The following is a 535,137-nucleotide window of genomic DNA, read 5'->3' as shown; positions in this document are numbered from 1 at the left end:
TGTGATAAATTCTACTTCATTAAGAACTTCTACTTTTGAAAAGACACAAACTGGGATATGGCATATATCATATACTGTTAAAAAATTAGTGGTACACAGGCTATATAACAAATACCTGTGAGTCAACAAAGATAATCCAGTAAAAAAGTGGCACAAGACAAATAGGCATTGCACAAAAGAATAAACATTAACAGTGAGCTGATGTAGTGGATTGAATTGTGTCCCCCCAAAACTCATTGAAGCTTGAATTGTGCCCCCCAAGTTTTGTTTATTAGAAACTTAGCCCCCACTGTGATTGTTAAGAGGGTAGGAAATCCTATTATGGTAACTAAAATGTGGAGCCCTGAAGAGGTGATTGGATTGTAGGACCGTGCAATAGTGAATGGATTAAAAATGGTGGTAAAGGGCATGGTTCTGAGGGCTTTAAAAGTAGAGGAGAATTTGTCTTTCTCTCTCTCTGCTCTCTCTGCTTCCACCATCTTGCAATGTGAGACCCCTGGGTCACTGTCGCCACCACCAAGTGGACTTTGGACTTCCCAGCCTCAGAAACTGTAAGCAATAAATTTTGTTTTCTTATAAATTACCCAGTTCCAAGTATTTTGTTATAAGCAACAAAAACAGACTAATACAGCTGATATGGCTGTACCTGTTCTTAACTATTTAAAGTACTTCTGTACTGGCTGGTACATACTCAGTACTTTGAGACCAAGTGCCACCCTGGCTACATGAGTTCCTAGACCCTGTATCCTCCCTGCCCACCAGAAGTTAAAGGATTAACACCTGGGCTAGTAGGGGTCCTCCTGTACCAACTATATCTAGTTGTTAAATATTTTGAATCATTCCTGTATTCAACCTCATTAGTAATTAGGAAAATGCAAATTAACACCAGAATGGGATTCTATTTTGAACCCACCAAATTGATAAGGCTGACAATACCAAGTGTTGGCAAGCATGGTAGAGCAATAGGAATTCTTATAAAACACTTTGGAAAACAATTTGGCATTATATTGTAAACCTGAAGATGGGTACACCCCCTAATCCAGCAGTTCCACTCCTAGAGAAACTTAGAACCATGGATCCAAAGAAAAGATGTAGAAGAATGTTCATGAACCATTGATAAAAGTCAAGAACTAGAAGCAATCCAAATGTCCTTCCACAACAGAATGGATAAATAAGGTAGTGGAATATTTATACACTGAAAAACAGTAGTGAAAATCAGTTACGTCAATATAGATGAATCTTAGGAACAGTGTTGTGTTGCGGGGGAAAGCAAGATATAGAAAAATAGAGTTGAGTACTGGAAACTTGGGGATCTGGGCACATATACACATGTGATAAATCTATAGTGAAAAGGAAATTAGTTTAAAATTTTCAGGATAGAAGTTACTTCTGAGGGAATAGGATCAAGGGAAAAGAACATGGTGTGGCAGGGGAGTGGGATGCCAAATTGTTCTAGTAACGTTCTTAGATTTGGTATTGGGTTCTCAAGTTTTCATATTATTATGCTTCATTATTTCGAGCTATGTTACATTATTTTGTATATACCAAATATTTCATAATATATTTTTCTAGGGTGTAGTCAAAACCACTGTTAATACAAAAAAAAAAAAAAGCCATAAATAGATGGTTTCCTTGAAACTGTAGTAATTGCTTTTAAGGCTTAATATTTACAACTAAAAGTGTAATAGCCACTTATGCATTTAGAGGTGGCTAAACTAGTTTTGTGTGGCTAACTATTCATTATCTTTTGTCTCACTCTATACTTGATGTGGAAGCACTATTTTTTAGTGCCCAATATATTTGGGAGGGGGTGGAGTGTGAGGAATCTATCCTATGAGCCAGACACTTCACATATATTTTGTTTAGTCCTCATAGTATTCCTGAAAGATTCCTATAATTGGTTCCTATTTTACAGGTGGGGAAACAAGCTCAGCATAAATAACCTGCCTAAGGGGGACATACATGTGGTGGTAGAATCATGAATCAAACCCAGCACTGAAAAGCTGTGCTCTTTATAACTTTATAATTTGTAATTATAGTGTTAGAATGTGACAACATGTGGCACAGGAATCAAGTGTTCAAACATTCACCTCAGCATCTGTGTTTCTGATGTACTCTGTATCACAAAAAGGAGTTCTCACCCTTCTAAGAGGTTTGTAATGTGCCAAAAGGATAAACATGGGGCATCTTGGAAGGCTGATTTTAATTCTAAGTGATTTGAAGTAAGTGCATGCATTGCTTTCATAAAAATTTTTAAAATAAAAATACTAAAGATCAGAAAGAACAAATACATTGGGATATCGAATACATCTGTTTTTAATCAATATTTATTGAGTGCCTACCATGTGCCAGGTGCACCACACTAAATGCATGAGATACTAACAGTAAATAAGATATGGTCTCTACCCTCAAAGAGCTTACATTTCCAGTAAAGTGCATCTCAAGTATTCAGATAACAGAATCCCACCACTGTTTCTCATTTTTTTTTTAGTATGATCACATTAAACAGCACAACTACTAACCAGTTATGAAACAGAATGTTAGAACTGAAAGAAACCTTTGGTATCATTTGTTTTACAGAAACTGAAGGAGTAGCCATTTGCACCTAGAATTCATGTGCTCTTACTTCACGTTTGGTGCTTTTCTCATTATCAGGCTTCTCACGATATTTAGATTTATTTTGTAAATATCAACATTCAAACCCTGGTAGCATACCTGTGCAGTTCTCTACTAGACAAGGACCTTATAATGTATACCCTATTAAAATATCTTATTTATCCCATCCTATTCTTTGTGATAAACCAGAGGGATCAGGTTCATCCAAGTGCTGATCTCACTTATGCCCTCAGGATTCAGGACTTGCCATGCTAGGCAGCATCAGCTTGCCAGGGACCTTACTTCCCTAAACTTGGGTTTTTCGCAGTGTTCCTGAACTGCTGGGGAGCACTCAGCCAATCAGGTAAAAGCCTAGCATCGCAGGGTGTGAGCGAACTTGTTTTTTTGCAGTTTCATCCAGTATTTGCCAGCCATGTGCCACTGACCAGAATGGAACTCAAGTATAAATCACAGAGGTACAATTTTCCTAGCTGACAAGCACACATCATACTATTTCAACTACGAACATAATCTGAAGTGCCATAATGTGCCAGGCACTGTACTGGATACTAGGGGCATAAATATGAAAAAGATTGTCTCTGCCCGTCATGAGTAATACTAGTTGCACTGGGAACACTTGTGCCTGGAGGAAGAAGGTATCCAAAAAAAGATTTAAAAGAGAACAAATTAGGAATAGGTGCTTGGGAATGAGCAAGAAGAGTTAGAGTCCCACAGGTGAAAAGAGAAAGCTGCATTCATTTGAGCAAAGAGGATGACCAGACATGCATGTGAAGGGAAGAGGCCAGAGACCACATCTGCAAGGACAGTGAGGCCAGGAAATAAAACACTAGTGTTTCTGAGACCTGAGGGGCACAATGGTATTTAATTAAGCTCTCTTTACCAGCACCTAATTTTTAAAATGCTGGTTGTCCAACTTACTTAAGTGAAAAAAATTTTAGTAATTATTATGGACAGTATTTACTTATGTCACACTGTAGTGATCCTGTGGTGGACTGGGTAGTTCAAAAAGTTCCTATGAACATAAATTGTTTTTTAAACTTATAGCCTACCAGTAAGCCTAATTTCTAAGACCAAGAATGCTTAATTTCTCCCTGTAGGACCAATAAGATTTGACTTTTAACTAATCAAATTTACATATACAGGTAAATAACAGGAATGAAAAATAGTAGACGTCTTTTATGATGCTGCTTAAAATAGATCTTTTTTTATTTCCTGTAATGTGAATTTTTTTTGTCTTTAATGTGTTGTGAACTCCATCAAATATAACCATTTAAAAGTGTTTTTATTGTCACTGATCACTTCTACAAGTACAAACAAGTCAGTTTATAGGCATTATTTTGAATGCACTTTGACTTTAACTAGCATAATTTTATTTAAGAGTTAGATTGTGTTGTCAACGTTGGCATTTTCAGGAATATATAGTGTAGTTTATGAGACAAGCTTCTGACCCAAAAGTCTCACTTTGAACCCTATTTCCACCTTACTAGTAGGTGACCTTGGTCAAGCCAACTATCAAAACCTTGGGTCAATGTCCATAAAGTGAAAACGTTATAAACTGTCCTACTTCACAGGGTTCCTGTACAGATTGTTTAGGTCAATGTATGTAAAAAATTTTTTTTGACAACTATAAAGTACTATAAAATGACAATCACAGAGAAGTCAGTGAAGTTAACCACTATAGTGGATTGAATTATGTCCCCCCAAAACTCACTGAAGCTTGAATTGTGTCCCCCAAGTTTTAGGTATTAGAAACTTGGTCCCCACTGTGACTGTTAAAAGGGTGGGAAATCCTACTATGGTAATTGAAAGGTAGAGCCTTGAAGAGGTGCTTAGATTGTAGGACCATGCAGTAGTGAATGGATTAAAAAGGGTGGTCAGGGGTGTGTTTCTGAGAGCTTTAAAAGAAGAGAGGAGACTCTCTGCAATCTGCTGCACCATTTTCGCAATGTGATACTCTGCCATCACTGTTTCCACCGCCAAGGCTCTCACCAGATGTGTTCCCTGGACTTTAGACATCCCAGCCTAAGAAACTGTAAGCAATAAATTTAATCTTCTTTATAAATCACCCAGTTCCACATATTTTGTTATAAGCAACAGAAATGGACTAATACAGCCACCAAAGTAATGTTCATGCCTATAACCAAAAGCTTCTAAATGAAACAGCTTAATATAAAGAGGTCAGTTAAGCAAATGAAGACTATCACATGCACATGTTCCTAAGACTACTCTATTGAGTGTAATCTTTGGAAAGACAATTCATTTTAAGGGGAAAAATTCTAAATTATTTGTTAGTGTTAATACAAACAAGCTGCAATTACCAATTCAAAAATAGGAGATATTTTTTCCCCAATGAGTGTGCATTCTTTAATAGGACTATATTTGAATAAGAATTCCATACAAATAGAATAGATACCTCAATACAAGAAAGCAAGGAAGAAATATTTTAAGTTACACAGAACATTCAGGTAATTCAACCAAGTTACCCCCTCCAACCAAATACTTATTTTTTATATTTATTACAAACGTTGCAGTCAGTTCAGTATATGCCAACGATCATACAGTTTTAACATTTAGTAGTATGAAACACACCTGTTTCTAAAGGGATAAGTGATGTAGCTTTCATTTCACAGGAGCTGAAGTGATTGAATTACTGTCTGCTTTTTAATGTTTCAACTAACCTGTGAAGAGAAAATGAACAGTTCCACAAAATTAAGCTTCAGGTATAATGCATGATCATTTATAATATAAATTTCACTCTGGAGGTTGGATTCCAAGCACTTAAAATGATGAAGGCTAACGTGGATTAGACGAATGAGATTACGGACTCAGTTTTCCATGAGGGTCTTTTAGCTTTGACTTTGTCTATGCTTTTAATGAAAAATCAAAAAAGACCAAATATATGTTTTCCAGGCTGCTTCTACTGCCGGGCTACCTGTGGATGATTCAGAGGTGAAAACTAGTCTCAGTCCTCAAGAAGCTGATTATCTAAATGAGTAGATGCACAAATCAAACAATTACAAGACAGTGTAACAAGAACTATGTTGCTGATCTGTGACAAGGACATCTAACTTTGTGTGTGTGGTAAGGCAGTGAAAGTGGAGATACTTCAGTAAAGGCTCTTGAGAAGCCAGCCTTAACCTAATTCCTGATGGATAAGGAACTGGAGTGAGGTAAGGCAAGGAAAAGGCTAAAAAATGGCAGAGAGGTGGCTTATCTAAGTAATCAAGTAGGTGTGGTTGAAATAAAGACAGAAGCACATGAAGACCAGTGGGAGAAAAGGCTGGGGGAATTTACATGATAAGCTGCTAAGTAATGTAAATTTCATCCTTAAGATTAAACAGAAATTACATGTGTGTGTGCACAGCTGTTAGCACACACAAATGCACAGATGACTTCTGAAAACATGATACTTGCCATTCCATTGCCTCATCAAGGCCTGTGCCTTTGGTTGCTGACGTTTTGAATATTTGCCATTTTCGGTCCTTCAAGGCAGGTAATCCAAGTGAATTTGCCATCTCTGAAGGAGTCATGGCCTGTTCCATGTCCTGCTTATTTGCAAACACCACTAAAATGGCTTTTCTCAGCTCTTCTTCCTAAATAAAATTGTAGATATTCAATTTCCTTTAATCAATTTGCTCCCTTGAGTTTATTTAAGAACTGCCAAAAAATATATTAAAGTATATTTTCTAATTTTTTTTTTTAAAAGATGACTGGTAAGGGGATCTTAACCCTTGACTTGGTGGTGTCAGCACCATGCTCTCCCAAGTGAGCTAACTGGCCATCCCTATATAGGGATCCGAACCTGTGGCCTTGGCGTTATCAGCACCACACTCTCCCAAGTGAGCCACGGGCCGGCCCTTCTAATTATTAATATATAATGTTCATAGGCCGACCCCGTGGCGCACTCGGGAGGGTGCAGCCCTGGGAGCGCAGCAGTGCTCCCGCTGTGGGTTCGGATCCTATATAAGGATGGCCGGTGCGCTCACTGGCTGAGCGTGGTGCGGCCGGTCACAAAAAGACAAAAAAATATATATATATATATATTATATATATAATGTTCATTATAAATTATTTGAAACTATGGAGAAGTATGAAGAAGCTTCACCCATAATCCTATTTCCCAAACATCATTACTGTTAACATTTTGGGTATTTTCTACTACAGGTTGAGTAATCCTTATCCAAAATGTTTAGGAACAGGAATGTTTTGGATTTTAGATTTTTTCAAATTTGGGAATATTTGCAGACACTTAAGTTTGGAGCATCCCCAATCCAAAAATCCAAAATCTGAAATGCTCCAATGAGTGTTTCCTTTGAGTGTCATATCTGCACTCAAAAAGTTTCAGATTTTGGATTTCAGATTTTCAAATTAGGGATGCTCAAGCTATAGTACTTAGTTCTGCAGATACTCGAGCTTATTTAGTAAACAGACTTACACATTTAAGATCACACTTATATATAGTTCTATACCCTGCTTTAAAAAATGAACATTAAATTATGAATGTTTCTCCATAAAAATTTTTTCAAAAAAAAAATTACTAGCTAAATGCCCTCTATACTGAATGCATACATCATAAACTATAAAACTATTTTCCAGTATTAGACTCATTAGATTCTTTTCACTTGACTATTAAAAAAAACCTAGCTGGCCAGTTAGCTCTACTGGTTAGAGTGCAGCCTTATAAAACCAAGGTCAAGGGTTCAGTTCCCCTATCAGCCAGCTGCCAAAAAAAAGAGAAAGAAACCCAAGTGACAGAGTCTTTATATAGAATTTCTTTGTTTGAATCTGTTTCCTTAACACAATTCTCTAAAACTGGAATCCAAATATGAACATTTTTTCAGGCTTTGATAAACTGAATACATACTATAAATGGCTTTCCAGAAAGGCTGTAACAATTTTTACCCCATCAACAGTGCATAAAAGTCCCCATTTTCAGTGGGCTGGCCAGTTAACTCAGTTGGTTAGAGTGTGGTGCTGATAACACCAAAACTCAGGGTTTTATCCATATACTGGCCAGCTGCCAAAAAAATGTCCCCATCTTCAATGCAGCTTTGGTAGAACTGGAAATTATATATTCAAAATGCAAATGTTATTAGCAATATGTTTTTCTCCTGTGAATTGCCTTTTCCTCATTTAACTTGATTTACAAAATGTCTTGATATGATTAAGAACACTAATGCTTAACTTGATTTAACAAAACGTCTTGATATGATTAAGAACACTAAGGCTTAGTCACTGGTTTCTGGTTAGTCCTGGTTTCCTGTTTTACTCTTGTTTATATTTGGCATATCTGAGCTTCTGGGGTTTTTTGTTTGTGTTTACATAATTAAATCCATCTTTTCTTTTGTAATTCTTTCCAATTCTTTGATTTAGAAAGGCCTTCCCTATCTAAAAACTTTGAACATATTCACTTATATATTTTAAGTTAATGATTTATTTTTATTTATTTATTTATTTACTTTTGTGGTTGGCTGGTACAGGGATCAAACCCTGGACCTTGATGTACATTTAATTCTTCACTCCATTTAGAATTTATTTTTGTGTACAAACGCTATATTGCTTTTGTGCATATATGTTCTAATGTTAAAAGTTCTCACTCATACTTGACCTGTACTTTTCATAACATAATATTTATTGATTGGATCAATTAAAAGTAACTTCCTAAAGAAAGTAACCAACTTTTGGTTCTCACTCCATAAGATTTTACTAGTCAAATCCTAATATAGCAAATAACCTAACAACAATCCTGCGCAACTCAAGATTTGTAAACTGAAGTTAATAATTAATTTCTTTTAAACAATACTTTATATGATAAAAATGCATTATATCTCGTGAATTATATCTAAATAAAGATGTTATTTCTAAAAATCTATCATACCCAAGGCAATTAAACAGTCCCTTAAAATTCCTTATATTTGAATTTCGTCTAAGAAGCTCTCATAATAAATGATGCTATGATGTGAAGAAAAATTAAGCAGAAGTTTAAAACTATTAAGTCTTCAATTTATAACTTCAAATCCATTAAGTCAGTAGTCCAAGAAATCAGAAGTCGAGTCCTCTCTTCTGAGAATGCTTTCACCTAGGTAACATAGTTTTGGCGGGAAAAGGAAACTTAACCATCTGATTTCTAGAGCAAAGGCAATTTCATTATTAATTAATCATACTACATTATTAATTTTTTAAAATTACTTAATGCATCCTCTGAATTTGATCCAATAAACTACCTTATTAATAACCTCAGTGAATAAAATATATTGAGTTCTTAAGTCTATACACTGTTCCAAACATCAGGGATATCAAAGCAAACTAAAGGTACTCACATTTTAAGAGGAGAGACATACATAAGTAAACAAATACATTTTAAAAAAATTTAAGATCACTTCTCAGCCTTTTTGCTAATATCAAGTATAAAAAAAATTAAAGAATAAGTGGTATAAAGAGAATAAAGTAGGATAAGTGGAGAGAGAATAACTGAGACTCCCCTGGGGAACGAACATGTGAGAACGAACATGTCAAGAAGGTAGCTATGCAAAGATTTGGGGGAACAGCATTCCAAGCAGAAAGATCAGCAAATGTAAAAGGCTAAAGGCAGGTGTACAGGCTTGGTGTGCAGAAGGTCATCACTGTGGCTGGAACACTGTAAATACAGGGAAGGGTAAAGAATGATAAAGCTAGGGCCAGAATTGTGCCAGCAACCCAGAAATACATATTCCTCTGCAATTTAGTGCTTCTGAAATAGATAAAAATAAAAGAACATCTTTTGTTTATTTTGCTTTAATTTTAGCAGCTTGTCAGTATAGGGATCAAACCCTGGACCTTGGTGTTATCAGCACCATGCTCTAACCAACTGAGCTAAATGGCCAGCCTAAAAAGACGTTTTAAAAAAGTCTTACCATAGGAGTGATAAAGAATAGTTGCTTTAGTTTAAAAGAGCTCTAAACATCTTGGAAATCAAGGAATCTAACTTAAAGGAAGTTACAAGGTTGTATATTTTTGGTCTCCAACCCTCTATCCAACTGTATTTCTGGAATAGGAAGTAGTCTGCATAAAAGAAAATGACGTTTCTTTTTAATTATTCCTGTATACGATAATATACACTGAAACAGCTAGTAAATGTAAATGATTTCCCCACATTTTAAAGTAGTAAAGTTTTCTTACCTCTAACATGGCAACTAACTCTGACTTAGAAATGCCAATTCGGTCTCGGTCACAACTGTCTACTACGTAAATGACTGCATCTGTGTTTGAATAATAACATCTCCAGTATGGCCTGGAGAAAATTCAAAAAGAGAATATATTACTATTACTTGAAAGAAGAAACTGACATGTCAATTTACATGCTAGGACTCAGGGCAATGATTTGGAGGAGGGGAGAGAGTGATCACATGCCAATTCTGTCCCACCCATGTTAGAATCAATGCCATAATGATTCACTGTTTCTAATGAATGTATATATATATCATATCCCTCAGATGTGACTGAGTCAAAAGAATAGTGATAAACATTAAATCACAAGAACAAGGAGTTTCAAAATGAGTTCATACTTTAGGCTGGGAGAATATATTTACAATGTATAGAATCACTAAATGTACTGATAGAAAATCTGTACACAGACATGATTGTTACATCTCATAAATCTTTAGCAACCTCTTAAGAGAAATTGATTTTTTAAAAATTTAATGTGATTTTATATAACAATAATTTTTTATTAATTACCAAAGACACCAAATAATAGAAATGGCTAAAATTAGAAATAAACTAAAAAATTATTCAAGACATAAAATGAGTTTTAAAAAAGCAGGATGTTTCGGGAATGCACAACTAATCTTTTAAAGTGGCACCACAGTGAGCAACTACTGACAGTCCCCAAATATTCACAGCTACCATGTCGAGCGCAAAATGCTGGACAAGGAACCTGAATTACAGAAGGCATCTATGTTTACATTAGCCCTACATGGTGGGCCTGCAAGGTATTTTAATGAATTCCGAAACAGCCTGTCACACAGAAGAAAATGCTGACAAGAACTAAATTGGGGGTCCTTTTGGTTAAAAACTACGGAAGTAATCAGATCTTGCAATTTTCATGAAAAGATTTTCATTTATGTGATATCTGAAAAACTGGCTTCCTTAGATTTTACTTCAGTGGATGCTCTGAGAAAATAAGCAGTTTCAAATTTTATCTCATTTTAAATTAGGTGGCTCCCATTTAAATTACAATAGAAGATATATTTTGGTTTACTACTGTTAACCCTTAAAAGAACAAATAAATGTTAAATACCACAAAATAACCTGGCCTTTGAACCATACCTGATACTTGTCTGTCCTCCTAAATCCCAGACTTGGAATTTAAGATTTTTGTATGTCACCGTCTCTACATTAAATCCTATGGCTGGAAGAGAAATCAAATCAGTAGTATGTGTGGACTAATGCATTCTACCTTCAAAGTATCCAACCTAATTGAGTTTCAGCAATTAATAGTAATTATTGAATCACATTATTGGTTGAGATATATTCCGTTTAAAAGAAGACAGTACACAGTGTAACACACACAAAAATAATCAAGTAGCAAAATCAGTAGCACCTTTAAGTTATATGAGACTCCCCAGCAGCTCTGCAAATATACAATACTTAGCTCAATAGAAATCCTATTATATAAACTCCCTTTATAATACAGTACTAGCACACAAAAATGTTTAGAAAGTTATATTTAGAAAGTACAGTTAAAGTCGTATTATAAAAACTGGAATTTTAACAGGAAGCAAACAGAGATCAAAAACAAGAAAGACTAGATTCTAAACTTCAGTAAGGACAAAGCAATAGTTGTAAATGGCTTTCTAAGAAAGCTGAGTTTTCTAAGGCTGGCAATCTCAAAGACCCTCTGCAGACATCCTCAAGGGCTCACTAGCTGGATGGTCAATGGGAAGTAGATGTCCCATACCTTTTCTCTGCCATCCTCCTTAGGTGGAGCTCTGGCACCACAGGACTGAGGCAAGATACTCTTAAAAAATTGACCCTTGAGCAACTCAAAGGTTAGGGGTGCCGACCCCCAGCACAGTCATAAATCTGTCTATAACTTTTGACTTCCCTAGAACTTTACTATTTTTGACTAGAAGTCTTACCGATAACACAGTCGGTTAACACATTTATTATATGTTAACTGCATTATATACTGCATTTTTACAATAAAGTAAGTAAGCTAGAGAAAATATTTACATTTCTCTTGACTGTGAATGGCATCTGTGTTTGTGTGCATAAGTTCCGATAAATTTAAATTTTTATAATACATTTGTATATATGTTATGGCAGTAAATGATACAATAAACTACTACCTACATGTATTTTATACATTCATGACATACCTTTTTCTTAATTTTTTCGATATTTCTAGGCTACTCAGTTCATCTGTTTTTTCAAATTGTCACAAATTCCCCCCAAATTTTCCAATATATTTATTGAAAAAAATCCACATATAAGGGAAACCACACAGTTCAAACCTGTGTTGTTCAAGGATCAACTGTATTTTCTTTGAGAGGAATCTAAGGGAGAGTGGAAAGGATGCCAGAAAAAACCTAAGAGTGATATATACAAAGATTACTAACATTTTACAAGCTTAAAAAAATCAAAGTAGAAAGTTACTCACAGCTATACCTGGACAATTAATTTTTGTTTTATATTTGAGTTTGTATTGGTAAATGATGCTTATGAGTATTTGGTAAGCATGTCTATTATAACTAAAAAAAAAAATAACCATACAATGACAAACCTGAGTGAACAACTAAAAAGCAAGTTCACAACGTCTCCGTTAGAACTAGGTAGAAGTATAATCACCATGTTCACCACAGTTAAGGACATTATGTATATGCAAAGGACAAGAGTGTGGTGTAAAGGGGCACTCCCTGAAATGCAATCCATTGTGCTGCTCTGTGCGCTGCAGGGGCCACCAAGAGATGCCGAAGCAGAGACTGGAGATTTTGAGAAGCAAAAACCAAGAGAACCAAAATTTACTGCAAGTAGCATAAAGATATAACAGATGCTACAGGGTTCAAAAATTTCTTTCATAAAAGCTAGACCTTTTATTTTTTTTAATCTAGAAGTTTAAGTTAAAATACAGAAATACCCTTATTGAGTTTGGTAACTTTAGAGGAGTAATTTAAATAATCTTGAGCAAACTGTAAAATCTGTTCAACTTAGTTGAAATGTATTAATGTTTTCTAAGTAAATTCAGGTCAACAAATAAAAAAGTATAAATAGCAACAGTTCACCAAGATCGAGGGTTCGTATGCCCTATGGGCCAGCCACCAATAAATAGATAGATAAAAGCGACAGTATTCTGATTTAGTCAAACAGGACTGTTTGAGAAGACAGCAACAATGGACTTAAAGTTGAGACGTTTCTTCCCTTGATATTTTTAGGTACCAGATTACTTCAACACTCAGTCTCTACAATGCAGATCTTTAAAAGTAATCAATAAAGCCACTTAAGAGAAACTAATTTTAATTAAAATAGCAAAGAAAACAAAAAAACAGCACTGTGCATGTCATAATAATATCACTTAACATCTATATAATTATATGCATAGGTTTACAAAGTACTTTTACATACTTAATTTATTTCCCCCTCAGTGACAGTGAATATTTGTTATCTATCTACATTTTATTAATAAAGATACTGGCTCCTGATAAGATTTAGTGACTTAAACTAACTTTTAAACAGCTCTAAACAGCAAAACCCAACCATGCACCAGGACAGGGGTCCTTAAGTTACACCAAATTGCCTCTTAGTTTATGAAAAAAGTGTTATCAACATTATGTTCATACTAGTTTACAAACCTTATCAATTACTTTATTATATAAATCATATTCAGAAATAGTTATATTAGATGGAAACCAGAAAGCCCCTACAATTAATTTATCATACCAATACTTACTAGGAATAGTAGTAACGACTTCTCCAACTTGTAATCTGTACAAAATTGTGGTTTTTCCTGCTCCATCTAATCCCAAAATTAAAATCCTCATTTCCCGGGTTCCAAACAGACTGGAAAAAATACTTGAGAAAAAGCCGCCTAAAAAAATAATAAAAGCAAAAATGTATTCAATATCATTTTGTGAACTAGGTCCTCAAAACATTTAATCTTGCCCTTTGAAAGCTATATACCCAGCCAGCTGCCATTAAAATACACACACACACACCAAATTAAATAGGATTATATTTTCTTGGATGCGTAGGTACATATTTTTGCTCCCAATTAAGTATATTATTCAACATTAAACGAGTAATTAGTGATGTTACTATGTCCTAAATACTGCATCAGGCAGTCACAGAAGATACACTAAATAAGAGAAATATGGCCGCTGTCCTCATGGAGCTCATTTTCCAATCAACGAAATACGAATACCCTAGCATGATCTCCTCATTACCCCTAAAAACCAAAGGGCCAGTCAGTAGCACAGTGGGAGGAGGTCCTCGCACATGAAAAGCAATGATTATTGTTGTACAGCAGCAGTACCACTATAACTACCTTCAATCATTGAGAGTTCTCCACTAAGCAACACAACTAGTACAAGAAATTGAGACACAGAAGCCGAAAACAAAAACAACTTTTGATAAAAAACTAGTTTTAAAAAAATTAAGCTACATCCAAATGCATCACGAAATAATTCCAGAAAACTTCCCTTACCCAACGTACCGTGTAATACATAAGCACTTGTGGCACAGTCCCTTTCCCATCAAAAGCCATTAGAGAACATTAAGAGAGAGTTACATGAAGAATATTAAATTTAAAAAAAACAAACAAACCCGCAACCGTTGACAACAGGAGTGATGACACAATTGGTTGTTCGATAAAAAGATAGTACAACTAAGAGCTGCGAGTCTGAAAAAAATGAACACACCATGAACTAGAGAACGCTGGGAAAATTAAACAGAACAGGTGTGACCTGACAAAGTTCTACCATTTACAGGTAGAGAAGAGGCGGAAGAACAAAACTGAACGGGGTATGGAACACAGGACAGCGCTTGTGGTTCTCGAAAGCAAGAAGTATACACTCCAGAAAACTGTGGAGGAAATTAAACAAGCCAAAGAATGTGCATCTCCGTGTGCAGGGTGATAAATTAAAGAACGTGCACCCTCCTTTGGGCCCTAGAGAGGCAGGGGCGTTTCCAGGTGCTGCTTGTCGTGACTGCGTAGTTCCCTCAATCAGCAAGACTAAAATGTCATCCACTGACTAGTCATACCCTCCGCACCTCCTTCTTCAACCTCCTCTTGTCACCTACGTGAAAAGCTACAAACGGGTAAGCAGACAAATGCCAAATTGGCTATAACATCACAAGCAACAACTTCTCTCGGATTTTTGAGCTGACGCAGTCCCCACTCCCTGGGAGGGACAGTCAAGCTTCCACTATGGGGCCAGAGCTCATCTTTCAGCCGACAAACCTCAGCGAACCTGCGAGGGACACGTTGCCGGGCTTCGCAAGACCAGCTCTGCCCAGCAAGTCGGGCTGCGTGTGAGGGAGGTTCATGATCAGGGGCAAGGGCTCGAGGCCGGACTCTGCGGCTGCTCCTGGCCGCCGACCCCACGAGGCTGAAGGGGACCCGAGCGCGAGCGGAGGAGGACGCGCGAGGCCGGGCCCACCCCACGGGTGAAGCCCCTCGGCCGCAGCCCCCTCGGACACCTTCTCGGACCCCTCACCCATGGTGAACCGCGTGTCTGCCCTCGCCGATCCTCAGAGACAGGCTCGGCAGCGACCACCGTCCGCGCCTCGGCGCCGCCACCTCCGCTCGCGTTGGCTGCGGCTGAGGCTCCGAGGCGGTTCGCTCGCAAGCCTGGTCAGCCAGCGACTTCCACGTCGGATTCCCGGCGGGGCGGGGCGGGGAGGGGCGGGGACGAGCGGCCGGCGCGACGGCGCGCTGGGAACGGCGGCCTGAGCGTCCGCGTCGTCGCTTTCGGCGCCAGGCAGTGGTGGGCTGTGTGTAAACGTTGTGGACGCAAGAAGAGAAAAAAATTCAGAGACTCGAAGTCTCTCCTGCTTCTGCTTTCCTGGATAGAAAATGCTCCTGAAACAGAGAAATTCGAATTTTAAATTCTGACATGAAAAAGTGGCGAATCCACCAACGAAGAATGCGAGTCGGGCCTCCACGAGACGGCCCGTCAGGACGCCGGAGCAGGCCGAGGCATCGCAGGAGATGCACGTCCTGCTGCTCCCTTCGCGAGTGATCTGCCTCTCCCCAGGTGCCTTCTCCGAGGAGGAAATAAGACGACGTATAATGATAACAGGAAGATCCCTGCGCCACCAATGCCGAGCAGCCTTACACCTGAGGCCGCTAACTGGGGGTGGCCTGCGGGGCCAGCGTTAGATCCCTTTTCCCCTTCACCACCTAACTCTGGGCACCTGACCACCTTTCCTGGGTCAGCAGTGTGGACGGCTGGTCCGGATCTGGGGACCGGGGACTTGTTCCCTCGAGGGGCATCGGCTGGAAGTAATGTAGGTTTTGACAGTAAAGTGTGTTAGGAAGAGAAAAGAAGCGCACCTGGAGGATGGGGAGAAGGAATTCCCCTAAACTTGTTTTTTAAAGGCCGAGCATGTGCCTCTTGATCCTAAAGGTACATAGAGAAATAAACCTGTCACTAACGCCAAACTCCCACTTCTCCCAAGAAGTGACCACTGTTCACGCTTTCTTCTAAATGTAATCTTCGCATATTATGTTTTTATTTATAAGAGAGATTTTATCCAATCAACAAGTTTATGAATTGGGGTGTTTTAATTTTTCAGTTTTATTGAGGTATAGTTGACAAAAATTGTATATACAGTGTGCAAAGTGATATTTTGATAGATATATATATATATATACACACACACATTTTGAAGTGATTACCCCAATCAAACTAGTTAACATATTCATCACACCTCACATAGGTTTGTGGGTTTTGGTGAGAAAATTTAAGAGCTACTCTGTTAGCAGTTTTCAAGTATACAATACGTTGTTAGTAACTGTAGTCACCATGCTGTACAGTAGATCTCCAGAATTTATTCGTCCTAACTGAACCTTGGTACTCTTGACCAACATTTCTCCATCCCTGCACCCTCCGGTCCCTGGCAATGACAGTTCTACTCTCTACTTCTATGAGTTCAGCTTTTGTAGATTCCACGTATAAGTGAGATCATTTGTTTTTTTGTGTGCCTGGTTTATTTCACTTAGTATAATGTCTTCCAAGTACATACATGTTGTCTCAAATGACAGAATTTCCCTTTTTAAGGATGAATAGTATTCCATTGTGTATATATATCACATTTTCCTTATTCTTCTGTCAATTCACTCTTAGGTTAATTCTGTATCTTGGATATTGTGAATAATGCTGCATTGAACTCTGGAACGCAGATATTTCTTTGACATACTGGTTTCATTTTCTTTGGATATATACCCGGAAGTGGGATCATATGGTAGTTCTATTTTTAGTTTTTTTGAGGAACCTCCATACTGTTTTCCCTAATGGCTGCACCTACTTGCATCCTAACCAACAGTGCCTTTTTTTAAACTTAAATTGGCAGGTCTTTTCAACTGCCTAGGCATTAAACTAGATTTGCTCCCACCCTTGCCCCCAAAACCATAGGTTCACAGAAATTTTCTTTGCCAAGGAAAAGTTTTGTTTTGTTTTTTATTTCTGTTTTGTTGTCTGAGAAGGGAAGAGTGACTCTTTCCCTAAACACCTGAATCTTTTTAAGGCTATCCTTTGTAAGTGTTGTGTTGTCCAACCATTGGTCCTCAGCATGCTTATGATTCCACGGACCTTTCTCCTGTATTCTTCATCCACCTCCTCTTCTCCAAGATCAGTTGCTGCCACTTGGCAGATCTTGGTCTTTGCTACTTCAGATTTATGTCCATGCCAGATTTATGTTTGAATACAATGCACAGAGTTTCTGAAAATACAGATACCCATTAAAAGAGAACTGGAAGGAAAAATACATGTGTGCTGTAACAAGCTTTATATTCAGACTGCGTATTCTGAATCAAATAACCAAATGAAATATATGTCAGGATGCTTTGTTAACTGAAGTGTTATATACAAATTAAAATGTGTTAATATTGACTTATGTGGCATTTCACCCTTTCATTATATATATTAAGCACCTAATTACAAATCAATATAGAAACTGATGTGATAAAGACTAAACAAAAACCCATTAGGCAATTTGCCAATTAGCCAAAAACTTTATTTTTCAAAATTTACCCATTTAGTGCTTTGCTTTGTCAGTAAAGAACTGGTCTAATTCCCTTTGATGCATTAAAGATAAAGCAAGGCTGGCCGGTTAGCTCAGTTGGCTAGAACTCAGTGTTGTAACCCTAAGGTCAAGGGTCAAATCCCTTTATTGGCCAGCTGCCAAAAAAAAGAGAGACAAGACAAAAATCCTTTTATTCACAAAAACTTCTGATCTAAAGAAAAATTCCAAAATGTTAAGATAGGGTGTTACCCTTCTTCTGAATTAAGCTTAGGACAAATAAAATAATTTTCTTCTGACGACTTACCATGTTCAAGGCCTTAATGCTAGCTCTATGAAGTATGTGAAAGTAGTTCCTACTAATAAAATTTCTAACTTAGAGAAACTCATTAACTCAAGGATGTCAAAACAAAATTAAAGTGGCTTCAAAAAATATAGAGTTTTTTTTTTAAAGATGACCGGTAAGGGGATCTTAACCCTTGACTTGGTGTTGTCAGCACCACGCTCAGCCAGTGAGCGAACCGGCCATCCGTATATGGGATCCGAACCCGGGGCCTTGGTGTTATCAGCACCGCACTCTCCCGAGTGAGCCACGGGCCGGCCCCCAAAAATATAGAGATATTAAAAAAGATTTAATGAGCTAACACACATGAAATATGTAGAATAGTTCTCAGCACATAATAAATATCCATTAAAAGTTTTTTGAAAGTGTTGAGACTAATTTATAATTAACAAAGCCATAAATAGCCAAGAGAAACTTAGCTAGTCTTTATTGGTGATAACACCCCACTTCCACCCAACCCTAGCTTTTCTCAATTTATAAGACCAGAGCAAAGTTCTTACTTCTATAGGACCACAATTTTCAGTGCATAAATGTTATGTTAAGGTGTTGAAAATAGCATAACAAAACTATTTCCTGTATATTTTCTGATTCTAACTAAAGACAGCCATTACTCTGTAGGAAAGGTACATATCTTTAGGGTGAAGTTGCTTTTCAAAATGTAGTCATTTTTATCAATATTGATTTGATATTACAGGTTTCTGCTTTTTAAAAAGAAATCTTTGAGGAAGTAGAATTGTAGCATTATTCTAGAATTAAAACTAAATATTTAGATTGAGAATTATTGGAACTTTGTTCTTCAGACACCATATAGAATTGATCTCACCTCTTTCGAGTCCTTGCTCAAAGTCATCCTATTTAAAATTGCAAACTACCCCACATGCCCCTCATCCTGATTTTTTATACAACTCGTTACCAAACGTATTATAATTTACTTGCCTATTATGTTTATTATTTACTGTCTTACATTCACTAGAATGTAAGATCTATGAATGCAAATATTTTTGTCTATTTTGTTCACTGTTTTATTCTGGCACATAGGCACTAAATGAGGGCCAGCCCGTGGCTCACTTGGGAGAGTGTGGTGCTGATGGCACCAAGGCCATGGGTTCGGATCCCTATATAGGGATGGCCGGTTGACTCACTTCGGAGAGCATAGTGCTGACAACACCAAATCAGGGGTTAAGATCCCCTTACCAGTCATCTTTGTAAAAAAATAAATAAATAAATTATAAAATGAGTTTTTGAGGCCAATGCCATAAATATTATAGTTTAACTCTTAGCCTAAACATATATTCTGCAATATCATTAAGCTTGTTTTCTGAAGTTGTTGTGACTTGTCCAAATTTGATAGAAGAGGCCGAACTATTTATTATCTTCAAGGAAGTTGTCATACATAAAGAGAAGCCACCAGGTGGTGGTGTTGCTTCAGACTAATTCTTATTAGAACCAAGTTAACTGGTCATTTAAAAACTAAGTGGACAATTTAATCCTTTTCAGATCTGATGGTCCAATAATAATTTACTAAATTATTTTAAATGAATGTTTTAATGCAGTTTAAGAAAATAAAACAAGTATAAAGTCCCTTTGACTATAAAGCCACAGTAAGATCAAATAAGTTCAGAATTTTAAATCTAGAAGGAATCTCAATTCCAACCACCTCAATTACAATTTAAAAAGTAGAAACAAGCTAGACAATAAAGCCGAAACAGCAATCTTGATATTTGACTTCCAGGCCTGGAACAATTAGACTATAATGCTTTCTGTTACTGAGCCATGATCTATACATTTGATAAACTGATTTTCAAATACATGACCATGTCTTAAGAATCTGTAGTTTCCTAAGTTAGAAACTTAACATTTCTGTGTGTTTCATTGCCTAGTGGAAGTTATATTCTTTTGTTCAGATTTTATTCCACAGAGAAGAAATCTATAAAATATAAATATATAAGTATAATAAATATAAGCTTCAGGAGGGCTTATCATGATGTGTGTTTATAATGGTATTTTAATCTTGAGCAATTTGAGATCATAACTAGGTGTGTGATTTTCACAAATCAAGATATGTATTGTATTTCAAATGTGTTTTCTTTTAGTAACATGTATTTTGCCAACAGAGCAGAATTTCTCTTCAGAGTAAAGGTTGTTTTTTTCAATTTAGGTACAGTTCACATACCATAAAACTCGCAATTTTTAAGTGTACAATTCAGTGGTTTTTAGAATATTCACAAGGTTTGCAAGTATACCACTATCTAATTACAGAACATTTTCATCACCCCAAACAAAAACTCAGTACCATTAAGCAATAACTCTCCAATCTCTCATTCCCCAGCCTCTGGTAACCTCTAATCTACTTTCTGTCACTATGAATTTGTTTATTCTAAATAGTTCATGTAAGTAGGATCATACAATATTTGTCCTTTTGTGTCTGACTTATTTAGCTTTCAAGGTTCATTTTAACTTACTTACTTTTCAAGGTTCATTCATATTGTAGCATGGATCAATACTTCATTCCTTTTTGTGGATGAATAACATTCTATTGTGTGAATATACCACAATTTGTTTGTCTTTTCATCAGTTGATGGACTTTTCAGTGGTTCCCATTTTTTGGCTATTTGAATAATGGTGCTATGAACATTCATGTACAAGTTTTTGTGGGTACACATGTTTTCAGTTCTCTTGGATATATACCTAGGAGTGGAATTGGTGGGTCTTACGGTAACTCTATGTTTAACCTTTTGAGGAACTAACTGCCAAAGTGTTTCCCATAGCAGCTTCTCCATTTTACATTCATACCAGCAGCATGTAAGGGTTCCAGTTTCTCCACATTCTCACCATCACTTATTTTCCACTCTTTAAATTATAGTCATCCTAGTAGGCATGAAGTGGTATCTCATTGTGGTTTCGATTTGAATTTTGCCAATGACTAATGATGTTAAGCATCTTTTCGTATGCTCGTTGGCTATATGCATATTTTCTTTGGAGAAATGTCTATTCAAGACTTTTACCCATTTGTAAATTGGGTTATGTTTCTTTTTATGGATGAGTTTTAAAAGTTCTTCATATATTCTGTATACTAGGCCCTTATTAGATGTGTGATTTACAAATACTTTCTCCCAATTTGTCTTTTCACTTTGTTGAGTGTGCCCTTCGGTGCACCAATGTTTTTAATTTCGATGAAGTCCAAAGCTATAGTTTGAATGTGTTCTCTTAAGTTCATGTGTTGGAAACTTAATACCTAATGCAGCAGTGTTGGGAGGTGGGAACTTTAAGAGATTATTATGTCATAGATTAATGCCATTATCACAGGCGTAAGTTTGTTATAAAAATGAGTTTGGCCCCCTCTCTCAAGCATGCCATCTTGCCCTTCCACCTTTCACCATGGGATAAAACTCTAAGAATGCCCTCACAAGATGCTGGAACCTTGATATTGGACTTTCTAGCCTCCAGAACTGTGAGAAATAATTTTCTTTTCTTTATAAATTACCCAGTATGTGGTATTTTGTTATAGCAACATGAAACAAAGACATCCAGTGTATCTATTTTTTTCTTTTTGCAGCTTTTGCTTTTTGATGTCACATCTAAGAAACCATTGCCTGATCCAAGCTCATGAAGATTTACACCTGTATTTTCTTCTAAGAGTTTTACAGTTTTCACTCTTACATTTGGGTATTTGATCCATTTTGATTTGATTTTTATATATGCTGTAGGATACAAATTCATTCTCTTGCATGTGAACACCCAGTTGTGCCAGCACCATTTGTTGAGAAAACTGTTCTTTCTCCATTAAATGGTCTTGAAACCCATGTAAAAAAATCAATTGACCATAGATGAATGGATTTATTTCTGAATTCTCAATTATAATCCATCGATGTATATGTCTATCCTTATACCAGTACTCCATTGTCTTGATTACTGTAGCTTTTAGTAGATTTCACAATCAGGAAGTGTGAGTCCGCCAACTTTGTTCTTCTTTTTGGAGATTGTCTTTGCTATTCTGGGTCCCTTGCATTTCCATACGAATTTTAGGATCTGTTTGTTTGTTTCTGCAGAAAAGGCAATTGGATAATTTTTTTGCCCCCTTTGGCAGCCAGCTGGTATAGAGATCCAAGCTCTTGACCTTATTATCAGCACCACGCTCTAACCAAGTGAGCTAACTAGGTAACCCAAAAACAACAGTTGGAATTTTGATAGGGATTGCATTGAATGTGTAGATTAATTTGGGAAGTGCCTTTGTTTCTGCTGCTATAGCAAAATACTTTATACTGAGTAATTTATAGAGAATAGAAATTTATTTCTCACAGTTCTGTAAGCTGAGAAGTTCAAGATCAAGGCAGCAGCACATTTGGTGTCTGTTAAGAGCTGTTCTCTGCTTCCAAGATGGCACCTCTTGCTATGTCCTCATTTGGTGGAAGAGTAGAAAGGTGGAAGGGCAAAAGGCATTAGAGCACTCCCTCTAATCTCTTTTTATAAGAGCACTTATATATTTGTTCATGAGGGCAGAGCCCTTATGACTTAATCCCCTCCCAAATGGCGTCACCTCTTTTTCTTTTTCTTTTTTTTTTGGTTTGGTTTTGGGTTTTTTTGTGGTTTTGTGTTTCTTTGTTCTTGCTGCTGGCCGGGTTTGAGGACCCAAACCCTTGACCTTGGTGTTAAAACACCGTGCTCTAACCAACTGACCTAACCAACTAGCACCCCCACCTCTTAATACTATCACATTTGAGTACAGTAGTCCCCTTATCCCTGGTTTTGCTCTCTGCAGTTTTAGTTACCCATAGTCAACTGCCATCCAAAAATATTAAATGAAAATTCCCAAAATAAACACTTCATAAGCAGCATGATGAAATCTGTGCCATTCTCATTTGTCCTGCCCAAGACATGAATTATCCCTTTGTTCAGTATATCCATGCTGTATATGCTACAGGTAGCATATACAGCATTAGTCACTTAGTAGCCTTTTTGGCTATCAGATCAACTTGCAGTATCACAATGCTGTGTTCAAGTAACCCTTATTTTACTTGGTAATGATCCTGAAGTGCAAGAGTAGTGAAGCTGACAATTTCAGTATGCCAAAGAGAAGCCTTAGCTTTCTCCAACCCTCCCTCCCACACCGCTCTTTCTCCCACTTCTTCACCTTGTATCCTGATGGCAATGCTTCTGTGAATCAGGACTGAGGAGATCTAGTGGTGGGAGCTCCAGAGCATTGTGGATTTGGTACTATCTGCAGTTTCAGTCACTCACTGGGGGTCTTGGAGCATATCCGCTGTGGATAAGGGGCCTACCATATTAGGTTCCAACATATTAGTTTTGGAAGGACATATACATTCACCTCACAGCAGGAGGTTTGCCATCTTAACAAGATTATATCTTCCAGTCCATGAACATGGGATGTCTTTCCACTTGTTAAGATCTTCAGTTTTTTTCTTTTTTAACATTTATATTAGTCCATTTTCTCTTGCTTATAATGAAATACCTGATATGGGATAAGTAATAAACATACAAAATTTATTTTTTAAGGTTTCAGAAGCTGGGAATTCCAAAGTTGAAAGAACACATCTGGTGAAGGCCTTCTCCAGTAATGCATAGTATCACATGATGGGAATGAAATGGGCTGAGCAAGAGAGCATTAATCTGCTCACTTGCTCTCCTTATAAAGCCATCAGAGCCACACACATGACTGCCGTTTAAACCACCAGCCCATTACTCCGTGAATGGATCAACCCATTCAATAGGGCATTGTCATTTTCAGTATACAGGTCTTGCACTTCCCAGGTTAAACTTATTTCTAAGTATTTTATTGAGACTAAAGATTATTAACCTGACACCCTATGAGCCCACAGATAGACTTCTGGGAGCCTGCACACCTACTGAAATTGTTCCCAGAATTTTATCTCTATGTGTACATGCATTTTTTTTTTTTTTTTTTTCAGAAAAACAGTTGGGACTTCCATCAGATTCTCAAAGGATTTGTCTGTGACCCCAGAAATAAAAAATTACTTCTTTGCACTGTCTTAAGTGCTTTTATTCCAGCTTATATACGTAGAGTTGGGGTTTTTTTCTTTCACTTTATGCTAAAGATGAAAGATGTTTTAGGGTATTCTATTTTTATAACAGAGGTTTTATTACCTCTGAGGATGGTCTTGCCACCTAGGGATGAGAATGTTTATTTATTATAAAAAACTAATCTTAAGAAATAAAGGTTTGCATGAAATAAAAATTAACAATGTATATCTTTAAAATCTTTTAATTACGAAAAATTTCAAATTACAATGATTTTAGTACACAATTTTTAAAATTTCAAAATACTCTATTGAGAGACTACTTACATCCATCTAACACCCATTTAAAATAGTTATCAACTCACTCTTCATAACCATTCTTGTTTTATCATTATCCCTACCATTTGCACTCATTCTCCCCACACCCACACACTGAATTGTTTGGAATTAGGTACCCACACATGAACCAGTCCTCCGTGGCTAGAGAAGCAGTGCCCACTGGCTGATCATGTTTGCTTTCACATGCACTGTATGCATGAATAAGGGTGTAGGAGGGAAGAATTTTATAGAAAATGAGGATGCTAGGCTGAGGACACAATAGGTATTCATTATAGGTATTTTATAATACCAGTATTTGTCTCCTTGACATGATGATGTTACCAATAAGTATGGTATTAATGCCTCCTCCTAAACTATGGCTTGCTATGATGATCCTCATTGTTCCTGAGAGCTGAAGATGCAGGACTGAATCACAGATCCTCATTCAATAGGGAGGATATAACACAAGCCACAGTAGCCCAAGGTTTACTGTGTCACATCTTTTCTGGAGACTTTCCTCTTTACCAGCCCAACCCCTTTCTCCCAACATTCTCCTTTTCCCAAGGGCAAGGCTGGCTTGTCTCTCTATCAAGGTTATTAAACCAGAAGTGGAAACACCTTTATTATTGATTTATTTCATTCTTAATCTCATAATAGAAAGAGGGAGGGAGTCATTTCAGTTATCCATTGCTATATAGCAAACTACTGCTAACTTAGTGGCTCAAGACAAAAATTTATTATTTCTGTGATTATGTGGGTTGTTGTGCTATTCTTTTTCCATTTTGCCTGGGCTTGTTCACGCAATTATATTCAGCTGGTGGGTTAGCTGAAGTAGCTGGCCACTCTCCATGAGGTTTTTCATCCTCAGGAAGGGTACACTGACCTTCATCACATGGTTATGGCAGTGTTCCAAGTAGGCAAACCTCTGTGTGCAAGCACTTATCAAGACTGCATCGTGTTTGTTGATGTTACCATAGCCAAAACAAGTTACATGGCCAAGCTTAGAGTCAATGTGGGAGGAGACTATATAGAGCTTGGATACCTGTAAGAGTGATGGATTCACTAGGAGCTACTATTTGTAATGGCTGTGTAATGTACCACACAGTCTATCTTGTGTTCTCAATAATTCACATATGTCCCACATGTGAAATACATTCACTCCCTTCCAAGATCACAAAAGTGTTGTCCAATCATTGCATTAGGGTTGAGATACTGATCTTGCGATCTGCCTCAGATCTAGATGCAGATGAGATCTCTTACAGAGTCAAACTACAATGGTTTAAAAAAGGGACAAAAAAAAAAAGTAAAGTAGACACTTCTGTTCACTAGAGGAGAAATGGAAGGTATGTAGCAGGGACTAATTCAAAGAAATTGTAAAATACTGCTAGGCACATGTTATCAAGACCCCCCTTCCTGCTCCAGGAATAGGGAATGTTCCTTGATTATGACCCAGTTCTACTCCCTTGAACAGGCTGTTGTCTCTCCATTGTTCTCAGTGGCTCTTAACTCTGCCCTCTAGACTCTTGGCTCCACTATGAGAAATCCTTCCTTTTTCTTAAGAAATGGCTCCTATTTGTAATTGAGTACATTTTCACTGATTCCTGCCCATAGTATGTTGGGGATTCACAAGTCTCTTTTCAGGGCCAGCCCATGGCTCACTTGGTGCTGAGTGTGGTGCTGATAACACAAAAGGCCACAGGTTCGGATCCCTGTATAGGGATGGCCTGTTAGCTAAATTCAGAGAGCGTGGTGCTGACAACAGTAAGTCAGGGGTTAAGATCACCTTACTGGTCATCTTTTTTTTTAAAAAAAAAAAACAGGTACCTTTTCATTTGGAATTATCTCCATCTCTTTCAGTCTAAACTTGCAGTATTTTCACCAATATAACTCTCTTAAAATCTTTGTGGCTCTCCACCCAGAAGAAGACAAGAGAGCACACCTGGGGTCCTAGGGCAGGAGCTGAGGGTAGCATCCCCCACCTGGAAGCAGACAAGGAGCAAGCTGGAAACACCACTTCCATTTGGAGGACCCATCACAGCCACAGCTGCCACAAATGTGGGAATCACCTCAGCAGTAGCAACAGCTATTATGCAGTTGGCCTGCGGACACTCGACTGCATTGACACAAGGCGAGTCACCAGTGGAGACCAGAAAAGAAGATGTCTCTCTCCTCAAAGCCCACTCCAGAGTAATAGAAGAAGCAACTGCTGTAACAGATGACCAGACATCAAAGTAGAGATACTAGAAATATGAAAACCCCAGAAAATATGACACCACCAAAAGAATACAGTAATTCTCAAATACCAGACCTACAGAGCAGGAAATGCTTGAAATGACTGAAATGGAATTTCAAGCAACAATCTTAAGGAAATTCACTGAGTGAGATATGAGAAGACTCAATTAGACAACATAATGAAATGAGAAAAAAAAAAATTCCAGGAAATGAAGGAGGAAATTTACAAAGAGATTAATACCTATAGAAAGAATGTAGCAGACTCCAAGGAACTGAAAGATTCACTCAACAAAATAAAAAAACACAACTGATACCTTAAGCAGCTGGCTAGAACAAGCAGAAGAAGGAATTTCTGATCTTGAAGATAGTCTTTTTGAAATAACCCAGGTGGACAAAATAAAGGAAAAAAGAATTTTAGAAATTGAAGAAAATCAAAGAGAGCTAGCATACAAGCTTAAGCACACAAACATTCGAATCATGGGCCTTCCAGAAAGGGAGGAGAGAGGAAAAGGCATGGAAAACCTATTAATAAAATAATAACAGAAAACTTCCCAGGTATAGGGAGAGACATGGACATTCAGATCCAGGAGGCTCAAAGATCCCCAAATAGATTCAACCCAAAAAGATCCTCTTCAGGACATACTATAATCAAACTGGCAAAACTCAAAGACAAAGAATCTTAAAAGAAGCAAGAGAAAAGCATCAGGTCACCTATGAGGGAGCCCCTATCAGACTAACAGCAGATTTCTAAACAGAAACTCTACAGTCAGAAGAAAATGGGATGATGTTTTCAAAATACTAAAAGAAAAGAAACTGTCAGCCAAGAATACTATACCCAGCAAGGCTATCCTTCAGAAATGAGGGGAAAATAATGTATTTTCCATATAAACAAAAACTGCGGGAATTCACTATCACATGACCAGCCCTACAAAAAACCCCCGAGGAAGTCCTGCATCCAGAATCCAAAAAACAATAAACACTACCACGAATACACAGAAAGAACAAAACCCACTGGTAGAACAAAAATGCAAATGAGAAAGAGAAAGAAATTCAATCTTACCACAAAAAACATAATGGCAGTGTAATAATGCCACTGCTTTATTTCTGATTTTAATAATTTCGGTCTTCTCTCTTTGTTTCTTGGTCAGTCTAGATAAAGGTTTGCAAATTTTATTGATCTTTTTAAAGAATCAACTTTTGGTTTTATTGATTTTCTCTATTGTTTTTTAATTCCTTATTTCATATATTTCTGTTGTAATCTTTGTTATTTCCTACTTATATTTGCTTTTGGTTTAGTTTGCTCTTTTTCTGTTTACTTAAAGTAGAAATTTACATTACTGATTTGAGATTTTTCATATTTTTAATGTAGGTTTTTACAAGTATAAATTTTCCTCTAAGCACTGCATGAGCCCTGCATCCTGTAAATTTTGATATGTTTCACTTTGATTTTTATGTCAAAGTACTCTCTAATTTCCCTGTGATTTTTTTTTTAACCCATTGTTTATTTAGGAGAGTGTTTAATTTCCACACATTTGTGAATTTTCTAAATTTCCGTCTCTTATTGTTGTCAGAGAACATATTTTCTTTCCTTTTTTCTTTTTTCTTTTTTTTTTTTTTTTGATCAAGTTTCCTGTTTTTATTTAGGCTTCCTTCTGTGCACTTCCCTCTTTGAAATTGAGGAGAGGGGACTGCGATGACCTTTCATGAGTGCCAGGATGGGGGGGCATTGTGCAGCTGGCCACACTCTTTCCTGGAGGTGAGACAGGGGTCTAGAGAGACAGTAAGAACATATTTTCTATGATCTTAGTCTTTTTAAATGTATTAAGACCTGTTTTGCAGCCAAAAATTATTTTTAAAAAAAGAAAAAGGAATAGGTTTTTGAGACATGGTTCATTTTATTCCGTATACGCTTTTCAAATTGACCCAAAGCCTGGTGTAAAATAATAAAGTTTTCCACATGAAGAAAAAAAAAAAAAAAACCTCTGTGGCTTTCCAAAGAGTCTTACTGAGGTTCATTTCACACCTCAAAAGCCACATTTGTGATTCTTTTAGAAACAGGCCTCTCTGGGCGAGTCAGGATGATGTGGAAAAATTCCTTTGAGATTCTTAGAACCCCTTTTATCTACATTATAGGGTCTAACAGCCACTACCTTAAATCCTTCTGAGATCCTAACAGAGGATCTTATAGCCATACTGTTGATTTTATCTTTACACTGAAGCCATTTCTTATTTTGAGACTCTTGCCAAATGGAAAGACTTGGGATGAGAAATAGTTCATTTTTTAACCCATGAAGTCCTTGGCCCTCTACGTTTCCTCCAAATTCTTTTACAGACTGAACAGTTCTCTCTTTAGTGCATTCTATCTTCTCATACCATATTATTCTCAGCTCTAAGAAGCCAAATGACACTTGGAATTTTCTGCCTGAAAATATCTCAACCAGCTCTGCAAGTTCATTATGTATGTAATTAAAATTTCAAGTTACCACAGGCAACATTTTTGCCCACTATTCCACAACTATTTACCACACAGTTCACTTTTCTAGCTTCCAGTGACATTTCCTCGCTGCCTTGCTATCCTTTACTAACAATTCATTTGCCATTCCTCTAGCTCTCATTAACAGCCTTTTCATTTTTCTAGCCTCCACCCACCAGTTTGTTCGAAAACCAGACACATTTTAAATTTTTATGTACCACACCTCTGGTACCATTTTTTTTGTGTTATTTATTGCTGTGTAACAAACTGCTCCAAAATTTACGAGCTTAAAATAGCAAGTATGTATTACTTTTCACAATTGTATGAATTGGCTGGGTGATTCTTTGTCTGGTCTTGCTTGAGGTTACTCATGCAGCTGTACTCAGCTGGTTCATTGTCTGGGTTGGTTGACCTCTCTCTCCATCTGGTCTTTCATCCTCAAAGAGGCTAGACTGATCTTGACATGGTTATGTCAATGCTGTACGTTTTGGTATATACCTGACAAATGCATGCATGCCCATGCACATTAAGAGGCATGTACAAGAATACTTAAATAAGCATTATTCATAAATTTAAAAAACTGTAAATAACCCAAATGTCGGTCAACAGTAGAATGGACACAAAAATCACACTATGTTTACATAATGGAAATCAATATAACAATGTGAATAAAAGAACTAGAGTTGTATACAACAATATGAAGAAATCTTACAAACATATTATTGAGCAAAAGAAGCTAGACACCAAAGAAAGCATACAGTATGTATAAATCCATGTATATAAGTTAAACAGTAGATAAAGTTGAACTATAATTTTAATTTGAGGGAAGAAGGAAGGGGTTCGTGATTAGAAAGAGGCATAAGGAAGGAATCATAGTCTATTTCTTGGCCTGGCTTTGCTTGTGTACTTTTCCGTACGTGTGTTATATTAAAAAAAAAAAAAAAAAAAAAAAACACTTAGAGAAACCACATAAAGATGTCATTTGGATAAAATTGGTAAATTTTTTAAAAAGTGGCATGTGGGAAAATTGTCCTTTCATCCACTGTGCAATCTTTGGGATGGCAATTAGGCAGTCTCTGCACACAGAATTTTAAATGCTCATACCCCTGACAAAAATTCCACTTCTAATAATTGGCCTTAGAGATACACTTGCACATTAAATAGCCATGTTTGTATTATACCATGCTTGCATATGCAGAAAAATTCTGAAAATTTGAAGAAAATCTTAAGAGAAAGTGGTTCTGCAGAATCGTCTGTGGATCTGAAGTACAAGGAGACGTATTTTTTATTGTATACCCTTTTGTTCTGTTTGAATTTTATACCATGTGCATGGATTACTTTTAAATAAAAGTAAATGAGTTTTTTGTTGTTGTTGTTGTTGAGAAGTTACTCGCCTGAGATCATTGGTTAAAAAGTGACACAGCTTGGATTTGAGCCCTAGTCTATCTAACTCCAGAGCCCACACCATCCGTCATAACTTAAATTTTCTCCTACAAAGTTTCAGTCTCCTCACCTGTGAAGTGAAAGTATTCATCTAGATCACAGTAGTCTCTGTGAAGACCAACACAGAAGCTGTTGTTTAAACTGAGCCAACATGGCGGATATGTACGAGAGATCCAACCACTTTGTAATGGCATCGGTGCCCAGGAATCGACCCCAGACATTCCACCCACCAAGTCAAACACAGCAAGAGTTTTTCAGTCCCTAGTAGATGACAGACTAATGCTGCAGATAAAGGAGCCACACAGAAACTGGCAGTTTGAATAGTCAATACTGAGGGGAAGGTTTTGGATCCCTGTACAGGCCAGCCACCAAAAGAAAATATATATGGGTGTGGGGAGGGAAAAAGCATCATGGGTACATAAGGCAGTTCCTAAATCTGGATGTTAACATTAAATTATTTGTTACACGATTAACCTTATTTATTTTTATTTTTATTTTTTTAAAAAGATGACCAGTAAGGGGATCTTAACCCTTGACTTGATTTTATCAGCACCACACTCTCCCAAGTGAGCCACAGGCTGGCCCATTATTTTTTAATAGACTTTATTTAGGTTTTATAGCTGTTTTAGGTTTACAGAGAAATTGAGCAGGATGTGCAGATGGTTTCCATACCACCACACACACACACACACACACACACACACACAAACACACACACACACACACACTTTCTCCCATTATTAACATGTTACATGAATGTGATACATTTGTTATGATTGTGAGCCAGTTTGATATATTATTAACTCAAGTTTACATTAGGGCACCCTCTTTGTGTTGTACAGCTTTATGGGTTTGGCGAAATGCATAATGTCTTTTATACAATTAGCTTGAGAGGAATTTAAACTACCCAGCTATGCATTAACTATAATAACCATTTATATAGTTGTTCAAATTTTGTAGAACATAGGACAGATATTGTTTCTAAAGTTAGCTATCGTTTCTATGTTTTTAAAAAATGAACACTCGTGACAAAATGTACTATAATAGGACTTTGAAAATGGAGTTAAAAAAAAAAGCTTGGCTATTGGCATTTTTGCTGTTATTGTTGAACTAACAGGAAAAAGGAATTAAGTGACATTTGTGAACATAATGGTTGTGATTTGGATAACTAAACCAGCTTGTGTCACTTGTAACTGAGAAGGCAAAGGCTTTGGAGCTTTATTTAAAAGCAAGCAAACTGTAAATAAGCAACCAACAAATGCCTTGGAGCTGTAAAATCAATCCTGTTGATTTCCCAGTGATTAAAGTGGATAGTTATGAAGACACAACATCTGATCAATCATTTCTTCAGCTTTGCTTTTTTCTCTAGCTCCAGTTCTGAATCTCCAACTCCTTACTAGAGAGTTCTTTATGGATATTCATTCAAGATCCACAAATCTTAACCACACAAATCTCTTCCTAACCAAAAAGTAAAACAAACACAACTCTAAAAATCTGGCTTATTCTCTCAACTTCCTTATTTCTCTGCTCAATGACACAAATTCTGCCTCTCCTTACCACTTGTGGGTTAATGCAGAGGGTCTTTCTCTGGCCTCACAATGACCAAACCCTCTTCATTCTTCCTTACCTGCTACACTTAGTCAGTAGCCACTTAACTGATCCAACTCCCTGTTTCTGCCCACTCTGCTGAACACCACCATTTACATACACCTGAACAGCACCATTTTGCATCTAATAAAGTCTGGCATGTACTAGGTACTCAATAGATGTTCACTGAATAAATCATGTTAATTTCTTTTACATGCACACCTCATTTTATTGTGCTTTGCTTTATTGTGCTTTTTACAAATCGAAGGTGTGTGGCAGCCCTACATCAAGCAAGTCTATCGTTGCTATTTTTCCAACAGAATGTGCTCAGTTCATGTCTCCATGACATGTTTTGGTAATTCTCCCAATATTTCAAAATTTTAAATTACTATTATATCTGCTTTGGTGATCTGTGATCCATGATCTTTGGTATTACTGTTATAATTGTTTTGGGGCCTCATGAACCATGCCCATGTAAGACAGTGAACTAAACTGATAAATGTGTGTATGTTCCGATTGCTCCACCAACTGGCTATTTCCCCACCTCTCTCCTTCCCCTCAGGCCTCACTATTCCCTGAGACATGACACTATTGAACTTAGGACAATTAATAAGTAGCCCTACAATGTCCTCTAAGTGTTCAAGTGAAAGAAAGAGTCACTTGTCTCTCTCTCACTTTAAACCAAAAACTAGAATTGATTAAGCTTAGTGAAGAAGACATGTCAAAAGCTGAGAGAGGCCAAAAGCTAGACCTCTTGCCCCAAACAGTTAGGCAAGTTGTGAATGCAAGGGGAAAGTTTTTGAAGGAAATTAAAAGTGCTACTCCATTGAACACAGAAATGATAACAAAGGAAAACAACCTTATTGCTGAGATGGAGAGAGTTTTAGTGGCTTGGATAGAAGATCAAACCAGCCACAACATTCCCTTATGCCAAAGCCTAAATCTCCTCAACTCTGTGAAGGCTGAGAGAAGTGAAGAAGCTGCAGAAGAAAAGTTTGAAGCTAGCAGAGGTTGGTTCATGAGGTTTAAGGAAAGACAACATCTCCGTAACATAAAAGCACAAGGTGAAACACCAAGTGGTGATGTAGAAGCTGCAGCAAACTATCCAGAAGATCTAGCTAAGGTAACTGATGAAGGCAGTTACACTAAACAACAGATTTTCAATGTAGATGGAACAGCCTTATATTGGGAGAAGATGCCCTCTAGGATTTTCATAGCTACAGAGGGCATCAATGCCTGGCTTCAAAGCTTCTAAAGACAAGCTGATTGTCTTGTTAGGGACAAATGCAGCTGCTGACTTCAAGCTGAAGCCAATGCTCATTTACCATTTTGAAAATCCTAGGGTGCTTGAGAGTTATATTAAATCCACTCCACCTGTGCTCTGTAAACGGAAAAACAAAGCCTAGATGACAGCACATTTATTTATAGCATGGTTTACTGAATATTTAAGCCCACCGTTGAGATCTACTGCTCAGAAAAAAAGATTTCTTTCAAAAATGTTACTGTTCACTGACAATGCACCTGATAACCCAAGAGCTCTAATGGAAATGTGCAATGAGATTAATGTTTTCATGCCTGCTCATGCAACATCTATTCTGTGTCCTATGGATCAGGGAGTAATTTTGACTTTCAAGTTTTATCATTTAAGAAATATGAGGGGACTTCAAAAAGTTTGTGAAAAAATGGAATTAAAAGATAAAAATAAAAAATATAAACTTTATTTCTCAACATAAGCTCTATTAAGCTCAAGACACTTTTGTAAGCATTGATACCAACTATTTAGTCCATCCCTAAAGAACTGAGGGTCTTGGGAATTTAACCTTGTCCATGCAGTCTTTTTCACATTATTAACTGAAGAAAAATGGGTGCCCTCTAAAGGTTTTTTAAGATTAGGAAACAAAAAGAAGTCAGAAGGAGCCAAATCAGGATTGTTAGGTGGATGCCTAATGATTTCCCATTGAAACTCTTGCAAAATTGCCATTGTTCGATGAGAGGAATGAGCAAGAGCACTGTTGTGGTGGAGAAAGACTCAATGGTGAAGCTTTCGCAGAGGGTTTTCTGCTAAATCTTCAGTTAACTTTATCAAAATGCTGTCAAAATAAGCAGATGTTATCATTCTTTGTGCCTCCAGAAAGTCAAAAAAATAAAATGCCTTGAGCATCCCAAAAAACTGTTGCCATGACCTGTGCTCTTGACTGGTCTGCTTTTGCTTTGACTGAACCACTTCCACCTCTTCATAGCCATGGCTTTGATTGTGCTTTGTCTTCAGGATTGTATTGCCAAAGCAATGTTTCATCTCCTGTTATAATTCTTTCAGGAAATGCTTCAGGATTTTGATCCCATTTGCTTAAAATTTCCATTGAAATCTCTGCTCCTGTCTGCAGTTGATCTGAGTGCAACAATTTTGGCACCCATTGAGTAAAAAGTTTTTCAACTTTAATTTTTCAGTCAGAATTGTGTAAGTGGAACCAGATGAGATGTCTATGGTATTGGCTATTGTTTCTGCTGTTAATCATCAGTCCTCTCCATTTAAGGCATAAGCAAGATTAATTTTTTCCTTGCAAATTGATGTGAATGGTTTGCCTCTTCAGGCTTCATCTTCAATATTATCTCATCTCTTGTTAAAACGAGTTATCTATTTGCAAACTGCTGATTTCTTTGAGGCACTGTCCTCACAAACTTTTCATAAAGCATCAATGATTTCATCATTCTTCCACCCAAGTTTTGCCATTAAGTTGATGTTTGCTGTTGCTTCAATTTTAGCAAGTTGTTCTGATAGCTCTTTTCAAACTGATGTCTTATCCTTCTACATGCCTCAAACTAGATCCTGTTCAGGCATGTTATAACAAGCTCGTACAATTTTATTTTGGTGCAAAAATGTTTTGAAATTCATGTGTAGCTTTTTCCTAATATGCATTTTCCATGAACTTTTTGAAGACACTCCACATATTTCATAAGGCTATAGCTGTCATAAATAGTGATTCCTCTGATGCACCTGGGCAAAGTAAATAGAACACTTTCTGTAAACACTTCACCACTGTAGATGCCATTAAGAACATTCATGTTTTATGGGAAGAGGTCAAAGGATGAACGTTAACAGGAGTTTGGAAGAAGTTGATTTCAACCCTCATGGATGACTTTGAGGGGTTCAACACTTCAGTTGAAGAAGTAACTGCAGATTTGTGGGAAACAGTAAGAACACTGGAATTCGAAGTGAAGCCTGAAGATGTGACGGAACTGCTGCAATCTCACAGATGAGCAAAGCACGTGGTTTCTTGAGATGGAATCTACTCCTGGTGAAGATTCTGTGAGCATTGCTGAAATGAAAACAAAGGATTTAGGATGTTATCTAAACTTAGTTGATAAAGTAATGGCAGGGTTTGAGAGGATTGACTCCAACTTTGAAAGAAATTCTACTGTGGTAAAATGCTATCAAATGTGCTACAGAGAAATCTTTCATGAAAAGAAGAATTAATCGGTGCAGAAAACTTCATCATTATCGTATTATAAGAAATTGCCACAGCTACCCCAGACTTCAGCAACCACCACCCTGATCAGTCAGTAGCCATCAACATCAATGCAAGACTTTCCACCAACAAAAAGATTAGGACTCACTGAAGTCTCAAACAATTGTTAACACTTTAGCAATAAAATATCTTTCAATTAAGGTATGTACTTTTTTTAGACCTAATGCTATTTTATTGCACATTTAATAGACGACATATAGTATAACCATAACTTTTAATGCACTGGGAAGCAAAAATTTGTGTGACTTACTTTATTGCAGTATTCACTTTATTGCAATGGTGTGGAACTGAACCTGCAATATCTCCAAGGTATGCCTGTATAAACCTTTAAAACTCATTGCACAAAGATGTTTAGAATTGTTGGTTACTTTCTTAGTTCATTTTCTGCTGCCATAACAGACTGGGTAATTTAACAGATGGGTAACAAAGAAAGGAAATTTATTTCTCACAGTTCTGGAGTTTGGGAAGTCTGGCACCAGCATCTGGTGAGGGCCTTGTGCTGGGTCATAACAGGGCAGAAGAACAAGTGAGCACATGTCTGAGAGAAAATTGGGAGGAACTCATCCTTTTGTCAGGAGCCCATTCCCTCAATAACTAACCCATTCCCTTGATAACAGCATTGATCCATTCATGACTGCAGAGCCCTCATGACCTAATCACCTCTTAATGGCCCCACCTCTAAATACTATTATGATCGCAATTATATTTCGACACAAGTTTTGGCAGAAGCACTCAAACCATAGCACTAACTCACTTCTTCAAAAGACTATCAGCTACTTAAAGGGAGGGTCTGTCTTATTCTTCTCTGTATCCCCAATGCTACCATATTGGAGTTCAGTAAATGTCTGCTGAACTGATGAAGGATAAGGCCTGAGCTTCTTAACTTAGCATTCAAATACTTCCACAATCGGATCCAAATTACTACCTCTCTCCATTTCAGGCAAGCACAGTGGAATCAGGGGAAAAACTAACTGTTTTTAGGACTCTCTAGATTTAGGTTCTAAAGTGAGGTTTGCCATTATCATGAGGAAAGCCATCCAATCTCTCTGTGGTTCAGATTCCTCTGCAAAACGAAGGATTGGCCTAGTGTGAAACTTCTCAGACTTTAATGTATACCCAAAGCACCCAAAGACCTTGAACATACAGAATGAGATTCTAATTTTGCATTTCTACAAATTCCCAGGGGATGAAAATGCTGCTGGTCTTCAGACCACCCTTTCAGTAATTATGCAGCTCTGTGCTGTGTGACCTATTTATTGTGTTCTGTGTGACTGATGCTATAAAGTTCTGTATAGTGCTTCTCCTCTCTCAGACACTTTCTCTATTTATTTCTGTCTATATGAATCCAACCCATCTCTTCAAACTCTTTCTCCTGGGCAAAACTTTTCCTGACTATTCTAGTGCCCCAGTTCCCCAATCTTTCTTTATTATAGTATTCATTGTAGGCAACTTGGAATTCTACCTTCATCACCTACAACCATTAATCATTGCTTATTATTGTGTGTATGCAAGTTCCAAGTTATATACTTCCTTTTCTTTCCTATGAGGTTAGCACAATGCCTCACGTACAGTAAGTACTCAACAACTTGTTGAATAAGTGAATAAATGAATGACTCACTACAGTAAACCAAGGGTTTTAGTGTTCTATATTGTTTTCCAGCACATGGAGGAAATAGCCAATATGGAATTTCCCCAGTCTACTCAAATGAGGCAGTCCAATCTTTTTTTTTTTGTCGTTTTTTTTTTTCGTGACCGGCACTCAGCCAGTGAGTGCACTGGTCATTCCTATATAGGATCCGAACCCGCGGCGGGAGAGTCGCCGTGCTCCCAGCACAGCACTCTACCAATCCAATCTTAAGAACAATTTGATTTCTTTGTAAATTAATATTAAAAATATCTAAAATGAGTTTATATTAAAATTCAAATTTCTCTCTTCAGTTTCTAAAATAATGAAATTTGCTGATGCTGTTTCTGTTCCACCTTTCAAACCAAGTACACATAATATATTATGCGTGAGAACTTGGCATCATTTTGAATAAATATTGATCCTATAGACTATAACTTGATATTATGTCATAATTTCAATAGTCTGGGGTTAAACAACCTGCTTTATACCAAACACCATGTTGCATATCAAATAATGAAGTGAACTCCCTGCATGGTGAAACACAAAGAATCTTTATTATTGATATAGAGAAGTTGTTTAAAATTTTAAAATTAAAATAAGGAAGTTCTTTGAATATTGCCTAACTCACTATTGTGGGAAAAAAGTTAGAAGCATTTCAGACCATACCACCCTACTTTGCATTTCTATTGAACAGTTATTTTTAACCAAGTTGCAATATTTTTTTTATAAAATAAACTTCAACCCAAATATCAATTTATCATTTCTGACAAGAGAAAAGAAATATATTGTATGTTGCCAAATTCTTGATCAGATAGATGTGTTAGTTGTAAGTTATTAAAATTGGAATTTACTGTAAAAACCCTTAGTAAACTGTAAAGCACTAACTCCACAAATGTAAGTCATTTTAATCGTTACTATGCATAAGGTATAACATTTCTGCAAAATTCTGGAAAATACAAGCTAAATGAGTACACCTAGTAAAAGCAATGAGTAAGAGATATAAAGCATATGAATCCTATTCTTAGTAGATTTGTCATTTAAAATAGTTTGTTTTATTTAAACTTTAGAGGATTTCCATTCTTAGTGTACCCACCTCTGATGAAAACTTTTCTTCACAAAATCTGTAAAAATTCTCAGAAGACAGACATTAATACTGACTTTTAATTATCTTTATTTTACTTTATTTAGTAATCTAGCTTCTGATAAAATATTTATGGATAGAGGTTATCTTTATTCTGGTTTTGCAAAGCTCTCTGTCACCTCCTAATCTGAGTTCATCAGAATGGAGCAATACAGGATATAGAATTGGAAGAGACCAGAAGGACTGAGGAAGGCCTGGCATTTTTATAGGTTTGCTAGAGCCAGAAGAACCTCAGAAGGGCTGGCCAGTTAGCTCACTTGGGAGAGCATGGTGCTGGTAACACCAAGATCACGGGTTTGGATCCCTATATTGGCCAGCCACCAAAAAAAAGAAAACTAAAAAACCTCAGAGATGATTTGGTCCAGTCTTCTTGTTTTACAAGTGGGGACACTGTGGCCTTGAGGTTACCCAGCTCATTAGACTCAGAATCAGGCTTGAACGCTTCTCTGTCTCTTCAGTCCATGGTTCTTTTCACCTTAAGTGAGACACAGGAAAACTAAGAATAGTAGAGCATTGCATAGAGTACTTTAAGCAAGAGAAGAAAGGGGAGTAGATATTTTTGCCACGACTGGAGGTCTTTGCTACCAGGTTCATAACATCTGTATACCCCCAAAAGGTGTCAAAGAAGCAAAGGACAGGAAAAAATTAGCAAAAACTTGAATTCATGTGACTGATTTCCATGCTATGCCAGTGAAAAAGCCTATACATAACTGCAAAATAAGTTTTAAAAAAATTACTTGAGTAAGCAAAACTGGTATTAAAAAAGCCTGCCGTCCTTGAGTGACTTAAACTTCGACCAGTGACTGGAAATTTCTAGATTGTTGATTACACAAATGAAATGTCTCTAAATGTGTTTTATTACCTATATTTGTCACTAGACAGCCACATTTTTCAAAAAGGAAAACATGTTGATTTTTATCACACAAATCCTCACTGTGTGTGCACTGCATGTCTGTCGTGTGTATTTTCTGCAAACATTTATCAAGTGCTTACCGTGGGTCAGTCACTGTGCTAATTGCTTCAACTGTATTATTTCATTCAATCTTTATAAACAACCCTATAAAGTAAATACTACCATTCTCCCATATTTTAAAGACAGTGAAATTGAAGATTAGGTAAGCTAAGCAATTTGTCCAAGGTGCATAGCTAGTGAACGCAGAACTAAGATTGGATCCCAAGCTTTTTGACATCAGAACCAGTCTTCATAAGCACTATTTCTGTGCTCTGCTTCTGGAAAAGAAAATGGCCTACCCAAAATAAGAAATTTCCTTATAAAAACACACACATATGCACATATATATAAAAGCTAAAAATACTTACATATTATTTTCAAAATGGTGTATTCTTCTGTTCCTTTTTTGGGGGGATGGGTAAGTACATAGTCGATATGAGAAACTTCAGACTAATTTACCAGTCATTTACAATTTAAATTTTAGTTTTGCAATGAGTAGTTAAAATATTTATACGTGTATATATATTCAAAAAAGGAATTCAATCGGTACCTAAGGGTTAAGAATAAAGTCTCTCTTTCACTCTGAATTTCACACTCAGTTACCTTTTCAAAATTAATCACTATTAATGGTTTTGTGTATTCTTCCAAATGTATTCTATGCATTTACACATATATGTATATTTCCTTTAATATAAGTGATAGCACAATATTTACACTGTTCTGTATCTTTTTACACTTAACAATAATATATCTTGGCAAATATTCTGTATCAGTACACATAGATTTACCTCAACAGATTCTTTTCAACAGCTGCAAAATATTCTCTTGGGGAGACACAGGGGAAGAAAATGAGATGAAAATGAAATGAAAAGGTAGAAATTCATTAACAACAATAACCAGCATTTCTCAGGCTCTACCGACTACCTACAAGTGGAAGATTCCTAGCCCCCCTGGAAATCTCACATACATGTCCTCACCTCCTCTGATGCCATCACACAGGGAGGTTCAAACCATGTTCTCTCCACACTACGTGGGATAGCAGGGCATCCCTTTTTCACCATGTCACATAAAAATTTTGTATCAAAACAACTTGCTCAGTTCTTGGTTTTGACATTATGCATTGCATGAGTGCAGAGGTAAGGTAATATAGATTCTGGATTCAGAAGGTATCTTAAGATTGCAGAATGAAGCAGGCAACTCCATATTGTTTACACGGAGTTTGTTGTTATTGATGGATGACTTACATACAAGGGAAGGATTGTGCAGGTATTGATCCAGGTGCTGTGCTGCTGCTTTCTCCACAACCCTGGAGGGGAGGAGTTGAAACTTATAAGGGACTTAGAGACAAAGATGGAGCTATACCAAGAAAAAAAGACCATGGAAGTAGAAGATTCCCAGGCACTTCACAGTCACCTGCTGTTTATCCTTGGGGTTTCTGGTGTCGTACACCATCCCCCTTTATCTCACACAAGCATAGCATTCCAGTCCTTTCCCTGCTGTGGTTGCTAAGTAACCAGAGTAAGGAAAGATTGTAACTATTCAATCCAGAGCTTTGAAGGCCACAAGGATGGAGTGAGTTCTGATCAGCATCCCCACATGCATGAACTCTTCAAATCTGAGTGATAAACAACGTGCAACACTCAAAATTGGCTTTCTCCTCCAGTAACTATGTAATTCCTTGAAATAAGAGTCTTCCTAGGAGGTTCCTGGGTCTTTCATGCAAACAGACCTCTGCTGGACCATCTCCAACTAACCTCCCAGCATTCCCTGTTGGGTCTCAATCTGTTTAATGAAACTATACTCATTGGCTCAAGACGCGTCATCCAGCCCCTAAACACACACAATGAGGCATCCTGTAGAGTCTGCTAGCCTCATGTGAGCCTTACTGGCATGCATGGAGAAAAGGGACTTTTATTAATGGACATCAAAAGTGATGTTATTATTCTTATTTACAGCAGAGGAAAATGAGGTTAAGTACCATCTATGGAAAGAAGTGGGGCTGCAGTGTTCATGCAGGGGACTAATATTCAAATCTTCTCTTTTTCCAGACTGTTTCTCCAGGAATGGAGAGTCTCTCTGTCCTTAAATTCTACGCTCATCATAGGTAGCTGTATGCCCTTGGCCACTGCACATGCTTGATTTTTATTCATTCATCCATTCATTCAGTAAGTATTCATTGAGCCCTGGTGATAGGTTGGCCTCTGTGCTTGGCCCTGGGGACTTGCCCCAGTAGACAGAGGACATGTAACTTTCAACATGTAAACAAGTAAATAAACAAGATACCTGCAGATTGCAATAAATACTATAGAGGAAATGGGTAGGGTAATGTGATAAATTGTAAATAACTGGGGAGAAGGGACTATTTTAAATGGAAGGGTAAGGGAAGTTCTCAAAGAGGGGACATTTCAGCTGAAGCCCGAAGGGTGAAAGATGAGAAGGAGCCAGTCATGCAAGGACTGGGGAAGAGTGTCCAGGCAAAATGAACAGCAGCTACCTGATCTTTTCAGTTCATTTCAGCATAGCACAATGTTGAACTCAAAATATACTTCTCAAGTGAAAAATGAGTTCATGTTGCTTTGCCAAGCGCTAAAAGATATTTTAAGGTCAACTATTATTACATGATCTGAAATTTTATTAAGAAATACACTAAAAATCGTTTATATTTTATGGTTTGAATGTGTATCCCAAAGCTCATGTGTTGGAAACAATTTCCAATGCAACAATGTTGAGAGGTGGGACCTTAAGAGGTGATTAAGTCATGAAGGCTCTACCCTCATGAATGGATTAATATCGTTATCAGAGGAGTGGGTTCCTGATAAAAGGATGAGTCTGGCCCCCTCACTGTCTCTTGCTCTCTCTCTAGTGCTCTTTCTCACTATGTGATGCCTCTGCCATTTATGATGCAGAAACAAGGCCATCACCAGACGTACCCCTCAATCTCGGACTTCCCAGCCTCCAGAACCATGAGCCAAATAAACTGCTATTGTTTATAAATTACCCAGTCTGTGGCATTCTATTAGAGCAGCACAAAACAGACTTAGACAATATTATTGCATTATTTATTTTTATAAATTTTCTTGTATGTATTACAAGTGATGATCTCTATTCAATATAGACTTAGTCAGCATAATATATTCCGTCAATAAGTATTTATCCAGTCTCTACTGTGTGCCAGATTTTGTGCTGAATTTTGGTGATAAAACAGTATAGAAAGTTTATTGGAAATGAATACTGGATTGAGAATCAAAGACCAGGGTTTCAGCCCTAGTTCTCTTTCTCTTTCTTTTTCTTTTTTTCTTTTTATTTATTTATTTATTTTTAAAAAGATGACAGGTAATGGGATCTTAACCCTTGACTTGGTGTTGTCAGCACCACACTCTCTGAAGTGAGCTAACTGGCCATCCCTATATAGGGAGCCGAACCCGCGGCCGTGGTGTTATCAGCACCACACTCTCCCAAGTGAGCCACAGGTCAGCCCTAGCCCTAGTTCTCTTTCTAACCAGCTTTATGTTTTGGGGTCAGCCAGTTAACCTTTCTGCAACTCAGTATTCCCATTTGTGCTATATTAACAAGTTGGGATAGATCAGTAGTTTTTCAAGCAGTTCTAAATTGCCTTCGGAGGGCCAGATGGTGTTGGGGTTCTTAGTGCCCTCTCCCACCAGGGCGGCTTTCGTGTGTTTTATATGCTGACATTCCGTGTAAGAGTCTGTTATAGAAACAAGTTTCACTGGTTAAAAAAGAAAAAGATTTGAAAACAACTGGGTCCCCAAATTCCCTTCTGTAATACTAGATATAGGTAATATTATGGAGAATGTTTTTCCTTTTCTCTTAAAATTCCAAGCTATGTGTGTACCTCATGTTTGAAACAACTCAAGGATAATATGAAATAAAGCAGATTACTTCACTTGCATGAATGTGGAAAACATAGTTACTTTTAATACAAATATAACATTTCCCCCCCAGGATATAGAACATTAAGTGAAGCTTCTTGCCCTCTCAAAAAACAAACAAATAAACAAATAAAACATATTTATTGTTTCTGATATTTTAAATTGTCCTTGTCCTATCAGAATTTTCAAAGAATAGTCTACATGCATTTTAATTGTCTTCTTATCTCCCTTCAAAATCCTGACACTCTTTCAAGCAATAAGGAAGGAAATACCAAACTGGCAAAATGTGGGATGTGAAAATGGTGCTATGGGCATGAGAAAACTGCTCCTATTATGTTAGCAAGTTTCAAGTCCTTTACAAAAAGAAGAACTGGCTTGTTAATACCAGTTTTGCTTAGTCATGTAACTTTTTTAAAAGTTAATTTGCAATTATGTATAGGCTTTTTCGCTGGCATCAACGTGGGAATCAAAGTCACGTGGATTCAAGTTTTTGCTAATTTCTTCCTGTCCTTTGTCTCTTTGACCCCTGTTTGGGGTGTAAAGATGTTATGAGACTGGTAGCAAAGACCTCCAGTCATTGCAAAAATATCTACACCCCTTTCTTCTCTTGCTTAAAGTACTCTATCTCCTTTCTTTAGACTACGCAAGACCTCTCTATTCCACCTTATGATGGTGCTTGGTATTAGGTAGTGAAATTATTTGGTAATGAACATGGTAGGTACTCATTGTTGCTCCTTGGCAACATTGTGAAATAAAGCTATTTTTCCTTGATCCTTCATTTTGAGTGGTGTCTATTTCTTTTGCTTACAACAGAATACCTGCAACTTGGTGATTTATAAAGAAATGAGGGGGCCGGTTGGTAAGCTCACTAGGGAAAGTGTGGTGTTGGTAACGCCAAAGTCATGGGTTCAGATCCCTGTAATGACCAGCTGCCAAAAAACAAAAAAACAAAAAGAAATGAAATGTATTTCTTACAGTTCTGGAGGCTGGGAAATCCAAGATCCAAGGAACACTTCTGGTTAGGGTCTTCTTCTTGGTGGTGGATCTCTACAGCAACTCAGCGTCAAGAATGGGCTGAGCAAGAGAGCTAACCTGCTCTCTTGCTCTCCTTATAAAGCCGTCAGGGAGCTGGCTGGTTAGCTCAGCTGGGTAGAGCTCAGTGTTATAACCCCAACATCAAGGGGTCCCTCCTGTACTGATCAGCTGCCCCCCCAAAAAAAAGAAACACACTCATTATTCCATGAATGGATCAATCCATTCACAAGGGCACAGTCCTCACAATCTAATCACCTCTTAAAGGCCCCACTTTTCACTTACCATAATAGGATTTCCCACCCTTTTAACACTATTACGATGGGGATCAAGTTTCCAATACATGAGCTTTTGGGGGACACATTTAACCCATAGCAAGTAGTCTCCTCTGCCTGGCGGCCAGGGCCTTCCTAGGACATGCCTGCCTCTGGATCCTCACCCAAGTCTGCATTCTCTGGCCAAGTCTCTAAAGCTTTAGATCTTTCTGAGCTTTTTCTCTTGTTTATCCCTCAGTGACTTTCAGCTGACAGAAGACACTCACACTCAAGTATTAGACAGAAAAAAAAAAAGTGATGTTATTCCTAAGTAAACATTTTCACTAGCATTCAGTGGTTTTCTGAAGAGTTATGAATAATGTGGGATTTTAGGTAGCTGGAGGGTAGAGATATCTCTCCCACTCCAGGCTTTCTTCAGGTGCCTTTCAAATTTTACCCTGGAAAGGGCCATATTTGCTAAACGGATGTAAGCTGCCTGCCTTTCTTACTCAATGAAACTTGCTTAGTCATAGCTCATAAAGTTCCCCTGAAAGTAATTAGTAAGCAATATTCCAAAGTTTCAGCAAAAACAGTGAAGGAGGATGCCTAAGACTATTACATTTAAATTAGCAGTATGAAAAGAAGTCATACTCCCTTATCTTCTAGACAATGTTTCTGCTAAATTAGTTTTTTTTTTTTCACTAAAAAAGTTCTCACACAAAGAAAAAGAGGAATTCACAGGGACACATAGAATATTTGAGCTAGAAGGAAACTTTGGGATTATCTAAGCCAATGTACTTATTTATAGAGAAAGACAGGGGCTGGTCAATTAGTTCAGTTGCTGAGAGCATGGTGTTATAACACCCCCCAAAACAAAAGAAAACAGAGAAAGAAACTGAGGCTACTAAACTAAGTTCCCTAAGATCAACCACCTAGTGGCAAATCTCGTTTCTCAGTTATAGCTCTCATAGCACCATGACCCTCTCTCTTCTTCACAGCGTGACATCAATAACACTTTTGTGCCTACTTCTGATTATGTGATTAATGCCTGTCTTCCCCACTAGACTATCACCTTCCCGATTGCAGGAACTCGGTCTAGTTTTTCTTGTCACTTGATGGGGCAGCGTCAGGTATGTAGTCAGTGCTCAATAAATATTTGCTGAATAAGTATCAATAAACATAAAGTCAACTATCAGTAAACTATCAAGAAACACAGAATCAACAGTTTATTTAGTCTTTTGAACAATTGTCAAGTTATCAGTCACACATTATGTGGACAAGCTACTTAAATTAGTCAAGGAAATGTTAGATTCTACTACAATGAAATATAATCACATTTCCACGGCTTAAGACGAAAAAAGTTTACTTTGTTTTTTTTGACAGCTGCCAGTAAGGGATCTGAACACTTGACCTTGGTTTTACCAGCACCACACTCTCCAAAGTGAGCTAACCGGCAAACCCTACAATGATTTACTTTTTATTCATTTAAATTCCATATGTGAAAAGCCTCCTATCTCCATCTTGTAGCTACTTATTCTGGAATATGCAGCCCCCAAGGTCACTGTAGCAGAGGCAGAGCCAGATGTAGGCAGCACACGGAATTTCCACCTACAGTCCTGCAGCCAGAAGTAATCATGGCCTCATCCCAATGGCAAAAGAGGGTGAGAAAGTTTTAGGGAGAACTAGCTGTCTCTACTTGCCCTTGTATAGGTTAATTATAATAATAACAATCGTGAATATTTATTGAGCACGTATTTTGTGCCAGGCCAAGTGCTAAATGCTTTGTTATAGTCATTGTTTCATTTAATCCCCATTAGGAGCAAATGAACTACAGGCACTGTTATTACAAAGTTTCCAAATGAGGAAACTAAGGGATTAGTTAATGTGTTCAAGGTCACTATTAATAAATGGTATCAGGGATTTGAACCAATGTGTCTCAGGCAGTACAGCCTGTGCTCTCAGCCATTCTGATAATCCCACCTGTGTGTTTCAACAGTGGAAGGTTTTGAAGAACACCAGATTGGTCTTCAATAACACAAATAGAGGATAGGAAAGAATTATACAGGTCATTTGGTGACTATAAATAACTTCAACTTAGCTATTCAGTTCACGAACCATTTATCATTAACATCACCAAGAGTGGAGAAAGCTGAGATCATGTGTACCTCTCGAAATGATATGCTGAGGACACAGTACTGCATGCAGCATTTCTGTCCAAAGCACGTGATCTGAATCTGATCATGGGGAACTCAAACTGAGGGACAGTCTACTAAATAACTGGTCTGCAGTCTTCAAAAATATCAATGCCAGAAGGATAAGAAAAGCTGAGGAAACCATCCAGATTTAAAGGAAATAAAGAGAACCACCACAAAGGGCAATGTGTGATCTTGAATTGGACTCCGGAGGGGAGAAGGGTCAAAATTGCCGTAAAGGACATTTTGGGAGCAATTGGTAAAATTCAAATATGAACGACATGTTAGACACAGCATAATAACAATAATAAATTTCTCAAATTTGATAATTATACCATGGTTATATAACAGAATGTCCTTGTTTTCAGAAAACAGTGAGATATCAAGGCATAAAAGAACACATTTGAAACTTGCTTTCAACGGGTTCATAAAAAATTATATGTATAAATAAAAAATATGGAGATAGTGAGATAAATAGAGCCATACATTAACATTTTAAAATCTCTACCATTCTTGCAACTCTTTAAAGTTTGAAACTATTTCAAAATTAAAAGTTAAAAAAAAAAAAAAGCATTTACTAATGACCTGGTTGGTGTCAGGCACTGCTCTGGGCACAGGAAAGCAAGTTTTTGACAAGAATGTGTATAGAATGCTTTAAACATAATTCATTATTGTTGATGGAACTGGCTGGCAGAATCCAAGCTGTGATTGCCTTGGTTTTCAAAACAAGGTTATGGTTTTGCCTTAGATGTTTTCTTACTAGGGTTAAAAAGGTGTTTCTGAGTGGGGTTAACTTATGGCAGGGTCATGAACTTTTATGACAAAAAAAAAATCCAGTAGTAATGTAAAAATTGGGGAGAAATGGAAATCCCCTTTGAAAGCGAAGGCATTCAGGCAGCAGAAATCCAAGGCTCTGTTGGAATGGTCAAGAATTAAAAAACCACCCCTTCCCTTCACCTCCGCTCTACCTCAAAGTGTTAGTTTACTAAGTTGGTCACTCAATAAAAACCACAGATGCAGGTGGCTTCCCATTTTCCCCTAAGGCTGGTCCCATTGGGCATGTAAACTCCCTGGGAAAAACCTATGGACACAAGCGAACACTTCATTTCCAAAGCCCCTTTTCATCAAGGTTACAAGAGTTACCAAATCACCAACAACAATTCCATAGAAGCCCTTAGACTGGGGGAGTGAAATAGCATTTAAAAGAGTCACAGATAAGTTGTAAACCAGAATATTGCATAAGCCGATATTAGCTGTGAGGAAATAAAATCATTTATATACAGGAGCAATACTAACTGAAGCACAGACATTTTCCATTTCCCATGAATTTGTTTAATCCAGCCAGCCATCATCATTTTTGAAAGAGGGTGAAAAGCTAATTTTCAAATTTCTCTTTTGCAGGCATGCTTCATTTGCAGACTGCTTTGGAAAATACAGAATAAATAATTCAATATATGTAAGGTGCTTAGAACGATGGAAGACAGTACATTCTTAACTAATGATAGCTTACTTTTAGAAAGAAATAAAATAAATGAGGCCAGCCCGTGGATCACTTGGGTGAGCGTGGTGCTGACAAACCAAGTCAAGGGTTAAGATCCCCTTACCGGTCATCTTAAAAAAAAAAAAGAAAGAAAATAAATATATTCACTGAGCAAAATTGAAATTGACTCCCACTTAATACATAGTTATCCAGGAACAAATAAGGGCCCACTGCAAAGTGTCCTAGGGACCCAGAACATCACCCAAAGCAGGAGGAATTTTTGCCTAGTAGGGCATGGACTTGGGAGTCTGGTAGTCCCCGGTTCAAACCAATTCCACTAAAGATCTTTGAATGCTTTGGCTCTCAAGTCTGATTTTGTTCTGATGTTCCTGGGAAGTCTGAAATCCTCAGACACCAACCACAGCTGGCTATTTTGATGTTTGCCGAGAAAGACAGAACAAAGGTGAAGAATGGGAACTTCAGAAGGACACTGTCTGGTCCCACCACTTCCTGGATGGTGACCTTGAGAATCTGTGACCTTGGTTTCCCTCATTGCATAGTGGAGCTAATGATAATACTTACCTGGGGGGAAGATTGTTGGGAAGATTAAAAAAACTAACATATCCAAAGTGCTTGGAACAGGGAACGCCCAGCATATTCTAGATAATTAACAAATGCTAGCTAGCACTGTTATAGCTATGCTACTGTACTTCTGCCATGATCAGCTCCTCCCAATTTGCCCAGGACTGTTTTAACTGTTCAGTTTTAAAACTGAAAATCCCATGTCCTGGGAACCCCTTCAGTCGCAGGTAAACAGGGACAGTTGATCATCCTGTGTACACCAGTCTAGCTTTGCCACTCACTTTGGAAGGACTGTTATAAAAATTGTGATCCGTGTTTGCAGAGTCCATTGGTTTGAGATGATTCTGAAGAGAATGTTTTCTAAAACTGCCTTTTCAATGTTCTCCTTTCTGTGGCTGGCCCTGATTTATTCCCTCTCCCACCCCACATCCATGTATAACTGAGCTCCAAAAGCTCTTTTCCCACATCTATTGCTCATGCTCAGTTACTTAGGCTGTTTCCTTGTTCACCTCCCCTAGAGACTCCTGAAGCCTAAAGGGCAGAAATCTTGTACTGTTCACATTTGTACATGCCGATAGATAATCCTCTTATCAATGCTTCTGGGTTGAACTGAATTTTGCTTTCCCAGTTGTGAATGGGAGGGTCAGCACAAATTTGCCTCTGCATAGTATTTCCATAAAGATGAGGCTTTCCCTCAGGTAGAGTGCTGTGTGACCTTGGGCAGTTACTTAACCACTCTGTGCCGTATAATAAATAACGTCAGGGATGTAGTCATTGTTACTGTTATTAATATCAGGCATAGGAAAAGTTGACTTGGTAAATGACGGAACTGGGATTTCAATATCTTCAAAAGCTGAGCTCTTAACCATTTTTCTTGATTTCTTAGATGGAGGGAAGGGAGAACAAAGATATATGAGAGGAAATATAAGAGGAAATAGAATATGTAAATGATTTGCATTAAAGTATGGGTACAGATATCACAAAAACAAGGTCAATAACTTACAGTTTCAATTTTAGCTTTTGATTTTACCGCATTCATTTTCTGAAAACCTTCACTTCTTTTTAAGTAAAAATCTTGGTGGAGGTATAACTCCTTTAATAGTTTTCTGTTTAAAGGGAACCAAGAATTCAATTTTGAGACCTGACTTCCTCTCCTAAATGTTCATAAAGACATACTCAGTAAGATTTGATTTTCCACAAAAACAACATTGGGAATTGCAAGGACAGGGCAAAGAAACAAAACAAAAACAAAAGCACAAAAGCATTCTTTGAGGCTGCTCTTTCTTATCCTAATTTTTTTATATCCTGGGCGTATACTTACTTTCATGTTGAATTCTATGTGTCATTAACATAATTATTTGTTTTCCTTTTGTGGCTTTTATAATTAATTTTAAAAATATGCTTCTCTAGGTTTCTGATAAACAAATGCAGCTGAATCTTTTACTGAGGGCAACAAAGTGCTCACTGATAAAACTTGCAAGAAAATGGAGGGATAAAAATGATTTTAATACATTAGTAAAACAAAACAAAACACAAACAAGAAAAACAGCAACAGAAAAACAAGTCCTAATCGTATCCTCTACACTCTTCGGACAGGCAGAACACAGCTTTGCCAATATCAGTTTCTTTTTCACAAGTGTGCTTAGTTTAGGTAAATCCTCCCATATGCGTCACCTAAGTTGTGTTTCTCAAGAAATTTGCCCATTTCATCTAAATTTTAAATTATAGACATAAAATTGTTATGTCCTCTGATTACCATTGTTTTAAAAATCAGCTTTATTGAAGTATAATTTTTATACAATAAAATTCACCAATTTAAAGTGTACAAGTCTACACTTATGTAACCACTACCACCACCACCATGATATAGAACATATGTTCCCACAAAGACTTGTATGAAAATGATACAAGCATATGTATATGAAAATGATACATCATCCCCCAAAATTTCCTCATGTCACTTTTAAAGCTAGTCTCTTTCCTTGGCCCCTGACCCTAGACAACCATTGATCTATGCTCTGTCTCTGTAATTTTCCCTATTGTAGAATTTCACGTAAGTTGAATCTTACAGTATGTAGTTGTGTGTGTCTGAATTCTTATGCTTAGCATAACACTTTTGAGACTCATCCATGCTGAAGGGGAATGTATCAGTAGTTTATTCCTTTTCCTGCTGAGTAAAATTTCATTGTATGAATATACCACAATTTGTTTTTTCATTCACAAGTTGATGGATTCTTGGGTTGTTTCCAGTTTTGGACTACTATGAACAAAGCTGCTAAGATCATTTTCATACAAGTCTTTACGGGAACATATATTTTCATTTCTTTCGGGTAAATACCTAAGAGTGGTATGGCTGGGTCATATGGTAAGTACATATTCAATTTTATAAGAAATTAACAAACTTTCTTCCAAATGTCTATACCATTTTAGATTCCTACCAACAATGTAAGAGTTCCAACTGCTTCACATCCTTGCTAATACTTGGTAATTGTCAATCTTTTAAATTATAGCCATTCTAGTAGTGAAGATATAGTTTATTGTAGTTTTAATTTGCACTTCTCTAATGACAAATGATGCTGAGCGTCTTTTCATGTGCTCATCATTCATATATTTTCTTTGGTGAAAGCGTCTGTTAAAATATTTTATACCCTTTTAAATTTGAGTTTTGTCTTATTGAGTTTTACAGTTTTTTATATGTTCTGCATACAAGTCCTTTATCAGAAATACATCTGGCATATACATTCTCCCAGTTTGTGGCTTGGCTTTTAATTTTCTTCACAGTACCTTTTGAAGAGCCAAAGTTTATTATTTTTTTGTTCTTTTTAAAAACATGTTGGTGGCCAGCTGCTGCAGGGATCAAATGCTTGCTCTTTTTATTAGCACCATGCTCTGATCAACTGAGCTAACTGGCCAGCCTGAAGAGCCAAAGCTTAAATTTTGATGAAGTTCAATTTACTGATTCTTATTATTTGGGGTTTGTGTCCCATCTTAGAAATCTTTGCTCATCACAAGTTCACAACATTTTTCTCTTATGTTTTCATCTTCAAGTTTTATAGCTTTAAACTCTTTACTTTAACTCTTTTAATCATTTTGAGTTAATTTTTATATAAGTTATGAGGTAAAGGTTGGGGCTCATGTTTTTTTTCTTCTTGATATCAAATTCTTCCAGCTTATTTTTTTAAATAAATTATTTCTCAATTGAATTATCTTAGTTTCTTTTTTAAAAAGTAATCAAACATTTATGGGTGAGTCTATTTCTGGACTCTATTCTATTCCATTGATCTATATGTCTATCCATATGCCAATATTACATTATGATATTGATTACTAAAGCTTTATGATAAGTCTCCAATCTTGTTCTTCTTTTGAAAAATTGTTTTGGCTATTTTAGATTCTTTGGAATTGCATATAAATGGTAAATTGTATTGTATGTAAATTGTATCTCAAAAATATTTATTTTAAAAATTGAACTGGGGCCGAGCCCGTGGCGCACTTGGTAGAGTGCGGCGCTGGGAGCGCTGCGACGCTCCGGCCGCGGGTTCGGATCCTACATAGAACTGGCCGGTGCACTCACTGTCTGAGTGCTGGTCACGAAAAGGACAAAAAAAAAAAAAAAAATTGAACTGAATGCAACACAAAAGCAAGACATTAAAGAGGCCTTTTTTTTGTATGGTGAACATGAAATCATAGATGTAAAAGAACTGAAGACTGCAATTCTTGATTTTGATCTGAAAAAAAAAAAAGAAATGAAAACAAAGATGGTTGAATTTGAGAAAGTTATTGGAACAATTGACTTGGAAATTTGTTTTCACAATGATAAGTGAGAAAATGGGGCCGGCCAGTTAGTTTACTTGGTCAGAGAGTGGTGCTGATAACACCAAGGTCAAGAGTTGGGATCCCCATACCAGCCAGCCTCCAAAAAAACCCCAAAAAACTAACTAACTAACTAAATAAATACATAGATAAGTGAGAAAATGACTGAAAAAGATGAAAAGGAAAAAAAATATTAAGGTTTTCAAAGTATTTGATGATGGTGGTATAGAAAGCATAATATAAAAAAATTAAGGTAAAATTTAACATTAGATAAACTTTAGGAAATGTTTGTAAGAAGCTATTATTTAATAATAAATATTAGAACAATAAATAAGAACTTATTGATAGTGATTTTAAAAAAAAAAACTATTCTTCTGCAAATCCAAAACTATTAATACAGATCCATTGTTACTTTTTTAAAAAAAATTTTTGGTGGCTGGCCAGTATGGGGATCCTGACCCTTGACCTTGTTGTTACAACACTGTTCTCTAACCAGCTGAGCTAACTAGCCAACCTTGTCGTTGCTTTTTTGGAAAGTTGTTATCATCTTGTTGCTTTTTTAAAATATTGTTTCTACAGTTTAATCTTTGAGAGAGAGAGTGTGTGTGTGTGTGTGTGTGTCTGTGTGTGTATACTTCCCCCATTTTTAGCTTAAATATATATATTTAATTAAAATATATATATTTAATTGAGTTCTGACTTGATTTCTACACCACATTGACACATGATTTTTTTTTTCTAGTAATATATTGCTAGTCTACAGCATCTGGAAATAAAAATAAACAGAGTTGGCTTCCCTGAGTTATGAATCTAAGAACAATATCAATCCCAGTCGTTGTGTTAAAAGCCCCAACTCTAAACACTTAGGATATAGTTTTCTTTTTTACATTAAATTAACTTGGTCCTGCTCTAAAGAAACTGAAATAAAAGTGGCAAATAAGCTCTTTTCTATCTTATTGCTTTTCCTTTTTACATTTCTAAAAACACCTGGCAACCATTTGTTTTTTAAGCAGTTATTTAGATGTTAGGAGTATAAAATAAAATTGTTTGGCAAATGCATTATTTTCTTATCACCTCTATTTCCTTCTATGTGGCGTTATACTATGGAAAGAGGGAGAAAACCAGTACTCTGTGGGCCGTTGGGCTACGTGCTCTACATGTGTGTTCTTAGTTGATCCATAACAGCCCAGGAAACAGGTGATGCACCCCACTGACAGATTAGAAAGTCTCAGAGAGCTTTAACCATTACCCAAATTCCCATAGCTATTATGCAAATATGCAGTAGACTAGGGACTTCCAAAATTTATGCTCTTGCTCAGCTCTCTGCTGCTTCCCTGTAAACCCTCACAATGCTTTTAAGTTTAACTTTTCTAACTCATTTTCAGTTCTATGACTCTCAGACTTTAACTTTTGTCAATATAACTCACTTTTTAAAAGAGCTAAACTCAGGCTGGCCAGTTAGCTGAGTTGGTTAAGAGTACGATGTCATAATGACAAGGTCAAGGGTTTAGATCCCCTTACAGTCCAGTCACCAAAAAACTCCCAAAACAACCAAAAACATAAATAAAAGAAATAAAAGATTCTCTTCCAGAACCTGAGCAATAGATTTGGGGTAAAAGGTAATCCTGCTAAAAATGTAATCTTTAGGCCACGCCCAGTTATTTTTAAATGCAGACTGAAGGTGATGTTTTTCTTTTGTTTTGTCAACACCTAAAAGTGTTTCTTTATATTGAGGCTGTGTGTTAAGGGAATATTCTTACCTGTTTTCACAGTACCTTTTATTTCTAATTGTGAAAAATTTCTTTCGGACAAGGGGGGAAAGTATATATTTAACATGTTTTATAAGATACAATGCCAGCCTATAATTTTAAAAAGGTTTTACATATTTTGGGTTTTTTATTCATTTTTTTCTTATTATTTTTTCTTTTTTAAAAAACTAGGTAAAACATTTTGTAAAAAAAATTCAGAGTACCAAAAAGTATATGGTGAGAAGTTTCCTACCCCAGTACCCAATCTTTAGGCTTCCCCAGAGACACCCGTTTCTAGCAATTTCTTGTGTATCCTTCTAAGCTATTCCATGTATATATAAGCATATAAAATATTTAATATATATTTTAAAATATAAATTGAATTATTTTATATACATTTATAGCATCTTGCATTTTTATTTTATAACATACCTTAGAGTTCCACATAGCTAAAAAAAAAAAAAATGCCTCGTTTTAATAGCTACAGAGCATTCCATTGGGTGGATTACTATGGTTGTTTCACAATTCCTTATTGGTGGACATTTGGTTTGTTTCTCATCTCTTTCTGAAATGAATATTTTTATACATGTATCTCTGTACACGTGTGCGTGTATCTGCAAAAAACGTTTCTGGAAGTGCTGGGGGTGGGAGGGATATAACACGCCGTTTGTAATCGTCTGGGACTTAATTTTTTTCTCAATATTGTATTGCTGAGATTCATTCATATCGTTGTTGACAATTTCATAGCTGCGTACTATCTGATTATGTAAATATATCATCATTTACCTATTATTATGTCCAAGGACATTTGAGTTGTCGCCTGCTTTTTGTTATAATGAACAACGCTGGTTTCCATTTTCTTCTTCTTGTCTCCTGCTACACATTAGCAAGGGTTTTTCTTGGGTGTATGCCTGAGAATGGTAAGTGAATATTTGTGAATGTTCAAATTTGCAAGATAATACCAAACTATGTTCCAAAATGATTATATCAATTTACACTTCTACCATCCATGTCTGAATTTCAATTGGTTATCTTCTCCTAGTTGCTTGTCTTTTCATTTTCTTTAAGGTGCCTTTTAATTAATATGAGCCGTATTTATCCCTCTAGATTGACTCTAGATTGGCTCTTGGCCCCAGGAGATAGACCTATAGGAACCTCATCAGTGGGTTTCAAACTCCCTGTTTTCTGGTTGAGTTTGGCTAAAAAAGAGGAACCCCAGCAGAAAACTGGAGGGAGGGAACAGAGTGAGGTTAGGGTTTTTATCTTCCCAGCTCTTTCCCTGTGAGGCTGCCATGAGGTGCTGTGTCCCTTGATCAAAAGTGCCCTGCTCTCGAGGGTTCTCTCTTTCACGTTCCAGTGTCCTGTTCCTCCCTCCAGTTTTTCCTTTGGACCTTGGGGAGGTGACAGCTCCTTTGCTGCAATTCAGGCTTCCTGCATTTTTTTTTTATGGATCCCCATCACTGTGCCCAGACTGGTAATTCATCGCTTTGTAGATAAACCCTTCTCAAATCATCTTAATTTGAGTTTGTTGTCTGTTTTCTTTTGACACTCTGCCTGATACAGAAGTTCTTCATGTTAAGGTTAAATACATGAATTTTTACTTGAATTAGAGAAGAAATTCTTTTCTACCCTGAAGTCATGAGGATATTTACCATATTTTCTGTTAAAAGTTTTAAAGTTTTGCTTTTGCATTTTTTGTCTACACCAAATACCTAAACGAGAATTTATTTTTTGTTGTTGTTTTTCAGCTACTAGCTAGTAGAGAGATTGAACCATGGACCTTGGTGTTGTCAGCACTATGTTCTCACCAATGAATTAACCAGCCAGCCCAGCATGTATGTTCTTAATCTATGCAGATTTGATTCTTACATTTAGTGTGAGGCAAGGAAGTAATTTAATTTTTTTCCATAGGGGTAACCATTTTGTCTAGCTTCATTTTTGTTTTGTTTTTTTTGGCAGCTGGCTGGTATGGGGAACCAAACCCTTGACCTTGGTGTCACAGGGCCGCACTCTAACCAACTGAACTAACCGGCCAGCCCTCTAGCTTTCTTTAAGTAGTATCTGTCACTTCGGTGATTTGCTTTGCTGTCTCTTTCATATTTTAAAATATCAGTTAATATTATTCAAAACAAAGTTAGTAGAGTTACAGCAATAACAAAAATGGCAAAAAATAGTTTTTACATTTCTGAAGAGTTGTGAAAAATAAATGAGAAGAATATGCAACAGAAATCATTTATGGTCCTCAAAGCCCAAAATATTTATTACTTCCTTTTTTTTTTTTTTAAAGATGACTGGTAAGGGGATCTTAACCCTTGACGTGGTGTTGTCAACACCACGCTCTCTGAAGTGAGCCACAGGCCGGCCCTATTACGTGGTCCTTTGAAGAAAAAGTTTGCTGATTCTTGCTGCAGACTGGGTACTCTAATTACTCACTATTAAGTGAAAAATTAATAACACTAAGTCAACTAAATAGTTTTGTTTTATAAAATAGAGAAGGCCTAAATGGGACTATTGAGTTCTTATTTTGGGTTATGGCATTTTTCAGTACTAGAATTTCTATTTGGTTCATTTTCAAATCTGTCATATCCCCCACCCCTGCCATTTCCAGTTTCTAGTTCTCTGCTGAAATTTTCTATCTTGTGTTGTACCTTTTTGGACACTATAAATATAATTATTTTAAAGTCTATGTCTGACAGTCCCAATATCAGAAGCCCTTGTGTGACTTTCTATTGTCTGTTGTTACTGCTGATTTTCCTTCAAGTTTTCTAAACTCCTTACTTGCCTGGTTGTTTTTAGACATTTAAAAACAACCAGGCAGGTAAGGATGGCATTATATGAGGATACCTCAAAAACTTCATGGAAATCTCTTTTTTTTTCTTGGTGGCTTGCCAGTACAGTGATGAAACCCTGGACCTTTGTGTTATCAGCACCATGCTCTAACCAACTGAGCTAACTGGCCAGCCCCCATATTATCTTTTAATTCTATTTTTTCATGAACTTTTTTTTTTGTCACCGTCACTTGGTAGATAAGCATCCATGAACTTTTTGAAGTACCCTAGTATTTGAAACATTGTAGAAGTAATTTGAGGCTCTGATGTTATCTTCTGCATAAGAATGTCTAACCGCATTAGCGTCAAAGAGAGCCTTAATCCAATTTCAGGGATTGAAATGATAGATACAAAACTGAACTGCAGCTCCTGGGAGGACAGGTCTACTACTAGTTCAGCCTTAATTTTAGTGTAAAGGCCCTCAGGTTCAGGCTCTCAACTCAAAGCAAGAGGGGGAAGTTAGATGTCTCCCCTACCCAGAACAAGTCACACTGAATTTTTTTTTTTAATTTTTAATGTGTGTGTGTATATATACATATATATGTACATATATGGTGTACAACATGTTTTTATATGTGGATACATAGTGAAAGGTTGCTACAGTCAAGCAAATTAATATATCCATCATCTCACATAGTTACTCTTTTGTGTATATGTGGTAAGAGCACCTAAAGTTTTCTCTCTTAGCAAATTTTCAGTATATAATACAATATTATAAATATATTTTCATGCTATACATCCTAAATATCTGCAATGTTGTACCCTCTGACTATATCTCCCCATTTCCTCCTCTCACATCCCCTCTCTGATCCCCCGCCGCCCAAGTAACCACCATTTTATTCTGTTTCCGTGTATTTGACCTTTTTTAAAAAAATTCCACATGAGTGAGATTATGTAGTGTTTTTCTTTATGTTTCTGTTTTATTTCACTTAGCATAATGTTCTCCAAGTTTATCCACGTCGTTACAAAAGGCAGGAACTCCTTTTTTAAGGCTGAATACGCATTCATTGTATGCTTACACCATAATTTCTTTATCAACAGACAGTTTGTTTCCATGTCTTGGTTATTGTGAATAATGCTGCAGTAAACATGGGAGTGCAGATACTGTCTTCAATTTGCTGACTGCAAGTCCTCTGATATATACCCAGAAATGGGATTGCTGGATCATATGGTAGTTCTATTTTTAATTTTTGAGGAATGTCCATACTGTTTTCCACAGCGGTACGCAAATTTACATTCCCACCAACAGGGTGCAAGGGTTCCTTTTTCTCCACACCCAGTTTAATGGCATCAGAAGAGATGGAAACAAATGGGTTTCCTGAGCAGGCTCCTAGTTTGGTGCACTTTCAAGCCAATATCCCTTAAATATCAACCTAACATTTGAACACTTAGGAGTTCTGGTTGCAGGAAGGGTGGAATAAAGATGGCTTTCATCCAAGCAACCAATATAATCCTGCAGTTAACTGGGACCTTCCCTCCTAAGAAGGTGCTCAAACCCCAGCTCCCTGCTCTCAGCCTCTGGCGTGCCATCTCGCTTCTCCCTCTGCCTGGATCATCTTCCTACAGATGTCCGCATGGTTCACCTCCTCACCTCCTTCAAGTCTTTGCCCAAAGGCTAACATCTTAGTAGGGCATGGCCTGATCACCCTATTCAAAAGGGGAACCCCTCCCATTCCTGGTGCTCCTTATCCTGCTCTGCTTTCTACTTTTTCATAAACTATGTATCTTCTACTATGCTATTTAATTTAGTTATTCATCACGCCCATACTTATTGCTTGTCTCCCTTGCAGAAATGCTACAAAGACAGGAATCTCTATCTGCTTTGTTCATCAATGTATCCCAGCATATAAAACAGCACCTACTTAGTGCTCGGTAGATGTTTGTTAAATGAATAAATGAAGGCAGCCCCGAGACTTTCTTGGATATAAGAGCCAGTCCCTCAATGGCCCCATGGCTTATCAAACATTTTTTCCAACCACATATAGTCCTGTCCTCAAGAGGAATTCCAGTGAATATATTTCCCCAATATGTTCACATTTGTGGTGGTGTTTTAGAGCTCTTTGTAAATTGCTATTCCTGATCCACACTTAATCTGGCTCTGCATCTCACAAGGAGGCTGTTCTCCTTGGAGACTCCCAAAATATTCTAGAATTCATGGGCTACCACGTCCTACATCCATCTCCGCAATAGTGGTGACGGTTACCTCCTCCTCCTGGATAGTTCTTGAAAAAGCTTCTTTCTCTGGTTCCTTGACTACTAAGTTTTGCTTCTCAATGACTCATTCTCTTTTTGGATATTCCTTCCAGCCAATCTCTTTCAGGAGATTTTCTAGGTTGGTTTTATTCTCTTTGCTGTTTAACCTAATAGGGACAATCTTTCCTCTCCCTTTTCCAAGTTCCTGAAAGATTCTCGCTCTAAACCTCAACTCATGGCAATCCTTTCAAACACATGAAGATTCAGGCATCACATTAGCACCTATTACCAAAACGCTGACAATTGAGTCTTTTAACTTTCTCTTTTCCTCAGAACCTGTGGTAATTTACATCATGAATGAGAAGAAAAATAACTGAGCTTTTTAGCTCATTAAACAAAATAAGGTAGAGCATAGATGCCTCACCAAATGTGCTTAAAACCAGGTGTATCTGCCTTTATATTTTTCCACAGGGGCACACCAAGAAACATGAATCTAGAGAGTCCATATGTTAGGTATAATGTTACTGCATGGCAAAATTATTCCCTCTTGAGTATAGGGCTTTAAGTAAGACATAACACTTGGAATTGATTGGAAGTTGAGATGAGGGGGACAGAATCAGCTTTCCAAACTTTCATAATTTGTGCAGAAAGTTATGTGCCCCATACGACTTTTCAGTCGACGGTGGACTGCATATAGAATGGTGGTCCTTTGTGATTATAATGGCTATACCATGCAGCCTAGGTGTGTAGTAGACTATACCATTTAGGTTTGTGTGAGTACACTTTCTGATGTTCACACAACAACAAAATCACCTAAGAACACATTTCTCAGAATGCATCCCAATTGCTAAGTGACACATAACTGTATTATATTTAGATCAGGCAAGAGGTTTTTTGTTTTTTGTTTTTTTTAGACCAGGAAGTCTAGTTCCAGAGGCTGCACTCTTTTATTTATTTATTTTATTTATTCATTTATTCATTCATTCTTGGTAGCTGGCCAATCTGGGTGTTATAAGGCTATGCTTTAACCAACTGAGCTAACTGGCCGGTCAGCTCCTTAATAATAATCCTGTGGGGTACAATTTCTAAACTTTTCTGGAATCCCTTGAGTTTCTTTCTTCTTTTTCCTTTTTTGGCAGCTAGCTGGGATTCCAAGGAGCTTTAATAGAATGAAAAATGTAATTTTACAACACTGACTGATGAATGTTGTCAAGCTCTTTTACCTGCCCATAATCATGTTCGAGACGCCAATTGTTGAGCTAGGGCTGGGTCTGGAGCTTATGGACCCCTCAAGCCAGTTCTCAGACTGGGTCACAAATCCTTCACATGCCAGGCTGGGTTCCCAGACCCCTCACACACAGTTCTGTGAGCTAGGTAACTGGTAAACAGGTCCTTGGAAGCCATAGGTTGGAGAGCATGGCCATGGATGGTGGCTGCCCAAGGCAGACGCCAGCCAAGGTGGCAGTGCTGTGAGGGTGCACCAACTCCATCCACACACACGCACAACTTGCTTACAAAGAATGTGCCATACTACCCCCAATCGGGCCTAAGGCAAGGGGGCCTGATTAAATTATTCTATTTTCCCAATAAATGTTCTAACTGTTCAAAGCCAAATTGTTTCCTTACAATGTTCTTTTTTGAAACTTCACTTGCTTTGTTAGGCGGTCTTTTATCCTTCTTCCCTTTCATCTGTCATTGTTTATTATTTTGGTATTTATTTGAAACATACAAAAACATATATGGAATATTTTAATAAAATAAACACCCATGAATTGATCTCCTGGTCTAAAAATAAAAGCATTTTTGATAAGTTATGTGCCATTCTCAGACTATCTCCCTGCCTTCCCATTCCTAGAAGTATCCCTGCCTTAAGTTTTGTACTTATTATTCCCTTGCTTTACACACACCCGATTGGGGAAAGAGAGAGAAAAAGAGATATATACAGATAGGCTAAAAACGTATTGTTTAGTTTTGTTTGTTTTTGAACTCTGTAAAATCTTGTATTTTAAGTGGTCTTCTGGGTTTTACTTTTTTCAATCAATGTTGTGTTCAAGAGTCTTCCATGTGGGGTTACCAGGACTGCATGGTTGTGGTCACCATGTTTCCTCTCTGTGGTCTCTGCCAAGAGCAAGTCAAAAACCATTCTGGTAAAAATGATGAGCCAAGCTGGGACAGGTTTCTCCTTCACCACCAAGAGAAGTTGACTACGGGAGAAACTGACTCTCTTGCGTTATGATCCAGTTGTGAAGAAAAAAGTCCTCTTTGCGGAGCAGAAAAAAACATGCTCCCTCTAAACAATGGATTGAAAATGAATTTGATTTATAAATGAGAAGACTGAGGGCAGGGTTACTGTCTCAGAAATCCTGCAGCATGTAGTAAAAGAAGAGGAATGGCTGAGAATCACTGCCTCCTGGGATCTGAAGGCCATTGTGAAGAAAAACAATGCAGTGAAAGAAAGTTCTTCATATATGGACAGATATCATTGCATCACATTTGTTTATCTTTATGGATATTTCTATACCCCTTAATAAAAAGTATTGAAACTTTGAAACAGAGCAAAACAACAAGGTTCTTCCACATCATTTCATTTACCTGTAGCTTATTCATTTTTACTCTTCTGTATTACAATATTCCGTTATGTGAACATACCACAATTTACTTATTCTCTTGCCAGTATTTATGTATGTATGTATGTATTATATATCTGACCGATATATACACAAACATATATAGATCATATACGTACATATAATATATACAATGCACATAATGTTATAAAACATAATATATATATATATATATATATATATATATATATATCAGCTCTTTTCCATTATAAACAAAGCTGCTAAAACCATCTTTCTATATATATATCCTGGTGCTCCTATACAGCAGTTTCTCTTGTATATGCCTCAGAACCAGTTTGTGGGCTAAGCTTTACTATTGTCTATTTTCCTAAATGATTGTCCCAATTTAGCCTCCTAGTAGCAATGTTAAGAATTCCTGCTGAACCACATCTCCATTTATTTGGTATTTTTCAGACTTAATATTTATTCATCTGAACCACAGCATTAGAAACAGAACAGCATCGCTTCTTGGCCTTTTGGCTGGGATCAAGTGTAGTAAAAACAGAACAAAGCCTCCTGTCAAAGTTCATGAATTTATTCCCAAACTGAAAGTGCTGTAACATTCAGTCATGAAGAATTGATTGTCCACACGGCATCTCCTGATTATTGCCACTTCACCAGGGAGGATGCAGTGTAATAGGTCCCGACCACTGAAATAGCCATGTTCTTCCCCAGAACTTTCCGTAGGCTGAGCTTATCGGCAGACTTCTTGTTTGATATACAACATAAGGTGAGCCAATTACCACTTCAAAGTGAGCTTAGCTGATCCACTCTAGTCATTAGATTTTCATGTTATTTTGATTACATATGATTTTTTTTATTCCTTTACTTCCAACTAGATTTTTAAAAAGACCCCAACAGCAAAAATTGGAATAATTGATATGGAAAAACACTTGCACATATACTTTCTTTTTTGGCAGCTTGCTGGTATGGTGATCTGAACCCCTGAATTTTTTAAAAAACATTTTTTTCTTAGGAAAAACAGACCTAGTTTTATAAATTAGAACTGAGGAGGCCCTCCTTCAGGCACATTTGTTTCCTAAAAAAGTACAACTTTAAAAGCCAGTGTTGGTATCTGCCAATGTTTTCCAGAGACTATATCTGAAAGCTGAACTGAGAATGAGACTGCAGTGCTGGACCCAACACTAGTTCACTGTGTGACCTGTGACCTCTCTGAGCATCATATTCTCACTAGCAAAATGGGGATAAGACTTGCCCTGCCAGCCTCATGGGGCTTTTTTTTTTTTAAAAATGGCCAGTAAGGGGATCTTAACCCTTGACTTGGTGTTGTCAGCACCATGCTCTCCCAAGTGAGCCACAGGCTGGCCCTCTCGTAGGGCTTTTGTGAGAGTTAAATGATACAGTGAACTCATTCATTCATGCAGCTTTCATTGAGGTCTTATGATGGACTAGAGTGTTTTGCCATCTGCTTCAGGAAAGTGAAAGACATGTGAGAACTGGTCTTTTTCTTCTGCGTTTGTGAAAGTAATATAGCAGAGACAATGTTAAAAACAACAGAATCCTACAAAAATATAAGGCTATGTAATTATGATGGTGGTAGTGGTGGCTACTATGAAGATTATGTAAAAATTATAAAAATTTTATAAACAGTAAAACAGTACTGAGAACCTCTGGAAGAGGATCTTTGAAAGATTTCTCTTTCTTTTCTAATCTTACCAAAGGCACTCTACAGTAGTTCAAAAATGAGCATTTTCATTGCTAATTGCACACACAAAAAAGGCATGTGATAAAAGTTAAATACAAAGAGACCACACATTTCATAATGGATGTCAACTGGGACCAGAAACTTATAGCCAATTATAAGCACAGAGCTAAAACGTGGGATCCCACCAATATGCCAGTTTCCTAAACATCTTTGAGCTCAGAGGACTTACCACCACCACCTCTCCCTTCTTCTCTACCCCCAGTTACCAGCTAACTTCTGGGAGAACAGATGCTGCTTCTCTATAACAAAGAACATTATTGCCCTGCTATTCAATTTTGTTAAAACACAGAGAGTGGCCACTCACAAATTGCTAGAAAAAAATATTCCTCATGCAAAGGACCTAAAGTCGAAGCAGAATCAGTTGCAAGCCTGTCTTCTTAGTGAACTAGAAAGTGAAAACAGGCGTTATGAGCATGCTGAGAGGAGAAGGGAGGCGTCGCTTTCCTCTGCCTTTCCCAGGCTGGTGGATGGCTTAGTTTAGAAGCTTCTGAGGCCAAAAGGGCTGAAAAGGAGAGACAGAGTTGTTCTTCAGGCTCAGGATAAAGATGTATAAAGAATTTGGCCATGGTTTAGCACACCTCTCCCTGCCCAGAATGCAATCAGAAACGTCACAGCTTAGCCGTTTCAGGAGGACTAGTGTCCTGGCAAGGGATCAGTCATGGTTCAGAACAAAGGACTAACAAGTCAACACCCCTCTGGCACCTCCACAGGGACCATGAGAGTAGGTCTGTTGTCTTCGCTTCTCTGTGAAGCTGATGGTTTGCTACGAGACCTATGTCAGAGGAGTTTCCTCTGTTGGTGTGAACACTGGTAGGAGCTACTAAAGTAATTACAGTCAATGCAGTCTGGTTTGGTGATACAACAGCCACCATAGTACACGTTTATTTACTACTCTTCTCATGCACTGTTTCAATAAAACCTCTCAAGAGCCCTGTGACAGAAGGCCATTATTATCACTTTCTCACTCTCATTCTTACTCCATAGATAAGGAAACAAAGTCAGCTTAAATGGTTAAAAGCCTTCAGTTAGAACCAGGTAGAACTGGTTTGAAAACCTCCACTTCTACCACTTACTAGCTGTGTGACCTTGGGTATGTAACTTAACCTCCCTGAACCTCTATTTCCTCATCTGTAAAATGGGGATAATTATAAGGCAAGACCCAACATTTGTTGAGCATTTATTAAATGCCAGGACTGTCCCAAGCACATTGCTTGGATTCATTCAGATAACTTTCATAGTAACCCTATTAGTAAGTAAAATCATTATCTACATTTGACAGAAGAAGATACTAAGAGATTAAGTTACTAGTTCAAGTTTACACAGCTAGGAGGTATGGAGCTACAACTAGAATTCAGGGATAATAATATCACCCTACAGCATTACTCTGAGGTTTAAATAACCAATTGTGATAACATATGTAGAAGTAAATACATGACAAGAGCAGCACAAAGGATGGGAGGAGGTGTAAATGGAAGAATCCTGTAATAAGGTTCTTACATTATACGTGAAGTGGTATAATATTAACTCAGGATAGACTGTGATAAGTTAAAAATGCATATTGTAATCTCTGGAGCAAAAAAAAAATCTAAAAAAATTTTTAAAAAGCCCGTGGCGCACTCGGTAGCGTGCTGCGCTAGCAGCGCGGCGACGCTCCCACCGCTGCGGGTTCGGATCCTATATAAGCATGACCGGTGCACTCCCTGGCTGAGCGCCGGTCACGAAAAAAAAAAAAAAAATTAAAAATTAAACAAAAAAATCTAGAGAAGTATGTCATACAATCATGTTATAAAAAACTAACAGAGGTAATAAAATGGAATAATAAAAATAAATTTTTAATCCAAAAGAAAGGAGGAAAGGAAGAACAAAGGACCAGAAAATAGAAATTTTATAATGGTAAAAGGCTCAGTTCATTGAGAACACATAGCAATTCTAAGTGAGTGTGCATGTAATAACAGAGCTTGAAAATGCATGAGGCAAAAATGGGCCGAACTAAAGTGGAAACAAATTCATAATTATAGTTGGAGATTATCCTTTCAGTAATTCATAGAACATGCAGGCAAAAAAAAAAAAAAAAAAGACTGTACGGATATGGAAGACTTGAACAACATTATCGACCAACTAGATCTAATGGGCATTTATCAGACACTACAGACAATAGCTGAAAAGTACATGTTCTTTCAAATGCAAAGTGCACATTCAGTCAAGATAGCCCCCATGTTGGGCCACAAAACAAGTCTCAATAAATTTCAAAGAATAATCTATTGCAAAAATAATTGTTATTAAAATGAGGATGAGGTTTAGCTATTTGTCTCATAATCTATGGTTCTATGAGTTCTCCTACTCTAACATGAGACTTTGGCTGGCTGGTATGGGGATCTGAACCCTTGACCTTGTGTATCCGAGCTAACCGGCCATCCCTAACATGAGAAATTTTCTAGCACCTTCTCCCCAGTCTGCTAACAATCTTTATTATTTGCTAATTAAGTGTCCAGAGATCTTGCCAAGATTAAGACCCACTTCTTTAATCCCCTAAAAATTGAGTTATTTAAATAGAAATTGCAAAAAAATGATGTGGGCTGAAACTTAGTCTCCCTTCCCTGGGTTCTGCGGTTCCCTATTCTCAGAAAATGAAATCTTCCACCTGAAGCTTGGCACCATATGATGTGGACACCAGCACATCTGTTGCTTAAGATTTTCTAAAATAATCTCAGTTGCCACTGAGGACAATGAACTTCTGCAAAAAAGAATGTCAATCAGGGATCTTCTCTTCAGAGTCCTTAGCTTGTTACTAAGCTCACCACTGGAGTTGAGGGAAGCATTTATGTCCATCCCCCACACCTCGAAAACAGATAGTTTCTGTGTGTGCATGTGTGTGTGTGTGTGTGTGTGTGTGTGTGTGTGTATGGGGTGCTAATGTCTCAAGAGGCAGTCCTGAGAACTAAAATAATACACTATGGCAAGGGCTCCACTGGCCCTACTGAGAGGATTCACCTGAAATTAGCACTGATGGCATTTACCTGAGAAGGAACTCCTGGCTTTCATCAGATTCTCAAGGAATAGGAGCTTTGACCTCTAAAATGTTAAAAGGACTATTGCATCATCTTTTCAAGCTGTCACAAACATCTTCACACCTCATTCCTACAGAGGACCCAAAAGATGCATTTCTATTTTCTCATCTGTAATACAGGGTTGTGTCAAAACATCCACTATCCTCACTGGCTTTGCTAAAGAAGTTGTAGGCAGCAACCCTAGTTTCCACTCAACACTTTTTCATGGTTCATTTATCAACATCTCATAGACTAAAACTCTGGAGACACCAGTTAGGGAAATGCTGATTTAAAAAGTTCACTTGTTTTTCCATTTATTTCAAATACTTAGCAAGCCTGGAGTATGTGACAAGCATCTTCTGGGTGCTGTGGAGCCTGCTGTGGGGACTGAGCACCCTCATCTAATGTGACCTAAAGTGCAGACACAGGGCTCCAGGACTGAGAAGTCAGAAAGACCCAGATCTGGATCTGGCCCAGCCCACCTTTCACCAGCAGCTGGACCTTAGGAAAAATCATGAAACTTCTTCGAACCTCAGTTTAGATTCCTCCTCTGTGAAATGGAGTTAGGGAGGTAACTGCTCTTGTATGTGATTTTTCATTCTTTTAGGCTTGATGTGTGGGTTCACCTTAATTTCCTTCCTTCGTCTCCAACTTTGCTTCTCAGCTCCCAAGTTCATTTTCCTCCAGCCCCTCCTGGCTTTCTCTCTGTGCCTCGAATAAGCCAAACCCATTTTCATCTCAAGCTCTTTGCACCTGCTGTTTCATCTGTCAGGAGGTGATCCTCCGAATCTTTGCATCTCTGCTTTTTTTTTTTTTTTTTGGCTCACTCTTTATCCTTCTTGGGCTCTTTGGCTCACACATGTTCCCTCCTCAAACATTTTCCCTGGCCATTCACCAGGACCACATACTCCCCACCACCTTTTTCAGTTGTATCGTTTTTCAACCCTTATTGTCTAATGCTTCTCTAGTGTGCTTATTATTTTTTAAAAATCATTTCTTCTCATTAGAACTTGTTCAAGGCTGTAGCTCCTGGAAACAGGAAAGTGCCCAGCAGAGTAAAGAGCTTAGTAATACAGTACACTTCTTGAATGAATGAACCAAATGAAATAAGATGGCTGGAAAAGGGTGTAGACGCAGGGGCTGGTACAGATTAAAAACAAATCAACATTAGCGATTACGGTTCTAAACTTGTTATTACAATATCTACATTTCAGAAGAGAGGCTTTGTGTTTATATTTGCATAACAAATTGGCTCGAAAAGTAATTGATCTAGAACAATAGTCCCATATCAAAGGTGAGCTCAAGTTCCAACAATGCAAAATAGAAAATTACTAGCAGCTTTGAGATCGCACACCCTCTTTTCTCTCCCCACCCACAAGGTTTACCAAAAATTCTTAGGCGGTTTTCCCCCTGGCCAAATGTGACAGCTATTAAAAAGGCAGGTCACAGGTTAGGTAAGGGAGATGCAGACGTTTTTCAGAGGAGGGGAACATCTTTTCCACCTTGTACAAGTGGACGCTAGGTTGTGCTCCGATGGACAGGTAACATGAAATTGTTCAGTGGGCAGGGGGATGGACTGGGAAGGAGGTGTAATAGGCGGAAGGAGCACCTCATAATTTCCATGAGAGCCACCAAAAGCTGCCCCAAATAAACCTTCTAGCTAAGTAAGAGAACTGGACCTGCCCTGCAAATGCAGCAGCTTCAAGGTATGTCCAACCGGATTGTCACGCATAAGACTCTCCTAACCCTTTTGGAGCCTCTCTTGGATCCAGGTATGGAAGGAAGACAATAGTGTGGATTCCATTTCCATTAAGTGAATGGTGAGAAATCGAGCTAAGGCTGTTATGAAGAGCCTTGAATGCCAGGCGAGGGCCCTAATAAGCCTTTAAGATCTCTAAGTAAGGCAATCAGTGAATAGCAGCGTGAGTAACATGGTTTACGAGGAACAGATGGATTTGGGAAGACCAGAGTGAAGGCTGTTAATAGTCCAGGCAAGGAGTCGAGAACTGGGAGAGAAGTAATACGAATAAGGAAAAGAAGAGTGGACACGAGTTGTACAGGTCAGAGGTTTCCAGTGAGGCCGTGCAAGTCAGAGGAGCTGCCACCTAAATTGGGGGGGGGGGTATTTCATAAGGTTCCTCCTAATGCTTTTGGCCCATAGGATGCAAACTATTACTTGCCTCTTCAAAATAATAGCCCCTGGTGTCTACTGGCCATATCATGACATAGAAATTATGAAGGCACTGTATCTTTTAAAAAAAATCCCCTTTTGTAGCACTTCCTTAAAAACAGCTATTTAATGCAACTCTGCCAGTGTGTTCTTGATAGTTGTGTCTTAACTATTCTAATATTAATGAAACATCTTTGTAAAGGGTTGAAGAGTCTCCCTGGTAAGTGTTCAGCTTGTATTTTTCAAAATACCTTGTAATAACTGTTCATTTTCTCCTTTTGGGCTTAATGAGTTTTTCTCATTGCCTGTTTGGTCGCAAGAAATATTAAGCAATTAAAGTGATGATCAATGTTTTCAAGCTTTTTTCTTCCCTTTGGATTTGCCGCTTTTAGGAGTTGTGATAATCTTGAGTATTTTCGTGAAAGAGAGGTTTATTTTAACTATTTAATTCAAAATACAATATTCAGCACTTCAGTGCTTTCTAGTGGAAGCATAATTAATTGAAAGTCATTGCCATGGCTTTTTAATAATATGTACTACTGGTAATATTAATTACAAACCATAGCCCAAACAGTGATTTATGGATTTTCTTTTTTTATATATATATTTAACTGACATGATATAGTGATTTAAAAGAGCCAAATAGAATTTTAATGTTTGACATATTATATTGATATATTTTGAATATGTATAATATTGGCATTAAATTATATCATGTCATTGTATTGCTCAGAGTTAAACACTAACGAGTAAGCTGATTGTGCTTGCAGGATAAATGTGAAGAACCTGTATAAACAGAGTTGCTAGATTTGCTGAAAGAGATGATAAGCAATGTTAGGCCCATTTCAGGTTCTATCTTCTTATGTGGGTTTGTTTGTTGTGTTGTCCTATATAGAGCAGAGTTAAGGGACATTTAATGTGGGTCTATGTGATAATTGTTTATTTAAAGCAAAATCTAATTCACTTAAAGAGATAAGAAAGAAGATAACACAAAATTATAGAGTTCTTAACCTAAAATTTTAGGGAGTCACTCCCTAATTTAGCTTCCTAGGCTAAATTTTATTTATAATGTAAATCTACTTTTCAAGGGAGAAAAAGCATGTCTTTCACCAGAAAGTTATATGACACCAAAAAAAGTTTTAAGAAAACACACTGTTATAAAAGAGGGCTATGCTATGGTAAAGAGAATTTTGATTTTCAGAAAGTTTTGTAATGATAAGAAAGCAAAAAGAAATGTTTGTAGGAAGAAATTTTGTACTCACCAAAGAGAATTCAGATGGTACTTTGGTTTATACAAGATATTTTCAGAAAGTGTTTCTGAGCAAGATCTTTTAATTCAGAACGAAATTAGAGACTTATTTAATTTTGATTTCTAAATATTGATCTTTTTCAGAATTGTCAATCTATTAATGAAGCATGGTAAGTTGACATTCTAAAACATTTTTTACTTTCCCTCCATTTTAAAAATAAAATATTTGGGTCAAAATAATAAAGGTCTAAAATGGTTTGCAAAGCAATTCAATTTTAAGTCTTGGAAACATAGTTTTGAAATTAAGAGCTTTTCGTTTTTAATGATTCACAGATTCTGTTCCATTAAAGAGATTCCTTTACTTTTTCTAAATCAGCCTCCTGAGTTCTACAATTTCTTGCTATAATTTTACAAGAATACTAAATACTGTGGAATGAATACTATCCTCTAAATACTATACTCTAGAGCAGTGGCTCTCAACTGGGGTTGGTTTTGTCCCCCGGTGTACATTTGGTGATGTCTGAGACATTTTTGATTGTCACGACTGTAGGTTGCTACTGGCATCTAGTGGGTAGAGGTCAGGGCTGCTGCTAAACATCCGACAATGCACATGACAGCTCCTCACAACAAAAACTTAGCCAACCCAAAATGGCAATAGTGCCAAAGCTGGGAAACCCTCCTTTAGACAAAACACTATTTTATATCAGGAAAATTAAGTTTAATTGGTAATTTCATAACTCTCGGGTTCTGCCATTATTCCAACAGACTTGTGTTGAACAAGACAAGCTGGGTCAAGCATTTGAAGATGCTTTTGAGGTACTGAGGCAACATTCAGCTGGAGATCTTCAGTACTCTCCAGGTAAAGATAAGTCACCAACCCTCTTCTGGTACATCAAATGGCTTGTTGGTAACATACACGTGTAAAAACAATGACCAGAATAGAGAACACCATTTTTACCTAAAGCATGTAGGATTAATTCTAATGAAGGCAAAACAATCTAGGATGATCTAGCCTAAATAAATTTAAAAATCACATACAAAAATTGGAGAATGCAGAGAATGACATTCCACACAGGAAGACAAAGACATGTAATTATCAGCTCTTAAGAATATCTGCTTGGCATTTATTTATCTAATAAACATATTTTAATCAGAACAGGCTTTTGAATTTTTCTAATTTATCTCACAGATCATCAACCCTTCTAAGATATATTTTACTTGGAGGAATAATTATGTTTATTCTTCTTCACCCATTATCCTATTGACTACAGAGATATAGACTAGATGAGATGCAAAAATATTATGTTCATTGAGTTTATAGAGGGTATTGCAGGAAGTTCCAAGATAAAAGAAATCATGGAGTCTCAGTCTGCAAGGAGCATGTACTCTAACAAGGGAAATGAGACATATAAAAAAGTATCTGTAATGCCAGCATAATGGGGAAGTACAAACTGGTAAGAAAACACAGGAGAGGGAGCAATTGCATAGATACGCACACATATATACTATATAAATATATACACATACAAGTATACGCTTTGACTTTTTCAGTTTCTTTCTCTATTTTAAATTAGATTACAAAAATTACCTGGCTTTCATCAACCATTGTCCTCATGTCAGAGGAAATTCCAGCTGCTGTGGGGTGTTGCCTACAGAGGAACCTGTCTGTAACTGGAGGACCGTAATCGTGAGTACCAATATTGACCAGGAGACCATCCCTCAGGAACAGGCAAATTTCCTATTCACACCAGCCTTCCATTTGGCACATGCTAGCTGAAACCCAGCTTAAAGTCAGCATTCACTGTAAAAATGTACACTAAGGGCTGTCAGTTGTGGTCTGAGCTTGCCAGTCAATGTGAACGATCATCAGCAGCGCTGTCAGGAAGGAAACTGTCCTTCATTATTGTTCTTTACCCAGCCTCAGACTGGTTTGAATGATTCTGTAAAGAGGAGGCATTTTTAGAGTTCTCACATCACTGCTTCTTTAGCCAATCTGGAAAACTGCAAAAAAAGAGTTATGGTTCCCTTAAAAGCCATAGGACAAAGGCCTTAACTTCCCTGCACTGGTTTTACCTACAATCTTCTATTAACTTGCCCTATTTTCTCTCCCGAGCTCAGAGCTAGCTACACGTGCTGGACCAATCCATTTATACTTTAGCAGCACCTGCAAAGGGAGGTGTTCCTGCCAACTCTCATTCATGTGCTCTTTTCACATTGCTTTCTTTACTCATCCCTTTTATCCAGCGGTCTTAACGGGATGCGGTGCAAAAGTGAAACGTTTTTTCCCTTTCTTCAATCATTACCTTCAACCATGCTGTGTGTCAAATGTCCTCTTTCCATCCCCGTAAATTGTTCTCTCAGGGCCTTTCCACAAGATATTTCCTTGAAGAGAGTGTTCTGGTTCCGGCTTAACCTCTTCTACCTCCACTTAGGGTTGCCGGGTAAAATGCAAGATGCCCAATATTTTAAGTTGCTAAATCTGGCGACCCTACTTCCACTTCAACTCCCAGTCCCCAGGCGTGCACTGCACAGCCTCTAGTGATTGGGGTGCACAGTCCCCTTGCCTGCTGGGCAGCCCTCTTGTGTGGGGTGTTGTAAAATGGCTCAAGCCCACACTCTTCCACTTTGTCTGATTAACCCATGGAGACCCACGTGTAAATGATAGGAACTGGGGCTGCTTCCTCCTGTCCCCTCTTTTGCCTCTGTCCTCCTTGGCTGCCATCTTTCTCTTCTTATCTCCTCTTGCCCAGATGGGCATCCAACACAGGAATGGAAGCCCATCTTCCCTGGCACCTCAATCTTTACTAATGATTCTTTTGGGTCTTTCTTTTCACTGCGCACTTTTAAAGAGAAGGAAGGAAGCAACCCCTTCTCCTTTCTCCCTGGGAGGGGAGTACATGAAACGCCTCACAAAGCCAGAGATTACCTTCCGTCCCTTGGTTCTCTCCTTGTATAGGTTTGATACTAGTTTTGCCCTGGGAGCTAGTGGCTGTAGTTGGGGGTATTACCTTTTATTTATTTATTTATTTATTCAGGCAGCTGGCCGATGCGTGGATCTGAACCCATGACACCACGCTTTAACCAACTGAGCAACTGGCCACAACGGGGGGGTAGTACCTTTTAGAACTGGGGAAATGCTTATGCTTAACACTCCTTTTGTCCTTAGCTTTTGACTTTAGCTGGCAATTGGGGGCCACAGAGAAAGTCCCACTTAACATCCTGCTGCATTATTTATATAGAACAGTGCTGCAGACTTCTACTTTGAAGGGAATATTCATCCATCTCTGCAGAATGTAACAGAAAACCAGTTGGTACAACCTGCTCTTCTCCAGCAAAAGGGAGGAAAAGGTATGTTGATCCATCATTCCTTGTACAGGTAAAAGACCAGATCTTCCTCACAGCAGTTTTAAGGGGATTTTATATCTGAGTTTAGAATTGTATTTGCAAAATATTCTCTTATCATGATTGAGAATAATTTAACGGACTGAATTACTCCAAGCTGTTCATCTTGGGTAAGACTTCTTGCTTCACAAAGATGTTGTGAAGCCACAAAGTGTCACTTAGCTCAAATAAAGCTATATCTATGGATAATGTGTACATATTTTAGTTATAGAAGGGAGAACTTTTCCATAAGCTATTGTAGCAATCGTATTCCAATTGTGAAGCTCTTGGGATAGAGATCTTCTTCTCTATTAAAAGTTTTCTGCAAAAGGCATTTCCTAATAATCCAATGTTTCACAAATTTGAAATTATGATTTCATAAATTTAAAATGGTGATGGTCTCTCTTAAAAGACTGGCAAAAATGTTAAAGTAGGATAGTAACCCCTGTTGGCTAAGATGTGGGCCACGCACATTCTCGTGCGCTATTGGAGGGAGTGTCAATTGGTACAACATTCTGTAAGGCAATTTGGCAGTTCCTATGAAAATTTTAAATGTTCATACCTTTTGACTCTTTTGGACTATATGACTCAGTGGCTGAGTGTGAGGTCTGTATTAATTGTGTAAGTAGGCAAATAGCTTCACCTTCTGTACCAGTTTTTAGTTCAAAAAACAAATAATAATAATTGTACCAACATTGTTAGATTGGTGTAAAAATTAAATGAGAAAACCCATGTAAAGCATCATGCTCACAGTCTAGCACTATGGATAATTTCTCAATATACCACAGGTGTGTGTGTGTGCATGTACATATATGTATTAGGATATTCGTTGCAGTGTTGTTTGTGATAGCAAGAAAATGAGAACTCACCTCCTCTATTTGTTGGTGTATAAGATATGGAAATATATTAAGATGTATCCCAATTTTACAATGTAATTTTTAAATGATACATTATAGCTATTTAAAATTATTTTGGATGAATATTTTTTGAAAAACTACCTAGAATCATAAAATTCTAAATATGCAGTCATATTCTAACTGAGCAAGGAAGAATTTCTGAAATCACACGGATAAAATAAACACGTTGTATCACTGAATATTGGTATTGAATATTGAACCAGTAATTTAGTAGAAGTTTAATATAAGGAGAATAACACTTCTACCTCTGTTTAGCTTATCTTCTTCTTTTTTCCTAAAACAGACAAACGCAGGTGTGAAGCCTGTATCTTTCTATCAATGTTCTGTATTGTGGGGCTTTGCCATTAGGGGACACTTCACCACCATTTTCTGTTTTTAGATTTTAGTCTTCCACCTGAAATAGGGATGAAACAGAATGAAATTTCAAAATATTTTGGGTTTTTATTCTTGGGAGAATAATAGTACCCTCATAAAATAGAACATAGAAAACTATGAAAAGGCATGAAGGCATTCCTTATGAGTTGATACGGAAAGAACTCTAAAATATATTTTACTTTTTGTTTTAATCCTTTTTAATTTCATAATTAAAAAGTAATAATGCTCATTAAATTTTTAAAATTCAAGCAATTCAGAAGTATGTAGAGAATAAATGAAAGTAATTCCTTCTCTTTGCTTCCAAGCTGTGCCCCAGGAGCAATCACTGTCAACAATTTGGTATTTAATCTATCTGTAGTTAATCTCTATATTGTTCTGCAATTTATTTAAGATATAATATTTGCTGAAGAGGGTGCAAAAGAATATAATCCCATTTGTAATTTTAAAGGATATGTATATGTTTGTATATGCAAAAAAGGAAATGGAAGTAATGTAGGATAGACTAGAACTTTTACTTTCACTCTGTGCTTCTGTTTGAATCTTTTGCTACGAACATATAATACTTTTATTTTTAAAAAATAAATGTAAACATTTAAAAATTTTAAAAGATAATTTTGTAAATTTTAAAAGATAATCCATTAAAATTGACTTGACCACAGAATGAGAGGCAGAACAGTTTGGTTTAAGGCTGTGACTTTAATTCATGTTGTGTTTTTGGTAAGTCCCTTTTATTTCTCAATTCATAAACTCAAGATAATACAATGCAAAAGATAATCTTTGCAAAAACGTTTGAGGTTTTTGGATGAACAATGACTGATGAAACACTGTTACTCCCTAGAGACTGTTTAAGGCAGTTTAGGAACCCACTATTCTACTTCCTGCAGGGGAAAATGGAATTTGGCTGTGGTTTTTTTAGCTACTAACAGATCTGGTGGGACATGGTATTTACAGGCTAATTCAGAAGTCACAAAATGGGCTGTCTGTCACCTTCGTTCTCAACAGCAGCTCACTGTTAGGCCAAAGAAATTGTAGCCACTGAACAAACAAAGATCACACAATTTCTCAAATTTCTTATCTACTTATTTTGAAAAATAAATGGCTGCGTTTCTAAAAAGAAAAACTCTGGTAGCACCATTTTATTTCACAGCAATGAAAAATGTCACAGTACCCATTATCATTGCTCATAAATAATGTCAAAATGGCATGAAACATTTTGGGCATTTCCTTTCCAGTTTTTTCTTTATTTTTTTTTTTTAAGTAATTGTGCAGACCTAGAGTTAGCATTTTCCCCTAAGTCTTTGGTATGAATTTCCCTAATATTACCTTACATTTGCATACTATTTTGCATTTTTCAAAGTGTATTCGCATCCTTCACCTCATTTGACTTAACTCATGTGAACAAAGCCTCTTCAAATGACTTGCTTTCTGAAAATGGCTTTTTGAGGCTTCTCTTTAAAACCAACAAACTTTGCAGTACATTTTGCTCAGTTTGGTTGTTCTGTAGAAAGTTTAACCTATGACATAAAACTAGTAGTCAAGATTTAACGGGAAAGACAGACTACATGACAAACAGAACTCCTGGTAAAGAGGCTCCAGGCTTCCTTTTACCAGTGAAGAACAGTTCAAATTTTTGACAACTTCCCCAACAAAGAAAGTCCAGTGGGAACTTCAATAGGCCAAATAGATCCCTGGCCATGTCTGCATCCTTTTTTTTTTTTTTTTTTTCACATAGTGGAACTATAAGTACATTCTTAAGGAGCTGAGTAGGGGGAGAAGCCCCATCTCCAGTGCAGCTCTTAAGCCTCTAGTTGTGCAACACACCCTGCCTGAGGATGTTCTCTGTGTGCCACCATGGTGGAGTCTGATGCTCTTTACCTCCATTTTAGGCAGGAAGAAGCTCCGACTGTTTGAATATCTTCACGAATCCCTGTATAATCCTGAGATGGCATCTTGCATTCAGTGGGTCGATAAAACCAAAGGCATCTTTCAGTTTGTATCAAAAAACAAAGAAAAACTTGCTGAACTTTGGGGCAAAAGAAAAGGCAACCGGAAGATCATGACTTACCAGAAGATGGCCAGGGCACTGAGGAATTATGGAAGAACTGGGGAAATCATCAAAATCCGGAGAAAGCTAACCTACCAATTCAGTGAAGCCGTTCTCCAAAGACTCTCTCCATCTTATTTCTTGGGGAAAGAAATCTTCTACTCACAGTATGCTCAGCCTGATCAAGAGTATCTCAGTTTAAATAACTGGAATGCAAATTACAATTATACGTATGCTAATTACCATGAGCTAAGTCACCCTGGTTGCTAAATGTACTCTCCCATTTGATGGTTTCCTGTCATTAGAAATCCCTGCATGTGTCAGGATTTTTCTCTTAAAGCTGATACTAAAGAGAATAAAAAAACAACCAACTTCATTGTTGTTATCTTATCGAATAGCATAAATGTATACTACCTGGATGAGAAATTCTCCCAATGAACAACATGATTGTTTCAAACGATCAAGCCCCATTTGAAAGTATAGACTAAATGTTCTTGCTCTTACTATTCCCTGTGCAACCACTTTCTTCTACATTAACAATGCCAGTACAGATGATTCAATTTAATATTGATTTAAACATTTCCCTGTCATATGATCAGGTAAAAAATCACTTTAACATATATCTGATAACTTTACAAAAAATCGTTTACAAAAAATGATTACATACGATACAGTGTTCTTGCCCACAATACGTTCATGGCTTTTAAAACTTCGGTGGAAATGTCTATTCAGGTCCTTTGCCCACCCTCCTGCCCCCCTTTTTTCCCTTTTTATAAAATACAACCAAATTTTTATTTTATTTTATTGAAGAACCTGAGATCTGAACCTTGTCCATTTATGATTTTTTATTTATTGTTTTGACGTCTATCCCTTACCCTTATTTTAATTGGGTTTTTTTGTCTTCTTGCTATTGAGTTGTTTGAGCTCCTTATATGTTTTGAATATTAATCCCTAATTGGATGTAAGGCTTGCAAATATATTCTCCCAATCTGTAGGTTGTCTCTGCACACTGCTGACTGTTTTCCTTTCTGTGCAGAAGGCTTTTAGTTTGTAATCCTCTTTGTCTATTTTTGCTTTTGTTGCCTGTGCTTTTGGGATGATATCCAAAATTTTATTGCCCAGATCATTGTCATGTAGTTTTTACCCCTACGTTTTCTTCTAGTAATTTTAGAATTTCTGGTCTTAACAGTTAAGTCTTTAATCCATTTTGAGTTGATTTTTTAATATGGTGTGAGATAAGGGTCCAATTTCATTCTTCTGCATGTGGAAAATCCACTTTTGCCAATACCATCTATTGAAGAGACTGTTCTTTTCTCATTCTGTATTCTTGGCATCTTTGTCAAAAATCAGTTGACCATACATGTGTGGGTCCATTTCTGAGCTCTATTCTATTCCATTGGTCAATGTGTCTATTTCCCCCCCAATACCATGCTGTTTTAATTGCCATAGTTTTATAATATAGTTTGAAACCAGGTAGTGTCATACCCGCATCTTTACTTTTTTTTGCTCCTGATTGCCTTGGCTATTTGGGGTTTCTTGTGATTTCATATGAATTTTAGTATTTTTTTTTCTATTTCTATGAAAAATGACATTGAGATTTTGATAGGGATTGCTTTTAATCTGTAGATCACTTTGGGTAGTATGGATATTTTAACAATATTAATTGTTTCATTCCATAAACAGGGAATATCTTTCCATTTATTTGTGTCTTCAGTTTCTTTCATCAATGTTTTATAGTGTTCCCCGTACTAGTCTTTTGCCTTTTTGGTTAAATTTATTCCTGAGTTGGTTTCTGTTTGTTTTGTTTTTTGTGGGGTTTTTTTGTTTGTTTGTTTTTGTAGCTTTTGTGAATGGGATTTACTCTTGATTTCTTTTTCAGATAGTTCATTGGTAGTGTATAAAAAAGCTACTGATTTTTGTGTTTTCATTTTGTAGCCTGCAACTTTACAGTTTTTGTTTTGTTACTAATTCTAACAGTTTTTTGGTGGAGTCTTTAGGGTTTTCTATATATAAGATTATGTCATCAGCAAACAGTGACAATTTCACTGCTTTCTTCCCTGTTTGGATGCCTTTTATTTTTTTCTCTTGCCTAATTGCTTTGCCAAGGACTTCTAGTACTATGTTGAATAGAAGTGGCGAGAGTGGGTGTCCTTATCTTATTCCAGATCTTAGAGAAAATGCTTGAATTTTTCACCATTGAGTATAATGTTAGCTGTAGACTTCTCAAATGTTGTCTATTTTGTTGAAGTACATTCCTTTTTTTTTTTTTTCCTTATCTCTATCTGGCATTCCTTCTGTACCTAATTTGTTGAGAGTTTTTTTTATCATGAAAGGATGTTGAATTTTGTCAAATACTTTTTCTACATCTAATGAGATGGTTATATGGATTTTGTATTTCGTTCTGTTAATGTGATATACCACATTTATTAATTTACATATGTTGCATCATCTTTGCATCCCAGTGATAGACATTTCTCAAAAGAAAGTATACAAATGGTCAACAGATATATGAAAAAATGCTCAACACTGCTAGTCATTAGGGAACTGCAAATTAAAACCACAATGAGATATCATCACACCTGTCAGAATGGCTTTTGATAAATGCCAGTAGGGATGTGGAGAAAAGGGAACCCTTCTGCACTGCTGGTAGGAATTTAAATTAGGGCAGCATTATGGAAAACAGTATGGAGGTTCCTAGAAACTAAAAAGAGAATTGCCATATCATTGGCAATCTCACTTATGGGTGTTTACCCAAAAGATTTGAAATTAATTTGTCTGCACCCCCATGTTTGTTGCAGCACAATTCACAATTGCCAAATTATGGAATCAATGTAAATGTCCATCAACAGATGAATGAATAAAGAGAATGTGGTATATATACACAATGGAATACCATGCAGCCCCTTAAAAAAGAAGGAAATTCTGACATTTGCAATATCATAAATGGAATTAGAGAACATTATGCCAAGTGACATAAGTCAGGCACAGGAAGACAAATACCACATTTTCTCACTTAGATATGGAATCTAAAACAATCAAACTGACAGAAGCAGAGGGTAGAATGGTGGTTAGAGAGGCTGAGGGTGGGGGGAATGGAGAGATGATGGTCAGAGGGTACAAAATGTCAGAGGAATATGTTTTATTCTTTTTTGGAGTTCTATTGCACAGTGTGATGAATATAGTTAATAATAGAGTATTGTGCATTTCAAAATTGCTAAGAGTTCTCACCACGAAAAATGTTAAGTATTTAGGGTGATGAATATGTTAATGAGCTTCATTTAATTATTCCACATTGCATTAATACATTATAACACCGCTTTTCCCTATAATGTAAATACTTATAAAATGTCAGTTTACAATTAAAGAAACACAAAACTTCAGTAGACATCCTGAAGCTATATTTTCTTTGCACTTCCATTCTACAACCCTATAACGTTGAAGAGACAATGGCCTAAGGAAAATGCTACCTTCCTTAATGATAATAAAAGCCGCAAGTCATTTCTTTGCCTTTCACTCTTCCCTCGGGTAGGTCCAGGGGCTAACGTTTCTTGCTATTTTGATACTCAGGCACCGGGAGGTGCTGTTGCCCTGTTTTCTCTCTGCACCAACCTTGGAATATGATCTTTTCTTCCTTTGACTTAGTCCAGCAGAGACCAAGAGAGAACAGTTGGACAAGGCAAAAAAAAAAAAAAAAAACTCTGGAAAGAAATTCTTTGTTTCTCAATTTCTTGCTTTGCAGGCCAACGCACATGCCATCCATCTGTATTACCATGAAGCAGCAGAGCTTTCTAGACTACACGGGCATCCTCAGGTCAAGAGGGCCAATAGCTCCCTGGAGTCTGCCCTATCAGATTTCTAGAAGTCCCAGTATCCCCTTTTCCTTTGTGTTCTTCTCTTGGTGCCCCCTTCCTTCCCTAGGGACTCTTAATAAAAATCATGGTAAGTCCAAAATGACTAAATGAAGGCTAGCTCGATATTGACCATCTCCACATGTAGTCCGGGTTTCAGTCCATGCTAACCTTAAAACAGGACTCAGCATTGACACCCATTCCTCCCACAAAATATGCTTTATAAAGTATTAATAAGGAATATAAATTTTACCAAAAATTAAAAAGGGGGAGTCATGAAGAGGGTTTACCACTCAAATCACTCAGCCGGCGACAATACAGTTCCATCAATGTTTTAGTTCTTCCCATAGTCCATCCTATACTAGTGCTAACTTGAGGGGTGGTTCAACTTGGTAATTCCCCCCAAAAGTCTCCAGTCAACTCAGACTTGCTTTTCTACTGACAGAGTTGCTTCCTCTCAGGCAGAAACCTGGGCTCTGCCTTCTTCCCAAAGAGCACTGATTGATCAAAGCCCATTTTCACAAGCAGGTCCTTCCTTATAAAGACATGCTTGTACCAGTCCTCAGAGACTAAAAGCCTGTTTCCTTATTATGGAAAATGACAGCCTGTTTCAAACAGGGTCACCATTCCCTGCCACCACCTAAGGACAAGGGAGAGATTTCTTAGTCTTCATTCATGACCCCTCAATCCCTGGTGTATGGCATCCCATCTCCATTTTGTCGCTTTCATCTGGTTGAATGGCTCAGTTAAACTCTTCTCCAGTGAGTGGGAGTCTACAAAGAAAATTTCACCCACATAGTGTGTCCCATGGGCCGCTTCCCATTTCTTGTTCTCTTGGCCCAGGCATTAAGCATTAAGCTTTTCCTTCCAGATACTTCCTGTCAGCACTTTCTTTACTTTGTAATTTTTTTTTTTTTTTTTTATGTAGTCCTGATTTTATTTTATTTATTTATTGGCAACTGGTACAGGGATCTGAGCTCTTGACCTTGGCGTTTATCAACATCATGCTCTAACCAACTGAGCTAAGCAGTAAGCCCTTTATTTTATTTTATTTTATTTTTTGATTTTATTTTTTAACACCTTTATTGAAGTATACACACATCTGCATGCTACGCTCCCCTCCGAGCATTTGTGCTCTTGGTTGCATGCCATTTTCTCCTTCCGTCTTGCTAAGTTCCACTAGTTTTCTCTCTGGGCCCACTCACCCTTTCTCTCTCCCTTCTCGGTCCTCTCACCCTTCTCTGCAAAGCCAACACAGAGGAGCTGTACAGGGGTGAAGTTAGCACACCACAATGAAGGCTGGCAGGTGAGGTTTTTTTTTGAGCCATTTGCTTAATAATAGCAATGGATAACATTTTGGGGGCACTTTTATATGCCAGGCATTTTGCTAAGTATTTTCTTTTTCATTCTCACAACAACGCTGTAAAGTAAGTGTTGTTTTTATCTTCATTTACAGGTAAACAACTGAGGCACCTGTTGAATAACCTTTCCACAGTCATTCAAGGGAGCGTAATGCACGTACATAAATTAATTGGATTAATTCAAAACCCAAAGGTCATTAGCTTGGGAGAGAAGCAAATCATATTTTCTATAACTTTTAACTGTAAAAATCAACTAAGAATTCCTTAAGGCGTATGCTATTTCATTTAAACAATTTTCTTTGATTTTCTAAGGTGTAAGCCCCTAACCTTAGGTTTTCAGAGATAAACCTAACATGAAATCATTCTAAGGCTCTTGCTGACTAGCTTCATGTGGACAATAGCATGGTTTAGACTCAGCTTCTGATTTTTTTTGAGGTATAATAAATACAGAGTAAAGTGCACTAATATTAACAGTCCAGATTGATGTAAACACCCACATAGCCATTATTCAGAGAAGATACAAAACATTCCCAGCATCCCATAATGTTCCCTCGCACCCCTTTCCAATCCATACCCATCTTCTTGAATATCATATAAATGCAATCCTACTGTGTACTTTTTAACATCTGGTTTTATGTCCTTAAATATAGTATTTATGAAGTTTATCAGTGTTGCTGTGTGTACCAGGAGTTTATTCTTTTTTCATTACTTTTCAGATCCTGATTTTTAAAGTACAGTGCCAATTTTTTAATAGCCCTGAAATCTCCCCTGTAATCTCCAGACTTTATAAATGTAAAACAGACTCTGAACAGTCATATGATCACAAGAATAGTGTCACTTCATTACCCAACTTCATCAACACTGTTCTTCAAAAAGTGAGGATGAGTCTTGTGCATTCATACAACCGTAACTTTAATTTATATTTAAATATTTTGGTTCCTATATTTTCCTCCAGTGTGTATGATCTGGGTGGAATTTGATTTTGACTTTGTATTTCGATGATATGGATTCCGATAATAGATATTAATGTTAAGTATATTTAAAACAATTTACTCCTTTTTTCATGGATGATAAGTTAATGAAAACATTTTTTTTTTTTTTTTTTTTTTCCTTTTCGCGGCCGGCACTCAGCCAGTGAGTGAACCGGCCATTCCTATATAGGATCCGAACCCGCGGCGGGAGCGTCGCTGCGCTCCCAGCGCCGCACTCTCACGAGTGCGCCACGGGCTCGGCCCTAATGAAAACATTTCTAACAACTGAAATAAACCATATTTCTTAAAATTTTTAGCTGAAGATACCCTGGGTTTACCTTTGCAATATGATGAAAAAGTGTTTTGAGTTTGATGAGTGGCTCTCTCTCTAATTTAGACCTGGATGGATATTTAGGATGTGGGTGGATTCAAAAAAGAAAGTGGACTACAGGTAGGGATTGGGTGTGCTTTGTCAGGCAAGAGCAGGGAGGCATCCATGACTGTGTGAAATAGAGTAACTTAGCTCCAACTTACTTGGCCATGAACTATTTTAATAAAGAACTGAAAGTGGAAGAAGAATCTATAGCACCCAGGTTTTTTCTTTTTGTCTTTTGGTAACTGGCCAGCACAAGGATCAAACCCTAGACCTTGGTGTTACCAGCATAATGTTCTAACCAACTGAGCTAACCGACCAGGCTCATACAGATTTTTTCAGTAGTGGGCTATGTGAACAGAAACCCAAATATGGAGGGCCATATGAATATTTTAATGCTAATCTTGGTTCAATAATGGGTGCCAGAGAAGTAGATATGGTTCAAATATGAGACGTGCAAATCGTGCAAGGACAAATCTTTGCATGGTGTTCAGATCAGCTGTCAGAGGTAGTTTTACTCTCCACAACTATAGGAGCTAATGATCTGTTTGACAAACAAACCCATCCAGGATTTGTAGTGGTGGATTAATCAATGAGTTCATATACAGCTCTAGTGAACAAACTGCATTTCCTATAGTAAATATTTTTTGATGTAGGTGAACAAATAAAATTTTACCTAACAGGCATGTTTTACATAAGCAATTAAATTTTAGTCAGTCGTGTGGTGAAAGATCACATTGACAAGTTTGGGAGTCAGACTGGTATCTCTTGGAACACTTTGTTTCTTCTTGTTAACTCAGTAAAAGCAAGGAGATCGGTTGGGATGCTCTGGGCTTCAAGTAACAAAAAATCCTGACTCAAACTGGTTTAAAGTTTATTATCTCACAGATCAAGATGTCCAAAGAAAGAGTGCGCTGCAGCCACACATCATTGCTCTGGCTTCATTTTGGTTGAGTCCTTTGTCTCCCCTTCTCGCCATTGTCATTATGCTCGGGTTGGGAATAAGATAACTGCTGCAGTTTCAGGCTATGTCTTGACACAACAATGTCCAGAGGCAGAAAGACCATTTCTCCCAGTGTCTCCTTTATAGTTGTGTGGACACTCCCAGAGCCCCCCCAGAACACCTCTCCTTGTGCCTCATTGACCAGAACTGGTTCCCATGCTCAGTCTTAAATCAATAACTGGCAAGGAGAGACAGTTGTGAGTGGTTCAGACCAAATATAACTTCCTTCTGGAGAAGGGAAAGGGTCACTGTCCCTTGAAACACAGGGGAGAAAGATGAACATCTGAAGAAAATAGATTTTGCTTAAGATTCAAGTTTCCTTAGAAATACACCCTGGTTCCCCCTTCCCTGGTCAGCCTGCATAGAAGTAACCATTATCATGAATTTGATGTGTATTCTTCCAGTTCATGTTTGTATACTTTTATAATACATACTAATTTACAGCTGTAATATTGATTTGTGCATGTTTTAAAATTTGTAAAAGTGGAATCATATACACATATTGTTCTGTTTCTTCCTTCTGTCACTTGACATTATAATGAATGAATATTAAAAAAGAAATAGATTTTGCCTGAAAAGAGAAAGAGAGTAATGGATATTAGGTAGGAAAGCAACAACATTTGCTACAGTCCACCCCTTTGACTGCCTAATGTCTCTACAAACACTTTAAAAAAACTTTCCACTTTTGTGGAAATTATTTGTGTGCTCCCTAAGGGATGGCAACCTTAAGTCTCATCAAGTCACTATACCCAAGCCCAGGATTGCTGGGGTACTGTTCAGTTATCTCAGACCCATGACTGTATTTGCTCTCTGGCAATGCAGCAGTCTAGCAATGGACTACAATCTGAAGTCTGATCTGCAAAGAGCAAGAACAGAAAATGACTCCCAGTCATTTGCCTATACCACATACCTTATCTGACTGCATGGAATGGTGAGATTCCTACTTGGGAGAAGAGTAAGTTCCTTGGTAAGCCTGTCAGCCTGGCCATATTTTCACTCTCTTCTGGGAATATCCTTTAACAAGTCCTTCTGTTCTTCCTTCTGGGATAAACTTCCCGTTTTGGGGTTTTTGTTTGTTTGTTTGTTTGTTTGTTTGTTTCCCTATGTAACTATCTGAGATGAGCATTATAAAGATGTTTTTTTCTTAGTACTGTGCAGCAATATGTTAATATGAGTTCAAACGTCTGGGATTGCCAATCCTACATTTTAGAATCTGCTACTGACAACACCCTACTTGCCGGTACTGAATTTTGAAGCAGTAAACTTTCTTGGTTATAACTAACTGGGCTCACGTAGGTACAAAAGGAGTTTATTGAAAAGTATTAGATTTCTTACAGAATTTCTGAATGCTGGAGAACATGCAGCCAGACAAAGCTCCAAACCACACCAAAGATCTGTTCAAAAGAGGACATTACTGCTGCTGCTACCAATCCTTAGATGCCTCAGTTTATGTCATCTCAGGTGTCACTGAGCAGAGCTAGCACAGTATCACTGCTGCCACCCAGAAACTATCTTGCTGCAACTGTCATTGCATTCAGAGCCTGTTCTCCATCATCCCTGCTCCCCTATTTTCCTTGCCACCCATTCAAATTCTGGAAAGGGGGCTTCTGATTGGCTGAGCCCAAGTTGTGTGGCCCTGTTTGGCTGCAAAGAAAGCTAGAAAATTGGTTATGCAAAACTTTCAAGTCTTATACTGGGAGATTGTTACTGCTTCTAACAAGACTTGCAAGGTCAAGAATTCCCCAGACATAGGAACGGGTTCAGATGCTGGGCAGCCAAAAGAATGACAAAATTTCATTAGGATTTGTAACCACAAAAATAAGGATCAGAGCATGTATAGTTTAATTTTAAAGACCTTTGCCCCCACCCCTGGCTAATCTCCAAAAATGTTCTTTGTTCTTAGGACTTCTGTGGTCATAGGAATTTAAATAGTTTCCAAACAACTTTTCCTTATCTTTCTTGAGAAGACAATTTTAGCACAGTATTTAAATTCTCCAAAGATTAAGTAAAATTGTAACTTACATTTCCATAACTGAAGCAAATCTAAGAAATTAAAATCTATAATTTTTAACTTTAATGATATACAGGCTTTATTCATATTTGTTTTCCTTTTTTTGGAAAGCTCTTACAGTATTTCAGTTTCATGATTTAATTTCACTAGAATTAAATTTGAAGAACTCAAAATATTGTAATCCACCAGTCATGATTATAAAAGATAACTGATGCTGCCTCTTTGTCCAAGAGCATTTTCTGGTTGCCAGAGCTTGTTCTGATGATGTGAGGGATACATTGGAAGTGCTCAGGATTTCATGTCCCCTTGGGAGTAGCTATCAATCAATGATAGGAAAGAGTTGATATGTACATTCTTCTGCCTCTTCGTCCCTCAGATGAGATAATACTGAGTCATGTTCTATGCTGTTTCCCAGAGTTCTTCAGTAGGAGTGAATCCCAGAAATCAGCTAGATAATTTGCCTGCAAATGGCTTTCTTCTCTTCTCTGTCTTACTTTCCCACTCCACTACTGGTGCTTCCTGGGCCATCTCTCAAACTACTCACATTCACATTCTGGTTTCTGTGTCTGCTTCTGGGAGAGAGGGAGAACCCAACACAAGCCATTAATTGAAACAAGTTACTTATGAAACTCAGTTGTGTCAATCATGAATGACAGCCATGGACAGGTAGTTAGAGCTTACTGGAATGCTAGTATGTTTGCTAACTGACTCTCTCTTTTCCTTTCTTTCAAGTAGGCTACACCATGAGTCAGGGTGGGTGTTAACAGTTCCATTTTATAGATGGAGAAACTGATGCTGGAAGAATTTTACTATCTTTCCTAAATTCATCCAGCTAATAAGAGTTCCGTTGTCAATTTGAGCTCAAGTCCATCTAATTCTTTCTACTATACTACCTTGCCTGCTGATGTAAGGACCATCTTAGGTATGCATTCCTATAGATTTTTTACTGTGCCAATGCTAGTATTATCATTTTGCAAAAAAACCCTTAGCTAAGATCATTCGATGCTATTAAGAAAAGTCATGTGCAAAATTATCTACTCTCTGTCACTTTTGATGGGAGTGTACGTTAGTACTAACTTTGGAGGACAATATGGCAATATTTAATCAAAGTTTTAAATCCACGTAGTTAAAAATTAGTATGCTTTTTACTTTTATCAAGGTACTCATGTACACAAGTCAAACTTCAAATATCTCTAACAGGCTTATAATGAAAAACAACAGTAGCTTGCTCTAACCCTTTCCTCTTCCAGTCTTGTTCTCCAGAGACAACTAACTCAAACTCTTAGCTATTTCTTCTCTGTTTACAAAATATGTCTAAATGAATGCTAATGCTCCCAGTTCTTCATTTCCCAACTTTAGATTGTATTAGTTGACATTATCAACCTACCACTCTCCTTTACTGGGCCCCCATTTAAAAGATATCAAGCTTCCTCTCATTTTGCTAAAGCACATCTTCAAAGAATTTCTTACTATAACTTTAGAGCAGGTAAATGTTTTTAGCCCATATATGTCTAAAAAATCTTCATTTTATCCACATATTTTATTTAGAGTTTGATTGGATCGGGAATTCAAGATTAAAAACCTTCCGAATTTTGAAGGTATTTCTTTATTGCCTTCTAACATTCACTATTTTTTTTGAGACCATCGGATGCCCTTCAGACAGAGCCTCCTTTTCTTATCTGAAACTTCTGAATTTTCCTTTTATCCTGAGTGTTCTAAAATTCTTTGATTTGTGCCCTGGCGTGGGTATTTTAAAATCTATTGTGTTGAGTATTTAGTGGACCTTTTAAACCAGGAAACTCATGCTCTTTCGTTGTAAAACATTTTTTCTTGTTATTTGTTTGATAATTTCTTCCCCACAATTTTTTCCGTTCTCTCATTTTGGAATTTTTAATTGTTAGACCTCATCAGTTGATCCTCGAGGTTTTATCATTTTTCTTCTCTTTTTTCATCTCTTTTTGTTCTACTTTCTGTGAGATTTTTTCAACTTCCTCTTCCAACTCCTTAATTAAATTTTATTTTAGCTATTATATTTTACATTCCCTAGTGTGTTATCTTGTTTTCTGTTTCATTTTCATTATATCTTGTTTTTATCGCATGGATTCATTATCCTCTACTATCCCTCTAAGGGTACAAATTATATTTATAGCTTTAAGTTTTCTTCTATTTCCAATATAATCTCCTTTCTTTCTAAGCCCCTCCTCTGTTTCTTTCTATTTGTTTTTCTCTCTCTGTTATGTTTGTGACTTTCTTCAAATATCTGGTGAGTCTTGCCACTGTACTAATGTGTAAATGTGAGGCACTAAAAAAGCATTTATGGACAAAAATTGCTAACTATGGGCTTCGTTTTAAGATGATATGGTTGAGAGCTGGTTATTGGGTAGGGGTAAGGGTGTGGGGCAAATGTCACCACATGGAGAAGAATCTTCCTTCAAAGAATACTCCAATCTCCTGACTGGAGGGACACATGCTTGGTTCCCGGGGTTCTCAGCAGGCTGAATAAGGGTCTGGGGACCCCATCATTTAGCAAGTAGATATCCATAAATATTCATGTTTTCAGCTTCACACTTCACCCTGTCCTACAGCCTAAGCTGGAGCCATTCTGATCCAATTTATTCACATAGTAAAACAGTGATCTCCTGTCAGATGGAATAGTTACCTTTCTGGATAGTGGGCCTATGGATCTACGGATGCATCTGTTCCATTTAAAGATTTTCAACGGATCACCCTGTTTTGTTTTGTTTTGTTTGTGTTTGTTTTTTTTGTTTTGTTTTATATTTGTTTAAAAGTTGGCTGGTAAGGGGATCTTAACCCTTGACTTGGTGTTGTCAGCACCACGCTCTCCCAAGTGAGCCACGGGCCAGCCCTTAATCACCCTGCTTTTAATACTATGTTGGTTTCTGCTTTCCATGATACCCGGTGCCTCCAAATTCTGAACTTCTTAGGTAAAGGCAATTCAGCTTGGTTATTAAGTTTCCTCTTCTCTGGACATGTCAGTTGAAGTTTTCTCTTCTTGGCCAAAGGCAGTTATTATCCCTCCATTAGATCTTTTGTGGGTCTGTTTCAATTGTTTTTTCTCTTGGTCTCATTTCTTGGTATGTCTGGTAATTTTTAATTGAATGCCAGACATTGCATACGAAAAATTATAGATATTCTGGATGACATTATTTCCTCCAGGAAGGATTTATGTTAGCTTTGATTAGGAGACAGATTAGGAGCAGATCACCTTAATCCAGTCAGGGACCGAACTAATTCAGTTTTCAGTCTTTATAAGATATAATCTATTCCATTTTTACATTGTCACCCAGGGTATAGCCCTGGATATATGTGATATTTAAATTGAAAGATTTATCTTTAAAAAGTCTGTTATATAATTTTTTTTTTTTGGTGGCTGGCTGGTCCAGGGATCTGAACCTTTGACCTTGGTGTTGTAACACTGTGTTATATAATTTTTAGAAATAAATAAAGTGAGAACTTTTAAAATTTACACTTTTCAAACTAGGTATATTTATTTCCCAGGGGTACGAGAAATGTACAATGCTGTGGAACATGGTATTAAGCTATAGAATTAACATGGTGTTTTATTCTGGGGAAGAAATTTTACTTACAGGTTAAGGAAAATAAAAATCTTTTTTATTAAAATAAATTCCAATGTATTAATAATAGAACGCCAAATCTTTTCTTTTCCTTTTTTTTTCAGTCAGACTGTGTTCTCTCCCTCTCAGTCTCCCAAGGGAAGAGAATAATGATCGTCAATGGCAGTGTCACTTGTAGCAAAGCAGCACCAAGAACTGGCTGCATGCTCGGGAGAGATCCCTGTGCCTCGTGCCTGTGGTCTGCAGTGCTCTAATCATCCAGAGAAACTCCTCTAGTCACCCACTATAAAAATGATCCCTGAAAATATAGTCTTTAGAATGCAATACTTTACTGCATCCTTATGCTAAATCGGAAAATCATTTCTCACTTCTGGTGGATCGTTTCAGTCTTTATACCCCAGGAGTCATTCACTTTGAACATTGGGGGAAAGTTTGAGAAGTACTGATAGTATCTAATTCTGCTTCCTCCTCCACCTTCTTTATTGCTTTATTTGCCAGGAAATTCAAAACGTCACATAATAGACATTCAGGAATAATCAATGCCATTAATTTATTTATCCATTTATTTAAGCACTTTAATTCATCATATCTGATTTAATTATCATTCTTTTGTCTATATTTGGTTTCTGTTTTTTCTTATCTTTATCAAATATTCTCTTCTGTGTTTTATCTGCTGCTTTATAGCCTTTTGGGGAAGTAGTTGAGAGCATAAACTAGATTTATATTCATCTATATTTATATATCTATATACCTGTCTCTCTCTATTGCTATCACATTGTTTTATTAATTGCCTTTTTCATTAGCTGACTGAGTTTCCTTCAAAAAGAGAATAACATGATTTAGTAATTTTGTGTGACATTTTTATTAAATTACTGGGAAATCAACCTAATCTAAAGAAGAAGGTTAGATAATCGACATAAGAGACATTAGTGTTTCTTAGTCTATTTAAAAGAAATTATTTTGCTGTACTTTAAGATATGGAAGATACTTTAAAATACAAAGAAAACTATCAGTTCTATACATTTGACCACAGGAAATTAATATTTTTTCTAGGTTTCCCTATGCAAATTTTTTTCAGAGGCAAAAACAACTCAACATTTATTATGGATATTTTTAGAAACATTTATATGTAGGGACTACGTGATAGCAGGATGACGTAAAAACATTTTTGTAGAGCAAGAATGTCCTATCATGTCTCCTGAGTGGCAGAAGGAATATGTCAATCCAGCTCATAAAAATATTTTTGCTATCTTATTACCTTCATGCTGAATAACTTATTTAGCTCATTTGACTTTGGTGGAGTACAAAGAGACTCATTTTAATGAGAATAAAGGAGAGAACTTTTAAACTTATTTCTTAGATTGGCATATGGTTTTGGATGAGAAAGAGTGTGATTATCTGGGGAGTAATTTATAGCAGACAGGAAATCACAAGTAAATTAAAAAACTTAAAGAGCATTACAGTGAGGCTTATGGCGTAGAAAACGTTACTGTGCTTTTAAAAATTGTGTGGTTAAGGGGTGTTAAGTTTCCTCTTTGAATGTACACCAGACTTAGAGGAGAAAAATCTGAGTTTGAATCTTCAGTTTTGAACAAGTGACTTAAATTCTTTGAGACACAATTTATTCATTGTTATAATGTAGATATTACTCTCTGTCAAGGCTATCCTAGAGGCTAGATGACATATCAGCCTCATAGAAAACCGATGTTCACCCCAATTAAAAGTGACTTTGAGTATAACTCAATCCCTTGTTTCCTTACTGAGAAGTTCAAAAAGATATGTTTTCAGTCACTTGAAAATATAAACGTCTAGGATGTCAATTATCCAAATGACTATATTTAGTATAGTACTTTTATCACTCATACATAATCAAAATTACATATTTAAAATAATAAATAATAATTTATAATGATATAATAATGTAAATATGGTATTAATTTAAGGAGATGTGTATGAGTGCCAAGTTGACAAGAGGTGGACTTCTGATGATTAATTATGTGTCAACTTGACTGGGCCACAGAGTGCCCAGACTTTTGGCCAAACATTCTGAATGTGTCAGTGAGGGTGATTCTAGATGAGACAGACATTTGAATCAGCAGACTGAGTAAAGCAAATTACCCTCCTCATCCAATGGATTGAAAACCTGAACAGAATAAAAAGGCTGAGTGAGAGGGAACTCCTTCTCCTCGACAGCTTGAGCTGGGACATTGGTCTTTTCTGCCTTTGGACTTAGACTGAAACTTTGGCTCTTCTTCGGTTTTGATCCTGCTGGCTTTCAGACTAGAACTTACACCATAGTCTTTCCTGGTTCTCAGCCTGTTGGACCCAGACTGGAACTACACCATCAGCTCTCCTGGGTCTCCAGCTTGCCTACTGCAGATCTTGGGACACCTCAGCCTTCATAACTGCAAGGGCCAATTCCCCATAATAAATCTCTTTGCACACACACACACGCATGCACGCACACGCACACGCACACATATACTATTTTCTGGAGAACCCTAAGTAATACAGGCTGCCGTAACAAAATACCACAGACTGGGTGGCTTAAACAACAGAAATTTATTTTTCACAGTTCTGGAGGCTGGAAGTCTAAGAATAATGTGCCTTCCAATACAGTTCCTGTCATGCAGATGGCTGCCTTCTTGCTGTCGTCTTCAAGTGGTGGGGAGAGAGAGAAAGAGCGAGAGAGAGGTAAAAGGAAAGAGAGAGAGAGAGAACTCTTTGGTGTCTCTTATAAAGACACTAATCCCATGGGATCAGGGATCCACCCTTATGACCTCATTTAACCTTAATAACATCCTTACTCCAAATACAGCTACCCTGGGGGTTCAACATATCAATTTGGGGAGAAACATACATTCAGCCCGTAACAAATATTAACTTAGAAAACTTGCTTTTTAAAAAGCATTTTTGTTCTACAAAGCATTTCCATTCATTCTTTTATATGGGTCTCTGGTATCCAGGTCATGGGACCGCTTTTTGAAACATCCACCCAATTTGTTCCTATCTTCTGAACTGTTTGCTCTATAGAACTTCTTGAATCAGTTACGATTCTATTACAGAAATTTTGTCCCAAGGCCAAGTGCTCATCTGCAAACATTAAGATAATCTTTTTTTAGGTCCTGGAGATTTATATTCCTAAGCTCCAGTAACAATGTATATTGCTTTTTAAAGTGAACTTAAAAAGCCTTGCTGACACTCATCACAATTGTGAAGTCACATCCTTAGAAATACTTAAATCTTGTGAGATTTCTTTGCCTCCTTCTTTTTCTAACTGATTTTGTAAACCTTTCAGACTAATCTTGACTGAGGTTTTAGGCAAATAACTCTTGCCCAAAGAGAACTTTATTATACAAAATGAAGTAATTGCAAGAGTATGCCATAATAAAAGTCTTTGTAAGTATTAAAAAATAAGGACACTCTTTCCCGAGGGACAATATTTTGGGGAAACTGCATTTCCAGTTCTTAAATATCTATTAGTTGAACTGTGTCTCTTCGCGGGACACTAATACTCCCTAGGGTCTTGCTGAGACACCCACCCTCCCTGTGCCCACTTCGGAAAGCTCAGTTTGATTGTTTATTTAGGAGGGGGCTTATGTTACTCTTATGAGTGTCTACATGGCACTGATGACAGAGAACATTTGTCGAGCCCTTATTATGTGCCAGGAACTCTGCTGAGGGCTTTTAAATCTTACCTTACTAAATCCACACAACAACCCAGTGGTGTGCTAATGGGTATCTTGGGAGGTCTTTTGTGTCTACCAAATCTGCATCAGAACCTGAAAATAATCTAAGTAAAGAGCAAAACCGGCTCTAAACAAACCTCTTCACTTCTCTTTCTAACCACACTGTAGCTCCTAAGCCCTTGCTGTATAGAAATTCTGGAACTAGCATGCAATTATTATCATCCATAGTACACAGGTGAGGAAAGTGAGGCCCTGAAAGGTTACGTAATTTTCCCAAGGGGTCACTCAACTAGGAAGGGGCAGAGTTGGGATTTCAGTCCAGGCTGCCTGACCACAGAGACCCCGATCTTATCATGCTGCACTGAGGAAAGCTGCTGAAGTCAGTAGACCCAGGAAGGACCTTGGAAATTTTATTTACTAGTTGTTTTAGTCTGTCTTGTGTTGCTATAACAGAAATACCTGAGACTGGGTGATTTATAAAGAAGAGAGGTTTATTTGGCTTACAGTTCTGGGACAGCTGCATCTGGCATGGGCCTCAGGCTGCTTCTACTCATGGTGGAAAGTGGCAGGCAGCCGGCGGGTACAAGCAGATCACATGGAGAGAGGAAACAGAAAGATGAAGCAAGAGAGAGAAGGTGCCAGGGTCTTTTTAAGCAACGAGCTCTCATGGGAACTAATCGAGTGAGGACTCACTCATTAATCCCCCCTCCCCCAGGGAGAGCATTAATCCATTCATGAGGGATCCGCCCCCATGACTCAATCAGTTTCCCATACTGCCACATTGGGGATCAAATTTCCACATGAGTTTTGGAGGGGAAAACACATCCAAACTCCATCACTAGTATACTGTATAAGCATTTCTATTCTATTGAATGTACCAGGTTCCCAAGCTCAAAATGCATCATCGTATGCCGAGATTCTTCTACTTCTATTCTGAGCAATCATACAATCACGACCTCCTGCACCAGGATAAAAAAAAAAAAAAAAAAAAAACCATTTAGCCTCTCATAGAGTCTGTGGTGTCCCCAATTTTGTTAAAGATCCCCAACCCCTACACTAATATTAAGAATTGGCACCAATAGAATTTGAGTGGAACATCTCGTAAACTGCCAAACTTCTTTATTAATTTAAATAAAAATTGTTCATTTGTGTACTGAGTGAACATTGATTGAGGCCTGATGTGCTCCAGGCACTGTTCTAGGTACTGACCATACCATGGGGCACAAGACAGACAAGGTCCCAGCTCTTGTGAGGCTCACTTCCTAGAAGGGAGAGATAGATCAGAACCAAATTAGGGGCTGGCTGGTTAGTTCAGTTGGCTAGAGCACTGCCTTGTAACACCAAGTTCAAGTTCGGATCCCCCTACTGGCCAGCTGCCAAAAAAAAAAAAAAGCAAATAAATGATTAAACAAAAAAGTCTTAAGTCCCCTGCAGAGAATTAAAACTGGAGACATAGAATCAAGATGGTAGAGGGGGTCTGTTTTTCATCAGGTGGCCATCAGATGCATGGAGCCATCTAGCTCCTTCTCTCTAGAGGGAAGGCCTCTCTGAAGAGATGACCTCTGCATTGACACTGAAGGACAAGGCAGTCATTGAAGAACTGGGGCAATTCGCAGGTGAGAAAGGGTTCGGTGGCAGGAGGATGATGCAAGGAGATGAGATGAGGCTGGAGGAAAGGCTTTGGATGTCATGGCTAGGAGTATGATTTTATCCTGAGGGCAATAAGAAGGATTTGAAGAACACTGAAGGATTTTAAGAAGGGGAGTGATGTGATCTCAATACTGAGGTCAGTATGTCACTTGCCTGGTTACTTATCTGCCTCTTTAGCCATTTTCCCTTTTCCCCTCCTGCCACCCTGGGTATCAATCCACTGATACCAACCACTGCTCATGGATGCTTAGGACTTTTCACTGCAGATGACGATTCTTTTCCCTTGGAGAAAACTCAGCAAGTACAAAGTCCTTCTTAAATTTTTTGTGGAACTATTAATAATCCATCCAGTATCCTTTCTGGTATTAATAGGTAGAAAAGTCTTCATTCTCAGCAAAGCGTTGGTTTGATTGGGATAAATACTTTTACCATTTGTGATGCCCTTCTAATTTAGGATTTAGGAACCGAACAGTTTCTTGGGGAGCACAGATATAGAAGGGAACATGGAGACAACTGCTGGCTCCACTTGACCTTGGGCAAATCCTTTACTTATGAGCCTTGGTGAATTTCCCATTAATGAATAGAACATGATGGTTCATGTTAAATGCCTATTGGTAGAACTATACACACAATTTTTGTTAGACTATATTGCATTCTGTATTAGTTTGCTGGGGCAGCCGTAACAAAGTACCACAGACTGGGTGGCTTAAACAGCAGAAATTTATTGTCTTCATTCTGGAGGCTGGAAGTCCAAAATCAAGCTGTCAACAAGGTTGGGTCCTCCTGAGGGCTGTGAGGGAAGGATCTGCTCCAGGCGTCTCTCCCTGGCTTGTAGATGGTCATCTTCATCCTGTGTCTCTTCACATGGTCTTCCTTCTATGTATGTCTGTCTCTGTGTCCAAATTTCTCCTTCTAATAAGGACAATGGTCATAATGGATTAGGGCTCACTCTATTCCAGTATGACCTCATCTTAACTAATTACAATCTGAATCGACTCTATTTCCAGATGAGGTCACATTGTGTGGTACTGAGGATTAAGATTTCAACATGAATTTTGCAGGGACACAATTCAAGTCATAACACATCCCCATAGAACTTTATACTACATATCTAATTGCATAATATTTAATATATGCTTATATCTCCCAAAGTATATAGTTATGCACCGGTACATGGTGAGATAACTTTCTACTCCCCCTCTGCAACGTGGCCTTCATTTTAGGGGGGGAGGGGCTGGTCAGTATGGGGACTGGAACCCTTGATGTTGGTGTTATCCACACTGTGCTCTGACCAATGTGTCATTCATTAACTCTCATGATCAGGGTACCTGAAGCTCTTTGATCTTTTGCCTCGCAGACTTCCTTTCTCCTCTCCCAGGGCTCTGTTGTACTGGTCCAGGCTAAAGTTTTCTGTGTTAATTCATTCCCATAAACTGATTATAAACTTTTGGACATGATGGCTGATTAATTTTTATTTCTTCTTTTTTCTTTCATTGACTTTTTAGACGTCCTTTGAATACAAATCTACACATTGAATCCACAGCAAATCAACATAATACAAACACATCTAATCCACATCTAATCAACATAATATAAACAATTCTGGGACAATTTTAGAAACAGAACACTTTCACTTATAAGAATATTAGAAACAAATTTGAGATAAGGACTTTGGCCCTTTCTTGCTCCAACCTCACCCTAAGGGGTTTCCCTTAATCACTTGGTTGGGAACCCCTTTATCATGATCTTTTTCCTTCAAAATAGAAATTGCTTGATCTTTTTATTTTTTCTGGTTATATACACACAATCAGTACTTCTTACAAAAACTTTGTAAAATATAAATATAAAACATAAAAGTCACAATAACCACCATTTATATTTTTTATATTTCCTTCTAAACTTTTTCTATATGCATACAAACATGCATATATTTTACAAAATGTCACCATAGTGTATACTCTGTTTCACAACCACCTCTTTGTACAGAAAAACGTTGCTTGAACATGTTTTCCTATTGACAAGTAACACTTTCTATTATCATTTTAATAGCTGCATGGTGTTCCTTTATGTAGATGTTTTGTGATGGCTTTCAATGGTTGACCCTCCTATCTTGATCCGTGACATTTTCCAGAAAAATTTCTAGATTTCCAACTTTTACCTTCTTTTACCTTCTTCTTAGGGGCAGGGCTTTTTAGAGTTCAAACTGTAAGTTTAACAATAAAAATAGAAACCGAGGGCACTGTCACCTGAGCCATAACTCATGTCAGGTCACATCCTGCTGTGGAAGGCCACCGTTTTTCCACTGTGAAACATTACTTGACCAGATTCTCAAAATAGCACTCCCTCTTTTAAGCATGCCAGCATCTCACTTGTGTTATCTGGCCCTCCCAAGTGGCCAGGAAGAATTCTCAGCTTCTAGGCCTCGGAGTCCCTCTGCCCCTGTGCCAGACCAGACTTAGCAATCAAGGCATAACGTCAGGGAGCTACAAGCAGTTGGACCTTTGGGACAGCAAGTAGGAATGCAGACACATGGAACTGGCCAGTCCCCTGTCTCCACCCATGGCAGGAGATCCTGGTGTCATGCATAGGAGTATTCTGAGTTGGGGATAAAAGGTCAGGGGTACAGGCTGCTGGTGAGCTCTAAACCCAGCCCAACCAGTTCCCATTTTGTACTTGCTGTTACCTATACATTTAAAGAACAGGCTTAGGGAGGCTGTAGATGTTTCTATTCTCTTGTTTTCACTAGAGGTAGTATAACCTAGGAAAAGAGCATGAGCTTCAGAATAAGTTGTAGGTTCCAGATTAGCTCTGCCACTTCTTATCCAGGGAACCCTGCACATAAGACTCAGTAAGCACTTTTGGAATAAGAATGTTGAATATATGTCCATAAATCTGCTTCCTCGGCTATAAAATGGGAATGATAATATTTCCCACTTCACAGGGTTGTTGTGAGGACTAATTGATGAATGCACAATTGGCATATAGAAGGCACTCCCTAAATTAGACCTTCCACTTTTTTTTTCTCAAAAGAAAATTTAAACGTCTTTTTACCAGTATCTATTTTACAGTCCTCTTGTCAGATTTATTTGTTCAGAAAGTAGGCATTGTGTTAAGTCCTGGGGAAACATGTTGAATAAGACACTGTCCAGGGCTGCAATCTAGAAATATCCATTTATGCATTCACTGAACACATATTTTATTCACTGCTTATTAATTGGATACTGAGTGCACAGTCAACTACCTCCAAACGTGTATCTTATATCTGTCTACAAACCTCCATTGTCATCATCCATGTGGCTACGGCTACAGCCACAGCCTGCTTCCTTCCACTCTTGACTCCTAAACCATTCCACAGCCAGGGTGGTCTTTCAAAACTGTAACAAATCAGGATCAGATCGTGCCATTCCTTTGTTAAATCACAAAATCCCACTTAGAATAAAATGCAAATTTCTTATGTTGGCCACATGGCCCTGCCTGGCCTCTTCCTACATCTCCAGCATCAGCTCAGCCCACCCATGTCACTCTCCCCTAACCCTATGTGCCACGCCTGTCAATTCCTAGAACTGGCCAAGCTCTTTCCCACTCCAGGGCCTTTGCATATGTTGTTACCTCAGTCTGAAATGCCACCTCCTGGGCTCTTTGGATGACAGGCTTCTTCTCATCCTTCAAAAATCAGCCAAAAGGTCACCTTCTCAGAGAGGTCATCCCTAATGACCTATTTATTCCCTAACACAGCATCTTTCTACTGCTGTTTTACAATCTGCAATTACAGTGTTTATTTATTTGCTTATTCATTTGTTGTTTGCCTCTCCCAGTAGAATACAAGCCCTTGAGGGTAGGAGCCTTATCTCCTATTTGTTGCTTGTTCTTCATTGCCTAGGGCTATGCCTGCCACATAGCAGCTGCTCAGTAAAGATTTGTTACCTGGAAGAATGAATGAATGAATTTCTGCTGTTTGAACACCTCCAGGGATAGAAATTCTGAATCTCAGATTGGCACATTCTAGGATAGATAGCTTTTAATGTGAAAAGTTACTTTTATGTTGGGCTAAATAAAAATAAACTGATAGAATGCAACCTGGAGAGGAAGAAGGGAGAGTCAGTCTCCTCTAGGAGAAGAGAAGTAAGGACAACCCAAGCAGCAGAACTTAAAAACTCATTTGTATTTAGGGACAGGATGAGTTGCTTCTCCAGTGTCCACCAAGTGAGACCTGGTGGTGAGAAGGATGGCCACAGAGACAGGGGCTGGATTCACATCCCTGCCCTACCACTTATTAGCTGTGTGACCATTGGTGACTTAGATACTGGCTCTGAGTTCATTCCAGTGAAAAATGGACTCTGGAGTCTGCTACAGGGTGAGTGCTCAGTACATGTTAATTAACAATTATTCTTTTTATTCTATTAAAAATATGTTTTGGACACATCATCTGCTGTTTGAAAGATACCAGTAGTCAAGGCCCAGCACAGTGCTGGGTATGCCAGAGGTGCTTAAAAAATGGGAAGCAACATAGCAGCATGTAGTGGTTCCCAAACTTTTGCCTGCACCAGTGTCAGCTGGAGGGCTGGTTAGAACACAGACTGCTGGACCCCACCACCAGTTTGTGATTCGATAGGTCTGGCAGGACCTGAGAATTTTCATTTCTAACAATAGGTGCTGGTCCGGGCACCACACCTTGAGAATGATTGACATAGTGGTTAAGAGTGTACCCACTCTGGTGCCAGACAGTTTAAATCCCAACGATATCTCCTCACTAGACATATGATCTTGACCATGTTGCTTAATCCTTCTGGCCTCAGTTCCTTCATCTGAAAATGAAGATAATAATAGAGCCTTCTCATAGAGGTTGTTATGAGGTTTAAATAAGGCCTCTCATATAGTCATTTTTCAGTGAGCATTAAATGTTATTTGTTAACACATACCAAGTAAAATGAATTCGTTGCAGCTCTATACAATATAACTTTCTGAAATTATGGAAATGTTCTATTAGGTGCTGTCCAATTTGGTAGTCACTTGTTACAAGTGGCTATTGAGCATTTGAAATGTGGCTGGCACAATTAAAAAACTAAATATTTAATATTAATTAACTAATGCTAATTAATATTGGTTGATTTTAATTAATTATTAATTAATATTGATATTAATGAATTAATAATTATTATTGATATTAATTAATTTTAATCAATATTAAGTAGCTGCATGTGGCTAGGGGCTACCATACTGGAGAGCACAGACATCTCCCTAGAATTCCTCCCTGAGAGCTGGGCACTGCCCCCTTGCGGCAGCCCTTTGGAAAGCTGGTAATGCAGGGTAACGTAAAGATCTGGTGGGTGCGCATTCACCACTCTCTAGCAGCATGATCTTAAGCAGCTAGCTCAATTTCTCAGTAACATGGCCTCATCTGTAAAATGGGAATCATAGCACTGCCTTGACTTCCTCAGAAATGCTCTGCGTGTTTTAACATGGTGATTAGAGTAATATCATAAGCCCGATACAATTGTAGGGATTTCTTTAAAGCTTTATTCCACTACTTCAGATTCCCTTCCCTATGACCCATGTTAAGCACAAGGGCTTATCACCTCTGGCCTTTTCTGGTCTCAATGCTGACACGTAGCAGGTCGTCATAAATGTTCACTTGATTAAAATGTGGCCTCCATACCGAATGTCTTCTAACTTGGCCTGCATGTGTCGGTGCTCTAGCACACGTAGTAAAAAGGAGTAAATATCTATATTATTTTGGTTAAACACACCAGGATGCTTTAAGAAGATATTGTCCAAATGTCTTTTTAAAGTAATGCTTATTTACCCCAATTATAAGTAATTTCGTTATTTAAAAAATTAGGAAATGTAGAATATCATAAGGAAATTTATAATTTACTCATAATCCCTCCACCTAGAGATAACCCTTATTGACATTTTGAGACATTTCTTTCTAATTATATGAGTGTGGGTGGGTATTCATTCATTCATTCAATAATCATCTTTGAGTATGTGCTACGGGCCAGGCACTTTTCCAGGTGATGGGAATACAGCAGCAAACAAAACAAAAAAATTTGCCCTCATGGAGTTCACATTCTAGTGGGTGGTATTTAAAGGCTCAGTAAAATAAATATACAAATTTGAAAACTAAATCAGGCTATGATATCATTTATACTGTTTATTATGCTGTTTGTTTTTTCCATTATGTTAGGACATTTTTCCAATTTTTTTTTTAAGTAGGTCTGTCCTTCCATCCATTGCCTGCTGAGCCACACATGGGTCTTCCTGGGTCCAAAAAAAGAAATGCTTAAGTTACATCTTCAGGAAATTCAGCCCAGGGAGTGATGATCTTAGGGAATGGATGACTACTCTCCAGTACTGCGTATCCTGGAATAGTCTCCGGAGAACCAGACGGTCTCAAGTCCAGGACTCAATGTTCACGTCTCAGACTTTACCGTTTAGGCATCACCATTTCATCTTGTGACTCTGAAACATTTGTTTAGGTCTTAAAAAGAAAGTTTTCTGGAGCCATCAAAACCTGTATTGTTTGTAGTTCATTCTCTTCTATTCCTGCAAGACGAATCTGGCTAATCACCTTGCCCCTTTGGAGGTTCTGATGAAAACAACTAAAACATAAACCCTGAAAGAGGCTTCTAAGTCAGAGTAATGAGGAGCGTGGAGGGGAAGCAAGGCCCATACTGTGATGAGTGTTGTAGCTGCTGGACAGATGGCTCGAGAACAGCGGGTCCTCTTCTGTGCCCTGGGCCGTGACCATCACGGCCTCTCCTTCTCACACTGAGGCCCTCTCTTCTTGTTTCTTCCTGTTCCTCCTCTCACCCATGGTCTCACATTCTTTGCTCCTTAGGGTCTGCAAAAAGGAGAAGGAGACTGTATTCCTCAAAATATCAAGAGCAAGGATTTCACATGATTTTGGAATAAACCAACAGATAGATGAAAAAGTGTTCACCATCAGTAATCATCAGGGAAATGCAAATCATAACCACAATAGGATGTCATCTCACTCTTGTTAAGATGACTATTATCAAAGAGTCAAAAGGTAAGTGTTGATGAGGATGTAGAGAGAAGGGAACTCTTGTACGCTGTTAGTGGGATTGTAAATTGCTGTGGCCATTATGGAAAACAGTATGAAGTTTCCTCAAAAAAGTAAAAAGAGAACTATCGTATAATCCAGCAATCTCACTAGTGGGTATATATTGAAAGGAATTGAAGACAGTATTTCGAATTAATATGTGCACTTCCATGTTCATTGCGACATTATTCACAATAGCCAAAATATGAAACACCTAAGTGTTTGCCAATGGCTGAATGGATAAAGAAAATGTGATACATACATACACACACACACACACACACACGAGGATTCTTCAAAAAGTTCATGGAAAGATTTGTATTATCTTTTAATTCTATTTTTCCATGAACATTTCAACATACCCTCGTGTATGTACACACAATGGAATATTACATAGCCTGTAACAAGAAGGAAATCCTGCTATTTGCAGCAACATGGTGAACGTGGAGGACATTATGATAAGTGAAATAAGCCAGACCCAGAAAGACAAATAATGCATGATCTCACTTACATGTGGAATCTGAAGGGTTGAACTCATAGAAACAGAGAGTAGAAAGATAGTTTCCAGGGGCTGGAGGTGCAGGAAATGGAGGGATTTTGGCCAAAGCGTTAAACTTCCAGTTATAGGATGAATAAGTTCTGGAGATCTAATGTACAGCAGGGTGACTATAGTTAATAACAATGTATTGTATACTTGTAATGTGCTAAGAGAGTAGATCTTAAGTGTTCTCACTACAATTAAGAAAAAGGTAACTATAAGAGGTGATGGATAAGTTAATTAGCTTGATTGTGGTGATCACTCCACAATGTATATGTATATCAAAGTATCACATTGTACATCTTAAATATATACAATTTTTGTTTGTCAATTATATGTCAGTAAAGCTGGGGGGGGGGGTTGGAAAACAAAACCATGAATGAATATAATTGCTGGGTGTAGGGAAGTGTTATGCTAATAGGCACAAAGGTAAATCAGCAAGAGGGATGGTTTTTCTTCTGTTGTCTAGAAGGGAACAAGGAACATGTCAGTTGGTTGCTGGCACCTGCACTGTCAAAAGCTCAAGTCAGGACAAAGTGTAGAAATGAAGAGGCGTTCTACACAATGAATAACATCACGGAGGCGTATGTGCTGCAGACAATGACTAACATGTCTCCCTGCTTTGGGATTTCAGTGCTCATCATTTTGGAATGACATCTCTGCTTTTCTTCTTTTTTTCCTTTTCACATTCTTCAGCTCATCACTTATGCTGACAGTTCATTCACTTCCCTAATAGCCCTGTACAAAACGTAACCAAGAGCAACGAAGGACTTTGCTATCCGATGAAGAGATAGTGTAATGTAGTATGACAATGTGAACCAGCGCAGTCCAATAAAAATCGAACGAAAGCCATGAATGTAATTGCAAATTTTCTAGTAGCCACATTAAAAAAGAAAAGAAATAGGGCCGGCCTGTGGCTCACTCGGAAGAGTGTGGTGCTGATAACACCAAGGCCATGGGTTCGGATCCTGTTATGGGGATGGCCGGTTAGCTCACTGCGTGAGCGTGGTGCTGACAACACCAAGTCAAGGGTTAAGATCCCCTTACCGGTCACCTTTAAAAAAAAAAGAAAAGAAATAGAACTAATTTTAATAATATCTTATTTAACCCTGTGTATCTGAAATATTATCATTTCAGCATGTAATATATAGAAAAAAATTATGAATGTGATATTTTGCATATTTCACACTGTCTTCAAAATCTACTGCGCATTTTACACGTAGAGCACATCTCAATTCTGACTGGCATCATTTCAACTGCTAGACAGCTTCACAGGCTAGTGGGTGCTTTAGTAAACAGTGCAGGTGTGGGCTCTGCAGCCAGAAGCCCTAAGTGAGTAATATTGGGGAAATTACATAATCTCTCTGTGCTTCAGTTTCCTCATGTACAAACAGGGGGAAATTATAGTACCAACCTGACTTAACATTGTTATGGGGATTAAATGAGCACTTAAAATATTGCCTGGCACAAGAGTTGGCACTCAGTAAATGTCAGCTTTTCCTATCATCGAATATAAATTTAATCACATCCTTAAAATGATCAAAGCAATTTTTCAGTAAGGTCTTACTCTGGGATTTCTAAATAAGTACTGTAGGAGGGTGCTTCAGAAAGTTCATGGAAAAACAGAATTAAGAGATATATGAATCTTTCCATAAACTTTTGGAAGTACCCTCATATGTCTGACATCCTGTGATGATGAAAATCACATGCCACTTCAAAATTCCTACCTCACTTCAAAGTTTATCAGGGAGTTTGTTCCTTCTGAGCTGTGCTTTCACGAAGCTGGGTAACCTGTAACTTGACAAACCTTTTAGCACCATTAAGTCTGCAAATAGATTCTCATTAAATTTTCCAACTAAGCAGTATCATATTTTTATTAGGATGTGAAATTAGGTTCACAGCTATAAAATTTTCCCAGCTTGCTTTTTAGTGATCTCTTAGAGATTGACAACATACTTCACTAGAGTAAGATAGCATTTGTCTTCTTGAAACTATGGCTTATAGCCACAAATCCATAATAATATCACAGGATAAATTTGAGGGCCTAAGCACCATGATATATAAATTGTTACCTGGGCACATGTCTGCCAACTTTTCGATAAACAATGGAGTGATTCTACAACAGTTATTTTGGGCTACTTAAAAAATATGCCTTGGAAGTTTCCAGATCTCTAATTCTTTCGTTTGTTTATATATTTACTCATTCATTCAACTATCTATTCATTCAACAACTATGCACTGAGGGTTTACTATGGGCCAGGAACTTTGGTAGGCACTGAGGAGTTGAGGGTAAGCAGAACTCACAGTCTTTGCACTTGTGAGTTGACCGTTCACTTGGAGAAAAAGACATTAATCATATAATCGCCTATAAGCTTGCCAACTAGCGTAAGTGCTGTTAAGAAGAGGGAAGGTTGCTCTGAGAGCCTATCGGGAGGGAATTTGATTTGGTGAGGGACATTTTCCCCAAGGAAGTGCTGATGGGGCTGAGAGCTGGGGGAGCGGAGGGGTTAGCCAGGTAGAGAGGGGAAGGAAGTGCATTCTGGAAAAAAGTACAGAATGAACAGAAGTCTTGGGGTGGCAGGAGTGTGATGAGGGGAAGGCATTGAAATAGGGAAGAGGGCTGTAAACACAGAATGAGAACAGAGGGATGAGGTTTGGCTGGAGAAGTAGATAGAACGAGATGCAAGCTCTTGATGGCTCTTATGGAATTTATATTTACTTGAAGAGCATTGGGAAGCTGTTATTGATTCTCCAAAACTTGGAGGTGCTTTTTTTGGCTGGGTCACTTTGATTCTCTTTTTCTTTCTTTTCTTTTTTCATCAGGAAAATTCAGACAAACTCACTTTGATTCTTTATAATAGTGATGAGATAAAAATGCCAGAACACCAAGAGATAAAGGCCAGGCAAAGGGCTTCACGTACCTCATATTCCCTATCAAGTGCAACCCACCCCAGCTACGTTAACTCCTGCCTCTGGGCCTCCCTTTAGCTGCTCTTCCTCAGTTATCCAACTAGTTCTGAGCCTCTGTCTTGGTTTGTCTCTAGCGGTGTTTGGGAGAGCAGATAATAGAGAGGTTTGACTGCAGCTTAGAGGCGAGCCCCTGAGGGAACCAACTGTTCCAGAAAAGGAAGCAAAGCTCTTACATGGTTTAAGCTAGGCCAATGAGTCCCAATTCTGGGTAGAAGACAGAGAAGAAAGACATGATCAGATTTGCCTTTTGAAAGGACAACTAGATGTAATGTGAAGAACAGTGTTAGAGGGAATTAAAAGAAGATGCGGGGAGATAAGAATACTACTTCTATAGTCCAAGCAGAGGTGATATTAAATATGAAGATGAGCAGGCAGATTTGAAAGATAGTTAGAAGGTAAAACCGACTGGCGATAGATTGACTATAAAAGGTAAGAGAGAGGGAGATGTCAGGAATGACTCCTTGGGTTTTAAGCTCTACAGATGGATGGGTGGTTGTACCCTTCTTCATGATACAGAGCACAGAGAGAACAAGACTTAGGGGAAACATCAAACAATTTTCAACTTGTTGAATTTGAGATGCCTCAAAGTTATCCACAAGAAGAAGTGAGATAAGCTCTGGATGTCGAGGTCTTGGACTTGAGACATACGTTCTCCATTAATAAATGCACAGTATGACATTAACAATTTCCCTTCAGCTTTTGGACTGCATACAATATCTAGTCCTAACCCTCAAAAGTCTTGCTTGAAAGGATACCAAGGATGAAATCTCAAAGGCTCATGTTCATTCTAAATAACACTAAGGTAATATCAGAGACTCAAATCCAATCTAGGTCAAGATTCTACCATGAGTCGGACATGAGGGTTACAGGCATGAGTCGCGATAGGCTTTGTCCTTAAGAAGATCACAGCTGAGAGGCAGAATGTTCAGCCTTAAATTGTAAGAGGCTCAATCTTGTTCACTTCTAGGGTCCTTCATTGTAATTCTTGCCTAAAAACGGCCTTTTTCCTGTTAGAGGAAGAGATCATAAACACCTTGAAATTAGAGACTATGTTGTTTTCAATTTTGCACATCTTAGGCCCAGCACAGTGCTGGGTCTTTTCCTATAAATATTGGCCTGTTAGTTCTAGGTAAGGATGGACCTAAAAACGCCACTAAAAAGACAGTAAAGGGTTAAAGAACAGGCACAAACCAACAAGATAATAGAGAATAAATAATAAGACTTCAGCCACAAAACTTTGGAAGTTTGAATGTACATTGGTAATTGTTGACTGACCTCAGCAGATCTGAGAAAACAGAAACCCACGCCAGAAGTAGGGAAAGCCGAGAATTGCACAACATTACCAGTTATCTGAGGAAATGGGAGCAGAAGATAAGGCTGAAAATCAGAAGATCATTTAAAAGACTGTTTTCGAGAAAGATTTCGATCCCCAGTGCTTAGAATGGTGCTTGGCACATAATAGGCACTCAATAAATATTTAAGTAGATGAAGAGATGAATGAAATTCAGCTACGTAGAAAACTTGCATATCTAAAAACATCTTTATTCTGTCCTTGCTCTTAAATGATAACTTGGCTGGTATGTCAGTTATCGACTACGGCATAACAATCTACCTCAAAACTTGGTAAGTTAAAACAAAAATCATTTATTTAGTGCACCTTTCCATGGGTTGCCAACTTGAGTTGTTCTTAGCTGGATTCACTTGTATGTCTCGAGTCAGCTGCTAGTGGATTCGGTGGATTTGTTTTTGGGGGTTAGCTGGTTGTAGACTGGGGTGACAAGGGTAAGTGGGTATACGTTTCCCGTCATCCACCTCACTGGCCCAATTGCCAAGAGCAGCAAGAGAAGAGGCTTCAAGGGGTCGAGGCCTGGGCTTGGAAATTGCACAAATCACTTCTGCCTCATTCTATTGATCAAAGCAAGTCACAAAGCGAAGCCCACATTTAAGGGGCAGGGTTGAGAGGACGGAAGATGCTCCGTCTCTTTACGGGAGGAGCTGCAAGGATTGAGGTCATCTTTTCAAGCTAACACAGTTGGGCATAGAATTCTTGGATGGACTTAATGGTCTCTTATAATTTTGAAGACGTTGCTTTCTTTTGTTTTGTTTCCTAGCTTCTAGTACCGTTATTAAAAACTCTGATACCATTCTGATTTTTGATGGATTGCTTATATGTAATGTTTTTGGTTTTGTTTTTACCATCTCTGGAAGCTTTGGGCATCTTCTTTGTATCCAGAGTTCTGAAACTTTATAACTGTGTGACTTGGTATAGGTCTATTCTCAAAGGTCCTATACCAATGGATGCATCGAGCAAGACACTTGATGGATGCTTTTCATGTGGAAGCTCAAGTACTTCAGGCTGGAAAATGTTCTTGCAATATTTATTCTTTATTTCTTTATTCTTTCTACAATTCTTGTTATTCTGGTGCTGGAGCTCCTGTACCAACCGTGTAAATTTCTTATCTTTTTTCTCCTATTTTTTATCTCTTTCTTTTTCCCATATTTTCTGGAAGATTTCCTCAGATTGTCATCCAACACTTATATTGAGTATCAGGGAAAAAATAAATAAATGTGGGCCTGGCCTCATGGGGAGATATCGGAGAATTATCTGACTGGTGGTTGGTGCTCGTTAAAGTCTGTCAGTTTTGCTTCTCCTGACAAAATGAAGCCCCGATTTTTTTCTACTCCTGCATTTTTTATTAGGGTTGGGTTTTGCCATGGGTGTTAAGCAGTGCCCATTAGTGTTACTGGAAAATCTTACACTTAATAAGGAAAGAATCTAACATAGACCCAGAAAATAGGAAGAAGAGGTAAAAGGGAAAGTAGATAAAAAAGAAAAGAGTCCATGAGTCAAAACACTTTGGGTTAAAAATGACAGAAATTCTACTCAAGTTAACTTGAGCAAAACAGGGAAATTTTTTTGCTCACGTAATTGCAGGATCTTTCTATCCATTTATTTATTCATTTAACAATATTTGTATTTATTAAGTACTTACTATTTTTCAGGCCCTGTTTTAAGCCCTTGAAATACATTAGTGAGGAAAACAGACCAAGATCCCTGCCCTTGCTGGAGTGGAGAGCAGAAATAGATGACAAACAACCATATGAAAAAGAAAATTATCCAGTGTGTTAAAAAGTGATAATGTTAAGGACAAGAAAAAGATGAGACTGTCGTAAGCAGCACTGGGAGTGTGGGATTGGGGGACAGGTCGAAGTATTAAACAAGGAGGTGACATTTGAAAAAAGGCTTGACAGAAGTGAAGGTAGTTTGTACTTAGGGACAAATGGATACAGGTTTTCAAATGATATCTTTAGGATTTTGTCTTTCCCTTTCCTGGAGCTCTGCTTTTCGCTGAGATTACTTCATTCTCAGGCAGATTCTCTTCATGTGAGGGCTTGGATGTTCCCAGTAATTCCAGGATTATGTCCTACTAGTTTAGCAACTCTAATAGTGAGAGAGAGAAAGAAAGAGAGCCCCTGTCCCAATAGTCCCAGAAAAAGTAACGGGTTTAAGTCTCACTGACTGGCTGGATCATGTGACCATCACTGAACCAGTTGCAGTGGCCAGGGATGGAATACTTTCTTGGACCAGTTTTTTTTTGTTTGTTTTTTTAAATTTTATTTTGTCGATATACATTGTGGTTGATTATTGTTTCCCCATCACCAAAACCTCCCTCCCTCCCCCCCTCCCCCCTCCCCCCCAACAATGTCCTTTCTGTTTGCTTGTCGTATCAACTTCAAGTAATTGTGGTTGTTATATCTTCTTCCCCCCCACCCCCGTTTTGTTTTGTGTGTGTGTGTGTGTGTGAGTGTGTGTGTGTGAATTTATATATTAATTTTTAGCTCCCACCAATAAGTGAGAACATGTGGTATTTCTCTTTCTGTGCCTGACTTGTTTCACTTAATATAATTCTCTCAAGGTCCATCCATGCTGTTGCAAATGGCAGTATTTCATTCGTTTTTATAGCCGGGTAGTATTCCATTGTGTAGATGTACCACATTTTCTGTATCCACTCATCTGATGATGGACATTTGGGCTGGTCCCAATTCTTGGCTATTGTAGAGTGCTGTGATGAACATTGGGGAACAGGTATACCTTCAACTTGATGATTTCCATTCCTCTGGGTATATTCCCAACAGTGGGATAGCTGGGTCGTATGGTAGATCTATCTGCAATTGTCTGAGGAACCTCCATACCATTTTCCATAGAGGCTGCACCATTTTGCAGTCCCACCAACAATGTATGAGAGTTCCTTTTTCTCCGCAACCTCGCCAGCATTTATCGTTCAGAGTCTTTTGGATTTTAGCCATCCTCACTGGGGTTAGATGATATCTCAGTGTGGTTTTGATTTGCATTTCCCGGATGCTGAGTGATGTTGACCATTTTTTCATATGTCTGTTGGCCATTTGTATATCTTCCTTAGAGAAATGCCTACTTAGCTCTTTTGCCCATTTTTTAATTGGGTTGCTTGTTTTCTTCTTGTAAAGTTGTTTGAGTTCCTTATATATTCTGGATATTAATCCTTTGTCAGATGTATATTTTGCAAATATTTTCTCCCACTCTGTTGGTTGTCTTTTAACTCTGTTAATTGTTTCTTTTGCTGTGCAGAAGCTTTTTAGTTTGATATAATCCCATTTGTTTATTTTTCCTTTGGTTGTCCGTGCTTTTGGGGTCGTATTCATGAAGTCTGTGTCTAGTCCTATTTCCTGAAGTGTTTCTCCTATGTTTTCTTTAAGAAGTTTTATTGTTTCAGGATGTATATTTAAATCCTTAATCCATTTTGAGTTGATTTTAGTATACAGTGAGAGGCATGGATCTAGTTTCATTCTCCTGCATATGGATATCCAGTTATCCCAGCACCATTTGCTGAAGAGGCAGTCCCTTCCCCAGTGAATAGGCTTGGTGCCTTTGTCAAAGATCAGATGGCAGTAAGTGTGTGGGTTGATTTCTGGAGTCTCTATTCTATTCCATTGATCAGTGTGTCTGTTTTTATGCCAGTACCATACTGTTTTGGTTATTATAGCTTTGTAGTATAGCTTAAAGTCAGGTAGTGTTATGCCTCCAGCTTTATTTTCTTTGCTCAGCATTGCTTTGGCTATGCGTGGTCTTTTATTGTTCCATATAAATGTCTGGATAGTTTTTTCAATTTCTGAGAAAAATGTCTTTGGAATTTTGATGGGGATTGTATTGAATTTGTACATCACTTTGGGTAGTATGGACATTTTCACTATGTTGATTCTTCCAATCCAAGAGCATGGGACATCTTTCCATCTTCTGGTATCCTCTCTAATTTCTCTCAGCAGTGGTTTGTAGTTCTCATTATAGAGATTTTTCACCTCCTTGGTTAACTCAATTCCTGAGTATTTTATTTTTTTGGTGACTATTGTAAATGGGCAGGCTTTCTTGATTTCTCGTTCTGCATGTTCACTATTGGAGAAATGAAATGCTACTGATTTTTGTGTGTTGATTTTATATCCTGCTACTGTGCTGAAATCATTTATCAATTCCAAGAGTTTTTTTTGTAGAGGTTTTAGGCTGTTTGATATATAGGATCATGTCATCTGCAAACAGGGACAGTTTGACTTCATCTTTTCCAATCTGGTTGCCCTTTATTTCCTTCTCTTCTCTGATTGCTCTGGCTAGTACTTCCAACACTATGTTGAATAGGAGTGGTGAGAGTGGGCATCCTTGTCTAGTTCCTGTTCTTAAAGGAAAAGCTTTCAGCTTTTCCCCATTCAGGATGATATTGGCAGTGGGTTTGGCATATATGGCTTTAATTATGTTGAGATACTTTCCCTCTATACCTAACTTATAGAGGGTCTTTGTCATGAATGAGTGCTGAACTTTATCAAATGCTTTTTCAGCATCTATAGAGATGATCATATGGTCCTTGTGTTTGATTTTATTAATATGGTGTATCACATTTATTGATTTGCATATGTTGAACCAATCTTGCATCCCTGGGATGAATCCCACTTGATCGTGGTGAATAATTTTACGTATGTGTTGCTGTATTCTGTTTGCTAGTATTTTAGTGAGGATTTTTGCATCTATATCCATGAAGGATATCGGCCTGTAGTTTTCTCTTTTGGTTATATCTTTACCTGGTTTTGGTATCAGGATGATGTTTGCTTCATAGAATGAGTTTGGGAGATTTGCGTCTGTTTCAGTCTTTTGGAATAGTTTGTAGAGAACCGGTGTCAATTCCTCTTTGAATGTTTGGTAAAATTCTGCTGTGAATCCATCTGGTCCTGGGCTTTTCTTTGTTGGGAGCCTTCTGATAACAGCTTCAATCTCCTTTATTGTTATTGGTCTGTTCAAATTTTCTACGTCTTCATGGTTCAGTTTTGGGAGCTTGTGTGTGTCCAGAAATTTATCCATTTCCTCCAGATTTTCAAATTTGTTGGCGTATAGTTGTTTATAGTAGTCTCAAATGATTCCTTGCATTTCAGATGAATCAGTTGTAATATCACCCTTTTTCATTTCTAATTTTTGTTATTTGAGTCTTCTCTCTTCTTTTTTTTGTTAGCCATGCTAATGGTTTGTCAATTTTATTTATCTTCTCAAAGAACCAACTTTTTTTTTTTTTTTTTAGATGACCGGTAAGGGGATCTCAACCCTTGGCTTGGTGTTGTCAGCACCACGCTCAGCCAGTGAGCAAACCGGCCATCCCTATATAGGATCCGAACCCGTGGCCTTGGTGCTATCAGCACCTCACTCTACCGAGTGAGCCACGGGCCGGCCCAAAAAACCAACTTTTTGATTCATTGACCTTTTGTATTGTTTTTTGGTTTTCAATTTCATTCAGTTCTGCTCTGATCTTAATGATTTCTTTCCGTCTGCTAACTTTAGGTTTGGATTGTTCTTGTTTTTCTAGTTCTTTAAGGTGAAGTGTTAGGTTGTTCACTTGCCATCTTTCCATTCTTCTGAGGTGAGCATTGAATGCAATAAATTTCCCCCTTAATACTGCTTTTGCAGTATCCCACAGGTTTTGGTATGATGTATCATTATTTTCATTAGTTTCAATAAATTTTTTGATTTCCTGCTTGATTTCTTCTTGGACCCATATGTCATTAAGTAGAATGCTGTGTAATTTCCATGTGTTTGTATAGTTTCCAGAGTTTCATTTGTTATTAATTTCTAGTTTTAATCCATTGTGGTCTGAGAAGATACATGGGATAATTCCAATTTTTTTGAATTTATTGAGACTTGATTTGTGACCTAATATGTGATCTATCCTGGAGAATGATCCATGTGCTGATGAGAAGAATGAATATTCTGAGGTTGTTGGATGGAATGTTCTGTAGATATCTGCCAATTCCAATTGGTCTAGAGTCTTGTTTAGATCTTGTGTTTCTCTAATGATTCTTTGCCTAGATGATCTGTCTAATATTGACAGTGGGGTGTTCAGGTCCCCTGCTATTATGGTATTAGTGTCTATTTCCTTCTTTAGGTCTAATAGAGTTTGTTTTATAAATCTGGCTGCTCCAACATTGGGTGCGTACATATTTATGATTGTTATGTCTTCTTGATGGATCAGTCCTTTTATCATTAAGTAGTGTCCCTCATTGTCTCTTTTTATGGTTTTTAGTTTAAAGTCTATTTTGTCAGATAAAAGAATAGCTACTCCAGCTCATTTTTCTTTTCTGTTTGCATGGTAACTCTTTTTCCATCCTTTCACTCTTAGTCTATGTGAATCTTTATGGGTGAGGTGGGTCTCTCGTAGGCAGCATATAGTTGGGTCCTCCTTTTTGATCCAGTCAGCCAGTCTGTGTCTTTTGATTGGGGGAATTTAAGCCTTTTACATTAAGAGTTGTTATTGAAAGGTGTTGATTTATTCCTAGCATTTTATTGGTTGTTTGATTGTCTTAGGTGTCTTTTGTTCCTTGCTTTCTGATTTACTGTTTGGTTTCTGTGTTTGTTGGTTCCTTAGGTTGTAGATAGTGTTTTTGTTTGCTTGTTTTCTCTTCATGAATGCCATTTTTATTATACTAGTGGGTATTGATTTTTCTTGGGTTTTTATGGCAGTGGTAGTTATTTTTCAGGAACCAAACCCAGTACTCCCTTGAGGATTTCTTGTAAGGGTGGTCGTGTGGTAGTGAACTCCCGCAGTTTTTGTTTGTCTGAGGAATATACTATTTGCCCTTCATTTCGGAAGGATAGCCTTGCAGGGTAGAGTATTCTTGGCTGGCAATCTTTGTCTTTTAGTATTTTGAAATATCATCCCATTCCTTTCTAGCTTTTAGGGTTTGTGATGAAAAGTCTGATGTTAGCCTGATTGGGGCTCCCTTATAGGTGATTTGACGCTTCTCTCTTGCAGCTTTTAAGATTCTCTCTTTGTCTCTGAGTTTTGCCAATTTGACTATGACATGTCTTGGAGAAGGTCTTTTTGGGTTGAATACGTTTGGAGATCGTTGAGCTTCCTGGATCTGAAGATCTGTGAATTTTCCTATACGTGGGAAGTTTTCTGCCACTATTTTGTTGAATATGTTTTCAATGGAATCTCCATTTTCCTCCCCTTCTGGAATACCCATGACTCGGATATTTGAGCACTTAAAGTTGTCTGATATCTCTCTCAGATGTTCTTCCATGTCTTTGATTCTTTTTTCTTTCTTTTTGTCTGCTTGTGTTATTTCAAACAGCCCATCTTCAAGTTCAGAGGTTCTCTCTTCAACTTTGACAAGCCTGCTGGTTAAACTCTCCGTTGTGTTTTTTATTTCGCTGAATAACTTCTTCAGTTCAGCAAGTTCTGCTACATTTTTTTTCAGTACATTGATTTCCTTGTACATTTCCTCTTTCAGGTCCTGTATACTTTTCCTCATTTCATCATGATGTCTAGCTGAGTTTTCTTGTATCTCATTCAGTTTCCTTAGAATTATCACTTGAAATTCCTTGTCAGTCATTTCAAGGGCTTCTTGTTCTATAAGATCTAGAGTTTGAGATTTATTAACTTTTGGTGGTGTACTTTCTTGATTTTTGTATTTCTGGTATCTTTTTTTTTTTATGTTTATTCATTGTGGCAGCGGGTTTCACAGTCCACTGGTTTGAGACTATTGACTAACTAAGATGTTGCTGTGGTTGTCAATTTGGTATGGCTACCTCCGTGGCTGCTCAGTTGGCCTCTACTGCCTTGTGTGTGTGGTTGCCTTGGGTCTTGGGCCTCTCCGGGGAGCCACCTCTCTGTTCAGCTTGGACTCTGCTGGGCTGCTGGATCACGTACCACAGGGTGTGTGATCTCTGCTGAGCTTTCACTTCCTGTGCAGAACTTCTCCCTGTTCCATGTGCTCTGGCCTGGGCTGTTGGATCGTGCAGTGGAGACCCCACAGGGTGTGTGGTTTCTGTCGAGTCTCCACCTCCCTGGCCGGACGTCTCCCTGCTCTGTGCACACTGGGCTGGGCTGGGACGTGTCTTCTGCAACCCTCGTCTATCAGCTGGGCCTTCAGTGTTGGACCAGTTTTTAATTACATTCTTATGCCTGAAGTCAGGGGGAGAAGGAGACAATTAGAGGGACTGAGGGTGAAGGGTGCATGTTTCCCTAACTTGGGTGACAGAAGAAAGAGGAATGGACACTAAGCTGGCAAAACAATACAAAAAGCCCAAGGATTTCCATTACAAAGTCTTAGGGAGACGGTAGCATTATTATTCCAGTTGCTCCAGGTGATTCTGTTCCAATGGCCCCAGTTGAGTAGGTTACTGCTTCCAGGTTACATTTGATAAAAGATTCCATTTCCTCAAGACCAGCTCAAGCAAAGCTATTTGAAACCCAAATGAACTTGCAAGTTTTCCTTGGTAATGTTTCCCTGAAAAAGTTTTCCTTTGCTGATAATCTTTGGGTTGGTACAAGATCTCCAAGAATGACAGCTCCTCTTTCCCACATATTATTTAGTTATCATATAAGTAAGTAGCTTCATGTGATTTAAGGTGACCTTAGCCATTTGCTTTTATTTCATTTTTGACTTTCGTGTTTCCTGAATCTACATAGTGCATTGACTGTAGATGCCTTCCCAATGTCTTCTTCTCCATCTCCTTTTATAGTTTAAAATGGGAATTTGAAGATCTGCTAATTACCTCTGCATACCTTTGATTAACTTTTCCCCTAATTATTCTGGCAGCTTGATTTGTATCCCATTGGAGGGAGAAGAGAGAGTTTAGTTCTATCTAAAAGTTTATGATTTTTTTTTTTTTAAGATGACCGGTAAGGGGATCTTAGCCCTTGACTTGGTGTTGTCAGCACCACGCTCTCCCAAGTGAGCCACAGGCCAGCCCTAAAAGTTTATGATTTTAAAGCAGCCCAGGCCAGCCAAACTCAGACAATGAGTTTGAAGAAAGTGACTTCGTGGCTTAAATTTGCAGCTATGGCTTCAATGTGAGATTACAAGAGGGCAATGCTAGACTGAGCCTTAGTCCATACTTTTTTGGAAGAGAGGCATGAGTTGACACATGCTTATCTTTATCTGCACCCTAATATGGAAAAGAATCTCTATCAGGAGTATCAGTAATGACAGCTGAAAATTCTCGGTAATCTACTTGTATATGATTTCCCAAAGCTGGCCCTATGCCAGTTGACTTTTCTCTAGATGTACATGTCCTTTTTTTTTTTTTTTAAAAAAAAAAATCATATTGATTTCTCTCTTTTATTTAACTCCCCATCTTTTAAGCTGTCAGTGTTTTCAGTTCACTTCAGAATATTTCTCAGGTCACCTTTGCAAAATCCCTTGACTCAGAGTACTGAAAATGTCACTAGGATAACCAGTGTAGTCCCTTCTTAAGATAGAGTGACCTGTGTAACTCTCTGTGCCTCAGTTTCTTCATCTGTCAAAGGAGAGTAGCAATAGTATCTATCTCAGAGGAAGTAAATCAGTTAATGCATGTAAGGTGTTTAGAATAGTTTCTGTATATAATCATTCAAAAAGTGTTACTGATTACTTTACTATTAATATCAATACTATTATTATTATATGAGAGCTGAGTGGTTGGGAGGAGACATTCCTGGCCCAGTATTCTCTTGGGAGGACATCAGAAAGAGAGAATGAGTGGAAAAGTAAGAGTTCTTGATCTTTTCAGAATAGATGAATGTTTTAAGGGGTTCTTTCTGTACCCACCAGAGACTCTGGGGACCTTAAACTCTGCTTTTGAGACTTTTTTTAGGGTACACAGAGTCACCAAGCAGACAGAGATTCCTTGAGATTCTGACCACTTGCCAGAATTTAAACCTATAGATCCAAAAGATTATACCCTCCACCCTGAAAAGGAGCCCAAAGTCAACAGAATTTGTAATCCACCCCTGCATTACAATACCAAGAGTACAAACTAAAGGAAGAGTGGTGTGGCCATGATAGGGTAAGTGACATGGCTGATGTGGCAAAGCACGATCTCCCAAAACAGACCCTGCTCAGCATTAAGAAGTCAAGCCATGCCATTCCTATGGCTGATCTGCTTATATAGCAACCCCTGCCCCCTGCCCCTCACCCTGGGTGTGATTTACACATGGCTGAAAGCACACCAGCTAATTCTCTTTGAGCTTAAGCCTCTACCCAGCATGCCATTTGAAGATGGTTTCTGGGCATACAGCTCATCTCTGGAATGCTGGAAGAGCTAAATATTTGCCCAGTGGGTACAACACCAAAGGCGGCCTCAGCTTTTTCACTTTGATGATTGCTTCAAGGTAGGATTTTATAAATCTGTCTGCTGTATGCTTAACCATCGAGACAGACTTTAGGGAGGCAAGCCAGTTTGCAAATTCCCTTTACCTAAATCAAATTAATTCTCCATTCCTGCCCCTGATTCCAAGTCTAATCCTTTCATGTTACTCTTCTAAGTTAACTATGACTAGAGAAGGTTTAAAGAGCTTCAGATACAATTGAAATTAATTTGAAGTAAGGGATTATCTCAACTGAATTTCTAAAAGGAATTGTCCATTCCTTTTAGAAGCGAGTGCTGTATTTTCATACGTATATAAAAGTATCCTGTAGAAATGTCAATTGTATGAATCTAGGGGTAGGACATAAGGTAGATTTAACTAATCAGGAGATATTTTTCACGCCATCTCAGAGTAACTCACAGATGCCTGACAGCTGCAGCTGTTCGGGCCCCTTGCAATGGCATTGCTCTATGACTCAGAGGGATGTTTATGCCAGAGAATCTGCCACTGCAATACTATCCTTGAGATGCCCTGGGAGAAAATAATTTGGAGCCATGAGTGGAAAAGGAAGGTGCCTGGGTGGATTTAGTCAAACCTAGACCTGTGTCTGAGTGTAATAAGCAGTATATGGAGAGGTGGGAAATGCATGGGCTTTGGAGTCAGACAGACCCAGCCACGATTCCTAGCTCTGGGCACTTCACGTTCAGTCAGTCACTTTTCCACTCACTCATTCAACTCATATTTACTGAGGATCTCCTATGTACCACACACTGTGCTAGGTGCTGGGGAGGTAATGATAAGTAGGACTATAGCTACATAATTTGTAGGTCGAATGCAAAAGAAAAATGCAGAGCCCTTTATTTGAAAATTATTAAGAATTTCAAGGTAGCAGTGGCAGAACATTAAACCAAGTACGTGGCCATTCTGAGTGTGGGGCCCTGTGTGACTGCCCTGTATGCCCGTGAAGCCAGCCTTGATGATCAACCCTTGGTGAGAACAGTCCTCATTCTCATGGAGCTGAATTTCTGGGGAGAAATTCATTAGTCACACCAATTAATCTAAAATCATGACTATGACAAAGGATGTCAAGGAAGGGAGCACGGAGTTATGAATGTAGATAAGAGGGGGTTTGATTAGTCAAGGAGACTAGGAAAGGTTTCCCCAAGGGAATGAGGCTTAGTATGAGATTTGAAGGATAAATAAAGTTAGCTAAGCAGAAATGAGAGCTGATCTTTGAGGGACTCCATCATGCCAAAGCCCATGACAGGGATGAGCCTGCAAAGGAAAAAGAGGACAAAGTGTCCACGTAGGAGGAAAACCAGGAGAGGGTTGGGTCATGGCAGCAAAGACAGGGGAGTGTATGGGAGGCAGAGAAGAGCCACCTGGTTGACATCCGCAAGTGGTCTCACATGGCAGCACAGAGATACACTCGCACAGGTTTGGCGGGATTCCTGACACACAGGTCATTTCTATTCCTTCCTGGTCATAGTCTTTACTTGAAAACAGGCTCACCTTTTCCCAAACAGATGATCCAATTCTCAATCTTGGTACATATTTCGAAGAGGGAAGTTGAGGCACAGAGAAGCCAAGTTGAAGGAACTCTTGTCCTGGGAGTGAGATAATGATCTTCAAGGGACAAACGTGTGAACACATGGCACGAAGCCACCCAGGCCCCTCTTCCAGTGCCTGTCCCATCCCCCCACTTTCTCCCATTCACTGCACACCCACCATCTCTGTTCTTTCAGTTCCAGGATGTGGCCCAGTCTTTCCCACCCCATGGCCTTTGCAATGCTGTGCCCTCTGTCTGGAACATGCCTCTGCATTCCCACTCTCAGGCTTGGCCTCTTTTGACTCTTACTCATTTTTTGGATCTCACTTTAATACTTTTTTAAAGAGTGCCCTTCCCCGCCAACCAAACTGAAGTAGATGCTGATTTTCTCTTCTGTGTTATCACAGATATGATATGTAAATAAATAACAAATATAAAACGTCATTATTCTTATGGCCCCTATTCTTTTCTTGATACCATTTACCCTACTTATGCGTCTACTTGCTAATGAAGGTGCCTCATTTCACCATGGACTCAGTAGCAGGCAGGTACTGTGTCTGTTTGTGCTCCTACTGTATACCAATCACTTGGCACATTGAAGTACCTAAATGAGCAAATGTAGAGACATGTTCGCCACAAAATTAAGGAAACCCAGCCGTGTTCCAGCCCAAGCTTGATGGAGAGAGGAAATGTTCATGGAGATTCTTTAAGCCTCCATTTACAATAACTTTTGTAGGCACCTCCCATCACCCTAGCAACCTACATATCAAAAGGGGAGTTTTCTGAAGCTTGTACTCTGTCTCTTCATTGAGGTAATATGTGTGTGTGTGTGTGTGTGTGTGTGTGTGTGTGTGTGTGTGCGCGCGCGCGCAGCAGGGAGTACTTACAATCTAGATGTGGCATCAAGATCAACATTGTGCTTTGAGATCTCCTGTGACTTAAAATTTACTTACCAGTCAGGTCAAATTACTAATAAGAGAAGGGGATGGGGTAGGGCTGGTATAGGGAATGCAAATACCTCGGATTGGTTATGGAAACATGCGGCCGTTCAAGAGAGGTCAGCTTAGAGAACAAAGAACAGGAAAAGACACGGATTCCAAGCCTCTGCCCCTCTGAGTTCATGCCAGTACTGTTGGAATATTAGTCCCCTTTGTGAACAATATTGGGCTTCTGCAGCAGCTTTTTCTGCAACTTTCATGTGTTGATGCTCTTCAACAAATTGAGAGGTAGAGGAATGGAAAACCATATGGCTAAGTCCACATGGCAGAACACCTGGGCATCTTATTCTCCAGTGTGTATCAGCAGTTCACAAAGTGCCTAGCTAAAAGTTGGTGATCAGTAGATATTCCCGAGGAAGTGCTGATAAGGAAGTGAGGGAAGGGAGACAGAGAAGGGAAGGAAACCAGTAAAGGCCCTTAATGGAGAGTCAGGAAGATCCTGGAAGCACACTGGACTGGTTACTGCCCAGGGGGCATGGGTGGGCACCACCAGGGTCTGCTACAGAAGAAGAGAAAAGCAGAGCAAAGGGCAAGAAAGAAGAGGGACAAGAAAGAGAGATTGGGACTAGCTCAGTGTGTGTGTGTGAATAGAGTAATGATACCCAGAGGCTCAAGCTAAAAATTTATGAGAGATCTTTGATTTCTCCTTTTCTTGCAACCTCTCTACATTAATTCATCCACATGTCCTGTCAACTCTAACCTCCAAAGCATACCCCAAATCTGTACACATCTCTCTATCCCCTTGCCACTAGCATTATCCAAGCTAACTAGACCGATGTAAAAGCCCCAATTCTATTACCATCTGCCCTGTAAATCCAGGCTCTTCACAGCAACCAGAAAGTCTTTTAAAATAAAATAAATGATTTTACTTGTCTCAGTCAGTTTGGGACATCGTAACAAATTTCCACAGACTGGGTAGCTTATAAACAACAGAAATTTATTTCTCACAGTTCTGGAGGCTGGGAAGTCCAAGATCAGGGTGCCTGGCCCATCTGATGTCTGATGAGGGCTCACTTCCTGATTTGCAGATGGCCGTCTTCTTGTATCCTCACACAGCAGAAAGCAGAGGTAGAGCAAATTCTCATATCTCCTCTTATAAGGGCATTAATCCCATTCATGAGAGCTCCACCCTTATGACCTAATCACCTTCCAAAGTCCCCACCTCCTAATACCATCACACTGGGGGTTAGAATTTCAACATACGAATTTTGGGAGGACACAAACTTCAGTGCATAACACTTCTGCTTTCCTTAAGAACTTCCAATAACTTTCCTTTATATTTACAGTAGACTTCAAAGTCTTTCCCACCCTATGAAGTGCTGTGTGATCTGGCTCCAACCATGCCTCCCACCTCATCTTGTACAACGCTCCCTGTCTCCCACTAAACGCCAGGCACACTGACTTCCTCCAGGCCCCCGAGCTTGCTACCATTTAGGGACTTTGCATTCTCTGTTCACTATGCCAGACATGGTCTTCTCCCTGATCTTTGTCTAGGGGTGGGGAGTCTGGACAAGGATATAATACTCCTTCCAGAAGGGGGAGGTTCTACATGTATCAGTCTGTATGTGAAATTGCATTTAAAGAAGCAAAAATCAATAGCCAAAAAAAAAAGTTCTGAAAGTCTTCCACTTTTTACTTGGATCTCTCAAAGAACATTCAAAAGAATCCAAATGCATAGTTCACAGCAACACATTAAAATCCTCTCTCCTGTCTAATCTACCTCCTTTGCACTCTGCAGCCATAAACCTTTCGCCAGCATCTCTGAATCTCTCTCTAACATCCAATCCCAGAAGCTTTTCTTCTCATTCTAGCTCCTGCTACCTCCACCCCCAAATTATTCTTCTTTGGATTCACCTAACTTTTCTTCCATATGCAAGAATCCTTCTTCTTTTGGGCTGTGGGAGGAGGGAGAATTCACTTTAACCAGCCAGTGAGGGAAGGAAAGCTGTGGATACTCTTACATGACTTTTCTGTCTTTCTTTCTTTCTTTTTTTTTTTTTTTTTTTTTTTGGCCCATCACCAGGATATTTGGTAACCTGTAGGAAAGAATGTGCCAGAGCCAAATATAAGAGGAGACACCAAGTTAGGAGTGGAAAGACACATGAGAGGAGTAAGGGCTTGCCAGGGTGGAGAGGAGGAAGGGGTGACCCAACAACATGATTGTAACCTAAAATATCATCTCTACTCGACTGATATGTCTACTGGCTGTTTCTCAGAATTTGCACAGTTGCTAAATAAATTCTGTCCATAAATATAAGGCATTCCATTATCTTTGGAGAAGATGTCATTGCTTAAATTTTAAGTGCCACATACGAAAGTGAATTATTGAAGAATCAAATCAAGAACAAACACATTGCTGGATTTTGTTCAAAACATATGAACGAACTTATTGTTGGGAGGGGATAGAAGATGAGAGACCCAGGGTGTTAGCTGGCATATGTTTTCTCCAAGGTGCAGAATAGAGATGTGGAGGCTGACAATCTAGAATCAAATCTCATGTCCACCACTTAATAGCTATGTGACCTTGGACAAAACACTTACGCTTTTATTCTTGGATTTCTTCATCTGTAAAATGAGCATGATAACAGTATCTACCACATAGGATTTTTGTACTCGATAAATTGTTGTAGCAGTAATACTATTACTGAGACAGAGCTGACAATGGTTTTCTTCTTCGATTAAACCTTTTTAAAAAAATTTATTAGGAAATAGCACATCATACATCTCTGATATACCTTTTCTTACTCTCTTGTCATTTGTGTGTGTGTGTGTGTGTGTGTGTGTGTGTGTGTGTGTGTGGCTGGCTGGCTGGCTGGTACAGGGATCTGAATCCTTGACCTTGGTGTTACTAAGCCATGCCCTAACCAGCTGAGCTAACCAGCCAGCCCTATATTAAACATTTTGATGACATAAATTTGAACATTATAATTAAATCTCAATGGGGTGAGGAAAAAAAGCAAAGGGGCTGGGAGAAATCTTCATTTGACTGAGTCGTTATTAGCTGGCAAATAGAATCATAATATATTATGAGCAAAGAGAGCACTGTGGATTTTTGGCCAAGTATTCATTGAAACCATTAGCACTTCGTATATCAGAAGTCAAAACCTAACCTCTTGAGTGAGGCAGTTTGAGCCTATATTTATAACTGCTCTGGAAGTCTGCTGCTGAGATGAAAGATCCTTATTCATTTGGGATCTTAGTCAAGTTAAGGCAAATGGAAGGAAAGGGAGAAAGCCTCCAGTTAACTGGCACAATCTAAACTATGGCTTGGAATAGACGTCTTAACTTGTCACAGAGATGTTTTCCAGAGGGACTACCAAGTAATGTTGAACTTGGAGGGCTGTTACTATTGTCCAACTAAGTATAGCATGGCTTATTTATTCTTTTTTTTTTTTTAAACGTTTTCCTCTTTATTATTATTTTAAAATTATCATCCTGTATCTGTCACAGAAAAGCCTTGTAGGCTTGAATAAATTGCTTATCTACAAGGAAAATTGGCTTTGGGCATGAGTTCTTGGTGATGCTATTTTTGTTTTTCTAAATTCACCTCCTACCAGTACCCAGAGCAATGCTATGATAACAAAGTTGGCTAAAACCAAGCGTAACTGGAGTTATTAAGATTTTCCTACTGTACCTGTCGCCAGCTAAATCAGACACCCATTTTGTGTGTGTCATCAGTTCTGTCAAATGTTCCCTTAGGCAGACCATTATAAATGCCACAGGAAAACGGGGCTAAACATGGATTTTGGAATGCTATGGCTTCTTAGGAGAATGGCAAAGCAAAAGAAGGGAAAGACCCCCCACTCATTAGCCTTTTTTCTGGTTGGGGATTGGCAGTTGCATCAGATTCTGGGCACTTGAAACACTTGATTCCCATCTGGAATAGGATGAGGCAAGGAGAGTTTCTTTGTTCAGGGTTCAAGTGCTCTCGTGACCATCTCAAAATAACTCCATGTGTAATACAGTAAGGCCTCACATAGCTAAACCCACAAGCCTTCGACTTGTCATCATTGTCACCCCAATGGTTCTCTCCTCCCCTCTTAGGCAAGCCGGGCACGTGAATAAAATTTTCCTTCAACACTCAGAGTTGCATAAGCCCCTTATTTTTCCTTTTCCAAATCCACTAGGAGTCTCCCTGTCAGTGGACCTGCCCTTACCAAACACTTCTCTTCCAAATTACTTTTCCTAGTGGCTTACACTCTTCGTCACTTGGATTCGAATCAGATTAAGCCAATCTTCCCAGTTAGTTTCCTTTCACCAAAGGACTTATTTTCACAATGTGTCAGATTTTACAAGAATTGTGATATTTTCAACCAACCCTTTCTTCATGGGCCCATGTCCATTACTGTTCAGCGTGTATTTATTTCATCAGCCAAGTGATTGTGCTGAGTTGAACATTAAAGAAATCTGATCGTTTCTTTGGTCTCTATTTTGGAAGTTGCTGGAGCTTTACCCTTAGTGACAACAAGTAAACAATATTTAAACAAGGCTAACAAAGAGAAAGGGTTGAGATGGAAGAGTAAAATGGCAAATGCTTTGTTTTAAATTACTGTACATCAAAATGCAGCATAGATAAAAAAGCGGACATGTCTTTAAAACTGGGCAGTTTCTAGAGTTATTGCAATGGCACAGAACAGCAGCACATAAAATACATGTGCACAGAACAGTGTGAAATTGACATGGAAAGTAAGAAAATACAAGGCTGAATGCTTGTAATGGAATTTCAGGTTACTTATTTTTTCTTTTCTATATTATGTGGTATTTAAAAAATTTCTTTAGCTTTTCTATATCTTATCTATGCTACATGTTTGCACATAATCCTTGCCATCTTGTGCAAGTTTTTTGTAGAATAAATTCCTGTAAGAGGAAGCATCTATTGAAATTGAGGTTTTTAAAAAATGGAATAAACAATTTTTATTTTATAAATGTATAAAATTTTGAATGATAACACATTATATAGATAAAAATTTTCAAGTTTTTCATTTTGCCTTTAAAATTATTTTTGTTGGTTTCCTTTCATTCTGGTTACATATGCTATGTGGTATAAAAAATGAGAACTGTCATTCTAATGAACATTCCTCCACGTTATTATTATTAATAAAACAGGATCATATTATAATACTGTTCCTCAACTTATTTCCCTTGACATATCTCGAACATACTGTTCCATGTCAATATGTTTAACTCTACTTAATTCTCTTTGATGGTTATACGCTCCTTTGTATGTGCCATTTAATTGTGGAGCAAATATACGAGGATACTTCAAAAAGTCTGTGGCAAAATAGAATTGAAAGATCATATGAGTCTTTGCATGAACTTTTCGAATTTACCCTTGTATAATTGCAAACTGCCACAGTGAATATCCTTTTACGTAATCTTTACCATCTTGTGCTTGGGGTTTTGGTGAGTAAATTTTTAGAAATGGAAATGTAAGTTTTCAAACCAAGCTGAGGAATGAGTTAGATTTTCCAACTTATCATGACCACATGATGATGATTTTTATATCCTACAAATATTTGTATATCCTGCAGATTACGTTGTCTGAAAAGACACTAAGTTTTCTTGGAAAAATGAAAGTGTGACTTATTTTCAGTTTCTTTACCAGTAGATGGCACCCCACCTTTCTTTACATTTGACTAAAATCCCCCCTAACTTCAGCGCATTCCCAGCATGTCACTGAGCCTGTACTAACACAGCAATGACCACATCACGTACAAATGCCCCTGTCTCATTCCTCTTAGCCCATGTTTGTATTGTTCTGGTTCCAGTACACTGATACTTTAAGCCCGAGGCTCTAACTTGAGCAGGAAGAGTTTATTTTGGGATGAAGAATCTTCCCCCATAGGAGGGCCTCTCAACCAGTGTCTCTCTTTCTCTGTCTTTAGAAACTGGGAAATTCTGGAGGAGAGAACCGGTTTTCTGAATCTGTAGAATTGCCTCTTTCTCTTAGAAAATATCAGACTCACTTGCTGGTCGGATGTACTCAGTTTATAGAGAAAAACAGAGTTGCTGGGACATTAGGGGATCGTGCTGAGAGTGATTTTAGTAATCATGCTTAGGAAAATGGCCCTATAAATCTCCTTAAGCATGTAGAGTTGATGGGATAAATATACACAATGTATCTATTCCATCAAACCTCCAAATACACGTTTAAAATGGCCAAGAAGGAAGGAAGGAACCGTAAACTATAATTTTAAAAAATGTGATGACACATCATTTTGTTTTGTGTTGAAATGACACTCCATGTTCAGGTATCAGTTCCCTTAAAAAAAAAAATCAGGAAAGTTCAGTGGGTGAGTTTAATATTCTACTTTCTTTTTTATAAAAACCATTTTGATGAAAGTGAATGCAAATTATTCCTACAAAAAAAATGAGTATGACCTTGAATAAAACCTTCAAGAGAAATATGGGAGAGAACTGGAAATTTGTAATTTGCTCTTTCTATGAATATGGAAATGTCCTGACAGCGTTTCTATTTCTCTTAAAGAACAATTCAAGCACATGGGATTTTCTCCAAGTAGATAAGCAAGAGGAACTGTCAGGTCTGGTAGGAAAGGAAAAATGACAATCTATGATACATTTGGCCAACTGTGTCATGTAGCACTGTGAAAACTCTTCTTTGTGTCCTCTGAGGAAGGTTTTATGCTATGACATATGAGGTTTGCTTACTATCACCATAGCCTGGAAAAGTATAGTCCTTAAAAAATATCCAGATCTTTTGTAACAGAATATTTCATGAACAATGAGGTGATATGGACCAATAAAATACAAAAAATACCTTTGGTTTGCTCTAATTTAGCAGAACACATCATTAGGTTGACCCCCCTTTCCCAGAATATCATGATATTGGAGAAAAAAATAAGTGGTGAATTTTTTTAATTTAAAAAGTTACATAATGTAGAATTATTTGCTCACTTATTGATGCAAACACATTTTTTTCCTTTTTAGCTACAACATTGTCTTTTTTGAAATCTCCTTGTTCGGAATGATAACGTTTTGTGATGGTGAACGTGCTCATTATCCTGATTTGATCATCACACATTGTACTTAGGTATTGATATTCAACTCTGTACCCGACGAATGTGTTTAATCAATTATTTTTCAATAAAAATAAATAAATAAATAACATCTTGGTCTGTCTGAGTCTGATACAGCACCAGAACTCCATCTTTGCTTAACTTGAGATTTGAAGGGAAAGCTATATGATAACTTTGGTAGGAAATTGGGGAGAAAATTGATTTTTTTCAAGATGACTTATGAACAGAATATGATACAATACTCAATTAGGTTTTTAAAAAAATAATCACAAAACCGTTCACTACAAGATTCCTTTTTAACAACGTTCTGTGATTTAGTGATGGCTATTAGATCATTAGCTACTTGAAAAAGAAGCTGAAGTAAGTGTCAAAGAGCAGCCACGAATGAAGAATAGGCCTGTGGAAATTATAAAGTGAGGGAGCGAGGTGGTGTTTGCCTGTCGTTTGCCACAGCATGGATGAGTCTGGAGAACACTACACTAGGTCAAGTGAGCCAGACACGTAAAGAAAAATATTGTATGATCTCACGTACATGTGGAATCTTTTTTTAAAAAGTAGAAAATACAGAGATAGAGAATACAAGGGTGGTTTACCAGGGGCAAGAGTGGAGGAGGCAAAGAAATAGGGAGACATAGGTCAAAGTATACCAAATCGCAGATATGGAGGATGAACAAGTCTAGAGACTTGACGTGCAACATGAAGACTGCAGGGAGTAATATTGTATTGAATTCAGGATTTTTGCTAAATGAGTAGATTTTAGCTGCTTTTGCCACATGTACACGCACACACAAGTAGGTAATTATTGAGATGATGGGTATGTGCATTTGTTTCACTAAAGTAACCATTTTTTTAATCTATATGTATCTCATACCATTTTGTATACTTTATATAGAAGAACATCTATTTTTTTTAAAAGTCTGACAATTGAGACCTGTGGTTAAAACCTTGGCTGCATGTTTTCATCACCTTGGGGGAACATGAATAAAAGAAAATACTGATGCTGGGGCCCTATCTCACCCCAACTAAATCAGAATGTGGGTTTGGGCAAGGCCGTAAAGACTCAACATTATTTATGAAAAGTTATTTATTAAAAGTTTCCCCAGGAAATTCTGATGTGTAATAGAGCGGCAACCCATCTATCTAAATCAAAAAGATATTTTCCATTTCATATTCCCTGAGCATGCTCGAAGCACCTGGTTAAAATCTGAAGCTTTTTCTCCCTTCCTCAGAAGGCGGCAGGGCTGAGGGTTAGCTTGCTTGGGGGAGCGTGGTGCTGGTAACACCAAGGTCACAGCTTTGGATCCCCCATACTGCCCAGCCTCCAGAAACAAAACAAGACACCTCAGAAGGGGGCAAGTGGATTGTGCTAGTGATATAACCAAGGCAGTTAAGGAGAGAAGAGAGAATCTGTAAAGGTCTGAAGATACTCATAAAAATTGTCTAAAGAAAGTAAGCTTTTCTTGCTGAGAGTGCCTCATGGCTACCATTTATGAACTCGTCCTTGCCAGTGTTTTTTCTCCTTTCAGAGCCAGTTTCCTAAGAAAGGATGAAGCTGGGCCATTGGCTTCCTCCAGTGTCTGGCCCCATCCCCCAATGAGTAAGCCCTTAATGATGATGTGAGGCTTTGCAACTTCCAACTAGAGGTCAAATGAGTTCTCCTAGTTTAGGTACTGGCGAAGAGTCTTATCATTTCTCTCCAGCTCTCATGACAGGAGAAGAAATGTGCCACGGGCGGGGAGAGGGTGTTGAAGACAGCCCAGTTCAAATTCTTTTCTGCTTTCTAAATATTTATATGTTTGGACAAATTACTCAATTTCTCTGAAACTCATTTTCTTGGCTTCTGTGACATGGAGATGACAATTTTGGAGGGATATTGTAAGGATTAAATAGAATTATGTGTGCAGAATATAAGCATTAAATGGAATAATGTACGCAAAATGCTCAGCATGGCTCATGACTCATAGTACATAGTCAAGAAATAATAGCTATTTACTATCTTAACTATCTCCACCTGACTGACTGGCAAAATAAATCACCTCTTCTCACTCCCTCTAAAAAACATACTGACTGATGCTCCCAGCACCTTGGATTACTTTTAAGTGCACAGGCTCATTTCTCCTATCAGTTGAGTTACAAGCTTGTCAAGAGAATTGTTTGTTCCCAAATCTGTTTATGCCAGTATTTTTTGTTATTGGAATTTAGTTAAATGTTAAGTAAACAAATGAAATATGACCGTGAAAGTTGTTCCTACGAAAACTAGACGGAATGCATAAATACACTCAAATCGCAAAAAAAAAAAAAAAAAAAGTCTAAGTAGATGTGGTGAAATAACTAACTGTAATAGACAGAAAACAGTAAAAATTTGGAAGAATTCTGGGAGCAGATTGATCAGGCATTAAAATGTTTGATATATATCACTTTAAAAAATTACGAGGTCTTTTTGATTAACACACCATCCTGTCATGTTGAATAAAGGGGCTTTAACTAAATTATCATTTTCCAAAGATTTCACAGTAAGAGAGAGAAGGAAAAGGAGATATTGTTTTCTCAGTACAGCCTCTTTCCAGTCGTGATGAACATGGAATTCATGAGAAGCTTCCTCCCCTCTGCTTTTGTATTTTTATTAACGAAAAATTTAAACCTAAGAATAGTAGAGTGGGTCTTCATTCTACGGATATAATGAAATGACCTATTATCCAGCTTGAACTACCAACTCATAGCTAATCTTGTTTGATTTATATTCTACTAAGTTCCCTACTTCCTGTATTATTTTGAAGCAAATCTCATGTTCTGAGTGTAGCTTTTTTTAATAGCTAAAATACTTTATTTTGTTGTTCCAATTAAAAATATTATTGAAATATAACATACATGTGGAAAGTATATGGATAAGGGTATAGTTCAATTAATTTTCACAAACACAATACATTGATGTAACCAGCATCTAGACAGAGAAACAGGATATTATAACTTCTAACAGCAAAAGTTAGATTTTGTCTGTTTTGTTCTGCATAAGATGGAATCATAGAGTATGTTCTTTCTGTCTGGCAGCTTTTGTTTAGCATTAGTTTTGCGAGATTAATTTGTATCGTATATTCTTATTGCTACCTAATATTCTCTTGTGTGAATACACCACAATTTATTCCTCATAAATTGTGGTACGATTAGATTATCTCCAGTTTTTTTGGTATTATGAATAATGCTGTTATTTGTCATATCATGAGCATAAGAAAGCATTCTGTTGGGTATAAGCTCAGGAATGGAATTGCTGGGTCACACTGAGCTTTTGTAAATACTGTCAAGCAGTTTCCCAAGTGGGTTGTCCTACTTTCAGTTTTAAAACATTTGCTTTGTGGTGTTCACCTGGCAAGATCAGACAGCCCGTCCACACAGCCCTGAGGATCAGAAGGACCTTTTCAGGGAAGCTCTTAAACCCTATATAGGAAGGCCTAAGAGGTATCTTTGTATCATGGTGTCTTGGATACCATGTCTGAACCTCCTCCTTCTTTAGGACCTTTCTGGAGAAAATTTAGAATTCCCTAATAGGGATTATAAAACAGACCCAAGCTTTATGGAAGATGTCCACAGTCCTGCATGGAGAGCCCAAGGTGACATACGAGCCGTAGGATTTTTAAAACGCTGTTGCATATTTAGTTCATTTATGTAAAATACATTTTGGGATGTGACTGTAGATCTACTCGGGAATTGTCCCAAGAGGCAAATCATACACAGTCAAAGATATATAAATGTAACTGAAGATTTGGTCTATACTTGCAATTGATAATCTCCCTTTGTCCCTGAGAGGGGAAATGACCACAGTGTTACAGTGGAAATAGACATAGTGGATCTTGGAGGATGGTGGAGTTAATGAGGAGTCAAATATTCCGGTTTGGCTGATTGGGTTGATGGTGGAGCTGTCAACCCTGGTAAGGAAGATGGCAGAAGCGGCAGCCATTCTGTGTAGCTAATGCAGCTCTGATTCCGAGAAATTCTTTATGCAGGAGTGACATACTCTTCTTCAACCAATGAAAGAAACCAAATCTGACTTCTTGAATAGTTTCATGGTGTCCCCAACAAACTGTAGTAGACCAACAATGACAATATGGCCTCAGCATTAATGAGCTCTAGGCCACTGGCTGGTATAGAAGAGGTGCCCGACCCATCCCTCCACCATGAGGACAACAATGTGGTGAGCTGCCACGAGGTGAACTGTTTACTTGTCTGTCTCCCCAGCAAACTATAAGTTCCTTGAGGGCAACACTGGGTCTTCTTCATAGTTGAACACCCAGAGCCAACACCATGTTAGGTGCAGAGGAGTTGCTCAGTAAGTGGGTGTTGAGCTGAATTGAATTGAGGCCCCCTGGAAGGATTGGCCACGGAGCCTTGGTTATCTCAGGAGACTGGAATTGAATCAAATGACAAGAGATGCTTCCTGTACACGGAAGGTTTAGGGTGCTATGGAGGCTTTTGTATGCAGAAAAGATTATTCAGAAAGTTACTTTGGAATAAACGATTGGTACTAAATATATAATAATTGCACATTCATAGACCTAATTTTTTAAAGCTTTTATATTCAGTTTACAAATATAATTATTATATTTTTATCTCTGGCAAAATTTAGACATCCCTTTTAAGGAGATGTCATAATAATATTGTTCATTTACAAACCTAGTTAGCTAAAGCTAAATTATTTTCCTAAAACAGCACATCACTCTAATAAGCTGGATTTTATAAATTTAATCTATTTGGGTTTTTTTAAAAAATATTTTACTTTTATATATTAAATAAATCCTTAAATACACAAACAACTGTTGTGTATGTGCACACATGTATGTAAAATAAAATTCTCTAATGCTGCCCATTAACTCAGTGGGGGTTTAACTTAAAACCACAAGTCTAAATTAATTACTCAGTTCCACATTTTAAATTAGAATTACAAGATTGTCTCTTAAATAGCACAATATAAGCTCAAATATTAATGCAAAATATTAATACATTGGTTTTGATTTTCTGATACTTTTCTACACTTAGTTCTAAATCTTCTCGGAGTTTTAAACAATGCATTCTCACTTAATGAAGATGATTACTATACTAGTTAACTGAGATTGTCCTCTCACCATAAGGACAAATACTACCCCAATTAATGGAGGTCATTTAGGACTAAAGACTTTGTCCTAACTTGAGACCGAGAGCTCCAGAAATGTTTGGGGATTTTCTCTGCACTCCGCTGTCATCCTGAGCTCTGTTCTATAGGCGCTGTGCGGGGGGGCTTTGAAACTTGAAAGGAAGTTGTCCTTTAACTCTCAAGACACAGCTCTCTGTCTATGCTCAGTGTCTGCAACTCCAGACCTACTCCGAACCAGGCCAACGCTTGCTTGTATTTTGTGTTTCTTTAGCTCTTAAGACACATGCATAATGTTTCTCATTTATATCAAATGCTATCCACCTTGATAGGATTCGGGTATAGGTAAATGTTTGTGGACTGTTTTTGTTTTTTTTTTGTTTTTGTTTTTTTTTAATTTAACTTGAAAGACCTTGAATTCGATGGGGTTCTAAGGTATGAAAATGCTTTTCTATTTTCCTTGATGGAAACTAAGAACAATATAACTTTCAGGAATATTTTAAATGATACTATGGACTTTGTCTTACTTGTGGTCCTAACTCATGAAATCATTCTATTGATATAGCCTTCAAAATTAAGAAACTAAGCCTCTTCTATTTATGGACACTCCCCCTTACACTCTAAAAGTGCGCTGCAGACTTTGTAACTGACCACTACACTGCCTCACTTAGCCCAAATACTATTCAGAGTCCTTAAAGTTATGTTGCAGGCAGCCACCGTGATGATTCTTTGTCATGTTAAGAGAGCAATAAACAGCTCAGGTTGGAAGAAATATGTTTTCAAAGGAATGATATTTACCTAAATTTATTTGAGGAAGCATGCTTAATGGTTAAGACCATGGATTCGAGGAAACATTTGTTTTCAAATACAGGCTTGACCTCTTACTAACTGTGAGCTTTGGAAAATTATTTAACCTCCTTGTATCTCCATTTCCTCATCTTACAATGAGAATAACAACACTACCCACCTCCTAGAGTTTTGTGAGTACTGAATGAGATAATACATGAAAAATGCTTAGCAGGAGGCCTGGGACACCACAAACATTTACTAGATGATGGAGATTTCGTGAATTTTCTGGGAGAGAACTGAGGGAGGAATTTTGAATTTGCACACCTTCGACCAGTGAGGCAAAATGAGGGCACTGTGTGACAGCAGCGACGGTCAGGGCAGCTGAGCATGACTGGGGTCTTTTCAAACAAAGGCGCAGGGCAGAAAATAAATCAGAGCCCCAGAATCTCATCACACAGGCCCTAGTGCTACAAATAGCAGTTGCAGCTGCAGACCAAGGGCTGGCCTTTACATGTCCACAGTGCAAAAGGACTCCTGGTGACAAACTGATCTTTTCCGTCACACCCACACAGTCAGCAATCACACAGGAGTGAAGTCTGAATATTAAGGAGCCATCTTCAGAAGACTACAGCAAACTGCCTGATAATACAGACGGGATGGGAAACAGAGCATGGTGAATACAGTATACTGATTAGATGTTCCCGTCTATACCATAGATGACTCTGGATCATTAAGCTGTCAATAATAACCCCTTCCATCTGCAGAACACTTACCGTGTTCAGACACTGTGCCATGGGCTTCACCTGTGTTAGCTCATTTAATCCTCCCACATCTCTGTGGGGGAGAGATGATTATTGTCCCAATCTAGATCTCAGAAGAGGGCCACCAACATATAAGGAAGCTAAGCTCAGAGAGGTTAAATAATTTACCCAACATCACAAGATTTTAAGTGTAGAGTCAAGGTATAAACCCAAGTCTGTCTGACTTCAGATTATTTCATGTGCTTATTTCTTGTTACCTCAAATAGTCCGCTACAGGAAGGGGCAGGTTGCTGCTCTTTCTCGTTTTGCATCTCCAAGCTTTCCACGCAAAGCAGAAGTGAACAGATACTGACAGATTCTGAATGACGTTTTGAAGAAACAGGAGAGAGGGAGGAATTGGTCCCAACAGTGTAACTTCAAAGTCACTTAAAAAAACAATACTTGCCACTCAACCCATTTACTTTTTTTTTCAGTTACAAATTATTGTTTACTACAAGCTCTGAACTATGAAGATGATTAAGACGATATCCTTCCTCAAGAGTACTACAGTCTAGACTAAGTATTGCAAATTCAAATGCCCATGTGGGCTGGGCAGTTAACAAGAAGCCCACAGGCATGACCTCAGCTGATTTCCAGCTTCTTGTTTCTACCTGACCCATTCTTGTCAAGAGAAGCCAGAAATTCATATTTTATATAATTTTTATATTTTTTCATATGAAACAAGTGTGGGAAATAAAATTTATTTGCAAACGGACAGCTGGCCTGTTAGCTCGTTGGTTAGAACACAGCCTTATAACACCAAGGTCAAGGGTTCGTATTCCTGTACCAGCCAGCCACCAAAAAAAAACAAAAACAAAGCAAAACTGCAAACTGTATTTAGCTCATAGGCTGCCAGGTTGAGATCTCTGGTTGAAACAATAAGACATACAATAGGAAATAGACAAGACTGTAATTACCATACAAGGAGGACGCACAAAGTTTTCAGAGAAGTCACAGGTTATTTTCAGCTGGAGCATCAGAGAAGATTTTGTGGAGGAAGTCACGTTTGAGTTCATTCTAAAATGGATGAGCTTTGGAACAACCGTGGTGAGAGGGAATGCTGCTTCAGCTGCAGGAAATGGTAGGATCAAAGACCTAAGTGGGAAATCATGGGTCAAGGTCAGGGACCTCGAAATTACATTGTACTTTGATTTTTGTGTTTTGTTTTCTGGTTTCTGACTAAAGATAAATCTATTGCAATGTGATCTATATTCTTCAGAGTTAGGAAAATTTTTGTGTTTTTCCAAGAAGCACTGTAAGCAAGGAGTCATTGATATGGAGGTTGAAACTTGTTAGCGTCCATAAATTAAAGGAGATTTTAAGGCAAAGAAACTGTTACTACTTGTGGCCTACCGCATAGCGTGTGGTAGGACATGAAGCTTAAAAGAACATCCAAGTCTTGGAAGGAATCCAGCAAAAGCACCAGGACTAATTTGGGAGATGAAGGGTATGTCTTATGAGGAGAGGCTTAGAGGGCTTAACATGCTTCAGCTTTAAAATAAGGCGGGTGAGCAGAGTTCTATTGATAGCCCACAAGTCTTCCAGTATGAACTTGTACTTGGTGTGAGATAAAACTCAAAGTCACACTAAAGAATTTCAAGAAGGCAGTCTTCTTTCTTTTTCATTCCAAGAATGAGTCCAGGAACATTTTGTGCAAGAAAGTTTTTAAAAATGAAATGGATTTCCATAAAATATTTGAGGGAGCATCTTTAATTTTATCACTGTTCATTAACTGAAATGCTAAATTTAAAGATCCGTTATCCATAATATCAATTTATAATGTAGTAGATACAAACATCACTGTCCTGGTAGCTACAAATGCACACGGAACAAATTTCACACACACACACACACACACACACAGAGAAAGACAGAGAATTCACTTAGCCATTACTTAGCACAGCCCTGCAAAAATTTTACAAATTCACCAAACCTTCACCACCCACACCACTTGTTCTTTCTTCTTTCACACAGAATGAGGCTGTTCATTGTGGGGTGAACTGGTAGATGTAAAAATGTCAGTTATAATTCTGTGAAGTCATCCTTCAAATTTTAAATTACTTGATAACCTGCTTTCTTTTGGATTTTGAGTAATTTCATTTTAGATCCTACATCTCTGCTTGGCATGAGATTAGTTAAAACTCAACATCTCCACAAAATATGCATAGGAAAAAACTGGAAGGAGACATAACAATTTTAGCAATTGTTATTATATCTAACTTATTAAGTTTTTAATATTCAACATACAAAATACTCAGATTCAGAATTGGATGTTCAGGATCAAGGTCAGAGGTGGGTTCTGGGAGTCATTCCCACAGTAATAATTGAGAATGTGGGAGGGGAGTAGCTCACCAAGGTAGAGAATGTACACAGAGAGCAGAGAGCCAGGGGCTGAATCTTGGGGAAAGTTCCCCCTCCCAAGGGCCCAGGCAGAGGAAGAGAGGGAAAAGCAGAGGGATAGGCAGGCATGGTCTGTCTACTGCCACTTAGACCCATGAGCCCCTTCCTCCTGGTCACTGTCTTCTTCCAAAATTGTCTTCTAAACAGAGGTCTCAAACTATTTTGCTCGCATACCTTCTGGTATGGACTGAATGGTGCCCCCTTCCCCCAATTAATATGTTGAAGCCCTAACCCCCCAGTGTGACAGTATTTGGAAATGAGGTCTTTGGAAGATAGTTACTTTTAGCAGAGCTCATGAGAGTGGAGCTCTCATGATGTATTAATGTCCTTTTAAGAAAAGACAGGAGAGCTTGCTCTGTCTTTCTCTACCATGTAAAGACACGGTGAGAAGGAGGTTGTCCTCCAGCCAGGAAGAGGGCACACACTAGAACCTGACCATGTGAGCACCCTGATCTCAGACTTCCAGCCTCTAGGACTGTGAGAAATACATTTCAGTTGTTTAAGCCACCCAATCTATGGCATTTTGTTATGGCATCCCAAGCTGACTAATAACACCTTCTAAAATTTTTTGGATAATTTTCATATATTTCCAAACTGATATTCAAAATTTTCTTTCGTAAGTTTGAATAGAAACAAAGACTGTAATTTTCAGCATTCTATAAAAGTTGACTTTAAAAATAAAAATAAAACTGTACCTACTTTAAATATCTTCCTTGGAATAAAAATGCCATAGTGTTATGCTACCCACCATAGTATATTAAAAACATACAAATAAGCTCTTTGACCACTAGAAATTTAACATTATTCCATCTCTCTCTGAATAAATATTTTCATTCCAATGACCTCACAGGATTCTATTTCCATTTAATATATATTTTTGCCTTAAAAGCTAAAAAGAAATTATCACCTTATATTTCTCTGTCTCAAGACATACAAATTGAAATTTTTAAAAACATTTTTTTTCTGCAACCACAAGACTTTAAAGTGTTTTTAAAAATGTATTTGGAATTAAGTTCTTGTTATGAGTATTATTTTACAAAATTGATTAAAGCAACATAAAAGATAATATTGATAAATAATTATTAAGCACAAAATAATACTTTATTGGAAATGCTTCCATTAGGTGTAAAAGGATTTTCCCCGAATCAGTTTATTTATTTATGGTTGAATATTATTTATTGCCAGGAAGCAACAGAAGTCAACATCAATCTCAGATAAAATCAGTTTTAATTCAAAAATTATTTCCATAGACAAAGGATGACATTATGTATTAATAAATGAGCCTATTTATCAAGAAGATATGACAATTATAAACACACACATTAAATGACAGAACCTCCAAATATATGAAGTAAACATTGACAGAACTGAAAGTTACAGTTTTACAATAATAGTTGGAGACTTCAACACCCCACTTTTGTAATGTATAAAACATCTAAACAAAAGATCAGTAAGGAAATAGAGGACTTGAACAACACTTCAAACCAACTAGACCTCACAGACATATATAAAACACTTTGCTCAACAATAGAAGAGCACACATTCTTCCCAAGTGTAAATTGAACATTCTTCAAGTTAGACCATATGTTAGGTCAGAAAACAAGTCTTAATAAATTTTTAAAAATTTAAATTACACACATCTTCTCTGACTATAATAGAATGAAGTTAGAAATCCATAGCAAAAGAAAACCAGAAAATTCACAACTATGTGGAAATTAAACAGCACACCATTAAACAATCAAGTGGTCAAATAAGAAATCACAAGGAAAGTCAGAAAATACCAAGAAATGAATGAAAACAAAAGAAAAATATACCAAAATTCATGGGATACAGTGAAAGCAATGCTAAGAGGGCAATTTATAGCAATAAACATCTACATTAAAAAAAGAAGAAAGACATCAAATTAATATCCTAATTTTACATCTTAAGAAACTAGAAAAAGAATAGCAGAATTAATCCAAAGCTAGCAGAAAGAAAGAAATAATAATGATTAGGGCAAATGAAATAATGATTAAAGCAGAAATAAATGAAATAGAGAATTAAAAAAATAGAGTCAATGAAACCAATAGTCGCTTATTTGAAAAGATCAACAAAACTGACAAACATTCAGCTAGACTGACAAAGAATAAAAGAGAGAAGACACAGTAACTAAAATTAGAAAGGAAAGTGGAGATATTACTGCTGACTTTACAGAAATATAGGATAAAAGAATACTATAAACAACTGTATGCCAACAAATTAGATACCCTATATGAAATGTATAAATTCCTAGAAATATTCAAATTACCAAATCAGACTCAAGAAGAAATAGAAAATCTAAACAGACCTATATAACAAGTAAAAAGGTTGAATCAATAAACAATAAAAAAACTTCCCAACAAAGTAAAGTCCAGAAGCAGATGCCTTCACTAGTAAATTCTACTAAACATTTAAAGAAAAGTTAACACTAATGCTTCTCAAACTCTTCTAAGAAATGGCAGAGGAGGAAACACTTTCTGACTAGTTTTATGAGGCCAGTATTATCCAGATACCAAAACAAAATGAAGATATTACAAGAAAAGAAAAGTACAGACCAACATTCCTTATGAATATGGATGCAAAAATCCTCAACAAAATAGTAGCAAACTGAACCAAACAGCATATTAAAATGATTGTACCCCATGACTAAGTGGGATTTATCCCTGGAATGCTGGGGTGGCTCAACATATGAAAATCAATCAATGTTACACCACATTAATAGGATGAAGAGAAGAAACCTACATGATTATCTCAATTGATGCAGAAATGCACTTGACAAAATCTGACACCTTTTCATAATAATAATAATAATCTCTCAGAAAACTAGAAATAGAAAAGAATGTCCTCAGCATGATAAAGGGCATTTATGAAAAAGTCATTATATTCAATGGAGAAAGACTGAAAGCTTTGCCCTTAAAATCAGGGAAATGACAAGATGCCCACTTTCACTACTGCTTTTAAACATCATATTGCCAGTTCTAGCTGGAGAATTAGGCAAGAAAATGAAATTAAAAGGCATTCAAATTGGAAACAATAAAACTACTACTATTTGCAGATGACATAATTATGTATGTAGAAAATCCCAGAAAACACACACACACACACACACACACACACACACACACACACACACACACACACACACACACACACACTAGAGCTAATAAACAAATTTAGCAAAGTTGCAGGGTATGAGATTAACGCACAAAAATCAGTTGCAATTCTATACATCAGCCAGGAAAAATTTGCTAAGGAAATTAAGAAAATAATTCTGTAATGCAACAGCATTCAAAAGAATAAAATACCTAGCAATAAATTTTACCAAGGAGGTGAAAGACTTGGACATTGAATATTACAAAACTGCTGAAAGAAATTAATGAAGATCTAAATAAATGGGAAAATATCTCACTTCATGGATTGGAAGAGCTAATATTGTTAAGATGGCAATACTACCCAAAGCCATGTACAGATTCAGTGTAATCCTTATCAAAATTCCAGTGGCCTTTCTAAAGAAACTGAAAAGCTGATCCTAAGATTTATATAGGATTTCAAGGGACCCTGAATAGCCAAAACAATTGTTAAAGATAAAGTTGTAGGGCTCAGGGCTCACACTTCCCAAAGCCAAAACTTACTACAAAGCCACAGTAATCAAAATAGTATGGTACAGGTATAAGAACAGACATATAGACCAACGTAATAGAATTCAGGGCCTTGAAATAAACCTTCACATCTATGGCCAATTGATTTTCAAGTAGGATACCAAGACCATTAAATGAGGGGGAAAAAAAATCTCTTCAACAAATGGTGCTAGGACAGCTGGATACCCACATGCAAAAGAATTAATTTGGACTGCTATCTGAAACAAAAATTAACTCAAAATGCACCAATAACCTAAATATAAGAGCTAAGACCATAAAAATTTTAGAAGACATAGGGGCATACCTTTAGGACCTTGGATTTGGCAATCGATTGTTAGGTATGACATCAATGAAAGAAAAAATAGATAAATTGGACTTCATCAAAATTAAGGACTTTTATGCATCAAAGGACATTATCAAGAAAATGAAAAAGTAATCTACAGAATGGGAAAATATACGTAAATCATATATCAAATGAGAGTCTAGTATTCAAAATATGTAAAGAACTCTCATAACTCAACAACAAAAAGACAACCCAGTTTTAAAAATAGGCAAAGGACTTGAATAGACATTTCTCCTAAGAAAATATACAAATAGCCAACAAACACATGAAAAGATGCTCCAGCATCAACAGTCATTAGAGAAATGCAAATCAAAATGACAGTGAGATCCAACCCCACACCCTCTAGGATGGATATGATAAAAAAAAAAAAACATAAAAAGTGTTGGTAAGGATGTGGAGAAATAAGAACCTTCATCCATTGCTGGTGGGAATGCAAATGGTGCAGCTGCTATAGAAAACATTTTGTCAGTTCACTGTTCAACTCAAGAAATTAAACATAGAATTTCCATATGACCCAGCAATCCCACGCCTCAGTATATATCCAAAAGAATTGAAATCAGGTACTCAAACAAATACAAAATACATACATTCACAAAAAGTGGAAACAACTCAAATGTCTGTCAATGATAGAATGGATAAATAAATTATGGTATATTCATATGTGTATTTATTCATAAAAAGAAATGAAGTACTGACACACACCACATTGTGAATGACCCTCAAAAACATCATGTTAAGTGAAAAAAGCCACAAAAGGTCACATATTATAAGATCCCATTTATGTGAAATATCCAGTAAAGGTAAATCCACAGAAACAGAAAACATATTGGTGGTTAGCAGGGGCTAGACAGGGAGGCAAATGGGGAGTAACTGCTTAATGGGTACTGGGTTTCCTTTTGGGGTGATGAAAACATTATGAAATTATGATAGAGGTGGTGCTTACACAACATTCTGAATGTACTAAATGCCACTGAATCATTCACTTTAAAATGGATAATTTTCACCACAGGAAGCACCCCGGACTCTCCCAAGCAGAGGTGGTGGGGGTCCTCGGGCCTTGGCCACACCCCCCAACACATGCAACCAGCCCAGCGACGACCACCAAACTGCAGCAAGAAGGGCCTCAGGGTCCTGAGCTGGGACAGTGGGGGGTGAGGGCTTTTCCACACTCCATGACATCTGCACCCAGCCTAGTAATGACTTAGCCATCACTGGAAGCCCCTCAGTCTCCCCTGTGGGAATGAGCGGGTGCCACAGGCCTCAACCCCATCCCTCCTCCTTCCTCCTCCTTCCATCCCATTTCCTTCCCCTTTCTCCTCTCCCCCTCCCTCCCAGCTGCTCTGCAACAACATCCTGGAATGTAAAAAATAATATTAATAAAATTTCATTTTCATTTAAAAAAATTTGCTAATTTTATGTTATATGAATTTCACCTCAATAAAACATTAATTTAAAAAAGAAAACGATGATGAGAAAATCTTAATTCCTTATAAATTGAGAAATGCCCTTTTCAATAACTCCTGGATTAGTGAGAAAATTATAATTGAAATTGCAGATTATTCAGAAATTAATAAAAAGGTGAGTACATTAAATAGAAATCTGTGTGATAAGGCTAAAGCCCTAGACTGAAGATAAAGTCTAAACTAAATCCTCAACCTAAAAAAGAAAGACAATGACAAACTTGGCCAAAGGAAATTAGGAAGAGAAAACATAATAAAACCATAAAGAGGTTCTTTCAAAGTACCAATAAAAATAGTTATACCCTGGGAAAACTTATTAATGAAAAGAGAAAAAACAAAAATATTTATTAGGAAGGAAAAAGGACTATAACCTTGTGCATAGATACTTTAAAATTAGTAGAATAGATTCTTTCAAAGTGAGATTGCTGGAGCAAATGCATAGTTTAAATCTTAACAGATGTTTTGCTGGGCTGCTTTCCCAAAAGGTTGCCTATCCAACAGTTTAATCAGTAATAAAACTGCCTGTTTTCTTGTGCCCTGGACACTATCAAATAAAACCAAAAAGTTATCAACATAATGATGTATGAGATGTCATTATTCATTGTTTGTTTCCATTTTCCCCAAAGGTTAAGTAATACTTCATGTTTATTGGTGATTTCTATTTCTTCTTCTGTGAATTGCTTTTTTTAAAAATCCTTTCCCTCTATTTTTTATTAGTGACATTAACTCTGTCTCTATGTGCTCCAAATAATTTTTTTTACTTTTTGATTTTTATGATGTCTTTTGCCCTAAAAGAGTTTTTAAATTTTTGTTTATTCAAATCTGTCACTTTTTCCTCTTTGGCTTCTAGATTTTCTGTCTTACTTAAAAAAAAAAAAATCTCTCTACCCAGGTTAGCAAATATTCTTACACATTTTCTTTAAATATGTTTATTATTATTTTTTTTAATTTAAAACTTTATTTCTTCTAGAATTTGTTTTTCTACATTGTGTAAGTTAGGGGTTTAAAGCTGTTTATTTCCCCCCAGCTAACAGGAAGTCGTACCAGCACTGCTTTATATTGTTTTTCTATGATGTTGATTCCAATATTAATTGTGGTAGTCAAACGCTGAAAACAAGCTGAACGTCCATCGAAAGGGAAGTAATCAAGAAAATATGACAATGATGGGACATCCATACCATAAACAATTATTTAGCTGTCAGAAAGACTGAGATGTCTCTACATATTACCATGGAGGAATGTCCATGTTGGGTTAAATGGAAAGAGCAAGTTGAAGAGTAATATAAATAATATGATCCCACTCATAAAACATGGGTGAAGAATTCCCTACGTATGAATATCTGTAAATTTGGTTGTGTTTGCATAGCCCACCTCGGAGTTAGGACGAGGTTGGGGACAGGGTGAAATTGTTGACTTATGTTTCATACTTCATACTCTTCGGTTGATGCAGGGAACCTCATTGATTTTGTTTTCAAAGGTGTGGCCGAGATTGACATGCCTATCCAACACCCATTCTCCTTGTTATGCTTAGTAACAGAACCCCAATTTTTAGCTGAGCCCATTTCCACATAGAATAAAAGGCTCCATTTCTCAGCTTTTTTTGTGGCCAGATATGGCTATTTAATCAAGTTCTGACCTGTGGGATATAGTTGGTGTGTTGGGCGGCACTTCAGAAAAGGCTCCTCAAAATGGAGAAAGTGAATTCTTTTTCCTTCTTTCCTGCTGCCTGGAATATGGATGTAATGGCTAGAGCACAGCAGCTATTTTAGAACATGAGGTTACCTGCAGTACATTAGAGCAGGAGGCAGGAGTCTGGATTCCTCATGACTCTGTTGAGCCACTATAATGACTAAACCATGAGCTTTTGGACTTGCTTTATGTGAAGGAGAAATAACTTCTATCTTGTTTCAGCTGTGGTTATTTTGTGGTTTTGTGTTATAATGGACAAACTTCATTCTCAACAAGATGAAAGGAAAAATCCAACAAAGCATTTAATAACAGAAAAAAAAAAAAGTCCTGTTGACCATCTCCTGCCTCCAACTCTTCCTGAGAGTACAGCTGAGGAGTCTACAACCTCCTAGATGAATGTGTAAGATCGAAAATAGGGGTTATGTGTTCCCAAAACAATAACAGTCCTGAGAAAATTACACATGTCTACTTATCCTAATTTTAAAATTTACCTTAACCATCTGATATAATGTACAATCATTTATCCTAGAATTTGTCCATACTTCCAATTCCTCCAATAATGTTTTGTCTTTTTATGACCAAGTCCTTTATCACCAAAAAGTTCCTCAGGTCATAAAAATACTTTATCCATGGGTTGCAATTATTTCCTGACACATGTTCATTTCAGTAAACTGATCAGTGTATTAAAAACCCAATGGGGTTTCTGCAGAAGTCAAAGATGGCATGGAACCTCTTTTGTGGCATGTGTGAAATCTGCCCATCACTATAAACATTCTTCTGCAATATGACACTCCACCCTATGTGCCTTTCATATGTGGTGTTCAGTGTGCTGGGAATGCTGGGGGGAAAAAATGATTCTTTTTTAGGAACTTTTGAAATAGAATCATAATGTAAAGCCAGAAGGGGCCTGAAAAGTCATTTTTAAAGCTCCTTATTTTACACAAGAGGAAACTGAGGACCAGAAAGGTCACCTGACTTTCTTACAGGAACTCAGCTGGTTAATAATAGGTCTAGAAAGAGAACCAAAGGGTCTGACTTCAAATTCTACACTCTTTAACTTGTTTCATCTGTTAATTGGCATTCTCATAGCAGACTCAGGAAAGCTACTTTTTTTTTCTTTCAAGCTACATCTCACTTTGTATTACAGAATGTGCTGTTTTCTGGCTGACATTAATTTAGTCTCAAAGAGCAAAGGAATATTTTTAAAAAGCAAAACAATGTACTCAGTAGTAGGATGTGATGTCCACTGACTGTCTTGACCGGCCTTTCTCACCCCTCCCCCGCCACATAGCTAAAGCATGATGCCACCGAGCTCTAAGCTGAGTTTCCATCCTTATATGAAAACTTAGTTTGGCACAGAGTTTGGTAGAGCTAAGTCTGACCAGCTGCGCTCTTGGCCACAAGGGAAATTAAACGAGACAGTGTGGCTGCTTTAGTACAAATCAATCAAAGTCTCTTGAAAATTGTCTCGAAACCACACACCAATAAAGGCATGCGGGTGGTTGTCTTTTTATATAAACTCATTTTAGTCTTAATCTCCGAGGTGCCATGCATGTGAACTAAGAAAGTAAGGAGGCTTTTTTAGTCTGACCACTTGGTAGTTTATATTTCTCCATCAGTTCCATGAAAGCTTTGGGAGAAAGTGACCAAATCGGATTCATCCTACCAATATCTTAAGGTAGATTTGCGTGCCCATTTGTAGTCTTGAATCAAAACAATGGCTCCTGGTCTATCTGACTTTCCCCGTATATTTTTAAGTGTACAGTTCAGTGGTTTTTAATATGTTTATAAAGTTGTACAGCCATCACTACTATCTTACTGCAGAACATTTGCATGATCACCAAAAGAAACCCTGTGTCCATTAGCAGTCACCTCCCCTGCCCCTTGGCAACCACTAATAACCACTTTCTGACTCTGGATTTTCCTCTTCTGGCCATTTCATACAAATGGGATTGTACAATATGTGGTGTATTGTTTTATAGTCTATTTTTGCTATTTGGCTTCTTTTACTTAGCATAATTTTCTCAAGCTTCATCCATGTTGTGGCATGTGTTATTGTTTCATTCTTTTATCTGCCCTGAAGTTTTTTAAAGGGATGTTCCTTGAAAAAAGGCCAATGCTAAGTAGCCCTTAATAGAAACCTTTGACATTCTTCAAGGAAAAAATGAGACAAGATATTCAACTTAAAAATTTGGCTTGACATATTAATATACACATATCCAAAAAAAAAAAGAACAATTAAAAAACCCACTAATTAAGAACTGATGAAAATGAAAAAACTAATTGGAGCATAAAATTATCGTTTGAATACAGAGATTTTTCTTTCTAATTTTAATGAAACATAAGGTATAGTTTGGATTGGCCTACTGTGATTTTAATTTAATTTAATTTTTTATCATCCAGCAAACTTTTTGCACTCCTGAGTTGGCACATGCATCTGCCAGAGAGAGAAGAGCAAGGAGCATGAGGCTGCAGCTGAATTTAGAAAGTTAGAGGTGTTCTCATCAGCCACATGAGACGGACAGGCGATTCCTTCCAGTAGGCGAGAGAGCAGAGTGCAGACGACAGATGTGAGAAAGGTCCATATAGCTGTCAAGTTCCAGCATCCTTGTGCTGTAGAAGGGAGGTGCCAACGTGATTGATGTTCAGAGACAGTATAAAAGCACTGGATTTCTCCCCAACTGCTTGTCACCCTGACCTGCACCATCTCTAGACTGCTTGTGGGGTTTCTGTCAACAAGTACTGGAGGGGAGAAAACTCTTTGGAGAATAATATTTTATTGTGGCCATGCCAGAACCCACCAAGAAAGAGGGTAAGTCTCATCCATAAATCTTTTTGCTGTGCTTTTTAATAAAGTGTGTTTATTTTAGTATTCATTTTTAAACAAATATCCAACTTCTTAAATAGACTATAAAATAATAGAATCACTGTGATTTACGGAAAAGATCCTTTAGAGTAAAAAGATGAGGAAAAGTATAGCAAGAATTGAAAAATATCTGAATGTGATAGTGTATGAAGGCATATTGACTAAAATTATCAAACGATAGTTCTATCATCCAATTGCGAGAGATCCATAAAGTGTCATTTAAGGATGTTAATTGCTCATAGTGACCTAAGCATATTTTCTTAGATTTGATCACAAATTTGTCACCATGTATTTGCAGTTTGTAGGGGATGGGGCTTGGAAAGCTTTCTTAGGTGGTTAATAAAAGTGGTCAAGATTTTGAAAAAGGATTTGTGACACTATTTTCAGATTTGCTATATTTTTTTCATGGGAAGACATTTAAAGTACACAGATGAAGGTTGTTTTGGGTTTTTTTGGTGCTTTTGGAGTTCATTATTAAATTCTTGCATGGAAAGAAAATCAAAGACCTGTGTAAAAGAGAATATCTCTGAATATCGCTGATTGATTGTGTTCTTTCATGAGTTTTATTGTAGATAATTTAATAATATTTAGTCTTTTAAAAGTAAAATGAAAATATGAAATTGTTCTTCATGAGAAATGTTTGCTCTAATAAAGTTTCTCCTATACAAAAAGGTATGATCAGTAATTTTAAAACTACTAATTAATAACATAAGTAAATCGGAACTAGTAATTACAAAAATAACCAAGAAAAGCAAATTAATAGCACAAGTACAATGAGTTTAATTTTTAACGAAAAATAATTTTTTAATATTATTTCATTCACATTAGTCTTAATTCGGCTCCCTGAATTGTTATTTTTCACTTCTGCGAATAAAAGAAAAAAAAAAAAGATTAGCAAGGTACATAAAAATGGGATTTAGTTGATTCATTTTTATTCCTAAAAATGTTTTTAACCATTGTTTTGCAGAATCTAAAAAGAGCTGCTACACATTGAACCCAAAGTTGTAATACTAACCAAATTATCGAAAGTCTTTTAAATATATTTTTTTCTGTAATTAAGTAACCAGTGTTGACAGGCTGTGGTGATCAGTTTACAGGTTGGCCTTACTTAGTGGTGGAGGGCATTGATGGGTGAAGTCTTCCACCCGAAATAACCACACCAAATGCATGCATTAATATGGGAACTTAATCCTGACTGTCAGGCAGTGAGTACAACCCCTGCTAAAGTGTCTTATTTGTAATGCAAATGATTTACATGTGTATTAAGTGTCCTTTTTATTTGATCTGTCACTTGACTAGTCTCTTCAAGGCTTACTTGGATGAAATGCATTCTATGTTTCCCAACTGAGGACAGAATATCATTTTAATTATCCTGAACTTAGTGCATGAATTTGCATTTGTTGTTTAAAGCCCAGTTGAAAATGACAAGAAAGCTGAAAAACTAATAAATAAGATGACAGGCTGTAGAGCAGAACCTATAAAGCTAGTTGAATTATTCTGATTGCCAGAGGCAATGGAGTTTTACTTTTTGTTTGACAACTCAATTGGATTCATTCTACCTTTAGAGAAAATGAAATTTTAGAGCTACAAAGATGAAAATATTTTAACTTCAGCTCCCCCAATATATATATTTTTCTTTTTTAATAAATCAGCATGGATACTAAAGTCTCCATGATCTCCTTTGGCTATAAAAGCACTGTTCATCTTCTGTGTAGGAGTCCCCCCACCCAGGGCAGTAATTTTATAGCCATAGATTCTTTAGTTGGTTTAAATTTGGATTGTGGGGAGCAAGGGCAAAAAGAGGGTTACTGATATATTTAAAATCCATTGAGTAAGTACAGAGATTTTTTTGTTTCCTTACTAGCAGATCTAATCCTTGAAGGAACTATACAACTTGAAGAGTTTTCCTTAGTGAAATGATTGCATTTTTTTATTGTTTGCATCAGAAGAGTTAAGAATATGGCAATCCATGAACCATTCTGGCCCTTGCACCTTCTCCTAACTGTGATTTTATTTTCACTGGGGTTGGTTTTATTCCATATAAGCATCCCTCTGAAAGACAGCCCCAAGGATAAAACATGCCATGGAACCAATTCTTCAGAGTCATTTCAATCCATCTGCAGAAACCTCTCAAAGAACAGGTTCCTCCTCCAGCATCTATGGGTCTTTTTAACTTTCTTCCCTAGCTGGGCAAGCCATGCTGGGGAAGGACACGACCACTTGCCGTGAATCTTGATAGGATGTGTGGGCTGGTTTGGCCCTCCTGGGATCCAGGACCATCTGGCAGCTCTTCCAAAGAGGCTGAGTTTTTAGCACCTGACAATGCAAAGGATGTCTCACTCAGCTGCCTCCCAACCTACAGTGGCCTAATTCTGGGAGTTTCATGTGGGGTTTTGGGAGAGCTGGTCCTTCTAAGGAGGAGGAAAAAGAACAGGTGTAACTTCAGATCTCCAGAAGGAAATCTAAGGGGAGCAATTAGTCAGCAGTTCTTATTTAGACCCTTGAAAATACTCTGGGTGGCTCAGTAACCCCTTTTGGAGAAAGAAAACATTATTTTTGAGGAGTAACCACTTCTCATTGTCCTACTCTGCACTTTCATCAGTTGCATGTGTATGGTTTGGAAACTGTTGGAGGGCACTTCAAAAGGCTCATGGAAAAATGGAATTAAAAGATGATATGAATCTTTCCATGAACTTTTTGGAGATCATATTATCTGTACTGTCAATTTTGTATGAAAGGCCTATCACACTTTGCATTCATGCAGAACCTGAGGCCTAGTAGAATTAAGATATTCTAATCAAATAATGAAAGACGATGCCAAAGGAAGCTTCAGATTTGTGGGAATCTCCTAGAATGCCCTGCTGTTACATTCATTTAAGTTATCAACTATTAATTGAGCACTTACTATGTGCTAGTTGCTGGGATTTTAGAGATGTATAGAACATGGTCTCTGTCCTAAAGCCCTCACAGGTAATTATCCCTGGATTCTACTATGTAAAGAAATCGTCTCTCACTGGAAATTTCTCTTTTCCAGTCAAAAAACATTTTATCAACATAAAATTAGAAAATTACAACAGCCTGCCTTCTGTGGTAGAATTTCTATGGTTTAAAAATACCATGAATGGCTCTTAAAGCCATAAACATGATTTCTTCAGAATTTTTTATCTGCAGTAGGTAATAGCTAAAACCATAAAGTCTGGTTCTTTAACATCCTGAGATAATCGTTAACTATCAGATTCTATGGAACCTGGAAAAATTCACTTGTAAAAGATCAAGTTGAGGCCTTAACATGAATTTCACTTTTTGTTTTGTGATATAGCAGGTCCTATTATAAGGCATGGCGTGGTTGCTACAGATTCTTTCGCTGTGTCAACATACAATATCTATCCTACCTATCTTGGTCTTTTTCAGTAGTGATAAGTGGGAACATGGTAACATAGAACAATTTTTTTCAGTCCGTAGGGGTTTCCTTTTCTATATCTGTCTTTCTTGGTCCCTAGAGATTTCATCACATTTTAAAGTTCTGCTGACCCAAAACCTATGTGAATGCAGAGTAGCATTTATTACCTCTTGATTATTTCTTAGTCATCATCAGAAAAGAGCCCCGGTGATGGGAAGCCTTCTCATATTTACTCTTTGACCTTCTGTTTCCACCTGCAGAAGACTAGGTGACCTATCTGAAACACCAATATAAATTTGTGTTTGGAAAGTCATCTTATAGATAGAATATATCTTTACCTCAAATTGGGTGGAAAGTTAAAAATTTATAGGAAATAAGAGAGAAGAACAGAATAGGACACATTTTACCAAGGACAATGATTTTCCTCCTGACTTTGAATGGTTCATTCAGGCCAAGCTGAAGATTTGGATGAGGAATAAAGAAGTTGTATGAATGGACACCACAATATTTTTCCCCCTGAAAAAAATCTGCCATGCTGTACTGGAGATTCATGGCGTGCATTTGAGCTGTCTGTTGTAAGAAGGAATACTCTAGGGCAAACGCACACTAGAGGGGCTTAATACTTGGCAGAATCATTCTTTTTCAGTAGCCTGCTTTTATGACTGTTCGTACTGCACCTGTTAGGAAGATAAATAAAGGACTGGCCAATTCTTCCCTCTCAAGCGCCCTAAATATATCGCTTTAAAAAAACTTTGGAAAAACAAGTTGTATCCTTGCTTCTTATCCAGTAAGTCTAAAGAAGTGTCCCTCTTGTTCCCAGGCCTTTCAAACAGCAGTAGTCAGGAGTAAGGAAGTTCGTGAAATGATCAAAGGCAGAGGTTAGGCTCACTAGCTGGTCTCTGGGACCCAAGAGCACTTATAATCCTTTATTCTCTCAATGGCTCACTTTCTTTTGGCCATGAGACATGGCCTTGAAACATTTTCTTTTAGGCTCCTCATGCACACACCATTCATAGAGTTTCCTTATTTACAGCAATTTAAAGAATCCCCAAATCTAACATGAACGTTGGAATAAACTATCCAGGCTGAAGTTGCTTTTAAAAAATGCTTGGGCACAAAAATAAATAAATAAGTGGTCTCCTTAAAGACTTGAATGAATACGAAAAGATGTTTTGGCAATACTTTTGTGAACAAATATATTCTTCTTTTAAAGTTTAGAGAGTTGTGGTAGGAGACTGCTGTGAAATTATTGCTGTTGTTTTTATAGTCTTAGAAAACATTCTTGTTATTTTTGCCTAAAATTCTTAGGATTGTTTTATTTAAAATTTATTTTTAGGTTCTTTATGAGCACACAGAGAAGAATTTTTATTATTATTAATAATTTACTATTTTTAAGTGCAGTTCTCCTTAGTCTCTGAAACCTATATTGAGACACACAAAATACCCTTGGCAGCCAGTGACTTCTGTGGTAATTGTAGACCTCATCTCTAGACATATTCGGGTATGTTAGAGGATGAAGAACAGCATTAAATTTCTAGCAATCAAAAATAAGTAGAAAAGTTTTAATTTCATGTGTGTACCTGAGGGTATGTGACCAAGTCTTCTATGTTTTTATTCCATGTCAGTTCTTGATGGGAACAGATATCTTTTCTGGTATCTGTGGTTGGTTCAGAGCATTGCACCCTAGGGGAACTCAATAAATACACAGAAAGGTAGTTCTGAATTATGGTGTTCCGGGTTAGGATAATCATAAAGCAGCCATTGTTTGTTCCTGAGCAGTTTCCTAAAATTTGAGAGCATAACAATTAAGGAAGATGAAACTGTGAAAAAGAAGAAAAGACTTTGTCACTTAATTTTCCACATGTATGCAAATTATCTCATAACCAGAGAGAACGGGACTTGTGTCTTTACAAAGACAGCCCCCCAAAATGAAAGAGATGAAACTGTCTCATCACGCCCAAGTCTGCTCTATGTAGTTGGGCCCCGTTTTAATTTACAAAGAGTGTTTGTTTTAGACAGCCACACAGACAGACAAAAAGCCAAATGTTCCCATTCATGGGGCAGAACATTTATGGGCTTTTATGTCCATTTCCAGAGTATAGATTTAGATGCTGCCAGATTGAAGTGTGAATTAGTTGATTTGGCAGAGAGAAAGACCAGGCTCATTCAATCTCATGCTTATTTCTCTCTCTAAGATGAGTTCACAGAAGCCTAACTGTAATCTGACTTTCATTATGCCTTTCAAGTCTAAATCCACTATCATAAGACTTTTGCCCTTTTATACTCCCTTAGGAATCCTTTTATGGGCCAATTTGGCACATAAATGCAAAATCTAAAGTTACATTTAATAATAGGTCAGGTGTTAGGTCTTATAATTTTGTTTTATTCACCTTTTTGACTTGCATTTAGCTAGTTAGGCTAAACATTTTTCTTCTCCAAAATTGTCTAAAACTTTCTCTAAATAACATCAAACCTTTTAAAAAATTCCTTAGTAGTTCTTTGCTGGTATCAAGTAACAGCCTTTACCTTTTAGAAAATATCATTTACCTTGGAACAGAATGCCCCATTTATAACTAAAAATGTGCCTATTTGTATAATTCTACATTTTAATTTCTCATGTTCAGATTAGATGTATTTAGGATCGTTCTTTGTATAGTATGTCTTTTGCCTTTTTCTTTATGCATATTAAGTTATGTTTGTTATTAAACATAGTGACTTCAACAAAGTCTGCTATTCATTCTAGACATTCTAGATAGTTCAAATTCCAGCTGCACCATGCATGTACTGAGTTACTTACACTTTGTATGCCTCAGTTTTCTCATCTGTAAAATGTGAATAAAACAGTAGCTAACTCATTGGGTCTTTGTGAGAATTAGCTAAAATAAATCAGGTAAAGCACTCAGAACAGGGTCTGACATATAAAAGACTTCAAGCATTTTCCTTCTAAAGCAGTAAACTCTGAAATCTTGTCTAACATAAGGTATTAAATCTTGCCTCACATTTAATATAAACTTTGAGGGCATTTCTGCCTATATAAGGGACATAACCACTGCTTGCCTTCTTGCCTAGTGTTGATATATTCTAAAAAGGCTGCAGTTGCTGTCATAACCGTCATTGCCTCTGCCATGAGTATTTCCTTTTTTTACTTGTAATGAAACACCTTAGCTTCCATCCATTGTGTTCCCATTGACATGTGTCGTGTCCAGCTGGGGAGCCTCCAGTTGTCAGACATAAGATGATAACCGGTCGTTTCTTCACTGTCCCATTGGCAGGGCATGGCCTTTCCCACTGAGATGAAAGGGTCACCCTGCACAATTGAACGTGTAATTATGTCTGCCACCAAGAGTTATTCAGCTTGGGTTTGTGGGACATTAAGATTTCTTTTCCTACCAGGGGTGCTTTTGGGAGGTGAGGTCCTCCTTGGTCTGAATTTTTCTGGGATAACCACACAGAGAACTCTCCTTGACCACACATGGATGTGGTGGGTGATGGATTGAGTGTTACTGTGTTGACTACTGCGGAATTTTATTTTTATGACCCCACCTGGCATCAGGCCTCTCCTTCCTCTATTTTTAAAAAGTCACCCAATGTGAAGCCCAGCAATGGCTTGGGGCAAGGCCTTTAAGGGATTTATCCTATAACCATGAATGCGATATGATTGTGGTGACCTCTGGGCAGGAGCAGACCCCCAGGAAAGACACAGTGAGGGACTGAAGAGGGAAACTGTCAACTATTCAAATCACTTTTGCAGCAACTTTCTTTGGACCTGTACTAAAATTCTAAGCTTGTTCAATTTTAGTAAAGCTTTTCTCCCCCCACTACTCCCACCTCTACCACTCCAACCCCCAAATGATTCTTACTTTAAAACGTAAGAGTAATGAGAAAGAGACGATCCTCAGACCTTAGCAAAATATTTTGTTTTTCTCCAGCTCCATGTTAACAGTGAGAAGCTATTTGTTGCTATGTAATAATGACCGTATTTTAATCCTCTTCCTGTGGGGAATGTCATCCCAAGTTGAAACATGCATAATTGGAAGGACAAAAGAATAAGGTGACTTGAAGAGGAAAAAAGTCCCAGTGGATTCAGGGAAATTCCATCAAGCTGAATAATGAGTCACTGAAAATTTACATAATCAATACACAATTAGATTTCATCTACTCAGAACCTCAGAGTAGAGTCTTTGGCAACATTTGGCCACCATAAATAAATATGGATTAAATTGATTGAATCATTGTGAATAGGTGGATTTTCTACATAGCTAAGGGTTAATTTTATTCAGGAACTTCAGAATCTTATTGTTTCAACCAATCTGGATAGAAACATTCCTAAAATGTAACGTATTACTCCTTGCCTTTAAAAATAAAGTACAGTGTATATATATTAACTTTGTCTTATATTAGGGGTATTGGTTATTGTAACACATGATATCCAGAGAGCCCAAATTATTTGCTTTTGTGTTAAATGAGCTCACACTGATTTGTGTTTAAGTTTGTGTTTAATTTTTCATAGCTCTCCTGCTTCATCCCTTGCTAGAAGGTTGCTGTCCTCTTTAATAGTCTCTTCTGTCAGCTTGTGAAGCTGCTGCCCCCTCACCCCCTGGTTGTTTGTTATGGATGCCACTCCAGGAAATTAATCTGACTGAGTAGGGTTTGGCCCTACCTTGGGGCAAGCTGGACGCACAAGGCACAACATTTAAGACGACACCCACTTTCCGGCTCATGCAACTGCAGGGTCAGCACCTGAGAATGAGTGCCTCCTTAGCCTTGCTCATAGGCCCCTGGCTTGCCATGTTCTAGTCCCAGGCCCTGGGTTTATTGAGAACCTAGCAGTATTCTCCCAGGAGTAAAGTGCAGGAACTCTTAGAGCCGGGAGCTTGAGGAGCTTGAGAAAAATCCTTTTTGCTCTTCAGAGGGCCTTATAATGTGCTGATCAGAAGCTGTTATCTGGATAAGTGAGATTGCTAGAGAGCTGAGTTCTGAATAGAGGAGGTGGCACTAGACAATACTGTCCTTTTGACTCTATTATTGTGCACATAGGAAAATAAATTACTGCCCCCAAATCAATGCATGGTTTTTATTTTGACTGCTTCATTTGTTTTATCAATCAAGACTGCAGGTCTTCCCAAATGATACATATATATATATATATATATAATGTAAGTTTATTTAAACACACACACACACACACACACACACACACACACACACACACACAAAATCTTTTTCCAGGGCTGTCCAGTTATCTCAGTCAGTTAGAGCTCCTCTTTGTAGCACTCAGGTCAAGGGTTTGGATCCTTGTGGTGGCCGGCTACCAAAAAAAAAAAATCTTTTTCCAAAGGACATTTGCAATAAATTCTAAATCATCAGTTTTCAAATTGTTCAGTCTCAGATCCATTTGTACACTCTGTTTGGGTTTTTTTTTTTTTTTTTTTTTTGGCACCTGGCCAGTCAGGGGGACAGAACCCTGGACCTTGGTGTTACAAGGCCACACTCTGACCAACTGAGCTAACCAGCCAACCCGTGTACTCTTAACAACCACTGAAGAAACTAAAGAGCATTTCTCTGTATGGGTAAATATTGCATTTGTAGGGGCCAAGGGAAGACATCCCTTTCAACCCCCTGAAGGTTCTCTAAAAAAATTACCTGATACACACAGACTACTATGAAGAAAAGGCATAACAAATTTTATTATGTCATAGTTTTATGTGACACGGGAGGCTTCAGGATGAAGACCCAAAGATACAGGGAAAATTGTTCATGTTCATGCTTAGGTTTTACGAAGCAGGCACAGCCATGTAGAAATGTGATTGGACAAGAAAAGTATGACCCAATGCTCCTAGACTGAGTGGGGAAACCCAGCAAGGCCTGTCTGTTCAGATTCCTCTTGGGCTCTCTGTGTCACATTCATTCCTCCAGGGAATGGGGCAAGATCCTTTCTGGAATGGGGGGTCTAATGACCTACAATCAGACAAGATAGCTGAGAGAGTTTCTTTATGGGCAGCCCCAAGATAGAAAAGTGGGGGAAGGTTAGAGTATAGCTGTGACCTGCCTTGGGGAAGAGGGATTCTAGTTACTGTGGCTCACCTCAGGGGAGAATGAGGCTGAGAGACAGGAGGGCAGGAGAAGGTCAGAGGGCAGCTTTGCTTTCGAGGCTGCTTCTGAGGTACTCACTCTGGGGTATCACTTTCTGAGCCTGAACATATTATACACACGAATACAACATTTGCTGTATTAAAAATTAAAACTGACAAATATTTAAAACACAATAATACACAAGCACACAGTCTATCAGCTGTCAGGACATTGACGTTGTCACAGATTATGCGTCTTCTGGAAAACTCCACCTTATATTTGTGAGAGAATGTGAGTAAAAAAGGCAGACAATGTCCGAGCATCATTATAAAAATAACTCTGATCTCATAGACTCCTCAAAAGCGTCTTGGGGGCTCGTGGGGATCCCAGACCATACTTTAAAAGCCACTACCACAAATCAATTTAGAATTGCCTTTAAAAAAATCTGTAACTGCCCTAGATCCCGAGGTATAAAATATTTGGACCCATAGCCTGTAATGAATAGAGAAGGGGACAAAATAAGCACATAATTGTGAAAATATTAAACATTGACTTATGTCCAAATTCTGTATATCTGATATGTAAGCACTTTGACCAATAAAAATACACTGTCATTTGTGTTTGCTGATTTTTTTTGGTGATACTTATGATTAATATAATTAAAATTTCTTTAAGTGTTATGAATGTCCCCATGCAAACTGTATTTTATATTAAGGCAGTTTCCATAGTGCTGTAGTCTAGGCATATGAGGTCCCATCTGGAGCATGTACGTAGTGCCAGTCCCCACCACCAATAGTGAAACACCTGACAGTGTTTATTACATATTTCATCTATGAAATCTACAAAGAAAGATAATTTGCTGTATACCAAAAGTGACACATAAATCATTCAAATATTTTATTTCAAACCTAGAATTTTACTTTGAGAATACAAACAATAATTAGGAATAACATACAATTTTACCTTATACCTCAAATTACCAAAGGATGGTTTTAGAATATTTATTTTTCAAAAATTTTGCCCCAAAAAGTAACAGAAGGAAAGCCACAAAAAAGACCTTATAATCATTAACACTCAATGATAACAACTTTTATTATATGTTCTTCCTGTCTTTTCTATACCTATATAATGTATTCATGTGATATAGTTATGCTCTCCACACTATCCAAAAGCTAAATTTAAACTGCACATGAAGGTCCATAAAAAATTTTTAAGTAGGTCTAATAATGTTTTATTTGAGAGAGTAAGCCCCTGGGAAGGAGAGACCTGGGTTATAGATGTTATTTTAGTGTAAAGTCATGTACGTATAAAAAGAGGCAGGTTAATGCCTTTTAAGACAAGATTTTTCTCCCCTTTAAGTTACTGACCATGGAAACCTTGATCATTGAAAACAGAAGTGGACTCTACTGGAGAGAGCCAAACCATTTATGGAGTTACTGGGTTCCTTGTGGCTCTGCGGCAGCACAGAGGCCACATATGGGGCTGTCTATTTAATAGCTGCCACCAGTGCCCGTCAATTAGAATGCCCTGGCACAGGCCGTGCAAGTCTGCCATTGGTGGCATACCTGTGCTTTTTACAGTAGGTGATCATAGGAAAAATCCACCATAAATAGATCAAGCCTTTTGAAGGCATTTCAGAATTGCAGAGGGAAAGCAAGTCTACATCTGCAAATTAGAAAAGGTCAAAGAACAGCCTCCCTTGCCTAAGAAGGAAGGGGCTAGCTTCAGTTGCTCATTCAGAATCCAGGTCATTTTTTTATGTTGTGCATTAAATTATTTCCTTGGGCTTATTGTTTTCAAAGAGTATCCTGGTTTCTTCTCATTCAAAGAAGTTTTAAGAAAGCAACTTTTATGAAGGTACTTCAAAAGTTCATGGAAAGGTTCGTATTACCTTTTAATTTTATTTTCCCATGAACTTTTTGAAGTACCTTTGTATATTCCTGCTTCTTCAGTCCATCCTCTTGTAAGTTTTCTAATAAAGATAATGGAGGAAGGATGGAGAGAGTGAACAAAAAGCCAACTTTATTCACCTGGCAGAAAAGTGTCACGGAATTTGCCCTTTGGCTTTTGAATAAGCAGAAGTTTTATGGCAGGACCTCACCTAGATCAATCCCCATTTGTTTAAGGTTTAGAGAGCTTACCAAGGGCAGATGCCTCCTGATTGTTACAAAACAGCTAACCTAATTGACAACAGAGCTGGATGATGGACTGAGGGTTATTTGCTAAGAAATTGTTGGGACAGGTTTGGTTTCACTGCTTTTCCAGCCCAGTTTTTAAAAGGGGGGGATTCCTTAGAAAGGCCCAGGGTGTGTTATAACCGAGAGCCCAAATGTAGCCCTAATTGCTCTCTGCCCTTGTTAAGAAATGGAAGACGTGTTGACAGTAAGAAGAAATCGAAATGATGGGGTTTGGATGGATGCCTTGGCACCTTCAGCCAGCGGGAGAGGGACCAATGCAAGACATAGCGTTCTCTGTGGGGAATGCGGACCAAGAAAGCTGCCCGGGCCTGCCAGTGGCCTGGCCTTGATTTCCTGGCAGCACAGAGAAGGGGCTTTTGTGCGGGGAGGAACAGCCTGCCAGGCAACTATATTTATGGAGCACCTGTTGCGTGGAATTTGAAAAGGAGCAGAAGGGTCTTGTCCTCAAGAAGCTTATGGTTAAAGGAGAAGAAAAGTCCTCATCTACTGTAAACCCTTCAGCATTCACAACCACATTTGGAATGGGAAAGGAACTGGTGATCCAGGGAGGGGCTGAGCCTTGTTACTCAACGTGTGATCTGTGCAGCAGCACAGCAGCAGCACAGCAGCATCACCTGGGAGCCTGTTGGATTCACAGAATCTTGAACCCTGCTGTAGACCCCCAGAGTCAGAATCTGCAGTTTAATCAGATCTCTAGGTGATTCATATGCACCCAGCAGTTGGAGAAGCTCTGGAAGGTCGTGGAAGGAGTGAGTCTTGCATTTGTTAAGAGAGCAGAGTGACCTGGTTCAATGACACTGAAGGCAGGCAGTTCATTTACCTGTGAGCTTCATAAACACAGAGATCTTATCTCATCTCAGCCACTTTTATGACCCCCTTGCCCTTGTTACATTCTTAATGGGAGGTCAATGAATTGTGGCTGCAAGGGTGGTCCTCCCTGTGTCCCCATTCAGTGGGGTACTGTGGAAGTTGTTGTTAATGAGTGATTGTGATAGAGGCAGCCAGTGAATTGTGGGAGCATGCAAATGAATCTTAGCGGTGTGGGCAAAGCTGGGCATGACAGAACCTCTCAGAGACCGAGGTATGAGTTAGAGAGAGATGCGTGAGCGGTTCCTTCAAGGTAAAAGGGGATACCTCGGGGTCCTGAGACTTACTTGTAATGGTTCATTTTTTGTCTAAGTCATGTGCTGCTTTGCCTTCACCACTCCTGTTTTCCCATCTCTCCAGGTTTAGGACAGCTGGAATTCTTTGTATCAAATGCTCTGAAAACAACTGAGGGTTCATTTTCTCTTGTCCTTTCTGTCCCATCGCAATTGATTGATCTACTTCTACACACTGTACTAACTATAATGCACATCAATTTTATCGAACTCAATTATATTCCCATTTTACAGTCAGGATGTGAAGGGCCTACCTCCTCAGTGAGTCCCCAGATGCTTCCTCAGTCCCCACCCCAATTCCAAACATGTTCTAACATGATGCAGCCCACAGACCTAGAAATAAGACCGATCCTTAGCAGGTGGCGTATGTGGAGAGACAGGAGTGTCTTTTTCACAGGTGCATCAGAGTAAAAATGATGATGATGATGATAAAAATCATGAAGAGATAAAGCATTGACCATGCTCCCCACCCCTGTTAACTCATTCATTTCCACCAGCAACCCTTGAGGTAGGTTCAGCTATTGTTTCCATTTCATAGATGAGGAAATCGAGGCACACCTCACCCCTACAGATAGGGCAACATCCACATGAGGCCAGTGGCCTTGAGAATATGGCAATCAATCCAGTGGGGAAAATGGAGTAATAGCATAATAAATCAGCCTACTTCTTCTGCCTCCATTGGTGTGAGTGGCTGGGAAGGGAGGTGCGGGCCCAGGTGCTGCAGAGCTCAGGCACTGGGTCAGGCAGACCCGGGGCAGAGCCTGGCTCTACCCTTCATGGGCTCTGGGACCTCCAGGGCCTGAGTTCACATCTGCAAAATGGTGATAATTATACGACTGAGTTCATAGAGTCATAAGGATTATAAGAATTAACATATATTAGGTCCTGCATACAGTGGGTGCCAATAAGTGGTTGCTTATTTCTTCACTGGCTATAAAGTAAAGTTTCTGTGATTTTACGGAGGAAAAGTTCTGGTCTTGCCTACTTACCAGGCAGGCATACGTTTTCTTATTTCCACTTCCTGCAACCATCTTACAATATCCTAGCTTAATGTCCTAAAATGTTTCTGCAGTTCTGACTATCTGATACAGTTGGCTGTTAATAACCAATGTTCTTTAGATTTGGTGGAATCTGAATTAAGCCCTTTATATTCTCATCTTGGTTGGATTTTGGGCCTGTTACATAGACCATGGAGGCTACAGACATAATGGAAATAGAGAATTTGCATTCAGGGCACATTTGCAGTTTCAGTGTCCAAGAAGATTCTCTTTTATTTATTTGATTAGAATTCACCCTTGGTCTTGGATTTTAAGCAACCATGGCTTTCCTTATAAAGTGGGTCTTTGTTACATAGATGCTGAGAAAGTACGGTCAATTTGATGGTTCATAGAAGCTCTTCTTAATTTTTTTAAAATCAATTCACTATGCATTTTATGTGTTTTCAGCAATAAGATGAGATACCGGGGGAAAGTAGAGGAATGAAGGATCCCTGTCTTTGTTTAGTTGGAGAGAAAAAGAAACATAAATATGCTGAGACTACTAGAAAATAAATAAATTGTAATGAAAAAAAGAATGTATTATGATGTGGTCCAGAATCCCAGGAGAAGAACAAAGGGGAACAGAATGGAATAATTAGCTCTGAGAGCCTTGAGAAAAATGTCAAAAAGATGGCCAAAGGATTGCAATGGTAGTAGGGAGTGCTGTTCTTATAGAGCTCTTTCTACATGCCAGGAGCTGTGCTGTGCATTTTACCTAGGATTAGCATCCTAAGAGGTTATTTATTTTATTATTCTGTTTCACGGATGAAGAAAATGAGGCTGACAGAGATTAAGGAAGGGCCCCAAATTATACACCTAATAAGGTGTAGAGTCAGGATTCAGTCCTAAGTCTGTCTGACTCAATCCCATGTAGAGAGAAAGCAGGTCTGTTGGTGAGAGGAACATCGTTCTTTTCAGTGGCAGAAAGGTCAGCAGGTGAGCAGAGAAACCAGCTCTAGAACAGAGGGGCCACTAGGGAGAAAAAAGAGAAGGGAGAGGAGGAAAAATCCAGCGACATTGGCTTGGAATGCTGACCTGGAGAAAGTAGACCCAACCCAACAGGGACAGAGACCCTCTCAGGTAGAATAACAGGGTGAGACACACTTGGATGATCAATAACTTCTGCAGCGGTGGGGGAAAGAGACTGGAGGGCAGAGAAGTTTGTCTGTGGAGAGAGCCAGGAAGAGGTTCTCGGGCATTGCATGACAATGGCCCAGTCCAAAAGATAGTGTGTCAAAGCAACTGGCCTCTTGCTCGCGGTATTCTGATATCCGTGTGCTGCAACAACTCGCCCCACGCCAAGAGGTCAATATTAGATTTCCATTCCTGCACTCACATCTTTGAAAACAAAATGCTTTGACCAAGGGTTTCGTCTTCTGGTTGATGGGGCACTAAAGATTCTTTCCATGAGGTGGTGAAGAAATGAGAGCATGTCTGTCCATGCCATCGAGGGGACACTTGTGCTTTCACTGTGTCCGCGAATTACATCATCCTGCCACGGTATCTTCTGCCAGTCTGTTAAGTTATATGTTTTTTCTCCTTTGGTTATATAATCTTTCTTCTTCATCAGTAAATAGTAATATATTTATTTATGGTCATCTGAATGAAAATAGTTTTTTTAAAAAAGCCAAACAAAGCAATAAATTGGAGTCTATACCAGGCACAAAACATTAGTGATGGAAAAAGACATCGTTGCCTCCTGGCAGCCCTGTGTTTCTGTCTTCTTGATCTCTGTTGTGGTACAATTCATTCATTTTTCTACACTCATTCTGCCTGCCTAGATGATGACTGTTCAGCTAAACTGCTTGCTGTTCAAACTGGCCAGAAAGAGCCACTCGTGGAAAAAAATGTCTAAAATTCCAGACACTGACAAAGATAAGGTTCTTAGGATCCTGCAATGTGCTTGTTAATACAAAAACTTTTCAGCCTTTGTATTTTTATTTAATAATCAAGTGGAAAACAATTTTAACAGAGGTCACCATCACTAACCACCTCTTCCTGCCCTGGAGTTGAAGCAGCTGGTTCAGTCACATGTCACCAGTTCCCAGTTCAGGGCATCCACAGGGATTCAGCAGGGGAAATGCTGTGCTCTTGGTCATGGGTATGCCTTTAGCTGCTTGGAAATAGTACATTCTTTAACAGAAGTTTCTTTGGTAGACATCCTAGCCCAGCTGCTCTATCATACTGGATATCCAAAGCTGGGTGTAAAATCTCAAAACCAGAGCTTTGGAAATTCTGAATAAGTGTAGGTGGAAATCTACTCCAGACATGTGCACTTCCAGAAATGACTGTGAGAAGGGTTGATTCGGTTTCCCAGTGAACGGCAGCTTGTCTTGTGATAAAATGAAACGCTGCAAAGCCAGGGGACTTTGGTGTCATCATCGTTCAGATAGTGTCTCTCACGAGGATGGCACAACGCGGAGACACTGTGGTGCCCTTGCTCTCTGGGGATAGGGAGTCTCATTTCTGCACCAACCTCACTTTATCTCTTCAGGATGTGCTTGCTACCCACTGTGTCTCATTTTGTCCTCACAGCAGCCCAATGCATGAATGCCATGGCCACTTTTCTAGAGGAAAGACACAGGCTCAGCACCATTAAATGCCCTGCCTGCTGCCCAAGGGGATCACTAAGTGGCAAAGACAGCTGGATCCCCATTTTACCTGTGCTCTTTCCATCACTACTCTATGCTACATCCTGGAAATCTATATCATACCATTTAGTATCATACGTCTATGTCATACCACCACATATCAAAAGGCAGCGTGTCTCGATGCCACAGGGTGATCCTTTTCCTGCTGCAGTCCCTCTTGTCAGTACAGGTAAGACAGCTGCCTGGAGTGGAGAGCAGCCCAAACTCTTCTCTGTGTTAAGTGAGCCTCACACTTCCATTGCTCTTTTCATTTCTAGAAAATGAAGTGCCAGCCCCTACCCCACCCTCAGAAGGTGAGTTGAAACCCTGCTTCACATATTTGGGCTGCAAATCCCGAACACCCATCCCAGCATGATTTGGCCTCCACTGATGCTGTGAGCTTTAACCCAACTCCTACTGAAAAGTTGAAGGGTGACAGTTGTGATAAGTTCATAATCGTAAAAACAAAAACCCTCTGACGTTTATATAACCCTCTCACATTAATCTAACTTGGATGGCACTTCATATACATTATGCAAATGATTCTTATAAAACTCTTCATGTTATGCAAAAGTTGTTGCTACACCCATGTTTTACAGTCGTGGAAGCTGAGCTTCCAAGGGGTTGAAGGACTTGGGGGGCTTTTCCCCATATAGTGAAGGTCAAACAAAACCCACAGCTTTCTGGTGAGTGGCGAGTGGATCCCATCTCAACCCTGGAAGATCAACAGCCCCTTCCCAACTTGAACTATGTCACCATCAACCACCTCCAGAAACTCCTCAGGGAGTGTCTACAAAGGTTTGGTGGCCCCCGAGACTCAAAATCAGGACCAGCTTCTGGAGTTTTTAGTACCTGTTGTCCAGCAGTTGGCAACAAAAATTGAGTGAAGATTTCCAGTGAAATCCTTGGCAGGTAGCCGCAATCCTCAGTGACACACAATGCATGAAGCCTGTTTTGACATCCACATAGACACAAGGAACAGAACAGATTGGAAGAATGACAAACCCAAGTGGGTTGTTAACCCCCCATGATAGCCCTCCACAATCACTTTTCTGCCCCCACAAAACAGCCTCCAGGATGGAAACAACCAAATTCATGTGCATTTTCCCAGGAACTCTTCCTCCTTGAATAGGATGAGAAACTGGATCCATTCAAGAATTATTCACTGGCTATTTGCCATGTGCACAGCTCTGCTCTAACCCTTCAGAAGGATATAGAACTATCTACCACTTATTGATAGTGAGGTGTGAACATACTGTACCAGATGTAGGTGGGATCTCTAAGTAGAAAACTTTTCCCTGTTTTCAGTTCGTTTGCAGCCAAGTAGAAGATAAAATACAGCCTGGAGAACAATTAAATCAAATGCAACCATTGCATTAAAATGTTAGGCAATGTTGTAAGAAACCCCCCAAGGTAGTATGTGATTAAATGCAGATCACTTGAATTGACAATATGGTATGAAGTAGAGGATGGGATGTCACACAGACTGGTCCAGCCTAGGTGAAAATGGAAGTTGAAGGAGGCTTCGGTTTCTGGTCATATTTTCTCATGGAAATTTATTGGGGGGATTATGAAGCTCTTCCATCCTGGAGATAGTTTTTCGGGAGGGAAATTTGAGAAATCTCACTGCTCACAGGAGCCCCTTTGTCTAGCTAAGAATACTAGACTCACACACTCAAAACCCTAATAGAATAGAAGAATACTGCTATGTGTCAAAATGGATAAAACAGGCTCAGTGCCATATGTTCAAACAAGGCCAATCTCAGATTTTGTTTTCTTTAGATCTTGATCTTAAAACCAGTATAGATGTGTAACATTCTTCTTAAGATCTTCTTAGGTATGTTTTCTCCTTGCACGAACAGATTTATTTTGGCCAGCATTAAATACTGAGAACCTACTGGCCATGATAGACAAACCTTTCCCTTCCATCCTTCAGATTAATTCTGTCACCAGGCCACTATGAAGATTCCATTATCATGCCATATTTCACATTCATTGCACAATATTGACCTCCTATTGCAAAAATAAGTCTCCTTCCAAACTCTGCTAACATTGCCCTTCTTAGTTAACTGAAATTTGAATCTCTATTTGTCAGTCAAAAGAGAGAGAATTCACACTTGAAACAATTCTTTTCTAACATATACCATAAGTCAGATATCATTTACAGGTGTCTAAATTAACATGGCTTTGAACAGAGAGAAATGCCAACTAGATGGTCTCTACTGATAAAATCTGATATTATTGCTCCCATATTGCATTTATAGCTACTAAACCCAATCCAGAAAATTCATACATACACTAAAACATTTTCTTTGAAACTACATATATTGCACAATTATGTATTTTAAAGCTTACTATAATATCTAGAAGTCCAAACTACTGGAATCACTACATGGATCAAACTTCTTAAAAAAGTTAGTCCCTTGTTGGGATCTAAATTGAAGCGACCCTCATTTTTATACACAAGTCTACTCCAGCATGTTATATAACATGGTCCCAGCATAGCTGCATGTATTTTAACTAAATCTATATTGCATGTTTTTATGTATACTTTTTTCAACAATGATGTTTATTAATGGCATTTATGAAAAGTTTAATGTGACCATAATTCCCAAATTCATAATTTATGTATAGGACAGTGATGGGCTATGTAGTGCCATTTATAATCTGCTCTGTTGTCATTTATTTCCTCCCTTCCCCCCTCCTTCCCACTGCTCATCACACAGTAAAATGCTTTCAGACACTTTTAAAAACGTGCCTGTACTTTCCACACAGAACCAAACAAAGAGATGGAGGCCAGAACTGGACCAGCGAAAGGTGAGTTGGAGGGAGGGAGAGTGAGACTGAATTCAACAAAATTAGAAGCAGAAGGAGGTCAGTCATGATGGCTCTGGTGGCCCCACAGAATTTCTCTGCATTATCTTTCCTCAGTGTGGTTTAGAGTTCTTCCTCGTATCTTATCTGCAAGACCCAACCAGCATAATGAGAAATGGTGCTTGACTTGGCTTCCATTACACATATTTCTAAAAGAAAACAACAATAAAATTATCATGAGCATTTGTTGAGATGCCAGCAAATTAACTGGTAGTTTCCACGTTTCCATGTGCATGCTAAGGAAAAGAGTTGTTTGATCTTCTTGGGACTACACCAATTGGGCAAATTGTCTGAATTACCCAGATTAAAAAAAAAAAAAAAATAGAATGCTTTCATGTTGTTGTGTGAACTGTTCCAGGTTTCATTAGTAATTTTGAAGGCTAGCATCTCACTTTTTAACACTGCTATGCATTCATGTAGATTTATAGGGTGATTTGTATCGAAAGTTGTTCTGTATTGAATTGGGAACTCATTTCTTCCTGTAATGTTACTCTATTTTTGCTTCATATGGAGATAGCCCAGCTTTAGAAAACGAGTAATCTTTATCATGTACTTTTGTAACTCCATGAAATACTAATTCCTTTGTCTCACCAAGTATGAAGTCATTGTCATTACTGACCTTTTGTCTTAAGCCAAGGAACATTAGTCTTCCAGAGGAAAGTTTTCATGGAAGCAGATTTGACAATTTTGCTTTATATGTTTGTACCATCATTTTTATAAATTATTTTATTTGTGTAATGAATAACATAGTTTAAATTTTGGAATAACTAATTACTTCCTGACTGCAATAAGAAGTTTCTCTTTTTCCTGGACACCACCCCAAAGCGTGTTAAGTATCTCTTTGTTCTTAGTATGTCATATTTTATTACTTAATTCTTATGATATTATTGTCTCCTGTACATTAGTAAAATGCTTTTTTTCTTTCTTTCAGTACATTGGATCATTTTTCTTCAGCTAACTTGAATTTACGCTCTCATAAATAAACACATAGTGTTAGTATGCTCACTTTGTCCCGACCTTCAGTGACTCTCATGGATACATGAATACTAATCCTGGCCACGTGGGCCACAGTTTGAAGGTTATTTGTTTATGGAATGCAGACAGTGCAAACTCCTAGAACTCCTTCCATGAGATGGGTTCAAGGAGGCTTGGATATCCTGGCTGATGTCATTGTAACATTATTCTCTATTATGCCGATGGCATACACCTCTGTTTCCAAATTTGGAAAGGTGCTTGGACCAGGCTGTTAGGTTCAGCCAACAGAGCAGATGATGTCATCCCAAAGGGCAAGCTGTCAACATTTAAACAAAACCTGTGCCTGACCCTTAATCTGAAAAGTCATCATGTATATATTTGTATACCTAAGTAAGAAAATCCCTCTCCATAAATTAAAATCAACCAACCAATCAACCAATGAAAACTCTTTTCTTTAAGGAAAGCATAGTATGATGAAAGAGCAAGGCCAGATGACTAGGGCATCCTGAGATTAGTAGTATTTTTCTGACATTTGCAGAAGCAAGGCCATGGCCATATATATATGTGTGTGTGTGTGTGTGTGTGTGTGTGTGTGTGTGTGTGTGTGTGTGTGTGTGTGTGTGTGTGTGTGTGTGTGTGTGTGTGTGTGTGTATCTTTGCCCTACATGCCTAGGAAGCAAATCAGTTTAGGATAGAAAGTGACATCCCCAAATAAAGAAGGTGGATAGATGGAAGTTTTTAAAACATATACAGTCCTCTTCAACTCTTACTAAGAACAGGGACAGTTCAAAGAAAATACTTAAGCAAAAAGTAGGCGCAGTAATTATTGCTGCATGTACATTCCCAGTTGCAAAATAAGCCCGTGGGCATAAACAGGTCTGACGTGTGCAACCCGCCTGCTCTCCAGCATTAACTTGAGTGTCCTCCCATGCTCTCCCTCCCTCCTCTGACTCTCAGTCCATCTAATTTTGTTTTTAACCATCCAACGCAGGTTTCACTCCTTTGTACAGCTTTCCCCTGACCATCCTGGCTCACTTTCATCTCCACTCTTCCTCTTCTTCCTCCTGATTTCTCTTGGACCTATTGCCTCTGTCATTCCATTGCTCTTGTCTCCACTTAATCACGTATTAATTGTTCTCCTTTCCCTAGCAGGTTGTAGGCTTTTTGACAGTCAGGCACCATGTCTTAACCCTTCTTTAGTCCTCTCATCTCATTCCCTCCAGCATCTGGCAGAGAGCTGCACATAATCGCCTAATAAAATTTACTTGCAGAATGAATGGAATAGCATTTCTATGCTGGCTTAGCTGCTGACCATACAGACAATGGTCATCTGGATAGGTTTGTTTTTCCATTCAGCATGTTTGCTGGGCAGGAGGACAAACATACTCTTAGTCACTGCAGGTTCAGAGTGAGGCACTGGCACAGATCAGGTGGGTGATTTCTACTGTGACACTGACTTGCTTAGAGCTATTGAAAATGGTCACGCCTGGATATTAGTAGATTTTCAGCACTGTAGTTCTCAAAACAGTTGAAATATTTACAATCAATAGCTCTAGGATCGTCACTATTAAGAATATTATTCATAGCAATGCAGCCTTACTTAACATCTTTCTCAGATTTACTGAATTATTCTGCAACAGCTTGGAAATGTTCTTTAAAAATTTTTCTTTTGTAGTTACAGAGAGTTGTTTGGTTCTGATATCAATCTTAACAAGTAGTGTTTGTGATTAGATTTGCCACCTTTTTCAGATTTACTAAAAGTCTACATCTGGCAAACAGCTGATTTCCTGGGAAGGGGTTTTATTATTGTTTGCTTGCTTGCCTGTTTCCTGTGGACTTGTCCATCCAGCTATCCTGCTCCCTGATACTGACCACTTTGTCCTGGGACCCGAGCAAAGTCTCCTGAAACTGTAACAATAGAGATGACAACAAGAAATGTGTTTAACCAAACAACAATGCAGAAATTAGATGCACAAATCCTTTTTGGAGTGATCGTACCAGGAGGCAATGCCCATATAAAAATGCTGCTGTGGCTTAGAATTCTTTCAGAATAATTACAGATGGGATGCTAAGTACAAATTCTTTTCTGTATCCTCAATGGGGACAAAGATTTACCTTTTACTCTAGCATTTATTTATCGAGCAAGAATTTACTGTCAACCACGTACCAGGTATGGATCTGGGTATGGGGTCCTGCCCTCCTGGAGCCAACTTACGCTTTAGGGAGAAGAATCACCATCAACAGAGGAAGGTAGGTTTCAGTTTTGAAAGCACACAAAAGTCACAGAGGACCATGTTTAGAGAATAATGTGTGTGATCAAGTGGGTTCTTACCTTTTTTTGGTCAACCACCATCCAACATCCTATGTGTGAACAGAGGGTAATAAGATTGGGTCTCTTCTGTGCCTTAACAATTGGCCTGTGGGAAGTTCCAAAACTGGTTCTGTGGCTGGTCCCAATTGTGGCAGCAGCATTAGAATCAGAGACTACTTTGAAGATCAGTACTCATTTTGATACCTAAGTTCTGATATTTAAAATTTTTTTCTATTTTTACATCTTATTAGCTTAGAGTCTCTCTGTATTGATAAGCCCAATTGCTACAGTTCCTGCCTCTTTTTATTTTTCTTCCAGAAAAATATCTGCTTTTGGTAATCACTTCAAGGGAAATAAAAACTTATTTTCTTTTCCCAGGCATTAACATTACCACATAAACTATCGTGAATGAACCTGTGAGTATTAAATATCTCACATAACCTGATACGAAGAGTCTTCCTTTTGACATGAACGTGGCTGGCAGATGAGGAAGTGAATCAGCAAAAGTTCCAACATATTTTCTTCTAAGTGGTGTGAATTTTTTAAATTAAAAGAATGATTAAAACTTTTTTCCTTCATTTAGGTTCTTTTACATCTACAATAACATTATTCTGGTGCTTTTTACTAGCATGCTAAAATTTTTTTGTGCAATTCATCTTTAGGTGTCAATCAACCACCTACTAAAATGTCTCCCTGCTTTTATCTGTATATCTAATTACATTATTTCTTTGTAATAAACTTTGTTAAAAATTATTAACATCGTACTTTTCAGTTCTAAGACATAATCATTATAAAATGCAACATTGATTTAATAGATTTGAGGGAGAAAAATTCATTAAGTATACATATTTATTGTAAAATGAATCCCAATTTCATAAGCATCAAAGTGTGAAGGCATGTGTCTTCTCATTAAGAAAGTGCAATAAATTAATCAAATGCCTCAAGACGTGATGAATTGATGTTGGCTGTTTTTGTCATCTTCCACATCTTGTTGTTGTCCTTGTTATTTTGGTCACATACACCAATATTTACTACAACCGATTGCCCTGCTTGAGGAATTCATAAATTTACCTAACACAAACAGGTATTGTATCAGTATTTAACTGATGCTTGTTTATAAGTTCACATATATTTTAATTTTATATGCTTTGGGCCTTTATTCTAAGATCTCAACAATTGTCTCAAGTTTATATTACTTAAAAATTTTAATTTAAAAAGGCAACTTAAAATCAACCATAGGTAGAAGTTATTTTATGCCCAAGAAAGTTTGCAGAATTATAAGATGTATCCATTCTACTGTCTCTGGAGGTTTCATTGAGCAGCAAGGCTCTTGCTCACATTCCAGAGTATTTATGGTGTACCCCCACGAAAATCCCAGGCTTGTAATATGAGACTAAGTTCTTTTTCTACTTTCCAGGAATTCTTCCCTGGGAACTTCAGTTGTTCGAAGAATCATTTTTACGGTTTTTACAAATGGTATTTTCCCATGACTTAGAGATGAATAAAATTCTGCTTTGGTCAATTGCCCTTTTATGTAGCTAGGGGAGGTAGCTCTGCTGCTCTCAGTCTGGGGTTTTCATGTATGTCGAATTCTAACCAGCCAAAAACAGGTGTTAACGTTTCCATTGTCATCGTAGTCACTTCTAATAGAAAAAAAGATATGACATATATTGTATTACTTGTTTTCTTTGAAAATTTTCTTGTAAGATGCTATGTCTTTCACATATATGTGAAAGATTTGGATATTCAACTTCTCTCTTAGCAATAGAGACTGCTTTCCATGGTAAATAACAACAATTAAACTTATCAGTCCCATCCTATTCAACCAAATTTAACCAGGCAACTTTTGAAGAATTTAAGGTCGGAATCCCAACATCTTAGCTACATTTCTAAATCTAAAAGGATGCCAGGACCAAAGCTGCCTTTTAAAGAAGGAAAACAGTAAACTTTGCTTCCATCAATTATATTTTCTAGCACTTCTGCAAATTTGAAAATGTATGTGCAATGAATCAGATATCAACAATTGAAAAGTAACTGCTGTTTGGAAGTAATGTTGGATCATCTAGAGAAAGAATATTTCATAATACTCTGAAGCACTGCTTAATATGTGTTCCTTAATACTCTAAAATAACTTTGCATGTCCCCCAAATAGTCTTCACATTTAGTGGACTTTGAAACTACTCTCACCCATCAAATTTTTGCTGAAAAAACCAGATTATCTTCCTTTTATTTTAGTTTTATGAAAATATGTGAGTACTCTTTTCTCAATCATTTTGCATTCTAAACAATTAGCTAGTTTTCATTATGCACCATGCACACACACACACACACAAACCCCCCCAAAACCCAACCACAAAACCTGTATAAAGTGTTCATTTGACACAAAATGGCTCCAGTTTCTAATTTACATATAATAAAACAAACACCTGTCTAGGATGTGGTTGACTTTTTAAACTTCATTTTCATTAATTTTTATAGGACTTAAAATCAAGATCCTTTACATATTTCATTAAATAAAATCCTTTGCATAGATGACAAGAATAAAGTACAAAGTACTGAATTAAATTTATGGCAAATAATATTGTAGAAAAGTTGCAAGGTATTTTATTTCTGATTATGCAACATTTTAATTATCTAACAGCCTTCTGAAATACAGAATTCTTGTGATAGCTCAGAGATATCTATACTTTTGCAAATGCACAATTTTGTGAAATATTTATGGATATTCCAGGAGAAGAATTCAAAAGTGAACTAAGTTTGGGAAGTGCTAACTACTGTATAATTTCTTTACTCTACTCCCATTCCCAGTGCACATCAACAAATAGGGCTTTGAGAGGTCCTTCAGTAAATATACACACACACACACTCACACACACACACTCACACACACACACACTCACACTCACACACACACACACACACTCACACTCACACACACACACTCACACTCACACACACTCACACACACACACACACACACACACACACCCCACAATGAAATACAAGCATTTAACTTTAGCCTAGCATTTTCCAAGCTTCTTTGACCACAAAAATGCTTCTTCCTAAGAATCTCAAATTCCGCAGTATCCAGTGAGTCACCACTTGGGTTCTGAAGCAATAACATTAAAGGTCTCTATATATTACATTAGTTACTCTGTTAAAAAGTAACAAAACATAATCCCTGGTTGACAGTTTTGGGAAAAAAAAACTTCAGGCCAGTAAATATTTGTGGTAAATATTCTAACAGATTATACAAATATGTACTATTTTACCTCTTCTTGTCAGGAAATTTTTTAAAGCATTTTTAAAAAATTTATCAATATACTGTGTAGTTGATTTTCATGTCCCTTTGCCAATTCCTCTTTCCCCCTCCCCTGCCATCAACATCATATCTATTCACTTGTCTTAACAAGTTCAAGGAATTGTTGTGATTGCTATGTCTTATTCCCCATTTATTTGTTTGTATATTTATTTATGTATTTATTTTTAGCTCCCACAAATAAGTGAGAACATGTGGTATTTCTCTTTCTGTGCCTGCCTTATTTCACTTAATATAATTTTCTCTAAGTCCATCCATGTTGTTGTGAATGGCAGTATTTCATTCTTTTTTATAGCAGAGTAAAATTCCATTATGTAGATATACCACATTTTCCGTATCCATTCATCAGATGATGGACATTTGGGCTGGTTCCAATTCTTGCCTATTGTAAACAGCACTGCAATAAACATGTGGTACGGGTATCCCTTTGACATGATGATTTCCATTCCTCTCGGTATATTCCCAGCAGTGGGATAGCTGGGTCATATGGTAGATCTATCTGCAACTGTTTGAGGAACCTCCATACCATTTTCCATAAAGGCTGCACCATTTTGCAGTCCCACCAACAGTGTATGAGGGTTCCTTGTTCTCTGCAACCTCGCCAGCATTTATCTTTCTCAGTCTTTTGGATATTAACCATCCTAACAGGAGTGAGATGGTATCTCAAAGTGCTTTTGATTTGCATTTCCTGATGCTGAGTGATGCTGAGCATTTCTTCGTGTGTCTGTTGGCCATTCATATATCTTCCTTTTAAAGCACTTTTTAATTAACATTAATGTGCATGTACTTTTTGTATACTATACTGTACATTCATATATGTTTATATTTTGAAATCCACAATTATTCTAGTATTTTAAGTACAAAGATTATAGTTATTTTGACAAACATTATCTTCATGCTTTGAGAGGGGAGGGGTAGAGGTTCAGATAACACCAAATGCCTCGGTAAGCATCTAAAATGTGAATTTTGCAGTTTAGATATTTTAGAAAAGGGGACTGTTCAGTGCCTCTGCACATAAACACATTCTGAATTTTACAAATACTCATAGGTGAATATTAAGAAATTGTACAGCATTGTCCAACACCAGTATAATCTTGGGGAAAATGTTTACAAAGTTTCTAAATATTGGTAAACTTAGACAAATCAATTTATATAAGTTAATCTTGACTTTTGTTTCTTAAATACAGGATGGGAATTAATCTTAAGGTTGTCTGGGTGAAAATGAGTTCTCAAACAGTGCACACAGGCTATTATGTCTGTGTCCAAATGAATATAATATGTGAATAATGTCTATCATGGACTTCAGTTACAGATTAAGAACTTGAAAACCACCTCGGCTGTTGATTTCACAAAGGTTTGATTTTTAGTGTTAATTTCTTCCCTACCCTATGGTCAGATAGAACGCTTGCATAGAGTTCCATTTTTTTACTCTCCACTTTCATTTGGATTACCTTACGCTCTCACCTTTCATTTATTATTTTTCCTTTTTTGCCTGAAATACTCAAGTTTAACCTTTCAGGTACCAAGTCTTCTAAGGTCTCCTCAGCAGTCAAACGTGTTTTGTGTAGTTTCTCTTCTTCTTTTTCAGACTTCTCTTTCCTCAGGGTACTTGGGATGAAGTCCTTTTCTCCTTGACTTTGTACTCCTATCTCTTGTTTCAGATGAAGAGGATCCCTCCCCGCCTAGTGCCCTGCCTCCAGGTTAGGACGATTCCCACCCACTACCCTACTTTTTAATCTATTACTAATTGACAGTAAAAGAAAACAAAAGGCCTTGCTGAGTCAGTGCACAGAGCAGGGGCACCAGGTTTTGCCTGTGCCAGCACCAAGAGGGAAAATGTTGGCTTTAATGACAATTTTTTGTTTGACATGAGAATTTAAAAGGAGGCTTTCTTTGTGAAATGAATAATACTAGTAAATCTTGGGTATAAATTTTAGGGGTGAAAATGCTTGTCTTCCGTTTCCAGCTATATACCCTTTTCCCCTATTCTTTAAATTTAGATATTTGGATCTTTAAAGTTTTGTTATTGTTTTAAAGTAAAAGACATATAGTTTTATGGATGCTTTCACAGCTGGAGCTCTACTGATTTTCCATCCAAGCCAACTTCTAGTTTTTTTCTCCCCATCACCAGAAGAGACAGGGTTTGGGGGAAGAATCCAAGAAGGCTGAAGTCAGCAGTCCATTTTCCTCCTTTCCCCCACCCCCTTGCATCATCCAAATCACGCTTTCCTTTCAGGTTTGGGTAGTCGGGCCCTGGAAAGAAAAGATTCAGGTGAGCACACGCCCAGACAAGGCATCCTGACCCCATCCTAATACAATCACTAATGACTTCATTTCTTGAAGTTTTATTGACTCTAATCCTTGTTTTATTCAGTTTGTAGCTTTTATAGCAATCTTTCATTACATTTCCTCTTACAAGAAAACTAATGTATTGAGAAACAATTAATTTTGCATGATACACACACAGTCAATCTAGCCATATATACCGCAGGTTTGTTTGTTTTATTATAACTATCACTTTTAACATTTGGCAAATACAAAGAGATCAATCTCCATTCCCGAGATGTGCTGAAGTTAGATAATAATTCACATTTGTATAGAACTTTACATCCAAGTGATAAAACCCTCTGAAATGCATCCTGTCAGCTGTAGCTACAATTCTTTGAGGTTTTTTACTCATTCATTCATTCAAAAAATTTGCGTTGAGGGCCTGATGACCCTAGGATGGGCCTCTTCTGGGTCAGCCACTCTTGTAGGCACTGCAGGTGTAGAAGTGAACAAAACAATAAAAATAAAACATGTCCTCATGTTCTCCACATGAATGGTCACTATTCACTGTTACAATGAAGATCACAGACACTCACAACATACAATTTTAACATTATCTTGGGTATTAAAAAAATTGTATAATCATGTGACTGCATTGCTTAACTTCATTGTCTCCTATACATAGAAATGTCTAGCATAATTGATACAACTGAAACAATTAAAAGTGCATTTTCCTTCTTTTCAAGAAACTAACAAGTAGAGGGTTGTGGATCCATGTATTTTTTTCCCAGTTATTAAGCAGCTAAAACTAAACTCTGCATTCAGCTCAGAGACAGAGGAAAACTCTATAGTTCTCTCTCCTACCCTTCTTATTGCAACCGACTGCAGATCAATACCAATGAAGCACCCACGTGCTAACTAGAAAACACAAAATAAACTTCATCTCCAGCTTGTGTCTCTTCATGGGAAGGCCTCAGTTTCTCTTTCTTTCATTTTTCTGCTCCCTCCCCCCACCCCCCTTGGAGGAGACTCCTAGTATTCTTAAAATTTGTACCTGCAGGTCATGATCTGTTACCAAATCTGTACAACCTGCACAGAATTGTCTAATCACAAAACAGCAAGGAATCTAGAAATACCAGGCCAGGCTTGGCTCTCTGACCCTCATCAGACAGTTCACCCTCAAACGGACCCATCCCTTTAGTCTTTTCCAATTCTGTTGTATAGATGTGGCCTCTTAGTCAGTCACCTGGAAAAACACTTGAGAGTACTGCTTTCATACGGTCACTGCCCTGCCGTTGCTTATCTATTAGGGAACAGGCAGGATGGGGAAGCAAAGGAAACTTGGCTGCCAACAAACACAGAGTAACAACTTACCTGACAAGTTGCACTATTTCCAGGAATTAGAAAATGTTCCTTTGCCCTGGCAGGGAAGAGACATCCCTGTAAGAATGGGAACCTGTCTCTCTCTACTGATGCTGCTGGGGGCAGAAAGAATGAGGTTCTACTTATCTAGGTTTTTTAGACAAAGAGATGCGTCGGCGTTGATGAAAACAAACCTAGGTAAGTCTGCCTACAGAGAACCTGGCCCCGAAATGATCCTTTTCTTCCTTTCTGCTCATTAGAATGGTCTCTTGGCGAATCACCTGCTGGGGAGGAACAAGACAAGCAGAATGCCAACTCTCAGCTGTCCACCCTGCTCATTGAAAAACCTCAGTCAGGAACGGTGAAAGTTGGTGAGCGCCTAGCATTAAATCCTGCCTTTTTTGTGTAGGTGAAATTCGCGCATCATAAAATTAACCATTTTAAAATGAACAATTCAGTGGTTATGTTATATTCACCATGTTGTACTTCTAACTAGTTCCAAAACATTCTCATCACCCCCAAAAGACCCTGTACCCCTTTAAGCAGTTACTCCCCATCGCCTCCTCCCCACATGCCCTGGCAACCACTCATCTGTTTTATCTCTATAGATTTACCTATTCTGGATATTTCATATAAATGGAATCATATAATCAATGACCTTCTGTGTCTGGCTTCTTTCAGTTAGCCTGTTTTTAAGGTCCATCCACGTTGCAGCACTTATCAGTATTTCATTCCATTTTGTGGCTGAATAATATTCCATTGTATGTATATACTAAATCCTGCATTTGTTAAAAAAGTGACTAACAGCCTTTATTTCAGTAACCTTTAGAGGAGTCCCGTGACTGGACCCTGAAGCCAGGCAGTTTGGGTTCAAATCTTGGTTCTGCTTCTTGCCAGCTGTTGTCCCTGGGCAGGCAGTTTAGCCTCCTTATGCCTCAGTTTCCTCATCTGTAAACTGGGGATAATAGGAGGACCTACTGTGAAGTACTTTGAACAGTGCCTGACATATGACACAACTCATTCTATAAGATGACTACAAATCTGCACGTACACTAGACTATAACGTGCAATATCTCAGAAGCAGCTAGTCAGACAGATGGTTCAACTTTTGAAATATTCATTCAAAAAATATTGATTACATATCTCCTGTTTTAGGCACTGTGCTGAACAGTGAGCATAACATATGAGCATCAGAACTTACAGTCTAAGGAGATGAGCAGACAATAAGAAATTACACAAACATCACCAAAGCCAACTGCCATGAAGGAAATAAACAGGGTGGGAGCTAGAAAAAGACCTGGGGTTCAAGGATTTTAATTATATACACTTTTATAAGGAATATATTATGATCAGAACTAGTGTTTGACACTCATCAGCTATTATGCAAATGAGCACATAGCTAACTATATTCCAGAATTACTTCTTTCAGGTCTAGAATGTAGGAACACAGAATGTGAACGGAAACGTAGCTCCCTTTGCATTCCTGTAAGACACTGAAATGCTGAGCTGACAGCTGGGCTAGAGTTTTGATGTCCTCAGGGTCTAATCAGTCAATACAAACAGATGGGCAGGGTCACTACAAACTGATCAGTTTCATTTAGTCATATTCCCATAATTCCAGGATTTCCATCACTTTGCCTATAAAAAGGATGGAAAATATCCATATATATATATATATATTTCTCTTTTTTATTTTTATTTCATATACATATATATAAATCCATATATAAAAATTATTTCCACTGATTTCCCCGGTGCTCTTTTTCTGCTCCATAAACCTCAAAAGCAGAACAAGGTAGAATATCCTAAGAATATCTAGGGAACTTATTAAAAATCAGGGCCAATTCATTGTACAATTCTGGGGCACTGATTGCATTATAGTCTATGCAGTGAAATCCTGTGACAACTCCTGCCAGTTGAAAGCAAAACAAATGGCAATTTTTAAACCCACAGACTAAAGCACTTATGCTTTTTCTAGGTGAAAATATCACCTTTATAGCCAAAGTCAAGGCTGAAGATCTTCTTAGAAAACCCACTATCAAGTGGTTCAAAGGGAAATGGATGGATCTGGCCAGCAAAGCTGGGAAGCACCTCCAGCTGAAGGAGACCTTTGAAAGGCAAACTCGGGTATGGCCCTGAACTCCTGGCACAGGGACTCAGCTAGCTCATTCCTTCTTTTTGGGTATGATGTCATTCTCAGATTTAGCTTTGAGAGATTTCAGTCCCAGAAAATTCTCTGGAGTTACCATTCCTAGTGTCTACAATCTATTGTGATTTCCCCATTGAGCCCAGGGGCTGTGGGACACATTTAACCTCCTATATTGCGAAGGTTGTAGACACATCTTCCAGTCAATGCTAAGGAATTTGGAAAGTGACTGAAATGTGATGGCCCCTTTCACAAGGGAAGGACTGCAGTGTGTCTGGATACATTTCATTGCAGGTGTACACATTTGAGATGCAGATCATCAAGGCCAAAGAGAACTTTGGTGGAAACTACAGATGCGAGGTCACCTATAAGGATAAGTTTGACAGCTGTTCATTTGATCTTGAAGTGCATGGTAAGAGAACCCTCTTGCCTGGATAAATGTGATTTTTTTATGGAGTGTGAGGGCATGGAAAAGAAGGTCATTTAAATCTATAAGATTGGTGGGGGGGGGAGATTTTCCTTTAAAACTGTGTGTTTCTGTTGTGATAGTCTCAGTAAACCTGCTGAATTAAATTGTGTGGGACAATTTAAAAATGGAATTTGGAGAATTTTATCACTAAATATCTCTTGTCCATGCTATCTATATTCCTTCAACCTCCCAGATAAGGAATGATGTCATTTTTTACTGCTACAGAAAGTATCTGTTTCTTTTGGGGGTGGGGGTGGGGGGGCTGGTTGGTACGGGAATCCAAACTCTTGACCTTAGTATTGTAACACCATTTTCTAACCAACTGAACTAACCAGCCAGCCATGTTTCATTGGGTCCACTTTCCCATGCAGGTTTGGGGATAAGGTAATCTGAGTATGAGGATGTTAGGATATCCAGATGGAAAGGAGATCTTCTCTTATAAGGATTAATGTCAGATATTAATCTCCACCCATATGTTCTGTGTACGTCCCAGAGGGAACTTAATGAGGATAGAGTAAAGGTGTACATATAGGTGGGGGGAAAAACCACTTTTATAAATAGAAATAGAGAAAGTTAACTTGGCACCAAAGATCACAACTTAAGATGAATTCAAAGTGTGATATAACTGCAAAAGACAAACAAAGCTAATATAATTTTAAACTGAGTTACTCCAACTGGTATAGAATCTAGGTTTAGGAAATGATACTTCTCTCTGCAACATGCTACTTGTTCTACATTTGGAGTGATGTCTCTGGCCATGGGCACCATACCTCAACTGGACCCCTTCTGGAGCAGGGTAATCAGGAAGACAGGAACCATTCCCTATCTAGCTTGAGTGTGTAGGTGAAGGAAGTCAGACATCCATGGTTCGTTGCAAAGAGAAGGGCTGTCACATGAAAGGAAGAGGCCCTTTTCCATGTACTCAAGAAGCATTTAGGCAGATTAAAATCAAAAGGCGGAAATTTTGTAGAAGTGAATTTTGTCCTAACATTAGATTGAGCACTTTCATTAAAGCTACATAGATAGCCCGGAAGGTTGCGAGATTCCCATTCTGAGAGATGTCAAGCAGAGGCTGGACGGTTATGGGTCTGGGAAGTGTTGAGATTTCTATGTCAAGTAGGAAGCTGGTCCTGAGCAGCGCAGCTTCCCCCTGGCCAGGCATCTTTGAGAATCACCTGGGGGGCTCTTTTTAAGAATATTGGTTTGTGGGGGCCCCTCCCTGATCTGACAGATCAACATCTCCAGCAGGGAGGATGAAGAAGCTGATATGTTTTTTAAGTTCCTTGGGAGATTCGAATGGGCAGGCAGGTCAAATGACAACTGGAAAAGGCAACCCCTAAGATCCCTTCATTGATTCAAGAAGGAGAATGAGGCATGAGGATGCTTGGGCCACTCGGCCACGCAGGGGAGGGCCACCCCCTTCACCAGACATTCTTGCCAACTGAAGAAGTCTCGTAGCCAGCACAGGAACTGAACACAAAGCTCCCTTCTTAATGAGTACTTATTTTATTGTTTTCTTTCCTTTCAAAGAATCCACTGGAACTACTCCAAACATTGACATCAGATCTGCTTTCAAGAGAAGGTAATTTCAAAAGGGGAATCGAGATAGCTTTTGTATAAAAATGAAAGTGGAGGATTTTTAAGACACGCTTCCCTTCCTCCACACTCCATATTCCAAATAAGAGCAACCCTTTTCACCAGTCAAACATACGATATGTTTAAAAGTTGGTGTTCTAAAAAAGGCATGGGTTTATCAGGCATATATTGATCATTTTTAAGAATATTCTTGCTTTAGTGAAGCTCTCATTTTTGCAGGTTTCACAGTTGCCTTAGAAAGACACACTTTCAATTTATTCATATGTGGCTTCACCCTTAATTGCATTATTTTCCACAAAATGGCCAAAAGAGACATATAAAGAGATGCATTTCATACAGGATCAGTTAAGTAAAGTCAGAAAACTTTTATTTCTATTACTTTTCATGTACAAATCACTTACAGAGCTACTAAACCATGTGCCAGGAAACCACAATTAAGTAGTTACTTACTGAAGTTAGCATGATGTAATTTGGATTATCCTAAACGAAAGACCACCGAGTCTGCTGGCATTAAGAATAGTGTAGAAAGTCAATATTTAGATACCTATTTAATTTATTTTTGCAGATGCCAAGGCCGAAAAAGCAGGGGGTCAAGGAAGAAAAATGAAAATGTTTTCTAGTCTCTGAGAAACGTAACTATTATATTACTCTCCTGCCATTATATTACTCTCTGTACTTAATTATTCCATAACATAAATTCTTTAATGAGAGTAAATGTTTTGTTCTTCCTGAGAGAGAATCCACATGCAGTTTTGTTAAGTAAGGAAAGCCATCCTAGACTATTATAAAACAATGATTTAGTTTCTTAATAAAAGACATATTTCCCTTCTAAATTATGAATAAATCAAAATTTTAATTACTTTAAAAAATATATTTAATATTACCTGATCAGTTGATTGGTCTTTTTAAATTTTTTAAAATGCTATAACTTTCAAATCCTATTACTTTTCTTACACTTTCCCTTCATCCGATGCTCAGCAATTGCATAGGTTTAAAACTACACTAGTACCACGTACAAGTGTATCTTAGGAGTTTTGTGCTTTAAAAGAATAGAAATGTGTTTCCTTCAAAAGGCCTCCAAACACCCGCTGTTAACGAAAGTTTGAAAACACATATTTGAGTTTAATTTTCATGACTTACCTGTTATACACACTGTTTTTAAACCCACAGACTCTTTTCTTAGAAATCATAACTAGCATTTGTAAAGAGCAGGAAACAAAATCTTCATTAAAAAATTAAACATGTAAGTAAATATGCAGTGGCATTTAAATGTCAGCTCCATAGCTTCTATTTAGAGTTTACATGAAATCACAGCGGTGGCTGCATGCCTAATTTAAGATGCATTTCTCTATAGGAAAGCACTTTTAGAAACTACTAGTAAAGGGTTCATTGACAAGTCAAAGAAAAATTTTTGAAAATTACGTTTAAAAAGGTGTACATATTAACAAGGAAATTGAAAGATTATAATTATTGCCCTTTAAAACAGAAAGGAATGCATCTTTTAAAAAGCTCTGTGCTAGCTCCATTTTTATGCTATGTTGGTATCACCCTATTGATTCATCTGTTCATGGACACAAAGAGGTTACCTTTGAATATAAGGCTTTGTACTTATATGTCTGACATTGGTACACTTTGTCCTCCAAGCCAATCTCTGTCTTACGTGAATAACAGAGATCAGCAAAAGTCCTTTGCTTTTTACACAGTATGTTTCTAGAGCTCCCAACTTGCAAAAACAAAGTACTTTGTGTTGCTTGGCTTAAGTGCATTTGTGTTACCCAATTTTAACACAAATCCAAGCAGTTTTATATATGCAATCTACAAAAATGTGTCTTCTGAAATCATAGAGTAACACAAGCTCCTCATGTTTGCTTTTCCACAAGTACATACTCCAAAAACTTAGAATGTTACTTGTGTGAAAAGAAATGGTTTGTGTTGATTTAGTGTTTGTGTGCTGGTACAAAATTGCATATACATTACATGTAGAGTGTTTGGGGGAAAACTGTTGTGAATGTCTCGGCATTAAAACCAGATTTGCTTTTCTTTTGTTAATGACAGTGGAGAAGGTCAAGAGGATGCAGGAGAACTTGACTTTAGTGGTCTCCTGAAACGTAGGTGAGAACAAAGTGATGGACTGAGGCACTGTGGCCTGGAAATCTTTTAGACACCCACTAAGAGAAGTCAAGTTTAAAGTGGATGTTTTTCAAAGAGTTTTTTATTTCTTAAAATGTGTTTTGCTTATAGAGTCAACTAAGAGAGAAACAACTGCATACTAATCTGTTAAAGACTTTAGCTGATACTTCAAAATTTTCGTGTTAAATGTTTCATGAGTCTTCACATACTTTCATAGTTGGAGATGAAGAGATCTGAAAACTGAGACATAAGACCTAAATATAACCAGAAACCTCTCAGACTGTACACATGATTCCCTCTCATGATCAAATAAACTGAATAAATAAAGCCTCCATGATATTTGACCAAGAAATCAACTTCACAATGTTGGTAGAAGTCTCTACAGGTGTATATATATTTTAAAAGGTAGACCTACTTTAATATATTATTTATGATTTACTGTATTTCTTCAAATCGAAGACACCATTGATTTGAAGATACACCAGCATTTTATAAGTCACTAAACAATAAAAAATTGTTCCAAACAGTTTATTATGACACACTATTGATTGCAAGATACATTCTTATTTCAAAGATTTTTAAAAAGCCCCCCAAATGTGCATTTTAGGAGCTGTAAAATATGGTAGTAAAATGGAAATAAATATTTAGTATTATCACCCACACTTCTTTGACATTGCTCTCTCTTGCAATAAAATTTATAGACTTTCATTATGTATATTTAGCACATAGCCATTTTATAGGGCTTCTGTTCATATTATGCATACGTATAATCATATACTCTATTATACAGTGTTATGTATAAAGTTATACATATCTATATATTTATAATAGTGGAAAAGCAACAAAAATAAATTAATTTTTGTTGGGCTTCTGTTTACTCAGTTTAGTTGGACGGCTTTATTCAAGTCCCCGTGAATGAAAAATTCACCACTAGCCTTCAATGTTTAGGTTGAGAACAGAAATATTAAAAGATCTGATTTATTAATTACTGATAGATATGAGCCAATGAATAGACTGCAGCAATATGAAACACATCTTTCCTTTTTTGGATACTTCAAATAATCATTAGTCTTAATGATATTTATTAATTTTCCAAATGCATTTAATGCACTAGTATATGAAGGGCCCTTACGTGAGCCTCACTCTTCCTCATTCTATAGGTGAGAAACCAAGGTCAAGAGATGTTGAGTGACTCTAACTCCCAAGTCACACAGGAGTTAGAGGCAAGGCAGGGACCTAAAGCCAAGTTTCCCTCTTCTGAGTTAGCTCATTTCCTGTGACTCCATATAAGAAACACCACTCTGAATCTGCCGTGGAAGCTGGTGCCTCAGTTTATAACACAAATCGACGACTTAGGAAGAAAAGAGAGCTTTTTTCCCCTCCCTGCAATCATTTACTCAAGCAGGAAAATACTAAATTGCTGTCTTTGTGTAGAATATAATGTTAGGTGATGTGAAGAAGAGAAATTCAGTGCCTGGCACCAGAAAGGGATGAATCATATTTGTGGGAAGGAAAAAAAAGTAGTAAAAACACAGATTTGAGTCTCAACTCTACCATTTTACTAATTAAGTGACTTTGGTCAAAATACATGACCTCTCTGAGACTTGGTTTCCATATCTGTAAATGTGAAAAATAAAAACCACTCAACAGGACTACTGTAAGAATTAAATCAAATATAAAAGACCAGCTCTGGCTCACAGTAGCTGGAAAATATTCACTTCCACTAAGGAAATGGGACAATTTCCCTCAAAGAGCTTATATTCATAAAGAGACAAAATACAGACACATGCAACCAATCAATCAAAATGTGACACATTAGATTATTAAGTACATGCTCTGATTAAAAAGGAAAAAGAAAGAAAGAAGAACAGACTGGTTCTACCAGTAGTTTTCAGAATAAAAGAAATCTAATTATATGGCAAAAATGACTAAAGAAAAAGATCAAGAGAAAAAAATGGGTAGCTAACATGTCTCCAGTTCTCATTTTCTTTACATCCCCTAATTATGATTTTGATCCATAACTTGATTGTTGTTAACATAAGGCTATGTTCATTTAGTATACTGTACTAATCCACTAATATAATTTAGAAATCATTGTGTTTTCCTACTAATTTGTGAATTGCATGTGTTTTCATTACTGTAATGACAGATGGTCACCATTTCTCTAAGAGTGTGTGGCAAAATCCCAATCAGAATAGATATCATTACGACCAACATTTCTGTACAAGAGATCTATCTCCCTGCCCTGGAAAAAGCCAGCTTATTTCAAATAGGCATTAGCTAAATCAGAGTAAGCCTTTTGGGCAGCATCCTGTTATGGGATTTGACCTGTACAAATACTTGAAAGTATTATTCTACAAAAAATTTCTATAACTGCTTTATATGTCACTGGGATCATCAAGTTATAGAAATTTTGATGTAGATGAAAGTACTGTGGACGTTATATAGGTCTTTCCCAATGCTTGGAATAGAATCAGAGATGCCTGTAGAAATTAGGATTTTTCTGCTAACTGTAACTTAACACAGCCATGCAGACAGGGTCATGTGCAACCACCACGGTAAGTAGAGACATGCTCAGATGAGTTAAGAAAACGCTACAGGTGAGAGCCTTGACCTCACATTCCAGGATAAAACAAATGCTTCTCTTTACAATCTGGGATACAATTAAGTGATGGAGAGAAAAAGAAGGAGTAGGCAAGAGGTCACTGGTGTTCTTAGACAAAATTTGTTAAGACTAGGAATGTGGTAGAATAGAGTATATTTTGATGTTTTAATGAAAAAATTACGAAGATCAGTTTTATGAATCTACCAAAAAAACCTGACAAGAAATCACACCGAAAATGATGGTTTTCATTCCTGGCTTCCTTCACATAAATGTTCACCTCGTAGATGTAAGTATGTCTCAGTGTTTGACTTAACGCCTCTTGTTAGCTATTTTAATTATATCTAGCTTGGTATCTTTAAATCCTTTCACCAATGTCAGGAGGATACTTGAAATGTGTATGTGTGTAATTCTTATTGGATAAAATAAAAATTTAACATAATCTAGTATAGCATAATTTTACAGTTTAGGGACTACATTTAGGCAGGAAGGTGACAAATATAAAGCATTAAGAACGTAGATTGAAGAAATACCCCACAGAGAATATATACATATGAACATACATACACATTTTAATTGCAATTCTCTAAGACCTCTTACTAAAATATTTAAAGAATGTATCTGAAATGTAGACTACTTTCAAACAGTAGATTTAGTAGCTCTGGCAAATTATGACCAATATTCCAATTTCAGGACAATTCTTTTGAGCTTTTCAATTTCCCCATGTTAATAAAGGATGCACGATGATAGAGATGAAGATAATGCCTGTGGCTTGAGTTTTTGAGGCACATTTTCCTAATGCTGCAGTCTAGTCCTTCCCATCAAGATTACTAATGAACCAATGACCTCTCACGTCCTTCCATTTTCCAGATGTGCCTCAGTGTCATCCTATGCCATTGAACTAAAAGACTTACATGACAATGTAAAATGGAAATTAGATGTTTAGAAATCATCCTTGTGTAATGCAACCCTAAACTCTATGCTAATATTTATATTCTTCTTCCCTCCCCCACGTACTTCACCCATGATTACAACTTAATATTTCCCTCTCAAAATATGGGAGTATAAAGCAGTCTAATTGTCATTAATGTGACAATGCAAACATATGTAACCCCTCATTGCCTAACCTGATAGCATGAATCCATTTTCACACTGATGTGTGAGGTGTATTGACCAGTTTTCCAGAACATCATATCCAAACCAGCATTACTCACATAAGTAGTCACTGAAACGTTTCCAAATTAACCTAATAAAAATAGCTAGCTAAACTTAAACAAAATCGGAACTATTCAGCCAGTGAAGGAAATTAATTTATATTATATTTGTGCTTTTATGCTAAGCTTCTTTTCCTAAAGAATGTTTATTCCTGAGCTTTGGTTTCGTTTTGTGGTTCCAAAATAAGGAAAGACAAGTGTATTTTAAATCTTGCTTTTTTTAGTCATATATATTCTTTATATGTTTTATATGTTCCTTAGTCAGTGATCAAAATTTGGGGTCACAATTTTGATAGTTAACCTAAGCAGTTACTTTCCTCTTTTTCATGGAACCCTAAATCATTCACTTTACAGTTCAACTTTTTTTTGTAATTCATACCCAACTTGCTTCCAAAAAACATTCAAGATGTTACTTTAAGATGAAATGCGAGAGAATTTTTGAATTCACTCTCCTTTTCCCCTACCAACTTAGAAAAAATAAATTTCTTTTAAAAAGCATCTGTATCCACAAAAATCATATGACAAACAAACAAACAAAAAGCCTTCATGGCAGCTTCAAATTTTTTTGTATTAAAAAAAACAGCAAAAATCGTTAATGTACATATTTACTAATATAGCAGGAAAATGCTATTTGCAAAATTCAAAGGTTCAAAGGTTCGAAAGACTGTATTTGTACTGTCTCCATACACAAGGGTACTTCCAAAAGTTCATGGAAATTCGCATATTTGGAAATTTGCATATAATCTTTTAATTCTATTTTTCCATGAACTTTTGGAAGCACCCTCACATAGCTGGTTGTGCATAACGATGAAGATAGAAAAGATCATTTTTCTTTCATAGGCCAATACTTAAATCTATTAGTTCTCAAGCCACTTTTCAAAATGAATTCACTATCCCTATCTCAGATTTTGGCTCTGTTTTGTTTTGTTTTTTCCCCTGGCCGGTACAGGGATCCACACCTGTGACGTTGGTGTCACAGGCTGAAAACCATTCTCAAGTTCCTGAAAAATCTCACCTTCTAATTAGGCTTTAAAGTTGAAACTAAGTAAAACTATTTTCAGGCTGTTTCCTTATATCCTCTGCTCCTCCTAAAACTGTGCTTTGCACTAGGGAAACGAAAGTGTTCATGCAAGTGCACATATTTGATCTTTTACTCCCTGCAAGTTTCCCTAAGACTTCAAGCAAAGCAAGTCGTCTTCCCTGTCGCCTCTCAGTCCTCGGGCTTTAAACAGAGCTTTGCACACTGGACCGAAAAATCGGAATCAGGCCCCGACCTTCCCTGTCCTTAAGGGCCAGTGCAGGCACTAAACTAGGCAATGGTTCTCCCCGGCTAGGGAGGTGAAGCCGCAGGAGGAGGAACCCGAGGTGGACGTGTGGGAGCTGCTGAAGAACGCCAACCCCAACGAGTACGAGAAGATCGCCTTCCAGTATGGCATCACCGACCTGCGCGGCATGCTCCGGAGGCTCAAGCGCATGCGCAGGGTGGAGAAGAAGAGCGCAGGTGAGCCGCAGGGGGCGCGCCAGCGCGGGCCCCGCCTGTGCGCGCGACCGTCGTCACCGCGAGCCCCAGCCCGTGCTGCGAGCCCCCAGCCCGTGCTCCTCCCCGTCTCCCACCGAGTTTGGCGGCGGGGGTGGCTGGCGGGGCGGGAGTTACGCTTCTCTGGGTTCCCTTGGACTTCAGGTGGGGCAGGTGGCTGCCCCGCATGTCGCCATGCGGGTGGCGGACAGCTCCTGAAGTTTAGGCAGCAGAAACCCACAGCACCGCATACAGCACGGGACGGAGTGTAAATCGCCCGATGCCACTGGGAATGGCTCACGGCCTGCTTTCTCCAGCCTCCACATCTCACCCGCTGTCAAATGCCTGGTCCTTACTTAGGCAGAGTTTATCATCTTCCTCCCATGACCTGTGTGATGGGCTGTGAGCACTTCACTTCTCACGCCCAGTACGGTTATCGAAGTATTTTTTTAAAACAGCTACGCTGCTCCCTGGGGATCTGAAGTGGATGCAGTTTGTTGTGGTTTTAAACACCTTATTAAAGTGGAAAAGAAGAGAGACAGAGAAAGGAATACGTTTAAAATGGATCGTTAGTTCTTCAGCGTTTCCTGTACTTGGTTATTGTCAGTTATTGGTTTTATGACATAAAATATATCAATCCTATTATTGTTTATTGTTTTGTTAATGTTCAAATAGAATTTAAAGACTCTCACCTCTTTTTTTTTTAAATCTGCCCTTTCTTTCTAAACCTCCCTGTAAACTGACTGAGAAATAGCCCCAGAGAAGTATAGAAGAGTTTGGTTTTGCTTTCTTCTCTTTTGCTCTTTTTATGTGACTCTGCCACTATCTCAGATAGTTTCACTATCTCAGAACTCCTGAAGTCACATTTTTGAGAGGTGTCTGGGACTGTATAGTCGCAAACACGAATGCTACAGTGGAAAGCCAGCTGACATTTCTTTTTCCCACTCTGGCCTTTCTTATTCTTATCACTTAGTTCTGTATTTATGTTTTAAGGTATATGATAGATACATTTTTTTGAAGCTAGTGTTTATTTTATCTCGTTAAAATATGAGGAAGCTTGCTTAAGCAATAGTATTATAAGACTGCAATGGTGGAAATACAAGCGTGACAGCAGGAAGCATTTCACACTCATGTATATTTTCCAAATTAAGTAAGAATTATCTTTAAAATAAGAAAAAAGAATTTTAAATGTTAACTACCTTTGTTTAGGATCCTTTACAGACAATTTTTTAAAAATTTACTGTGTTCTATGTTAAGATATTTGGAAATCTTGAGTTCCTAATCATAGACACAAAGGGCTTTTTAAAAATATCACTATTTGGGTAAATTTCCACAGTACAAAAACTTCGATAAGCCTACAATTTCAATTAGTCAAAGCCATTCAGTTTAATCTTATGAATCACTGAATTTGTCATAAAAAACTATTTGTGAAATCGAAGAAGTGCAAAAATAATGCCAGTAATCTTAATAGTAATCATGCTAGGAGAATTAGTATTTTTTTAACTTTCAGTTTCATTTGGATGCATTATATTGTGCTTTCCCTGAAGAATTAGGTCATTTTTAAAGCTTCTTAAACTATTCTTTTATGTTTCTTCCAAAAACATGTGGATTCTTTAAAATTTTTTTAAACCATCCTATTCTATATAAATTGACACAGAAATCTAAAATATAAAGGGTAGTTTGGAATGTCCCCCATTTTTTTCTTTTCTGAGAGTCATTTTTATGTGTTTTTAGGTTCTCATACATATACGGACTATTTAAATTCATAACATATGAATACACATATTAACATACTTTTGCTTCTTCTGTCTACCAGCTTTTTCAAAAATTCTTGATCCTGCATATCAGGTTGACAAGGGAGGCAGAGTAAGGTTTGTTGTGGAACTGGCAGATCCAAAGTTGGAGGTGAAATGGTATAAAAATGGTCAAGAAATTCGACCCAGTACAAAGTAAGTGGGCTTTGCAAATAATCAGTGATAACCATAAATAAATCAAACTGTAGTTTGGCTTAATTCTCCGGGAATAAAAGAATTTTTAGTTATATCTTTATAATGCAAAATCATATAGAGAGTAAAATTTTCAGTCACTTTTCATGTATTTTGGAACCATTAAAATTATAGTGCTATATAAACTAAACCTTGTTTTATGTTTAATTCTATGCAGAGTATTTCAAGTGATTCCCAATTTTGGTTTTGTGTCACTACAGGTTATATGAGTATATGATTATTTCAGAGCATTGCCAAACTTCTCCAAATTTTTAAAAATAAAATATAAAAATAAGTTAAAATACATATTTGATATGCCAGCTGGAAGTCATACCTTATAATTAGATGACTTTCACTTTTTCAAAATATTCAATAATGGCTCAATACTTTCTGTATTCAATTCAGGCACTGTTTTGAACACTTAACTCATGATATTGTCTCTGAATAGAACTATTTAGTGTTGTGATCTAATGAAATACAGATCTAAGCCTGTGTTTTATTATTTCTTGGCCCACTCCCAAATGAAGGAGACAGACTAATCCCTGCTGTCTGATGGTATCTCTAGTCTATTATGAAACTACTTTACAGAGATCCTCCTCAGCCTGAGAGATTTTCAACTCCAATGTATTTTTTTAAGTTAACAGGGGCCACGTGTACATGTATAAAAGACTTTAATCCTGGAAATCTGTCACTTCTGGAGTACAATCAGGTGGTTTCCAATTTCTTAATGTGGTCATGCCAATGCAGTGACTCTGATGATAATGTTTATACTTCATGTAAAAATCTCTTGAAGGTGGCCTGAATTTACCAAAAACATAATCTTAATTGGTTATCTTTATGTAGAAAATGTTGTTTAATATTTGTTCTTGAAATCTTCAGTTTGAGAAATTCCCAAACGAGTTTTTTTTTTTTTTTCCTAGTCTATTATAATGCCCTAATGTGCTTCTCCATAATCCAGGTCACAGATAATTAAATTTTACAGTCTTTCAGGCTTCTAGTTGTGTTTCCAAATACTCAAATTCTTTTTTATTAGATGGTAACTGTGATATGATAGCACCAGTTCTTAAGCTCATTTAAGAGAACATCACATGCTATAGAATTACTGCCGGTATTAGTGATTAAGGTAATATTATTGCTGAAATTATATAATTATTTATTGACCCAACAAAATCTACTGTCATTGGGCTAGGCAATGAATGGAATATATGACAATGAATAAAACCAAATCTCTTCCTACTTCTAAAGTACATGAATTGGTCATTCAAAGAATGTACTGAGTCAAAAGTCTCTGTGACACCCTTAGCCAACCCTATTTTTTTACCAGTCAGTTAAAAAAATTAAATAGCAAGAATGTAAGTACTGATTCATATTTGAAATAAAAACTTATGTTAAAGAAAATATAACAGAAATGAAATAGTATGTGTGAATATGCATATGTACTATGTGTTACAAAGAAAATTAGTTTTTGTTTGATGTTAAACTTTAAGACATGCTATACAAATGGCAGATCAAAATCATATCCTTGGCTTTCAAACATTACCAATTATAAACCACATTTGCTGGCAATAAAGAAAAGAATCCAATGAAGTCCAATGGCTCTGTTTATCTTCCTCCTGTTTAAAACAGATACATCTTTGAACACAAAGGTTGCCAAAGAATCATGTTTATCAATAACTGTGCGCTGACAGATGATTCAGAGTATTATGTGACAGCTGGTGACGAGAAGTGTTCCACTGAGCTCTTCGTAAGAGGTAAAATGAAATCTCTTACTGCAGTCTTCAAGAGCCAATGGCTCTGCATCTCTAAGGGGTATTGATCAAAATGAAAATGACGAGGTGAGCTCCTCATTACCAGGGCAGAGGTAATAGCATCTCTAGAACAGATATTGTGTATCTTAATTAGTCTTCAAGTTTGTTGAAGACTAGAAAAACCAAGGGGAGAAAAAAGCTGCTGAGCAAAAATACCTCGTGGTTTTGTCTCAAGCTAAGTATTATTCTGCAAAATAACTATTCTAGGTATAGCTTCTGAAACCCAATAAACTTTACTGGATAATGTTCATTTCACACAATCAGCTGATCACAAATAGGTTTCTCCTGAAACCAGCTTCATTAGTAAGAGGGTATCAGTGGTTGACACCAAGCACACTGAAGACCATCATTTACTAAGACATTGTGAAAAGAGCTGGAGGTGACAACGGAGCCACATATCACTTATTTTCTTCATGAGGCCCTCTGATTACAGACAACTCTAAAATCTCTATCATCCATCCAGAACCAGAATCAAAGAATTTTAGTGTTTATACATTCTCCTTCATCAGAAATGTCTACCACCTCATATCTTATTTGCTAAAAGAAGGATATTTGATGCATTGGCTGCTCTCCAGAACAATAATTTCTTTGATTTGGAGAGTTCTCAGAAAATTGGGAGAACTTACCCCGCGTTGCCCGCTATTTATTTTGTCCAGACAGTCAAAAAAAAAAACAAACAAAAAAACTTCCCTACTCTCTACCACCATGTGAACCATCAATGATACTTTCTTACTGTTGGTTTTTCATCTGTGAACAAATCAAGACTCATGAGGCAGGCTTTGGACACTTAATGATTCTGATTCCCCCTTTTTCACACTAGAGCCTCCAATTATGGTGACCAAACAGCTGGAAGATATAAACGCTTACTGTGGGGAGAGAGTGGAATTAGAATGTGAGGTGTCTGAAGACGATGCTAATGTAAAATGGTAAGTAGCTTTCCTGGGATCTGTCTGTGTTCAACAGACAGGAAATGTCCCTTTATAGTTGACAGAACAGGAAATACAAATGTCTTTTAAACATATGAAGAAAAGTTCAACTTTTTTGTGTTAGTGATGATAGCTAAAACTACACTAAGATACTGGGTATTTTTCCACCTGTGAGACTGAAAAGAGATCTAGAAATCCATATTGGTAAGCATGTCAGGAAGTGGGCCCTCACTGATAAACGGATGACTCAAGGTCACCAGGTCTGTCTGACTCCAAAGCCCATGGACGCCCTTGACCTCTATAGCAGACTTCCTCTCCCCATGCCAGACTGGCAACTTACATGGAAAACATATTTATATTTTTTTCATTTAATGTCTAGTCACTTTATTGTTACAGTACCTCAGAAAAACATCTCAGACTGAGATTCACCAACTTTTAAAAATACCCTCCCCCTTTTTTTTGGTCAGGTAGGGAGTGTTTTCTCAGGTTCCCTATGAGTAACCTCACAATTAAAAACCAGAAGACTTAAAATCTTGAAACGTAATGTTGAACGTTATAGTAAATTACACAGCAAGAATCTGTAGTAATTGGTACAGAGTAGATTCTTCATTCTAATCTAAAATCATAGTTATCTTTAAAATGCATTAAATGATGCTGTTCTTCCTAGTGTGCGTCAGGGGCCGAGCCCGTGGCACACTCAGGAGAGTGCAGCGCTGGGAGCACAGCGACGCTCCGGCCACGGGTTCGGATCCTATATAGGAATGGCTGGTGCACTCACTGGCTGAGTGCCGGTCATGAGCGTCAGTAGGCCGTATGTGATAATAGCCACTCCTAGCAGCTGAATCTGATTGGTCCTGAAGAGAACAGTGGTTCATGTTCTCAACATAATTTTGTAGACAGTACCTGTTACAATAGTAAATCTATTGATAGACAAATTTATTTCTTCATGTTTTCTTTATTTTAACAAATACGAGTGTACTTCAAGAAGTTCATGGAAAGATTTTCATTCTTTTTTTAATTCTATTTTTCCGTGAATTTTTTGAAGTACGTTTGTATCTCTTGTATCTGGTATCTGCCAGAAATTCTGCAGGACGTTGCGATATAGCAATAAACAAGACCAACACGGTTTGTTGCCTGAAGGATCTTTTATAAAACCTTTGCTGTGATCCATTTTCACTCAGGTTTAAGAACGGTGAAGAGATCATCCCCAGTTCAAAATCAAGATACCGAGTTAAAGTCGAGGGCAAAAAACACATCTTGATCATAGAAGGAGCTACAAAAGCTGACTCAGCGGAATATTCAGTAATGACAACAGGAGGACAATCGTCTGCTAAACTCAGTGTTGACTGTAAGGAAACATGCTGTAGATGTCCTCTAAATTGGCTTACTGATGATGTTGTGTTTGTTCACCCAGTTTTAGGAAAGTTTCAATCTATTTGATTTCTACTTGTGGTAGTTTTAAGTATGTAAAATGGATTTCATTCTGTCTATGTCAGATCAACCAGGGTCCTTGAGAAAGGAAACCGACTACTCCCTTTAATAGTAGAGCATCAATGTTAGGAAAGAAGCATAAAAAACATCTGGCAGAAAAGTTACCCAAATGGTTATAATCCCAAGATCATATAAATAGATTGTAAATACTCAGATAAGATATAAAATCCTGATAATATTTGCTTAATCCATAGGTATACTTGCTATCTATTCATTAAATGAACCATTCAGCACTCTGCAATCACATTTGGGGTGAGAAAAAAGTTACTCAAACCAAGGGGGCTCAACTTAGAAGATTGCAAGAGCTGATTTGCTAATAGGCTTCAGAGGCATGAGGGAATTAATGTACTTCCCAAATGCTTTCTAATAGTAGTTGTCAATGGCAGAATCTATCCCTTGAAAATTAAAGTAGGAAGTATCTCAGGATGGTTGGTAATACAGGCAGTTAAGTAGTTAGTCCAGCTGCAGTTCATACAATCATTGAATTATTCAGCAGCAATCTCAATACATTCCTTATGTTTCATGGATCTGTGGCCATTTTAGTTTAACATCAAAGGTTTTCAACCATACTCATGCAGATCCTTATCTGAAATTTGTATCCGTTTAAAGCAATTACAGTCAGTTTTGCTATAGTCCAACATATGCATTTCTAAAAATCATTATGCTATTCAAAGTCATGCAATAAAAACCACAGGGATTATAGGGGAAATGGGAAAATGGGCACGACACTCAAGAATTTTGTCAGCAACACATTAAAGAAATATAAGAACCTAATAAAAAAACAGTAGCACAATTTTACACATGTTAAATGGTTAATAAACAGAGTAATACAATAAATATGGCACTTAAAAAAGACCTGAAATTTGCTTGTGGAAGTGGCGTTGGAAGTGTAGCTTGTGAACTATTGTGGAGTAGTAGAAGGCGGATTATTTGAAGTTGGACAGATAGTTGTAACTTCAGATGTGAATGGGTATAGCTTATATCACACAGGTAAACTGAGGTAGCTGATAAGTGTTTGAGGTATACGTATGTGTGTTTTGTGCATTCCTATTTGGCTCAGTTCGGCTGGGTGCAGTTTTCTGCATGCATCTAGTTTGTCAAGAATGAAGTCATGCATAGTCAAATGTGAAATTGGTGTTATGCTTCAATTGTCCCCTAATATATCAATTTCATTGGAACAAATTCTCGTTTTCAAAACAAATGTTACAGCAGAACTGACTATCATTGTGAAATGCCACCATCTTGGCCTGCCTGGAGTTTGGGGTTGGCATTTATGATGGTCTGCTCTTTCTATAGTGAAACCTCTGAAGATTTTGACACCTCTGACTGATCAGACTGTACATCTTGGAAAAGAAATTTGCTTGAAATGTGAAATCTCTGAAAACATACCAGGAAAATGGACTAAAAATGGCCTACCTGTTCAGGAGAGTGACCGTCTAAAGGTCGTTCACAAAGGAAGGTAAGCAAGCTAGGTGACCCACAGGTGAAAGCTGGTTCCCATCTCCACTTTCTCCACTTTCTAAGTAATATATTTGGTGAGTGTTCTTGGAGATCAGCCAGAAGGAGATGATCTATTTCTGATTCTTTGCTTCTAACTAGCAAGAATGTATGATTTCTCTGTTGTACCTCATATACTACTGGCCATCCTGTATTTGCACCTCACAATGGTACTTTATTTATTCAAAACCCATTGACTGATTTTTTTATTTTCATCTAAACATGAGGTTAGAAGAATGATACTGAATTCTAGTTGAGGACCTTGTCAATGGGATTAACTGTCCCTAACTAATAAGTGTCACATGACCTTCCCACAACATTTTTGGAGGGAGTGGCATAATATCCTAGAATCTAGCAAAGATCTAAGGCAAGGGTTTTAGCCTTGGATCCATGGACTCTTTGGAGATCCTGAATGGACTTTCAGAGGGCCCCATAAATCCTCCAAAATTGTGAGAGGATTCTGTGTGTACAAAAATACATACTTTCTACAGAGAGGAGATCCACGGTGTCCATCAGATGTTCATTGGTTCATGGTTCCTAGAAAGTTAATACTACTTCAGGGTTTGGCATGTGAAGCCAAAGTCAAGATTATTCTTGGTAATTTCTTGAATCTTAAGGTGTAGCATTATTGAGATGTTCTATTTTAGCCTTTTTAGAGCTATGAGACAAAAAAGGGAATAATGGACTTGCATACACGATAAGCAGGTTGTATTTATAGAGGTAATTTCATATGGTCCAAAATAGAGATTTGATTAGAATCAATTAATAGAATAATTAAGTTTCACATTCTCCCTCCTCTCTCTCTTTCTCACTCACCTGTACTAAATAAGTTAATCAGATAAATACCAGGTGCCTTTTAAGTTTGCGTCATATATTATCTAAATTTTTGAAGTCAGAAATACGTTTCCTTTGTTTCCTTAGAATCCACAAATTAGTGATAGCCAATGCTCTCATTGAAGATGAGGGTGATTACGTATTCGCACCAGATGCCTACTCTGTTACTTTGCCAGCCAAAGTTCATGTTATTGGTGAGTAGATAAAATACATCATTATATAGTTGTGTTCTTGTTTGTTTTTGTTTACCATGGAGTTATAATATATTCAAAATGGTGTGATATTTAAAGAAAAGATACATCAATTGAGATTAATCACTAATCGTAAATAGTTGATTCTTAAGACTTAGGATGAAATAGTTTTGCAGGGTGCCTGGCACCAAGTACCTGGACCCCTCTTACATTCTTTTTGGCCAGATAAAATATTGGTTACCACCAATGTACTAGCTAAGCACTAGCCCAAATATTCATAGAAATAACTGTCTGATAACAAAGGGCATGCTTAATATTCCAGATCCTCCGAAGATCAACCTGGATGGTCTTGATGCTGACAATACAGTAACAGTGATTGCAGGAAACAAGCTTCGTCTTGAGATCCCTGTGTCTGGAGAACCACCTCCTAAAGCCCTTTGGAGCCGAGCAGATAAGGTTTGTTACACACACACACACACACACACACACACACACACACACACACACACACACACACTGCCTACCCTACCCCTTACCATCCATTAGTTAGAAGAAGGAAAAAGACAAATAAATGCACAGGAGTACAGTACAGATGTAATTCCTTTGAGAAAGAAAGATGACATTTTAAAACAAATCTGATGATCATTTATTTATTTTTCATATTTCTGACTACCTACTATGTGGCCAAGCAAGCTTTTATGAGCAGTGAACAAGGTTCCATCTTTCATTCTAATGTGTGTTGGGGGGTGTATTAGTCCATTTTGTGTTGCTATGACAGAAATACCTGAGACTGGGTAATTTATAAAGAACATAGGTTTATTTGGCTTACGATTCTGGGACAGCTGCATCTGGCACGAGCCTCAGGCTGCTTCTACTCACGGTGCAAAGTGGCAGGTAGCCAGTGGGTACAAGCAGATCACATGGTGAAAGGAAGCAAGAGAGAGAAGGGGCGGGGTACCATGGTCTTTTAAACAACCAGCTCTTGTGGGAACTAATAGAGGGAGAACTCATTACTTCCTCCTCCCCCAGGGAGAGCATTAATCCATTCATGAGGGATCTGCCCCCATGACTTAATCAGTTTCCAACACTGCCACATTGGGGATCAAATTTCCACGTGAATTCTGGGAGGACAATACATCCAAACTCCATCAGGGGGGAAGATGGAAGAGAAATAGACAGTGAGTTATTAAACAAATAAATAGACAAAATCACTTTGGATAGTAATAAGTACTACGAAGATAATAAAAGAGAATGACGTGGTAGCGAGTGGCTGCATAGTCACTGGCAGCCTCTGTGAATGACAACAGGAACTATTTATGTGAAGATCAAAGGGAAGAGAGTTCCAGGAGGAGGCAATGCAAGTGCAAAGGCCAAGGGGAGAGAATGAGCCTGGTGTGTTAGAGGAACAGGAGAAAAGCCAGCGTGGCTGGGGCAGAGTGCCCGAGGAGGAGGCAAGTGGGTAAGGTTGGAGTGGCAGGGTAGTACCAGCTCCAGAGTGACCCTGTGGCTCCTACCAAAAAAAAGTATTACATTTAAAAAGAAGAACCTGAAATTTCTACTTCCAACCAGAACTGAGTAACAGGAATCAGATTTACCCACTCATATGGAATAACTCCCCAAACTGACAAAATATATGAACAATGATTTTCAAGACACTAGACTTCACATAGTGGGAGACAGTGACTCTTATATATGGTAAACAGATGAAGTGACACCTACAATTGCACCAGCTTCCTGCCTTAAGAGAGTTTCCAGGTAGTGGTACAGGAAGAGAAACATGGACAGAGCCTGATGGACTCCCTGAGTGTAGGACTCCCTTCATACAAGGAGTGCAAGGCAGCTTGAGTTCACACTACACGGACTGGAGGACAGAGCTGCACAGACAGAGCTCTGGAGCTCTGCAGAGGATCCCTCTCAAGAATTCGGCAAAATAAGTGCACACTTATGAGGAAACTACCTAAGACCGGGGAAAGAACCATCTGAGAGGATTAAAGGGTAGGGGACTAGCACTCATAAAAGGCCAGGAATAGTGCCTGTTCCCCCAGCCAGTCTTGAAAACATCATAATTCAAAGTGTATTGAGTAGAGTACTGAGAAAGGTCTTGCCTCAGTTGCAGGAATAATTAACTCTAGGCTGGGCTCTGCCCTGGACCTGCCTAACATCATAAAAGCATGCCCTAAAAGATTCAATGTCCAAGTAACTTAATTGCATTCCAGATCAAATCTTAATATTTATATAGGAATGTGAAAACATCAAGTATCCCACAAGGTAAAATCTGTAATACCTGCCATCCAATTATGGCAGAGAAATAAGCAGGGAAACACAATCCAAAATGAGGAGAGAAAATTGAAAGCAACCCAGATCTCACACGTGTATTAGAATTAGCAGTCAAGGACATGACAAAAGTTATTTTAAGTATATCCCCTTAAAGAAAAATCCCCTTATGCTTCTGGCAGGGGTAGAGGTAAAGGGAACAATTTGAAATATGTGAGAGCATTCTGTTCTTAACAAGGCCTGCCTTCAGGAGAAAATATTTTATCAGAACTTAATCTGCTGGAGTCTTATCAGAATCTAAGTAGATTGGGAAGGAAATACCCAGCTCTAGCCCCATTAAGCCATCCCGTCCTACGTAAGGAAGGTGGGTATTGAAAAGCACTACTAACGTTCAGAGTCCAGGGGTACAGGCTTACCAAAAGATTGATACCTAATCATAGGATTATAGAATGCTTCCTCCCCCGCAACAAATTACCACTACATTAATAAGGGCTATTTACTGTGGTTTCTTCACCCAGTGCATAATGTCCATTTTTCAACAAAAAATTACAAGGCCTACTAAAAGGCAAAAAAAAAAAAAAAAAAAAAAAAACCTAGTTTGAAGAGACTGAGCAAGCATCAGAACCAGGTTAGATATGGCAGAAATGTTGGAACTATCAGACCAGGAACTTTGTAAAGCTATGATTACTGTGCCATGGGCTTTAATGGAAAAAGTTGACAACATGCAAGAACAGATGAACAATGTTCAAGCAGAGAGATGGGAACTCTAGGCAACAATCAAAAAGAAATGCTAGAGTTCAAAAACATTGCAAGAGAAATTAAGAATGCCTTTGATGGTTCACTAGTAGACAGGACACAGCTGAGGAAAGAATATTTGAGCTTGAAGATATGAAAATAGAAACTTCCAAAACTGTAAAGCAAAATAAAAAAAAAAATCAAAATATCCAAGAACAATGGACAACTACAAAAGGTGCGACATATGTATAATGGGAATACCAGAAGAGAAGAAGGAGAGAAAGAAAGAGAAGCAACATTTGAAGCAATAATGACAGAATTTCTCCAAAGTCATGTCAGGAACCAAATCACAGATCAAGAAAGGTCAGAGAGCACCAAGCAGGATAAGTTCAAAAAAAAAACTACACCTAGGCGTATCATATTCAAACCCCATAAAACAGAAGAAAAAGAAAAAAAAAATTCTGAAATAAGCTGGGGGATGGAGGGGTCTTACCTTCAGAGTAGCAATGATACAATTGAAATCTGACTTCTCAGAAACCATGCAACAAGCAAGAAGAGAGTGGAAGGGCATATTTAAAGTGTTGGGAAAAAAGACACAACAACCTAGAATTCTGTACTCTGTGAAAGTTCCTTCAGAAATTAAGGAGAAATAAATTCTTTCTCATTCATACGAAAATTGAGGAAATTTGTCACCAGTGTATCTGTCTGGCAAGAAATGTTAAAAGATGTTCTTCAGAGAGAGTGAAAATAATATAGGTCAGAAACTCAGATCACATAAAAAAAGGAAGAGCATCAGAGAATGAATAAAGGAAGGTAAAATTTTAAAACTTATATTTCTTATTTTCAGATAACAGTTTTAAAAGTAATAATAGCTATGTATTCAATTATGTATTCAACAATGTATTCAATTATGTATGCTTATATATTTAGATTTACATGTGCTTATATATTAGTGAAATGAATGGTTTCAATGATACAAGGAATGTGAGAGAGGAATTAGGGATGTTTTGTTATTATAAGGTCCTTGCACTACATGTGAAGTGGTAATGTTATGTGAAAGTGGTCATTTAGTTGTAAATGTATTTTGAAAAAGTAAAAAAATAAAAATAAAAAAGAGCTATAATTAATATGCTAAGAAAAGAGAAATATGGAATCACACAAAAAGCTCAATTAAAATTTAAAAAGGCAGAAAAAATTTATGACAACAAAAGAAGATCAGAAGGACAGAAAAAGAAGAATTGGGAAGAGTAAAATGGAAGAAGTGTGCTGTTGTAAGTTTCTTCTACTATATGTGAAGTATGAGTATCATAATATCACTTAAAGGTAGATCATGAAAAGTACAATATGTATACTATAAACCCTTAAAAAAGCCTAAAATAACAAAACAGAGTTCTTGCTAATAAATCAGAAAGGAAATAAAATGGAATCATAAAAATACTTAATCAATGCAAAAGAAGGCAGAAAAAGAGGCACAAAGAACAGATGAGAAAAGTTGAAAACAAATAGAAAAATGATAGAATTGCAAGAATAAATAGATAAATTAGAGATTTCAATACTCTTCTGTCAATGATTTATAGAACAAGACAGAAAATCAGTAAGGTTATAGAAAATTTGAACAATACTGTCAACCATCTTGAATTGATTAACATTCATAGAACACCCCATTGCACAAAGCAGAATGGGCATGATTTCTAAGTGCACATGGAACATTTACCAAGATAGATCATATTTTGGGCCGTAAATAATTCTCAATAAACGTAAAAGGATTCAAGTCATTCAAGGTATGTTTTCTAATCACAATGGAATTAATTAGAAATTAGTAATAGAAAGATATCTGGAAAATTCTCAAATATTTGGAAGTTAAATAAGACATTTCTAAGTAACTTATGGATCAAAGAAGACATCACCAAATAAATTAGAATATGTTTATGAATGCACCAAATATCAGATTTGTGGAATGTCACTAAATCAGTACTGAATTGCCCTAAATCTATTAAAGAAGTGGAACATGTAGTTCAAAACCTTTTTTAGAGAAAACTCCAGGTCCAGATGGCTTTACTGGAGTGTTCTAATGATCGTTTAAGGAAGAAATATTACCAACTCTACATAAACTCTGAGAAAATTGAAGTAGAGGGATTAGGAATATTTCCCAACTCATTCTTTAAGGCCAGTATTACTCTTATTGTAAAACCAGACAAAGACATTACAAGAAGAGAAAACTACAAACCAGTGTCACTCATAAACATATATGAAAAAGTTCTAAACAAAATTTAGCAAATCAAATCCAACAATATATAAAAAGAATAATATATCATGACAAAGTGGGGTTTATTCCAGAAAGGTGAAAGTTGGTTTGACATTTGAAAATCAATTAATATAATTCATGATATTAACAAAGTAAAAAAAAAAATGCTATCATCTCAATAGACACAGCAAAAACATTTGACAAAATCCAACATCCATTTCTAACAAAATCTCTCAACAAATTAGGAAGTAAAAGAAATTTCCTCAACATGACAAAAAAACATCCATGAAAACCCTACAACTAACATACGCAAATCAATAAATGTGATACACCATATTAATAAACTCAAACACAAGGACCATATGATCATATCTATAGATGCTGAAAAAGCATTTGATAAAGTTCAGCACTCATTCATGACAAAAACCCTCTATAAGTTAGGTATAGAGGGAAAGTATCTCAACATAATTAAAGCCATATATGACAAACCCACTGCCAATGTCATCCTGAATGGGCAAAAGCTGAAAGCTTTTCCTTTAAGAACAGGAACTAGACAAGGATACCCACTCTCACCACTCCTATTCAACATAGTGTTGGAAGTACTAGCCAGAGCAATCAGAGAAGAGAAGGAAATAAAGGGCATCCAGATTGGAAAAGATGAAGTCAAACTGTCCCTGTGTGCAGATGACATGATCCTATATATCGAACAGCCTAAAACCTCTACAAAAAAACTGCTGGAATTGATAAATGACTTCAGCACAGTAGCAGGATACAAAATCAACACACAAAAATCAGTAGCATTTCTTTTCTCCAATAGTGAACATGCAGAAGGAGAAATCAAGAAAGCCTGCCCATTTACAATAGCCACCAAAAAAATAAAATACTTAGGAATTGAGTTAACCAAGGAGGTGAAAAATCTCTATCATGAGAACTACAAACCACTGCTGAGAGAAATTAGAGAGGATACAAGAAGATGGAAAGATATCCCATGCTCTTGGATTGGAAGAATCAACATAGTGAAAATGTCCATACTACCCAAAGTGATATACAAATTCAATGCAATCCGCATCAAAATTCCAAAGACATTTTTCTCAGAAATGGAAAAAACTATCCAGTCATTTATATGGAACAATAAAAGACCACGCATAGCCAAAGCAATGCTGAGCAAAAAAAATAAAGCTGGAGGCATAACACTACCTCACTTTAAGCTATACTACAAAGCTATAATAACCAAAACAGTATGGAACTGGCATAAAAACAGACACACTGACCAATGGAATAGAATAGAGAATCCAGAAATCAACCCACACACTTACTTCCATCTGATCTTTGACAAAGGCACCAAGCCTATTCACTGGGGAAGGGACTGCCTCTTCAGCAAATGGTGCTGGGATAACTGGATATCCATATGCAGGAGAATGAAACTAGATCCATACCTCTCGCCGTACACTAAAATCAACTCAAAATGGATTAAGGATTTAAATATACACCCTGAAACAATAAAACTTCTTAAAGAAAACATAGGAGAAGCACTTCAGGAAATAGGACTGGGCACAGACTTCATGAATACGACCCCAAAAGCACGGGCAACCAAAGGAAAATAAACAAATGGGATTATATCAAACTAAAAAGCTTCTGCACAGCAAAAGAAACAATTAACAGAGTTAAAAGACAACCAACAGAGTGGGAGAAAATATTTGCAAAATATACATCTGACAAAGGATTAATATCCAGAATATATAAGGAACTCAAACAACTTTACAAGAAGAAAACAAGCAACCCAATTAAAAAATGGGCAAAAGAGCTAAGTAGGCATTTCTCTAAGGAAGATATACAAATGGCCAACAGACATATGAAAAAATGCTCAACATCACTCAGCATCCGGGAAATGCAAATCAAAACCACACTGAGATACCATCTAACCCCAGTTAGGATGGCTAAAATCCAAAAGACCCTGAACGATAAATGCTGGCGAGGTTGCGGAGAAAAAGGAACTCTCATACATTGTTGGTGGGACTGCAAAATGGTGCAGCCTCTATGGAAAATGGTATGGAGGTTCCTCAAACAATTGCAGATAGATCTACCATACGACCCAGCTATCCCACTGTTGGGAATATACCCAGAGGAATGGAAATCATCAAGTCGAAGGTATACCTGTTCCCCAATGTTCATCGCAGCACTCTTTACAATAGCCAAGAGTTGGAACCAGCCCAAATGCCCATCATCAGATGCGTGGATACGGAAAATGTGGTACATCTACACAATGGAATACTACTCAGCTATAAAAACGAATGAAATACTGCCATTTGCAACAACATGGATGGACCTTGAGAGAATTATATTAAGTGAAACAAGTCAGGCACAGAAAGAGAAATACCACATGTTCTCACTTATTGGTGGGAGCTAAAAATTAATATATAAATTCACACACATATATAAATTCACACACACACACACACACAAACCGGCGGGGGGGAGAAAATATAACAACCACAATTACTTGAAGTTGATACGACAAGCAAACAGAAAGGACATAGTTGGGGGGGGGGGGAGGGAGAAGGGAGGGAGGTTTTGGTGATGGGGAGCAATAATCAGCCACAATGTATATCGACAAAATAAAAATTAAAGAAAAAAAAAAAGAAAGAAAGAAAGAAATATGCTCTCCTTTTAAATTGCAAAAAAAAAAAAATTGACAATATCAAATGCTGGCAAGGATATGGAACAATTAAACTCTCATACATCGCAGTGGGAACTGTATATCTAAGAAGTGTGAATTGTACTGTATGTAAATTATAGCACAACAAGCAAACAAACATACAGAATATAGAAAACTGAAGAGGATAATATAACACAAAAATAAACATTTTTCTTTTCACATTAAAAAGAAGCAGAACATCTTTTATAATCTTAAATTAGAGTTTAGCTAATATGAAGAAATTTTCTTGTATTATAAAATTAAAGAATAATAAAAATTATTTCTAGTATTATTACTGTTGTCACAATCTTAAATTATTGAAGACTCATGAGACCTAACCCAGACACAAAAGACTTGAGAGTTAACTTAATAGTTCATGGCAAATCACCCAGTTTCTAAATTACTTAGACCTCTGTTTTTCCTCATTGTATACCGGCTATTGATTATCATAAAGAAGACATGACTTAGGAATCAGAAAAATGTAGTGCTGCTTTAAATTTCAGGTTTGAGAAAGAAGGGAAGAAGTAAAAAATAGAAGAAGAAGAAAACAAAAGAAAGAAAATATAATAGGAGGCTCAGCCTGACTCTGTCTTTACTTTGGGTATTAGATGTTTATTCTTCCATGTCTTTACTGGAAGGGAAAAATCAGTGTTTAACTCCATAAATGGAAATTTGGCCTTGCAGCCTTCTTTAATCCTTTTCAGTATTTTTAAATTTTCCTTAGACATCTAAGGAAGTGAACAAATCATTATTTGGTTTCTGATATGAATCTGAGTATCAAATTTGACGCACAAAGTGATTCCTCTCCTAGAAAGACACTTCTGTATTTGTATTTTCAATTCTCCAACTTTCTCTTGGGAGAATTGGTGTTTAATAGGCTTTGGAGTCAAGTCCCACTTCTGCTGCTTCTCAGCTGTGTGGCCTTGAGCAAGTTAAGTCTCAGTTTTCTCAGGTGTAAAATGGCATAATACCTTAACAGTTGGGGGAGAATCAAATTGAGAAAATACATTTCAGGCACTGACACCCACATCTAGCTCAGGTTATAAGGCACACTGAAGTAGCACTTGTTGTCATGTAGGTCCTGCCACATTTTGTTTCTTTCCTTCTCAGGCTATTACGGAGGGCAGCGGCCGGATAAGAGCAGAATCCTACCCTGATAGCAGCACTCTGGTCATTGATATTGCTGAAAGAGATGACTCTGGAGTTTACCACATACATCTGAAAAATGAAGCTGGAGAAGCTCATGCAAGCATCAAGGTTAAAGTTGTGGGTGAGTCCTCTGGGAAACAATCTTCTAGAATCAAGCTGACAGGTCTATCTCGATCCGGAGTAGATTTTTCCACCTGTTGGTTGTCTCAGCTTTTCTGGGAAGCCAGTAAAAGAAAAACACAGTATAGTTAGATTTTATAAATCACTGTCTCTCTTTTTCTACCTTTGCCACTTCTTTTTTCCTTCCTTCTCTTTTCTTCTCTTTCATTCCATTCCCTTTCTTTAATCTTCTTTTTTCTTGCCTTCTTTTTTCTCACTGGAGGAATGAGTAGCTAAGGTCAGCCATTTGGGGTTGCTGATCATTAGTGCTCCACAGTCATGTTGGTGCCCTTTAAATGTCACTGAAACATGATTGCTAAATAATCTCTCACATCCTCCCAATCATTGTAGATGAGTAAGATCCGCCTTGGTCGTTAGACAACTAAGTGCATTTTTCCTAAGCCTGAAACCAAGTAAAATGAGTCTAGCAGATTATTAGTGGTCCGCGGCCATGTGATCTCCTCTCTCCACTTCAGTTTTCCCCAAAGTGACATATTTCAAAAAGTGAGGTCACTTTATCAGGTACCGAACTTTATTCACAAGACATGGTGACTTGCCATTTTTGGTCTGGATTTCTACCAGTCAGCATCTTGAATCTTTCAACTGATGTAAAATTTACAACCATTAGTCCTTGGTTCACTTCTGCTGGAAGTTCACTTTGTAGTTAAGCAACGGCAACAACAATCACATCCGACATTTAGACAATAATTAGTTACCATTTTCAAAGTAAAGAACAAGAGTCTTGGGTTCCATGTGGGGCTTATTCTCTAATGTTGTGACACTAGCTTAAGGGATTTTGAAACATCATTATTTTTATTTGTATTGGGCTCACCTTCCTTTATCCTATATTGAGCATGGCTTTTTGCCCAAATTAGTTACTAAGTGCATTTCAGTAAACATGGAAAAGTACTCAGAAATAAGTTTGTATGATGATTACCCAAAAACATCCAACAAGAAGCTAATATCCAGAATATACAAGGAATTCAAACAACTCAATAGTTAACAACTCAATATTTAAACAACTCAATAGTTAAAAAACTATTTAACAACTCAATAGTTAAAAAACAAAAAACATAACCCAATTAAAAAATGGGCCGGGGAGCTAAATAGACATTTCTCAAGAGAAGACATACAAATGGCCAACAGCTACATGAAAAAAATGTTCAATATCACTAATCATCAGAGAAATGCAAATCAAAACCACCTTGAGATATCATCTCACCCCAGTTATCCTGGTTATTATCAAAAAGACACAGAGTAACAAATACTGACAATGACTTGGAGAAAGGCGAACACTTATACATAGTTGGTGGGACTGTAAATTAGCACAGCCATTACGGAAAACAGTATGGAGGTTTCTCCAACAACTATAGATAGAACTGCCATATGATCCAGCAATCCCACTACTGGATATATACCCAAAGGAATGGAAAGCACCATGTCAAAGGGATACCTGCACTCCCATGTTTATCACAGCTCTGTTCACAATAGTCAAGATATGGAACCCAGGTAAATGTCCATGAACAGATGATTAGATAAATAAAATGTGGCACTTATACACAATGGAATACTACTCAGCCATAAAAAAGAATGAAATTCTGCCATTTTCAGCAACATGGATGAGTTTGGAGAAAATTATGTTAAGAGAAATAAACCAAGTACAGAAAGAGAAATACTGCATGTTCTCACTCATATGTCAAAGCTAAAAACAGAACAAAACAAAACAAAAAATAAATAATAATAATAATAAGTTGAACTTTTAAAAGGATAGAGAAGAACTGTGGTTACTGGAGATGGGAAAGGGGAGGGGGAAAGTGAGAGGCTGATTAATGGACATAAAATTACAGCTAGACAGGAAAAATAAGTCCTATTGATGTACAGTCAACCCAGGAATCTATAATTATCAATGATTTACTGCATGTTACCAAATGGCTAGAAGAGAGGAGATCAAATGTGCACAGCACAAAGAAATGATTACATTTTGCAATGATGAATATGCTAATTACCCTGAATAGATCTTCACATATTGAATACATGTATTGAAATATAACTCTGTACCCCATAAATATGTGCAATGTTTCAATAAATTTTAAAACAAACAACATATTTTCCCATTAACATTTTTCTTTGCACTCTCTCTTCCTTATTTTATTTTATTCTGTCCTATTTTTTGTCTGCTACAGACATCCCCGACCCTCCAGTGGCACCGAACGTGACGGATGTGGGAGATGATTGGTGTATCATGAATTGGGAGCCTCCTGTCTATGATGGAGGGTCTCCAATCTTAGGTAACTGCATGTTGGTCAGTCCATGCACCTGTGAGTGAAGTTGGTGTACTCTTTATGCCTATTAATACAGAGTACATTAAAAATTATTGCATTTAGAAAAAAAAATTTAATATGCTGTGACTTTAAATATTCATTTGAATTGAAATATACATATTTTGGGATGCTCTGTAACTACTTGAGATTTAAATGGCTCTGATGAATATCATCTGATTGCCTCTTCTCTTTTTTTGTTTGACATTTATACTCAATATCTAATTTTAAAACGACTATAAGTCTAACTTACACTGTTATACTCAGCAAATGTCTAGTTCCATAGGGTTATGTCTATGAAAAAATTTCTTTTAGAGTTAAATACTTGGAAGAATTTGCTTCCCCTATGGCATGAAAGTTTTCTCTCCTTGCTAATAATGAGGCTCACAAAACTGGTCATTTCTCCATTGTCTTCATTACTGGGACTGAGAGCCAACTATATTGGCTCTGTCTGTATTGCTCAACTATAGTGGCTGTTTAATAGCAATTGCCTACATATCTGTGATCCATTTTTCTCCTCTTCCTAGTAAAATATAATTTTTTCTAGTCCTCTTATTCTGTTTTTTTTCTGTATATTATGGTGTTAGTTAATATCAATATTCACTATAATCTCTCTCAAACAACTGATGGAATAAGGTGGGTTAAAAATACATACACATATGACTATTACCCTTAGAGTACAGAGAACATGCCAAGTTTTAAGAACTTCTAATATCTGACAGAGTTTAATTTTGGAGACCAAGGAAAAACCTGTTATCATTTTGTGTACCTGCAGGATACTTTATTGAGAGGAAAAAGAAACAAAGCTCCAGGTGGATGAGACTGAATTTTGATCTCTGCAAAGAAACAACTTTTGAGCCCAAGAAGATGATTGAAGGTGTGGCCTATGAGGTCCGCATCTTTGCAGTCAATGCCGTGGGCATCTCCAAGCCCAGCATGCCCTCCAAGCCTTTTGTTCCTTTGGGTGAGTCAAGAGAGATGTGTCTTTGTCATGGGAATCATTGCCCCAGATTATGACTGCTTTCCTTCTGACCTCTAACTGGGACAGGGCTGGAGGCTTCTCAAAGTAGGGCGTGGGCAGGAGGTTGGAGGGAGTTGAGGCAATTTTCTGTCTAAGAAATTAAAAAGCAGCTTTGGTAGAGTTGAATATCTTCATAATGTAGGCCCTGGAACTCATTACCAGAATCCCAAGTGACAACTGTGGGTGACTTCAGCTGCCACTCCCCACTGAAATTTGGAGCTGAGGCCGCTGACACATGACTACTCTCCATTTGTCCTTCTGAAGGTGTCACCCAGCACCTTGGTGTAAACACTATAAGTAAAACAAGCAAACCACACTTGAAAACTAGCCTCTTTGCTTTACAATTACACCTTAAATGTTAACTACTGAACCAAAAAGTCAGTTCAGTGACAGCAAAGAGATAGAAGATGAGGTGTCTCCACTATTTTAAGGCAGTGAAGTATTTTTTTCAATAGAAGATTTAGTACAAACTTGCGCTTTAAAATTAGAGAGTTTTAGGAAATTTACTCTAGGTAATTAGATCCCAGACTCTGACTTCTTCAATTTCCATGGGTCTCCCAGCCTCCCACACCAACCTCTCAAATTGGAGGAGCTGTGTGGCAGCGTTTCCAAAATTCTCATGTCGATCAGACCTTTCCTTACACACAACCGTGCTCAAGGAGTCTTAATTGAATGTTATTAAGAGGCAGGGCTTCTGTGTCTATTTTTATTTATATCCAGAGTCATTTTATCACAGTTCCTGTGTTATACCTCTCTAGTTAATAGTTTCTTCTTTTTTCTGCCTGTTTTGTCTTTTAAGCTGTAACCAGCCCTCCTACTCTTCTGGCTGTTGACTCTATAACTGACACGACTGTCACAATGAAGTGGCGGCCCCCAGACCAGATTGGTGCAGCAGGTTTAGACGGCTATGTGCTAGAGTATTGCTTTGAAGGATGTAAGTACGACTAGTAGTTAAAATCAATACCATTATCCATAGGTCAGATCTGTCCCCTTTCTTTTGTCTCTCTTGGGAACTCATCTTCCTACTGAAAATGAGATCAAGCCAAATGTCATCCTTCTGAGATGTATAAGAATTTAGCCCTTCTTTAGTACTTGATGCTAATAATTTGAGATCTCAAAAATATCCTGGCGAGGCTGCCAGATTGAGGAGGAAAGGTATCTAACAAAACTTCAGAGACTCCACTTCTTGAGCTGTCGGAATTGAATTGTACCACAGCAAAATAAAAGTCTAGGTAGGATGAAGCAAGTCGGAAATGATAAAACCTGCACTGAGTAGAAGTTAGCTACCAGAAGAGTTGCCTATTTGGGGTAATAATGAGAGACTCCATATTTGGCTATCTGGTGATCATCTCCTGCCTTCTTAAAGGAAAGAAAACAAAAAGACTAATTAAGAACAACTCTTAGAGAGAAAGAAGGAAGGAAGGAAAGACCACAGTGGTGTGTTGGACTTGCAGAGGGAGAGAACATACCTTAGGATGCAAAGTGAAGTGGGGGGGGGGACAGGGGGAGGGGGCGGGAGTGGGGGAGAATTGGGAGGGGGACACGGGGTACAAATGCAATTTGTGGTAATGGGCAAGCTGCCAGTGTGAATCTGGCCTTCACATCTTGGACATGAGGGGGGACAACCAGCTCTGTATCTCATGAAATATTCATAACCGATAAAAAAATGAAATTAAAATCTAAAAAATTAATTAATTAATTTTTAAAAAGAAAAAAAAAGAACAACTCTTAGTTTTAAAGAAAGCCACATTAAATCCCAGAGGGTATAAGAAATAGTTTTGACAAGGAAATGACACAAGAAAATATGGGTAGAGTGTACCTGAAAACCAAAAGATGTGAAATTCACCGAGAGCATGTTGTGTTTCTTAGTTTACTTACTTGCCATTCTTAGAAGGGGTGAATCAAAGCACCCCAGCTCTGGACTCAGGCTCTGTTCTAGATGAGAGCAGGTAAACAGTCCAGCAGGGAAGCCTGTCCCTAGCCCACAAATAGTAGCTCAAGACCTAACCTCTAACCAAACTCTTTGGACCTTAAACTTTATCATGGATCTTCCAAGTGAAGGAAAGAAGCTCCAGAGCACATTTGGGGAATGAGAATGTGAATGCAAATGCGCCTCTGAAGGAGGAAAACCACCATGGAGAAGAAACTTCTTATGGAGAGAAAACTGCTGAAAAAGAAATCCCAGGCCCCCGGATTGGATCATCGCTGGCTGGGGGGGCAGAAGAGGAGAGGGGTGTAAAGCCTCCTGGTATCGCTCAATTCTTTTTACACACACTCCACCCACGGAGTACTATGCTTGATTTTTGCAGGGCTTAGAAATCCACTAACCCAAACCAGTGGGGACATCATAAGAAAGTTCCCAGGGTTAACCCAGCAAGGGAGGTGGGGAGTGTCGCTAATACAAGTAAATTCTTGAGCACTTCAGAATATATTTAATTCCTATTCCATTCCCCCATCCCCATTTAAAAGAAGCACGAGCACGCCGCTCTGTTTCCCGTATTGCCCAGCCAGCAGCATTTCCCCGTCGTTTTCGTAATGAGGCTGCTGAGCACGAACCTTTTGTGTATGTCTGAAACAGAGCAAATTCTTTACTCTTTTCTTTCTGATAGGTTTAAAAAGTGAGAAGATACAACAAAATGATAGATGGCTGTCATTTTGATGTTACCCACCTTAGATAAAATACAGTGCAATGTATTTTACATACTTTGGCGTGTGGTCTGTGTAGATACATATGTATATGTCTGTATACATATGTATATGTACACAGTCATTATTATGTCTAGATTTTGCCACATAACGTTTTGGAATTAGCTTTCTATGGAAGTTCTTTTGTAACGTCTGTATCTTTCTTCTTGCAGTCTTTTCTTATTTTCTTTATGTGGCTGCCCTATTCTTCATTCTCTTTTAATGGCTGTTGTCTTCTAGACTAATTTCCTGTAGCGTTTAATGCTTTGACATATGTCAGGTTTTATTCTGTAAGAGATTTCTTTCTTTTATAAGATCGTGTGTTGTTTTATCTTGGTTTGGGTTTTGTTTTGTTTTTTTAATGCCTGCAGCATTTTACTCTTCGTTTTCTTCCTTCACTCTAGTTTCTTTTCTTTCTTCAGAATTCTCCTCATGTATTAAATAACTTACATATTCCTTCCCCCTTCCCTGACACCATTTCCTCTCTGTTTTCCCCAATTACAGTGGTTTGAATGGGAAAAGATGGTCTATTTTCACTCCCCTCTGATCTTGTTTCATCCTGTTTTCTCTTGAAATTCTCTCCTATCCTTATTCTTCACTCTTTCCTACATTTTCTCAGTCTCCTATTTTCACTTTCTTATCAATTGTCTCTTGACTATGAAAATACCACCACAGTAGTTCCCAAATAGATCACTTACTTAGAGATGTATCTCTTTTTCAGAGTCATAAGTAATTTTTGTCATCCACATCCCTTCCCAGCTGCCAGTATATTCTGGCTTCCTGCCCCTTCTTGATACTCCTGGTAGGGTTGGAACAAGAGAGAGGAAGCCTGTTCCTCTCCTGGTGCACGGAAAGTCATCATCCCAAACCAGTGGGGTATGCCCAAGACCACCCTGTGAGCCACCCACATGGAAGGAAAGGACCCAGGCAGGCTCAATTGGTTTTCTTGACACAGAGTTCACTGTCACGGCACCAGGGCTGCCTCCTGAACTGCTGAGGCAGTCTCCATTTCTATTCAGAGCTTGAGCCCTGGTAACACAGGGCTGGCCTGATCACAAATGCCTGCACTCCCAGACTCTGATGAGGGAGTCCCATGTGCCCTGGGGACCTGCAGGGACCCTCCCAGGCTGGGGTGGCAGGGACAAGAGCAAAGATAGACTGTTCCACTGTGTGCGGCTCCCCTGTGGGTTCCAGGACCTTTCCTCCTTTTCCTTTGGGGTCTTGCTTTGTTCTTCTGTATCTCTTCTTTTCATGGCTGGAGGTGCCCAGCCTCCTCTCTCCTCCTCTTCTCTTTTCTTTTTTCTCCTCTTCTCTGTGGCAGGTGCCTCAGGACAAAAACCACAGTCTGTGCAGAGCAGGCTGTGCCTCTCCTGAGGAACCCCCCTAACGTGTTTGGTCTCTTTCGTCACTGCTCTGAAGACAAATCTCTTTGCATACTTTGCATACTTTACTAACAGAGAATGCTGACTACTGATACAATATTTTTCTGGTGTGAAAGTGGGTGTCTTTAATTAATTTTAATGACGGATTCTCAAAGGTACATCAGCAAAACAGTCTGGTGAAAATGGGGAGGATGCGTGTGATCTATGTGATCTGCCAGGTAAAGTATTCTGCGACGCTCTCAAACTTTCCTACTGTATGATAACGTTTCTGGGAATGTCCCATGACCAAGCATGAAGTACACCTGCCATCCACACACTAAAAAGCCCTTAGAGTTGCGGGGAGGGGACAGTGAGTTAATAATGTAGTAATCTAAGCCTTCTTTTTTCCTGTGGGCATAATGGATACTAAATTTTAGAAGCTGAAATATTTGTAAGCCCTGGATGCTGAGTTTAAATTCTCTTGAAGTTGTGGACAAAGCTACCAAAAACAACAACAAAAAGATCAGATTTTGTGGGAAGAGATTGTGCCAGCTCCTTTTGAGGTATCAGCTCATGAGCTGAGTTTCCTCTTTGTAGATATAAGCTTCTTTTCTTCATAAATGTGAATGAACGTGATCAGATTCTCTACGCTCATAATAACATCTCACAATAATGTTAGCCAAGATAAAATCCAGAGATTATATGACTATAAAGGTCAATGTCTGTCATTCACAAGAATAGCACTTTTCTGTTTTTCTGAACCTTAATGTATATAGATGGCTAAATATCATAATCACATCAAGTCATTATAAAACCAAATTGGAATACAATTGCTGGAAAATTCTTGGGGACATCTACTCTTATTCAGAATAGGTTTTTCAGAAACAGCAGAGTCTGATAGTTTATTTTTTCTGTTGTTTATGTTAGCCACTTTAGGCTGTTTTTCATTTAAATATATGAAAAATGCCCACTCAGGTGGTCTGAGTCCAGGCCAAAGTCAACATTCCTTCCAAATGATTTCATTGTGAGTCAAACACCAATTTGGAGTTGACTGTAATGGCCAGGATGATTTCTTTCACTAAACACTGTTCCTCCATCTTTCTTTTTTCTTTCACGGGTTTTAGCTGAGAACTGGATAGTTGCAAACACGGAGCTGATCGACAAGACCAAGTTCACCATCACAGGTCTACCGACGGATGCAAAAATCTTCGTGCGAGTGAAGGCTGTGAATAAGGCGGGTGCCAGCGAGCCCAAGTACTACTCTCAGCCCATCCTCGTGAAGGAGATCATAGGTAGGTGGTAGGCTTTCAAGATGTGGTCTCCAGTTTACTCTGTTTGCTTTTATTTTTTAAAACCCCTTTCTTTCTCAAACCCTCCTATTGTTGTCACTCATTAGATATTTTATTCATGTCTCCTGGGAGTTAGAAATGAACAAAACTGCTCTTTTAGGGCAATGTGGGAGGTCAGTTTTGGGTTTAGAACTTGGTACTCTGAAGACCAGTTAGTGAACCTCACTAGATTCCATGAGCCAACTCTGGCTGAGCTGCCGATTGACACTGGAGAGAGTGTTGACACAGCAGTACATACGATCTCTGCAGCAGCAGTGTTACCCAAATGGGTCTGCAAGGTCAAACCATTTTCATATAATATGAGCACATTGTTTGTCTTTGTAATGTTTTGACATCCGCACTGATGGTGTAAAATGAAGGTGAGTAAAACTGCTGGTGCTGTAGTGTGAATCAAGTCAGTGCCACCGAACCATGCTGCCTGTCCTCTCTTCCTCACCAACATGCATTCACAGTTAATTGGCAGACATTTTCTGGAAAATGTATGGAATGGGCCTGTCACTTCAAGTAAAACAATTTACAATGTCTGTTGTCAACTTGTCAATGAAAAACTTCGAGCTTTCAAGAAAAAAATTGAATTTTGGAAAACTTGTATTCACCACCATGGACTTGATAGCTTTCCACCCCTTAGAAATGTTTCTGATGAAATAGGTAGTGATATTAACAAACGTAATTTTTTGATATTGTGTAAAGGAATGTGTCAGCATTTGGGAGATCTGTAAAATCCCATGGTGCAATGTTTTCCAAATGACCAATACATGTTAAAAAAAATCATGTATGGCTAAAAAGGTACATTCAAAATGCAAGTGGACAATAGATTTTAATCAGAGTATGAAAAAGGTCACTGTAGTTGTTTCAGATTCCGCATTGCAGCTAACCTTTAAGGAACTATAAGTCATCATGGTCTTTTTTAAAAAATTTTTATTGAATCATAATTGATTATACAAATTTTGGGGGTTCAACATTGAAATATCTTGATCAAATCAATATTACTAGCATATGTATTGTTACAAATCATACTTATTCTCTATGTCCCTTATCCAATCTCACCCCATCCACTTCCTCTCCCCCGCCCCCCCTCTAATCACCCTAGATTTCTTCTCTCCCTCTGAAAGAATAATGGTTACTCTGTTGATTTGCTGCCCAAATGATCTGTCCAATGCTGAGAGGCGTGATCAGGTCCCCCAATACTATCATAGAGCAGATACTCCTTCCATCACTCTGAAATGGGCTCTGTGGAGAGAGACATCCTCCTCCTTTCTTTATGTCTGCTGGTGACTCTCCTTGTGTCAACTCACTCCAGTGGCTGGTGGACCATCTCCGTGGTGGTTGTGGCGTCTAGCCACCTTCGCAGCAGCCATGGTTATCGTGGTGGCTGAGGTGGGCCACCCACATGGAGGAGATATTTTTGGCCAGCTCTGTGGTGCTGGCAGTGTGCCTGGTTGTGGAGAGTGTCCAATCCCCGCTTCCATTCCCCGGTCCCCAAGTGGGTCCCACAGCACTGGCACAGTGAGCTTGGTTGTGGGAGAGGGTCCAGTCCCCTTCTCCATGCCCTGGATAACTCATCATGTTTTAGTGTAGAATCAATGAGGAATATATGCAATTGTCTGAAAAGCTTATTAAAATATTCCTCCTATCTATATGAAGCCAGATGTTCTTCATGTACTTTAATCAATACAACTTATTACAATAGATTGAAGGCAGAAACAAATATGAGAATCCCACTGTCCTATTACGTCAGACATTAAAGTGATTTGCCAAAATATAAATTAATGCAACTCATCTCACTCAATTTTTTTTTTAAATTTTATTTTGTCGATATACATTGTGGCTGATTATTGCTCCCCATCACCAAAACCTCCCTCCCTTCTCCCTCCCCCGCTCCCCCCCAACAATGTTCTTTCTGTTTGCTTGTCGTATCAACTTCAAGTAATTGTGATTGTTATATCTTCTTCCTCCACCCCCGTTTTTTTTTTTTTTTTTTGTGTGTGTGTGTGTGTGTGAATTTATATATTAATTTTTAGCTCCCTCCAATAAGTGAGAACATGTGGTATTTCTCTTTCTGTGCCTGACTTGTTTCACTTAATATAATTCTCTCAAGGTCCATCCATGTTGTTGCAAATGGCAGTATTTCATTCGTTTTTATAGCTGAGTAGTATTCCATTGTGTAGATGTACCACATTTTCCGTATCCACTCATCTGATGATGGACATTTGGGCTGGTTCCAACTCTTGGCTATTGTAAAGAGTGCTGCGATGAACATTGGGGAACAGGTATACCTTCGACTTGATGATTTCCATTCCTCTGGGTATATTCCCAGCAGTGGGATAGCTGGGTCGTATGGTAGATCTATCTGCAATTGTTTGAGGAACCTCCATACCATTTTCCATAGAGGCTGCACCATTTTGCAGTCCCACCAACAATGTATGAGAGTTCCTTTTTCTCCGCAACCTCGCCAGCATTTATCATTCAGAGTCTTTTGGATTTTAGCCATCCTAACTGGGGTTAGATGGTATCTCAGTGTGGTTTTGATTTGCATTTCCCGGATGCTGAGTGATGTTGAGCATTTTTTCATATGTCTGTTGGCCATTTGTATATCTTCCTTAGAGAAATGCCTACTTAGCTCTTTTGCCCATTTTTTAATTGGGTTGCTTGTTTTCTTCTTGTAAAGTTGTTTGAGTTCCTTATATATTCTGGATATTAATCCTTTGTCAGATGTATATTTTGCAAATATTTTCTCCCACTCTGTTGGTTGTCTTTTAACTCTGTTGTTTCTTTTGCTGTGCAGAAGCTTTTTAGTTTGATATAATCCCATTTGTTTATTTTTCCTTTGGTTGCCCGTGCTTTTGGGGTCGTATTCATGAAGTCTGTGTCCAGTCCTATTTCCTGAAGTGTTTCTCCTATGTTTTCTTTAAGAAGTTTTATTGTTTCAGGGTGTATATTTAAATCCTTAATCCATTTTGAGTTGATTTTAGTATACGGTGAGAGGTATGGATGTAGTTTCATTCTCCTGCATATGGATATCCAGTTATCCCAGCACCATTTGCTGAAGAGGCAGTCCCTTCCCCAGTGAATAGGCTTGGTGCCTTTGTCAAAGATCAGATGGAAGTAAGTGTGTGGGTTGATTTCTGGATTCTCTATTCTATTCCATTGGTCAGTGTGTCTGTTTTTATGCCAGTTCCATACTGTTTTGGTTATTATAGCTTTGTAGTACAGCTTAAAGTCAGGTAGTGTTATGCCTCCAGCTTTATTTTTTTTGCTCAGCATTGCTTTGGCTATGCGTGGTCTTTTATTGTTCCATATAAACGACTGGATAGTTTTTTCCACTTCTGAAAAGATGTCTTTGGAATTTTGATGGGGATTGCATTGAATTTGTATATCACTTTGGGTAGTATGGACATTTTCACTATGTTGATTCTTCCAATCCAAGAGCATGGGATATCTTTCCATCTTCTTGTATCCTCTCTAATTTCTCTCAGCAGTGGTTTGTAGTTCTCATTATAGAGATTTTTCACCTCCTTGGTTAACTCAATTCCTAAGTATTTTATTTTTTTGGTGGCTATTGTAAATGGGCAGGCTTTCTTGATTTCTCCTTCTGCATGTTCACTATTGGAGAAAAGAAATGCTACTGATTTTTGTGTGTTGATTTTGTATCCTGCTACTGTGCTGAAATCATTTGTCAATTCCAAGAGTTTTTTTGTAGAGGTTTTAGGCTGTTCAATATATAGGATCATGTCATCTGCAAACAGGGACAGTTTGACTTCATCTTTTCCAATCTGGATGCCCTTTATTTCCTTCTCTTCTCTGATTGCTCTGGCTAGTACTTCCAACACTATGTTGAATAGGAGTGGTGAGAGTGGGTATCCTTGTCTAGTTCCTGTTCTTAAAGGAAAAGCTTTCACCTTTTCCCCATTCAGGATGATATTGGCAGTGGGTTTGTCATATATGGCTTTAATTATGTTGAGATACTTTCCCTCTATACCTAACTTATAGAGGGTCTTTGTCATGAATGAGTGCTGTACTTTATCAAATGCTTTTTCAGCATCTGTAGAGATGATCATATGGTCCTTGTGTTTGAGTTTATTAATATGGTGTATCACATTTATTGATTTGCGTATGTTGAACCAACCTTGCATCCCTGGGATGAATCCCACTTGATCATGATGAATAATTTTACGTATGTGTTGCTGTATTCTGTTTGCTACTATTTTAGTGAGGATTTTTGCATCTATATTCATCAAGGATATCAGCCTGTAGTTTTCTTTTTTGGTTATATCTTTACCTGGTTTTGGTATCAGGATGATGTTTGCTTCATAGAATGAGTTTGGGAGATTTGTGTCCATTTCAATCTTTTGGAATAGTTTGTAAAGAATCGGTGTCAATTCCTCTTTGAATGTTTGGTAAAATTCTGCTGTGAATCCATCTGGTCCTGGGCTTTTCTTTGTTGGGAGCCTTCTGATAACAGCTTCAATCTCCTTTATTGTTATTGGTCTGTTCAAATTTTCTACGTCTTCACGGTTCAGTTTTGGAAGCTTGTGTGTGTCCAGAAAAGACTCAAATAACAAAAATTAGAAATGAAAAAGGCGATATTACAACTGATTCATCTGAAATACAAGGAATCATTCGAGACTACTATAAACAACTATATGCCAACAAATTTGAAAATCTGGAAGAAATGGATAAATTTCTGGACACTCAATTTTTCATTAATATAAAATATGGTTATTTTTCATTAAAATATTATTTATATTATTTTTAAATGAATAAGCATATATTTTTTAAATTAGTTTTAATTTCTAATATGGTAATAGATACAGCTTATATAAACAAAATCTTCCATGAGTTTGTGGTAATTTTTAAGACTGTAATAGGTACTAAGACTAAACAATTTGAGAACCACAATTCCGGGGGAAAGAACACTGGACTGAGAGCCTGGCTGGATATCTGGGTTATAAATCATGTTTTGCCACAGGCTCATGGCATGACCTCCAGAAACCTTTCAGGAGTAAGTTAGGGAATGGACGGACAGATGGGTGGGTGGATAGATGGATGGATACATGGGTGGATGAAAGAAAGCATGAAGTGTGTACATTTTCTTAACAGATTCAGGACACACTGCATAGCTTTAATCCTGTTTCTATCATTTATTAGCTATGTGACCTTGAACAAGAGATTTGATCTTTCTAAGCCTTAATTTCTCTGTCTGCAAAATGGGGGGTAATAATAATATTTACAACATGTAGTGAGAATTGAATAAAGAGGTTTGAATAAATTGGACAAATTGATTAAAGAGGTTGTGAGAGTTGAATAAATTAACCCATGTTACTTGTTTAACAGAATGCTTGCCACATAATAAGCCCTCAGTATATGTTAGCTTTTATTATTATTATGGTTTAATTTGCTAGGAGTCCTTGCTGGGTCTCCAGTTCCTCATATGTAAAATCAGGGAGTTAGAAAATCTCCATTTTCCCTTCAAGCCTAACATTCAGACATCATTATCATTTTCATCATCATCATGATTATCCCCAAAAGATTGTTGAGCACTTACTCTTTTCAGCCATTATACTAAATGCTTTACATGAATAACCTTGCAGTTCTGTGAATAATCTTCACAATTCTGTGAATTAGAATTAGATATGCTGTTATCACCTTCATTTTGCAGAAAGGGAGACTGAGACCAGATATACTATGTATCTGATCTAGGACTCAAAGCCAGATCACTCTGACTCTAATGCCTGGCTTCTAACCAGATCACTGGAGCCTGACTCCAGGTTCTAATCCTTACTGCATCACGTAGGGCAAGTCACTTAACTTCCTATACTTTAGTTTCCTCACCATAAAGTAAAAACAGTACCTAACTCGTAAGGTGGCTTTGAGGTTCAATTATTCATGTACAACTTTTAGCCCAGTGTCATGTACTAAGCACTCAAGTAATGAGTCTCAAGAAATGAGACCTGCTACATGCCTGTGAGCCTGTGCGCCTTTGACTCCCTGCTCCTGACAGTTTGCAGAAACATATTCTAGTGTCTGCGTGGTGTTTAATTAATGAATATTAATACATAGTGGGCTAGGGGTGACTGTTAGGTCCTTCAGCATAGTCACACAAGGAGAAGTGACCATCAAACTCCAACAGAATTACATAAATAGCACGTGCTAGGTGCTAAAACTTTTTTTTTTTTTTCTGGTGAGAAAGCGTGGACAGTCCAGCTACTGTGGTGCCTGTAGATATTTTATGCAATGTTCAATGGAGAATATACTCGCTGTTAGAAACTGTGAAAAATATGTATAAAGTGCTAAGAGAAAAATGTGTTTTTCTATGAAGTTGCTTTTGCCTTATAGTGACAATAAAAATTCAAAGTTGCAATAAAGTCGAGGAGGTCAAGGATAAACTGCTGATTCAAACTGTGGAAGTACTTCTCCTTGAAGAAAACATTTTGAGCCAAAGTTAGCATATATAATCTGTTCATGGAACATGTAAAATTTTATCACAGAGACATGACCACAGGGTATGCCGGTGAGCATCATGTCATTATGCTTATGTAAGGCTATTTCCAGGATACTATAATTGCAAAATCATGCTATCTTACTTCACTCAGAGCCTCCGAAGATTCGCATCCCGCGACACCTGAAGCAAACCTATATCCGCAGAGTTGGAGAAGCTGTCAATCTGGTCATACCTTTCCAGGTAATCTTTCAGAAGCCACTCATTGTCTCTTTCCAGGGCTGAGGAGGTTAAGAAGTAGAGGGAGGTGCTCTAGCATTTAAGTTCCTCTTGATTCAGAATTTCCTCAGAGGGAGAGTAGATAAATAATGGAAGAGATTTGAGGAATCCTTAAACAATCTTCTGCTACAGAAGTAGGGAAATCTAGACAACTGTCATCCATTTTCCTTCTGCATAAGACAAATGAGGGCTAGGCTTGCCTGAAACTCAGGGACTATGGTGGGTCAAGGAAGAAACATCAAGGTGGGACCAAACGAAGAAATGCTGGAAGATTCTTTCTGGTCCTATGTATCTGTCAAACTGATCATTTAAGTGAAAGTCTCGGTGTAACATTCAGGAAAACAGTATACACTTAGTTTCCACCATGACCCCAAACCAAACAAAATTTGACTGAAAGGGGTAACTGAAATTTGAAAGCTTGATGATACTTACTGAAATATGTGAATGTTATTAGATCATTGCTGCAGCAAAGAATCTGTTCTTCACAAGATTAACCAGGCTTTGCTTACGATAATTGGTTTTGGTCTTTCTCTCTCTCTCTCTCTCTCTCTTTCACACACACACACACACAAACACACACACCCTGCCCCTCCCCCAAGCCCCCCAGCTCCCTACTCATGTGTCCTTTTATGCCTCTAGACAGTGATATTCAATAGAACTTTCTGTGATGATAGAAATGTTCTATACGTGCACTGTCCAACATGGTAGCCACTAGCCAAATGTGGCTTAATGAGCGCTTGCAGTGTGCAAGTAGGAACTAGTGCGGCTGGAGAAATCAGCTTTTTATTTTCTTCCATTTCAATTCATTTTAATTCATTTAATTGAAATAGCCACATGTAGCTCATGGCTGTTGTATCAGGCTGTGTGGCCTTAGAATTAGAGTTTAGGTCTCTGCACACATTTGAACACACATGTGCACACACACACACAGGGCTCTGCTCAAACCTAGGCTCCCATGAAAACCAAGTTAAAGTGACAGCCAATTCGGGCCGTCCTTATTGCACTCAGGGCCCGAGCTTAGAAGAGGCGGTTGCCTATTGCATGCACAGTGTGTAACATCAGAACAAAAGCCCAGGAGGCGGGGAAGTGGGAACGTGGCAGAGGAGGAAGGCCAGGGCTGGGTAAGCTTCTTCCCACTTCTCTCCTTCCACAGCCTCACAGAAAACCAGGAGTGCCAACAAGGCAGGCACTGGGGATCTGGATCAGACTCAACCCCGCACTGGGGCTGCTGACTCACACCTCAAATTTCCACACCGTTCTGGCTAATCCCAGTCCCCACTTCTTGGGGGGGTCTGTGTATTCAGCTTCTGTCACTGGGTCTGGGAAAGGAAAGAATGTGAGGACAGGGGCCTCCTAGGTCTGGCATCCTAGGGGTGATTAGACTAGAGTGTCACGTTTGTGTAGCTCCTAGAATTCTCCAGCATTTTCGGATTTGATCCTCAGAAACATCCTGTGAGGCAGGAAGTGCAGATTTCCTTACCCCCTACTTGTAAAGGGAAGAAACGGACAGAGAAGCTAAGTGACTTGCCCAAGGTCACAGAGCAAGTAAATGGTAGTGCCAAGAGCAGAGTCCATGTGCCCTGACACTTTGTCAGTGCTCTTTTCAGTCTGTACATTATTAGAGAACTCACATTTAAGGAAATAAGATCCAGAACTATTTTCCCCTATCTTTAACAGTTTCGTTCTCTGCTTCCCACTTGCGGATCTGTGCACCCCAGCCATTCTTCAAGCTCTGTGGGCAGAGGTTTGAGGTGTAGCTCTGCATGCCTTGTCATAACCTTGCTGCAAGCCACGTTCAGAGCACATAGGAAAGCTGTGCCTCTCCTGGCTGAATTAATGCTTAGTTCAGTCTGTGCGAGTGAGCCTGGGTGCTCAGGAAATCTAAGAAATTCCCTTATAATAGAAACTGAAACTCATGTCCATGAATGAGACTACAATTTCTTAAAGTCTGCTCTTAGAGAATAGTTTCAGCAGCTAAAGAGAGCAAAGAGAGAACTCTAGACAAGTTTAAAATGAGCAACACCATGCAGTTGAATAATAATCATTAGCATTTAGATGATATTTAAAAATCACTTTTGTAGAGTGCGAAGTTTTCTCAGGACTTCAGTCTTTACAACCACCCTGTGAGATAAGTATTACCATTGTTCCTGTTTTTCAGATTGGGAAACTGAAGCACAGGGAGTTTAAGTAACTTACCCAAGGTCACACAGCTATTAAGTGGTCAATATCTAAATACACTACAGATTCCAGGGCCCCAGAGCTCATGCTCTTAACCATTGTGCTGTGTGTGTTGTGCAGGCTTTGGAGTCCCAGCTGTGAAACCTGGTTCCAGCACGTCCAGCACAAGCCTACAAGGCCTTGGGCAAATCATTTAACCCCTCTATCCAAAAATGAGGATGATGATACTTACCTTGATGGGAAGATTAAGGGAAATAATAGATGTCATGTGCCTAACATAGCGCCTTGCTCACAGAGTACAATCAGCAGGCAGTAGCTTTAGTGCTGGAGCCGCCCAGCACCGGACTAGAATGGGGGTGCTTCCAACCTTGCCTAGAATAGGGTATGTCCCTGACATTCTTGTCATGCTGAAAAAAATTCTTGAGACAATCTCATTTCCTCTCTGTACTTTTTCTGTCTTTCTTTTTAGGGAAAACCAAGACCAGAATTAACTTGGAAGAAGGATGGTGCAGAAATTGATAAGAATCAAATAAACATTCGCAACTCTGAGACTGATACAATCATATTTATCAGAAAAGCAGAGAGGAGCCACTCTGGGAAATATGATCTGAAAGTCAAAGTGGACAAATACGTGGAAAGTGCATCAATTGACATCCAGATTGTTGGTAGGTGTGGAAGAAAGGACTGGAATGTTCTGTCAAAGCAGTCCTTGTCATTAAGGCAAGAGTAGGAATTTTTGTTAGGCTGGCTCTACAAACAAGTCTTTTTTTAGGATTTTTTTAAAAATAGAAAAATTAGTAAGATTTGTTAGCATTTCAGAATAACTTTTCACTGACTAAAAGAAATAACCATTGGAGACTTAGGGCTTATATATTTAAGAAAATTGATGTATGCATTTTTTAGTGAAACCTATCTGTATTTGTTTACAATCCATCTCTCTCTTACTCTTAGTTTCTCAACTCCCTGATCATAAAACTATTTCCTATGTTTAATTCTTGCATTTAAAAACATTGGAGATTCTAGATATAGTTTAACATGTTTCTTACTACATCTAAAATTCACTAATAATAAAGTTTTAATGGAGAATGCAGAATTTGTATTAAATGTAAGGAAGATGTACCTAAATAAAGTTAAACATTTAAACACTGAATCAGTTGATCCTGCAGAGCTAGTTATATACTTACCTGCCTAAAGAATAAATAAGGTTAGTTCTTACTTCTGATCAGAATTAGGGGAATAGAAGAAGGACCTCTTATGAGTATACCCTTCTTGCTTGAACTGTTCTATAATTTTTTGCATGTTAAGAAATAAATTTAAGAGCAGAGCTAGGAGAAGTTGTTTCCAATAATTTTTATTATTATATTTTCATAAATTTGCTGAAACTTGATGTTCTCTAACCGAAGGGGAAATTGCCTGTGGCAAGCCTCCCCTTGGGTGAATGGTCATACCCTTTAAACTAAGCATTCTTTTACCACTGGCTAAAACTTTTTGATTTTCATTAAGTTGAAGGGAGTGATGAGGCTGCTCCACGCCCTTGGATCTGGCCTGGCTTCATCCTAAGGGAAGGTGCAGGGTCTCAGAAGCCCCTGGGTTAGGGTCTGGAAGAGCACTTCCTCCTATAACACAGGGAAGGACATTTAAAAATATCCTCATGTAACAAGTATAGACTGGGAGGCAAAGTCACCTCACAGTGATGCTGTAAACTCATCCTGTAGATCGTCCGGGTCCACCCCAAATTGTGAAGATTGAGGATGTCTGGGGAGAGAATGTTGCTCTAACATGGACACCACCAAAGGATGATGGAAATGCTGCCATCACGGGGTACACGATCCAGAAAGCTGACAAGAAGAGCATGGTAAGGCCTGTGTATTAGTCCATTTCTGTTGCTCATAGCAAAATACCTGAAACTGGGTGATTTATAAAGAAAATGTAATTTATTGCTTACAGTTCCAGAGGCTGGGAAGTCCAAAGTCCAGGGAACACATCTGGTGAGGATCTTGGTGGTGGCAACAGTTGGGTCTTCGTGGTGGCAACAGTGACCCAGAGGTCTCACATGGCAGAAAATGGTGGAGCAGAGAGACAGACACTCTTCATGCTCTCCTTTTAAAGCCCTCAGAACCACGCCCCTGACCACCATTATTAATCCATTCACTACAGCATGGTCCTACAATCTAATCACCTCTTCAAGGGCCCACCTTTCAATTACCATAATAGGATTTCCCATCCTCTTAACACTGTCATAGTGAGGGTCAAGTTTTGGGGGGACACTCAATCCGAGGCATTCTTCCCCTGCCCCCCCAAAAACTCATATCCTTTTCACATACAAATACATTCATTCCATCCCCAAAGTCTTAACTTGTTTCACCTCCAAAGTCCAAAGTTCAAAGTCTCATTTGTGAAATGAATACAAGTTATCTACTACCAAGATACAATGGTGGAACAAGAATAGGGTACATATTCCCATTCAAAAAGGGAGAAATAGGTTGAAAGAAAGGGGTAACAGGTCCTAAACAAGTCTGAAACCCAGCAGGGTAGGCATTAAATCTCAAAGCTGGCAAATCATGTACCTTGATTTCATGTTCAATGTCCTCTGCCTGCTGATATAGGGGTTGGGTCCCCAAGTCCTTGGGCAGCTCTGCTCTTATGGCTTTCCTGGTCTCAGGCCACACTTCAACTCTCACAGGCTGGTATTTCACACTGGTAGCTCCACAGATCTGGGGTCTCCATGGTGGTCCCGCTCTCACGGCTCCGAGTTTAGCAGCAGCAAAATCACATTTCATCAGAGCTAAAGGGGGCACACGAAGGCCTCTCTGGTGAGGAGTCCATGGGGGCCGTGGAGAAGTGAAGTGGCAAGGTAAAAAGAGTAGGGCCTTTGGAGCCCAAGAGTTGGACTTGAATCCCAGCATTGCCACTTAAGACCACGTGTATATGGACAATCACTTGACCTCTTTAATCTCCATTTTCCTCATCTATAAAATGGGGGCACAATTTCTTACCTTGCTTTGTTATTATGAAGCTAAAATGACATAAAGCAGATGGTGCAATGCTCAGTAGAATTCAATAAATTCATTAATTCAACAAATATTTACTCACTGTATATTCTAACTGAGATTTAAACCTTTGCAACTCTCCTCATGAAATAAATGTTGGATAGTGTGGACTTAGGTCTCAAAAAAATAAAAGGGAAAGGACAGACACCAGCTGAAAAGAAAAATTCTAAAAGGTTACAGCATGTATAAAGGTCCTGAGGAGGAAAAGAGTTTAATGTATTCAAGAAGCAGATCAGTTGGAGTAGGAATTATTATAGCCTGTATGTCATAGATGAGGAAACCCAGGCTCAGAGAGAATAAGTGACTTGCTGGAGATCACCAGATTTTAAATGTCAAGGTCTGAATCAGAAACCCTACTACTGTCCTATCTGTAAGCAAATGAATGCGTAAATGAATGTTTGGACACACAATGGCATATAGACATTTTTCTTTCTCGTGGGAAGACTAAATATCATACTGAATGATATTGATAGGAAGTCTTTAGGCATTTATACTGGTAGATCTCAGTAGGAACTTAGGTCATGATGTTACTTCGGGTTCATAGAAGGAGAAAGGGTTGGAAAAGGCAATCTAAGTAACAGGAAGGCATTTCAGAATACTTCGTTCCATAAACTATTTTTAGGACTTCTTCCTCCCCCAACCCCCCCTGGGTATTACATGACAAAATGAGACTTGGTATTTAAAGTGACTTCATCTAAACCTGGACAGCTTGAGTGCTAGACTGATGCACGACTTTGCAAGGGAAGTATCTGAACATCTTGGACTTCCTCATCAATGAGAGTTCTTCATTGGACCTTGAGCCTGATGCTGGCAGTGAACCCAAGGGCACCACAGTACTTACACAGGGCCCCTCAGGGAGTCCCCAGTTCATCCCTCCCATCATACTTGCCCAACATTTGTCTTCTTAGATAGTCAAGTCCAGGTGGGCCAGGACTTTCCTGCTGCTTCATATGACTGAGGTCTGCCTGCTGATGGGTAACAATTGCCGACCCCTTTGCCATGCGTTTCTGTTGTATTTCAGCAGGAGAAGATGCTCACTCTGCTGCTGCTCTTCCCAGGAGATCCCATGCTATTGTCTCATTATGGCTATAGATGCTGTTCTTCACTGAATTCCCATAGACGTTCATACCTTCCATAAATATTGTTTTTATTATGTCTACCAAAAGATTCATTTTTTCATTCTCTTACTATGTATTGAGCACTGTTCTAGCTGCTGAACCGAAAAATTTTAAAAAGCTCTGCTCTTTGGCCACTCATAGTGTAGGCAAGAAGAAAGACATAACATCAAATGATAGTACAATATAATAAATGTTAGAATAAAGATTTACATAAAATGCTTTGGGAATAAAAGAAGTCATAACTACATTTGTCTTCTGGTGTCTTTAAAATATCCAAAATTCACAGATAATGATGGCCCCTGGAAGTTCCAAAGAAAATACTTTTCCCTTATAAAGTTTTTTTTTTTTTTTTGGTCAGAAAATATATTTTCTTAATTAATGGTACTTAAAAACATGTGGTGCAATGTGGTTATCTACTGGTTGCAAGATAAACTTTGAAACCACTATATTTCTTGGTATGATGAGGACAAAATTTTTAAAAATTTTAATGTATCTTTAACTTCTCATTCATTCGTCATTTATTCATCCATTAAGTATTCAATAAATATTTATTTTGTGTACAGTACTACTATGTACCAAGTAGGCACTGAGGATACAAGAGATGAGAAGAAAAGTCAGGTTTCATGTAATGGTGTGTCCGTTCCAGTGAGGAAGGTAGAGAGTAAACAAGTAATATAGTAAATATAATTTAAAGTAGCAAGTGCTATGGAGAAAAATTAACCAAGTTAAGGTGATAGAGTATGACCAAAGAGGTGGAGGTGGAATGGTGAGAGGGGAACAGGTAGGGAAGAAACAATATCTGGGCAAAAACCCAAAAGAACCTAAGTTAATAATATCAGGCAAATTTACTGGACACTTTGAAAAAACTTTTTAGATTAAAAATTAATTGAGTTAATTTTTCTCCAATGGTTTCACTTCATCTCTTCCTCATAATAGGTAATTCAGCACCAAAATTCTATAATTATACTTTGTTCTACAAAAGATGGGTAGGTAGAGAGACAGATAAGTAGACAGGAAGATAAATGGATGACAGATACTGTACTGTTATGAAGATAGTATATGACTACTAGGGTTTGTGAATCTAATATGTAAATGAAGATTAAATTATGGTCAAGTGTAAATAAATTGTATAGTATTAAACAAATTAATGTACATTGTTATTACTCTCAATATAAAAGTTAGTGCTAACCACAATAACCATGGCTGCTGCAAAAGCGGCTAGACACCACAGCCACCACGCAGATGGTGTGCCAACCACTGGAGTGCATTCACCAAGGAGTCACCAGCAGAGACAAAGAAAAGAAGAGGATGTCTCTTTCCACAAAACCCATTTCAGAGTGACAGAAAAAGCATCTGCTCTATGATAACATTGGGGGACCTGAACACATCAATCAGCATTGGACAGATCATCTAGGCAACAAGTTAACAGAATAACCATTATTCTTTCAGAAGGAGAGAAGAAATCTAGGGCAATTAGAGGGGGCATGAGGAAGGGGAGAGGTTGGACAAGGGGCACAAAGAATAATTACGGTTTGTAACAATGTATATGCTAGTAATATTGATTTAATCAACATATCTCAATGTTCAACCCCCAAAATATGTATAATCAATTTTGATTCAATAAATAAAATAAATTTAAAATAAAATTTAAAAAAGTTAGTGCTATATTTTTCATTTTGCTAATGAAGCATCCTTGTTATTTATTCCAATCAACAGTTGGAAGAGTTGTGTATTTTTGGTTGATTTTCCTCAAATTATTCTTTTTTTGCTTTCAGGAATGGTTCACTGTCATTGAGCATTATCACCGAACCAATGCCACCATTAGCGAACTGGTCATAGGGAATGAATATTATTTCCGGGTCTTCTCTGAAAACATGTGCGGCCTCAGTGAGAATGCCACAATGACTAAAGAGAGCGCCGTGATCGCCAAGGATGGTGAGTTGGGTGTGGACTGACATTTGGAAACCTTGGTTGACAGAGACTAGACAGAGAAGACTGAAAGGAGAAGAGATGTAGTGAAAGGGAATTAAAGCAGTAAACACACATTGTAAAATTATGGTAATGTGGAAAAAGTAGACATTTACTTCTTTTCTGTTATTTTCATTCTTGGACACCTTCAGTGTAACTACACATGGACCCCCTCTGCAATGAATGGAGAAGCTGAATTCTATCCTTATAATTTCATCATAAATCACTCTCCTTCTTAAAGCCCTTCCTTGTGATTTTCACATTAGGACAAATTTCTGATCAGAACACTCAGACACCAAAGTCTTCTCAATATTTGTTAAGATTTCAGATAACCACTCTGGCTTTCTGTCCCATGTGTGGTTGACCATACACTTGCACCCCTCAGAATGTATGCTGTGTGGCATTTGCTCATGTTTTTACATGTTTTTCTAAACTCAGGGAAGTTTTAATCATGAATAAAGTATGCCAAGAATAATATGTTCTCAGACCAATTTGTATATTTTTAACATATTTTTAATGCTTGTTTTTAAGGTAAAGTCTACAAAAATCCAGTGTATGAAGACTTTGATTTCACAGAGGCACCCATGTTTACTCAGCCTTTGGTTAACACCTATGCTATCGCTGGTTACAATGCCACCCTGAACTGCAGTGTGAGAGGAAATCCTAAGGTACCATGTTTTTCTATCACATCAGTTAAATTTAAGAATTGACCCCAAAGTCCCTCTTCTGTTTGCCACAGTATAACTGTAAATAGTAGCATAAACGGACCTTCTGGCAGCTATTTGTGTCTTTCCCTGATAGGATTGGTGGAGGGTGGAATTGTTGGTGAATAATAGGGTAAACTATTCAAATGTTGTAGTAAAAATAATGCTTATATTTCTTTGCTAACTAAGATGCCTTCTAAAGAAAAAGCAAACCACCTATTTTAAAAAGAACTGAGAGGAAATATTGTCTCACTTGGAAAATTGGGCAGTGATGTTGATTCATCAAGAGTTCTGCAATAGATTAAATAACAATTACACTGTAGTGCAAATTGGAATATAAGATATACTTCGATAAGTGTGCAGAGTGCTAAGAAGAGAGAGATCACATCTGATCAAAGAGATATAGAAAGGTTTTAAGGTTTCATGCTGTTGGCATTTGAAAAGAACAGCAAATTAATGAATGTTGTCCATAAAGATATATATCTCTGGGTGGCACTGAGGGAAAGTGCCCTTGAATTTGGAAAAATTGTGAACAGTGGTATTTTTCCTGTATATACCTTAAACAGAAATAGGTAAGTCAAAGGGAAACGCCAGATGGAGGATGGGAGGAAGAGGTTGAATTAATGTTTAGTTGGAAGTGATGTTGGTACGTCCCAGTGGGCGTGGGAAGTGATGAGGTTCACCTGGAGCTTAGAAGAAAGGCCAGGGCTGTTACTCTCAGTATGGGAGTGCCAGGAATGGAGGGGCTGCATTCCACCCCTTGGAATGGAAGCTCTAGAAAGAAATACCACTGAGAAAAGAAGGTAGTGAGTGAAAAACCAAAGATGGAGGTGTGAGCCTCAGTGAATGCTCTCGTTAGAAAGGTGGAAGGAGGAAGAGGACTGTATGAAGGCGACAGAAAAGGCACCATCTCTAGGTTTGGAGCAAGTGAGAATAACAGAAGAGGTGGAAGAGAGAATGTGGAGGGTATATACTTACAGAAGGAAGAAGACAATGTCAGAAGGGAGGGGAGAGTCAATGATACCAACTGCAGTTCAGAGATCAAGGAGTCGCCTTCCTTGGCAATTGAGTCGTCACTGATCTTGCATTATCTGGTTGGAGTAGATCCATTGCCACTGGATAATGAACACAGATGTCAGAGGGGAGATTAAGGGATGAGGAAGCATATGCATCCCATAAAGAATTAAAAAGGAATATCAGAAAAAGGAAGTGGAGAAAATCAAATGGTCATGACACCTTACAGGGATTCTCTGAAAAATGCCCAGCAATATACACTCTCTAGGTTGATGTTTTAGTCCGTTTTGTGTTGCTATAACAGAAAACCTGAGACTGGGTAATTTATTAAAGGAAAGAGGTTTATTTGGCTTACGATTCTGGGACAGCTGCATCTGGCATGGGCCTCAGGCTGCTTCTACTCATGGCGGAAAGTGGCAGGCAGCCGGCGGGTACAAGCAGATCACATGGTGAGAGGAAGCAAGAGAGAGAGAGAAGGTGCCAGGGTCTTTTTAAGCAATGAGCTCTTGTGGGAACTAATAGAGCGAGAACTCACTCATTACTCCACCCTCCCCCAGGGAGAGCATTAATACATTCATAAGGGATCTGGCCCCATGACTCAACCAGTTTCCAACACTGCCACATTGGGGATCAAATTTCCACATGAGTTTTGGCGGGGACAACATATCAAAACTCCATCAGTTGAGGTAACATTATGGATCTGTAATCAAAAAAATTTTTTAATTTGAAAATATGTAATTGACAAAGATGGTAAACATTCAAGGTATACAACATGATGATATGTACACATTGTGTAATAATGATTGGAATTAAATTAACACAGTCGTCACAACCCATGCTGTACATTAGATGCCCAATACTTGGTCATGTTAGAACTGAAAGTTTGTATCCGTGTAAAACAAATTTATTTTATTTTATTTTATCTTAATAAAGAAAATGAAATTTATTGCTTACAGTTTCTGAGGCTGGGAAGTCCAAAGTCCAACTAATGGTGGCGAGAGTGACCCAGGGGTCTCACATTGCAAGATGGTGGAAGTAGAGGGAGCAGAGAGGTAGAACAAGCTTAAATGCAACTGAATCTATTTGGGAAGATTGTCATAGAGCTGTCCTCTGAACAAATCTGGCTTTTCCCTTCAGAACTGCTCATTTGCTTTCTTGCCAAGCATTAAGTAGAATTTAATTTAAGAGAAGCTGTGTTCAGCTAGTTGTCTCTTCTTAGATGTGCTTTCTTTCTAAGCCAGTCTTTAAAATTCTGTCACTGTCTTTGATGGTCTATTAATATGCTAAGTATATGTATGTTTGGACCTAACCTTCTTTGATCTTAATTTCAGCCCAAAATAACCTGGATGAAAAACAAAGTTGCTATTGTGGATGATCCAAGATACAGGATGTTCAGCAACCAGGGGGTGTGTACCCTGGAGATTCGTAAGCCTAGCCCCTACGACGGAGGCACTTACAGCTGCCAAGCAGTCAATAACCTTGGGACAGTGGAGATTGAATGCAAACTGGAGGTGAAAGGTATGACATTCAAGAGCTCATGTATAGACTGAAGTTAGACAAAATCATTTAGTTATTGTTCTTAATGCAAAATCCAAATCGTTTGCCAAAATGATCCAGCTGGGGCAGGAGTGGTGGGGGTGGGGGTGGCAAGGGAAGGGGGACGGGAATTTGGCGGAGAGAAGACATTTTTACATTTTGCATTCACTCTGCTGGATTTGTTGAAGACTACTTGGTTATTTAAGTCAACTTATTTTTATCTTGCGATTCTTAATAACATAAGGAAAATTAATTTCAGTGGAATGTTAGTATGTGTATAGCAATTATAGTGAGAATGAATAACATCAAGGGGCTATTACTTTGGTGACATAGTCCATCTATAAATAGAAGGCTTGTGCAAAGACTCATTGAATGAAACTGCAATTAACTTACACTATTTTTAAACAGTTTACTGTTTTGTGAAACTTTCAATATATATGAGTAAGTTTGCAAACTTAGTGTTTGATACTGTACATATAGAATATAGTATTCACATACTAGAACCAGTTGCTTTTAAAACCTCTAACTGGAGAGTTTCCATTTATAGGTATACTTTTTATTTATCCTTTTTTTATCTAGTTTTCAGAAGTGTGGCAACTAATGTAAACCAAGGAAACACGTAGGGATTTATGTGGTAGAAAATTTTAAGCATAACCTGCCATCTTAATAAATTTTCTTATTGATTGATTATAATTTTTATACTGAAGTTTTTCTTGACAATCAGAACCATGAAAATCCCTGAAAACAAAGAGTCACCATTGTGAGCTAACAGGTGACATGATCCTAATGCATTTTCTTGACTATAATATATTCTTATTCTGTGATGACCAGAGTATTTTTCCTTCCTCTCTGTAATGAAGAAATAATGATCTAAAAGTCAGAAAGATGACTTTGTAAATATCTGTTTTAGAAAATCATAATAAATGCTTAGGGTATTTTTCTTAAACAGTTTTTTACTCCTAAATCTAGTATAAATACCATAGAGAAACTTCTTGAACAAAATAAGTTCCTTTTATAACTTTTTAAAAGCTGTATTCTTTCTCTTATGACTTCTGTCCTCAGGTATACAGTAGATTCATAATTGAGTGATAGGAAAATTATTAAAAATTTTCCCCTCGCATATATAGAGCATATAATTAGCTTTATATTATGATTTATAGCTGATTTTTTAGCTTTAAATGATGATTAAGGTCACAGTTGCAAATCATCTTGTTTTTAAACTCCTGGCCTTATTAAAAGTTCCAAGGTATTGTTGATATTTATGTTTCAACATCTCCAAAAAACAAAAAACCCCAGCATCACTTATTCATGCTTTGAAAATTACTGAATGTTGCTAATGATATAAAATGTTTTCATAAATGGTTCAATATTTAGAGTCCTCCATAAAAATGAATAATGTTATGCATATAGATGATATATTCTTTTTAGTAATTGTATAGTAAATTGTATAGTAATTGAATTTAATAAGAATAATGTTTTCTAGTACATAAGTTCATAATAAGGTATCAACTGTAATATACTGATAAAAGCTTTTAGTCCTAAAAGTAAAACTGAGATTGTTTATCATCAGATTGTTATCTGATAATAGGTAACTTGAATCAAGTTAAGCTGTGAAAAAAAAAAAGGTAAGAATGTCAACTGAGAATAAATAAATACTGGTACAAATATTCTAATTCTGCAGTGATATATCAAGGACTAAATACCCCTGGACAACCAATCTTCCTGGAGGGGCAGCAACAGGTTTAAAAAGTTCATATCCCACTGGATATTTCTACTTTCCGTTCCATTCCTCTTACATGAAAACGCACTTTGCATGTAAAGCTTGACTTTCTTGTTTGCTTTTAATTATATTTCTTAGCAGCTCATGGCATACAGCGTTTATGCCATGAACAAGGAGGCCAAATTATTCAAGGATAATAAATAATGTAGAAACTAAGTTTTGTCAGAAAACTAAGTACCATACCACATGTCCCCATAAATGAAGCCAGAAAACTACAGTTGAAGATGACCTCATAATAAGACTATCAAAACTTGAGAAGCAATGGTGTTTCTTTAATGTTTTCATTTTTCAACTGTAGGACGTTTAAGATAATTAAGCTTTAAGATAGTTTGCAGCATAGTTTCCTTAGATTCATGATGAACTTCAGAAAACTGAACATTTTAAGCTTGCTATGTTGTATTCCAGGCATTTTTGATGGGGGAGAATACAAATATAGATCCAACATGTGGAAACTTTATATTGAAGGTTTTTCAGCTACAGATTCACGAAAAGAATATCTCTAACCCATCTAATTTTTGAACCTTTTGGAAATTTTCATGGGACTCAAATTATTTCATATGTTTATGAACTTACAAGGATAGAATATTCTAGGGCCCCTTACAAAATGTATTGTGATAAATGAGTCCTATACTATATGCATGATTCACCCCCATTTGAAAGAGCAGATTAAGAGTTCTTTGGGGCTGGGTGAGCAACCGGATGTAAACTCTGATGATGTAGATCTATGCCTGAATTTACAATATCTGATTTCTGAATTTCCAGAGATAGTGTCAGCTTTTAGAAGAGGAAAAAATTAGGGTTCTTTCTTCAGAGTTTTATAGATTATACATGTATTCACTTTGTAGCCTAAATTTAAGACTTGTGTTTATTTGTATCAGTTATATAAAAACAGTTCACAATAATATATTATAGAATAACTAGTCTAATATTTATACTTGATAATTTTGCCTTTTAGAATTTCAACATATATATATGTGCACTAACACTTTGTGTATTGTCTATGTTTTTCTTTTGTTGAAAAACACAATATATATATGTTGTAGGGGTCTTTTTCTTTTTTTTTTTTTAAGCTAATGGTTTGGAAGCTCTTACTGTAAATATTCACTGTACAATCAGATTTGTTGTGCCACCTATTCTGGCAAAGTAGTCGTGCATATTAATAAGTGTTTTACATATTAATGATCCTTTTGCAGTGACTGGATCCCCACCTTTCATTCCATGTGCTTCTATTTTCCTACATCTTTCACAAGACTAAGGATTAATGAAATCACCTCATCATAATCGTGACCATAATTTCATCCAACAAGTACTCAACTTTGGTGTTAGCACTTTATTAATGCTTACAACTTCTCTCTCTCTCTCTTTCTCTTTTCCTTAGTTGTAGCACAGTAAGGATTTTTGAATGTATATTGTCATCTAAGGTAAGCTTTCATATGGTTTTGGCATATGAAGCTTATGACTGTCATAAGCCATACCAAGCCTGCGGAGTATGGCATGATTTTCATTATGTAATCCAATGAAAATAAACTCTTTAAAATTGCTAACTTTGTAGTTTTAATTTGTATTTCAGTATCTTGAAATTAACAGCTAGTACTTATTCATCCCAACAATCTCCTGTTGACATGAAGCGAGTTGTTGAATGCAGTAGAGCATGAATCAAAGCATTTACTGTAGACAAAAATGAGTGATACCCAAGCATTCTGAATTCTTTGCATCAAGGAATGGACATGTACAATAGTGGCATCATTTCTACGAATATGTGACTTGAGTTTTGTTTTTTTTTTTTTTAAAGAGAATGACTTTCTCAAATTTGCATTAAAGAAGTTTTAAGAATGTTCAAATAGCATGCTGTTTTTGTCTGGACATGAATTTATTAGCAATTAGTGAAGCACTTCACTAAAGGACTATGAATTTTTGTGGTTTCATGGGTTCTCTCTGAAGAGTCCTTTTATTTTTTAAATATAATTCAGAAAGTCAGAAGGTAGGTACAAAATATTAGTAGGTGTTTCTCTCACCTTCAGAAAGTATTGAACAGGTCTTACTATGCTTTTAACAAAATATCAAATTTCTGCACTTTTGACAATGTATAAATAGACAAAGTTAAAGGGAGTAGGGTTTTTTGTTTGTTTTTTTTTTCTTTTCCAATGTGCTCGAATCAGAACTTTTTGTGCTTAATTAAAAAGAACATTAACAAACCGGAAACAGATTTTCTTGCTGATCTATAATGTGGTATGCATTGATTCTGCCATTCAGTCAGAACATTTAAATCATCTATAGAGGAATCACAAAACCTCTCAAAGAGCAATAAATACTTTCCAACCGCTTAGGAATTTAAACTAAGATTGAACAATAGTAGGGGGGAAAAACTGCTGTGGGTCTGCTGGGAACTTGATTTTCCTTTTAGATGCCAAGTGCTTTAAATTCTAAATGTACTAAAACCAGGAGAAGATTTCCAAGTAGGGAATGAATCTTTGTAAGTAACGAGAACATAATTAGTCACATTTCCAGGCAGCTAGTCAAGAAGTATTATTTCAGCGATTTTTCATGTTGACAGTTTTGACTTTTCCCTTTACTTTTTTTCCTCTCTAGGTGGGCTCTCATTCTGCAGGCTCCTCTTGCAAGGTGTGCCTCCAAACATAATTGATTCATATTTGCGAGACTTACAATCAAGCAATCCTGAGGAATATTGAGGGCCTGGGTACTGCCTCTGTACACTCTGCTGCTTTGAAATCTGGTTGAAATGAGAAAGCATTCTCTGTTTTTCCACCAGGCCCCCAAGTGTGGTCTTTTTCTTTAATGTTGAAGAGAAAAAAAAATGTTTGCACAGATTGCTTAATTAAAAATCGCAAACAAAATCTTGTTTGAAGTCAATACTTTCATCATTATTGTCTGTGCTCGGTCACTGTACTTTACAAAAAAAGCAAGCTATAGAAGAAGCAAAAGCAGTTATTTTAGTTTAACATAGTAGGCTGTAAATCCTTTTTTTTTCCAGAGTAAAAACCATAATACATCATGATAGAATCTCGAAAACTCATCTATCTCTTGATCTAATAGGTTTTTCTAAGCAAAGCAGTTATTTCACACAGTCCTGCTTAACACCAGGATCTATGCCCCTTCCTCCGCATTTGAATTCAGTAAAAGATTTCTTTAAGTCCAACTTTCAAACAAATTTTCTTAGTAGCAGGGGAAATATATTCAATAAATGGTACAATAAATTTGAAGTGTTTATGGTGAAATGACACAGTGTTCGTTTATGTGTTTGGAGTTGTGTACTCACAGAACTGAGGCCAAAGGCTGGGAGCCAGGATGCTACAATACTTGGGTAAACCTCTACCATATCTCTTACTTGGACATCCTGGCCAAATCCACCAGAGTTCCCCACAAAACAGTGAGTGTTAGTGAGGGAGGTCTGTTGCACACTACAGAGCAGTCATAGATGTAGGTTTTGCTGATGGTATCCATTCAATTTGGTGGAAATCTTTTAATAGCCTAGCAGCCTGGAAACATTGGTACCGGCCTGTAATCTTTTCAGCAGCTCCTTTCACTGTTCCCTGTGTTATAAAGTTTCAGGTAGGGAAGTAGCACAGAAGTGTGAGGTACCACACTGTTATTGTTTATCCCTGCCTCTCCGCTTTATTTCTTTTTGGTCTTTTGTTTCAGTGGCTAAATATGTTGTGACTTGCAGGTGGGTCCATAGCATCTTGGGATGACATTGAAAATATCTGCTCTGCTTCCTTTCCAGATTAGAGCTGGGAAGTGTGATGATGGTCATGGATCTGGGCTGATGTTGGGCTCATAAACAAGAGGGTGGATGGTCCAGGTAGTTGCAGGGCATTTGGGAACAAGACAAAACTCTAGTTTGTGTTCAAACTATGGTGGCTCCCTCTTTGTCTGCTCTGATTGGCTGGTGATCTTGCCTTACTGGTTAAAAATATTGGCTATAGTCCTTGCTCCCATGCTCCCAACAACTCTGAAATAATAATAGTGTGCAATCCTTATGTAACACACCCATTTTAATCAGGAGATACATTTACACATTATTGGCTAAGATATCTTGCATTAAAGAGTCTGGCTCATCTTTAAAGACATGAAGAGCATATCTCTATGTGCAAACCAAATAAATGACAGTGTGACAAAACCCATTAGTGGGGCCCCTGCAGCCAGGCTGCTGAGTCCGAGCCACGGTGCAACAGCTGAGCTGGCTGCCTGACTCAAATATTCAATGACCAGTTTTGCCAAGTTGTGGTCAAGTTTGTCAGACCATTTATAAACATGGACTAAAAGTGACTATAAAGCATCTTTGTAGAATTTGGGTTTCCCGCTCTGACTTAGGCTCTTCTAATTCTATTTTGTACTAGGTAATATTACTTTTCTACATATGATCTCTCTTCATATTAAGGGTACATACACTGAAAAGTTTCAGTGAGGAAGAATAAGTCTATTTTGAAACTGCAAAGAGCAAAATCAGAAGCTGATATTGTTATCAGTTTTCCTATAATGTTGTCCTAATTTTGTTTAAATTTTACTCTCTTAAAGAAAAATTATATATTACAGGAATTTTCCAAAAATTCTTTTTGGGAACTAAACATTCATTAAAATTTTAAAGGATCACATTTATCTACTTAGTTTAAAAGAAAGCTTAATAAATGTTCTCATCTAAACTTAATACAGAAGTAGGAAAAAAAACCCATTAGTTCCAAGTAACATTGGAGGAAGGTTAATATGACTTTAACCACTCATTTTTAAACTGAATTCTGAAACACGCTTTTCAGCTCAACAAATGAGTTACTGAACGTCTGATGTGTGCATGGCACTGTGATGGATTCAGCTTGGGACTCCATGTTGAATAAGCCACTTTACGCTTTCAAGGAATTTATAATGTGTAAGACCAGTATACAAAAGGAAACATACAAACAGCAGAATACAGGTATAAAAGAATGCTATAAGAATTCAGAAGTTGGATAATGTGGTTTATGTATTTGCTATTATCAATGTCTATATCACAACAGGAATATAGGACATGCTATATTACTTTATTTTAGGATCTCTGGGGATCCTAACTCAGCCTCAGATTCCAGGATCATTTGGAATCTTTCCTGGTGCCTGGGAAGTGGAGAGAGATGCTTGTGTTCCAACCCAGTATGGTCCACTCAAAGACAGGTGACTCTGAAACTTCCCTGCTAAGTATGGACCTGGGGTCTTTCAGCCTCCAAGGTTACAGCTATTACATGTCAGGGTTCTCCAAGGAAACAAAACCAATAGGAGATAGATAGGTAGATTAGATAGGTAGGTGGGTAGGCAGATAGATAGATTCTAGGAAGATATTTATTACAAGGTATTGGTCATGCAATTATGGAGACTGGGAAATCCCATGATCTGCTGTCTACAAGGTAGCAACTTAGGAAGGCAAGCAGTGTAGTTGAAAGCCTGAGAGCCAGAGAGAAGAGGGATAAGTTTCAGTCAAAGTCTGAAGGCTTGAGAACCAGGAGTGCCGAGGACCATCAACTGGTTGCATGATGCCCACCCACGTTGGGGAGGACATCTGTTTTACCTAGTCCACCAATACAAATGCTAATCTCTTCTGGAAACACTCTCACAGACACACCCCGAAATAATGTTTAGCCAGCTATTGCTATTCACATGCTACTTTTAAAGATGTTCTTTGGGGGAGCATTGGACAGTTTTATACTCAGTACCAACCTTAGACTTGGGCGAGAAGGGCCTCTGCACTTCCAAGAGCTTCACTCTGGCCCTCATCCAGCCATATCTCCCTCCACAGAGCAGGGAGTGCATGGACCCAAGGGGATGTGCTTACCTGGAACCCTTACCTCACCCCTCCTTCTTATAGACTGTACCCAAGCCCACTTTTAGTGCCTTTTGTCTGGGTTCATATCCCTAAGGAAGCATCATACAGTCAATACATGCACCCCAATACCCAGGAGGTGGCCTAGAGGCACATATTTGCCAGGGGTTGTGGCATAGGGAATGTAACTAGAACTTGGGCTTGTGGATTAGCATCTACTTGTGTGCACTTGAGACCCCTCACGGGAGGGAGTTGGGGTGGTAAGAGCCAGGAGACCAGAGACTGGCAGTGGGCAATGATGTTCTGGAGAGTATCTCTGAAGAATCTGACAATTCTATATTCAAACCCGACCTTCCAGGTCATTATAAAGGTATCCTCCTAAAGAATGGATATTTTATTAACCATCTGTATTAGTCTGTTTCTGTTGCTTATAACAAAATACACAGAACTGAGTAATTTATAAAGAAAATAAAATTTATTCCTTACAGTTTCTGAGGCTGGGAAGTCCAAAGTCCAGGGAACACATCTGGTGAGAGGCTTCGTGGTGGTGACAGTGATGGCAGAGTATCACATTGTGAAAATGGTGAAGCAGAGAGAGCAGAGAGAGACAGACTCTTCTCTGTCTTCTTTTTAAAGCCTTCCAAACCACACCCGTGATCACCATTTTATTCCATTCACTAGGCAAGGTCCTACAATCTAATCACCTCTTCAAGGCCCCACCTTTCAATTACCATAATAGGATTTCCCACCCTCTTAACAGTCACAGTGGGGGCTAAATTTTTGATACATAAAACTTGGGGGACACAATTCAAGCTTCAGTGAGTTTTGGGGGGACATAATTCAATCCACCACACCATCTGTCAGCTTGATTTGTAATTTGAGGTATTTATGTATATGGCTTGTGAAAGGTGCCAGCCAGCCCCCAACTGCCTCTGTTCCCTTCCCTGTATCTCCTCCTGCCCCTCCTCAACCATCCAACATCACTCTCACCTCTCCCCTGCCCCCACTTCCTCCTCCCCACTCACCAAGCTACAGGCCTGACCCTCTATGACCTTCTTCACCTAGGTTCCTCTGAACGGAATTCTAGAAGTACAAGTTTGGTCTCCCTTTCCTTGAAGTAGGAATAGAATAGGGAACAAGACAGTCTTCTTACCTCCTCTCCCTATAACATTAATTGATTCTAATTGAACTCTATGTTTGTTTTATTTCTTATTATAGTGGGGTCACTGAATTATCAGCCCTGCACCAAAGACTCAAGTGACTGCTACATGCAGGTATTTATAACATCCTGTATAACTAAACATTGATAACCTAGAATGGACTAGAGAAATCTACTGGAACAAGTTCCCCTGATTCTGAGGGCTGTCACCACCCTCCTAAAGTCACCTGATGATCTCTCTCTGTCCCCAAATGCACTGGCCTGAGCAATCTCTGGCCTAGCCAAATATTTTTCTTCTATCTGGAGTAGATTGTTAGGAGCAAAATATCAGGGAGGTGACAGAGGCAGTTAAACACTCCTGGAAGGGAGGCCCAGGGGTGGTTTGGGACACTGGCTGACTCAAATAAGTCATTAAAGAAAAAAAACTTACACTCAAGTATTATAATCCATCGTAATTGCTTTTTCTCCTGAGCAATTGCTTTAGAAAGAGTCTTTCTGTTCTTCCCAGATAAGCACTTACACAGCTATCCACAGGCAACAAATTCCCTCCTGCTTTTACTCTACGCTCACCTTCATTGTTGTCTTGGAGCCCAGAAAAACATCTTAAGGACATACACCAAATTCTACAAACTGGCTTAAGTTATTAAGAAGTTAATTTTTAAAAAGTAGAAGAACTAGGGTTTACCAGCAATGCTGTGGTGAGGAAAGGAACTGCTATTCAGTTTTTGTAAGATATCCCTCTTGGACAATGGTGACAAACAGAGCCATGTTTCAAAAGAAACCAAAGTTGGTTTGAAGTCATGTGGTCATTCGGAACATTCCAGGCACTAGAGTCAGTAAGTATCCCCTGCAGGTTGTGGGATGAAATGTCTCTGGGCAGGTCACCCTAGCCCCGCTGAAAGTCATTGTAAATTCAGTTCCCCTGCCCGCACTGGGGTGTACCACTGAGTGGAGGCAGTTGGAGTAATAGCAAAGGTTTCCAAGAGAAGACAGAGACTCTCTGTGAAGGTCATTTTTATGCACTTCTTGATAGCTCATAGTCAGGGCTCAATAAACATTAGCTAGCAGTAGAAGCAGGAGTTCATTGGTGAGATAAATTATGCCCTGGGTCTTTCCGGGCTTGCCAAGTCCTCTTGGTGACAGGCATGGACTCTGGGCCAAACTCTGCCTTTAGTAACTCCACTCCCTTAAGAAGTGGAGAGTAGACAGATGGAGAGGGCTTGGTGAAGTCCGAGACCAAGGAGCAACATCAGGCAGGAAGGAGGAGAGGAAGACAGACTAATACCCTATTATTTGTATAGAGGGAAGGGCAGTCAAGAGCAGAGAGACAGGAATGAAGCCAGAAATAACCTCAGCAGGCAAGAAACTAAAGAAAGAGGAAACAGCAACGGAGAAAATCAACAGTAAGAAGAAAAGAGCTCCTGTTTATCTGCTTTACAAGCATTATCTCAGTCCTGGTTTCTTAACCCTTTCCACCACTGCTGCGGTCCTCTTTGTGGAAGAAAAGAAAACCACGGGGAGAAGGCAGGATGTGAGAGTGCAGCCCAAGCCACCACCACACCCCTGTACGCTTATTCGGTAAAGATCTACACATTCCATGCTACTCTGTGATATATGAGTTTATTTTAATATAAAAACATTTTCTTTTCCCCAGATCTGCAAATGGATGTTTATTTCTCCAGGCATATCGTCAGAGAGCTAAAGGTTTCCCAGGCTAGGAAACCGCATTATTTTAGGAAAGCTTCATCAACAACCAGTAACCAACACCCTCACCAAGGACCACAAAGTAGACCTCAATTATACTGTAGATATTGTTATGCAATAGACATAAAACATACATATGTTTTAAAAATAAAATATAAAAAATGTATCTCTCTATTCCCTGGAAAGAACAACATCAAGCAAAGTTAAGTGAGTCCAGCTGGTCTTTTTCTTCCCTTAATTCCTCTCTTCTTTCTACCCAGCCTCCTTCCAGCTGGGGCTCCTGGGGCTGGTTTAGAGAGGTACTTCCACCCAAGCTTCTAAGACTGTGTGTTTTGGTCCCTCATTACTCAAAATGTCATTTGGTGACCAGCAGCATCAGTCACCTGGGAGCTTCTTAGAAATGAAAATTTTCAGGCCCTGCCCCAGATCCACAAATTCAGAATCTGCATTTTAACAGGATCCCTGGCAATTTGTGTGCTCATTTCTATTGGAGAGGCCATGCTCCAGCTTTCTCTCTGAGTTCCACTACTTGGTGGATATTTATTTGGGGTCATTCTCTCTCAGCTGTCCTAAAGGAAAGACATTCTCATAAACACGTCCCCATTCAGGTATTCCTGATAATGATCTAACCTAACATCTAAATGTGACTTAACCTGTTATTCCTAAAAACCCTAACCTAAAGGCAGAAATAACTCGCTGTGGGATTTTAGGCAACCCAGATTGCTGAAAAAGGAATTTTTGAGGAAGGAGGTTGTCTCTAGTGATCCTCAAATCAATATTATAGAAAACATTTTAGAACAGGAGGATGTGAACTCAGAAAATGATAATAAATAAAAAATGGTTAAAAGACATAAACAAGACCAAGTGCTAAAAACTGTATCTCTGAGAGAAATCAATTTCCTTAACGCTAAATTGCTTTCGCAATTTCAGATAAAAAGCAAAATTACAACATCTCAGGGATTCTATTGTGAAATTTTGTTTTCTGATCTTGTCCGGGAAATGAAGCATTTCTAGAAAGGAGAGCAAAGGTTTTAGTTAATCTATTATGGAACACTGCATATCTGTCTGCCCACATTTTTTGTAAATTTCCGTAAGATTTGGACTTTAAGAGAATTAAAATACAAAACTAAAAAATATAAGTTAAATCAAAGTTAAGAAATAAAAGCAAGTATTTATATCACTGAACTATAATAATCATAAATACTCCAGCCTGTAGGTCTAAAGCTCCAAATTCTAAACACTTAACATAGATAGCTTGGCTCCCTGAGTTCCACTATACCACAAGTCTAGCCAGGTGATTTCTTGACTGCAACCCATGCCTTTTTCTAAACCATGAAAGTCAGTGGGTTTTGAAGTAGTTATTTCACACACAGCTATACCTAATCTAGCTATATGAGACCACGTAACATTTTATGGAAAGTCGGCCTAGGTGTGAAGGATGCTGAGGAAGATTTGAAATGTGAGTGAAAGTTACGCAACAGAACCAATAATAAAACCAAGAGTCTAAAGCAAGATGTTCTTTCTCCTCTGGGAAAGGAATTCAACTAAACAATCAAAATAAAGATTTATGGGTGCCTATTGTACTGTGGATATCGAAGATGTTACCATTGGGGGAGGCTGGGTGAAGGATACAAGGGATCTCTTTATACTATTTTTTCAACTTCCTGCGAGTCTATAATTATTTAAAAATAGAAAGTTTAAAAAAAGATATGGACGTCTTTTGGGTGCCAGGCATTGAGAAACAAATTGCAGGCATGTGGTCCTGGCACTCTCTGAGTTGGGCAGGGAGGCAGATTGATAAGAAACTGACCAAAGGCAGACTGGATTACAAGGTACAAAGTACTCTGGCTGTGTGGGAGCAGGAGAGGCCAAACTGGAAGAGTCTGAGCAGTCATCTTAGAGAAGGTGGAATTTAAGCTGAGCCTTGACTGATGGGCAATGTGGCAGGGGCAGTTAGGGATGGGGACTACCCCTCAACAAGGAACAAATGAAGGAGCAGCTAATGCACCCGTGCAGCTGGAGTGTAGGACTTAGGAAGAAGAATGAGGAAAGAGGCATTTGGGAGGCAAGACTAGAAGGACTACAAAGGTAGATTGGGCCTTTAAATACCAAGCTAGTGTAGTTGGATTTAATTAAAACCTTCTGAACAGGGGAATACATCGTCAGTTTTTGTCTATTTAGAAAGATAATTCTTTACATAATATTTAGAATGGACCATATAAAACCAAATATTTATTGACAAAATACCCACCTAAGTCCTATATTTAATACATTATTTTTAATGTAATTTATAGGTAGCACTTTGCAGGCATTAGGAATATAGGCTCTGGAATCAGACGACATGGACTTGCCTCCTGGCTTCACCACTAGACTAGCTGTGCAATCATGAGCACGTTATTGAACCTTACTGTGCTCCACTTTCCTCATCGAAAAATAGAGATAATAATGGAAACTATTTCATAGGGTTTTTGTGTGGATTAAGTGAAATAACTCCTAATGCTTAGGACAGTGCCTGGCATCAGATAGAAATTCGTAAATGTGAGCTACCATGTTAGTTCAGAAAAGGAAAAATTGTAAACATCAATCCCTATGTAATAAACCATGATAAAGGAAGGGAGCCATGATGCAAGAGGTAAAGTAATAGGAAATCCCCAATCTGTTCTCTTTGGAGTGAGGTAAGGTAGAAGAGAGGGATATGCCTTAGTATGTCTTTAATTAACCTGGAATTCCCAAAAATTCACCAAAAAAGCATAAGGCAAAAGCAGCTTAGAGCATGACAAGTGTTAAAGATAGTGGTTCTTTTTATTACTTTTATTACTTTTATTACTTTTAAATTAGGAAATATTTCATATTTGCAAAATATAATGCAAATATTTTTACATATGTATGTATCTATATGTACATCTATATATGTACACATGTATAGATATGTACATAGATGTAGATATAGATATAGATGGCATAAATAATAACAAAACGAACACATTTCTACTACCCAGTTTAAAAACTGTGGTTCAGACAACTTGGTGGCTCTCCAATACCCATTTTACCACTTTTGCATATAATAGAAATTTTAGGTAGGCAAATGGTTGGCCAGCTAAAGATTACATTTCCAGCGCCCCCTGCAGGGAGGTGGAGTAGCCATGTGATGGGCTCTGGATGAGAGCAGAAGTGATGTGTGGAACTCTAGGTGATGGCCTCCAAAAGTAAGGAGCACAGATTCTCTTCTCTTCCCCCACCCTCCCTTTCAGTAGCTGGACAAGTGGCCAGCCATTTTTGACCGCAAGGACAAAGGTAACATCATAATGGTGGCAGGTTAATAAAATGAAAGAAATCTGTGTCTCTGACACCATCGAGCTGCTGTACCCTGGATTACCTGCACAGAAATTAGATGAGGGAAAAATAAATTTCTGCCTTGTTCAGGCTGCTATAGTCTGCCTAGCTGTATCCTAATACAATTACCAATACCTTTGAAGCTTGCTTTGTGCCCTTCTACATCCCATCTCTCTTTTGCTCTACCAGGATAACCACTATCCAGAATTGTATTCATATTTTTTCCCTTTTCTTCATAGCTTTGCCACATGTACATATTCCTAAATGCAGTCTTGCATGTTTTCAAACTTTATATAAATAAGATCAGGTTGTGTGCATTTTTTCAGTGACTTGCTGCGATGGACTGAATTGTATCTCCCCAAAATTCATATGTTGAAGCTTTAACCCCCAATGTGATGGTATTTGGAGATGGGGCATATGGGAAGTAATTAGGTTTAAGATAAGAGTGGGGCCCTCGTGATGGGATTAGTGACTATTTAAGAAAAGGCACCAGAGAGCTTCCCCCACTTCTCTCTCTCTGTGCCATGTGAGGACATAGAGAGATGGAAGCCATCTGCAAGACAGGAAGAAAGTCCTCAGCTGGCACCTTGACCTTGGACTTCCAACCTCTAGAACTGTGAGAAATAAATTCCTGTTGTTTAAGTCACCCAGTCTATGATATTTTGTTATGACTGTCCAAGCTGACTAATAAACCTGTTTTTTAAAAATTCAACATTGTACTTGTGCAATTCATTCATGTTAATAAGTGTAGTTATAATTCATTAATTTTTCACTGCCATATTAAACTTGCTGTATAATATTAAATTACATGGAAATATCACTGTTTATTTACCCATTCAGTATTGGTGGACATTTAGGTTATTTACATCTTTTGCTTATTGTACAAAGGTGCTATGAACATTCTTATACCTATCTCCTAGGATACACATGCAAGAACTTCTCTAGGATATACTCCGGATCAGCACTGTGGTGTCTTCAATTTTACCAGATTGTTTTTTAAATGGTTGTACCCTGCTAACATTTACACTTAGGTGGGCCTTGTGATTAAGTTCTTGCCAATGAGATGTATGTAGAAGTGTTATTTGGAACTTTTGGAAAGGCAAATAGTTTGCCAGCTAGCTCAGCTGTGTGGTATCCTTTTTTTTTTTTTTTCTTCCCCTATCCTCTTTCTTTTTTCCTACTGTTTAAAATGCAAATAGGATGGCTGGAGCTCCAGCAGCCATTCTGAACCATGAGATGACCTTGCAGATACAAGTCATAGAGAGGATGTTGAAGCAGAAAGACAGAAGGGCCTGAGTTCCTGATAAACATGGAACCACCACACCAGTCCTCGATTGCCAGTTCTGGACTTCTTTAATGTGAGAGAGACATAAACTTGTCATCATGTTTCGGGATTTTTGCTACAGGTATATGAACATAAACCCAGTTGTTTATTTTTGTTGATCGATTTTTAGGAGTTCTTTATATAATCTGGGCACTATTCATTGTGGATTTTACTTGAGGGAAATACCTCTTCCCAGTTTATGGCTCACTTTCATTCCCTTTATGATGTCTTTTGATGTACATCAGAAATTATCTTTAATATAATTGAATTTATTAACCTAAAATTCAAAATCTAAAAATTTGACTTTATTAATCTAAATTTAATGTAATTGAATTGATTTCTCCTTGGGTTATTCATGGCATTGGTAAATTAAAAAGTAGGTATGTCCAAGTTCACTGCACATAAAACCGGCATAGTTGAAAGTGGATCTCCATCATTCTGGTTCCTTTCCTGCATTTGTCAGCATCATTTTTCACTTTAAAGATTAGGAAATATTTATTCAATGAATGGTTTGGCCTGTAAATACCCTCATATTGCTCTAAAGCAGAGGTTGCCAAATTTTTGTGTGTGTGAAGGGCCAAGCAGTAAATATTCTAGGTTTGGCAGACCATATGGTTTCTGTCACAAGCACTAAACTCTGCTGTCCTCATAGTGTGAAAGCAATCAAACAATATGTAAGGAATAAACATAGCTTTATTCATGGCATGGAAGGTCAAGGGTTTGGCTTCCCATACTGTCCAGCTGTTAAAAAAAAAAAATAGAAAAAAAAAGGATGATATTTATGGAACTGAAATTTGAATTTCATATAATTTCACATCATGAAATATTATTCTTTTGATTTTTTTCCCCAATCTTTTAAAAACGTAAGAAAACATACTTGGCTCATGGGCTGTAGGAAAGCCTGTGGCGGGCCGGGTTTGGCCTACCCCCTGCTTCAAGGTGTTGTGATGAATCCTGTAGGACAAAACGCATCTGCTGATAGATGTTACTCAAGTATCTTGGAAGCAGTTTCTGCTTGCCCCATATCTTAGAAAAGTGCATACAGATCGGAACCATGAAGTGAAGAGCTAGGCAAGTGACAGGCCTCCTCAGGTTGTGCAATAGAACATGATTATGACAGGACGCCCCTGTCCAAATGGGGACTTTGTGAGGTAAGGGGCTGGTGAACTAGCATTGTGTGGCAAGCGTGCCTGCTGCACGGTGCAGTGACCGGACACTCCTGGATTCCTGCCCTCTATTCCAGGGAAGTATGTGTGTAAAAATATCCATCGTTACTGGTATCAAGTGCTCTGAAAAACAGGCATTTGGGTTTCAACAATTCAGTCCCCTTCTTAGATAGTGTTTCCAAACCCCGATTTTTAGTTTCAAAACCTTGGTCTCTGAACCCGCAGTGGCTGATCTCTAGAGCTAATACATGGCGGGGCTGCTTCTCTCCATGTAAAAGGGAGAAATGTGCTTTGTGTTCACCCACCTGGACAGAAGAAGCCAAAATGCCAGTGACCCAAGACCTGCAAAATCATGCTCTCACGCAGAAACAGGCTCTGTTGACCTGCCGGCACACTAGGAGCACGGGGTTGTGCCCGTCACCACAAGGGAGGGGAACCAGATCTGTGACCGTCGGAGGCAGGTGCAGGAGGCCCTTGGGGAAAGTCAGGGCCCTTGAGCGCCGATAAGACAGTTCCCGCCGGTAGGCACCCATCGTGACCTGTGCGCTGGAAGAGCCGGCCCAGCCCTCCTGCCCCCTCGTGCCGCTGTCCCCCACCCCGGTACCGTCCCATCACGCGAGGCCCCGCCCCCGCCCGCGGGCAGTCCCCGGGGCCCCACAGCTTTGAGGGCGGGGACCCCGGGACCTGACGCGGCCCGGCCTGACTTCCACCTCGGCCGAGCGCGCCGGGCCGGTGAGTCCCACCCGGCCGGCGCAGGCGGCGGCCACGAGCCCCTCCCTCCAGCTGTTCCCGCCCCCGGCGCCCGGCGCGGGCTGCGCTCGGGGGCGGCGGCGGGGCCCGCAGGCGGCCATGGCGGCGGGCGCCGGGGCCGGGCCCGCGGCGCGCTGGCTGAGGGTGCTGGGCGAGCCGCTGAGCGCGGCGCAGCTGCGGCGGCTGGAGGAGCACCGCTACGGCGCGGCGGGCGTGTCGCTGCTCGAGCCGCCGCTGCAGCTCTACTGGACCTGGCTGCTGCAGTGGGTCCCGCTCTGGGTGGCCCCGAACACCATCACCATCCTCGGCCTCGCCATCAACCTGCTCACCACGCTCGTGCTCATCTCCTACTGCCCCACGGCCACCGAGGAGGTAGGGCTAGCTGCCCCCGACTGCTGTCCCGGGAGCCCCGCGTTCCCCGCCCCAGCTCGGTGCGCTGTGGGCCGCTCGCTAGGGGCGCCAAAGGAGAGCGGAGACCCCCGAGCGGCTGAGCCTTCCCGGGGCCGCGGAGGGGAGACTACGGCCACTGTCCTCGCGCCCTTAGAGCCCCGAGCCGCACGGAGGCTGTCACGCCACTGCCCCAGTCCCGTGACCATCCCGATCCTCCCCCGGGGAGCGGAGGGGCTGTCAAGGTCATTGCCCCAGGCCCATGTCCGCCCAAATCCTCCCGGGGCCGCGGAGGGGCGGAGGCCTGCCTGTCCCGCCGCCACCCCAACGGACGCCAACCCGTGCGACCAGCGGTCGGGTACTTTGCACCCTGGGGCCTGAGCACCGCCATCTCCGGACTGCCTGGAGTAAGGACTCGGGGCCGAGTTGGCCAAGCCCGAGATGTTCTTTGGACACTTTTATAACCGTCTGTAATCAAAGGTTGTGCTACTTATCCTGAATTTACTGGTAGCACTGATCAAAGAGAAGTTACTTTTAAGAGGTAACATTGACTTTTTCATGAAAAACAAACTAGGGTATTGTCAGTACGACAATCCTTATAACGACCCAGAGATCATAAAAGCCAACAGATTTTATTAGCAATAATTATATCTGACCTGTGTCCAAAGTAAGAAGAGCAAATAATGTTGGCTTTGGACAACTGTTAATCAGAGGAGCACAGGGTTGAGTGCGGGGGGCGGGGGGTGAGTGGGGTTCAGCTCCCATCTATGGCTTATTATAGTGCATGGGATCTTGGCACATTCTGTGACATTGCTTTCTTTTCTTTGTCCTCCAAACAGTTAAGTCCCTTTATAATCATATTTGGGCATAGGTCCAGTGGAGGACAGATGGAATTCAGGTTAAATAACAGGAATATAGTAGAAATGCTTCATGCTCTCCAGCCATGCATTCGTTTTGTAAAAAAATGTTTGATAGAGCTTACATTTTAAAATATCTTGCCAGTCGATCGATATATTTATTATATATTTCTTAGCAGACATCCCCATTGTTATTCATTTCCATATTGTTTGGAAAAAGTGAGCCTGTTGTCAGAATTTCCCAGAAGCAGTGTATTACAATGAAAAGATAGCTGGGTTGGAAGTGGAGGACTTGGCTTCTAACTAGCTCTGCCATAACAGACCTGCTGGGTCTGTTTTCCCATTTATAAAGTAGAAAATAAGGCCTGCCAAGCCAGTTTCACAAGGATGCAGTTAGGACCAAATGACATATTATATGCACATAAATGTAGAAAATTATAATTTGTTCAACAAATTAAAAATATTATTCAACACATTAAAAATATTACCATTATTAAACAATGTCCTGAAAAATGCATAATTAAATTAATTTTGTTTGGGCCTAGGTTTGGCTACCAGCATTTGGATATTTCTGATATTAGCAATTAAATCATGAATTCTTCAATGTTATTGTTAACTTAAGAACCATTTATTGAGCACTTATAAAGAGCAGAACATACAAACAAGTCCAAGAGCTCCCATTTAGTGGAGTAAAGGGGGGCCTGATGGAAGAGGCAAATTTGTGATTAATTTTTAGGCTTAGCCTCATTTTAAAAAGGGGGTGGGTGGGGAGTTGAGGCACTTTTCAAAAAAAAAAAGTTAAAAAGTAGAATGGCCCAACAAAGGGGAATAAGGATTAAAAGAAGATGAAATTAGAAGAGTTTATGAAATGTATGTCATTAGATCCTGCATATGCTTCTAAGTGACTAAAGCAGTGTGGGAAACACCATTACAGGAGCCACAATGCTTGTTTGCTAAAACCCCAGCAGTGTGAAAGAGCATAGCAGATCCCAACTATTTCACCTTAAGGTCATAGAACTAGTAAATGTTAGGACCGGTTAGGATTCAGATCTAAGTTGCTCTGAGTCCAAACCTCATTCTTTTTACTACGTACTGCCACCTTCTTGTTTGGAGTTTCTGCCTTTCTCTATGTAGTATGCAGGAAAAATACCTTTTATATAATACAGGTATGTAAAGTGCTTTCACATCCATTGTGGCATTTATGTCTTGTATCAACTCAAAGAGGTTGGCAAGTTTTTCCCCTCCTAGAATAGCCTTCCTGCCATCTCAGTATTTCTTCTATCTATCCATCCTGAAGAAACAGTAGTAGTTTATATATTTTAACAAGAGATTTCCTCTTATGAGCCCAGAGAGGTTAAGTGAGTAACCTGGCTTGGAACTTGTTTTCTGATCCTCAAACTTAAGAATTCATAGTGCTTTTTCAGACTTGACAGATTGCTTTCAAAAAGGGTCAGAAAAAACAGTATAGTTTTTGGATTTAGATGCTTGGGCTTATCTACTCATATAGGCTGTACTGTTGGCTATATATTTATATTAATAATAATATTTGATATATTTTTAACTACTGTGGACATAACTGGAAATGAAGGGAAACTAATAAAAAAAAAGTTGTGATTTATATTAAGCTTCTGCAATGGTGCTCTGGACTGCTTTTCAGCCATTATTTCTGTTAAGGAACTTCCCACCCCAGTCCAATTGCGCTACTTACTATAGCAATGATTTCTCTCCTTCATGTCCCTCTCTTTTCTCCTTCCTCTTCCTTTCTCCTGCCCCACTTATCCAACTTCCTACCCATTTTCAATGCCTAATTCTAACACTACCTACATATGAAATTTTTCTTCCTTTTCCCAAGTCAAATCAACCACTTAATCCTCTGAACTCCCATAATGATAACTAACATTTATGAGATATTTACTGTGGCAAAAGTTTAAGCTGCTTTTGTTCCATTATTACATTCAGTCCTCTCAACAACCTTATGAATAAGGTACTGTTAATATCCTCATTTCACAGATTAGGAAACTGAAGAGAAATTAATCTCTTCCTGGGTCACATAGCTTTAAGTGGGGACCAGGATTCCAAGCCAGAAAGCTATGCCTCCTTTGTATGGCTTTGTAGCTCTCCTGTGGAATTTCATTTTATTTTAGTTATGTGTGTCCTTATTGAGTAGGACAACCCACCAGATTTTAAATTAAGACAGCAATTGCACATTTGTATAACCTCCATAGCACAGTGCCTTGCATGAAGCAAATGCTTAGTAAATATTTGCTAAATTATTGACTGCATGAATGAAAAAACAGTATAATCTTGAGAAATGATGGTTTTCAACCATTAGTTTTAGCTGTTCTTGTACTAAATACTTATCAATTGTTTGGCCTGGGTAAGTTTGAGGAGAGTAAGCAAGTTGTAGGGTGAATGGAGAAAATAGGAACTGAACTGTCTCCTCATTTTGATAAAGCAATTCTATCTGAACACCAATCTATGTATGTAATCCTGGTCCCCATTCCTCGGCCACCTAATCCTCAAATAGAATCACAGTTTCTTGGAGTTTGAAAGGACCTTAAATCTTATTTAATGCAGTTCCTACATTTATATGTGATAACTTAGTGATTCAAATTGAGTTCTTCTAGCTCCAGACTAGTGGCATTCTCTACTACAAAACACTCACTCCATACTCTTATTTTTGACTGATGTAAACTGTGACTTCATTCCTTTTTACTTATTTGATTAAATGTTTTTGCCCTGCCTTCTTAATCTGTATATATAAATCCATGTCAGCATCTCTATTAAGAGTATGTTTATAGCAGACAGGTGTCTAGCTCAGGGCCAGGTCAAAGGGCATTGATGATAGAAAATTGAGCCAAAAAGCAAGTATACCTGAGGAAGCCAGAAAGACTTTAAGAAATGGTTTATTCCCTGTTTAGGTAACTCACATTATAGTTGCCTGGTTACTACATAGTAAAGAGTTATTTGTTGTGGGAATAATAGAAAGAAAAGGCAATAACCTGTAGTTCTACACAGATTTTTTTTTAATGAGTTTGATTTCTTTAAAATCTAGTATGTTTCCTTCCTATCACTTACCCCTGCTTTTTTTTTTTTTTAACCAGCTCAATAACTTATCAAACATCATTTATTAAGGCAGGAATCTTGTAAAGGAGTGGTTTCTCTTATTAAAACAAAATATAAACTCCAGAATTCTAGAAGGTGAAAATTCTAGAAGCAAGGCAGGGACTGGGGTGAGGCAAGCCTAAGCCTGACAATTAAAGGAGACACCTGCAGGATCCTGTGAGCAAATGCCTCCTTCAGTTCTGCTGCCCAGGTGCCTCCTTGCCTCACCCAAGTTCATCCTTGTCTAAAGGACTCTTTTCATGTAATGTGGAGGTAGCTTCCCTTTGTGGTCTGTCCCTTTGATTCCTATGGCTTCACTTTACTTAATTCCTCCTTTAAAGTTCTGGTTCAGGTATGGATAAAACATGGCATTGTGGTATATAGAAAAAGATTTAAATCCCACTCTAGTGCATTTGACTGGGGCATAAGGCTACTACCACTTAGCCACTTAGGGTCGTAAGAATAGAACAGATCTTAAAGAAACCCAGTGTAATTGTGGGGATTCTCCTCACACCGCTATGTCTTCCTGTTACCCTTAGCACAATGAGAGGCAGGCGTTTTCAGTTTAACTGTATTTATATATTTATTTATTTATATTATTTATTTATATTATTTATTTATTTTTTATTTTATTTTGTCGATATACATTGTGGCTGATTATTGCTCCCCATCACCAAAACCTCCCTCCCTTCTCCCTCCCCCCCTCCCCCCAAACAATGTCCTTTCTGTTTGCTTGTCGTATCAACTTCAAGTAATTGTGGTTGTGATATCTTCTTCCCCCCCCGCCCCGGTTTTTGTGTGTGTGTGTGTGTGTGTGTGTGTGTGTGTGTGAATTTATATATTAATTTTTAACTCCCACCAATAAGTGAGAATATGTGGTATTTCTCTTTCTGTGCCTGACTTGTTTCACTTAATATAATTCTCTCAAGGTCCATCCATGTTGTTGCAAATGGCAGTATTTCATTCGTTTTTATAGCTGAGTAGTATTCCATTGTGTAGATGTACCACATTTTCCGTATCCACTCATCTGATGATGGACATTTGGGCTGGTTCCAACTCTTGGCTATTGTAAAGAGTGCTGCGATGAACAATGGGGAACAGGTATACCTTCGACTTGATGATTTCCATTCCTCTGGGTATATTCCCAGCAGTGGGATAGCTGGGTCGTATGGTAGATCTATCTGCAATTGTTTGAGGAACCTCCATACCACTTTCCATAGAGGCTGCACCATTTTGCAGTCCCACCAACAATGTATGAGAGTTCCTTTTTCTCCGCAACCTCGCCAGCATTTATCGTTCAGGGTCTTTTGGATTTTAGCCATCCTAACTGGGGTTAGATGGTATCTCAATGTGGTTTTGATTTGCATTTCCCGGATGCTGAGTGATGTTGAGCATTTTTTCATATGTCTGTTGGCCATTTGTATATCTTCCTTAGAGAAATGCCTACTTAGCTCTTTTGCCCATTTTTTAATTGGGTTGCTTGTTTTCTTCTTGTAAAGTTGTTTGAGTTCCTTATATATTCTGGATATTAATCCTTTGTCAGATGTATAGTTTGCACATATTTTCTCCCACTCTGTTGGTTGTCTTTTAACTCTGTTAATTGTTTCTTTTGCTGTGCAGAAGCTTTTTAGTTTGATATAATCCCATTTGTTTATTTTTCCTTTGGTTGCCCGTGCTTTTGGGGTCGTATTCATGAAGTCTGTGCCCAGTCCTATTTCCTGAAGTGCTTCTCCTATGTTTTCTTTAAGAAGTTTTATTGTTTCAGGGTGTATATTTAAATCCTTAATCCATTTTGAGTTGATTTTAGTATACGGTGAGAGGTATGGATCTAGTTTCATTCTCCTGCATATGGATATCCAGTTATCCCAGCACCATTTGCTGAAGAGGCAGTCCCTTCCCCAGTGAATAGGTTTGGTGCCTTTGTCAAAGATCAGATGGAAGTAAGTGTGTGGGTTGATTTCTGGATTCTCTATTCTATTCCATTGGTCAATGTGTCTGTTTTTATGCCAGTACCATACTGTTTTGGTTATTATAGCTTTGTAGTATAGCTTAAAGTGAGGTAGTGTTATGCCTCCAGCTTTATTTTTTTTACTCAGCATTGCTTTGGCAATGGGTGGTCTTTTATTGTTCCATATAAATGTCTGGATAGTTTTTTCCATTTCTGAGAAAAATGTCTTTGGAATTTTGATGGGGATTGCATTGAATTTGTATATCACTTTGGGTAGTATGGACATTTTCACTATGTTGATTCTTCCAATCCAAGAGCATGGGATATCTTTCCATCTTCTTGTATCCTCTCTAATTTCTCTCAGCAGTGGTTTGTAGTTCTCATTATAGAGATTTTTCACCTCCTTGGTTAACTCAATTCCTAAGTATTTTATTTTTTTGGTGGCTATTGTAAATGGGCAGGCTTTCTTGATTTCTCTTTCTGCATGTTCACTATTGGAGAAAAGAAATGCTACTGATTTTTGTGTGTTGATTTTGTATCCTGCTACTGTGCTGAAATCATTTATCAATTCCAACAGTTTTTTTGTGGAGGTTTTAGGCTGTTCGATATATAGGATCATGTCATCTGCAAACAGGGACAGTTTGACTTCATCTTTTCCAATCTGGATGCCCTTTATTTCCTTCTCTTCTCTGATTGCTCTGGCTAGTACTTCCAATAGTATGTTGAATAGGAGTGGTGAGAGTGGGCATCCTTGTCCAGTTCCTGTTCTTAAAGGAAAACTTTCAGCTTTTGCCCATTCAGGATGATATTGGCAGTGGGTTTGTCATATATGGCTTTAATTATGTTGAGATACTTTCCCTCTATACCTAACTTATAGAGGGTCTTTGTCATGAATGAGTGCTGAACTTTATCAAATGCTTTTTCAGCATCTATAGATATGATCATATGGTCCTTGTGTTTGAGTTTATTAATATGGTGTATCACATTTATTGATTTGTGTATGTTGAACCAACCTTGCATCCCTGGGATGAATCCCACTTGATCGTGATGAATAATTTTACGTATGTGTTGCTGTATTCTGTTTGCTAGTATTTTAGTGAGGATTTTTGCATCTATATCCATGAAGGATATCGGCCTGTAGTTTTCTTTTTTGGTTATATCTTTACCTGGTTTTGGTATCAGGATGATGTTTGCTTCATAGAATGAGTTTGGGAGATTTGCGTCCGTTTCTATCTTTTGGAATAGTTTGTAAAGAATCGGTGTCAATTCCTCTTTGAATGTTTGGTAAAATTCTGCTGTGAATCCATCTGGTCCTGGGCTTTTCTTTGTTGGGAGCCTTCTGATAACAGCTTCAATCTCCTTTATTGTTATTGGTCTGTTCAAATTTTCTATGTCTTCATGGTTCAGTTTTGGGAGCTTGTGTGTGTCCAGAAATTTATCCATTTCCTCCAGATTTTCAAATTTGTTGGCGTATAGTTGTTTATAGTAGTCTCGAATGATTCCTTGTATTTCAGATGAATCAGTTGTAATATCGCCATTTTCATTTCTAATTTTGGTTATTTGAGTCTTCTCTCTTCTTTTTTTTGTTAGCCATGCTAATGGCTGGTCAATTTTATTTATCTTTTCAAAAAAACAACTTTTTGATTCGTTGATCTTTTGAATTGTTTTTTGGTTTTCAATTTCATTCAGTTCTGCTCTGATCTTAATGATTTCTTTCCGTCTGCTAACTTTAGGTTTGGATTGTTCTTGTTTTTCTAGTTCTTTAAGGTGAAGTGTTAGGTTGTTCACTTGCCATCTTTCCATTCTTCTGAAGTGAGCGTTTAATGCAATAAATTTTCCCCTCAATACTGCTTTTGCAGTATCCCACAGGTTTTGGTATGATGTATCATTGTTTTCTTTAGTTTCAATAAATTTTTTGATTTCCTGCTTGATTTCTTCTTGGACCCATATATCATTAAGTAGAATGCTGTTTAATTTCCATGTGTTTGTATAGTTTCCAGAGTTTCGTTTGTTATTAATTTCTAGTTTTAATCCATTGTGGTCTGAGAAGACACATGGGATAATTCCAATTTTTTTGAATTTATTGAGACTTGATTTGTGACCTAATATGTGATCTATCCTGGAAAATGATCCATGTGCTGATGAGAAGAATGAATATTCTGAGGTTGTTGGGTGGAATGTTCTGTAGATATCTGCCAATTCCAATTGGTCTAGAGTCTTGTTTAGATCTTGTGTTTCTCTATTGATTCTTTGCCTAGATGATCTGTCTAATATTGACAGTGGGGTGTTCAGGTCCCCTGCTATTATGGTATTAGTGTCTGTTTCCTTCTTTAGGTCTAATAGAGTTTGTTTTATAAATCTGGCTGCTCCAACATTGGGTGTGTATATATTTATGATTCTTATGTCTTCTTGATGGATCAGTCCTTTTATCATTAAGTAGTGTCCCTCATTGTCTCTTTTTATGGTTTTTAGTTTAAAGTCTATTTTGTCAGATAAAAGAATAGCTACTCCGGCTCGTTTTTCTTTTCTGTTTGCCTGGTAAATCTTTTTCCATCCTTTCACTCGTAGTCTGTGTGAATCTTTATGGGTGAGGTGGGTCTCTTGTAGGCAGCATATAGTTGGGTCCTCCTTTTTGATCCAGTCAGCCAGTCTGTGTCTTTTGATTGGGGAATTTAAGCCTTTTACATTAAGAGTTGTTATTGAAAGGTGTTGATTTATTCCTAGCATTTTATTGGTTGTTTGGTTGTCTAAGGTGTCTTTTGTTCCTTGCTTTCTGATTTACTGTTTGTTTTCTGTGTTTGTTGGTTCCTTAGGTTGTCGATAGTGTTTTTGTTTGCTTGTTTTCTCTTCATGAATGCCATTTTTATTATACTAGTGGGTATTGATTTTTCTTGGGTTTTTATGGCAGTGGTAGTTATTTTTCAGGAACCAAACCCAGTACTCCCTTGAGGATTTCTTGTAAGGGTGGTCGTGTGGTAGTGAACTCCCGCAGTTTTTGTTTGTCTGAGAAATATACTATTTGCCCTTCATTTCGGAAGGACAGCCTTGCAGGGTAGAGTATTCTTGGCTGGCAATCTTTGTCTTTTAGTCTTCTGAAAATATCATCCCATTCCTTTCTAGCTTTTAGGGTTTGTGATGAAAAGTCTGATGTTAGCCTGATTGGGGCTCCCTTATAGGTGATTTGACGCTTCTCTCTTGCAGCTTTTAAGATTCTCTCTTTGTCTCTGAGTTTTTCCAATTTGACTATGACATGTCTTGGAGAAGGCCTTTTGGGGTTGAATACATTTGGAGATCATTGAGCTTCCTGGATCTGAAGATCTGTGATTTTTCCTATACCTGGGAAGTTTTCTGCCACTATTTTGTTGAATATGTTTTCAATGGAATCTCCATTTTCCTCCCCTTCTGGAATACCCATGACTCGGATATTTGAGCGCTTGAGGTTGTCTGATATCTCTCTCAGATTTTCTTCAATATCCTTGATTCTTTTTTCTTTCTTTTTGTCTGCTTGTGTTATTTCAAACAGCCCATCTTCAAGTTCAGAGGTTCTCTCTTCAACTTTGACAAGCCTGCTGGTTAAACTCTCCGTTGTGTTTTTTATTTCGCTGAATAACTTCTTCAGTTCAGCAAGTTCTGCTACATTTTTTTTCAGGACATACATTTCCTCTTTCAGATCCTGTATGCTTTTCCTCATTTCATCATGATGTCTAGCTGAGTTTTCTTGTATCTCATTCAGTTTCCTTAGAATTATCACTCGAAATTCCTTGTCAGTTATTTCAAGGGCTTCTTGTTCTATAGGATCTAGAGTTTGGGATTTATTAACTTTTGGTGGTGTACTTTCTTGATTTTTTGTATTTCTGGTATCTTTTTTTTGGTGTTTATTCATTGTGGCAGGGGGTTTCACAGTCCACCGGTTTGAGACTAATGACTAACTAAGATGTTGCTGTGGTTGCCAATTTCATATGGCTCCCTCTGTGACTGCTTAGTTGGCCTCTAGTGCCTTGTGTGTGTGGTTGCCTCGGGTCTTGGGCTTCTCCGGGGAGCCACATTTCTGGTCAGCTTGGACTCTGCTGGGCTGGTAGATCACGGTACCACAGGGTGTGTGATCTCTGTTGAGCTTTCACTTCCTGTGCAGGACTTCTCCCTGTTCTGTGTGCTCTGGCCCAGGCTGTTGGATCGTGCAGTGGCGACCCCACCGGGTGTGTAGTTTCTGTCGAGTCTCCGCCTCCCTGGCCGCACGTCTCCCCACTCTGTGCGCACTGTGCTGGGCTGGGGCGTGTCTTCTGCACCCCTCGTCTATCAGCTGGGCCTTCAAGACCCTGCTCGGCACCACCTCGCCCAGGAAGTCTACCAGGTTTCTGGTAGGCACAGACGACCGGTCGCTCTGGGTGCCTTTGTAGCACTGTGTAGATCTTTCTCAGGTCTTGTTCACCTTTGTATCCCCCCGGCATAGACCGAATCTAGCGCCCACCTGCAGCCTGCTCTCCGGCAGGTTCAAGCGGACCTGGGAACTCTCCTCCCACACTATTCCCAACCAGAAATTCGTTAGGCTTTTTTCTGAACTGGTGGCCGCAGAGATGGTATCTGCCTCCCAGTAACAGGAAGTTTACCGGGGGCCGGAGTCCAGGGTGTGGTGGAGTGACAGTTGGCCCAGTTTAACTATATTTATGTGGGATATCTGGTTTTCTTTGCCACCCCAGCTTACAATCTGCCTCATTTCCTGCAAATGGGTGTGCTCTTCTCCAGTGCTGGCCCCTAAGCTGAGCTGAGGCCAAAGGTCCTGGTTGAAACCAGTAAGCTCCCAGGACCTTCCTGATTGGCTCACCCTTCCTGACCACCAGCCTCCTCTGGAGCCTTCCCAGGCCTCAGGTGGGAACGCCCCCTCTGTAAATAAGGAAGCCAGTAAGCAATGTCTTGAGTATAGCACATAACATGGGTTAGAGCAGTTGCACAAACAGAAGCCATCAGTCATTTCTAATCATTTTGTTTCCAGAGTCAGGTTACCATCTGTTAGAAATTCCATGAATTCTCTTTTGAAAATCATAAAATTACCTGTGTGAGTACAAAGTTCACCTTTAATGTACACCAGCATTACATTTTTTCATTTTTGTACAATTTGTTTTCTAATTTCCTTTCTTCCTACCTCTTAGAAATGCAGTTTCTAATTTCATGGAGAGAGAAATCAACTGGTGTTTGGATAATTGAAATCTTCTTGTTACCAGCTGATCTAATTTTTATTGGTTATGTAAATCCCTTTTGCATATGTGTCAATTCACCCAAGGTCACTTAAAGCAAACAGCTATTTTTTAAGTATAAAAATTCATATAATAGACATTATATAGCTCCAATGTTTTCTAAATTTTAGTTTGGGAAGATTTTTGCTTTTATGTACTACCTATACTAATTTTTATTTACTATTTTTCTTTATATCAATGTTAAATCAAGTCCCTTTTAAAAACTTAGACTTGGTGGGAGAGATGGGCCCACCAGGGGGAACACTGGGGCACAGCAAGGACAGCAGATCTGCCCCCAGTCAGTGTAGGATCACTCAGTGGAGACTGGTCAGGAAGATAGAATTGTATGGGGTGCAGTCTGATGAGAAGACTCAGGCCCAGATCAGAGTTTATACACAACCCAGGTGCAATGGGTCTCTGGAGAGCCGGAAATACCTATATAGTCAACCACTGAACCCTGAGCTGCACAAAAAGCCTTCCTTAGGGAAGCAGCAACAAAGCACCCATTTAGCTCAACCACACAGCTCAAGTACTGGTCCTCACAGGAAGTTCCCCATTTTAGAAGTAAGCAAAGGACAAAAAATTAGTTCTGGCCCAGGCACACCATCAGTGCCTTGGGGCCTGCCCAGGGACATGAGGCATGAAGCCGGGGACCATACCCCCCTCCCACTACCAGGCATACCTCCAGCACCTTGGAGCCCACCCGGGGATGGAGGATGGAGCTAGGGACCAGACCCGTTCCCTCCCCCCAACCAAGCACACCACCAGTGCCTTGGGGCCCAGCAACGTATCTGAGGCATGGAGTGGGAAACGCCCCCGCCCACAACCAGGCACACCGCCAGCACCAAGGGGCATACCAAAAACATCACCTCCATGTGGGTGGCCCACCACAGCCACCACAATAACCTTGGCTGCCGTGAAAGTGGCTAAACATCACAACCACCACACAGATGGTCCACCAGCCACTGGAGTGCATTGATACAAGGAGAGTCACCAAGCAGCAACCAAAGAAAAGATGAGGATGTCTCTCTCCCACAAAGCCCATTTCAGAGTGACAGAAGAAGCATCTTCTCTATGATAATATTGGGGACTGAACACACCTCTCAGCATTGGACAGATCATATAGGCAACAAATCAACAGACTAACCATTATTCTTTCAGAAGGAGAGAAGAAATCTAGGGTAATTAGAGGGGGGAAGGGATAGGGGGAGAGGGAAGGGAAGAGATTGGACAAGGGGCATAAAGTAAGTATATTTGTAACAATATATATGCTAGTAATATTGATTTGATCAACGTATCTCAACATTGAACCGCCAAAATATGTATAATCAATTATGATTCAATAAAAATTTTTTTTTTAAATGAAATGAGAGAGAGGAAACTCTAGGACCCAGGAAAGGTTCCAAGCTGGTCTCAGTAATAAGTATTAACTGAGCTCTTAGGTGCATGCACTATTCTAGCTTCTGGGAAAGCACTAAAAAAAAAAAAACCCATTCTCTGGGTTATAAGCATTCTGGCCTCTCTGTAGCATCTGGGGTGGGGCACCTTTCATTCTGTTCCACAGTACAGGAAAGCAGGAACCATTAAAGTGAGATAAACATGAAGTATCACACAGACAGGCTTGGTTTCACTTCCTGGGGAAATGGAGCTCTAGGTGGAACTTCAGGCAGGAAATGAATCCCTCAAATGATTGGGCTTCATAAGGGAACAGAGATAGTCTCTCAACACACAGTGAGGGTTGTTTTAATGAGAGAGAGAAAGAGATGTGACCTATGAATTTAGTCACTTAATGGCCAGTCAGCCAGGTGGGGAGGATGCTAATGGATCACAAAGCCCTCTGTGGCAGAGGACACAGAGCATTAACCTCAGTATAGGGGAAACAATAGCACTGTCTGTTGTGAGAATTAAATGAATTATTACATATAAAGTGCTTATAAAAGTGTCTGGTATATGGAAGGAGCTCAATAAATGTTAGTAATTGTGATTATTAATACTGATACTACATCAGATAATTTTAGGTGATTCATAGGTAAACTTTTCATTTTAATATTTATATATTGATTTTAATGTATTTTAGAAAAATGTAATGTATTTTAAAAATAGCTAGCATATCAAGTCTATGATTTTATAGGCAAAAGTAGAAGGAATTATCACTTTAAGAGGAACAAAATAAAATATCATCATGATTCAGTTTCCAGTTATTAATAACTAAATTGATATAGTAATTTAGTTTCCTTTAATCTTATAATGATAGTATCTTATGCTTCCATATGATTATGAAGATATAAATTTCCATAAAGTAAGGATTTTGAAGTGGAAAGCCTTGATTCTATAAGAATTTTCCACCTGTTTCCATTCATTTTTATTATAGATTTAAAGATCTTACAATTGACTTATTTGAAGAAATGGTAGGCTACAATTGTGAAAAAATTAATGACTTATGTAGAATCTCTTCCCTTGGTTAAATAGGTCTCTCCTTTATTAACCTTTAGTTAAGATGATTTCAGAACTTTGCATTTTTAACTTGTTGCTGCCACCTGTGAAATCATTTAAAACCAAGGGAACTATACCATAGAAACAGTGCATTGTTATAAGGTCATGAACACTACCATCATTGTATAGTTTCATATATTTGTAAGCTTGAGATACCAATGATCTAATGAGCATGCTGGGTACAACAGAAAGCCTATGTATTTGCAAAGGCTGCTTTAACCCTGAAAAATAAATATTTGTAGAAGGCATTTTTTTTTTAAGTGGAATAGGTAGGAATATAGTGACTGGAGATAGATATGTTGGTGCTCTTTGATTTCTCCCTAGGGAAGAGTGTTTAAAAAGGGAACAGCTATGAGACAATATCAAGTCAGAAATAAACAAGCTGGACAAGAGGGCTTCGTGGATGGAGTGGATCTGGAGTATGAAGTTGGGGGGGTTGAGAACTAGGCTGTGAAAAACTTAGTAGTGGGTGAAGAGCTTGTGTTAACTCCATATATTTTACTTCTTCTAAGATTAGTTTGGGATGGGCAGCCAGAGGAGCCTAGAGCACATGAAAGCCCTGCCCTAAATGGTCCTATTGTACAAATTGAAATTTTATTTTTGTACGAAGACCTTCATTGTTACCCTTGGTCCATTGACTTGGGGACATTTGTTGAACATATACAATACTCTGTGCCAGTCACTGTGCTAGAGTACTGAGAATGTAGCAGAGAGCAAGAAAGACACAGTCTCTGCCCTTGTCTGCTTTAATCATTTCACCCTAGAAAAGGAAATTTGTTAGGTGAGAAGGAATGAGAAAAAGAGAAGAGAAAAGTTGAGGTTCTGGTCAAGATGGTGGAATAGACAGTCCCCAGTGTCACTGTCTTCCACAAATCAACCAATTTACAACTATAAAAATTTAACAACAGCCAAGCTGGGGCCACTGGAGCTCAGGGGAAGAGGAGGAGAGACCTACAGAGTTCATGAAGGTGGGAGAAACCATGATGAGAGAAGGAAAAAACTGCTTGGAGTGTTTTGGGCTGCGGCCACGTTAAGGCTAGAACTGCTGAGCGCATGGACCAGAAGCCAGCAGAAGCCACAGCTGTGCCCTTCAGATGGAGTTGCTTGGAGGCGGCAGGGGAAAAGAGGGCCTTGGTGGCCCCAAGGACAGCAAGACCACTAATAGCAAGGAGCCAGAACAGTTGAAAAGGGGAGCCATTCAGAGGCCGGTGAGTCATCACAAGGGACCGGTGCTGGGCCCGTCCCATGGGAAGTGTTTGGAGCACGGGCAGTGGGGGAGACAGGCCCACCAGGAGAATACTGGGACACAGGAAGGACAGCCGATCCACCCCCCAATCAGTGCAGGCCCACAAAGAGGAGACTGGACGGGAATGCAGAATTGCATGGAGTGCAGTTTGATGAAAAGATTCAGGCCCAGATCAGAGTTTATACACAACCCAGGTGCACCCTGTTTCTGGAAAGCCACAAGTACCTATAAGGTCAACCATTAAACCCTGAGCTGCACAAAAAGTCTTCCCTAGGGAAATAGGAGCAAAGCACCCATTTAGCTCAATAACACAGCTCAAGTAGTGGTTACCACAGGAAGTTCCCCTGTTTTAAAAGTAAGCAAAGGACAAAAAATTAGTTCCAGCCCAGGCACACCACCAGCATATGGTGCTGGGGACCAGACCCCCCACCCACAACCAGGCGCACCACCAGCGCCAAGGAGCATGCCAAAAACATCGCCTCCATGTGGGTGGCCCACCATAGCCACCAAGTAAACTTGGCTGCTGCAAAAGTGGCTAGATATCACAACCACCACGCAGATGTGCTGCCAGCCACTGGAGTGCATTGACACAAGGAGAGTCACAAGTAGAGACCAAAGAAAAGAAGAGGATGTCTCTTCACAAAGCCCATTCCAGAGTGACAGAAGAAGCATCTTCTCTGATAATATTGGGGGACCTGAACACACCTCTCAGCACTGGACAGATCATCTAGGCAACAAATCAACAGAGTAACCATTACTCTTTCAGAGGGAGAGAAGAAATCTAAGGTTATCAGTGGGGGGTGGGGGGGGAGGAAGAGGGGGATAGGGAGAGATTGAACAAGGGGCATAAAGAATAAGTATGATTTGTAACAATATACATACTAGTAATATTGATTTGATCAACATGTCAACATTGAATCCCAGAAATATGTATAATCAATTATGATTCAATAAAAAAAAAGAAAGAAATGGTCTTTCATCAAAAATAGAATAATGGCAGAATTAATTAGAGGGAAAAATATTTGTTTATGTATGTATTGGCTTGTTTTTTGCAAGAGATTGGTAAAGGTACAACTTTCAAAATTGTGGAGAAATTTTTTTTTCTAAGTAGAAAAGATCTCATTTTGTGAGGTTATTTCCATGTTCTAATAATATAGTCAATCTGTTCTCACTGTCAAGGTTTCTTAAAGCATCATTGTCCATTCAGATGAATTGCATGCATATTAAACATGTCCAGTTTCATCAGCATCATTGAAGTACTTGTGGATAAACACTAGTCACTTTTTAAAAAGTTTCCTAAAACACGCTACAAGTTTATCCTGCTCTCTTATATCCTGACTACTGTTTTTTAAATGGTATAATCAGACACCTAATACCTTAGAAATACTGACACCATAAGTTTGTTTAGAATGTACACCACTCAATAATCTACATTTGCTCAAAGTTATGTTTAATTTTTCAGGGAGCATTAGGCCATAAATAAGAGAATGACTGAACCTTATCGTTGATAGTACCACTCAGTGAGATGCATTTTATGTGCTTGTGTTTAGACATGCAACTCCTATGGTGCTATTTGACAACATCGGATAGTCTGGAGCCTGTGGACATTCATGAATGATGTTCTTTTTGTTGTTATGTTCTGTTTTGTTGGCAGATTTGCATTTATCAATTAAAATACAAAGAAATAAAAAAAAGAAGAGAAAAGTTAATTTTGGTTTGGGGGAAGCTTTGATTAGAGAGGGCAAACTGAAGGTACTAGTGTTGTTTCTCTTTTTGTTTGTGGACGAGGCAATGAGTTGCAGGGTTGTGGGCAAAGAAAAAGAAAAGTAGATGGCTCCTCTCACCTGAGTGGTCCTTCGGTCACTGCCCGTTCCTGGTCCCTTTGTCTTTAAGATTCTTATATTCTTGGGCTATTCATTCGAATGAAGGTAGACAGGATTTTGTCAGAGGTGCAGTTCATCTCTGGATGTTTTCTAGAAAAGCAAATTGTGTGAAAATTAAGTAAATTGACAGACCACCAGACTCAGTTTTCTTTTTTCCAGTATAAGCTTTGTGCCTTTGAGACTAAGGTAGTAGTGTTTGACTTCCAGGCTAGGATGTTAGTTTAGTTTGTTGGTCTTTCTATGCAATTACCGTGTTCTTAGAAAGCACTGAGGAAGTCTTAAAATCATAATCTAATTTTCTCTAATGCTATAATGAATAATAGAATTCTGTAAAGAATTCAAGTAACTAGAAAAGGTAAAATTTCCCAAATACTTTTTATATAGCTCTTTCTCTGTGATGTAACTGAAAAACAATTTAAATTTATCAGTGGAGGACTTTTTAAATATGACTAGGGGTTATGATTGATTCTTTGTAATTATTTTGTTTTCTAGAATAAACTTATATAATAACCTAAATTATGATATACCCACATAGTTGAAAACCATGCAGTCGTTAACAAGAATGATGTAGATCTCTATGTTTGACCTGGAAAGATTCCTATGATATATTGTTAAGTTCTGATCTTAAAGAAACAGTAGATATTATGAAAACTATATAATTAAAAACTTTGAATGTTAGGAATCTAATATTACCTGAAGAAGTTTTACTATTTGGAATAGATTCCTTCTGTAGAAGTAGTCTGATATATTGCTTATGACTTTATAATTCACAATCCAAGCCTGATTTTTCAGTCCTTAAATTTTAAATTTTTGAAAATAAGTTCACATGAAAACTAGAATTGAGTTGGGGTGGCTCTGTAGATCCTGCTTCCTTCAGGAGTCTCTTCTGTAAACTGTACCTTTTTTGGAAAGACTCCTGGAAGGAAAGTGTCCTGCTGTGCCTGGCCATGTAGACTCCTAATCTGTTTGCAGAGATAACAGGTTAGAAAATAAGTTGGAAAAATGCAAACTATTTAATTGCTTCCAGCTGGGAACAGAGATGATGCCTGAAAGGAAAAGAGAAGATAGGTCTGGCTCCTGAGGCTTTGGAAGACTGAAAAAACTTGGAAAGACTTGGAAAAGGAGTGAACCAGGTATTGGCAGATCAGTGTGCCTTTCTGGAAAAGGATACAGACCTTTCGTGGCTTGTAGCATTTCCTGTGGCTCACCTGCAATTGTGTTGTGTAAGGGGGAAGGTGCTTCTCATCAGGTTTCATAGAATAGGTAGTTTGTGATGAATTCAGGTGAGAAGTTCTATCCAGTTTTTGTAGCCTGTGGCAGGACAGATCTCATATCGTAGGGCAAGTCAGAAACCGGGTTTGATTCCTGGACCCAGCCTAGCTGCTTGCCTTGATGTGAATTATCACTTCTCCCTAAGTTTCACTTTCATCTTTAATAAAAAGAACATGATAATAACTGCACTGCCTCTGTGGACTTCTGTAAGAAATTAATTAATACATTTAAAAAGCCCTTTGTTGTACTGTTCAAGATCATATGACCTTCTCAGTCTTAACCTCTTATAATTTCCTATGGATCTTCAGCTGCAGGAACATGGATCTAGCCACTGATTCATGAGTAATCCTTTCACTTTCAGGCCTCTACCTTGGTTTCTGCCTAGACCTCCTTTTCTTTTCCCTGTTAAATTCCTCCTACTTAAACTTTAAATCTTAACTCCTCTACTATCCGTCTTTAGGTCTAATAGAGTTTGTTTTATAAATCTGGCTGCTCCAACATTGGGTGCATATATATTTATGATTGTTATGTCTTCTTGATGGATCAATCCTTTTATCATTACATACTGTCCTAATGAAGTAGTTTTAAACAACTTCAGAGCCCACTCCCAACTGTGGTGTCAAGAAGTAACCAAATTTATTTCAGTAGGATTTCTCTTAACACCTTGACCATTAGACCTCCCTGCAGCCAGTCTCTCAGATCAGAGGTCACAATTAAGCTTTTAATGTTGACCTTTGGGAACAGTCCTTGAGAAGCTTTAGATGTTCAGTCTAAAAAGTTGTATAGAAGGGAGAAATGGAAGATCCCTCAAGTAGACAATTTAGTTTCAGGAGTCTATCATTTGGGAGAAGAATATTTGATGGAAAATAAATGATAAGAGAAAAATGACATTTTATCTTTATTCCAGAAATTTTAATAACTTCAACTTCCAATTTTACATATATTTGAAGTATAACTTTCCTCTCATTTTATCATCAAAATTAAAACAATATAATTTTTCACAGTACAAAAAAATGGGTAAGAATTTGCTGGTTAGATACAGCAACTAATTTTCGACAAGGGCACAAAGAAGACACAATGTCTTCTCAATAAATGTTGCTGGGAAAATGGATTTCCACATGCAAAAGAATGAAATTGGACCCATTCTTATACCACACAAAAATCAACTCAAAGTGGATAAAAGACCTAAATATAAGATAAGACACTATAAAACTCGTAGAAGAGAACATAGGGGAAAAGCTCCTGGATGCTGGCCTTGGCAATGCATTATTGGCTATCACACACCAAAAGCTCAGGCCACAAAAGCAAAAATAAATAAATGGGACTTCATTAAACTAAAAAGCTTCTGCACAGCAAAGGAAACAATCAACAAAATGAAATAGCAGCCTATAGATTGGGAAAAATATTTGCAAACCGTGTATCTGATAAGGGTTTAATATCCAAAATTTATAAAGAACTTACAACTCAATATTGGAAAACTAAATAACCCAGTTAAAAAATGGCTAAAAGACCTGAATAGACATTTCTCCAAAGACATAAAAATGGCCAACGGGTATATGAAAAGATGCTCAACATCACTAATCAACAAATGCAAATCAAAACCACTATGAGATACTACCATACACCTGTTAGGATGGCTTTTATCAAAAAATCAAAAGGTAACAAATGTTGACAAGGGTGTGGAAAAAAGAGAACTCTTGAACATCGACCATTGGCGGGAATGTAGATTGGTACAGCCATTATGGAAAACAGTATAGAGGTTTCTAAAGAAATTAAAAATAGTTCTATTTTTAATTGTTCTATTTTTTATTTAACTACCATATTAGCCAGCAATCCCTCTTCTGGGCAAATACCCAAAGGAAATTAAATACCACCTCATAAAGATATCTGCACTGTTATGTTCATTGCAGCATTCACAATAGCTATAATATGGAAACAACCTAAGTGTACATCGATGGACAAATGGGCAAAGAAACCGTGATACAAATATACAATGGAGTATTATTTAGTCCTAAAAGAGAATGACATCTTGTCATTTGCCATAGGTTGGATGAGCTTGAAGGACATTATGCTAAGTGAAATAAGCCAGACAAGGAAACAAAAATGTTGCATGATCTCACTTGTATTTGGAATCTAAAATAAATATAAAATATGTATTTATACATATATATATTTAAACAGAGATAGAGAATAAAACAGTGGTTGATGGGGGTAGGGGAATAGAGAGATGCAGGTCAAAGGATACAGAGTAGCAGATACGTAGGATGAACCAATCTAGAACTCTAATGTACAACATGAAGACTTTAGGTAATAGAATTGTAGTATGTACGGGATTTGTGTTACATGAGTAGATTTTAGCTGCTTTTGCCACAAAAACAACAATAACAAAAAAGGGGTAACTATGTGAGGTGATGACATGTTAATTTGCTTCACTATAGTAACCTTTTTACCGTCTGTATGTATCCCATAATATCATGTTGTATGCCTTAAATATACACAATAAAATTTATTTTTTAAAAAAGAATTTGCTAGTTTGAAAAGGATTAACAGGATTATTCTTTGCAAAATACTTTGAGATTCTTTCAAGAGATTCTAGTGGATTGTATTCCATTTTTGTTTTTTTCATTTTTGTACTGTAATGATGATTTCTCAATTCTGTTTTTTAGCCACTTGTAAAATTGTTTCATAATTTCCAGATAAGCTTTAAAAAATATGCTCATTGAAAGTGAGAGTGACATTTTAATATGAATGTTTGTAACTCAGTTGACTTATCTTCTTAAATTATGTCTATTTTATACTGCTTTTTTTTTTTAAATAAGAGAGACAATATAATCCTTTTAAGCAATTAGGAGTACAATCAGTAGTATTGGGCATCTAATATTAAAAAATGGTGGAATTTTTGTTGAGGATAGTTCAAAGTAAACTTTTATTTACTTAGAAAGATTAACGAATGGGGTAATCAGGTTGATTGAATATTTGTAGAATTACCACATAAACCGTATATAGGTTGGTATTTAAAAAATTATATTTGCTACACTGAGATACCACCTAACCCCAGTTAGGATGGCTAAAATCCAAAAGACTCTGAACGATAAATGCTGGCGAGGTTGCGGAGAAAAAGGAACTCTCATCCATTGTGGGACTGCAAAATGGTGCAGCCTCTATGGAAAATGGTATGGAGGTTCCTCAAACAATTGCAGATAGATCTACCATACGACCCAGCTATCCCACTGCTGGGAATATACCCAGAGGAATGGAAATCATCAAGTCGAAGGTATACCTGTTCCCCAAAGTTCATCGCAGCACTCTTTACAATAGCCAAGAGTTGGAACCAGCCCAAATGTCCATCATCAGATGAGTGGATACGGAAAATGTGGTACATCTACACAATGGAATACTACTCAGCTATAAAAACGAATGAAATACTGCCATTTGCAACAACATGGATGGACCTTGAGAGAATTATATTAAGTGAAACAAGTCAGGCACAGAAAGAGAAATACCACATGTTCTCACTTATTGGTGGGAGCTAAAAATTAATATATAAATTCACACACACACACACAAAAAAAAACGGGGGGGGGGGGGGAGAAGATATAACAACCACAATTACTTGAAGTTGATACGACAAGCAAACAGAAAGGACATTGTTGGGGGGGGGGAGGAGAGAAAGGAGGGAGGGAGGTTTTGGTGATGGGCAACAATAATCAGCCACAATGTATATCGACACAATAAAATTTAAAAATAAATAAATAAAATAAAATAAAATAAAAATAAAAAAATAAAAAATTATATTTGCTACTGAAAGAATGCAAAACACAATTCAATAATAGTAGCTAACTTTTGTTGAGCACTTACTATATTCCAGGCTCTGTGTAAAGAACTATCCAATAATTTTTCACCAGATACAACTACAAGCATACCTCAGAGATATTGTGGGTCAATTCCAGACCAGTGCAATAAAGTGGATATTGCAATAAAGCGAGTCACACAATTTTTTTGATTTCACAGTGCATATAAAAGTTAGACTATACTATATACTATATATATAAAATATACTATGCTGTATATAGTTTACACTATACTGTAGTTTATTAAGTGTGCAATAGCATTATGTTTAAAAATCAATGTACGTACCTTGATTTAAAATACTTTATTGCTAAAAAATGCTAACAATCATCTGAGCCTTCATTCAGCGAGTCCTATCTTTTTGCTGATGGAGGGTCTTGCCTTGATGTTGATGGCTGCTGACTGATCAGAGTGGTGGTTGCCAAAGGTTGAGGTGGCTGTGGCAATTTCTTGAAATAAGACAACAATGAAGTTTGTCAGACAATTGACACTTTCTTTCACAAAAAATTTCTTTGTAGCATGCAATGATATTCGATAGCATTTTACCCACAGTAGAACATCTTTCAAAATAGGTGTCAGTCCTCTCAAACCCTGCTGCTGCTTTATCAACTAAGTTTATGTAATATTCTAAATCTTTTGTTATCATTTCAACAATGCTCATAGCACCTTCACCGGGAGTAGATTCCATCTCAAGAAACACTTTCTTTGCTTAGCCATAAAAAGCAACTCCGTATTCATTAGTTTATGAGATTGCAGTAATTCAGTCACATCTTCAGGTTCCACTTCTAATTCTAATTCTCTTGCTATTTCTGCCATATCTGCAGTTACTTCCTCCACTGAAGTCTTCAACCCCTCAAAGTCATCCATGAGGATTGGAATCAACTTCTTCCAAACCCCTGTTAATGTTGATATTTTGACCTCCTCCCGAGAATCATGAATGCTTTTAATGGTACCTAGAATGGTGAATCCTTTTCAGAAGGTTTTCAATTTACTTTGCCCAGATCCATCAGAGAAATCACTGTCTATGGCAGCTATAGCCTTAAGAAATGAATTTCTTAAATAATAAGACTTGAAAGTCAAAATTACTCCTTGATCTGTGGACCACAGAATGGACATCGTGTTAGCAGTCATGAAAACAGCATTAATCTCCTTGTACGTCTCCATCATGCGCATTGTCAATGAGCAGTAATATTTTGAAAGGAATCTTTTTTTTCTCAAGAGTGGGCTTAAAACATTCAGTAAATGATGCTGTAAACAGATGTACTGTTATCTAGGCTTTGTTTTTCCATTTATAGAGCACCAGTAGAATAAATTTGGTATAATTCTCAAGCACCCTAGGATTTTCGAGTGGTATGTGAGCATTGGCTTTAACTTGCCCCTGACAAAGACAGTCAGCCTGTCCTTTGAAGCTTCAAAGCAAGGCTTTGACTTATTCTTTCTAGCTATGGCAGTACTAGATGGTATCTTCTTCCAATATAAGGCTGTTTTATGTACACTGAAAATCTTGTTTAGTGTCGCCCCTTCATCAGTGATCTTAGCGAGATCTTCTGGGTAACTTGGTGCAGCTTCTACATCAGCACTTGCTGCTTCACCTTGCACTTGTCTGTTATGGAGATGTCGTCTTTGTTTAAACCTCATGAACCAACCTTTACTAACTGCAAACTTTTCTTCTGCAGCTTCCTCTCCTCTCGCAGCCATCATAGAGTTGAAGAGAGTTAGGGCCTTTCTTTGGATTAGGCTTTGGCATAAAGGGAGTATTGTGGCTGGTTTGATCTTCTATCCAGACCACTGAAACTTTCTCCACATGAGCAATAAGGCTGTTTTGCCTTCTTATCGTTCATGTGTTCACTGGAGTAGCACTTTTAATTTCCTTCAAGAGCTTTTCCTTTGCATTCACAACTTGGCTAACTGGTGCAAGAGGCCTAGCTTTTGCTTTTGGCCTATCTCGGTTTTTGACATGTCTTCCTCACTAAGCTTAATCATTTCTAGCTTTTGATCTAAAGTGAGAGAGACATGTGACTCTCACAAGAGGCCATTGTAGTGTTATTAATTGGCCTAATTTCAATATTGTTGTGTCTCAGAGAATAGGGATGCCCGTGGAGAGGGTGAGAGACAGGGGAACAGTAAGTGTGGAGCATTTAGAACATGCACAACGTTTATTGATTAGGTTTTATATGAGTGCAGTTCATGGCACCCCAAAACAATTACAATAGTAACATCAAAGATCACTGATCACAGACCACTGTAACAGATATAATAATGAGAAGGTTTGAAATATTGCAAGAACTACCAAAAAAATGACACAGAGACATTAATTGAGTGCACACTGTTGGATATATGGTGTCGATACACTTGCTAGACACACGGTTGCCACAAACCTTCGATTTGTAAAAAACATACAGTATTTGTGAAATGCAGTAAAGTGAAGTGCGATAAAATGAGGCGTGCCTCTCTAAGTATTATTCTTATCTTACAGATGAGGTAATGTAGGCTTGAAGAGGTTAAATGACTTGCCCAAGGTCACATGGCTATTAAATGACAGAGCCAAGGATTCAAACACAGATCTAACTTCAAATCCTAGTTCTTAATTTTGCTATACTTCCTCTCCAAGATGTAGAATTCTGGACCGACCATTGCTGTCATCACACAAGTCCCTGAGGAAGTGGAATATATTTATAAAGTGCTAAAAGAAAAGAATGGTCATTATTAGAATCTTTTTTCTGTTGTTCAGATTGGATAATTTATTGATCTGTCTTCAAGTTTACTGACTTTTTCCTCTCGTTATTATCTGTTTCTATATGTGATATGTCTTTTTTCCCTGCTTCTTTTATGATTTTCTCTTTATTAGTGGTTTTCAGTGATTTGATTATAACGTACTGTGGTGGGTTTTTTAAATATATTTATTCTGCTTGGGGTTTGCTGAGCTTCTTAGATATCGGGTTTATGGAATTCATCAAATTCTGTGATTTTCAGCCCTTATTCCTACTTATATTTTTCATTTCTCATCCTCTCCCTTTTCTGTTTCTGAGACTCCAGTTACATGTATGCTAGACTGCTTTTTGTTGTCCTACAGGTCACTGAGGCCCAGTTCAATTATTTTTAGTGTTTTTTCTTTCTGTGGATCTTTTTGGATAGTTTCCATTGGTAGTCTACAAGTTCATTGATCTTTTCTTCTGCAGTGTCTAGTATGCTAATAATCTTACCCAGTGTATTTTACAATTCAAAGATTCTATTTTTCATTTCTAGAGGTTTTACTTGATAGTCTTTTCTTCCATTTCTCTTTATAATTTCCATGTTTTCTTTTACCTTCTCAAACATGTGGAGCATATTTATAATAACTATTTTAATGACCTTGTCTGCTAATTCTATTATTTCTGTCATTCCTGGGTCTGATTATAGTGACTGATTTTACTTCCAGTTGTAGACCATATTCTCCTGCTTCTTTGCATGACAGGCAATTTTTTATTGGATGCAACACCTTGTGAATTTTACATTTTGGGGTGCTAGATTTTTTTCCTAAGATGTACTTTGTGCAGCTGCAGCTAAGTTACTGGGAATTTACTGTAGCCTTTTGAGGCTGGATTTTAGGTTTTGTTAGGGCTATCTAGAGAAGTCTTTAGTCTAGGGCTGATTTATGCCTGCTGCTAAGGAAATCCACTTCTGAGAACTCTACCCAATGCCCCATGTATTATGAGGTCTTTCTACTCTGCCTTGTGGGAACATGAACTGTTCCCAGCCTTGTGTGAGCTTCAAAAATTGTTTGAACTTCTGCTTTCTAGTGCCTCTTTCCCTGGAGTTGGTTAGTAGTTTTGCCTTTCAGGTACAGGTCAGTTCTCCCCCAAAGACTCAGAGGTACCTTTCTGTGTACCTCTACAGCTCATGCCTCTCTCTGCATAGCTTCCTCCTCTCTGGAACTCTGCTTCAAAGATCCTAGCTGCCTTGTCCTTCCTCAACTCTGATATGTTTCTCCTCAACACAAGATCACTGGGCTTGGTTTGGGTTCCCATTCTTGCACTGTGGCCTGGAAACGGCCCATAGGCAGTAAGCTGGAGAAATCACGGGGCTTACCTCATTTGTTTCCTTCCTGTCAGGGATCACAGGCCTGTGCTGCCTGCAATATCTGATAATTGTTTCACATATTTTATTGCCTTTCTGGTTATATATGGTGGGAGAGTAAATCCAGTCCCTGATACTCTGTCATGAATGGAAGCAGAGGTGTGCAGTTTGCTTTTAAGGTCTGTTTTCATAGCAAAGACTGAATGGAGTAATTTCAAATCTGTGCCCTATATGAATAGTATTATACTAAAAGAAAAATAGACTAGGAATCAAGATCATAGTCCTAATCCTTGCTCAGCCACTTAACTCTGCGCTTCTCACAATATGGACGTCTGTGATCCTCTACCCAGATGACTTACAACAGTTTGACTTCTCAATTTAATTATCATCTGCAGAAGGAGGGTTGTTAATGTTCTTTATAATACACTGCAGTGATATAAAGTGTGGATGCAAGAAAATACATTGATTGGTTTAGGTTGAGCTATTTTCAAACAGAGGCTAGCTTGTCGTCACTTAACAGTCTTTATTATTTACATTTATTTTAGGCACCTTACTGGACATACCTTTTATGTGCATTGGGACTCTTTATCTACCAGTCACTGGATGCTATTGATGGGAAACAAGCCAGAAGAACAAATTCTTGTTCTCCTTTAGGGGAACTTTTTGATCATGGTTGTGACTCTCTTTCCACAGGTAAATTAGTAGTGTGTGGTTTTTGTTTTTGTTTTTATGTTTTTTGTACTGATAGCTTAAAAATTAAAGTGAACTGAGCTGTTCAAATGGTCAGATTTTGGGGTAGTGTACTTTGGGAGCTGTTTTGCACAATGTGTTAGAAAAGCACATTTAAGAATTCATTTCGAGTATACTTTATTGTAGTACCAGGATTATGTTCCCTAAAACTCTGTATTTCTAAACAGTGCAGGGCAATTGTTTCATGAGTTATTTTTAATGGTTCTTAAACCTGTTTCTTTCAGTATTTATGGCAGTTGGAGCTTCAATTGCTGTTCGCTTAGGAACTCATCCTGACTGGTTGTTTTTCTGCTGTTTTATTGGGATGTTCATGTTTTATTGTGCTCATTGGCAGACTTATGTTTCAGGCGTGTTGAGATTTGGAAAGTAAGTATGTTTTTTAAGCTGTTCATTTAAAAATATAATTGAATTCATTTTCATAATCTATTATGTCATTTATTTATAGTAAGGGGACAAAGCTGTAATTGTAATTTAAATTATCTTTTAATTTATTGAAGCATCCATAAGTGCTATATACCTTAATTTAAGTCTTTTAGGTATTCTGCACATTATAAATAGTTACATTATTTGATAATAATTTTATTATTCTCCCCTTGTCCTACTTACTAGCCCAAGCTTACAGTAGACAGGAGAAAAAGAAAAATAAGGACCTGAATAATATAGAAAAAAGATATTCTGTACTAAAATAAGTAGAGTTTGACTCGTCTAATAAAATAATGTGATATGGAATCTAAGGTCCTTTTTGGTCAAATCTTCATGTGCCTTGACAACAGTCACCAACAATAGGAAATTGTCACAACAGTCACCAACAACAGGAAATTGTGAGACTTTTGGCTGTGGTAGACAATTGGTGAGATGATGTAAAGCACCTTGTAAATGCTAGAGCTGAATACTAGAAGATATATGTTTCTGGGGCTCTTTCTTAGACACCGGGAAATAGTGCACAAAGCAGGAACACTAATTTCTGTTCCTGTTTCCCACATAGCTCCCTCTCTGCCTGATCCTTTTCTGCCATTTGCTCTTTCTTGGTTTTGGTTTCCCATGTCTGCTGATTCTTTATTGCTGCATAGGAGAAATAGTAGCTCTGAAAAAAATCTGATAATGATGAATGAGAGGAGAAGCTCAAAACTGGATTGTTTAGCAGAGGGAAGGCTTTAGGCAGTTTTTCAAATTGATCTTAAATTATGGAATAATTGTGGTTACCACCTATTGAACACCCGAATGTTTCAGGCACTGTACTAAGTACTTTACATGCATTATCTCATTTATTCGTCACATTAAGTCTATAAGGTCAGTATTATCTCCACTATCCAAATGAGGCAGTGCCAATATCCACTGTACAAATGAGGCAGTACTAATATACTATCAATAAGTGGTAGAACCAGGCTTAAAACTCAAGTGTATTTGATGCCAAATCCCACATTCTTAATGTCTGCAGCTCAATAGTATGGGATCAGCAATGTAATCGATGCTGTGTAAGGATACAACATACATTCAAGATATAGTCCCTGTTTTAGAAACTACATAATACACTGTATTAAATAGATGAGATAATACTTCTGTGACACTGCTAATACAGTCCATACTAAGTATAAAATGACTTGCTTTAGGTTTCCAGAAGCACGGAAGAAATCCTAAGAGGAAAGTAACTATAAGCTAAATTAGTTTAGGAAAGCTTGTATGGAAAATGTAACTCTTTAGCAGATTCCTTATGTACTGGGTCAGGAGCCCAAGGATAAAAAAGTCTAGCTAAAAATTCAAAGCAACTATGCAAAGTGAAGAATCTGTACCAATTTGTAGATTAAGATAAGCTAAAATAGAAAAGCAGCTTTGCAAAGTTTAATGTATTTTAGTTAATTTGCCGAACTTGCTATGATAAACTGGAGCAATATAACAGTACAATGTTCTGGTTAATTGTCATTATTGTTATTATTTAAAGACTAATATTCTATCCTTTTGATCCTTAATTTCATTAAAAATCTTTCTAAAATGAGTATTAGTGTTGAGATTTGGAAAGTAAGTATGTTTTTTAAGTTGTTCATTAAAAAATATAATTGAATATAGTTCATATTTCTGGCACCTGTGGATAGAAATATGCCAGACAGATTGGGGAAGAGCATTCTAGGCAGAAGCATAAGGAGAGTAGTAAGAACATTAGGGAAATGGCTATTGTGATTGAGTACCAAGCCTGTACGGGAGTGAAGGAGATCCTGCAATGTTCTAGGAGGTCAGCCATTTAAAAATGGCGTTTATAATAAGAAGTATAGTTTTTTCACCTTGTCAGGGTAAAATATCATGGGGGATTAAGTAGGATGGATTGATGGTGCTGCCAGATACTACAAGAAGTAGGCCGTCAACCAACCCTCTGGAAATGCTTACAAACTAAGCCAGTGTCAATTTTCTATTGTCTAGGTTGGATTTTCTGAAAATCTATCAGTTTTTTAGCTTAATTTTTATAGTATTTATAGTATTTGAATACTGATATATGAAACCAGGCTGAACAATCTCAGAATATACTTTGGAAATTTGTTTCATGAATGCATTCTTGATTTTATCCTTTTTTATGGGTTTCCTTTTTTTAAAAAAAAGATGGAAGAAAAATCATGCCAAATCAGCATAATTGGGCTAACAAATTTAGGTTTAACTAGTATTGCTATTTTTTTGCAACATAATTTTTTTCTAATTTTCAAAGCTCTTTAAATCATTTATTAGTATGATTCTGATTTAAGTATAATAGTTAAAAACACAGACTTGAAATCAGACTGGGTAGAATCAATTCTGGCTTCAATATATCAGTTATTTGACCAGAAATATGCTAATCTCTTTTTCTTCAGTATCTTCATCTGTAAAATGGATCATTGTCATAATTTTCTTAAATTATTGTGAAGATTAAATGATAATGTTTGTAAAGGACTTAATACAGAATCTGAACATGGAAGCACTCAATAATAAAGTTAGCATTATTATACCATGTTATTTTTATTTTAATTCAATTTCTTTTGTATGTTTACTTTCTCATGAGTGACATTAAAAAGTAATTCTTACTAAAAAAAGCCCCAGATATCTTATGTATTAATCAGTCAGTTAGTAACTGGTGTCATAAGGAAATAAGCACACAGAAGAAACTGAGATAAAATTTGAGGATGGGAGGTCAACATAATTTATTGAGTGATTTTATTGAATATTGATGCGATATTTATACAATGAATTTGAGTATTTTTGCAATATTTGTACAAATGTTTATTGAGCATCCATTACATGCCAGGTCCTGTTCTAAATGCTAAGATGATAAGAGTAAACAAAACAGACAAAATCCCTGCCCCCATAGAGCTTACATTCTAATATGGGGAACACAATAAAAACAAGCTAAATAGGTAGACACTACATATAATACATTAGATGGTGATGTGTGCTTTGTCTCAAGAACTGTAAAGGGTCTGGGATTTTACCCCACTTACAAACTACCAAGCCAGACTGTTGTTTCATTGATGCTGGCAAAAGACACAAAGCTTCTGGGTCAGAGGCAGAGGACAACTGCAAAAGCAGTAGCCAGGAGTTCATGTTTATGCCAGGTTCCCATCCCCCTCCACCCCACCTATGGGGACCATACAGGTGGGCCTACATGAATGCCTGCACATGCAGTGGGTTGCATTATGGGGGAGGAACACTGAGGAATCTGTCCATTTTTTAGCAAGTGGAAGCAAGCCTGCTCTTTGTCTGGGGGAGATGTAACCTCATCCTTGAAAGTTGCTCACTGCATACATAATCCTCAGAAATGGCTGAGAAAAGAGTATTCAGGATCTTGCATTCTTGGCACATCTAACAAGAACATGAAGGAATGCTCAGGGTCCATGGCAGATTGCCTCTCCTAATTGTATGAAGAAGTAAGCAGGGACGGAAGAGTGGCTATTTAAATATTATTCTATTTTTCTTCTGAAAATAAAAATACCGTTCTATACCGTTTCATAGAACAGAAATACTATTCTATTTTACTTATGCATATTTTAATTGTCATGTTTTATCTCTTGAAAATATATAGATTTCAGTACAGATACAAATTTGTTATCTTGACTTACATCATTTAAACCATAAAATATTAGTAACTATTTTTAATTATAATTTTCAACTGTTAGTTGATGTAATGCAGTTTATGTAGTTAATGTAAATTTAGTTTATCAGTGATATGTTACTATTTTTCTTAGCACAGTTAGTAGAAAAATTTACAGTTAAAATCTGTCCCTGTACTAATGCTTGTCCTGTGAGAGAAGGCATATCTTATTTACAGTATATTTACTCACATGTGTCAAGGGTCTTATGTAATTAATAGAGCAAACAATGCTTAAAACTTAATTTTTAAATCTAAATCAAGTATTGTAAGTTCAAGTCCAGGTTAACTCGTATTATGTGGTATTTTGTTATTTACATGTGAATATTGAGGCTCAGTGTTAATTTTCCTTTCTTTCAAAAACATGAGAATTTCCATATGGTATTAGATCCATTTCACAAACTGTATCAGTTCCTCTCCCCCATCCATCTTGTACTAATAACATGCAATTAAAAAATTAAAAATAGACTTACGAAATACAGTCCCCATTATTTCATTTGATTAGATACATACAATATTACTCTGTCAAATTGCCATAAAAGTTTCTAATGCTACTCTCAATTTCTGTACTTATCTCATTGTGGACTGGTAACAAACTCTGTACCACATTTTGAATAGCGCCGTTACAGATTGCCCTCCATGATAACAGCCTGGGGAGTTAAGGATATACCCTCACCATATCCCCAATATTCATCCTTCCTGCATTTTTAAAGCCTTTTTGGATCCAGTTTTTAAAAACTTGGACCCATTAGTGAGTTCTCTAGGTTTATGAATTGTTATACAGAATATCCTATTGTTTGTCTGATTATCTTTCAAGCTTCAACTGTCTCTTCAATAGTTCAGCTATTTGAGGATTTGGTGAGTGATTCCAACCTTTTCTTACCATAAACTTCATAACTAATAGATTTTTATAAGATCCTTTCAGCTTTCTTTTTCCCAGAGTCAAGAATTGTAATCTATTTAGTTTATCCTTAAAAGGCACAGAGGGAGAATAAAACTATGAATATAATTTAAAATCTGTGGTATGAATGATGCATATGTGAAACCAGGTTCCTAGCTCAATTTTCCTTACATGTCATTTAGTTTCACCTAGAGAAAGTTTGTTCCATAATCCCTATCTGCTTTCCTAGTTGCTTCTGGTCACTAGTCATACCCTGTAAAAATGATGGATAACAATGTAATTCTATTGGTTACTGGAAAAAGAATGTACACTGATAATGAGTCATAACTGTAGTAAAAAGATGTTGGCTCTGAAGTCATTTTCCTATAGTAAAATTCAGTTGTTCCAATACAGGCATTGAAAAATCATTTTAATTTCCCTCTCTAAAAAACAGGAATAATCAATTGCTCATAAGACACATAACAGATGCTAGTAAATGTTTGTACATTTCCCTCTTTTCCTCCACGAAGTACCAAACATTATATTAAGTTTACCTTCTTCAACTAACTTGACTATTTCTCCAGGTAGCCTGAAGGCCTTGGTTTGCCTGACACTGACTGATCTTACAAATACTTGGTGTCATTATTCCAATTTGTGGGCTAAAGTTCAGTTCACCTTTTCCTTTTAAGTGCCACCGAAAATAACTCAGTCTAGAAGTCTTTTCTTCCATATTTGGTTTTATTTTATCATCTAATCCCTACATTTCTTATATTTGCAAAAGTAATATGTGTTCCTCTAGCATTTAAAGACTCTGGGGGATCCAAGTGGAGATGTAAAGTTGGTAGGCAGATGTAAAAATCTGGAGCTCAGGAAAAAATATGTAGATGGGAGATATGGATTTAGATGCCATTAGCATATAGATGGTAGTCTTAAGTATAAGTAAAATTGTTCACAGAATATAAAATTCCAGATGGAATTCTAGAGACAGCATTTAATATATTAGGGAAGAATCATTCTAGGAAGGAGCCTGAGAAGAGCTCCAGCAAGTTAGGAAAATTAGGAGAGAGCATGAAATAAATAAAAACATAGCAGGGCTGGCGCCATGGCTCACTCGGGAGAGTGCGGCGCTGGTAGCTCTGAGGCCGCAGGTTCGGATCCTATATTGGGATGGCCGGTGCACTCACTAGCTGAGCGTGGTGCAGACTATCCCCTTACCAGTCCAAAAAAAAAAAAAAAAAAAACATAGCAAAGCATGTCATGAAAGAGAGAATGATCAGCGTCTTAAATATCACAAAGAAATTATGCAAGGTTATTACTGAAATGTATCCCTTCAATTTTACAAATTGAAAGTCACTGTTTACCTTAAACAATTTTAGCAGGATAATGGGGCCAAAAGTCAGACTACAATGGGTTAAGCAGCAAATATGAAGAGAGGAAGAAATTTCAAATGTAGACTAATTTTTAATCAGCCTGTTCATGGAGGTTCAGGAGTGTGCAGAATAAAGGGACTGATGTTGGTTGGTTAGTGGTTTTTTGAGAGAAATTTAAACATGTTTATATATTAGGTGAAAAAAAATGTCTCTGGAAACCAATAAATTATAGTGACTATTAGCAAGTTAATAAAGAAGGCTGTTGGAATTTTCCGTACTTTTTAAGTGAAATTGACTTAGGGGTGTTTAAGAATTTGCCTTAAATCATATGGTTGTTTTTATATTACTGTATTTTTTTTGTAATTTACAAGAGTAATACACAATGGTAAAAAAAATTCAAACTTTATAGAAGTACATAAAGTAGAAAATAAGTCTTCTGTAATCTCAGTGGTAACTATTAACAACTTGATATATTCTATACAAGTTTTTTCCCTCTGCATATACTAAAGTTTACCTACATGTGAGCACATGTTATCCTGTAGCCTTTTTCACTTAACAGTGTAATAAGTTGGTAATTCAGTGATGGAAGTAAAGGTAAAAATAAACTAGGCCTATAAGATTTTTACATCTTTGGTATTTAAAATATGATTAACCTCTATATTCAGAAATTTTGTTAACACACACCTTATCTATTCTGTCCTTCCTCTTTAGAGTGGATGTAACTGAAGTTCAGATAGCTTTGGTGATTGTCTTTGCATTGTCTACATTTGGAGGTTCAACAATGTGGGACTATATGGTAAATCTGAATATTTAAACTTATATTTAAGTACTTTTAAAATATTTAGGAAAAAATATTGCATTGTTAATTTTCTTCAAAAATCTTCAGCATCATATTTAATATTCATTCCACTTCTTAACCTTTTTCCTTCATTTTATAATGTTGTTATCCTATATACCTTGTTTTGGCATTTTCTCCTATGTGTGAATATATTACCATATATAAGAACATGACCCCATTTCCCTACTACAAAATACACACACACATACATGCACACACATACACACTGGAATTAACTTTTCCAGGTCAAAATTTATCTCATAAAATTAATATTTAAAAAATAAATCCAGTAATATATTTTTCATTGGAAACTTGTCCCTCTATTAAGGAAAGAAAAGTGGCTAATTTGCAATTTTATAATTTACTTTGAGGTGAAGGTGCCCATATTAAGGAGTGTTCTGGTTTTCTGTTTGGTTGGTGACCTCAGTATTTTGATAAAAATTGCCTCTTAGGATGCTACTGTCATAAATCCAAGCTTTGCAGAGGAAGAAAATTTATGAATAAATAAATTATTCTGTCGCCACAACCTAAGTCCACAGCACTGGCTAACTGATTCAACTTTATGCTTATAGTGTTAAGAATAATAATACGGATAATATCAATAGCCAGTAACTAACATTCACTCAACACTTACTATGTTCCTAAACATTTTACCATTAGTTTCATCTGCTCCTCAGAACAATCCTATGAAATACTATCATTATTCTGTTTTATAAATAAATCTTAGAATGATTAAGTAATTTGTCCAAGGACACACGGGAAGTAAGTAGTGGAGCTAGGAATTAAGAAGACTGATTCCAGACTATATGTTTGTAATCACTAAATTATATACATCTGGTAAAAATATTAAGAGCTACAAAACTAAACCTACTCTTAACCGTATATGATCCAGCAGTCTTACTCCTTGATATTTACCCAAATGAATTGAATACTCATTTGTCCACACAAAAACCTGCACACCAATGTTGATAGCAGCTTTATTCATATTGCCCAAACTTGGAAGCAACCAAGATGTTCTTCAGTAGATGAATGGATAAATTATGGTATATCCAGTCAAGGAAATATTATTTAGTGCCTTTCTGGAAAAGGCAAAGCTATGTGGTTGCCAGGGGATGGGGGAGGGAAAGATGAACAGGTGGAGCACAGAGGATTTTTAGGGCAGTGAAATTATTTTGTATACAATGGTGGATACATGTCATTATATATTTGTCATAACAGATAGAATGTATAACACCAAGATTGAACCCTAATGTAAACTGTGAACTTTGGGTAATAATAAAGTATCAATGTAAATTCATCAGTCGTAACAAAAGTACCATCCTGGTGTGGGATGTTGATAGTCGGGGAGGTTGTGCATAGGGAAGGGGTGGAGACAGGAGGTATATGGGAATTCTTTGTACTTTCCACTCCATTTTGCCATGAACCTAAAACTGTTCTAATATGCATAATCAATAAAAAAAAATAGTAAAATATTTCCCTGTGGCATTTAGTATCAGAATTGCCAATTACCGTTCATATCAGCAGGCTCAGAAACAGACTTTGAGCGTATTTTTAAGTAGTGGTACATTCCCTTAGACATTCATATTCCCTGTCATCATGTAAGAACAAACAGTAGAATCAAAGATATGCTACTGTAGGTCCACTCAGTACACCACAGGGATGTTATGTGTCTTTTATGGTAGCTGTTCAGCTAGTAAGTACCTGAAAGAAGGTGAATGTGGACCTAGAAACAGTTAGGCAACTTCAGTCATTAAGTCAGTTATGACTGACTTAAATTTGGAATTGAATCTTAAAATTGTTTCATTCAATATTTTGGCAAGAAGAAAACATCTGCTTATTCTTACCAACAAGGATACTTATTTTTGATGTAGGTTTTCTAAATTTAATTGTTAACCTGTAGATTCCACAAATTTTGGTGCAATATTTCAAAGTCTATTTTCAAAACACAAAAGCCTACAGCTTCTGGCAATTCATTGTTACTGTTTTTTAAATCCTTTGCTGCCTTTGGAAGTTTTCTTGAACAGCAATTGACTAACAGGTAAATATATTGGTAGAGATTTAATCCTGGAATATTAACTACACAAATTTTTTGCATGTACACAATCATATTTGTCATACTTATGATGCAGACCATGGTGTCTGCCTTTCCTATACATGCTGCCTTTTAGAGGCTACCAAATTCAAATGAACTATCCTTTTTCATGTTTAAGTCAGGTGAAGGCTTGTGAGATTAAGTTTTAATTACAGTTATGTACATAGACTAAGCTGATTTGGTGGACTCATTTTTCACTTAATGAATGTCAAAAAAAGTTACCACTTCAGGCTACATTCCAAAAGTTAAGGTTTGATTACAAGAAAAAGGATAGCTTATTGTATAGGGCCATTAAAGCTACCACTTAATGAATGTCAGAAAAAGTTACCACTTTGGGCTACATTCCAGAAGTTAAGGTTTGATTGCAAGAAAAAGGATGTAGCTTATTGTACAGGGCCATATTATAATGTTTCTTTACTATTTAATAGGAAAAGAAATTCTGTCTTTTTTTTTTAATGATTTGTTTCTTTCCTCTACCCCTAAAGATACCCATCTTAGAAATAAAATTGAAGATCTTTCCAGTTCTTGGAATAGTAGGTGGAGCAATATTTTCCTGTTCAAATTATTTCCATGTTATCCTCCATGGTGGCGTTGGCAAGAATGGATCCACTATAGCAGTAAGGCATTAATTTCATCATCACTCAGTATTATTCTGATAGATATTCTTATTACCAGCTATAAAAAGATACTAAAAATATGCCAAAGTTCAAGAATGGAGAAGGAAATTAAATATCTTTAAAAATTCATGTTAGGCATAGTACAAAAGCATTTTTTAAAGTTTAGACTTATGATAAAAGTACTTTTCCTTTTTCTACAGGCTTACTCTGTGTAGACCTTTCTATTTCACTTAGTCATCCACTGTTAGGTTAATGTACATAATTAAGAGTTGCCTTTTGCTTTCTTGCATTTTGTGCCTTGAACTAAAAGAGGAGAGGAAGAAAGGTAGGAAATGAGTTCCTGACTGAACGGCAGGAAAGCTGCCTGAGATCAGTGATTTCACATATGAGGCAAGTTATTACTCATGAAGTAAATTTTATTGAAATTTCACTGAAATATACTTAAAAGAACTATTCTAATATTTTAAAATGTAAAATTTTAAATCTTAAGTTGAGAGGATATACCTTGTGTTTGTGTTCCTTACATCTCGCTCATGCTATAATTTTTGTATTTATTCATATTTGTTTTTTAAAAACTTCTTCAATACTTTTAAGTGGGAAAGAGTTGGAATTCCTGCCAAGTTTTTTTAACAAATATAACACCTACGTTCTTAAAAAGTCTATTGTCATCTTCAAGGTAGTTGAACATAGGAAGATAAGTACTTATTCTAGTGGTGCCATTTTTTATTAAAACATTGTTAGAATGACTATTTTAGGATTGCTTTATGTTATAACCCATTCTAATTTCTTTGGTTCTATAGTTCAAAATTCCTAAGCTTTAAGGGTGGATTTGATTTAGGGGAACAATTAAAAGCCATTTGGAGGCAGGTCTAACAAGTAAGAGGAGTAGTAAACATGAGATACAGCGCTTTTGGTAAAAAACAAAACAACAACAACAAAAACCCCCAAATTTTCATTCTCTTAAATAACTTGTAAATTGGCTCTTAGGACAATTCCAAAGTAGTCGCTATAATTCATAAGTTATCAATCCTTATGAATACATTTTATACACTAATTCAAAAGCAAAGCATAAAATTAATTTAGACATATAAGTTCTGATATATTTGGAAAAATTATTTCTTGAAGTGTTTTGTTAGTTGACCTCAGAACATTACTGTGCATAAGGTGCTTGGGAATATATGTTGCTTGAACATGGATGGTAAAATAAGATTTAGTAAGGATCAATGTCCACTTTAGAGAATATTTTACTAAGAAATAATTGATTATTAAAAGCTTGAAGGATGACTAAAGAAATCAAATATAAGCTAGAAAGTGGATGATTTCAAACTCTTAAACTGGTGGTATTCTAACTTTCTTAGCAGATTTTTTTTCTTGAAGGAAATCTAAGAACCATAGTGTATAAACAGATAAATTGCTATTAGTCTAAATTTTTATAATTTATTACTATATAGCAGTTTTATTTTGTACATAATTTTTTAGTATTTATATTATTACTGTAATTTTGTAGTAAGTTCTAACTTAAGACATATAAACTTAAACAAGAGCAAGGCTGTTTTAATGAGCACATTTAAATTGGTGGTTATAGATTTTTTTAAACCTTAATACCCAATTTATTTCAATATTTTCTTTAGGATAATCAGTGCTGAGAGAATCCTGATTCACAAAGATAAAAACGTAATGGCCTGGATTGTACAATTTTATATAAGAGGACATTTGCAGTCTGAATGCAGAAAGGGATGGGGGGGCAAGGGAGACGGTATTGGTATAGAGTTAAACCAGGGCAGAATTATACTCTTCCTAATCAGTGATTAAGATATTTTGTAGAACTGGCAGGATAAGCTTTATTTCAGTATCTCCACAAAAATATGTTAATTTGGCAATCCAATTGTTGATGGCCTTCAGCATAGGAAAAGTTGATATAGAATAAATTGCATTAATTTTTAGCTAGTTTAAAGCATGTATGTGTGCATAAAATTGGAGTCAAATATCCATGTCACTGTATTGTCTGTGTAACCCTAGGGTTCTGTGGAAGTTTGAAAAACACAGCTAAGGTTTGTATACTTCTTTAGACCATATGCTGTATCATCCTCTTCTTTAGGTCTCTAATTCATCACAAAATAGATGCTCAGAAAATATTTGCATTGTAATAAATGCAGTGTTAAAATGTGATACTGATTTTCTGCTTTATCTCTTAGGGCACCAGTGTCTTGTCACCTGGACTCCACATAGGACTAATTATTATACTGGCAGTAATGATTTATAAAAAGTCAGCAACTAATATGTTTGAAAAGCACCCTTGCCTTTATACCCTGATGTTTGGGTGTGTATTTGCTAAAGTCACACAAAAATTAGTGGTAAGAAATTCTTCTATGATTCATGTACAAATAATGTATTTAGTCTTCAAACACAAAGCTGCAAATTATTTCATACAAAGCATAGGTTTTCTTTTGTGGTGACAGCATCACAATAAATGATTAGCAGTTTATACTCCAAGTACAACATGTGTTAATGTTATACTCAGTTCTTTCAATTATTTGTTTAGCTGTAATGATCAATTACACCTTTCTGATATCAAAGAATTTAAACACTGGGAACTTTAATAAACTCCCCAGTCATGAATTTGAGAATGCTTAAATAAGTATCCCCATATCATATGTGAGATTAAATGGTCCCTTTGTCTTAATGGCGAATTAACGTTATAATTAATTCTGACCTGAAAATAAAAGCTTAAATATTTAAAATTTAATAGTGAAATTATTTTGTTTACTTTTTTATAGATAGCTCACATGACCAAAAGTGAACTGTATCTTCAAGACACTGTCTTTTTTGGGCCAGGTCTTCTGTTTTTAGACCAGTATTTTAATAATTTTGTAGACGAATATATTGTTCTATGGATAGCAATGGTAAGTACTTTCTGCTTTATGCTTTTCATTTTTTAACAAATGTTAGATCACACTATGCTTAAGAATCATTTCAGTGAGATAGCAGTAGCCTCAATGTCTAGTCCATATAGTAAATGTTTCTGAATATTTAAAATTACTTCTTTTAAGCTGTGAATCATTTTATATTGTGTGTAGAAATGGCCAACATATTTGGAGGTCAGGCTTCAAACAGTCTAGATCCTTGGAAATGCAAATGTACCTAAAAATAACTGTATCTTTCTCCCCCAAAAATTCAGTACAAAGATGTCAAAAACCACTTCACTCTGCCCAAAGGACTTTCTGACTTAAGTTTATTAAAATTATTCCCAGCTTACCTCAGGTAACAGGCAAATTAGATGGGGTTAGTGCTAGCAAAGTGATGCAGTTATTGCATCAAGAACTGTCAGCTAGGGCTGGCCGGTTAGTTCAGTTGGCTAGAGCCAACTGGTGTTATAACAAGGTCAAGGATTTGGACCCCCTTACTAGCTGGCCACCAAACAAAAACAAAAACAAAAAAAAACAAAAAAAACTCAACAACCAAAAAAACTGTCAGCAAATATTGAGAAAACAGCAGAACAGACAGTACTAAGTACAGGATTCTGATACCATTTTATGCTAGAAGTAAGCAACCCTATAGTCTGTATGGCCCTTGAGGACAGCGCATAAATTGTATTAATAATGACAACTTGGTCATCAAGCAAAGGTTAAATTCTCATTGATTATACCCTGTTTAAGAAAGGGATGTGGATAATAGATATATTTCTATTCAAAATGATCAGAAATTATTACTGATAACACTTCAATTACATAATTGGGTAAATGAAGCATTATTAAATTTTTATATTATTGAGATATATCTTTATGGTTGGTCTTCAGTAATGGTGGTTTTGAATAGTTTTGCTATATTTTTCCCTATCTCTAGACCTCGCTGGCCTTCACCAAATTGTTAGTGATAAACATATTGAAGTGTGCTTAAAAAAAAAAAAAAAAAAAAAACCCTACAGTGAAACTTGATAATTCAAATAATTTTACCATGTTAGATTTAGGTATTTAGAAAATCTATGTGTTCTGTGCACGGACCACTGGACCACTGACTGGGGTACATCTGATGATCCTTCCCTAGGTTGTATAGTGTACTTTTTCTGGAGTAAATTAATAACTTGATATTTATTCATACTCCATTCAAGTCTTCCATTCTTCCTATGGTGGTGAGATGTAATTCTTAATCCTTTGAGGTTGGACAATGAAAGTTTTCAGGCAACATTCTAAAAAGTGTTTGAAAATCAGAATAATTGCCTTTAATTGCTATCTACTATACATATTTTTAAGGCTCTAATACAATCCAAATTTAAGAAATAGGAGGTGATTATTCAAAATTTCTGAAAACTCAAGGTATGTTTTCTTTTAGTGAATTTAGGTATGTATTACCAAATAAAATTGCTTAACATAATTAAAATATCAGGTGTTTAAAAGTCAAGCACCTATTTTGTAATGAGTAGTTGAACTGGTTTACACCAGTGATGGAGACTGGTGAACCGAGGAAGTTAAAATTCAGTTTTTCTTTAGAACACTATTAAGATGACAATTAAAAAGAAAACAACACACAATGTAGGCCAAACAAAACGTATGTGTCCTATGGCATCCCTAGAGAAAAGCTGCCTGTTTCAGAGAGAAAAGGGCCTGATGGAGCTTTCCAAATAAATGAATAGAGATTTTTCCTTCATGAGCGAGAATTCCCTCTCCAAAGGTGGAGGTTCCTTTGGGCTTCATTTTCTGAAGAAAAGCATTTTACTGTGGTCTCTGAGCATAGTCTCCATAGAGAGGCCTTCCTCCTTAATTTTGTATACAACACAATTTTGTACAAGGGTACTTTTAAAAAAGTTCACAGAATAGAGTTAAAATATGAATCTTTCCATGAACTTTTTTTTTTCCCATGAACTTCTTGAAGACCCATTATATATGCCTCCCCTCAACTATGGTGTCTTTTCCAGATCTTTTACCTTCTTACAACTAACCCCAAAGGAATAGGAAATGTATCTGATGGAATGAGTTCATTATAAGATAATAACTGATAGCCCCTTCTAAAATTGCAAAATAACTTGCATATTCCAGAGGACTATGGTGAGGTCCAAATATGAAATATATTAAAGTAAAGGTAATATTTTTGGTGAAGAATTTCAGGTTAAAGTTTGAGATTTGGGGGCAAACAAAAAATAGCTACTTCAGAAAAGACAGACCATAATACATTTTATGTTTTCTTCTTTGCTTCTAAAGGTCATTTCTTCATTTGATATGATGATATACTTTAGTGCTTTGTGCCTGCAAATTTCAAGACACTTTCATCTAAATATCTTCAAGATTTCATGTCATCAAGCACCTGAACAGGTTCACAAGCATATTGACTGACTAAATAGCCCAAGGAGAAGAGGAGAAGCAGTTAGGGGAACCTATGAGTGAAGGAAATCCCCTTATGCAGGAGGCTAGTATACTATCAAATAAGGTTATATTTGAATATAAAACATAAATCCTGCAGATTCCATATGTCTCTTTCAGTTATGAAGCCTTCATTGTGTATCATCAACATTTTTCATCACAGGTATTATCAGAGTAATAAAATCTGTAAATTAATTAGAAACAAGACTAAAGAAAGAAATTTTAATCTTGAATATAAGAATGTGAACCCATGTAGTTCTAAATAGTAATCTCTGTCTCTGAGAAATACTTATCAGACACTTTGCATTTTCAGTGCCAAAGGATTACATAAAAATTCAGAACTTGAAGGATTTTAGCCACTTTGGTGGTAATGCTTACTTTGTTTGCTAAAAATTGAAATGTGAACTCGTAATACTATATAAGCATATGGCTAATACTGTAATTTTTTTTTAATACTAGCCATTTTTCAAAAGAGGTATGTTCATTATTATGGTAAAAAAGGAAATTTTTGCTTTAGTACACCAACTAGAATTTAAAAGGGCTACAGGAATTTTTTATAAGCCACATTTAGTAAAAGGAACTTGTACCAGTTCATACATAAGAATCCTTACATTGAGAGTGACTTGTTCCTTGATGTTCTGAGATAAAATTTCATTGTCACAAAAAGTGGACATTAAATGCTCACTTTTATAAAAAATAAAACAGCTGAACAGTTAACATGTAAGAAAATTAATAACATATAAACACAGTAAAAATATCTTCCCTTTAGAATATCAACCAAAGTTACTTCAAGTACACATTGACTTATCTGGGTGATAAAGGGATAAAATAAGTATTAGTTATTCAACCACTAAGCATATTAGGTACTGATTCTTATCATTCCATATCAAAATGTACTTAGATTGCTCATTACAAATACTAGAACTTCACAAAGATATCTGGGGATCCAATTTTTTAGACTCCCATCTGACTCTCCTTAATTTTATACAACAGTTCTGTAGACCATATGCCACATAATGAAATAATAAGAAAAATAAAGGAGTAATGAACATATGCTATATCTATCCTAAGCAAGAAAAAGACATTGAAAAAAAACAGTGGAAGTTGATATTCCTTAAAAAGAAAAAATATATATTTATGTGAGTTAAGTACACAGAAAACACTCTGGAGTACTTATTTTGCCTCTGTAACTATTGGTAAAACTTCTCAAGTAAGGATCTTCTTAGAGTTTGAATAGTACTTAAGATTTATATTCCAACGTATACTTTAGTTTCAAGGGAAAATCATTTACAAAGTAAGTTCAACAATTTAGAAAGCTCAACTGTCCTCTTCATGGAGGCTGATTTCTTCCTGTGTAAGTTATCATAGTTGGAAAAACAGAATCTGTATGGACTAGTTTTTAAAAACTTGGAAATCTTAAAACTAAGATAAGTGTTGGTTATACAGGTAAAAATTAGAATCTAAGGAGAAAATTGCTCCTCTCCTCCTAATGGGCATATTTTGTTTTGAATGATTCATTGAAAGCAATTTCAGCAAAATACTAAAAAAACAGTAAAAAATAATAGTAAAAAAATTAGTAATAGTAAAAAAAATTAATAGTAAAAAAACCTCAAAAAATAGTAAGTTTTACTGACTTATTTCAAATAAATGTGAAACAATTTAATATCAATTAAATCAAGTGTTTCATGTGTTATTTTCATACATAAAAATACATACTTCAAAAGACAAGGTATAAAAATTAACTGTTCAAGCTTGGAAATGAATGTAAAATCAAACTTCCATATTTTTTCTGAATATTAATATTGAAGAAACATTCTAGGTAATTTATCTTTAAAGACAGATGTGATGTACTTAAACCGTAAGTAATTAGGTATGTTAACGATATGCTCTTACTCACTGCAAAGAGCATGTGTCATTTAATTGCAAACCAAGCCCAATTAAATGACATTTTGAAATCTCCGTGGAAATGACATATTCACAAATCCATGTCTTAAAAGTAATATTTATGTATCAGTTATATATATTTACATATCTTTTTCACTTGTGTTAATTATTTTAGCAGTTTAATTTATTCCAAAACACAAACTTAAATTCCTTTTAATAAATTTTAAAAATCAGTACATTTTCTTTGGAATTTTTATTTTCATTAGAATTGGCTCAGTGACTTAATAAGTATATAGGAAAGAATGTACAGATAAAATAGATTTTGTGGTTTTTTTTCTTTACGAACAATGTAATCTTCTATATTTGTGATTTCTTACATTTTGGGACTGATACAGATACACTGAAGCCAAGCCTTAAATTAAATCATCTTTATTGATGAATGTTAATTGACAGTGTTATAGAGAAAAATTCACTCTTACTACTAAAGAGCTGAAAGCTTGATACATAAATTTGAAATAGCTGCTGTTCACATAACTGTTTAGATTTTATTTGGAAGTTAACAGAAAGAAGGTTCTAGCAATGAAACAAGCTAATGATTAAAAATGTTATAATGTAAACTAGAATTTCAAAACCATTCTAATGATTTACATGCCTCTTAGCTAATGTTATAATTGTTATATTATTTAGGTTCAAGTTCTTTCTTCAAAGAGTCATCAGAATAACATGGATTGAAGAGACTTTCGAACACTTGCCATCTCTTGCTGCTGCTGTTTCATGAAACGAGATATTAAACATTTGTTTAATTTTTAAAGTGTTATAAATATTTCAGCAAATAAAATACTTAAGTGCTTATATTAATCCTTATTTTTTTCAATTTAAGATATAATAACTCACGGTTTCCATCATAATTTTTTTTTGCAACATAGCCATTTCTTTTTTAAGTTCATTTTGTGCATCAGTAAGTAGAGTATCATGATTCTTCTCCAAATCCTCCATGCTCTAAAACACAAAAGTCTAGTTCAGTTACAAACCACCACTTTTCATCTCAGGTTCTAAACCTGTACAATTAATTTTCAAAAATAAGAACATTTTAATATTCAAATAATTCTTATTATTTATTCCAAATAAAAAATATTCTGAGTAATACATGAAGACCAAAATACCTACTATCAAGGAATAAAACATGTCAGACATGAATCAAGTATTATTACGGGAGGTATAACAGTAGTATCCTTTGCTCAAAACTATGGATTAAACAATGTATATCGACAAAATAAAATTAAAAAAAAAAAAAACAAACAAACTATGGATTAATGAACTGTTAAGATCAAGATGGCATTAAAAAAAAGAAAAAGACTGGAAGTCCCATGTCAATAAATACCATAATTTTGAAAATTTCTAATAAGCTTTCCATACATCAGGTAATAATCTACTTATTACAACTAATAATCAATGTGACATGAATTCACTAGAAGGAATAAAATGATATACATTATGACCTCTTTCATCAAGTTATGAAAAACAAAAATTACGTTTTAAATCTTTACTATCCATTCAACAAATAGTTATCCCAGTGCCTACTATGTAAAAAGTACTATGTTAAGTGCTGTGGAGAAATTAAAAAATAATAACACATGACTGTTCCCTTATTCCAGTGAGAAGAAACATATAAACAAAAATCACACAAAAACTTTACAGTAGAAATAGAAACCCAACTTGCTGTGGCTATGTACTGGAAAATGGGGATTAATTCCAATTTAGTTGACAAAAGAATAAGATTTCAACAAATTAAAAAAGAGTAAAAAGTATTCTAGGGGAAGAGCAAAAGCATGGAAGTATATACTGAGTTCACAGAACGCAATTTTATGTGGAGGGGTGGAAGTATTGGACGAATGTAGTAAATAAAGCTTAAAAAGAAGGTCATATGTCATGACAGGATCTTGAATACCCAAAAATTTAGAATGAGAAGCTACTGACAGTTTTCAGGAGGGAAGAGCTGTATTTCAGAAAGATATATTTTAGAAGAGATATATTCAGACCTATGAAGGATGGATTGGAGAAGAGAGAAATCAATTAAAAGTTTTAACAGTACAAGCAAAGAATGATGAGATCCTGAACTAGGGCAGTAGCAAGTGGGAATTAAAAAGAAAGAATCATTAGAGGTAAAAATTACAGAGCCTAGTAATAACTGGATGTGAAGTATAAAGGAGGTGGAGGAGTCAAAGATTATACTGCAGTTCTTATTCTAAGTGGTAACACTTAGAGATAACATTTAAAAGAAATCTTTTCTAGAACTTTATCAGACCTTCACACCAATTAACAAATGGTTTTCAGGGAGCATTAGAGCAAACCAAGTTCTGTAGTTGGAAACACTTTTAATGCTCCTCTGATTTCTAATGCTCCCCGAGAACCATTTGTTAACTTTTAAAAATAACTTTGTGTTCATATACGTTATTTTAAAGTTCCTTAAAATATTTATTTTAAAACTATTTTAGTAGTTTACTCAGAACATCCCAATTCCTCTGGCTGAGTGATATTTTAACATGCATTTGAATAAGAATATCTAAAAGAACCCCCCCCATCAAAAAAAAAGTATATGCAATATTCCACTGAGCTCCTATGAATAGTTAATAAAAAAGCAAGCATATTTCTGCATGAACAAGACGTCAGTGTCACAGACCACATGCTAATATGTGTGTCAGTAGATAATTATCAATCCACAAATTTTTAATCCTCAGCTTCCTATTACATGTCTGGGCTCTCTCTTAAAGTCGGCATTTAAAGTCATTTTGGGTCACTGTAATAATTTTAAAAGCAAATGTACCATAAAATGCTTCTATAATACATTTGAAAACAAAAGAAATATTCAATAATTTCAATTGAATACTTTCTATTTAACAAACACTGGAGATACAAAGACAAATAAGAGACAACTTAGAAATTATTATATAGACTTTCTATTTTCAGTTAAACAGAGAACTGTGATTAAAGTGTTAATAAATTACAGATTTTATGCACAATAAGTATATTTCTAGGTAAAATTCCCAATTTATCATTTCCTGTTTTGAATAATTCCCACAAAACCATTAGAGCCTAATTTAGAATCCTAAATTAAAGATACATTTATCACTTAAGTTAAATCAGAAACACTGAATTCAAAATGGAAAGCAGTTAAGAAGTTTAAATGTATAAGCAAAATGTTTTTCCCACAGACTTTGAAAGAAAAAAGTCATTTTCTACTTCCATAAATACATTATGTTTTATAAAAATGTATTGTGTTACCATATACAACAGACCTTTACGAACTGCTCATACAATTGTTTGATTGTTTTCAGTCTCTGGCTCTGAACAAGTCTATATTGTTGAAAAATCTTTTGTTGCTGGCGAAATATATTCTACAAATATAAAAAACTATAATAACAATTTGAATAAAATTTTTAAATTAGCAAAAAAAATCTACATTAAACTTAAAAGGAATAGTTTTAAAATCAATACTTTTAATTTGTTTTAACAACTGTAATGACTAAGTTTAGATAATTTGTGTTCACCACTAATATGCAAGAATATAATAGTACTACCAGTCACTGAGTAGGAAATCTTAACAATATTCCATATGTCTTAATTCTTGGTGATTTTAATATCCACAGAGATAATCCTTCCAATAATTGTGGTCTTTCAGTTCCTTGACCTATTCTTCAATAAATTTGTCCTCTACCCAACTTAAGCCAATTTACTACATACTCATATTCTAGATTTTATCATTACCAATAACTAACCTCTACATAGTATTAATAATGGCAAACTTTCTATGAGATAGGTACTCATTATTCCCCTTTCATAAATGAGGAAACTGAGGTATAAATGTAAATAATTTGTCCATGGTTTCACAGCTAGCAATTGCTTAAACCAGAATTTGATCCTGAAGAGTATATTTCTAGAGTCCAGCCTCTAACCATTATATATATGAATATTGTTTCTCCATATATAGCTGATAGTATTTGACTACTATCTCCTTACTGTTCTAGCTTACTCTCTTTCATACTACAATTCTATAATCTATCAGGATCTAAAATCCATTCATTCTACCTACTTTTCACCATCATCCCTACCCCTATGTTCTCACTTTCCTCCTTCCTGGCTTAAATTCTATGGTTAATCATTACTATTACTCCTTTGTATATACACCCCCTTCTTATTCTGTCACACTCGCTTGGCTAAACCCTAACCCTGGAAAATCCAACTCTCCGGCTACTCTGCCTGGAGGCAACACCTTTTCCACCATCTGATAACCTTATTTCATTAATAATTAGAAGCAATCCAAAGAGAACTTTTGAGTCTTCCATCACCGTATCTACCATCCACCTACATCTATATACCTTCTCTCCTGTTTCTAAGGATGAATTATCCTTGTTCTTTGCTAAAGCTAACTTTTTCACATGCTCTGTACATTCTCAAGAATTCAGCAATTGTCCCCCCTTTCCATTATCTTTAAATTTTCCTTCCAGATTATTCCTATCAACATACAAGCATGCTATTTCTCCAATCTTTAAAAAAACAAAAAACGCTACTCCTTTTCTCCTCAGGCTACAACCCCCATTTCCTTCTCTCCTATTCTTTGTTATTCTCATTTCAATCAGACTTTCACACTCACTTTTCCACCGAAATCATTCTGGTCCAGGACAACTACCTCCTCCTGTCCAAATCCACCTCATTTGTCCTATAAGCAGCATATTATAGAGTTAATCCTCTTTCCTTCTTAAAAGGCTTTCTTCACTTGGCCTAGAGTGGTCTTTCTACCTGTCACACCCCTTTTTTCAGTCTCCTTTTCTAGTTCCTCATCTCCTGGAATTCTAAACATTGAAATACTTTAGGGCTCTGTTCCTAGACTACTTTATTACACTTATAAACACTCCCTTGGTGATCTTATCCAGTCTTCAGTGCTTAAATACTGTTTTTATGCTGAGAATTCTAAACTTCTATCTTCAGCCCATCTCTGTCTCCTGAACTCCAGAGTCTCATACCAGTGGTCTAGTCAACATATCTCCTTGGATGTTTCATGTGCATCTCAAATTTAACATTTTCAGAACTGAGCTGAGTTTTTTACTATCTGATCCCAAAATTATTTGATAAGAACATTACCTCAGCTCTTAGGTAAGAAATGTTTGGTAATTACAATGAAAGGATGAAATAAAAAGATAGTTAAATGCAGTTAGACAACATACAAGTGGGGCTGACTTCCACTTCCCATATGGATGGCAGGTAACACAAGACTAGCCATTAAGAGTAAATCAGTCATCCCTTGGTATCCATGGGAAGACTGGGTCCAGGGCTTCCCACAGATACCAAAGACCCAAGGACATTCAAGTCTTTATATAAAATGGTGTCATATTTGCATATAACCTATGCACATCCTTCCATATACTTTAAATCATCTCTAGATTACTTATAACACCTAATACAATGTAAAGCCTACGTAAATAGTTGTTACGCTGTATAGTTTTTTATTAGTATTATTTTTTATTGCTGTATTTCCTTTCAAATATTTTTGATCAAGAGTTGGTTGAATCCACAGTGTGGAACCCTCAGATATGGAGGGCCAACTGTACAATGATTGATTCAGGAATGGGCAAATAATACAGTCTAGATCAGTGATATTCCTCCAGAGAATTTTCTGCCAGAGCTATTAAGAAAGATTGTCTTGGTCTACTGAGGTTACTAAACTTGTAGTAAGTCTAGGATTGCAAGCTATCTTGCTTACTACATTGAGCCTACTAGGAATTGGTAACAGACCTGAGATGACCCTACATGAGCAACCCTTCCATATCTCTATCCAGCTGTGCCTAAAGCTAAACTACCCTCAACTTACTTTATATAAACCAATAATCCTTCTTTTGTACTTTGACAAATTTCTGTCACTTGGAAACGCAAGAATCCCAATCACTATATGAAGCAAGTGCTATATGAAAGACCAATGGCTTTTATGAGTATAGTATGTGCCTATACGTCTGTGTTTACAGTTCAACAGGACTGTATATAGCCAGCAATGGGTAATGGAACCTGGGTTAGTTCCATGGGTCTAAGAAAAGGCTACTCCATTCCTACTTGAGATGTGGTTATAACAGGTTAGTTATAAAGCCAATCACGATACCAACAGTTAGTTTTTCTTCTTGTTCCTCAGCTTTATGCACATCCATTTCCCACTGCTGAAACAAAGTCAGAAACTGCTGAGAATATTCTTCATTAAGCTTCTGCCTGTAAAATGTAGTAATGAATAGTGTCATATTTCATACCAATATGAAGAAAAACATTCCAGATAAATTGAGTTGACATATTTAAACAAATAAAAAAGAAGGAAATATAATAGCAGCTTAAATCTTCTGACAAGAAACCAAGAAGTAAAATTATGACTTATGCTGATTCCACAAGTATTTTTCCTAACAAGTTAACAGGAAATTCCTCTCACATGCTTTAGCTCTTGAAAACTAAGTAAGTTTTACTGTATATATGAATTTTCCAGAAAAATTCATCTTATCTCCAAGCAGTTTATTTTTTATACTGATATGACAGACTAAATGAGGTTATTACATTTATCATATAAGATTTCTGAATAGAAATATTTCACTTAATTTTTCCCCCATTTTGGCACAACAAAGATATTGCACAAAAGAATAGTTAACTCAAGTAAGCTAAAATATACAAATTATTTACAATGTAAGATTGACCTTTTTCTCCACTGCTGAATGTAATTAACTAGCAGAAGACTAATGGTTTCTATGAAATTTACCTTTTATTCAACTACTGTATTTCTAGAATGAACAAAAAATTACTTTTATAATTAAAAAAACCCTCAATTGTTATTTAAAAGGAGAAAAAAGTAATCTTTATTGATTTCCAGGAAATATATTTCAATTCTATGAAGGAATGAGGTTATGAGACTAAAGAACTTACTTGCTAAGAGAAAAACCAAGCCAAATATATTTTCAATACAGACCCCAATAAATACAGAAGATGACAGTATTTTTCATAAGTAATTTGCACCAGTGAATACTAAGAAATGATACCAATATTGTGGCTCTAAAAAAACCAACAATCTTACCTTTGCTCTTGTTGTGTTTTCCAAACATGTCCAATTTTCTGGTTACTGGTTTTGAGAGATGCCTTGGTATACATTTCCAGTCTTTTTCTCTTGGCATAAAGAGCCTTGTTAATGTCAACTATATTGAAAACAGATATTAAGTAAAATTTAATGTTGAAGAGAATTATTTTGTCCCCATTATTGAAGTAAATATGGGTAAAGTTGGTTCAACAATATCAGAAAGACAATTAAAATTAAATTTAAAAATAGGCATAATTTTAAAAAGCAGAATTATTTTCTAATTTTTTTTTCTCAGAAAATTTTCAGACATTAGTATCCTAATTCTGTTTTTTCTAACCAGAGATGATTTTTTAATTTAGGGATGATAAAAAAGAACTAAAAATCAAAAGAAAGTCTCAAGAATGGACTCTAATCTCTTAAAGGCTAAATTTTTCTAAATTTATAAAATCTCAAATTGAAAGAACACATTTAGATGAATTTTTGTTAGAACTCATTAAATAAAACATACATAAATATTCTGTATATTTATGAATAGAATAGAATATGAAAAGAATAAAAAAGTTCAAATCAAACAAAAAATAGTCAATGATACTTTTGAATATATTTTTCATTAAAAGATACAAAGGCTAAGGATACAGAAATCTTAATTTAATATCTTAAATTTAGATAAATTCATTCAACACATTTAAATACTTTCAAAGAGCTTTTTATAGGACATTATTGCCCATAACTACTGCATTTCATAAAATTCTTAATACTGCAAATAATGTGTTTGCTAAACATATGCCTTTACGTTATGCATCTACCATAAATAGTTATCCTTCAGTAATTGTCATGGAGCTACATTATTAATATTTTATACTTTCACTATCATCTATAATAATAAATTTACAAGACAGATTATAAAACAAGCACTTTGTCACCACCAGAAAGAGAAAAGCTTTTTAAAAGCTTTTTAAAAAAGACTTGACTGTATTAATAATTCATATAGAGGAATCCAAATATTCACTCTTTTTTGAGAGTAATGTCCCCTACTAAAGCTCATGTAACTGATATTTAACATACTTAAAATTTAAGAATTTTTGGACCTGATTATAAATTATTAACTAGCAAAGTTGTCTTTAGTTCTCAACTACTTAGTTTATTAATGTAAAAATAACAATGAAGAGTTATTTTAGAGGCCTCAGTTTATACTGTCCTGCCTAAAGATAAGAACACAGGAAAAGTCACAGAAAACAACTTAATTAAGGAAATGAAAAATTTATATGTAATACAGACATATACATACATGTGTGTATCAGTCTGTGAATACAAAGAAAGGTAAAGACTTTTCCCATCCGTTTTTCTTCTAAAATTCTTTAAGCCATTAAATTCACACATGCATCAAATACAAGCACCATTCTCACTCTTATCATAGAAAAGGTAAGTAAGGAAATCCACGAAGATAAAACACAAATACTTAGGCAAAATCCTAGATATGAGAGCAAGGCATTAAATAATAGTCTTATAGTCCACTGATTAACATTTCTTATTATACAAGTCACATGATTTAAAACAATTTTAAATACAAAAGTCTTCTAAAACATACCTCCAAGTTTTTCCAGCATATTCTGTACTTCACCCCTGTGAAGAAATTACATTTAAAAAAATTTAAATTAAGGATCCATAAAATATCACGCTTGTTTTGGAAGAAATATCACATGCCAAGTATTTTACATACAATATTTGTTAGGGGGCCGAGCCCGTGGCGCACTTGGTAGAGTGCGGCGCTGGGAGCGCTGCGACGCTCCCGCCGCGGGTTCGGATCCTATATAGGACTGGCCGAGTGCCGGTCACGAAAAGGACAAAAAAAAAAAAAAAAAAAAAAAAAGAATACAATATTTGTTAGAAGCAACTAAAGTAAACTTTTCTTGAAGTACAACAGGCAAAAATTATTACCCCACATCTTGAACTATTCCTGCAGAAGGCCTTTTCTTCAAATGCTTATCAATTACTGGAGTCTTTCCTGTATTGACAATTAAAAAGAAAAAAACATTTTAAAATTAAGTATGCCAATTTGGTAAATTTTAATGAAGAAATATCTTCATTTTGGGCTTTTAGGCTTTTTGCCAAAGTAAGTTTTTAGAGCAGACATATAAATGCAACACTTTCTCTGCAGGTTAGATGAAATTAAATCAGGATTCAGGACCCTCTTATAGGAACTTTTTTTAGGGTTAATGTCATAATAACTTTTTTTCTGGGTTAATGTCATAGTAAGTCATGTACTATTTATCAGACATTTTGGCAATAATGACTGCAAAGGCAAGAGATGCTACATAAGCTTCTATAACCCATACGGGGTTATGAGGATCAAATGTGAAACAAAGTACAGTGGGCCCTCCATATCAGTCAGCCCTTCACATCTGTGGGTTACACATCCACAGATTCAGCCAACCTCAGAATGAAAATATTCAAGAAAAATAAAAAAACAATACCACAATAAAAAATAATACAAATAAAAAAAACAGTATAACAACTATCTACATAGCATTTACATTTTTTTTAAGTATTATAAGTAATCTAGACATGATTTAAAGTATCCAGGAGGATGTGCATAAGTTATATACAAATACTCCACCATTTTATGTCAGGGGGTAATCCTGAGCATCCTGGGATTTTGGTATCCAAGGCGGGGGTCCTGGAACCAATCCCTTCTCATACTGATAGATAACTGTAAATGAAAATGTTTTACAAACAATATTTTGTTATAGTTTTAAATGTAGTGGGTTCAAAACAAATGAACTGTAGGATACCATCACTGTCCAACATTAGCTATACTGTACCTTCAGTAACATCCTCCTCTGAACCACTCAGATTTTTCTTATCTTCTTTCTCAAAGTTATAGGGTCTTACATCCTGATCCTCCATTGATGCCTTCCCAGACTTCATGGAATGCTTTCTTCCAGAGGGCACCATACTTAGATGTTTTCTGACTTCAAAAATTAAATCTCTCAACCCTCCTGAATCCAAAGGCATCATTTAAATAAATTGGTAAAATTTTAAATATCAAATATGATATCAAATAAGGCTAATCTTTTTTTTTCCCTAAAAAGCCACTGAATTGTACACTTTAAAAACAGTGCATTTTTTTAAAAAAATAATTTATTGTACATATTTGTGGGGTACAAAGTTGACCATCAAGTTGTGTACAGTGCGCGATGGCCTTATCAGTACAGTTAGCTTATTCATCATTATAATACTTAATCATTCTTTGTGTGCGTTAACCAATTTGTCGTTAACCCCCGTCCCTCTTTCCCTCCCCTCCCCTAGGATAATCTTAGTTAAAGAGACTTTTAGCAGTTTCCTCATTTATTTTATTGGACCAAAAGTTAACGAAGTAGACAATGTCAAGTCTACCCTGACTCCAAGGGTACAGTGAGGGAGAGATTGCCCCTGAGACTGGAGGACCTGAGTTTTAGTCCCGTCTCTGCCAGATTACGGCTACATTTGGGCAACTATAGTGGGCATCTCAGTCACAAAGTGCAAGAGTGGTTGGTGGCAGGACAGATCAGGAGCGTTCCAAAAATAAGTTCAGGGCAATACAAATATAAAGTAAAAACATTCTGCAATCTGGGCCTCAGAAAATTAACGTCCATATAAGATTTCCACAACATACACACTGAGGAAAAACGAGGAGCCCTCAGTTAGTTCGTTTCTGACAGGTTTGGGGCGGGCAGCGGGGAGAGACCCCCACAGAGGAAACCCCCTCCCCCCACCCACACACCCCGCCCTAAACCTTCCAAGCTCCTAACGAAGGGAGGTCCAGGCCTAGCCCAGCCCACCTGCTTTCCACCCGCTCCTTGCCCACTCAAGGCCCTGCCCTTGGTGACTTTCCCTGCCTCCACTTTCCTGTCAGAAGCCCCGGGTAACACCAATGGGGAAAAGTTGGCTCAGCGGTGAAGAGCAGCCTCTGGCCTGAACTGAGGCGCTGGACAAACCTTCCCTGCTCACGCCTGAAGAAAAACACCCCATGGCCTAGGACCACAGTTACCGTCACCTGGCAGGTTGGGCCCCCGGCCCCGCTCGTCCAACGCTGCCAGTCACCTGACGTATCGCTTCGCTGCCCCGAAGCTTCTGAGGTAACTGGTATTCGTGCGGGAGGAAAACCAGTCTCGCCTCAGCCTGGCGCGTCGCTGATTGGCCGCACGCAGGCGCGCATGCGTGCACGTGTGCACTGGAAGGTGATTCTCCACCCCCACGGGTGATTGCGCGCGAAATCCCTGACCCAGAATTCTCTGTCGGCTGACGCCTGCCGCCAGTAGACTTAAGGCCCAGTGCTTTAGTTTCTTTTTTAAACATATTTTAAATTTTTATAATTTTGAAAACTGCAAAAGAATATCTAAATTATGAAACATGCTGAACACATCACCTATTTTGTGAAGTAGAACTTTACAAATATTACCTGAATCTCCTCAGGAAGTCTTTTCCATTCTCTTCCCTCCCCATCTTCCTCATTCAGAGGTATAAAAAAATTATCCTGAATTTGTGTAAATCATTCACCCCCTCCCATTTTCTAAGTTGTTACTACATATATATGTGTGTGTGTTCTGAAACAACGTGGCTTAGTTTCATTTGTGTTTGGGCAACACGAAATCGTACCGTAGTCTATGTAGTATTCTGCCACTCACATTTTTACTCAACATTATGTCACTAAGAGAATCTATATTACACGGAGCCATAGTTCTTCCATTTTTGCTGCTGTAGAACATCCCATTGTGACACTATTCCGTAATTTACTCATTGATTTTCTTGTCATACACTTCTGTGTTTTTTCCAGATTAGAGCCTATAAAAACAATGCTTCTGTAAATATTCTAATCTCTTGCATATGCGCTAAAGGGCTTACAGAGTAACTAGAAGTGAAGTTGCTAGATCATAGGCTAGGAGATATTCAGTAACGCCAAATTGTTTTCCATTTAATACTCCCACCAACAGAATAAGTTCCCTTTGTTACTTATATTCATCACTTGCTAGAGGGAGATTTTTTAATTTTGCCATTCTAGTGTAAAATATTATCTTTGGAGTCTCTTATATTTCCCCAGTCACTCATAAGATTAAGCTCTTTTAATGCTTATTGGACATTTGCACTTCCTTTTCCTTAGAATATCTATTTGGGTTTCTTGATTATTTTTCAATTGGGTGTTATGGGTTTCTTATTGATTTGTAGTTTTTTATATATACCGGGTATTAATCTTTATGATTGTTTTTCTGTGTCTTTTCAAAGAAATTTATCTTTACCCTGAAGTTGTAAAAATATTGTCCTATAGTTTCTACAAAGGTTTTGAGGTTTTAATTTTCATTTTTAAGTCTTAGTTCATCTAGAATTGATTTTTGTGCCTAATGTCAGATAGGGATGCAATTACTTTTCCCCCCACTTTGGAAACCAATTGTCCCATCATCATTTATTGTATAGTGTACAGTTTTCCTATAACAGCTATGTCATGTTAAGTTTCCATATGTTCCTAAATCTGCTTCTTTAGGCTGTTCCACTGGTCAGCTTGCCTCTCCCTGTGCCAAAACCACAGTTTTTATCACTGCATCTTTACTAAAGCTTTGGTATCTAATAGAACAAGATTCACACCTTATTTTTTCCTCAGAAGGATCCTATGTATTCTTGAATTTTTGCTTCTCAAGTAGTTTTAGAATCAGTTTTCCAAGATCCATTTTAAATAAAAGAAAAATTTGCTGGATTTTTATTGGAATATCCCAAACTACAGATCAATTTGGACATAGCTGAGTCTTCCAATTCTTGAACATAGCATATTTTGCATTTATTTAGGACTTACTTTAATATTATTCATTAAAGTTAAAATTTTATCTCTGTGCAGATTACGCACATAAGAGTATCTTATTAGACTTACTTAAGAATGGTTTATACTGTATTTTGTTGCTATTTTGTTCTAATTATTGCTGGTATATGAAAATGCAATTGATTTCTGATATTAATCTTATTCTTATATACAGACTTTTGCTAGAATTTCATTCTAATAATTTGACTGTAGAATCTGGAATTTTATCATCATACCATCTGTAAATAATGACATTTTTGTTTCTTCCTTTCCAATTCTTAGTTTTTTGTGTTTTTTCTTTTGTTATTGCACTGGCTAGAATCTTAAGTACAAAGATAAATAAAAGCATCAATACAGGACTTCCTTGTCTTCTTTCCCATTTTGAAGGGAATGCTTCTAAAGTTTCTACTAACAGTGATGATGCTATATGTAGCTTTTTGGTAGTTGCCCTTTTTGAAAGTTTATGTTCTAATTTTAGTCTGCTGAGTCTTTTGTTTCTTTCTTTCTTTGCTTGTTTTGTTTTAAATCATGAATGAGTGTTGTAATTTATTAAATTCTTTTTCTATATCTATTGAAATGATCATAGGCTTTTTCATTTAATTTGTTAATGTGGTAAATAAGATTTATGTTTTTCTAATCTTAAACCAAACTTACATTCGTGTGATAAATCTGAGTCGATCACAATGTACATATTAACTTTCAAGCACATTGTTGTGTTTAGTTTTTCAGCATCTTGTGTTCATTTTCATGACTGACATTGACTTGTAATTTTTCCCTATCTGAACTGACCTTATCTAGTTTGGAATTAAGTTTATACTTAAGGCTTGCTCCCTTCTCCTTCAAGTCTTTGCTCAAATCCACTAGTCATCTCAATGAGGCTTTCTCTCCTCCCATTTTTAGATACTGTATTTGCAAAGTCTGAACCTTATTTCTTGTCTTTCTTTTCCCTTCTATATATTCCTTTCTCCTAGCATTTATCACTTTTATTGTGGTATGTAATTTGTTTATTTGCTTTATTTGTCTCCCTCACCCTCCATTAGAATGTAAACTCTGAAGGGCAGACAAAATTGTATATAGCGTGAGGAACAGATCTAATTTTATTTTTCTAAATGATTATCCAGTTATCCCAACATCATTTACTAAAAAGCCCATCTTTGCCCTACTGATTTGAAATACATTATACATTATATTTCCATAAGGAGGTAGATCAACTTCTGAATTTTCTATTTCCCTTACTTTCTGTAAGCTCAGAAATGCATTGAAAAGTATATTTTAACCAAAGACAGGCATAGTTATACTGAAGCCAGAGAGCTCTTCAGTGTCTCTCTGCCATAATGTTGAAAGTCAAAGAATTTCATTTCTGTACTAAACTTAAAAATTACTAAAACTACTCAGCTGTAGTTATTACAGGACTTCTCATCCCCCTTCCCACTTCACTGCCCTAATTTAGACCATTTTTCTCTTCTACTCTATTGCTATCCAATTCTCCGCCCTGCTGCTTGTGATCTTTCCAAAGCCAATACTTGATCATAGTCTCCAATGATGGTGATGATGATGACCCGATGATAATAATTACCATCATGGTAGCTACTATTTTTCCATCCCATTCCATATGACAAGCACTTTATATGCATTCTAGTTCTCTCAAAAACTACTACATGGGTTTTATTATCCTTATTCAAGGATTAAGAAAACAGCCTGCAATAGAGTGGAAATTCTGAGTCAGGTTTGTCTAACTCTAAATCCTCTGTTATTAGCCTTACACCATGATGTCTAGATCCTTCAGCAGTTCCTCAGACCCTCACAAGAAGGTCCAACCTATTTTTCTGTCATACAAGGACCTTTAGCCTCTTAAATTGTTTAACTCCCCTTTCTGAGCTTCTTGCAGTTTTCCCAAGGACACCATTGCTGTTTCATGCCAGCTTTGTACAGCTCTGCTGTCTTTTCTGTAGCCTTGGTTGGTACTCCTCTCTTGGTCTACCACTGTCTTGTACAGCTTTTCTCCACTCACTATACTTTATTAATCTATTTGCCAAAGAGACCTTATTATTCCATCTCACTTTAATCATGCTAGAAAATAGAATAATTCTGACGAAGCAGATTTAGAATTTAGAATTCAGTTGATCACTACTTATGCATAAAAGCATTTGTGTAAGCTTTACTGTCCTTTGAAAGTTTTCATGCATATGATTAATTTAATGATCATAGAACCCTCTAGATGGGAGTTAGTATAAACCCACCTTATCATTTAAAAAGACTGAGGATCAAAGAAGATAAATATTGGGCCGGCCCGTGGCTCACTCGGGAGAGTGCGGTGCTGAGAACACCAAGGCCTCGGGTTCGGATCCCATATACGGATGGCCGGTTCGCTCACTGGCTGAGCGTGGTGCTGATAACACCAAGTCAAGGGTTAAGATCCCCTTACCGGTCATCTTTTAAAAAAAAAAAAAAAGAAGAAGATAAATATTTACCCAAGATCACAGAGCTACATAGTTGAGCTAGGACTACAACCTCGGTATGTTTCACTACACTGCTCTTCCCCACCCTGTATTTGTCACTGTTCTATCATACTTTGCTGCCTTGAAATAAGTCCCATCTTTAGTAGTCCATAGTGATTTCTAGCAGTGTTGGCATCTTCCAGTAGTACAAAAAATATTCTGTAGAGTGTTGACTGTATAATACAAGAAAGCCCTTTGTAAAGGTCTTGTTTTTAATGTGTATTTCAAAATAAATTAACAAAGTAAAGCACCACCTTTGACATTTGGGAGTGCGACTAAAAGTTATGAGATAATAAACCCATTGAAGAGTTCATGCGGACCAGAATAACAACAAAAAAGAGACCATCTCCTATAGTGCATAAATTAGTGGTTCTCAAAATTCAAATGGTAGTGTGCATCAAAATTTGCAGGAAGATTCTGGTTTGTTAGGTCTGACGTGAGGATAAAGTATGTTAACGTGCACTCCCAGGTGATTTAGATACAGGTGGTCAGTGGATCACACTGGCATAACAAATAAAGATAATCTTAAGGTAAGTATTGTGGCAAGTCCTGTATTTACCTAACCCTTCTATTCTTCACCCCTTCTTCCTTTCTGAAAGCACCCTGACACGCCTAGCAGTCTCAGTTAAAAAGAATCAAAGCCTAACTTGGAAAGCTAATCTTCTAAGCAGATGTCTCAAGCAGCCTCGATATCTACCTCTTGGCCTCCCCTGTCCATTCACTGAACACTTTGCCACTGGGCAGGGTCCTCTCACCCCGACTCCTGCCCTCATCCTTTGGCCTCTCAGGTTGTTAGGTCCTCATCTAAAATACCTGCCACTGCACTCCATTCAAAGTCCCCCAACTCCTGTGGCCACACCTGAAGCTGCTCCACCTTCAAAATCTCTCCTTCAAAGATCCTGCTCTCAAATCACTACCTCCTCCCCTTCCAGCTCAGTCATCTGCCGCCACTACAGCCATTTGCCAGCTTCATCGGGATTTCCAATCCATTACCTTTTTACTTTTCCTCTATCCACAAGGCCCCCCCTCTTGTCTTAGATTCAAATTCCAACATTTCAGTCAGTCTCTTGCAACCAACTCTTTGTGCTTTCACTGCATTTGTCTGACAAAATCTTACTTGTGCAAAAACCCAACTTTCTCTTTGCCTGCCCCTGCTCCTGTGCCTCTGGAGAAAATTACCCAATAGGGCAATTTTGTATCACTTTACATTTATGCGTTCCAGTCTCAATTGGGTCCAATGTGGCCTCAAATCCTCCCATTTTGCTCTGGCCAACTCATTCTCCCCAATTACCATATTAAGGCTTTTCTGCTCTATTCAAACCTCAGCCCTGTTACTTCCCTTCTCAACTCTCCTTTTACCCTCAGTATTTGACCCTCTTTCTATGAGTATGATTTTCAGAGAAAGTAGTTCAGACTGAAACCCCCAAAACTTCTGCCTTCAAACCTACACCCTGCCTGTCCATCCTTTCCTCCTCTTAGACTAGGGAGATGTCCCTCCTCCTGTGTTCTGGGTTCCCTGGCCTCTTGTCTTCCAAGAATCTTACATTATCCATTATTTCTCTCTCCTCTATATCTTCAGCCTCTCTTTCTTTGCTCCATCTCTCCCATTAACATTTACAAATACTTATATCTCTCACAACTTAAATCCTTGGGCCTTATTTCCAAACCAACTACTGCTTCCTATCTTTTTCTTAGCAATCAAAGTTCTAAAAAAGAAATATCTAAGCTTGTTGCGTCAATTTCCTCACCTCCCATGTACCCTTTAAGCCACTCTAAGTCAACTTTGGCCCCCACCACTCCTCCAAAAGGGTTCTTGCTCTAAAGTCACCAGTGACGTCCATGTTGTTAAATCAAATGACATCTCTGGTCCTCATCTCACTTGACTCTCAGCAACAGTCAACACTATTTGCCTGAGCTAGCTGGTTAGCTCAGCTGGTTAGGGCACAGCCTTAAAACACTGACGTCATGGGTTTGGATCCCCATGACCCCATACTGGCCAGCCACCAAAAATAAAAATAAAAAAATAAGGAACAAAGTACTGATCAAAACTCTTTTTTTCTCCCTCGATTGTCTTCCTTCAGTTTGCCTAGCTTCACATTCTCCTGTTATCCTCTTAGCATTCTGCCACCTTTTCAGTATCTATGTGAGCTCCTTCTCCTTCAAAGGACCCTTACATATTGGAGTTCCCCAGGATTTGGTTTTATTCAGTTCTCTTCTCAATTTACACTCTTTCCCTAATGTTCTCATATATGCACATGACTTCAAATATCAGAGTTTCTCAAAGTGTGGTTAACGGGGGCTGACCCCGTGGTGCACTTGGGAGAGTGCGGCGCTGGGAGCGCAGCAGTGCTCCCGCCCGCGGGTTCGGATCCTATATAAGGATGGCCGGTGCGCTGCTCACTGGCTGAGCGCAGTGCGGCCGGTCACAAAAAGAAAAAAGAAAAAAAAAGTGTGGTTAACGGACCAGCCTGTCAGGATCATTTGAGGGGAGATGAGGTGGAGATGGTAGGTGGAAGGCAAGGGGAAATAAAGGTGTGTTAAAATGCAGATTCCCAGGTTCCATCCATGGCCTACCAAATTAACTCTGTGTGGGGACTGGGAAATCTTCATTTTAAATACACCCTCCAGGTTATTCTCATGTCCACTAAAGTTTGGAACCACTAGTTGGTCAGATTAAAAAGGACAGCTCAAGGGGCTGGCCAGGGCTCACTCGGGAGAGTGTGGTGCTGATAACACCAAGGCCACGAGTTCGGATCCCTATATAGGGATGGCCGGTTCGCTCTATGGGTGAGCATTGTGCTGACACCACCAAATCAAGGGTTAAGATCCTCTTACTGGTCAGCTTTAAAAAAAAAAAAAAAAAAAAAGTACGGCCTAACATCTCCATCTGGTGGCTTACTAACACCATTACCTTATTTTCTCAATTGTTAGGAAACTTAAAAATGAAAAACAGGAAGGAAATAAAGGACAAAGGATATGAATGGTTTATCCGCTCCCTGAATATTCAAGATTGGATTATGTCATCCTTTGACTTTTCTAGCTCCAAATGAGAATTCATCTATACTCAAGTTTCAAATTCTCATCCAACTAAATAAAAACACAAGAATTGGGATGACTATTTCATCACACAAAGTTTCTTATAATGGAACCAAAGGCATTTTATGGATTTTCAGTTAGCCTTCCTGAGCCTAGCCAATAAAAAGCATTCAAGTTTCCACTAAAAATTTAATATGGGCCATTATAAATTTACCTAAAATTTATGGCAAACTGTTGTTCTAGTTATAAAAGTAACAAATATTCATAGCAAAACAATTTTTTGAAGATATAATTTATGAAGGAAATGAAATTCACCCATAATCACACTACCCAGAGACAATACACAATTTTAAATTGGGGGTATTACTTCCTTTCCTCCTTTTTTCTGTGCATATATGTATTCTTACCCAAATAATTAAAAAATATATTTCAACTTTTGTACCTGCCTTAGTTTGCCACCAGCTCTGCATTTTGTTTTTGTTTTTGTTGTTGGGCTTTTTTGTTTTGTTTTGTTTTTTGCGGCTGGCCAGTATGAGGATCCAAACCCTTGACCTTGGTGTTATAACACCACGATCTAACTGAATTAACCAGCCAGCCCTTTTTCTGTTTCAAATAATATATTTTACTTCTTTTATTTAAGATTTGGCAAGCAAAGGCTTCAGGATTTTATTGACTCTGATCACTTTTAGACTGCCTAATTTAAGTAACAGTTTCCTTCCTATAATACACACCATTCACTATGTCATCATAAAGATCGAGTTGGATTTTTTTTTTTCCTACAGTGACCCTTACTGAGATTATCTATCATTTCTCTTCTTTTTTGATGGTAAAAGTTTCCCAAGATTGATATCCATCACCTTTGCATTTTACTACTATAAAGAGTCTACCTGGAGACTTTACCATGTGCCTCAACAGGTAATTTATAGATAATTTATAACAGATACAACAATCTTTCATGATTTGTCTCAGTACTAATTCTTAGAAGGTCACATTGTTAATACTTCATATAGATCTTCACTCATTTATTCCAGTTATCTGGACTCTTGACGAAACATTTTCCCATTTTCTTTAGTAACCAGTGGTGTAGAATCTTGTCAAAGTTGTTTGAAAGACTGAGTATTTCATCCTTGTGTCCTTATTCAGTCTCAAAGAACTCAGGTGATATAATCTTAGAAAATTTCTCAATAGATGAATCCTGATGATGGACCTTAAGGTATGAGTAGTAGTTTAACAAATGGATAAGGAAGGTAAAGCCTGGTCAAGCAATAAGAACAGCATCTGCAAGGGTGTGGAGGCATAAAAGTGAACAGCACATTTGGGGAAATACGACTTGTCTGACACAGTGTAAGGCCCAAAGTGAGGCTCGCAGGGGAAGAAAAACAAGGAAGAATCATCATAGCTACCATTGAGGGAACATTTTTGATGTGGCAGGTGCTTTACTAGTGCCTTACAAAAATGTCTTCAGATCCTTTCAATAACAAAAAATTTACAAGGTTCACTGTATTCTAATTAACAGATTTGATTCTTCCATTTGCTTTTAAGTATGGCAGCTTGCCTTCAATCTGAGTAACTAATCCAGGAACTTGGTCTTCCACATGCACCCAGTCTTTATTCTGTGAAGCTGGAATGTTGCTCCTTCAGGGAATAACTGACTTTGGCTTGCTAGTGTTTTTGTCAGCCCAGCACCTGTTCCCTCAATCTCTTGGTAAAATTCTGCCGGGCCTTAAAAACTAACGCCACCTTGAGGGACATTACAAGTGGCGCCATTATGGCTCACAAGGGCGTATTAATGTGGCCGCCTGAGACGGCGCCGGGAGGAAGTAGGGTGGGAGTGTCTGCGGGAACCTTGCCTTAGCCCTTATTGGCCAAATACGAGCTTCAGCGCTCGTGAACACTGCGTGATTGCAATAGCTCGGCATTGAGACAGGATGCATGCTCTTGACAGTTAAGCTGATAGGATTATGTTAAAACCTCCCCTCCCCATCTGCCTATAAAAGCAAGTGTTTCTATATTGGAGCCAGAAACCTCTTGACTCTCTGGGCTATGTGAGCCGGAAGCAGCCATGTCCTTGCCATGGGGAGAGAAGTTGACAAGAAGAGAGGCAGGGATGGATGGTGTTGAGCAACAGTCCTGCAAGAGTATTGGTCTCCTGTACTCCTCTTTGTTTTTACCTTAAGCAGTTTGAGTTAGATTTGCCTCTTCTCATCCAAGTGTAACTTACTGGCTAAGAATGAATTTGGTAGAGATCTGGGTTGAAAAGCTGGCTCTGCCACTTAATAGTGAGACCTTATATGCAAGGCACTAAACCTAGTTAGACCCCAGTCCCCTCATTGGTAAGATGTGGTTGTGGTGTGGAGGAAATGAGATTATGAACATTAACCATTTAGCACATAGAATGTGCTCAATAAGATGTAGCTTTTCTTAGGGTAAATGGGAGGGAAGAGCAATTGGACTGACAAGAAGCCCCCTATACCTCCCCTTAACGAGGCTCTGCACTCCTGTCACCATGAAGTTTGGGATTAACCTTAAAATCAAATGTGGCAGTCTTGATAACTGTTGAACACATGGGAATTCATAGTGCTAGTCCCTCAACTTTCTAACTTTTCATAATCTTTTTTAAAGAAAAAATGATCTGTTGAGATTATCATGTGATTTCTTTTTTGGGGACTGCTGATGTGGTGAATTGCATTGATTTTCAAGTGTTGGGCCAAACTTGCATTCCTGGAGTGCACTCAACTTGACCATAAAGTGTTATTCCTTCGAGGACTAACTGAATTTGGCTTGCTATTGTGTGTGATTCTTTTAATGTAAATTGCCCATAGTTTTCCTTTCTTATGGTATCTGAGCCAGGTTTTGGTGCTGGGGTTGTGCTGACCTCAGGGATAAGTTACATGTTTTCCTTTTTTCCCCTACTCTCTAGAGGAATTTGTGTGGGATTGGTGCTGTTTCTTCCTTAAATACTTTAACGTGAATAGTGACTACACTGTACTTTTAAATCCTTTATCTGTTAGTCATTATTTGTATACTTTCTGGTATATGTACAAATTATTTTTAAAATGAACACATTTGAGGAAATAAAGTAGGAAAAAAAACCCCAACAAAACTCTTTTTAATTAGACAATGTGCCGCTTTCCTAGCTAAGGGCAATGTAAGCATTTCACCCTAATGACTAGACTAGGAGCCTCATCTCTGGCCTGGATAACAATCCTTTATGCAAACTTTCATCATTACATCATCATCACTGACATTTGCCAGGCAGGACTATTTGCCAGGCATTGTGCTGGGTGCACTACATATGTTATTTCCTTTAATCATCACCATAAGCCTGTGAGGCAGCCACCAGGATTGCCTCCCACCTTTCAGGGGAGAAATCTGAATCACAGCAAGAATGTACAGGGTCCAAGACTTGAGCCTCAGTCATCTGATGGCAGGAAGTGTGTTCTTCACCCACATTTGCCACTGTCATGCAGAGGCAGCACAGTCTGGTGGGGTCAGGAAAAAGAGACAAACAACCTGGGTTCCAACCCACCTCTGCCTCTAACTCTCTCTAAGACCTTGAGCAAGTCACATATCCTCCTGGCCTTGATGTCCTTGCTGATAAAAAGTAAGGCTTGGTCCAGATAGTCATTTTGAAACTCCACCTGTGGGGACTGGGAGTTTGGAGGCACCATGCTGGTGAAGGGCAGGATGGGCTTCTTTCCTTCTTCTGTATAACAGACGGCTATGGTTTGAATGTTTGTGGCCCTTCCAAAATTCTTGTTGAAATCTAATCACCAATGTAACAGTATTAAGAGGTGGGGCCTTCAAGGAGTGATTAAATCATGAGGGTAGAGCCCTCCTGAATGGGATTAGGTGCCCATATAAAAGGGCTTGACTTGAAGGGAAGTTTGTTCCCTTTTCCCTTCCACCTTCTGCCATATGAGGAATCCCCTCTGGAGGACACAGAGTTCAAGGTGCCATCTTAGGAGCAGAGAGTAGCCCTTGCCAGACAACTGGACCTGTTGGTGACTCAATCTTGAATTTTCCAGCCTCCCAAACTGTAAGAAAATAAATTTCTGTTCTTTATAAACTACCCAGTCTCGGGTATTTTATTACGGCAGCACAAATGGACCAAGACACATACTGGCATTCTGTAAGATCTCATTTGAACTAATGGTTCTGAGGCTTTAAATATTCTGAAGACCATCTGACTATCATCAACTTCTGAGGTTCCTCTGTCCTAACGGTGAATGATTTTACAAATATTCTATGATTCTATTATCTGTCCCCTCATCAAGCTCCTATTTAGGTGTGGACTATATTCATCTAACCACAGGAATCTCCATTACACCTAAATGTTCAATTCTCTGTAACCTTTCTAGAATAAATTCTTCCCTTTTAGATACCCCCCTAAATTTTTATATGATAAATTCCATTTAAAGCCTGTCCCCCGCAATAAAGTAACATGTTATAATACTAATCTCTCCTTATATGACTTTCCACTTAATTTTAGTAGTTTTCAGTACAGAACCTGATACCCTGTACAGGCATGCAAGTGACTGTTGAATTTGGATACAATAAATTCAACCCTCAAAGATTTGAAAATCAAAGCATCAGACAAAATGTAACTTGTTATAAGACTTCAATTTTTGAAATACATAATAACCTTCACAGCACAAACACAGTATTTACATTTCAAGTTCTTTTTACAAAATATGTGTGCCATTTTGAAAGAATACTGTTGAGATCATGATCTAAAATACCTGTCAGAGTTCAAAAAGGACTCATGGAATCTGGTCTCCAAAATCTACTGTATAATGATATAAACAAAATATGGCTGAGCGTCAGGGTTTATCCATACATAAAAATACTAATTTTCAGTGAACAGCAAACGATGGCCTGTGGGTCAAATCCAGCTGGTGGCCTGTTTTACAGATACAAGCAAAACATGGTTTTTAGATTTTTAAAGGGTTGTTTTTTTTAAAAAAAGAACAACTAAACAACAACAAAGAAGAATATGCAACAAAGAGACATGTGGCCTGCAATTATTTACTATCTGGCCTTTTACAGAAAAAAGTTTGCTGACCCCTGCTCTATACAAACCAAATGAGAGAGAGCTACTGGAATATACTTAAGAGTATTAAACAAGACACCACTGTCATGTGCCATGGCCATCAGCACTACTCATTTCTAAAATGAGGCACTTCTGTTTAAATATGTACATTTCCCAAACATAATTACATCTGTAAGTAGCACTGCTACTTAACTCTAGCCCTTTGTAATTAGGTCTGCACACAAAATCACAGTATTCTTATAGGCTGAAGCAAACAAGCACAAAGTATTTCAAATGTCAGTCAATGAGCTATTCAGTAGTTATTAGTGGCTTAAGACCACTTACAGTTTCAAAAGTTAATAAAATCCATAATTTAGACATTGCCAACAGGAAGTGATATTACTGCATTATTTAAATAACATCTATAAAAATATGTTTAGAGATCCCATTTCATTATTTTCAGAAACAAGAATAACTAGTTAACTTAGTAGCTACTTATTTTTTAAATGGAAAATGAAAAAAAGGAAAAAAGAGTACAAAACTATAGAAAAAGGCTTTGGAATGCAACGACTCCAGTCTCTCAGCAATCGCTCCCAAGCTGGCCTCGGCTTTTCAGATTAAAGTTAGTCTGCAATGGTTGCTGTGGGAAATTAGCATTGTCTCTTGCCGGTGAGCTTAAAAGAGAATGACAGATCCATGAGCAAATGCTTTAAAAATAAAACCAGTTCAGGGCTGCTCAACACACAAGTTTTCAGTGTATTGGTTAAATAATTCCTGGTCAGTGGGTTATATTCATGGTACAAAACAGTATGTTACTGGTTGTTTTTCCTTCTTCAGGCCAAGTTGGCTAAGCATCACATCACAAAGACATCTCTGCGATGATGAGTTTTAAAATGCTCAGTAAATGCTGAGGTAGACGATTTTCAATGAAGATCTTCTATACTCTGATTCGATTGGGACTGGCTTCTTTCTGTATTCTCCTTCTGGGAAATATCTTCCGCTTAAGTGCAATTAACTAAATAATGGAAGACATAAAATAAATTTTAATTCTTCATATTGATGGAAGAGTATAAGTGCATCAAACTTTCTTTCTGAGAGCCATCTGACCTTAATCATTTCTACAGTTTTATACATAAAAACAGACAAGTATCCATCATTCCTCTCCCAAAACAAAACCAACCACTAATTTTGTTTAGCTCTGTAAGGGTCAATATGTCTAGATATGTGCCCACAAAGACACCCAAAAAGATTAAAATTATTTTGGCCCGTTCTTCATTTTTCTAAGACCTATGACCTCAGATTTTTATACAGCTATTACCAAGCATATTTATTTTTAAAAATGTCCATTTGCTAAGTCTTTCCATTGAAGGACAATGGCTCTGTTTAACTATTAAGACACTGCCTTTGGGTTTGAAAATGACTGCACTGGTAAGATAGGATTATTTTTTTAAAAATCAAACACCTATAATAAAATTCTATCACCGTTTTTTCTATACATTAACAATTGTTTGAAAATACAGTGATACCCATTTATGAATGTGTTGTAATGCAAAAGTTCATTACTAAATTGGTAGCTTAGAACTTGGATATTTTTTTCTCATAGAAACAGTTTACTCATGATATATCTGAAGTAGAAAACTAAACCACTATTATAATAAAGTTTCAATGAGGAAAAAAAGTGTACTTTATGGTTCCCATTTGGGATCGCTATTGTTTAACCTGTTTTCCCTCTCCCCGAACGTGAAAACCTGCCTCCTCATTCATTTAGAGGTGGAAGCAGAGCTGACCCAAGCATAAGCCACCAAGGTTTAAATGATGAGCTGGGATTTGGGAGTGGATGAAGAGGCAGTGATGGCTGGTTTGGCTGTGAGGGTGGTAGGGGTGGCAGGAGGAAGGAGTGTGATTTGAGTAGGAAGAGAGAAGGGTGCTGGAGAAGTGAGGGGATTTAACCTTCCCTTCCTTTCTGCCTCTGCCTGCCTCTCTACTTGCCTCTTCTCTGCTGATATAAACAACACAGAGGAAAGACTGAACCTCCTGTTCCTGCCGCTGCCAACAGCAGTTCCGTTCAGCCAGCGTCCCTCTCCTTCCCCATCCCAGGCTGGCTTGCAGCACTCATCGGTTCCTCACTGGACTCCTGTTCTAAAAGCAGGTACAGTCTTTCTGAGCTCTTGTCCTAAGATTTTCAACTGCCAGGAACAATGGCAACAAATAGGAAGAACAATCTCTATGACCCTGGGAAGCAGATGAAGGTTAAGTTGCTGTCCTGCTCACCTGCCCAATCTCCATTTTCTGAATTTCCTTCCATCTACAACAGGAAGCCCAGTCATTTATCCTAAAGCTCTCAGTACTTAGGTGCCTCCTTCTTGGCATAAGTAAGTAAACCTGATGTACATTTCCTGAGCGACATCTAGAAAAGCTCCACTCAAGAGTCACCTTGATCAGAGGCTGGGGCAGGGTCGCTTGCCCCTCACGGGTCAGGTTGGCCCAGACGCCAGATCCATCCTTTTTTTTTTCAGAGCACTTCATACCTGAGCCTCATGAGGATTCTCTTATCCCTTTCTTTTTACCTCACAAATCTCCCCCCTACTTCTGGACCCTCACCTCAAGGATGCTGTGTGTGTGCTCATTCAGGGGCGAGCCCAGGTACAGAGGGGCTGAGGAGGAGGGGAGGAAGGAGAAGGGAAGGAGAAGTACCAGCAATTCAAAGAAATGCAAGTGGGGGACTGGCAGTGCGAGCAGGACAGCACAGAACCATGCCATGTCTGAAGATAAGACACTGTGTTACTATAGGAAGGTTAAAAGAAAGGGGAAAAATTGGAGATGCATATAAAATTAGTATCAGATGAGGATTCTGGGGTTTTTTTTAAATTAAAAATACTTAGATCTTTTCCGTTTTAGCTTGAAGTCTGCAAGCTAATCTACTGAGTCCTAGATAAAAAGAAAACTGGTAATGAATTTAGAAGAGCAATGAATAGAAGGTTGTTATGTTGACTGCCTGAATTTTAGCAAATATATTTGACATACTGATATATAAGCTATAAGCCACCAGGAGAAATTGCAATTTTCTGGTTGTGAATTTATATCATTTTCTTAAGGTTCAGATGCTCATGTACCAAGAAACACTGTTTAATACCCACATAAAATATATAACTTACCTGTTCAGCAAAAAATGAAAATACAGTAAACATAATCAATGTTGCTAGTACACAATGAGTCCAAAACTTCAATTTGTCTCGATACACCCTCCTGTTCAGAGAGAAAAGCAGGTAAGTACCCCTTTATATGGTTTCACTGTCATTAGTTAGGAGTTTTTAATATACTAGTTTTACAAAAACAATGTTGTGAAACACAAAAACATTGCCTAGAGGCAATTCTAAAATGTTAACACAATATACGTTTCCAACATGAGTTTGGATTTTTTATTATGTCATATTAAATACTACACTTGAATTAGTAAAGTTATTCTAGCATAGGAGAGGACTTCAAAAAACAAAAATCATTTATTAGGGCCAGCCCGTGGCTCACTTGGGAGAGTGTGGTGCTGATAACACCAAGGCCACGGGTTCGGATCCCTATATAGGGATGGCCGGTTGCTCACTGGGTGAGCGTGGTGCTGACAACACCAAGTCAAGGGTTAAGATCCCCTTACCGGTCATCTTTAAAAAAAAAAAAAAAAAAAAAAAACCACTTCTTAAACAAAACCAAACCACTCTTTCATTTGTTTTTATTGATTCATTCACATTCATTCAGTCACTCAGTCCCTCGATAAAGATTTCCCGTGGAACAAGACAAAGGCCTGGCTCCAAAGTGTGTACAAACCTGAGGAGTGTCACAGACATGCCGGCCGACAACTAGCCATCACAGAAGATGAACAGCAATATGCATTATCAAAAGCCAAGTCTTAGGGAAAACTGAGAGAAATGAGAACAGCACCACAGAGGTGGTGACATTTCCTTCACGCCTTGAGGGGGAGAGGAAAGGCCCGTGGCTGAGGAAGGAAAGGAGCAGCGGCAGGGACAGAGGCGCGCTGTGTCCTGCAGAGCCACATGCAGCTGGCACAGGGCATCAGGGAGAGCCAGGCCGTGGGAAGGCCGGGCAGGAACTGCCGCTGGTCTGGAAGACCACGCGGTGGGGTTTGGACGTAGTACTGTAGTGGGAAAACAGATGAAATGGTGAGGCAGAGGGGGTGTGTGTGACACAATCAGGGTACAAATGGTGGCCATCTGAAGGATGGAAGGACAAGCAGACAGCCAATCCGGTTTTAACCAGACATGAGAAAAGAACAAGGGGCAAGAAGCAACAGAAGAGACACTCTGAAGACAGAATCAATTGGACCTGGTGACGATAGGATTTGGGGGATAAAGGCAGTACAGCACAGTCTCCTCATCTGTAATTTACAAATAATGAATAGTGTGTTATGAAGATTAAATAAAAAAGGTTTAACATAAGGTTTGGAAGATATGCTAATAACCACCAAATTCAGACTTCTGTGGTGAGTTCCAGATTCTCATTTACAGATGTTTGGGAGTGGATGTCTCTACCTCAAGTCACATTCAGAAAGGCACTCTCCCATACATGGTTCTTCCTCCTGTTTTCCTACGTCTGTTAATAGGGTCACAACCAGCCCAGTCAACTGTAATGCCTACAGTGTCATTCAGATTCTATGTGTAATTTAAAGAGTTAAGAAGCCACAGGCAGGGGCTGGTCGGTTAGCTCGGTTGGTTAGAGCTGATAACACCAAGATCTAGGGTTCAATTCCCTGTACCAGCCAGTTGTAAAAAAAAAAAAAAGGAAAAAAAAGGCAGCAGCAGCCACCACATGCTACGGGACAGCAGTCAGTGAATCACCACTGAGCACTGCTGTGTGCTAGAGAGGCACTGTGGACTCTGCCCCTGAAGAGGGCTCACAGTCTAGCAGGAGAGAACATAACCAGACAGACTGCTCTACCATGCAGTACGTGCTGTACCCCAGAAAGGCATCTGTGGGAACAGGAAGAAAGCCATAGCAGAAAACCAGAGAAAGATGACAGGGGGCTCATGAAGGGAAAGAGGAAAAGGACAGTTTCTAGGAAGTAGGGCTGGGGTGGGGGTCGGGGGGGGCAGCAGTCAGAGATGACACAGGAACCAAGCAGGATGAGAAACAAGAAGCCCCCAGATCAGGGGACTGCAGAGAGCATATCCTATACCTGATGCATGTCATTTTTACAACACGGAAATCAAAGTCCTCTCCATCTGCTTTTAAGTCCCCTCCTTTCTTATTCAATTGGGCCCGTGAAGGTAAATTTAGTCACAAAGTAGATGTGGAGAGGTAACACTTAAAGCCACCCAAAGATCTTTTTCCTTTGAGCTAAAGGCACGTGAAAACAGTGAGAAGCCATTCCTTGCCATTTCTGGAAGACAAGACCCACAATTCAGTAACAACTTCTCCTTATAAAAATAACAATATATAGATATCAGCTACACACATGCTAATTGTCTCATTTAGCCAACTCCAACACCTCAAGTCACATGTCCAAAACGGTACTCTTCCACACATGGTTCTTCCTCCTATATTTCCTATGTCTGTTAATAGGGTCACAACCAGCTCAGTCAACCCTAATGTCTACAGCATCTTTCAGAATCTATGTGTAGTTTAAAGAGCTAAGAAGACACACAGGCTATGGGACAACAAAGTGTTGTCTGAGTCTGAAGAGTTCTAGTTGCCAAGGTCTGCCAATTTCCCCTCTAAAATCTCTCCCAATTCTGTCTACTGCCTTCTCTTTATTCCTTGCCCTGCGTCCTTGGCTCACACCTTGACTGTCTGTCTCCAGGACTATTGAAATGCTTATAACTTGCCTCCCTGCCTCCAGTCCTCAGATAACCCTGCCCCACTCCAAACAGCTTCCTCACCAGTTCAACTTCCATACTACTATTACCATTTCGAACCATGAAGGCTGCTCATGACAAATATCTAAAAATAAATCTCTCCTGGGGGCTTCGGTCTCTAAAGAAAAAAGTAAATCAGATATGGCTCCTCACAATCTCTCCTTTCCCTCCGCACAGCACTGTCTTACCCCTCGGTGCCTTTGCACATGCCACTCCTTCCACCAGGAATGCCCTTTCCTACCTGGAAAAGTCATTTTCATAATTCAAAACCAAGCCCAAATGTCACCTTCCCCTAACAAAACCAGCTGTTCCCTCCTCTGTACACCAACAGCATTGAACCCCACCGTCACACTATGTGAACTGTATCACAACCATTTGCCTGGTGTCTGGCTCCCTGGAGAGACTGTGAGCACCACAAAGCCTGGTACCATGTGCCTTTTTCTTTGTATTCCTAGTATCTGCCAAATGAAGGCAGGTAAAGGGTCAATATCTTCCCAAAATGAATGAGAAAATTATCTTTATAATTAAATGTTGTCAATGGCAGTACAATAAAAGATGAAGAAAACATATAAAGCAGCTTTGGAATACAGTGGAATGTGCAGAAGGTTGGGAGTCAGGCTGGATTGGCCACTTGCCAGCTACTTCAGCCTGAGCAAATTCCTCACCTTCTATTACCATGTTCTCATCTGTAACGTAGCAACATCAATACCTTTCATTGTAGAGAGTAGAGTGAATATATTGCCCAGCATGGTGTCTAGCACAGCAGGTACTCAAGAAATAGGGCAGCTGCTCTGATGAAATACATGATGACAACTAAGGCTCAGCAGTGTGCTCAGCCAGGCTCCGGGAAATGGACAGCCCGGGTTCACATGTGGGCTCCCCTAGTCACGAGCTGGGACACCTTATGCACGTCACTTCCTATCTCCATGCCTTGGCCCCCTTTCTGAAGAATGATGATAAAATGCACCAGCCACAGAGTTGTTGGAAGAGTTAAATGAGAATGTGCATGAAAAGCTCTTAGTACAGTGCATGTTACCTAAACACTCAATACTGGTAGTGATTATTACTGCAGTAGATAATAAATTAGCTGATTGAACAAAAAGAAGAATCAAAATTAAGCACAGTAGAAAGAAAAACAATGGCCACATCAGTGTGATTTGCACTTTTTTCCTAGGTAATTAGGAGTTGCTTGAAGTATCTTTTCTGAGTTTCTTTTTCTCCTCAGGCCCTCTAAGTGTAACACCCTCAAATTTCCTTTCTTGACTCTTTTGCTACTCTCTCTGAACTCTCTCCTGCCAAAAATCTATTCTGGGTCATGATTTCAACTGTAAGCTCTGTGAGAAATGATTTCCTCAATTAGGCCTTCCTTAGTTCCAACATCCATCTCTCTATTGCCAACTCTCCCTTACATGCATTGCTGTTACCACACACCGCTACAACCAGCTACCCTGTCCAACGCCCCTGGGGGTCAGGGGCGCCAGGTTTCCTAAGTTAAACCTGGTGCCTTAAAACCTCAGCCAACTTCTGGCTCTCCTCTCCTTTGTATCTGGCAAGTCGCCAAGCTCAGATGTCATTCCTTTGTAACAGCTTGCTCTTCTTTTCCACTCCCGTGACTCTAGTTGAAAACGGCACTCACTATGGAGCCCCCGCGTGAAAGAAACCACACGCACAACACCAAATATTGTGATACCTTTTATAAGAAATGCCTAGAAGAGGCAAATTGATACAGAGAGAAAGCGGATTAATGGCTACCAGGGGCAGAAGGTACGAGGTGTGGGGAGTGACTGCTTAATGGGTAGGGGGTGTTCTGAAGTGATGAAAGTTTTCAAACTAGAGAGACGTTGCACAACATTATGAATGCATGAAATACCACTCAATCGTATGCTATATGACTTTCACCTCAATTTTTTAAAAAATGCTGTCCTTGATGCTTGTCTTTTGTTTTCATCCTTCACAATGCTATCAGATAATTTCTAAACAACACTTAAACAAATGTCGATCCTTCACCCATTATCTGTAAAGTTTTCTGGTTAGTTATAATCGCCAACCTGACAGTTGGGTTCTTAAGAGTCTGAATGAAATAGCTCTTAATACCTTTCCAGGCTTATTTCCTACTATTTCAGTATATAAATTCTCCAACAGAAATAGTGGGAAATAAGCCTGCCCTGATTATTCTCATCTCAAGATGTTTGCTCATTGTTCCCTTCTCACCAAGCCCTCAGGACTTAGCATAATCCCAAAGCCTCTGACCACCAGCTCTGCACATACTGACTTCACACACCTTTCATTTTGTACTAAACTAGCTTTTCCATATTGCTGTTCCTGTTGGCCTATACACTGATCAACAGTTAAATAAATGAACTTCCAACTAAACTGAAAGAGCCCGGTTACGTATTTTTTCAAATCTCTTAAAATGACAGTATTTTTCAAAGATTAAACTCAATAAAAATTATAACTGTATTTTTGCAAAGAAATTACAGAGCAAATAACACATTAAAGAAATGTCATCATTCTAAAATATAGATATGTAGAGTATGTATACACATGTACACACATTGTATGTATGAAACATGAGAATTTACCATTCCTGCAGCTCATGCATGTGAAGGAAACGGTTTCGATACTCTCTTGGCAGCTCGAACTGGGAAGGTATGGGGAACATGGATTCATAAAAGTCCCTGAGAACAGCCTTCACTGTCTGGGCGTCTTTATGATTGTGGTCGATGTTGTCATTCAGGCAAACAAACTTCCTGAAATAATAGAGAACCAGGGTTATTGGTTATCATAAGGATGAACCTGACCTAACAAAACAAGGAATGTGTATTCCAAATATATTTTAAATGAGCTATGTCTCAAGTTGGCACATTTGCTGATATGATTCTTTGGGGCAGTAATGTTCCCTAAAATTTGTTGTTAGGTACTCCTCACCTGTAAAACAAGAGAACTAGGGTAGACAGATCACCATAAAAGAGCCTTCTAGCTATGGGAGTAAATTTAATGATTTCCATTTAGTGTGTACTGAATTAAGTGTTCAATAAAGGTAGTTAACTGAATGAAATATTTTGTTAGTAGCTGGGAAAAAATTAGTAAGTACCTAAAACCAAGTTATCTGAACTGATAGTTACATTGGGAAAAGTGGTCGTGTAGATAATTGAGATAGAAACAGTCCCTTATAGCTACAGATTCTATGAGTTCGATGATTCCTACTTAATATGTCTCCAACCAAGCTGTAAGATGCTAGAGTTCTGGCAAAAGCAGATCAGGTTGGTGCTTCCCTACCTGTCTCAAATGCCCTTCAAGGCAACGTCACTAAACTGAGGGCCCATTAAAGTAAAAGGTAGGAATGACAACACGTTTGAAGTAGACTTGCCAAAATTAAAAAAACAAAAAACTTAAATCGTATAAAGCCTTTGTATCCAACTACCAATTAATGAGAAATACAGGGGACACAAGAACATGTTAAACAACTGGGATACGATTAGAGAAGTACAAAGTGGAAATCTATAAAATATATAACCGAGTTTCTTCACATACACATGCAAAAAACTATACAGTTAAAATAAAAAAGAGAGAGATGGAGGGGAAACCTATAGATTTAGTTGCAATGAATTATTTGATACCACTTCAGACCACCAAACTTAAAAACTAAAAACATATAAATGCTTATGAAAGGAATACGGAGAAAGGCATAGCTGACTAGTTGATCATAATAAAGAATCATTACTGATTTTTAAGGGTGATAATGGTATCGTGGTTATATTTTTAAGAATCCTTGTATTTTAGAGATACATACTAAAAATGACACAGTGTTTAAGATTTACTTAAAAGCAATCGGGAAGTGGTGGTGAAGGAGTGGGTGTGTTGAGATGAAACAAGATCAAATATAAACTGATTCTTGTTGGAGGCGAGTGATGGCTGTGTGACAGTTCAGTACACCATCATTCTCTAAACTTGGGGCCTGAATTAAATTAAAAGATACTAAAGAGCTACATCACCCAAATGCAACACAGGAGCCTTGATTATATCATGGATTAAAAACAAACAAAAAACCAGACAGACAACAGCTATAAAGGGCATTTAGAGGCAACTGGGGACATCTGAATACAAGCCGCCCATTAGATGGTATCATTTAATCAGTGTTGAAGTTTTGGGGGCTGCCAGTCAACATCGAGGAATAGACGGTCTCCAGTGTCACTCTTTCCCACAAATCAACCAATTTACAACTATAAAAAAGCAATAACAGCAAAGCTGGGGCTGCTAGAGCTCAGGGGAAGGCGAGGAGAATCCTACAGAGTGCATGAAGGTGGGAGAAGCCATGATGAGAGAAAGAAAAAACTGCTCTGACCATTTTGTTCTGCGGCCGCTTCCAGGCTGGAGCTGCTGAGCACACAGAGCAGGAGCCGGCAAAAGACGCAGCTCTGCCCTTCGGATGGAGTTGCTTGGAAGCGGCAGGGGAGAAGAGGGCCTTGGTGGCCTTCAGGACATCAAGACCACTAGTAGGGTTCCCTTGGACCCACACAGGAGCAAGGAGACACAACAACTGAAAAAATGAGCCACTCAGAGGCCAGTGAGACATTGCAAGGGACCAGTGCATGGCCCATCCCATGGGAAGTGCTTGCAGCATGGGCAGTAGGGGAAAAGGGCCCACCAGGGGAACACTGGGGTAGAGCAAGAACAGCTGATCTGCCTCCCAATCAGCATAGGACCACTCAGAGGAGACTGATCAGGAATACAGAATCACATGGGGTGCAGTTTGATGAAAAGACTCAGTCCCAGATCAGAGTGTCTACACAACCCAGGTGCACCAGGTCTCTGGAGTGCTGGAAGTACCTACAAAGTCAACCATTATCCTGAGCTGCACAAAAACCTTCTCTAGGGAAGCAGCAACAAAGCGGAAATTTAGTTCAACCACAGCTCAAGTACTGGTCTCAACAGGAAGTTCCCCCACTTTAGAAGTAAGCAACTGACAAAAAATTAGTTCCTGCCCAGGCACACCACCTGCCTGGGCCTCACGGCCTGCCTGGGCCCGAGGCATAGGCCAGGGGCCAGACCCCCCTCCCACATCCAGGCATACTGCCAGCACCTTGGGGGCCTCCTGGGGACCCAAGGCATGGATCTGGGGACCAGACTCCCCTCCCACAACCAAGCACACTGCCAGCACCAAGTAGCATGCCAAAAATATCACCTCCATATAGGTGATCCACCACAGCCACCACAATAACCATGGCTGCCACGAAAGCAGCTAGACACCACAACCACCATGCAGATGGTCTGCCAGCCACTGGAGTGCATTGACACAAGGAGACTCACCAGCAGAGACCAAAGAAAAGAAGAGGATGTCTCTCTCCACAAAGCTCATTCCAGAGTGACAGAAGCATCTACTCTACCATAATATTAGGGGACCTAAACACACCTCTCAGCATTGGACAGATCATCTAGGCAACATATCAACAGAGTAACCATTGCTCTTTCAGAAGGAAAGAAGAAATCTAGGGTAATTAGAGGGGGGAGGGGGAGAGATTGGAGAAAGGGCATAAAGAATAAGTACGGTTTGTAACAATATATATGCTAGTAACGTATCTCAACATTGAACCCCAAAAATATGTATAATCAATTATGATTCAATAAAAATTAAAAAACAAAAAAAGTTTTTGTATGTACGTTAATGGTCTGAGGATGAAGCCAACACAAGCTGGAGGACAGAAGGGCTGAGCGGGTCAAAGAAAAGCAAAGCCTGGACACTGCCTGTTCCAGAATCCGTGTGAAAGGGAAGCTGAAGTCAGTTAGAAGATGAGTTTTCCATGCCTGACTTGAAATGAGCCCTCACCTCACAAAAGTAAAACAAAACAAAATATGCAAACAAGAGTTAAAAATGATAAAATCTGTTTAGGTACACAGGAGGCAGCTGGGCCTGGCAAACACTGTGGAGAAGTCTGGCTTGCCATGTATCATTTTACTAAAGCCCTGTCCCTTTAAATTCCATGAAGATATCTATGGATTCTCACTTCCAAACCAGCACAAAGACATGAAAGTACATGCTACAACTAAAAACTACAAATTCACACGTTATTATTATAGACCGCTATTGACTGAGGCAGCACATCAGCAGAATGGGGAAAATTCTGTACCTCCATCACAATTGGTTCCTAAAAGCTAAAGCTATCTTAAAAAAAAATTAGAGCAGTGCATTCCAGGTAGAGGGAATAGCATGTACACAAAGCTGCAAACAGGTATTGAAATATACCCCTGTTCCCCATAAATATGAGCAAGTAATATGTGTCGATTAAAAAATTAATTTAAAAAAAGTTGTAGCTTATTGTTTGCTTGACTTCTAAGAAATATTTTGTAGGAAATCAAGTATTTTACTGGATTACTGAAGACACTAAATAGGCATTAAAGATATTTTTCTCGAGAGTTTCAAGATGGCAGCGGCTGCGGCAGCTGGCGCGGAGTAGCTGAGGTGGAAAAGGTGGCCACTGGGCCTCAGGCAGCCGGGAAACTTGTGGACCTTCCTCTGGCCATCTCTTAAGGGAGGACTGCTGCTGCTGGCCGGTCGTGGGGGCTCAACGCCACTTTGCCCCCGGCAGGAGAGGCTGCCTCATTTACCGGCAACAGCTTTGAAGTGTGGAGCAGGAAAAGAACTGATTCTTAGCTGCAAAAGTGAGTCTTGAAACAGGGAACACGGCGCCAGGGCTGCTGTGGATGCAGCCAGGATCCCGGAGGCTGGGGCCGCACTGAAGGCGGCCAGCTGCCCTATTCAGGATTCGAGGTTTCAGGCCGGCATTAAAGAAGATTCCTGGGAGCGCCCGAGCGGCGCCGCGACTGAACAGCCCGAGGCGGCAGCGCCGAGAACACGGAAGGCAACAAACCAGAGACAGAGCGAGCGCCCGACCTGGCACAGCACTGTGAGTGATCCCTGGCACAGCTCTGTTCGGGGAGTGAATGCCCACGCGGCTTCCGCCTGCACCACCAGGCCACTCACTGCCCCGGTGCTGCCTCCATTTTCCCAGGTGCGGGCAGCTCCGCCCTGCTCGGCCATCACTGAGCCCATTTGCTTGGCCTGGCACGGGGCTTTCCGGACCCTGCGGGCCGGCCTCCTCTCCCACTCCCTCCGCGGTTCTCTGGCAGGACTGGGGGTGTGGGGCGTCCCGACCAGTTTTGGGAGGGCTAGGAAGTACGGGCGGGCCGACTGTCACTCCACCACACCCTGGACTCCGCCCCGGTAAACTTCCTGTTACTGGGAGGCAGATACCATCTCTGCGACCACCAGTTTGGAAAAAAGCCTAACGAATTTCTGGTTGGGAATAGTGTGTGGTAGGAGAGTTCCCAGGTCCGCTTGAACCTGCCGGAGAGCAGGCTGCAGGTGGGCACTAGACTCGGTTTATACCGGGGGGATACAAAGGTGAACAAGACCCGAGAAAGATCTACACAGTGCTACAAAGGCACCCAGAGAGACCGGTCGTCTGTGCCTAGCAGAAACCTGGTAGACTTCCTGGGCGAGGCGGTGCTGAGCAGGGTCTTGAAGGCCCAGCTGATAGACGAGGGGTGCAGAAGACACGCCCCAGCCCAGCACAGTGTGCACAGAGGGGGGAGACGTGCGGCCAGGGAGGCGGAGTCTCGACAGAAACCACACACCCGGTGGGGTCGCCACTGCACGATCTAACAGCCTGGGCCAGAGCACACGGAACGGGGAGAAGTCCTGTACAGAAAGTGAAAGCTCAACAGAGATCACACACCCTGTGGTACGTGATCCACCAGCCCAGCAGAGTACAAGCTGACCAGAAAGGTGGATCCCCGGAGAAGCCCAAGACCCGAGGCAACCACACACACAAGACACTAGAGGCCAACTGAGCAGTCACGGCGGGAGCCATACCAAATTGGCAACCACAGCAACATCCTAGTTAGTCATTAGTCTCAAACCGGTGGACTGTGAAACCCCCTGCAACAATGAATAAACACCAAAAAAAAGACACCAGAAATACAAAAAATCAAGAAAGTACACCACCAAAAGTTAATAAATCTCATACTCTAGATCCTATAGAACAAGAAGCCCTTGAAATAACTGACAAGGAATTTCGAGTGATAATTCTAAGGAAACTGAATGAGATACAAGAAAACTCAGCTAGACATCATGATGAAATGAGGAAAAGTATACAGGATCTGAAAGAGGAAATATACAAGGAAATCAATGTCCTGAAAAAAAATGTAGCAGAACTTGCTGAACTGAAGAAGTTATTCAGCGAAATAAAAAACACAACGGAGAGTTTAACCAGCAGGCTTGTCGAAGTTGAAGAGAGAACCTCTGAACTTGAAGATGGGCTGTTTGAAATAACACAAGCAGACAAAAAGAAAGAAAAAAGAATCAAGGACATGGAAGAAAATCTGAGAGAGATATCAGACAACCTCAAGCGCTCAAATATCCGAGTCATGGGTATTCCAGAAGGGGAGGAAAATGGAGATTCCATTGAAAACATATTCAACAAAATAGTGGCAGAAAACTTCCCAGGTATAGGAAAAATCACAGATCTTCAGATCCAGGAAGCTCAACGATCTCCAAACGTATTCAACCCAAAAAGGCCTTCTCCAAGACATGTCATAGTCAAATTGGCAAAACTCAGAGACAAAGAGAGAATCTTAAAAGCTGTAAGAGAGAAGCGTCAAATCACCTATAAGGGAGCCCCAATCAGGTTAACATCAGACTTTTCATCACAAACCCTAAAAGCTAGAAAGGAATGGGATGATATTTTCAAAATACTAAAAGACAAAGATTGCCAGCCAAGAATACTCTACCCTGCAAGGCTATCCTTCCGAAATGAGGGGCAAATAGTATATTTCTCAGACAAACAAAAACTGCGGGAGTTCACTACCACAAGACCTCCCTTACAAGAAATCCTCAAGGGAGTACTGGGTTTGGTTCCTGAAAAATAACTACCACTGCCATAAAAACCTAAGAAAAATCTAAACCCGCTAGTACAATAAAAATGGCATTCATGAAGAGAAAACAAGCTAACAAAAACACTATCTACAACCTAAGGAACCAACAAACAAAGAAACCAAACAGTAAATCAGAAAGCAAGGAACAAAAGACACCTAAGACAACCAAACAACCAATAAAATGCTAGGAATAAATCAACACCTTTCAATAACAACTCTTAATGTTAAAGGCTTAAATTCCCCAATTAAACGACACAGACTGGCTGACTGGATCAAAAAGCAGGACCCAACTATATGCTGCCTACAAGAGACCCACCTCACCCATAAAGATTCACACAGACTAAGAGTGAAAGGATGGAAAAAGATTTACCATGCAAACAGAAAAGAAAAACGAGCTGGAGTGGCTATTCTTATATCTGACAAAATAGACTTTAAACTAAAAACCATAAAAAGAGACAATGAGGGACACTACTTAATGATAAAAGGACTGATCCATCAAGAAGACATAACAATCATAAATATGTACGCACCCAATGTTGGAGCAGCCAGATTTATAAAACAAACTCTATTAGACCTAAAGAAGGAAATAGACACTAATACCATAATAGCAGGGGACCTGAACACTCCACTGTCAATATTAGACAGATCATCTAGGCAAAGAATCAGTAGAGAAACACAAGATCTAAACAAGACTCTAGACCAATTGTAATTGGCAGATATCTACAGAACATTCCACCCAACAACCTCAGAATATTCATTCTTCTCATCAGCACATGGATCATTCTCCAGGATAGATCACATATTAGGTCACAAATCAAGTCTCAGTAAATTCAAAAAAATTGGAATTATCCCATGTATCTTCTCAGACCACAATGGATTAAAACTAGAAATTAATAACAAACAAAACTCTGGAAACTATACAAACACATGGAAATTAAACAGCATTCTACTTAATGACATATGGGTCCAAGAAGAAATCAAGCAGGAAATCAAAAAGTTTATTGAAACTAATGAAAACAATGATACATCATACCAAAACCTGTGGGATACTGCAAAAGCAGTATTGAGGGGAAAATTTATTGCATTAAATGCTCACTTCAGAAGAATGGAAAGATGGCAAGTGAACAACCTAACACTTCACCTTAAAGAACTAGAAAAACAAGAACAATCCAATCCTAAAGTTAGCAGACGGAAAGAAATCATTAAGATCAGAGCAGAACTGAATGAAATTGAAAACCAAAAAACAATTCAAAAGATCAACGAATCAAAAAGTTGGTTTTTTGAAAAGATAAATAAAATTGACAAACCATTAGCATGGCTAACAAAAAAAAGAAGAGAGAAGACTCAAATAACAAAAATTAGAAATGAAAAAGGCGATATTACAACTGATTCATCTGAAATACAAGGAATCATTCGAGACTACTATAAACAACTATACGCCAACAAATTTGAAAATCTGGAGGAAATGGATAAATTTCTGGACACACACAAGCTCCCAAAACTGAACCGTGAAGACGTAGAAAATCTGAACAGACCAATAACAATAAAGGAGATTGAAGCTGTTATCAGAAGGCTCCCAACAAAGAAAAGCCCAGGACCAGATGGATTCACAGCAGAATTTTACCAAACATTCAAAGAGGAATTGACACCGATTCTTTACAAACTATTCCAAAAGATTGAAACGGACGCAAATCTCCCAAACTCATTCTATGAAGCAAACATCATCCTGATACCAAAACCAGGTAAAGATATAACCAAAAAAGAAAACTACAGGCCAATATCCTTGATGAATATAGATGCAAAAATCCTCACTAAAATACTAGCAAACAGAATACAGCAACACATACGAAAAATTATTCATCACGATCAAGTGGGATTCATCCCAGGGATGCAAGGTTGGTTCAACATACGCAAATCAATAAATGTGATACACCATATTAATAAACTCAAACACAAGGACCATATGATCATCTCTATAGATGCTGAAAAAGCATTTGATAAAGTTCAGCACTCATTCATGACAAAGACCCTCTATAAGTTAGGTATAGAGGGAAAGTATCTCAACATAATTAAAGCCATATATGACAAACCCACTGCCAATATCATCCTGAATGGGGAAAAGCTGAAAGCTTTTCCTTTAAGAACAGGCACTAGACAAGGATGCCCACTCTCACCACTCCTATTCAACATAGTGTTGGAAGTACTAGCCAGAGCAATCAGAGAAGAGAAGGAAATAAAGGGCATCCAGATTGGAAAAGATGAAGTCAAACTGTCCTTGTTTGCAGATGACATGATCCTATATATCGAACAGCCTAAAACCTCTACAAAAAAACTGTTGGAATTGATAAATGATTTCAGCACAGTAGCAGGATACAAAATCAACACACAAAAATCAGTAGCATTTATTTTCTCCAATAGTGAACATGCAGAAGGAGAAATCAAGAAAGCCTGCCCATTTACAATAGCCACCAAAAAAATAAAATACTTAGGAATTGAGTTAACCAAGGAGGTGAAAAATCTCTATAATGAGAACTACAAACCACTGCTGAGAGAAATTAGAGAGGATACTAGAAGATGGAAAGATATTCCATGCTCTTGGATTGGAAGAATCAACATAGTGAAAATGTCCATACTACCCAAAGTGATATACAAATTCAATGGAATCCCCATCAAAATTCCAAAGACATTTTTCTCAGAAATGGAAAAAACTATTCAGACATTTATATGGAACAATAAAAGACCACGAATAGCCAAAGCAATGCTCAGCAAAAAAAATAAAGCTGGAGGCATAACACTACCTGACTTTAAGCTATACTACAAAGCTATAATAACCAAAACAGTATGGTACTGGCATAAAAACAGACACACTGACCAATGGAATAGAATAGAGAATCCAGAAATCAACCCACACACTTACTGCCATCTGATCTTTGACAAAGGCACCAAACCTATTCACTGGGGAAGGGACTGCCTCTTCAGCAAGTGGTGCTGGGATAACTGGATATTGATATGCAGGAGAATGAAACTAGATCCATACCTCTCACCGTATACTAAAATCAACTCAAAATGGATTAAGGATTTAAATATACACCCTGAGACAATAAAACTTCTTAAAGAAAACATAGGGGAAACACTTCAGGAAATAGGACTGGGCACAGACTTCATGAATACGACCCCAAAAGCACGGGCAACCAAAGGAAAAATAAACAAATGGGATTATATCAAACTAAAAAGCTTCTGCACAGCAAAAGAAACAATTAAAAGAGTTAAAAGACAACCAACAGAGTGGGAGAAAATATTTGCAAAATATACATCTGACAAAGGATTAATATCCAGAATATATAAGGAACTCAAACAACTTTACAAGAAGAAAACAAGCAACCCAATTAAAAAATGGGCAAAAGAGCTAAGTAGGCATTTCTCTAAGGAAGATATACAAATGGCCAACAGACATATGAAAAAATGCTCAACATCACTCAGCATCCGGGAAATGCAAATCAAAACCACATTGAGATACCATCTAACCCCAGTTAGGATGGCTAAAATCCAAAAGACTATGAACGATAAATGCTGGCGAGGCTGCGGAGAAAAAGGAACTCTCATTCATTGTTGGTGGGACTGCAAAATGGTGCAACCTCTATGGAAAATGGTATGGAGGTTCCTTAAACAATTGCAAATAGATCTACCATACGACCCAGCCATCCCACTGTTGGGAATATACCCAGAGGAATGGAAATCATCAAGTCGAAGGTATACCTGTTCCCCAATGTTCATCGCAGCACTCTTTACAATAGCCAAGAGTTGGAACCAGCCCAAATGCCCATCATCAGATGAGTGGATACGGAAAATGTGGTACATCTACACAATGGAATACTACTCAGCTATAAAAACGAATGAAATACTGCCATTTGCAACAACATGGATGGACCTTGAGAGAATTATATTAAGTGAAACAAGTCAGGCACAGAAAGAGAAATACCACATGTTCTCACTTATTGGAGGGAGCTAAAAATTAATATATAAATTCACACACACACATACACACATACACACACAAACCGGGGGGCGGGGAGGAAGAAGATATAACAACCACAATTATTTGAAGTTGATACAACAAACAAACAGAAAGAGGACATTGTTGGGGGGGAGGGGGGGGAGGGAGAAGGGAGGGAGGTTTTGGTGATGGGGAGCATTAATCAGCTACAATGTATATCGACAAAATAAAATTTTTTAAAAAAATAAATAAATAAATAAATAAATAAATAAATAAATAAATAAAAAAAAAAAAAAAAGATATTTTTCTCAAATTTCTAATCCCTCCCACACAAGAATGGGATTATAGAAAAAAAAAATCACAGCTTTAAAATGTCTAGAAATTTTACATCTCCTAATTTAAATGAGGTGTAACTGAGGACTTCTAAATGCATTTAAAAGACTCAAAAATGAAAAAATATTCTATTTTATATCCCCAAAGAAACTGATCAAACACCTATTTCCCACTATAGTTAAAAAAAAAAAGAAAACCTCAAAAATGCAGATTTTAACCAATTCTATCAAACCAGCCAAGGTGACAATTAGGGGCCAGCTGGAAATTTTCACATTTATGGTAGCATTTCTTATACCTCGAAAGCTAATGTGAACTTCACATTGAATTACGAAGATAAGTCTAACTACCAAAACAACTGCTTTGGAAGTGTCTTTTCAGAAATGCTGTGACAGCCCAGATGTCTCGGCCACCTCCCCACCCCCGATGCAGTCTGCCCCTTAGACTCACTGAACCTCTCATTTTGCCCAATTCTTAGGTATGTGGGCAAGCCCTTCTGCAAGGGGGACCCTACCTCTATTTGCAAATCATATCTCTCAGTCAACCCCCAGCTCAAACACCACCTCCACCATTAAGCTTTGCTGTTTGCTTTAAACAGAAATAAGTCACTCCCTTCTCTTTTGTTCTACTGCCTTTTATCCATGTTTACTTGCAAAAATCAGTACCTGGGGTTTTTTCTTATGTCATCCAACTGGCCAACCACATGAGAAACGTTGGTACGAATCATTTTAAAAGCGATTTCCTCTTCTCCCATGATTTCAAACCTAATTATCAAAAACATATTTAAAGAGTTTAAATACTTATGTGGAGATGAGACACAAAATTTCAACAGGGAAAACATTTCTTAAAAATGTTAGTGGACTTAACATCCACAGAATGACTTAATCTTTCAATGCTACTAAAGCAAGCAAATAATCTCACATAAATTTTAAAAGAATGCTTAATAGATAAAATATTGTAAAATTATGAAAATGCCAGACTTTTGTAATTATTCTTAAACTAAACAAAGAGAAAATGTATATGCTACTTACCTATATTTGTTTTTGTCCTTATATGCTTTGTGGATTTTGTCAGTTACTGATTTACAGTTGGTTACTAGACTTTTAGTGACTGGTGGCTGTGAGAAAATACAAGATCAGATGTTACATCAGGGCAGAGCCCCGGGAAGGGGTGGGGGACAAGTGAGCTACTCATCTCAGGTACAAAACTTAAGGGGACATCAAAACACTCAGTCATTAAGATGAATATTTTAATGCAATATTTTGAAAAATCAAATTGGCATATTACAACCAACTGGCTAGTCGCCTGTTTTTGTAAATAAAGTTTTATTTTAATCACACATTACTCCAAACTATCTATTAAACAGTCTCAATAAGGTAGTGCAATTTATTAATAAATTTCTAAAACAAAATATAATGAACTAGTCTATATGTTATAGCTCATAAGCTAACTTGTGATTCTTATAGTCTAATTAGAAAATGCTTTCTTGGGCCAGCCCCGTGGCACACTCGGGAGAGTGCGGTGCTTGGGAGCGCAGCGGCGCTCCCGCCGCGGGTTCGGATCCTATATAGGAATGGCCAGTGCGCTCACTGGCTGAGCGCAGTGCGGGCGACACCAAGCCAGGGGTTGCAATCCCCTTACTGGTCACAAAAAGACAAAAAAAAGAAAATGCTTTCTTTATCCTATGTGTAGTCACTGTTAATTATAATAATGAAGCCTACACCTTGGCTAAGAGTTCACTCAAGTGACATTAACTAATACTTGTGCTCTGACCAGTTTACTAGCATGAGCGTCAAGACTAAATTATTAGTTAGCAAAGCAGCCTCACTTACTTAATTCTTAGCTCTCAAAGGATATTTGCTGATTCTAAACCTCATGCCATAAATATGGCAAACACTAAAATATTATTCTGCTAGCAATTTAAGATGTACACATTTCAAAATAAAACTATAATCTCTGGGCCAGCCCGTGGTTCACTTGGGAGAGTGCGGTGCTGATAACACCAAGGCCATGGGTTCGGATCCCTACATAGGGATGGCCAGTTGGCTCACTTCAGAGGGCATGGTGCTGAAAACACCTAAAATCTCTCAATAATCTTTCATTGTAACTATCACAAAGCAAGAACAATAACTGTTTCTATGCATATATCATCTTTCCTTAGAAAAGAACACACCTCCTCAAGTTCCAAATAAGCACAGGGACTGATAACTGAAAAGTCTTACTAGAAAACCAAAGTTTGAAAAAGAAAGAAGGAAACTTTGGGAATCAGATTTTTAACTGATTTTATTACTCTTTTCTACAGTCACAAGTGTCTTATCTGCAGTCAATTATAAATTATTTATACAAATATTATCTTCTTATGATAGGGTTACATCTGGATAAATGATAAAAGATCACGATAAAATGAAAATATCGTTAAGTTGAAAATGCACTTAATACACCTAACCTATGAAACACCATAACTTAGTCGAGCCTACCTTAAATGTGCTCAGAGCACTTACATTAGCCTACAGTGGGCAAAATCATCTAACACAAGCCTATTTTATAAAAAAGTGTTGAGTATCTCAGGTAATTTATTGAATACTGTATTGAAAGTGAAAAATAGAATGGTTGTACGGGTATTCAAAGAAAGGTTTCTACTGAATGTCTATCCCCTTCACATCATCAGAAGGTTGAAAAATCATTATGCTGAACCATCATAAGTCAGGGACTGTCTGTATATGGCTTGAAGATTCGCAGGACGGGTGGCTAATTAGCTCAGTTGGTTAAAATGTAGTGCTGATAACACCAAGGTCAAAGGTTCAGATCCCAGTACTGGCCAGCCGCCAAAAAAAAAGATTTGCAAGATAGTAAATGTTTTTAAATAACATTTTTTTCTAATTATGAAAGCAAAAGCTATTCATTATAGAAAATAAGGAAAATACTAGTGTAAAAAAAGGATACTAAAAACTACCTGTGATTTAACCTATTGTCATTTCTGTTATCTTTTGGGATACATGTGTGTGTAAGGAGGGGGGGATTTGGGAGTTTTTGATAGTTCAAATCATACTATGTATATGATACTATTTTGCCCCCACCTAATTTTATTTGGTAAGCATTTCTCCACATTTTGGTAAAAATTAACTGTAAACCTCATGTTAAAGGCTGTATTATAGCAGACTTCTGGGAAGATGGTGGACTAGAGATGCCTAGAGAGCATTCCCCCAGCAGAAGAGCAAAACAGGCCCACCGCCATGGCAGTCACCAGAGCCACTGACCAGTCCCAGAACCATCACCCATCACAGAGCAGCTCCCAACAGAGCAGCAGTCCTGTGGGTGACCCGTCACTGCAGCCACAGACTCTGCAGGCACAACGGAGGTGGCTGCAACCACTGCTACCATTGCTGCTGCCATGAGTTAACCCCATTACTGCCAGAGACATTGCAGACATTATGGAGAAGGCTGCAACCGCCAATACCACTACCGCCCCCACAAAGTAACCCCGCTGCCACCAAGGACACTGCATATGAGAGGGAAGCAGCTGCAGCCACCGGCATCCCCACAAGGTAACCCTGCTAATGCCAAGGACACAGCCTAGGACACCACAGACATGAGGGAGGCAGTTGCAGCCACCAGCACCCCTGCTTCCCACATGAAGTAACCACATTGCCGCTGCAGACACTGCAGGTGCAAGGGAGGCAGTCGCAGCCGCCAGTGCCCCTGCCGCCTACATGAGGTAACACCGCTGCTGATGCAGACAAGGTAGCTGCACAAGCTGCCACTGTGGACGCTGCAGACAAATGGGTGGTTGCTGCAACCACCACTGCTGCAGTTGCCACCACCACCAGCACCACCAGGCAGCCACCATCATCATGGGAGCAGCCCAATGCCACAGGAGCCACTGGTGTCACTCAGGCATCATGCCAAAGCGACCTCCACAACAACTGCTGCTGCAAGGGTGGCTGTGCAGGCTGACCACCAACCACTTGACTGCACTGACACAAGGAGGGTCAGCAGCAGAGTCCAGGGAAGAAAAGCAATAGAAGAAGCAACTGCTATACCTGATAATCAGACATCAATGTAAAAATATTAGAAATACTAAAAAAAAAAAAAGAAAATATGAGTCTACCAAAGGAATATAATAATTCTCAAGTACCAGACCCTACAGAGCAGGAAACCCTTGAAATGACTGAAAAGGAATTCCAAGAAAAAATCTTAAGGAAAAACAATGAGACACAAGAAGACCCAGTTAGATGACACAATGAACTTAGCAAAACTATTTAGGATACGAAGGAGAAAATTTACAAAGAGATTAATTCTTTAAAAAAGAATGTAGCAGAACTTGTAGAACTGAAGGAGTCATTCAACAAAATAAAAAGCACAACTGAAAACTTAAGCAGCAGGCTACAGCAAGCAGAAGAAAGAATTTCTTGCAGTCTCTTCAAAATAACTCAGGCAGACAAAAAAAAGAATAATTTTAAAAAACTGAAGAAAATCTAAGAGAGACAGCAGACAACCTTAAGTGCACAAACATCCAAATCATGGATATTGCTGAATGTGGAGTATACTAACATTTATAAAGCAAATGTATTTCACAGGGCCAAGCTTCCAAAGCCATGCAATTTCAGGTATAACCTAACTTTTAAAATTTCACATAGTAATTTTAAGCTTGCAAAAGTCAGGAAACTTTCCCCAAGCTAAAGTCTCTGTTGTAGATAAAGAATTGTAACACAGCAAAATTGTTGGCTCAAGGACAGATGCCCTTGGAGCAGGTTAACCTAAAGTTACTTGATTGTTATGTAAACATACTGAGGAAACTGCTGTAGGAAAAGACGGTATTTGCTAAGAAGAAGCTTTTGTTGGTGGATCGACTTAACCTTTTGCAAATTGCATTATGGAATGTCACTTTGTTATTTTACTGATGTTACCAGCCTCTATTGTTAAACTATACTTAGCCATAACGCCATCTATGTTCCTTTTCTATAACTTTCTGGCCTGGAGAATAAATACTGAGACAGAACCCCAGTCCTGTGTTAACTTTCCAAGGAGGAATGCCTCCTCTCTCTTGAGGGTTCCTGGAAATTAACCCCTTCGGGGTTTCTCACTGCTCAGAAGAAATGGGCTTTGAGTAATCCTTTGCATCTCCATCACCCAGGGGGAGAGAGGTGTAACAAAGAGAGTGTAACAGCTGAAGGGAAGGAGAAAGGAAAAGGCATTGAAAACATACTCATCGAAATAATAGCAGAAAACTTTGCAGGTACAGGGAGAGAAAAGGACCTTCAGATTCAGGATGGTCAAAGATCCCCAAACAGATTCAAACCAAAAAGATCCTCTCCAGGACACATTAGGGTCAAACTGGCAAAATTCAAAGACAAAGAGAGTATCCTAAAAGCAGCAAGACAAAAGTGTCAAGTCACCTATAAGGGAGTCCCCATCATACTAACAGCAGACTTCTCAACAGAAACTCTACAGGCTAGAAGAGAATGGGATAATATATCCAAAATACTAAAAGTAAAAAAAACCTGCCAGCCAAGAATACTATAACCTCTGAGGCTATCCTTCAGAAATTAGGGAGAAATAGTGTATTTCCCAGACAAACAAAAACTACGAGAGTTCGGGGTTTTTCAAGATGGCGGCGGCTGGCGCGGAGTAGCTGAGGTGGAAAAGGTGGCCACTGGGACTCAGGCAGCCGGGAAACTTGTGGACCTTCCTCTTGCCATCTATTAAGGGAGGACCGCTGCTGCTGGCCGGTCGTGGGGGGTGACCGCCACTTTGTCCCCGGCAGGAGAGGCTGCCTCATTTACAGGCAACAGCTTTGAAGTGTGGAGCAGGAAAAGAACTGTTTCTTAGCTGCAAAAGCGAGTCTCAAAACAGGGAACACGGTGCCAGGGCTGCTGTGGATGCAGCCAGGATCCCGGAGGCCAGGGCCACGCTGAAGGCGGCCAGCTGCCCTATTCAGGATTCGAGGTTTCAGGCCGGCATTAAAGAAGATTCCTGGGAGTGCCTGAGCCGCGCCGCGACTGAACAGCCCAAGGCGGCAGCGGCCGAGAACTGGGAAGGCAACAAACCAGAGACAGAGTGAGCGCCCGACCTGGCACAGCACTGTGAGTGACCCCTGGCACAGCTCTGTTCGGGGGGTGGATGCCCACCCGGCCCCCGCCTGCACTACCAGGCCACTCACCGCCCCGGTGCTGCCTCCATTTTCCCAGGTGCGGGCAGCCCCTCCCAGCTCGGCCAACACTGAGCCCTCCCACTTGCTTGGCCTGGCGCGGGGCTTTCCGGAGCCTGCGGACCGGCCTCTCCTCCCACTCCCTCCACGGTTCTCTGGCGGGGCAGGTGGCGGGGGCGTCCCCGGCCAGTGTCGGGAGGGCAAGGAAGTACGGGCGGGCCGACTGTCACTCCACCACACCCTGGACTCCGGCCCCCGGTAAACTCCCTGTTACTGGGAGGCAGATACCATCTCTGCGGCCACCAGTTTGGAAAAAAGCCTAACAAATTTCTGGTTGGGAATAGTGTGGTAGGAGAGTTCCCAGGTCCGCTTGAACCTGCCGGAGACCAGGCTGCAGGTGGGCGCCAGACTCGGATTATACTGGGGGGATACAAAGGTGAACAAGACCCGAGAAAGATATACATAGTGCTACAAAGGCACCCAGAGAGACCGGTCGTCTGTGCCTAGCAGAAACCTGGTAGACTTCCTGGGCGAGGCGGTGCTGAGCAGGGTCTTGAAGGCCCAGCTGATAGACGAGGGGTGCAGAAGACACTACCACACGACCACCCTTACAAGAAATCCTCAAGGGAGTACCGGGTTTGGTTCCTGAAAAATAACTACCACTGCCATAAAAACCCAAGAAAAATCTAAACCCGCTAGTATAATAAAAATGGCATTCATGAAGAGAAAAGAAGCTAACGAAAACACTATCTACAACCTAAGGAACCAACAAACACAGAAAACAAACAGTAAATCAGAAAGCAAGGAACAAAAGACACCTAAGACAACCAAAAAACCAATAAAATGCTAGGAATAAATCAACACCTTTCAATAAAAACTCTTAATGTAAAAGGCTTAAATTCCCGAATTAAAAGACACAGACTGGCTGACTGAATCAAAAAGCAGGACCCAACTATATGCTGCCTACAAGAGACCCACCTCACCCATAAAGATTCACACAGACTAAGAGTGAAAGGATGGAAAAAGATTTACCATGCAAACAGAAAAGAAAAATGAGCTGGGGTAGCTATTCTTATATCTGACAAAATAGACTTTAAACTAAAAACCATAAAAAGAGACAATGAGGGACACTACTTAATGATAAAAGGTCAGATCCATCAAGAAGACATAACAATCATAAATATGTATGCACCCAATGTTGGAGCAGCCAGATTTATAAAACAAACTCTATTAGACCTAAAGAAGGAAATAGACACTAATACCATAATAGCAGGGGACCTGAACACCCTACACCCAATATTAGACAGATCATCTAGGCAAAGAATCAGTAGAGAAACACAAGATCTAAACAAGAATCTAGACCAATTGGAATTGGCAGATATCTACAGAACATTCCACCCAACAACCTCAGAATATTCATTCTGCTCATCAGCACATGGATCATTCTCCAGGATAGATCACATATTAGGTCACAAATCAAGTCTCAATAAATTCAAAAAAATTGGAATTATCCCATGTATCTTCTCAGACCACAATGGATTAAAACTAGAAATTAATAACAAACAAAACTCTGGAAATTATACAAACACATGGAAATTACACAGCATTCTACTTAATGACATATGGGTCCAAGAAGAAATCAAGCAGGAAATCAAAAAATTTATTGAAACTAATGAAAACAATGATACATCATACCAAAACCTGTGGGATACTGCAAAAGCAGTACTGAGGGGAAAATTTATTGCATTAAACGCTCACTTCAGAAGAATAGAAAGATGGCAAGTGAACAACCTAACACTTCACCTTAAAGAACTAGAAAAACAAGAACAATCCAAACCTAAAGTTAGGAGAAGGAAAGAAATCATTAAGATCAGAGCAGAACTGAATGAAATTGAAAACCAAAAAACAATTCAAAAGATCAACGAATCAAAAAGTTGGTTTTTTGAAAAGATAAATAAAATTGACAAACCATTAGCATGGCTACAAAAAAAAGAAGAGAGAAGACTCAAATAACAGAAATTAGAAATGAAAAAGGCGATATTACAACTGATTCATCTGAAATACAAGGAATCATTCGAGACTACTATAAACAACTATACGCCAACAAATTTGAAAATCTGGAGGAAATGGATAAATTTCTGGACACACACAAGCTCCCAAAACTGAACCATGAAGACGTAGAAAATTTGAACAGACCAATAACAATAAAGGAGATTGAAGCTGTTTTCAGAAGGCTCCCAACAAAGAAAAGCCCAGGACCAGATGGATTCACAGCAGAATTTTACCAAACATTCAAAGAGGAATTGACACCGATTCTTTACAAACTATTCCAAAAGATTGAAACAGACGCAAATCTCCCAAACTCATTCTATGAAGCAAACATCATCCTGATACCAAAACCAGGTAAAGATATAACCAAAAAAGAAAACTACAGGCCGATATCCTTGATGAATATAGATGCAAAAATCCTCACTAAAATACTAGCAAACAGAATACAGCAACACATACGTAAAATTATTCATCACGATCAAGTGGGATTCATCCCAGGGATGCAAGGTTGGTTCAACATACGCAAATCAATAAATGTGATACACCATATTAATAAACTCAAACACAAGGACCATATGATCATCTCTATAGATGCTGAAAAAGCATTTGATAAAGTTCAGCACTCATTCATGACAAAGACCCTCTATAAGTTAAGTATAGAGGTAAAGTATCTCAACATAATTAAAGCCATATATGCCAAACCTACAGCCAATATCATCCTGAATGGGGAAAAGCTGAAAGCTTTTCCTTTAAGAACAGGAACAGACAAGGATGCCCACTCTCACCACTCCTATTCAACATAGTGTTGGAAGTACTAGCCAGAGCAATCAGAGAAGAGAAGGAAATAAAGGGCATCCAGATTGGAAAAGATGAAGTTAAACTGTCCCTGTTTGCAGATGACATGATCCTATATATTGAACAGCCTAAAACCTCTACAAAAAAACTCTTGGAATTGATAAATGACTTCAGCACAGTAGCAGGATACAAAATCAACACACAAAAATCAGTAGCATTTCTTTTCTCCAATAGTGAACATGCAGAAAGAGAAATCAAGAAAGCCTGCCCATTTACAATAGCCACCAAAAAAATAAAATACTTAGGAATTGAGTTAACCAAGGAGGTGAAAAATCTCTATCATGAGAACTACAAACCACTGCTGAGAGAAATTAGAGAGGATACAAGAAGATGGAAAGATATCCCATGCTCTTGGATTGGAAGAATCAACATAGTGAAAATGTCCATACTACCCAAAGTGATATACAAATTCAATGCAATCCCCATCAAAATTCCAAAGACATTTTTCTCAGAAATGGAAAAAACTATCCAGACATTTATATGGAACAATAAAAGACCACGCATAGCCAAAGCAATGCTGAGCAAAAAAAATAAAGCTGGAGGCATAACACTACCTGACTTTAAGCTATACTACAAAGCTATAATAACCAAAACAGTATGGTACTGGCATAAAAACAGACACACTGACCAATGGAATAGAATAGAGAATCCAGAAATCAACCCACACACTTACTGCCAGCTGATCTTTGACAAAGGCACCAAGCCTATTCAGTGGCGAAGGGACTGCCTCTTCAGCAAATGGTGCTGGGATAACTGGATATCCATATGCAGGAGAATGAAACTACATCCATACCTCTCACCGTATACTAAAATCAATTCAAAATGGATTAAGGATTTAAATATACACCCTGAAAGAATAAAACTTCTTAAAGAAAACATAGGAGAAACACTTCAGGAAATAGGACTGGACACAGACTTCATGAATACAACCCCGAAAGCACGGGCAACCAAAGGAAAAATAAACAAATGGGATTATATCAAACTAAAAAGCTTCTGCACAGCAAAAGAAACAATTAAAAGAGTTAAAAGACAACCAACAGAGTGGGAGAAAATATTTGCAAAATATATATCTGACAAAGGATTAATATCCAGAATATATAAGGAACTCAAACAACTTTACAAGAAGAAAACAAGCAACCCAATTAAAAAATGGGCAAAAGAGCTAAGTAGGCATTTCTCTAAGGAAGATATCCAAATGGCCAACAGACATATGAAAAAATGCTCAACATCACTCAGCATCCGGGAAATGCAAATCAAAACCACATTGAGATACCATCTAACCCCAGTTAGGATGGCTAAAATCCAAAAGACTATGAACGATAAATGCTGGCGAGGCTGCGGAGAAAAAGGAACTCTCATACATTGTTGGTGGGACTGCAAAATGGTGCAGCCTCTATGGAAAATGGTATGGAGGTTCCTCAAACAATTGCAGATAGATCTACCATACGACCCAGCTATCCCACTGCTGGGAATATACCCAGAGGAATGGAAATCATCAAGTCGAAGGTATACCTGTTCCCCAATGTTCATCGCAGCACTCTTTACAATAGCCAAGAGTTGGAACCAGCCCAAATGTCCATCATCAGATGAGTGGATACGGAAAATGTGGTACATCTACACAATGGAATACTACTCAGCTATAAAAACGAATGAAATACTGCCATTTGCAACAACATGGATGGACCTTGAGAGAATTATATTAAGTGAAACAAGTCAGGCACAGAAAGAGAAATACCACATGTTCTCACTTATTGGTGGGAGCTAAAAATTAATATATAAATTCACACACACCCACACACACACACACAATAACCGGGGGGGGGGGGGGGGAGGAGAAGATATAACAACCACAATTATTTGAAGTTGATACGACAAGCAAACAGAAAGGACATTGTTGGGGGGGAGGGGGGGAGGGAGAAGGGAGGGAGGTTTTGGTGATGGGGAGCAATAATCAGCCACAATGTATATCGACAAAATAAAATTAAAAAAAAAAAAAAAAACTACGAGAGTTCACCACCACATGACCAGCCCTACAAGAAATCCTCAAGGGTCTACATCTGGAATCCAAGAAACAGTAATCACTACCATGAATACATGACAAAGAACAAAACCCACTGGAAGAACAGAAATGCAAATAAGAGAAGGAAACTGTATGCTACCATCTCCAAACTCTAGCAAATACCAAATACAAACAGTGAAAGAGAAAGAAACAAAAGATATTTAAAACATCCAAATGAAAATCAATAAAATGCCAAAAGTAAGACAATACCTTTTGGCAACAACCTTAAATGTGAATGGATTAAAACCCCCACTTGAAAGACAAAGACTGGCTGATTGGATTAAAAAGCTGGACCCAACTACCTGCTGTTAGGCTCACCTAACCTGTAAAGATACACACAGACTAAGAGTGAAGGGAAAATGATATACCATGCAAGTGGAAATCAAAAACCAGGAGTAGCTATTTTTATATCATAAAATAGACTTTAAATAAAAAACTAGAAAAAGAGACAAAGAAGACCACTGTATAATGATAAAGGGATCTATCCATCAAGAAGACATAACAATCATAAATACATATGCACCCAATCCTGGAGCACCCAGATATATAAAGCAAACACTGTTAGATCAAAATAAAGAGGAAGACCCAAATACAATGATAGTTAGGGACCTGTACACCCATCTCTCAACGTTGGACAGATCATGTAGGCAACAAATCAACAAAGAAACACAGGATTTAAACCATACTTTAATCAGTTAGACTTGGCAAATATCTACAGAACATTTCATCCAACAACCACAGAATGTATACTATTCTCATCTGCTCATGGAATATTTTCCAGGATTTACTACGTTAGGTCACAAACCAAGCCTTGACAAAATTTTAAAAAATGAAATCGCTTCAAGTATCTTCTCAGACCACAATGGGTTAAAACTAGAAATCAATAACAAGCAAAACTCTGGAAACTATACAAACATATGGAAATTAAACAACATGCTCCTGAATGACATATGGATTCAAGAAGAAATTAAAATTTCTCAAAACTTAACAAAGTAAAGACACATCATACCAAAACCTGTGATACTGCAAAAACAATATTAAGAGAGAAGTTTATCACATCAAACGTTTATGTCAAAAGAACAGAAAGATTTCTTATAAAAACCTAATACTACACCTCAAAGAACTAGAAAAAAAGAATAATCCAGTCCCCAAATAAGTAGATGGAAAGAAATAATTAAGATCAACTCAAAACTAAATGAAATAGAGATCCAAAAGATGATACAAACGATCAATGAAACAAAAGTTGGTTTTTTGAGAAGATAAACAAAATAGGCAAATCATTAGGTAGGCTAACTAAAAAAAGAAGAGAGAAAACCCAAATAACAAAAACAAAAAATGAAAAAAGAAATACCACAGGAATACAAAGAACATTAGAGACTATTATAAACAACTTTAAAAACCTGGAGGAAATGGAGAAACTTCTGGACACATACAAACTACCAAGACTAAAAAAAGAAGAAACAGAAAATCTGAACAGACCAATGACAAGCAATGAGATTGAAGCAGTAATCAACAGTCTCCCAACAAATAAAGGCCCAGGACCAGATGGCTTTACTGCTGAATTCTTCCAAACTTTTAAAGAGGAATTAATACCAATTCTCTTCAAACTATTCCAAAAAACTGAAATAGAGGCCATTCTCCCAAACTCATTCTATGAAGCCAGCATCACTCTGATAATAAAACCAGGCAAAGATACAACAAAAAAGAAAATTATAGGCCAATATCTTTGATGAATATAGCTGCAAAAATCCTCAATAAAATATTAGCAAAAAGAATACAGCAACACATTAAAAAAATTATACGCCATGATCAAGTGGGATTCATCCTAAGGATGCAAGGATGGTTCAACATACACAAATCAATAAATGTGATAAACCACATCAACAAAACCAAGGACAAAAACCATATGATCTGAATAGATGAAGAAAAAGCATTTAACAAAAGTTGACAGCCTTTATGATAAAGACTCTCAACAAATTAAGTATAGAAGGAAAGTATCTCAACACAATAAAAACCTATGACAGAGTTCTGGTCAAGATGGTGGAATAGATGGTTCCCAGCATCACTCTCTAACACAAATCAACCAATTTACAACTATAAAAATATAACATCAGCCAAGCTGGGACCACTGGAGCTCAGGGGAAGAGAAGGAGAGACCTACAGAGTTCATGAAGGTGGGAGAAACCACGATGAGAGAAAGAAAAAACTGCTCTGAGCATTTCAGGCTGTGGTTACTTTAAGATTCAAGCTGATGAGCACATGGAGCAAAAGGTGGCAGAAGCCACAGCTGTGCCCTTCAGATGGAGTTACTTAGAGGTGGTAGGGGAGAAGAGGGCCTTGGCGGCCCCCAGGACAGCAAGACCACCAATAGGGTTTCCATGGACCCACATAGGGGCAAGGAGCCGGAAAAACTGAAAAAGGGGAGCCATTCAGAGCCCGGTGAGTCATTGCAAGGGACTGGCACTGGACCTGTCCCATGGGAAGTATTTGAAGCACAGGCAGTGGGGTAGATGGGCCCACCAGGAGAACACTGGGGCACAACAAGGATAGCCAATCTGTCCCCCCAATCAGTGCAGGACCACTCAGAGGAGACTGGTTGGGAATGCAGAAATGCATGGGGTGCAGTTTGATGAAAAAAATTAGGCCAAGATCAGAGATTCTACACAACACAGGGGGTCCTGGGTCTCCAGAAAGCCGGAACTTCCTATAAGATCAACCATTAAACCCTGAGGTGCACAAAAAGCCTTCCCTAGGGAAACAGCAGCAAAGCAGCAATTTAACTCAACCACACAGCTCAAGTACTGATTCCCACAGGAAGTTCCTCTATGTTAGAAGTAAGCAAAGGACAAAAAATTAGTTCCGGCCCAGGCACACCACCAGCACATTGGGGCCTGACTAGGAACCAGAGGCTTGGAGACAGGGACCAGACCCCACTCCCACATCCATGCAAACTGTGCCAGCACCTCAGGGCCCACCCAGGGACCTGAGGCATAGAGAATGGGACTGGATCCTTCTCCCACAACCAGGCACACCAAGCCAGTGCCTAAGGGCCTACCTGGTGACCTGAGGCTTGGAGCCAGGAACCAGACTCTCATCCCATAACCAGGCACACCACGCCAGCACCTCAGGGCCCGCCCAGGGACCCAGGTTATGGAGAAGGGGACCAGACTGCCCTCCCACAACCAGGAACACTGGGCCAGCGCCTTGGGGCCTGCCCAGGAACCTGGGGCATGGAGAAGGGGACCGGACTGCCCTCCCACAACCAGGCACACCATCCCAGCGCCTTGGGGCCCACTTGGGGACGCAGGGCATGGAGGAGGGGACCGGACCACCCTCCCACAACCAGGCACACCGCCAATGCCAAGGAGCCTACCAAAAACATCACCTCCATGTGGGTGGCCCACCGCAGCCACCACAATAACCATGGCTGCCACAAAAGCAGCTAGATGCCACAACCACCACGCAGATGGTCTGCCAACCACTGGAGGGCATTCACATAAGGAGAGTCACCAGCAGAGATAAAGAAAAGAAGAGGATGTCTCTCTCCACAAAGCCAATTTCAGACTGACAGAAGAAGGATCTGCTCTACGATAATACTGGGAAACCAGATCACACCTCTCAGCATTGAACAGATCATCTAGGCAACAAATTAACAAAGTAACCATTGCTCTTTCAGAAGGAGAGAAGAAATCTAGAGTAATTAGAGGGGAGAGGGGGAAGGGAGTGGGGTAAAAGAAGGTATTAGACAAGGGGCATAAAGAATAATTATGATTTGTAACAGTATATATGCTAGTAATATTGATTTGATCCACATATCTCAATGTTTAACCCCCAAAATATGTATAATCAATTTTGATTCAATAAATTAAATTAGAATATAAATAAATAAGTAAAAATAAAAATAAAGTAAATAGCAAGTTAGACTAGTGACATTCAGGAATTAAGTCCAACATAAACTAACATGCAGCATTAATGGGCTCGCTAGGTCACTTATTTGTTTGTGCACAACAGATAAACATTGGTAACTTGTGTGCCACAGTTCACTATTAAAATAAAATGGAGAAATAAAAAAAATAAAAAGAATAAACACCTATGACAATCCCACCATCAATATCATCCTGAATGGGGAAAAGCTGAAAGCCTTTCCTTTAAGAACAGGAACAAGACAAGGATGCCCACTCTTACCATGCCTATTTAACATAATATTGGATGCCAGAGGAATCAGGCAAGAGAAAGAAATAAAGGGCATCCAAATTGGAAAAGACTAAGTCAAATTGTCCCTGTTTGCAGATGACATGATCCTACATATAGGAAAGCTAAAGATTCTACAGAAAAACTCTCAAGAGTTAATAAATGATTTCAGTAAAGTTTCAAGATACAAAATCAATACACAAAAATCAGTAGCATTTTTATACTCCAACAACAAGCTAGCAGAAAAAGAAATCATGCAAGCAAGCCCATCTACAATAGTCACCAAAAAAATAAAACACCTAGGAATACATTTAACCAAAGAGGTGAAAGATATCTACAATGAAAACTACAAACCTTTGTTGAAAGAAATTAAAGAGGACACAAAAATATGCAGACATTCCATGCTCTCAGATTGCAAGAATTAACATTGTGAAAATGTCCATACTATCCAAAGCAATCTACAGAGTCAATACAATCCCCATCAAAATACCAATGACATTCTTCACAGAAATAGAAAAAACAATCCTGCTATTCATACAGAACAACAAAAGACCCCAAATAGCCAAGGCAATCTGAGGAAAAAAAAAAAAAAAACCTGGAGGCATTCTTACACTACCTGACTTCAAATTATACTACAAAGCTATAGTAACCAAAACAGCATAGTACTGGCATTAAAAACAGACACTCAGATAAATGCAACTGAATAGAGAATCCAGAAAGCAACCCACAAACTTACAGCCAACTGATCTTCAACAAAGACACAAAGAAAATACATTGGGGAAAAGACTGCCTCTTCAATAAATGGTGCTGGGAAAACTGGACATCCATATGTAGAAGAATGGAACTAGACCTGTACCTCTTGCCATATACCAAAATCAACTCAAAATGGATCAAAGACTTAAATATAAGACCTGAAACTACAAAACTCCTAAAAGAAAACAGGAGAAACACTTCAGAAAGTAGGACTGGGCAAAGACTTTATGAATATGACCCCGAAAGCACAGACAACAAAAGAAAAAAATAAACAAACGGGATTATATCGAACTAAAAAGCTTCTGCACAGCAAAAGAAACAATTAACAGTGGGAAAAGACAACCTACAGAATGAGAGAAAATATTTGCAAACTATGCATCCAACAAAGGATTAATGTCCAGAATATACAAAGAACCCAAACAACTTAACAGTAAAAAAACAAATAACCTGATTAAAAAATGGGCAAAGGAGTTGAATAGGCATACTCAAATGAAGATATACAAATGGGCAACAGACACATTTAAAAATGCTCAATATCACTAACATCAGGGAAATGCAAATCAAAACCACAATGAAATATAATCTCACCTCAGTTAGACTGGCTATTATCAAAAAGACAGAATAACAAATGCTGGCAAGGATGCAGAGAAAGGGAACCCTTCTACAGTGTTGGGGGGACTGTAAATTGGTGCAGCCATTATGGAAAATGGCTCAAACAACTACAAATAGAACTGGCATACATACTTCAAAAAGTTCATGGAAAGACTGTATTATCTTTCAATTCTATTTTTCCATGAACTTTTAACCTCATATCATTATCATTTTAATGAGTCAGTGAATAATTTAAGAATTTCTCAAACTAATGTTTTATCTGGAAAATGTCAATAGATGATATTTACCACACAAAATTTTCTTTGGGGCCCTCAACAATTTTTAAGAGGGTAAACGGTTCTGTTATGGACTAAATATGTCCCCCACCCCCCATATTCATATGTTGTAATGTCAACCCTCAGTGTGATGGTATTAGAAAGTGCAGCCTCTGGGAGATGGAGCCTTCATGAATGGGATTAGTGCCTTTATAAGAAGAAATGAGAGAGATGTTTCTCTCTTCACCATAAGAGGATACAATAAGAAGATCTGCAAACCAGTAAGAGGGCCCTCAAAGACACTGAATCTGCTGATGCCTTGATTTTGAACTTCTCAGCCTCCAGAACTATGAGAAAGAAATGTTTGTTGTTTAAGACAAAAAAAAAAAAAAGAACTGCCATACGATCCAACAATCCTACTGCTGGGTGTATACCCAAAGGAATGGAAATCATCATGTTGAAGGGATATCTGCACCCCTATGTTTACTGCAGCTCTATTTACAACAACCAAGAGTTGGAACCAACCTGTCAATCATTGGACAACTGGATAAGGAAAATGTGGTATATATACACAGTGGAATACTACTCTGCCATAAAAAAGAATGAAATATTACCACTCACAGCAACATGGATGTACTTAGAGAAAATTATGTTAAGTGAAATAAGCCAGGAACAGAAAACAAAATACCTCATGACCTCACTCATGTGAGTGGGAACTAAAAAATAATTAAAAAAACAAAAAAGAAAGATACAATCATCACAATAATATGTTGAACTTTCAAAAGGAGATAACAGAACTGAGGTTACCAGAGGTGGGAAAGGGGGAGGGGTGGAGGAGCAAGGGAAGAATTGGTAAAGGGCCACAAAAAACAATTATATTGCATAATGTTGAATATACTAATTATCCTGATTTGAGCATCACATATTGCAGGTATTGATATACAACTCTGTACCCCACAGATATGTACAATTAACTATGTTACAATAAAAACAAATAACTAAAAGGCTGTATTATACCTGTGTTTCATCAATTCTAAGATGCACTTTTTTTTTTAACTTCTCTGAAACTGGGATGTCTCTTACAATTAAGTCTTCCAATTACTCTAGCCAAGAGATAATCCAATGTAGTTGTGTGTAAATCATCCACTGCCTCTACTGGTAAGATGGAAAAAGTGCCAGCATCAAAGTAATTCAGCTTGATGAAAATGGTATTCCACCTGATGATATTTCCTTGTTTGATGTTTAACCTCGGGATTGCTCTCCCTGGCCAATGAGAATGCTGTGGGGCTATTTTCTGCCATGGTGAATATGATATCTGCTTATGGGTACAAGCAACTAATATGAATTTTAGCTTACATATTCATGGGAGGGGGGGTTAGATTCCAAAGCAAGATATAAGAGCTTCTGGATTATCTGTGCTACTACTTTACACTAAAGGCATTTAAACATAGAACCTGCCTTTAGGTTTTGAAGTGCTATAAAGAAATGTGTAAATATCACCTGATAAGAATATACTTTCTATTGTACATAAAAGTAACCAACATGACTTACCAGGTTGGGATCATAGTATGCTTCTTGAGTTGGTGGAATATTGCTTAGCTGAGTGATATTAGCCGGAAGCAGTTTTGAGCAATTTATTAACATGTGTTCCAGACCTGTCAAATCCTAACAAAGCAAAATAAAAAGATAAGCCTGTTAGGTGCATTAAAAGTAATGTTTGTGGTTTTTAAAAATAAAAATTATGTAAGTCTCCAGAAATAGTTTAAATGCTATCTTCAAAGAAAGTTGCACTATATGATTCTTAAGATAAAGACACTTGAAAAAGAACAGAATAAGACAATGCAAACAACAAATATTTCATCTTCATCTCCAAGTAGAATGCCCTGACCCGTAGGACTCCCATTTTACACAAGGGTGTCCAGGGGATCATAAGAAGGAATGCCCTGCAACTCGATTCATCTTGGCACACTCCATCAGTTAGTTTCCTACTCCTCAGACTAGAGGATGCTAGGACGGAGGCACATGGCTGAGGTCTCCAGTCAGCCACACCTGAAGCTCCTGAATGAACTCGCCAGAAGAATATTAGACGTAGGTATGGTCTGGCTGTTCTCCAGATAATACAAGATCAATACCTACCGAAAACCTACAAAAAGTAATCTTATAAAATATGGACTTCAAATTTGGTTTTAATTTTGGCAGTTAAAAAGGACTATAAACTATGAAAAAGGACTAGTTATGAACCATTAAATATTAAGAGTTACTTTTACTTGCATTAAACTGAAATATATGAGAGAAAAAGAGACATGTCAGAATTAAAATTTGAATTTAACATGTCACAAAGTTTAGAATAAAATAATACAACACCTGCAAACTTAAAGGCAGGTCATGAATTCTGGTAGCCAGTGTTCGGATTTCTCTGTCAGACAAGATGCCAGATTGGTCTGTGTCAACTTCATCAAAGACTTGAGATATATTCAGTGGCTGAACGGCACTCATGAGATAGTAAAAATAAGAGAAGGCAAACTGCATATCTTCAGAATGGCGCACTTTATGAAATGATGTCTTGTCGAATTCTTCAGGAAACCTGTCCAAATATAATATATGATGAGGTTTGGATATTCAAAGTATGCACGTTATCTAATGTTTGTGGAAACTGAATTTTTTTTCTTCCCACTTATTTAGACAATACTTTTTAACATATTAGTCATCAAATATTAGAGCCATAAATTAAGTAGAGTGAATATGCAAATTTTAAGCTGCCTTGGCTCTGAACACATGCAAGTGACTCAAACACAAGCAAGACTTACATATCTTGCAGTTCTTGCATAACGATCCGGTCAATCATGTGAGGCATGTGTGCAGGGACTTTCCGAGATGTGAATCCAAACTTGCTATTTAGAATTTTGTTTACATATCGAAGGGAATCTGCAAACGTATCTTTTAGTTGCCTCCCAGTATATTTGCCATCAGTAAAGTATGCCAATTGTGTCTTCAGTGACTCTTCCTCCTGAAAACAGAATTCCACGTAACTCAGCATTATGTTTAGTGCACAAGTGTGCTTTGCTAATGTAGTAATAACTAGACACTAACTGTCACAAAGGGCAAATAAAATGCATGCTAACAGGTCACTTTAAGGATCCTAAGAATAAGACTAAACTAAACTACATTTCAGTGCAAGTATCACCAGTACTGCTTGAGAACAACAGGGGTATGATAGAGGTTTATTAATAGGGTACCTTCAAGGACTGGTCATTGACTGTGAGATTTGAAAGCCAATTCAATGTAACATTTAGAAAACTTATTTATATATATAAATTTGATAGTATTTTCTCTCTTTCTTGAGGGGGGATAAATTGTGGTTTATTCATAAAATGGAATATTACTCAACAATGAAAATGAATTAGCTACAGCTGTAAACATCAACATAAATAAATCTCACAGACACAATGCTGAGTGAAAAAAGTAGAAAATTCACACTGTATTACTGTTCCGTTTATGTAAAATTTAAAAATATGCAATGCTGAAAAATATATTGTTTTGGGATCCAAATCAACAGAGTAAAATGAAAAAGGACAGTATTTTCAATATCAAGTTATTTCTTCAGGTGACATCAAAACAGCAAGTACCTGTTCTGAATACAAGGACTAGACAGGGCTGGCCATTAAGCTCAGTTGGTTACAGAGCAGCCTCGTAATGCCAAGGTCAAGGGTTCACAGCCCCATACTGGCCAGGCTCCAAAAAAAAAAAGTCTTTGAATACTGGAAACAAATCTGGTCTCACCATATAATAATGTTCATAGTATAAAATCAAAACCAGTAAGAGGCAGAGCTAAATGGGCAAAGGAAATTGGCGAAGAATTCAAATATACTTTATAGAAAAGGAATTATTTTTGCATTTCAAACTGATAAAAATGTAGAGATTGATACTAACCAGTGTTGATTAACCTGTAGAGCAATAAGCACTCTTGTGTACAGTTTGTGGAAGTATGAAATGGTGCAACATTTTAGAAGGACATATTTAAAGTTTACATGCGTCAGACCTGTTGGCCTTAGTAATCTACCCCGAGAAATAAAAAACTCAAGTGTAAGATATATATACAAGAATATTTATTGCAAAACACTGGAAATAACTTGCAGCTGTTACAAAGAACAATGGCACTGACATGAGTAGTTTGCTCACACACTACTAAATCAAAACACAACTACAGAGAAATACATGTATAGCATAATTTTACTGTTGCAAAACAGAAATTACACAGCTTATATGTTTGCTATCCTGAAAAATACTAGGATACTTTCAAGGAGGGAGACTGAGGAAGGAAGACCTTTCCCTTTTCTACTGTATATTTTTGCATTGCTTGCAATTTTTACCACTAGCCTATAGTACTTTTGTAATTTTTTTTTTTTTTTAAGTAAAGAAAAGGGAAAAAAGTGAGGGAATAAACATAGGCAAAAACTGTGCGGTCCTTCACTCAGCAGCTACTAAATGCCCAATGAGCCAGTCACAAGACACATCCTAAAAATGCTGAGAGGAACAAGACACAGTTCCCTCTTCACCCTCTCTTCTCCCAGCCCAACCATATGACTTTTCTAACTCATGGCTGTGCTTCTTCACTACCCAGCCTAGGCCACATGACTTTTCTTGGTCTGTCAACTAATCCCTTCAAAGGTCAGCTACAGGGCACTTCCTCATGGATGTCTTCCCCAATACCTCTCCATAGAGTGAAGGACTTCTCCTTTTGGACCCTTTGCCTATACCTCAATGGAGATGCTGATCTCACCGCTACAATGATCTGCCCATAAATCTGTCTTCCCTGCTGGTCTCTGAGTCTCCACAAGCAGTGACTGTGTTCCAGTCACCTTGCATTCCCCAGTGGTTAGCACAGTGACAGCACTTAGGAGATGTACAGATAACGGCATGGCACAGTGGAGGCTGTGAGACAAGGGAAAAGGGCTCCAACTTGGAGGTTTGGCTCACACTGACTTGCTGCTCTGACATTGGGGAAGCTGATGAACTTACCTGCACCTCAGTTTTTTTCCATTGGTAAAGCTGGAAAAATATCAGATCTGACATACCAAGTAAAGACAAGATGCTCTCCATGGTTTCCTACTTCCTCAGGGTAAGCCCCTGAAGTAAATCCCTTACTCACTTACACTAAGGCTTTTTCCTAAATTGCATATGGGGATAGCAATAGTAAATACCCTTATATGGTATTTTTATTATTAAGGTTATTGGAGAAATTAAGAGAAACCATGTAAGAAAAGCACTTAGTTCAATGGCTGGCATAGTGAAGTGCTGAATAAATGGTATCAGTATATTATCATTTACAAGGTTATTTATTTTTCCTGAGCACAAGAAAGAATACAGATGGATGTAACTTACATCAAGAAGATCTTGGAAATACTTTTTTTTCTCCCATGGCAAAAAGCCCAAGTAACTTTCTGTATAATGCTGCAGCTTTCTTCCTGTTAATCCTGCATTAACACCTATGGGATTTATAGCATTTTCCTCCTTTCTGTTTTCTTCTTTCCCTGTGATTTCTTTTGTCACATAGTTTTCCAGTGGAACAATGAGAGATGAGAGCTTTTCTTTTGATATACTCCCGCCTACTACTTTTGGGGACTGAGTTTCTGGTTTAAACCTTGTTTTGGTCTCGAAGTCCAGTGATGGATTCTGACCATGGTGGTGACCATTCACTTTTACTGTCACTGCTGAAAAAGTCGACCTGTGCAATCTTTCAGATACTCCTAAGCTGTCTGGCAAGATGTTTTTATGAGCCTGTTTTTCTGGTGGGACCTCAAAACTGCCATTTATTTCATCTGTTACGATAGCTTGATTTATTTTTACTTTAGCATTCTGTAAGTTCATCAGAAATGATCTCAGCAAGACTGACTTGGACAAATTGTATCCCTTCAAAGTGATATCTCCATGCTCCAGTTGCAAATCCAAGTTCTTGAGACTCAATTGGGCCTCTTTTGGAAGGAGTGAAATATTCACCAAGGGAATTTTCAGCTCTTCTTGCAATCTCCCTGTGGTATTAAAATCGTGTCTCTTGACCTTTGGGAAGCGTTTTTCTTCGGGAATATCCTCAAAAAGGATTTCTGCCTCTGGAATGAGTGTTATGGAGCTAAGCAAATTTTTGTGAGACTTCTGGGTTGTTGAATTCAGTTTTGGTCCTTCTCTTGTGTCCACCTCTACTGTTATCTGGATTTTGAACTCTTCATCATTTGTATTTTGAAACGTGAGATTAAAATGTATTGTGGTCGCATTCATTCCACTGTACATCATGAGGTGGATGGTTTTCCATTTATTGGCAATAGACGCGTGTCGAATTATTGGATTGTCACTATAAGCACCTTCAATTCCTCTTTTGGCTATTTCTGCAAAGCTGAAATAAGGCAAGCATTCACCTTTTGGGATAACATAGTGGGTTTGGTTTGGGAGAAGAGTTACTTTATATAATTCATGAAAATGATCTAGAGGAAAAAACAAAAACATGATTTTTTTAAAAAAAAACGCATTTTTACTCCTTTTCCTTTAATTCTTTGGTTTGAGTTTTTACTTTCTAAGAGTGACTTTAAGATACTATAATCAGGAATTCTAATACAACAGCTACTTGTATAGGGCTCATTTTACTATCTAAGGCAATCACAATAATTAACATGGAATGTTGACCCTGACTCTCTATAGAGATACGGCAGGGTTCTTAATAAATTCCAGTTACCAATATCCTTCTCCTTTTGTCCATTTGAAAAAAAAAAAAAAAAACTTTCTCCCAAAATGACCTCCATTAATAAGCTATCAACAAAATACAGTATTCAAATTACCCTTATTTAATGAATTATTGATCTTTAATTGTTTCCAAATTAAGCCTTCACCATATTTTCAGCTAAAGTAAATATGCTTAGTCCAAAAATCAGACTGGAGCAATAATAGGAAAAGACATATCTTTAGTGTCTGCTGTTTTCTAAAGATCGGTGTCCTTCTCTTACTTTTAACTTAAAACTAGTTTGGATACAAGACTAGAAAAGGGACATACAGAGAATTACTTTAAATAACAAAAACCATCCAACCCCCTCCCTGACTTGTCAAGGATTTTTATCCCCTTATTCTTAGTATGTTTTTATGGCAATGAATATATACCTTGCCCACAGTCACCAGCATCAAACCCACAAGACAAAACATTGCAGGCTTGGTCACAGAATTTATCGGCAAGCCAGGAATTTGCACATCCTTGATTACAATAAGAAACACTGTTTACTCCTCCACCAAAGTGCCAGGGCTGTCCAACTCCTATGTTGCCAGTACCCCCGCCTCCTGCAATGTAGCGATTCCCGCCACTGTTACCTATAGAGGGAGGGAGGGAAGACAGAATCTTGCTGTGACTGCAATTTTGAAAAAAGACAGGTCCTTATTTCTTACTAATGTTTTCAAGACTGATGTGTGAATTTTGGTCAGAAAAGCTTCACCCTGTTCTTCAGCAGAAGATTTCATGTATCTTAAGAAGAACATAAACTGAAAAGGGAGCATCACTTGACAGCAGTAAGATGACCTGGTTTTAGCACTTTACAGATGTGGAACCTACAAGCACAAGCCTCAAATCTGCTCAGGGGGCATGTGCGGACAGGTACAGAGGAGCAGGGAAGCAGGAAGAGATTATTCTAAAGACCGTGACTTGTCGGAACTGCCCCAAACATGTCTGACTATGAGTACTGACATCTCATTATCAAATGTCAGTGTTCTAGTAGGGGCTGAATTTTCTGGTCTGTACATATCTACTTTGCACATGTGTATTCTCTCCCTACAGCTGCTTGTATTTTTCAAAAGTGCATCTGACAGACTTAACTGAAACACAACTCAAATCTTTGGTTCCTCCAATATCCAACAAATTTCCAAATCTGTTTCCTCATATGGAACATGGGTATGATAACATTTGTGCATGTATTCTCTCTTTCTTAGGTAATCAACAAACTCAAGCAGATAATGAATAATGCTCTATAAATTTAATGCTTTATAAATTGAAAGGCAGTAAATAAACATAAAAATTGCTACTATCAAGTCTAAATATATGTAAGTGAGAAAGTGAGAAGAGTCGCTGAGGAGATGAGACATTTATTTCTTCTGTATCTCTTTAGTCATCCTGTGACCTATTGCAATTTGCTGCTGAAAGCTACGATCCATGAGCTCCTGTTAAAGAAACAGGGTGATTCTTGCTTGAGTCTACATAATTAAGTGTATTCCAGATTTTCTTATTTTAAATAATAAGAAACGGCATTTTCAAGTGCAGGGTCAACCTAAGAAAATGTCCTCAACCATGGATGACAGTATGAATGAACCGGGCCACAGGGAAACACTAATCATTACCTCCAAAGAGTCTGCGGGTTATTGGTTGTCTCGATACGCGAAGAATATTTAATTAAGTCTACAGTGCATTGTTCAAGATGATTGAGAACGAAAAATTCCGTAAAGGTGAACAAATGACAGTTTAGCACATCCTCACCAGAGCAATCCCCACCATCCCAATCACAGGCTGAATTGTTACACGCCTTGTCACAGTAGCCGTCTTTAATCCAGGAACCCGGGCAGCCCTCAGCACAGTTTGGCACAGGCCATGTCAAATAAACCTACAATAACACCAAAGAGAAAATAAAATGATTTCTGGTTTCTGATGCTTTTTACCCTTGAGTTAAGAGTCTTTTTTTTTTTTTTTTAATTGAGCCTCTAGAAAGGTTAAAATTTTCCAGTGACTGTCTACACTCACATTTGTTTTAAATTTGCTTGTGCCTTTAGTAGTTTTCTAAATCCTGCTGCACTGATGGTTCTTACTCAGCACATTTCCTCTTTTCCATTATTCAAGGAAAGGAGACAAAGCCTCAACTCATGGGTTAGTTTCTCATAACATGGTCTTATAATCTACTCTGAAATAAAATACCAACATGTCAGACTTAAACATGAGTAAGAAAGCATATCAAAGCAGATGGAAAGTAAGCCACAGATCACTGCTTTTTGTAACAGCTATCAGTAACTTCTAAGTGTATTTGTGCATAATCTTGTTTCAAGGTTGAGAGTAGAAGCAGATGAACTGTCAATATCCTTTATCTCCGTGCATAAAGGCCCGTGATAAATTAATCAGCACAACATTCTGAGCTGTGCACTTTCCTGCTCTCAAAATGAGTGGTATGGTACATGGTTACTTTTTAAATTAAAAGCATTAAAAAAAATATGCTCCCCTTTTAAAGTCTCCATGCCTCTGCTCATTCCGTCTATTTAGAATGTCTTCACCTAAACTAACTCTTACTTGTTCTTCAAAATACATGTCAATTCAGATGGCAGTTCTTCCTATCCCATATGATTTAAACCTTCTGCGCTCACACTCCTGAGCACCAGGGCACACCTGTCAGCACAAAAAGCACTGTACACAGTCATTGATTTTTTGTTTGTCCCCCTGCTAATCCGCAAGCTCAACTTTGCAGCCCTATAATCCAACAGAGAGGAGGTATAAGTGAACAGGGGAACAGAAGAATGAGCCCAGTGGGGTGGCACAAACAACGGACAAAGTAGCTTTGTGCTATTAGTACTTTACAGTTGAAGAGTTCTGTAGTTATAAGCTTACAGTAGTAAGTCTCTAACTTACCTCCGAATCCCTCCAACAACACTATGGGTATATTTGTATTTTCCCCATTATGCAAACAGAAAACACAGAGGCCAACTGACTGCACAGAATTCTCCTAAACATTTGGCTCCTATGTCTGTGTTCTTAACCATTTCTCCAGCTTCTCAATAAAGCCAGAGTGAAACAAGCTGCCTTAAATGAAACTTCTTCCATATCTTTAAGCACTAATTTGAGCTTACGTTCTATGTTGGTCATTTTGTTGACATTCTAACCATGATTTTGTGTTTCATAATGATTTTGCTTTTTCTACTGTTGCTGTATTAGAAAATTTAAAAGGTCAGGGAAAAGGAGTGGGTTTTGGGTGTCTGAGCATGCAGGGAAGTAAATCTGCTACTGCAGTTTTCTTACTCTTTACTTGTTGACTCTCCTGAGCTTAGCACTGAAAAATCTTTATTTGATCATATTTGAATATGGCCATATATACACCAATTCCCTGATTTGCTAAGTAACTTGCAGGCTAGGCGTCCCCTCCTCTTAGGCACTCACCTTCTGACCTTTGGAGTGACTGTAAAAATCATCTGGCCAGACATCCTTCCCAAACATGACATCATCATTTAGATAAATAAACTTCTGGGACAGCCCCTCAATGCGGTGAATGTGACTTTCAATAGCAGGTGAACTAAAGGTAGGCAAGTGGCTCAGATTTCGAAAAACATCCTTTCAACAGAAAGAAAAAAAAAAACCAGAGCGAAAGGGGGTGAATCAGATTGGTTTGCTTTGGTTTTTGGAAGGGAGGAAGGGAAGAGAAGGGCAGAGTTAAAGAAATGTGGACATGGAGGTGAGAAGGGTAAGGAGAGTGAGATCACAAAGATCCCTGTACCACATTAGAAGAACAGAATGGGAAACCACAGCCTTGTGATACTGGAAAGTCTCGTACCTGGTGTGTTACTATTGTCACTCGAGGATTATCAAGGTTCAGCCAGGATGGAATCTGCCCATTGGTGACAATGAAAATGTTCCGAACCCACGGTGCATGCCTCTCGATGGATCGTAATGAGTATCTCAGCTCTTCATTATCTTCAAAACGGCTGGCAGAAATGTCTTCATCCTGCTTAGACTGAGAAAAACATTTGGCAAGTGAAGATGTGAAATGCCCCCTTAAGTCACACCTCCTCCTCGTTGTCTTTCCCTTCTTCCCACTCTGCTCTCAGGCTGCTCTGACAGACTTGTAAAGATGGAGTCCTAATTTTAAATATTCACAAAAAATGCAAAAGACTCCATATACATGTATACACAAATATTTTTTAAAAAAACAAAAGATAAAGCACTTCATTAACATGCTGTATTGAAAAAGTTCTTGGGTCAGATTTTAGGTCACTTCAGTTAATATTAAACCAATGGTAGCGACTGGAAAATTAGAAAAGTTCTCATCAACCCACCTCTCTATAAGATCTCTTCCTTCTCCTAATACAGTGACTTATAAGTTTTTAACCTTCTAAACCCTTGATTTGAGTTGTAAAAGAATCTCCATATCACTTACCTGGCTGATGGCACTCAGATCCCATAATAAATATGCAGGAATTATGGTGAGTTCTTTTCCATCGATGGTCATGTTCTTCTTAGTTTGTTTATTCAGTTCTTGGAAACCCTTGGGGTTATTCAATTTTAGAAGGGCTACACTGGCCTCTGAATACAACTGCAGCTATCAAATAATAAGAGCAATACACATGGAAAAATTGAGCCTCAAGGAAGAGAGAACTTTAAATTCCCAGTTTGATCTTTAATCTTGAAATGGCAGAGGATATCACCAAAAAAATAAGACCTAAATAAGCCACATGTATTTTCTAGATGAATGCAACAGACCAGGTGTTTAAAAACAAGAAGGAGTGGTGGGGGTGGTGGCAAATAGGACACAACAATCACCACTACCTGAAAGCTGCAGCCACCACTCAATGGGGCCAAGTGCTGCCAGATCTCCTGAGAGGTCAGAATCCCAACTGTTATAAGAAACCTCCCCCCCATTTTTCAATGCTGGCACTAATGTTTTTGATTGCCTCGTATTCAAACAAAACACATCTGCTAACCAACAGCTTGTGGCCTTTGTTCTAGACTATTACCAATCTGCTTATATTGCGGGAAAACCCTGCAACATAATTTCGCTGGAATTGGTGACAAGCACATCTGCCAGTGGGGTGTCTGAACAGCTTTTGTGCCACACACCTAGGAGGAGTGTCTTTGGCAAGGCTGCCTAAAGTACTTCCACAAAAAACTACCTTTTGGGATGAAGCTTTCAGAGCAATCATAAATCTAAAAGAGAACATCACAGACATCAACAAGTTTTACAAACGGGCTTCTCCACTCCTACCAGAGTCCACACCACCCTTTATCTATTTTGTGTTCTGACTAACATATAATTTCCTATTGAAAGAGGCTTTCAGAGCTCAGAAAAAGAGGAAAAGATTGAAAACCACTGATCTAGGACAAAAAAAAATCTTTCTGCTGAACTGGCTCCTCTAACAGAGCTTACAGCCTTCATTCTTAATCTATTGAACAGAAGCAAGCACAAATTACGGGCTCATTCTGAGCTCTTTTATTTGCTACATGGCTATACTTAGCTCATTTTCAAAGCACTTTCCTGAGTGTATGTAGATCAAAAAACTAGAGATTAGAATTTCCTTCCTGTCTTTCCCCTTTTTATTATGTAGACCATTAACTCCACCGCAAATTGTGTGTCGGGGTATGTGCATGCACATGCATGTGTGTGTCTCCCTGACTCGTTACTTTCTTTCACCTTGATAGTACATGGTACACATTAAGTGCTCACCAGAAGTCAGCTCTCACTGCTGCGACCACCTGCCTCACTGTGTGTAGTGGGGGCTGAGAGGCAGACTGTGAAGGGTGACTATTAGTCTCCCTGGGTGCCTGCATGCACTCTAGCCTCCCCTGCCCCTTTCCTCCCTCTCATAGTGGCTCCTAAGGTACCTCTGAGGGCTTCTTAGTGTGAAAAAAAACCACGATTCTAGAATAAGTAAATATAGTAAGTTCATATTCTAATATAATTTAAAATTTATTAAGAAAATACCTTTATCCTAATCTCTTCTATCCAAATTACTTTTTTCTGGAAAACTATTTTAAAATTTCACATCTTAAAATTTTAGGAATTTTTCACATTTAAGATAAATTTAAAATCTAGAAAAGGATCTGAGACTAATATATTCCTGAGATGTAATAAACAGCATATCCAACCTTGAGCCTTGATTTCCAACTCACAGCAAAGAGTTGGAAACTGATTTATGATACCATTTTTAGTTTTGTTCTGTTCTTTGCCTAGGCATTGTTCATTAGGGAGAACCGATTTCACAGAAGGTGTACATAAAAAATGTGCTAAACGTGCAACATACTAAAGTAAAAAAAATCAATGAAGCTACACTGCCTTAACACATTCATATTTTAACTTGATAATATCACAACATTTTTACTTCAACTTCTACCATTGACAAGATGCATACTATGTGCCTGACACTGCCCTAGGTGGTTAGTGACTGCCAGAGCTGAAGACTAAAACTCAGATCTACGCAACTCCTCAACCTGACTGTGGTCATTTGTTTATGCTTTTGTTGCTATCGTTCGGCTGGTCTGTGAGATGCACTGATATGGAAGATGCCTACTCAACAGTGCCAGCTGGCAGAAAGCTAACCAGACACTTACCAATCCAGTGTGGTTGGTGCTACTAGAGATATAGCAGAGGCAGGCAGCTGGTTAGCTGGGGGGTAAGACAGGGGACCCTTGCTGGAGGGGGCAATTGCTGAGCTGAGCTGCAGGAATAAGAACCTGGCTGTTCTAATACCAAGGGAAGTGAACTTCTCAGCTCTGTTTACAGCAGTGAGTCATTTAGGGTGTCTCCAACCAGAGTGAAAGCAAGGAAATTACAATTCTACTGCCCTCTCCTATCAACAGGTTCCCAGGCTATCAAGTAAAAGCCTGTTTAACCACACTGAAAGCTGAAGATTTCCATGAAGACAAAGAAAAGTGATGTAAAATACAATCTTGTTTCAACACTAGCCAGTAAGATCTGAAGAAAAATTTTTTTTAAATAAAGAGAAAAATAACTTTTTGACTCCTGATTCTAGAGGAAAAGAAAGTTTAATTACAGAAGGGAAAGTAGATTAAGATGTTTTATAAATTGTGAAGGGTACTTACAAGTTCTAACAAAATATTTAGAGATTCATAGCTTTATTTTTAAATTACATCTAGTTTTATTTTATAAATTGGCCTTTTCTTTGATAAAAAGGTACTCACTAAAATAATTCTTATATTAGAAGCCCTGCCTAGGTCTGGATCATAATCCAGTTTGCATTAAAAAGAAGGAAAGCATTTTCCTATGATAACTACACAATAATTGGAAGAGATGACAAGGAGTTTAAGTGAATATTCGTATGTGTGAGAATGATTTTCTGCCTCTGTAAATCAACCAAGAGTAGTAAAAAACGTGAAGAACCCTCTGCTAGCCACTAGGTGGCAGCCCAATCCTGGACACCTTCATTTCTTTTGCCAGAACAGGAAGGAGGTGGTAAGGAACAGCGGTTGTAGTTTGTGCCTAAGGCTGGAGTTCCTAGCTTGGGCAATTGTGGGCAACGGCCTCCGCAGATTCTTACCTTAAACTATAAGTTTATCTAAATTCTTCAAATTATAAGTTTCTCAAAGAGAGAACAACCTCTACCTGCACCCCCTGCTGACCCACAATGGATCTGTAGCATGACTGAGAAATAAAGCTTTGCTATTTTTAAGCCACTGAGATTTCATGATGTTTGTCACTGTAGCATCGCCTAGCATAACTTGACTGATACACCTGTATATGGCAGTATGAGGCGAGGGAAGACAGAGAGAGGCAGAAAAAATGGTGGCCAAGGACAGGCCTGGGTAAGCTATAATCACTGAGCATCAAATGGATGAATTTGAATCAGTGAAGGACAATATAAATGATAATCAGGAAAAGCAGTGCTGCAGAAGCCAAAAGAAAAAAACAGTTTCAAGAAGAAAAATGTTAAATTCTGGTGTATTTCTGGAGTTAAATAACAGGCATCAAAATTAAGGAACAAGAAAATAGTGGGTTTGGTAATTAGTGGGTCAGTGCAGAATGGTTTCGACAGTGACAGAAATAGAAACCAGATTTCAAGGTTTTGATACTTCACAGATAAACGTCTAGATACCATATGTATATATATGTGTATATGCTGGAATCAAATCTAATACTTTAAATTTTGTATACTGTATGAAATAGGACAGAGAAGAGAAAACAGTCAAAGGGGCATTCTCTCACAAACCTAAATTCAGAATTATACTGACCAGTAATAAGATACAAGGATTTTTTTTTTCTTACTCCTCAGTGTTCCCTCTAGTCACCACCAGATACAAGGATTTAAAAAGAGGCTTAAGTAATCTTCACTTTTCAATTCTGTAAGTGATGACTAACTATCAAAGCAAGATTATAGTATATTAATATAAGATATGTAGGACCACTTAAAAATACTGCTTATTGTGAGAATATTCTAATTAAACAGTTCTACTGTTCTCAGCATAGTATCTTACCTTGATAACTTGGCTTAAAAGGCAATAATACCCAACATATGCAAGTAGGTATGACTGCATGTTTTTAAGTCAACCAAAAGTAATGAGTGCAGAAGAGAAATTAGCCTTTTAAGGCAGACAAAATAGTCTTATTTTAAGATAAATTTCAATTAAAAATCATGATATCAAACTGGTCATTTTTAAATGCCAAAAAGAAAGGCTGCATCAAGTTGTCTAAATAATCCTGTATCTGCAAATACCATTTCTAGGACACTTTCAACCAGGGACAATTTTGCCCCAAAGGAAACATTTGGCAACATCTGGAGACATTTCTGGTTGTCACAACTTGGGGAGGGTGTGAATAGAGACCTGGGATGCTGCTAAACATCCTGTAATGCACAGGACAGTCCCCTACAGGACAGTAGTATCTAGCCTAAACTGTCAATAGTGCAGCAGTTGGGAAAACCTGTTCTAGGAGAACATGCAATTACAAAAGGATGACAAAGGCCTTCCTATAAGAAGTTATATTCCCAACAACTTTAAAGTGCTCAAAAATTCAGTACATCTAATCTACTTTTATTTTGGATTGATCTAAAGTCATTAGGAATCCTTTAGGGAAAAAATAGGTCTGCTAATACCAACTGAAGAACAAATTAGCACCTTTTAGTGATTCAACAACTCAAGGCTACTAGGTCTAATATGTCTTGGTGGAGGTTTCCTAAAACTTAAATCAGTTCCAGAGTTGCTTGTTTCATCTACCGAAGTGTTTATTTTAGAAATAAAACCAAAAGAAAGAGCGCCATGCTTTAAAAGAGCAGGTGCATGAGATGGTTTCAGGGAAGTCACTAAAAGAAGGGGCATTAGTACAATATTACTACAAATTACTGTGACCTTAATTAAATAAGCCCTGAACAGAGGTTTCAGGAAGCAGAGAGTCCAGGTAGGACAATATGCTGCTCCTACCCTGCCTGCACTGTCCTTCCTGCCTAAACAAATGACCCTTTGTTCAGCCTTCAAGGACCTAATAATGCAGTCTTTTTCTCTTTGAAAACTTCCTTCACCTCTCTGATCCACACAGACGTTTTCCTGTCTCTAAATGCCAACTCTAAGTTCGCACTATTCTCCTCAATAGTTCATCATATACTATCTTGTTTTCCTACCTGAATACTTCATATATTCATGTTCTGCCACCAAAATGTGACTATAAATGTGGGAACAGGGTCTATGTCCTCTCCTGCTTTCACACAGCCACTCAGCAACCACTAGCACTGAATTAAACTTAACGTAAGAATTCACTTGAGAGCGTGGGGAAGATTTCCCACCTACTCACTCTAACATACGTTGATGAAGAAGTGAAAATAAGTCAAAAAATAAATGAAAAAAACCCACCATGAATGAAAATGTCTAAAAACACAGAATGCTTTAGAGTGACCTGAAAGTAAAGACTAATGGATAATATGATTTATCAAAAGATGAAGTCTGTGTCCATCATATACAAAAATTCTACAGATAAATTAGAGTGTAATTATCAGATTACAGAAGGACTCACTTCATGGTATCTCAAACTGGAAAGCTTCTGATGGAAAAGATCATTTAATGTATAAGGCCATAGTCAATAGAAAAGTTTTTATGAATCTCTAGCAAATGAAACCATTCTCAAGTCCCATGTACCTTCCTCAAGGTGAGGGATGGGGAGGGAAATTCAGGTTTTGCTCTAAACAAGACAATAAAGGCAAAATTGTTATATGTATGCAACAATACATGAAGGCACATTTCTAGTACCAAAAACCTAGTGTGACTTGTGAATGATTGTATTGATGAAAGTTTCCCTTTATATTCCAAGCCATTGTCTATGGTGGGTCTGTTTATAGACACAGCCTTTCTTCTTGCTTACTCCCTCAATAAGCATTTCTTGAGCGGCCCTCTCAGTCCCAGGCAATCTCTATGGGTACAAAGGTGAACAGTGCCTGTCCTGAGATGCTTGCAGCCTGCTGAGAGTCTGTAGGACAGAACTGAGCCCTGGGTGGCTCAGAAACCACAGACCTGGCAAAGGCTTTCTAGGAGAGCCTTGGAGGGCACAGCAGTTCAGCCATTCAGGTGCTGAAGTCCAATGCCTAATGGCCCTTTCTTCCTCCAGCCACATGCACCTCTAATGCAACACACCCCAAACTGAGCTCTGGGTTTCCTTCCCTGAAAAATTGCTTTTCCTACTGAAGCTCTGAGTAAGGCTAATGTCACCATTTCCATTATTACTAGAAACATCCACTTCCCCTTTCATTCTTCCTTTCCTCTCCCCAAATAGCTTCTCAGTCACCAAGTGATGGTTAGTGCCTCTCAGATGTTCTGGAACCACTCTCAGCACTCACATCCCACTGTCAAGGCACCTGCTGAACAGGAATGTCTCGCTGGCCTAAGGCAGCAGTGGCTAAACTGGTTTTCCTGTCTTCAACCTCTTCTTGTCTAACATCTACCACACCTTCCCCTACTCCGTTCCTGAGAAACAGATCAGACTGTGTCTTCCTCTTGCTATCAACTCTCCCTGCCTCCAAGATAAAGTCCAGGCTCCTTAACAGAGACCTTTTTCAATCTGATTTCAAACTATCTTCCAATCCCATCCCCAGCAAAATCTCTGCCTATGCTCTGGCCCGTATGAACCACTGCCTTGTCTCTCTGAAAATGGCATTTACTTTCAAGCCTCCAGCCCCTTGCTCAGGCTGTTCCCTCATCACGGAATGGTCTTTTCCACTTTCTGCTCTGCTGGGAGAATGTCTGCTCTATTCAGGCTCCAGCTGAAATGCTTCTTATTCTGCAAAGCGTGTCTTGCTCCTAGGATACCAACAGCCCAGGTATTCTCACAGCACTTTGTATAAACTCTTAATGGGAACTAATCATACCCAAAACTAGTTTTAAGTGCTTTTATCCACTCAGTCATCCCCAGCACAGCCCCTCGCACAAAGGAGATATTTAATAGATGCTCACTATCATTCTCAGAGTACTCAGAATAAAACCTATGGAAGGAAAGTCTATTAAAGAACTGGTCTCGGGCCCGTGGATCACTCGGGAGAATGTGGTGCTGATAACACCAAGGCCATGGGTTCGGATCCCATATAGGGATGGCCGGTTAGCTCATTGGGTGAGCGTGGTGCTGACAACACCAAGTCAAGGGTTAAGATCCCCTTACCGGTCATCTTTTATAAAAAAAAAAAAAAAAAAAAAAAAGAACTGGTTTCAAATGCTAACACACTCCTTCTGACCTTCCTCTTTCTCATTTTCTCTCTAGCCTCCAAAACTCGTAAGACCTAGTCCCTACGCTTGACTGCAGCTGCTGGAATCATGAAAACAAGCGGTACTGAATGTTATGGATGATGAGCCTGATTCTCTGAGAGGTGTTGGCCTCCACAAAGACAAGCCTGGAAATCCAAATCTTTGGCACACCCATCCACCAGCAGTTGCATCAAAGGCAGTTAGCACAGGTGAGTGGTACAGCAGGGCAGAGACATGGGATATTCAAGCTAGGGCGGAGAAAGGGGAAGCACAATGAAACTTCTTTCTCTGAAAAACTTATTATAGTTGGAATTATATAAATAGAATCAAGAATGTCATTCTTTCTGCATAAAAAAGTTGAGTTAACAATCAAAAGTACAGATATACATGTGTCTATAATTCTAGAAATAATAGCTAGGAAGCCAAGATGCCAAATAAACATTAGCTGAAATGAGAGCTACTGTACAAGTTTTATCTGCACAAATCAGCACTACAAATAACTCAGGGAGGGCTGGCTGGTTAGCTCAGTTGGTTCGAGTGTGGTGCCATAACATCAAGATCAAGGGTTCGAATCCCCTTACCAGCCAGCCACAAAAACAAAATAAAATAACCTCAGGGAAAAATATCTATTTTAAAATAACTACAGATTAAGAACAAATTCAATCCTAATATAGCTGGGCACTACCACATTTCAAAGTACTTTAAAGAAAGTGATAAAGGAAATATGAAAAAAGAAAGCATAAATGTCACTCACATTACCACTGAATTATAGAGATAAGGTATCTTAAAACAGTGAAACACATGGGGGAAAAGAAACAAGAAAAAAAACAAACTGGAATATTCCTGTCAGAATAGCAAGCATCTTGACATAAGGTCAAATAGAAAGCACACACACATGGACTGCATCCTGAATCAACCAGGCAAATGGCTCCGACAACCGTAAATGTTAAGGAAAAGGCATGTCACAGGCCAGCCTCCAAAGTCAATCCTAACAACTGGTGTTAGTGGTCAAGCCTGAAGAGAGTTAGTAAGTTAAAGAAAACTTGCAGTGGGTGGGGTGGGGAGAGGGAATGCAGGGCAGGGAATAAAAAAATTGGTCAACAGTTGTCAGAGTTGCTGACAACACCAAGGTCAAGGGTTCGGATCCCCATACCAGCCAGCTGCCAAAGAAAAAAAAAGTTAAGACAGGATCGGATCTAAATAAGAACTTCCCTAATTACAACTCCCTCTACCCACTATCCCCACCTTCATCTTTCACCCCCCAAACTGTTAAATGACTTACAACAGGAGGAGGAAGGAAGAATCAGGTGAGCTAAACCCAGTGGCAGAACTCAAGAGCATTTATTTAAAGAATCAAGAAAACCAGAGCCTAACAAATTCTCGACTAAGGACTTTATGTCCTCTACTCTAAGAGAAAAGACATTCATGTTTTACAACCTGGAATATTTCTGTCAAAATAGAAAGCATTTTGACATAAGGTCAAATAGAAAGCACACACACGTGGACTGCGTCCTGAATCAATCAGGCAAATGGCTCCGAAAACCATAAATGTTAAGGAAAAGGCATGTCATGGGCCAGCCTCCAAAGTCAACCCTAACAAATGGTATCAGTGGTCAAGACTGAAGAGTTAATAAGTATAAACTCTAAATACATTAATGCCTCAATTAGCTATTAATGAATGAGGGTTTCACATTATCAAATGTTCCAAATGTCTGAAACACGCTCTCTTCATGAATGAAAGCTTTTAATAAAAATATACATGTTGGAATCTACATTTACTACATTTATGATTTTCCGTTATCTCCTTCCATGCTTCCATTTCCTTACACTATAAGTTCTATTAGGGTATTTGTCTGTTTTGTCCACCGCTATATCCCCAGCTAAAAGGTCACCTGACAAGTTGTAGGAGTTCATTTGTTAAACTAATGAATCCTGCTCTATCTGGGAAACAAGCAAATCAAATAAGACTCTTAGAATTTTGCTCAAATGAAGAGTAAGGAATGAGGATCTCCTGTTTGAAGAGCCACCTTTACGACAACACACTATGGCAGGGCAGAAACAGAGTCCCCTCTTTGCTTATAATTCTCGGCTGTACTTTGAACAAAATGGGCCACAAGAGAAGGTTCACACTTAAATGAGATGTGCCAACACTTATGGCTATATTTTCTACATTCTTACCAGTTTGATTTTAGAAGAAAGATTTTCTGGCAATTTTGTTTTTAGTTGATTTGTTTCCTTGAATGTCGGTGGAAAACCACGCAGGAAAGCCAAATCTTGCATTAACACTAAGCCAGGGACTTCTTTATCTGTTGTCTAAAATAAGGAGGGAAAAAACACAACTCATTTTCCACATCATGAGGCTGGTGAAAACTTACAGCTGAGAAAACTAGTAAAGATCTATTGCATCATACACACTTCAAAATAAGAATATTAAGATTACTTAAATCAATACTTATCAATACTAGTAAGCTAGCCTTAGAAAAAAAGTAAACATTACAAAGGTTCTCAAAGGCAAACGGCTTTATTACTCATACTTTTATTCTAGTCTACTGAAAAAATGCAATTAAATTTAAAGTAACATACCAAGTAGCCCCTCCAAAATGTCTGTTTGCCATTTCCTTTAAACAGTCCAGTGTGGGCATCTTCAACTACAATAAAGAATATAATAAACAAGCATTTGTTAATGAATATTTAACTATGATGTCTGGCAGGACATTATGCAAAGGATTTTGAGCTACTAAAGCAGCATAACACATGACCTCAAAAAGAAATAAAAAAGGAAGTTGGTGGAGACAAAATTAACCCATTCACCAAAAGGGGAACAATGTAAGCCAGTGTAACATTAAACGTTAAGTTTTGTAATATCGAAGGAGGGATTTGGGTAGGCAGCAGAACATGGAAACATGGATCGCTTTATGGAAGCACTCACATTTGAGCTAGATTTCAAAGAAAGAAATGACAAGATGATGGAAATCACAGATGTAGGAGCAAATATCTGAACGTTTGAAAAAAATTTTTTAAAAAAAGAACTGTTTGACTAGAATAAATGTGGAAGTGGTGAGTACTAGGAAACAAGGGTAACCAGACAAAGGGGGACCTTGAACGCCAGGCAGTGGCTTCAATGTTAACAGTGCGGAGACGCTGTGGGCCCTATGGCTCCTTAAGAGTCACAATTTTCTCACAGTGAGTCCCTAAAATCGTCGAGTGATGCTGAATAGAGAAGATCAAGTTGGGGTGGGGGTGATGGATGATGACACAGGCCAACCAGGAGAGAGTTCTAAAGTGACAGGGACAAGTGAGAGAGTTCTAAAGTGATGACAGGGACAAACTTGAGGCTGACGCTTGGGGATCATGAAAACAGGAGAGAGGTGAGAAGACTGCAACTGACAGTCACGATAGGCAAAGAAGGCAGGGTCTGCAAATTACAGCTGGGCGAGATGGATGGCAATCCTGGGCAAGAGTCTCAAGTATACTATGAAAATGTAGCTGGTGAGCACTGGAAAAAAGAAACTTCACAACACACTGTTTATCTTAAAGGAAGACCCAGGTGTTAAGACGAGTTCATTATGAATAAATTTCTCAGATTCTCCTCTCTCGCTCTCTCTCTCTCCATTGATTTGGGGGGGGTTCTACATTGGTAGACGAGAGAATTCTAATAGATTGGGCATATATATTTGTACGTAATCTCAGCAAACTAACAGCATCTCATGTCATCTTCACGTATAGAACAGAGACATACAGGGATGATTGCTCAGTTAGGTGGATTATAACTTAACCAGTTCTGATGAAGTGTGAATTATAAAGCCATAATTTTTCTAGAGGGAGATTTAAGAGGTCTGCCTTAGGTCTGTCTTGTTGAACGCTCTGCCAAGGTTTTGGAACATACAGAAGCCATGCTTATGAAAAGTGTGGATTCACACAAAACTCACAGAGAAGCTGATATCCTGGATAACCCCAACTTTTTGACTATGTGGAGCAATGAGTTAAATCAAGCAAAATAAAATCTCCTACAAACAAAGGTAAGATCTTTAACTTGGCACCGAAAACCAACCACACAGCATAAATTAAAAGAGGTATTTGAGCATTAGCACATATAAGTTTTTTAAAAAAACACTTATGAGTTTTAGTGGACAGTGAGTTCAATGAGTCAAGAATGTGCTGTGGCCACACTGAATTTCTGACACATTTTTGTGCTTTTAAACAATATTAAAGTACTCAGAACAAGAAAGGTGATGTTCCCCAACACAGACTCGTCAAGATACCCCATTGGCTTGACCTTCAAAACGTCCACAATCCAACCATCTCACCTTCGCTGCACCACCTTGGTGTAAGTCACCTTCCCCTCGCCTGAATTATTATAGCTTCTGCCCCTCCTCAGTCTATTCCCACCATAGCAGCCAGACTGATCCTTCTAGAACGTAAGTCAGATGAAATGACTCCTCTACTCAACACCCTCCACTGACTCTTCATTGCACTGAGTTAAAGCCAAAGTCCTTGTCATGGCTACCAGGGCCTACACCACTTGGTCCCAGTGCTACTTCTCTAGGCTCATCTCTTACCCCCCCCACCCCCCCTTGTTCGCTCCCTTCCAGCCACATAGGCTTCCTTGCTCTTTTTCAAACATGCCAGATACACTTCCGCCTCAGGGCCTTTGCACTGGCTATTCTACTTACCCGGATCACTCCTTCCCCAGGTATTCACACTGCTGGCTCCTTCACCCTCTTCACATTTTCACTTAAAAAGCACCTTCTCAGTGAGTGCTGACTCTACCACCCAAATTAGAATTGCAGCCCCCACTCCATCCAGTTGATGCTTCCTCTTCTGCTCCCCCCCAGCTCAGTTTTTCTACACAGCACTCATCTTCTATGAGCTAAATAATGTACCTGTTGTCCTTACTGTCCGTCTCCCTCCACCAGATGTAAACTCAATGAGGGCAGAGATTTTTGTCCATCTTTTCAGTGCTGTATCTGCAGCACTGAAAACAGTACCTGGCACATAGCAGGCACTTAGTAAACACTTGTTTAATAAATAGTCCTGCTCTCCTTGCAGAACTGAACCACACTGAAAAAGAGTGTTCACTACTTCCAGTTGACACATTTTAAAAGTAACAGAAACAAAAGCTCATTCTGAGAAGAGCAAACTTTAGGAGACTGACCAGCCCCTAAGAGACAGCTGAAAAAACAAGAATGAAAAGAAATGCCACATGGGGGAGGACTGCATTAGTTCTATACGACCATAGGGGTACAACTTTAACCTGTGTGAGAAAGCTATAAGGAAGCCTTTTGTAGTTCCTTCCAAAAGTCACTTTAGTCCAGAGGTAAAATGAATTGCCACAGGAGGAAATTCATTTTCTATAAATCAAAGGGTATAAGTTTGACCGAAAAAGCCACTTTGTTGAGGAGACCCAGTTCTAGTCTACAGGGATAAATTGTGTGACTGCAGAAGTATAAAATACTTTCAGATCTACAGTAGGGGAGATATTGTACTTAGAAAGATTAAAATTTCCTTTCAAACTAAAAATAACTTGTTAAGTACCAGGGAGCCAGCACTATGCTTGGCATTGTTCAGAATGCAAATTGGTGGGGCAAGGTTTCTGCTCAAAAAAGATATTACATGAGAACACCACAAACTCCTGTGCAATTACAGGATTAGCTTACAAGTATTAGGTAATGCAGAAAAGTAAAAGTGAAATCAAATCATTATGAATGTACCAGTCCGGGAGCTTCATGGAGGTGACAGGACTTGAGATGGGGCTGGAAGAAACAGGAGATGGGCTAGGACAGGCCAGAGGAGGGGAGCTGCAGCCTGAGCAGAGGCCAGCACCACACATGTGAGAAGACCCAGCCAGGTAGTGCAGGAAGGGCAGGGGCGTGGGGATGAGGGGCAAAACCAAGGCAATTAAAGCTGAATGCCAAACACCAGGAAGAGGAGTTTGTATCCGTGAGAAGCAAACATAGAGTACCATATTACCCTCTTCAAACAGGGAGTGAACCAATAAAATCAGGGTTTTCAGATTTATCTGACAGTTGTGTGCTACACAGACTGAGAATAACTTCACAGGTAAACAGAGCAGCTAGGAGTCTATTATTAGAGTCAGTGTGAAGGAATTCAGTCTGGTATAGAGGAAATGAGAGCAGTAAGGTAAGAATCTAAGAATCATTTGCAAAAAAGAAAAGCAAGTGATAGAATGAGGTTAATTATTAGTTATAAAGGTAAAAAATAAGAAGGGTCAAAGATGTTCCAAAGATTTAAGCTGGGAGCTTGAGAAACGGATTCAGTGTAGTAATGGGAACATGACAGCTTTCATGTCAAATATAAAAATCATAGAACCTCCAAGTAGAGACGACCAATGCAGGGGAGGAATGAGAGAGACAAGAGGCCAAAGCAAGAGACGCAGCTGTGGGCTCAGCAACTCAGTGGCCAGGTGGGAGGATGGGATCTCTAAGGATTTGAGTACAGTTTTATGCCAGGAATTATACTTTTAATTCCATCATCTTGCCAAATCAACTACTGTCTTATAAACAACAGAAATTTATTTTTCACAGCTCTGGTGGCCAGAAGTCTGAGATTAGGGTACCAGCATGATCGGGTTCTAGTAAGGACCCTCTTCTGTATTGCAGATGGCACCTTCTCACTGTAACCTCCCAAAGCAGAAAGCAGAAAGAGCTCCCTGGGGCCTCTTTTATAAGGGCCCTAATCCCATTAGCTGAGTACTCATGACCTCATCACCTCCCAAAGGCCCCACCTCCAAATACCATCACATTAGGGGTTATGATTTCAATATACGAATTTTGGGGGGACACAAATATTAAGTGCATATCACCTACATAATCAGACATTTCAGAATGTAAAGTATGAATGCTTCAGGTATGTTACATCCAAATTGCAGGTATTTTACATCCAAACAATCTTGTTGAGGAGTTATACGATAAAAAAAAATAGCCTCCAGAATAACAAAGCCTAAAGAATAAGGTAATTGTGAGGATCAGACTGAAGGTCCTCACCACAGCACAGAAAGGTATGTGCATTACATAGACTAAAATATACACAATCCCTTTCTGAGGTAAATGCTGAAAAACAATGGCAGCTCTTTTGCTTCCTTTCATGCATTTTTAGTTTATCAAATATTACTTTAACATTGAGTCATTTCCATTCCATTCAGAATTTCCTTATTCAAACATCCAAAGATGATATGATTTTTAAGTATCTATAAAGAAATCTTACCATCCTTAGTACTGTCGAAAACAACAACTGTGACATTAGTAGAAGGGTTTTTTGGTTTCACAACATTGAACATGTCACTGGCAGAATGAAAAGAAGGATAAAGTGTAGGCAGGTCCTTCAGGGTGATGTTGGCCGGCAGGGCTGGGTCCAGGACAAGCATTGGCACCTTAATGCAGTGTGTCAGCAAACATTCTAACTGCTTCTCACTGGAAAGAAACATTACATGCTTACAGCTACATTCTTCAAATTTAACCAACAATGAAAAGCTTGTTGGTACTACTAAATTTTCCAGATTTTTTTCCTACAGCCTATAAAAAAATCGCAATGTTTTAATAAATGAGGAATTTTATCTCAAGTATATAAAAATTCAGTAAGTTAGCAAGTATGGTATAAAATTTTTAACAAGTGCAACTCTAAAGATAGAGCTTTCAAACACCTCTTAATAAAATAAAGATCGCCACCAAAATTTTTTAACTCAAAAGCATACAAGAAATTAAGAACTTCATTACCATCATTTTTAAAGATTATTTATAATTCCAATGAAGCTATTATCAGGGAGATTAGGAAGTAGGTAGAATCTGATTAATAGAGAGTCATGGTACCATACACAATTTACCAATTCCAGTTAGAATACAGTTAAATACATTGGACACAACACTACACTGATACAAAAGCAAATGTGACATGGTTCCAATTTGAATTTATATGAGATATTTCTATAGGAATATAAGAGATATCTAGAATAGACAAATGTATTACCTGAAGAAACAAATGGGCAAAGGTTACAGCTAGAAAATTCATGAAGTGGAAACTTCAACTAGTTAAACAACATGTAAAATTGTTCAACCTCCTTAATAATCAAAGAAATGCAAAAGGAAACAATGAGGTGTTACCTTTAATTTACTCATGACTCAATGTTAGGGCAAGTACAGTAAACCTATTCCTCTCAAACACCGCTGGTGTCACTCCACATGGGAACAACTCTTTGGGAAAGCAATTTAGTGAAATATATGTATATGATGTATCATACACATATGTGTACATGTATACTTATTCAGAACTATAAAAACATATATATGCTCCTTCCTCGGTAATCTTACTTCCAGGAATCTAGACCAAGTAGAGGGGAGAGAAACAAAACAGGAAAAACAAGCCCACAGACAGAAAATGCCACAGACCTAAATATAAATATTTACAAAATATTTACAATAGTGAAAATACAGAAATGCCTGACATTTAGTAAATTATAGTACAGTCACTTTATAGACTATTATGCCAGTATTAAAACTGAGAAGGATGAAACATGAAGATAATGTGCCAACATAGAAATATGTATGATAATATAAAGTAAAAAAAAGTAGGGTACAAAACTGCACATAGATTATAAACTATAATTATTAAAACATGCACGAAAAGGGAATAATAAAAATAATAATAATTGTTGAATGATGGTCATAAAATCATGTGTTTTTTCTTTACACTTTCCCCTCAAACTTTAAATTATTTAAATAAAAGTAATTTTGCACCATTACTTTTATTAAATAATTTAAAAGTCATGGCTGGCCAGTTAGCTCAGTTGTTTAGAACATGGTGTCGATAACACCAAGATCAAGGGTTTGGATCCCCTTACCAGCAAGCTGCCAAAAAAAAAATTAGAAGCCTAAAACTCATTTTAAAAAAAACAGTATTAACATTAGTATAATTTATAAATAAAGCTACATAATTAACATAAAGAGATGATTCAGAAGGCATTTCTGGATCTTGAAATTCCTCAGGATCCTCTTAATGAACAATTGTTTTTTAAAGTCTAATAGTTAAGTAGGGAGGTGGCAGTTAACAGATTTCTGCTTGTCAGTGAGACAGTATTGCTTTAAGGACTTATAAGAATCAGGTATGATTCAAATCAAGATAGATATATCTGATTTTTGTCATTAGGCAAATCCCCTTACCAGGTCTTTAAATATAAGACATACAATTTGACAATTTTAAAGACAAGGAAATATATATTGAACATTTAAATAAATGATGGATAATAATTTTATAAATGAAAACACTGGGTATAAGTTAGAGCTTAAATGGACCAAGAGATCAATGTACCAAGACAGATTAATGGGAACTACAGAGTAGGAAAACCTTGGAACTCTAACCCTTCCAAAAACAATAAAGCTTTGTTTAAGTAGAACCCAAATAAGCAGAGTTCTCAATCAGCCATGCATTCAGCACTGTAAAATTTCCCATCTAACGAGTGCACTTAATTCGGAGGTCAGAAACTAGCAGAAGAAGGATCGAATATTAGCAATAGAATAAATACAAAATACTGTGTACCCAACGAAGAAAATAAGTGATAATCTGGAAATTTCACTTTAGTCCTTCAATTTTTATCCTTGAGAGGAAATCAACCCACTTACCTCTTCTTGGTTGGTTCTGTTGTGTTCTTCCCAAGGATTTCTCTAATGAAAAGAAAATATAGTTCATTACATAAGCATGGGCTAATGCTAGCCACAAATGTGAATAAGATGAACTTACAACATTGGTTTTCTTGGTCACTCCACTAGAACATACCAGAACATACCAGTAGAAAGGATTTTAATGCTTATAAAATTTTAAATGCATAAGTTATACGTTCCAATGAAATATCAGTAACACTGTACATCCCACTGTACATCCCACTGTAACCAAGACAGTTTACTTAAAATATAAATCTTTATATTTTACTAGTAAAACATAGTACTGGCTGTCAGTCATTTTCAGGCACTGGCAAGATCTTACATCCTCTAACACAGAGAGAAAGAGAGAATCTGTTGCAGCATAAGGTGGCCAATGACCTGTAACTGGGGTGCGGCCATGACATTTACCAAGAAGTGAACAGGGAGGTGCTCAGCAAATACTTCTGAGGAACCAAAGGGTAAGTTACATCAGCCAAGTCCCTAGCTCTGAAGGCTTTCCAGAAGTCCACTGTACCTTTTCCAGATAAAGTAAATAAAATTATCAAAATCACACATAAAATAAAAAGTACCAAAGTTTCCACATCCATAGTCCATAATTTGATACTAAAGGGGGTAAAAAGAATATACCTTTTACTGGCTTTTCCAGATGGAAACAATTTAAGTGTGTAGGCCTATTTTTATTTTTCAAGGGAATAATCTGTCTTATTGTGAAGCTGTTTTATATAATAAACCCTTATTTCATGAAGATATCAGACTTAGGACTAGACTGGATAAGCTGGAAGCCTCGGGCTCCTCTGGAAGGCTTCCCCATCTTTAGGCCCCTTCAAAACCAAGCCATCACTGGAGCACCACGTTCATAAACTGTCCGTCTAATAAAGTGAGGCCAGCATCTGGTAGAAGCAGTCAAGTCCTCCTCAGGCACCAAGAAGCGAGGGTCAGACAGATGACTTGCAAGATCTCATAATGGCATGAATTTGAGAGGCAGATTTTTGTTTGGACAGCTTTGTGAAAATCACTTTACCCTTCTGAAATGCCCACTTACTGTAATCACAGGACGACGTGTGTTTTGTTTTTTAAAACTCGGTTTACCTCATTACTTTCTGCTCCTCCTTCATCTGTTCTCTGACCTGCTGCAGTTCCTTCAGGAGTTCAAGATCTGTGCCATTCACCCAGGTGTAGACCACGTCGATTGGCATGGGCAGACAGAGCCTACGGTAGACCCACAAATCCTCCAGCTTACATGCATTTTTCCAGTGTATTTGGGAATAAGAGTATAACAGGGTTTAAATTTAAAGGTTATGAAAAAAAAAATCAATGAAAAGGTAATCTGGCCACAGTGTATGGGTATATCCTACAACTACATGTTTTCAAACTGGAGCTAGTATTTGTTAAGTAGCTTCTCTTATGAGTTGCATTATGCTAGACACTTCACGTAATTTACATCATTGATCCTCACAGCTACCCTATGAGGAGGCTGATAACACTCCATGTTAAAGGTTGTTTGGGGGTAGGGTGGGTGGTCTTGGAAGCTTGGTTTAGATTAGATAAACTGCTGCATTCTCATAGTTTAGCAAGTGAGGGAGATGAGATACAAATGCAGCCAAACATAAAAATTAGAAACTTAAAGAACAAAACTACATTTTAAAAATGTTATCAAATGGTCCACAGTGAAAACCTAGCCCTACTTAATACTGCAAGCCTTCTGCCCCGATGCCCTCAAACCCAGCCCCTCTTCATCTCCCTCATCTTGCTCTGCTCTTCCTTTCTAACATGAAATAATTAACTTGTTACCTATACCGTTAATCACGTGTCCCTCTCCCAGCATGCATCCTCCAAGAAGGTAGGAAACTTTGCTGCTTTGTTCCCTACAGTTTCTAAGCAATTAGAAGAGTATCTGGCACATTGGTACCCAGTAAGGATCTGCTGATGAGTAAATGATTTACATGGGACACTAGTATAGAAGACCTTCCTGAACCTGCTCCATTTTTTCCTGATTATATTATCCTCAAAATAAGGAGTCTGGCAGGTTTTTAATTCTTAAGTATGTTGTTCAAGCCTCACTGGGATATTAAGATATTTATATACTGATTTTTGTTCATGGTTCCTGGTTCATACTACTCTCTTTCTCCTGCCCTCCTTTCACCTGCTTTTTTTTCTCCCTAAGGCAGGAAATTCTCTGACCTGTCTAATCTGACTATAGGTCATAAGACCCCCATTCCAGAAAGGGTATGGCCCCATACCCAGGAGGAAGAAATGCTGCGCAGAGAGGCCCAGAAGAACCTGCACAAACCAGCCCTGCTAGGTTTCCCCACCCAGTCTGTTAGTATGAAATCACACCCTTTTTGTCCAATCACATTTCTACATGGTTGTCAATGCTTTAATCATGCCTATGTACTGAAGCTTCCAAAAAACCCTAGAGCACAGAGTCTGGGGAGCTTCCAGATATCTGAACACATGGAGGTTCCTGGAGGGTGGCACGCCCAGGGAGGTCATGGGAGCTCCACGCCCCTTCTCCCACACCTCGACCTGTGCATCTTTCCATCTATATCCTATATACCTGTGCATCTTTCTGTCTATATCCTTTATAATAAACCAGTGAACGTAAGTATTTCCCAGAGTTCAATAAGTCTCAGCAATTAATGGAGACTAAAGAAGGAAATGGATGTTGTGGGAACCCCAATTTAGAGCCAGTAGGCCAGAAGCACAGGTGAAGCATCCTGGGGCTTGTGACTGGCACCTGAAGGAATGGGGGCCAGGCTTGGGGACTTAGTCCTCAACCTGTGGGATGTGAAGTTATCACCAGGTAGACAGTGTCAGAATTGAATTGGAGGACATCCAGCTGCTGTCCACTGGAGAAGAATGTTGGGGGGGGAACCCCAGACTTTTGGTCACAGAAGTCTTCTGTGTTGATTGCTTGCTTAATGTATGGGAAGAAACCTCCATAATCTGGTGTCAGAAGTGTGTTGTGAGAATACAGAGAGAGAAAATGAGTCTGTTTTTCCCACTCACTCACTTTAGTGTTTCTGTTCAGGTTTTACCCCTACCAAAGGCATTCTTTCCCTTTCTCTCCCTGACTTACCAAAGATCTCCCTGTCTTTCAGGGCCTGCTCCGAACCTATGCCACTCTGACCTATGATACAGGAGTATACATTTGGGTACTGATATTACTTTGGATGCTTCTGTTGCAAGTTCGGTATTTTCCAAGAAACTGGACAATTTTTTTTTTTTTGGCCAAGGACAAAAGCTTACCCTCCTTTGTCCTCCTTATAGCCCAGGCACAAGATTAGGCTTTTGCCTGCAACCACATTACTCAGTGTGGGGTTAATTATCTCATGGGAAAACAAATGCAGTTTGCTGGATAAATCTTTCAAACTATAAAATAAATAGTAGAAATGACACCTTTAGATTAAAAGATGTATATGAGATGACAAGTCAAGAGGAGTGTTTATCTACTTACTGAATAAATACTTATTGAGCATTTAGTATGTGCTAGGCATTGTTCTAGGTGCTGGGGATTAAAAACCCAAATTTGTGCCTTCATGGAGCTTACATTCCAGAAAGGTAAAGACAGAAACCAAATAAATAGACAGAATGTCAGATGTTAAATGTTATGAAGAAAATAAAGCAGGAAATGTGGATTAAAAAGTGTGTCTGTGTGTATGTGTGTAGGGTTTCACCTTTAAATAGGGAGATCACAGACGACCTTACTAAGAAGGTGACACTTCAGCAGGGAAGTGAGGAAGCAAGCCAGGGGGGTAACTGGGGGAAAAATGGGCCAGAGAAAGGGAAAACCATGTACAAATGCCCTGAGGCAGGCACTTATCTGGCTTGTTCAAGGACCTAGAGGCCAGTGTTCCCTGGGCAGAGACAAAGAGAACAAATGGAAGAGTGTAATTGGAGATGCAGGTCAAAGAAGGAACAGGGGACCCAGAGCTATATCAGAAGATGAGAAATCAAAAAAAGAAAAGAAAATGAGGAATCGCCTTATCCTCTGGCTTATTTGATAGCTGAGTATCTACCAGCTCTCTTGTCAAGGTTCTCCGCTGCCTGTGGAATAAAGTCTAAACTCCTTCGTAATCTGCACCTTGTGTTCTTGACACTCCAGTTGGATACGCTTACCCAAATATAATAAGAACTTGCAGGATTTTGTGCCTTTGAACATGCTTTTCCCTCTACCTAGAACATGCTTCCTTTAACCTTCTTCTTCGTTTCCCCCTCTTCTCTCCCCTCCCATGAAGAGTACTGCTTAAGATACAGCTTCCATAGTACTCTGTACTCCAAGGAATCCTTAGCATAATGCACTGTACTATTTTTCACGCATGCACATCTTCCACTAGAAGGAGTATCTCTAGGGCAGAAATGTTATCATGCATTCCATGCCTTGCTTTTTAAATTATTTCCTCTCTTTCTTATATCTTCAGGCTGTCTCCCTACTATAATGGTATGCAAAAGCTTCCCCATCTAGGTTTTTCCTGCATTTATATCAATGGTTCTCAAACGATAGCAGGCGTCAAAATCACCTATAGGACTTGTAAAACAGATTGTTGAGCTCCATCCCCAGAGTTTCTGATTCAGTAGGTCTAGAGGAGGGTTCCAGAACTTGCTTTTCTAACAAGTTCCCAAGCAATACTGATGCTGCTGGTCTGGGAAATACACTTTGAGAACCGCTGATTTATATGTAGGTTATACTTCGCTCTTTTCCCCCACTAAAATGCCAGTTCTATAAGGTCAACGAATTCATCTTGTTTACCACTATACTCCTAGAGCCTAGAATAGTGCCTGGTGTGTGGGTGGGGTGTAATACATACTGGCTGGATAAATAACTATTAGTTTATTCTTTCAGCACATACATCAGTCATTCCCATAAAAAAAAATCTATCTGCCTCACATTGCCCATACGTACACTGTCCAAGGTCAACTTACTCCCAACTTCCTAGGTGGTCTATACTCAGAGTAAAAATAAATTTTAAAAAACTGTTTCAGTGACACATTTAAAAAAGAAAAGTTTATAAAAAGGGGAAGGGAGGAGCTGGCTGGTTAGCTCAGTTGGTTAGAGTGTGGTGTTGTAACACCAAGGTTAGGGGTTCCATATGCCAGATGCCAAAAAAAAAAAAAAAGACGGCGGGAGAATTGTAAATTCTGAAGCTTTCTTATAAAAGTAATTATCTGCTATTAACGATTTTTTCATAGAATCAAGAAATATCTAGATGTTCAATTGAGGAAAACAACATAAATAGGTAATTCATTTATATCTTATGTCTTCTAATAAGGCTGCATGTATTACATGATTAATTCAATTCTCTGGTGAAACTGACAACCCAGCGGAAATCTTGTGATCTGCTCGAGGTCCATGAGTCAGTTGTTTTTCTACCTTCAGCCACGGTGGCGATGAGTCTGAATCTTTTCTTCTAACCTCTAGACCACGATCTCGGTTCACAGATGAGAAGGAAGGCCCCATCTCAGAGCTGAGGACTATCACTCATGACTCAGACCCAAAGCAGGGGTAACACTCCTACAACTTTATTTTAATCACTGCTTAGTCTAGTGAATATTAAAGTCACTTAATAGTTCATTGGTTCTACATTCTATAGAGTACGCAAGAAAATACAGAACTTAAATAGTATCTTAGAACCAAGGAATTAGAAGAGATTTGACACTTAATCTAATATCCACATTTTACAGATGACAAAATTGAGCCCCAGATTGACTTCATGCCTCACAATTAGTAGCAGTAGATAATTTACTTATTCGCTTGTTACTGACACATCGAATGGGATTTTTTTCCATTCAGGGCAAACATCAAAATGATTTGTACAGAAACTAGCAAAAGATTGAAAACTTTCTATAACCATTATGGTATTTTAAAATATATTACATCATGTGATATGTTATATATGATTCATTTATTTGTCATCATCAAAATTAGGCAATTTTGAATATCCCTACATAAAAATCAAACTATATTTTATTGCAATTTAAAATTAGGAGAAATATTTCACACAAAGATTTTAAAAAATTCTTTAGAAAGAACAAGAGATTTTGATTAAAACTGCTAATCTCAAAATCTGGATTTTCTTTGTTATTTTTTATTTTAACACTTGTACATTTTTGTGGGATGAGGTATATCATTTCCACACATGCATATACTGCACAATGATTAGCATAGTTTTGTACCTGTCAGTCCACCACTTCTCCTACCACAAAATCTAGATTTTCTAATAGGCTAGTTTTCTTTCTAAAAGTTTGACGTTCCTTCATGGCAAGGATTTATGCATCTGTGCACCATCAGCACACAGCACAGCGTAAGGCACAGAGTAAGTACTCAGTAAGTGTTTGAGTAAAAAAGGTCAAACAATTTTGAAATTTCCTTAGGGAAATCCGCTGTTAAAATAAAAATTGGAGAAGAAAATTATATTTCATTAAGAATCCTTTAATGCAATAGTTCTCAGAGTGCGGCCACCAGTCCAGCAGCGTCCCCAGGAAACTTGTTAGAAATGAAAATTCTCAGAGCCCCTCTGAGACTTACAGACTCAGAAACTCTGGGGTGGGGTGAGAAGAAACTATTAGTTCCTCAAGCCCTCCACTGCATGCTAAAGTCTGAGAAGTGCTACATTAAGGGATGGTTCTCTTATTTTTTAGCACTAAAAAATTATTAAGGACCCCAAAGAGTTTTTGTTGATAGTTTATGATTATCCACATTTGCCATATTTGAAAATGAAACTGAGACATTTAAAATACTTATTCGTTTTAAAACAACAGTAAAAACCCTTTTACATGTTAACATAAATAACTTTTGTAATGAAAATAACTATATTTTCTTTTTTTTTTTTTTTTTAAAAAGATGACCGGTAAGGGGATCTTAACCCTTAACTTGGTGTTGTCAGCACCACGCTCAGCCAGTGAGCGAACCGGCCATCCCTATATGGGATCCGAACCCGGGGCCTTGGTGTTATCAGCACCGCACTCTCCCGAGTGAGCCACGGGCCGGCCCAAAATAACTATATTTTCTAAAACAACGAAAAAATTTAGTGAGAACAGAGGTAATACTTAGGGTGCTTTAAAGACCAATGCAAAGAGTAAAGCTTTTTAGGTCAACTCCAAAACTCCCACAGTCATTCTTCATTGTGATATTCAGGACTATAATAGGGCTTAATACCATACATATGATTTGCACAGTTATTTTTTAAACTACTCATTTCATAGAAGCCATGCAGGCACTTATAACATGTGAATGGAGAGAAAAGAAGTGCCTCTAAGCAGGGGACAAGGGCTCCAGAGGAATCCAAGTCAAGGTTCTCAGAAAACTCACAAGCTACTATGAAGGTGCATGAATTGACACCAGGTAAATTACCTGCAGCTTAATCAGTTTTCCCGGCTCCGTGAGAGTAGACAGAAGGATTTATGAGACCTATCCTCAGGTAAAAATGGACAGTCAGATTACAGAGAGGCTTCCAGTTATGACCTCTGAAATTCAGACTGAGGTCTCCTGTGGGATTAACTACCTTCGTTAGTGAGCCCATGTTTGTTTGTTACCTGAAGCTCCTTACCCTGTAGTGATTAACTGTGTGCCATAACAATAAAAAGGAGAGTCTATCAATACAGCATAAAAGTGAAGAAATAAAAAAGGAGATTAAGTTCATTTTTTGAAGTTAGAATGTTGATCACAAAAAATCCAAAACGAAAATTTACTAATGGTGGTTCCTCTGTGTGAGGGAAAATTGGTAATGGAATAGAGAGAGACTTTTGTTTTCTGTTTTTCTAAACTGTTAGAACTGTTTTCAAACATAGACATGTATTATTTCTATGATATAAAACAATATAAGTGACACTTTATAGAAAAAGACCAAAAAGGACATGTGTGATTCCTTTTATCTGCAAGGAGGGAAGGATGTTGGAAAAACTGCTTCCATTCTGAGGCCGGTCTTGTAAGCGGGGGAGGGAGGAATCGCTAAGGACAAAAATGGGTGGCTGTAGGAAGCAGCTTGGCTTTACGGAGAGAAAGCCCTCCTGCTGTGAGGCTGTCTGCTCCTTCCCCATAGACAGGGGCAGCATTATGTGGTGACCACTGGGGTGGGGGGTTGGGTCCAACCCTGGCGGTCACTGCAGGAGTGGCCTTGGTTAACAGAGTTCTGTCAACAGAATTCTGGCAGGGGCTCAGAACTGGCTGCCACCTGAAGGAGCCACCTGATCTCCTCATACTCCAGGGGGATGAAATTCCCTTTACCTCACAGAACTGGGGTGAGATAAAATGAGATCAGGCAATTTAAAGTATTCAAACTGCATAACACAGTGCTACTAGGTTTCTTCAGATGGGCATATTCTTGGGTAAGTTAAACTATATCTACAACTTGAAAAGACCCCTTCAATTATCATATTTAAAGTGCAGATGATTTCATGACTTATCATTTAAGTACAAATAACAGATAGTCTACAAAACAGGTTTCTTCTTACCGATTCTGAAAGGACCTTCCGGCAATATTGTCTCTATAGGAATCAAATAAAACGTGGTATTGATCCCGGCTCCATTCCAGAACCACCTAGAAAAACAAAAGAAAATGAAACAATGTTTTCTTTGAGTCAAAAACTAAGAGTATATAACTTTCATTTCATTTTAATTTCATTAAGAATCACTACAGGAACAAGTAAAGCAAACAAAATTCATTCATTGTTGGCACCTACCACACACCAGACATCATGATAATCCACATGAATAATCCACAGCTTCTGGACTGGGCAGCCTGAGAGACGTAGTGTCTCACTGTGCTTGGGACAGGGTATGGGAATAAAGGATGTGATATTTAAATTGGGTCTTGAAGAATGAGTTCACCAGGAAGGGAGAAAAGTGACAGGTTTGGCCAGTTGGAAGGGCATGTTCAAAGGTTGAGAAGGAGCAGGTTGTTTGAGGCATCTGTGTAGTTGGCTTGTCAAGAGCACACACAGATAACTGGAGAGAAATGAAGCTGGGAAAGGACACTGGGCCCTGACTGTGACATGCCTTAGAAAGCAGAGGCATTGAAGAATTTTAAGGCAGCCACATAATCCATCTAAAGTTTAAGAAAGACTCTTCTCACAGCATATAAGAACACAAGCTGAAACAGAAGGAACTAAGAAGACATGGGGGACGATGACCTTATTACCTCTGAGGTCTCAGCTGAAGATGTTGATAAATGTTTCAGGAGAAAATGGAAAGCTTTAGATAGAAGCTCCCACAGGTCTGCATCCTAAAGCTATAAACCTACCCACGCATGTGCCCCATTTTCTCCTTCACTCCTTTTACCAGAGAGGAAGTGTCCCTCTCCCTTACAAACCATATATTACTATTACAATAATACAATATATTACTATTAACTATAGTCACCATGACATACAACAGAGCTCCAGAACTTATTCATCCTGTCTAACTGAAACTTTGTACCCTTTGACCAGTATCTCCCCAGTCCGCTATAGTCAATTTTTAATAGAGAAGTTTACTGCCACTACAGCTGTACTCAAGAAAGAGCACCGAGAAAGACCTCCCTGAAGAAGCAACGCTATCAGAGTTTTAAAGGATAAAACGGAGTATATCATCAGTTCAGCTGGAGAACTGAGGGTGTGTTACAGTGATATGCTACCAGGCTAGATGGAGGAGTGAAGGAAAGGAAGAGAATTAATGGTGGTTGCTAGGTTTTCAGTATTTCTAGTATGAGTGACCAAGTGAACAGTGGGCCATTTAATGACATGGGAAAACAGGTACAGTGGGGGTGAGAGCTGGTGGGGTTCAAGGGTCCCATTACAGTCATGGTAAATTTGAGGTCACATGTGCATATGACTGGCCTCTCCAAAGGGACTGCAAATTCCTATAGGAGGGGGAATGAGCTCCACCTTTGGTATCACATATAGCACCAAACCCAATGGCAGGCACACAGCTATAAAATGCCACCTACTTTGCTAAATATATAATGTGTGTCTATTTTCAAAAATACACTTGTATCAATTTATATCAACTTACTGAACACAAGTAGAAGTGATTCTCCATCAACATCTCTGTATAATTTTAGAAAGGACGATCAGTATATCTAGTATTTTTGTAAAAAAAACCACAAAAACTAAAGCTCAAAAAAACTGTTCTTGGACGGTGGGTTACCCAGAAGATGGGGAGAAAGTATCACAGAGGGCACACCTCACCAACAGCTGAGAAATGCTGTCATGCTGTATGTTCCCACAATGGACCTTCCTTCATGAGATAAATTAACCTCGCCATCCATCTCCAAACATCTCTGGTGTATTAGAAAGAAAAACAACAATGGCAAAGAGTCCTTTTCCAACACATTTAGGAATATTCAAAATAGTCCAGAGTTCTGCACACTTAGATGTCAGGGTAGGTGGTAGGAGTGTGGGGGTGACTCACAGGACGTGAGTTTTCTCTTCTTTACTAGCATATTCATTGCTGCAAATCATACTTATTTTTTATGCCTCTTACCCAATCTCTTCCCCTCCCTCTGCCTCCTTCCCCCTCCCCCCTCCCCCTCCATCCCCCCCTTCTCTCTCCCCCCTCTAATAGCCATAGATTTGTTCTCTCCCTCTGATAGATTAACTGTTCCTCTGTTGGTGTGTTGCCTAGATGATCTGTCCAGGACTGAGACAAGTGTGATCAAGTCCAGGGGACGTGAGTTTTCATTTCAGCTCTGTCGCTTTTATGTGAGACATCTAAATAACTAAATTTTTTTAGTTTCTATGGGCTGTTTCTTCATCTGCAAAATGAAGGGGGTCTGACCAAATTGTCTTTGAAATCCCTTCCAGTCCTGAATGGATATGACTAAAGGCGGTGCAGAGCTGTGTGGCTGACGGCTGTTCCGGTTTCCTCCCTGTGGCTACTTACATGTCAACTCCTTAAGGACACAGTTCCCTGTCTTCAGCCTCCTCCAGGTCTTTTCTTTACTGATCCTAATCCCATCAACATTTAACTTGATTCTCTTTCACATAACCATTTCCATTTTCTGCTTAATCCCAACTGTCAACTTCACCCTAGCATGGAAATCTTGCCAAGTTCATTTTCAAATGAATGAGTAATGTGTTACAAGAGGAATCAAAAAGGAACCTTGTAAAATCAAATTCATTTAGAGTTAATGTTGGATCATGTCTTAACACTACCAAGGATAGAAAAGAGTAGAAATTTGAATGGCCAATTATCAAATTATTTATTCTAGGATAAACCATAAAAAAGTATAAATACCTTATAAACAACAACAAAAAAAGCCAGAGAAGACTCAAACTTGCCATGAAATATTGTTTTCATCCATTACAGGCTGAGTATCCCTAATCCGAAAATTCAAAATCTGAAATGCTCTAAAATCCACAATTTATTGAGCACCAACGTGACACTCAAAGGAAATGCTCACTGGAGCATTTCAAATTTCGGATCTTTGGATGAAGGATGATCAACCGAATGTATTCTGCAAACATTCCAAAAATCTGAAAAAATCCAAAATCCAAAACACTTCTGGTCCACAGCATTTTGGATAAGGGATACTAAACACGTATTAGCAATAAATGGAAGACCACAGGAAAAGGCTGGAGAAACACTACTGTATAATCAAGCCACTCTTCTTCTACAAAATCTTTCCGTATTCTTCAGCCTAATCCAAATAGTCCCTTCACAGGACTCTGAGTAACTTTTATCTCTATCACCTCCTTGGAAATTAATCATCTGCTGTCTTGTAACATTTCTTGCCATGTATTGTTTGGCTTTTTTTTAGTATTATTTACCTTTTCCCCCCATGTTATCACTTTATCAGACCAACCAAGTTATAAGTTTGAGGGTAGAGAACGGCCTACAATTCTTTCATCCAACTCATACTCAGCACAGTTCATTATATACCATTTTCTTAATAAATATTACCTGGTTATGGTGGAGTAACATAAGAGAAGGCTGGATTGGGGAATTTAGAACACCTCCTGGGAGAACCTTCCACTTCTCCTACTTAGTAGCTGTGTAGCCTTGAGCAGGTCAAAATGTTCAGGCCTCAATTTCCTCAACTACAAACTGGATATAATACCTACTCCATTAATTTATTGTGTTGCTATAGGACAGCGACTCTCACACGAAGTGGGCGAATAAAGGATCTGAGGAGCATGCAAGGCATACTACAAACAAAGCATATCTTCCTGAGCCATTAGTATCATAATGGCAAGACATTTAAAACATTATACTGGTAGTAATGCAAATACAAAATTCCTATGGAGAAAAATGGAAAATCGATGTGATTTTTACAGATACGATGGTGGCCTTCAAAAACTTTCCTACTTGGCCTTTTTGAGCTATTCCTCCAAATACCTCCTCTCTACACTATTCTCGGCAGAGTATTTACTTTTCTCCACTACTAAGGGTAGTTTGTTGGCAAAATTTGAGACACAATGAACTAAGACACGATTTATGAAAATACTACATGAGCTCTGAAGTACCACATAAACAATGTATTATTAATAAAGAATGGTAAATATCATCTGAAGGTAGTTTATTCTATCAGTTAAAAATGTTTATCAATTCCAAGACTCCATTTTCATGGCATTCAAGGTACTCAAGATCAACTGTTGGTCAGTTTTCACAAAATGTCAACTAAAGTCAGTTTTAATTTGTTGATCACAGTGAAAGGCATATGTACACATTCACCAAGCGCCATCATGCCAGGCTCTCCACCCCACTGAATTCCATAATGAGGTACCAACCAAGAGGCAGATGCTGCCCTGGCTCATTTTCCACAGAGAATCTCCAGCACGTGTCGTACTGCAAGGGGGTGCTGAGATCTGAGCCACCCTGACTCCAGAGGCCATGCTCCTGTTTAGTTTTGCCCAGGCTCCCTCTGCTTCTTCAGGCTGCCTCCTCTGACACTTATTTGCACAGAGTTAGCTTTGTCAAATACACATTGATGAATGTGGTCATTCAACCAATTCTGAAACTGGTATGTTTATCTAACTTAATTCAATAACCCAGAACTGTTTCCCTGAAATGTTTATAAATGACCACAAGTCACGTAACAAATTTATGTTTTTCCTCAGTATTTTTAGAATGTCTAATAGTCCTTTAACTGGTTTGTACACTCAATTGCTAAAATTTTCAGATGATAAACTTTTTAAAATGATAAAACCAATACACACTTTTGTTGAAGATTTGTATGATCCCAGTGCAGGATCAGATGCATGCCAAAGTAGAATAATAGTGAATGAGACACAAGCCACATAATCTTTTGGGAACTTCCCAGTCAAAGAAAGGAGGTAATTACTAAGAAAGAGAGCTGGAATATAGCACAAAGATCATAGATCTATATTCAGAAGACATGAGTTTAAATCTGGCACTTACCAGTAATATAAATCAAGGGCACTTCTCTATTCTCAATTTCTTCTTTTATAGAATGAGGATATTAGTAATATACAACAATACTTACATGCAAACTTTTCACATGTCCTTAAAGATGGCATCTACAATGACGAAATATAATTTAAGCTGTTTTACATATCTGTCTAGGCCTCTACGAGCAACTCAAAAACAAGTTTATGCCAGAAACTTGATCTCTCTTCTGGGATTTTTATTCCCATAACCTTGAACGGTACTTGGTGCAAAATCAGTAAATATTCTCAAAACAAATAAATAAAGCTATCAGTTTTACAAGGCAAATATCTTGGAAAAGCTCATTACTCCAAAGTTCCTCTACAGATCCATTCTCAGATAGTCAAAGTAAAGGTTAAAGGCTAGAATTATAAAGAGATAACAGCAGGCCCAGATACACAAGCATACAAAACTCTCAATAAAGGCATGTCTCCTTCTCAATTTTTTAAGTATAGCAGAAATGTGGCATGTTGCTCTATAAAACTTAAGTCAGGGCTCTCCAACTTCAAGCAGTAAGAACTCCAAGTAATACTGTTAAAGGTTTTCATTCATTGATGACCACATCAGAAATTGATAGTTCTCCTAGATTACAACAGGTTCTTCATAGTTTCTGAAAACAAAATTTGTTTTGCATTAAAAGAAAGACCAAGATACTTGAAAGATATTCTAAGCTTTATCTTTTCTACTAACTCTCCTTCTCCTTTGATTGCAATCAGGAAGTCAAATCTGCTCATCTCCTGCAGCATTTTCTAATCACAATTGACTAAAGATGCTGGTTTTCCAAATGCAAAGTGGTTTAGTGAAAAAAAGCACAACTTAAAAAATTAAGCCCATTTCATGTTGGGAGTTCAATGAATATAAAAACTGGGATGATTTCCCCTCTTCACATAAGTTAAGGGAAATGAATTCAAACTCAAGATGAATGACCACTATTTACTCAAACACTAATTAAACTCAAAGACTTTTCTAGACTTTGTCTACCTTCTCTGAATCCTTTATGGCATTAGACGAACAATACACATTGGCTGAACAGAATTTTTAAGGAACACAAAACGGAAATCAAGGCTCTATCCTCAAGGAGCTGACATCCCTGCTAAGGACTAATTTATTTGCACAAAACAATGTATGGATACTTATCATTTAGCTTTTTAAATGAGTACAGATTAAAACAGGTTAAACACAGGCAGAGAAAAGGGATAATCAAGGATAGGGCTAATCATGACAGACTTTTCCTATGAGACAGAACTAAGATTTTTAGGGAAATAAAGGAGTGGAGAAAAAGGAAGGATTTGTTTGCCACTTGGGGTGGGGGGCGGGGAGGCAAAATAATAAAGCTGATTGTATTAAAAGGCAGAATTAAGAACATTAAACCCTTGACAGAGCACTCTAAAACTGTTATAACTAAAAGAAAATAATAATAATAATAATAATAATAATAATAATAATAATAATAATAATACCTCCAGCAACCACACTTGGCTAAAAGGAAAAGGAAAAAAAAAAAAAAAGAACTACCAAAGATACACTGGCCCTACTCTGTGGCCAGTGTTTGAATCCTTGCTGTAACATCCCAGCAAATACGTTATTCTACCTATGAGTTTAGACCTGCAGTGTCCAAAATAGTATCCACTAGCCACAAGTAGTTATTTAAGTTTAAACTAAATAAGATAAAATCGGAAATTCAGTACTTTAGTCAATTAGCCACATTTTAAGTGCTCAATAGCCACATGTAATTGGTGGCTACCATACCATCATGTGGTCAGTGCAGAATTACAGAACATTTCAATCATTGCATGAGTTCTACTGGACAGTGCTGCAGCTATTCAAACCTTAAAGATTAAGTGTCACAAAAGTACACTGGGTGGTGAGTCAGAACGCCCGGACCTAATTCCCAGTTTTGTGGTTTAGACAAGTTACTTAACACTCTCTAGGTTTCAACTGTAAAATTTAAATAGTACTATCTAATCCCATAAGGAGTTGTTATGAAAAATTTAGTGACCTGATATATAGCAAAATAGACTACAGAGCACACTAGGAAATATAAGTCATCAAAATTATGAAATAACATTAAACTTATTGAGCCCTGCAAGCGACTCACAGACTACTGAGAAGACAAATATGAAACAAATAATCACAATATATTATGTGGGGAAAAAAAAAAAGAACAAAGCGGGTGGCTGGACCTGGTAAATGTTTCTATTGTAATTAATAAACCTGATACCAAAACTAGTCAAATTAAGTTTCTTTTTAATTCTATCTTGGCAAAATTTAATTGCCATAGAAAAGTTTAGTGAAATGAAATGGAGTTTTGCAAAACATTCACTTGTGGTACTTACTACACTTACCTCTACTAACAAATATCACATACTTTGAATAGCTGCAAGGCCATTTTTAAAAACTGCCCTTTCTGAGGGGCAATTAGCAATACGTATCAAAGGACCAAAGAGATGTTCATGCCTTTTGCTCTGGTTAATTCCACTACTAGAACCACAAGTCAAGAAAATCATCACAGATCCACCCAAGGACTCCCTGTATAAGTATGATAATCAATCACCATTAATACTTATAAAAACTGAAACTGATCCTTGTTAGTATGGTGGTAAAACAAACAAACAAACAAACAAAACACCTGGAAATGATTTAAAAATTAAAAAGGGAATTGGGTAAATAAATTATGGCACATACATACAAATACTATGAAGCTATTAAGAATCGAGTTTTCAAACAATCATTGAAAACTTAGTCAATAAATATCACGTGGCACCCTTCTAGACTCTGAGGACCCAGCAATGCCCCAAACAAAGTTTCTTCCTTTGTGGATCATTACAGACTAGTCAAGGGATTAAGAGTTTGGTGAAAATATTATGTGAAATAAGCAACAATCAAAATTATCTGTCTGGAGCATGAAGTCAGGAATACAGTAGAGTAGGCAGCTCCATCTTCTGTTCCTCACAGAAACATCAAAAAGGAGGTAGAAACTGCCAGAACCACCACCACAACAAAAAGACAAATGCTGTATGATTCCATTACATGAAATGTCCAGACTAGACAAACCCACAGAGACAGCAGGTAGATTAAAGTCATGCAGAGACGAGGGGAGGGAAGATGAACGAGGAGTTATTTCTTAATGGTTACACATTTTCTGTTTGGGGTGATGAAAAGTTTTGGAAATAAAGTGGTGATGGTTACAAAACACTGTAAATATAAGTAATACCACTGAGTTATATACTTAAAAATGGCTAAAATGGCAAATTTTATGTTATACAGTATATGTTTTACCATAGTAATCTAAAAGAAAAATAAATCACTACAATACACCTCCTCCCCCCAAAAAGAATAAAGGTACATTATGAACAACTTTATACCCACAGATTTGAAAACCGATGAAATTCCCCAAAAGATAAAATCCACCAAAACTCAAAAAAGGAGAAATTTATTTTTTTATTTATTTATTTTTTTTTTGACCCGTAAGGGGATCGTAACCCTTGGCTTGGTGTTGTCAGCACCACACGCAGCCAGTGAGCGCACTGGCCATCCCTATATGGGATCCGAACCCGTGGCCTTGGTGTTACCAGCACCACACTCTCCCGAGTGAGCCACAGGCCGGCCCTGACAAGGAGAAATCTTAATGGGCCTATATCTATTAAAGAATTAGTATCAATAACCTTCCAAAACAGAAAGCACCAGGCCCAGACTGGTGAATTTTACCAAACTCAAGGAAAAAAATAATACCAATTCTCTACAATCTTCTCCAGAAAACAGAAACAGAAAAAATACTTTCTAACTCCTTCTATGAGACCAGCACTACCCAATACCAAAATGAGACAAAGACATTACAAAAAAGGAAAATTACAGACCAATATCTCTCCTGAACACAGATATAAAAGTCCTCAAATCAAATCAAATCCAACAATGTATAAAAAGAATTATACACCACGACCAACTGAGAATTATACCAGGCATGAAAGGCTGGTTCAACATTCAAAAATCAACATAATTCTTCACATCAGTAGGCTAAAGAAGAATAATCATATGATCATACCAACAGATGCAGAAAAAGCATTTGACAATCCAACATCCATTTATGATAAAGACTCTCAGCAAACCAGGAATACAGAGGAACTTCCTCAACTTGAAAAAAGAATATTCACAAAAAACTTATAGCTAACATCATACTTATGGTAAAAACCAACATGCTTTCCCCTTAAGACCAGGAACAAGACAAAGATGGAATCTTCTCCTGCTTGCCTCTCCTATTCCTAGCTAAAGCACTAAGAAAAGGAAATAAAAGGTAAACAGATTGGGAAGAAAGAAATAAAACAGACTTTGTTCACAGATGACATGACTGTCCATATAGAAAATCCAAAGAATCAACAAAGAATCTCCTGAACTAATAAGCAATTATAGTAAGTTTGCAGGATAAAAAGTTAACATACAAATCAGTTGCTTTCCTATATATCAGTAATAAATAATTGTAGTTTGAAATTAAAAATAAACACCATTTAGGTTAGCACCTAAAATTTAGGTTAGCACCCCCCCCCCAAAAAAAGAACAGAAATACATAGGTATAAATCTAACAAAATATGTACAAAATGTATTTGAGGAAAACTACAAAACACTGATGAAAGAAATCAAAGATCTAAATAAAACTCATGTTCATGAATAGAAAGATTCAATATTATTAAGATGTCAGTTCTACCCAACTTGATCTGTAGATTCAATGCAACCCCAATTAAAATTCCTTCCAGCAAGTTATTTTGTGGATATGGACAAAGTGACTCTAAAGTTATATGGAAAGGCTAAAGATCCAGAATAGCTAACAAAAGACTGAAGAAGAACGAAGTCAGAAGACTGACACTACCCATCTTCAAGACTTACTATAAAGCTACAGCGACCAAGACAGTATAGAATTAGTGAAAAACAGACAAAAAGATCAATGGAACAGAATAGAGCGCCCAGAAATAGACCCACAGGATTACAGTCTTATCTCTTATGAAGTCAGTGGAGGCAATCATCTTTTCAATAAATTCTGGTGGAACAACTGGACATCCACATTTATAATAAATAAATAAATAAATCTAGACATAGACTTTATATCTTTCACAAAAAGTCACTCGAAATGGGTCAAAGACCTAAGTGTCAAATGCAAAATCATAAAACTTCTAGAACGCTGGAGAAAATCTAGGTGACCCTGGATTTGGTGATGACTTTTTATTTTATCTTATTTTGTTTGTTTTTCTTTGGCAGCGGGCAGGTATGGGGATCCCAACCCTTGACCTTGGTGTTGTAACACCATGCTGTAACCAACTGAGCTAACTGGCCAGCCCCTGCTGGTGACTTTTAGCTATAACACCAAAAGCATCCTCCACGAAAGAAAAATTAATCAATTGGGCTTTATTAAAATTAAAAACTTTTGCTGTGGGAGACACTGTTAAAAGAATGAAAAGATAAGCTATAGACTAGGAGAAAATATTTGCAAAACATATATCTGATAAGGGACTGGTGTCCAAATATACAAAGAACTTAAAATTCAACAATAAGAAAACAACCCAATTAAAGAATGGGCAAAAGATCCAAAGTCACCTCACCAAAGACAACAAACAGAAGGCAAAGCAGCACATGAAATAATGCTCAACATCATGTGTCATTAGGGGATCACAAATTAAAACAACAATGAGATACCACTACACACCAAATGGAATGGCTAAAATCCAAAACACTGACAACACCAAGCTGGTTAAAATGTGGAACAATGGAACTCTCCTTCGTTTTTGGTATGAATTCAAATGGTACAGCCACTTTAGAAAAAAGTGTGTCAGTGACTTGCAAAGCTAAACAGAGGCTTACCACACAATCCAGCAATCATGCTCCTAGGTATTTACCTAATTTAGCTGAAAACTCAAATGTATACATAAAAATCTGCACACAAATGTTTATAACAGCTTTGTCTAAGTCCATTTTGTGCTGCTAAAACAGAATATCTGAGACTGGCTAATTTATGAGGATCAGAAATGTATTTCCTCACAGATCTGGAGGCTGGGAAGTACCAGATCAAGGCAATGACAGGTTAGGGCCCAGATTCTCTGCTTCCAAGATGGCACCTTTAACGCTACGACCTCCAGAAAGGAGGAATACCACATCCTCACATGGCGGAAGAGCAGGAGAAAGAGACCCCACTCCCACAAGCCCTTTTTATGGTGGCATTAATCCATTCATCATAAGGATGGAGCCTTCATGACCTAAACATCTCTCATTAGGCCCCACCTCCCAATACTGTTGCATTAGGAATTAGGTTTCCAACATATGAATTTTGGGGGACACATTCAAACCACAGCAAACTTTATTCATAGTTGCCAAAAACGAGAAGCAACCAAGATGTCCTCAAATAGGTCAGTGGATAAACAAACTGTGGAACATTCACATAATGGGTTATTACTCAACAATAAAAGGAAATGAGCTATCAAGCCACAAAAAGACATGGAGAAAACTTAAATGAATATTGCTAACTGAAAGAGGCCAATCTGAAAAGACTACAGACTGTATGTTTCCAACTCTATGACATTCTGGAAAAGGCACAACTAGAGGCATACTAAAAAGATCAGTGGTTGGGCCGGCCCGTGGCTCACTCGGGAGAGTGCGGTGCTGATAACACCAAGGCCACGGGTTCGGATCCCATATAGGGATGGCCGGTTTGCTCAGTGGGTGAGCGTGGTGCTGACAACACCAAGTCAAGGGTTAAGACCCCTTACTGGTCATCTTTTGGAAAAAAAAAAAAAAAAAAACAGTGGTTGCCAGTGGGGAGGAGGGAAGTGGGAGAGAGGAATAGGTGCAGCACAGGGCAAGGGCATTTTTAGGGCAATAAAACTATTCTGTACAATACTGCTATGGTACATACATGGCATTATGTTTTTGTCAAAACCCATAGAACAGTACAACACAAAGAATGAACCCTAATGTGATCTATGTATATTAATTAATAAAAATGTATCAATATTGGTTCATCAATTGTAACAAATGCACCACAATGATGCAAGATGTTAAAAATGGGAGAAATTCTACTGGGGTAAGGGGGTTTACAGGAATACTCTGTACTTTCCAAATAATGTTGTGTAAACCTAAAACTGCTCTAAAATATAAAGTCTATTAAAATATATATATCAACTAAACCCACATACTTTCTTTTAGGGTCAGATTTAGAAACTGTTCACCACAGGTGACCTTTCCATATTTAGACAGCAGGAAAAAATATTTCTGCACTCAGCTTACTTCTAGGTGCCAGGCTTCTAGGGGCTGAAGATACAGTGGTGTATAAATAAGATAGAAAGGCCTCTGCTCCCACAGAGCTTACATTTTAGTGGAGAGAGACAAGACATTACATAAGAAAACAAATTAGAGTACTTCAAAAAGTTAGCGGAGGGCCGGCCCGTGGCTCACTCGGTAGAGTGCGGTGCTGATAACACCAAGGCCACGGGTTCGGATCCTATATAGCGATGGCCGGTTGGCTCACTGGCTGAGCGTGGTGCTGACAACACCAAGTCAAGGGTTAAGATCCCCTTACCGGTCATCTTTTAAAAAAAAAAAAAAAGAAAAAAGAAAAAAAAAAAGTTAGCGGAAAAAATAGAATTATAAGATAATACGTACTTACCCACATACAATTTCAAACTGATACTAAAAGTACTGTTTTGAAAAGAAAAACAAAAAACAAAACAGGAATGCATTACAGAATGAGCTGAGGAAAGAGGCTGTTCTTTCCTCAGGTCAGGTACAGTGAAAGGCCCAAGCCAGAAGGTGTTACTGATCTGAGTATGTCAAGAAAGAGCATGTCAGAGGACGACCTAGTGGCAGTGCTCCCTAGGCTGATGCAAATCTCCTAAGGCAGGAACAAGCTTAACATGTTCAAGGAACAAGAAGGTGACTACACCAGTTCTGGGCCTAAACCTCGGAAGGGTTTTCGAGTATCTGCCCAATCTTTGTGTCCCTACCATTGCCTTGAGAAGAACTGGTCCCAGGAAGACGAGAGACACATGCAGCAGAGCCAACCAAGGCCAATCCCCGATCAATCAACTTCTACCTGACCTGACCTGCACATCCCAGAGAAGAAATAATTGCCATTTTAAGTCAGCAGATGGCAACCTTTTTCTGTAAAGGGCCAAACAGTAAACTTGACTTTGCTAGCCATACGGATTCTGTCCCAACTATTCAATTCAGCCACCATAATGTGAAAGCAGCTTATGAATAACATGTAAACGAATGGACATGGCTAGGTTTCAATAAAACTTACGGATACTGGTATATGAATTTCATATAATTTTCATGTTGTTATGACATATTATTCTTTAAAAAAAAATTTAAAACCATTTAAAAATGTAAAAACCATTCTCAGATTGCAAGCCATACAAAAACAGGCATAGTTTGCTGTTCCTGTTTGAAGTCAGCAAATTTTGGGATAGTTTGTTACAGAACATTTTTGTAGAAAGTTAACATGATACACAAGGTTACATGATATACGCTGCTCAGAGAAGTGGGAAGGGCCAACATACTTAGGGCCTTATATACAGGAGTCTGGATTTTATACTGTGTGCAACGGGCACAACGCAATCTGATTCACATTTTTAAAAATGTACTTTGATCGCAATGTGGAGAATGGATTATAATGGAGCAACAGTGGTAAGTGATGACAGTGGTTTATATTTGTATCAGCATGATAGAGATACCATGTATTTCTTGTTAAATGCTTGGAATAGCAGTTCTCAAACATTTTGGCCTCAAAATCCCTTTACACACTTAAAAATGATGGAAGACTCCAAAGAGCTCTTTTTTTAAATGTGTGTGGATTATATCTATCAATATTTACTGTATTAAAACTGAGGAAATTTTTAAATATTTAAAAATTTATAAACCCATTAAAAGTCAACATATTTCTCATTAAAAAAAAAACAAAACAAAACACTATTTTCTTTTTTTTTTTTTTTTTGTCTTTTTCGTGACCAGCACTCAGCCAGTGAGTGCACCCCCAGTGAGTGCACCGGCCATTCCTATATAGGATCCGAACCCGCGGCGGGAGCGTCGCAGCGCTCCCAGCGCCGCACTCTCCCGAGTGCGCCACGGGCTCGGCCCCAAAACACTATTTTCCAAAACAAAAGGAAATTAGTGACAAGAGTGGCATTATTTTTAACTTTTGCAAATCTCTTTAATGCCTGGCTTAATAGAAGACAACGCAGTATGCCTGTTCTGCAGTCAGTCTGTTGCAATGTCACATGTACTATAGGCCTCAGGAAAACTCTACTATATGATAGTCTCATGAAGGAATGAGTAAAAAGGCAAAGAATGTCTTATTATTCTGAAAATAGTTTTGGAGAGTGTGGTGCTGATAACACCAAGGCCAAGGGTTCGGATCCCTATATAGGGATGGACGGTTCGCTCACTTGGGAGAGCGTGGTGCTGAGAACACCAAGTCAAGGGTTAAGATCCCCTTACCGGTCATCTTTTAAAAATAAATAAATAAACAAATAAAAATAGTTTTGACCCTGAGGACCGCTGAAAAGGGTCTTGGGGACCCAGGAGTCCCCTGACTACACTTTGAGAACTGTTGGCTTAGGATAATAGCTTCCTTTTAAATGCTAGACTCTCTGATTCTGAAGTACTTTGATGTAAGTTATTCTATTTTATATACTATGAAGGACAATTTTAAAATTAAGAGACTTGCCCTAAGTCAAACAATAAAGCAGCAACAGATAAAGCCAGATTCCAAAAACAAAGAACTCTACCTGCAGGCCTTTGTACAGTTATAAAAATCAACATTCAAAGCTTGCTGATTCTGAAGCACTGCATTCAATGTGGTATTTTCACCTGGATTCCTACTACAACCTACAGGCTCCTGTTGCCAGTTTTCTTCCACCAGCAACTCCTTGCCCACATAGCCTCTAGAGCAACGGTCTGTGCACAAATTTGACCTCATCACTCCCTTTGCTTAAAATCCTTTGATGATCTCCATTTTCTTCAGGATGAATCCAAATTCCTCAGCACCACCCAACAGGCAAACCCTAACTTTGCCCCTGCCTGCCTCGCCAGCTTCAATTCCCTATCACCCCCAAAACGCTTCAGTCCTTCAAAACTACTTTTGTTCCTAGAAGGTGATAATGTCTCACACATCCATACCTTCACACCTATGACATTCTTCCCTTTAAAAGGAGAAAAAAAAAAGGCCTCCCCTTTCTTCTCTCAGCCATTTCCTTCAAGACTCAGATGGCACCCCATCTGAGAAAGCTTGCGTGGCATCCACGCTTCTCTCTTCAATTCATTTATCACAATGTATTTTAAGTTTGTCTGTTTGCTTGCCAATTTCCTTGTGTGGACTATGAGTGACTCTAGAGCAGAAAGAAACTTAACCATTTTTGAGTGATAGCAAGCAATAGAGAACCCAGCCCAGAGTAAACACCTCCATAAGAACTGTCGCATGAACAGCTTCTGAAAATTTGGTAAAGAAGATTTATCCAATTTAGAATTAATGAGAAATAGAAATGAATTTAAGGGAATGAGGTAATCAAGAAAAAAAAAAGGTATATAAAGGGGAAAGGATAAAGTGGAACCTTAAAAGAAAAAGCAATTTTAGGAAATAATTTTAAAGAGGGCAATATGGTTTTTAGTCTGATTGTAGGATGCATTTCACACTCTGCATGAGTGTGACTTAGTCAATAACATTTTGAAAGATCATTTTTTCCTGCTTAATTTAGTGCACATATGAATCACACAGAGGCTGACTAATCACCTGCTAAAGATGCTGTATATGGATCACAAGATGGAAACAATCAATCTAAAGAACAGTAGAAATTTTAAAAGACAGGTCATGAATATATATAACCTATTATAGTTACACTTGTCTGTTACATTTTAAAAGAAAGTAGAGAGGAAGCCTACATACATTATTATACAGTGCAAGCTATATTAAATTAATAAAGTGCTTGCTCCCTCTGCTTTCATATCAACCATAATAAAGCACACTGAAGTAAATCATTGAGATTTTCTGTTCTGTCTCTAAGGAAGGATTAAGAGGCATCAGCCTAGAGGGTGTGTCTCCTGTTCCTGCCTTCATGAGTATCGTGGCCAGGCAGAGAACAGTCCTGGGACAGGACATTTGGCACTTAAACAGCATTTACTGAACACCTTGCACAAGGAACCATGCAAGGTGCCTTATATGCATTAGGCATCTCATTTAAACTACCTTTTCTCGCTAGACCCAATCACGATTAGTGAACAAAAATAAACTTTAATGGTCATAAGTATTCATTCAACAAATATTCACTGAGAACCTACAGTTAGGGTCTGGGAGAGCAAATGAACTTGTCTATCTTGCTTACTTTTGTATCCCAAGATGTTAGTGGAGTGTCTGACACATAATGGAAAATAACACCAGATGATTCTGCCTCTTAAACCACTTGATCTATCCACTTCTCTTTCTATGCCCTTCCCTCAGCCTAGTCCAAGGCTCCTGCAGAGCAATCGCAGCATTTCAGACTGAGAAGAAACAGTGAGTGGGGAAGGAGAATAGAGAGGGTGGTCTTCCTGAAGAAAGTGAGAATTTCCAAACGCATGGAGCGCCAGATGCTGCAAAAAGATCACATTAAGTTTTTCTCTCACAACATGCTAAAATTCATTAACAAAATGAACACTATTTAGACCTTAAGAGTAAGCCAGACCAAACACAACTATCAAATCACCATATTAAATTAAAGATATAACTGAATCATTACTGAAAGATTTATGAGGGCACACTTGAGCTGTGTTTAACAAAGGTCCATATTAATATACCCACCCAAGAACACAAGTTTCACAGACAGATTAACAAGATATTAAAAATAGAAACAACCCACTGTTACACCTTCTGGAACAAGGTAAAGGGCTAACAGCTATCACAGACATTATGTCAACGTTAAGGCCAAGGAAAGGAAATAGAATTCGACTTAAGCCAGTGACATCTGTTGCGCTGGCCCTTCTTTTGATAACAACCTCGTGATTGTCCTCTGGGGAACCCCCTTTCAGTTCATGTGGCCCAGTGGAGACTGACAGCCCCACCCACTCCCCTAGCTCTGGAGATGGTCCAGGTGGTTGACAAGGGTATAACAAGGGCACTCATTCCCCTGGCTATGCAGGCAGCCCTGAATCTAGCTGACAGTAAGGAGAAACAGAAGCTATCTTTTTGCTGCTGTTACTAAACTGATAGAATAGAAGCTGGAGTTCCCTGCAACAATCTTTGCTCCCACATGGGGAGAGCTGGCCTCAGAAGAAAACCAAAAGAAGGGAAAGCAGAGCTGAAGAACTGGGACAAAAAAAGATTCCTTACAACATTATTTCCTCACCTCAAGCCAACCCTGTCAGAAGTTTCACCCTATATTTTTCAATTATATCAGTTAATAAAAAACTACCATTTTTCTTAAGCCAGATCTGAGTTGGGATTCTGACATTTGCGACCTAGTGCTGTTAACTAATATCAGCACTATTTTATTTTATTGGCAACTGGCTGGTACAGAGACTGAACTTGGGACCTTGGTGTTATCTCAGCACCATGTTCTAACCAACAGAGCTAACCTGCCAGCCAGAGCACCGATATGTGCAAGTCATAATCAGAGCAATTATGTTTGAGAAATAAAAGAAAACTATAGACACTGTGCACCAGACTAGAAAACTTACCTTTACTAAAAATGAGTTTGAAAGGATATTGGTTAAGATCACCCCCAATTCATTTTTTCATTCATTCACCCACCAAGTAATTATTTCGCACTTATTGGATACCAAACACTTTCTAGATCTAAAAATACAGCACAGAATAAGAAGTCCCTGTTTTGATAGTTAGCTAGGCTATGCATCCCTCCCAAACACCCCCACAAAAAAGAGACTCTAAAAAAGGCTCTATGTCACCATTGGCATTTTCCCTGCAGCACAAACTCCATTCTATTGTAGTTCACGCTTCTCATGTATAGCCAGAGAACACTAAAGCTAACATGAGGGTCTTAGAGACCTAGTCTAGACGTTTTAAAACTTTTTTTTTAACCAATGAAACCCTTTCCCCCAAAAAGAAACCTACACAAAACAGGTAAGAGAAGCAGCTCCCAACCCATAAGACAGCTGGGAGGAACTCAGTTTGGGAGCCACTGAGGATCACAGTTTGTGCTGGAGCTAAGATTAGGCCAGATACTGTCCCCTGACTCTAGACCAGGTCTCTTTCTACTTCAACTTTGTTGCCTTTGGCCAAGAACACACTCTAAATAGATCTGTTTGATGAGTGAACTAATCAAATACAAACATGATAACTAATTTCTTTCTTGAAATTGGGCCAATATGAGAAAGTGGTCACTGAAGCTGAACATAACTTGAGCTTGACCCAGTTTTCAATCCTCTTTTTCAATGAACAGTAATATCTCACTAATCCAAAATGTCAGTAGAAAGCAGGCAAGCAAAAGGGAGCAGAGAGGCCAGGGGAAAATTAGTATCCAGTATGAGTAGATTCTATCTGAACCTATCTGATTTCCCTATGTTAGTTAATTTGGGGATATTTATTGGTTTCCATACTTAGTGCAATAAGGAAATGACAGATGTTACACAGATACACCATACCCACCCGCCCACCCCCACACAGAGATACCCATGTACACACACACCAGTGATCTACAATTCTGTATTAGCCATCCTGAAATCCAAAAAGCTCTGAACACTGCAGATCTTTCTGTTCACTTGGCGGCAAAACTTTACCTGACCTGAACTTATTTGGTGGCAAAACTTGACCTAAACTGACTTGAGGCTATTTATAGTCTGTATTTTCCTCACTAAGTGTGAATATTCATACATTTCACTGTAAAAAAAAAAAAAAAAAAATACTGATGTTTAATTATAAGGTAATGCAGTAGTTCCAGAAGTTTCAGAATAGTGAACTTGTACATAAATGGTTCAACTAAATAATGATGGCCCTGAAATAATAAATTTTTGCCTCGAAAGCAAATGTTTTAAAATCTATACAACAGCAATTAACAGAGAACAAATATTTAAAATCAGAAGTTTCTCAGCTAAAAAGGATCTTAAGAGCACAATCTAGTGCCTTCATTTGTGGATAGGAAACTGAGGCTTCCAGAGGTCACATGACTTGCCAAAGTGAACTGTTCACAACAAACAGCTCAAACTGCTATCCTCACCTGAAGGCAATGCATTTATGTGACCATTAGTCCCCATTCTGAGGGCCCTCCCTGCGGCAGTATCACCTTTGGATCCAGCTCTGACTTTTTTTTGGCAGCTGGCCCATATGGGGCCAGTTCTGCTTTTGTCTGATCAGAGTTCCCAACGGTTCTCCCTTGGGAGAGCCAAGTATAAGAAAGAGCCATTTCTCTTGGCTCCACTCAAGAGAAAAACAAAAATAAAAAAAAATTTTTAATACTTCCTCTCTCAATTGCACTTTTCTCTCTCAAAATTTGGATGAGTGTAAAAATGGTTTATTCAAAAATAGCAGCCAATACCTCTAATATGAGAGGGAAGAAAAAGATACTGAAATCACAGTTAAAAATGATCTTCTTAGTCCTTTTATCTATTACAATTAGTGGTTATTTACATGTTAGTAATATTAACTGAATGATGAAAGTATTCTGTTTCAAAGATATATTTCAAAAAAAGGATTGACATAAAATAGATGATGATAAAATAATAGCAGTGGCCACTACCATTTAATAAGGGTCTGTTATGTGCCAGGAACTGTGCGAGGTGCTTTACACACAGGTCTTACCTAATCCTCACCATCAACCCTGCAAGGCAGGTATTCATGCCTCCATTTAAAAGATGGGGAAGCTCAGGGAGGTTAAGAATCCTTTCCAAGATGAGACAACGGACAGCCTGGACTGCTTAAGAAACCATAAAGAGGAGTGCTTAAGAGCTCAGCCTCAGAGCCAGGCTGCCTCAGAAGCCCAGCTCTGCCATGAGTTAGCTGGATTAATTTGTGCAAAATGCTTCAGTTTGATCACCTGTAAAATGGGTATAGTAACAGTATCCATCTCACAGGGGTGACGTTGTGAGGATTAAATTAGTTAACGTATTTCAAGCGATTAAGACGAAGCTGGCTGGTTACTCAGTTGCTTAGAGTGTGGGGCTGATAAAGCAGTTAAGAAAGTTCCTGGCACCTGCTAAGGCCTACGTAAGCATTAGCTATTATCATAATCATTTTTAACTGGAGCCAGCATCCAAACCTAGATATGCCTACTCCTGCAGCTCCATTTTTCCACAGAATTGTACGAGTTAACCACAGGCCAACTGCCTCCACCTCTCATGTCACCTGTTGATATTCCTTGGCTCTCATTTCTCTTGTCCTAAACTTTGTAGCCATTTCTTTCTTTTTTTATTTTATTTTTCTTCTTTGTTGTTTGTAGTCATTTCAAGACTGTGACAAATGTATTTCTTTTCGTAAATGAATAACCGGGTGTGGAATGAAAGGAAAAGGGATATAAAACTAAAAATTCTAACAACTGATACCTTTAGGTCACCTTCAAACTGTAAGGGAATTAATAAGCAGGTAACTTAAAATTAATCAAGGTCAAAAAAGTCATCCAAAACCAATAAGACACTTAACTATGCATAATTACATTAAGTTGCAATACATGAAACAAAGACAGAATAGCAGGCGGTATATTAAGTACATATTCCACACTTACAAGTCTGGGGCTTTTTCTCCCTTACCTCTAAAACATTTTTTTCTAGCCCCTAGAACCAAGAACTACTAAAAGTACACACTTGGAAATCATGCCATGCAATTCAGTCATTCATTAAAGAAATATTTAGACTGCATGCTCTGCAGTACCTGGCACTGTGCTTGGGCCAGGGTTATAGTATTTAAACAGTCAGCATCTTCTGCTATGGAGCTTACCATACAGCATGGGTACGGACTTCAAGTAAATGTATACTGTGGCATTTTTAAAAACCATTCTGTTAATTTTAATAACGTTTTGCAACCTCGTACCAAAAGAAGAAAGAAAAAAAAACAAACAAGCACACAGATGTCAAACCACTTGAAAATACAGCTTTTCTCCCAGTTGCTAACAGTGGTTTCCTTTAAGCCTACATGCATATGTACCGTTTGGGCCTGCTCATAGTCTCTGTACACTTGTTTATGATACAGAATACTGTGTTAAATTGTCAGTAATGAAACAGCCATCAAACCTAAACCAAAGGGTTATTTCATTCCAGAAAATGTTTAAGTGTATATCAGAGAAACACAAAATCCATTGAACCTGGGTGTTTCCACCTCCCAAACCTGTTGCCTGGACCTTCTGAAGAGTTTAGTCTGAGTACTTGATGCACATTAACTAAGAGCAGATCAAGAAAGATTGGGCTTGTGTGATCTCAAGTCTAAATTACTAGTATATCTCATCACCCAAGGGCTTGTGCTGGCTCCTCAGAGGTCAGGTGCTGGCGTCCAAGACAGTTACCCAGTCCTGGGTCACGTGAGGGGCCCTTATCTATGCTGATCTCGGGACAAGGAGAAGCATGTTTGGAGCTGCCGAGAGATCTTTCACATTACTGTGTACACTCCTACCAGTGGAGCCTCCACGAGCTAACTGATGCAGCTGCCCAAAATAACAGAGCAAAGGTGCAAGAAAAAAATTCCCCTTTCACACTTAAGTTCTTTCCATTTGGGGCCAGAACGTTCTCCCTACTGCAAATTCACACACAAAACACTCCTCTTGGACAAATGTTTGAAATCCAGGAAAAAACGGGGTTAAAAACATAAGGTGCCTTTGTCAAAGTTGACAAGATTAGAGGGTGCCACCAGAGAACAGAAACTGTGGGAGGGGCAGGGGAAGAGGATTTAGGAGTGCTATGCAAACATAGGAAAACGACAAAGTCTAGGTTCCGGGAGGGGACTTCGCTGGGGAGGACAAAGCCTGAGGGAGAAGGTCAACTGGCTCGGGGACCCAGAAGACCGCACCTGGAAGGAGGGGACTCGGCAGGTGCGCCTATGCCCCGAAACCGTCGGCAGGACGAGATCTGCACTCCAGATACTGAAACCCGAACCCGGAGGCGTGATGCGGGCTCTCGGCGCCTGGGGGGGTGGGGACAGCAGGCTCCGGGACCGGTCCCCGGAGCTGCAAAGAGGATGGGGAGGCAAAAGCGGAGCGCGCCGGGGCTCGGGACGCTGCAGGGCACGGCGAGGGCAGGGGCCGAGGGTGCCATGTGGGTCCTGCCGGTCCAGGCGGCCGGCCGGGGCTCTGGCGCCGCTACTCACCTCGCCGAACTGGAAGGCTGAGACGATGGTGACAACGACGCCCACGAAACAGACGTACAGCCCATACCTGTGGGACAGGCAGGTATAGGTCTGTCTCTGTAGGAGCTTGAGCAGCATCACCCCGGCCGCCGCCACGCCACGCCCGGAGGAGCCAGAGCCGCTGCCGCCGCTTCAGAGCGCCGCCATGCAGGGGCCCCGCCGGGCCGCCGCGCTCAGGTCACAGCCTCTGGCCGTCGCGCATTGCCGCTCCGGGGACGGACGCCAGCTCGGCTCCGCGCAGCGCCCGCCGCTTCCGGGAGCCGGGAGCCCACGCCCTCGCCGCGGCGGAGGCGGACCCGCGGCCCGCAAGGCGGCGGCGGCGCCGCCCGGCTCTGGCCCGGCTAGAGCGGGCAGCAGCGGCAGCGGCGGCGGCGGCGGCAGCGGCGGCGGGGTCGCCAGCGCCACCTAGAGGGCGGAGGGGCGGAGGGCAGGCGCGCAACCCCCCCATCTGCGCGTGCGCAGCGGGCTCTGCGGGCTGGGCTAAAATCCGTGTACCGGGTTGGGCAAGCGACCGACAGAGGACCGGATCGTGCATCTAGGCTGTGCCACAGATGGTACTGTAATGCCATGAATATTTTTGTGCATAATAAGAAAAAAAATTCTGTACATAAAACCTTCCGGCCCGTGGCTCACTCGGGAGAGTGTGGTGCTGATAACACCAAGGCCACGGGTTCGGATCCTATATAGGGATGGCCGGTTGCTCACTTGGGAGAGCGTGGTGCTGACAACACCAAGTCAAGGGTTAAGATCCCCTTACCGGTCATCTTAAAAAAAAAAAAAACAACGAAAAACAAAAACCTCTGCATTTACAGTGATTGGGAAGTCTTGGTTTTTCACAGCGATAAGAAGAGCTGCTGAATAGGGCTCCTTCTTCGCCCCACCCAACCACACTGTTATAAACAGGAGACCTTTGGGCTAAATGTACCAAAACCGAATTTCATTCATTCATTTTTCATTAAATATGTATTTACTGCCTGGTGCCTGGCATAGTGCTTGGTGCTGGGTATTTAAAAATGGGCTCTGATCTTTTATGCACATTTTGCAAAAAAAAAAAAAAAAAATCAGGAAAATGGACTAGACCCGGCCACTGTTCCCAGGGAGTGAGTTGCGGGACGGGGGGTGGAGATAAACATGTAAACCACTAAATACAAAGAAGTTGTTATGATAGAAACCGTGCGATGTACTGGAGGGGAACCGACGCAGAGGGGACAGTTAATCCTACTTTGGCACCAGGTTATTTCCGGGAGATCCTCTCCTTGGAGCTTCTGATTTAGTAAAGTTTTTTTTTTTTTTTTTTTTAATCCCAGTACACCCTAGTTAATGTTTTTTATCTTAAATCTAGTCACCCTGAGAAGCAATACACTTATCCAATGTTGACATCATTCAAAGCATTTTTAGAATTATTTTCAGGACCAGCTTCAGAAAATACTTAAAATGTATTTTAATCAACTTGATGGTCAGATAGAATAAACAGACTTGCAACAGAGGTAAGCTTCGCCCCAGTCCAAGCCAAGGTTTTTATACTTCTCAGTCAATTCTTTTAATCCTTTTAGGAGAAGCTGATACACATTCTATGTACATGACAAAGATTATAGCAGTTGTACCAGATATATACAGTTATGAGTTCGGGGTTTTTGTTGTTGTTGTTGTTTTCTAAATTAGCCTTTCTTTTATTAAAAACAAATAAAAGAGTAAATCATGAGTCACAGGCCTAGACTCCTTCTCTGAGATGCCAAAGGCCTAACAACCGGTGAGATAATTTTAGACAACTCTGAAAGCTATTAGAAGGGCATCAAGTCAGAATAACCAAACTGACTTGGGAAAGAAGGAACTGTGGCTGGGGAGCCAAGGCAGGCAAGAGGAAGGGCCCAGCAGGAATGGGCTGACCCCTATGCATGCAGAGCTCGGCTTTAAGGCCAGGGGTTGGGAAGCAGCTGTTGGGAAGCCACCTGTGTTCCTCCTGAGGGATTGGGGCAGCCCAGTCACTGCCCAGAGCCACACGGGGGAGAGTGCGCATAAGTGGGGCTCCTCTGGACACGAGCCTAGAGCATGGAAACACCTACCCTCTGCTCTAGCCTATTCCTAACCCACAACTGGAGTGGGTGCTGGAGAGGAAACAGGAGAAGGGGACACAGAGCCAAGAATCTGGAATCAGGGGCGCATTCAGGCTGGGCAGCCAGACTCCTCTGGAGAGGACCATACCAGCCTGTCCAATGGCCACAGACATCAGAAGAGTAGTCAGCAGGGCTGTCCATGTGGGCTGGAGGTGGCCCAGGTGCCAGCCACACCTGGTCACAGCAGATCCAGAGAGGTGATGTTCCTTGGACCTACAGGCTACTGGATCTACTCCTCGCCTTCAAGCCTGGACTCACACGTAGGACAAGTCCTCAAGGCTTCTGCCCAGGGCCTGCCCTGACACACAGCTCCTACCCAAGACACTGGAGCCGCTGGCTGCTGGGCACTGGGATGAGACCTCTAGTCCTCAGGCATCAAAGAGGGTTAGTTGTCCGAGGTCTTTTCAAGCATGGTAACACATTTAAAACTCTACCACTGAATGGGACACTCAGGATAATGGTGGCCAACATCAACTTAGTGTCTACCATGTGACTGCTCATCTAATCTTCACAACAACCTTATGAGGTAGATACAATTATTATCCCTATTGTACAGATCAAGGAACTAAGATACCATGAAGTTAAGTAGCTATCTAACATTACACAACTAGTAAAGGACAATTGAATTTTGAACCAGGTACTTCAGCTCGAGAACAGGGCCAAGATTAGGGGAGGTGTAATGAGGTGAGTCATGCAAGTGTGGTGTCAGATTCTGCTTTTATTTACATTATTGGTATTTTGTTCTTTGTGGATATTTTCCATTAATTTTGTTCTTTTTAGATGACACACTAAAATATTCATTTTGATTAGTGAGTTTTTTGGATTTCCCTTAAATTTTGCACCCAAAGCAAGTGCCTCACTCTCCTCACCCTAGTTCTGGCCCTCGCTAGAAGCTGTGGTTCTAAAAAAAAGTGTACTTTGTTGTAGGGCAAGTTACCCTGAAAATTGTTTTCTATTTCTTTACGCTCCAACCAGAGAGCCTCAAAGGAGTCAGGAGGATTATCTAAATTGTTTCTTTTGGAGAACCTGCTCTCTCTCCCTTCTAAATCAGTAAGAACTTGAATAAAATAAGTGTGGGTGTAATATGATGCACCTGTAGAAGCTACCTTATAGGTTATTAGGAAGATTACATAAATAATGCATGAACAAGCTTAAGTGCCTGGGACTTTTTAAGTGCTGGAAAAAGATTTTTAAAAATGTTTAACTTTATTCTGTAGCCAATGAAGCAGTTCAGCAGAAGAATGAACTGATTAAATACGCACTTGAAGAATATTAATCTAAGGGTTGGCCTGTGGCTCACTTTGGAGAGTGCGGTGCTGATAACACCAAGGCCACGGGTTTGGATCCCCATATAGGGATGGCCGATTAGCTCACTTGGGAGAGCGTGGTGCTGGCAACACCAAGTCAAGGGTTAAGATCCCCTTACCAGTCATCTTTTTTTTTTTTTTTTTTCAAAAAGAATATTAATCTAGTATTACACAATTTGTGGAAATGATTTTAAACTATCAGTATCTGAACAGTAGAAGAAATACACAGTGGTATCTCATTTATTTGGAAATCTTTAATCTGGCAACCTAAAAGTACCAGAAAAACTAAAAAAGCAAAAAAACTCATGAATCCAATGAACCCCCTGAGGTTTGCTTTTAGAAGAACCCCGCAGGGGCCAGCTCCATGGCTCACTCAGAGACTGATAACACCAAGGCAAAGGGTTCGGATCCCCATATAGGGATGGCCGGTTGGCTCACTTGGAGAGTGTGGTGCTGACAACACCAAGTCAAGGGTTAAGATCCCCTTACCACTCATCTTTATAGTTAAAAAAAAAAAAGAAGAAGAAGAACCCCTCAGTCCTTCTTTCAAAATCTGATAAATATAATTCCTAGAAACTTAGTGTTCTCAGTCCACAGGAATTTAGAAAAAAAGAAAAAATTAGCAGCTCTCTTTTCTGTCATTCCCCCAAGCAAGAACTGACTGTTAGTTAATAGCTTGATCTTGAGAGACAATGAAAAATATATATATATTTTTTGAAAAAGTCAAATGGCTGGCTGGTTAGCTCAGTTGGTTAGAGCACAGTGTTGTAACACCAGACTCAAGGGTTCGTACCCTCATACTGCCCAGCTGCCAAAACAAACAAAATAGCTGCTATGGAAGTGTATTGGAGGGGACCTGAAGAGTTGAAGTGAGACCAATGGGAGTAGAGTTGAAGTGAGACCAATGGGAGTAGAGTTGGCAGATAAAATACAAAACACACAGTTAAATGTGAATTTCAGATAAACAATGCATTTTTTAGCATAAGTATATACCATGCAATACTGGGGCCATGCTTACACTAAAAAGTTATTTATTATTTTTCTGAAATCCACATTTAACTGTGCATCCTGTATCTTTATTTGCTACAGATGAGCCACTCCCGGCCAGGCATGGGACTGTCTGCCCTGAGCCTGGACCAGTCAGTGCCTAGAAAGTCTGTCTGAGGCAGGGATGAGGTATTGGCTGCCCACTTGTCTGCAGACATAAAACAACATTCTCCAGTTAGCTTTATCAGTACTAAAGCTGATCTCCATCTGTCTGTATCTCACATGGTGTTCTCAATTGATTCGAAACTCAGGAGATGAGAATGCTTGTATGTATCAGATCCTAAAACATCAACCATCTTTCAGTCTCTTTTGGCTCAGCCCTGATGAAAAATGAACATCCGAAGTAAACAATCCTGCACAAAGAGGAACCTCTTGTCCTGGGCCTGCATATATTTTGTACATAAAGATAGTGTGCTTGGAAGGCCTTACCTTGAGCTGACAAGAAAATTGAACCTACACAAAGAAGTTTAACTAGCTGATTAATCAAAGTTGAAATAACTCCCGATAAGTCTATATTTAGCTGAGTTCTTGGTTTAATCAAGGCAAGAAGATAAAATGTTCATGATAAATGCTTTTGCTTTTAAGCTCTAGGCTTGAAAAACTTGCTTGTTTCCAGGAAACATATTTTGATTTTGTCCCCTACCCCCTTTTCAGGATATAGTGTGTGTGTATACAACATGTAAGTTGTTGTAAGTGACCTCATCTCTTTCCTTCTTTACTCTAAAAAAGAAAGCCAGGACAGCTTTTAATTTTTGCAAAATAGTGAATAAAACAAAATTATTAAGTGATTTAACTGCTTCTGATAGAATTTCAAGAGCCAAAACAGAACGTAGCCACCATTAATTATTTTGTGAGTTCAAATACATCATGTATAAATAAACACACATAATTTTCACATAAATGTGAACATATGTTATTCTATTTATTTCATATTTATTTGTGGGGGGGGGGGTGTATCTTTTTTCCAGTGGAATATAGGCCCCAAAAAGGCAAGAGACTTGCCCATGTTATTCACAACTGTATCCCCACTCTTAGCATGTGCCTTGCCAATAGTAGCCCATTGATAAAAATGTATTATATGAATTAGTATATTTTGCACTGATAAAAGTTCCAACCATAGAATTGGCATATATTAAAGTCTTGATGAATTGAGTTGCAACGTGTTATTACAGCAAACTAGTATTTTATAGAGAATAAACCTAAATTTTGAAACAGAACTCATTTGGAAAACTGTCTGAGCCTATATCGTTTTTGTATGGGGGATTGTACAGATGTCATCTAGGTTTTAAAATCTCTGTTATGCCTATTGTTATTTACTCTCCATTTGTTGGTTTCATTTTGTATATTACTTCTTTGTATCTTTTCTATTTTTTCCTAATCTTTTCAAATAGCCAACTTCCTCTTTGGTTCATCCTCTCTATTTTTCTGTGATTTTCTATTTCATTGACTTGTGACTTTATCTTTGTAATTTCCTTTCTTCTTATTCTCTTAGTTTTCTCGGTTGATTCTTGAACTAGTTTCTGAAATTTAATACTTAGCTCAATTTTCTCATTCTTTATTGTTTTTGATAAATGTTTTCAAAACTATAAATTTCCCTCTAAGTACTAATTTTATTGCATCCCATAAATACTGGCATGGAAAGCAGGTGCTCATTGGGAGTCAGGGTGCCAGTCCTGGTGCACACAGTGTCCCCATCAGGGGAATCACATCAAGGTGGTCACCAGGCCCAAGCCAGGTGGCAAGGTCACTGAGAAACTGCTGTCTGGGCGTTCATGGCTGGGGCAGCGGGCCACCGACGTCCTCACACACTCACACACTGATTCTTCATGCGACAGGAGGAAGAAAAAGCAAAAACCACGCACTGGAATCAGGACCAGCCCTCTGCTTCCTGCAGTAGCCCTCCATCGCCCTCTACTGGCAAATCTTCACATCACACTCACTGCAAAGAAGAAACGCTCAGTGTCCAGTCTATTATCACAGAGCAGGCTCTGAGGGGATGAAATTGGAGCTGAGAGGCTGCAGTTGATGACTAGCACATCCTTGAAGCTGGAGTTCCAGGTGTGATTTAGATTCTCCTAATCAGATGAATCCACAGAAGATTTTAATCTGGAAGTGAGTTACATGGAAAGAGAGGGGCAGGACAAAGGGCACCTATTTTTGCTAGTGTGAGTCAAGGCCGATGTGGTGTGGTTCTGAAGCCAGCACTGCTGGAAGTGGCTTCCTGTGCTGTACAAGACAGTCTGACCTTGCTCTTTCTGATTGTGGCAGAGTCACCAGCTCCCTTGACAGCTCAGTTCAGCTGAGGTTCTAGGAGCTGATTCTACAATGTCAACCTAAAGTCTCTTTGTTCACCCCACTAAAGGTTCATGAGTGAACCAACTTAATCCCCTTCTGCTTAAATCAAGGATTGGATTCTTAATCTACAAATAATTACCTGACCAAAATATAGTAAGAAAACTTAGCTCATATGATAATAGCTCTTCGGAATTCATTGAGGCTTCCTTTGTTGCCTAGTACATGGTCCATTATTGTAGTTTCAGGTTTGCTCAAAAAGAATATGTTCTGTTGTGTCTCTGTCTCTCTTTCTCTCTTGTCTCTCTCTCCTGACTCCTAATTTCTTCCCTGTTTAAGTTCTCGAAAGCCTGCCATTTGACAATAGGTTCTAAATATTTTCTGGGATCAATATCAAGTCCACCACGGTATACTTTGCAGAATCTACCTATTTGCAAAAGCTAATTTCTACCCTTATGTTTGAAAGTTGGTTCTTCTGTAATCACTCAGACAGTAAAAAGAAAAAAAAGAACGAGAGAAAGAAAGAAAGCTGGGTCAATTTCTGGATCTCCAAGACTTTGGAACTTTCTTTAGTTTTCTGCTGGATAGGACCAAAGCAGCGAGCACTCAACATATACATGTGATTATCCATAAATACTGATTATCTAACTCAGTGCAATTTTAAGTGCATATTTAAAGAGGGAGATTTTGCATCTTGCACAGTCTGCCTTCCAGAAGACTGCCAGGGGTACTCTGATATTTTGCTATAATGCTTTGGCATTGCTCTAAAATTATTATAGTCACTGTAATCAACCTCAAGGAAACAGTAGTAAATCTAACTGGTGCTAACTGAGTGGAAAAAAACACAAACCAAAGTGTTTTTCCTATACTCTAACTCAGCAACAATCAACACAGAAGATTTCTATGACCAAATGTGTGGGGTTGTTTTCTGCACATTCCAAGCACTTCTCCAGCAGACACCAGGCAGGCATCCTCCAATTCAATTCTGACACTATCTACCTGGAGTAGCATCAGATACCACAGGTTAAGGGCTCAATCCCCAAGTCTGCCCCCCACTTTTGATGCAAATCACAAGCCCCAGGCTGTTTTACTTGTGCTTCTGACCAACCAGCTACAAATTGGGGTTCCCACGACCCCTTCCCCAGGTTCGATTAATTTGCTAGAACAGCTGATAGAACACAGGGAAATACTTCCTCCTGTCTACCGGTTTATTATAAAGGACATTACAAAGGATATAGATGAGGAGATGAATAGGGCAAAGTGTGGGAAAAGGGGCGCAGACCTTCCATGCCCTCCCCGGGCTTGCCACCCTCGAGGAATTTCCATGTGTTTAGCTATCCGGAAGCTCCCTGAACACTGTCCTTTGGATTTTTATGGAAGCTTCATTATGTAGGCACAACTGAAGCATGGACAACAGTGTAGAAATGTGATTGGTCAAAAAAGGTATAATCTAATACTAACAGACTGAATGGGGAAACCCAGAAAGTTCTGTTTGTTCAGATTCTTCTTGGCCTCTCTGTGCAGCATTCTTTCCGAGTATGGGGCAGGACCCCTCCTGAAATGGGGGTCTTATCGCCTACAATTAGACTAGGTAGGCCAGAGAATTTCTTTATGGCCAACTCCAAGGCAGAAAGGCAGGGGAAGATTTGAGTCCTGCTGTGGGGAGCCAGGAACCAGGGCTGAAGACCGATATGAATACATTATAATATCACATCAACCAATAGAGTTAGGACACCAGATTCCAGAGGTAGTCTAAAGTACAAATGTCACAGCAAAAGACTAACAAAACTGGTGCCTCTGACCTCTCAGGCTAAAAAAGTGAGGAAATGACTATGGCAAGAACCTAAGAACACGGAGAGGGTACCAAAGGAAAGGGTTAATAATTACCAGAGTTATTGTGAATAGAGAGAAGCTCGTGAATAAGAAAACAGAGATTTTCTTTTGTCTTTTCTTCTTTTATTGTCTGAATGTGAGCTAACAGTATAATGCCCATTAAACTGACAAGGTATCCTGAGATCAAGGAATGAAGCAGTAACTCCATATGGTTTACAAGGAGTTTTATTATTATTATTATTGAAGGGTGAGTTACTTACAGAGGATGGATCTGCAGAGTATCAATTTGGGTGCCATGCAGCTGCTTTTCTCTGCAACCCCCCAGGTGAGAGTTGAAGCTTATAAGGGGCTTAGAGACAAAACTGGAGATGCCAAAGAGAGAAAGGCTGAGGAGTGGAAGATTCCCAGGTACCTCGCAGTGACCTGTTGCTTATCCTTGACATTGCTAGAGTCACTCCCCTTATCTTACACAAGCATAGCATTTTGCTCCTTTCCCTTCCTTGGTTGCTAAGCAACCTGTGCAGGGGAAAGATTGTAACTGTTGAAGCTAGAGCTTTGAAGGCTGTGAGGATAGAGTGAGTTCTGACCAGCATTCCTACAATCATCAAGTACAAACTGGTTGCAGGTTTATCTCAATTGCTCAGCTGGGAGGTGCGTGTGAAACAAAAAGATTCTAAAAGCTACATTCTAAGTTCCCTTCCAATGTGGATAGTCCTGTTCTCTTCTAGGGATGGTATGCTCTGAATTCTTAATTTAAAGCAGTGGCATTAAAATTGCAACTGAGATAAGGAAGGACTGGTTTTGCAATTTTCACATCTCATGTCATGTTGATCTACATTCAATAGGTAAAGCCATTCTTGTTGGGTTTATTTTCACTTCACAATGTACAGATTTGCTGCTGTTTAATATTGGAAATTCTCTAGAAACATACTTTTATAAAGACAAATTTCTCTCAAACATGATTAAATAAACAGAAAATCATGGCTCAAACCCTCATTGTCTGTTGAGCAATCATGAATAATGTTTCTGTTTCTATTTCCATTTAATACCTTAATTCTTTTTCCTCAATTTCCTTGAAAATTCTCTATTTAATTAAAAAAAACTTTATTGAGGTATAACTTACATAGTACAAAATTGACCTGTTATAGGTGAACAATGATTTTAGCATATTTGTAGTTATTTAACCATCACATCTATCCAGTTTTAGAATATTTCCATCACCCTAAAAAGTTCTCTTGTACCTGTTTGTGGTTAATGCTCACTCCCACCTCCCGCCCCAGGCAACCACAGATCTGCTTTCTGTCTCTCTACATTTAACTTTTTTATAGACACTTCATATAATTGGAATAGTAGAATATCTGCAATATCATGTCTTCTGTGTCTGGCCTCTTTCACTTAGAATGTTTTTGAGGTTCATCCATATTGTGGCATTTATCAATAGTTCATTCCTTTTAGTTGCTGAGTAGTATTCAGTGTATGCCTACCACATTTTGATTAGCCATTAACTGGTTGATGGACATTTGAATTGTTTCCATTTGGGAGCTATTATGTCTGATTCTGCTGTGAACAATCACATACCTGTTTCTAGTTGGATTTATGTTTTAATTTTTCTTGGGTAGATACCTAGGACTGGAATTGCTGGGTTGTATGGTAAGTTTATGTTAACTTTTTAAGAAATTTACTAATTGTTTTCCAAAATAACTGTACTGTTTTACATTCCCACCAGCAATGCATGAGGGTTCCAGTTTCTTCTCATCCTAGCCAACATTTGGCACTGTCTGTTATTTTAGTTATAGTCATTCTAGTTCATATGTGCTGGTGACTCCATGTGGTTTTAATGTGGATTTCCCTGATGACTAAAAATTTTAGCATCTTTGCCGTTTATGTACCTTTGACTATTTAATTTTTTAGCTTTTTTTCATAATTGAAACATAATTCATTATACATATCTGTGGGATACCATGTTGAATATCAATACCTGTGTGCAATATGTGATGCCCAAATCAGGATAATTAGTATATTCGACATTACTCAATGTAATCATTTTTGTGGCCCTTTACCAATTTCTCACTAATCCTCCTCCTACTCCCCCTTTTCCACCTCTAATAACCTCAGTTCTGTTCTATCCTTTTGAAAGTTCCATGTATTATTGTGATTGTTGCATGCTGCAATAAACATGGGAGTACAGGTATCCCTTCGACATGATGATTTCAAAGATCCCCAAAGAGATTCAATACAAAAAGGTCCTCTGCAAGACACATTGTAGTCAAATTATCAAAAATCAAAGACAAAAAGATAATCCTCAAAGCAGCAAGAGAAAAGCATCAAGTCACCAGTAAGGGAGTCCCCATCAGACTAACAGCAGGCTTCTCAGCAGAAACTCTACATGCAGTTAAGAGATTGGGATGATATATTCAAACTACCAAGAGAAAAAAACTGCCAACCCAGAATTATATACACAGCAAGGCTATCCTTCAGAAATGACAGGGAAGTAGCGTATTGCCCAGACAAACAAAAACTGCGGGAGCTCACCAGCAGAGGACCTGCCCTGCAAGGAATCCTCAAAGGAGTCCCGCATCTGGAATCCAAAATATGATAATCACTATCACAAACACACAAGAAAAAACAAAACTCACTGGCTGAACAAAAATGCAAATGAGAAGGAGAAAGAAACTATATCTTACCACCTCAAAAAACCAACAAATACTGAAGACAAACAATAAAAGGGGAAGAAAGGAACAAAAGATGTTTAAAACATCCAAATGAAAATTGATAAAATTCCAGGAGTAAGACAATACTTTTCAATAACAAGCCTAAATGTAAATGGATTAAATCCCCCACTCAAAAGACACAGACTGACTAATTTGATTAAAAAGCTAGACCCAACTACATGCTGTCTTCAAAAGACTAACCCCACCTGTAAAGACACACAGACAGGAGAAAATATTTGCAAAATATACATCTGACAAAGGATTAATAACCAGAATATACAAGGAACTCAAACAACTTAGCAAAAAAAACCCAAGTAGCCCAATTAAAAAATGGGCAAAGGATCTGAATAGGCATTTCTCAAAGGAAGATATATGAATGGCCAACAGACACATGAAAAAATGCTCAGCATCACTCAGTATTTGGGAAATGCAAACCAAAACCACTTTGACATACCATGTCACCCCAGTTAGGATGACTAATATCCAAAAGACTGAGAATGACAAATGCTGGCAAAGATGTGGAGAAAAAGGAACCCTCCTACACTGTTGGTAGAACTGCAAAATGGTGCAGCCTTTATGGAAAATGGTATGGAGGTTCCTCAAACAATTACAGATAGATCTACCATATGACCCAGCTATTTCACTGCTGGGTATTTTTGTTCAGCCAGTGAGTTTTGTTTTTTCTTGTGTGTTTGTGGTAATGATTATCATTTTTGGGGTTCCAGATGCAGGACTCCTTTGAGGATTTCTTGCAGGGCAGGTCCTCTGCTGGTGAGCTCCCGCAGTTTTTGTTTGTCTGGGCAATACGCTACTTCCCTGTCATTTCTGAAGGATAGCCTTGCTGTGTATATAATTCTGGGTTGGCAGTTTTTTTCTCTTGGTAGTTTGAATATATCATCCCAATCTCTTAACTGCATGTAGAGTTTCTGCTGAGAAGCCTGCTGTTAGTCTGATGGGGACTCCCTTACTGGTCACTTGATGCTTTTCTCTTGCTGCTTTGAGGATTATCTTTTCGTCTTTGATTTTTGATAATTTGACTACAATGTGTCTTGCAGAGGACCTTTCTGTATTGAATCTCTTTGGGGATCTGTGAGCCTCTTGGATATGGAAGTTCATATCTCTACCAACACCTGGGAATTTTTCCACTATTATTTCATTGAATATGTTTTCAAAGCCTTTCTTCTTTCTTCCCCTTCTGGAACACCCATGACTTGGATGTTTGTGCACCTAAGATTGTCTGCTAACTCTCTTAAATTCTCTTCATTTTTTTAAAATTCTTTTTTCTTTCTTTTTGTCCACTTGTGTTATTTCTGAAAGACTGTCTTTGAGATCAGAAACTCTTTCTTTTGCTTGCTCTAGTCTGCTGCTTACACCCTCAGTTATAGTTTTTATTCCATTGACTGATTCTTTCATTTCCAGGAGTTCTTCTATATTCTTTTTCATGGCATTTATCTTTTTGAATATTTCCTCCTTCATGCCTGGATTGTTTTTCTCATTTTGCTGTGTTGTCTAACTGAGTCTTCCTGTAACTCACTGAGTTTCTTTCAGATTGTTATTCAGAATTCCCTTTCAGACATTTCAAGGGATTCCTGTTGTTTGAGGTCTGATATTTGAGAATTATAGTGTCATATTATCTTGTTTTTTCATATTTCTAGTATCCCTACATTGATGACTAGGCATCAATGTAAGGATACTAGACTTCTAGTAATAGAAGTTCTAGTAATAGAAGTTGCTTCTTCTATTACTCTGGGGTGTCTTTTGAGGAAAGAGATTCCCTTTTGTGTATCTGTTATACATTGCCCATTGGGTGGGGTGTTTTAATTTCGGTTCTGGGTAGACTCAGTAGTTTCAGTAGTTCTGGGTAGACTCAGTTGTTCTGGGTAGATTCAGTAGTTCTGAGCAGAATCAGTAGTTCCAGGGGGTGCCAGCAGCTATGTCTGTGGCTGGGGCCAGGCACATTGGTGGGCCCTCACAGGTGGGTGGGGCCATGTGTGTGGCCAGGACAACTGGAGCTGTGTGGGTGGCAGGAACTGCACAGGCACCCAGGTGGTTGGGGCTATGAGGGCACCTGGAAGTCTGGGCCCAGGTAGGCAGCTGGGGACATGTTGGCAGCCAAGCGATTGGGGTCACATGGGTGGCTAGAGCCATGCAGGTGGCTGAAAGGCTGGAGCCATGATGGTGGCTGGCACTGTGTGGGTGGCATGGGCCTCAGGGTCAGGTTCACTGCACAAGATGAACTCTTCTGCAGGGATAAGGGCCACGTCTCTGGGACTAGACAATGGCACAGGCAACTGTGGGAGGTGGTGGGGGTGGGCTGCAGCAGGAGCAAGACAAGGATTGCTGCTGGGAAGTGCTCATGGACGAGCAGATTCTCTCTACGAGGGGGAATTCCTCCTGACTGACCCTGATGTGGCAGCAGCTGCAGCTGCTTGCCTCTTTCTCCCCTTCTACCTCCTTTTTTCTTTTTTTAAATTATTACCTGTACATGAAAGGAAAACTTTGCTCATTTTTAAAATTCACTTCCCTCTTTGACCTTTGACAACCTGGTGTCTGAAGTTACTCCTATTAAAACTGCCCTCTGAAATAATGAAATACCACAGAAATAATGAATTCTAACTAAAAAATCCAGTAGTATTTTGGTTGTTTTTCATCTTCTCCTTGATCCTCCTGCAGTACTTGATCATGTCTTCAACAACCCCTTCTTGAAATGTTGTCTTACTCTGGTTTCCAGGACAGAACACTTTCCTGCTTTCTCCTTTTTCTGTGTCACAGTCCTCCCTCTGTCCTCTCTAGATGGTGCAGTCCACATGGACTTAGGCCTCTGCCCCCTGCTCTTCTTCTACATTTTATTCAATGGTAAATTAGGCCAGCTCGTTGCTCACTCGGTAGATTGCGGTGCTGATAACACCAAGGCCACGGGTTCCGATCCTACATAGGGATGGCCAGTTCGCTCACTTGGGAAAGTGTGGTGCTGACAACACCAAGTCAAGGGTTGAGATCCCCTCACCGGTCATCTTTAAAAAAAAAAAAAAAAAAGGTAAATTATAATATCTTTAAGGAAATTTCTACAAGGAAATGAGATATTTGACAATGTCTTGAAGGAAATGATGTTAACAGAGTCTGGTGAGAGAAGGGAACGTGGAAAGGAGACTGCCTGACAGGAGCTAGTGAAGGGATGGGCCACTGTGACCAGAGATGCAGCTGGCAGGGAGAAAAATATCCCAAACTTTATCTATTTCCCCCTTTTGATCTCCCGCTGGTTGAAGCCAGAGCTAAGAGGGGCTGGGTAAAGCTACCCATGGGGTCAACGAAGAGTATGAGAATGAATCTGGGAGCAAATGGACAATAACCAACACAATGTCCTATTGTTCCTTCACATTCAGTGTCTAAAACAGATCTCATCAACTTTCGTGCCTACGTCATCTCCCTGTTTTAATTTCTGAGCCTCCATCGAAGGCACCATTACTCTCTCAGTCTCCCAGGCTGGAACCTCAGAAATCACTCCATCTCTTTTCTTTTCTTTTTTCCCTTTTCTCTTCTGCTAGTAAATTCTCTGTCCCTTATTTGGCATTAACCATCTCACAGAGTTGAACCAGATGACTGTTAAGATTCTCTATAGCAGCTGGCCTGTTAGATCAGTTGGTTAGAGTGAGGTGTGGTAACACCAAGGTCAAGGGTTCAGATCCCCATACTAGGCAGCCACCACAAAAAAAAAAAAAAGAGAGAGATTCTCCATAAATGTGAGATTCCATAGTTTTATCATCATCATGATTCTATTAAAATTCTCACATGTGTACTTGTCTCTTGAATGAGCATTTTTAGGGCAGGGTTTGTGCTTCATACTTGTTCAAATCCTCATTGTGTCCATCAGTGTTGTGTTAGATTAGGACCCACAAATGTGTGTACAGTAAATAAATGATCTGTTCATGGTGGACATGGTCCTAAAATTTCCCTCGATCCCTTGTCCAAATTACAGAATTTGACAACAAAGTCAACACATTTCACCACTAAGTGGCAGCATCCATAATGATAACTTCAAAGATGGCTCAGTACCAGCAGGCACACCACTGAGATTTCATCAAACACAGTAACAAGAGTAGGATAAGAACATAACCTGTTAGTCAAACTACTCTCTTTCTGGTAATAATTACCAATGAATTATGCAGAAGTCAAGGGAAGACATCCCTTCAAGCCCTTGAAGGTTCTTTGAAAAATCACCTGATACACACAGATTACTATGAAGAAAAGTCATAACAAACTTTATTATATCATAGTTTTATGTGACATGGGAGCCTTCAGGATAAAGACCTCGAGATATAGGGAAAATTGTCTGTACTTATGGTTAGGTTCTATGAAGCAAGTGCAGCCATGTAGAAATGTGATTGGACGAGAAAAGAATGAGCTAATGCTCCTAGACTGTCTGTTTAAATTCTGGTGGCCTCTCTGTGTAGCATTCATTCTTCCAGGGAATGGGGCAGGACCCTTTCTGGAATGGGGGGTTCTTGTGACCTACAATCAGACAAGGTAGCTGAGAGAATTTCTTTATGGCCAGTTCCAAGACAGAAAGGCCAGGGTTAGAGTATAGCTGTGACCTGCCTTGGGGAAGAGGGATTCTAGTTTCTATCACTCACCTCAGGGGAGAATGAGGTTGAGAGACAGGAGGGCAGGAGAAGGTCAAAGGAAAACTTTGCTTTTGAAGCTGCTTCTGAGGCCTTCACTTTGGGGTATCACTTTCCAGGTCCCAACAATTGTTTTCTGTGCAGAATATGTTGCTCTCATAATTATTTATTAGGTAATTTCTAATAAATATAGTTAGAAATAAAAAGACCCTGACTATTAATAGCAAATATTTGTTTTCATGCATTATTTATTTATTTTCTTTCTTTCTTTTTTATTTTTTTTAAAAAAGATGACAAGTAAGGGGATCCTTAACTCTTGACTTGGTGTTGTCAGCACCACGCTCTCCCAATTGAACTAACCGGCCATCCCTACATAGGGATCCGAACCCGTGGACTTGGTGTTATCAACACCACACTCCCCCAAGTGAGCCACAGGCCAGCTGCATTTCATGCATTATTAATAGGACTTTTAATATTCTTTTTTTTTTGGCAGCTGAGTGGTATAGGGATCAACCCTGGACCTTGGTGTTATCAGCACCATGCTCTAATTAACTGAGTAACCAGCCAGCCCTCTTTTTGTTTTTTAAATAAAGTGTAGTTTCATTTTCTTATTATGAAAGTATTATATTCCTAGTGCAGAACAGGTAAAAGAAGACAAAATCACCTGTAGCTCTTCCTGTTGTTTCTTTCGTCTGTAAATGTTTCACTTTGTTTTTTCCTTTTGCAAATTTACATTAAAATTTTATTGTTCCAAAGCAATTGATGCTCATAAAAACAAAAGCAATAAAATGGGTATAGAGAAAAAAGTTAGACTTTCTTCCCTCCAAAGCCCTGTTCCCATTCCTGAGGAATAACCATTTTTAATAATGTAATGTACACTTTTCCAGACAATCGTTTTCTTCAGATATAATTGTTTTTTAAAAAAAGTTTAAGCACTTTTATTGAAAGTACAACATAGGTAATATTCTCTTTTTCTCTTTCCCTTTGTCACCCCACCACCCTCAAAGGAAAGTGCATAGAAGTAATCATTGTCACCAGTTTCATGTGGATTCTGGTTCTCAACTCTTGAACATTTGGACATGTGGTAGGGTATTTTTGGTTGTCACAGTGACTAGGGAGCTCCATAGGTCCTTGAGGGCATAGTGCTTAGGAATGCTAACAACTTCAGAATGTCCAGTTGGTTCTCACATGATAGAACATTTTTTCACTGCAAATGCCACTAGCACCCTCTGTTGAGAAACGCTGTAAGATCTCTTCCATGCTGAATAAACGCACATACAGCCTTTTTTCACTCACACACAAAAGTTGAAAGAATTGTACAATAAAGCCCTCATGTACCCACCACTTGGATTCTACTACTAGCATTTTGCCTTAGGTGCACGATCCCATATCTATCCAACCTTCTATGCCAATTCCCATTCATCAATGCATCTCTTTTTAAATATATTTCAAAGTAAGTTGCAGAGGTGAGTGTATTTCATCCCTGAACACTTCAGCATCATTAAATTGCTTTTTTTTTGGCAGTTGGCCAGCCAGTATGGGGATGAATAGCCTTTTAACAGGCGTATTATACATATTGTTCTGCTGCTTGCCCTATAAATATACCCTCATTTGTTTAATAAGTCAGTAATTATTGAGGGTCAGGTACTTTGTTAAGCCCTGGGTTACAATGAAAAGCAAAATAAACACAGTCCCTAAATCTGGAGCTTACTCTACTAGAGCTTTTGAAACTCTTTCCATAGTAGTAGTAACAATAATGAAAATAATAATAATTAGTAGTAAAACAATATTATAACAACAATAATTATCATTATTGTAACAACATAGCAATAAAGTCTAGTATTTATTGTGTGCCTACCATATTCCTGACGCTGTCCTAAGTATTATAAATATGTTAACAAATTTCACCCTATAAGGTAAGAACAATTGTAATCCTCATTCTGCAGAAGATGAAACTGAGACACAGAGAAATTAAGTAACTTGTCCAAGATCACAAAGGTCGTAAATGACGGAGCTGGATATAAACCCAGGAAGGCTAACTCCAGAGCCCAAAGGCTGCACCACTACTCTGTACTGCCTTCTACTGCATTGTCTCCAGGTCAATAATATATGATCTACCATATTGTTTTTTACAGGTGCAAAATATTACACAAAATTAGTTTTAAGCAATGTAATTAATGATTTCCCTATTTTTAAAATAATTCTTCACTGTTATAATCAATGATACAGTGAAGATCCTTGCTTGTATATCTTTGTGCATGTGCATAAATATTCCTGTCAAATAGGTTCTAGAAGCAGACTTCTTGAGTTGAAAGACACACACATTTAAATTTTGATAGATACTGGCTAACCACCCTCCAAAACATTGTGCCAATCTACACTCCCCCAGTAGAATATAAGAGTACCAAATTTCTTGCATTTCTCACAACACTCTTAAAGAGTTTCACACATTTGGTAGGAGAAAACTATATAAACTTGTCTCTCATTCATTTATTGATTCATTTAATTATTTAACAAATATTCATTGGGTACCTGTTATGTTTTAAGCACTGTGCTAGGCCATAGGGACAATCAATTAACAAAACAGAAAAAAAAAAATTCCTTCCCGTTTAGGCATATAATCTACCAAAGATAGACAGCCAATAAAGAAACGGGCACATTAACACATGCTATAGTGTAAGGTGGTGATAAATGTGACGAAGAAAAATAAAGCAGAATAAGGAAGCAGAGAGTGATGGAATTAGGGGTTAGATAGTGTCATCAGGAAGGGTCTCTGAGGAAGTGGCTTTTAAGCACAGATGTGAATGAAGTGAGGGGGAACCGTGTGAAACACTAGGGGAAAAAATCACTTTAGGCAGCAGGTGCGAAGGCCCTGAGGTGGGAACTTGGCAAAACCAAGAAATCTCCATTGGTGGCCAGCCTCTGGCCCACTTGGGAGACTGTGGTGCTGATAACAGCAAGTCAAGGGTTAAGATCCCCTTAACTGTCATCTTTAAAAAAAAAAAGAAAGAAAAGAAAAGAAATCTCCATTGGTGTTGTAAGTAGCGTTTCCCTAATTACTACTGAGATGCAGAAACTTTTCCCCCCTCTGCCTCCTGTAATGTATATGAATATAGCAGTTTCATAAACTTCAAATCTCCCTTCTATCACAAAATATTAGTCAGTCTGTGACTTTAACATGTCTAATGATTTTGAATTAAGCCAATGGTAAGAGTATTTTTCTTTCTTTTTTTTTTTAACTCAGATTTATTAAGGTATAATTTGCATACAATAAAATTCATCCTTTTAGGGCTGGCTGGTTAGCTCAGTAGCTAAGAGCATGGTGCTGATAACACCAAGGTGCGGGTTTCAATCCCTGTTCTGGCCAGCTTAAAAAAAAATCACCCTTTTAAAATGCAGTGAATTTTGATAAAAATATATATTACGTAACCACTCCCATAATTGAGATAGAGAACTATTTCATCACCCCTAAAATTTCCCTTTTGCACCTTTGAGATCAATCCCCTTCTTTTACCCTCAGTCTCTGGAAACCACTGATCTATTCTTTGTACCTATAGTCTTACCTTTTCTAGAATGTCAGGTAAATGAAACCGTACAGTAAACAGCTTTTTGTGTTTGGCTTAGCATAATGCTTTTAAGATGCATCCCTGTTGTTTCATGTATCTGTAGTTATCTCATATTAATTGCTGAGCAGTTTTGATGGTACGGTTGTACCACGATCTGTTCATCCATTCATTAGCTGGTGAACATTTGAGTTGTTTCCAGTGGTGGTTATTATAAATAAAGCTTCTATAAACATTCATGTGTACATCTTTATGTGGACATATTCTTTTTTCCATGGAAAATAGAAAGGATTGGGATTGCTGGATTATATGGTAAGTGTATGTTTAACTTTATATGAGATCGCCAAACGGTTTTCCAAGGTGTCTGGACCATTGCATTCCAATCAGCAGTGTGAAGGAGTTCCAGTTTCTTCCTGTCTTTGCCAGCATTTGTCATTTTTGGTGTGGCAGGGGGAAGGGGACCTGGCCCAAACAGGGATCTAATCTGAACCTTGTTGTTAGCAGCACCACACTGCAACCAACCAGCTCAGCTAACTAGCCAGCCTCCTTGCCAGCATTTCATATCTACTGAGTATGTAGTGATAACCCATTGTGATTTTGCTCTGTATTTCCTTATAGATTAATGATGGTGAACATATCAAAATATGCATATTTGCCATCTATACATTTTTTTTAGTAAAGTGTTTGTTGAACTCCTTTCACCATTTTTTTTATTGGTTGTTTATTTTCTTATTATTGAGTTTTGAGAGTTCTTCACATATTCTGGATACAAGTTCTTTATCATAAACATGTTTTCCACATACTCTCTCTCAGTCTCTGGCATGTCCTTTCATTTCTTCACAGTGTCTTTCAAAGAGCAAAAGATTTTAAAATTTTGATGATTTTCAACTAATTTGTTTTCTTATATGGTCCATGCTAAGTCCTGTCTTCAGAAATCTTTGCCAAACCTAGGGTTTCTCAACCTTGGCACTACTAAGATTTTGGGATAGATACTTCCTTGTTGTGTGTGTGTTGGGGGTGGGGATTGAAACATCCTGTGAACTGAATGTTTAGCATCATTCCTGGCCTCTACCCAGTAGATGCCAATAGCAACTCCCCTCAAAGTTGTGACTTCCAAAAATGTGCTCAGACATTTCCAAGAGTCCTCAGGGGGGCAAAATCACCCCTAGTTAAGAACCGCTGGCCCAACCCAAGATCACAGATATTTTTCTTCTATGCTTTCTGCTAGAAATTTTTTTTAGTTTTATCTCTTATATTAAACTACGATCTACTTTGAGTTAATTTGTGTATACGGTGTGAAGTAGGGTACTTTTTTTCAAATTGTTCTTGCATGTTTTGTTGAAAAAAACTTTTCTTTTTCCATTAAATTGCTTGGCACTTTTTCAAAAATCAGCTGACCTTATATTTATGGGTGTATTCTCTGTTCTGTAACGTTGGGCTTCACTGAAGCCCCTGTGTAGGCCGAGGGGCACTCTGAAGAATGGTTTTCTCCATTTCAAAACTGTGGTTTTTCAGGGTCAAGATCCCCCTACCGGCCAGCCACAAAAAGCAAACAAACAGAAAAACCTGTGGTTTTCCCCTTTTCTAATCAACTACAACCCCTTGTGTTTCAACAGGGAGCAGGGGCTGTATACAAAGCTAGGGTCTTGGTGTCTAATCTTTTCCTCCACGTCTTCCATTCCCTGCACCACTAGACCAGAGAAAGGCTTCCCTTTGGGTAGATTTCCCTTTTTTTAGAAAATCTTCCTTCTTCCTTTAACTAAAGCTAGTTTTTCCCCACCCTTTCCTTGAGGCAATAAACTTGGCCCAGCCTTAAAGTTAGAAATGTTTACAAGAGAAGAAAACTGATTACAGAGAAAAAAACTATTTGGAGAGATATTTCAACAATATATACCAGTTGCACCATCCTTTAACTAGAAAATTTGAGTGTCCCCCTTCCTCCCCTTTAATTTTTAGATTAATTTTAGAAAATCAAGAAGCTATACATTTTCACATAGCTAAGATATAATATTAGAATTTTTGATTATAAAACATTGGAGCTCAATAAATATTAATGATCATATAAGTCCGGCCCGTGGCTCACTCTGGAGATTGTGGTGCCGATAACACCAAGGCCACGGGTTCGGATCCCATATAGGGATGGCTGGTTTGCTCACTGGGTGAGCGTGGTGCTGACAACACCAAGCCAAGGGTTAAGATCCCCTTACTGGTCATCTTTAAAAATATATATACATATATTAATGATAGTATGATGATAATGGTGGAAGTGAGCAAAAACACAGAAAACTGGACTTGGCAGGAATCAGAATGTTGGTCTGTTGAGGAATACTTTGAGCCAATCTTCAAAAGCCTTTTTAAAAATTTTAATTCTTCCAAAACAATAAAAAAAATAAAATTTTAATTCTTTAACCAAATTAATGTGGGGCCAAAGCTCCTGGAGGAGACCGTGAAACCTATATTATGATTGTTACGATGGGGACTTTGCTACTACATAGCCTTGTGAGCATGGACACGTTACCTCGCTGGTTTTACACTTTCCTCCTGTATAAATCCAAGAGATTAGAGCAGATGACCACTCAGATGGTTCGTTGTCCATAAACGTGGCAGCAAGCTGTTGTTCATGGGTCATATGTTAACCTCTTACTGGAGCTGGAAACATCTCAGTGCTGTTTTGCAACCCCTCAGCCCTTTAGGGTTTGGGTCATTAACGTTGGCGCAAATGGAAAGAACCCTGAATGATACATCCAGTCTAAGCACAGGCACAGAAAGTACATGACTGAGATTGGTAAACTTGAAAAGTTCCTGAAAACTAAGCACATTTTTGCTCCTATTGATTTCTTCCTCCTCCTCTTCAGTGATCTTGCTCCATCACTTTCTTCCTCTGCTTGTGAGTCTTCCGATTCTCCCTCACACAGGATTCTATCCTATTCCACAAATGCATGACTCCATTTCGTCTTCTTGCTCTTCTCTCTTCTATCTGTCAGCTTGGACTAGAGGTCTGAACCGACTGCCTTCACGCTCCAGTCCAGCGCAATCCAGTACTCTGCTGAAATTCTTACAGAGATTGTCAATGGCTGCTTACCTGCCCAAACCCATCTCTCCTTTTCTCCTTCGCTCAGTTTCACTGCAGTGTTTGCTCCTTGGTAGTCTCACCAGTTCTCATGCTGTATCATCCCATGTCCACCGATGCCCCCCCAAGTCAACTTTCAACTACCTAGCAGTAGGTAGGTCTTCATGTAGGTATCCTCTAGACATCTCAAACTGTTGGATGTCTAAACCAAATTCATAGTCCTTCATACTTCTTCCATCCCCTGGCTCAATTAATAATTAAGCCTGTCCAGCTGGAAACCAACTCTACCTCTTCTTCAACGCTTCTATCTCTCTTATTCTGCTCATCTAATTGGCTACCAAATCCTTTTTCTCCATCTACAATCCAGTGCCTTACGTTAGGTCATTAGCATTTTTTCTTTTTCCTTTTTTGGAGGTTGGTTGGTACACAGATCCGAACTCTTGAAGTTGTTACAACACTGCGCTCTAACCAACGTAGCTAACCGGCCAGCTTGGTCTTTAGAAACTCTTAAAAGGACCCACCTGAGAGTAATCCCCAACATTATCTTTAGTCCAGTCTACCCAAGGGCTGCTGGAGTTATCACCACAAAAATAAATCTGATGATGGTACTATCCCATTCATGAGCTCTCCTTGTTTCTTCCAGGGCAAAAGCCAATCTCCTTAGCATGTTATACAAGGCCCTTTACAATGTCATAACCATTAGTATCCCCAGCCTTACTTTCATGAGTTTCAGTCACACTGGACCACTTATCATTCCCTAGACAAATCAAGTTCATTTGAACACCACGACCTTGATTCAGCCACGGAGTGTTCTCTTTGTACGTCTTTTGTCACAAAGCTCAATGCCTAACGAGTTGTAAATCCTCAATGTTTGCTGAATAAATTAACTATGAATCCCAGGTGGTTGGTTCCTCAATAAGAGATTATTAAGTAAATAAAATAATTATGGTGGGGTGGCTGGTTAGCTCAGTTGGTTACAGCGTGGTGCTAACACCAAAGTCCAGGGTTCAAATCCGTGTGCCAGCTGTTGCCAAAATACTTAATAAAATAATAATAATAATAATAACAACAACAACAACAATGAAAGACCTGTACTGGCCAGCTGCCAATAATAATTATAGTTATAATTATAATTATGAAAGAAATGCCTCCCTCAAAAGAATTGCTTTTCTTTCTTTTTTTTTTTTTGCCTGCTAACCTAACATTTATGTCATTATCCCAGCCATTTTCAAATCTCGCCAATTTATGTCAGATTATCAGAAAAGGAACGGCTGACAAAACCCTTTTTCCCCCTTTCTGTAATATCTTTACTATGTGGAGAAATCAATCAATGACATCTTTGCAGATGAGAGCATACCTCAGTTTTTCCATAGGTAAAGACAACTAAAGCATGAACTTCACCTTGCAAGAAAACCCAATATAGGATTGCTAAAGTAGAGATTTAAAATGAGCTAGACTGGGAAAGTCAGATCATATGAGTTCCTATATTTGTGAGTTAATTTAGAAACTATTCATAAGGGGAAGGAAGGAAAAAAACCTGACCTCTTAAAACATACAAAAATTCTCATTTTCATTGTCATAATGGAAATCCCCAAATTTCTCAAAAGTGCTCTTTTTTCTTCATCTCTGATAGCATAAAATCATCTGCCAGAAAATATTATGAAACTGAAGAAGCATCTGATGCCATTGCCCGAACCTGTAATAACTTGTAACGATCGGGTTATCCTCACCAGACAAGTCGTTGCCACAGAGGGCTCTGGCGCTGTCTGCCTCTGAGTAACCGAAATTTCTAAACATTTGCTGCTTCTTTCTCATTTCTGTACTCAACGACATGGGGTTAATAGTGCCTCTTATGACGTGCTAATATACTGCTGGTATACATATGTATGAGACCAACTTCTCTAGGCAATAGTATTAAACTAGTATCAAGCATTCATCTGTATATTTTTTTCAATAAACATTTAGTAACCACTTATTTTGTGCTGGTGCTTGGCACTGGAGATACAAATATTTGAGATGCAGTTCTTGCTCACAAAGAGTTTAGAGTCTTGTGGCTAGGCTGACAAGTCAGCATTGTGAAATATGTATTAGAAGTCGCCCCGGGATACAGAGAAGTGGCACAGAGGTCAGATGTTGGGGTGATGGTGAAGACTTCCTGAAGAAGACCGTTGCTGAGGAGAATACGTCCAGCAAATATTTATTAATCACCTATGTCAAGCACTGCTCCAAGCCTGGAGAAAGCATATAAACAATCTATAAAGAAACAAACAACATAACTTTAAAAAAAAAATTTTTTTTGGAAGGCTGTTACCGGGATCCCAATCCTTGACCTTGGTTTTTAACACCATGCTCTAACCAACTGAGCTAACTGGCCAGCAAGAAATGACATAGCTCCGGAGGTTAATTACATACAAGAGAGTAGAGCTTAGGTGCCAGAAAAGCTGAGCTCACTGTGTAATCTCTGCCTTATCCAAAACATGTTGAGAATGTGTTGAAATTTCCTGACTTTGTACACAGAGAGTTGATTTCCCTCCACACCTGGAAACAAGGCCCATTCACAGCTCAGGGACTCCTGCTATGAAAAGACACACACACACACACACACACACACACACTCACACACACACACACATGAGCATTCACATTGTGACCGCCAACACTGTGCTGCCTGGTCCCAGTCTTACCATCTCCATTGTGACAATGCCCCATTGTCAGAAGCAGGAACACAGGGAAGAGATTCTACCCAACTCCTACCTCTAAGAGGATATTTTAAGCTTCACAAAAGGAAGAGTAGAATTTGTAATATATGGTGCTTTAAATTTTTTTATTATTTATTTATTTATTTTGGCGGCTGGCTGGTAAGGGAATCCAAACCCTTGAGCTTGGTGTTATAAGACCATATTCTAACCAACTGAGCTAATCGGCCAGCACCTCCCATCCCTATTTCTTGTAAATTAATACACATGCATTTTCTTTTACAAAATAAGAGTTACACTTTACATACTATTTTGCAAGTAGCTTTCTAGTTTAATAAAATTTCATGAACATTGTTTCAGAATAATATATATTAATCACAGCATAGCTTTTAAAGGCTACATATACTTTTTTAAAAAAAGAAACCACCACTTTATTGAGATATGATTGACGTACATGACCTTGACACTTTTGAAGGTGCTAATCAGATATTTTACAGAATAGCCCTCAATTTGGGTTTGTCTGATGTTTTCTCATGATTAGACTGGGGTTATGGGTTTGGGGGGAAAATATGAGAGGTGAAGTAGTTTCTCATCACATCATATTATTGTCCCTCAATTTGGGTTTGTCTGATGTTTTCTCATGATTAGACTGGGGTTATGGGTTTGGGGGGAAAATATGAGAGGTGAAGTAGTTTCTCATCACATCATATTATTGTATTTCATTATATCAATATGACTTATTACTATTGACGTTAACTTTGATCAACTGGTTAAGGCAGTGTCTGCCGGATTTCTCCTCTGTAAAGACACTTTTTTCTCTTTCTATACTCTAGTCTTCAGAAGCAAGTCACAAAGTCCAGTCCACACTCAAGAAGAGGGGACACTGAAACGTTTAAAAGGAAAAATAATTGAGGTTTTTACTGCCCGTTAATAAAAATATATAGAAGTAAAGACATGCTGAGGGAAATGGAATGACCAGGGTTAATTTTTGTACCTTTTTATCTGGTATATAAAGCTAAGTAATGACCAGTGATTGAACTGCTGAACTATGCGTTTTTAAAAGTTCCTTTTCAAGAAACATGACAATTTATTCCTAATAAAAGAAATGAACCTAAAGCAATACCCAGCCTCTGTTTTCTAATAATAGTGGACTAAGTAATTCAGACAACTGAAAAATCTGGGGAAATATAAAAACATTTTCCTAAATGTATCAAAGATTTAATCAAATAATGAGCAATTACTGCTCCAACATTTAGAAAGAGAATAGAGATCCAGAGGAGTGAGCCCAGCTCTGGGGCTGTTTTTGCCTAGGGTCATTTTGGTCTCCTGCTAGTCAGGAGAGACCAAGTCAGGAGAGCAGGGCTTTACACCTCCTCATAGTTAGGGGTAGGGGAGGAAGCCTTGGAGGCTGGGGCTGGTGGGCTGTAGGGGTGAACAAGAAGTGAGCAGCCCACATACAGACCACAAGTCTGGCTTCTAGGTGTCTGGGTGGCATAGAAAATTTCAAGCACTAAAATGGGGTTGAAGTTATGCTGAATACAAGTGTCTCGGGTGTCTCTGGGGAAAGGCAATATCATTCAAGACCTAAAATTATTTCTAAAAGTTATCTCTAAAAGTTATTTTTCAAATACAATGTCTAGTATTCAATCAAAGATAACTTAATGCGGTGCCTTAAAATGGGAACTCCAGGGATGAAAAAAAAACACACTTTAAGAGGGGAACAAAAGGACTGCAGTTTGAATTTGTAAAAATGTTGTGACTTGGTAAAAGGAATATGTAGATCTCTTTAAGCAAGTTTAGCACATGCAAACCCAGATTTACAAAAGGGATAAATTATAGGATAATTTACAAGAGAATTTATTATAGTATTTCAAAGACGGTATTATTTAGAAAAATGAATTCATACCAACTTTTCTAGGAATATGGGCCACTGTACAACTTGGTACCTGGGATTTAGAGACATCATAAAGGGAATTAGTTGTGGCTACACTTAAGAGAAAATTCCCCAAATAACAGTGGCTTAAGCAAGATGGGAGTTTATTTCCCTTTCACATAAAAGAAGTGCGGACATACGCAATCCAAGCTGTCCCAGCAGTTCCATGATGTCAACAAGAAACTACAGCATCCATCTTTTCACTCTACTGTTCTCACTGATGGCTTCTGTCCTCAAGGTTGGCAGCTTCATACTCCAATATGGCTGCTGGAGTCCAGCCATCTCTTCATGTTGCAAGTTGCCTTCCCTAAAAGCATCTTTCTTATAAACATCACGTAACACTTCCTATTATACGCCACAGGCCCAAACCAAGTTTCACGGTCACCCCTACTGGCAAGGGAGGCTAAGAAATCTAACCCTTTTAGGGCTGGCCCGTGGCTCACTTGGGAAAATGCGGTGCTGATAACACCAAGGCCAAGGGTTCGGATCCCTATATAGGGATGGCCAGTTAGCTCATTTGGGAGAGCGTGGTGCTGACAACACCAAGTCAAGGGCTAGGATCCCCTTACCTGTCATCTTTTAAGAAAATAATAACCCAAAGACTCTAACAACTTGGAATAGATATTTGATAAATAAAATATAATCAAGCTACAAAATTGTAGCTACAATTTCATTTTGATTATTCCTATGAGTAAGAACCTAACAGAAATAAGACATTGAGAAAGGTGGCTTATTGGCAGGGAATTGTGGATGCTTCTCAATTGTTTATGTGATTATATACTATTGTATATTTTCTTCAGATTGCATAAATATATCCGTGCATGCCTACATATACACAAATAAAAAATACAAAAATAAGAGAAATACAAATATTTTATGAAGTTTCCTTCTGTAATTCTGGAGTCTGAGGAATTAGAAGAGCAAGACAGTTCCTCACCACCATTAGGGATACAGGTTTTGAAGGCACATAGACCTGTATTCAAATTCTGCACCTCTATTCATTAGCTGCCTGACCCTGAGCCTCAGTTTTCTTAACCATAAAAAGGGGATATGTACCTGAGTGCTAGTGTGAGAATTATTTAGATGAGGAAGCAAATAGCCTTTCAATAAATGGTGGCCACCAGGGAAGAATGACCTTCCTCAAAAGGATATTCCATCCAGATCCTTCCCTTGAGTCTGGGTTACTTCCTTTTCCAGAAAGTCAGGAATCCATCCAGGGGGAGAAGCACAATTGATACTATATATAAAGGTACCCAGCCAGGTTGTTTTCCAGGACTTCTGCATTTCTTATCGTCATAAACTTTACTATTCCAAGGAGAGGGTACTATTCAAGTACCCTCTCCTATTTACTATTTCAAGATCTATGGTGTCGAAACCTTCTTTTTTTTTTTGACTCATAAAGACAAACACTGGATATTGAAAGCTTTTAGAAGGGAAAGCAGCACTGTGCTTTTCAGGGCTGCTTGACACTTCATATACATATACACGGCTAGTTATAGTTAGATACCTACTTCAAATACATACATGTATGCATTCTCATCTTAAACCACAAAATACCTGTTAGCACTATAGTAAGACAACTCTTGTTTATTTATGTTAAAAGTGATTAACCAATTGGATTGCTGGGGGAATTCCATAAGCAGCAGAAGGGTAAGACATCAGGTGAATTCCCTTTCATGTTATAATTCCTCTGCCTAAGGGAGAGGTTTTTTCTGTTTGTTTTTATGTGATGAATCAGTAGTAGAGTAGGAAAGGAAAAAAAAGGAGGGGATGGAGCTAGGGGAAGAAGATGAGGGAGTACAGAGTGGTTTTCAGAATACGGAAGCCTGGGTAGAGGTGCACAGTGGAAAGCCACAATAGACACCCTTTGGGATTTTTAAAAAGCCTTAACTTAAAGCTTCTGCTTTATTCAGTGAGGTGGGCACTCACCCCCCAGCCACAACGATTTCCCCAAATACTAGACTGTCCATGTTCCTACACTCCTTTCACTACTAAAAACAAATCCGAGCTTCCTAGCAGGGCTCTGGTGACTCGGCCTCTTTGTTCCTGTCTCCCTTCCCTGCCTCACACTTAGTTAAGTGCTTCCCTCATTCCTAAGAAGCAAGCCCTTTCAGTCTATGCATTTTCTTCTGTTGTTTCTTTGGCCTGGAATGCTAGTTTCACTTTTGTCTGGTTTTCAATTGCCTTTTGAAAACGCTGTTACCATCTGTTAGAAAACCTCCCTGGTCCTTCATTTGAACCCTGGCCCCCGGCCCCCGGCTCAGTGTATGACTCTATTTTACTTGTTAAAATCTTCTCTTTTCTATTTAATATTCCATATAATTCTATGCTATTTTGATATATCAGTCTCCTAGTCTCCATGGTACTATTTAATCTTTGTAATCCGTCCCCTAGCAGGTTGTGGCACCCAGGAAATGTTCATGTGGCTGAAATGAACCCATGTTTGGTCACCAATGACCCAATGTCCTCGGCCACATACATGGGCCACATACCTCAAAATCCCTGTGCTCACAAGAGCCTCCAGAACACAAATCCCTTTTACAGGGTTTGAAATGTATCAAGTCACCATTAATTATCTCAGGTCAAATCTCCAAATCTGCACTAACCCACGTCTGTGAGAGGAGAAAGGGGAATCTTCTTTCTAGGAAACAAATACTCCAAGTCTGCTCTATTGAAAAGCAGCGCAAGGGGCCGCCCAGGCTCGGTCCCACCACGCCTGCCACCCGCTGCCACACAGTTTGGGTTTTCAGGTGTCCCCCGTCCAGGTGGTGCCCCGTGGTCTGGCCCACGTCACCGAGCCCTCCAGCCGGACCCCTGCAACAGCAGCAGCAGCGGCGGCGCGACCGGATGGGGCGGGTGTCACCACGCGGCGGCCACCCTCTCCCCCGCGACACGCCTGCGGCGGAACCTCGGAGGGGAAGCCCTAGGGGTGCGAGACTGGGGACCCCGGAAACCCCGAGGAAAGGAAGGGCCCCGAGGAGTTCATCCAGTTCTCCGGGGTTGCGGAAGATCCAGGACGGCCGGGCCGCGGGGGACAACCGGGGCGGGCGTCCCCGCCGGCGACCCGCCGCCGCCCGCCCGCGCCCACCCCCGCCGGGGTCCGAACCAAAAGCGAAAGGAACTCGACCGCCACGTCCCCGCCGCCCCAGGCGCCGCGAGGAGGCGGCCGGGCCGCCGCTTTGTAACTTCGCTCGTTTCGCAACGAGCCCCGGCGCCCGCGCCCCACCCGCCCCGGCCCCGCCGCCCGCCGCCCGCCGCCCGCGCCCGCCGCCTCGCTCCGCTCTCGGCGCTTCCCGTCCCCCCGGGGCCGTCCGCGCCGGGGCCGCCGCCTCCAGGCAGCCCGGAGCAACCCGGCCCCGCGGAGCACAGCGCCCTCCCGGCGGCGGCGGCGCAGCGGCGCGATGCCGTGCTTCCTGAGGGGAATGGCCTTCGTCCCCTTCCTCCTGGTGACCTGGTCGTCCGCCGCCTTCATCATCTCCTACGTGGTCGCCGTGCTCTCCGGGCATGTCAACCCCTTCTTCCCCTACATCAGGTGAGGGGCAGGGTAGCTGGCAGAGGGACACCGGGCAGCGCTGCCGCTGGGGAGGGAAGGTGTCCAGACCCAGCTGGGGGAGTCTCGCGGGAAGACCGAGGTGTGACACTGAGCAGGGGGGCTCCCGAGAGCCCCGGCATCGCACGGTGACCTCAGGAGGGGTGCAGGATAGAAGGTGAAACTTGCAGGCCAGGTACGGGACAGAATCTCGGGAAGACGCTTCTCTGGAGTATGGAAACATGGATGGGTCCTGACAAATGCCATTTGTCGTGTAAGAGGTAGATCCAGGTATGTGCTGAGCAGCTCCCCTATTTCACTTCGGCTTCCCGACATGCCTTGAGGTGGATGTCTAGGCTCATTTTCCATGCAAAGAAATGGACTTTTAAATAGATGGCGAAATATCACCAATGTGGCATTGATGTCAACGCTAGTAAATGGTAGAAGCAGTATTCACACCCAGATCTGTCCCATGCCTAAAGCACCACTGTGCTACCTCTAGCTCCTTGGGAGCCTGCCTTAGGTTCCCCTGGATGGAGCTGCCCAAGACCCCTTCCGGATACTGCACCCCCAGAGTCAGAGCCCTCAACTTGTCAACAACTTGTGACATCTTGTTGTCATTTTACCATTTCACTTTTCATGTGTTTGGGCCTCCACCTTTCCTGAGGGTCACTTCATCAGTGCCAGGGACAATGGACTGATCCTCTTTATATGGCTTCCAGCTCTGTGCCTTGCCCATGGCCACTGGCATCTCTTAAATATTAGAACGATCCCTCCTTATCTAAGTGGTGTGAGCCCTCTGGATCTGCATTGCTTGGTGAGGGAATAATAAAATGGGTGACACCCGGGGTTTGTTACCACAATGTAACAGAGTTGTAGGGCCTCTCCTCCCCTGCAGCCATTCTGCCTGGTGAGCAGTGTTCTGCGGTTTTCTGTGGGGAGAAAGAGAAAACGAAGGGTGATGCAAGAGGAGACTAGAGTCTAAAGATGCAAGAAAGAGAGCAACAGGCAGCATGGTGCACAGAGGCAAATCTGCAGTAATGGTGTTTTTTGCCTACATAAGAAGAGATGTTTCACACATTGAGGAGACTTTCCCATCTGGTCTTGTGCCCCTGGAGAAACCTGGGCTTGGTTTTTCATGGCATATCCCGGTCCCAAGTGCCATCGGCTCACTTCTCTTGTTTCTGGAGCAGGATAGATGGTCTTAGACTTGTGTAAAAGGAAAGAGCTGCTCTCCCTGCAATGGTTTTTATTGAAAAAATAGTCATTGGGTTTGTCCTGGATCAGAAGGTCAGGGACAGACAATATGTGATATGCATTGGCCAGATGTCAGAGTAGGGTTTGAATCTCTTAGAGGTTTCTGATGTAGTTAATACTACCCAAAGGTGAACCTGAAATAGCAGGCATTTGGAAATGGAGAAATAAGCTGACAATGTGAACCACTTGTGAAGTGCTCAAATCATGGACACTCCAAGGAATAGGCTTAAAATTTAACAAGGAAAGGAAGATTTCAGGAAAAGCAGAGTTATAGCAGAAAAAGGCATGAGGTTGTCCCCTTGTCAGGAGCCATCTGCCAACAACAAAATGAGATTGCCGGCTTGTGCCTGGGGCTGTTTGGTTGTTTGTTCTCTCTGCTTAAGTGAGCAGCTGGATCACTGGATTAACTCTACTCCTCCTAAGCAAGGGCAAGATGTAGATAAGAACCAGACATCAGACATCAAGAAGTGGTGGGGGCTGGCCGGTTAGCTCACTTGGTTAGAGGGTAGTATAGGTAAAACCAAGGTCAAGGGTTTGGATCCCCTTACTGGCCAGCCCCCCCCACCCCACCCCCAAAAAAAGAAGTGATAGGAGTAACACCATATTCCTCCACTGGCCCAGGAATGTTTGACCTTATCTTTTATCTAATCTCTGCTCTCAATAACTCCTCCTCTTCTCTCCCCATAGCTCCCTGTACTTCCCTCCAACCACACTGGCCTCCTTCCTGTGTCTTAAAAACATCAGGCACGCCTCGTCCTCATGAACTTTGCACTAGCTGTTCCCTCTGCCAGAACATTCTTCAAGATATCTCTAGGCTTTCTCCCTTACCTCCTTCGTTCAAACATTATTATCTTGGTGAGACCACCCTGATTACCCAATTTAAGTTGTACCCAACCACTCCTGATCCCCCATATCCAGTCTATTATTCACATAGCACCTGTCGCCTTCTAACAAATTATCTGATTCATCTTACTTATGCTGATTGTCTTTTTTCACTGGAATGTAAGATCCATGAAGGCTTTCAATATTTGTTCAATGAATTTCCTGGGCATCACTATTTACTCCAGGGCAGGGCAGATCCCTTTAGAGAAAGCTTGATAAGGCCATTCAGTGTGGTGGTTGGTCAGTGATTTGGACCTTTTACATGCGAACATTGTTCAACTAATATAATAGTCTGATTTTTTAGCACAATTAAACACTTAAAATAAGAGTCAGAACCATAAGGAGGACCTTTCTCCAGTATGAGTTTCAAAGTTAGCCTCCTTATCAGGTATTTTCTCTTTGTAACATTGCTATTCTTCAACATATTGGGTAAATGGGCAAATGGCTCTAAGATGTATGGAAAGATGCTCAACTTCATAAATAGGAATAAAAATTCCAATTAAAACTCATGGATGGTATTTTTCATCTACTGGATTGGCAGAAACCCAAATGTTTGATAGCGCTACTAATGAGACTTTGGGGGAATAGGCTTTCTCACCAATGCTCTTGGGAATGTAAATTGATTTCAATCTCTGTGGAGGGACTTGGGCGATATCTATGAAAATCACACACACACACACACACACACACACACACACACACACACACGTCCTTGGATGCAATAGCTCCTCTTTTGAACACACACACACACACACACACACACACACACACACACACACACACACACACACACACGTCCTTGGATGCAATAGCTCCTCTTTTGAAAATTTTATCCTACAGGTAGGTATACATACCCATGTGAAGAATGGCTTATCTACGAGGTTACTCACAGTATCGCTTTTAATAACAACAGAGTGGAAACAATGCAAATGTCCATTAGTAGAGGACTGGCTAAATATGGTTTAACCAAAGAATACTTCAAGTGAAGCTCTATGTACATAGTATATTCTCTTTAAATCAATACACTGACAATGGAAAAATCTCTGAGATACATTGTTACATGGAAAAAAGCAAGGCGCCAAACAAAATATGCTACAATGGGAAAATATGCTTTCTTGGGGGAAAAAAGAGGAGAAAAATATTAATTTGTATTAGTTTGCATAAAGAAACTAATAAAAGTACGTGATGGAGGGGGGAGGAGGTCACATTCAGGGGACATTAGCAGATGGGGAATAAGGGTGATTATAAGACTTTTCCTGGCATACATTTTGTATGTATTTATTTTATAGCCAAACGGATGGGTTTCCTATCAGAAAATTAAATTTAAAGTATGGAATTCAATTAGCCACTGAATTTAACAAGTTAGAATAGCATAAAGTGATATTTCTGTATTATGAAACCATTAATGCAAAGATGTCAAAATCAAGAACAAATAAAAGTCAACCTCAAAAAGTTAGGTTAGATTTTTACGAGGCCACACCCACATTCTCCAGCACAATCATGCTTAACTTGTTATAGTTCCTTATTTTCCTTTGTACCCAAATCTCTTAGGCTGTTCTGAATTGAATCAGCTAATCAACTCCTTCCAGCTGGTAAACCATATCATATCTTCTCATATCTCATACCTTCTCTTTTGGCATGTGTCTCTTACATCCACAATATTATGTGAACCTTTACTATTGGGAGGGGGTAGCCTACAAGAGGATTCGAATCCTTGACCTTGGCATTATCAGCACCATGCTGTAACCAAGTGAGCTGACCGGTCAGCCTTACCTTTCACTCTAAAAGTTTTGCGAATTCTGGATCCTGGCTTTGCTTTTTACTAGCACTTGTCTCACTTTTTGTGCAAATACAGTATTGCTGGACAGACTGTAGTCTTTGTCCACCCCTATCAGTCCTCCTCATGACCTCAATCTCTGCTCAGTAATTGGTGGCAGAAAACTGGGTCATTTAGAATTAAGCCACTTTAATAGGGGAACCAAAATTGTATCATAAATGAGTTAAAAGAGGTTTGGTTGGGGGTGGCCCGTGGCTCACTTGGGAGAGTGTGGTGCTGACAACACCAAGGCCACGGGTTCAGATCCCTATATAGGGATAGCTGGTTAGCTCACTTGGGAGAGCGTGGTGCTGACAACACCGAGTCAAGGGTTAAGATCCCCTTACCGGTCATCTTTTTTTTTTTTAAAGAGGTTTGGTTGGGTTTTTAACTTTAAAAATCAAACTAAAAATTAGGGAAATAACTATTTTAACTTGCATTTAGATAACTGCAAAATTTAGGTTATAATGTCAACTCTGAGCTAATTCTTACAATGAACAAAAGATTATTCAAATGCTGATTATTTAAGGGGGAGCTATAGATTGAATGCTCCTTCCCCAAACTCATTGAAGCTTAATCCCCATTGTAACTGTTGAGAGTGGGAAATCTTATTATGATAATTGAAAGGTGGGTCTTTGAAGGGGTGATTAGATTGTGAGGATTGTACCCTCATGAATAGACTGAGTCATTCTTGGAATAATGGGAGTGGTTTGGGGTTTTGAAAGGATAGCACACGAGGAGCTGTCTCTCTTTTTGCTCTGTCATCTGCCATGTGAGGGCCCTGCATCACTATCACCACCAACAAGACCTTCACCAGATGTGTTCCCTGGACTTTGGACTTCCCAGCCTCTGAAACTATAAGCAATAAATTTTGTTTTCTTTATAAATTACCCAGTTCCAGGTATTTTTGTTATAAGCAACAGAAATGGACTAACACAGATAATTGGTACTAGAGAAGTAGGATGTTGCTTATAATAAATACTTGAAAATGTGGAAGCAGCAACCAAATTGGCACATGTTGGAGGAATTTAGAGGACTCAGAAGAAGACAAAAAGACAAGGGAAAGTCTTGAACTTCTTAGAGCCTGGTTAAATGGTGGTGACCAGAATTCAGAATACTCCCAGAAATGTGGCCTGTAAAAACCATTCTAAGGAGGTCTCAGATAGAAATAAGGAGGTTTTTTTTTTTTGGAAACTGGGGCAAAGATCACTCTTGCTATGAACTGGCAAGGAACTTGACTGCATTCTGTTTGTGCCTAAAGGTTTTATGGAATGTGGACCTTCAGGGTACTGACCCAGGGTATTTGGCAGAAGAAATTTCTAAGCGACAAAGCGCTGAGGAATCTGCATGGCTACTTGCAACAGCCTATGCTGAGTTATGGCAGCAAAGTCAAGATGTAAAACTAGAATTTATAATTAAAAGGGAAGTACAGCATAAAGATTTAGAAAATTTGCCACCTGGCTATGTGGTAGAGAAGCAGAGAACATTTTCAGGAGAAAAATGCAATGGTGCAGTCCAGCAATCATTTGCTAAGGAGATAAATACAGAAGAAAGGGATTATCAAGAGACTGGGAAAAAAGGCCCTGAAGGAATTGCAGAAGTCTCTGGGGCCAACACTTCCATCACAGTCCCAGAGGCCTAGGGAGACAGAGTGGTCTCAGGGAACAGGTCCAAGGCACCCTCTGTGGGCTTACTGCCCAGGGCCACCTCAGGAAGCTGCTTCCAGCACCAGCTGCTTTGGCTACTCTAGCTGTGGCTAAATTGGCCCCAGGTGTGGTTGAACCCACAGCTTTGAAAGATAAAAGCCAGAAGCCTTGATAGCATCCATGTGATGTTAAGTTTGCACGCTCACAGAATACCAAAGCTGTGAAGGCTTGAGTGCTTCCACCCCGATTTCAAAGGATGTATGGAAAAGCCTGGGTACCCAGGGAGAGATCTGTTGCAGGGGTAGATTCACCACATAGAGGCTTCACTAGAGCAATGCCGAGTGGAAACGGGACTGGAGTTGCAGCAGCGAAACCCCATCTGCACTATGTCTAGTGAAGCCGTGTGAGTAGGACTGTTATGGAGATCCCAGATCCATAGAGCTACCAGTGTGCAGCGCCAGCCTGGGAGAGCTGAAGCATGGCCTTAGACCAGGAAAGCCATAGAAGCAGAGCTGTCCAAGAACTTGTGGACCCAACTCCCATATCAGAGTGCAGAAGACATCAAACATGGAGTCAAGGTATATGATTTGCCAGCTTTGAGACTTAATGCCTACCCTGCTGGATTTCAGATTTGCTTCGGACATGTTATTGCTTTCTTTTGACCTATTTCTCCCTTTTCAAATGGGAATATGTACCCTATGCTTATCCCACCATTGTATCTTGGAAGTAGATAACTTGTTTTGATTTCACAGATGGGACTTTGAATTTTGGACTTTTGAGTTGAAACAAGTTGAGACTTTAGGGATGAAATGAATGTATTCGTATGTGAAAAGGACATGAGTTTGGGGGCACAATGCTATAGATTGAATGCCTCACAAACTCCTTGAAGCTTAATCCCACTGTAACTGTTGAGGGTGAGAAATTTATCATGGGGCTTTGAAGAGGTGATTAGATTGTGAGGACTGTACCCTCATGAATGGATTGATCCATTCTTGGGAGCATGAGAGTGGTTCTGGGAATCTTTTAAAAGGAGAGTGCACAAGGAGATGTCTCTCTCTCTCTGCTCTACCATTTGCCATGTGAGACCCCTGAGTTACTGTCACCACCAACAAGGCCTTCACCAGATGTGTTTCCTGGACTTTGGACTCCCCAGCTTCCAAAACTGTAATCAATAAATTTAATTTTCTTTATAAATTGCCCAATTCCAGGTATTTTGTTATAAACAACAGAAACAGACTAATGGGGGGTGGTGGGGGGGAATGCATGCTTTTTTCCAGTACAGTTTTATAATTGCATAAAGCCCTTTATTTCACACTTAGTTTTTGAAGGGAGATACAAAAAGTTTCATTTTTGCAAAAATGGCTGAAGACATTAATTTTCCCAGTTGCCATTTTTAATCTGTATGTTAGGATATTGATGTTGTTTTTTGGCTGTCTCTCACACAAAATATAATTTCCATGAGGATAGAGATTTGGGATTCGTCCCCAGCATTTGCAACAGAGCCCAACACATCATAGGTACTTAATGAATATTGTTTGAATGTTGACTAAGATAACTTATGTAACATAGGCCTGTTTTATTTACTGACATTGGTCTGTTTTCTCCTCCTTAATTGTTAACTGATCTTCCAGCACCTCATTGTTGATTGACTTTAGTTAGGATTCCAACTGTTCTTTAATACTGCTTCTGCTGAATTCTTGAACCCTCTGTGTCTTATAAGATTTGCGATCTCACTCTGTGGTCAGTTTGACTTGTATTGTGGAATATTTACCACGTTTGATAATCATACTGAGAGGAAACATAGTATGGAGGTTAAGAGCAAGAGCTTTTAAACAGACAGCCTGAGTTGGAAGGTGGCTCCACTATGTGCTACAGCTATAGGACTTTGGACAAGTTACTTGACTTTGCTCTGCTTCTCTATGGGTTAATAATAGTAGCACTTACTTTGTGAAGTAACATATGAACTCACTTAGAATTCATTAACACCCTGGTGCAAGATCATAGTATGTTCTCTATTAGCATTTGCTAGTAGTATTTTCAAGGGACCAACCCACATTGGTCTGGATAGATGCTAGTGTTAAATAGGAAAGGATGTTTGGCAGCATGGGGTGGGGAGGGGGGCTTATTTTAGAAGTGATCTCCAGCTTCAGGAAAGTTAGAAAAAGAAAAAAAAAGAAGTAATTGGTTTATTTGTGAATATAACATCAGAAGCTCTCTTAACCATCCTCAACATAATTAACTAGCTGGGTTAACTGATAACTTCATTCTCTGAAAAATACTTGGACTGAATGAAACCAATGGCCTCAGCTGTGTTTATTCTTAAACTGTATTTATGTTTATGCCAGTTGTATTTTTTATTAACTTGATACACATCATCATGATGCACGAATAATACAAAAGGCGAATTTAATTTCTAAAAAAATTTAGTTGAATGCTTTGGAGAGATTCAAAAGAGACGAGTTGTCAAAAATTTCAGTCCATTTAATAGTGGATCTGATAATTATAAAGATTTTTTGTGTGTGTGTCTTTTTTGTGACCGGCCGCACCGCGCCCAGCCAGTGAGCGCACCGACCATCACTATATAGGATCCGAACCCGCCGCGGGAGCGCTGCTGCACTCCCAGCACCGCACTCTCCCGAGTGCGCCACGGGGTCGGCCCAAAGATTTAGAAAAACAAAAAAACACCACTGTAAGGACACCACACTCAAATTGCTTCAAAAGTATCTTTAAGACTTTTCTCCACTTTAAAGAAACCAAAACTGGAAATGAGATGATTCAGAGCACATGTGGTTTATATACTAGGATGACATACAGTGGACCCTGGTAATGGCCTTGGCCTGCATCAACAGGTGGGCAGATGAATGTACATTTATATGCTTCAAGTTAAAATAAAATGTTTGTGGTGTGTATGTATCCATAAAGTTTTATTTTGTTTTGTTTTGGCAGCTGGCCAGTACAGGGATCTGAACCCTTGACTTTGGTGCCTGGTGTTATGTATCCATATAATTTTTGATGACTTCTGATTAAACCAACTGTTTTGATTACTCAGACTACACTGAATTTCAGGCAGTGGTGACTTTATCTTTCCTATTCAACCATCACTGAGGACCAGGATAATAAATATTCAGATAATGAGGTCTGTGTCCATAAAACCACTTATTCTGACATGATGTTAATGACACTTCAGTCTTCACAGTACTGTGATTATTACTTCATAGTATTTCTAAACCATAGTGTCATAAGGACAAAAAGCAGGCATGTCATTTAAAACGTTTAGGTTTATTATGTACCAATTTAAAAAAATAGAAAAGAAAAAACAACCTTTTAGCTAGAAAAGTATCATCCTTGAAATGGTCACTTATAACTGAATATTTTCTTCAAAAAAGCATGGCCCAAATTAGTTAATTCCAAGAAGAGCATAATAAGAAAATTGAAGATCTCAAACTTTCACAGCCCCTAAATTAATTTAGGTGGATGCAATGTTGTTTGGCCTCTGAGACAGATGTAAATATATTTCTCCTCTGTTTAATTTAACTTTTCCATTGTCATTTGAGTAGATCAAATTCTTTTTCTACTGAACTAAATAAAATTGTGAATGTCTTTCTTCTGTTATTTCTACCTTTATAAAAAGGCACTCAAGTATTGCTCAAAAGTGTTGACCAATACAGGGCTGACAACTTTCAAACATAAGCACTCAATCTCAACCGAAAAAAAAAAAAAAAAAGAGTGCTTCAGTTCACAGTCCTTTTTACCTGACAGCAATTGCATTTCAGTCCATCAAGAACGTGCACGGAAGATCTATTGTAGGCCAAGGACACTTCAGTAATGACTTCAGAAGGAACAGATGATGTGAACCTGACTGTAGATGTACAATACTGTAAACTCACATGAAAATGATAATATGTTGAAAGAAATGTAGTTTAGCAGGCAGACAAGAGTTCCCAAGTGGGTCCATTGAAATTAAACAGTTTTAGTTGCATGGCTTGGCTTCCCTGTTTACTATTTATGTGACCTTCATCAAGTTACTTTTCTAAGACTGTGTCCACATCTTTTTTTTTTCTTTTCTTTTTGGCAGCTGGCAGGTAGGGGGATCCGAACCCTTGACCTTAGTTGACAGCACCATGCTCTTCCAAGTGAGCTAAGCGGCCAGCCCTGTTTCCTCATTTTAAGACGGCCATAATAAGTACTTTCCTATGATACTATTGTAAAGATTAACTAAGGATGTGCCTGGCAGAGTGTAAGTGCCAAGGAAATGTTAATTTCCATTTTTTCTCTTTTCCTTTCGGTAACATGAGCCGCTGTAGTCCAAGCGGGGATGTTCTCTAGAGACTCCCCTCAAAAAACCCAAATCTGACTGTTTTTCACCTCCCTCTTTGTTACCATGCTGGTCTGCGTCACTGTCATCTCTTGACAAAGTACTGAAATAGCTTCCTGACCATCTCCCTGGTCCTCGCTTGCCTCTCTATAGTCTTTTCACAACATCCTTTATTTACTTATTTTTATAATTCTTTTTTTTTTTAATGTCAATCGACTCCGCCACTCTCAGCCCTCAACCGCTTCCCATCAGCTTAGAGCAGCACCCGGGTGCTCCAGGACACCCTCCTCCGTAGGCACATGCAAATCGGACTGTCCCCGCTCACTGCCCCCAGCCACACCACGTCCCTGCAGTTCCCCTAACCTACTGCCACTTCTTGGCTCTTCCCCACATTTGTCATTTTCCTGGCCCAGGTGTTCTAATGCTTGCACTCTCTCTTCATTTGGGTCTCTCATCAAGGTCGCCTTCCCAGATGACCCTGTCACAAGAAGGCAGCTCACCTATCTTTCTCTGTCCTCTTATCCACCTCTCCCTATCTTCACAACACTCATCACTTCTAGATTATTGATTTTTTACTGCCCCTGTTTTCCCCACAAGAATGTACATTTCACGACAAAGGAGGTTTTTTCTGTTTCATTCACAGCAGCATTCACTGTGCCTGCAAAATTGCCTGTTACATTGAAGGCAATTGGTTAACTATGCATTGAATCAATAAATCTTTGAATTTTTTGTTAGAAACTAAGCTCTTTTAAGGTAGAGAATTTCTTTCTATCTTTGTATCCTCATTACCCAGCAGAGTTCCTGACAATTAGGAGGTGCTTAACAATTTTTTAAAAAAATTTTGTTGCATGAGTGAACAAAGAGGGAACTCAGATTGATGAACAGAGTGCAAATTGAATGTGGGTTGTGCAAGAAAAGACCAAGTTGTTTGCATTTCTTCTACATTAAGGAAATTCTTAAGTTTAAAAATAGTTGATGTAGTTGTCTGGTGCCTCCCACTCTAGAAAAGTCATCATCAAGTGAAGCTGCCATAAAGTTAGCTCTAATAATTAAAAGTATCTAATAAAATGTAATATGACTTTTTATTACCATATGTATTTCTTTTAAATAATATATTTAAATATTGTGAAGATAAAGGAAATAATGGCCTCCTTTTATTGGTGCATTATGTTGTTTTAGTTTCTAAGTCTTGCTCAGTGTTCCAAGCAAGGGACCTAGGATTTTAGGACATTCTAATAAACCTCAGGCTGGAGACACAGAAATGGTGCATCTTGTCAGCATCTTAGTTCCCCTGGTAAACCATACCTCCAGGCATTGGAGTAGGGGAATCACACGTAGCCAATGATTAGAATGGCATTCGGGCTGGCTGGTTGGCTCAGTTGGTTAGAGCTTGGTGCTGACCACACCACAGTCCAGGTTTTGATCCCTGTACCCGCCAGCCACTAAAAAAACAAGCAAAAAAAGAATAACATTTGACCAAACACGGGAAAGAAAGTCTTATCTCATCGGGCACATTCTCTTTGTACTGTTTTCATTTCTTTGAGCATTCCCTGATTATGCACTGGTTTAACATCATAAATTAGTTTGGAGAAGGATGTTACACAGACTACTTGTAATTTTCCACAGTTAGCTTAGCTTGTGGAAATGTAGACACAGGAAATGTAATCATTAACTGATTGCCTAGACACAACCTACCCTGAAACAACTGTGTACACATCACAGCCTCAATAGCTTCTCAACCACAGGCAAATGAACAATTAGCTCTCCTTATCCCAGTTAGAGTTTTCAGGAAGTACCCTCTAAAAAAGAGGCCAGTAAGGTGATGGGTGGGACTGTGGGTCAACCACACTGCTGAAACCACGTGATGCAGAGTGACGTAGTGGGATCTGAGTAGACACTCCTTCTGCCAAGTTGAGAAGCAACTGGTTTTGCCTCTCACTCCTCCAATTTCCTGAATCAGGCACCCAGGTACAGCTATGCCAACCAAATACTACCCCTGCCCCCGTGCTATGGGATCATTTAGCTTGAGCTTTAAAAAAAACGAAAAGAGGCTACACACGGGGTCTCTTGGTGACCCTGTTGGTGTTATGCTCATCAGAATTCCAACATCAGCCAGGAGACATGACTCAGAATTTACTTATAATGTAATATATAAGATCAGAGACATTTTTCATTGAGAGGTAGGAACCCTTTCATTTTTATTAGTGGTAATGGACAGCCACTACTATTCTTAAAAGTTCTTAGAAGTTTTTGCATTTTTATTTGCTGCTTGGAATGTTTTCATGAATTATTCTAGAGCAAAATTTTAGCTAATGTAATTAGGTACCGTTCTGTCACAGTGGAAATTCTTAGCTGATAGATTTGGTAATTTGAGACTCAGATTGTGTCTAACAATATATTGTTGGTGAATAATGATTGTACCCAACATAAATATTTTGTTGAAGAGTAGATACATTTTCTAATTAATTGTGGAGCCAAACCAAAAATTTTGAAATGATGGTTGTTTACTCAAACAACTGGTTATGAATTCAATGCATTAATATTAATATTTCCCCCAATTTTTGTTGTATTGACACTGCTATGTTGTAGTGCAAAGGTGTGGGAATGTGGGCCCATTGGTACTCATGCATTGATGGTGGGTGTCATAGACACAGTAATCCTAAAAAAAAAAAATCAAATTTGCCATGGTAGTATTTCTCACAGAGGTTTTACAACTAAATTATAGTATTTGAGAGGCTAAGATTTTGCCTCATTTAACAACTTGCTGGTATACAGAAAAGGCATAATGATCCCCTCCTGGTACCATGATGGTTCATTCCCATGGTGTGCTGGAGCCAGCTGGTCTTTGCTCCTGAGAGCTAACTGTGTGCACCTCTTTTTTTTTTTTTTTTTTTTTCAACTCCATGTTTGGTGACCTGCATTTTGGTAGCCCGAATTTTGATATGTTGGGAGTATGTTCACCATGGAAATCAGCAAATGCTACAAATCAGATGCCCTCCAGAGCTGGCTGTTAAACATTTACAAAAATATCAGTGTTCTCCACCTTCAATCATTCTCATTATGGCTTTCTTCCTTGCCTGACGTGAGAGCAAATGGGGGCAGGGAAGTCAGAGTTAGACATCTGGATTGGGATATAGATTAGTCTGTGTAGCCCTGTGACTTGAGCAAATTGTATAACTTCTCTAACACTCAATTTCCTCCTTAGTAAAATGGGCTTAACATAGGATCCCCTGAGGGTTGTGAGGATGATGTACGGTAAGCACCTAACAGTGCCTGCTACATAGTTAATGCTCAATAAATGGTATCTACTCAGTCAATTTTTTTCTTGAGGTGGGGGTTTGGCCTGTAGTGATAATCATTCATCCAACACATACATATGGAATGACTATGAGGGTACTTCAAAAAGCTCATGAAAAGATTCACATTATCTTTTAATTCTATTTTTCTTTTCTTTTTTTGGCAGCTGGCTGGTACAGGGATCAAACCCTGAACCTTGGTGTTAGCAGCACCACACTCTAACCAACTGAACTAACCAGTCAGCTTTCAATCCTGTTTTTCTACAAACTTTTCTTTTCTTTTTTAAATTTTAAACAAATTGTCCCCTAGAGCATTCCGTGAACTTTTTGAAGTACTCTTGTATTTGCAAGATGCTTTTGGTTCTACCTGTATGGTTTTAAATGCACAAACAAACAAGAATAGAATACCACCCTGAAACTCTGAGTCTTCAGATCACATGTTTACTGTCATGTGCACTGGGCCTCTGACATACGTCTTGGTTTGCCATCAATAGATGGAGTCTGGTTTTCTCATCTCCTGTTAGAGCACCTTTATCCCCCACCCACCTATCTTTCTAACTAACCTCCTCCTTCTTCTATTTTCTTCCCTTTCTCCACAAATGAGCAGACAGTCTTCTTTCCAGCACATCTCCTCTGCCTTTGCTCCCATCCATGCACTGGCTGGCTGAGGTGCAGATCACTCTTGGACCTGTGTAACCAGTACTCCAGGGTGAGTCACCTGGCAGCTGCTTTTTTATGCCCGAAGGCTAGGAGAGGAAGGCTTGAGTTCCCTTCAGAGAGTTAATTGTCTGGCAAATTGCTGCCACTGGTACAAGCCCCTACTACCACCTTCTCGTTTGCTCGTTAACCCTCCCAGCAACATGCTCAGAAGGGCATCCGCAAGTCTGGCAGCCTTCACCTCGACATTCCTCTAAGTGTGAAAAATGCTTATTGTAGCAAAATGCTAATGTTGAATTCTAAACCCTTCAGGTTCTTACATGTACAAGTGACACTGAGATCAAAATAATTGTGAATAAAGGCATTCGTTGCAAGGCGGGCTATTAACTTCCTTATACTCCTCTTTGAATATTAAGTGCTCACAAAACAAAAGTTCCTGCTTTCTGTACACACAGGCTTTTTGTGAAATTCTTCAAACACTTTGAAGTGCATCTTTTCAACAGGATCAGATTTTCACTACTTACATTTCAGAGCTGTTTTTAAATGTGGAAACACTCAATACGGGTACACGTTGTTTCATGTTGGGAATTCTTTTGCCATCAGTTTTAAACTGGAAATGTTGCCACGTGGGCAGCCTGAAAATATAAAAATTTAAAACTTGGCACTCATGAATAGAAAATAGAACATGTCAAACGCTATTTTTCAACTCATTGACTTAATTGATAGACTGCACCTGAAGAATGTTTTTAGAAACTTTTTGTTAAACTAATTTATCACAATTAATATATCCTTCATACTCTGTTGTTTCCATAAAGTAATAATAGAGTTCAATAATATTGCTCAGTTTTTCACAATTTTCTTTTCAGCAGTATAAAATGTATATAAATCCAATTATTAAATCATTAAAGCAATATGTTTATGTGTATTTAATATTTCAATAGTAAAATTTTCAATCGTGATTTTAGATCACTTTTTTTTTTTTTCAAAATAGTCATACTCATTTCTTCACCAAGAATGAACACATGTCAAGTGTATTAGGTTTGATCATTTGAGAAACAGCAACACTGTTCATTGTAAACATTTCCTAGCTCTTTACTATGGAAAAAAAATTAAATGTAATCTCTCATGGTAGAAAAATAAATTTTAGATTTTTCAAAGCCAAGATGAAAATACTTCAGAACAAAATCAGGCCATATCTTTGGAATTCAAAGTGGCTGAACACCCAGGAGAAACACAATACAAAACATGCTAATTACATGCCTGCCCAGAAGTCTGAACTGAATTTTGTTTTAATAATTCAAACTTTTTTTTCTTTCCCAGTGATACAGGAACAACACCTCCGGAGAGTGGGATATTTGGATTTATGATAAACTTCTCTGCATTTCTTGGTAAGTGTACAATAATTGCTACAAATCAATGAAAAATTCACAATCTCAAGTGAAGTCAAATGTGTTATTTACAGTTTGTGTATAATTTTTTAAAAGTACAAACTTTGCAGCTAGAATTTTGTCCTACTTTGAGAAACCTAAGTGACCAGAAATTCAAAATTATTTGTGGCTTCATTATAGAACTGTTCTTCACTTTATCTGGTGATTTGAGAGATGGTGTATGTGGTTTTCTGTTTTTACTTGTTTCCTTGACCTACAGAGGATTGCTGTAGGTGGTGGTTTTAAATACCAGATTTCTGAAATGGGCTTTCAATGTACAGTAATATGTAAGCCAAAGACACTCAATGTGTAAGCCAATGTTGCTCAAAGTATATTCTTTTTTTTTTTTTTTAATTTTATTTTGTCGATATACATTGTAGCTGATTATTGCTCCCCATCACCAAAACCTCCCTCCCTTCTCCCTCCCCCCCTCCCCCCCAACAATGTCCTTTCTGTTTGCTTGTTGTATCAACTTCAAATAATTGTGGTTGTTATATCTTCTTCCCCCCCCCCCCGGTTTGTGTGTGTGTGTGTGTATGTGTGTGTGTGAATTTATATATTAATTTTTAGCTCCCTCCAATAAGTGAGAACATGTGGTATTTCTCTTTCTGTGCCTGACTTGTTTCACTTAATATAATTCTCTCAAGGTCCATCCATGTTGTTGCAAATGGCAGTATTTCATTCGTTTTTATAGCTGAGTAGTATTCCATTGTGTAGATGTACCATGCTCAAAGTATATTCTGAAGGCAACTTACATGAAACTCATCTGGGGTACTGTCTAAAGTGCATGTTCCTGGGCCACATTACAGAACCTTTGGGAGTGGGGCTCAAGAATATACTTAGTAAACAAGCACTCCAGGGCACCTGGATGTTCACTAAAGTTTGAGAACCACTGAAAAGGCATTATCTTACCTGCTAGGGAAAGGGGAAAGGTGAAGCAAGGATAGTTTGTCTCCAGTTCAGGTGTGCTTTTTCTTTTCAGTTTCTCAAATGTACCTGAGATGCAGTTGATAGGATCACAACCCTGTCGTGAGCCAATTAATGTAATGTACATTAATTACAACTATTTTACAGTTAATGTAAAATTCAGTCTACTGTGGGGTGAGCTGAGTATATAGATGTAAGATGTAGTGCTCTCTTAGTCTTTCCGTAATCCCCCACCCTATGGAACAATCAAGTGTTTGCCAAGGGTCTACCACGTAACCAGCTCTTTCTGTCCCTCCCTCCTGGTGCAGAGTGGAAAGGGACAGAGGTGCTGGAGATCCTACTTAGTGACTTGGCATCTTTGGAATTTGCTCATCTACTTGGTAGAAAGTTTCACCTTGTCACCTATTTGTGGTCCTCTCCTCCTAAATTTTTGGAAGTGAGCAGAGGGAAGTAGAAATATGGGATCAATCAATCTTAGTTCCCTCTTATACATCCTTGTTGAGAGTCCAGACTTAGAAGACAGATTATTTTATCATGAACAAGTGATAAGTATGGCTTTTTGCTTCTAGGCAGAATCTGACATGAATATGTTCTTTTAAAATAGTCTATGGTAAATGTTAGTTTTTAGCTTGCTTTTTAAAATTGAGCAAACTATTATCGCCATTACACTATGTCAATTCTACAAATCTCCCTTATTCTTTTAACACATGTGTGATATCCATTGAATGGATATCTTAAATTTTATTTAATCATTCTCCTATTTAAACATTTCGGTTATTTTTGATATATATATCAAAAGTATATATATATATGTGTATATATATATATATACACATATATATATATACTTTTTTTTAATCATTACACAATGTAAACATTTTTTGTGGCCCTTTACCAATTTCTCCCTAACACCCCCATCGCTCCCCCTTTCCCACCTCTGATGTCCTTAGTTCTGTTCTCTCCTTTTGAGAGTTCAAGGAATTATTGTGATGGTTGTTTCTGCCTTTCTTTTTTAGCTTCTACTTATGCATGAGGACATGCAGTATTTCTCTTTCTGTACCTGGCTTATTTCACTTAACATGACTTTCTCTAATTTCATCCATGTTCCTGCAATCATATTTTGAAATTACAATGTTGAAGTGAACATCCTTTTAAACATGTCTTTGCAGACTTATGTGATTATTTTCTATAAGATAAATTATCTGAGTGAAAGGGAATATGTATCTAAAATTATGATAGCTGTCCATTTGTTCAACAGACATTTACTAAGTACTTACTATGTGACAGGCTTTGTGCTTATGCTTAGTGTTGAGGTCACAAGATCAAACAAAACAGAGAAGGCCCTGCTGTCATGGAGATTATAGCTTATTGCCAAATTATTCTCCTAAATAAATGGTATTTAGTGAATTGACTAGCTATTTGGAAAAAACATACCAAACATGAAAACCAATTGCCATTAAAGAACTAAACATGAAAATAACTATAAGAGAATCAAATTACAGGAGAATGTTATAAAAACCTTGAAATAGCAGAGCTTGCCTAAGCTTACACAAAACCCAGAACGAAATACCTGTAGGGAAGAATTGAAAGGTGTGAATAGTTAAAAAATTAAAACTTCTAAATGATGAAAAATACAAGAAACAAAGTTAAAAGGCAAACAGTAGACCTGAAGAAAATTTGTAATATTTGTAGCAGACAATAGACTGATGGACATAATGTGTAAAATGTAACTGCAAATTAGAAATGAATAGACAAACCCAAGAGAAAAATAAGAAAAAAATTATAAACATGCAATTCTCAGAAGAAATGCAAATGACTAGTAGACATACTAAAAATTGCTGAGTCTCACTAATGATCAGGGAAATGCATATTAAACCAACAGGCAGGTTGCCATTTTTCATTCATTAGATCGACAACAATTACAAAGGCAAGTGCATACAGAATTGCTCTCAAACTCTGCTGGTAGGAGTATAAATTGTTACAGAATTTAAGCAATTTGGAGATGTTTCTCAACATTTTGATAGTGCATGTTTTTTGACCCAGTAATACTACTTCTAGGAATTAGTCTTTCAGAAGCACCTGAAAGTGTGCCCAAAGATTTATATACAAGGATGTTCATTCAGCATTGTTTGTAACAGGAAAAACGTGGAAGCAACATAGAAATCCATCCTTAGGAGAGTGATAAAATAGATATAGTATCTCATACGATAGTCCATGATGAGACCCTTATAAACCATGAGGTAGATCTATTTGCACTGACATGGAAAGATGTCCATGGCAACATTGTTAAGTGAAAAAAGCAAGTGACAGAACAGTACACGTACTATATAATAACTTTTACGTGAAAAGGATAACAGACAAGATTGTGTGTGTGTGTGTGTGTGTGTGTTCATCACGCTGGGGGAGGAATAAGATGGGGTGGGGAAGGATGGGGTGAGTGAACAGGGAGACTCTTGCAACAGGACATTTAAAAAAATTGATACAAAACTGTTCCTGTGCTTTTCATGCTAAAAAAATCAAATAAAGAAAATTCATCAAAGTGCCTTTCTTTTTCAGGTGCAGCCACGATGTACACAAGATATAAAATAGTACAGAAGCAAAATCAAACCTGCTGTTTCAGCACTCCTGTTTTTAACTTGGTGTCGTTAGTTCTTGGATTGGTGGGATGTATTGGAATGGGCATTGTAGCCAATTTTCAGGTATGGCCTGAGGCTTTTTCAGTTATTGGGGATGATGGGGTGCATGCGTCTTAGGAGAGAAACAGGAACTCAAAAAGCAAGCTTGGGCCAGTACAGCTATTAAATGGTGGATGAGCTTATAGAAATTGGGTTAATTTGCTTTTTAGAAACAAAACTTTAGCATTTGAAAGTCAGTTGTGCCCGGTGCTCAGGAGAGATGGGCTGCATGTTTGCACGATCGTGAGAGTGTGTGTGCTTCAGATGATGCTCTGGGCTCTGCATTGCTCCATGTTCTCAATGACAAGGCTTGATGTGTTGGGAGAGCTCCTTCAGCCATCGTAATGATTTCACTAAGATTACCAATATTTGTGTGTGTTTACTGATTCCACCATTTGAACCTGTGGTTGTTCAAAGAGCAGCACCTGATCTCTTCATTTTGCAGATGAGAATATAGGTTCACAGAGGTGAAATAATTTGCTTGGGCTTATTCAGCTAATTAGTTGCAGAGCCAAAATATGGCCGCACTGGAACAAATTAACTTATATGGTGACCACTGCGGAGTTTGCTCGATATATTCCTACTGTGTCAGTGTTTGAAAAATCATCATTATTCTAACTTGTGGATTCCTGTTCATCCCAAGGTCCCTTTTAGGAAGGCATGGGATCTATTTGTCTATGGAGACAATATTATTTTTAAAATATTTGTTGAATTTTAAATTAATACTAATTATAATAATGCCCACATCATAGGGTGGTTGCAAGGATTCAGTGAGATAATGATGGTAACCAGCAGTCTGGACTTGGTAGCTGTCGTGGTCATTATCAGTTCCTCATTATAGGCTAACACTCCATTACACACTGGCTCTGTGTGAGAGCAGAACAGAGTTACTCTGGAAGGACTTTTGGTCCTGCCCCAGCATAGTACTTTATTTTTCTTCCCACCAGAGGTGGGATGATCCTATGCAAGGCTTATTTTCACCAAAAGGCAGCAGCTTTTACTGCTAGTGGGCTGCTCAAGTGCATGTCTGGGCGGCAAATAACCTAAGGCTGCATGACCTTCTTTCCACCTATTCTTTCTCTCTCTTTTTTAATGATGACCAGTAAGGGGATCTTAACCCTTGACTTGGTGGTGTTAGCACCACGCTCTCCCAAGTGAGCGAACCAGCCATCCCTATATAGGGATCCGAACCTATGGCCTTGGTGTTATCAGCACCGCACTCTCCCAAGTGAGCCATGGGCCAGCCCCTCTTTCCACCTGTTCTCCCATGTCCACCCCTGCACGAGGTCAGACCGCCTTCAGAGAGTCCTCTGTCCAATTTGTACCACGTGGGCCTCAAAGAATCACCTCTTCTACTCAGCTCATGGGGGATGCATTTTCTGCTGATGGGGGTTGGGGGTCATTACAATCAAGTGCCCCAGGAAACTCAGTGCTGTGCGTACCAAGGCGTGAGGGCGAAGGTGCCCTTCCTTATATTACACAATGTCTTCAGGATGACCCATAGGCCAGGAATAGGCTTTCAGGTCTCAGAGCCAACCAGTTTTAGTTTGGGAATTTACACCTCCTATTGTATTCATGTTTCCTGGTCAACAGTGGAAACTAAAAAGGTAAGAGCCCAATTCCTAGCCCCCTGAAGCAAGCGTACAGGGCTTCCTGGAGGGCTTTGTGAACTAAATTTCCTTCTGGCTCCATTTACTTTTCTATCCTTATTGTCCCTCTGTGAAGAAATAAGACAAACAGAGTGCTCCAACGCATGCTGGCATGTGATGTGTGTCGTATGGTTGGGGCTTTTGACAACATTTCCTTATGTTTTATGATAGTATTCATTCTGTTTTTCATAACAAATGTTTATTGACATTCTTCTATGTGACGACATGTTTATGAAAATATTCCATGCTTCAACTCATATAATTCTAATAAAAACCTTGTAAGATTTGTTCTATTTTTTTCCCCACTTATCAGGGGTGAAATGGAGGCCCAGAGAGGTGAATAGTCGCCTAAGATCACAAGTTACCGCGTGGCAGAGGCGGGCTTCAGATTGAGGCAGTCTGTCTAGTGCTTGTGGAAAAGTGTTATCTGATGCCAAAATGGGGAAATATTTTGAGAAAAAAAGCAAGTATACAGTTCGCAGTTCTACCGTCAGAAAGCATGACGAAAAATTTTAAAAAGACATAAAGAGGAGACCTAGACTGTTATAATTCGTCTAGTGCGGTGTGGGTGGGAAGTGTTCGGTGGTGCAGCGTGCCCTCTCTCCTGCTGTTGTATCCGCTGAATCACTCAGCATTGTGACAGATACAGATGCCAGTGTTTTAACCAATCAAGGGCAGACTTTAGAAAGAAAACTTAGATGGTCAGATTATCGAACTTTTGGATCTTTCTAAGGCTTCCATGAACTGATTAAATCTTTATAAAAATCAGAAATAGAATCTTTAACTTCCCTGGGAGCAAACTGTCTTGTCATTGTTCCCGTAAATACATGTTGACAACTGTCCTGTTTGAGACCCTGGAGCTCATTTTCGGCGCTCTGTGAGCAAACCGGCTCAGATGTGAGGGCCAGAGACAGCGTGACTGCCCCTGCAGGTTTTTCTTCAATAGTGATAAATTACCTTTATGAGAAGTTCACAGATAACTCTTTCCTGAACAAGTGGGCTGATGGCTACCTTTTGGTGTGTCCTTACAATTTCTTTTCTTTTCTTTTTTTTTTTTTTTTATCTTGACCAGGAAACTCCTTTTTCTTTTCCTCACTAATTTCTGTCAATGCTTTATTTTCCCTCAAGAAGTTTCCTTTTTGAAATTCTTGAGACAATGTGGATGAACCTGGCGGACATTATGGTAAATGAAATAAGCTGGGCATGGAAGGACAAATGCTGCGTGATCTCACTTATATGTGGAATTTTTAAAAGTCAAACTGGTAGAAGTAGAGATTAAAGTGGTGGTTACTGGAGACTAGGGATGGGGGACGGGGGCAAGGGCGAGGATGGGGAAGGGGGAGATATTGGCCAAAGAGTCAAAGTTGCCTTTAGGATGCATAAATTCTGGAGATCTATTGTGCAGCGTGGTGACTGTAGTTAATAATGTGTTGCATTTTTCAAAATTGCTAAAACAAGGCCGGCCCGTGGCTCACTCGGTAGAGTGCGGTGCTGATAACACCAAGGCCACGGGTTCGGATGCTATATAGGGATGGCCGGTTTGCTCACTGGCTGAGCGTGGTGGTGACAACACCAAGCCAAGGGTTGAGATCCCCTTACCGGTCATCTTTAAAAAAAAAAAAAAAAAATTGCTAAAACAGTAGATTTTAAATGTTCTCACCATGAAGAAATGTCAAATGTTAGGTGATAGATATGTTAATTAGCTCGATTTAATCATTCCACAGTGTAAACATATATCAAAACATATACAAAATCTCATAAATATATACAATTTTTATCTGTCAATTAAAAATAAAATAAAATTTTCTTTTTGGAAAAGAAAACTTCCAAGGCTTAATACTCTTAGTATTCTAGTGTTCTCTATTTTTTACTCTTTTAAATCAACAGGAGAGTTTTTTAAAATGGGCCTGAAAAAGGTGCCAGGTTTTTATCTTATTCTCTATCCAAAATTCATGTCTAGTCAAAGAATAACTCCCCTTCTAAAAGATACCTTTTAGTGAGAGAATATATATAAACTCCCTGGTGAAAAACACACATTACAAATATGACTTCCACTTAATCAAGGGCCTTTTGATTTGATAATATCAGGGTTAATGTGGGGGCCCATGAAGTTTGCAGATTAAGATCCTAAAGGATGTGTTGAACTGGCCAAGGCCAAGGAAGCAAATTCCCTCATAGCATTAGTAGGAGGAAACTAGGTATGTAAATTCAGGATGTTGATTTACTTAGCATGAAAAGAAAATAGAGAGTGGAAAGTACCAGAATTCTTATTGTTTCTGAAAGTGACTCATTAGCATTTGATGCCTTGCCTTTTGTTTATTTTTTCTCGTCCAAATGTGCCTAACATTCAAGAGGAGAAAGAAAAATTTTTTTAAAAAATTCTTTTTAATTAAAAACATGTATTTATTTTTATTTTTGGCATCTGGCTTGTAAAGGGATATGAACCTTTGACCTTGGTGTTATAACATTGTGCTCTAACCAACTGACCTAACCACGCAGGTTTTTTTGTTTTTTTCTTTTTCGTTATTTTTAATTGTGGTAAAATACACATAACATACAATTTACCAATTTAGCCTTTTTTTTTTTTTTTTTTTTTGAAAACAAGAGCCTAATGAACCTTGATTCTTTTTTTTCCCTTTTTTGGCAGCTGGCCAGTACAGGGCCATGACCTTGGTGCTCTAAGTCTGTGCTTTAACCAACTGAGCTAACTGGCCAGCCCTGTCTTAACCATTTTTAAGTGTACAGTTCAGAGGTTATTTTCCTGAATTCTTTAAGTACTTAAAGGTATACACACATGTATTTTAAAATGTATTTTATTTTTCACATATAAGTTCCCTGAATCTATATGCCTGTGCTCGGTTATTTTCCTGAATTCTTTAAGTACTTAAAGGTATACCACACGTATATTTTAAAATGTATTTTATTTTTCACATATAAGTTCCCTGAATCTATATGCCTGTGCTCGGTTATTTTCCTGAATTCTTTAAGTACTTAAAGGTATACCACACGTGTATTTTAAAATGTATTTTATTTTTCACATATAAGTTCCCTGAATCTATATGCCTGTGCTCGGTATCCTAGGTATACAAAACCTATACCTAATAAACGAATAATTGATATGACATTGCAGGATGTTAGTGCAGTCATATTTGAATATAACACAAGTCAAGTAATGGATTTTCTACCCATATTCCTGAGTTTGATACCAGGAAATAAACTTTCTTAGAAAATAAGTTAAAAGCTTTTTATTTTTTTTTAAATCTCCCTTTCCCATGTGGAGAATGAAGATTCAGTATCAGTTTATTTGCACTCCAGCTTGAGGTTGAACAGTCCAGATGGAAAACACTGTGGTGCTGGGGAAGCCCAGGTGGCCCAGGTGAAAGAAAAGCTGGAGGAAGTGGGTGTGCATAGTGAGCTGGGGCCAGTGGGGGCCTGTGGCCCATCCACACTCTCCTGGCCAACACTTTAACTTGCCCTTTTGCAAAGTTTGCGTTTTCAAGCTGATACTCAGTAGTTCGCCTAAATGGCATTGTTAAACTGGAAGATTGGTGCCCAGTGCACATTTGAAAGTCATGAGCATGTGCAGGGTCAACACTAGACTCTGCCTACAGTGAATATAGGGGCTGCCTTTTGGTTGAGATGGCCAGTAACAGAATGATGGGAGACTGGGGACCTGTTTTGAAGCTGCCTTTGCATTGCAAGAGCAGTGGTTTGACTTAGATGATGTGTTCATTCAGGGGGGCTTGGGAGGGACTGATAGAGATTATTGGGGAGCAGAGGCCCTAAAAACTCCAGGCCACCTTTGACCTCATCAAGGAACAGGTCGTGTACTTTTATAGGAAATTTTTATAGGAAATGTATCATATAATCTTCACTGCAAACCTGCAAGACAGGAATGATTATGCCTATTTTACAGATAGAGAAATTGAGGCTTTACACGAAAGTCAAGGAGCCTAGTGGTGGAGTCTTTTATCTAGGTGTGCCAGACTCCAAAGCCCACCCACCATACTCAACTCTCCCACCTTTAAGGTAGACGGCATCCTGTCCTTGTCCCGTGTGCCCAGCTTTGCTGTGGAACACCCATGTTCCTGACATTCACTTCAGCATCTGGGATCCTATTCTCTTGGTGGTCTTCTGTAAGCATCTACATTTTCCAAGGAGTGGTGCATCTGCGGTGACTGATGGCTTGGAGCAGCCAAGACTGTATGCTCGTCCCGAGTACAGAATACAGAGTAATGGCACATTTGTTATTTTCTCTCCAGGAGCTAGCTGTGCCAGTGGTCCACGACGGGGGTGCCCTGTTGGCTTTTGTCTGTGGTGTCGTGTACACGCTCTTGCAGTCTGTCATCTCTTACAAATCGTGTCCTCAGTGGAACAGCCTCATGACGTGCCACATACGGATGGCCATCTCTGCTGTTTCCTGCGCAGCTGTTGTCCCCAGTATCCTTTTCATGTTTCTCCGTTGTCAAAGGGAAAAAAAAGTCAATGACACTTATTAAAGCATGATAAGGAAGACTTTATTCAGGACCATTGCAATAGGTACAGGGACCATTGCAACGGAGTCTTGCAGTGGGGCAGAGAGACTGGGCTCAACTCTGAATACGGCAGGGACAAGTGGGAATTTATAAGCAAGGAGCAGTGTAGGGATCAGTGGATGGAAGATTACTAAGAGGAAACTTCAGGGGTAAGGGGGATTCTGCCTAAACTGACCTAACAGGACTCTTGCTGAAGACAGGCCTGGGTGATCAGATATCCCCTGGGGGACGGAGGAGGATGAGGAACCCGATGACATACCCAGGGTGACCAGATATTGAGGGTGAGGAGGTCTTGCTAAACAGACATAGCAGGGTTCTTGCTAAAACTGGATTTTATAAGGAAGTGCACAAATGGGCCTAGGAGAAGCTTCAGAAGAGTGACGGAAGCTTGGCCAAGCAAAGAATCTTTGTCACAGTGTCCTAGCAAGCTTGACTTCCCCACTCCCCCTCAAAAAGCCATGAAGAAAGTAAAGCATAATGACCAAGTTTTTACATTCTTCAGAAAAAGAATTGGGAGAATAGTGTAAATCATTAAGAAAATATCTCAACATTGTCTGGTTAGATCAAAAGAATCTTTGGGGAAAAAATGGTGTGAAAGGAAGATAGGAAATAGGGCTGGCCAGTTAGCTCAGTTGGTTAGTGTGTGGTGCTGCTAACACCGTGGTCCTGGGTTTGATCCCTGTGCTGGCTCTGCCCCGACACACACACACACACACAAAATGTAGGAGCACTTCAGTCTCTGTTTTAATTTCCTTCCACAGGTCCAGTTTCATGAAGCATGGGAAAATATTTATTTTTCCTTGCAGTGCTTGGCTAAAGACACCAAATATTGATGTTGTACTTAAAGTAATAGCCCTCTGACGTCCCAAGAGGCCACACTTTCCCCCTGCCTGAACATAGGTGACAAGACGGTTTGATTTACTCATTCACATTGAGATTTTTAAAAAAAATTTTTATCGAATCATAATTGATTATACATATTTTGGGGATTCGATGTTGAGATATGTTGATCAAATCAATATTACTAGCATATATATTGTTACAAATCATACTTATTCTTTATGCCCCTTGTCCAATTTCTCCCCATCCCCCTCTTCATCCCTCCCACTAATTACCCTAGATTTCTTCTCTCCTTCTGAAAGAGCAATGGTTACTCTGTTGATTCGTTGCCTAGATGATCTGTCCAATACTGAGAGGTGTGTTCAGGTCCCCCAATATTATTGTAGAGCAGATGCTTCTTCTGTCAGTCTGGAATGGGCTTTGTGGAGAGAGACATCCCTTTCTTTTCTTTGGTCTCTGCTGGTGAGTCTCCTTGTGTCAATGCACTCCAGTGGCTGGCGGACCATCTGCCTGGTGGTTGTGGCATAGGGCTGATTTTGTGGCAGCTGTGGTTATTGTGGTGGCTTTGGTGGGCCACCCACATGGAGGTGATGTTTTTGGCATGCCACTTGGTGCTGGCATTGTGCCTGGTTGTGGGGGGTCCGGTCCCCAGCTCCATACCTCCAGTCCCTGGGTGGGCCCCGAAGCACTGGCAGTGTACCTGGTTGTGGGAGGGGGATCAGGTCCCCAGCTCCATACCTCCAGTCCCTGGGCAGGCCCGGAGGCACTAGCAGTGTGTCTGGTTGTGGGCAAAGGGGTGCAGGTCCTCAGATCCATGCCTCAGATCTCCAAGCAGGCCCTGAGGCAATGGTAGTGCACCTGGTTGTGGGGGGGAGGTCTGGTCCCCAGCTCCGTAGCTCAGGTCCCTGGGCGGGCCCTGAGGCGCTGGCACTGTGCCTGGGCTGGAACTAATTTTTTGTCCTTTACTTACTTCTAAAATGGGGGTTCTTCCTGTTGGAACCAGTACTTGAGCTGTGTGGTTGATCTAAATTGCCACTGTGCTGCTGCTTCCCTAGGGAAGGCTTTTTGTGCAGCTCAGGTTATAATGGTTGACATTATAGGTACTTCTGCTCTCCAGAGAACCAGTGCACCTGGGTTGTGTACAAACTCTGTTTCATCAAACTGCACCCCATGCAATTCTGTATTCCTGACCAGGTTCCTCTGAGTGGTCCTATGCTGACTGGGGGGTGGATCAGCTGTCCTTGCTGTGCCTCAGTGTTCCCCCGGTGGGCCCATCTCCCCCACCACCCATGCTGCAAACATTTCCCATGGGACAGGTCATGTGCCTGTCCCTTGTGATGTCTCACTGGCCTCTGAGTGGCTCCCTTTTTTTCAGTTGTTGTGGCTCCTTGCTCCTACGCGTGTCCACAGGAACCCTATTTGTGGTCTGTCTGGCCTGGGGGCCACCAAGGCCCTCTTCTCCCCTGCCACCTCCAAGCAACTTCATCCAAAGGGCACAGCTGCGGCTTTTGCTGGCTCCTGCTCCATGCGCTCAGCAGCTCCTGCCTTAAAGTGGCCTTGGCACAAAATGGTTGGAGCATTTTTTTCTTTCTCTCAGTGGTTTCTCCCACCTTCATGCACTCTGTAGCTCTCTCCTCCTCTTCCCCTGAGCTCTAGTGGCCCCAGCTTGGCTGTTGTTGCTTTTCTATAGTTGTAAATTAGTCGATTTGTGGGAGACAGTGATGCTGGGGACTGTCTATTCCACCATCTTGACCCTATTTGTTGGGATTTATTGCCTTGATTAGAAATATATCAGAAATTTCATGGTGTTATAACACCAAGGCCAAGGGTTCAGATCCCTGTACTAGCCAGCCATCTCCCTCTATCAATATGGTCAGCATAGAGATGATCATTTGTCTCCATCTCAATTTGCTTCTTTTGGTGCTTCTCTGCTCCTTGCAGCACCTGTAGAAGCCCATATTGAGAATTTTAAAAGCTCTATATCACTTCTTACAAGGTCAATTCAAATACATTTAGCTTTTTCTTTTTCATAGTCACTGATTTCATTTTTAAAATGAAATTTATTTTATTTTATAATTCAGCAATGTGAAAAGAACATATAAATTTATCATGCTTGTATATACTGATTTAGAGGCACTGAAAGCTCTTTCTCTTTTTCTTTCTTTTTCTTTTCTTTGTTTAAAGAAGTATTTAATGAAGAAATTTAGAAAGCTGTGATCTTTAAGGGGTATAGATCTCCATCTTCCGAAATACCATCTGTAGCCATATCAGAGAAAGCTGCAGAGTCATTAGAAAATGATGATTCATGTCAGATCATAGGAAAATGAGAACTATTTTATCAGCAGTAATTTTTGTTAGTCTGGGTTGTTATGATATAACGTAGGCAGGCTTGAGTAGAAACACATTATGTGCTTCTAAATATAAAGCTTTGCGTTTCTCTTTTAAAATAGAAGCTATGCAAAATACAGACTAAGTGTGGTTTGGGGAATTTTTTTTTTTTTTTTTTTCATTTTAAGGAAGGGAAATTTTAATTACAAAATTTCCGAGCACAGAGAAAACAAATCCTAGTACTGAGAAATTTACCAACAAAGTATATACCCTTGTTCCTAAGACAGTTCCTTCTCAATTTCCTTGTCATATTTATGGATTGAAAACATTCATGCTTTCTCTTTGAATATATCTCCTTAAAACTTTAAGCTTGTGATAGTTGTAAAATTTTCAGTAGATGTGTTTGTAGTTTTAAAAGCAACATCTTTTGGTATAGGAAATCTTTCCTTGCTCCCAACTTTGGAGACAGATCTGTAGGTATTAAAGTCAGAGACTTTTAGCAGAACAACCATTTCAGCCTCAGAGTTTCACATACTATGAGTTCTCATTTTTAGGAGGTTCTAATTATGAGTGATACCAAGGCGTAGCAGCCCTGAACAGAAACAGGTTATGTCCCTGTACCAAGTGAACTCACTGAATCCAAATGAATCCATTCACATGAACTGTAGCATGCTATTTGTATTTCCTTACGAAGAATTTAAAGCATCTTTAAAATGCTCTTGTTTCTCCTTAATGGTAATTTTTTTGTGAAATGGCCTCATTTGACTATGGAAGAAACTGCGGCACTGAGTGAGACAGTAGTTAGGATCATGCCTCTAAACCCTTCCCGCTAAATTGTCCCGTCTTGCACCCTGCTTCTAAAGCTTTCAAATCGCTTTACAAAAATTGGTAGCAGCAGGAAATCCGGGTTCCTTTCCATGAGATACATGATCTGAGATCTCCTATTTCTTCGAACTCATTTTGACACTTTCTCCCCATAGACTTGGCTGCTTCTTGTTCTCTGTTTTTGCCCATTCCCCTCTCCTTGGCCGGATTATCCTTCTGCACTTTATCTTTCTAAATCTGAGCTGTTGGTCCAACACGGTAGCCACATGTGGCTTTTGTGCCCTTGAAATGTGGCTAGTCCAAATTGAGATGTGCCATAAATGTAAAACACACACCCAATTTCAAAGTCTTAATAAGAAAAAAAAATGTAAAATATCTCATTAATAGTTATTTATATTATTACACATTTAAATGATAATATTATTGTCAGTAATATTATTTGATATACTGGGTTAAATAAGATATCTGTTGATGTATGATACAGTATTAAATAATATATCAATATTATTATAGTAACAGTAATATGAAGGTATTTCAAAAATTTGTGGAAATATAGAATCAAAAGCTAATATGAATCTTTTCATGAACTTTTTGAAGTACACTCATATTTTTATATGTTGGATTCAATAAGATACAGTATTAAAATTAATTTCACTCGGTTCTTTTTAGTTTTTTTAAATGTGGCTACTAGAAAATTTAAAATTACACATTATATTTCTGTGGGATGGTTCTGCTCTAAAGAACTTCCCAAATTTCACAACTTAGATCAAGCTCAACTGACACCCCAAACCCAACTCCATTCTGAATTAATAATTTTCCCTCTGAGTCATCACAGTACCCTGTTCTTTTCTCTCTAGCAGGGCATGTTCTCTGGGCTTCCTCCAACCAGGCTGTGATGTTTCTGAGTCTGTTTTGCTGGAGTTTTCCCTCCCCCCCACTCCCAAACTAGCATGGTACCTGGTGCGCTGAAGATGGAAATAAGAACAAATAAATGAAAAAATTAAGAGGCTTTTAAACTATTAAAATCAGAAGTATGGTAATGAAATGATCAGAGAATCTCCTATGCTTTCTTCTTTTATTTTGAGAAACTGAGAAGTGTTAAGCATTGCAAAATATGAGGGGAGGGACATGGGGAGGAGGTGTTCACTCCAAATTCAGAGGAGGCTATAAACTTTGCATTGACTGGACACTTTGAATTCTTAATTTTTTGTAGACTTTTTAGAGCATCCTATTTCCTTCTAGCTTTTCTCTTTTGCCCTCTTTTTTTTTTTTTTGGCAGCTAGCTGGCTCAGGGATATGAACCCTTGACCTTGGTGTTATAATACTGTGCTGTAACCAATCTTTTGCCTTCTAAGTTCGATCCAAATGGTTATCACCACCTTTGTGTAGACAGTATTGTCCATGGAGGGCAATACTCTCAGCCCCTGGCTTTATTAAGCTGGCCTGTAGGGGTTTGTCATTCATCTCCAAAGTCTGATGTAGGGTGAATCTCTTTGGTTTGTAAACTCTTTGGGCCAGGGGGGAAAGTCTCCACTTATACCCAATCACCCAACAAAAATCTGTTTTTTAAAGGTAATAGTTTGAATTTCTGTAGCTTGTTTTTTTTGCATATGAAATGTTAAATTTTTGTTTAAGCTGTACCTTGAAAATAGTATTTTAGAAAAAAAGTATTTTTATTCAGTAGCAAGTACTCAAATTAAAACAGCCTAAGGGGGAACACCTAGAAAGATGCAGGGTTGAGCCGAATGCAGGTTCAGATGAAAATTTTGCTATGTGTAGCCAAAAGTATTGCTAGGGAATGTATTTTCACGTTGTAACTTAACTGCTATCATTCAATTTAAGGTTTGAGATTCTAAAACACTAATATAACTGGTTTGATTGTAAAAATGTTGGTATTAACATTCTAACACTGCGTAATGATTATATTATTAGTAGAATAATCTAGTTTTAACATTAAAGGATCTGCTTTCTGCTGTAGTTTCCTTAATAATTTCCCTTTTTTTAGTGATTGCCTGTGCTTCACTAATTTCTATAACCAAGCTGGAGTGGAATCCGAAAGAAGAGGTAACGTTTAAGTTGTTGTCTGTATGACCCCTGAGATTGGTTATCGCCATCACAATGTTTATATGAGATTGTGGTGGGGCGAAGCCTAGGAAGGATCACTGTCATATATTTTTCAGAACAAATTGCAAAATGTGGAGTAAATATGGCCTGTAATCAATGAACTGTCCAATTATTTGGCAGTGTGTGTAGTGATTACCTGTCAGGATAAACCCAAATGGTTCCTGGAATTATTTTCAAAAATTTGAATTCCTAATTCTTTCTTAAACACTTCAACCATCTATGCTTATTAAAAGAGTTTGGACATTTAAGGGTAGGGCGACAGTGTGAATTCAGATGTATGGAGGCCAGAGGAGGTGGGTCGTGTTAAGCAGAAGGGACAAGACCAGCTCCAGTGTAGTGGATAGTTCGTTTCAGGATACAGTGAGAAATAAATGTAGTCACGGATAACTTTGCAAGGGAGTAGTGGCTTTAAGAGGCAGGCAAAGAGGCTCATACTTGACTTAGGTGACTTCAGTCTTTTGAAGACTTTTGGACAGGGAACAAAGTTGAAAGTGTGATTAGACACATACTAGGCTGAAGCAACACCTGGAATGGATTGACGAGAGAGGTCGGCATTAGAAGGGCAGGTTGAAGGTAGTTCTACTAGTTAAGGTTTCAAATTAAGATGAGCCTAGATTGGAATGACAGGGGAAAAATATTTGATGGACACTGGCAAGTGATGAATATGAGAAGGAAGGGGCACGATGAATCAAAATCAAGTTTTTTATCTTGGGTAAACCAAAGAACTTGCGCCCATGAATAGACATAAGGTCTCTAGCAGGGGTAAATGACTTTGTAGGTGGAAGTGGATGAGTTAAGGCTTTAGAATCATTGAATCTGAGGCTATCATGAGACATCAAGGAGAGAAGTCCAGTTAGAAATGTGGGACTAGACCTGTGGTGGGATTGCAAGTCATCAGAGCATGGGGTAGAGTGACCAATAATTTCCAGACCAAACATCAGAATGCATGGAACTGAATGTTTGGAGCTGAGATCAACTCATGCAGTTAGATACCTGTAGTGGTGGCTTATCTAGATGCCACATAGGAGAGAAGAGAGCCAAGGAGAGAACAGCAGGAGACTTTTTTCCCCAAGGGGCAAGTGGAGGAATATCTCCAGCAAAAGAGAAGTAAAAGGGGAAGGAGAGTCAAGGACCAAAGAACGGGAATTGTGTGGTGTAGTCGACCTCACTGACTGAGTCCCTACCACAAGCAGGACTCTGCTGGGGAGGGTGGGAGAAGGGTGGTTGTGGGATCCAGGGTCCCGGGGGAAGCTTATAGTTCAGTGAAGCACACAGCAGCCAGTTGTTAACAGCTAAGTGTAATAATACTTTGAAGAATAAAAGAAATGCTGAAGTTCAAATATATTGTAGAAACTCAGAAGCAATCGCAATTAATTTTCACTGTAGAATGAGAAGACACTGTTCCAGAGGCGAAGAAAAGGGAGTTTTTTTTTAAGGGGAAGGGAAACGGTTAGCCATGGCAAGCGTGGCTGAACAGTCTTTAGGAATGAGGTCCCTGAATTTGGGCAATAAAGGAGTCACTGATGTTTTTCAAAAAACAGTTCTAGTAAAATGTCGACGTCAGACGCCATTTTGCAAGAGTTAAAGAAACGGTGAGAGGAACGGTTCATTCATTCCGCTGTCAACTAAATGTTTGCTGAGTCCTGCTCTGGACTGAAGGTGGGAGCAAGAGGAGAGGCTGCCGAGACAGGAGAGAGGCAGATGATGGCGAGGAAGAGAATAATCCAGACAAGAGTTCCAAAAGTGCATCCTTTGATTGTAGCTTTAAAACGGCCAAATTAGTTGAAAGGTTAGACCTAGACAAAAGGCAGTTCTTCTGTGAGGCGTAGGGAATGGTTCCCATTTGAAGGTGGGCTCAGTTCCTCCTTCCATCGGTGAGAACCTCTCCCTGTACGTGAGACCTCCCAGCAGAGCAGCCCCACGTGTACTTCACGCTTCAGCCACTGGGGGGAGACCTTCCACCACCCATCACAGACCAGCTGCCCGGAAGATCGCTTCAAAGCAGGTACCCAGGCAGTGAAAACTTCACATATCATTTTCTATCTTAGAAGTGTGAAAAGTACCTGGTTTCTAATCACTCCATAAATTACTGTGCCCCGTGGTGTTGCTTTCTGTTCCCAGTATCAACAGATGCAAAGAAAACCCTTTACACTAATTATCTGAATAGAATAATCATTTAGGTACAGCCCCCCCCCCCGCCCCCACTTCTGTGCAGTACTTTAGACGTTTTGGGGCACAGTTATGTGCACTGACTCACCTGGTAGGGAGGGTGAGAATGATATGGCATTGTGTCTTTTCACACAGCAAGGAGATCAGAATTTTGCCTGCATTCACACGTGCAGTGGTGGAATTGGGATTCTTGGAAGTGCGTTAATGAAATATACGTTCATTAATATCAGATTAAAGAAATTCACCCCGAAATTATGCCTCTATTTTTATAAGCCATCTTCACTGCTCAGGGATGATATGAAATGGGGCGGGTCCCCTGGCGCTTGTACCAAAGGAGGAGTCTTCTATTCTTTACTCTCTTAATGTAGGCTGGTCGGGTTCTCTCCAGTGTGACCTTGGATGAGAACAGTGCGTGGCAGTGAACATCCGTGGGGAGAGGGGGGCGTGATGTCTATGAGCGTTTGACGTGCCCCAATGAAAACAGGACCAAAGAAAATAACTGTCACCGTAGAACTGACCTGCAGTCCAGCACATTGGTTCACTCACACTTGTAACCTACAGCAGAGCAGAAAGTGAAGTAGGAAAAAAATTCAGCTATTATTTGAAGTCAGAGGGGGCAAACTGACAGTCTACAGGCATAATGTAGCGTGCACGCTAAAGTCAGAATGCAGACATGCACTTCTGACTGCGACGAAGTTTAAAAATGCTTTTACATTAGCTTCCAGCATTAAAAAATCAGGAGATCACACCCCCCCCACCCCACCCCCCACACAGAGAGACTTTTTTTTAACCTCTTTCAAAGCAATGCTGGGGTATAATTTTCCCATTTCGTGAAAATGGAATTGAGCTGCTAAAGAGTGGCTCCCCATCTCCCCCCTCCACAACCATCAGTTTTATGTATTTTTATTAATTTTCTGGCTTCCATAGGCATCTCAGTTTGGAACCCCAGATTAAAGGCATTCTCATTCTTGGCTTCCATTTTCTCATTCTTGTCCCCAAGAAGATACAGTGAACATGCAGATGTCTTGTCAAGAGCATTTGCTTTGTGGCTATACTTACCTTATAAAGTTAGGCAGAATTATTTTCTGGACTAACATTTTCTGTAGTAACAGGGAAGTACAAAAGCTAGTGGGGAGGGTCAGCCTTTCTAGTCTTAAGGCACATGCTCGTTCTTTGCAATAACCGCACAAGCAGTGGGAAACCAAGTCATGCCTTGTATGGAAAGTTCTTTCTTCTGCTGAGTTCAAATTTGCTTCTCACTCTCAGCTATTTTGTGGTCCTTATCCTCCCTTTCGAAGTTGTGTAGACTAAGTCTTAAAACCAGAGTGTGTGCGAGCCAGGAAGAACTCTTGGAATAATTGCATTCCCTTCTCACTGGGCAGGAGCCCTCATGTTTATTTACACGGACTTGCTCATTGTACTTGCTCAAGGTTCTGCTTTATGCTCACTCGAAAGCTTCTTCCTCTGGTCCGACCTTCTCATTATTATTTCAGTATCTACACTAAAGTGAGTCTTTTTAGACTAAATTCTGTTTCTTTATCATTGCTATCAGGATTATGTATACCATGTAGTGAGTGCGATCTGTGAATGGACAGTGGCCTTTGGTTTTATTTTCTACTTCTTAACATTCATCCAAGATTTCCAGGTAGGTATTTATCAATTCAAATATTATAAATTGCTGACAATTAGGATTAGTAAAAATTCACCAAAAATTTCTTGCATTTTAAAAAAAGAGTACTTTCTTTTTACCCTTAATGTGTTTTTTTAAAAGTTTATTAGCTTATTCCCAAAGGGATGCATCTTTAACAGATCTCCCAAAAATGAAATTTTCATATGTTCTCTGCTGTTTGATGCTTCTAGCCGTGTATTCTGGTTGTTTTCTTTTTGAGGAGATCTCATTTACCAGTTCCAAACAATAGAAAATATATCTTTTTTATTTTTTAATTAATTTATTTATTATTATTTTTTTGGTCCCTGGCTTGTACAGGGATCTGAACCTTTGATCTTGATGTTCTAACACCATGCTCTAACCAATTGAGCTAACTGGCCAGACCTAATTTTTCATTTTTAATTTTTTGTCAACACCTTGATTTTATGAAAATATATCTTTTTAAAAGACAAAAGTATGTTGTTGAAAAATGTTCCCAAGGCAGAGAAAAGGTGGGGCATTATCAAATTTGGCAGGGAAAATCTTACATTTTGAAACAAGTGGATTATTAGCTAAATATAGAAAGCCAAGAAAATTCTTTGGGATCCAACTCAAGCAGAGCACAAACCATAGTGAGGTCATCTCTTAGGTGGTGCAAAGCTGTTGGAAATTTCATAGTTGGCACCAGAATTGTTTACTTTCTTTTAAGCCTTTTTCTTTTTCTTTTTTAAAATAGAGTGTCACCATAAAGATATCCACAGAAATCAATGGTGACATTTGAAGAAAGAAGAATTATACCTCACTCGGTGAATGTCAAAGATAATTTCTAGAAGTGGTACGGAGGACAGACAGGGTTTTGATGCCACCCTGATTGGAATGCATCTGAGGCACATTCAAGACTTGAATTTCATTCAAAATTCCCAATAGTTGTACTGTTTCCAAAGGTATGTTTTTCTAGAGAATGTACAGCATTTATGACATTGTAGCGATGTCTTTACAATTTTCTAAGTGGACACTTTTTTATAATAACAAATTCATATACAGAAAAGATAGGATGTTACAGAAATTGGAGAGCTCTTACTTTGTACAGATTCTGTTAATTTTTTCTTTGTGTGTGAATGATTTATGGAAATACACTAAGTGAGGAATTTAAGTTTAGTACATTTATTAAAAAGTAAAATCAGGAGATATTCATTGTAAAATTTCATTTTCAGAAAATGAACTATATAATTTTTTTATCATGAGCATTTATAAAATTCAATTTATAATATATATCCAAATCATAAAGATTTTGTTAATACATTAACACTAAGATGCTCTGATTTTAGCTGAACTAAGCAAAATGCTTCTGAGAGGCCTTAATACCACTATGCACATTGGAACTTGGCTTTGGAACTCTGCCTGTTCATTTCTCACTGCTTCTAGGGCCACAGCTTTTACCCCTGCTGCTAATTAGCAGCCCGCAATGGGCATAATTCCAGGTGGGATGCATTCAGCAAGTCAGGTTAGATATTATGAAATCATTCTTTATTGTTACTGGCATAACTTGATGTATATCATAGTCTGACTCAGAAGCTGAAGCTCATGTCTCAAATGCATTTTATGCCAATAAACATGCTGAACCAAACAAATGTCCAAGAGAGAGACAAGGAGAAAGGAGAGGGGCAGCTGAAACTTCTGGGCTCAGGGTGCTGTTTATTTCTATCCTGTGCCCGATATTCTGCAACACCATAGAAAATATGAGTCAAGCCCTTAGCGTTAAGCAGGACCTACAAACTCTACCTTTTCAACTGAATCACGAATGACATGTGAAAAGTGACTCATTCTGGTGGAAGAAGTAGCCCTTGAAATATTAAGGCTTGGGCTTGAAAGTTGAAGAAAGGAAACTCTCTCCTTCAGAGACTCCTCCAGACCACAAACTCGTGCCTGGCCAATTGGGACCAGCCTTTGAGGACACATACCCAGGGCAGAGCAGCCCATTTGGACAGCCTGGGAGGGCATCTGGGGAGGGGTGAGCACATGGTGGCTCCCCATTGACTGTGTGTTGAGTGAGTGAAGGGGCAAGACTCAGCTGCTGTCAGCCACCTCTGCAATGACAAACTGCTTCTTCCCTAAGTGTTCAGCAGGGGGAACCTGATAACCATTTCAGGGTCCCCTGCAACTATGTGAGAACGCTGTGGGTCCCCACTGTAACACTGGAACTGAAAGACAGTGACCGAAGCTATGTCCGACATCTGTTATTTTGAAGTCTTTCCCCGGATCCTATGGTAGAAAGAATCATGGTTGTGTCTCGCTTTGAACAGACTTATTAACAGCATTTTCAAGATGCATTATCATTCTTCATTTCCACATCTCTTTCAATTAGATTGGAAGCTCCTTGAGGGCAGAATATGTGCCTTAATTTGTATCTTTGTAACTCCAGCATTTAACACGGCGCCTGTTGGTGCCTCCTGGTACACCTTAGGTGCTTAATAAATACTCATTGATGCATGAATAAATGGATGAAGGAATGATTAGGAATGTTTGTAGTGCTGCATAACGGGATTTACTTTGTTTGCCAGTTAGTTTAATGATAAATAGTCCGTATCACCCAGTAATGTTGACTGTTTTGCTTTGTGTACTGTAAACACTTCAGTTGTTTAGGCTTCACAATTCTATGACAACTCTCTTCAACCTGGACAGTTACCACAGAAATTGTTACATGAGCTAAACCAAATGTTACACCTGTCTTGGCAAAGTGAGAAGGCCAAAAATCACTCCAGACAATCACCTTCTGCTGATTCCATGCAACGTCTAAAGCTGGTCTTATCCATATTTTGGTATTGTTTCTAATTTACATGAACTTGCATTTCCTGGGACCTCATAGCTGAAAGAGTAAAATAAAGTGAAATATTTCTTTATTTTAGTAATGTTTGTCTCTGTTGAATTATAAAATATTGCCTGGGTACTACTATGAAGTGTGTTTATCTCGGGGATGATTCCAGATCCACTTGGACTTTATCAAGGTATGGTTTAAACCTTACGTTTTCCTAATTGATATATCTTTGCACGTGGGTACGATTGGTTCATCTTTGTAGAGATTCTCAAACCTTAATATCAGAAATTCATATCAGTCAAGACTCTTAGAGGTGAAGCCATCAGAAATCCAACGAGAAGGAAAAAAGGGAATCTATATTGTCTCAAGTAACTGAGACACCCAGGAAGGAGCTGGCTTTAGGGATGGCTGGACCCAAACGTGCCACCAGGACTCCATCCACTCTGTCCCTCCCTCACCTCTGCTTTCCTCTCTGTTGGTATCATTCTCAGGCAGACTTTTCCCTGGTGGGAGTGAGAGGGCTTCTAGAACCTCTAGGTCTACAACCTATCCAGTGGAAAGAGAGGATTTCTCCATAGTCCCCCCAAAAGCCCATGAGTTGGAACTCCTTGTCCCTGATTGGCTGGTTTGGGTCACGTGTCCATCCCACAGTGCAGGGAGGAATGATGCTCTGATTGGTCAGACCTGAGTCACATGTCCACCTCTAGAGCAGGGAGAGGTCAACACCACCCAACCTATGGGGCTGAGGGTGGGTGAAAGTTGTTTCTCAGAAGAAAGGGGTGGGAGGTGGATTTGGACAGACAAAAAGCTGTCATTTCCACTATGGAATTAAAGTCCCCCCCACCTTCACTCCCCCCGATCTAACTGGCTTCAGAGTAAACCAAAGTAAACCTACTAACAACCTTTACAGATTTTTTTTTTAAAAAGGAAATGCAGGTCATTTAGGTAATAGAAATGCCCACTGTTAACTTCAAATTTATGTGTATATTTTTTCAAGGTTCTTGTGTTCTTATTTAACCTTTGTGAGGTTGGTCAGGCTGTTAATGACCATATTTTTCAGATGAGGAAACTAGCACAGAGAGAGGCTCAGCAACCTGCAAGCAGCTCTGCAGCCAGACGGCAACAGATTCCAGTCTGGAACTCTTGTTTTCCTGATTCCTAATCAAGTGGGTCTTTTTTTTTTTTTTAACACTAACAGAGGATTCCACAGAAATTGCATTTCATAAACCAAATTAAGTACATCAGTGTTGTGCTGTGTTTGGGTTTCCTAACATCCCTTACATGTGGCGTTGTCCCATGTTCCCATTTTTTACTTAGTTGGAGACATACTGGTCTGGTGTTTGGGCCTGGAATGAGGAAAGGGGAGTGGGAGGGAGATAAGTGGTATCCCATTCTCTCCCACTCCCTGATTCTGGCAAGCCAGTAAGCCCAGCCGTCTCCCCACACACATACTCTTGGTCTGGCTCTGAATGCCCGGCATTCTCAAGTCCAGAATGTCATGCATCTGCGTCGTGTCTGTTGCACAAGAGAGCAACCACAGCCTCAAGCCCTGGAGGAGACGCTTCTGACTCTTCTTGGTCACTCCCAGCAGATTTATCTTCCAAAATGGAGGGCAGCAGGATCTCAAACTCATTTGGGGGGTGGCAGCTACCTCCAAAGTTGATGCTTGGAAGATGCAGAAGGAGATACCAACAGTCTGGTGGTTTGAGGCAGGATGCCCTGAGGTGCCTGGAAAGCCTGAGGTTTACACAGTCCCTCAGCCACAGGCACTGCTCTGTGTCCTACCACCCCCAAAGCCAGATCCACCTCTGGACCTTTAGGTTATGTGAGTTGATAGAGTCTCTCTTTAACTTCAGTAAACTCGAGTTGGATTTCTGATGCTTATACCTGTAAGAGTCCTGACTGATAGAAATACTCCGGAGTTCCCCCAAGATGAAAATACAATAAATTACTGTTTATCTGAAGTCACCATGTGGAACGGAAAGATAGTTTCTAGATAAGGGATTCAGTTGCCCTCCACTTCCAACCCTTATTCTCTGAACGATTTGTCTTTATTAAAAAATTTTTGAATGAATTTTCACAATTCACAATTCAAAACAATACGAAAAGCCTTCCGCTTTCCTCTACCACATATACCCAATTCACCCCTCTTCTTGCAGATTTTTATAAAAATACAAGAAAAAACATTTCCAAACGTCTTCTCTTTATTTTTTTGCCCCAAATGTAGTATGCTGTACAAACAGTTTTGAGCCTTCCTTTCTGGTTTCACAGTGTATCTTGGAGATGTTTCCTTTATCCATACATAGAGATTGTCCTCGTTTTTTTTTGTTTGTTTTGTTTTACACCTGTACGGTATTCCATTGTATGGCTGTACCATCATTTATTTAACAAGTTCCCTATCTGATAACAAGTTGTGTGGTTCCCAAACTTGCACTCACACATAAATGACCTTGTACATACATCATTTCACACACGTACAAAGAAATCTGTAGGAGCAATTGCAATGAGTGGGATGCTGGGACAAACAGGATCTGTGCCTGTAATCTGACAAATATTGTGATCTTGCCTTTCGAACCTTTTCTCTTGAATGTTCTTGTTAGAAATCTTTGCCACGATTACACACACTTCCTTCTAAATGTAGGTTGCTGAATATAAGTTCACCTTCTCTTGGTGACTCAGTCGTCACTGAGAGCATCTGTGACTGGAGAGCAGGCACAGGTGTGGACTCTGTGGTGGATGGTGCAGGACCATCTGGGGCCTGCTGACTTGGTCACTGGCCTTGTCCAAACACCCCCGTTTGTTCCCTCTCTTATTGGAACACCCAGGGCAGGGAGGGCAAGGCTGTTCACTCCCCTTTTTGCCGACAGTGGGAACTCTGCTGTCCTCTGCCACCTCCCCTCTGACCCCTGCTCTCTTTATCATGGTCAGGAGTGTCTCCAGTTCACTGTGATAACGCACTTTGTCACTGCCTCTTCTAACCTCATCCTTTTTCTACCCACTTTCCCTTTTTGGTGTCTCTCTGAAGGCCTGCTCATCCTCTTACATTTCTTCCTCATCTTTTGAGAGGATTGTGGTTTTGCAGACATCAACAACCAACCACAATATCACCTTTCCCCTTTTTGGCAAACTGACCCATGACAAAACCCCAGGGGAATCCATAGACCTTTCGATCCTTCCCGACCTTATAGCTTGGTGGTCAGTGCGGACCAACCCAATGAGTAGGGGACACCAGCATTACAGGGGCCACAAAGAGAGACAGAGCAAGGAAGCTCCAGACTTGAGAAACTTAAAAACTGATTTGGAAGATTTAATTTTGCCTGAACGTGCCTTTTATGCCATTTTGAAAAGAGAAAAATCTAGAGATGCAACAGATTATCAGCCATTATCCTCTGAATATGAATGAACTTGTCAGCTTTTCTTTTCTCTTTTTTTCTTTTTATCCTACAATGTAGCATCATCCATAGTCAGCTTTTCTAAGGTCATATAAGGCCCTGAGGAATGAAACCCCTAAACTGGTAAGTTTAGAAAAATGGATGAAATGTCTGGATTGCTGCTTCAAAGGGGCAGGTCCGGTTTGAAGTCTGGGCATCTACAGCTTAGGGTGGCGGCAGTGGTAGGTAGTGGGTCTCAGGTGTAGAAACAGTAAGGAGAGGGCTTGTATGATTCACCCGGTCTTTGGTGGGAGTTTGGGATTAGTTCTCTCACACCCATGCACTGTCCCTGAGGAGCACTGAATTGGCCAAAGATTCCATTGGGCACTGGGGGTGGACGGCCTTCAATACTATGAAGGCTCTGGTGGCTGTGAGGTGTGGTTTCTTAGGATCTCGACCCCTAGTATTTTTTGCTTCTTTTTGGTGCAGTAGTTGGACTGGGGGCTGCCTTCTGTTTGGAAAGAAGCATTTGTTCCTGACTTCCTAAGGAAAAAGTCATGTGAGGCCCAGGGGAAAGGCCATTTAGGCTGCCACCGGGCTGGGTAAAAGAAGTCCTCAGTGTTCATTTAAAAAAAAATTGTTTAAAATTCTTTTTATTGTGATAAAATACACTTAACATAAAATTTGCTCTCTTAGCCATTTTAAGTATACAGTTAGGTGACATTAAATTCATTCATAATGATGGGCAACTACCACCACTATCCGTCTCCGTAACTCTTAATTTTTTTGAGCAACTGCCATACTGTTTTCGACAGCAGTGGTACCGTTTTACATTCCCACCGACGGTACAAGGGTTCCAGTTTCTCCACATCCACAAAATAATAAGAACACTTATTATTTTCTGTTTTGTTTTGTTTTGTTTGATAGCAGCCATCCTAATGGGTGTGAGGTGGTATCTCAATGCAGTTTTGATTGGCATTTCCCTAATGATTAGTGATGTTGAGCATTTGCTCATGTGATTCTTGGCCATTTGTATATCTTCATTTGAGAAATGTCTATTCACATTTTTTGCCCATTTTTGAATAGGGTTGTTTGTTTTCCTCAGCTTTCACTCTTGTCAGAATCTGGGTTTGCCATCAGACCTCCAGCACAACATATAGTCTTCCCTGAGCTTGAAGTGGCAACAGGAAGCAGTAAAGGACTCAGGGTCCTGGGTTCCAGCTCTCTTACTGTCCCTTCTCATCAGGCTAACATTAGCACAAGTGATAAGAAAGCCTGGAAGACAAATTTCACTTCTTTAACAATCTTTTTGCTCAGGGTCAGCCCAGAGTAGCAAGTTCAGGTATCACCCAAGACATCTGATTTAAGGTGAAGAGTGATGTGTTTAGAATTGGCTAGCACTTTGACAGGTGCTAACATAATCTTTAACATGTGTATTGAAATGAATACTGAGCATAGTTCAGTCTTTCATTTCCTCTTAATACTTGAAAAGCCATCGTTTTGTTTTAAAGTTCCCTCAAAAGGCTCTAGTGGGTGAATTTATTTTTCTGCTTGACCAGGTTTGGAACCCTTATGAGCCACCTTGAAATTGAAACTGGGAAAATCCCAGATCTCTAGCCAGCAGAAGAAGCAAAGGTATGTTCTGAGGTTTATTAAATAATTACCTAGTTGTTGACATGTGGTGGAGGGAGGGAAAAAGCCAAGGTGTCTGCAAGTATGAATAGAGATTAGTGAGGATCTTGGGTCATGAGGCTTGTAAATGAGGTAGAATGTTTTGGTGTTCCCTGACCTTTCACTCAGGACAGTCCAACCAAGGGATGTGCTCTCCCAACTCAATTAACCTGGCCTTGGCATGGCACGTCATTACATTGACTTTCTAAATGACCACAGTCAACTGTGGTCCAATTAATCCTGAAGATACTCAAAAGTAATCGGTTGTTTCGAGCAGTCACAGTAGTGACTAGAAGGGAAGAAAACAAGGAGTGAGAAACAAAACCCAGAATGAATTGGCTTTTTTGACACCCCATCTGCAGTTGGTCTGGATAGCAGATAGGGCGGGTTTCCTAATGTAATGAATTGCTTTGGGACTAATTCAATTCAGAGCTTCAGGGAGGGAAGATGCTCTCATTTGGCAACACCTCGGACCAGTGTTCCAAATTTCAGCCATTTGTGTGCCTCCTTTGCAATTTCTTATCGTGCTGTGTACTGCAATTTAACTCATACTTTGCAATGACTCTTTAACTTAAATGTTTTTATTTTAGAGAGAAACTTCTCCTACTGCTTCATCTCCTCGATTGCTTAGCTTGGTCTGTGGTGTCACTATTCACCGGTCACCCAGGGCAAAAACTGGACAGTCATCCTAGACTCCTCACTTTGATCTATCCCTCATTTTTATTAACTTTATCTCCTACGTACAGGGTGAACAAATAATTATTATTCAAACCAAAGCATCAAAACCAGGGCATTTGGGGGAATGAAAGAGACAGTGTTAATAATCATATCCAGGGCAAACTGAAGCCAACGGGATGTATGGTCAACCCACCCGTATCGTCTTGAGTCCTCTTCCTCATCTCCGTTCCCACCATCATTCCCTCAGCTCAGGTCTTCATAATTATTTGCTTAGACTAGTGCAGTAGCTTATTATTGTTTCCTTGACTTCAGTCTTGGTCCTTTCCAGTGCATCTTATGCATTGAACACACACATTTGATATATTACCCTCTTAAAATCCTTCCGTTGCTGCTTATAACTTCGTAATAAATCTGAAGTTTCTTAGTATAGCTTATGAGACTCTTCACAGATCTGGTTCCTTTTTATCCTTCTAGCCTGTGCGTTTATTCATCTATTTATTCATTCAACATTTAAGGAGCACTAATCTGGGTCAGACACAGTGGTAGGTCCTGGGAATGTAATAATAAATAAGATGGGTTTCTGCCCTCAAGATATTTACAGTGGAGTGTGGCAACAGCCGAGGAAACATTATAGTAAAATAAATCATGGTGAAGTATTGCACCCTGTGACCTCACTACTCAAGGTGTGGTCCAGGGACCAGCAGTAAGAGCATTACTTGGGAGCTTGGTAGAAATGCAGAATCTTAGGGCCCCAAACCAGACTCACTAAATCCAAATCTGCATTGTAACAGGGTGCCTCGGTGATTGGAGTGAATGTCAGTTTTTGAAGCTCTGGCTATGGAACCACACTAGTTAAAGCAATTGATTCAGATCCCCAGGGATGGTCATGCCTGGTGGGAGACTCAGAGGGGACAGTTTGTTGAATGAAGGTGAGGTGGGAAAAGCCACCTCTCATGGAGGGACTGGCATGTGCCGTGGCACAGAGGCAAAAAGAATATGCTGTTTGGGGGAACTTACAAGTTGTTCTGTATTTTGGGAACACAGGTTGTAGGTGGTGGCCCCACCTAGCTCAGAGATAACCTCAATTCAAGGAAAAAGTTTGGTCATATTCGGCACCTCCATCTCTTGAGCTCATCCTGAAACATAGAAACTAAGAACAAGTATTTTGATTCACAGAGACAGAAAGCAAAAAAGAGGTTGCCAGAGGCTGAGGGTAGGGAGATGGGGTCGGGGAGAGGGAGGACTTATTGTCTAATGTGTAAGTGTTTCTGTTTGGAACGATGAAAAAGTTCTGGAAATGGATAGTGGTGAGGGTTGCACAACATTGTGAATGCCACTGAATTATACACTTAAAAATGGTTAAAGCAGTAAATTTTATGTTATATATGTTTTGCCATAATAATAATAATAAAAGAATGAGTACTCTGGAGTCAAAGAAGACCTGATTTTCAAGTTCCAGCTCTGTCACTCTCTTGCTGAGATGCCCCAAGTCAGGTAACTTCCTGAAGCCTCAGTGTCTTCATCTGTAAAACGGAAATAATGATGGCACTCACCTCATAGAGCTGCCGTGAGGATTCACTGGAGCGGTGCTGGGAGCTTGTTGGGTGAACCTTAAATGCCCATTAAAGCTTGAAAAGCCCCGTCGTAGCACAGCGCTGCACAGCCAGAGGTCAGCGTTGCAGGTACTGCTGTCCCTCCACCCCCTGTGTGACCGCCCACCCTCAACTGCCTTCTCCCTCTGCAGCAGTGGCTTGCAACCCTGGCTGCACATGGAATCACCTGGAGAGTTTTGTAAAACCCCATTGTCTGGAGCAATTAAATCAGAATTTCAGGAAATGGGACTGAAGCGTCATTATTCCAGGTGATTCCAGCGTGCAGCCACAGCTGAGAAACGCTGTTCCACAGCAGTGCTTCCCAAACTTTAGTGTGCGTCGGAATCACTGGGAAGGCTGGTGAAAACAATTCTTGGGCTCTACCCAGAGTCCGCAGTTTAGTAGACACAGAACGACTCTTTCCCTTTGTTTCATCATCTAGGTCACTGCTCTTTCCTTTTGTAGGAGGTCTGTGCTAGTCTATCCACTTCCTAATAACCTCTTCCAGACCCACTAGTGAAGTCTTGCTTGAAAAAACTTCCCAGTGGCCTTCTTCATGCCAATGGTCTCAATATTCTTGAACCTCTTGTGACTTTAGACACAGTTGACCATGTCTCGAAATTCCCCTCCTTTGAATTTAGAGCCACTACTCTGGATTTCCCTCATTTCTCTTTCCTACCTCTTCCTCCACCTGGAAGTAGGGACTCCATGACCATTTTTCCTTGGGTCCCTATATTTATCCTTTAAAAACAGCACAGTCTCAGGAGTGAGACAAATGTTTTTACATAATGTACTTGGGCAATGCACTTGAACTCTGAGCCTCATCTTCCTCACTGCTAAGTCACGGGTGATGATAGTAGTGCCCGTACAGATAATACATCCCGGACACGTACCGCTCAACTGTTAGCTATGATAGTGTTTTGCCTTTAAGAATATGGTAAAATCTTGACCTCAAAGAGAACTCCAGGGGTGGTGGAGGATGCACAGTGGCAGAGGATGGATGCAGAGGGCAGAGCCAGGAATGCCAAAAATACAGCATGAGGAATAAAGCCAGGATTTACCAAGGGGCAAGGAGGCGGTCCCAAGGATTTTCCAGGAGGCCTGGGCAGACAGAGAGGTGACAGTTGGTACCTGACAATAGGAACTGACCAGGAGATTCCCTCTGACTACATTAAAATGTGATCCTACAGGCTGGTCCATACCCAGGAAGGGTATTATTAACAGTGCTGGGATGGGCTATGGAATGGCCCCAGAAGAAACTCACGAAGGGATTTCAACCCCATCAGTGTGGAATTCAGTCACTTTGGCAAGGAACAAAGTGATAAGGACCCTGTTACAGTTTGCACCATTTATGATAGTCATGTGCAAAATAGGACCGTGGGGTGTTACACAGAGCTCTCGTTACAAGATAAGGTCTCCGTGTGCTGTTTCCCGTCGATGATGTTATTCAGCAGGATGGCTCACATGCTGAAATTTGAAACTCCTTGGGTGAAAAAATCCCTCTGCAGGCTGTACCAGATGTTGCTTGTGTAGCTCCCAAAGCCCAGAAAGATGAGTTAATCCTTGAAGGAAATTATTTTCAACTTGCATCAAACTTAGAGGCTTTGATCCAACAGGCTATGGCAATTAAAAACAAGGCTATCACAAGAGCTGTGGGTGGTAGTCCTGTCTCTGAGAAAGGAACAGGGCCACTGGCTGACGGCTGCATTCCAGAACGCCTCCAGATGCAGAGGCCCTCAGTGTGATGTTGTGAAAATCCTGCACTTGAAACACATGTAGTCATAAACAAATCTTGCTCACCCTTTAAAGACCCTGCAGAAGCATCACCCTCTCCAAGAGGCTTCTCCTGAGCGCTCCAGGCTTCAATGACCTCACTTACCTGGAACCCTCTCAGACCCCATCACCCCTAGCACACAGCTTGCCACTTGATTATTCTCCAAATATATCATCTTTCCCCAGTTATATGGTAAGTTCCTAAACCATGTCTATGTTATATTTCTTCGTATTTCTGAATGCCTGGCACTCTAAGAGCCACATAATAAAAAAAGCATCCCTAAAAATCTAGCAGAGTACCTGGCATATAGCAGACACTCAATAAGTAAATAGATGCTTATTAGATGAACACAAATTGCTGGTTGACAGCTAAATTGAGTTGGCATGAAAAATAAATAAGGGAAGATTTAACAGGCATCTCTTGTATTGTTTGTTCAGCATCTCACCTCCTTCTTCCAGAAGTTTCCCCTCCCTGGCCCCATCATTGTGGCTCCCACAGGGACTGACACACACTGCTTCAATGGGTCTTTTCCTGGGACTTTTTGACTTGGAACCAGAGAGAATGTTTAGATGGTCTCTTTTTAGCGACCAAAGCTGTATAGACGTACTGGTAAGCTTAGGAGCTATCGGCCCCCATGTTTTTCCCCACCCAGAGAAAGATGATCTGTATCTAGAGGGAATAATGAAGCTAATGAAGAGTAAGTGGAGTTGCAGAGACAAGAAGAATAAAAGCAAACCCTGATGGTCTTTGAGTTCCTGGTTCCTGTTGTCCCCAAGCCCCAGGCACATTCCCGTCTTTGGGTTTCACAGCAATCCCATTATCCCTTATAATCTCCCCCCACCCCTTTTTCTTAAATGAATTCAAGTTAGGTCTCTGTCACTTGTAACCACACAAGTCCTAACAAGTACAGAAGTGCCTGCTACATGATAGATACTCATGAAAAAGAGAAGTTGAATGAAGTTTCATTACACCAAGTTATGAAGTTTTGCAAACGGGAATTTTTCAGAACTTCCAATCCTTATTTGTGGTTTGAGCAAGTACCTCTGTGCTGTCCCTCCCGGAGCTAGTGTAGTAATGGGCACACATAGCACACATGGACACCACTGTTTCAGGTAGGGTTGAGTCTTCATTTTTCACTTTCAATGACGTTTTTCCATGTGTGCATTTGTTGAGAAGAAGCTTAGATGCTGGGGGCTGCAATGCCATCTGCGCCTGATGGAAAACATTTGTGAAGACCCTCTAAAGTGTGACATGCTCAACAGCAGCCACAGACTTAACTCCAAAAGATGGTCTGCATGAACAGGGCTATGGGAAAGAGCCTTAGAATAGCTCCACAGTAAAGATGATGGTATGGAGACAGCATGGTGTCCACATTCTCTGAAGTTCAAATCCAGACACATGGTCCAGTGCACATGAAGGAATTTATGGGCACAGTGAGATAGCTTATTTGAAGTTGGGTGACCACTCAGCATCTCTGGTTACCATATTTATAGAGCTAATCTCTAGCCTCTAACCCTTCTCTAGACAGGCTGCTTTACTTACTGCCACCCAAATAGCCCACATTGGCTTTATCCTCAGCATATGTACTCACAAAATTCCTGGTGCCAGATAACTCTCCCTCCTTTCCTTCATTTTTTTCCCATTCAAATCCTACCCATCCTCCAGGTCCAGGTATTCTACCTCCTCCAGAAACAACTATCCTGTCTAATCCACCACACCTTACACTTCATCATTTGTTCTAAGAATAGCAACGACATGCTATATAACCACATGTGTGCACTCTTGGTGCTCCTTCTCTCTGTAGCCAGAAAAGTCTCACAATTCTCCTCACTACAGCACTTGAAGCGGCCATGAAAGACTGACAAGCTGGCGAGTGACATGAAACCTAGTTGCTATCTTTGATCCATTCCTTTATATTTTTATTTCAAGTTTCTGAGGGTGCTTGTCTTCTTTCTCCAGCTTGGCTCTTAAGTCCTTGAGGTCAGGACCATGCCTTAATATCTTAATAACAATGATAATAGCAGCAGCAAATATTTATTGAGTAGTTGTATGTACTGGCACTCTGCAAACCATTTCCCATGTATTACCTAATTAAGTCCTCAACACAGTCCTATGAAAGAGGTGTTATTATCCCCATTTTATAGACGAGGATCCTGAGCCTTTATGATAATTAGCAACTTGTTCAAATATACACAAGTAGAATGTGGCAGAACCAGAACTTGACCCCCAAACCTTTGCTCTTATCCAGCGTGATGCATTTTCTTGCCCTCTTTGTATGTGTGCATAGTAGGCGCTTAATAAGTATTTGTCGAATAGGGACTTTTTCTAAAGTGATGAGGCTCTTCCCAAGAGACAGAGAGAAATTGAGTTGAAAATACCAGAAGCAAATTCTCCTCCCCAAGGAATTGGAATGTAACATAAAGGCTTAACTTTCCCAGTATCCTTGGCTGAAGGCAATGGATTCCCCATTCCACAAATAAACATGCTTTACATATACAGAAATATTAAAGGTCAACTCTAAAGGGGGGGATCCTGTAAAGAAGCTACCTGAGGGCCTCCTGACAGGGGTCCTTGCAGTGGCTCTACAACCACCCAGTCATTGGCACCTCCCTGAGACTCAGTTTCCAAATTTGTAGAATGATTCATTTGGACTCTATTAGCACTTCCCAGGTGTGTCCCTGGAACATTGGCCCTACAAAAAATTCACATAAAGAGTGGTTCTGTTGTCAGTGCGATTGGGAAATTGCATCTCCCCTTGGGAGATACACAGTCCATATTAAATGCTCTGAGAAGGCCAGCGGGAAAGAACCTCCTTGTTTAATGTTTACTCAATGCTTATTCACCCCACCATGTCCTAGCCCTCTTTGGTTTCACCTAATAATGGCCCATATCTCTCATAACTAATTACACACTTAATAAAAAAACAAACAACAACAACAAAAACCCCCCATATTGGCTAAATATTTCTTAAGGACCTTTCCTAACATTCTATAGTCTATGAAACAATAGTGTAACTTGACTATAAACTGCTCTTCAGTGAATTAAAGGTGGAATCACAATTTTTGAATTATTGAGATTGGTCAGAAAAGTTTAAAGGGTTTTAAGATAACTTACCCAAGTTCAGCGGTCCATGCTGCTCACTTAGTTTCCTGAAACAGATGATAGGGGGCACTAGTGGACCGCGGTAGTGGCCACCTCTCCACAAACTGCAAGAAAGGCCAAACCAAAGTTACAGCAACCAGAGGGATTTCAGCAATTCCTTTTCCAGCTGAATGGAAAGCTACTGCGAACAAACTTCTTTCTCTTTGGGGTTTCTCTCCACCTCTCTCTCCTTAGCATTAAAAAATGGGTTAGAATCAAGATACACCTTACTTTTGCCCTTTACCTTTAGAGATGGAAACCCACATCAAGCAGCAACTTTCAACTGCTTGTCCGTGGTTTGTGTTCACTTTGGGGCAGCTGCATTTGACAGTGGAAGTACTTATTGAACTAAATGCAGAGGCTGTGAGTGGAGAAAGGAATTATTCTTTCCTTCATCAGTTCACTTAAAAGAAAAAATAATTGTATAGGTGAGGAAAAGAACAACAATCTCCTTTAGGATACAAGTTCTATTTAATTCAAATTTTTTCTCTAGACTTTGGGCTCCAGATTTATACAATAAGACTCTTTTTAATAATGTGGCAGGATTGAAAGGCTTGGGGACAAAAGAAGTATACGTGATTTTTTCTCACTTATTACTTCTTTGTCATTTTCCTGTGAAATAGAACAAGGCCGGCAGGCCTCCCCATCCAAGTCAAACACAAGAGATTTATGATGTGACTGGTTCTAAGCGAATATTGTCAGGAGCAGATGCTTGGGTGGGTTATTTTTAATCTACATCCTCCCTTGTGATTACCTACCTCTGCCAATACTACCCCTACAAAGAGCCCCCCACTGAAGAAAGAAGACTTTACATGTACTTTAAAATCTTCTCCTCAAGGGAAAGTGTAAACAGGATTCAGGAGAGTATGTTCCACAGAAACCAACAGAGGACAGAGAAATAAATCACTTTCCACCCACAGAAATTCTCTACATCACTGTCTCAAAGATACTTTGAGCTTGGAGGGTCTTCACATTCACCTCATTTCACCCTTTCATTGTGTACACAAGGGGACCAGAATCCCTAAGTCATACATGGGGATACCAGCCTGGCCAGTGCCTGAGCTTCTGGCCACTTGTCCCCCAAAGCAGTACCCTCCCCACTGCCTTGTGCTGGATCCTAGTCCCAGATCCTTAGGAGATCCCAGGTGCTCACCTGTGCAGGCAGCAAGATGCATGAGCAATAGCCACATCCCACCCTGATTCTACATGTTGCATGGAGCATCTTGTTTTTGACAATCCCATTCTTGTCCCAATGAGAACAATGGAGAAAATGGGATGTGAAGCGTAGTCTTGTACCAGCCAACAAAGCACAATTCATCTGTATTTCTGATCCATCTCTACCACTCACCTCTCAAAGTAATGCTGGGAAGAGTTTGGAAGCTAGAAATTAAGCAGTTTAAACTCTTTGGAAAGTTTCTAGTGCCTTAGAATTCCAGGAAGTGCTGAATCATAGAGTCACAGAATAGGAAAAGATTTGTAAGAAAAGGATGAAATGAATATTTATTGAACACCTCCCATAGTATTGGATATATTTTATTGCAACCTCACAGTCACCCTCAGAGTTAGCTATACCTCTGATCATAATCTCCTTTTTATAGAGGAGGAAACTGAAGATCAGAGTGGTTGAGGAATCAGCCCAAATCACTGAACTAGTAAGCTAGGATTTGAACTCAGATCTGCCTTGAGTGAGGAAACCACTGCTCAGAACAATTATGCTATTTACTTTTTGTTCTCACTTCGTGTTTCCTATTGGAGGACACTCAATCCATATCCTCTGTCTGTAAAAGATTTTTCCTCCTATATTTACTTCAAATTCTTATGCATAGCAAAATTCTACAACATCATTTGTGTCTGCCTTTCACAGCCATTAGAGTGAGCAAGTTCCTCCTAGTATCTAATTTAAATCCCCCAGTGCACTGAGAGCCGCTGGCCCTGCCTTTAGGGAGCAGGGAAAATGGCTACAACATTTGGTTAGTAGCAGCAGCTTGGTTAGTTAGAACCAGCAGTCCTGGTTCCAAACTGCTTCTGCTTAAAGAATAGCCAATTCAAAACATATGCGCTGTCGTGAAGCTTCACCCCACCCCAGATGCTCAAGTCTTCTTTTGGCCCCTTTCAGGGTGAGCCTGAATATCACTCATGATCAGGCCCCACCATCCAGGCTGTGAACAAGAGAGATCAAGGCTCTTCTTCTATCCCCATTCCTGAGCTGAGCCCTGATTGAATCTCTTTTTTCAAAGTATATTCTAGGGCTAACATCTTATGTAATCAAATAAAGGGCCTATTTGCATCTGAGCTGTGACAGAGATGAGAAAACAAAATTTCTTGCATGGGGAATTTGGACACCTTCTATGAGTTTCTATGATAAAAAAAAATCTATCCCTTGCAAAAATGTGTTCATTGAGCATGATAAATAAAGTGCATAGCAGTACAACAACTTGCCTTTAAGAGCAAGTGAAGGCTTGTGGGAAATGTAACAGAAAATTCTGTGTTTGAATGCCACCATTGCCCCTTCTTAGCTGCGTGATCTTCAGCAAGTTACTTAACCTCTCTGAGCTTTAATATTCTTCTCTGTATAATGCAAGTAATAATACATAACTCTTCGGGTTAATGAAAAGTTTCCTTCAAAGTGCTCCATAAATTTTTTAAAGATATTATTACCGGCACTATTGCTATTACAGCAGCACTAAAAAGCCCACCTCTGATTTGAGAGAAGAGTAACCTTTCATCTTGCTCCTTTGGGGCACATCTTTACTCTTTATATATTTAATAACAGCTCATATCTAATGGGTGTTTAGTATGTGCCAGGCTTTACATGCTTTAAGCTTTACATGTTTTAGCTCATTTCTATCAACCCAAGAAGATAGATGCTGTCATTAGCATCCTCACTTTACAGTTGAGCAAAGAAGTGAAGCAAATTACTTTAGGCTATAGGCCAATAAGTGATTGAACCTAGGCCATCTAATTCCAAAATACATGCTCCTGAGCACTATATCAGTTAGGATTCATTCTGGCTGTAACAGAACCCAAAATAACAGAGGCTTAAATTAGATGGAAATCTGTTTCTCTCTCATGTACAAGTCCAGAGGTTGCTAGTTCAAGACTACACTGGATGCTCGACTCCACACAGTGCTCAGGGCTCCAGGCTCCTTCTCTATTTCCATGCTTCTAATAGTAGTCTCATCCACAACATCCAAAACAGATGCTGAAGCTTCATTCATCACATCTGTATTCCAAACAGCAGGACCGAAGAAGGGACAAGATAGAAAAGGGACAAAACGCATGCCATTATTTGTCTCATAAACTGTTCTTGGATGCAACTATGTGACATTTCTGCTTACATCTCATTAATCATAGTAGCAATGGGGCTGGGAAATGTAGTCATTACTGTGGATGGCTTTGTGACTAGTTAAAAATTGGAGGATATTTTACTGAAAGAAGGGGAGTAGTAAGAATTTAGGTGAGTATATGGAGGTGTAGTGGGAAATAAAGCTGAAGAAATGGAACTGGGTGGTGAGAACTCACCACAACCCTACATTTCACTACTATAATCTTTGGGTTCATTTCCCATTTCAGCAGGTACCAAGAGAGGGTAGGGCTGTCTCCTGAAAACCACCAGTTATGGCCACTCCTTGGCTCTCTGAAGCCTTGTAACCAGCACTCCCAGAATACAAGTCAGGTGTCCACTTTAGGCAGGTTCCAGTCCAGTGATGGACTTTTGGCAGGTTCCAGTCTGGAACCGATTAGCTCATTAGGTTAAAATGGAGTTGGATGGCTTCTGATTCATATCTCCAGAGAGTCCAGAAAGAGGAGATGGGATGAGAGGACTCTGTGACTGACCACATGCTCTGAGTGGCCCTGGGCTGGCTTCTCTGAACCTCCAGAGGGAGCCTGGATGCCAACCACTAGAGAATAACTTCATGGTTTCCAAAGCTCTTTTTCCTATATTATTTCCCTGGAAACATACAATAGGATTGTGGTAGGGGTTGCTCTGCTCCCTGTTTTACCAATGAGAAAAAAGGAAGTCAGAGTCCCCCTGAGATATTCAATAGGATGAGGTGAGGTCTTAGAATCTGTCTTTTCACAGTGATGCCGAGTGATTCTCATGTTCAAATAACTTTGCAAAACACTGATCTCAGGGTGGTTAGTGATATGGGAGGGTCACACCTAGGGTGGCAGGTGAATCACAAGACCATAAACTTCAGGATGACTTTGAGTTATGTCTGTCATCATTACTGCTGTGACTCTGTACCTGGCACATTGCAGGTACTCAATAAATATTTTGATGAAAGAACACATGAAGACAAGCTCAGGCACCCAGGCTTCTTGGATTCTACTAACTCTAGTGCTATGGAATAATCCTAGAATGAGCTCACATTTTTATATGCTTAGTACTCACAAAGTGTGAGATAAGTATGACTAAAACATCCATTTTAAAGATATAGAAACTGAGGTTAGATGACTTGCCCAAGGTTACACAGATGGTAAATATTAGAACTAGGATTCAAACTCAGGCTCTTGAATATTACACTCTCTTGTTCCTCTAACAGGGAATAACTATTTCATGTCAGTAGATTTACCATAGCTCAAACCATTCCCCAGAAGCCAGAAAAATTCTGTTCTGTAGATATCTAATATAACAGTTAACCTAATACACAAATGTGAGTCCTGTCACTCAACACCAATGTTTAGAAAAGTTCCATTCTGGTTCATAGACTATTTGCTCATTTTGAAGTGCCAAACTAAATTGGCAGAGAGAAATGTCTATTGACCTTGAGTGTTTCCTTGTGAGCATGCATCTGTTTTTGTTAATAGGGATGAAGGCAATCAGTGAGCTCTCAGTAGCAGACATTCTTGACAGTGGAATTCTCTCCCAATCTGTGAAGTTTTATCATCCCTCAGGCTGGAGAGCAGGTTGTCAGTTTAGACAGTGCCCTGTTGTACCCAGAGGTTTCTGAGCTCTTCTGTTCTTTCAAAGGAGACATTGTTTCTTCAGGGTGAAGGTGAACCTCAAGGAGACGTGAGATTTTGTGGTGGAGTAATCACATCAAAACAACTCTGAGTAGACCTGGTAGAGTAAATCAGCTCTGTGGGGGCCCCATCTAAAAGTCCCTCACGTATCCAGCAACAAATTTAAAGTGCAAGAGCTGAGCCCTTATCTGATCTGCTTTCTCTGCCCACTTTTATATCCATTGCTCCAGCTCTGGCACATGCGAGGATGGGGGAGGTTGCTCACACTGGAAAGTTTCCATTTCCTTCCTTTGGTGACGTTCCTTTATAGAAGACACAACACACACAGATTGCACTGAAAAGTGCTGCCTCCTAACATGCTTGCATTAGCAGCCTTCGTGTGGTTTCTCGCTGGTTCTTCATTCGTCTTAGATGCAACCTGGCCCCTGCACTGTCCAACCTCCATAACGCAGGGGCAGGTAGGAATATGGATAGTTGGTTAGTGGGTTTCATGAGGACTTTGCTTTTTCACTCAGCTACTTTTCCTGAAAGAAGAGTTGAAGACAGGTCTCTGTTCTTTGGGGTCAAACACCATGTGTGGTTTTTTGATCCTTCCCACCAACCACCCCAAATGATAAGAACAGTTGTCAGTTCATTTATTGCCAGAAGCTAGACCCCCTGACATCTGATGAAAGTGAAGCTTTTTCAAAGAGTAGGGTATGAAAAAATAGTGGAATTGGGAGGTGGGAATACAGAGGGCCTTGGTAGTGTGTCCATGAAGTGGTGTTCATGGTCTGACTTTGTGTTTATATTCTATCTCAATAAAAATGTTGTGATTTTTTTCTAGATTATAAAAGAAATATGACGACTGATGGTTCAGTACTTCCACATCTGTTTTCTTAGGCCTTTGATATTTATATCACACTTCTAACAGTTAAACGTTTGTCTTCTGAAATATCGGCTTATTCCATTGGGAAAAGCATTTTGGAATACATGTTAACCTTCTGTTGTCCCAGCCACCTCCCTTCACCTTTCCACCCCCCACATGCCACTCTTAAGCTTTCCCAAATTATAACTCTGCTAAGTAAAGGGAGCTAGAGGTCTGACTTGTCTTCCCTCATTGCTGACAGAATGTGACACGGAGCAAGCAATAGGTGGTTAAATATTAGAGCAGAAAGGAGACCTGTATCCACTCCAATGTCTCTGTGGTTGACAGACCTCAATAAGGCATGTCTAAGTGTGAGAACCAGACACCATCTTCAAGGCTGTGGGAACCCAGGTAAAGTTTTTCCTTCATGAAGTTTCCCCTGAGCCTAGCTAAGGGAGAGATGGGGTACCAGCACAGAGCCCCCCACCTTCACGCTGCCCATGCAGGGCTACACATTTCCCACTCTCTAGGGAAGGAAAGCAAACTGGGAAAGAGATCCAGTACTGAGTTTCCTGCCAATTTTGTCCTGCAGGGCATTCAAGTTGGATGTAACTTAATATAGAAAAATAAAGAAATAGTCATCATATATATTCTGAGTGTTGTGTAAGAATTCTTAACTTTTAACAATATATGAAAAAATGTAACCTCAATTTGCAAAGAAATTAAAATTTAAATGAAAAAGAATTTCCCCATTAGATTAGCAAAGTTTTTTTTTAAAGGGAAACACTCAATGATGGTGAGCAAGTGTCATTGAAATGGTGAAATGGTCACACTACACACTTTCATTAGATATGTAAATTGGTACAATTCTTTTGGCACATAATTTGGTAAGCACTAAAAGGCTTAAATTTTGACCCAGTAATTCTCCTACCAGTCTATTATTATACTGGGAGTTTCTATTATTATGAAATAATCAGAAACTTGGATAAAAATTTATACACAAAGATGTTTATGGTAGTGTTATTAACAGTTGTAATAAACATGACGTCACACATTTGGTAACAGTGTGATTCAATGTGATTCTAACAAGAAGGAAATGGTTAAGTAAATGATAGCACATCCATGAGATCTAATATTGAACTCTATTTTTTGGCAGCTGGCCAGTACAGGGATCTGAACCCTTGACCTTGGTGTTACTACACTGCGCTCTAACCAACTAACCTGCCAGCCACCAAGGTTTAGTGTTGATATAGACATTAAGGCTCTTCAAAAATATCATGGCTCCCTCCCAGATGAAATTAGAGATAAACCAACTCTTGCTGCATTAGAAACCACCACAAAATTTAGTAGCTTAAAACAATCTTAAGAATCTGTGGATTGGCTGGATGGTTCTTTTGGTCTGGGCTGGCTCAGCTGAACGGTTGAGGATGGGCTCACTTACATCTCTGGGACAGCTGGGACAGCTCAGTCTTTCTCTCCATTTGGTCTTTTATCCCCTTGGTCAATCTTTGGCTATTCTAAAAGCATTAAGAGAGAAAAGTCCCAATGCACAAGCACGTGTCAAGCTTCTGCTTATATTACATTTGCTAATGTCTCATTAGCCAAAGTCAGTTACGTGGCCAAGCCAAGAGTCCAGGGGTGTAGAAATAGACTCAACCTCTTGATTGGAGGATCAGCAAAATAGTGTGGCCATTAAAAAAATGTAGGTATCACACCATGTAACTTGCTTTGGCTAATAAAATATGAAAGCTTTTGAGGCAGATGCTTTCAGAGCCCATGCATGCTTTCCTATATTCCCCTTTCCCTCTTTCACAACACCAGATACCTTTCATATGGTGGCTGCTCCATGTGGCTCTGTTTGGGAATGATCGAGATGAGTGGAGCCCCCATGCCATCCTGCACTGGACATGCAGCCTGAATAAGAAACAAACTTTTGAGATGTGAAGTTGAGAATTTTCTGTTATTACTACAAAACCTAGTTTATTTAAACTAACATAAAAATTATGAAGGCACTAAAACGATATTTAAAAATGAACTACTTATGTGGGAAAGAGTTCAGTATATAGCTATACAAACCAAAAGCCTATAAAACAGGTATATGCTTGTATATGTTATATAATCCTAAATTTGTCAAAACAGGCATACACACACACACATAAATTGAAAGGAAATATATCAGATGTGAACAGTCAGTTATAGGTTATGTTTATTTTCTTCTTTTCTCTCTATATTTTGCAAATTTTCTATAATGAGTTTATATTATCATGGTAGATTATATTATTTATTTCAGTTACTCCCTACTCCCTCCCTAGAAGAGTATTATTCATCCCTGCCCATTGTCATGTGATTTACTTTGCTTCCTGTTGGAGGATTTTATGTCTCCACTTTGCCTGACTTGGGCTTGGTCATGTGACATAATTTGGCCAATGAAATGTGAGTAAATATGGCATTTGCCATGTTGGAACAGAAAGTTTAAGATGCACCTTGAGTATTGGCCAGTTCTCCCTCTCTTTCCCAAGCATGTCCCTTGGAAGGGCCTCTCTCTCAGCCTGGATCCTGGGATGAGATGACAAAGCAGAGCCAGCGCCTGGTGCAAAACCACAGCCCCCCTCTGCCTCCAAACAGCCTGAGGGCAAAATAAACCATTGTTGTAAGTCACTGAGATTTGGGAGTATTGTTAACACAGCAAACCTTGCTAAGCAAATTCATTTTTACATTCAAAAACAAACCTAAAACCGTGGCCATCGGGTGACTTATAAACCACCAAATTCTAAGTCTTAGCTATAAAAGATACTGCTTTCTTTTTATCCCATACCATTCTCTCTCTCTGTCTCTCTTTCTCCCTTTCAATTTCAAGGTGAAATACTACAAAATCAGGATGTCCTGATGTAAACCAGTTCATAGGTCCAAGGGCCACCTCCTCTTAAAAGGTAGCAGGCCACATCCCTATTTTTCTGGAGATGTACCAGGAGTTGTCACTTCTTTGGACCAAAGACAGTAAAAAAGGAGCTCATCTCTTCTTCTACTTAAAATTCTAGAGGATATTTTAGCACTGGCATGGATTATGGCATGATTCAGAAGTCACTAACCAGCACAGAATTCTCATTCTGAATTAAAATCGACTTGTTTCATCCAAAACCTGGCTGTGGATATTCTCAAACTACATGCAGAGGATTGATCATTTACACACACTATGTTCATTTGTTCAAAGAAAATGTGTTTTTTTAAGTTTTTCTGTAAATTACCTAATCTTTCCTGCAGAGTAACTAGGAAACTTACATTTAAGTACCTCAGTGTCCCCTCCCTGTCTTCTTCTCCAGGTGGTCTCTTAGTACATGTGTTTGCTAATTGTGTTGCTGTGATGGTGCAAGATGGAACTCAGATCTGAGTCCTGGTCCCATGCTGCTCTCTGGATCTTCACTGTCTTTGAAGAAATGATTTCCCTGTCTACCCAGTCACTCCTCATTCTACTGGCACCTTCTGTGGATATCCGTGGCTAGAATACTCTAGGTCTGATGTCTTTCAGTTCAGTCACAATTGGGGACTTCCTGGTTAACTTGCCTCATCTCAGCTCTCTGGGGTCATATATTTCTTTAAATTATGGCTAGAATCCCCAGCCTAAGTGGTCAGCCCTGCAAGCCCCCACTTTGATAACCCTCTCCTGAGCATGCCAGCTACACTGTCAACTACCTTCTACACCCTTCACTGGTCCCTTGAAGAACTTCTGGACACTCTTCTTTCCACTTGGCAGAGGGGCCAAGAATGGCTGAACTTAGCCATGCCCAATTGGGCAGCACGGATTGGTAGAGGGGGCCCTTGGTTTTATTCCAATTGCTGCCCTTGTTCACTAGAAGAGGAATTTTCTGTCCTGCTGGAAGAATGTGAACTAGACCTCCTGCCCTCTGTCTTGGGTGAAGGTCACGGAAGGAAGTAGGCCATACCCAAGCTTGGAAGTGAGGGCTCTGTGGGCTCCTCTGAACGAGATTCTCTCTTGTCTCTCCCTTGTTTGGGAGCATATTTACCACCTGTTTTTCATTTCCCCAGCATAGAATGTGGGAGGCCAGAATCACACAACATTCCCTTGTCATTCCCCAAATGCCTCTGAACTCCCTTTCTTAAAATTTTTGCTGCCATCCATGCTGAATTTCTTGAATGGCTGCCAGCACACACCATGTTACTTCCTACTTCTGAGACTTTGCCCATGCTGTTTACTCTGCCCAGAATGCCCTGAAAACATCCATGTCTCCTGGAAAACTTATACTCATCTGCTAAGACACTGCCCAGAACTCTTCCTCTAAGATGCTCACTTCTGTCTTGGCACTTTGTATGTTAAACTTAGTCAAAGAGACTTTTTGTGTCTGTCTTTATCAGAAAAATACAAGGTCCTGAGGGGCAGGGATCCTATCAGAAGCATCCACGTTGCTTGGCACATGGATCTCTCTGTATTTCTTACAACTGCATGTGAATCTACAGTTATTTCAGAATGAAAAATTGAATAATAATTTTTTTAAAACTCTAAGTGAATAAAGCTCATCATTCTCTAAAGCTCTCTGGTGACCCCCTGGTAAAAAACCAGAGTTCAACGTAAATCCGAGGCCTTTAGGAAGCTGCCATTTCCAAATAAGGATGGATGTTTCAAACTATTAGTGGTTGAGTGTCCTGTGTCCCATTTGTCCTCAGAACCATCAAGTCTGAAAGGCTTTGAGGAATGTTGGGGTACTTGCTAATACTTAGAAATTATGCCAGTTATAAAAAGGAGATCTTTTAAATTATCTGGGCAGATAAATTAGGAAAAATGGCCTCCTCTAGGCTTTGTGGGTGGATAACGTCTTTGTGTAAAATACAAGTATGGCGCCCCTTCCTCCAGGTGCTTTGATCATACCAGCAGGCTTAGAGAGGGGTGAAAGACAAATTTCAGCACCCTCTCTCTCTCCCAGCCCTGCACTCTTGGGTAAGGCATAACCTAAAAACCCAGCAGCCCAGGCCTGAGTATTTTTCTAGGTTTGCCACCTGATTTCAAAGGGCTAACTTCATGTTTTCATCCACTTGGAGTGTCTGCCCATGTTGAAATCTGTCCTGTGTGTAGCAAAAACTTAGTATTTTCTGTTAATTTTCTTAAGTAAGTCAATGTAGGTAAAGAGTTAGTGTATGGCTTGTTCTCCACAAAAATCAGTTCTTTTTTAGTGAATATACCCTTTGTCTGTCCTTTTGGGCTGTTATAACAAAATGCCATAAACTGGGTGGCTTACAAACAGCAGAAACTTATTTTTCACAGTTCTGGAGGCTGGGAAGTCTAAGATCAAGATGCTGGCATATTTGGTGTCTGCTGAGGGCCTGCTTCCTGATTAATAGATGATGCCTTCTTGCCATGACCTCACATGTCAGAAGGGACAAGGGGGCTCTTTGGGGCCTCTTTTATAAGGGTACTAATTCCAGTCATGAGGGCTCCACCATCCTGACTAAATCACATCCCAAAGGCCTCACCAACCATCACCTTAGGGTTTAAGATTTCAACATATAATTTGTGGGGGGACATAAACATTCAGATCATAGCACCCTCCTTTTGGATTTGTTCCTTGTGGAAGTTCTTGTCAGGATAATATCTTCTGCGGGGGCTTCTTTTTTTCCCTGAAGAGTAAAAGTGAGGATCTGGGAACCAGTTTTGGCCCCCATTATGTATCTCAAAGGAGTGGCTCTACAGGACTTTGCTAAGCAGGCAGAAATGTGTAGCTTAGTTAAGATTATAGCTTTTTGGCAACAGGTTTGCCACCAGAACACAGATGTTATGAAAACCATTGCTAAATCAAAGCCAAAATGGGAAAGGAAAAGGCTCATATCAACATCATTGTCATTGGACATGTAGATTTGGGCAAGTCCACCATTACTGGCCATCTGATCTACAAATGTGGTAGGATAACAAAGGAACTATCGAAAAATTTGAAAAGGAGGCTTCTGAGATGGGAGAGGGCTCTTTCAAGTATGCATGGGTCTTGGATAAACTGCAAGCTGAACATGAGTGTGGTATCACTATTGATATCTCACTGTGGAAATTTGAGACCAGCAAGTATTATGTGACTATCACTGCTGCCTTGGACACAGAGACTTTCTCAAAAACATGATTACAGGCCCATCTGAAGTTGACTGTACCGTCTTGATTGTTGGTGCTGGTGTTGGTGAGTTTGAATCTGGTATCTCCAAGAATGGGCAGACCAATGAACATGCCCTTCTGGCTTACACACTGAGTGTGAAACAACTGAATGTTGGTATTAACAAAATGTACTCCACTGAGCCACCATACAGCTGAAGAGACACAAGGATATCTTTAAGGAAGTCAGCACCTATATCAAGAAATTTGGCTGCAACCACACAGTAGCATTTGTGCCAATTTCTGGTTGGAATGGTGACAACACGCTAACATGCCTTGGTTCAAGGGATGGAAAGTCACCCATAAAGATGGCAATGTCAGCAGAACCACATTGCTTGAAGCTCTGGATTGCATCTTGCCACCAACTTGTCCAACAGACAAGCCATTGCATCTGCCTTTCCAGGCTGTCCACAAAATCGGTGGTATTTGTTCTGCTCCTGTGGGCCAAGTAGAGACTGGTGTTCTCAAAACTGGCATGGGTCACCTTTGCCCCAGTGAACATTACAACTGACATAAAGTTGTTTAAATGCACCACGAAGCTTAGAGTAAAACTCTTCCTGGGGACAATGTGGGCTTCGGTGTCATGAACATGCCTGTCAAAGATGTTCGTGGAGGCAGCATTGCTGGTAACAGCAAAAATGACCCACCAATGCAAACGGTTGGCTTCACTGCTCAGGGTATTATCTTGAACCATCCAGGCCAAATCAGGGCGAGCTCTGCCCCTGTACTGGATTGTCACACAGCTCACATTGCTTGCAAGTTTGCTGAGCTGAGGGAAAGGATTGATGGCCATTCTGGAAAGAAGCTGGAAGGTGGCCCTACATTCTTGAAATCTGGTGATGCTGCCTTCGTTAATGTGCTTCCTGGCAAGCCCATGTGTGTTGAGAGCTCCTCTGACTATCCTCTGGGTCGTTTCACTGTTTGTGCTATGAGACAGACAGATGCTGTTGGTGTCCTTAAAGCAGTGGACGAGAAGGCTGCTGGAGCTGGCAAGGTCACCACATCTGCCCAGTAAGCTCAGAAGGCTAAATGAATGTTATCCTTAATACCTGCCACCCCAGTCTTCATCAGTGGTGCAAGAACAGGCTCAGAACTGTTTGTCTCAATTGGCCATTTAAGTTTAATAGCGAAAGACTGGTTATGATAACAATGTATCATAAAACCTTCAGAAGGGAATGAGAATGTTTTGTGGACCATATTTGTGTGTGTGTATGTGTGTGGCAGTTTTACGTTATTAGTTTTTAAAGTCAGTACTTTTTAATGAAAGCAACTTGACCAAAAATCTGTCACAGAATTTTGAGACCCATTAAAACAAAGTTTAATGAGAGAGAAAGAAAAAAAAGATTATAATCACCGCAAGTGTATCTGTTGCCTGAGTGGGGGTGGAGTAAAAGCCTGTTAAAGTCGCTGTTCACTGTGAGTGTCTGCAGGTGTATTTGCATCTAGTATTGCCTTTGATTTCTTTCCCACAGACTGTGAACACTTTGTGTGCAGGGACCTTGTGTTCATCACACCTGTCTGCTGGCTAACCTGTTGGGGTCTGACACTGTCACACCAAGGTGGCACAGACACACACCTGACCAGTGACATGCAACAGAAAGTGAAGTAAGGTTTCTTGGGTAAGCTTCTGTGTAGACAGGCAGCAGAAGGCCTGGGTACCTTGGGCTGCAATCACCCTACAGAGAAGTGTGTGTTCAATTAGCCAGAGCTGGACACACCCCGGCAATGGCTTAGGGGAAGGAGACTGCCCCATATGGCTCTATGTCTTTATAGGGAAAGGGTGGCAGAGGACATCTAGTACACTATGTAACACTGGGAACTTCCTGGTGGAGGAAGCAGCTCATTAGAAGATGGAGCCTCCAGAGACCAACCTCTGGCATCAGCTTGCTCTTCCCTTGAGCTAACACAGACCTGCTCAGCCCGCTTCTTGGTAAAGTACCAAGAGGGCTGCGGGGATTTGTCTGCCCTCTGGCACCGAGTAGGTAATTGGGCACTCAGTAAGTGGTGAATGAATGGGACTTTTATTGTTAGGAGGAAATTCATGTTTATTTTACTTAAATTTGCTCTCCTCTCACAAGCTGGCTGTGGTAAGGCCCCTTAGCAGTGGATGGGCTGGGCGGGATCAGAGGGGATTTTCTGTGCCTGCCCACTTCACAGGGAAGGGAGTGCACAGATTAGCTACATGGTTCTTTTTGTACCTAGATTTCTAGAATGGAAACCAAATGAACTTCTCTCTCCTGCTGGGTAGAAGAGGTAGCCGCTGAAGAGGCACAGATACAGAGGAACCAGGCTGGACACGGCTTTCCACCCCACATCACAGTGTGGGCAGAGTAGCCCCCGCTGTGGGAAGGAGAACCTCGGAACCACTCTTGGGAGGGGTCTAGTTCGGTTAGCCATCATGTCACCTCAGTCCAATCATCAGGGCACCTGGCAGCCATATGATAACCATTGAGTGCTCTTTTAGAGATAAATGTTTGAAACCAGAACTGTCACAAGGGGGAAAACAATCTAGGATCCATCATAAGGAGTTCCAAAAGCCCCAGCATCACTGGAAGCTTCAGATCTGCTGCTCCTGGGACCAGCATGGAGCAGGATGAGACACCTGCTGCAAACGAAGAGACAGAGAGAGTGGGAAGAGTCCACAGGACGGCAGGCTTCCACAGCCACAGCAATTGGTAATAGGCCTCAGGGGTGAGGAGAGCTGCAGCTTTTGGGGTCAGAGATGTCAGGGCTCAGGTAGTGTGAGGGATCCTCACCATAGTGCAGCTAGCAACTAACCTGTGTCGGGCCGTGGAGGAGCAGAAAGTTGCTTTTCCTTCCATGGGCAGTAGGAGACATCGCAGCTCTGGAAGGCAGAGGATGTGTCTCTGAGCACTGGGCGAGTCTTTCATTTCTCTCCCTCAAATTGAAGAGACTCCTGGGTGGGATCAATCTGTGACCTCCTGGTGATGGTTGGACACATGAACTTGCAATAGCAAGGATGAGCCTTTCCTGCTGAAAGTCAATACTACTGCTGTTACTACTGCTACTACTACTACTACTACCAGCTATTAACCACACACGTTGCCAAAATCTGTACAAGGATTTTTTCACTTAACCCTCAAAGTAACCCTGGGATGTAAGTACTACCAAGATTTAGGAATCTGAAGCTTAGTGAGGTTGCATGAATTGTTTAAAACAGCTTGGAGTGATATAGCCTGGAATAGAACACAGTTAAGTCAGTTTCTCGAGTCCATAAGCCTCACCATTACTCTGTTTTGCATGTGCCTCAGATGTCTCGACAATAAGTAATTTATTCAGCCAACATATCTTGCTTTAGTGAGTGCCATGTGGCAGAAATTGTGTTTATCCTGTTCATCAGCGTGGTCCCAATGCCTAGTGCAGTGCTTGGCTCACAATAAATACTAGACGAGTATCTGTGGAATGAAAATAGAGATGTGTAAGCAGCAGAAAATCAGCAGTTTGTACTCTCTTTCCTGAAGTGAGCTATGAATCATATTTCTATGACAGGTCAAGGGAAAGAAACTGTGACCATCAGACTATTTGTAATTTTAATATTTCAGATTCAAAACAAGCAGTTTTATTATCAAAATGAGTTATCCTGACATTCTATCACATCTTATCAGACTCTTCTTTATTCAAAATGCTGTTGGTACTATTACTTCATAAACTGGAGCAAGCAATAAATTCCACTGGTCTGCAGAGACTGCGGTTGGGTTCCCAGTACCAAAATGATTTTGATTATTGAGTTGGCATATACCCCTAAACATTCCTAAATCAGTGGCTGGCAGCAGCAAGATTCTGAGAGAAAGAAAGAAAAAAAAACACTAGCGTGCACACACATACACATCTAGCAGCTTCAAAGCCTTTTCCACATTAATGGATTCCTTATGGATTACATGGCTGTAATTGTGAAAGAGGACAAAGAACTAGAGGGATGCTTATTTCTTTAAACAAAAATTTTTTTTAAAAAGATATTCCTCCAAAAAGTCCATTTCTCTGAAGAAAGTAGGAAAAGAACCCTAACATAATGGAACTCTTAAAAATGTGTGTCAGCAATACAATAGGAAACCAGAATAAATGTAAGCAAGGCAACCACATGAAGCCAGTCACAGAGTTCATCTGTACTCTAACAGCAGACGTAGATGGAGAAAATAACCAGCAGAACAGAGAGCAGCAGAGGGAGAATGCCAAGTCATAGTACGATGGCTGGTAGGGGGGCTGCGGTACGCGGTAGGAGGAACATGCTAGAATTCAAAACAACAGACGATTCATATCATATTCCTAAAATCTGCATAATAAAACCTGTTTATATTATCCTCAAATTAATCATTCAATGTTCAAATTTCAGTGTCCTGGCTAGTGACCCACCAACCATTTCCTTGTTCATAACATTTTCTTTTCTTCATCCTTTGAAAGAAATAACGAATGCGTTTCTCATTTATAAAGCTGCTCTGAAAAGTTTTCTTACGTCATGGAAGCTGGGAGGTCATTTTGGGACACTGGGCATAATGGGGTGAGGGGGAGGTCCTTGGCCAGGACCAGGAGGTTTTGTGATTGTGAGACAACTTCTGATCCCATTAGCTGATGGTTGACTGACATCTTGGAAGAAGATTTTGCAAGAGATGGGAAAGGAAAAGAAGGAGCATGGGAAGGAGGCCCTTAAAAGACTGAGGAGGCAGAAATGAGCTGAGTGCTCCCAGACTTGAGGAAGATTTTATTATTGGACGCAGATCTGTGGTGAGCCTTCAGCCAGGATCTCGGAGGCTGAGTTTGAGGGGCCTAGTTCAGGTTTTCTTATCAGCTTTGTACTGACTTTACCAAGCACACTGGCTCTGTGTGAAAACATGAGTTAACGTCCCACTTATAAATTAAGCAGTGATAATGTACACAGGCACGAGGGGGCAGCCCTTCCTGGAGGGTTAAAGATGATATTTTAGAGAAAATATAAGGAAGTACAGCTATACTTCCAGGGCTTACATGCTTGGAAATTGTTTCCCAGAGAAGGGACATAAGCTAAAAATAACTAGTTCCAAGGAAGATTGATCTAGAATGCTTGGTGCTAGATATGTCATAGTTTTCTTAGCAGAAGTGAAGTACTTTGGGGGATGTTCTTAAGTTTTCCTTAGTATTCCTGTCAGAGGCAGAATACTGGTTGGGTTGAGTAGAGTCTAACTGATTATGTAATTTGTCACTGAAAACAGTAATTATATTTTGGAAGATTTCAGGAAGCTCCTCCATCCAAGCATGTGGGAAAGTGAGAAAAAAGAACAAGCTTTGCAGTCAGACAGCCAGGGATTTGAAGCTCAATGAGGATAAAAATATGTGCATAACAAGGTTTCTGTGAGGAGCAAGTGAGTTCACATATGTGAGGACCTAGCATGGTGTCTGGCACATAGTAGGGTCCAATAAATGTCCCCACCACCTTCTGTACTCACATCTGTTGATTCTTGAAATCCTTTTAACCAGTGACAGAGCCTTTCCTTGCATAATTAAAAGTGGTAATTATGATAATTAGCAGAACATATCATATATAAATAACATAGTAGCCCTAAGCCATTACCATACATTTCACCTTATTTGATCCTCAAAACAATCCTATTAGATAGGTACTATTATTGACCCTATTTTACAGAGGAAGAAACCAAGTCTGAGTGAGGTTAAATATTTTAGTTATCTATTGCTGCATAACACACCACCCCACAAGTAGTGGCTTGAAACAGTCACCCTTTTATTACATCTCACAGTTCTGTGAGTTGACTGGGCTTGGCTGGGTAGTTCTTCTGCTCCATGTGACGTTGTCTGGGGCTGCATTAACTGGAAGCCTGAACAGGCTCGAACATCCAAGATGGCTTGCTCATATGGCTGGGAGCTGGGACTGTCCACCAGAGCACATCCATGCTTCTCCATGTGCCTCTCAGAGGATGGTAGTTGGGTTCTAAGAAGAAGCATTCCAAGAGGGAAGAAATGAAAGCTTCCAGTTCGCTTAAGGACTGGGCTCAGAAGCCTCAGAATGTCACTTCTGCCACAGTCTAATGGCCAAAACAATCACAAGCCCACCGAGATATAAGAGAAGGGAAAACAAGTTTCACCTTTCAAGGGAAGAGCGCCATGAGTGCACAGGGAGGGAAGAGTTGGTGACTATCATGGTTGGAGACCATACCACAAATGCTTTGCCCAAAATCGCAGAGCTAGTTGTGCCAAGAGTTAAGATTCCAACCACACCAGTCTGACTTCAGAATCCATATGCTCAGCCAGTATGCCATATACATACACATGACAATGTATAATTAAATGTCAATGTCTATGAAAACACAATGAGTGCAATATAATTTCAGAGGACAGATTGGTACAAAATTAAGAAGTCTGAAGAACATAAACTGAAAAATATGCCCCCTTTTGTGCCTTTCCTCCCCATGTAATGCAGAATAAATGTTAATTTTTGAAAGGTCATAGAAGTTACTCATGCTAAAGTTAAATTATTTCTGAGTTTTTTTAATTTCAAAAATCTGGATACATTCATTCAAGCTGAAGTTCTCTGTGTGTGGGGTGGGGGTGAGGCAGGGGTAGAGGTAGAGGATAATGGAGTAAGGCCCCTGATTTCCAAGTGCACTAAGCACACAGTCTGTCTGCTGGGTACCCCATGCCTGAATGGGAGAGATCAGAGAGACTTAGAGTTGGCAGAAGCTTCCAGAAAGAGGCAGAATTTAGCCTGCCTCTGAAGTCTGAGTAAGATTTGAATAAGAGAAAGAAAGGGAGAGAGAGGAGGAAGAGAAAATATGAACAAGAATGAGCAGTGAGTAGTATACAGAGGATGGAGGAAGAGACCAGACTGAAGTGATTTGGAAATGAGAAGGCTGATTAATAACTTATTTGATGACTGGAGCTAAACTGGCTCTCCATCTTCAGAGGTGTTCCAAAGAAGCACTGAGAACCAGATTACAAAGAACGGAGATTCTCATGAAACCCAGCCCTAGTTGTGCAAGCTCTGTTTTGAGCCTCGGCCTTGCCGACAGCAGATGCCTGGAGAACCCTCCTGGGACCTGGGTAGGGAGAAAGTTGCCTGAGGATCGCTCCAACGTCCGGCCCAGGAACATCCAGGCTTTATGTCACTGTCTTCCTAGTTTCATATGGAAAGGGACTGACAAGCATACAGCAAACCCAGTCATCATAACCCTTCTTATAGTACTCTCTAGAGAGTTTATTAACCTGTCTTTCTTACATTATCTCTCTACCTTTACTTCCTGGTGAAGGCAAGGACTTGGGGATTTTTTTTTTTTTTGAGCCATTATGAGCAAACACAATCTTCAGATTATTTTCCTGTGAAGGTGACTTCTATCATTCCCATTTGCAAAACCTTTTCTCTTCACATTTGTAAGAAACCCAGTATGACTGCTGTAATTTTTTTCATATAAATCACAAATATTTAGAATCCTTGTCAAGGGAATGGAAAAAAAAGCAGATGTTTTCCCTTATGTTGGCCCCAAATAATACCACATTAGAAAACATAAGATATTTTCAAGTCTTGTTAAAAAACATTTCCAGAAAATAAACATTTGTTGAATGCAAACAAGAACAGAATACGGCATTTTTTAATATTAATAGAGAATTTAAAGCTAAGGCATCTGAGGCCCAGCATAAGGTCAAAGAGTGAGTTTGCAGTCATTAACAGAATTTAATCTCAGTTCTCTCAAGTCCCAGCCTAGTATCCTTTCTATATTCTGTGTGGCAGATTAATTGCAAAGATGGCCACAGTCCTTTGTGACACCCTGTATCCCATTTTTTGCAATATGACTTTGCAGTTCCTGTCATCTCGAGGTAGACCGTTTCCACACTTCTTGAATCTGGGCTGGCCTTGTGATTTCCTTTGGCCAATAGAATGTGGTGGAAGTGACGGTATACAACTGCTGAGCCTAGGCCTGAAGAAACCTTGTGTGCTTCTGTTTGCTCTATTGGTACCTTACCACCACTATATAGACAAGCCTAGGCATCTTAGTCTATTCCTGCTGCTATAACAAAATACCAGAGACTGGGTAATTTGTGAATAATAGACATTAATTTCACATAGTTCTGGAGACTGGGAAGTCCAAGATCAAGGCACTGGCAGGTTTGATGTCTGGTGAGAGCAAGGTCTCTGCTTCCAAGACAGTGCCTTGAACACTGCTTCCTCCCAAGAAAACGAATCCTGTGTCCTCACATGGTGCAAGAATGGAAGGACCAAAAATGGCAAACAGTTCCCTTGTACCTCTTTTATACAGTCATTAAACCCATTCATGACTTGATCACCTCCTAAAAGCCCCACCTCTTAATACTATTAACTTAATCACACTGGTGATTAAGTTTCAGCATATGAATTTGGGGTGACACATTCAGACCACAGCATGAGGTTAGCCTGACAGAGGATGAAAAGTCACATGGAGAAGATTCCAGTTACTCCAGCTAAAGCCATTTGAGACTAGCAGACAATCAGTCAACCAGCACATGTGAGAGAGCCTAGCCCACCTCATCAGAACTCACAGCTGATCACGTGAGGCTTGAGTGAGCCCAGCAGAGACCAGAAAAACTTCCCAACTGACTCATGAGCAATAATGCATACTCATTGTTTTAAGCAGAATTTGACAAATCTTTTTTTTTTTTATTTTTAAGGAACTGATAGTAAATCTTATAGATTCATGAGGCATAGGCTCTGTTGTAACTCTCCTCTGCTGCTATAGTGACAAAAATATGTAAATGAATGGACATGGCTGTGTCTAAATAAAACTATATTCACAAAAATAGGCACTTGGCCCACAGGCTATAGTTTGCTGACCTGATTTTAAGCCATTGAGTTTTGAGGTGATTTGTTATACAACAATTATTAGCTGATACACTACATGATTTTGAATTGATATTCCCAATAAAGAAAAGTTAATGTCAACCAATGCATTTGCAAAAATAAAGAGGAGTGGCAGAAGGAAAATGTCCCCATTCGCTTGAATCTCACACCTTAACCTCCTTTAAAGTCTGTCACAACATTTTATCCTTTGCAGACTGCCATATAACTGCTATTTCAATCTTTCCAGATAAGATTTCATAAGGATAGCCAAATTTCTGGGGGGGGAATGAAACTTACTCTGGTTGTACACTCAGTTTGCAAGCTTCTGAATTCGAATTTCAATCCCACTGAAACAGATTTCAGAGATGCCTGGAGAGCTTTTAAAGCCAAATTCTGTAGCCTCTGCTTAGTTCTCCTCATTCTGACCATCTCCATAGCATTTAGTGTTTCTGACCACACCCTCCTTGAAATTCTCTCCTCCTTTGGCTCCTATATTGCTTCTAGTTCATTTCTTTCATCTCTGGACTACCAGCAGAAACTCTCTATTGAAAGCTGCTGTCTTCCTTGTACATTTCAGTCCTGAGCCACTTTTTCTTTATGCTCTATACCAGTGGGGCTTGGTCAGGCAAATATATCAGAATTCCCTATGAAACTTATTTAAAACTTGGAAGCATAATAGCCATTATTTGAAGAACTCCTCAGGTGATTGTGAGGGACACTCCTGTAGCAGATAGTATTTTCCAAAGGTGGCTCCAACACATCTCCACCCCCCATGCCCTCCTGCAATGTAACTGTGCCATCCCCCCCATCAAGAGATAAAGTCTGTTTCTCAACCTCTTGAATATGGTTGGGCCCTGTGACATCTTTGACCAATAGAATGTGACAGAAGTGATGCTGTGCTAGTTGTAGGCATGGCCTTTTACTGGCCTGTAGCTTTCACTTCCTGCCATTTGTGAGAAGTGTGGTTATCTTGAGACCACCATAATATGAGAAACCCCAGCAACATGGAGCAGCTCCAAAGGATGAGATTCCATGCATGAGTGGAGAAGTCTTCTTGCAAGTGGATCCTTCAGGCCCAGCCACTTTCCCCACTACCTAGCCAAGCTCTTTCCAAATTTCTGATCCACAAAATCATGGGCAAAATAAATGGTTGTGTCACGTCATTATGTTTTAGGGTAGTTTGTTACTCAATAACTCTCCCTGCCCATACACACCTACAACCTTGTTTAGAGCCAGTGAAGAACGTCTACCATCTACTTGGCCTTAACTTTGTTAAGAACCAGTAACAACCTATATTGTCAACCTGACGTATATGGATTAAGCCACTATCCATGGGCTGATAGTTCAGAAATCTTCATCTTACCTCTTTCGAACTCTGGACCAGGTATTTATATACACATCCTGCTGGTATCTCAAACAATACATGCTAAAATGAACATATCAGCTCCCTTTTTAAAACTCCTGCCCCTTTTCAATTAATTCCTCCACTGTTTTCCAAGTAACCCTTGGAGTAATTTTTCACTCCTCTCCCTCACCTTGAATTTTGATCTCCTAGATTTTCAGCCCAATGCTCTTATCACTAACTCTTTCTAGTCAAGAAAGGAGTTATTCCATGATGCCACTGGATACAGCTTCTTGGAGATCTCAGTTCCAGGAAGTGAAGACTTCCCACCAAAACAGTAGTATGGACAGAGCTCAGGCTTAAACAAAGGCTCTATAAGGAATTCCCACCAAATAGTTAAAAATACTTAAAACAGCCCTCATTTATTAAATACTTGCTATGTGCCAGGCTTTGTGCTAACTGCTTTACATATATAATTCATTTATTCATTCACTTACATTTTTTATTCATACCTATTGTATGCCAGGCATCTATATGGTAGCATACAGCAGTGAAAAAAAAAAAAAAAAAAACTCATTTATGGTTCTTCACCTCATGGAATGTGTAGCCTTCCCCAAAACAATTCTATATGGTTTGTTTGTTAATTGCATCCATTTTACAGGTGATGAAAATAGGGCCCAGAGAATAATAATGATTGTTACCATGTATTGACCACTTACTCCGTGCTAGGCACTGTTCCAAGCATTCCCTGAGTTAATCCTTACAACAGCCCTATTAGATTGGAAATGGAGGCACAAGAAGCTTAAGTTACTGGTTCACAGGTAGTAAGCAGTAGAATAAAGATTGGAACCAAGGCTGTCTGGAACCAGTGTCCATGATCTTAACTACAGCATCATACTGATGGGTTAGATTCCTGCTCTGATTCTTTTCACTAACAGATGATGCATATTATGTCAAAAGTCAGACAGTGAGAGCTAGTATCCTGGGAAGCATAAACTACTTTGTCTTTTATTGAGAATATTTGCTTGAGTGGTTAACATGTGTCAGAGTGCTGCACCTGCACATATGATCTCCATCTAAAGTACCCAGCACAATGCTGGCCCTTAGTAGGTCCTCAATATAGTAGGAAAATGGTAAGCAGTGAGAATAAATAAGGCTAAAAAAACCCCTTGAAATTACTTAGGTGTGGGGGCTACTGGTAGCAAAATTGCTGGATCTACATTTGGACAAAAACATGTTTCTATTTTTGCAAGGCTGGATTTGCTTTATTTAAATAAAGAAATAGCAAGTATATACATAAACCTTCACACACCCATTAGAAAGAGGGCAATTTCTGCAAAATTATACATCAGCCATAACATTTATTGTGTAACATAATTTACCCATCTGTTTAAGCCATCCTGTTACAAAGCATGGACATATTCCTTGAGAATAAAAAACAAATGAACAATTTTCAGTTTCAACGAAATTCTTTTAAAAAATAATAAAACAGTAAAATTACAAAATTTCTTCATTCACTTCTACCATATGGATTTCTTTGAGGTTTAATAATATTATAAATAAAGCAGCTATGAGATGAAATACAAATCAGTGAACAACAGCTTAGAAACATTTTGAAGAAGCAAGTATTATGTCACAGTGTTGCCAGGCTTTCAGCATAAGAAAGATAGAAAACAGACTGAGAACTCTCATTTGTTCTATCAAGAAAGCATAAATACTGGCTTTGTATTAAGCCAACCTCTTGCAGCTGTACACCAGTTCTCAACTATTAAAAAGATTCTTAAATTCCCAGGGAAACAAAATTTAATTTCAGCCATATAAGTCTGTATATATATTTAGTGTGTTTAATTCCAAATATTTTCTCAACAAGGACTTTGGAACAAAAATTTTTTTGAAAGAGAAAGTCTCCAGTTCATCTATTACACCATTATACATATTTGAATGACTTCCAGTAACTTTGCTTAGAGAATTTCAATGTCTGTATAACATGCCAATGACAGCTCAGCGTTAATGTCAATACATTTCATTATTTGGCAAGATAATCCACTCACAGTAATAGATTGGAATTCCGATTGTCATTTTCATGTATTATATTTCATTTTTGTCACAGCACACTGGATGGTTCTCTTGCCTTTTCTTGCCCTCTTGGCAGGACACTCATTTCTCAGATTATATTAAAAATCTGTTTATCTGCTAAAGCTTAGTGATTACAGTTTTAATCCCAAATCAATATGCGTAGTCGTGTCTTGAAAGAATTTTAATCACTGTAGCCCTTGTTCATATTTTAGTTGAACAAAAATGCTATTGTGTCATTTTCTTTGGAGCTCATTTTATATATGTGTGAGAATTATGACCACTACTAAAGTGACTATTGTTTACATGGCTAAAAGAAAGAAATGGATATGATAGGAACTTTCTGGGGGTTGTAAGAATCTGCACTGGTGAATTGGATATTACACATATTTGCTAAAGTTTGGAGAGAGTAGAGATGTACTTCTGAAAATTTAGTGTGCATTAGAATCTCCTGGAGAACTGGTTAAAACCGATTCTTAGGTCCTACAACCAGAGGTTCTGGTTCAGTAGGTCTGGGTGGGGTTTGGGGCTTTGTCTTCCAAGTTTCTAGATGATGCTGACAGCAGTTCAAGGACCACTCTTTGAGGAACAATGGAATGAAATGAGGTGGTCAATAGCAAAGGCTTTGGAGTTAAACAGTCTTGAGTTCAAGACCTACTTTGCCATTTAAAGGCTTGTTGATTTGGGATAATTTACTTAAACTATTTTTAAGCCTTGGTTTCCTCATCTACTCAATAGGGGTTTTGTAAGGATTAGATAAAATAATGTGCGCACAGCACTTGACATAGTGCTGGACAGATACCTGGTAATAAATGGTAGCCATAGTTATTAGAAATGATACAGTCTCCTTTTCTGGGATCCATCTGGTTGAACACGCAGTGCTTCTGCTTCATATCCTAGTATATTTGGCAAATTATTTGTCAGGTATGTCTAAATTAGGAGTAGTCTGATCAATGGGTTAGCAACCATTAAGGACTTGAATTGCTCAGGTGGGCCCTAAAACACTTAAATATTTTGACCCTCAGGTCTTCCTTAAACAGGAACTCCAACTAAACACCATGCTAAAATTTTGTTTGATTTTTGTCTTTTGAATTATTTTTCATTTAAATAACTTTATAGTTCCAGTTATGCCTCCTAATGAATGATCTTTTTAAGAACATCAGTTTATTTTCAAAATCAAACTCAAGTCTTTGGAGACTAATATCCTTTCTCTCCATATTCTGCTATTAAGAGGCCTGATGTTCTGCCAAGGCAACATATTAATAAATTTAAGCTTGAGATTTTCATTGTCATGTGAACATGGAAATTGGCTCTCAATTACACGAAGCAGCCAATTCAACAGGATATGTGTACTGGATTTACAATGAACATGTCTGTGAAGGAATTACTTTCAAATCCCTCATTTTGTGGTTTGTTTTTAATTTGTTAGAAAAGCATGATACACCAGTGACAAAAATCTCAGCCAATTCAGACCAAGTTTATTTTGGGAAATATGTGATTTTAGTCAAATGCTAATAAATAAATTTGTTTTGCATCCAATCATTTATTCCCTTGTTCATTTAACACTAAATCCCATCTTGCTGGTAGGTACTGGGTTAGACACCAGAGAAAACACTTACCTCATCCTCCTGGAGCTCATAGTCCAGTGAGAAAGGTAAAAGCACAGTTATTAGAACCTCATTTTAATAGGCTAATAAATTTCCAATTCTTACTGGTTAGCAAGTTTTATAAAATGTTTGTGTTTGTACCCAATTACCCATGAATCTGTTAACCATCACTCAAAGCTCCAGATACATTCACAGCACTCATTGAGGACCACCTAGTAGTAGGAGTAGAAATCTCCAGAGCTTCTAGCCAAAGGAGAACTTTACATTTCCTATGGTTTTATTTGTAAAATGAAAGTACAGAAGATAAATCAATTCAGCTAAGTAGCTTGAAACCAGCTGTTACGTAAACTTTCTAGCAAAATGACACTACTGAAGGCGATGGAAATCGGTACATCAAACTTGATTTTTTGGGCTTTTTAAATGATGCAGGGATTTACATTTGTATGATCGGTTAAGGACTGAAGGTTTGAATCCTTCCCCCAAATTCATATGTTGAAGTCTTAACACCCAATGTCATGGTTTTTGGAAATGAGGCTTTGGGGAGGTAGTTAGGGTTAGATGAGGTCATGAGGGTGGGGCCCTCATGATGCAATTAGTGCCCTAATAAGAAGAGACACCAGAGGGCCCTCTTGCTCCCCCTCCCCACCATGGTGAGGACACAGTGAAATGGCTGCCATCTGAAAGCCAGAAAAAGAGACCTCACCAGAAACCTAATCAGCCAGCACCTTGATCTTGGACTTCCAGTCTCCAGAACGGTGAGAAATAAGTTTTTGTTGTTTAAACCACCCAGCCTATGGTATTTTGTTATGGCAGACTGAGAAGACACATGACCTTAGAGAGATCACAGGGATTTGTACAAAACTGGAATTGCTCCAGACTTATCTCGTATTATGCCTAAGCAGGGCCCCTCTGCCCCAGTCCCAGGCTGGCTCTTTACCATTGTCTGCACACAATTTGCTCTTTCTTGCCTCTAATAGTACACCATCTTGTGCCGTTTTCTTTTCCTGAGATGTCCTCCCCAAATCTTACATTTCTGAGGAAAGACTTCTCTAAGAAGTCTTTCTTGATTAGCCCTAGTCCTTTCTCAAACAATCCTTAATTGCAAACTTTGTGTTTGCAAACCACCCACTTATTTGCATCTTACTCTACTGTGTTCTTATGTTGGTGCAAGGATGCAGGTCTCATCTCCTCAAGTAGGCCACAAGCATCCCTAAGACAAGCCTAGGGTCTAGAATTTTCAAATCTTTTGTGTCCTCCTTGGCCCTCTTAGAGTGTTGTGCATATAAGGTGGGAATAAAACTTACTGAATGAAAATTGAACTAGATGCTGAGAGCCAATGAATGTTTTGACGCAAATGAATCAAGCAACACAAGGAAATAAAATAAAACCTTGGCTCCAGAGGCTGCGGTGGGGGCGTGGTGGGTGGGAGGAGAGTCGTTCTGGATAAGTGAGTTTAACAGATGGCTGAAGATTTGTCCCTTTAAACACCAAAAGTTTTGCTTTTAATTATCTCGGATGGAAACATTTCCAATGTATTAATCTTCCTTGCCTTCTGAAATAGTACATTATAAACATAATCCAGCTAGATGACTTGGGGTTGTCATTAAAAGTGATATTAAACTATGACACTGGTAAGCCCTCTGGCCCTTCTGGGGTACGCAGAACTGTTTGTCCCTCTTCTAAATGGCTTCAGATTGCTGCATTTTTATTGTTGTCTTATTTTTGTAGCTTTTCTGGGTCTCCCTTGCTGTTGTCAGTCTCATGGATATCCATGTAACAGAATGTGCCATTTCTACTCCCTGCTCCTTATTTGCTGCTTCTCATCTGAGTTGAGTTTGGAAATCAAATGCCCAAGCTCACTGTGGTTGTTGTTATGATGATTATTGTCAGAAATGTGTGTAAACTGAGAGCAAAGGGCTCTTTCTGTGTGAGGGCTTGCCAGGGTCTTCATGGCTAAAATGTGTAGAAGCCAAGCACATCTATCTACGCTGTTTACTTTTAGTTCAGCTTTTCTGAAGACTTTTTAATCTATTTCCTATCATTACTTTTTTGTACTGAAAATAAAACTTTCTGGATATGTGTTTGTCAGATAAATTAGGAATTCAGTCACGTATCCAACAAATAATCATTGAGTGCTTACAAATGCTAGATACATGCTAGGTGCTGTAGGATGGCCTTCTAAAATGAATACTCTATGTCTGTCTTGCTCACTGTTCTCTGTATTGCACCAGCACATTGTAGGTCCTCAATAAATATTCACTGGATGAATAAAACGAACTTTATAATCTGAGCAGTGTTAAGATAATGATACACAACACACATAAACCAGTTTACAAGGTAACCTATAGTGAGGGTCATTATTTGTATAATAGAGATACAAATAAAGTATGTACAAGGACCAAAAGATTATTTCATGGAAGAGGTAGTAGTTTTGACTGGGACTCGAAGAATGGGGTCATATTTCAATCAGCAAGAAAGAGAAGTAGGAAGAGACAAGAATGCCATAGACAAGACCCAGATGCTAGAATGGGCAGGGTTTATTTGGGAGTTAATTAGTCCATTTTGGCTGGAGTACATGTAGGGGAGTAGCAAGAGATCACGTTATAATTTTATACTGGGATCAGAGCATGGGTGGGCGTTGAATGTTGGGCTAAAGAATTTGGACCTTGTTCATTAGATGACGGGTTTTTGAGCTGGGAGGCAACATGCCTAGAGCTGGGCTCTGGAAAAATTATCTTGGAAGATGTTGGAAAATTCAGGAGTTGAAGGGAAACAGGGCTGGAGGTGATTCCAGCAATAAAGGTGAGAGGTAACATGGGCTGGAACTAGAATGCTAGCATTGGGAACAGCAGGGAGGAATAACTGCCACAGATGTGCAGACGTAGAATAAGAAAACTTGGCAACTTGCTTGTTGTCAGGAGTGATGCAGAAGGACATGTTGAGTATAATTCCAAGTGATGTTCTTTCCAGAATTCAGAGTCCAAAAGAAGAGGTTTTAGAGAAATGGTGATGAGTTTGATTAGGGACATGCTGAGATTTGAGAGTAAATTGTTGATCACCCTGCTCTAAAAACCATGAATGGGAAACTGCACTAAAAAAATACTAAAAGGATAATGAATACTCACAAAATGAGTGCATATGTGGACCCAGCCCACAAAAAGGAGTTAAAAGGTCCACTACTTATTTTTATCCCCTTTTGACATGACCATATTAAAAATTTTTAATTCTTTTCAAATAGCTTTCCAGTGAACCTTTAAAAGAAAGCTTTTACTTGCTTTTCCTGAGAGATTACTATTGATAAGGCTGGAGTTTTGGTGCTATTAGAAGTTTGAGCATTATTGGATTTGCTCATGGAAATAATAGTAGCTCCTCTTACCAGAAACAAAGGTGTTTTCAGATTGGCAGGCAACTCCCCAGAAAATAAGTAGGAAACCTGGGACACTACACTAGAGTTCCTAGAATTATGAGTATTATTTTGACATGTAAGCCAAAGGAAAAAGTGCATTCTAGACAAAGGAAACTGCATATAAACCTGGCATGATAAGAATGATATGGCATAGTCAGAAGATGGCAAGAAGACACTTCCATGTGGCTAGAGCACATATGGAGAGAGTGTGGGGAGATGCCAGGCAGTTAGAGAACTAGATGGATACTACTGAAGTGCTGCTGCAAGGAAATGAGGACTGAACAAGTGTGGTGATGAACTAAGCCTGTGCTGAGCCTATAATAGGCACTGGGTGTGTGCTGGTTGATAGGCTATTCAGGTTGACAAGAGCTTTTGGCCTATCAGCATTAGATGAGCCTCCTATTGGGTTCAAATCAGCTTCAGCAGGAGATTGCTGGGCCAGAGGCCTTGAAGTGGGAAAGGCTCTAGAAGATTAATACTATAGCCAGCAACCGAGATTCACCTTTGGCTTGGGGCAGGGCTTGGGGCCCAGTGTTACTAAAGAGAATGCAAGGAAGTGAAATACCAAGTTCTGGTGGACCTGCTTCCCTGTAACAAGCATTGCCCCCTGAGGCATAATCATTCCTTGGACGTGGGGGTGGGGAGAGGGGATGATATAGCTTCTAAACAAGACCTAGGGAAAATATGCTAGGACTCTTCATCGAAAAGACTCTATTTCTTTTCGAAATACAATAAATATGTACTATTCTATAGAATTGCTCTTTCCAACACAGAAGCCACTAGCCACATGTGGCTACTGAGCATTTGAAATGCCTAGTCTGAATTTAGATTTGCTGTGATTGTAAAATACACACAGAATTTCAAAGACTTAGTGCAAGAAAAAGAATGTAAAATATATCTCATTAATACTTTTTGTACTGGTTACATATTGAAATACTATTTTAAATATTTTAGGTTAAATAGAATGTATTATGAAAATAAATTTCACATTCTTCTTTTTACTTTTTAAAATATGGGTACTAGACAAAAAACACACAAAACAGATTTAAAAAATCAAAAAAATAAAATGGGTACTACAAATCTTAAAAATAATTTATATGGCTTATATTACCATTGGATAGAATGGTTATAGAAAATTCATGTTATTTTCTATTACAATAATAAATTAGTTCTATCTCCTCTGATTTTTCTGACTTTTTTGCCTTGTAGGGAACTTGCCAACATGTGCACTAGGAAGAAATTCAAACTATAAAAAAACAAGTTAACGCATCCTTATCTCTCGTCTAGGCTTGTTTATCGGTATTTCAATGTTTCCATGGAGATTACTGAAATTGCAGGTCTGTTTTAATGGCCATGGTGTTCTGTACAGTTTGCATATTATAAAAATTATTTAGACAAGAAATTTGAAAAGGTTCATTATTTGGGGACATTAAAAAGCAAGAAAGAAGAGGAGGGGAAAAGGTCTCATATTAATAACTTTCATATTAGGCAAGTTGTAGTCTGACATGTTCAAATAGATTCAACCTTTCTCAAGAAGAGGCTATTGCAAAATACTCCTCTCCTGCAAAGAGCTTGGAGCCAGTATCTCTATTAAAACATCAAATAACAATCGCAAATTCTCAAAAAACAGTACTTGAGGGATCATTTTGCTTTCACACTAGTGAACAGCAAGTAACTGCTCAGAAAGAGCATTCCTGGATTCAACTGCAGGGCTTCCAATTCTTTTTTTTTTTTTTCTTATGGGCTAGTGGAAATTGTAATGTTTGATCATAACACTGACCTTTAGCTTAATTTGCGCTAATTTTGTGAACCTTCCTGTGTCACACCAACAATCTCCTATGATTCTAAAGATTTGGTGTGTGTTTGCATTGAACAGAATGTGAAATAGCCTCAGGGATTCTCCACCAAATGGAACTGATTATACAATGAAATAAACTTAAACAAGGATCTGAGACATCATGCAAAGTATTTTACTATGTTTTGTAAGGCTCTTTGCATTTAGAAAGCAAGTTTGTTTTTGAATAAAAGTGGTCTCTTTAAAAAAATTAAAAAAAAGCAAAGCCTTATTCACTGTCTTTGAAGTGTAAGCAAGCAAAAAAAATAAATAAATAAAAATAAAAAATTCTAAAGTTAAATGACGACTATGAAATCCAAAGGGGAGAGTTACAACCTGAGTCGTGCTTGCCACATGGGAGGGTCTGCTGTGCTTCAAAGCAGTTGGGAGCAGTTTAACTATGTATACGGACAGTCTGATAGTACTTGGTAGACAGTGAACCTTTTGGAAGAACAGGCAGTTCTTAAATACCTGTCACCAGCGTTATATTGCAGAGCAAGATAAAACTAAAAGATTCTCATGTCAAGTCTTTAATATTGGTACAACAAAAATGACTTCATCTGTGCAATTAGTGAACAAGCTGTTCCCATTCGTGTAATAGCTCCACAAGGAGAAACTTATTTTGACTTTGATTGGTCCCGTTTTTCCTCCACACTGAGTGTTGTAACCTTGTGACTAAAATCTCTCTTGGCGTAATAATTACAGTCAACATTGAAAAGCTATGCCCTCAAATTATTAGTACAAATAAAAGAAGGGAAAATAAACTCAGCCCTTCTAGCCCCATGTTACAGATGACATCCACCTGCACCTTGGAAGTTTTGTGCTCAAAATGCTTTAGCACTCTTCAGCTGTAAAATCAAACTAAATTTCCGCTTAATAAATTAACTACAGAGTTTTGTTTTGCTACTGCTATCATTGCTTTATTGGCCTGTTTGGGAAATGTATTACATAAAGTTAAAAAATAATTAAATTCTTTTACTTAAAGGAAAAAACTCTAAGAGATCCCTTTCTTTCCCATTCAGTCTCAACTGTCTAAAGAGAGAAGGCTGAAGAAAGGCAAGCTCTTTTAGCAATGTATGGTTATTTATAAGGCCAGTGTACACGAAAAATACAGTGACTTGAGCATCTCATCTACAAGAAAACTTTCAGATATTTCAGATATTAACAGATTATGGCCCAGATAAATAGAAAAAAAATGGGTTGTGTGTTTTAACTTTGACTCAACAGTGAACCTAAATAAGCAGACCCATTGCTCCTCTCCATTAAAAATTGAAAAGAAGTATCCAAAAACCTTTTCAAACATACCATACTTCTAGGCCGAATCTACCTTGCTAGTGATAAGCCCTAGGAGTCTAAGGACTATCAGTAAAGATGCTTAAGTGATGCCAATTTCTTCTAGGACCTAAGGATCGAGATTCACTATTCCAAAGTGAAAAATGAATGTAGAGCAAGGGCAATATGTCAGGAAATGCTCCCTTTAAAAACAGCAGTAATAAGTCATTCATGCTGTGGCTTGTTAGGTGGCACTCTTATTATATTCCATTTTAATACGGGAAGAATCTGAGGGTACTTCAAAAAGTTCATGGAAAGATTTATACTGTCTTTCAATTCTATTTTTCCATGAACTTTTTGAAGTACTCTTGTACATTAAAAGAATATCTTTAAGTGAAATTGTTTTCACTTAAAAAGAATTTCCATTTAACCCACATATGATTATTTTTAATTTTAAAAAAAGGGGTTTTTCCCTCTTAGTGCTGGAGTGATATATGGAGTTCCAATCTTGTCTTTTATTCTACTTTTCAAAAGGGCAAATGTACTAAAAGAGATGAAAGAAGACCAGCTATAGGGATGATGGAGGGAGCCCGAATGCCCTCTATGTGCTAACACAGTTATCAACTTTGAGCTAAGTTTATTTTATCCTTCCAAAAGAGGATCTGATTTAGGAAATGATTTCATCCAAGACATTTTTTTTAGCAGGTAGGCTTGTAGCCTGGAAGAGACAGAGTCAGCATTCCAATACTAGCCATTCCTTAGCAATTTCTAGTCTTCAGGCCTTAAATTTTAGATCTAGACTGGGGCCGGATTAAATTATTTTGGCAGATGAGGCAAATAAAGCATTTTTCCTGGGGAAAATTTAGGCCACTGGATTAGACGACTGTTTGATGGGTACATAACTGATTAGAGATTCTGCTCAAGAAGATATCACTAGATTAAGTCAACCAGAGGCACCAATTTATATAGGCCCTCTGAAAGGATTTTTTTTCCCCTAAACATTTTAGAAGTGATATGCAATTATGTCAATAACACAGATAGATATAGAAGAGGAGAGTCAATATGTCAGAAGAGAGAATCAAAATTGATAACGTTCTTGGTATATTAGGGAAATGGTTAGAATTAAAAAGAAAAAAGTTCTTTGAGGACAATGTTGAGAGAAAACAGGACCTCATTCATTCAAAAATATTTATTGAATATCTGCTATGTGCCAGGCTCTGTTCTAGATGCTAGCTTAATTTCAAGGCACTCACCTTCTAATTAAATCTAAGAGCCTAATTACAGTTGAAGCATTGAACTTCCATTTATGGCCATGATGGAGTAACAGGGACAAAATTTACCTTCTTTCCTTAAACAACTAAAAAACTGGACAAAATCTACAAAACAATGGTTATCACACACTGGAAAACAGGCAGCAAAGGAGAGAAATCCCTGCAAAAAGGATAAAAAAACCCCCAAAATAACCAAGATGAACCTGATTACTGCCCCAGCTTACTGCCTGGAGAGTTTCCAGGCCCCTGCACAGGGAAGGGGAACTCAGCATAGTCTGGTGATCTCCCTGAGTTGGGGAGACTGAATTCAGAGTTCAGAGATGCCAAGGCAGCTAGATTTCATGGGGAGTAGAGTATAGACAGAAGACAGCTGCAATGAGAGAGAGCTCCAGATATCTTCAGAGGGTCCCCTTGAGTCTTTAGCTGAGTAATACTAAGTGCATGAATTTGAGGGAACTACCATGGCTGAAGAAGAAACTACTGGAAAGGAGCAGGTGGAGTTTATCTGTTGAGCACACACAGAGCTGGGAATACTTTATGTTCTCAAAAGCCAGAGTAGAGACTTCCTGACACATAAGGAACTGAAAAGAGCCTTCAGAAGGCATTGCCTTAATAGTAGTGTCAAATTATCCCTAAACTAGAGGATGTTTTGCACCCATCAAACAAAGCTTAAGGCCAATCTCGAAAACATCAAACTGTTTCCAATTTACATTCCAGTGCAAAGACCAATACTATTTAAAGGATTATATATATCCAGCATTCTCAAAACATTACACTTACAGGGGGCCGTGGTCCGAGGTGCTGGCCTGGTCCTCTGCTGTCTGGGCTCATCCTTCTGGCCCCCGGGCCCAGTGACTGCTGTTTGAAAGAAGGATGGACGTGCATCCTTGGCACCAAGCTGCTGGCCTCCCTATTGGGGCCCGCACCTTTGTAAGGCCAGTAAGAACCCAGGTCCATCTCCCCAGAGTAGCTCTTCTTTCTCAGGCACGGAAGTGAGATGCTCCCGCCAGTTGTGAAAAAGGCCTGGAATCTGGAGACGGAAAATCGCAGAGGAGAGACGTGCTCTTCTGTGCTGCTGGCCACTTTCCTATTCGGTCCTTCCAGTCAAGATGGTGGAATAGATGGTCCCCAGCGTCACTCTCTCCCACAAATCCACCAATTTACAACTGTTAAAAAGCAATGACAGCCAAGCTGGGGCTGCTAGAGCTCAGGGGAAGAGGAGGAGAGAACTACAGAGTGCACTTCCAGGCTGGAGCTGCTGAGCACATGGAGCAGGAAAAGGCAAAAGGCGCAGCTGTGCCCTTTGGAAGAAGTTGCTTTGAGGTGGTGGGGGAGAAGAGGGCCTTGGTGGCCCCCAAGTCAGCAGGACGACTAACAGGTTCCTGTGGACCCACATAGGAGTGAGGAGCCACAACAACTGAAAAAAGGAGCCACTCAGAGGCCGGTGAGTCACTGCAAGGGACTAGTGCATGGCCCATCCCATGGGAAGTGTTTGGAGTACAGGCAGTGGGGGAGATGGGCTATGGGGGAACACTGGGGCACAGCAAGGATAGCTGATCTGCCCTCCAGTCAGCACAGGCCCACTCTGTGAAGACTGATCAGAAATATAGAACTGCAGGGGGAGCAGTTTGCTGAAAAGTCTCAGGCCCAGACCAGAGTCTTCACACAACCCAGGTGTACCATCTCAGGAGACCCAGAAGTACCTATAAAGTCAACCATTAAAACTTGAGCTGTACAGAAAGCCTTCCCCAGGGAATCAGCAGCAAAGCAACAATTTAGCTCAACCACAGAGCTCAAGTGCTGGTCCCCACAGGCAGTTCCCCCATTTTGGAAGTAAGCGAAGGACAAAAAATTAGTTCCAGTGCAGAGTTTAAGTACTGGAAACAGCAAATAATCCAACACAGAACTGAAAGAAAAAATACCCACAGACCAGAGACAAACTTTGATATTAACTAGAGAAGATCTCACTTCACCAAAGAACACCTATAAAACCTAGAAGGACTGGAAGCCCTCTGGGCCCCCAAGCCAGGGAGTGGGGAGGGCCGGGGGCCCCCAACACCCACACCCTGCCTGGTGTTGACCACCAAGCTGCTGCAGAAAGTCCCAGGCCCCCAAGCCAGGGCAGTGGGGGGGCCAAGGGCCTCAGCCACACCACCCGACAACCACACCAAGCTCAGTGATGAACCACTACTAGAAGCTCTCTGGTCTCCTAAGCCAGGGTGGTGGAGGGCTGAGGGCTTCAGCCACACCTCATCTGCATTCAGCTCAGCAATGACCAAGCCACCACTGGAAGCTCCCTGGTCTCCCCTGCAGGAATGAGGGGGGTGACACAGGCATCAACCACACCCCTCCTTCCTCCTTCTCCCACCCTATTTCCTTTCCCTTTCCCCTTTCCCCCTCTCACCTAACTGCTCCACAACATCTTAGAATGTAAAAACAGATGGAGCTGGGGGATGACCCCTCCTCCCGAATCCAGGCACGCCACTGCTGCTATGGGGCCCACCCGGGGTCTTGACGTATGGAGCTGGGGACTGATCCCTCCTCCTGCAACCAGGCAAGGAGCATGCCAAAAACACCATTTCCGTCTGGGTGGCCCATCATAGCCACTACTGTAGCCACAGCTGCAAGAAAAGTGGCTAGACACCACAACTGTGCAGGTGACACACCAGCCACTCAAGTGTGTTGGCACAAGGAGAGTCATCAGCAGAGACCAAAGAAAAGAAGATGTCTCTCTCCACAAAGCCCATTCCAGAGTGATAGAAGAAGTATCTACTCAATGATAATAGTGGGGGACCTGAACACACCTCGCTCAGCACTGGAAAGATCATCCAGGCAACAAATTAACAGAATATGCATTACTCTTTCAGAAGGAGTGAAATCTAGGGTTATCAGAGGTGGCAGGGGGAGGGAGTGGGAGATGGAGAGAGGTTTAATAAGGGGCATAAAGAATAAATACAATTTATAATAATGTATATGCTAATAATATTGATTTGATCAACATATGTCAACATTGAACCCCCAAAATATGTGTAATCAATTGTGATTCAATAAAAAGATTAAATTAAACCTTCAATGTCTGACATTAAATAAAAAATTACCAGACATGCACAGAAACAGGAACAAAAGACCTATGATGAAGAGAAAATCCATAGAAACAGACTCAGAAGTCACATACTCATAGGTGGTGGAATTAGTAGACAAAGATATTAATACAGCTATTACAAATATATCCCATATGTTAGAAGAGGAGAGCATTAACATGACAAGGAGAGAAATGGAGGTGCCTAAAAAGACCCAAGTCAAACCTCTAGGATTGAAAAATTCACTGGATGTGGCTGGGATTAACAACAGATTAGACATCACAAGAAGAAAGATCAGTAGACTTGAAGGACACAATAGAAACTATCCAAAATGAAACACAAAGACTAAAACACTTGGCGGCGGGGCGGGGGATAAGTAGAGCATCAGTGAGCTATGGACAGCACCAAGCAGCCTAACATATGTGTAATTTGAGTTCCAGAGGAGGAAAAGAGGCAGGCGGGGACAGAAAAAAATATTTAAAGAAATAATGGCTAGAAATTTTCCACATCTGATAAATTTGAAACATGGCTTGATAAGATCCAGGGGCTCTTTTTTTTTTTTTTTTTTCCACCTAGAATACCCTCCCTTTGCTTCTTCACTTCCTCCACCTAACACACACATTAAGACCCAGTTTCCAAAAACCATTTTCTGACCCATCCAGGTGATCTCTTCCTTTCTTTAACACTGAACACTTTTTAGCCACCTGTTGTTTGATAGTTAGTCATGCCATGAGTGACAGGAGTTCCTGCATAGTTGTTTCTATTCTTAATTTTTTAATTTTTATGCTATTTCCATGTTTATGTCCTTCCTCTACTCAAGCTTTGGATTCTGTCTCTTTACCTTTACATCAATTTTTCCTTTTTACTATTCAGATTTCTACCATCTTTTGAAAAATAAAAGGCCTAATGACCAAAAACTTCCTATGACACTTTTACCCTACTTGACTTCTAGCTGCTGTTTTATCCTTTCTCCTTCACAACCAAACCTCTGAAAAGCTTTTTCTATTTTTTTCATATCCCATTTACACCCCAACCCATACTATATGGCCATGCCCATCATTCCCCTGAAATTGTTCTCATCAAGGTTATCAGTGGCCTATTTGTTACCAAATCCAGTGGATCATTTTTGCTTTAATCTTTTGTTCAACAAAATATTTATTAAGCATCTGCTGTGTGCCATGCACTGTACCTGGAGCTGGGAATATAATGGTAAGAAATGTGAATGTCCTCCCAGAGCACAAGTCTGGCAGGGAAGTCAAACAGTTAAGAAACAAGGTGTATACCTGGTTGATCCTGCCAGTGAAATAAAAGGAAAAGGAGGGAGGAAGGGACGGAGGGGGGAAGAAGGTGTGATAAGTGTTACCTGGCACTTGTTGATGGTGGCTGCCCCCACTTGAACATCTCTCTGATATTGGCTTCTGTGCTGGCTTCCGTGCTACCATCCTTTCTGAGTCCTCTTCTCCTCCTAATCTCCTAATTCTGACTATGTCTTTATCCTGGGCTACTCTTCTTCCACCTGTCCCACGAGTTAGGTGCTTTCCCTTGATTCCTTCCTTGGCCTTCTTCCCACTTTATATCTCAGGTTTCCTTCATGATCTCATCCATGTGCATGGTTCCATCTATCTACCACAGGCTGATGCTTCCAAATCTATACCTCAAGTCCAAATTTTTCTGCTCAGTTCCAGACTTGCTCTATCTTCCAGACAGCTTCACTTGGATGTCCACAAGTTCTCCAAAGTAAACAAGTCACAAATGGAGTTATTATTTTCCCTATACCTCTTCTCTTCTGGGCTCTTTAATTTAGTAAATGGTACGTAGTCACTACAGCTTTAACCCTTGGCATCATCCTTGTTTTCTTTCTTCTTCAAATCCCACATCTAGTTGGTCATCAGATCTTGTTGATTTTCTCATAAGCATTTCTCAAATGGGCCTCCCCTCTACACGTATAGCTAGTGTCTTAATTCAGATCTTACTATTGCTCTTTTGGATCTATTAGTCATCTCTCCTTGCTTCTGGTCTTGGTTTCTTCTGATCAATTTCACACAGTAAAATGCGACCATTCTGAAATACAATCCAATTATATTTCTTCCATGCTTAATATCTTTTGATAGTTCTCCATAGACTTCCAGATAAAAATCATGCTCCTCTTCATGGCCCATGATGCCCCAGCCTTCCAGTCTCATTTCTCACCTCATTTTGAATTACTCTGATCCCTGGATGCCCCATGACATCTCATGTAGCCTAGTATTTTCAGATGCTGCTCCTTCTGCTAGATCTTGACCCCTCCTACTCATGCCTCTTCCTGGCATCCTTTTTTTATTATTATTTTTTATTTTTATTGAATCAAAATTGATTATACATATTTTGGGGGTTCAACATTGAGATATGTTGACCAAATCAATATTACTAGCACATATATTGTTACAAATTGTACTTATCCTTTATGCCCCTTGACCCATCTCTCCCCAGTCCCCCTCCCATCCCCCTCCCCCCTCTAATTACCCTGGATTTCTTCTCTCCTTCTGAAAGAATAATGGTTACTCTGTTGATATGTTGTTCCTGGCATTTTTAAAGACTCAGATCAGACACTGCCACATCTAAAAAGCTTCCTTGACATTCCCCTTCTCCAAGCTGTGGTTAGATGCCTCTCCTGGTATATCCATAAAATATTCCATATATATCCTCTGTGGAGCATTCACCTTGATTTTAAATAAGTATCTTTATATATTTCCCATTGCTAGGTTGTGAATCCCACCATGCCCTCTGTACTGTCTACCCCTGTCCTTGCTTAATTTTTCTTCAAGCACTTATTACTGTCTGGCATACTGTATATTTTACTTATTTGTTTGAATCTATCCCCCAATAAGAATATAAGCTACATGAAGTTGGGAACTTTTGCCTGTTTTGTTCATCGCAATGTCGTTGACATCTGGAACAGGGAGTGGCATCTAGTGGGCACTTAGCGCAGTACCTAGCACATACTATAGGTTGCTACACTGCAACCTTATTTACTCATCTGCCCCCCAGTTACAAGACTGTAACTCCTCAAGGTGACTGCATTTTATTTATCTCAGTATCTCTAGTGCCTAGCACAATTTCTGGCATTTACTACACTCAATAATTGAATCCTTTCACCAACACTGCAAATTCATCAAGGCAGGAGTGAGGTTCCACAACACCTGAAACAGTGCCTTCCACCTGAGAGATGTTCAATGAATGTGTGTTTATTGTGAAGTAACCATCAACCACAAACAAAATGCCTTATAAAAATGAGGCATAGTACCAGGGTGTGTGAATAGTTTAAATAAAGTACTCCCCTCTTAACTGCAAGGGATACATTCCAAGACCCCCAGTTAATGCCTGAAACTGTAGATAGTACTGAACCTTATATATCTGATGTTTTTTTCCTATACATACATACCTATGATAAAGTTTAATTTATAAATTAGGCAAAGTAAGAGATTAACAACAACAACTAATAATAGAATAGAACAATTAGAAAAATATGCTAGCATCACTACCCTTGTGCTTTGGGGCCCTTATTAAGTAAAATGAGGAATACTTGAACACAAGCACTGCCATACCGCGACAGTCGATCTGATAACTGACACAGCTGCAAAGTGACTAAAAGGTGAGTAGCATCTACAACATGGAGATGCTGAACAAAGTGATGATTCATGTCCCAGGCAGGATGGAGCAGGATGGTGCAACATTTCATCACACTACTCAGAATGACACACAATTTAAAATTTATAAATTGTTTATTTCTGGAATTTTTCATTTAATATTTTTGGGCCACAGTTGACCACAGGTAACTGAAACTGTGGAAAGCAAAACCATGGATAAGGGGACACTACCATACAAAGAAGACATTTTCCAAAACTCAACCTTAGGGTCTTACCACTTTGAGTTAAGAATTAGGGGCTCATGCTGTTAAAAAATGAAATCTGTGAGAGAAAGGTAATAAATTGGTATTGTTCACAAACCACTTTCTTTACCTGAATAATGTAAAGATTCATTAATTCATTAGGGGTTGAGAATGGTGATATTCTATTTCTATTACTCCTTCTAAGCTGAAATGTTTCTGTAAAGACAAACTTTCCCTCATTGACTTTTTGATTACCCTGAGGTACATTCATATGGAAAAGGCAGCTTAAGTTTTTTTTTGTTTGTTTTTGCTTTCAAAGTAATGAGTTAGTTCTTTTACATCCTTCAAAGAGTATCAGTTAATATTTATCTTTAATTTTTTGTACCATTGTAAACTCAGAGTGAAAAATATTTGAAGTGCTTCAACTCATTGCAGTTATTCCTTTTTTTGATCCTCATGTTTTTTTTTATCTTTGGTCAGTGGAAGCCTATTCAGGTCGGTTCTTGCGTCTTTTTAACACTATCCTGGTTTGTTTCTAATCACCTCCTTGCTTTCTGATATGACAAGATATTCTGGGCTCATATTGGATATTTCCTGCCCTGGGCTTAGAATCAGCCATTTTCCCCAAAAGCCCTGATTCCTTTTAGTAGGAAAAGATAAAAAGTCATAACTGAGGTGCTAAGGATGCTCAGTGATATTGGATTGGTCATGATTTTTAAGGTCTTTCAGTAGATAGGGCAATAGTTGTTCATGTCCTGTCCATCCAGTTATTTTGGTCTGAAGCACATTCTCTATTGGATTCCTAAGGGAGGTCTCATGGGAAAAATATTCCCTAATTAGGTTTTTATGTTCTTCATGCTATTACTAGTTTGTTTGTTTTTAAATTATGGTAAAACATACATAACACAGAAATAAACATTTTAATCTTTTATTTATTTATTTTTTGGTGTCTGGCTGATATGGGGAATGGAACCCTTGACTTTGGTATTATAACACCACACTCTTAACCAACTGAGCAAACCGGCTGGCCCTCAGCCTTTTAATAATTTTTAAGTGTACAGTTCAGTGGCATTAGGTACATTTATAGTGGTGTTCAACCATCACCACCATCTGTCTCTACAACTTTTTCATCTTCCTCAACTGAAGCTCTGAGCACTAACTCCCCATTTCTTTCTTTCTCCAGTTCCTAGCAACCAGCATTCTACTTTCTGTCTGTATAGATTTGACTAGTCTAGGTACCTCATAAAAGTGGAATTATACAATATTTATCCTTTTGTGTCCAGCTTATTTCATTTTTCATAATGTCTCAAAGTTTATCCATATTATAGCATGTATCAGAATTTCCTTCCTTGTTAAGACTAAATAATATTCCATTGTGTGTATATATTTTGTTTATCCATTCATCTGTGGATGTACATTTACATTGTTTCCACCTTTGTGCTATTTTGAGTAATGTTGCTATGAACATGGGTATACGATGATCTGTTTGAGCCTCTGCTTTCACTTCTTTTGGGTATATACCCAGAAGTGGAACTACTGGATCATATGGTAATTCTATGTTTAGTT

At 38.8% G+C, this 535,137-nt stretch overlaps 7 protein-coding genes, 1 long non-coding RNA gene, 1 other non-coding gene and 2 pseudogenes across 18 annotated transcripts; 6 read left to right on the top strand and 5 right to left on the bottom strand.

The window, feature by feature from the left end:
• Positions 1–2,311: 2,311 nt before the first annotated feature.
• ARL1 (ADP ribosylation factor like GTPase 1) lies at positions 2,312–15,477 on the bottom strand. The gene is made up of 6 exons (XM_063076344.1): positions 15,309–15,477; positions 13,544–13,681; positions 10,924–11,005; positions 9,775–9,886; positions 6,031–6,209; positions 2,312–5,294 (listed from the first exon to the last, which is right to left on the bottom strand). The coding sequence occupies exons 1-6, from the start codon at positions 15,310–15,312 to the stop codon at positions 5,264–5,266; spliced, it is 546 nt and encodes a 181-aa protein (XP_062932414.1). The 5' UTR covers positions 15,313–15,477; the 3' UTR covers positions 2,312–5,263.
• Positions 15,478–60,902: 45,425 nt separating this feature from the next.
• Positions 60,903–61,780, top strand: LOC134391633 (large ribosomal subunit protein bL33m-like; annotated as a pseudogene).
• A 6,569-nt stretch (positions 61,781–68,349) lies between these two features.
• On the top strand, positions 68,350–77,292 carry SPIC (Spi-C transcription factor). Its single transcript, XM_063115637.1, has 5 exons — positions 68,350–68,427; positions 71,071–71,164; positions 71,880–71,992; positions 73,545–73,653; positions 76,865–77,292. The coding sequence occupies exons 1-5, from the start codon at positions 68,350–68,352 to the stop codon at positions 77,290–77,292; spliced, it is 822 nt and encodes a 273-aa protein (XP_062971707.1).
• Positions 77,293–90,284: 12,992 nt separating this feature from the next.
• Positions 90,285–90,499, bottom strand: LOC134361444 (small nucleolar RNA U3). Its single transcript, XR_010021450.1, has one exon. It is a non-coding gene; the product is annotated as a small nucleolar RNA U3 (small nucleolar RNA).
• A 55,747-nt stretch (positions 90,500–146,246) lies between these two features.
• Positions 146,247–237,366, top strand: MYBPC1 (myosin binding protein C1). 9 transcript variants are annotated; one of them, XM_063074993.1, is made up of 34 exons: positions 146,247–146,389; positions 163,219–163,254; positions 165,716–165,757; positions 174,081–174,119; positions 174,656–174,691; positions 176,310–176,420; positions 178,028–178,176; positions 178,490–178,607; positions 180,195–180,246; positions 182,316–182,372; positions 187,541–187,707; positions 189,539–189,671; positions 191,334–191,458; positions 192,336–192,441; positions 193,623–193,789; positions 195,229–195,391; positions 196,351–196,457; positions 196,777–196,910; positions 205,514–205,673; positions 207,895–207,999; positions 208,805–208,993; positions 209,850–209,984; positions 211,107–211,298; positions 213,273–213,335; positions 214,221–214,388; positions 221,039–221,127; positions 223,811–224,006; positions 225,057–225,196; positions 229,285–229,444; positions 230,009–230,145; positions 232,527–232,713; positions 234,413–234,471; positions 235,890–235,932; positions 237,101–237,157. In XM_063074993.1, exons 1-33 carry the CDS (start codon positions 146,365–146,367, stop codon positions 235,893–235,895), a joined length of 3,753 nt encoding a protein of 1,250 aa, XP_062931063.1. In that variant the 5' UTR covers positions 146,247–146,364; the 3' UTR covers positions 235,896–235,932; positions 237,101–237,157. The 9 variants fall into 9 exon arrangements, with proteins under 9 accessions (XP_062931063.1, XP_062931064.1, XP_062931067.1 ...); XM_063074994.1 differs by having other exon boundaries at positions 234,413–234,480; positions 237,101–237,147; XM_063074997.1 differs by lacking the exon at positions 234,413–234,471 and having other exon boundaries at positions 237,101–237,190.
• Positions 237,367–248,535: 11,169 nt separating this feature from the next.
• LOC134360390 (uncharacterized) lies at positions 248,536–249,488 on the bottom strand. The gene is made up of 3 exons (XR_010021327.1): positions 249,306–249,488; positions 248,712–248,788; positions 248,536–248,575 (listed from the first exon to the last, which is right to left on the bottom strand). It is a non-coding gene; the product is annotated as an uncharacterized LOC134360390 (long non-coding RNA).
• A 361-nt stretch (positions 249,489–249,849) lies between these two features.
• Positions 249,850–294,819, top strand: CHPT1 (choline phosphotransferase 1). 2 transcript variants are annotated; one of them, XR_010021341.1, is made up of 9 exons: positions 249,850–250,122; positions 276,623–276,770; positions 277,052–277,193; positions 283,894–283,978; positions 286,598–286,729; positions 288,925–289,083; positions 289,507–289,632; positions 291,925–292,129; positions 294,655–294,819. XR_010021341.1 is itself a non-coding variant. In XM_063075303.1 (9 exons), the coding sequence occupies exons 1-9, from the start codon at positions 249,850–249,852 to the stop codon at positions 294,697–294,699; spliced, it is 1,221 nt and encodes a 406-aa protein (XP_062931373.1). In that variant the 3' UTR covers positions 294,700–294,819. The 2 variants fall into 2 exon arrangements, 1 of the variants encoding a protein (XP_062931373.1); XM_063075303.1 differs by having other exon boundaries at positions 291,925–292,035.
• Positions 294,681–304,051, bottom strand: SYCP3 (synaptonemal complex protein 3). The gene is made up of 8 exons (XM_063075305.1): positions 303,886–304,051; positions 303,002–303,068; positions 302,652–302,686; positions 301,064–301,181; positions 300,120–300,219; positions 297,264–297,362; positions 294,862–294,966; positions 294,681–294,734 (listed from the first exon to the last, which is right to left on the bottom strand). The coding sequence occupies exons 1-8, from the start codon at positions 304,016–304,018 to the stop codon at positions 294,681–294,683; spliced, it is 711 nt and encodes a 236-aa protein (XP_062931375.1). The 5' UTR covers positions 304,019–304,051.
• A 13,022-nt stretch (positions 304,052–317,073) lies between these two features.
• GNPTAB (N-acetylglucosamine-1-phosphate transferase subunits alpha and beta) lies at positions 317,074–412,526 on the bottom strand. Its single transcript, XM_063075651.1, has 21 exons — positions 412,233–412,526; positions 390,067–390,152; positions 382,705–382,824; positions 381,577–381,618; positions 379,169–379,374; positions 374,528–374,592; positions 374,123–374,257; positions 364,653–364,814; positions 364,050–364,229; positions 363,659–363,829; positions 362,000–362,123; positions 360,643–360,846; positions 358,882–359,975; positions 356,307–356,506; positions 355,864–356,083; positions 355,051–355,164; positions 337,610–337,695; positions 337,244–337,342; positions 325,903–326,070; positions 320,612–320,702; positions 317,074–318,471 (listed from the first exon to the last, which is right to left on the bottom strand). The coding sequence occupies exons 1-21, from the start codon at positions 412,347–412,349 to the stop codon at positions 318,394–318,396; spliced, it is 3,762 nt and encodes a 1,253-aa protein (XP_062931721.1). The 5' UTR covers positions 412,350–412,526; the 3' UTR covers positions 317,074–318,393.
• A 30,331-nt stretch (positions 412,527–442,857) lies between these two features.
• DRAM1 (DNA damage regulated autophagy modulator 1) lies at positions 442,858–478,782 on the top strand. The gene is made up of 7 exons (XM_063076295.1): positions 442,858–442,988; positions 458,175–458,242; positions 461,765–461,907; positions 467,795–467,972; positions 474,066–474,124; positions 477,906–477,998; positions 478,738–478,782. Exons 1-7 carry the CDS (start codon positions 442,858–442,860, stop codon positions 478,780–478,782), a joined length of 717 nt encoding a protein of 238 aa, XP_062932365.1.
• Positions 478,783–504,672: 25,890 nt separating this feature from the next.
• Positions 504,673–506,036, top strand: LOC134391522 (elongation factor 1-alpha 1-like; annotated as a pseudogene).
• Positions 506,037–535,137: the final 29,101 nt, after the last annotated feature.

Source organism: Cynocephalus volans, chromosome 12, assembly GCF_027409185.1.
Source record: "Cynocephalus volans isolate mCynVol1 chromosome 12, mCynVol1.pri, whole genome shotgun sequence".
Lineage (NCBI taxonomy): Eukaryota > Metazoa > Chordata > Mammalia > Dermoptera > Cynocephalidae > Cynocephalus > Cynocephalus volans.
The sequence above is the reverse complement of the archived record's forward strand: the minus strand, read 5'-3'. Positions and strand labels throughout refer to the sequence as shown.

What these genes read in the sequence shown, in the direction of transcription:
- ARL1 (XM_063076344.1), bottom strand. An exon ending in AGTCGTTACTACTATTCCTA is followed by an intron (nt 11,006 to 13,543) that starts GTAAGTATTGGT and finishes TTTCTCTTCCAG; the next exon opens with CCATAGGATTTAATGTAGAG. An exon ending in GGAGGACAGACAAGTATCAG is followed by an intron (nt 9,887 to 10,923) that starts GTATGGTTCAAA and finishes AATTTTCTCCAG; the next exon opens with GCCATACTGGAGATGTTATT.
- GNPTAB (XM_063075651.1), bottom strand. Translation starts at nt 412,349, where the DNA reads ATGCTGCTCAAGCTCCTACAGAGACAGACCTATACCTGCCTGTCCCAC. An exon ending in GGAAGGTCCTTTCAGAATCG is followed by an intron (nt 382,825 to 390,066) that starts GTAAGAAGAAAC and finishes GGTCTACCGTAG; the next exon opens with GCTCTGTCTGCCCATGCCAA. An exon ending in TTTCTTCTAAAATCAAACTG is followed by an intron (nt 364,815 to 374,122) that starts GTAAGAATGTAG and finishes ATTATTTGATAG; the next exon opens with CTGCAGTTGTATTCAGAGGC.
- SYCP3 (XM_063075305.1), bottom strand. Translation starts at nt 304,018, where the DNA reads ATGGTGCCCTCTGGAAGAAAGCATTCCATGAAGTCTGGGAAGGCATCA. An exon ending in AAAACACAACAAGAGCAAAG is followed by an intron (nt 300,220 to 301,063) that starts GTAAGATTGTTG and finishes TACATTTTACAG; the next exon opens with GCAGAAGCTTAATGAAGAAT. An exon ending in AACAAGAAGAAAAACTAACT is followed by an intron (nt 297,363 to 300,119) that starts GTTGGTATCGTG and finishes TTATATTTGTAG; the next exon opens with AATATATTTCGCCAGCAACA.
- CHPT1 (XM_063075303.1), top strand. Translation starts at nt 249,850, where the DNA reads ATGGCGGCGGGCGCCGGGGCCGGGCCCGCGGCGCGCTGGCTGAGGGTG. An exon ending in CAACAATGTGGGACTATATG is followed by an intron (nt 283,979 to 286,597) that starts GTAAATCTGAAT and finishes CTACCCCTAAAG; the next exon opens with ATACCCATCTTAGAAATAAA. An exon ending in AAGTCACACAAAAATTAGTG is followed by an intron (nt 289,084 to 289,506) that starts GTAAGAAATTCT and finishes ACTTTTTTATAG; the next exon opens with ATAGCTCACATGACCAAAAG.
- DRAM1 (XM_063076295.1), top strand. Translation starts at nt 442,858, where the DNA reads ATGCCGTGCTTCCTGAGGGGAATGGCCTTCGTCCCCTTCCTCCTGGTG. An exon ending in CTGCGCAGCTGTTGTCCCCA is followed by an intron (nt 467,973 to 474,065) that starts GTATCCTTTTCA and finishes CCCTTTTTTTAG; the next exon opens with TGATTGCCTGTGCTTCACTA. An exon ending in CATTCATCCAAGATTTCCAG is followed by an intron (nt 477,999 to 478,737) that starts GTAGGTATTTAT and finishes TTTTTAAAATAG; the next exon opens with AGTGTCACCATAAAGATATC.
- MYBPC1 (XM_063074992.1), top strand. Translation starts at nt 146,365, where the DNA reads ATGCCAGAACCCACCAAGAAAGAGG. An exon ending in ATTTGATCTTGAAGTGCATG is followed by an intron (nt 178,608 to 180,194) that starts GTAAGAGAACCC and finishes TTCCTTTCAAAG; the next exon opens with AATCCACTGGAACTACTCCA. An exon ending in AGCCAAAGTTCATGTTATTG is followed by an intron (nt 196,458 to 196,776) that starts GTGAGTAGATAA and finishes TTAATATTCCAG; the next exon opens with ATCCTCCGAAGATCAACCTG.
- SPIC (XM_063115637.1), top strand. Translation starts at nt 68,350, where the DNA reads ATGCAGACGTTTTTCAGAGGAGGGGAACATCTTTTCCACCTTGTACAA. An exon ending in GGTTGTGCTCCGATGGACAG is followed by an intron (nt 68,428 to 71,070) that starts GTAACATGAAAT and finishes TTATTCCAACAG; the next exon opens with ACTTGTGTTGAACAAGACAA. An exon ending in CCAGCAAAAGGGAGGAAAAG is followed by an intron (nt 73,654 to 76,864) that starts GTATGTTGATCC and finishes CCTCCATTTTAG; the next exon opens with GCAGGAAGAAGCTCCGACTG.